The following is a 551,433-nucleotide window of genomic DNA, read 5'->3' on the forward strand; positions in this document are numbered from 1 at the left end:
GTGTGTATGTATTTATCTTTCTAAGACCTCTCAGGGATGAATGAAGCTGCCATATTTCTTAAGCCCTAGGCTCTGGAACGCCACAGTATCACTTTGTCTACATTCTATTGGTCAAAGCAAGTTACAAGGCCAGCTCTGATTCAAGTGGAGAGGAATTAGTTGTTCTCCCCATCCATGGGCAACTACTAGTCTATTTTCTGTCTTATAGATCTTTGGTGACCATTTTAACAGGAAATCAACCACAGCCAGTGAGATCATTTAACGAAAAAGATTCATGTGAGAAGTAATAGTGGTGTGAGCTCAAACATTGGCAAAGTGTCCTCATGAGAAAATGAAATAATGGCAGTTGAAATCTCTTTGCAAAGTGTTACATAAATATATTAATTTCATAATCCACACTGTCCTCAGCCAGGAGCTGCTGTCCCCAGCAGCTTTCTATTAAGCCAGGCTTTCTTTCAATAGGCCTCCGTTCTGTGTCTGTCCAATCCCCCGGCCTCTGTTGAGTTCATCAAAGCTTCTGCTGACTCCAGAAGAATCTAGAGAATGATCACTGCAGTGAAAAGTCTCAAATCATCCCCCAGGGCCCCTAATAACAAAACATCTGCTTGTCATTGTCTCCTACCCCTTTTGGTTTTAGAGAGAAAACAGCATTAAGTGACGATAATGGTAAACAACTTAAAAACCAGGTCTCCTGGCTTCCAGGAAAAGAGCTTTAATTTGAAGGCAGCTAATTATCCATTCATTATAATTTACAAATAGTAATTGTCTTGCCTCCTGTCACTGGTCTGTGAACAACAGTCAGAAAGATGAAAAAGAAAGTCAGAGTTAACACATTGTAGAAATCAGAGGGCAGAGAACCCTCAAATCGAAGAAAACTTTTACAGAACATGTAATTCAAACCTCTCATTGTATGGATAAGGAAACTGAGGCCCAAAGAGGGAATGGGGCCTTTCCAGAGTTACCCAGCAGTCGGGGGGATGGCAGAATGGGCACTGGAACCAAAGCTTCCATGCTGGCTCTAGCCTAAAGCCCCACCCAGGGAGATGAAAGGGTGGTTCTGTCTGCCTCCATGCAGCCTGGAGACTCTGCACTCAGACCACCCATCAAAGTGGCAGTTGGCATGTTCAGGTCTCTCTATAATCATCAGGGTGGGACAATAAAGCCACAGAACCAGGAAGTAGAAACAATTCCTCAAGGGCTGGGACATGGTTTAAATTCAGAGGGGGTTGGGGCAGCGAACATTTTGCTTCACATCAAGATTTAACATTTTTTATTTGGTAGCATCTTGAACTTTTTTTTTTTTTGAGACAAGGTCTTGCTCTGCTGCCCAGGCTAAAGGGCAGTGTCAGTGATCACAGCTCACTGAAGCCTTGACCTCCTGGCTCAAGAGATCCTCCTGCTTCAGACTTCTGAATGGCTGGCATTACAGGCACAAGCACTGTGCCCAGCTATTTAAAAAAATTTTTTTCTTAGAGATGAGGTCTTGCTCTGTTGCCCAAGCTGGTTTCAAACTCGTGGACTCAAGCAATCCTCACAGCTCAGCCTCCCAAAGTGTTAGGATTACAGGTGTGAGCCACCATGCCCAGCCACATCTTGTACTTTCCATGTAGGATCTGAAAGGAAGGAATTTCTTTTTTTTTTTTTTTGAGACGGAGTCTCGCTCTGTTGCCCAGGCTGGAGTGCAGTGGCGCAATCTCAGCTCACTGCAAGCTCTGCCTCCCGGGTTCACGCCATTCTCCTGCCTCAGCCTCTCCGAGTAGCTGGGACTACAGGCGCCCGCCACCACGCCCGGCTAATTTTTTGTATTTTTAGTAGAGATGGGGTTTCATCATGGTCTCGATCTCCTGACCTCGTGATCTGCCCACCTCGGCCTCCCAAAGTGCTGGGATTACAAGCGTGAGCCACCGCGCCCGGCCTGTGATGGAAAATATTGACACTTAGTAGTTTTGGCCATTAAACCTCGGGTTTCAATCCAGTGGAATATCGCCAGCTCTTTAACTTTCCTTGAGAGAGTTTGAAAATAAGTTACTGGAAGATTTGCCTTGACCATCATGAAAAGAGGGGAACCCTACTTTCTCTTCTTGCTGGGTATCTACTCTCTGGGCTTGCACAGTCCCCAGAGATTTCAGTCTGCAGCTACTCTGACCTAATTCCTTGAGTACAACGGCCCCTTCACACCTCAGGGCACTAGCCCATGCTGCTTCCTTGGCCCCTGCTCTCCTTGTCAAGGTAAAGCCTCCTCTTCATCTCATTTTTTCCCAGGTTATAATCACTTTCCTGATATACACATTCCTAGTTAGCTCCCTTCGCTTCCCTTGTGTGTCACTGGTCACAGCTTATCTTCTTGTATTTATTGTGTGGTCAATCAATGATTGACTCCTTCATTAGGCTATGTGTTCTGACACATCTGTTTTGTTCACCAACCTTATCCCCAGTGCTTAGCTTGGTACCTGGCATCTTATAGTGTGCAATAAATATTTGCTGACTGAATGATTGAATCAAAGTGCTGGGATAATCTAGACCAACTCTTCCAATTCCAAGTAAAAAGCTGTGGTCCAGAGATGGGCAATGACTTGCCCAGGGTCACAAAGAAGGCATCTAATAGCTCCTTGCTGATTACTGACTTCCTTAAAATACCTTGGCCCTGAGACAGGGCCATTTTGAGGAGAGGCAAGACTGAGAGACTGAGTTGTTTTCCATGCTGTCTTAGTCCATTTGTGCTGTTAAAACAGAACACTTGAGGCTGAGATATTTACAAAGAACATAAATTTATTTCTAATGGTTCAGGAGGCTGGGAAGTCCAAGATTAAAGCACTAGCAGGTTTGGTTGTCTGATGAGGCCTTGCTCTCTGCTTCCAAGATGGCGCCATGTTGCTGTATCCTTCAGAGAGAAGGAACACTGTGTCCTTGCATGGCAGTAGGAGGAAGGGCAAGAAGGTTGAACTCCCTCCATCAAATTCTTTTATGAGGCTGGGCCCAGTGGCTCATGCCTGTAATCCCAGCAATTTTGGAGGCCGAGGTGGGTGGATAACCTGAGGTCAGGAGTTCAAGACCAGCCTGGCCAAAATGGTGAAACCCCATCTCTACTAAAAATACAGAAAATTAGCTGGGCATAGTGGCAGGCGCCTGTAATCCCAGCTCCTTAGGAGGCTGTAGCAGGAGAATTGCTTGAACTTGGTAGACGGAGATTGCAGTGAGCCAAGATTGTGGCAATGCGCTCCAGCCTGCGCAACAAGAGCAAAAAAAAAAAAAAATCCTTTCATGAGGGCACCTAATCCTATTCATGAGGACAGTGCCCTCATGACTCAATCACCTCTTAAAGGCTCCACCTTTTAATACTGTCACATTGGCAACACCTGAATTTTGAAGGGGACACATTCAAACCATAGCACATGTTCTGAACAACTGTAGTTCCTCTTCTTAACAGAAGGCTCCCCATGAGGCATGAATTCTAAACCCAGGTCCATGAAGGGGCTCCCAAGATCTGTGTCCCCCTTGAATTGTACACAGTTGTGTTTAGGGAATATTTTTCGGTAGAGAGACTGAGAGGCTTCATCTGATTCTCAAAGAAACATCCTCAAAAGGCTAAGAGCAACTCACACCAGCACCCTGCTGAACCTCTTCTTCCCTTCTAGCTAGAAAAGCCATCTCAAGGCCCAAGAATCTCTGGTGACAGAAACATGGCTTAGTGTGAGGCTGTGAGGCAGGCAGTGGTCAGGGCAGTGGTCAGTGGCTAATACATGGAATCAGAGAGAAGTACATTTTTAGCTTCAGTTGGTTAGGGATGTCAGGGAAAGCTTCCTGGAGTAGGTGCCAATCAAGCTGGGCTGTAATGGACTGTGAAGATTCAAGAGGCTGAAAGTGATGTGGGGAGGGAAACACAGTCCAGAATTCCCTTCAGGCAGCCCCAATGTCTTCACCAATGCCCATTCCCAAAAGGGGAGCTTGTTTAAATTGTCCAGTATTGGTGTCATTTTCATCCAGAGATCACCCTGGATATAGAGTTTCTTTTTCCCTTTCCCTTTATTTTATTTTTTATTTTTTTGAGTTGGGTTCCCACTCTCACTCAAGCTGGAGTGTAGTGGTGTGACCATGGCTCACTGCAGCCTTGAACTCCTGGCCTCATGTGATCTTCTTGCCTCAGCCTGCCAAGTAGCTAAGACTATAGGCATCGACTATTTTTTTTTTTTTTTTTTTTAGAGATGAGATCTTACTATGTTGCCCAGGCTGGTCTTGAACTCCTGGGCTCAAGTGATCCTCCTGCCTTGGCCTCTCAAAGTGCTGGAATTACATTATAGGTGGGAGTTGCTGCACCCAGCCCCATCTCCCTTTATTTTTTATTATTTTATTTTCTTTTAATTTTTATTTTATATATATATATATATATATATATTTTTTTTTTTTTGACAGAGTCTGACTCTGTCACCCAGGCTGGGGTGCAATGGCACGATCTCGGCTCACTGCAACCTCTGCCTCCTGGGTTCAAGTGATTCTCCTGCCTCAGCCTCCTGAGTAGCTGGGATTATAGGCATGAGTCACCGCACCCGGCTATTTGGCTATTTATTTGTTTTTAATGGAGATGAAGCTTTGCCAAGTTGCCAAGGCTGGTCTCTAATTCCTGGGCTCAAGCAACCTGCCCACATGGGCCTCCAAAAGGGCTGGGATTACAGGTGTGAGCTACTGCGGCTGGCCCATTATTTCATTTTTTTGAGACAGATTCTTTCTGTGTCACCCAGGCTAGACTGCAGTGACACAATCACAGCTCACTGCAGTCCCAGCCTTCCAGGCTGAAGTGATCCTTGATGTTCAGCCTCCCAAACAGCTGGGACTACAGGAGTGTGCCACCACACCTGGCTAATTTTGTGTTTTTATTATTATTATTTTTTGAGACGGAGTCTCATTCTGTCGCCCAGGCTGGAGTGCAATGGCACAATCTCGGCTCACCACAACCTCCGCCTCCTGGGTTCAACCTGCCTCAGCCTCCCAAGTAGCTGAGATTACAGGCATGCACCACCACACATGGCTAATTTTTACATTTTTTAGTAGAGATGGAGTTTTGCCATGTTGGCCAGGCTGGTCTTGAACTCCTGACCTTAGGTGATCCACCTGCCTCAGCCTCCCAAAGTGCTGGAATTATAGGCATGAGTCACTGCACCCAATCCCCTCTCCCTTTAGAAGAAAACATAGACTGATTTTGTGATGCCAGCCACTGCCGTTGGCCCTTTGTCCTCTCTGCTGAATTATTCATCCTGCACAATGAATTATTAATTTCCAATTTTGGAAAGCAAATGCCAGGCAAATAGGTAGAAATGGAAATGGAATTGGGACCCTGGGCATGGAGCCACAGACATCCCTAGGTCCTCCAAAGCACAGGCCACCAGGGCCAATAAATTATACAGGAATCCACAAGGGGATCACCCTGGAATGCACTTGACAGAGAGTGAAGTTGGTACAAGATTATGGTGCCCCTGAAGTGGCTGGGCTCCATAACCCCTGGGCTCTCAGACCTCTCGCTTTCCTGAGCCTTAGCTCTAGCCACCCTTTGGCTGACTCTGGCATACGGATATATTACATATTTAGAGTGGGCTCAAGCAGCATTCTGTGGAGTGACTTGGGTTTGAATCTGAGCCTACCATCCAAGTGACCCTGGATTAATCAAGCAGGGTTTCTCAATGTCAGCTCTATTGACATTTTGGCCTGGATAATTCCTTGTTGTGGGAGACTGTTCCATGCATTGTAGGATATTGAGTATCATTTCTGGCTTCTACTCACTAGGTGCCAGTACCACAGCTCCCTCCTTCCCCTTCTCCATCCCCAAGTTAAGACAACCAAAAATGTCTGTAGACATTATCAAGTGTCCCTGGTCCCCTGGGTTGCGGCAGGGGTGCAAAATTTCTTCTGCTTGAGAACTACTGGGTAAGTGCCATCAATTTTTTAAATCTTTTTTTTTCTCATCTACTAAATGGGGATCTGAATAGTAGTCACCAGTATGAGATGACAATCAAATGAGATCATGGATGTAAAGCCTCGGCTTATTCGGAGTGTCTCTACCCTGGGACTTTTCTTCTATTTATTTATTTTTTGAGACAGAGTCTCCGACTGTTACCCACGCTGGAGTGCAGTGGCACGATCTTGGCTCACTTCAGCCTCCACCTCCTGGATTCAAGCAATTCTCCTACCCCAGCCTCCCAAGTAGCTGGGATTACAGGCATGCACCACCATGCTGGGCTAATTTTTGTACTCTTAGTAGAGACGGGCTTTCACCATGTTGGCCAGGCTGGTCTCCAACTCCTACCTCAGGTGATCCACCTGCCTCAGCCTCCCAAAGTGCTGGGATTACAGGCATGAGCCACTGCGTCCAGTTTGGGACCTTTCTATTACATGAACTAATGGTTCTCTTTTAGATTTAAGTTCAGGCTTGGTTAGGTTTGCATTCAGCTTGCAGGTAACAAAACATCCACCATAAATGGACTTAAACAGTGAAGGGGAACAATTGGTTCACATAACTGGAGATCCAGAAGTAAGTTGAGCTTCGAGTTTGGCTGATCCAACAACTCACCTGTGTCCTCAGGGACCGGTTTTGTCTTCGTGCTCTGCCATATATAGTGAGGTGTTTTACTGAGACTGATTCACCTTGGGGTCTTAAGATGCCCTCCAGCAGCAGCTGGCACCATGGGTTTCCTTCTTCCCTTGAGCACAGAAAGAACACATGTGTTTCAGCATTCCAAGCCAGTCTTGAGAGTCAGGTTGGCTGGGCCACTTTGGTCACCTGCTCACTCCAAAATTAGTGTCTTCATTCAGTGGAATGGATGTACTTAAACTGCTTAGTTTAAGCCTCTCATGGGATGGAATTGCATTCCCGAAATACATGGCTGTGTGAATACTCAAATGAAGATCTAAGCACCTATGATCCAGGGACCAGTCCTGAACTAATCATTGTAGCTGGCAGGGAGGAACAGGCTGTGCTGATTGGCTGGACCTGGGACTTGAGCAACCCTTGGAGTTGGTGTCTTGGGAACAAGGAGAGGTTAGCCTCACCGAATCACAGGGACTGGAAGTGAGAGAGTGGTTTCCCAGTCCCAAAATAGAGATGCTGTTCCCAGAAATGGAGGGAGGGATGCTGAACACACGTCTTAGCCATTTTGTGTTGCTGTAACAGAATACTGAGACTGACTTTGTTTGTTTGTTTGTTTGCCTTTTTTTTTTTGTATTTTTTTTGAGATAGACTCTCGCTCTGTCGCCAGGCTGGAGTGCAGTGGTGCAGTCTCAGCTCACTGCAACCTCCTCCTCCCAGGTTCAAGTGATTCTCCTGCCTCAGCCTCCTGAGTAGCTGGGACTACAGGCATGTGCCACCACACTCGGCTAATTTTTGTATTTTTAGTAGAGACAGGGTTTCACCATGTTGGCCAGGCTGGTCTTGAACTCCTGACCTCAGTGATCTGCCTGCCTCAGCCTCCCAAAGTGCTGGGATTATAGGCGTGGGCCACCCTGCCCGGACTCAGACTCTACTTTTAGGGGAATCTAGGATAAGTCAAAGATTTTAGCTGGTCTGAGATTTAGATTTGTCTATACACTTTTTAGACATGTGAGAAATAAGTATGTTTTGTGTTTTTATTTATTTTTTTATTTATTTTTTTATTTTTTTTATTTATTTTTTTTTTTTGAGACGGAGTCTTGCTCTGTCCCCCAGGCTGGAGTGCAGTGGCGCGATCTCGGCTCACTGCAAGCTCCGCCTCCCGGGGTTCACGCCATTCTCCTGCCTCAGCCTCCCTAGTAGCTGGGACTACAGGCGCCCGCCAACACGCCCGGCTAATTTTGTGTATTTTTAGTAGAGACGGGGTTTCACCGTGTTAGCCAGGATGGTCTCGATCTCCTGACCTCGTGATCCGCCCGCCTCGGCCTCCCAAAGTGCTGGGATTACAGGCTTGAGCCACCGCGCCCGGCTGTTTTGTGTTTTTAAATTGGCCTTCAGCCTGCTGATCAGGGGCTGCGTTCAGAGGACGCTGCACGAAGGGACTGAAAGTCAAGCTTCTGGATTTCCAGTGAGGTCCAGACCTTTCCTGGCAGGAGGTAGCAGCCTGCCAGCTGTTGTGCCTGGGGTGGGCAGGAGGGTGGCAGAAGCGTCCCAACATGAACCATTGCCCAGAGAATCTGTCAGGGGCTGACTGCAGGACTTGAGAACTTTATCAACATGTCACCAGCCAAAGAGAGAAGGCGGCTATGCCTCCAGCTGAGCTCCTGTGGTTCTGACCAATGTATCAGGCTACTACTGGTGTGTTCTCAATGCCACTCGGTCATCGAGTGTTTCATCGGGGTGGCTTGCCAGTGACAAGGCACAAAGCAGCTTTTGCAGAGATAGTAAGAGGAAGCTGGAGAATGGGCTGTCTCCTTGTCTCTAGCGGCCTTGCTGCTTCCCTGCTGACTATAGATAGACATGTCATAATACATTCTGCTTCCCTGGGCTCTGTGCCCTCTACCAATGCCCACTGATAATCCCTGACACCGTTTGGATGAATGCCTCATTTTCTCAACCCTCTGGCCCCTGCCCAGCCACCTACTGTGTCCTCCTCCTAATAGGGCCCTTGGCCACTTCCCCAGGTTGAAAGTTTGCTCCTTGTTGATTGCCAATGAGACCAGCAAGCCCAATACTTTTTGCCTTTGACAATCCTTTAGCTCCGTAACAGAAAATCAGCAGTGCCAGCAGGGCATGAAAACAGCCCAGTTTATACATATTTGTCAATATCTCAGTTTATGGTCAGGCATATCTGGGCAATTTGGAACAAAACAGTGGTTACTGACGAGCCCCAGATTGATATTTTGCAATGGTTCTCCATGGCAGTTCAAGGAACTGTGTGAGGCATTTAAACCTCTTCAACTGTATCTTATCTTGTCCCACAAATACCCACCGTTGAGTCAACTGTGGCTCCATGACCATCTCACCCCTCTAGCTCCCATGCCTGTATCCCAGCTGGTCCCACTGCAGGAGATGTTCTTCCCACTCCTGTTCTCCTTGTACCTGGTATACTTAGAATCATCTTTCAGGTCTCAGCTGAGTGCCATGTCCGCTGGGAAGCCCTTCTGACTTTCTCAAACTGAGTAAGGTTCCTCCTGTAAGTTCCCAAGTTGCCTAAAATAAACCTTAGCACATTGCCTTGTACTTGTCTATTGATGTGTTTGTCCCTTGCAGCAGGTGATAAATTCCTAGACATTCAAGTACTATGTCTAGTTCACCAATCATGTCCTCAGGGCCAAGCCTTGTGTCTGGCACAGAGAAGGTGCTCAGTATTTGTTGAATAAATATTAGCTGGCTTCAAAGTGTCTAATAATTTGAGTTGAGGGTATATTGGGAGTTAATGAAATCTCAGGTCTTATATTATATATAAAAGTGAAAGCCACATCTATAATTCCAGCTGCTTGGTAGACCAAGATGGGAGGACATCTTGAGGCCAGGAGTTTGAGGGTGCAGTGTACTATGATCACACCTGTGAACAGCAATTGCACTCCAGCCTGGGCAACATAGCGAGACCCCGTCTCTAAAAAATAAAAAATGGAAAAATAATTAGTTCATGTGTTACGGTATGTTAATATGGTATGTTAATATTATTATGTTAATACATCAAATATGTACTTACATACACAAATATTTTAGACTCATATAGCCACAAATTTAAAAATACTGTATTATTAAAAATGGAAAGAAAATAAATATGCAACAATCTAACAATATAAGCAGCGTTTATTTTCCTCCAGCTGTATATTTTCCCAAGTGGCAGCATATGTTCTGTCTACCCTCTTACTTTTTTTTTTTTTGAGACAGTCTTGCTCTGTCGCCCAAGCTAGAGTGCAGTGGCGCAATCTCAGCTCACTGCAACCTCTGCCTCCTGGGTTCAAGTGATTCTCCTGCCTCAGCCTCCTGAGTAGCTGGGACTACAGGCATGCGCCACCATGCCCAGCTAATTTTTTTATTTTTAGTAGAGACGGGGTTCCACCATGTTGGCTAGGATGGTCTCGATTTCTTGACCTCGTGATCCGCCCACCTCAGCTTCCCAAAGTGTTGGGATTACAGGCATGAGCCAACGTGCCCAGCCTAAAAAATATTTTAATTAGCTAGACAAAGTGGCACATGCCTGTAGTCCCAGCTACCCAGGAGCCTGAGGCAGGAGGATCACTTGAACCCAGAAGTTTGAGGTTGCAATGAGCTATGATTGAGTCATTGCACTCCAGCCTGGGTGATAGAGCGAGACCCTGTCTCTAAAAAAATATATATATGCATATATCTATCTATCTATACACACACACACACACACACACACACACACACAGACGCAGATATATGTATATACATACCAAAAATAAAAGAGAATATACTGTACGATTCCATTTATATAACGTTCAAGATAAGACAAACTAATCTACAGCAATAAAAGAATAGTGGGCCAGGCGAGGTGGCTCATGCCTATAATCCCAGCACTTTGGGAGGCCGAGGCAGGCAGATAACTTGAGTCTGAGAGTTCAAGGCCAGCCTAGGCAACATGGCGAGACCCGCCCCCCACCCCCCAACCCGTCTCTACAAAAAGTACAAAAAAATTAGCTGGGCATGGTGGCACATGCCTGTAGTCCCAGCTACTTGGGAGGCTAAGGTGGGAGGTTCACTTAAACCCAGGTGGTCAAGGCTGCAGTGAGCTGTGATCACACCATTGCACTTCAGTCTTGGTGACAGAGTGAGACCCTGTCTCAAAAAAAAAAAGTGGTTATGTGGGAAGGCAGTTATTGATTATAGGGAACACGAGGGAGTTGGTAACAATGGGGGCTGATAACATTCTATATCTTGATAGAGATGTTGGTTACATGAGTGTTTACATATATAAAACTATGTCAGGCTGTATACTTAAGATTTGTGTACTTTATGTGTAAAATAAAATTGTAAACATATATTATGCTTCCTAAACTAGTGTAATCTAAGTCTGCAGTCTTGTTAATTGCCAATTAATTTCCTGACTTTCGTAATGCACTACAGTAATGTAAGATGTTACCACTGGGGGAAGTTGGATGATAGGTACACAGAACTTCTCTGTACTATTTTGCAACTTCATGTAAGTCTACAGTTTTTTCAAAATATGAAGTTAAAAAAATCTCATCCTTCCTATTCTTCATTTAAAAATCAGACAGTTTAAACATACTATTCTTTCCATCATAAAATCCTTCTTGCCTTCAACCAAATCTATGGATCTAATTCATTTATTTTCTTTTCTAAGTGACTTTGGGCTCACCCTTCCCTCCCTCCCTTCCTCCCTCCCTCCTTTCCTTTCCTTTCCTTCCTTCCTTCCTTCCTTCCTTCCTTCCTTCCTTCCTTCCTTCCTTCCTTCCTCCCTCCCTCCCTCCCTCCCATCCAGGCTTTCCTTCTTTCATCCATTCATTCTATTTGCCTGTCATCCATCCATCTATTATTAAATCCTTCCTTCTTTCCCCTCCCTTTCTTCCTTCCTTCTTTCCGTTTCTCCCTCCTTCCTTTCCTTCAGTATCATTGAATCTGGTCTGTTTCTCCTTTCTGCCCGCTCTAGATCACCCCACCTCAGTGAATACCTGCTCTGAGAGGGCATCTCCACTTTTCTACCCATAGACTCTTACTGCCCCATGCCTTGGTGAATCTAAGAGCTAGGAAGTCTAGAAGTCTTAATTGCACTATCCTCCCTTCTCTAAACCCTGCTGACCTATGGGCAGGCCTCTAATTTCCTTTCCTTTCCTTTCCTTTCCTTTCCTTTCCTTTCCTTTCCTTTCCTTTCCTTTCCTTCCTTCCTTCCTTCCTTTTTTTTTTTTTTTTTTTTTTTTGAGACAGAGTCTCACTCTGTCCCCCAGGCCGGAGTGCAGTGGCATGATCTCTGCTCACTGAAGCCTCCGCCTCCCAGGTTCTAACGATTCTCCTGCCTCAGCCTCCCGGGTAGCTGGGATTACAGGCGCCCACCACTATGCCCAGCTAATTTTTGTATTTTTAGTAGAGACGGGGTTTCACCATGTTAGCCAGGCTGGTCTTTAACTCCTGACCTCAGGTGATCCACCCACCTTGGCCTCCCAAAGTGCTAGGATTACAGACGTGAGCCACTGCGCCTGGCATAATTTCTAAGTCTGGGTTTACCTGTTTGGAAAATGGGTTGAATAATAGATGCCTCCTTCACAAGGGTGTTGAACTTTAATTACTGTTTGCAGTGTTGCTTAAGGGAGGAGATGAAAGGCATTTTTAAAGTTCATGTTACTGGCATTAGTAGTAAAGCTGAGGAATTTGTTTGTGAGTTTGTAAGGTTGTTATAACTGGGAAAAGGGTGAAAAAAGGTTGGTTTTATGTGGAAAAACCTTACCCAAAAAATAGCCACAGATTCTGGTTAGTACAAATAGCAAGAACACGTTGTACCTCAAAGTACTTTGCAAATTTCACATTCTTCCATGCCCCTGGAAAGATAGAACCCACAATTCCAAAACTGAAAATAAGGAGTTTACCTGGGGTAAGGCAGGAAATTCAAGAGCTGAGTTTTGGCTGAGACCATTCTGAGTTCTCTTCACAATTTACAAGAAAAACGCAGTAAAAGCACAGAGTTCTTTATTTTTACCATAAATACTTTTTCTTTTTGCATTCTGATCACATTTCTATCAATATTACGGTTAACAAGAACTTTTAGAAATCTACCATTTTGGGGGAGCACTTTATAAAGGAGAGGTTAGGATAAAATAAAAGGCCAAAACTCAGCTCAAGCCTTCAAAGCATTTACCATCAAACCAGAAGATAAATAGGAGTGAGTGGCCTATATTTAGAATTTACTTCACAGTGCCCTGTTATTAATAATAACTGCCCCCTTTGGAGTGTCCAAAGCCCTTTAAATTACATTACTTCATTTGATCCACCAACAGTGCTGGAATTACAAGCTCTGGTTTAAAGATGAGAGACTTAAGCTCCCACAGAAGTGACTTTTCTAAGGCTACAAAGCCACCAAGTGATGGCATTGGGACTTAAACTTAGTCTTGGTAATTGGAATGGTCTACAGGAATCTAGTGGAATGGTGTAGTGTTCTTTCCACTGTACTGCTATCCCAGTAGAACTTAAAAGACAGCCCTGGTGTTTTGTCCTAGGTTCAAAGCTAGTCTGTGCCAAAGATCAATGCCATGTGGCATCTAATCAGAGAGGAAGTATAGTGTAGAGGGTAAGGGTGTGGGCTTGGACTCAGACACTCTGGTTTTTTTCCCGGCTTTTAATGGCTATAAAGATTGGAGCATGTGACTTGACTTTGCTGAGCTTGTTTCCTCATCTGTTAAGTGGGTATATAATAACAATGCTTCCATCTTTACTAGGTTCCATTAAAAGAGATAATCTATGAAGAGCACTTAGCACTGTGCCTGGCAGACATAGGCTTTGCCAAAAGCTGTGAGATGATCTTGACGAATGGCCAGTGCACCTTAACCCCTGAAATGAACCATCTTGGGCCAAAAACTCAAAAGAATTAAAACCTAAACCAAACCAAAACAAAACAAAACCTTTTCATTTTATTTTATTTTTTTGAGATGGAGTCTCACTTTGTCACCGAGGCTGGAGTGCAGTGGCGCCATCTCGGCTCACTGCAATGTCTGCCTCCTGGGTTCAAGCGATTCTCCTGCCTCAGCCTCCCGCACAGCTAGGACTACAGGCATGTGCCACCATGCCCAGCTAATTTTTTGAATTTTTGGTAGAGACGGGATTTCGTCATGTTAGCCAGGATAGCCTCGATCTCCTGACCTCGTGATCTGTCCACCTCGGCCTCCCAAAGTGCTGGGATTACAGGCGTGAGCCACCGCGCCTGGCCTATTTTTAAATTTTAATTTAATTTAATTTAATTTAATTTAATTTAATTTTAATTATTGTTATTATTATTTTGAGACAGAGTCTCACTCTGTAGCCCAGGCTGGAATGCTCACTGCAACCTCTGCTTCCCGGGTTCAAGCGATTCTTGTGCCTAGTCACCCAAGTAGCTGGGATTACAAATGTGCACCACCACACCAGCTAATTTGTTTGTATTTTTAGTAGAGATGGGGTTTCGCCATGTTGATCAGGCTGGTCTCAAACTCCTGGCCTCAAGTGATCTACCCGCCTCAGCCTACCAAAGTGCTGGGATTACAGTCGTAAGCCACCGTGCCCGGCCACAACCCTTTTATTTTGAGATAATTGTAGATCTGTGTGCAGTTGTAAGAAAGCATATGGAGAGATCTCCTAGGTCCCTATGTCTTTTGCCTATTTTCCCCCAATGGTAACATCTTCTATAACTATGGTACAATATCACAATCAAAGGAAATTATCAAAGGAAATTGACATTGATATAATCCATTGACCTTATTTGGATTTCCCCAGTTTTATATTCATTCATTCATGTGTGTATATGTGTGTGTGTGTGTGTGTGTGTGTGTGTGTTTGCATGTATGCTTAGTTCTGTATAATTTTATCATGGGTAAACTTGTTTGACTACCATCCACAGTTTCATCACAAGGATACTTTGTGTAACCCTTTTGTAGCCATAGCCTTCTCCCTTCCTCCCTGTCTCGCTAACTCCTGGCAACCACTAATCTATTCTCCATCTCTATAATTTTGTTATTTCGAGAATGTTATATAAGTAGAATTACACAATATGTAGCCTTTCTTTTTTTTTTTAATTTTATAAGTAGAGATGGGGTCTCACTTTGTTGCCCAGGCTCATTTTGAACTCCTGGGCTCCAGTGATCCTCCCACCTCAGCCTCTCAAAGTGCTGAAATTACAGACTTCAGCCTATAAATCAAAAGGCCATGCTCAGCCTTTTTTTTTTTCTTGAGACAGTGTTTCACTCTGTCAACCAGGCTGAAGTGCAGTAGTGTGATCACGGCTCACTGCAGCCTCGACCTCCCTAGGTTCAGGTGATCCTCTCATCTCAGCTTTCTAAGTAGCTGGTGGCACTAGAGGTGCACACCACCATTACTTTTTGAATTTTTTTGTAGAGACAGGGTTTCACTATGTTGCCCAGGCTGGTCTCAAACTCCTGGGCTCAAGTGATCTGCCCACCTTGGCTTCCCAAAGTGCTGGGACTACAGGCATGAGCCACTAGGCCCTGCCCTATGTAGCCCTTTGAGATTGACTTTTTTTTTTTTTCACTCAACATAATTTCCCTGAGATCCAACAAAGTTGTTGCAGGTATCAATAGTGCCTTCCTTTTTATTGCTGAGTAGTAGTCCATGATACGAAGTACCACAGTTTGTTTTACATTCACACATTGAAGGTCATTTGGTTGGTTTCCAATTTGGGACTATTATGAATAAAGCTGCTATGGATAATCATGTACAGATTTTTTTTTTTTTTAGACTGAGTCTCACTCTGTCGCCCAGGCTAGAGTGCAGTGGTACAATCTCAGCTCATGGCAACCTCCGCCTCCCAGATTCAAGTGATTTTCCTGCCTCAGCCTTCCAAGTAGCTGGGATTACAGGTGCCTGCCACCATGCCTGGCTAACTTTTGTATTTTCAGTAGAGATGGGGTTTCACCATGTTGGCCAGGCTGGTCTTGAACTCCTGACCTCAGGTGACACCTGCCTTGTCCTCCCAAAGTGCTGGGATTACAGGTGTCATGTAAAGATTTTTGTGTGAACATTAAGTTTTTCATTTCTCTGGAATAAATGCCCAAGTGTACAACTGCTGGGTATTGGTAAGCATATGTTTAATTTTTTAAGAAACTGTCATATTTTTTCCACACTGTTTTTGCCATTTTGCATTCCCACCAGCAATGTATGAGTGATCCATTTTCTCTGCATCCTCACCAGCATTTGGTGTTATCATTGTTTTTATTATTTTATTTTATTTTTGAGATAGGGTCTTGCTCCACCCAGGCTGGAGTACAGTGGCACGATCATAGCTCACTGCAGCCTTGACCTTTCAGACTCAAGTGATCTTCCTGCCTCAGCCTCTAGAGTAGCTGGGATCACAGGCATGCCCCACCATGTCCAGCTATTTTGTTGTTGCTGTTGTTAAAGATAGGCGCTTGCCATGTTGTCCAGGGTGATCTCAAATTTCTGGGTTCAAGTGATCCTCCCACCTTGGACTCCCAAAATGCTGGGATTACAGGTGTGAACCACCTGGTCTATTTTTTATTTTAGCCATTCTGTCAGATGTGTAGTTATATCTCACTGTAGTTTTAATTTTCATTTCTCTAATTACTAATCTGAGCATCTTTTCATGTGTTCATTTTCCATCTGCATATTCTCTCATTGAAATGTCTGTTCATATCTTTTGCCCACTTTCTAATTGGATTGTTGGATCTGTAGTGTTGGGTTTGTCATTGTTTTAAAGACGGGGTCTTGTTTTATTGCCCAGGCTGAACTTGAACTCCTGGGCTCAAGCAACCCTCTCACCTCAGCCTCCTGAGTAGCTAGGACTATGGGTGTGCACCACTGCACCTGGCTTACCATTGAGTTTTGATAGTTCTTTGTCAGATATGTAGCTTACAAATATTTTCTCCCAGTCTATAGCTTGTCTTTTTTTTTTTTTTTTGAGACAGAGTCTTGCTCTATTGCCCAGGCTGAAGTGCAATGGCGTGATCTCGGCTCACTGTAAGCTCCGCCTCCTGGGTTCACGCCATTCTCCTGTCTCAGCCTCCCGAGTAGCTGGGATTACAAGCATACACCACCATACCCGGCTAATTTTTCTATTTTTTTTTTAGTAGAGACGGGGTTTCACCATGTTGGTCAGGCTGGTCTTGAACTCCTGACCTCGTGATCCACCCGTCTTGGCCTCCCAAAGTGCTGGGATTACAGGCGTGAGCCACCACGCCCGGCCTGTAGCTTGTCTTTTCATCTTTTTCATAAGGTCTTTTCACAAAGCATCAGTTTTAAATTTTGATGTGGTACAATTTATTTAAATTTCCTTTTATGGCTTGTGCTTTTGGTGTCAAGTCTAAAAACTTTTTGCCTAGTCCTAGATCTCAAAAATTCTCTCCTATGTATTTTTCTTAAAATAGTTTTATGTTTTATGTTTTATAGTTTTATGTTTTACATTTAAGTCTTTGATCCATTTTGAGTTAATTTTTGTATATTATCCAGGTTCTTTTTTTTCCATGGATGTCCAATTGCTCTGGCATCATTTGTTTAAAATGTGATTTTCCCTCTGTTGAATTGCTTTTGCACCTTTGTCAAAAATCAACTGGGCATATTTATGTGAGCCTATTTCTGAGTCAATAACTCAGAGGAATTTGAGTCAGAGACTCAAATATTGAACTCAGGTGAATAAAACATAAGAAATCAATCCACAGAGAGACTGAATGAAGACTAACGTGTGAAACATTTATCAAACAATCTAATGTTCTATGTAATAAAGTATGAAATTATAAGAAATTGACTGTGAGTACCCTGATCATTAAAACATAGGCTCAGGGAAGTGGTTCCAATAAGCAGGTGCATTGAAATAGATACTGACTTTGGGGCCAGGAGACCTGCAGCTGGACTGTGATTCCATCGTTTATCACCTGAGGGACACTAGGCAGGGGTAGGTAAGTTAATGAACCTCATGGAGCCTCACCTCCATCACTCACTGGAGATCACATTACTTGCCTTGCAGGATTAATCTGTGGACCAGTGAGATGGGAGCCTACAAAATGGCAGACACTAAGCTTGGTTCACAGTAGCTACAGCAGGGGCAGATATGAGAAATGGTTTGGAGTTTTTATCTCACATTTTCTATCGGTCACCTCCCAATTACTAAAAGTGAATATCCACTGTAAGTAAAAAGTGCATGTGTGGCCAGGCGCTGTGGCTCACGCCTGTAATCTCAGCGCTTTGGGAGGCGGAGGTGGGTGGATCACTTGATGTTAGGAGTTTGAGACTAGCCTGGCCAACATGGTGAAACCCCGTCTCTACAAAAAATACAAAAATTAGCTGGGCATGGCAGCGGGTGGCTGTAATCCCAGCTACTCGGGAGGCTGAGGCAGGAGAATCGCTTGAACCCAAGAGGCAAAGATTGCAGTGAGCCGAGATGGCACCACTGCATCCCAGCCTGGGCAACAGAGGAAGACTCAGTCTCAAAAATAAAATAAAATAAAATAAAATAAGTGCATGTGCTATGCAAATGCACCCTGCAAATGCACTAGTCTCCTAGTCCCTTTTTCTTACCAGTCTACTGCTCTTAAACCCTTGTCTTGTCTTGTCTTGTCTTATGGAAATTGCAGAGAAGGCAGGGCATGGTGGCTCATGCCTGTAATCCCAGTACTTTGGGAGATTGATGCAGGAGGATCACTTGAGTCCAGGAGTTTGAGAGCAACCTGGGCAACATAGCAAGAACCTATCTATAAAGACTGAAAAAAATTACCCAGTTTTGGTGGCACACCTGTAGTCCCAGCTACTTGGGAGGCCAAGGTGGGAGAATCACTTGAGCCCAGGAAGTTGAGGCTGCAGTGAGTCATGTTCATGCACTCCAGCCTGCGTGACAGAGTGAGACACCGTCTCTTTAAAAAGGAAGAAAGAAAGAAATTGTAAAGATGGTATAAGTCTACACCATGGGTTGGGCATCTCTTCTGAGCATCAGAGCCATTGAGTGGCGCCTTCCTCTTGGCCATTGAGTGATTCTGCAAATGAGAGTCTCCTTTTCTTTCTCTGGACATCAGCTTTTCCCTAGAAAGGAGAAGAAATTTGGTGCCCACCCCCTAAGGTGGCTTAGAAGGACCAAAATGTACAAAATGCAGAATACCTGGTAGATTTCCTCATACTTTATGTGTATGAAACACTGTTAAGCATGGCTTGGCAATCTACAGCTAGGGCCAAAATCCTGCCCCAACTCTTCCCTCCATCCTGTCTTCATGGCCTGACAGCCAAGAATGGTTTTTATATTCTGAGGCATTGTAGAGGTTATTATCAAAAAGATGAAAGATAAAGTGTTGGCAAGGATGTGGAGAAAGGGGACCTTTGTACACCGTGGGTGTTACTGTAAATTAGTACAGCCCTTATGGAAAACAGTACGGAGGTTCCTCAAAAAACTAAAAATAGAGCTACCATATGATCCAGCAATCTCACTGCTGGGTACATATCCAAAGGAATTGAAGTCAGTATGCTGAAGAGATGCTGGCATTCCCATGTTCATCGCAGCACTAACAATAGCCAAGATATGGAAATAACTTAAGTGTCCATCAATGGATGAATGTATTTCTTCAAATGTGGTATATAGACACAATGGAATACTATTGAGCCTTAAAAACACGTGAAATTCTGTCATTTGCTGTTGCATGGATGAACCTAGAGGATATTATGTGAAGTGAAATAAGCCAGGCACAGTGACAAACACTTCTATGTGGAATCTGAAAGTCAAATGCACAGAAGTAGAGGGTAGAGTGGTAGTTCTCAGAGGCTGGTGGTGGTGGGGAGGTGAGCAGGAACGGGGAGATGTTGGTAATGGGGGTACAAAGTTATAGTTAGAGGAATAAGTTCTGGTGTCTTATTGCACAGCAAGCTGACTATAGTTAATAATAATGTATTTGTCTATTTTAAAATAGCTAGGAGAGAGGATTTTAAATTTTCTCACCACGAAAAAATGATACATATTTGAGGAGATGAATATGCTAATTCCTCTGATTTGATCATTTTACAATGTGTGAAACAGCACATTGTATCCCATAAGTATGAATAATTATCTGGCAATTAAAAATACATTTGAAAAAAGAAAAAAGAGCTCAAAGAAGGAAGAAGGGAAGGAAGAAAATCCCACAGAGACGTATGTGGCTTGTAAAACATTAAATATTTATTATGTGGTTCTTTTTTTTTTTTAATTGAGACAGAGTCTTAATCTGTCGCCCAGGCTGGAGTGCAGTGGTGTGATTTCAGCTCACTGCAACCTCAGCCTCTCAAGTAGCTGAGATTACAGGCACCCACCACTATGCCCAGCTAATTTTTGTATTTTTAGTAGAGGCAGGATTTTGCAATGTTGGCCAGGCTGGTCTCAAACTCCTAACCTCAAGTGATCTACCCACCTTGGCCTCCCAAAGTGCTGGGATTACAAGTGTGAGCCACCGTACCCAGCCTATTATCTGGTTCTTTTTTTTTTTTTTTGAGATGGAGCCTCCCTCTGTCACCCAGGCTGGAGTACAGTGGTGTGATCTTGGCTCACTGCAACCTCCACCTCCGGAGTTCAAGTGATTTTCGTGCCTCAGCCTCCCAAGTAGCTGAGATTAGAGGTGTGCACCACCTTGTCCAGCTAATTTTCATATTTTTAGTAGAGACGGGGTTTCACCATGTTGGTCAGGCTGGTCTTGAACTCCTGACTTTAGGTGATCTGCCCGCCTCAGCCTCCCAAAGTGCTGGGATTACAGGCGTGAGCCACCGCGCCCAGCCTATCTGGTTCTTTACAGAAAAAGTTTGCTGTCACCTGTTGTAGAGGATAAAAATGAAGCTCAAAAAGGGGAGAATATTACTGACTTGAGGTCACCCAACAAGGAAATCATCCATCCAAAACAAACAGATTGGGTTCCCTTTATATGTAAGGATATAAATACTTACAAGATCATAGAACAGTCAGTGCAGTGTTTCTCAAAGTGAGTTCCATGGACCCCAGATCCCAGAATTGCCCAGTAATGTGTTCTCAGCTCAAATGTGTTATGGAAACTCTGGAAACTCCAAAAGCTCTTCTTAGATGATTATTATGTACATCAGCGTATCAAGACTCTGAGAAGTTCTGCTGCAAAGAACAAAACTGTTTGGTTACCTTGTTGAACTCAGCATGTCCCCATTTATTTTTTAGATGGGAATCTTTTTTGGGGGGTTTATTTTGATGATAGCTATGTAATACCTTTCCTCAGAAATATTTGAGAAATTCTGAAGACATAGGTCAATCACTTGGGTTTGAAAGCCAGCCCATCCACTTCTTTGCATAGGACCCTCTGCAAGGTGCCCAGTCTCTCTCTGAGCCTCATTGGTGGGAAGTGGAGACTCATTTCCAGTGACATTTCTGATCCCCTCGTTCCTGCCTTTAGAGCTACATTTCCCCATAGGGGTGTTCACTGGCAACCTCCCACACCACTGGGCTCAGAGTAGAGAATGAGCTTTATTTTGTCTCTCTGGTTGAACCTAATTCTATAATTTACTGGAAAGACTGAGGCCTCCACATCACACTGGGGGCCCTTTTATGCAGCATATGCCCTGATAAGGGAGAACACAGTGGGTCAGATTCTAGAAGACTTGACCTTAAAAAGTCACGAACGTGGGAACCAGGGAGACAGATGGAATATGTACAATAAAAGGATTTGTCAGGCCCGGCATGGTGGCTCATGCCTGTAATCCCAGCACTTTGGGAGGCTGATGCAGGTGGATCACTTGAGGTCAGGAGTTTGAGACCAGCCTGGCTAACATGGTGAAACTCCATCTCTACTGAAAATACAAACATTAGCCGGTGTGGTGGCTTGTGCCTGTAATCCCAGATACTTGGAAGGCTGAGGCACGAGAATCGCTTGAACCCAGGAAGTGGAGGTTGCAGTGAGCTGAGATCGTGCCATTGCACTCCAGCCTGGGTGACAGAGCAAGACTCTGTCTCAAAAAAAAAAAAAAAAAAAAAATAGGATTTTTCAACATCCAGAGACTTGTTGGGACAGGGTTGATTATTTCCTAGAGGTGCTGAAAAGGAATTTGTAATATTAAAAGAATGTAACCGTTATGGAATCCAGCCTGCACCTCTGTGATTAACAACACTGCATTAGATCATAGAATTTCAGCAAAGATTCTCTCCTTAATATTGTGAGCCTGCCTCACAGAAAGATGCCCCAATAAACCCACACCTGTTGGGGGAAGAGGCCAGCTCTCTTTTGCCTCTGTGTATTTGCAGGTTCTGAGTCAACTTTTTCTTTGATTTTTGCCCACTTAGCTCCTCCCCTTCCTTCGAGTCTCTGTATCAATGTCACCTGGACCTTCACAAGTCTGCTGCACGACTGCTGCCATAAATCCTGTATCTTCTCCACTACAGTACTTACCTGGGCTTCTGTTGACTTTGTCTTACCAACTAGACTGTAAGTCTCGGGAGGCCAGGGACTGGTTTTATCTTGTTCATGCATGGTTGCAGAGCTTGTCCTGGTGCTCAATAAACATTTACAACAAAAAGATTGAGTAGGCCGGACATGGTGACTCAGGCCTGTAATACCAGCACTTTGGGAGGCTGAGGCGGACGGATTGCCTGGGCTCAGGAGTTCAAGACTGGCTGGGACAACATGGTGAAACCCCGTCTCTACTAAAATACAAAACGTTAGCCAGGTGTGGCACCGTGTGCCTGAAGTCACAGCTCCTCAGGAGGCTGAGACAGAAGTATTGCTTGAAGCTGGGAGGCGGAGGTTGCAGTGAGCCAAGATCACACCACTGCACTCCAGCCTGGGCGACAGAGTGAGACTCTGTCTCCAAAAAAAAAAAAAGAGATTGACTAAGAGAGCATTTGCATCTCTTTGGACTCCTTGGTTCCTTGGTTCTCAGACACATCGGGGAAACTGAGGCAGCTTGACCAACTCTGTAGAGATGTGGCAGGGCTGGGAATGTAAGATCCTCTGACACCAGGTGTGAGACTCTTTCATAGCCCTCAATCACGTCTTAAATTCCTCCCCAGCGGAGCTTCCGTGACCTTATTCTATTCTTTCTTGTCATCTTTGCAGAGGTTAAGACTGTTTCAGAGAATTACTTTATAACAAATGAGATCCAGAATAGAAGAAAATTTATCTAACTCTCAGGGGCAGGAGAAATGTGAGCCTTTGGACCTTGAATTTAAATGAGCCAGCAAATCCCTGCTAATTCTCTTCCCTTGCTGGGTCCCGTCTGCTTCACATTCAGCAGAGGAGAAAGCCAGCCTGTGTCACCCATGATTTATGCCCTGCTGTTTGCTCTCTTTCTCTAGAACATTAAACACCCTGAGCAGAGGAGGAAGAGGTACTCTCAGGAGGCCTGGTTGCCAGATGGGTGTCTGGGGGTGGGGAGCTCTCTGCTCTGTTGGGAAAAGGGAGGAGGTTGAGTTAAAAAAAAAAAAAAAAAAGGCCCATGGGGCTTCCACATAAAAGGAATAAGGGAGTCTCTGTGTGCCTTGACCTCTGCAAAAACAATTGGCCTCTGAGCCAAGAGACCTGGGTGGTTGATTTACTCGTTTACTAAGTACCTTTGGGCAAGACTCTCCTGTTTCTGGGCCTCAGTTTCCCTGCCTGTCAAAGAAGAGTCTTGACGGTTTGAGCTCCCTACAGCTTCATGGATCTGGAGCTAGTTGGTACAGCGACCTTGCCTAGACAAAGACAGTGTAGTGCAGTGGTTAACCATAGGGACTCCAGTCCCCTGGGTGGGTTCTGACTCCAGCTCCACATCTTACCTCCCACTATGTGGCCCTGGGAAAGTTCCTCACCTTTCAGTTTCATCTGCATGGTGAGGTTAATAGCCAGGACCTTCCTCATTGGGTGGCAGGGAACTAAAGCCAGGCTCTTGCAGTGGTGCTGGTACTGACCTAGTACTTTATAATAGAGTCAGCTGTTATTGGGACTGTTGTTCCTGAGATGGTCCCCTATTGTGACCTTGGTGTCCCTCAACCCCAGTTCTCTGCTTGGAGCTCGCTTGGTGCGGGGCAGGGCATCTTAGTGAGCAATTGGAAGTCCGGGCAGAAGGGAGGAGGAGCTATTTTCAGTGGGTTCTGGTTCTATTTGTAGCTGGTGAATTGGCCCAGGCTGCAGGGAAGCTTTGGGCACAGCACACTGGGCAATGAGAGAGGTGTGTTGTCTTACATTGGAGAGGGGAGGAAAAGGAGAGAGAGGAGACAGGGAGGTCAAATGGAGAGGAGAAGGAGGGAAGCGACCCCCCACTCACCCTCCCATACCTTTCTAACCTGTTCTTGCCAATTTCATCTCCTCTATCTTACCTGGGAAAATTTAGAGGGGGCCCTGACCTTTTAAGGTAGATTTAGTTTGCAACGCGAAGTGATCCATCAACCCGGTTACCACAGTGTTCCCTAACCTATGGCTTTGATTTTTTCTAGCTGAAGTGGGACTTGTATCCCCAGCAGAATTTTGGGGTATTTGTTAAGGTAGGTGGTGCCTAAACCACTAAATACCTAAGTCATTTTTCAAAATAAAGAGGAAGCTCTCTCATTTCCCCACTGGATACTGAGGCAGAACCTGCTGACTTCCCCTCCCAGAACCGTCCCCTACGTGGCTAAGCGAGTTGCTTACCCTCTCTGGTCCTCAGTTCTTCATTCATGAAATGAGGCAGGGGTGCCAGGGAGACACATTTGGAGCTCTTGAGTCGTTTCCAGTTGCAATTCTGTGGCTCCCTGATGCAGTAATCAAACCAGGTGAGGCTGATCCTTTAATCAAAGGATGGGTGGTAGAACTAGGAGGCTCCAAGGAGAGGATGACATTCTACCCTGTCATTATCTGGATGATAAAACTGAGGTCCTGAAGGTGGGGTCAGATCAGGCAGTGAGTCAGTGGCTCAGCTGGGTCAGTAACCCAAGCCTCTTACCTCGCATTGTGGTAAAGCCTCCCTGACACTGGACTGCAGGGTACCTCTTCCTGGGGGGATGATGGCACCCACATCTACTGAGTGCCGTTGTACTATTTTCCTTGTGTTAGCTGATTTAACTCCCACCTTAATCCATTTTCCATGTGAAGATCACCCATATAGAAAGAAATGGTGACATCAAAGGCTCAATCAAACACTATTTGAGTATTTCCCAATGTCCAGTTATCTGGGTATCATCCTCATGAATTTTTGACATAATTTGCTTCATACGTTTATACTAATATTTACTTCCTACTTTTATTTCTCTCTTTTTTAAATTTTTTGTATTTTTTGGAGAGAAGGTCTCACTCTGTAACCCAGGCTGGAGTGCTGTGGCACACTCATAGCTCACTGCAGCCTTGACCTCCTGGGCTCAAGTGATCCTCTCACTCAGCCTTCCAAGTAGCTGGGACTGCAAGCATGTGCCACCACATCAGTTTTGTATTTTTTTGTAGAGACAGGGGCTCACCATGTTGTCCAGGCTGGTCTCAAACTCCTGGCCTCAAGCAATCCTCCTGCCTCACCCTCCCAAATAGCTAGGACTACAGGCATGCCACAGTGTATGGTTTCATCTCTTTGATAATGGCCATTTTTACAAGTGTTATGTGATATCTCATTGTGGTTTTAATTTGCATTTCCCTGATGATTAGTAACCTTCAACAGTTTTTCGTATACCTGTTGGCTATTTGTGTCTTCTTTTGAGAAATGCCTATTCAGAACTTTTGCCCATTTTTTCAGTAGGATTATTTATTTGCTTACCATTGAGTTCTTTAAACATTTTGTATATTAACCCCTAGTCAGATGTATGGTTTGCTAATATATTCTCCCATTCAATAGGTTATCTCATTACTCTGTTGTTTTCCTTGCTGGGCAGAAGCTTTTTAGTTTGATGTAGTACCATTTGTCTATTTTTGTTTTTGTTGCCTGTGCTTTTAGAGTCATATCCAAAAAATCATTTCCCAGACCAATGTTATGAAGCTTTTATGTTTTCTTCTGGTAGTTTTAATTTCAGGTCATATATTTAAATCTTTAATCCATTTTGATTTGATTTTTGTGTATGGTGTGAGATGAAGGTCTAATTTCATTCTTCTGCATGTGAATATAGTTTTTCCTAGCACCATTTATTGAAGAGACTGTCTTTTCTCCATTGTGTAGTTGTCACCTTTGTTGAAAATCAATTGACTGTGAATGTCTGGATTTACTTGTGGCCTCTTTGTTCTGTTTCATTGGTCTGTATGTCTGTTTTTATGCCAGCACCATGATATTTTGATTACTATAGCTTTGTTATTTTGAAATCAGGTAGTGTAATACCTCTGGCTTTGTTCTTTTTGTTCAAGACAGATTTGGCTATTCAGTCTTTTGTGGTTCATATGAATTTTAGAACTTTAAAAAAATTTCTGTGAAAACTGTCATTGGAATTTTGACAGGCTAGTATTGAATCTGTAGATTGCTTTGGATAATACAGATATTTTAACAATGTCAATTCTCTCAATCCAAAAACAAGGGATATCTTTCCGTTAATTTGCCTTCTTCAGTTTGTTTCATCATTATTTTATAGTTTTTAGTGTACAGATCTTTTACCTCCTTGGTTAAATTTATTCTTAAGTATTTTTCTTTTGGTAGCTATTGTGAATGGGATTGTTTTCTTGATTCCTTTTTTGGATAATTAGTTGTTATGTTGTTAGTATACAGAAGTGCTACTAATCTTTGTGTGCTGATTTTGCATCCTGGAACTTAACTGAATTCGTTTATTACTTCTAATTGTTTTCTGGTGCAGTCTTTAGGGTTTTCCATACATATGATCATTTTGTCCATAAACAGACAACGTCTGTCCGTAAACAGAACGTCTTCCCTTCTGATTTGGATGCCTTTTATTTCTTTCTCTTGCCTAATTGCTCTGGCTAGGATTTCCTGTACTACGTTGAACAGAAGTGGTGAGAGTAGGGGTCCTTATCTTATTCCTGATCTTGGAGGAAAAGTTTTCAGCTTTATACAATTGAGTATGATATTAGCTATGGGCTTGTCATATATGGCCTTTATTATTTTGGGATACATTTCTCCTATACCTAATTTGTTGGGAGTTTTATCATGAAAGGATACTGAATTTTGTCAAGTGCCCTTTCTGTATCTATTGAGATGATGGGATGGTTTTGCCCTTCACTCTGTTAATGTGGTGTATCACATTTACTGATTTGTATACATTGAACCATCCTTGCATCCCAGGGATAAATCCCACTTGATCATGGTGAATGATCTTGTTAATGTGCTATTGAATTTGGTTTGCTACTAGTTAAAAAATGATGTTATTTTAAAAATATCATTGTAAATCCATGATGGGTTAACATAAATGACATATTTTTATGTAAAAAAATCTATATTTTCTCAAAAAATTTCATGAGAAGAATGGCATTATTTTTAACATGTTTGCAATTTTCATTAAAGTTTGACAATGGAAGAATTCTGCATTCTCATATCTGCTTCTGCATTTAGTCTGGGGCAGTTTGTTTTGGTTAAAGTACATGAAGAAAATGCAGCCTTACATATTTCAGTTAATTGTGGATATTCTTTCTTGATACTACACCAAAAGTTGGCAGGTAATAGTTTCTTAAAGTTTACTTGCGTAAATTCATATCAACAAATTTTTCATACTCACACTAAAATCCATTGGTCTACCTTATACTTTTTTTTTTTTTTTTGAGACAGTCTCACTCTGTCATCCAGGTTGGAGTGCAGTGGCATGATCTTGGCTCATTGCAACCTCTGCCTTCTGAGTTCAAGTGATTCTCCTGCCTCAGCCTCCCAAGTAGCTGGGATTACAGACATGCACTGCCACGCCCAGTAATATCATGCATTGGTCATATGGAAAATATTGGTTTACTATGTAGCTCTTTCAAATGTTGGCACATTTCGTTATATCATATAAAATATTCATTTTGCTAATATCACCAACCGTCTCAGCAGATGTATTGGGAAGGTATATTGGGAGGCTGTCAAGCTCATGATGGGACATTTAAGTTTTCCAAAATTGTAAGTAAGCTTGAATTTTATCATTGACAACAAATACTATTAGCTGTCTTACTAGATGTGACAAATCTACTTCATATATTTTTGAGAAAATGTCTGCCAAACACCCAAATCTGAGTAACTGTAGTTTGCATGTTAACCATTCTTTCAAGTAAAAATGATATTTCCTTAAAAAAGAGGCTAGCTCATCTTGCAACTCAAACAATTGCAGAAGTGTTTTTCTTTGAGACCACTGTCCTACTTTTGAATAGTAAATATGCTTTATGTGTGTGGGAAATAAGTGCCTAATAGGTAGAGGGCTTTATTTTAGAGTGATGAAAATGTTTTGGAATGGGACAGAAGTAGTGGTTGCATAACATTGTGAATGCACAAAATGCTACTGAATTGTCCACTTAAAATGATTAATTTCATGTTACGTGAATTTCACCTCAATTTAAAAAGTGAAAAAAGGGCTTTATGTGTAATTTCCAGTCCATCACACAGAATAGTAAAAAGACTTGTATTCAAATATATAGAGATAATGAAATACATATTTTTTGTTACTGCTTCATCAATGATTTTCTTAAGTGAAACTGGCATTTTGTTTACTACTAGTGTATGTTGGTGAAGAGTACAATGGCTACTAGTACATATCATATCACTGCCTTGATTTGTGAGAAAGTGCCACCAATTTTACTACCACTGCTTTTGCACTATTAGTGCAAATGTCAACACAGTAAAAAGGCAAACAATTTCTTAGTATTATTATTAAAATAGTTTTTATTTATTTTATATTTATTTATTTATTTTGAGATGGAGTCTCAATCTGTCGCCCAGGCTGGAGTGTAGTAGCGCAATTTTGGCTCACTGCAACCTTTGCCTCCTGGGTTCAAGAGATTCTCCTGCCTCAGCTTCATGAGTAGCTGAGATTACACATGCCCGCCACCATGCCCAGCTAATTTTTGTATTTTTAGTAGAGATGGGGCTTCACTATATCGGCTAGGCTGGTCTCAAACTCCTGACCTCAAGTGATCTGCCTGCCTCGGCCTCCCAAAGTGCTGGGATTACAGGTGTGAGCCACCACTCCTGGCCTATGAAAATAGTTTTGACCCAACTAGAACCCCGAAAAAGTCTCAGGACCCTCCAGGGACCTGTGGACGGACTATGCTTTGAGAATCACTGCTCTAGGTTCAATCAGAGTTGAACATACCCTCTCCTACAGTAGGGCTGCAGTATGGTGTTTGGAAAATCCCAGGAGACATTGAATCACAGCAACATGATTCAACTCTAATTTCTGTCTGACCCATGGCAAATTGTTCCTCAAAGTCTGAAAACCACAGTTACTCCTGTCTGCTAGCTGGATTGGGAGACAAAGGAGACACTGAAGAGATTATGGGCTAATTCACGCAAAGTGCCCACTGAAATGAGTGACATTTAGAGTTAAGCAGTATTACCCAGTGTTGGGAAGTCTGCATTTTGGGAGGCTGAGGGACCCCTGCCTTCCAGGTGCCCTGCATGACTTCAGGAAGCCTCCAACCCTCAATCAGCCTTTTCATCTGTCTTAGGCTATTTCAGAGTCCCTGTGAAGCTGGAAGAACATTTTCAGCTTTGGAGATAGGAGGGGGAGCAAGGCTGAAAGCACAGCAGGAGGAGGAGGGGATGGTCAGGCGGGTAGAGGACCTCACATGAGAAATAGGGCAGCGAGATGAAGCCAGGGTTGGTTCCCTCTTTCTTTGACTCAGTGCACAAAGCTGGGGCTTTGTCTTCAGCCAAAGCACACAAGGAACCTGTCCACTGATTTGGCTTTAAATAGAATATAAAACGTTCTCAAACCCATTACCTCAAAGAACCCTAACATGCTTCTTTTTTCTTTTTCTTTTCTTTCTTTTTTTTTTTTTTTTTTTGAGACAGAGTCGCCAGGCTGGAGTGCAGTGGCGTGATCTCGGCTCACTGCAACCTCCGCCTCCCAGATTCAAGCGATTCTCCTGCCTCAGCCTCCAGAGTAGCTGGGATTACAGGCGCCTGCCACCACACCCAGCTAATTTTTGTATTTTTAGTAGAGACAGGGTTTCACCATGTTGGCCAGGATGGTCTCGATTTTCCGACCTCATGATCTACCCGCCTCGGCCTCCCAAAGTGCTGGGATTACAGGCGTGAGCCACGGAGACCAGCCAACATGAATTAAGTAGGTTAGTGATTACCACCCTAGAAGGCGATGAGGAAACTGACGCATAGAGAAGGGAAAAGAGAAGTAGATATGCGGAGGCGACAAGATTCAAATTTAAGTCTTTAGACACAGACCAGCTTTCTTTCTATTGAGTCTCCTTAGGCCCTTCTTCTTGAGATAAGTTTTCAAGGCCATGCTGCAGTTTTCTCCTTCTTATTTATAAATAATTTACTAAAGTCTGTCTTAAAGGTAAGCAGGTGGGCAGCAGTGGGGATGAGGTGTAGTAATGAAGTTGACAAGCATGCACTTGGAGTCAAATCTTCTGGGCTCAAATCCTGACCTTTACACTTTCTTATGTGTAAAATGGAGGACAGTAACAATACCTTCCTATAGTGTTGTTGTAAAGATTATATTATCTTTAAATTTTATTTTATTTTATTTATTTCTGAGACAGAGTCTCGCTCTGTCGCCCAGGCTGGAGTGCAGAGGCGCCGTCTTGGCTTACTGCAACCTCTGCCTCCCGGGTTCAAGCAATTTTCCTGAGTAAGCAATTTTCCTCCCGAGTAGCTGGGATTACAGGCTCCTGCCACCATGCTTGGCTGATTTTTGTATTTTTAGTAGAGATGGGGTTTCATCATGTTGGCCAGGCTGGTCTCGAACTCCTGACCTCAGGTGATCTGCCCGCCTCGGCCTCCCAAAGTGCTGGGATTACAGGTGTGAGCCACCGTGCCTGGCCTAAGATTACATTAGATATACATGTAAAGTGCTCATATAGCGCCCGCCACAATTGAAAGGTTCAATCCAGCCAGTTGCAGTGGTGAATACCTCTAGACCCAGTAGGGAAGCCGAGGCAGGAGGGTTGCTGGAGCCCGGGAGTTGGAAGCTAATATCTGGTCTGTGAATAGCTACTCACTCCAATTCATGTTAGCTATTATGAAAACGAGAAGGTGCAAATAGTGTGATTTCATGGGCATAGAGAAATTCCTCCCATGTCCCAAATACTGGTTGAAGATTCAGTTGAAGATTACTTAGCCCAGATTAAAAGGCAAACACACAACATTCTGTCTAAAAAGAGGTCAAAATTACAAGCCATCTCCTTTGCTCTCCCATGGTGAATTCCTGGGGAGCTGTGGGATTGGCTGAGTGGATGCTGACTGCCTATTGGCCGAACTCTTTGCCCTGTGCCATCTCATTGGGAGTTAGGTAGCCTATGGGTGCGCTGTCCTGGAGTCAGGTGCTAGCTTCAGTCCAATCAGAGGCCACCAACCTGTGGCAGTTGATCCTATGGCCTTTCCCTGAGCAGATGACTGGTTAGGGGAATTTCCCTGCAGGGGGGCTTGGTGGCTGATGAGAACCTTGGTTTATCAGACAATGGGAAAAACAGGTTGGAAAGTCCTTTTTTTTTTTTTCTTAATTTTTAAAGTTTAAGGCTGGGCATTGTGGCTCACTCCTGTAATCCCAGCACTTTGGGAAGGTGGAGGCAGATGGATCATTTGAACTCAGGGGTTTGAGACCAGCCTGGGAAACATGGTGAGACACTGCCCCCACCCCTCCGTCTCTATGAGAAATACGAAAATTAGCCAGGTGTGGTGGAGCACGCCTGTAGTCCCAGCTTCTTAAGAGGCTGAGGTGGGAGGATGGCTCGAGCCCTGGGAGGTAGAAGTTGCAGGGAGCAGAGATCCAGCCACTGCACTCTAGCCTGGGCAACAGAGTGAGGCCTTGTCTGAGAATAAAATAAAATATAAAAATAAAAATAGGCCGGGCACGGTGGCTCATGCCTGTAATCCCAGCACTTTGGGAGGCCGAGACGGGCGGATCACCTGAGGTCGGGAGTTTGAGACCAGTCTGACCAACATGGAGAAACCCCGTCCCTACTAAAAATACAAAAAATTAGCCGGGTGTGGTGGCGCATGCCTGTAATCCCAGCTACTCGGGAGGCTGAGGCACGAGAGTCGGTTGAACCCGGGAGGCAGAGGTTGCAGTGAGCCGAGTTCCCGCCATTACACTCCAACCTGGGCAACAAGAGCAAAACTCTGTCTCAAAAATAAAATAAAATAAAATAAAAAAACTTTAAGTCATTCATCAATTTTAGTATTTACTGTTTCTTCTCCCATTCCATTAAGCCTACAGTCAGTCATAGAACAGAAAGGGAAAATCAGGGCAGCCACATATAAATAAAGGTGCAAAGTTGAGGCAGGAGTGGACCCTCAAGGGCCAAGAAGAGGTCATTGCTGAGCTTCACATTTAGCCCTGGGCTTTCTGGAAGCTAGAGTGAAAAGAGAGACACAATCAGCTGCGTAACAGTTATCGAAAAGCAGGAAGCACACCGGTTTTTCTGGTAGTAAAGCAAGGGCTTTCCAAGCTTTTAACTCTAAAGTAATTTATTTCGTTCTTTCTTTTTTCTCTCTCTGACACCCAGGTTGGAGTGCAGTGGCACAATCAGGGCTCACTGCAAGCTCTGCCTCCCAGGCTCAAGCCATTCTCCCACCTCAGCCTCTCAAATAGCTGGGACTACAGGCGTGCACTGCCATGCCTGGCCAGTTGTTTGGTATTTTTTGTAGAGATGGGATTTTACCATGTTGCCTAGGCTGGTCTCGAACTCCTGAGCTCAAGCAATCCACCTGCTTCGGCCTCCTAAAGTGCTGGGATTTCAGGCATAAGCCACTGCGCCCGGCCTAATTTCTCACTTGAGATTTTATTTCAGGCTACTGTGTCCCTGCACTGGGCAGTACAGCCTGGTGGGTGAGAGAGCACAGTGTTTTTTTTTTTTCTTGTCTGCTGGGTTTTAATTTTGTTTTAATACATGCAATTTATTCTGTGCTTCACTTTCTTCATCTGTAACATGGAGATAATGGCATCTACCTATTAAAGTTGTGAAGATTCAATTAGATGAGTTGTATGAATAAATGTTAGCTGTTAGTTTAGTTTCGTTTTTTGAGACGGAGTCTTGCTCTGTTGCCCAGGCTGGAGTGCGGTGGTGCAGTCTCGGCTCACTGCAACCTCCACCTCCTGGGTTCAAGTTATTCTCCTGCCTCAGCCTCCCAAGTAGCTGGGATTACAGGCGCCCGCCACCATGCCCAGCTAACTTTTGTATTTTTAGTAGATCTGGGGTTTCACCATGTTGGCCAGGCTGGTATTGAACACCCGAGTTCAGGTGATCTGCCCACCTCGGCCTCCCAAAGTGCTGGGATTACAGGCGTGAGCCCCCGTGCCCAGCCAGCTGTTAATGAAGAAATTTGACTGCCTACTACTTACCCTGCACAGTTCTAGGTGCTGGGGAAACAGTGATGAACAAGACAAGATCCTTATCTTATAGTAGCTTTTACATTCTAGTGGAGTAAAAAGACAATAAACATTGAAAATAAATTTCAGAAAGTGCTGTGGAAAAACTTCACAACCGATGCAGGAATGCATTTCATTTGACTAGGGTTCTCCCAGTTTCCAGAAAAGTCAAGGGTAGAATGTTAAAAGGCAACTCAGAGGAGGTGAATCTGTTAGGGCCTACGGTAATGCAATCCTGGTTTGTGGAATTCTGCAGGCTATTGTGGGTGGGTTACAATTTTTTGGGGGGGTTGTTTTTTATTTTGTTTGAAAACTCACTTCTTCCCGCTGAGCTTTTGATTAGGAGCTGAAGTTGAATCAGTTTGAAATTGTATTCTGGACCGGGTGCGGTGGTTCATGCCTGTAATCCCAGCGCTTTGGGAGGCTGAGGTGGGTGGATTGCTTGAGCCCAGGAGTTTGAGATCAGCCTGGACAAAATGGCAGAAACCTCGTCTCTACAAAAAATACAAAATTTAGCCGGGCATGATGTTGTGAGTCTGTAGTCCCAGCTACTCAGGAGGCTGAGGTGGGAGGATCGCTTGTGCCCGGGAGGCAGCGGTTGCAGTGAGCCGAGATGCCACTGCACTCCAGCCTGGGCGACAGAGCCAGACTCTGTCTCAAAAAAAAAAAAAAAAAAAAGAGAAAAGAAAAGAAAAGAAATTGTATTCTGAATACAACTGCTAAAACACTATATTTACTTGCATTATATTAAACTGGTTTTATCCTGACCACAATTGCAGGTGGAAGATACCACTATTGTTCTATTTTTCTGGTAAGTAGAGTGAGCCATGTCTTGCCCGGGGTTACAGAGCTTGGAAAAGACTCCTCTAAAAATCTGTAGGACCACCTTTGGTTTTCTTCCAGATTTTTTTTTTGTCATCTCTTTTCCTCCACCCATTTCCCATCTGTGTAGCCATTCTTGCTCCGCTGGGCTTTTTCCCGAGCCTCTCCCCAGCTGCAGCCCCGCCCATCTCCTGGGGCGTGACCACCTGTCCAGGCCCCGCCCCCGTCCAACCGGCGGAGACCCGCCCCCTTTCCCGGACACCGGGCTCAGCGCCCGAGCGTGCGCGCGCGTCCCCGCTCGTCGCCCGGCTCGGCGTCGGGAGCGCGCTCTGTGTGGCCGCTGCCGCCATGTTGTTGTGGTTGTGAGAAGGCGGCGGCGGCGGCGGAGTAGCAGCCGGACGAGACGTCCCAGCGGCTCAGGCGCTGCCCCGCGCCGGCCCTGGCAGGGAGCCTGGTGGGGTGGCGGAAGAGGAGACTGTGCCGTGGCGGGCCTCGCCATGTCCTGCTGCCCGGTAAGAACCCCATCCCTGTCCTCCGTCTCCTCGGGGGCTGAGGAAGAGCTGGAGTAGGGGCCGGCCTCGGACCCGGCCCTGGCCAGGCGGCTGTCACTCTCTGAGGAGGCAGCGCCCTGGGAGGGCTGGGGACTGCGTGCGGGGCCCGGGGAGGGGCGTCCCCGGCGGCCGTCTCCGCCAGTGGGAGGCGCTGGGTGTGGGAGTGGGAACGGGAGCTCGGCGGCCGAGCTCGGCCTGGACCCTAGGTGCGGGGGAGGCGGGGTCCCGGGCTCGGGCTGCCTTCCCAGACCTGGCGGGGATGGGCCCGTGCGGCTCTGGGTGTGGGACATACCCTTGGAGCGCTCGGGGTTATTCCCACGAACTCCCGGGAGGTGGGTGTGTGCCCTTCGCCCCCTGCCGGGTCTGTGGCGGTCCATCGTTGCCGGATACTGGAGGTCAGGGGCCATGGGAGCCCCGGGGCGAACGGTGCGGGCCTGGGCCTTGTGGAAAGGAGGAGTGACCTCCCGATCGTGCAGCAGGGCATCCTCCTGACCTGGTAGTACTTAGGTGGGAAGGATGATTGGGGGCGGTTGGCGTAACTCAGGGAACATTGGTCAAACTGCTCCGCAAATGATTACAGTGTTATTTCTCCGGTAGTAATTTTGCTTGATGTATGGCATTTCCGGACCCATAAGATGATACTGTCGGTTGTATTTTGGACTGGAAAACTTATGTCAAAATTATGGGGTAGATTTTATGGCCACATTAATAGACTCCCCTGGAGTTTGATAATCTCACTTGTGAGTTTTGGACATGGACTGCTATTACATATTGATGTTCAAATGTCCTTTCCAGACCCAGGCCTAAATTCTTACTGTTGTAGTATCTTGACATCCACTTTGTTTTCTGACATCTATTTTTCCACAACCCAAACAAACAAAACAAACCCCCAAAACCATATACTTTTCTAGTTAAGGTTCAACTTTCTCATATGTGAACGGTAATGCCATGAGAGACCTGGGTTGAATTACAGGAGATTATTATTATTTTTTTTTAATGTCAAATGTTTGTGATTTGTCCATGGAGAGGTGGTGGGGACCGTCCCCTTTCAGATTCAGGGCTGTTCAGTAGGACAGGAGACATTGACGGCATGCAGAAAGTCTTCCCTTTATAGGGCCTATGATTTGGGTAGGCTAGAAGAGCTTACAGAATGACACCTTTTTTTTTTTTTTTTTTTTTAAGACAGAACCTCGCTCTCCCGCCCAGGCCAGAGTGCAGTAGTGCGATCTCTGCTCACTGCAACCTCCGCCTCTCAGGTTCTAGCAATCCTCCCACCTCAGCCTCCCAAGTAGTTGGGATTACAAGTGTGCGCCACCACGGCTGGCTAATTTTTGTATTTTTAGTAGAGACGGGGATTTCGCCGTGTTGGCCAGGCTGGCCTGAAACTCCTGACCTCAAGTGATCCCTCTTGCGTTGGCCCTCCAAAGTGTTGGGATTATAGGCGTGAGCCACCACCCCCAGCCAGAATGACACTGTTTTGAGTAAACCCAGTATAGTATGTGATATTAAATTAAATTTGGAGGATTCTAGAATTTTAGATTGGCTGCCTATGAATACCTCTTTTGGCTCCAATTACTCCCTCATTTTCAGGTGACTCAGAGAACTTCAAGTTACCAGCACAGTGGTACAGCCCCGCTTGTCGTTAATGGCCAGCCGTAAAAAAACCTGAGTTTCTCAGCTCATAGGCCAGGTTCTTCAGTGGTTGTCTAGTTTAAGGCTGGTCATTAGAAATATTATGGACTACCTAAATTCCTCAAACTCATGCAGGACCTGGTGAATTAAAATCTCTGAGGATAGAGCCCGGGGATCTATCCTTACAAAGCTCCGTGAATGATTCTGGTCAGCAAGGCATGTGAACTTTTGCTTTAGGTTGGGTATTCCAAAGAAGTCCCATTAATTATGATTTCTCAGAGTGCTTTTGTTTATAGATCTTTAAGAATTTAAGAGGTGGAGAAGAAGGGGAAGCATGAGAAACTTAAAGAGATGCAAATTGAGCATCTCTTAAAATGTAATGGATTTATGTAGGGGAAACAGATTTGTTGCCAAAAGTTAATTTGTGCACAAGTTATTAGGAACACACTTGATAAAATTAGATGCTGATTAATTGGAGATATACTGTATCCAGAGATATATTGAAGGATCCAGAGGAAATAAACAGAGAAGGAGAGGGAGTAAGTCGGCTTCTGGCTCATAAAGGGGTCCACTGAAGATGCTTCCCACCATCATGGTTGCTCCTAAACCATCTGACTCAGATTTGTAGTGGAGGGTAGGATGGGTGTGTTAGCAGTCATTTGAGACCCGGGTTGTGAACCAGGAAGGGTTACTATGTATTGTGAAAAGTTCTTGAAATTTGCCGCAGGCCATGAGGAGTGGTAAAGTCAGTTTAAAAATCTGCTGTAGTTCTAGTTAACACGTTCACACCTTCTTCAGTAAAGTGGAATGCTGTTAGCAAAGGAAGTATTCATGTTTTAGAGGGGGGTGTGGTGAAGGTTCTTACAAGTTTGGAAGAGGTAGAAGAAAATGTTGTTATAGTTGTGTAGAGTAGTGAAGGGCTTTGGTAAATATCCTGTCAAATCATAGAGTAGTATTTTTAGAGTTGCACCCAGCTGTCCATTAGAAGAGCCAGAGGCCTTGTCTGTTTTGTTCCCTGGTGTCCCCAGTACCCAGCGCAGTTATCAGCATATTCTGTGCCCTCAGATATTTTTTAAGTAAGTGAATAGTATTGATACGGAAAGAAGAACAATTATGGTGGTTTATAGCAGTGTTAGTTATTAAAAGCTACTTGATATTTTGCTATGGATTAAAGAGCCAATTTTTGATCAAGTAGGGCTCTGGATAGGAAAGAAAATGAAAATAAAGAGCCAGCTTTCAGTGCTTATTGTTTGGAATTTTTGAGATTCCTTTAAGAAATTGTTTCCTAAACACTGTCATGAACATTATCGAGTCCCCTAGTTTTTGAGTCTTAATGGATCTTAAGTGTTTCAGATGTTAGTGACTTTTAAGAGCACGGTAAATGCAAAGGTAGTATAGAATAGTGGGAAGTTCTGGATCGACAGACATATATTCTGATTCCATCTGTGTCATTTATTGCTGTTGGGAATGTCACTTAACTTCTCTGGGCGTCAGTTTTCTCATCTATACAATTAAGGGCCTATAGTCTTTGACCTCAAGTAGTTTCTCTAGCCTGATTCTGCAAATTTTTAATCATTTCTAATTATGTTATTTGGTATTCATCTCATATAGGTAGACGAACCTTTCTTCTTTAAAAGAAACAAGATTCTGTGTTGGGTTCTGCTTTTAGCTTATGGATTTTAGACATTGTCCAAAAGTGCTTCTGACGTTGAATGTATGTTGCAAGTGTTATGTAGAAAGAACATGCTTATGCTGTTGTAATTCGCTTAGTGTTGAAATCAAATCGGGTTTTACATTGGGAACTTCATAATTTAGTGTGAAGTCATGAGACTTGAGAATGGTTTGGGGGGAGTTTGTGCAATTTATATAGCTAGCTGTTTCTTACCACCTAATTCTGTAATTTTCTATGATGAATACATAGATAAATTTATAATCAGTGTAACATTGATTTAAGTTATAAGATGATAGCAGATTCATATTGGATTGAACTAGGACTCCCAGTAACTTTAGAGGCTACCAAAATTATTAACATGTCATTGCTATTTTTAATCTTAATTTTGTGATATCAATGCTGATACGCTTTCATCTTTGCTTTTGTATCTAGAAACAATATACCTTTTAAGTTCATATTTGTATCAGATATTAAAAATGAAAATTGTAGCATGAAAGTGGGTAGATAGTAATCTTGGGTTCAAGCCTGGGTTGTTATTTTTCATTAGCCATGTTGTTTCTGACAAGCTACCTAACCCCTCTGAGCTCCAATTCCCTCATTAGTGAAAGGAAGAAGAGCAACTTCTCCACTTTTCTAACACTGCCAGAAGGATCAAACAGAATAGTGTATATGAAAAGTATTCTAAAAATGTAAGGGGCTGGTATTAGAATCATATTGTATTAGAATCCTATTTTATGTCTTGGAAGAATTGGCTTGTGGAGCAGTGGTAAACCTAGTCTGTATTGTCAAGTGCAGAATTTACCAGTATCATTGATACGGCAGCAGAGAAGGTTTCTGCTTCTGTACTCTGGCTGGAGAAACCTTTCAGCACATGTATCCTGTCGGAATAGTCACAATGTTGCAGGGACTTCAGAGGAACCTGGGGTGTCTCACATTTATGCCAAGGTCTTTACTTGGAATAGACTTGGCTGGATTTCACCCATTTTCTTTTTTTTTTTTTTTTGTTTTGAGACAGAGTCTCGCTGTCGCCCAGGCTGGAGTGCAGTGGCGCGATCTCGGCTCACTGCAGGCTCCGCCCCCCGGGGTTCACGCCATTCTCCTGCCTCAGCCTCCCGAGTAGCTGGGACTACAGGCGCCCGCCATCTCGCCCGGCTAATTTTTTTTGTATTTTTAGTAGAGACAGGGTTTCACTGTGTTAGCCAGGATGGTCTCGATCTCCTGACCTCGTGATCCGCCCGCCTCGGCCTCCCAAACTGCTGGGATTACAGGCGTGAGCCACCGCGCCCGGCTCACCCATTTTCTTATGTTGGAGCAGTGGTAGAAGATGGTAGGAGCAAGGAGTTTAGCACATTCTGTGTAAAGTTCTAAGGCTGTGTTTTTAAGTAGCAGGTGGCAGTGTCATAGGGTAATGAAATCAATGTACTTATTTAAAAAGGCATTTTCAGAAAGAATATATCAGTACATTGCATAAAGTAAAAGTAAATATAGATGCAGAAGTATTGTCTTGATGCTGATAACTGCAGATATTCAGAATGATTCTGTTATAACAGATGGTAGCAAGCTTTTCTGATTTCACTTATCTGGGGTCTAAATCTAATTTCTTTGGTAGTTAATACTTTTTTTTTTTTTTTTTTGACACAGAGTCTCGCTCTGTTGCCCAGGCTGGAGTGCAGTGGCGCAATCTCGGCTCACTGTAACCTCTGCCTCCCGAGTTCAAGATTTGGGAAACTTTTGTTTCTTTTTAAAAGATATTTTTATGTATGTATACTTGGTTGCCGTGTAAAATGTATTTTTTCTTTTTAAAAATTATAATTTTCATTTTTTGTAGAGACAGGGTTTTGCTACATTGCCCAGGCTGGTCTTGAACTCCTGGGCTCAAGTAGTCCTCCTGCCTCCAGTCCTCCCAAAGTGCTGGGATTGTAGACATGAGCCACTATGCCTGGCCTAAAAGGTTGTTTTTTCTTTTGGGTTGTGATAAAACTTTGTCGTAGTTGTTTGGGGACATAGTACTTGGGCAATGTGGATAGAATGACTGTCTATAAAATATTAAGGCATGAAGCAGACGAAAACAAAAAGAAAATTGTGAAGATGGGTTACCGTAAAGCTATTCTGTTAGTGGTGAAATACCTCATGGCTATGTTCTAAAGTGTTGATTTAATGAACAAAGCACATAAACTTATGCTGTAATAATATTCTTAAGTATGCTTTTCCGTTAACATGGAGTATGGAGTACTTTAACCACAGAGGTATTGTCTTGATGCTGGTAACTAAAGATATTCAGAATGATTCTGTTATGACAGATGATAGCAAGCTTTTCTGATTTCACTTACCTGGGGTCGAAATCTAATTTCTTTAGTAGTTAATACTTTTTTTTTTTTTTTTTGAGACAGAGTCTCGCTCTGTTGCCCAGGCTGGAGTGCAATGGCGTGATCTCGGCTCACTGTAACCTCCGCCTCCTGGGTTCAAGCGATTCTCCCTGCCTCAGCCTCCCGAAGTCGTTAATACTTTTTGTAACTTAGTTGCAGAAGAGAAATATAAATTTATTTAGTTTTCAGAATTATTCATAGATTTGTAATCTGGCAAAATATAAGGAAATTATAAGTATATTGATAAATCATGATATAACTGGCAAGAATTGGTATAAAGACAAGATGGTTATAACTTGAAATAGGGTTGTTATTTATTCTATGCCTATCATTTTTCTGTGAGATAAACCAAATATTTAATTAAGTGTTTAGACTGATTCCACAAATGACATGGGAAGACAGAGTGTTTATAAAGAGTTTTGGAAGTGATATAGGACAATAATTTGGAGTTTTAACTTAATATCATTTTAAATTTCAAAATGAAATTATTTCTGGTTATGAAAGCTACAGAACTTTTTTTTTTTTTTTTTTAGATGGCGTCTCACTCTGTCACCCAGGCTGGAATGCAGTGGTATGATCTCAGCTCACTGCAACCTCAGCCTCCTGGGTTCTAGCAATTCTGCTGCCTCAGCCTCCTGGGTTCTAGCAATTCTGCTGCCTCAGCCTCCTGAGTAGCTGGGATTACAGGTACCCGCCACCACACCTGGCTAATTTTTGTATTTTTAGTAGAGACAGGGTTTCACCATGTTGGCCAGGCTGGTTTCGAACTCCTGACCTCAGGTGATCCGTCTGCCTTGGCCTCCCAAAGTGATGGGATTACAGGCGTGAGCCACTGCACCTGGCCCAGAACAGTTTCAGTGTTTTTTAAAAAAAAGTAGAGATGACCTGTAATCCCATCTGGATATAATGTTTGGTATTTTTATTTTTTTTCTTATACGTATCTATTGAAATAATTAAAAAAAAGAACAACTTTCCCTGTAAAATTGATATTCCCTTAATGAGCATTTAGTGTTTATAATATGGATGCCTCATAGTTTATAGCAGTTCTGTGTTGTTAATGGATATTGTCAGTTTTTCTCTTAAAGCAGTACTGTGATGAACTCATTTGGACATTGAATTGTTCTATTATTTTATTATTTCCTTAGGATAAATTTTTTTTTTTTTTTTTTTTTTTTGAGACAGAGTCTCACTCTGTCGCCCAGGCTGGAGTGCAATGGTGCGATCTAGGCTCACTGCAGCCTCTGCCTCCCGGGTTCAAGCGATTCTCCTGCCTCAGCCTCCTGAGTAGCTGGGCGTACAGGCACGTGCCACCACGCCCGGCTAATTTTTTGTATTTTTAGTAGAGACAGGGTTTCACCATGTTGGCCAGGATGGCCTCGATCTCCTGACCTCATGATCCGCCCGCCTCTGCCTCCCAAAGTGCTGGGATTACAGGCCTAAGCCACCGCACCTCGCCCAGGATAAATTCTTAGAAGTGGGTTTATTAGCTGGGCATGGTGGCTCATGCATGTAATCCCAGCAATTTGGGAGGCCAAGGCGGGTGGATCACCTGAGGTCAGCAGTTCAAGACCAGGCTGGCCAACATGGTGAAACCCCGTCTCTACTAAAAATACAAAAATCAGTCGGGTGTGGTGGCGGGCCTCTGTAATTCCAGCTACTTGGAAGGCTGAGGCACAGAGAATCACTTGAACCCAGGAGGCAGAGGTTGCAGTGAGCCGAGATTAAGCTGCTGCACTCCAGCCTGGGTGACAGAGTGAGACTCAGTCTCAAAAGAAAAAAAAAAAAGTGAGATTATTAGGTCAAAGGGTATGTGTGTTTTAAATTTGGATATACTCAAGATGCCCTTTAGATAGAATGTGTATTTGAAATTCCCATCAACAGCGTATGAGTATTCAATTCCATATATTCTTGCTAGTGATTCGTCATCTTTAGCTTGTTGTTGGGAGTTTAAAGTAGTTTGAAACAGTTTTTCTTCTGTTTCTTTTTCAGCATCAGGACTTATTTCCATAGCTTAACTCTTGGGAGGGAGCTGATAAAAATGAAAGTTCAGTGACAAGGGAGTGGTGTAGACCGGTGGTCTTCAAACTTTTTGGTTGCTTACCCCATCACTAAAAAATTTTGAGCATTAAGCAGGTGCGGTACATGGTCCTGTGGTCCCAGCTACTTAGTTGGCTGAGGCAGGAGAATGTTTGAGGCCAGGAGTTCAAGGCTAAAGTTCACTGTGATTGTGCTTATGAATATAGCCACTGTACTGTAGCCTGGGCAACATAGTCTCTTTAGAAAAAAAAAAAAAAGATGAGATGGGAAGAATGAAGTCAAAAAAAAAAAAAATTGATAGGACTTCGTGTTGTTGCTTTGAGAAAAGAGAGAAAGAAAATAATTGAGCATCAATTCTTAATCCTTAGATATTTACTTTACAAATAATATATGTATAGTAACTGATTATTGTGGACTTTATAAAATACGAACAAAAAATTAACAAGGATGATAATTAAAAATAAAGTTCAGATATTTTCCTTTTTTAACCTAGGGTGTCTTGGTTACTCCTGGAGGTGTGTGTGTGCATGTATGTATGTATGTGTGTGTGTGTATATATTTAATATATACGTGTATACATAATATATAATATATATGTGTATATGTAACATATAATATATATGTGTATGTATAATATATATATATTTTTGAGACAAGAGTATTTTTCTGTTACCCAGGCTTGTGTGCAGTGGTGTGATCTTGGCTCACTGCAACCTCTGCCTCCTGGGTTGAAGTGATTCTTGTGTCTCAGCCACTTGAGTAGTTGAGATTACAGGTGTGTGCCACCATGCCTGGCTAATTTTTGTATTTTTTAGTAGAGACGGGATTTTGCCATGTTGGCCAGGCTGGCCTGGAACTCCTGGCTTCAAGTGAATTCAGCCTGCCTTGGCCTCCCAAAGTGCTGGGATTACAGGTGTGAGCCACCGTGCATATGTTATACTTGCTTTGGATACTACTGCTTTAGACTCTTAAGGTTTAATATTGGGCATTTATAGATGCTTGTTTTTGGGCATTTCACTAGTTTTGCTGGTCCAGTTTAGTTGGATCATGAATACCTTTAAAATGTCCCATGCTAGGCTGGGCGCGGTGGCTTACACCTGTAATTCCAGCACTTTGGGAGGCCGAGGCAGGCGGATCATGAGGTCAGGAGATCAAGACCATCCTGGCTAACATGGTGAAACCCATCTCTACTAAAAATACAAAAAATTAGCTCGGCATGGTGGCACGCGCCTGTAGTTCCAGCTACTCGGGAGGCTGAGGCAGGATAATCTCTTGAACCCGGGAGGCAGAGGTTGCAGTGAGCTGAGATTGCGCCACTGCACTCCAGCCTTGGTGACAGAGCGAGACTCCGTCTCAAAAAAAAAAAAAAAAAGTCCCATGCTCTTGCAATAAGGGCAAAAATAAATTTAAAGCATCAGTTCAATACTTTTTGCATTGTTGAGGTGGCTGAATTTGAAAAGGACAAATTGTAGGATAAGAAGCAATGTTAATTAAGTACTCTATTTCTTTTAGATACGAAGAATTAGTATTTAGTAGAACATATTTTAAAAAATTATGTTTTGGAAAGCAGTTTGGCTATAATATATATCTCCCTGTTTTTTAAGAGTTAGGTCCTAGAGACTGAGTGAAGGGATGAATAATTGCTACCTGCTCTCCTTTGCTTTCAGAGTACCACAATTAACCTGTCACTAACTCTATTTGGATTAGCCTGAGCCTATAACAAACTTTCCATGATGATTCTTAGATTAAAAGATAGTTTTTTTCTTGAGTTAGAATAAGTTGCTTTTGATCTGTGGCTGCCTGCCCCCCAGCCCTATAAATTATGACATCAGGAAACAAGGCTTTTTGTATTAGAAAATAATGGGGAAATTAATTTCAGTTGTTTCATGTGGGTCATTGGCAGAGAAAGATAATATTAAAATCTTAGAGACTGCGAAAAGAGATTATATTAAGCAACTTGAGTGATTACTTTTTTGCCAGTTAAAAGAAATGAGATAATTTATATTGAAGGTGATTGCTATATACAGTGCTTTGCACAAAAGGCCACATATCTCTTTTTACCTTAGGTAACATGATGTATAAGCTACTTTCATGTATATCTTCTTAGGTCATAACAAGGATTTGAGATCATCATTTAATCAGGACTGTTGTGACTTGCTTGAGACCACATGCCTAGTGTTTGATATCATATTTCAAGAGGTAGACTGAAAGTTCTGGAGAAATAGGGACTGGTGGCTGTTCTCTGCCTAACTCCCTGGCAGTTAATACATTGCCTGGTACAGAGTAAGCTATCAATATTTATGGACTAACTATTTAAACTCCTGCATATTTATTTACACATGTAAATAAGTTATAGCATTGTAAAACCAACAGTTACATTTTCTGTAGTGAGATTGTTCCTTCATCTTTTTTTTTTTTTTTTTTTGAGACGGAGTCTCGCTCTGTCACCCAGGCTGGAGTGCAGTAGCGTAATCTCGGCTCACTGCAAGCTCCGTCTCCCGGGTTCACGCCGTTCTCCTGCCTCAGCCTCTCCGAGTAGCTGGGACTACAGGCGCCCACCACCACGCCTGGCTAATTTTTTGTATTTTTAGTAGAGACGGGGTTTCATCGTGGTCTCGATCTCCTGACCTCGTGATACGCCCACCTCAGCCTCCCAAAGTGCTGGGATTACAAGCATGAGCCACCGCGCCCGGCTGTTCCTTCATCTTATGTGCACAGAAAATATTTTTGTGGAAGAGGTCTTGAATTTTAGATCAACCTTTCACATATCCCTTTACTTTCTCTTAGGATACTTTCGTGGTGACAAAAAAATACTCTTAATGTCATTCCTTTCATTGTGTGTGTAACTCCTGTGGCAAGACTGTATATTTGTATATATGTATGTATGTATGTATTTGTTTATTTAGTAGGCTGCTATTTATAAAGGAAACATACTCATTAGTTGGTCTTTGCGTACATAATGGTTCCCAAAACATGGACTCCATGGTTTGCTGTGAGTGAATGGAAAAGAGCAGGTATGATTCCCCTCACCTTTGTCATTCTCTCCAGTTTCTTGTACATGTGGTTGACTTACTCAGCAGCAAGTGTGACTTCTTTACAATGAAGAAAATTAGTCTTCCAAAGAACTAGTATGCTACTTCCCGCTTGTTCTGCAGTACTTAAAATCCTGTTTGGTAAATGAACTAAGACACTTTTATATGTAGAAGAGACCCTGGATGGCCATGGATGGAAATATTAGTAGTGATTAATTTCTGTCTTGGTGGGATAATGTGGCTTTTTTGCTTCTTATTCTTTTAGAGTTTCCCATTTTTCTACAATGAGTATGTATTACTTTTATAAGTAGGAAAAACTGCTATTTGGTTTTATTTTTTATTTTTTAAGACGGAGTCTCACTCTGTCACCCAGGCTGGAGTGCAGTGGCGTGATCTCAGCTCACTGCAACCTCTGCCTCCTGGGTTCAAGCCATTCTCGTGTCTCAGCCTCCCAAGTAGCTGAGACTACAGGCACAAGCCACCACAGCCAGCTGATTTTTTGTATTTTTTAGAGATGGGATTTCGCCATGTTGGCCAGGCTGGTCTTGAACTCCTGACCTCAGGTGATCCGCCCATCTTGGCCTTCCAAAGTGCTGGGATTACAGGTGTGAGCCACCATGCTCAGCCAAAAACTGCTATTTTAAAGTCTTTATTTTTCACTGGATGTCTTGTGAAGGTTTATGTCGCACTCACCATTGAGAAAGTGGGTGGTTAACTGGCTCCAGTTCCTAAGAGAAGTGGCAGCGGTAGGAAGTAGTATGGGAGGATTGGGGCAGGTAAGCTGATTTGAACTTTATCATTGTGAACTCCACTATGACTAAAGACATTCTGGGATTTGATCACAATTAAACCCAAGAGGACTGAGCCATCTAGTTTTTTTCTTCTTAATAAGTTGATTGAGAATGATAAAAGACACCTTAAGAAAAATCAGTTTCTATGAACTCTGTAAACAGAACCCAGCCCGAACTCCCAAGTTCTGTGTGTGTGTGTGTGTGTGTGTGTATGTGTGTGTGTGTGTGTGTTGTGGTATGTTTCAAATATCAAATGGAGTTGTGGCAACTCAGATGGGATATGGTTTATATTAATACATCTAATATGAATTGGAAGATACTTAGGCAAACGATTTTTATTATGACAGTAGAGGCTTATTGGAGTTTTGGTGTTAATATACAGCTGGGAGTTGAGTCGTTCTAAGTTTATGTAGCCATCTGGTGATATTTTAGGAAGAGCTGTGTCATATATCCTCTAGAGTTTAAGTGATTAGAGCTTGTTGGCTTTTGCTGTTAGTTTACTGCACACTTGTAGTGTTTTAAATGCTTCTGTGAATGGAGAACATAATTCAAAAAGGTTAGATTTCTGGGTTAAGACATTTGTTATTATCTGCCCTTACTTTATTCTTTTAAAGAGTAAGATTAGGCTGGATGGAGTGGCTCGTGCCTATAACCCCAGCACTTTGGGAGGCCAAGGTGGGCAGATGAGGTCAGGAGTTTGAGACCAGCCTGGCCAACATGGCAAAACCCCATCTCTACTAAAAATACAAAAATTAACGGGACGCGGTGGTGGGCATCTGTAATCCCAGCTACTCAGGAGTCTGAGGCAGGAGAATCACTTGAACCTGGGAGGTGGAGGTTGCAGTGAGCCGAGATTGTGCCACTGCACTCCAGCCTGGTTGACAGAGGGAGACTCCATTTCAAAAAAAAAAAAAAGTTGAAGAGCAGTTGAGATAATAAATGTAGGTACTGTTAGGTTGGTGCAAAATTAATCATGGTTTTGGATTGTGAATTTTAAATCATCATAACTAGGCCCAAACAGATCTTTCTTTATCAAAATAGGAACCATTACAGTCAACACATTTTTGCCGATGAGAAATAAGTTTGTTTATTCCTGTAGTATAAAAATCCATGCTTTGAGATTCGATGAACTCTTGGAAAGCATTTTCTGCATCCTGCTGGTTGTGGAAGCATTTTGCCTGCAAAAAATTTTCTAGATGCTTGGAAAAGTGGTAGTCGGTTGGCAAGTGGTCAGTTGAATATGGTGGATGAGGCAAAACTTCGTAGCCCAATTCAACTTTTGAAATGTTGGTTGTGCAACGTGTTGTCGGGCATTGTCGTGGAGAAGAATTGGACCCTTTCTGTGGACCAATGTTGACTGCAGGCGTTGCAGTTTTCGGTGCATCTCATCGATTTGCTGAGCATACTTCTCAGATGTATTGGTTTTACTGGGATTCAGAAAGCTGGTGGATCAGACCAGGAGCAGACCACCAAACAGTGACCATGACCACTTTTTGGTGCAAGTTTGGCTTTGGGAAGTGCTTTGGAGTATCTTCTCGGTCCAGCCACTTAGCTGGTCATCACCGTTGTTGTATAAAATCCACTTTTTGTCGAAAATCCACTTTTTGTCGCACATCACAATCCAACCAAGAAATGGTTCGTTGTCGTTACATAGAATAAGAGAAGACAACATTTCAAAACTACAGGTTTTAAAATTTTTGGTCGGCTCTTGAGGCACCCACTTATCAAGCTTTTTCACCTTTTGGCTGGGCGTGGTGGCTCATGCCTGTAATCCTAGCACTTCGGGAGGTGGAGGTGGGCAGATCACTTGATGCCAGGAGTTCAAGACCAGCCTGGCCAACATGGTGAAACCCCATCTCTACTAAAAATACAAAAATTAGTTGGACGTGGTGGCGGGCACGTGTAATCCCAGCAACTAGGGAGGCTGAGGCACGAGAATCGCTTGAATACGGGAAGTAGAGGTTGCAGTGAGCCCAGATCACACCACTGCACTCCAGCCTAGATGATAGAGTGAGACTCCATCTCAAAAACAAACAAAAAAAACTTTTTCACCTTTCCAATTGGCTTCAATTGCCAAACAAGCGTAGAATGGTCGACATTGAGTTCTTCGGCAATTTCTTGTGTAGTTGTAAGAGGATCAGCTTCGATGATTGCTCTCAAATGGTCATTGCCAACTTCTGGCCGGCCACTACACTCCTCATCTTCAAGACTCTTGTCTCCTTTGCAACACTTCTTGAACCACCACTGCACAGTTTCTGGGCCAAATGTGTGGTGGTTGTTGTGAGTTGCCTCCACTGCTTTACGACCCGTATTGAACTCAAGAAAATCACTTGAATTTGCTTTTTGTCTAACAATTTCCATAGTCTAAAAAAAAAAAGCAAAAAATACGTTATTAGCAAAAAAGGCAAGAAATATGCATTAAAATGATGTATAACATAACCACATTTATTTAAGAGTGTATTCCAGTATTAAATGGCAAATTTCAACAGTGCAAAAACTGCAATTACATTTGCACCAACCTGATAATATAATTTTTTTTTTAGTTAAAAATTTTATAGTACAGAATAACAGGCTTGTCACACACACACACACACACACACACACAAATCCCATATAGAATCTACTAAGCCTGTCTGTCTCTGAATTCCACAGCCTTGGCTTATTTTTTTAAAGTAAAATTTAAATATTTAAAAAATTTAGAAAAATACGGAGAATAACAAACACGATGTACTAATTCAGTAGATTTTTTTTCTTTTTCTTTTTTTTCTTTTTTTTGAGACAGAGTCTCGCTCTGTCGCCAGGCTGGAGTGCAGTGGTGGAATCTTGGCTCACTGCAACCTCCACCTCCTGGGTTCAAGCGATTCTCTACCTCAGCTTCCTGAGTAGCTGGGACTACAGGTGCACGCCACCACACCCAGCTAATTTTTGTATTTTTAGTAGAGGCAGGGTTTCACCATGTTGGCCAGGATGGTCTTGATCTCTTGACCTTGTGATTGGCCTGCCTCGGCCTCCCAAAGTGCTGGGATTACAGGCGTGAGCCACCGTGTCCAGCCCATTCAGCAGATTTAATAGATGCTGACATCTTGTCAGATTTGCTTCAAAGGTGTATTTAAGTATGTTTTTATTTATTTATTTATTTTTGAGACGGGGTCTCACTCTGTTGCCCAGACTGATGTGCAGTGGTGCAATCTCTGCTCACTGCACCCTCCATCTCCCAGGTTCAAGTGATTCTTGTGCCTCGGCCTTTTGAGTAGCTGGGATTACAGGAGCTCATCACCATGCCCGGCTAATTTTTGTATTTTCAGTAGAGACGGGGTTTCGCTATGTTGGCCAGGCTGGTTTTGAGCTGACCTCAAGTGATCTGCCCGTCTTGGCCCCCCCAAAGTGCTGGGATTACAGGGGTGAGCCACTGTGCCTGGCCTGCATTTGTTTTTAAAAATTAAAATATGCATACGGTTGGAGTCCCTTTTGTCATCCTCTTAGATCCTATTTTCATATGCAGAAGTTATTTATCTTTTTAGCTCATGCACTTATATTCTTCCTACAAATATCTATATCTATTTTATGTAGTATTGTGTTTCAAATTTATGTGATATTTTAGTACATACTTTCTATAATTTGAAAAATGACATGTTGATAGATATGTATTATTATTATTATTTTTTGAAACAGAATCTTGCTCTGTCACCCAGGCTGTAGTACAGTGGCACAATCTTGGCTCACTGCAACTTCTGTCTCCCAGGTTCAAGTGATTCTCGAGCCTCAGCCTCTTGAGTAGCTGGGATTACAAGTGTGAGCCACTGCACTTGCCTTACTTCATTAATTTTAATAGCTGTATAGTACTCAGTCATATGAATGAATAGTACACAATTTTAGTTCTTTATTGATAGTTGTTTTCAACAAATATACAAAGGTAAACTTTTTCCTCAAATTGGGTCAAGCTATATATATTGTTCTAAATTAGCTCTTTTTCTCCCAATCATGATAGTGTGCAGGTTTGTTACATGGGTATATTGCATGAGGTTTGGGGTACAATTGATCCCATCACCCAGGTAGTAAGCATAGCACCCACTAGATAGTTTTAAGTTTTTTGAGACAGGGTAGGTCTCTGTCCCTCAGGCTGGAGTGCAATGTTGCGATCACTGGTCACTGCAGTTTTGACCTGTCAGGCTCAGTCCATTCTCCTAGCTCAGCCTCCTGGGTAGCTGAGACTACAGTGGTGGGCCACCATGCCCTGCTAATTTTTGTATTTTTTGTAAAGACTGGGTTTCGCCCTGTTACCCAGGCTGCCTCGAACTCCTGGACTCAAGCAATCCACCTACCTCGGCCTCCCAAAGTGCTGGTATTATAGGCGTGAGCCACCGTATCCAGCCCTAGTAGGTAGTTTTGAACCTTCACGCCTTCCCATCCTCTCCTCTCTGTTAGTTCCCTGTATCTATTGTTCCCATGTTTACGTCCATGTTTACCCAATGTTTAGTTTAGAATGATGATCTCCAGCTGCATCATGTTGCTGCAAAGGACATGATTTTGTTCTTTTTTTTACCGCTGCAGCGAACCTTTGGGTAAAGAAAATTTACAAAAATATCTCACATTGGTTTTTTTTTTAATGAAAGTAAGTAGTAGTAATCCATAGTTCAGATCTACTTTATAAGTGAGTCACTGATAAAGACAGTAGTTACACATTTTATAACATTATCTTGATGGGGCAAATTTTTCTTATTTTGTTTTTGTTTTACTTGAGTTAATTTGGATGAGACTTTCTTGAATTACTTACATTTATAGCGTTTACCTCCAGTGGGGTTGAGATGAGGAGCCTTCAATCCAACAAAGTTGTATACATGCATTCATGGAGATGACACTTAGGTTATTTAATCAGGAAACACTCATGTTTGTCCACATGTAGATGCTGTACGTAGAGTGTAGTTAGTCCTATTCTTTGGAAATTTCGCTGTGTTGCCCCTGCTGGTCTTGAACTCCTGAGCTCCAGTGATCCTCCCACCTTGGCCTGGGATTATAGACGTGAGCCATTGTGCCCAGCCAGAAATACGATTTTAATTCCATAGTATATAGTATATGTTATTGTGAATAGAGTATGTGTTTATTCCATAAGTAGCAAATTGACTCCTTCAACAGTTTTAATAGTTTTCTAGTTGTTTTGTCTTCAGTTTCCCAGGCAAATAATGCTGTTGTCTTCAATCACAGTATTGATTAGTTCATCCCATTCTTCATATTGATCATTGTTTTTTGGATATTAAATAATACTACTGTAATAAGAAAGATGGAAAGCCTCACCAATTTGCATGTCATTCTTGTGCAGGGACCACGCTCATCTTCTCTGTATTGTTCCAATTTTAGTATATGTGCTGCTGAAGCGAGCACTCCATTTCTGTAAAGCTTAAAAAACGGACAAAACTAACAGATGGGAATGGAAATCAGAATAATGGTTATCTTTGGTGAGGACAGGGGAGATTGTAGGTATGCTGCTAATGTTCTGTGTCTTGATCTGGGTTGTGATTTCATGGTTGTGTTCAGTTTATGAGAATCATCGAGTAGTAGACTTAGGAAGGGTGCACTTCTTCGTATGTATATTATACCTCAGTTAAAAACTTTTGCCTCTCACAAAATTTTAAAGAACATAATCTGCTGAGTTCGTCGTCTTTTAGCTTTTGATGTAACTTTTCCACTACTTCTCTTCATATGTGAATACACTTAATGATAAGCCATTTAACCTTTTTATTATGATACAAAACAAACATACAGAAGAGTGCACAAATCAAATGTATAGCATAATGAAGTTTTAAAATTATTAAATTGGAGGTTTTTTGGGGTGCATTATACCTATGTCTTTGTTAGGAGGGAAGGAGTTGATGGAGGGCTAAAAATTCTGGAGAAGACAAAGTTTTAAGGAATCTCAGAACACCAAAACCTCATCTTGGCTCTGCCTTCACATTACTGTTTCTTTGGGTAAGTCATTTAACTTATTTAGACCTCACTTTTTTTTGTATAAGAGGTATAATACTTAACCTTTCTTTTGCAAACTGAATTAGGTAGGTGAAATTCTGGTAAAATAATAGGAATATAGAGTACTGTTACTAAATAGGTCTTTATGTAGGCCATTGAATTTAGGCCACTTACCTTACAGAGCAGAATTGTGGGATACAAAGACTACACAGCTGGTGATTATTGATATTAGATTCATTTATATTAGGTTAGTATTGGGGCTTAGTTAACTATGCCAGGCACTACCCTGTGATTTATTATAATACATGTATTAACTCATTTAATAGTCTAGGATTATTCCCAGAGGTAGGTAAAATTATCCCAATTTTACTGATGAGACAATTGAGGCAAAATTAAGTTAAATAATTTGCCTAGGTGGGTTGAGTTCTTGAGCCTGTGCTTTAAAAAAAATTTTTTTTGAGAAAGGGTCTCATTCTGTCACCCAGGATGGAGTGAGTGGCATGACCTTGCTCACTGCAGCCTCTGCCTTCGAGGCTCAAGTCATCCTCCTGCCTCATCCCCCTAAGTAGCTGGGACTACAGGTGTGTGCCACCACACCCAGCTAATTTTTTGTGTGTATTTTATAGAGATGGGGTTTTTCCATTGGACTCAAGTGGTTTGCCTTGGCCTCCCAAAATGCTGGGATTACAGGTGTGAGCCACTGTGTCCAGCCTAAGCCTATGCTCTTTTTTTGTTATACTGCCTAGTTATGTGAAAACACATAAAGACTTTTAGGCAAATGTTAAGATTTTATAATAATCTGTTAGTTTTTGAAGTAAAAATTTTGGTATTTTGAACCAAAATTAGAAGAGTCTCATTTGTTTTGACCATGATGATTCTGGAAAAGATTGATGTTAATATTTATTACTTGGGCTTTATTCCCTTAATTTTCTCCTAAAATGACTAGGATGTAAGCACTAGGTGGTTTTCTTTAAGAATATATATATATTTTAATCTTAAAGGATTTTGTGACTAATTTACAAATATTGTTTAATTTTTAGGCAAAATGTTAATGGAAGGGAGTTTTCAAACTTGGAGGCAGATCAGACCAAAGTTTAGTGTTCTTGCTTCAGTGGTTTAAGCAGTATCTATTTGGTCTTGGTATTAGAGCAATAATTAAGATTCTATCATATGTATGGTTGAAAATTATTTTTATTAAGGTATATTTGAGTATGGTTCTGTGAGGTTGGGAAACACATCTAGTTTTGCAACCACTGTGATCAAGATACAGGTAGTTCCTCAAAAAATTTCCTCATGACCCTTTCTGTAGTCAGCCCATTTCCTCACCTCTAGTCTCTGGCAACCACTGATCTGTTTTTTCTCTGTTGTATTGTCTTTTTTTCAGAATTTCCATGTAAACAAAATCATGCAGTATTTAGCCTTTTTGTTTTAATTTTTGTTTGTTTAATAGAAATGGGAGGTCTTGTTATATTGCCTATGCTGGCCGCAAGCTCCTGGTCTCAAGGGATCCTCCTGCTTGACTCAGTATGTGGCTTCTTGAGACTGATATCTTTTATTTAACCGAATGTATTTTGAGATTCATCCATGTTTTTATGTATCAGTAATTACTTTCTGTTGGTTAGGAGCATTCCATTGTATGGATGTACAACAGCTTCTGTGTTCATTCCCCAGTTCATTTGAGTTGTTTCCAGTTTTTGGTAATTACAAATAAAACTGCCATAAAAGCATTCATGCATGCATACATACACATGTGCCCATGTATTTTTTTTTATGGTTTAAAAAAATATGGTGCCTAGAACTTTTATAACTTTATTAGAGAACCTGAAAAAGCTGGTGATTTTCACAGAACATTATAAATTGCTTAGTAGGCCAGGCACGGTGGCTCACGCCTGTAATCCCAGCACTTTGGGAGGCCGAGGCGGGTGGATCACGAGGTCAGGAGATCAAGACCATCCTGGCTAACACGGTGAAACCCCGTCTCTACTGAAAATACAAAAAAATTAGCTGGGCGAGGTGGCGGGCACCTGTAGTCCCAGCTGCTTGGGAGCCTGAGGCAGGAGAATGGCGTGAACCTGGGAGGCGGAGTTTGCAGTGAGCCGAAATGGCGCCACTGCACTCCAGCCTGGGCAATGGAGCGAGAGTCTGTCTCAAAAAAAAAAAAAAAAAAAATTCCTTAGTAAACTTCATCCCTGAAAAAGCCCACTCTGGAATGAGAATAATCTGTTTGTATAAATAATCTTACAGTATAAACTGTAAGTCATTAGAATTTTTTTTTTTTTCCTCTTGTTTTTTTTTTTTATTAATTTTTTTTGCACACAAAAACAATAAACATTTTCTAAGAATACATACAAACAAAAAGATGCGTATCAAACATATTAGGAAGGTTACACATGGGAAGTCGGGGAATAGAAATGGGGGGTGGGAGTTAAAATAAGGTAGAGAGGGACTTTATGTGGATCAGTGATAATAACTCAATCCTCTATTTGACAAAGAAGAGGGAGAAGGAAGAGGAAGAAAAAGAAAGTGGGATAAAGGATCAGAAAGGGAGGAAAATAGAAAAAATTAGAGTATGACTCCAGGGTAGACCTGTTTTGTTGTCACTGAGTTGGTTGGTTGGTTTGTCTGTTGTATTTTTCACGTTTCGCCAAGTTGGCCAGACTGGTCTCGAACTCCTAGCCCGAAGTGATCAACCCGCCTCGCCCCCCAGAGTGCCGGGACCACAGGTGTGAGCCACCACGTCCAGCCCCCACATTGCTTCTGGCCTCCATGGTAGACCTCCCAGACGGAGCAGCCCGGCAGAGGCGCTCCTCACTTCTTCCCAGACACGGGGCGACGGGGCAGAGGCGCTCCTCACTTCCCAGACGGGGCGGCCAGGCAGAGACGCTCCCCACTTCTTCCCAGACGATAGGTGGCCGGGCAGAGGCGCCCCTCACTTCCCAGACAATGGGTGGCCGGGCAGAGGCGCTCCTCACCTCCCAGACGATGGGTGACCGGGCAGAGGCGCTCCTCACTTCCCAGACGGGGCGGCCGGGCCGAGGCGCTCCTCACTTCCCAGACGGGGCGGCCGGGCCGAGGCGCTCCTCACTTCCCGACGGGGCGGCCGGGCAGAGGCGCTCCTCACTTCTTCCCGGACGGGGGGGGGGGGACGGGGCGGCCGGGCAGAGGCGCTCCTCACTTCTTCCCGGACGGGGCGGCCGGGCAGAGGCGCTCCTCACTTCTTCCCGGACGGGGCGGCCGGGCAGAGGCGCTCCTCACTTCCCAGACGGGGCGGCCGGGCAGAGGCGCTCCTCACTTCTTCCCGGACGGGGCAGCCGGGCAGAGGCGCTCCTCACTTCTTCCCGGACGGGGCGGCCGGGCAGAGGCGCTCCTCATTTCACAGATGGGGCGGCCGGGCAGAGGCGCTCCTCACTTCCCAGACGGGGTGGCCGGGCAGAGGTGCTCCTCACTTCCCAGACGGTGGGTGGCCGGGCAGAGGCGCTCCTCACTTCCCAGACGGTGGGTGGCCGGGCAGAGGCGCTCCTCACTTCCCAGACGGGACGGCCGGGCAGAGGCGCTCCTCACTTCCCAGACGGTGGGTGGCCGGGCAGAGGCGCTCCTCACTTCCCAGACGGGGCGGCCGGGCAGAGGCGCTCCTCACTTCCCAGACGGGGCGGCCGGGCAGAGGCGCTCCTCACTTCCCAGACGGGGCGGCCGGGCAGAGGCGCTCCTCACTTCTTCCCGGATGGGGCGGCCGGGCAGAGGCGCTCCTCACTTCTTCCCGGACGGGGCGGCCGGGCAGAGGCGCTCCTCACTTCCCAGACGGGGCGGCCGGGCCGAGGCGCTCCTCACTTCCCAGACGGGCGGCCGGGCAGAGGCGCTCCTCACTTCTTCCCGGACGGGGCGGCCGGGCAGAGGCGCTCCTCACTTCTTCCCGGACGGGGCGGCCGGGCAGAGGCGCTCCTCACTTCCCAGACGGGGTGGCCGGGCAGAGGCGCTCCTCACTTCCCAGACGGTGGGTGGCCGGGCAGAGGCGCTCCTCACTTCCCAGACGTGGGTGGCCGGGCAGAGGCGCTCCTCACTTCCCAGACGGGGCGGCCGGGCAGAGGCGCTCCTCACTTCCCAGACGATGGGTGGCGGGGCAGAGGCTCTCCTCACTTCCCAGACGGTGGGTGGCCGGGCAGAGGCGCTCCTCACTTCCCAGACGGTGGGTGGCCGGGCAGAGGCGCTCCTCACTTCCCAGACGGTGGGTGGCCGGGCAGAGGCGCTCCTCACTTCCCAGACGGGACGGCCGGGCAGAGGCGCTCCTCACTTCCCAGACGGTGGGTGGCCGGGCAGAGGCGCTCCTCACTTCCCAGACGGGGCGGCCGGGCAGAGGCGCTCCTCACTTCCCAGACGGGGCAGCCGGGCAGAGGTACCCCTCACCTCTTCCCAGACGGGGCGGCCGGGCAGAGGTGCTCCTCACTTCTTCCCGGACGGGGCGGCCGGGCAGAGGTGCTCCTCACTTCTTCCCGGACGGGGCGCCCGGGCAGAGGCGCTCCTCACTTCCCAGATGGGGCAGCCGGGCAGAGGCGCTCCTCACTTCTTCCCAGACAGGGCGGCCGGGCAGAGGCGCTCCTCACTTCTTCCCAGACGGGGTGGCCGGGCAGAGGCGCTCCTCACTTCCCAGACGGGACGGCCGGGCAGAGGCGCTCCTCACTTCCCAGACGATGGGTGGCCGGGCAGAGGCGCTCCTCACTTCTTCCCAGACGGGGTGGCCGGGCAGAGGCGCTCCTCACTTCCCAGACGGGGCGGCCGGGCAGAGGCGCTCCTCACTTCTTCCCGGATGGGGCGGCCGGGCAGAGGTGCTCCTCACTTCCCAGACGGGGTGGCCGGGCAGAGGCGCTCCTCACTTCTTCCCGGACGGGGCGGCCGGGCAGAGGCGCTCCTCACTTCTTCCCGGACGGGGCGGCCGGGCAGAGGCGCTCCTCACTTCTTCCCGGACGGGGCGGCCGGGCAGAGGCGCTCCCCACCTCCCAGACGGGGTGGTGGCCGGGCAGGGGCTCGGGAGGCTGAGGCGGGCAGAGCACTCGGCGTCAGGAGCTGGTGATCAGCGTGGCCAACATGGCGACCGCGCGCCTGCAGCCAAACGAGAAAAAGCCGGCAGCGGTGGCGCGCGGCGGCAGTCCCAGGCAGTCTGCGGCACGGGCAGCAGCGAGCTGAGTAGATTGCAGCCCGGGCCACAGAAGGAACGAAGAAAGAAGAGGAAGGAAGGAAGAAAGAGAAGGAAGGAAGGAAGGAAGAAAGAGAAGGAAGGAAGGAAGGAAGGAAGGAAGGAAGGAAGCGGTTTAAGCAATTCTCATGCCTCAGCCCCCGAGTAGCTGGGATTACAGGCATATGCTACCATGCCTGACTAATTTTTGTATTCCCAGCAAAGACAGGGTTTCACCATGTTGTCCAGGCCGATCCTGAACTCCTGGCCTCCAGTCATTAGAATTTTTTTAAATTGAAGTACACACACATACTTGTTTAATGGGTAAATTTATATATAAAACTCCTTAGTGCATAATTTCATATTTTATATTTTTAGTAGCTTTTAAATTGTAAATCATTGACTTTTTTGTTCCTCTAAGTAGTAGAATGGTTATATAGTTGGTTATGAAAGTTTTTTTTTTTTTTTTGAGATGGAGTCTCACTCTGTCGCCCAGGCTGTAGTGCAGTGGCGCAATCACCTGTCTCAGCCTCCTGAGTACCTGGGAGTACAGGTGCCCACCACCACGCCCAGCTAATTTTTTTGTATTTTTAGTAGAGATGGGGTTTCATGATATTGGCCAGGCTGGTCTTGAACTCCTGACCTTGTGATCCACCTGTCTTGGCTTCCCAAAGTGCTGGGATTACAGGCGTGAGCCACTGTGCCTGTCTGGTTATGAAAGTTTGTAAGTAAAAAATATTTGGGAAAAATTTTAGCACTACGGAATTCCTTTTTCTTCTCCTCTCCTCCCCTCACCTCCCCCAAGATGGCTGGAGGTATTAATATTGATAAGCAGAGTTTCATGCGAATAAGACATAAAACTTAGGTTGATTACCTACGTTAATAAATTATCTTCTTTGTTCCTATGTAGTGAGCTTTCTTTTTGCAGCAATCTGAGGCCAAGATAAATAGATGAGACCTTTTTACCTTAGAAAAGAGATTGCAGGCTGGATGTGGTGGCTCACGCCTGTAATCCTAGCACTTTGGGAGGCCGAGGAGGGCAGATCACTTGAGGTCAGGAGTTCGAGGCCAGCGCCTAGGCAACATGGTGAAATCTTGTCTCTACTAAAAACACAAAAATTATCCGGGCGTGATGGCATGTGCCTGTAATCCCAGCTACTTGGAGGCTGAGGCATGAGAATCACTTGAACCCAGGAGGCGGAGACTGTAGTGAGCCGAGACTGTGCCAGTCCACTCCAGCTTGGGTGACGGAATGAGACTCTATCTCAAAAAAATAAAAAAAATAAAAAAAAAAAAAAGAAAAGAGTTTGCAGGCCATTTTTGCAAGTTAATTTTTTGAGGTTCCAGTTCCAACCCTGAGTCAGACTACAGAGGCCGTAGGTGGTTTGACGTTTCAGAGAATAGTAGTGTTTTTGATTTTCTTTTTTTCTTTTTCTTTTTTTTCTTTTTCTTTTTTTTTTTTTTTGAGACAGGGTCTTATTGTCACTCAGGCTGGAGTGCAGTGGTGCAATCATGGCTCACTGCAGCCTCAACCTCCTGGGCTCAGGTGATCCTCCCAACTTAGCCTCCTGGGTGCTGGGACTGTAGGAATATGCCACCACGCCTGGCTAATTTTTGTGGTTTTTTTTGTATGTATGTAGAGATGGGGTTGCGTCATGTTGCCCATCTTGAACTCCTGGGCTCAAGAGATCCGCCTGCCTCAGCCTCTCAATGTGCTGGGATCACAGGTGTGAGCCACCTTGCCCAGCCATTTCTTTTGTGTAATATGGAATCTTAGTTTAAGCCCTCAGTTTAAATGTATTATATAATTGAGGTGCTAGGTGTACAGAGGTACTAGAACTACAGAGCTTTTCTCATTAATGTACGTGAATATTGTGTTTGGAACCAAGGGATATTACACTTGAAATATGGTCATTTGGTGAACAGGTATCTCATTTGTAGGCTATCATTATTTTTGGCTATTTGACATTAAAATACCTGCCTGGAAATACCTGCCCAGTTTTGCCAGTAATGGGTATTGCAGGTTAACAGTTGGTCTTCTATATGTGGCTGTCTGATGTGGACAAGACTTGCAGCTCTTTACTTTAACTGAGACAATGTTGGTGATCCAAGTCTAGAATTCCAGGATAGGGTTGCCAAAATTAACACCATGGGAGTATGGAGGTAGCAACTGTGGGATTAGTAATACAAATAGAATTTTAATTAGCTTTATCAGTTGCCCACTTAATCTTCATTGCTACCTTGTGAAGTAGGCACGGCAGGCTATATATTGTTAAGTAAATTGTGTTTCATAGCTGTCAGGACTTACCTGAGGTTGCACTGCTAGTGAGTAGCTGAAATAGTACTTGAGTCCAGACATCAAGTTGGATGCTGTTTCCACTTTTGCAGTTTACTGTTGTGAATAAGAGCTCAGGCTTGGGTTTGAATTGTGGTTCTACCACTTACCTCTTTGTGATCTTAGGGAGGTTCTTTAACTTCTCTGAGTCTCCGGTTTAAAATGGGGATAACAGGCCGGGCGCGGTGGCTCACGCCTGTAATCCCAGCACTTTGGGAGGCCGAGGCGGGCGGATCACGAGGTCAGGAGATCGAGACCATCCTGGCTAACACGGTGAAAACCCGTCTCTACTAAAAGTACAAAAAATTAGCCGGGCGAGGTGGCGGGCGTAGTCCCAGCTACTGTGGAGGCTGAGGCAGGAGAATGGCGTGAACCCCAGGGGATGGAGCCTGCGGTGAGCCGAGATTGCGCCACTGTACTCCAGCCTGTGCGACAGCGAGACTCCGTCTCAAAAAAAAAAAAATAAAATAAAATGGGGATAACAATAATACCTCTTAGGGCTCTTGTGAGAATTCAGCAGGTGCTTATAATATTAGATAACCAATAGTAAGCACTCAGTATTTGCTAATTGTGGTTTTTTCTACTGTTATTACAGTGATAACACAACAGTTACACATCCTCTTTCCCCTAAGGATCTGTGTTGAGTTGAAAGACAATAAATGTAAGAAGCAAAAATATTCAGATGATAGAATAATTAGCAAGGGGAGTTGATTTTAGCAGGAAGATGGACAGTGTTCAGAGGGGTATGTGTGTGTGTTGTGTGTATGTGTGTGTCGTGTGTATGTGTGTGTCTTGGTTTTAAACATGGTAGCAGTTAGACAATTAAGTTACAAGTGTGTTAGACAGTTGGAGCTTTAGGACAGGGTTGAGTCGGAGGACCAGTATTGGACGAAAACTTTTTGATCACGATCACAGATGGCATATGGAAATTTACATTTCTACCAAGATTTAAACATACCAATTTGCTATCCTCTGTTATGATTGTTAGAGCTATTGTTACATCAGAATAGAGTAAGAAGCTTATCATACATTTTTCATTTTTAGTGGTTACACAGAAAATAATACAGAAAGTCAGCATATATCCTACTACAGTATATCCTTGGTATACTTGGGGGATGGGTTCCAGGACCCCCACATACACCAAAATCTGGGCAAACTTAAGTCCCCCAGTTGCCCCTGTGGAACCTGCCTATATGAAAAGCTAGCCCTCGGCCTGCTGTATATATAGGTTTCACATCCCGAGAATACTTTTTCCATCCACATTTGGTTAAAGGAAATCCACACATGAGTGGACCTGTGCAGTTCAAACCCCTGTTGTTCAAAGGACAACCGTGTAAATAAAAGGGTGGTCCCTCTCCTTAAAATTTCAGTTGATATTTGTATCAGAGTTGATATATAGTAGTTGATGCTACAAACATTTCGATAAAGTTTCATAGTTGAGCCCTTTTACCATGTGTGTTAGTCTTAAAGGCTAGGGAATTCAGAAGTATAAGTTACAGGGCTGTATCCTTTGGTGCCTGAGTCCTTTCCTTTGGATAAGGTACTTCGTTGATGTAAGGTAATGTTCTTTCAAGCATTTTAAATTAAATGAAGTTGTTTGAATTTACTTGTTGGGGAATATCTTGCCTTTAATATAATAGCTGCTATGTGGAATTATGTATTTTATGTATTCGGTGTTTTTGAACTTGCATCTTTTATTACTGTAGTTTTCCAGCTTTCCCCGTTTTGGATATTAAAACAATTTTATGGGGTTTTGGTGCATATTTTAAATTTGTGCACTAAACACTTGCAAAAGCATATTTTAAGTTATGGCAAGTTTCCTAAACCTGTTAACCTTTTATATATTAGCTGTTACATATTAACTTTTTTCAAAGTCATTATATATCCTTTTACTGACAAATGTCAAACAAGTTCTGAGCATCTGAAAGTCTAGATTCATCCAGAGCATTTGCTCAGGATGGCATTTTTTTTTGTTTTTCTTTTGAGATGGGGTTCTCACTATGTTTTCTATGCTGGCCTTTAACTCCTTGGATCAAGCAGTCCTCCTGTCTCAGCCTCCCAGGTAACCGGGACTAGGTGTGTACCACTGTGCCAGGCTTGTTTTCAAAGTTTATAGGAAAAACTTTGGTGTCTTCTAAAGAGACCAGTACCATACACGAATATATTTGTCTCACATTTATCTATCCATCTATCTGTCTGTCTGTCTGTCTATCTATCTATCTATCTATCTAATCTATCTAATCTATCTGTCTATGACGGAGTCTCGCTTTGTTGCCCAGGCTGGAGTGCAGTGGTGCCATCTTGGCTCACTGCAATCTCCATCTCCCGGGTTCAAGCAGTTCTCCTGCCTCAACCTCCCTAGTAGCTGGGATTACAGGCGTGTGCCACCACACCCAGCTAATTTTTTTGTATTTTTAATAGAGACGGAGTTTCACCATGTTGGCCAGGCTGGTCTCCAACTCCTGACCTCAAGTGATCCGTCTCCCTCGTCCTCCCGAAGTGCTGGGATTATAGGGGTGAACCAGCGTGCCCGGCCTGTCTCACTTTTTATACCCTGAAAGCATTGTTACTATCCATTATTTTATTCAGAGCTAGGAGCTTTTTCATTCCTGTACTGTGGAACTACTTGAGTTGCCCTATATCCACTCCCCCTTTCCCCATTCTGAACATCGTTTCACCTTATAAAAATTAAAAATTTAGCTGGTGTGATGGCTCATGCCTGTATCCCAGCACTTTGGGAGACAGAGGCAGATGGATCACTTGAGGCCAGGAGTTCGAGAGCAGCCTGGCCAACATGGTGAAACCCCGTCTCTACTAAAAACACAAAAATTAGCTGGGCATGGTGGTATGCATCTGTAATCCCAGCTACTTGGGAGGCTGAGGCAGGAGAATTGCTTAAACCAGGAGGCGGAGGTTGCAGTGAGCTGAGATTGCACCACTGCATTCCAGCCCAGGTGACAGAGTGAGACTTGGTCTCAAACAAACAAAATCCAAAAACCCCCTAAAAATTACAAAATTTGGCTGGGTGCGGTGGCTCACACCTGTAATCCCAGCACTTTGGGAGGCTGAGGCGGGTGGATCACGAGGTCAGGAGATCGATACCATCCTGGCTAACAGAATGAAACCCTGTCTCTACTAAAAAAATGCAAGAAATTAGCCGGGCGTGGTGGTGGGCGCCTGTAGTCCCAGCTACTCGGGAGGCTGAGGCAGGAGAATGGCGTGAACCCGGGAGGCAGAGCTTGCAGTGAGCCGAGATAGCACCACTGCACACCACTGCACTCCAGCCTGGGCGACAGAGCGAGACTCCGTCTCAAAAAAAAAAAAAAAAAAAATTACAAACTTTTTTATTGATGGGTTCCTCTAAAACCCATTCCTAAGCTACTTAGTAATGAGTAGATGTTTTCACCCTTCACCGATAGTTGATGGACCATCAGAGAATCCTTGAGTATCTCAAGCTTTTACTTAACTTCAGAGTTCTTACCTGAGACAGAAAAGTTGAGTTTTCTTTCCTCAAGGGCATAGAAAATTTTAAATGTACCTATTTGCATAAAATCTACTCAAAATTATCAAGTGATTTTACAGGATATTTTTGGATACTTGCAAATAAGAGAATCTTTTAACAAAACTATTTAACCTCCTTTGTATAATTCATTCCCTCTCTTACTAAAACAAGTGAATGGCTTGCTTGGATGTGTATCTGTATCTTTTTTTTTGATACACACTTTGAAGGAGTCTTTTGAAATGCAGTGTTTTGGCCACCTTTCCAGCTCTACAGGAATATGGTTTCATGATAAAGCCAACAAAGAGCACACTGGCAGCAGTCCAGCAGCTGACTCACCAAGGAGTAATGATAGACACTTTGAAAGGAGTGACCTGTTTCAGGATCTCACATTTCAAAGCTTCATGCTATGATTACATTGGTAAAAGGCAGCCAAGAAATCTAGATGAGATCTTGCTTGTACCTCCTAAGAGTAATGGTATATAGGTAGGAAGGACTTCCACAGTCGGGTGCAAGTAAGATTTTTTTTCCTAACAACCTTGTAAAACCTGGGGGTGGGAAACAAGTTGAGGATTCAGAATGGGAGTAATGGTGGTGGAAGCTTTCCTTCTACGGACCTGGATGAGAACAGCCTTATAGTGCCTGAGGGTAACTCAAGAAGCTCAATGCCGTATTAGTTTTCTAGAGCTAAGGGAATATACATAGTTTAGTAGTAAGCACGAGTATCATGTTCATGTCAGACATTGTAGCTACTGCTTCCTACTAGAACAGACCAGAAGAAACCAAAGCAAGACCAGAATCATTTCAGTTTTGAGGAACAGACCCTTTGCTTACTAGCATGGCACACTTCAGGAGTAAAAATAGAATGAAAGTGGATTTGCTTCAGTACTGTGAAATAGATAGTAACTGTTGATTGTTTTGTTGGATTAGAGTGATTGCAGCTCTGTTTCTAAATTGAATTTCATGGCTATATGTTGTTCTAGGTGGCAAATTAATCTTCTTTTATCAGTACCACAAATTGATTGTTGACCCTTGGCAGAAATAGCAGGAATATGTCTTTTTCATTTTGTTGAAGGTTATCTCGAGATAAAACATTTACATAATCTGAAAATATTTTTCAGAGATAAGACTAAGTGACTATGTATACCACAGTGATAGATTGATCCACTTTGATTATTGTAGAACTTTCTGTTTCTCAGTAAAAAGTGCTAAACATGATAAAATTATGAAGGATTGCTTTTAGCTGTTTGCTGTATTCTTTAAAGCATATTTAGGAATGAAAAGTTAGTTTCCAAAGTGCTGTCATTTATTTAATACACATTTTCTCCAGAATGTGCTTCCCAAAAGTTGAGTGCTTTTATTTATTTAAGAAATATGTTAATTTTTCTTTTCTTTTTCTTTTTTTTTTATGAGACAAATTCTCACCCTGTTTCCCAGGCTGGAGTGCAGTGGCACAGTCTACTGCAGCCTTGACCTTCCAGACTCCCACGACCCTCCCAGGCCCAAGCCATCCTCCCAATTTAGCCTCCACCATGCTCAGCTGAATTTTTATTTCTTGTAGAGACTGGGTATTGCCGTATTGCCCAGACTGGTCTCAAACTCCTGGGCTTACTGTGCCTGGCCCACAAGAAATATGTTACTTTTTTTGAGATTTTTGTATAATTTGAGAACACAGATTATTTTCCCTACTCCCCCAACCCCCAGTGATATGGACCTGGTTTCATTGCACTGAGAGAAAAAATTAGTTTCTTAATTTATGTTGCTTTTCTGCCTTTTTGAGATTGACTGCTTTGACTTTTCTCTTGTTTTTGTATTTGCTGTATATGTGTTGTTCCTACTTAATTTCTTTTATGGTTTAAACATGCATCTGTAAATTATTTATTAGCTAGCTTTATGACTTGGGCAAGTTACCTTATCTCTCTGCTCCTTAGTTTCCCTCTTTATAAAATGAGGATAATAATATTACCTACTTTGTAGAGTTGAGTAAGATTAATGACTAATAAATGGTGAAGCACTTAGAAGAGTGCTCTATACATATTGGCTGTTAAAATTGTAAGCAAGGACCTGGACTTCTCCCCTCTGTTAATTGTAACTCTTCATTTTTATAATTTTTTCATAAATAGTATGTCTCTCAGCATATAACAGAACTTTGTATTAAGGAATAATATCACCATGTATGTAATTCTTTATTATAAACATAAATTTGCTTCTTGTTAAAAACAGAGTATCGTTTTCTTGCCTCAGATTGAGCTTGAAAGAAATTAGTAGAAAGTGGGCCCTTTTGGCCGGGTGCAGTGGCTCACGCCTGTAATCCCAGCACTTTGGGAGGCCGAGGCGGGCGGATCATGAGGTCAGGAGATCGAGACCATCCTGGCTAACACGGTGAAACCCCGTCTCTACTAAAAAATACAAAAAAATTAGCCGGGCGCTGTGTGCCTGTAATCCCCGCTACTCGCTACTCAGGAGGCTGACGCAGGAGAATGTCGTGAACCCAGGAGGCGGAGCTTTCAGTGAGCTGAGATTGTGCCACTGCACTCCAGCCTGGGCGACAGAGCGAGACTCCATCTCAAAACAACAACAACAACAACAAAAAAAAAACAACAACAAAAAAGAAAGTGGGCCCTTTTCTGTGTTTTATAGGTACCCACACACCACTGAATGTAGGTCATCGTTTAAATTCTGAGTGTACATCCAAATCTAGTACAGTTACGTAGAACAAAACAGTTTGTATGGAACTAGAAGTGTTACTGGGAAGGTAAATACTGTAGTTGGTAGCAAACTGATCAGTTAAAGTGATGGATCAGCAAAGATTTGGGGGTTGCTGGTTTTTATTTAACACTCAGTTGTTTCAGAGTGATTACTCCTGAAACAAAGTTATTTAGAACATAGATGTGTTAAGAAATTTCGTATTCCTTTCCACTTAAACCTCTTGAGAAAGGAAGCATTTCTTCAGGGATAGTTAGCTATGTTGAGTGCTATATGAATTTTAGTCATTACTGTGGCGACTATATGATAACCAAAAGTAGGAGTCTCACACTTTAGTTTCAGATTTGTGCTGTTATTGAGTAAATTTTTAAAATGAGATTGCCCTCTTTCTTGCTAAACTGTCATATATATAAGCCCATTAAGTTGACTTTTATGCCTCTTTTCCTTTTTTTTTTTTTAACCTGTTAAGACTTTTTTTCTTTCTCATATTTACCCCTGCCTAAGCAAGGCCTCAACTCTCCATGGAAATCTTTAGTAAAAGGCAAAAAGATTTATTCATTATGAAGAGAAACCAGAGCATGTGTGACAGGACTTTCTATAATTATAAGTTAGTGGTTCAGTGCCAGGGGTTAGATTTTCTTAACTTTGACGTTTAGTAGGATTATTGATAATTCCTAAGTTGTATCCTTAAATCATATTTTTTGAACATTAGGGAACTGCTTCCAACACTTAATTATACTAGTAAAAGGAATAGAACATTCACTGGATTTCTTGTTTTTGAGATTCTTTCATTCCTGCCCTACCCCAGGCAGGAGGTCTGTCTGCAGTGGAAGAGAATGAAACCAGAATGAGGCCAAACAAGTAAAGAGGAGCATGAGATAGAGATGGATCCCATGGCACTGTGCCTTTGAGGCCCTGGTCCTGAAGTTTTTTTCCTTGTTTCTATGCAGCATCTCATTATCCTGTGAGCCATCAAATTCTGATTTTGGGCTGGGTGTGGTGGCTCGCCCCTGTAATCACAGCACTTTGGGAGGCTGAGGCAAGACGATTGCTTGAGCCCAGGAGTTGGAGACCAGCCTGGGCAACGCAAGGAGACTTGTCTCTACAAAAAATAAAAAAATTAGCCCGCTGTGGTAGCACACGCCTGTGGTCCCAGCTACTTGGGATGCTGACATGGGAGGGTCCCTTGAGTTTGGAAGGTCAAGGTTGCAGTGAGCCATGATCACGATACTGCACTCTAGCCTGGGTGACAGAGTGAGACCGTGTCTCAAAAAATTTTTTTTTAATTTTGTGTAAATTAGCTTGATTTGGTTTTTTTTTTTACTTACAACTGAGAATTTTGACCAGTATATTTAATGTTAGTCTGACCATTTCTCCAGTGGGCTTTCTACATATTTAAAAATAGTTTGGACTTTAATCTCAGGGTAAACATTAATATACATAGGTACACTCAGTTTTTATGTGAGATAATATTCAGAATCAGTGGAGTGAAAATAGTAAAGTATCTTCCATTTTTCAATGGCTTAGAGGGAAAAGTGTTCATAATGGGTATAGAATAAATCAGTATTCCTTTCCCATTATTTATGCTTATACAGTGTAGAAGTTTCCCTTAAAGAGCTTATCACCATAATAAGTACAATAGCAAAGATATAAAGTCAGTACTTTTCACTGATTAGGCATAAATACCCTCTTTATTGTTTTCTTACAAAGTAGCTATGATAACCATATAAAAGGGTCAGAAAGAGGGGGGAGAAAAACTCGGTGAAAAGTCAGATAAGAGGAAATGAAGAGGTGAGGTATGTATAGTAAGCATTAGTGAACTTGTAGTAATTGCTTTAGGTTCCATGGATTGCCCACTTGTGGATTAAATGTTAGACTTCTGCAAAATGAGTTGATGATAGAGATGAAGAAAAGTCTTAATTTGTTTTCTTTATGCTAAGGTTAAAGTTGGTGTGGTTAATTAGGTATTAAGAGCAGTTTTCCTGTCTATTATTTATTTATGTTTATGAATGAGTGAATGAAGAAATGAATGACAAAGTCTCGCTTTGTCACCCAGGCTGGAGTGTAGTGGCATGATCGTAGCACACTGCCACCTCAAACTCCTGGGCTCAAAGGATCCTCCTGCCTCATCCTCCCAAGTAGCTGGGATTATAGGTGTGCGCCACCATGCCTGGCTAATTTTAAAATTTTTAGTAGAGATAGATTCTTGCTATGTTGGCCAGGCTGATCTAGAACTCAAGCGATCCTCCTGTGTCAGCCTCCCAAAGTGCTAGGAGGATTGCAGGCATGAGCCACCAAGCCTGGCCTTGTCTTGCTTTTTAATAAGCTGTTGTCATTATGTTGCCTTTCAAAATCCAGTTCTTCTTTACCACCCCATTTGCCTGGAGGTAATGCATTAGGTGAGAATGAAAGGTGAGTACCTAAAAGATTCAGAATTGGAAGCCTTTAATAGGATCAATGTGTAGGGGTTGCAGAGAATATGAAGGACTTTTAAATATTCCAGTCCCAAAATAAACTTGACCATTGGCCAAGATTGTGGTAAGCTAAGTATTTGAGATGTCTGTGCTACATCATCCAACTCTTGGCCTGAACTGTTTTAGCTGGCTTGCCTATGTAAATTGAAACTTCCTTTAATACTTGAGTTAAACATAGTTCTGGAGCTCCATCGAAAGGGTCTTAGCCGGCCAGGCACAGTGGCTTACACCTGTAATCCCAGCATTCTGGGAAGCCAAGGCGAGAGAATCACTTGAGACCTGGAGTTTGAGACCAGCCTGGGCAACATTGCAAGACCCCCTCTACAAAATAATAATAATAATAATTATCCACCTGTGGTGGTGCTCACCTGTAGTCCCAGCTACTCAGGAAGCTGAGGTAGGAGAGTTGCTTGAGCCCAGGACATCAAGACAGCAGTGAGCCATGATTGCACCACTGCACCGTAGCCTGGGTAACAGCGAGACCCCCGTCTCAAAACAAAAACAAAAACAAAGGGTCTTAGTTATACAGATCTTAATCATTGCTAAAGCGTACATTCCAAGTTTATGTTTACAGTAAAGTGATCTATATCCCAAAACATGTTTCCACTGGTTACTAATTTGGGGCAAGTCATTAACTTCTCAGAGCCCTTCTGTAACTAAGATTTAGGGAAAATACTTGTCTTAACCAGAGCACATATGTATACCTTTGATTTTTTGCTGCCACATGGTTAAAAAATCAGCCTTAGAGAGGTATAATTTGCACAAATTTTACCTTTTTTCTAGGATGTAATATAAATGAAATCATACAGGATATACTATTTTGTGCCTGTCCTCTTTCATTTTAGCATAATGCTTTGAGAATCATTCATATTGTTAAAAGTAGTAGTTATTCCATTTAATTGCTAAGTAGTAGTCCATTGTATGGATATTCCACAATTCCTTTATTTACTAGTTAATGGATATTGGGGTTTTTTCCAGGTTTTGGGTTTATTTATTTGAGACAGAGTCTCGCTCTGTCGCCCAGGCTGGAGTGCGGTGGCGAGATCTTGGCTAACTGCAACCTCCGCCTCCTGGGTTAAAGCTATTCTCCTGCCTCAGCCTGCTGAGTAGCTGGGACTACAGGCTCATGCCACCACACTCGACTAATTTTTTGTATTTTTAGTAGAGATGGAGTTTCACCATGTTAGCCGGACTGGTCTCAATCTCTTGAGCTCGTGATCCGCCCACCTCAACCTCCCACGCCCGGCCCGGTTTTTGGTATTATGAATAAAGCTCCTCTGAATATTTGCAACATAGATCTTTGTATGGACATATATTTTCATTTCTCTTGGTTAAAAATCCAGGAGTAGAAATTGCAGGATTGTAGGGTAAGTGTGTTTATAGTTTTTAAAGTAACGGCCTATTTTGCATTCCCACTGGCAATGCATGAGAATTCCAGGGCTCCAAATCCTTGTTGATGCTTGGTATTGTCATTCTTACTAACTTAAGTCATACTAGTGGGTCTGTAGTAATACATCATCATGGTTTTAGTTTGTAATTTCCAGATGACTAATGATGATTATCTTTTCATGTGCTTATTTGCCATTTATATATCTTTGGTGAAGTGTCTGTTCAAATATTTTGCTCATTAAAAAAAGTAGGTTGTTTTTTGTTTATTGTGAGTTCATAAAGTGTTCTGAATATGAGTCCTTTATAACAGGTTTTGCAAATTACTTGTTTTGCAAATATGTTCTTGTAATTTGTGGCTTGCCTTTTCATTCTTAACAGTGTCTTTCAGAGAGCAAAAACTTAATCTTTATGTAGTTTTTTTTCTTTTTGAGTTAATGACCTTTGTAGCCTATCTAAGGAATTGTTTCTAAACCTAAGGTCACTAATATTTTCTTAAATTTTATTCTGGAAGTTTATAGCTTTGTTTGACATTTAGGTCTGTGAAACACTTCAAATTAATACTGAGAGAGGTAAGTGTAGGCTTGCCTTTTTGTGTATACTGTGAATATCTGAGTTTTCCTCTGAGCAGTGCTTCAGTTGCAGCTCACAAAATGACATATTGTGTACTACTATTCAGTTTGAATATTTTCTAATTTCTCTTTTAATGTCTTTTTTTGGCCTATGAATTATAAAAGTGATGTTTAACTTCCTGTAGATATTTTATTGTTACTAATTTAATTCTATTGTGGTCAGAGAACATACTCTATAGGATTTCAGTTTTTTTCAGGATTTCAGAATTTGAGATTTGTTTTGTGGTAAGGCATATGGTCTATTGTGGTGAATGTTTTGTGTCTTTGAAAAGACAAATATTTGGTTCTACCAGTTTTGTCTCATATATTTTGAAGTTCTGTTTTTAGGTGCATACATATTTAGGATTGTTATGTCTTCTCAGTAAATTCGTTCTTTTATAATGACTTGTCCCACTTTATTTTGATAATATTTGCCATCCCCTAGGCTACTTTAACATGAATATAACTCTTGTAGCTTTATTACCACAGTATTTGCATAATTTTTTTCCATCCTTTTACTTTTAGTCTGTATATATTTGCAGTGCATTTCTTGTAATTAGCACATAGTTAGGTCTTGCTTTTTTATTTAGGCTGACAGCCTCCTTCATTCACTCATTTGTTCATTCATTGAGATGGAGTCTCGCTCTGCCACCCAGGCTGGAGTGCAGTGGTACGATCTTGGCTCACTGCAACCTCCGCCTCCCAGGTTCAAGTGATTCTCCTGCCTCAGCCTCCTGATGATTCTCCTGCCTCAGCCTCCTGATGATTCTCCTGCCTCAGCCTCCTGAGGAGCTGGGATTACAGGCGCCTGCCACCATGCCCGGCTAATTTTTGTATATTTTGTGTTTTGTATATTTACCCCGTGTTGGCAAAGCTGGTCTCGAACTCCTGACTTTAGGTGATCCACCCGCCTTGGCCTCCCAAAAGTGCTGGGATTACAGGTGTGAGCCACTGCGCCCGGCTGACAGTCTCCTTTTAATTGTTGTTATTAAATGGTGCGTTTACTCTGAGTTTGAGTATCCATATGGTTAGGTTTCAGTCTACCATTTTGCCATTTGTTTTCTATTCATCCCATCTATTCTTTTCTGTCATTTTTTGAATGAAAGATTTTGTAATATTTCATCTTATCCCCTCTTTTAGTGGAGATATACTTGTTTTATTTTTTCTGCGGCTGCTCTAGAGTAGATACCTTTAACTTATGACGTTCTGCCTTCAAATTATATACCACTGAATGTATAAGAATCCTATGGTGTTATGTCTCCATTTTCCTATCTTTTGTTCTTTTTGCTATTGTCATACATTTTACTTTTGGATATGTTAGAAAATCCATAATTCAACATTAGGCTTGTTTTTATTTAAAGCTTTGTTCACCTGGGCCTGGAGAGGAGCCTTTGCCCTAGGGCTAGTTTAGCCGTGTTTATAAAGGTTTCAGCTGAATGGCCTGAGTTTAGTAAGGTCTCTTTAATCAGTCAGAAGGAGAATGCCTGTGTAAACTCTGGTAGTTGTGTTTATAGTTCCCAAGTAGTTGCTTGTTACCCAGTGGTTGTTCTTTGCCCACCCTCGTGAAATCTCACCTAATACATGTGCAGCTAATTTAGTAAAGATGTAATAGTGCCTCACAAATTACAGCTGCTTCAGCCTTCTGAAACACATTTAAGTTTCTAATTGGGTTTCCAACCCTCTGTAGATTCTCAGTTTCTCCCTTTCTGGCTGGGGTCTGGAAGCTGCCTCAAAATACAAAGCTTGGACAATCATAGGGCACAGGTAATTTGCTTGTCTTCTCTCAGGGATCACAGTTCGGTGCTGTCTATTGTCCAGCATCCAAGAATAGCTGTTTCATGTATCTTGTCCAGTTTTTTAGTAGTTTTGGTGGAAGGGCTAGTCTCAAGTTACTCCATCATGGTCAGACTAATTTAACTTTTTATAAATAAATATAAGGTTTGCATGATAAAGGCTATTATAGGCTACTTCATAAATTAATACATTGCATTCTGCGGGCAGTTTTGCACCATTTGTCCTGGCTTAGCTGATATTCATGTTCTAATTGTTCATTACAGGATTTTATGTAAATAAATAAATGTTTAGTCTTCGTAATGGGATTGTTAACAGTACCCTGGATCTGCTACTTCACCAATTGCTCCCTAATGCCTACAGTTGATTGCCAGCACTATCTCACTGCCCCCTGTAACTGCAGTAGTTTGAGCTTTAAGATATAATGTCACTAATTATGGATTATTCTGTTCTTGTTCTATAATATCCCAATATCTTCAGCAAAAGATTCTGTATTGGCTCCCACCAGCTGGTATTTACTAGAATGTGGAAATAATTCAAACAGGAGGACTGTGCTTTTAAAAACCTGCTTTAACATTAGAAGAGGAAAAGTGGTTGTAAATGGTTATTTTTCATGTAAAGGAGGGATTAAATTTTCATATCTATTGTTTAAAGAAATCTGTAGCCAAAGATGTCTGTTTTTAGTTGGGTCATTGTTTAGGACTATAGACTTCAGTTTTGTATTCTTAGTGATATTACCCCCTTCACCTCCCCTGATCACCCAAGAAAAGATCCTTCGTATAAGATTTTAAAAATTGCACTGAAGAAGCCAGGTGGCTCCTGTAGTCCCAGCTACTCACTACTCGGGAGGCTGAGGTGGGAGTATTGCTTCACCCCAGGAGTTCAAGGCCCAAGGCCAGCCTGGGCAACATAGGGAGAACTCGTCTCTTAAAAAAAAAAAAAAATTGCACTGGGATTTGCATTAAAAGTTGCAATACATACCTAGTATGTTTTCTAATCATAATGTGCAATTTTAAAAAAATGTGTAATTTTTACCTGCCTTATAATTTGAGCCTTTATTGTTCACCAGTAGGTTTATTTCACTGGAACAAGTCTTTGTGCCATATTTGGCATCACCAAAGGAATAGTGCCAGTATTTATTGACAAATGAGGACAAATAGTTTTTCCACATTTTATTGCCATCATTGTTACTAGGTAAACAATAGAAGCTTATAAAAATATTGTGCATTTAATACCTTTTTGGTTTCCTTTTATACTTGTTAAAAGTCATTTATACGTAAATTGACATACTGTGTCCATGATATGTATGGATAAGTAAGATCTTTGTGTAGCTTGAAGATCTTATGAGTAAATAGCATTTCTTAACTATTAAATGGGATTTGAATAGCTGTCAAAGGATTACTTGGTACAGAGAAGTTGCTAATTTATTTTGAAATTGTTTTCCCCTCTGAAATCACGAAATGCCTCATATTGCTAATGCAGTGAGTTTAAGTGTTTAATTTAGAAAAGATTAGTAACCGCTGGTGTTATTTGGCATGAGATGAACCTGGAAGGGAAGTGTTGAGGGGCATCATCTGTACTTGGCACTGTTTAGAACTTTCTTTAGAGGTATATAGTGCTTTCTTACACTAATATTCCAGTGTATGCCTGAATAGCACTTTTCTTCTTGTACTGAAAAATTAGTCCATGATATTAAGCAGGCATCTCTAAAGTGGCCATCTGATTTAAAATAGCTTCCATAAGTTTTAATTAATTTTGCATGTTTTAGTTTCTTTTTGATAGCAGGTAGTAGCTCTCTGAAGCATTCCTTCTGCCTTTAAACATCTTTTTCATATATTTGCCATTTTCCTTTGTGAGACTTAGGCTTATAATACAATAAATATTTAAGTGCCACCTATTTACTAGGCACTGTTAGGTTATAGGCTCTGTAGATGTAGTGGTGAACAAGATCTCCATTGTTACTCAGTTTATAGACTATGAAGGAAAAGGAATAAGGGTTGGAGAATTACTCATGTATTAAATATATGTTGCTTTTTGGAGGCAAATGGATAAAATATTTAGAATGGTTAAGATAGTCTTCTGCTTTCTTTGGATTCACTGGAGGTTTTATCATAATCTGTCTCATATCATTTCATATGTTAAGAGTAAAGGGAATTTTAATGAAATACGTTACTACTGGTTGTGGATTCTAAAAGGTAGAAGGACAAAATATTATTTGCCTTTAAGAATACAAAGAAAGGATTGTCCGTTTGTATGGTTAGTTGAATTGTCTTATTTACTATTTATTTATTTATTTATTTTTATTGCTGAGGTCTCACTTTGTTGCCCAGGGTGATTTTTAACTCATGGCCTCAAGTGATCTCCTGCCTCGGCCTCCCAAAATGCTGGAATTACAGGCCTGAGCCATTTCGCCCCAGCCTATTTCTTATTCTCTCTACAAGGGACATTTTAGTGTAAGGCAAAAATATAAAATTATCACTCATAATGTTTTTTCGGAAAACATGACTGCATGGTTCTGTAGTTTTCTGAGCAGTCACTGGGTCATTAAGTTACCTCATTTTTTTGCTGCTTGTTATTCCTTTTTTCTGGGGGAAAAGGTTTTCTCTAGGTCTCATTTCTTAATTATTTAGCAAGGCATATTTTTATTCATCATACCATAACTGTATATATACTTAAAAGTAAATGACATTTTGTCTTACCGTGGATTTCTCACATATCTGATGAAGTGGTTTAAACTGTCCAATTTTATGTACATTGAAAGCAAAAGCTAGCTGAGAAAGTTTTTCTCATCAAGAGGTTGAAATTACTGTCATAAAACAGTGATAAACACCAGATAAGATATGTGATCCTTGAAGTTTAATAAATATTTTTGGACTATTAATTTATATTCACTTTTGGGCATGTTTTTTTTTGATACATGGTCTCTATAGCCCAGGATGGAGTGCAGTCATGTAATCATGGCTCATTGCAGCCTCAGCCTCCTGGGCTCAAGTGATCTTCCAGCCTCAGCCTCCTCAGACTACAGGCATGTGCCACCATGCCTAGCTAATTAAAAAAAAAAATGTTTTGTAGAGATGGAGTCTCACTGTATTGCTCAGGCTAGTCTGGAACTCCTGAGCTCAAGCAGTCCTCCTGCCTCACCCTCCCATAGTATTGGGATTACAGGCTTGAGCCACTGCACCCAGCCTGGTTTTAATCTTTAGGAAATATTTTTCTAGGTTAAACTCAACACAGTATAAGTATTTTTACATGTATTTCAGAATCTAAATTTATTAGGATACTGGCTGATGACTTACTTGCTTTTATTATTAAGATTTAGGCTCCTGGCACTTTGGGAGGCCGAGGCGGGCAGATCATGAGGTCAAGAGATCGAGACCATCCTGGCCAACATGGTGAAACCCTGTCTTTACTAAAAATAGGAAAATTAGCTGGGCATGGTGGCACGTGCCTGTAGTCCCAGCTACTCAGGAGGCTGAGGCGGGAGAATCGCTTGAACCTGGGAGGCAGAGGTTGCAGTTAGCTGAGATTGTGCCATTGCACTGCAGCCTGGGCAACAGAGCAAGACTCTGTCTCAAAAAAAAACAACAAAAAAAAAAAATAAAAAAAATTAGGCAATTTGCTTTAAAAATTAGATAACTCATGAACTCGTTGATTATTCCTTATTAGCTAAAAAAATTATTAGACCACTGTATATTATGCTAATTAAATGACTCATTTCTGCTAGTTAAACCATCTATAATAGGCTACAGAACACATTTTGCTGGAGTATGTAAAACTAAGCCCACTAGGAAACTTATGGCTAAAATTAAACAGAATCTTGCTAACCTTGTGTGTGTATTCAATTTTGGTACCTGAAAGAATTTGTGGTATTTAGAATATTTGAATGTTATGTTATATTTGTTTGGATGTTTATATTTTATATTTACATGACAAAAAGGATATGGTTGCTATTTAAACTTTTTGAATGGTAGGAAAATAATCTTAGGCACAGGAAATCATGACAAGACCAGTGTTGTAGAACTATTATGGATAAAGCTTTTTTTTTTTTTTTAACTTTATGTATAAGTAATTCTCTAGAGCAGAAATTACTCAGGCTTTCAGTGGTATGAATTGCATTTGGCCTAAAGATTGATACTGACCAAATACAAAAGATTTTGCTGCTTCTCCTAATTTTCTTGTACCTTTTGATATTCTTTGAAGATACCTAATGGTTATTTAACTTCTTCAGGTTTTACTAAACTTTGTTCATTGTAAAGACTTTTAAAAAGCTTACACATCTAATATGTCAGAGCTATGACAAAAATGCCAGGTTTTTTTAGGGGGTAGTGGGGGTGGCAGGGGTGGTCCTGTAATAATGCTACAGTATCTTGATGGACATCCTGTTAATACTTTGGGGAGTGTGTTAGTTTGTTTTGTATTGCTGTGAAGGAATACCCAAGGCTGGGTAGTTTATAAAGAAAAGAGTTTTATTTGGTTCAAAGTTCTGCAGGCTGTACAAGAAGCATGGCAGCAGTATCTGCTTCTAGTGAGGCCTCAGGAAGCTTCCAATCATGTTGGAAGGCGAAGGGGGAACAGGCATGTCATGTGGCGAGAGGGAGCAAAAGAGAGCAGAGGAGGTGCCAGGCTCTTTTTAAACAATCAGTTCTCACGGGAACTAATAGAGCGAGAACTTGCTTATTACCAAAGGGAGGGCACCAAGCCGTATTAGGGATCTGCCTTCATAACCAGATACCTTCCACTAGGCGCCACCTCCAGTGTTTGGGATCACATTTCACGATGAGATTTGGAGGGGACAAATACCTAAACCACGTCAGGGAGTTTCTTTTGGGAGAGCTTAGGATCTTATTTTATTACTTTTTAATGGATGATTCATTTATTTTCTGAAATTCCTATTTTACTGTGTCTTTTTGAATTGTACAGTTCGCTGGCCTTTAAATACTTTCATATTGTTGTGCAGTGGTTACCACCATCCTTCTCTAGAACTTTTTCATCTTAACTGAAACTCTACTTATTAAACACTAACTCCCCGTTCAATCCTCTTCCTAGTCCTTGGCAATTACCATTCTACTTTCTATCTTTGTGAATTTAACTACTGTACATACCTCCATATAAGTGGAATAATATAATATTTGACCTTCTGTGACTGGCTTATTTCATTTAACATAATGTCTTCAAGGTACATTCATGTCTTTTTTTTTTTTTTTTTTTGAGACAGAGTGTCACTCTGTTGCCCAGGCTGGAGTACAGTGGTGCCATCTCGGCTTGCTGCAACCTCCACCTCTTGGGTTGAAGCAAATTCTTGTGCCTCAGCCTCCAAAGCTGCTGGGACTACAAGTATGCGGCACCACACCAGCTGATTTTTGTATCATGTCTTTTTATTTATTCATTTTTTTTGAGATGGAGTTTCGCCTTTGTCACCCAGGCTGCAGTGCAGTGTTGCCATCTATGCTCACTGCTACCTCTGCCTCCTGGGTTCAAGTGATTCTCCTGTCTCAGCCTCCCGAGTAGCTGGGGTTACAGGCACCCGCCACCTTGCCCAGCTAATTTTTAGTAGAGACGGAGTTTTGCCATGTTGGCCAGGCTGGTCTCAAACTCCTGACCTCAGGTGATCCTCCCGCCTTGACCTCCCAAAGTGCTGGAATTACAGCTGTGAGCCACCGCGCCCGGCCTTTATCATGTCTTTTAAGGACTGAAAAATACTCCATTGTGTGTAGACTCTACATTTTGTTTATCCATTTATCTATTGATGGACAGTTGAGTTGCTTCTGCTTTTTGGCTGTTGTGAATAATTCTCCTATGAATGTTGGTGTACAAATATCTGTTTAAGTACCCGCTTTTACTTCTTGTGGGTATATACCCAGAATTGGAATTATTTTTGTTTACCCATTTATCCATTGATGGACAGTTGGGTTGCTTCTACTTTTTAGCTATTGTGAAGAATGCTCTTATGAACATTGGTATACACATATCTGTTCGAGTCTCTGCTTTTACTCCTTTTGGGTATATACTGAGAAGTGGAATTACTGGATCATATGGTCATTCTATATGTTAATTTTTTGAGAAACCTCTATTTTCTACAGTAGCTGTACCATTTTACATTCCTACCAGCAATGCACAAGGATCCACACACCCCAGCCAACACTTAAAAAATTTAAAATACACATCATAATGGGTGTGAAGTAGTATCTAATTGTAGTTTTGACTCACATTTCCCTAATGACTAGTTTTTTTTTTTTTTTTGAGACTGGGTCTTACTTTGTCACCCGGACTGGAGGACTGGAGTGCGGTGGGGTGATCAGGGCTCATTGCAGCCTCAACTTTCTGGGCTCAATCGGTTCTCCCACCTTAGCCTCCAGAGTGGCTGAGACCACAGGTGCACACTACCACATCCAGCTAATTTTTTTTTTTTTTTTTTTTTTTTTTGAGATGGAGTCTTGCTCTGTTGCCCAGGCTGGAGTACAGTGGCGCCATCTCGGCTCACTGCAAGCTCCGCCTCCTGGGTTCACGCCATTCTCCTGCCTCAGCCTCCCGAGTAGCTGGGACTACAGGTGTGTGTCACCACTCCCAGCTAATTTTTTGTAGTTTTTTTTTTTTTTTTTTTTTTTTTTTTTTTGGTGGAGATGGGGTTTCACCGTGTTAGCCAGGATGGTCTCAATCACCTGGCCTCGTGATCCACCCTCCTCCGCCTCTCAAAGTGTTGGGATTACAGGCGTGAGCCACCGTGCCCAGCTTGTATTTTTTTAATGTAGACATAGGGTTTTGCCATGTTTCCCAGGCTGGTCCCAAACTCCTGGGCTTAAGTGATCTGCCCACCTTGGCCTCCCAAAGTGCTGGGACTACAGGGGTGAGCCATTGCGCCTGGCCGACTAGGGATGTTGCGTATCTTTTCTTGTATGTATTGGCCTTTTGTGCTTCTTTGGAACAATGTCTGTTCAAGTCTTCATTAGTTTTCTTAGGCTACCATAACAAAATATCACAGTCTGGGTGGCTTAAACAACAGAAATAAGTCTGGCAGGGTTTAATTTTTGGTGATGGCTCTCTTCCTAGAGTGAACTCTTTGATGTCTTGTCTTTTAAGCACACTAATCCTATTGGATCAAGGATCCATCTGCATGACCTTATTTAACCTTAATTACATCTTACAGGTGTAGTTAAGGCCCTATCTTCAAATACAGTCATATTAGGGATTAGGGTTTCAACATTTCAATTTCAAGGGGCCAAAAAGCCCATATCAAAGCCCTTTGCCTACTTGTACATTGGATTGGTTTTTGTTCTTGAGTTGTAAAGATATATTCTAAATATTCCTTAACAGATAGGTGATTTGCAGATACTTTCTCCATTCTGTGAGTTGCGTTTTGTGCTCTGTTGATAGTGCCCTTTGGTGCACAAAAGGTTTTCATTTGGATAAAGTTAGTTTTTTCTTTTTTAGCCTGTGCTTTTGGTGTCTTATCCAAGAAATCATTGCCAAATGCTATGTCATGAAGCTTTTCCCCTGTTTTCTTCAAAGAGTCTTACAGTTTTAGCTCTTATAGTTAGGTCTTTGATCCATTTGAGTTCATTTTTAAATTAACTCATGTTAATTAAAAACAGTTAATTACATATGATCTAAAATAAAGGTCCAACTTCATTAGTTTGCATATGGATATCCAGTTTTCTGAATACCATTCATTGAAAAGACTGTCCTTTTCCCATTGCATGGTCTTGGTATCCTTGTTGAAAATCATTTGACCATATATGTAAGTGTTTATTTCTGGGCTGTCTGCTTTATTCTGTTGGCCTATATGTCTATTTTTATGCCAGTTTCCTCACTGTTTACTGCAGCTTTGTAGTAAGTTTTGCTATCAGTTAGTGTGAGTTCTTCAACATTGTTCAAGTTCACTTTGGCTATTCGGGGTTCTTTGAAATTCCGTGTGAATTTCAGACTGAATTTTTCTACTTCTGTGTAAAATGTCATTGGGATTTTAATAGGGATTGCATTAAATCTGTAGATCACTTTGGGTAGTATTGACATCTTCACAATATAGTCTTCCAATCCATGAACACATGATATTTTTTCATTTATTTGTGTATTCTTTAATTTATTTTAGTAGTGATTTGTAGTTTTCAGTATAATAGTCTTTTGCTTCCTTGGTTAAGTTTATTTCCAAGTAATTATTTTTTATGCTATTGTAAATGGAATTTGTTAATTTCTTTTTTTGGCTTGTTCATTGTTAGTATGTATGTATATTTTTTGTATCTTGAACCAAGAATAGAATTGCTGGATTTGACAGTTTATAATTAATTTGGCTGTCCATACTAATATTGATAATAGATATAATTGTCTAAGTAATAGGCTTTTAAAATGTTTGGCATGAAATAATTTGAGAAGCATTTCCCCTTTAAATTTATTTTATTTTTTGGAAGACAGAGCAAACTCTGTCACCAGGCTAGAGTGCAGTAGCACAATTACTGCTCACTGTAGCTGGCTCCTCCCAGGCTCAAGGGATCCTCCCACTTTAACCTCCCCAGTAGCTGGGACCAGAGGTGTGCATCACTATGCCTGGCTAATTTTATTGTTTTTTTGTAGAGATGGAGTCTGACTATGTTACTCAGGTCGGTCTCACACTCCTGGGCTCAAGCAGTCCTCCTGCCTCAGCCTCCCAAAGTATTGGGATTACAGGTGTGAGCTGCTGCTCCCAGCCTGAGTTTTTTTGACGTCAGTGTTAATTTGCGTGTGCTATGTTCTGTCTGGATATATTGGACTGGTAGCTTGCAAACAGCCTAACCCTTGGAGATAAGTTGATTTAAAATTAAGAGTAGTTGTAGTGGATAATTGCAGAGGCTCTCAAAAGAGTAAATTGCATTTTAAAAAGAAGGAACCAGGAGTAAGAATGTAAAAATATTACCTACCTTTTTATTTGTTTTCCTTAAAAAAAAAAAACAAAAACAGCTTTGTTGAACTATAATTCATAGGCCATAAAACTCAGTCTTGTAAAGTATACAATTAGGGCCGGGCATGGTGGCTCATGCCTGTAATCCCAGCAATTTGGGAGGCTGAGATGGGTGGATCACTTGAGATCAGGAGTTTGAGATCAGCCTGGCCATTGACAAGACAAAACCCTGTCTCTATTAAAATCACAAAAAAATAGCTGGGTGTGATGGTGGGCACCTGTGGTCCCAGCTGTTTGAGAGGCTGAGGCATGAGAATCACTTGAACTCAAGATGCGGAGGTTGCAGTGAGCTGAGATCAAGCCACTGCACTCCAGCCTGAGCCACAGAACAAGACTTGGGCTCAAAAAATAAAATAAAAATAAAGTATACAATGTAATGATTTTGGGCATGTTCAGAATTGCACGGTCATAACTGCTATTTAATTTCAGAATCCCTAACAGAGACCTCATGCCCTGTAGCAGTTAATCCACTTTCCCACCCCTCTTTAGTCCTTCACAACTGCAAGTTGATTTTCTCTTTCAATGCATTTACCTATTTTTGATATTTTATTTAAATAGAACTGTACATGTGGCCTTTTGTGCTGGCTGCTTTCATTTAGCATGAAAGCATTTTCATTTTCATCTGTGTTGTAGCAGATTATCAGTACTTAATTCCTTTTAATGGCTCAGTAATACTCCATTGTATGTATGGATATACCACATTTTGTTCATCCATCAGTGATCATTTGGGTTTTTATTATTTTACTATTGTGAATACTGGTGCTTTTAATCTTTATGTACAGATTTTTGTGGGGACACACGTTTTTAGTTTTCTTGGGTATATACCTAGGAGTGAAATGGCTGAATCATTTGGTAACTGTATGTTTAACTTTTTGGAGAACTATCACACTGTTTCCCACAGTGGAGCTATACCATGTCACATTCCTATCAGCCATTGTTAGGATTTTAATTTCTCCACATTCTTGATTATATTTGTTATTATCTGCCCTTTTGATTTTAGTCATGCTAGTGGGTTTAAAGTGGTATCTCATTGTGGCTTTGATTTGTAATTCCTTAATAACTAATGATGCTGGGCATCTTTCGTGTACTTATTGGTCATTTGTTTATCTTCTTTGGAAAAATGTTTATTTAGATTCTTTGCCTATTTTTAATTTGGAACTTAAAACAAATTGTTGTCATGGGAGTTCTTTATGTATTCTGGATACAAGTTCCTTATCCTTGGGTTGTCCTGATTGTGCCCTTTAAAGCACAGAAATGTTTAATTTTGATGAAATCCCATTTATTTCATTTTTCTTTAGCCACTAAATGCTTTTGGTTTTAGATCTCAGAAACCATTGCCTAATCTAAGGTTATGAAGATTTACTCCTATGTTTTCATATAGAAGTTTAATAGTTTTTGTGCTTACATTTAGGTCTGAGGTCTATTTTGAGTTAATTTTTGTATATGGTTGTGAGGCAGAGTTCTTATTTAATTCTTTGGTAGATGGATATTCAGTTGTCCCACCACCGTTTGTTGAAAACTGTTCTTTCCTCGTTGAGTTGTTCTAGCATCTTTGTTAAATAACATAGATGTTAAATAAATCAACCATCTATGTAAGAGTTTATTTCTGGAGTTTAAATTCTATTCCATTGATCTATGTGTCTTTATGCTAGTACCACATTTTCTTGATAATTTCAAAGCTTACTACAAAGATACACTTGAGAAGTGTGAGTTATTCAGCTTTGTCCTTTTTTCATGGTTGTTTTGGTTATTCTGGGGCCCTTGTATTTCCACATGAATTTTAGGATCAGCTTGTTGATGTATGCAAAAAAAGCTCACTGATAGAAAGATTGCATTGAATCTGTAGATCATTTTGTCAGTTTGTTGTCATCTTAAAAAGTTATCTTTAGATCAGTGAACAAGAGATGTTTCTGTTTAGGTGGTCTTTAATTTTTTTCAATAATGTTTTGTAGTTTTAAAACATTTTTGTTTTAAATTCTTGTTTTTTTATTTTAATTTCGAGGTGTTTAGCCGGTACTTCTGTTCTTACTGGTAGTGGTGGAGGTTTATCAGAAAGGGAACTCAAATACTGATGGGCTTTCTAAAGCAGTGTGCGTGCAATAAGGTGCATGCATTGGGCACAGCAACACTTGTGAGAAATGATAGTAACATTCCTTGGATGAGACTCTTTAAGGGAGGAAAATGTATTATATTAGTTTCTGGTTTGCATCAGCACCTCCCGGAATTAATTTTCAGTATACAAGCAGGTGAAGAAATGTTCCTTTTAAAATACTTTTTTCTTTTTTTAAATTTTTTACCACAATCATGACTACATATCCTTGTAAAATATTAAAATGTAATGCTAAAATCTCTAGCCTTTTTTTTTTTTTTTTTTGAGATGAAGTCTTGCTTTGTCGCCCCCACAGGAGTACAGTGGCATGATCTCGGCTCACTGCAAACTCCATCTCCTGGGTTCAAGCGATTCTCCTGCCTCAGCCACCCAAGTAGCTGGGACTACAGGCGCAAACCACCATGCCTGTCTAGCCATCATTTTTAATCCTGTTCTTTTCTCATCCTCTGTACGGGTAATCACTACATTTTTTTGTCTTTTTTCTTTTTTTAGACAAAGTCTTGCTGTTGTTCCCCAGGCTGGAGTGCGGTGGCACCATCTCTGGTCACTGCAGCCTCTGCCTCCCGAGTAGCGATTCTCCTGCCTCAGCCTCCCTAGTAGCTGGGATTACAGGCGCCTGCCACCACGTCTAGCTAATTTTTGTGTTTTTAATAGAGACGGGGGTTTCATCATGTTGGCCAGGTTGGTCTCGAACTCCTGACCTCAGGTGATCCTCTGGCCTTGGCCTCCCAAAGTGCTGGGATTACAGACATGAGCCACTGCGCCTGGCCACATTTTTTTCTTTTAGGCTTTCCCCCCAGTGCCCTTATGTATGTATGTACCACCAAATAATATGTAGGTTTCTTTTTTTCTCTTTCTTCCTTTTAAATATGCTGTACATTTACTCTATATATTTTTCCCCAATTGATGGATATTTAGGCTGTTTCTAGTTTTTTGTTTTTACAACCTGTTGGTATGAAGTTTTAAAAAAAATTTTTTTTTAAGTTTTTTTAAAATAGAGACAAAGTCTCGGCATGTTGCCTAGGCTGATCCTGAACTCTCCTGGGCTCAAGTGATCTACCCTCCTTGGCCACCCAAAGTGCTAGGATTACAGGTGTGAGCCACCACTTCTGGCTCAAAGTTTTTAAAACATGCCTCAGGGAATATGTGTGCCGACTTTGTTGAAATATATCAAGAGAAGTAGAGTTACTTGGGTATATGGAATACATAGTAGTAGTCATAGTATATTGTCAAGGTACTCTTCAAAGTAGCTTTAGCAGTTTTACCATTATCAAAAGTGTGTATAATTGCTCACTTTTGGCTGGGCACGGTGGCTCATGCCTGTAATCCCAGTACTTTGGGAGGCCAAGGTAGGTGGATCACCTGAGGTCAGGAGTTCAAGACCAGTCTGGGCAACATGGTGAAACCCTGTTTCTACTAAAAAATACAAAAATTAGCTGGGCGGGGTGGCGTGTGCCTGTAATCCCAGCTACTCGGGAGGCTAAAGCAGGAGAATCGCTTGAGCCTGGGAGGTGGAGGTTGCAGTGAGCCGAGATTGTGCCATTACATTCCAGCCTGGGCAATAGAGCAAGACTCCATCTCAAAAACAAACAAACAAAAAACACTCATTTTTCCACCAGTGCCAGTACTTGAAATTAAGCAACATCTTACTTTTCTGCCAATCTTTTTGATGGAAAACAGTTTCTTGTTTTAATTTTCATTTTTTCTGATTATTTATGAAGTTGAGTTGTTTTCATATGTATGTTGAACATTTGCATTTCTTCTGTAATTTTTTTTGGTCTGTTTTTCAGGTTTTTTCTCATGGAGTTTTATTTTTATTTTTTAGACAGAGTCTCGTTCTGTCACCCAGGCTGGAGTGCAGTGGCACAATCTCGGCTCACTGCAACCTCCGCCTCCCGGGTTCAAGCGATTCTCCTGCCTCAGCCTCCCGAGTAGCTGGGACTACAGTTGCGTGCCACCATGCCTGGCTAACTTTTTTTGTGTTTTTAGTAGAGACGGGGTTTTACCGTTTTAGCCAGGCTAGTCTCGATCTCCTGACCTCTTAATCCGCCCATCTTGGCCTCCAAAAGTGCTGGAATTACAGGCGTGAGCCACCGTGCCCAGCCTCATAGAAGGTTTTTTAAATGGAAATGCTCAACTCTTTTTAGATTATTATTCTAACACTTACTGGGAAGGTGTGAAGTTTGACTGAACTGTTTATAGCATTGGACAAGTGTTTGAGAGGTGTGAGTGGTGTATGGAGAGTACAGCAGGTAAGAAGAGCCCTAGTAACTGTGGACAGCGCATAGATTGGGTTCCATACACATAGTCTTTCAATTTTTGTCTTTCAGTTGAATCAATTCAATGAATTCCTTTCATACTATTTGATTTCCAGATAATTTTTTAAAGCCTTAGGAGTGTGTTTGTATAATATTTTTGCTTTTGAAAGTCAATTTATTAAGGTAAATTATTCACTTCGTATATTTTGGAAAATATATACAGTTATAAAATCACCACCTGATTAAGGTGTAGAATATTTCCATTACTACAAAAAGAATTCCAGGTGCCCTTTGGCCATTAATTCTCTCTACTGCTCAGTGAACCACTGATCATATCTCCATCACTATAGGTTAGTTTTGCCTATTGTAGAATTTAATATAAATGGTCATCCCAGATCTTTTATGTAGACTTCCAAACCTAACATTATATTCACATTAAGAATATGAACTTGGCCAGGTGCAGTAGCTCATGCCTGTAATCTTAGCACTTTGAGAGGCTGAAGTGGGAGGATTGCCCAGGAGTTCGAGACCAGCCTGGGCAACATGGCGAAACCCTGTCTCTACAAAAAGTTAGCTGAGCGTGGTGGCACGTGTGTGTAGTCCCAGCTACCTGGGAGGCTGAGGCGGGAGGATAACTTGAGCCAGGAAGGTCAAGGCTGCAGTGAGCTGTGATTGCGCCACTGCACTCCAGCCTGGGCTTCAGAGTGAGACCCTGTCTTGGAAGAGAAAAAAGAATATGAATTTTTGACTGGGTACAGTGGCTCACGCTTGTAATCCCAGCACTTTGGGAAGCTGGGGCAAGAGGATTGCTTGAGCCCAGGAGTTTGAGACCAGCATGGGCAACATAGTGAGACCTGTCTCTACAAAAATATAAAAATAAAAAAAATTAGCTGGTCATGCTGGTACATGTGAATAGTGCCAGCTACTCAGGAGGCAGAGTTGGGTGGATCACTTGATCCTGGGAGGTGGAGGCTGCAGTGAGCCATGATCACACCACTGCACTCCAGCCTGGGCATCAGAGTGTGAGACCCTGTCTCAAAAGAAAAAAAAAAAAAAAAACTTAAAAATGACCTAACTTTGAGAGTGGTTGGTTTAAAAAATCTTGAATTTCTCTATAGTTGAGGGTTGTTTCTGAATCGATTTGGCAACTTAATGTCACTATTTAATAAGTAAAATTTTTTGTGTTAAATTCTACAGTGGAAATACTGATACAACAAGGTTAACAGTACTTGAATCTCTGAAATGAGATATAGTCAGTGGAAGGAAGATAGCAGTTTAATCTACCCCTATCTTTTTCCATACTTGCCTCTTAAATGTTAGTTTCATGGTACTGTTAATCATTATATACAATGGTTTTTGGTTGTTCTCTACATACATATATTGCTTTGAACAAAGGAGGACAACATCCAAAGTGATAATAGTATTTAGTTTTTGCCAAAGCTGTTTTTTTGTTTTGTTTTGTTTTGTTTTTGAGACAGAGTCTTGCTCTGTCGCCCAGGCTGGAGTGCAGTGGCATGATGACTGCAACTTCCGCCTCCCGGGTTCAAGCGATTCTTCTGCTTCAGCCTCCCAAGTAGCTGGGACTATGGGCGCATGCCACTATGCCCAGCCAACTTTTGTATTTTTAGTAGAGACGGGGTTCCACCATATTGACCAGGCTGGTCTTGAACTCCTGACCTTGTGATCTGCCCGCTTTGGCCTCCCAAAGTGTTGGGTTTACAGGCATGAGCCACCACACCTGGCTGTCAAAGCTATGTTTTAAAAAAATAATTTTCTATTTCCGTAGTCCTCCTAGAAGGGGAGAGATAATCTTTTTTTTTTTTTTTTTTTTTTTTTTAAGAAGCAGATTAAGACCATTGGAGGGAAGGAGTACGTCTAACCTGATTTTTAGCCCTTTTTTGTAAGACAGCAATGTTACAAATTTATCAAGATTTCATGTTATTTGGTAGGAACTCCTGACAGCCAGCTCTTTATTCTTTGCGCATGTGCATTGATCTCACTGTACACCTTCTCAAAATTCGGGAAGGGTTTATTCTTTTGAAAAAATTCCCATCTCAGAGATACACTAATGTTGATCAGGATTATAAGGAATGGTTATAAATCTGAATGCCATTGTAATCTGTTTCAGTCTATTACATTGTAGATTTTTGACTTGAACCACTAAGTGTTCTCTAAGTGCTTCTCTTTTGTTTTCTTAATTAAAAAAATTGAGATGTAATATACATATAAGGTATAGTAACCCTAAATTAAAGCCTGGCAGCATTTTACATATGTATAGACCCATGTAACTACACCCATATTAATATACAGAACATTTATAGCTCTCTCCCTACTAAAGTTCCCTTCCATCCTTTCTTAGGCACTAGATACTCTGAGATAATCACTGTCTTGTCGTCTGTCTGTCGCCAGAGTGCTTTCATTTTTGTTTTTGGTTTCATAGTTAAAGTTCTTTTCAGAATGTTCCTTTTTTTGGTGGAAATTTAACAGAGCACTAAATTGGTATAACTAACTTATTAGTAAATTTATAATCAAAGGTTGCTGGGAAGGCACGGAAGTGATCAAGACTAATTATGATTCAGATGATTAATAGTTTCATTCAAAGATAGTCTTACGCAGCATTCCTCATGGTCAGAGTACTTTACCTGGGACTAGAGTACAACTTTTTTTTTTTTAATTTGGATTTTGCCGTAAGGAAAATAATGAAAAAGCAAAAGAATAATGATGTGATGAATGTTCATGTACTTACAACCTAATTTAACAAATATTTATCCCTGTCATAGTTCAGATTTTAAAATCTAACTTTGCTATGTTATAATATGAAAATAATAATAGTTATAGAAATAATATAAGGAACTCTCAATGTTCTTCACCAATTGTTTACATTTTGTTTCATGTGCTTTATTATTTCTCCCTTTCTCCATATTTTTTCCCTGAATCATTTTAGAGTAAGTTGGAAGCACTGTGCCCCTTTGCCTCTAAATACTTGAGTTTTATTTCTTTTTATAAAATTTCAAAATTTTTATTTTTTAAGATGGCGTCTTGCTCTGTTGCCCAGGCTGGAGTGCAGTGGTGCGATCTCAGTTCACTGCCACCTCTGCCTCCTGGGTTCAAGCGATTCTCCTACTTCAGCCTCCCGAGTAGCTGGGACTACAGGTGCATGCCACCATGTCTGGATAATTTTTTGTATTTTTAGTAGAGATGGGGTTTCACTGTGTTAGCCTGGATGGTCTTGATCTTCTGACCTCATGATCCACCTGCCTCGGCCTCCCAAAGTGCTGGGATTACAGGTGGAGAGTTTATTTCTTGAGAATAAGAACATTATCTTTTTTTTTCTATTATCAAGGCAAAAAAAAACTGTGAAGAATGTTATTTTATATAACCACAGACAATCCTTCATGGGTTTTTATAGATTAATTTTGAGGATGCTTTTATATCCAAGTTCTTGGATACACATCACAGTTGGCAAAATATTTCTCGTACTATCTTGGATTTGTATACCATCAGAATTTTGGTATATTTTTAATCTTCTTAACTAAATGCAAATGTAGCTTATTTTACTACCGGTCAAGTTATTTTAAAATTTGAGAATTAAAATGCATCTTGCTGGCTTCATTTGTATTTCATTGGGTGGTTGTCACCAGGTATGCTCTCTTCCATTATCTTCACATAATTTTTGAACTGAGAGGTACTAATCAGACTTTAGTCATCAATGGTAGTCTTGTTCTTTGCACATAAAGATGATAGTGTAAACCCAACAGAGCAGTTCTGTTTTTTTTTTTTTTTTTTTTTTTTTTGAGACTGGGTCTCACTGTGTTGCCCAGTCTAGACTTGTACTCCTGGACTCAAGCCATCCTTCTGCCTCAGCCTCCCAAGTAGCTGGGACCACAGGTGTGCACCATTGTGCCTGGCTAAAGTAGGCATTTTTAGTTTTGCTTTCTTACCACCTCTCAATGAGATGATGCACTTGTGGTTGTCCGGCCGTACATATTCTTCTCCTTATTTCCCTATAATAGTACATGTTTTTAGGGTAGTTGATTTATGGATAAAAACATGTTTATATTATGTATAATATCTATGGAAGTGAATAAATTTGCTTATGAAAATTAAACTCTAGCTGGGCACGGTGGCTCATGCCTGTAATTCCAGCACTTTGGGAGGTAGAGGTGAGTGGATCACAAGGTCAGGAGATTGAGACCATCCTGGCTGACATGGTGAAACCCCATCTCTACTAAAAATACAAAAAATTAGTCGGGCGTGGTGGCGGGCGCCTGTAGTCTCAGCTACTCGGGAGGCTGAGGCAGGAGAATGGCGTGAACCCGGGAGGCGGGGCTTGCAGTGAGCCGAGATCGCGCCACTGCACTCCAGCCTGGGCGGTAGGTAGAGTGAGACTCTGTCCCAAAGAGAAAAAAAAAATTAAGCTCTGGACATTAAAGTTGTTAGCACACATCTAATCAAATGAGCAACTGTGTGTTAGATTACTTGAAGAAGGTGGTATCCCATTTGGCTATTCTAGAGCCCAGTTTTTCTTTTGTATGTGTAATTTCTGGAGTTTTCTCTTTTCATACTTGCATTTTAATATAAAAATCTACACTAATGTGGTCTCTTTTCCTTAGTATCTAAGTTTTTAATGTCATTATAGATTGTAATATTTGGAGACTTTGAAAAGATTCTATTTTAGGGGAAAACTAGGGCATGCAGGTTGATCTTGTCCCATTATGGTGAGTTGTTTTTCCTACCCTGTTATATTAGAATCTAGAAACATACTAGCTTTGACCTTGGGCAAGCTATTGAATCCTTGGGAACCTTGAAGTCCTCACTGTTAAGGGGGTTAAGTGGCACCTCCTTCAACAACTATGAAGATTGAATGAGATAATGCATAAAAAGTACATAGCTCAGTGATTGGCACGTAGTTCAGTAAATAATAGCTTTAAAGTATGAAAATAATGGTATTCAGAGTTTGGTTTTGTTTAACAAAGTAATTTATCCATTTAGACTGCTTTTATTAAGCATATATTTTTCTGTTATCGTATTTAAGCAGAGCTTTGTGTGTAATATATTTTAACTATAGGTGTCTTGTGAATTAAGAAATGGATACTTCTGTAATGAAGACGTTTTAAGAGCTTTTAAGTTGTATATTAGTTTGTTCTTTGATAAACCCATGAGATTGTTTTGTCGGGAGAGAATTCTATTTCTTTTGAGAGGTAAAAACAGCTTGTACTATAGTATTTGATCAATTTACAACAGGACATTAATGGTAGAGCTAATATGTATGTGATTACTAAATGGCATATACAGTTCGAAGTGTTTCTGTTTATTAGCTCACTTAATTCTCACAGTAACACCGTAAGATACCATTGGGCGTGGAAGCAGGAGAAAGAAAAAGTGACTTGCTCAAGGTTACAGAACTACTAGATGCCTGAATTGGGTTTTGAGGCAAGGTCAGGCTGACTTTAAAGCTGTGTAAGAATGTGTTAAAAACTAACATTTTAAAAAGTGCTAGTGTATGTTTTCAGTTCTTACCTTACACACTAGTATTCCTTTTGAAAGCCTTGTTTAAAACAGCAGAAGCTGAAATGATACGGCAGAGTAAAACGAGACGTCATATTACTCCACTAGGTCAAAGAGGTAAAGAATAGAAGTAACACTGCCAGAAATTGTGGGGAATAGAATAAAAGAAGGAAAGCAGGAGATCTATTCCTCAGTTCTGACTTTTACAAAATAATTTCCATATCTGATGCGGTTTACTCTCTGGTTGAATGATCTCTTCTCTCCATGCCCACTTTTTTTTTTTTTTTTTTTTTTTTTTTTTTTTTGAGACGGAGTCATGCTGTGTATCACTCTGTCGCCCAGGCTGGAGTGCAGTGGTGCAATCTTGGCTAACTGCAGGCTCCGCCTCCCGGGTTCACGCCATTCTCCTGCCTCAGCCTCCCGAGTAACTGGGACTACAGGCGCCCGCCACCACGCCTGGCTAATTTTTTGTATTTTTAGTAGAGACAGGGTTTCACCGTATTAGCCAGGGTGGTCTCGATCTCCTGACCTCGTGATCCGCCCTCTTTGGCCTCCCAAAGTGCTGGGTTTACAGGCGTGAATCACTGTGCCCGGCCTCCATGCCCACTTTTAGGGGAAAAGTTTAGAAGATGGAGACAAAACCAACTATCCATTCTGCTATCTCTTAGATTTTCATCTCTATTCTGTAGCCTACAATCGTAATGTAGACCAAGATTAGGCTGAAGAATAAAATATTCCTTAATGTATCTAATATTTTTATAATACTGGACTGTAACCCCATAATAAATATTTTTGGGGAAAGTCAGATTATTTGGTTATGCTTGGGAACTTTTAGGTAGTTGCAGCCTCATTAATAAACTGATCATATGGACCAGATTGTCTTATCCGGTCAGCTTTTTGCTTCCTTGTTCTTATATTTGCTCTATTTTGCTGGTGCCCATAACAACATAAACTTACCGCTCAGTAATGCAAGGCAAGTAGACTTCCTTCCTGCCCTGGAGCTTTTTCCTGTACTAGATGCCAGTTCTGAGGATGGTGAGCCTGAGAGTTTAATGGAAAACCTGATTTCTTGATTCTCTGTGGTTAGATTAGATTTGTTTCAATGCTGAAGTAAACTCTAAGAGAGTAGGTAGAAAGCAGTGCTTAGCTGGAGGATATTTAATAAGTGTTCAGCTTTAGAATGAATGGGTTTCTTGCTTTGTTAACTTCTTGAAAATGCCAGTGTCTTTAATGATACCATTTAATAGAGATAATCTGTAGTAGAACATTATTTAGTGACACCACGTTTTCATTTCAATAGCCATTTATTTGCTTTTGTAAATTCTCTGTATTTTCTCATATTCCCAAAGACTTTTTTCAGTTTTCTAAGTGAATTAATTTCTTTGAGTAGAATATAAAATAGTAATATTAAAAAATATGGCCCCTTGTGGTATCCACTTGAGTTTTAAGATGGTTAGGTTTTTTCATATTACTGACTGGCTAAAAGAATTTGATCCTGGAGAATTTGATTTGAGTTTTAGATTTAAAGGCTTATATTTTACCCCCCCTTTTCTTAAATTTTTTGTCAAGCACCCCCCTTCTACAGCTGACAAAACTAAGATACTTCTTAATACTGGATTAAGCTTTTGTTATTATATATTAGTTTTCTGTGTTATCTTTCTAGTCGTATCTAGTAATGCTAAGCTTCATTTTGTCTTGTACTTACTTGGATTTGCAGCTTTAAGATGCTTATCAGCAGGGCTGAATCTTATTTCTCTGGAGGATACTGACTCTTTAAATGGCTGTAAAGATCATTGACCGCCTACTCGATACCAAGACATTCTCTTCTAAGAAGAGACTTCTTTCTTTACCATACACTGTCTACCTTTGGTCACAGCAGTTTTGAGGCTTGGGAGCTATTTGTTCTATTCCTTTTTTTGTGCTTGTTCACTTTTTTCTTTCAAAAAAACTTTGCAGATTTTTTTTTTTTTTTTTTTTTGAGTCAGGGTCTTGCTCTGTTGCCCAGGATGGAGTGCAAGCAGCACAATCATAGCTTACTGCAGGCTTGAGCTCCTGGGGTTAAGCGATCCTCCTGCCTCATCCTCCTGAGTAACGGGGACTATAGGCTACAGGCATGTGTCGCCGCACCCAAACTTGATTTGTTTTATAAAACACTAGTTTGTAGAATATAAAACTTGGTGAATAGTATCACTATGTATAATTCTTGAGTCTCAAGTAAACACATCAAAATGCATTTCGTGGGGAGTATATATTCAGGGCAACTTGAATCTATGCTCCTGAGAAAAATAAATTTAGAAAACTGACAAAAACCCAAAATGCATTTCATAAATTGTGTAGGAAGATTTGAAGTAATTAAATAATGATGGAACAAACTTTCACAAGCCTGTTTTTTTAGTTGTTGGATCCTAATTTGGCATCAGTCTGTACTGAGTTGATGCTTCAGTAGGTTTGAGACAGGAATAATACAGGGTAGTCACAGGAGAACAGAAAATTCCAGGCAGCAGTTTTACATGACTAGCATAGACTGTTGAAATAGCTGCATAAACTAGGGGCTGACAAGACCTTAAAAAACCAGGGTGTGGGCCAAGCTGGCTAAGACTGACCCAGCATGGCACTGGATTTGACCTAGGTTTCACCTATGACCTCATTATATGCTCATTAACATACTAAATCACATACCCACCAGGACCATGCAGTTCCAGGAACACCCATATTTGGTGTAGAAATGGGTGGCACTACAGTTCTGAGAAATCGTCACTGTTTTCCTGGAATCTTCCTGAATATTCCACGCTTTGGGTAAAGAAACCCATAAAGATAGAAGCACCAACCCGCTTGGTACAACCTTCTCTTGAGTATACCCACACTCCCCTTTCTTGAGTTTATAATTTTCGCTTTGTCATAAATCTCCGTACTTTCACTGTTTCTGACTCATTCTTGAATTTCTCCTTGTGGTAGTGTCAAGAGAGAGCCTGGACACCGGCTGAGGGAGAGGTCTCACTGCTGTTTGGGGACTTCCCCCAGCCCGCTGGTGTTCAGACCTTTCTGAAATCTGAGTGTCTGTTGTGGAACCATATAGAGATAAATTTTTCTTGGTCATTAGAGTAAAGGTATATGCAAATTATTTTCTTCTTTTCCATAGAATGTTTGCTCAGGACCAGCTGTATAATTTACAGGACCTCTTCAAGAGGTGATTTAGAAACCATACATTTTCTTTACTTTTATTTTATTTTACTATTTTTTTTTGAGACAGAGTCTCACTCTGATGCCCAGGCTAGAGTGCAGTGTTGTGATCTCAGCTCACTACAACCTCCGCCTCCTGGGTTCAACTGATTTCCTGCCTCAACCTCCCAAGTAGCTGGGCCTACAGGCACCCGCCACCACGCCTGGCTAATTTCTGTATTTTTAGTAGAGGCGGGGTTTCACCATATTGGCCAGGCTGGTCTCGAACTCCTGACCTCAAATGATACACCCGCCTTGGCCTCCCAAAGTGCTGGGATTACAGGAGTCACTGTGCCTAGCCGAAAACTATACATTTTCTAATTGTGCTGCATAATTGTATATTTTGTGATTTTTATTTGATGAAAATATGTCCATGCTGGAATTTAAAATAAACTGTTTTACAATGGTATTTTTGTTTCCTAACTTAAGATCTGGTTAAGGAGTGTCATGGTTCAAACTGTTTTTATTATAGGTTTAAATAAAATAAAAACATAAAACACTGTGGGTCCAAAAGATGGGAAAGGGACTTTGTTGGAGCTGATAGTTTTATTATTTTCAGACATTGAAATCTTGTAGAGGTAGACTTTTCAAATTAATCCTGAGTTGTTAATTTTAAGCTTTGTGATTATCTCACTCTTAAGATAATCCTATAAACCTTTTCAGACATAATCATTGAGGTTAGCTAAAACTACTTTTAGCAAAAGCCATATGCTTGTTTTCCCAGTGGGTGAAATTGAGCACTGACTTTTGAAGTCACTAATGTTTTAGTGAAACTGCTTAAATTTCAGGGTAGACCTTAGTGGCTTTCTATATGTATGAAGGTATTACTTGACTATTTTATAAAATAAGAACAATAATTGGTATAGACTTTCAGATGAGATTGGGAACGTTCAGGGTAGTATGGCCGTAGGCAGTATGGACTTTCAGATAGCAGCTATAACTGTTAATGAGTAGGACTGTCAGGCCTCTCTGCCCAGGCTAAGCCGTCATATCCCCTGTGACCTGCCCGTATACATCCAGATGGCCTGAAGCAACTGAAGAACCGCAAAAGATGACATTCAACCATTGTAATCTGTTCCTGCCCCACCCTAACTGATCAATTAACCTTATGACAATACACTCTCCCCGCCCTTGCGATCATGTACTTTGTGATATTTCCCCACCCTTAAGAAGGTACTTTGGGCCTGTAATCCCAGCACTTTGGGAGGCCGAGGCGGGCGGATCACAAGGTCAGGAGATTGAGACCATCCTGGCTAACACAGTGAAGCCCCGTCTCTACTAAAAATACAAAAAAATTAGCTGGGCGTGGTGCCGGGCGACTGTAGTCCCAGCTACTCTGGAGGCTGAGGCCGGAGAATGGCGTGAACCCGGGAGGCGGAACTTGTAGTGAGCCGAGATCGTGCCACTGCACTCCAGCCTGGGGGACAGAGCGAGACTCCGTCTCAAAAAAAAAAAAAAAAAAAAAAAGAAGGTACTTTGTAATATTCTCCCTGCGCTTGAGAATGTACTTTGTGAGATCCACCCCCTGCCCACAAAAAATTGTTCCTAACTCCACTGCCTATCCCAAACCTGTAAGAACTAATGATAATCCTACCACCCTTTGCTGACTCCTTTCTTGGACTCAGCCCGCCTGCACCCAGGTGAAATAAACAGCCTTGTTGCTCACACAAAGCCTGTTTGGTGGACTCTCTTCACACGGATACGCGTGACAATGACTGTACTTTTAACAGATGAGAAGTTTGATGGGAGTTGAAACTAGAACTTTTTTTTTTCTTCCCAAGTAGGAAAAATTGGAACATTCTTTAAGGTCCAGCTTTTCTCCCCCCTGCCCCACCTTTTTAAAAAAATTGTTGCTTATTGCCAATAGACTAGCAAGTGGTTGAACAGTTTCCTTGGCAAGAGGTGCCAGGTGACTGACTAATGTCATCATAAAGCACATGCCCTTGATCACATCATACGGACTTGATTTCCTTGGAGACTAATTATATTTAGGGACATTTTAGTACTTTCGAGGAACCTCAGACTTTGCTGAGGTTGAAAACACTGGTAACCTCCCTTTGGTTACAAGAGAGACCAGGAGTTCATATGCATTCCTTCAGAAAAATATTTGAAAAATATTAACACCTTGGGAGATTAGTGCATATGATCTTGATTTTATGATCTTTTCTAGAGACACTGCACCACTGCTTTTGGATCAGTGTTAGAACCTCTTTGGGATACTATTCTAGGATTTTAAAAGTTAAAATAGAATTTACATGGTGAAATGCACAGATGCAAGTGTGCAGTTTGAGTTTCAATAAATGTTTACAGCAGTGCAGCCACCACCTCAATCATGATACAGAACTTTTACATCATATGAGAAAGTTCCTTTATGCACCGCTTCTGGTTAGTCTTTCTCTGCCCTAACCCAAACTACTATTCTCTTTCCTATCACTAAAAATTAGTTTCGTCCTTGAACTTCATGTAAGTGGAATCATACAGTATTCTTTTCTAACTTGTTGCTTTGAGTCAACATCATGCTTTTGAGACTTATCCAGGTTGTATCAGTAAGTAGTTTGTTCATTTTTATTGCTGAGTATGGCAATCCATTATAGAAATATACCACAATTTGTTTATCCGATCACTGATTGGATATTTGGGGTTGTTTCCAGTTTGGGGCTATTATGAGTAAATTTGCTGTGAACATTTGTGTCCATACCTTTTTGTGATAATGTGCTTTCATTTCTCTTGGGTAATACCCAGGAGTAGAATTGTTGGATCGTAGGATAAATGTATGCTTAACCTCATAAGCAATTGCCAAACTGTCCTCCAAAGTGGTAATGCCATTTCACACTTTACGAGCCATGTATGAATTCCAGTTACTCAATGTCCTCACCAACATTTGCTCTTGCCAGTTTCTTTAATTTTAGTTAGTCCAGTGGATGTAAAAGGGTATCTCATTGTGGTTTTCATTTTTTGTCTCCCTGATGACTGATTTGAGAATACTTCTCCTACATGACTTTCCTTTTCATTTTCTTAATGGTGTCTTTTGATAAGTAGAGATTTTTTAAATAAACAAAATTCTAATTGTGGGAAAATACGTATAACATTTATTACCATCTTAACCATTTTAAAATGTACAATTCAGTGGCATCTCTACAAAAAAATAAAAAAAATTAGCCAGACATGGTGGTGAGTGCCTGTAATCCTAGCTCCTTGGGAGGCCATGGTAGGAGGATCCCTTGAGTCCCAGGAGTCTGAAGTTGCAGTGAGCTACAATTGTGCCACTGCACCCCAGTGTAGGCAACAGTGCTTAAAAAGAAAAAACAAAAACAACGGTATTTTCTATCTTGAATGCCTTTAGTTTTTGGATATGTTGACCCTTCCGTGACACCTTGGTCCACATGATGTATTGGGCGAAATTCACCGCCGATATTTCACGTAGGTTCTTTTCTATTTTCCCCAAGTGTCGGCCAGTCTGAGAAATAAGGGGAAAGAGTACAAAAGAGGGAAATTTTAAAGCTGGGTGTCTAGGGGAGACGTCACATATCAGCAGGTTCCATGACGCCCCCCAGGCTGTAAAACCAGCAAATTTTTATTAGTGATTTTCAAAAGGGGAGGGAGTGTACGAATAGGGTGTGGGTCACAGAGATCACATGCTTCACAAGGTAATAAAATATCACAAGGCAAATGGAGGCAGGGCGAGATCACAGGACCGGGGTGAAATTAAAATTGCTAATGAAGTTTCGGGCATGCATTGTCATTGATAACATCTTATCAGGAGACATGGTTTGAGAGCAGATAACCGGTCTGACCAAAATTTATTAGGCGGGAATTTCCTCTTCCTAATAAGCCTGGGAGCGCTATGGGAGACTAGGGCATATTTCTTCCCTCTGCTATGACCGTAAAAGACAGCTGTCCCCAAAGCGGCCATTTCAGAGGCCTCCCCTCAGGGATGCATTCTCTTTCTCAGGGATATTCCTTGCTGAGAAAAAGAATTCAGCCATATTTCTCCCATTTGCTTTTGAAAGAAGAGAAATATGGCTCTGTTCCGCCTGGCTCACCGGCAGTCAGAGTTTAAGGTTATCTCTCGTTCCCTGAACATTGCTGTTACCCTGTTCTTTTTTCAAGGTGCCCAGATTTCATATTGTTCAAACACACATGCTCTACAAACAACTTGTGCAGTTAACGCAATCATCACAGGGTCCTGAGGGGACTTACATCCTCCTCAGCTTACGAAGATGACAGGATTAAGAGATTTTAAACTAAAGACAGGCATAGGAAATCACAAGGGTATTGATTGGGGAAGTAATAAGTCCATGAAATCTTCACAATTTATGTTCAGAGATTGCAGTAAAGACAGTCGTAAGAAATTATAAAAGTATTAATTTGGGGAACTATTAAGTGTCCATTAAATCTTCACAATTTATGTTCTTCTGTCATGGCCTCAGACATGTCCCTCTGTTTGGAGTCCCTGACGTCCCACAACGATGATGTGTGTATTTTTCTTTCTTTCTTTTTTTTTTTTTTGAGATCGAGTCTCACTCTGTCACCCAGGCTGGAGTGCGGTGGCACCATCTCGGCTCACTGCAAGCTCCGCCTCCCAGGTTCATGCCATTCTCCTGCCTCAGCCTCCTGAGTAGCTAGGACTACAGGCACCTGTTACCACGCCCAGCTAATTTTTTCGTATTTTTAGTAGAGACGGGGTTTCACCGTTTTAGCCAGGATGATCTCGATCTGACCTTGTGATCCGCCCATCTCAGCCTCCCAAAGTGCTGGGATTACAGGCATGAGCCACCGCGCCCGGCCTTGATGTGTGTATTTTTCTTGTCTACGTTTGCCACTCTTTTAGTATATAAGTTTGTAAGTTCATTTTGGAGGAAGTGTGTTGGGTAAGGTGAGCTTGTCAGGGAAGGAAGGAATTGGTATGTTATGACTATTCCAGATCTACTTTGAATCTGTATCCTATGACTTAAAGGATTATTTTGCTATGTCTCATATAGCGAAATGAGGCTCTTATAGTCTTAGAACATGATAGACTTTTAGTTTAGGCATTTTGCTTCCCCTTCCCCACCCCCAAACCCGACCCCCAACGCCAGCTCCTTCATGTGGACAACTTTTTTTTTTTTTTCTTGAGACAAGGTCTGGCTCGATTGCCCAGGCTGGAGTGTAGTAGCACGATCTTGGCTCGTTGCAAACTACGCCATTCTCCCACCTCAGCTGCCCGAGTAGCTGGGACTACAGGTATGCACCACCATGACTGGCTAATATTTTTTTGTAGAGACGGGATTTTGCCATGTTGCCCAGGCTGGTCTCGAACTTGTGAGCTCAGGTGATCCTCCCGCCTTGGCCTCCCAAAGTGGTGGGATTACAGGCGTGAGCCACTGCGTCCAGCCTCCATGTGGACAACTTAAGGCAAGAGCTAGAGGGGTCTTAAAGCCCAGAAGAGTGAGAACAGTGTTTGATGGTTCCTTTTGAGATACTAATATCTTTTAGGTTGGTACAAAAGTAATTGTGGTTTTTGCCATTAAAAGTGATGGCAAAAACCACAGTTACTTTTGCACCAATCTAATACTTATCTCCACTACTTTTATCTACCCCAAGAACTTGTCATTGTCCTAGGGGAGAATTAACTTTTACTTTTTTCTGACTTACCTGTTAATTTTGTGATGTTTTATTCTAGATTAAGTATCCTCATTTGAAGTCATGTTTTTGATAATAGGGGAAAAAGTCAGACTTTTACTTTTGTCTTTTCTTCCTACCCCCACAAGAAGACAGGAAGTAGATAGAGATCAAATTGAGTTGGAGGAGGATAGTATTTGTGGGCTTCCAAACAAATTCTGTTATCCTCAGGACATATGTAGCTTGGCATGCAGAGGCAGCATGACTTTTGGAAATTAGGTGCTGTTCTTTTTCTTATTTCTGTTGCATTTTAAAGTTTTGCAAGCTACTTTGCTCGGTTATCTTTAATGTTGTATGTTAGCCAGTTGATTAGTGACTTTTTATTGTGATAAAACTTTATTTGCAGTAGATCTTTACAAACTCTGAGATCACAGAACATGTAAACTCATTAGAATTGTTATTTTCAATTGGTGTATTTCTGATTTAAGCTTTTCTTATTTTTAGAAATGTTTACTTTTATATTTGCTAAATATTTCAGTCATTGATTACAATGAACTATATAAATAGGTTCATTGCTGAAATTGCTGCTGTGTGTGATTTATAATAATAGTAGATTTCTCCATAATTAAAGTAAATACAATATCCACATTTTATTTCTGGAAATGAATTGTTTAAATATTATTTTTTAGACAGGGTCTCCTCTGTCGCCAAGGCTGGAGTGCAGAGGGATGATCACCACTCACTGCATCCTCAGCCTCCTGGACTCGAGTGATTCTCTAGCCTCAGCCCTCTAAGTAGCTGGGACCATAGGCACGTGCCATGAGGCCTGGCAAATTTTTCGTAGAGGTGGGGTTTTGCCATGTTCCCCAGGCTGGTCTCGAACTCCTAGTCTCCAGCAGCTCTCCTGCCTCACCCTCCTAAAGTGTTGAAATTACAGTTGTGAGCCACTGCGCCCGGCCTAGAAATGTAAATAATTATAATGACATGTAGTAAGCGTTATAAATAAGAATAACTATATTGAAATGGCACAGTGAACTCTGCAGGGAAGCTTTTGCAGTAAAAATGTTTTCAAGCTGGCCAGCTGCGGTGACTTACATCTGTAATCTCAACACTTTGGGAGGCCAAGGTGGGAGGATAGCTTGAAGCTAGTTTGATGCCAGCCTAGGTAAAGCGAGATCCGTGTCTCTAAAAAAAATTAAAAAAAAAAAAAAAAAAAAAAAGTAGCCAGGCATGATGGTACATGTCTGTGGCCTCAGCTACTTGGGAGGCTGAGACAGTGGGATTGCTTGAGCCTAGGATCCTGAGGCTGCAGTAAGCCGTGATCGTGCCACTGCATTCCAGCCTGGGCAACAGAGTGGGACTCCAATCTTTTAAAAAAATAAATAAAATAAAAAATTCGAGCCAAGAATTGAAGGACACATGGGCCTTGTCCAGATGGATAAAGTGGGATGAGGGAATCAGGCAAAGATAATAGCAGTTAAAAAAAATTCATGGATGAAAAAATATTAAAAGCAGTCCCAACTTGTTTAATTTGGACACGTAATGTCAGAGGGTTTATTTTTTGGAGAGAAATTTTAGGAAAACTTCTATTGAAGGACTACGACAGGGAGTGTTAAAAGATTTGACCAGAGTAGTTCTGTTATAAATTCAATTGTAAAACGTGTGTGTGTGTGTGTGTATGTTTGTATGTGTGTGTATGTGTAAGGTAATCAAGGTCTAATTAAATTTAAGCAAATGTTTGAGAGTCAATTTGATAGAAAAAGTGGAGGTGATACTGATAACGTGCAATGGAAGGATAAGAATTAGGCATTTCAAAGAAAGCAGTGAAAATTGGTGTCAGATTTTGTCATTGGAAATAGAGTCAAATGGTTTCTAGACTGGAATACCTAGAACAACTGTGATTCCCAAAGGAGTATTAAGGAGCTGTGGTGGGGAGAAGAGAGAGGAGAGGGAGGCAGATGATGGATTCTGTTTAGGATAGAGGTAAAGGTGCTAGATTGACAACCCAGAGGAGGTCTGGTAATCTGTGGTCATGTGCTAGCAATAGCAGTCAGGGTTGAGGATTATTTGGGGAGCTCTGCTAGTAGCCGAGGGCTGGAGAGAAAGGCTTATTTCTGTGGGAAGGACTGATCCTGTTGCATGTGCACCAGGTCAGGCCTGTTCATGAATGGTTTCAGACTGTTAATGGATTAGAAAAATGTCTTATGAAGAAAAATGAGGGAACAAAGAATCTTGAGGAAATGATTTTTGTAGCAGTTTCTCTACATGAATAATTTGTATTAGTATTAGGGCAGTATCATTCAAACCTGTCATTAATGTACTACCTGCATATTTTTTTTTTTCTGTATCTGTATACCAAATGGGAGTGCATCTTAAAGACAATGGCATGTTATAGTTGAATTGGAAAAGTTTTTTTCTTTCCTAGTGGTATGTAAATTAATAGTGTGTCTTGAATTTGATGGCATCTCAGATTGAATAAAAGGTAAAATTTTAAAAATGCTCAGTAGCGCAAATATAGTTCTTAAAAAGATACTTGTTTATGTTCTGTTTAATCTCAGATATCACCAATGATAATATATACCACAGCATGGAAATACTGGTAATAGAGCACTCCCATTGAAAAAATAACTATATGCTTTAGAATATAGAGTTTAGGTTAGATGTAAGGAAACTGTTGAAGATGTAAATCATTAGAAAAGAAAAAGTGTAAGTTCTTTCCAAGGTTTTTATGTTTCCAGCATTTTAACATATATACATGTTCTGACTAAACACAGTAGTAGTGCAGAATCTGTTATCCAATTACAGGTCTGATTTTACCAGAGAACTTGGATAAACATATTATTTCTTTCTCCTCTTTTGGACATAGCTCCTTTGACAAATGATTTTTATGTTGGAAAATGCAAGAAAAATAAGTAGCTCAGATTGACTTTGGAAATGTAATATTATTATTAATTCACAGGCTTGTTGGCAACTTGAGAATTCCAATTACTTGTCTGTGTGGATTGGTTTTTTTAAATGCTGAATTGTATAGTACTTAAGTTTTTGATGTATAAACAATATACTTAATATACTCCATAATGTATGAGGATAGGTTTCTATTAGGCTGTATGTTTGAGAAAGTTTTCCTCTTATGAGAAAAGTAATTTAGCCAGTATGCTAAATTAAAAAAAAACAAAAAACCCTGCCTCCCAGTTTTCTGGGTTAAATAAAATGATAGTGTAAGAATTTTTTAAATTCACGGTTTGTTCTGTCTGAATTTTTTTGAGTCATTGATTTAAATGCAGTTACTTAAAATCATACAGGGAGAAATTCCTTTTACTACTTGTTAGCTCTGATTTAACTTGGTACTTTTGCCTTCCTTAAGTAAAGCATGTTGATGAATTCTACTTTTTGGCTTTAGCTGAAAAAGTTCATTTTCTTCCTGTATATATTTGGATGGCAGTCACATGTATTCCTCTAGTTTACATGAGATAAATATTACTAATTTTAAAAAGGTGGGTCTTTTCTGGGGATACGTTGAAGATGGTGTTCAGGTCAAGACAGTTTCTGGTCTTTTGGCCATTTAATAATCTGAGAATTGCTTTGAAAGGGTAGGTATTTGAGCTCATCATTTAAACAGAGCCTGCATTGTGGTGTGTGGTTATTGGAGGTTGTTGGGATTTTTATTATTGGCGTGTTTTCAAAAATATGAGTAGCCCCCTACCTAAATGCCAGAATACAAATTTTAACTAGGCCAGTAGAAGAGCGGATTATCTTCATTTCACATAGCCTCTACTATTTGAATTTTGTCTGTCTTTGAATGTACCTCTTGGCTAGCTAGAGTTGGACAGTTTTCAATTGTGATGACAGCAGTTAAAAATTCAAATCTGTTCCTTTTCATTGTTGAGTTGTATGCTTAAAGGATGGGTCTGCATTTTCATTCAGCTTTCTGGTCCTTGTCAATTTTTGATGCCTGTTATTCTGCATAAAACTGTGTGGCAGGAGCCAGAACTTTTAAGAATCTTTTTGTTTACAGATGGGGAGACAATAACATTAACATTCATTAACATTCAAAATAAAACATTCTTATACTGATAAGCAGTATGCAGGTTAGCTAGGTTTGGGATACTGATAGATATTTTTTGAGTGTAGTTTACTTCCAAATGTCTTCTAGAATTTATGTTTAATATCTCAAATACCTACACAGAATAGGAAGGGCATGCTTATTTATACATGGGCATACTCTTGAGTTCTAATGGCAAGCCAGCCTTCAAATTAAGTTGTCTTCCTGGAAAAGAAACCTCTTAGGCAACTGTGAAGGGAGAGGTATAATATAAAAAGGATGGAGTTTAGAAATTTGTGTTTTTATGGTAAGATCTAGAAACAAAGCATATTAGAACAAGCAGTGTAGATTTTGTACCTTTCAAAAAGATACTGATATGTTTTTATCATGAAATAATAAAAACATATTGTAGTCTTTAAAAAAAAAAAAAAGCCAAAAAACCCGGCCAGGTGCTATGACCCATGCCTGTAATTCCAACACTTTGGGAGGCTGAGGCGGGAGGATTGCTTGAGCCTAGGAGTTCGAGACCAATGAGACCCCATCTCTACAAAAAACCACAACAGTAAAATTGAGCACCACTGCACTCCAGCCTGGGCGACAGAGCGAGACTCCGTCTCAAAAAAAAAAAAATGAGCTGGGCATGGTGGCATGTGTCTGTAGTCCCAACTTCTCAGGAGGCTGAAGTGAGAGGATCGTTTGAGCCTGAAAGGTTGATGCTGCAGTGAGCCATTATCATGTCACTGCACTCTAGCCTGGGCGACAGCGAGACCCTGTCTTAAAACACACACACACACACACACACACACACACACACACACACACACACACACACCGGGTGTGGTGGCTCATGCCTGTAATCCCAACACTTTAGGAGGCCGAGGTGGGCAGATCACCTGAGGTCAGGAGTTCGAGACCAGCCTGGCCAACATGGTGAAACGCCCCATCTGTACTAAAAGTACAAAAATTAGCCCAGTGTGGTGGCGGGCGCATGTAGTCCCAGCTCTTCAGGAGGCTGAGGCAGGAGAATCGCTGGAACCCAGGAGGCAGAGATTGCAGTGAGCTGAGATCGTGCCACTGCACTCCAGCCCCCCCCCACAAAAAAATCACACATACAAACCCACAAAAAACACACACACATTCCACATTTCTGGTCTTTGCTGCCTATCTCATTGATTAGTTTTCTGTTGAGTACGTAAGAATAGGAGCTCTTAATTTAAACCTTATTAAAAAAAAAACTTTTCGATAACCTGTGTTTAAAACTACTCCTCTTCGTGGAGATTGATTATTTTGGGTCTTTTTGTCCAAGAAAATGAAATTAAGATTTTATTCTTTGATTGGTGTGAGGGAGGAAGGAGAGTCATCGGTCTATTGTTAAAGATATAATTATGTATATTTAAGAGGGGCAGAAGTCATTACAAGATTGTAATTAGGAAAATTTAAGTTTCCATAAGGAAGTATGAATTTCTAGAATATCTTTTATTTCCATTTGATTTAGGCATTGCTGTTGAAGACACCGATTTGGGGCAAGGTGTCGGGGAGAACAGGAGGAATTGTAGTTAACTTCTTTCCTCTTCACCAGAGGTTAACTAAGAGCAAGAAGCAGGACATGAATGAATGTGTAAGAATTTGCCTTCTGTTAATTTCCCAAAGGTAGACAGACCTGGGAAATAGTCAAAAGAGCAAGAGTCAGGAAACCTTTTTCCGAGGCTGGAGCTAGTCTTTCTGATCTTTCCAAAGCAATTATAAATATTGAAGTACCTCTGGCACTTAGAATGATTCTGCATGGCTTTCAACTCAGTTAATTTCTAATGCTTGAATGCCTGGATTTTCTATGATTTCTGAACAACTCAGATTTAAGTATGTCTTTTGTTTTCTGGAAATTATAAGGGTTTTTTTCTTAGGAGTTAGAGAGCATTTCTGTTTTATTTTTTTTTATTTTTTGAGATGGAGTCTTGCTCTGTCGCTCAGGCTGGAGTGCAGTGGCGGGATCTTAGCTCACTGCAACCTCCACCTCCTGGGTTCAAGCAATTCTGCTGCCTCAGCCTCCTGAGTAGCTGGGATTACAGATGCACACCACCATGCCCAGATAATTTTTGTATTTTTAGTAGAGACGGGGTTTCACCGTGTTGGTTAGGCCAGTCTCAAACTCCTCACCGCCTGATCTGCCCATCTCAGCCTCCCAGAGTGCTGGGATTATAGGCATGAGCCACCACCACGCCTGGCTGGGAACATTTCTTTCAGATGGTAAACCTAAATGCTGCCTTATAAAATTAGATTTTAAACTCTTAATTTCTATAGTAAAATAATGCCTACCTTATGATGTTTCATAGAGAACATAGATTCAGAAAATAACTTTACAGATTACTTACAGAACTTCCTTACCATCATGTTAATGATATATCAGTATATCTGAGTTAAAAGTATAAAGTGGGCCGGGCGCGGTGGCTTACGCCTGTAATCCTAGCACGTTGGGAGGTCGAGGCAGGTAGATCACGAGGTCAAGAGATCGAGACCATCCTGGCCAACTTGGTGAAACCCCATCTCTACTGAAAATACAAAAATTAGCTGGGCGTGGTGGCGTGAGCTTGTAATCTCAGCTACTTGGGAGGCTGAGGCAGGAGAATTGCTTGAACCCAGGAGGCAGAGGTTGCAGTGAGCCAAGATCGCGCCACTGCACTCCAGCCTGGCGATAGAGTGAGACTCTGTCTCAGGAAAAAAAAAAAAGTATAAAGTGAATGTGTTCTGCATGTAGAAGGGAATATAGAGAGCAAATCAGAACTTACACTTTTATATTCATTCTTAAAAATTTAATTTTTACCGTTTTTAGCAGATTATATGATCTTTGGTTTTAATCTCTTCTGGTGCTAAAGATATTATATATGGCTGATATTCCCCTACCCCCATCTCTTGTATAAGGGTTAAGTTTAAAAGGAAAATGCTTGTAAAATAAGTTATTTAGAAGGGTACCAATGAAATTTGTTAAGGTTGGTTTACTTGCAGTTAATCTTTTCTGAGAACATGGTCAGGGCTGCCTCCTCTTCCCTGTTGAGATGTGTAAAGCAATAAGGTGCATGTGAAATGCAACCAGCCTAATGTCTAAAAATGTTAGTGTGTAATTACTTTGCTTTTGATTTCTCACATTTTTGGGTTTACATCTGGAAAAGCCACTAAATGAAGATGAGTGATTTTTAAGCATTAATCACTAACCTACTGTTTCAGATTCTGTCTATTGCAGAACTTCTTTTGAAGAATGTATTTAGAACCTTTCCCACATTAAAAAGGTCAATTTGTGTAAATGAAGAATAAACAACATATTCTGTACTTCGTATGTAGTTACGTAATTATACATGATTGATCTTTTGGTCATTATCTATTGAAACAGAGTTTTCACTTGTTAATAGTGGAAATTATCTTAAGTGTTGCTGGTTCAAGTGATTTATTAGAAGTAAAGGTTTGTTTTTTTTTGTTTTTTTTTTTTGAGACAGAGTCTCTCAGTCTATCAAGTGGAGTGTTGTGTAGTGGCTCAATCATGGCTCACTGCAACCTCTGCCTCCTGGGCTCAAGTAATCCTCCCACCTCAGCCTCCTAGTAGCTGGGACTACAGGCATGCGCCACCACACCCAGCTAATTTTTGTGGGTTTTTTTGTAGAGATGATGGTTTCATCATGTTGCCGAGGCTGGTCTCGAACTCCTAGGCTGAGCCATCTACACGCCTTGAGTAAAGGTTTTTTGATACAGAAATGATTATAACTTGGAGTTCAGCTTGGATTCTGACAACTTACTAGATTTTTTTCACCCTCAGGAGAGGATGGTTGTTTCTTGCTTAGGAAATGATAATATTTTAGCTGCTTATCTGTGCCCCACAGCTGGCAGAGAAATGCAGTACACTGATCATGAAGTTGCATCTGGAACCCTGAAAACTCCCAGACCTTAATGTTTCCAAAGACAGAAAAGACACATAGCTTCTGGTGTTTTTTTTTTGTTTTTTTTTTTTTATCATGTTAGTTGGAGGTCTCATTGAACCAGGACAGTGACAGAATTTTATATTTACATTTGTTTTATCTTTTTCAATGCATGGTCATCAATAGGGAAAAGGTCACACTAGGAGCATTGAGCCCTGTGAGGATATCGCAACTGACACTGGAATGGCAGTTGTGTAAGGGTAGGAACTTCGTTTCGTTCATTGCTGTATTTCTAGTTCCTAGAATAGTGCCCATCACTCAGAAAAACATGTTGAATGAACATCTACCACTTACCACAGTAGCTGAATGTAGCCATGCTTTTAACTCTCCTTATCTATTTTCATTTATAGTTGACTTCAACAACAAAGGTTTTAGAAAACTTGAGCAGGGAAGCCGGGCGCGGTGGCTCAAGCCTGTAATCCCAGCACTTTGGGAGGCCGAGGCGGGTGGATCACAAGGTCAGGAGATCGAGACCATCCTGGCTAACACAGTGAAACCCCGTCTCTACTAAAAATACAAAAAATTAGCCGGGTGTGTTGGCGGGCGCCTGTAGTCCCAGCTACTCGGGAGGCTGAGGCAGGAGAATGGCGTGAACCCGGGAGGCGGAGCTTGCAGTGAGCCGAGATCGCGCCACTGCACTCCAGCCTGGGCGACAGAGCAAGACTCTGTCTCAAAAAAAAAAAAAAAAAAAAAAGAAAACTTGAGCAGGGAGTAAGACTAAGCTATGGTAGTTTTACACAGTGGGTTTTGGTTAATGCTCGTGATTAATTTATCTTCCCACCATAGAATGGTCTTACCCAACATGCTACAGAATTCTAGTTTCTGATATGTGAAAAGTTAATAGACATAAGAAAGGAAACACTAACAAGCTGAAAAAAATCACCTAAAATTATGGCAGTTGTAAATCTACTTCTTAAAATTTTGCACCTCTTGAATTTTTAAAATACTGCCTCTACACTCAAATTTTTCTCTGGATCTGTTTCTTAATATTAAATGCATGTGTAAAAAAAATCTATTTTAACATCAGCGAAAGTGAAAAGATTGTTTTAAAATTATTCAGTGTTGCCTTCTTAAGGTTTTGACTCTTAATTATCCTTCATTTGAAAGACAGGACTATGTAGAAAGTATTCTGTTGTTCTTTGGAAGTTAAACTGTATCTCAGCCAAAAAAGTGCTGCTTTAGTCCCCAGTACCCCTCAACATTTTAGGAGGCCTGGCCAGAGCCTCTTAGTTTTTTCTCATGAATTTGGTTCAGACTTACTAGTTTTTGTAGCTGGAGTTCTTTTATTATATAAACGGTACAAATTGGTTTGCCTCTTTGCCCTTGTTGAAGCTGATGTGCTAGGTGGCACATCAATGATCACAAACAGTTCTGTGTAGGTGCTAAATATGTCCATTCCTTTTTGGCCTTCTTAGGGCCTCTGTGCCCTTCCTTTTAGTCATTACGTTGTTATTTTACAGAAAGGGACTTAGAGTATATTGTGTTAGGTCCCCCTCTCCAGTGAAAACTGCATGGCGATATCCAATACTGTAGTATTTAATAATTTAGTATATTTTTACTCCCTTTAGGGTTATCTTTTACAATGGACAAAATCCTATCCATATGGGACAATATGTGTACCAATATGTGATGGTGAAAGTTTTACCCTCTTATTTCAGGTAACTTCCAGAAAGGTGTATTTATTTATACCCCTCTTGGAGATGGAACCTAACAACCCTGCCCACCCCTCTTCCCTGTTTGTCTGTTCATTAGTGCTTAATGTGTTTAAGCATCCCTTATTACTTTTAGGTAATTGCTTAGATTTAATGCAGCCACATTACATTCTACTACCTCTACAAATACATGAATGTTCAAGGTTACCCAAACATAACTACTCTTATTCCTTGAGGTATATACATGACTGGTATCATGGGAAGGTACCTTATGGTACCAGAGAGCTTCTTTCAGACTCACCTCTACTTGGCCCTTTTTTTTTCTTTCAAATGAGTCTCTTTTTTTTGTCTCTTAAGTTTAAAAGAGACGGGGTCTCACTGTCACCCAGGCTGAGAGTACAGCAATGTAATTATAGCTCACTGCAACCTCGGACTCCTGGGCTCAAGCAACCCTCCTGCCTCAGCCCCCCGAGTACCTGGGACTACAAGTGTGTGCCACCATGGCTGGCTAATTTAAAATTTTTTTTTTTATTTTAATTTTTTTTTTTTGGTAGAGATGGGGGTATTTCTTTGTTGCATAGGCTGGTCTCAAACTTCTGGCTTCAAGCAATCCTCCCACTTTGGCCTCCCAGAGTGCTAAGATTATAGGCATGAGCCACCACGCCCTGTCTACATGGCTCTTATCTGACAAATAGTCCTAAGAGGCATGAGCAGTTTCTAATTTTGCTCACAATGTTTCACAATGACACACTGTTTCTAACCAAGCAGATGTTTGATTGTGGTTATTGGGAAGAACAGTCTTTGCCAGCATTAAGCCCACCTACCTGAACCTTTTTTGTTGAATCTCCCTTGTTGTTTGATCCATCTCTTGGAAGTTAATCAGCACCTGTGGAAACTTTACACAAACATTTCTGTATTACTGAAGATACCTCATCTTTTTGACAGAATAAATTATCACGTAATTTTTAGAACATGTCAGATAGCTTTTACAGTAGATATAGTGATTTTCCTGAATTAAATCTGGCACCATCAGTTCATTCTTACTCTTCTTCGACTTGACCTGTCTCTTGAACTATTTCTCCCCCAATTTATCTGTTGGACGTACATCTACTTGGGAGGTCACTGTTAAAGCCAGCATATCATAGCTCGATAATTTCGTTGGGATCTACCCTTCATTTCTTAACGATAATATCCTTTTTCTAGTTAACATAGGCCTTACAATTTTTCAGTTATTTTTGACAACTTGCTCTGCTTCCTTTTTTTCCATTATTTTGTTGTTTGTTGTTGTTGTTGTTGTTGTTGAGACAATCTAGGGTCTTACTTTCTTGGCCAGGCTGGAGTGCAGTGGCACCATTGTGGCTCACTGCAGCCTTGACCTCACAGGCCCAAGCCATCCTCTCATCTCAGCCTTCTGAGTAGCTAGGACTACAGGTGTGCACTGCTATGCCCAGCTTTTTAAATTTTTATAGAGATGAGGTTTCCCCATGTTGCCTGGACTGGTCTTGAACTCCTGGCTCCAGTGATCCTCCTGCCTCAGCCTCCCAAAGTGTTAGGATTAGAGGTATGAGTCATTGCACCCGGCCAGACATAATTTTTCAAAAGCAATATAATGTCCTTGCTCTAATACAAAGGAAAAATAAAAAGGAAAATAATTTGTAATAGTATGTATTTCATGCAAATACTCAGGTAGAATTATACTCTTGCAGGAAAAGTTTCTACAGATTTACAAATCCCTCAACTTTCCTGCTGTACTGTGTTGTATTTAATACTTAGTTAAGCAACTTAATAGCAAGGCTGGTCTTCATACTAAATACAGTTCATCTCTGAAGTTGCAAATTATGAGTAGCTATTTTCATTGTCATATAGTGTGTGTGAATAATATGGCCTGAGTTATAAAACTTAAAAGTTATTGGGGAGACAAAAATATTATGTTTAAAATGGTTAAGACACTTCACTGTTGCATATTTAGCTTTCCTTTATGGTTCTTAGTTAATAATGTACCGTATTTTACTGACTTTTTTTTTTCTTTTCTTTTTTGAGACGGAATCTCGCACTGTCGCCAAGGCTGGAGTGCAGTGGCGCAATCTCAGCTCACCGCAACCTCCGCCTCCCGGGTGTGAGTGCTTCTTGTGCCTCAGCCTCCTGAGTAGCTGGGACTACAGGTGTGCCCCACCACACCCAGCTAATTTTTGTATTTTTAGTAGAGCTGTGGTTTCGCTCTGTTGGCCAGGCTGGTCTTGAACTCTTGACCTCAGGTGATCCACCCACCTTGGCCTCCCAAAGTGCTGGGATTACAGGCGTGAGCCACCGCGCCTGGCCTTGACTTAATTTCAGAGTTTTGATATTCCAAGCAATCTTGTTCATTTATGTGACTCCATGTCATTTAAACACCTCAAATGGATGAGTCGTGTTTGCACAACTTTAGAGAAATTGTCACAAAGGAACAGGTCGATTAGATGTTTTGTCTCTGTAAAGTTCAGATTGTTGCCTAGTGGTGACAAGAATTCTTTGTTTTTGTTTGTTTTGTTTTTTTGAGACATAGTCTCACTCTATTGCCCAGGCTGGAGTGCAGTGGCGCGATCTCAGCTCACTGAAACCTCCACATCTCGTGTTCAAGTGATTGTCCTGCCTCAGCCTCCTGAATAGCTGGGATCACAGGCGCATGCCACCACACCAGCTAATTTTTTTGTATTTTTAGTAGAGATGGGGTTTTGCCATGTTCACCAGGCTGATCTCTAACTCCTGACCTCAAGTGATCCGCCTGCCTCGGCCTCCCAAAGTGCTGGGATTACAGGTGTGAGCTACCGCGCCTGGCTGAATTCTTTGTTTTTCTACCATATTCTCCTTACTCTTTTTCTTAAACAAAAGGACAGATCCCTTGATAGAAGCCAATTATGTGTACAAAACACCTTAAACTAAGTCCAAGCCTAGAGTGTCTGTGATCTTTTTAGTTTTGTAAAGTACCTGTTCCTGTATTGGCAACGATTTACTCAAGAAGCCATCAGAAATGATGCTTGCTTGACAGAAAAACTTAAATAAGCCTGTCTCTGGGGTTTGGAAAGCTCTGTTCTGTACAGTTCTGCAATTTCTGAAGGCATGCTAAGGCTTGACTGGGTCCGTTCTGTGCAATTAAACATTCTAAAATCTGTGGTTGACTAAATACTCCATGTTGCACCAATTTAAAAATCTTATTGTCATAGCATTATGACTGGTAGAGAAAGGTCTTGTGGGGAGATCTAAGTGGCTTAACTTGATTCTTAGGATATTTGTCATTATAAAATAACTGGTTTTTCTTTTGCAGACTTCCTTGTGAAACCTCCTAGTAGAAAAAGTTCTTGGGACAAACTTCATTTGGTAAGTTTGTTTCTCCCCTCCTGCCACCCCCGCCCCCCTCCAATACTCTGTGCTGTTTCGAGGCAAGGAAAAATTAATCTACAGGTTGATTTTTGGGGATCTGTTTGTCAATGTCCATGATTATTTAGATGAGTTTTTCTATGTTCACTTTAATGTCCTTACATGTGATTTTTTTTTTTTTTTTTTCACTAGGACTCATACCAGGTCACTTTTTCTATATATAATTGCACTATAATAGTGTACTGGAAAACTTGTATTTAAGTTGAGATTTTGAGTTGCAGTGCTAATCATTTGTCTAAAATAAATAGTTGTTATCAATCTCCAGTTTTTGTTATTTATTTATTTATTTATTTATTTATTTATGTATATATTTTATGAGACAGTCTTGCTGTATTTAGTTAGGTGATTATAGCTCACTGCAGCCTTGAACCCCTGGGCTACAGCAATCCTCCTGCCTCAGCCTCCCAGTTGCTGGGACTACAGGTGTGTGCCATCAGGCCTGGCTAGTTTGGAAACTTTTTTTGTAGAGACAGGATCTCGTTCTGTTGCCCAGGCTGATACAGTTCTTTTAAATTCAAACTTGCTTCTTGTTTCGAGTTTTCTTAAATTGGTATATATCTACATGAAAAATAAGGCCTCTTATTACTAGAGTTAGTTCAGCAGTTCCCCCTTACCTTCTTTCGCTTTCCAAGGTTCAGTTATCCAAGGTCCAAAAGTACTAAAATATCAAGAGAGCGAGAAAGAGAGACACTACACATTCATATGACTTTCGTTACAGTGTACTGTTGCTTGTTCTATTTTGTTATTAGTTGTTGTTAATCTCTCACTTGTTCTAATTTATAAAGTAAACTTTATCATAGGTACATATGTAGAGGAAAAACTATATATATATATAGTTTTATATATATATTTATATATATTTTGTTATATATGTAGTTTTCAGTACTACTTGTAGTTTCAGGGATCCACAGGGGGTCTTGGAACATATTCCTTGAGGATAAGGCAGGGGATTACTGTAGTGCAAATATGAATTTTAATGAGAAAAACACGTTCTGAAAAATTTGTGAGTTCTTTCTCCAGTGTGGCTGCTAAACCTTGTCCTTTTTCATAAAATGTCCTTTTCATAGACCTTTGTGTGTCTCTTACTAGGTAAATCTTTATTACTGCCTCTTGTTTCTGCCACCTGTTTAGGGAACTATAGTACAGTTTTATTAGAAGACAAGTTATTGCCTTGGTTTTAAGTTCCTAAATCCGGATCATTTCCTTGTTCAGGAACTGTTACCTTGCTATTGTCTCTAGAACAAGGATCAAACTCCTTAGCATAACATTTCAGGTTCTTTACAGGTGGGCTTCAAACAGCTTGTCACCTGTTTTCTCTGTGTACCAAGTTCATCTCTTGTAGCCACACTGACCTACCTCCTGTCTCTCAAATACTCCCCAAGGTGCTTTTTTGTCTTACTCTGCCGCCATGCCATTCCTGTTCCCCTCTTGTCTCAGTAGCTCAAAATTTGGCTGGTTCAGTTATTAAAAGCTTGAGTCTTCCAGAAAGTCTTCCTTAAGTGCCCAGCTCAGAATCTCTTTCTCTGCTTTTTGCATTACCATGGTATTAAATTTCTGTATCTCTTAACAAACTCTGTCTTATTAGTTATATTTGTCTGTCACACCCACAGGATTGGGAATGCCCTTGAAGGCAAGAACTATATTGATATTTGAATTGTCAATTCACAGAAACACTCCTAGACTCCTGGGATACCAGTGCCTTCTCAGTGTAAATTCTTCTTGACTAGGGTTTTTGTTTTGGTAAGAATAGGGGAGGAGAATAAATTGGTTTTAGTAGAGATTGGTCAGCATAATCTTGTTGATTTAGGTTACTGTTTTTTCCCCACTTTTCTATATAGTGGAGGATCATAGGGTATATATAATCTGTGCCCTTGTAGTCCAAGTTGCTCCGTGTATTACTTGAGGTATTCTTTGCAGGTATAAGTTTTAGTTTTTGAGTAAGGAATTGAGTAATTTCTCTTTAACAGGTGCCTAAAAGATGAGATTCCATGTTCAGTAGGAAGATTAAATGTTGGTTTGCTTCTGTAAAGATTTCTGAGAAGTCATATCATGGGGGCGGTACTGATGATGGAGCTGAGAGAAGCATGCAGGTTCCGGCTGTCAAGTTCGCATATATTAAGAAAAGAAAGATTATTTCACCTTCAGGCTTGGAATAGGAATCTTAATCTTCATTTAGCCAGGGGGGTGGGGGAGTGTTGCAGATTGATCTGTAGTGAAGGAAATGTAATCCTTTTTATTTTATTTACTTATTTTTTTTGAGACAGAGTCTCGTTCTGTCACCCAGGCTGGAGTGTGGTGGCGCAACCTCGGCTCACTGCAACCTCCACCTGCTGGGTTCAAGCAATTCTCCTGCCTCAGCTTCCTGAGTAGCTGGGATTACAGGCATGCTTCACCACTCCTGGCTAATTTTTGTGTTTTTAGTAGAGACAGGGTTTCACCTTGTTGGCCAGGCTGGTCTCGACCTCCTGATCTCCAGTGATCCGCCTGTCTCGGACTTCCAAAGTGCTGGGATTACAGACGTGTGCCACTGTGCTGGCCAGAAATGTAATAACATATTACTTGGCTCTGTAGTATTTAATATTTGTATTGCCATAATTAAATTTGTAAAAGTGTTAATTTTTTTTTTTTTTTTTTTTTGACACAGGGTCTCACTCTCTTGCCCATGTTGGAATGCAGTGGTGTGATCATGGGTCACTGCAGCCTTGATCTCCTGGGCTCAAGTGATCCTCCCACCTCAGCCTCCTGAGTAGGTGGGACTACGGGCATGTACCACCTTGCTAGGCTAATTTGTTTTTATTTTTATTTTTGTGGAGACTGGGGTCTCATTATGTTGCTCAGGCTGGTCTTGAACTCCTGGGCTCAAGTGATCCTCCCGCCTCAGCCTCTCATAGTGTTGGTCTTACAGATGTGAGCCACTGCCCCTGGCCACATTCTTATTTGAAGAAGCATGATCTAGGTTTGAAGAGAAAGATGTAAATGTATTTAATTTTGATGCCAGGAAACATGCTGTTTGATTATTATGTGCCCCAGATTAAAGGAGACTAAAGAGATATAAAAATAGCTTCAATATATGATCCTGGACTAGATCCTTTACCAAAGGGGGGAATATTGCTGTGAAGGATAAGGGATATGATTGGATTCATTGACAACATTGGAATAGATATGGTAGATTATTATATCAGTGTTAAATTTTCTGAAATTGAAACTAGAACTGTGGTTATATGAGATTATCTTTTTCAGGAAATACATACTGAAGTAGTAAGAGATATTTGTATGCAAACCTCTTTTAAATGGTTCAAAAAAATGCATGTGCATATGCACGAACAAAAAAGACTGTTGTTAACTGTCCTATCCAAATTCTCTGTAATGAAACATTTAATGAAGTACAGTCTTCATATAACCATGTGTTGTCATATGTATGAATACATGTACATACTAATTTAAAAAGTGCTTATTACATGCCAGTAACTATTCTAAGCATGTTATATGCATTATATCTTAATTCTCACAACTTGTTGATGCAATGATTGTTATCCTTGTTTTCTCGATGAAGAAACTGAGGCTCAGAGAGGTAATATGATTTGCTCTCAAGGTCATAGAGTTAGTATGTGGCCGCCCTGAGAGCCATTGCTTTACATTCCTGTTTGTTTTTTCTTGAGGCAATTATCTTAACACTCTGAGTTTAAATGAAAACCTTTCATTAAAAGTTATTTTGAGTTTTCTGTTTAAAAGCTTTTTTTGTAGAAAAATTTATTACCCTAATTGCAAATGTTTTAAAAGTTTAAAAACTGAAAGTCGCTGCTCCCACTCTCTTCCCTAGGAAGGTAAATTGTTAACAACCATTATATAATTTTTTGTATGTGTATAAACATACTTTTGAATTAATACAAATAATGCTTAGGCATATTTTTATTTTAACTTTTAAAATTACAGAACATTGAAAACTTATGGCAAGTTGATAAATATGTGTTTTGTTTTTTTTTTTTTTTAATAGAAGAGTATGTAGTCTTTGGCAATAATAACCCCTCTGCAACCCCTCCCCCAAATTTATATGCTTTTACCTAGTATATTCATTTTTAAGAATAATTAGGGCTACAGAAATAGTGACTTGTGCATAGATATGGATAAGGGTGGTTATTGGGGCTTTTTTGGTGGTAACGGAAAAATGGAAACAACCTAAATGTCTCACTAATTGATGGATGGTTAGGTTATGATATATTGGGGTATAATGGAATACCGAACTGCCATATGTATATACTGACATAGGAGGGATTTGTTATATTAATTGAAGAATATATACTGAAGAAACTACAGTAGGGCTACCCCACCCCACCCATTTTGGGGGGTAGATAATGTGTGTCTTTGTACACTCATGTGCCACATAATGATGTTTTGGTTAGCAACAGACCCAAGATAGATGGTAGTCCCATGAGATTAAAATGGAGCTGAAAAATAACTATCACCTAGTGGAGTTGTAGTTGTCATAATGTCTTAGTACAATTACTTTTTTTAAAAAATAAATTTAGTGTAGCCTAGTTGTACAGTGTTTATAAAGTCTGTAGAAGTGTACAGTAATGTCCTAGGCCTTCACACATTCACTCAGTACTCACTGACATACCCAGAGAAACTTCCAGTCCTACAGGCACCATTGGTGGTAAGTGTTGTCCTATGCAAGTGTACCATTTTAATCTTTTGTATCATTTTTACTGTATCTTCTCTGTTTATGTATGTTTAGATATACAAATAGGGAGCACTGTGTTACAGTTGCCTACAGTATTCAGTACAGTAACATGCTGTGCAGGTTTGTAGCCTAGGAACAACAGGCTATACCATATAGCCTAGGTGTGTAGTAGACTGTCCCATCTAGGTTTGTATAAATACCTCTGTGATGTTTGCACAACAGCTAAATCTACTAATGATGCATTTCTCAAAACGTGTCTCCGTTGTTAAGCGAAGCTTGACTGTATGTGCATAGAGAACTGTCTGGATAGACTTATGAAATAGTTAACAGTTGCTATACTTACATGTAGATGAACTAAAGGGCAGTAAGGAGTGAAAAGCGAACTTCTGCTTACCAATTTTTTTTTAAATAAGTTTAACTCAGATATATTAACAACATAAAATTCACATACTATACAATTCACCCATTTAAAGTGTACAGTTCAGTGGCTCAGTATATTCACGAAGTTGTGTAGCCATCACCACAGTCCATTTTAGGACCTTTTCCTCACCTCAGAAACTTCAGGCCAGGTGTGGTGGCTAATGATTGTAATCCCAGCCTTTTGGGAGGCCGAGGTGAGAGGGTTGTTTGAGGTTGGGAATTCGAGACCAGCCTGGACAACATGGTGTGAGACTCCCTTTTCCCCCCCACAAAAATAAAAATAGCCAGGTGTGGTGGCTTGCACCTGTGGTCCTGGCTACTCTGGAGGCTGAGGCAGGAAGATCGCTGGAGCCCAGGAGGTTGAGGCTGCCGTGAGCCATGATCCTGTGATTACAGCACTGCAACTCCAGCCTGGGCAACAGAGCAAGACCCTGTCTCCAAAACAAAACAAAACTTCATAGCTGTCAACCTCTCTTACCCTCGGTATTTCCCAGCTCCTGGCACCCACTAATCCACTTTCTAAGATTTTCCTGTTCTGGACATTTCATATAAATGATATCATACAATATGTGGTCTTTTGTGACTGGCTTCATTATTTAGCATAATGTTTTTAAGGTTCATTCATGTTGAAGCATGTATCAGTACTTCATTCCTTTCTCTTTTCTTTTTTTTTTTTTTTTGGAGACAGGGTCTCACTCTGTTGCCTAGGCTTCTGGTGTGCAGTGGCATGAAGATCTGGGCTCACTGAAACCTCACCACTGCATCCTGGGCTCAAGTGATCCTCCCACTTCAGCCTCCCGAGTAGCTGGGACTACAGGCACATGCCAGCATGTCCAGCTAGTTTTTGTATTTTTTATCTTTTTTCTTTTATTATTATTATTTTATAGAGATGGGGTTTTGCCATGTTGCCCAGGCTGGTCCCGAACTCCTGGCCTTGAGTGATCCACCTCCCTGGACCTCCCATAGTGCTGGGATTACAGGCGTGAGCCACCATGCCTGGCTCAACTTTTGTGTTTTTTGTAGAGATGCGGTTTCACCATATTGCCCAGGCTGGTCTCAGACACCTGGGTAAAAGCAGTGTGCTGACTACATCTTTTCAAAGTGTTGGGATTATAGGCATGAGCCACTGTGTCTGGCCACTTAATTCCTTTTTTTTTTTTTTTTGAGACGAGTCTCACTCTGTCACCAGGCTGGCGTGAAATGGTGCGATCTCGGCTCACTGCAACCTCTGCCTCTCGGGTTCAAGCGATTCTCCTGCGTCAGCCGTCTAAGTAGCTGGGACTATAGGCATGCACCACCACGCCCAGCTAATTTTTGTACTTTTAGTAGAGATGGGGTTTCACCGTTGGCCAGGATGGTCTCAATCTCTTGACTTTGTGATCTGCCCTCTTCAGCCTCCCAAAATGCTGGGATTACAGGTGTGAGCCACCGTGCCCAGCCCACTTAATTCCTTTCTATGGCCAAATAATTTTCCATTGTTTAGATATGCCACATTCTGTTTATTCATCCATCTGTTGATGGACATTTGATTTCAGTGAGCTGAGGTCTTCACGCCACTGCACACCAGCAGCCTGGGTGACAGAGTGAGACCGTGTCTCGAAAAAAAAAAAAAAAGAGAAATGAAGTACTAATACGTGCTTCAAAATAGCCCATCCCACCTTTGGGCTATTTTGAATAAATCTACTGTAAACATGTATTTACAAGATTTTACATGGACATAATGTTTTTGTTTTCTTGGATGTATACCTAGGAGTAAAATTGTTGAGTCAAATGGTAACTCTGTTTAATTGAGCAACTGCCAGGCTATTTTTCAAAGAGGCTGCACTGTTTTACATTCTCACTAGCAGAATATGAGGTTACTTGTTTACTTTTTACATCCGTATCTTATTTACTGAGCGCATGCATTACTAGTATAACTAATTTTAAGAAGTATTACACTGCTTATCAGACTAACAGTAATGACTCAATTTCTTCCTTTTGTACTGTTGGTATAACTACCACTGTGGGGTTCACATTTTGCAAGTCAGGTGCTGTAATGAACCCTGAATATTTCCTAAGGATTGGTCACATCTACAATTTATAGTGTTTTTTGTTTGTTTCTTTGTTGTTTTACATAATACCTAGAGTGGTCTAATGCTCTTTCTAGTTTTTTTTTTTTTTTTTTGAGACGGAGTCTTGCTCTGTCGCCCAGGCTGGAGTGCAGTGGCGCAATCTCGGCTCACTGCAAGCTCCGCCTCCCGGGTTCACACCATTCTTCTGCCTCAGCCTCTCCGAGTAGCTGGGACTACAGGCGCCCGCCACCACGCCTGGCTAATTTTTTTGTATTTTTAGTAGAGACGAGGTTTCACCGTGGTGTCGATCTCCTGACCTCGTGATCCGCCCGCCTCGGCCTCCCAAGGTGCTGGGATTACAAGCGTGAGCCACTGTGCCCGGCGCTCTTTCTAGTTTTAAAAGGAACGTTTAGCAAGTACTTGATTCTGATTGGTTGCACAGTTTCCTGTGATCTTGGCTTTTTCTTACGGATTTGGAATTCCTATAGCAGTTTTAACTTTTCTCAGATACTTAAAGCAGCACCTCTTACTTTGAACTATTTTAACTATTTCTTATCTCCTCTGGACTGTAAATTCTTTAATCTCCCTTTGCTGCCACATCTAGGCCTCTACCTAAACCTGTGAGTTATACACCGGGATATCTTTCACATACGTAGGCTTTTATCTGTACTGCCTCCATTCTAAATCAAGCCACTAGTCTCTTACTGTAATTGTCTCCTGGTTCTCTTCTTTATTCTTTTTCTCTTTTAATCCATTCACCCCACATCAACCAGGGTGATCTTAAAATCAAATCATGTCACTCTGCTATTTAAAACCTGTCAATGGCTCCCTGTTGTATTTGGACTGTGTTTTAAACTTACTACTATTCACATGATCTTTTCCTTTACATTTCTCCAACTTCAAGTTGTGTCACTCTTCTTTCTGATTCAGTACAGTTTAGCTACAATGGTTTCCTCCTTTTCGTTCTTCAGAATTATCAAGGTCTTTCCTGTCTGAGGAACACATGCACTTCCGTGTATTAGAACCTGGCCTTGCCCCACAGAGTAGTCTTTTCTGATCACTTTATCTAAAGTAGGTCTTTGGTACCCCCAAACCCCAGTCACTGTCTCAGCATCCCGTTTGTTTCCTTTATCACATTTAGCACAATTTGTAATTATTACCATCTTTTTCTGTCTTCTGCAATGGTATAGAAGTTGTATTAATGCAGAACTAACAGTGTCATACTGTCTAACACATACTAGATTATTGGTAAATTTTGACTGACTGAAGTGCAGAACATCATTTTACAGAGTCTATTTGGTATAGAAATGGAAGGCCTTATTTCTGGGTGAAGACTGTTTAAATTGAGACTTTTAATGCCAAGTGGCAAATCTTTGTCTTGGTATTTCTGTACTCATTAAAAAATTAGAGTAGGCCAGGTGTGGTGGCTCACGCACTTTGAGGCAGATCACTTGAGGCCAGAAATTTGAGACCAGCCTGACCAACATGGTGAAACCCTGTCTCTACTAAAAATACAAAAATTAGCCAGGCATAGTGGCATATGCCTATAATCCCAGCTACTTGAGAGGCTGAGACACCAGAATCACTTGAACCCGGGAGGCGGAGGTTGCAGCGAGCTGAGATCGCACCACTGCACTCCAGCCTGAGCGATAGAGTGAGACTCTGTCTCAAAAACAAAACAAAACAAATTAGATTCGACTGAGAAGATAGCTTATGTATATATATATATATAATGTGACTGCAGATTGAGGGTTTATTTTGTAACTGGAATTTGATTTCTAGTTCAGTGTCACTGCAGATGAGTACATTTTAGTTGGGACATCCGGGATGCTTGTGAGAGTTTTTCTCTAAATTTCTGAAAAAAATCTGAAAGACATAACAGTGCATATTGATAGGCTTACTGTATAAACAATGGTTTTATGAGAGATAAAACTTTGACTCTTTAAATTAATTCTTCAATAACTGGAGGTTTTGAGGGAGAATTGCCATTATGGTTAAAAAAAAAAACTTTATGTGAAAATTTCAAATATATAAAAGTAGAGAAAATAGTTTAATAAATCTCCATTAACTTATCTCACTGGTCTTCAAAAGTTACCAACTCATGACCCATCTTGTTTCAGAGGTACTCCTACTCATTCTGCCTACTCCTTGGTATATAACTTTGTGTATTTTATAGTTAAAAGATAAATTCTTTTTAAAAACCCATCACCGCACACAAAAGCCTATAACCACAGTAACATTGTCAATTATATAGAAAATTAATAACTCCTTAATATCATCAGATATTTAGTATGTGGTCCAATTTCCCTAACAGATGTCTCAGCTTATACTTTGAATAAGGATCCCAATAAGATCTATATATTGCAGTTGGTTGACATGGTCACTTAAGTCTCTTTTAATTCTGTAGGTTTCCCTTCTATGTCGATCTTTTGTCTTGCTATTTACTTAAAAGAATAGGGGTTATTTTCCTGTAATTTTCCATAGACTAGATTATTATTTGCATCTTGTATTTCATTAGCAGTTGTAAAATAGTATTATCAAATTCTTTTCTTTGTGTATTAGGTAGAATTCTTCCCTCATCAACTACTTGATTCTATACTGGTTCATTTTGTGTAAGAAAGGCAGGATAAATACTTGATTCTTTCCCCTTACTTGCTAGTTTTCAAAAATAAAAGGTTAGTTCCTTAACATCTTCCACTGGTGACCTGTAGGGGTGTGTGTGTGTGTCTGTCTGTCTCAGTGTGTGTTTGTGAGAATGTTTCTTTATGAACTCATATTTAAACATACTGAAACCCAATCCATTGCATTTAACCATTTTTGCTCAAATTGTTTCATTTTTAGCTAGTGAGTCTCTTCAAATTGACTCCCAGTTATTTTTGACTTACCCTCAGTAGTCTTTTATATTTTTCTTACTTTCCAGTTTAATATGATGTTTCAGAATCAAATTGTACATTTTCTGTTCTAGACCTGGAATTGGTTATATATTTTTTTCAGGTGTCCCATCTCGTTTTGAAGTGGGAATTAGTCTTTAGGGACCATAGTCTAGGGGCCTAGAATGCTCATTGCTGCTGGGTTGATACTGTAACTTTTTTGCAGCGTTTATTTTTATCTTATGAAGAGTTTGATTATATTGTTACTCTTCACGTCTGTTTTGTGTGCGTGTGTGTGTGTGTGTGTGTGTGTGTGTGTGTGTGTGTGTATGCGCCCGCGCGCGCGCGTTTTTTAGAGACAAGGTCTTGCTCTGTTACTCAGGCTGGAGTGCAGTAGCATAATCATAGCTCACTGCAGCCTTGAACTCCTGGGCTCAAGGGATCCTCCCACATCAGCCTCCCAAGTAGCTAGGACTACAGGTGTGCACAACCACCTAGTTTTTTTTTTTTTTTTTTTTTTTTTTTTTTTTTTCAGTAGAGACAGTCTTGCTATGTTGCCCAGGCTGGACTTGAACTCTTGGGCTCAAGCTATCTTCCTGTCCTGGCCTCCCAAATTGCTAGGATTATAAGAGTGAGCCACTGCACATGGCCTCTGTATTTTTTTTTTTTTTTTTTTAGCTATAAGTGATATCACATAAAATCCACCCTTTTAAAGTATACAATTCAGTGGTTTTTAGTATAGTCATAAAGCTGTAGAACCATTACCATTACCTAATTCCAAACATTTCATCACCCTACAAAGGTACCTTGTACCCATTAGCAGTCACTCCCTATTCTTCCATCAACCTGGCTCCTGGCAACCACTAATCTACTTTCTGTCTCTGTGGATTTACCTTTTCTGGACATCTCATACAAATGGAATCACACAACATATGGCCTTTTGTGCCCCAGGTTCTTTCACTTAGCATAATGTTTTCATCTATGTGTGTCACGTATCAGTATTTTATTCCATTTTATTGCTGGATAACTCCATTATATATACAGTGTGAGTGTGTGTGTGTGTGTGTGTATGTTTTGTTTGTTTATCCATTCACATTTTGTTTGTCCATTCATTGATTGATGCATATTTGGGTTGTTTGCACTTTTGGCCATCATGAATAATGCTGTTATGAAAATTTGTGTACAAGTTTTTATGTGAACATACATTTTCAGTTCTCTTAGGTATATACTCAGGAGTGGAACTGATGGGACATATGATGACTCTACAACTTTTTTGGGAACTGCCAGACTTTTCCTCAGAGGTTGTACCACTTTACATTCCTGCCAGCAGTGTATGGGGGTTTCACCTTCACATTCCACCTACATCTGATATTAGTATCTTCCTCACTGGAGTTATATTTTGTTATTTAATAGTTTTGCAAAATGCATTAAATTCACTTCCATTTAAATTGTTTAAGATACAGCAGTTTGAATGTGTCTATGATGCTATCTTTAGAAATTTTATTCTAAAACACAAATACGTTTTGTGTAATATTAGGACAGTTTTTTAAAAGTAATTCAGTATGTTTCTTTTTTGAAAAGGTTCTTTATAACAGTATCCAGTTCTTTTAATAAGTTCATACCCTCAAATTTTCTTTGCCTTTGCCTTTCTCCTTTTTAATTCCAATAAGTGCCTTTTTTCACATCTTTACCTTCCTATCTAAAATAGTACTTCTGTTACACCATCACCAAACCCTGCTTTATTTTCTTTGCAGCAGTTGCCTACTGCCTAACATTAGTTATCTGTTTCTTTGTTTCTAATGAGAAAGACCAACAATAAAATTAAGTTCCATGAATTTCTGTTCACAGCGGTGTCCCCAAAGTCCACAGCAGTGCATGGAGTGTAGAAAATATTGAATAAATATTTATTGAAAAGGATGAATAAATGAGATAATTTTACATTAGTTTCCGTTCTTGAGCTAGGCCAAATCACAAAAGTTTGGCTTGGTTTGAAGAGTGGTTAAGAATGATGACTCCAACTTGGTCTGTTACTGAACCATAAGGTTCTTCCTCATCCTTCCAGCCTGTAAAAAATGGCACACCCGAACCTCCTGTCCTTAGTCATCTTAGCCTCTCCATTTATACTTGCTCCTGCATTTGGCTTTAATGCCATTCACACACTGATGTCTCCCACATTTATGTTTATATCTCTAGGCTCCATCTTCTTGATCTCCAGTCTGGTTTAACTAGCACGTTATTTGGCATCTTTGTTTGGATATCTGATAGGTTCTCAAACATAATGTGTCTAAAATGGAAACTTTAATTTCTTGTTCCTTGTCCGTGGAGCTGTCTCTGCATGGCACGAGAAGAATAAATTTTTCTTACAATGCCTTTCATCAATAAATAGAAAATCCTTGCTTCCAGTTGCTGACACAAAAAGCTTGACTTCTCTTTTTCTATCCTATTTAATTCATCAACTCAAATCCTATGGGCAGTATTTTCAAAGTATATCCAGAATCAGTAACATCCCACCACTTCTATCTCTACTATCTTTTCATTGCTATATCGTCTCTTGCTGGGGTTATTGACACCTTCTAATTGGTCTTCCTTTGCTCCTTACCCCCAGTAGCCTTGACTATTCTCTGCCCAACAGCCAAAATGATTCTTTTGTTTGTTTTTTTTTTTTTTTTTTTTTTTTTTGAGACTGAGTCTCACACTGTTGCCTGGGCTGGATGTGCAGTGGCGCGATCTCGGCTCACTGCAACCGCCACCTCCCAGGTTCACATTATTCTCCTGCCTTAGCCTCCCGAGTAGCTGGGACTACAGGCACACACCACCATGCCCTGCTAATTTTTTGTATTTTTAGTAGAGACGGGGTTTCACTATGTTGGCCAGGCTGGTCTTGAACTCCTGACCTCGTGATCTGCCTGCCTTGGCTTCCCAAAATGCTGGGATTATAGGCGTGAGCCACCACGCCCAGCCAAAATGATTCTTTAAAGTAAGTCATCTCTTACCACTCCTCTGCTCAAAATGCCTCAACACAATCTGGGCCTTGCTATTGCTTTGATGTTCTCTTGTTCCCTTACTTACATTGCCCTTAAAAGAGTTTTATGCTGCACATTGAAGCCCAAACTCCCTGAAATATCCTGTGTTACAGAAGCTTAGCAAACTAGAAATGTTGGTTTTGCATGAGACTGTTCAAAGAAAAGAGCAAGTAACTTACTCTTTGTATAAGCCTATCTTTGGGTTTCTAGTTGGATATTCTTTCCTCCTTTTTTGTTCTTATAAAACCAGGTAAAGGTATTAGTACAGATTGTAAATTTTTAGAAGAGCATAGAATATTTGGGTAATAAGGCAAATTTATTTTTCCTATTTTGTTCATAAGTCAGTTTGGTTTCCTCAGATGGGGGATCCATTTTGAATTTAGAAATAACCACAAAAACATCCTAAAATACTACAAGAATAATGATTTTGCATTTGCAGGTTGACATTATTTATTTTTTTGAGACAGGGTCTTGCTCTGTTGCCCAGGCTAGAGTGTGGTGGTGTAATCACAGCATACTACAGCCCCGACCTTCCAGGCTCAGTTGATCCTCCCACCTCAGCCTACTGAGTAACGACTACACGCATGTGCTGCCATGACCAGCTTTTTTTTTTTTTTTTTTTTTTTTTTTTTTTTTTTTTTTGAGACAGAGTTTCACTCTGTTGCCCAGGCTGGTCTCGAACTCCTGAGCTCAGGCCATCTGCCTGAGCCTCCCAAAGTGCTGGGATTATAGGCATAAGCCACCTTGCCTGGCCTGTAAGTTGATTTTAATTGTTGCTTTATTCACCCAAGTTTTATGATATTTTTTGTTTTACTATGAACATTAGGAATGTTAGTCTTTGATACTGTTTTTGCAGTAACAGGTTATGACTAACAGGAGTTTTACAAAGGAACTGTCAAATTGGGATTTGACTAGTGGGAATTGGCTAGGTGATAATCAACTTTTTCTTGGCTGACTCTGATCAGCTTCTTAGGCCTGTGTATATAAAATACCTTTATTAGGATATGGCTGATTAGGGGAAAAACTATTGCCAATTTTGCCTCCCCTCCTCCTCTTTTTTTCCTTGCCCCAAAGACCTCACCATAAGGAAAAGAAGAGAGCCTTGTTGGACACTGAAGAAGGGACGGGGATTTCTCCTCCTAATCTGGGCCTCCTGTCATGGTAAGTACAAGGAAATAAGAGTTAAAAAAAAAAAAAAAACAAAACAAAACAACAAAAAACCTGTGTCCTGACAATTAAGTGAACACTAATAAATTCATACTTACCCATTTTTGTTTTTGTAAGAAATTATTTCTTTTTCTATTTTATATATATATATATATATATATATATATACACCTTGTGGAATGGCTAAATCAAGCTACTTAACATATGCATTACTTCACATGCCATACATGCTTTATGAATTTATAGAAGCAATTCCCTACCTTCCCTGTTTTGTCTCTTTAAGGCAGTATTTTGATCCCATAGTAGGTGGAGCAGCCCTGCACACCCCCTCCTGTATCTTTAACCAGAAAGAGCATTTAATGGACAATTTAATGACTTACAGGCCATTTCGGGCCCAGCTCAAGCAGAGAAGATGGAGCAACAAGCCAGCCACATTTTCATCAATCCTGAGGAAATGTAAACAGTGCTTCAAGGCTTAAAAAAGAAATGGTCCTCTGTAATATTGTCCTTCTTCTACCTTGTGATGTTTCCTAGATCCAAACTCTTTTATGCTGATGCACAGAAAAGGAATTGAAAAGGCTACGTTAATTTCAAGCTTCATTAGGGACGTATGGAAAATGCTTTTCAAAATTAAAAAAAGTAAAACAAAAAAACTAGTTGTGCAGAAATGTCATATTAAAAGGAAGAGAAAGGTAACTGCCCTTATCTTAAAGACATGCCAATTTTTTCTTAGTTCGTGGGCATTACAACTTTATGATTTATCTTGTACCTAAGCATTGATGAACTTTTCCTGTTATTTTCTTGATTATATTTTATTTTATTGGTTTTCCGCACAGAGTTTTCAATGAATTGAAAAAGTGCTTGTCTAGTTTTTCAGCCAGTGCTAATGAATAACAAACGGTGGGCTTATGAAAGCAGCTCTGTTCTATATTGAGGTTGTCCTTCATTGTATACCACACGGCTAGTAACAGTGTGGTCCTCTTCCTGGTGCTGCTGGGCCCTCCATGGTGGCTAGCAGAAAGTCTTTGGTGTTGTCCCTGGCCTGATGCTTTAGACAACGCTCGGGAGTTGATCCTGTGTGTACTAGCTGGGGAGTAGCATGGCCATGTATGTATCTTTTGTTTTTGTTTAGTTTCTCATAAAGTAGCGTTGTTACAAGTTTTTACAAATTCTCATTTATAACTCTACCACCAGAACCCATGGTTGTATTCCTTTTTCTTTTCTCTTGAGACAGAGTCTTGCTCTGTTGCCCAGGCTGGAGTGCAGTGGTGCGATCTCGGCTCACTGCAACCTCCGCCTACTGGGTTCAAGCGATTCTTGTGCCTCGGCCTCTCGAGTAGCTGGAATTACAGGCACCTGCCACCATGCTTAGCTAATTTTTGTATTTTCAGTAGAGACGGGGTTTCGCCATGTTGGCCAGGCTGGTCTCGACCTCCTGACCTCAGGTGATCTGCCCACCTTGGCCTCCCAAAGTGCTGGGATTACAGGCATGAGCTGCTGTGCCCCATCGGTTATATTCCTTTCTAACTAGTTCATGTCTCATATATATGTTTTATATAGTTAGAATGATAAAATAATTTTCTGTTTTGCTTATTTCACTTAATGAATTAAACATTCTCCCATGTTGATTCCTTGGATTCCTAATGATTATTTTACTAGCTGTATAACATTCTGCAAGTTGTTGAACCATTGATTTTAATTATATACTGTATTATAGCATTTAGAGTGTATGTCCTTAATCCTTAGTTTTTGTGCAGACAATTCAGGAGCATTGAACATTCTTTTTGTTTTTAACTGTAAACCGCTGTACTAATTTGAGAGTAACATTTTCCCTTGTCATTTATACTCTTAAAGGTTCTTAAACGAGATTGGAGTCTGTCTTTGAGAGGTTAAGCATTAGCAAAATATATTTTCATGTTTTGTGGAAAATCTCAAGCCTATGCAGAGAGAAAAGTACAGTGCACTCGTATACACATCATTCAGCTGCAGTAATCATAAATTCATGACTATTCTTGTTTCATTTGACTTCTTTTACCCCTACCCCTTTGGCAATAATCCCAAGCATTTTATCAAGGGAAATGTATTGTTTGTCTTTTAATACCAGTCTTAAGAATATGACTGGAAATGACAGTAGGACTGGTAATTATTTTCACTTCTACGCTTTGCAAACACAAACACTAGATATGAATTCAGTTAGTAGGATTAATTGACTGGTCATCAGTCTCTTCTTCCTGTGTACTTTATTTTTTTGAAATGGAGTTTTGCTCTTGTTGCCCAGGCTGGAATGCAATGGCGTGATCTTTGCTCACTGCAACCTCCGCCTCCTGGGTACAAGCGATTCTCCTGCCTCAGCCTCCTGAGTAGCTGAGATTACAGGCGCCTGCCACCACGCCCAGCTAATTTTTGTATTTTAGTAGAGACGGGATTTCACCATGTTGGTCAGGCTGTTCTTGAACTCCTGACCTCAGGTGATCCATCTGCCTTGGCCTCCCAAAGTGCTGAGATTACAGGCATGAGCCACTGCACCCGGCCCTTCCCATGTACTTTAAATATTTATCTCTATGGTTGACTTCTGCTCTGAAGCATGTACTTTCCTCTCCTAGCTGCATAATTTAGCCAATAGCAGAAACTAGCCTGGAACTGTGGTGACTGGCCCATTTTTAGTATTTTGTAGATGACCCCACTGACTTTACGGAGGTGGATGGAGACTACAAAGTGCCAGATGCCACAATGCCTGGTGTTCCTCAGCAATACCAAGAAATTAATGACATGGAATACATCTCTCTAATAAGTTACTGCTTATAGCCCAGGATACATTTGTTTCCAAAACTGTTACCAGACCAACATTTCCCAATTTGTCTTCTTCCGACTTCTCACCTTATTAACCATCTCAGGTTTGGCCTTCTTCACCTATGAAACTCACAGAAACTATAATAAATTCAGGCTAATTCAACTGCTGAATTCAACTGTTCAGCCACATGGGATCACCAGTCCCCTAGATCCAATGAGTCCTAATGTTAAGTCCTTGGGGATTAAATGCATTTTTGTTTACAAGGGGAGAAAAGTTCTGAAGCTTTACAGGTAATGTGAACTGAGACAATAGCTTTTAAAAAGAACATCTGTTTGATTATGAAAAATAAGTACTTCATGTTCTTGCCTTGCTGGCCTAATTCTCAGTTGTTTTGTGTTGAAAATCATCCATTTTCAGTTTTCAGTAGCTACTCTGGTGATACATGTTGGTCTGGATTAGCACCCTGGTGAGTGTGCCAGCAAGAGTGAGTAGGTAAATGGCTTCTTTTTGTTCTTTACAAGCCTGCTACATTACTTCAATTCTTGCTAAAAGTCAGCAGAAAACTAGGTCAGGTAATCACTTAAAGATTAATAACGGGTACCTCTGTAAAATGACCTTACAGAGAATAAAAGTCTAGGCCTTATGAGTTTATGTGAGGTAAAAAGCTAGTTAATGTGATGCTGAGAAGATATGTTAAAAGTGCACTTTTATGTAAGATTTTTGCTCCCCTCCATGTTTACATAGCATTTCCTTACTATCCCATATTGGTTTATGAGAAAAATCTCCCTAAATTCAAGATTCTTCATATCTTTCATTTGGTCTCTCTTTTTGGAGACAAGAACTCACTCTGTCGCCCAGGTTGGAGAGCAGTGGTGCAATCATGGCTCACCTTTCGTAGATTAGCATTAGGAGAATGGTTTTAGGAAAAGCCTGACTTTTGGAGTGAAGCAGCTTTAATTGGTATTTAGTAGTAGAGTATAGTAGAGAAGCAGCTCTGATGGTTTCCAGACCTCTTTTTACATTCTTAAATTATTGAGATACCCCCAAAAGGGTTTGTTTATGTGGGTTATGTCTGTTTACACCATATTAGAAAATAAAACTGAGAAATCTTTAAAATGCTCATAAATTCATTTAAAAGTAACAACAAACCAATTATATAGTAGCATAAATAACATTTTTTGATGAAAAATATTTTTTCCTCATCCAAAGATAGTTTTAGCGTTGACATTTTTGCAAATCTCTTTAATATTTGGCTTAATAGATGACAGGTGAATTCTCATATCTACTTCGGCATTCAGTCTGTTACAGTGTTTTCTTTGAAATATATGAAGAAAATGCAGCCTCAGGCAGATATGTGGTTAGAAAAGTAGTTACAAAAAGGAAGAGTATTTTAAGTTTTCCCAGATAATTTATATTTTTCTTTAATACCACACCAAAACTTGACAAGTGATGTGTTTTTTTGTTTGTTTTTGACACCAGGTCTTGCTCTATTGCCCAGGCTTGAGTGTAGTGGCGCAATCACAGCTCACTGTAGCCTCTACCTCCTCAGGTGCAGGTGATCCTCCCACCTCAGCCTCTTAAGTATCTGGGACTACAGGCATGTGCCACTGTGCCCATCTAGTTTCTCTATTTTTTGTAGAGATGGGGTCTCACCATGTTGCCCAGGCTGGTCTTGAACTCCTGGGCTCAAGCGATCTGCCCACTGTAGCCCCCCCAAAGTGCTGAGATTATAGGCATGAGCCATGTGCCTGGCCAGTGGTGGTTCTTTAAACGTTAGTTGCAGTGTAGAATCTGAAACCGTATCAGTGAACTTTTTGTATTATATTACATTAAAACCATTAGTCTGTCTTGTACTTTGAATCTTTTATCCACATATGATTTTGTAACATGCATTGGTCATTAGGAAAATAATGGGTTCATTGATTGAGGCAGATCTTCAAAAGTTGACATATTTTATTATAGTGTGTTCTTTTTTAAAAATCACACTTGGTAGTACCTCCACTTTAAAGATAAAAGTCCTAAGTACTAGGAAGCTATAAAGTTCATGGTGGGAGATGAGAGGTTTTCCAAAATCTAATTTTTGCACAAAAGCTTTATTATTGGCAACTAACACTATCTTTTGTTGTTACTGTTTGTTTTTTTCCTAATACTGTCTTTTGGAAAAAAGACCTGCCAAATGCCCAAGTCTGCATTACCATAGTTTTTCCATCAGTTGTTCTTCCAATTAAGAATGATACTCAATGAAAACAAATGGCTAGTTCATCTCTTAATTGAAGCATTTGCACAAGTGCTTTACTTGGTGACACCATAATACTGCAACATGCATCAGAGGTGTTTTACTTGTATTTCCTCTGTAAAAAAGACTTCTACTTAAGGGTCAGGATTTAATAAATAGAATTTATAATAATTCCTTGCTTTATCAAGGTCATTCTTACGAAATTGACACCACCGCCTCAATTGTGCTAAGGTACCAGCAGTTTTACATACCAGTTTTTTTTGCATGTTAGTATAGATGTCAATACAGTGAAGAAAGGCAATAATACCGTAATATTATTGGGACGGTTTTGACCTCGCAGGGCTCCTGTAAGCATCTCAGAGTCTGTGGACTTCATTTGGAGAATCATGCTAGTGTAGAGTATTATCATTTTAGGATTATGGTTGCTTTTAGTAAAACCTTACGTGTTGTTTATAGATAAGAGGAAAAACTCTTTTTGGGGGAAGACTTACAAAATTATTGGAATTGTGTTAAGTAGTGTATACAGAAGCAACCAGTAACCACTGGTTATAATTCTTAATGCTGTCAGTTGAACATGATGTGGCTTTTGCTCTTTTGAAAATTGCTGTGTGGGGCTGGGCTTGGTGGCTCACACCTGTAATCCCAGCACTTTGGGAGGCTAAGGTGGGAGGATCACTTGAGCCAGGAGTTTGAGACCAACCTGGACAACCTAACGAGACCTTGTCTCTACTGAAAATAAAAAAATTAGCCTGGCATGGTGGTGGGTGCCTGTGGTCCCAGCTACCTGGGAGGCTGAGGCTGGAGGATCACTTGAGCCCAGGAGTTGGAGGTTACAGTTAGCTGTGATTGTGCCGCTGCACTCCAACATGGGTGACAGAGCAAAACCCTGACTTAAAAAAAAAAGTGCTGTGTAAACAGATTCTATTATAATTTAGTCAAGCTTTCTAATAGATGACATTTCTCTCATGTCTTCCTATACCATAAAAATTCATAATGCAAAAGATTACTTTTTAAATACAAATTGTAATTTACGTGCCATCTAGATGAGAATTTATTGCTTCCTCTTTTGAAATCATCTTAACAGAAATCTATTTTGTAATATAAGGCAGAATAAGTGAAGGATAGTCTTTCATATGTTTTCAACTTGGGAAATTCAGTTCTTAAGCTTACTTTTTCTTAGAAATTGTTTTCAAGCTTTCTATTATGAAAATTTCACATATAACAGGAGTAGACACAATGATAGAGATAATGAACTCTCACCTAGTTTCATGAATTACTAATTCATAGATAGTCCTGTTTCACTTACGTCCCACTTCCTTACTCCCACCCCAATTATTCTGAAGCAAATTTCAAATGTCACCTTTCATTTTTAAATATTTCAGTATGTATCTCTCAAATAATTTAAGATTGTAACTTAAAGAGAAAAAAGCATTATATCTTGGTTTCTCTTAAAAGTAATGTGGGGCTGGGCACAGTGGCTCATGTCTGTTATCACAGCACTTTGGGAGGCTGAGGCAGCCGGATCACCTGAGGCCAGGAGTTGGAAACCAGTCTGACCAACATGGCAAAACCCTGTCTCTACAAAAATAGTAGCCAGGCATTGTGGCGCACACCTGTAGTCTCAGCTACTCAGGAGGCTGAGGCAGGAGAATCGCCTGAACCCGGTAGGCAGAGTTTGCAATGAGCCAAGATTACACCACCGCACTACCTGTGCACTACACTACCAGTGCACCACTGCCTGGGCGATAGAGTGAGATTCTGTCTCAAAAAAAGAAAAAAAAAAAGTATTAACAACCTGTTAGTGCCTAATAGAAATATTCTAACCTCTTTGACATTTTTTTTTTTGTATCAATGTTTTTTCAGACTAGATGTAACTAATGTATTGGATAGAAAAACTTTTTAAGATCAATATTGTTTCCTTGAGCTTTTCTGCCTGTTCACCTTGGTCTTTGTACTTTCATTGTGATTATGCTAGGAGATATGGCAGAAAAACCAAATATGGATGATTAGAAGCTTTGAAATTATTTTAAGGTTTTGGACTTTTCCAGGATGAAGAGACTCGGCACAGCCTTGAGTGCATCCAGGCCAATCAGATCTTTCCCAGGAAACAGCTGATCCGAGAGGATGAGAATCTTCAGGTAATTATAGGCCACTTTTAAATGTAAAATATTTATTTAGCATTAACTGTATAGCAGAGTTAATGGATTTAAGTGTAATGTACTATATTACATATATATATAAAACCATATATGTAGTAGAAATGCAAGCTGGAAAACATCTCATTTTAGCAAGACTTATTTCCTGAGAATCCACTGTTTAAGATGATCTTCTCTGTATCATTCCTTTAGTAGTTCAGAATTTGAATAACTAGATATATTTGAATTAGGTGGGTATAAACCCATCCTCTTGAGGTCCCTTATCTACTTATGTGCTGTGTTTTCAACTTCAGTGGCAGAGGATTTACCATCCATTCAGCCAACTGATGTTTGAAGCCTTTTTTTTTTTTTAACTGCTTCAGAACTCTGAAGGGTTTCTTTCATTTCGAAGGTTCCTTTCCTTGAACTTCATGGAGAGAGCACAGAGTTTGTGGGCCGTGCCGAGGATGCCATCATTGCCCTTTCCAATTACAGACTTCACATCAAGTTCAAGGAGTCTCTTGTTAATGTAAGTGATTACCAACTGTTCTCCCTCTAAGATAGATGGAGAAAGGAAGTCAGAAAACTTAATACTCTCAAAGAGAGGAGAGGCGTACAGAATTGGGAGAGAAAGCATATGTGCTCTGCTTTTCTCACTTAATTTAGCACTCAAGGAACACTAGGTCGGCAGGGCACGGTGGCTCACGCCTGTAATCCCAGCACTTTGGGAGGCCGAGGCAGGCAGATCACGAGGTCAGGAGATAGAGACCATCCTGGCTAACACGGTGAAACCCTATTTCTACTAAAAATACAAAAAATTAGCCAGGCGTGGTGGCGGGCGCCTGTAGTCCCAGCTACTCAGGAAGCTGAGTCAAGAGAATGGCATGAACCCGGGAGGTGGAGCTGGCAGTGAGCCGAGATCACACCACTGCACTCCAGCCTGGGTGACCAGAGCAAGACTCCATCTCAAAACAAAACAACAACAACAACAACAAACACACTAGGTCAGCAAGCAGCTCTTAGGCTTGATTTAAAATGATGTGTGTAGTTGTCAGCTGAGGTGTCCATTGTTTAGTTAGTGAATGATTTGCATTAGGTAATGCTGTATCATTAAGCTTTATAAAGGTATAAAGGCTGAATAGGCTTTTATTCTGCAATCTTTAGTAGTTACCAACTGCCTCAGTTGAGATAATTCCCTGGACCTTAATGTCAAATGATGAGATGTACTTTGAGCTCACTGCAGACTCTCATTACAGCATGAAGTTACTCTAATGACTCCTTGGTGGTATAAGTGTAGATGTTAAGTATAATGTTTATTTGCATAATGGACTATGTATTACTGAAGAAAAGGAAGGCTCTTGATTCTCAAGAGTATATTTACCCTTTTCAGTTATGAATGTCCTCTCAGTGAACTGGTTCCTCCAGTGCTCTGTTATCATTAGCCTTAAACGAACAAAGGCTTGAAAATTCCTGTACTTACAGCAAATGCCTTCTTCCTTCTTTACTTGCCAGTGTTGTGGCTTTCTACACTCCACTTCCAGCACAGAGAAGTGTATTATGACACGTTAAAACAGCTCAGGACTGTAATTCCATGCAGACTGTGGTTTGGGTTCATTTTGGGATTCTTTGAAATCTGTTGTTCATTCGTTTTACTCAGCAATTGAAAAAGACTCAGTGGCTGTCATTTTTTTTGGTAGTTGACATTTTTTACTTGTTGTTATCATTCTTCTTTGTAGTTAAGCATTTATGTGCAGGAGCAGTTTTGGCCTGAATCCATTCTGGCTTCTAGATTTGGGCCGTGATTATAGCAGTTACGTCAGTTTTCTGTCTATCAGCTAAAGATACACACCAGATTCATTAAGGAAAGAGGCAAGCTGTTCTTTCATACTGTGTAGCACTCTGTTCAGAAGGGTCCACTTGGATTTGAGTAGTCGTGATGGAGAGGGGAAAGGGGGGAAACACCTATAAAATCCCAGCAACTGAGAATTCCCCACCAACTACTGTGGAAGTAATGATAGTAGTGTTTAGTAGAACTGCCCAATTTAACTTTGTGTTCTTTCAGTGTTTGAATTGCTGGAATTAAATTATAATTAAATTGCACGTGAGAATGATAGTTTCATATCATTGCATTTTCTCATATCATCCTGTATGTATCAGTTTATTGGTTGATGGCCAAGTGTTTCAGAGACTATTTTTAGAATTATTTGGGAATAAGGTCTGCTGGAAAGAAAGCAGGAAAGAAAGAAAAGAAAGAAAGAAACTGATCATGTCATTCATCAGCCCTTCAGTGTTTCTTCACTACTTCTATGATGAAGATCAAATTGTTTAGCATGACATGAAGCTGTTTGACAACGTGGCAGGGACCAAGGATCACAGCTTCCCTCCTTTCCCCATTATCACGTTTTTACTTGTAAAAGCAGCCTCTTTGTACTATTCAGCCATACCTCATACCTCTGTGTTCTCTTTTCGGCCCAGGAACTTCTATTCATCTGTCAAAATTCAGTTCAGGTGATAACTTCTCCTGTGAAGCCTTTCTTAGTCCCAGTTCCCTCTATGACAGTTAATTACACTCTTTCTTTGCTTTGTCTTTATCTCGTACATTCTTTTATAACATTTACCAAATAGGTTGTAATTTTTGGTTAATTGTCTTTGTATCTTCAAGACCCAGCATGTTTCCTGGTGCCACAATATTCAGTAAATATTAAATGAGTTGAAGTTAATGTGGGTTTGAAGCGGGCATTAGAACCTTTTCCCCCTTTGGCGTTTAAAGCTCATTTTAAAACAGTACATTTATGTGTGAATAGGCTGTGTCTTAATTGTCTGTAAGGATAGCTGTGTGAGTAGGTTGTTGACTGGAATTGTTGATCCCCCATTGTGATTGAGAGATGATGCTTAAGGAAACTTGCCACTCTTCTCTCTTTTGATCCATTTTCTTAATCTGAAAGTGTTTTTTTCTGTTGGCATCATAACCCTCTAAGGCATAGAGCCTACATGTTACTTAAGAAGCCCAGGGTAGGCCGGGTGCAGTGCACGCCTGTAATCCCAGCACTTTGGGAGGCTGAGGCAGGCGGATCACCTGAGGTTGCGAGTTCGAGACCAGCCTGGCCAAAGTGGTGAAACCCCATCTCTACTAAAAATACAAAAATTAGCTGGGCATGGTGGCATGTGCTACTCAGGAAGCTGAGGTAGGAGAATCACTTGAACCCAGGAGGCAGAGGTTGTAATGAGCTAAGATCACGCCACTGCACTCCAGCCTGGATGACAGAGGGAGACTGTCAAAAAAAAAAAAAAAAGAAAAAGAAAAAAAAAAAACACCCAAGGTAATGGCTTTGTACAGAAAAATGATGGTGTAAAAGTATTTTGGCATTGCAGTGACTTTAAAAATTTCAGATTGAGGCCGGGTGCGGTGGCTCACGCCTGTAATCCCAGCACTTTGGGAGGCCGAGGCGGGAGGATCACGAAGTCAGGAGATCAAGACCATCCCGGCTAACACGGTGAAACCCCGTCTCTACCAAAAATACAAAAAATTAGCTGGGCGTGGTGGCGGGCACCTGTAGTCCCAGCTACTCAGGAGGCTGAGGCAGGAGAATGGCGTGAACCCGGGAGGTGGAGCTTGCAGTGAGCCGAGATGACACCACTGCACTCCAGCCTGGGTGACAGAGTGAGACTCCGTCTCAAAAAAAAACAAAAAAAAAATTTCAGATTGAGAGAGACTAGAACTCCTCCATAAAAATAAATTAATTTCATCACAGCTAGTGCTAAGAGATTCCTGAAACCTGAAACCTGGAGGTACTTAAGAAACAAGGATTCTTCCTGCATCGGGTCCTGGATGGAGATCAGACAGTTAGTAGTGGTGTTGCTCCTCCGTCTTTCCTTCCCTTAGCAAATAAGTATTTCAATAAAATACGTGTATTTCAATAAAATACTGTATTTCAGTAAAATATGTTAGATCAGGAGGCTCCCTTTAAAGGTTATTTTATCTATATCAAACACATTTAAACCATCAAAGCCCAAACGTACCAGTATATGTGGTGGCATGCCCCAGTTCATCATTTTGTATGCTTAAATCAAAATACTTAGCACTTCAGAAAATGACTTACCATCAAGTTTTAAATAGCTACCTGATATCATATATTCTCTTTTAATTTCACAGCACATTGAGTAAAATGTGTCTGTAGGTTTTGATACCATAAACATCATTACTTTAATTCACACATTCACTGAATATCAAGTTCCAGTTCCTGTGGTAAAGAATCTCTGTAGTAGAGTTTATGTGTAGCATTTAAGGTATACATTGCTCCTATTCTGTGCTTTTCCCAAATTATTATATATTTACAGACATAGTTCTTTGAAGCTTAGATAACTTATAAACAAGTGTTCAAGTGGAATTCATGAATGTTTAAAAGTTTGTGTGTGTGTGTGTGTGTGTTTGTAATTTAATAGACTGCTTCTCAATCTGCTGTTACTAAAATCCCAGTAAGTAGCATGAAAATCCTAGGTGGTTGCTGCACCTGTGCCTGGAGGAAATTGGTTTAGAGTGTTAGATGCTCACCTTGCAAATCAGCAGAATGTTTCCCTTCTGCATGAGTCCTTTTCCTCTTACTGGACCAAATTCTAGTTGTATGCTACTATGAGAACAATTGGTAGGGTAAGGAAAAAGCCCTACAGTTTATACATAAGCAGATGGAATTGTGACCTTCAAAAAAATGTAGAACAAGTTTCTATTAGAAATAATTTGTAAAATCAACACTAGTTTTTTTTTCTTTCACTTTGTTTTTTGGAGACGGAGTTTCACTCTGTCATCCAGGCTGGAGTGCGTTAGCACAGTCTCGGCTCACTGCAGCCTTAGCCTCCTGGGCTCAATTTATTCTCCCACCTCAGCCTCCCAAAGTGTGGGAATTACAGGCGTTAGCCACTACATCCTGCGGCGAAGGCGGTTATTGTTAACATTTAACGCACTTTGATCTAGCATTCATATAACAGTGGGAGCCTCCGAAAGCAATGCTGGAGGCTTGTAAATTGTCAAAGGTGAACAATAAGAGTTTGAATCTTAAACCAGTGACAGTCTTCTGCTGATTAGTGGGTTTTTGGTGATGGCTTCTTTGTTTTTTGAAACAGGGTCTTGCTCTGCCGCCCAGGCTGGAGTGCAGTGGCGCCATCGTGGCCAACTGCAGCCTCAACTTCCCGTGCTTAGGTGATCCTCCCACCTCAGCCTTCTGAGTAGCTAGGTCTACAGACACATGCCACCACGTTCAGTTAATTTAATTTTATTTTTTGTAGAGATGATGTCTGTGTTGCCCAGCTGGTCTCAGGACTCTTGGGCTCAAGCAGTCCACCAACCTTGGCCTCCCAGAGTGCTGGGATTACAGATGTGAGCCACTGTACTCAATTTTTTATTTTATTTTTTTATTTTTTTAAAATTTTATTGTTATGTTACGTTTTATGTTTGTTATGTTACGTTACGTTATTGTAGTGACAGGGTTTCACCATGTTGCCCAGGCTGGTCTTGAACTCCTGGGCTCAAGCGATCCTCCGGCCTCAGCCTACCAAAGTGCTGGGATTATAGGTGTGAGCCGTTGTGCCCGGCCCTGATTAGTTTTTAAATGAAAAGATTTTTGTGCCCAGATATTCCACTTTATTACTGATTTTAGATTTAGACTCATTATTTTTACTCTTTTACTGACATTTTAACTTCAGGTGTACAAGATTAGTACTTCCCATTCAGGCTATAAAAAGGGTGTTTGTTTTTAAAAAGGTAGAAATTATCCCACTCTAGATTCTGGTGTTTAAAAATAATGCACATGTATGCACACACACCCAGAATGAATTGAGGTAAATATAGTAGGGTATGATGGCATCAGTTCCCTCTGGAATGTGACAGTACTGTGGACATAACCTTGTGCATGTCTGTATGTCTGTTAAATTTTTAAACTGCTGCTCTTCTGCTTTTTTTTTGGATTGATGCTCTTAAGGGTGTTAGTGTCTATAATGTAACTTTTGGCTTTTTGAGGAATTGGTTGTAGCACTGAATGTTGTTTGAGCATAAGTTTGGTGAAATTTATATTAGGAAAAGCATTGTAAGGTGAGATTGCGTTACCTGGCAGGTGGAGAGATAGAGGAGAGAGGAGCAAAAAGAAAATGAGTTGCTACAAGACATTGAATCAGTACGTCTGAGAGGATTTGAAAGTGAGTTTATCTTGCTACTCTTTTACAAAAGGAATTGCATCTGAGGAGTTTTGATTTAAACTCTTTTCCTCTTGAAGATCCCTGGTGGAGAAGCTACTTATTTGTGAAAGAAAAACTAAGGTAGAGCTCATATGGAAGAGAAGCCCAAGTGTAGGGGCAGAAAGAAAGGCACACCATGTATGGTGGAAGGAGCCCAGGCTGGAGGACAGACACGGATTCTGGTCCTGACTTTACTACTATACTAGCTTATAGTGTAGTAGTTTAACCTTCCTGGGCTGTAAAGTGGACTGGCTCTTGAATCTGTAATTTGCTTTTGAGGTTGAATATAGGGTATCTCTAGTTACAGAAATGGTAAGAGATCGTTTTCATATGTGAGGAAATTTGAACCTAAAGCAATGGAGTGGGCCTTAAGAAAGTAGAGAAACAGTATGTTTTGGATGGAGGTATGAACAGGAAAAGGCCAATTCTGCCTTTTAGAAAAGGCAATCTGGACTGGGCACAGTGGCTCACACCCGTAATCCCAGCACTTTGGGAGGCCTAGGCGGGTGGATCACCTGAGGTCAGGGGTTCGAGACCAACCTGGCCAAATGGCAAAACCCCATCTCTACTAAAAATACAAAAATTAGCTGGGCGTGGTGGCTGGCATCACAGGCGCCTGCTACGCAGGAGGCTGAGGCAGGGAGAATAGCTTGAACCTGGGAGGTGGAGGTTGCGGTGAACGAAGATCGCGCCATTGCACTCCAGCCTGGGCAACAGAACGAGACTCCATCTTAAAAAAAAAAGAAAAAAAAAGGCAGGCCGGGCACGGTGGCTCACGCCTGTAATCCCAGCACTTTGGGAGGCCGAGACGGGCGGATCACAAGGTCAGGAGATCGAGACCATACTGGCTAACACATGAAACCCCATCTCTACTAAAAATACAAAAAATTAGCTGGGCGCAGTGGCGGGCGCCTGTGGTCCCAGCTACACGGGAGGCTGAGGCAGGAGAATGGCGTGAACCCGGGAGGCGGAGCTTGCAGTGAGCCGAGATCGTGCCACTGCACTCCAGCCTGGGCGATAGAGCGAGACTCCGTCTCAAAAAAAGAAAAAGGCAATCTGTGGAGGGAGCGCTGAAGGGAAACACTAGAGTAGAAAGGAGAAGAAAAGGGAGATATTTGTTATAAAAATCAGGTGTTTCTCTTCTATATGTCCCTATTCTTGCTGCGTATTAAGCTTTCCTGCATGTGACAATCTACATGAATATTAAAATCTGCTGTTCTCCATATCTGTGACTTGTAATACACATGGTTGATTTTGGTGACTTGCTAGTGTCTGCAATCTGATTTCAATGCATAGAACCAACATTTTAATTCTTTTTTGTTAAATTTACGATGTTAAAATACAGAAAAAAAATATGTATATATTGCCTGCATTTTAGGTAGCAAATGTTTTGCATGGTCTGAGATAATTTTATTATATTAAGTTTGGGCACAGGCCATTGGACTCTGGTTTAGTAATAAGGATGTAAAACTTACCTGTTCTTTGTAGCAAAGTAGCAAAGGCTAATCCATTTCCCCCAGCAGCTGCTAAGAGCATTAGCTGGTTTTCATGTCTTCTGTCCGTAAAGAAAGTCAGTTGCAGGGGACTTGGGATGCAGGTGACTGCTGCAAGAGCAGCCTCTTCATGTAGATTTGTAAAGCTCACTCTAATCCCATCCCAGACTCTTCTCAGGCCCCATGCCTGAGATTTCCTTAGTTGTGACCGAGGTTCAGAAAGCAGAGGCTGATGGCACATGGGAAGGCTGGAGGCTTGCCCAATGAAGCCGGCAAAATTTTAATTTGTAACATTTTAGAAAATTGAGATTAGAACTCACGCCTCTTAATTGCCAGTCTGGCAGCCACATTTTGGGGGGATATAGTGAGTAAGGTAGTTAGCAGGAGTATATACAAAATAAAAAGCAGTAAGTGTCTGTCACAGGCTACCCAGAGAACTGGCCTGAGAACAAAGCGAAGTTGTCTTCTAATGTGTCTTCTTAATCTCAGTATTTCTTCTTTATAGTTTATCTGTGATAAATTGTAGGGTTGTTTTTTTTTTTTCCTTCTTAGATGCACAGGTCTCGGAAGAATTCTTAGTTGCATCAGTTGCAGTTTCTCATAGCACCTTGGGGTTAAGGACATAAACAAAAACAGAAGGCCAAAGGCTCCTTTTGTTCTCAGAACACAGGCAAGATTTTTCTTTTTTCTTTTTTTTTGAGATGGAGTCTCGCTCTTGTTGCCCAGGCTGGTGTGCAATGATGCGATCTCAGCTTACCGCAGTCTCTGCCTCCGGGATTCAAGCGATTCTCCTGCCTCTGGAGTAGCTGGGGTTACAGGCATGCACCACCGCACCCGGATAATTTTGTGTTTTTAGTAGAGATGGGGTTTCTCCATGTTGGTCAGGCTGGTCTCAAACTCCTGACCTCAGGTGATCCGCCCACCTTGGCCTCCCAAAGTGTTGGCATTACAGGCGTGAGCCACCGCGTCCGGCCAAGATTTCTTAGTCTTTTTCTGACCCCCAGTCCTATTACATTTGTAAGGGAATTTTTATAGACTGTAGACTTAAAAGCAAGAAGACTTCAGTCCTAAGGTAAAAACTCCCAGTCATTTATCTAAGTAATATTATTTTGCTTTCTTCTCTTCTGTAACCCCTGCCCCAGTTTCTGTTTCTTTGTCCAGCACTGAGCTTCTTTTTGATCCCTGCATCCTCATTCTGAGAGTTCTCTGCTGACTGGCAGCCCTGTGGTGGGGCAGAGTTTGCAGGAAGCTTGTTCCTGAAACTGGCTCAGCTAACACGAGGGCCTGCCTGTGCAGACAGTACTCTTGTTCCTGTCTGCGTTGGAGGAGACTGCCCTTCTCTTTGCATACTAAACACAAGTTGTTGGAATGCTATTTGCAACTCCCAGAACCAAATTTTGGCTAGACTTGATACATTGTAAGAGGCAAATGGCCCACTCCTTTTTCAAGGAGTAAAAGTATTCACTATTATTTTACCAGGTTTGCCTTGAAAGCCTAGAAATTGCTTTTTGAAGCCAAGGGTTGAATTAGGATGATTTGAGGGATAGGAGGAGGATCCTCATATTGTCCTGAAGATTTGGCACCCTGTCTAGATGCTTTTGCTTCTATCTGTCTCCCTTCTCTCTATCTGCTGTTGTACATAATCCTGTGTCCAGTAGAGTCTGCAGACCAGATTGGCAAGGGGAAACCATTCCAGCTTGTTCAAACCTCAAGCCCCATTTGGCAAACAGGGTTCCTAGCTGATCTTTTGAAGCAAATCTGACATAGTTATTATAGTTTTAGCATCTTTGATCACTGTATGGCCTTCTCCCTCCTTTTTGATACCTTTGGGTCTATTCTACTTAGTAGAGAGCCTGGCCAGCAGCCATTGCCTCATTGTCTTTTCTGTGCAATCCACAGTCAGCTTAGAACTCTAGTCTTTTTCAGGAGCCTCACTGGCTGACACTAAGCCGTAAGCCCACTCTGTCATTTGGGGCAAACAGTAGTCTCACTGGCATTCTGATCTGTAGTTCTTTTCTATAAGCAAGAAAAGATTACTGTTCTGGCTCCCTTCAGCTTCTATGTCATTGCATCATTGCAAATCATAGTCAGTCATAGCATCTAAAAGTAGTACTCTGATCTTGTGAATTCAGTGCCTGAGAGATATATTCTCCCCTTCTTCCAAAGGTGGTGCCACCTCTTTGTTGCCTTCATGCTATGACATGACTTGAGACCACTGATTTAGAGATAAAGGGAAGTCCTAATTCACTTTGTAGTAAACCACTTGAGTACTGTTGATCCAGATAAGTTTGCAGTTCTATTTTTGTTACTTTCCCTTATAGATCTTTTTAATTAGTCTTGTTGGACACATTGAGGAACTCCAGGGTCAATGCCTTTTTGACTAAGAGGACTTCATTTTTTTTAAAATTGCAGGTTCCATTACAGCTTATAGAAAGTGTTGAATGCCGAGATATATTTCAGCTTCATTTGACTTGCAAAGACTGCAAAGTTATCAGGTATGTGGTATGGTATGTTTGTGTTGCTGTTCAGTGTGGAAAATATTTTTTAAAGAATGGGTCCATTATTTGGTAACTTAGTAAAATACCTTTTGATGATTAGCCTCATCAGGAATATTTTCTGAGTAGTTTGTGCCTGAAATATTTTATCTGTAGGATGTATACTTTGCTATGTTGAAAGATTTTTTTAAATTTGGAAATAATTTTAAATTAACAAAAATGCAAAAATAAAAATACTAAAAAGAAAATCAGTACACCATTCACCCAGATTCACTTGTTAACATTTTACCATTTGCTTTATTATTTGCAGAGGCCTGCTGTGTGTGTGTGTGTAAGAGATTTTTTTCCTGAACAGATTGAGAGTAACATATAATCATGGCTCTTAACCCCAAAATACTTTAGTGTGCTTTCCTAAGAATAGGGATATTTTCTTACATAACCATAACATCATCGATTTTCAATTTTACGTTGATAATACTTATATCCAGTCTGCTATACATGGTCCAATTTTGTCAGCTCATCTAATGACCTATTGATACTTTTTTATAGCATTCTCCCTCACCTCCGTCTCATTCAGTACAGGATCCAGTCTAGGTCATGTATTGCATTTAGCTGCCATGACTCTGTAGCCTTCTTTAATCTGGAACATTTTCTTTTTGTTTTTGTTTATTTGATTTTTGAGACAGAGTCTTGCTCTGTCGCCCAGGCTGGAGTGCAGTGGCACGATCTCAGCGCACTGCAACTTCTGCCTCCTGGGTTCAAGCGATTCTCCTGCCTCAGCCTCCTGAGTAGCTGGGGTTACAGGTATGTGCCACCACACCCGGCTAATTTTTTGTATTTTTAGTAGAGACGGGGTTTCACCATGTTGGTCAGGCTGGTCTTGAACTCTGACCTCGTGATCTGCCTGTCTCGGCTTCCCAAAGTGCTGGGATTACAGGCATGAGCCACCATACCCGGCCAATCTGGAACATTTTCTACAGCCTTATTTTCTTTTATGATATTCACATTTTGCAGAATACAGTCTTTTGTTTTAATGGAATACTTCTCATGTTGTGTTTGTCCAGTATTTCCTCAATTAAATTGAGGTTATATTTTCTCAACTGGAATACTGTATATATGATGTCACGTCATTTTCAGGGTATTGTATTACATCTGGAAGTACAGTGTCCACATGTCCTTCATTGGTGCTGTTAATTTTGATTATTCCAATCGAGATGTCACCTGGCTTCTATATAATTTCTGCATTTTCTCTTGCAACTAAAAACAGTCTGGGGAAGGCACTTTGAAACAATGCAAATGTCCCTGCTTCTCATAAAAATTTCTCCATAAGTTTAGCATTCATCGATGATTTGTATCTGCGCTTAAATATAATGGTTGCAGGCTGGGTGTGGTGGCTCATGCCTGTAATCCTAGCACTTTGGGAGGCCGAGGTGGGGGTGGATCACTTGAGGTCAGGAGTTTGAGACCAGCCTGGCCAACATGGCAAAACCCCATCTCTACTAAAAATACGAAAATTAACTGGGTGTGGTGGTGCATGCCTGTAGTCCCAGCTACTTGGGAGTCTGAGGCGGAAGAATTGCTTGGACCTGGGAGGCAAGAGGTTGCAGTGAACTGAGATCACGCCACTGTACTCCAGCCTGGATGACAGAACAAGACTGCATCTGAAAAACCAAAAACCAACAACGATGCTTAAAATGCATTTTTAAATTTAATAGCTCTAGAGGTCTTAAATTCCACAAGTTTTTACTGCATTCCTCTGACCTCTTCTGGGGTGTCAGTAAACATTATGTGTTGGCATATTGATGAGCCACTGTGATTGGGATGAGGAAGAGGTTTAAGTGACCCCTTGGTTTTAAGATAGATATTTATATTGCTTTTTAGTCAGTGGGATTTGGCTTATTTTTGATAGATACTGGCTACAACTCACAGTTTAAGAAGGTAGTTGCTTATTAATTAGTCAGTTTTTAACATTGCATTCAAAAAGGCCAAATATTTAAACAAATCTTTATTTTTATTTATTTATTTTCTTGAGACAAAGCCTCACTCTGTTGCCCAGCCTGGAGTGCAGTGGTGTGATCTTGGCTCACTGCAATCCATACCTCCCTGTTGCAAGTGATTCTCGTGCCTCAGCCTTCCGAGAAGCTGGGATTACAGGTGCATGCCACCACACCTGGCTAATATTTTGGTATGTTTGTTAGAGATGGGAGTTTTGCCATATTGGCCAGGCTGGTCTCGAACTCCTGACCTCCAGTGATCTGCCCGTCTCGGCCTCCCAAAGTGCTGGGATTACAGGCATGAGCCACTGCACTCAGCCTAAACATCTTTAATAAATTAGTTTTCACTAATTATTTTAACTCCTTAGTTGTATGTACTGAAAATTGCAGTTGACAATAGAATTGTTTTGTTCTCTACATGGTCATAGCTGAAAGTTTCAGTGCAATCTGTCTTTTGGATCTGATTTGTCCTAATAGCTAAATATTGAAATTACTCCCTAACTGGCTAAAAATAATGCTGTGGTTTTTTTTTTTTTTAAACTTGATCTAATATGTTACTACAAAACAAAGATTTTTCTAAACATATTTTTTATGAGGGACAACCATAAAACTTTGATGGAAGAAGTAGAGTGAAACTCCACTCATGAAAGAGAATAGCTGCCATTTTTCTGTAATTGTCATTAATCTTAGAAGAGATTTCATTAGTCTAAAAAAATAGGTTTTCCAATGGTCAGCTTCCTTCTTTTGGAGATTTTGTCCCATTGGCTAACATTTGTTTTTCTTTTTTTTTTTTTGAGACCGCTCTGTCACCCAGGCTGGAGTGCAGTGGCACAATCTCGGCTCACTGCAAGCTCCGCCTCCCGGATTCACGCCATTCTCCTGCCTCAGCCTCTCCGAGTAGCTGGGACTACAGGCGCCCGCCACCATGCCCGGCTAATTTTTTTTGTATTTTTAGTAGAGACGGGGTTTCACCGTGGTCTCGATCTCCTGACCTCGTGATCCGCCCGCCTCGGCCTCCCAAAGTGCTGGGATTACAAGCGTGAGCCACCGCGCCCGGCCTGTTTTTCTTATAACTGATAATGAGCATGCGAATGACTGACTGCCTCAGATGCTTTCTTGGTTGTAGTTCCCACCTCACTACGAGTGGGCATTCTTGAAATAATGGCTTTTCTTACATTTCATTTCAACTGTCTTCTGATTACATCCATACTTGTTTGGCTTTACAAAAGGTGTCAGTTTTCAACCTTTGAGCAGTGTCAAGAGTGGCTGAAGAGACTGAACAATGCAGTCCGACCACCTGCTAAAATAGAAGATCTCTTCTCATTTGCATACCATGCTTGGTGCATGGAGGTCTATGCCAGTGAAAAAGAGCAACATGGAGACCTGTGCAGACCAGGTACGCCTTTCTGAAATGTGCAAATGGCCAGGGGCTTTATCAGGCTACTGATGGAGGTACTTTTAGCTTTATCAGGCTACTGATGGAGGTACTTTTTAACATGAAATGGGACACCTAAGCATTCATATATCAATCAGTGTATATTTTAAGGAGCACCTAGCAAGTGCGCAGCATTCTTTTAAGCTTAATAGAACATCTTTTCTGCCTTCTGGGGAAGGGAAGAACACTAGAAGGCATCACAATCTATTGGGCCTAAAAACAGCTCAGCTATAATAAGGTTTTATGAATTGTATGGAAGCCTGATAGAAAGGAGCCATGAGTTTTGTATACGTGTGTGGGAAGACTTCACATTTAAAGTGTCTTTTGAATTAGCTTTGAAAGTTGAATAGGAGTTCATTGGTGAGAGGCCAGGTGCCTATCAAGAACAAATAGATTGTGGGTTTTTTTTGTTTTTTTTTTTTGAGACGGAGTTTCACTCTTGTTGCCCAGGCTGGAGTGCAATGGCTCGATCTCGGACCACTGCAACCTTCGCCTCCTGGGTTCAAGCAATTCCCCTGCCTCAGCCTCCTGTGTAGCTGGGATTACAGGCATGCGCCACCATGCCCAGCTAATTTTTTATTTTTAGTAGAGATGGGGTTTCTCCATGTTGGTCAGGCTGGTCTCGAACTCCCGACCTCAGGTGATACGCCCGCCTCGGCCACCCAGAGTGCTTGGATTATAGGTGTGAGCCACCGCGCCTGGCCTAGATTATGGGTTTTAACATGTGACCGCACCCCTCTCCCCACCCCCCCCCGCACCAAAAAAAAAAGATGCTGAGCCTGTTCTGGAACCCAGGCTTCCTGACTCCTCTATAGTCTTTGTCCCCCTCACTGTCATTCTCCGTCAGAAATGGCTTTGACCAAGTTCATGTTGTTTCTCTGCATGTAGTTTCTTGTAAACTGTATGTGGTCGTAGATAGAACTTTGCTGGTCCAACACTGACTTTTAGTGTATCAGGTTTCGAAGTGAAGTCTTAAATTTCTGTGCAGTGAAAAGTTGTGAGCCTCCTTCAAGTAAAGTTTACTCTTGGGACTTTTTTCTAGAAACCTGAAATTTTAATCCTGAATCTTCAATCTTATAAGTCTGCCCTGGGTCATTTTAAACATTTGAGGCTAATCTTGCTATGCTTGTGTTACTTTGTTTTCTGGCCCCATCACTAATTTAATCTTTTGGTTCACATTCTTGTTCTATTAAAATGCTTGTAGCATTAGCATTATCTTATGTTTAACAATGCTTTGATAAATACTTTTGTTTGATCCTCATGACCTTGTCAAACAGGCAAGATAGGTTGGTGTCTGTTTTGGGAGCCAAAGAAATGGAGGCTCAGAGGTAAAAAGCCTGTTGTCAAGTCCCAGTGCTAGTCACTGACGACAGAACTAGGACTTAAAACCAGTTCTCGGCCGGGCGCGGTGGCTCACGCTTGTAATCCCAGCACTTTGGGAGGCCGAGGCGGGCGGATCACGAGGTCAGGAGATCGAGACCATGGTGAAACCCTGTCTCTACTAAAAATACAAAAAAATTAGCCGGGCGTGGTGGCGGGCGCCTGTAGTCCCAGCTACTCGGAGAGGCTGAGGCAGGAGAATGGCGTGAACCCGGAAGGCGGAGCTTGCAGTGAGCCAAGATTGCGCCACTGCACTCCAGCCTGGGCGACAGAGCGAGACTCTGTCTCAAAAAAAAAAAAAAAAAAAAAAAAAACAGTTCTCGGTTATTCAGACCTGACCATGGTGGATGCTGTGGATACAGAGTTTGAAAAACAAAAGCACATTTTTTCATTTTTTATAGTTCTTTTCAAATTTGGGGGTTTTTCTTAAAGAGAAAGTTTACAAACAGTGATGTGTACAAATCTTACATGTACATTTTCTGAGTTTTTAACCATTGCATCTTCTTTATTAAATTTTTAGTTTCTACCATCTCCTAGGATAATGAACTTAATGAGTGCATCCTACTGCATTATGTTATATAAGAACTTTAATTTGTTTAAGACCCCTGACTCCAAGAGGTATTCCCTAGTTTTGGGTTGCCAGCATTTACTCAGCAAGATTTGCTTTCTCCTATCCTGTTCTCTCACAACCACAGACTGAAAAGTCCTTATCTTTTTAGGAGAGCTTTTTTAGTCCCTTGATAATTTGAGTTTCTTTTAGATTTGAGCAAACTCTTAGGATATTCCTGAGAGGTACCTCAGTCTAGTCTTTTAATTATAGGTGGCTCTGTCCTGAGATGGGATGACTTTGGTCCCCAGACCCTTTCCCTTCCTGATGATATCTGGTATTCTTTGGCCATCAGGACATAAAGATATCTACAGTGTTCTCGTCTTTTTGTAGGTTTGTGATGCAAGGGCATGTGAGGGGTAAAGTACTGACTTAGGAATTAGGAAACCTGAATTTAAATGCGTACTCTACGATTTAGTTGAAAAAAGAACACTGGGCAAAAAATTTATGCTCTCTGTGCTTTAGTTTCCTTTGTGCTTTAAACTGGGACACTGATGCTCTTCCTGCCCAGGCTGATCCAGGTATTCTGAAGATCAAATGTGTTAATGCTGCAGAGTTCAATTCAGTAAATGTTTAAGTGCCCCCTATGTGCCATGCTTATGAAAACACTTTGGAAATTATGCAACTACAAGGTAATGCAATCATAACTGTTTGGCTAGAGATTATGAGTAAGGGTTGCATTTTGTTTCTTCCCAGTATACACAGTCCACACTGATGTTAACTTGCCACCACTCAGCATGGAATCTTGTATTTCAGTCACTTGGTTGAATGTATGTGTATGTATGGCTTTTGCCTTTTATGTATATTCACTGGAGTACAAAGGAAAAACCTGGTTTTAATTGAAAACTGGAAAAAAAAAAAAAAAAAACCACCTTGAGGACATCCAGTCAACCTGGTTCTTTTGTCGTTATCTAATGTTGTTGAGCAGTGGCGGTGTATATAGCATTACTCATCAAATATTAGCATACCAGACAACCACATACTTATAAGTCATCTTTAGGATGAGACAACACTTGAGATATTTCGAAGTCATGCCTTTTTATAATCTACCCCAGTACATGATATCACAAGTGTAGACTCTGAGGGAGTGGAAGTTAGTTTAATCTTACAGCAGTTAATAAAGCCTTTTATGGAGTCTTCTCTACCTAGCCTGCTAGAAGTAGAATGTATCAGAGAGGAGGGAAATGATAAAATTACCTAATTGTCTTAGTATTCATATAAATCAGTTTCTGGCTGTTGAACTGGTCATAGTTAAGCCAGCCATACTGTGGGCACAGCTCTAAGGCTTAATCAGCTTTGGAAGAAGTTTCAACATTGCTGTTGGAGTTTACCTGTGAAACCTACAGAAGCCTTTGCCAAATTCTTGACCCTTCTCTTAGCCCCTCAAACTCTAAAAAAGTGGACTTAAAGCTAAAAGCTTCTCTCCCGTGTCCTTAACTTCCTGCTCCTCATTGCAACTGACTTGTTGGTGATGGCTCTGTACTAGAGTGTTAATCTGGAGGCCTGACAGATGACTGGGCAGTTTAGCTGCCAGTTTAGTAGCATCAGGCTTACCTCTCTAACCTCTCTCAAGTGAAATGTCCCTTAAGCCCATCTTGTTTATCCACGACTAGCATATGACTCTGGGTCTTAACACTGCTGTGAAGCTGCCTATTTATCTGTCTTCCGGGTTTGAATGCAGTCCAGGAAGTTGCATCTAGAGGATTTACTGGGACCTTTGTACATAGAAAAGCATAATTCCTTTCTCCATATTTGAAAATCTGCTAAGAGGTAGTTCTTACCTTCTCTGACCCTGGTATTGGTCTGCTTCCTCACCTGCCAGGTAAAGGCCTGTCCCTTCTGTCCCAGGCCTTTTAAGCTGTGTGTAATTGTGGGCTTGAATACTCAGAATCAGCCAGGGAGCTAGACTTTTGGGGGAAAATTTTTTAGATCGCTGATTGACACTGTGTTTATGATAGAGGGAGTTAGGGAACTTCCTTGCTTTTAAAAAGAAAGTTCTCATTTCCACTAAAATGAAAATTGCTGGACTGTATTATTTTTAGTATAAGAAATACTAAATGCTGAAAAGGGACAAAGGCAGATAGGAAGGGTTGAAATGGAAATATAAAGCCAAACGAAAACCTTATAGCCCCAGTATTTAAAGTAAGTTGGGATATCACAATGTATTTAATGTTGAATTGATTGAGACCTGAGAATTCTGAGATGGAAATTTTTAAGGGGGAATCCAGCAATAGATGTGTTTGTGTTTATTTTTCTGGCTAAGTAAACATGAGTGAACATCTCACACAATTTGCAAAAGCTGGTTGAATTCCTGATGTATGTAATGATGTGGTTTTCAAATAGGTTATGATCCAGTAGTGGGTCATGAAATCTAATTTTAAAGAAATGGAATAGAAAATATCAAATTGTGTCACACACATAGTAAGAGTGGGTATTGTTTTCTGAAATGCTTTCAAAAAAATGTATGTTGTATTAGCTGGGCACAGTGTCTACCTATAGTCCTAGCTATTCAAGAGGCTGAGGTGGGAAGATTGCTTGAGTTTAGGAGTTAATATCCAGCTTAGGCAACAGAGGGAAACCCGGTCTCTCAAAAAATGAATAAATTAAAACATGTTTATTGTATTGTGATGTAAAACATAATTCTTATTGTGGGTTGTGATGGTCAGTTTCAAGAGTTTATGAAGTCACTGCCTTAGAGGATATAAAAATAATTAAAACTCATTCCCATTCTCAAAGAACTCGAAGTAACAGATTTTCTATACCTGCTGGTCAGTATATATTTCTGCATATAGCTCAGAATGTGCTCTGGATGGTGGTTCTAAGTCCTTCTTTGGGAAATGATTCTATGAAGTAAATTGCTAGTGATAGTGATTGTTACTGTTATTATTTTGCCAGTGGTTATTTTTAAATCACAAGATCCTTTTAGGGTATCTATGTGTTTTATCCTGAGATAGAGCTATTAATGTAAAAGATCATTAATGTACAGTTCAGGAAAAGCACAAAAAATAAAAAAATCATTAATGAAATACTTTTACCTTTTGCAAAGACTTGGAGCTATATCCCAGAGTTGGGGGAAAAAATCTCATAATGAACTTGGAATTTGCCACAGTTTTGCAGCTTTTAGATTGGGATTATGAATTAAAGACTCGTCTGTTTTTTTGTTTCGTTTTGTTTTGTTCCCCTTTTTTTTTGAGACAGGGTCTCACTCTCTTGCCCAGGCTGGAGTGCAGTGGTATGATGGCGGCTCACTGCAGCCTCAGCTTCCCAGGTTCAGGTGATCCTCCCACCCCAGCCACTCAAGTAGTTGGGGCTATAGGCATGTACCACCACAACTTCATTTTTGCGTTTTTGTAGAGACGGGGTTTCACCATGTTGCCCAGGCTGGTCTTGAACTCCTGGGCTCAAGCAATCTGCCTGCATCAGCCTCCCAAAGTGCTGGGATTACAGGTGTGAGGCACCGTGTCTGGCCTAGTATTCTTGATGGTCAATATTTCTTGCAATTTGTAGACAGATGGCACCCCAATTCAGATAGTTTTTTCTTGTTTGGAAGCCTGCTACATTGCTTCTAAAACTTTTCCAAAATGGGATGGATTTAGCTATTATTTCTTCTTGCACCTCATCTTCTCTCAACCTCATCTTTTTATAGCTTTCCTTCAGGAAATGTGTAATACCTAGCTTGAGCTCAAGAAAAGCAGTTTAAATGGGAAGTAGTTTAACAGAATTGTCTTCCATTCAAATAATTGCTGTTTCCTATTCTGTAGCTCCTCTCTCAGGGAAAACAGGGCTTTATACTTTGAACACCAAAGTGAAGTCTGTTTTGTGCTTTTGTTGTTGTGGTTTCTTCCAGCCCTGCTAGCACTTATTTTACAACCTGTACCACTATATATCAGAGATGCTGTTTAATATTTTTTAAAATAACATACTGCCCTAGGACTGTGTATGTTTTCAAGGAAGAAAGTTATTTTAGATTTACTGAATTTATGTTAGCTTCATTTCTACCTCTGTTTTGCTTTCTTAAGGAAAAGAAAGCCAGATTCATTAGGGCAAATATAGCCAGATTATACCAGCTTGGGTGGCTGTTCTTGCAAATAATCAGCACTTAGTAGTATGGTGTTTCCTGAGATTCCTGGCTGGCAGTTATGATTCCATGACCTGTTAACCTGCAATTCCATCATCTAAAAGGCTCTAGAAACCAGAATGTTTTTCATACCCTATTTGGTGTCTTGGCTGGACCTGATCTGAGCTGACATGAGGCTATTTGTTGCTTTATTTATCCCACCTGGTGTGAATGATCTATACCTTTCACAAAAGAAATATTAATATTTGTTTAAGGAGATCTTGTTAAGCATGTGAGCCTAATATTATAATATATGCACTGTCTTACCTTAACGAAAATTTGGAAAACTCTGAAGTTCTAAAATTTGGACCAAAGAGTTTTGGATGAGGAATTATAGTTCTGTATTGCTACTCATGGTGATCTTGTTATTGATTTTATTTCTTATTAAGTGTACTGTCAGTCTGAGTGTGGAAGTAGGCAAGTAGCCAGTATAGGACAAGAGCATGGGTTTTGGGGCCAGACAGTCCTGCCATAATAACCTGTTTTAATTTTGTCCTTTGTAAAATGAGCTCAGTGATACTGTTCTCAGAGTTGATTGTAAGGATTAGACGAGATAACATAACTCTTGATCAGAATTAATTTCTTTCCTCTTTATAATCTTAACCTGACAGGGATCTTTCTAAACTAAAACTATATAATATATGTTACTTTATTATTTATGCAATTCCTACCTTTGAAAATACATAGGCTGGGCGCAGTGGCTCACGCCTGTAATCCCAGCACTTTGGGAGGCCGAGGTGGGCAGATCACATGAGGCCAGGAGTTCAAGACCAGCCTGGCCCATGTGGTAAAACCCCATCTCTATTGAAAATGCAAAAATCAGCCAGTCGTGGTGGCATGCACTTGTAATCCCAGCTATTTGGGTGACTGAGGCACAAGAATCACTTGAACCTGGGAGGCGGAAGTTTCAGTGAGCTGAGATCACACCACTGCACTCCAGCCTGTGTGACAAAGTGGAACCCTGTCTCAAAAAATATATATATTTACATATATGTAATATATATATATTTCTTTGTTTTTATTCCACCTGTTTTGCAAAATGGTATTCATTTCTTCCCTTCTGCTGTTTATCTTTGGCCTCTAGGGGAGCATGTAACTTCAAGGTTTAAAAACGAGGTGGAAAGGATGGGTTTTGATATGAACAACGCCTGGAGGATTTCCAACATCAATGAGAAGTACAAGTGAGTTATATGGGTCCCTGTGGACTGTTTCACAGCCAGTGCCTTTGCAGAAACTGCAATTCTCATGTGGCAGAACATTTGAACTTAGACTTTTTATTTGAAATGGTTTTATTTATTAAATCTAAAGGCATGATCTTCAGAGTATTTATTGAATCTTCTGTTCCCATTGCAATCATTGGAGTGGAAAGTGATCCTTACTTAACAGGATCCTAGAACCTTCCCTTTTACCCCCTCTAGGCCTCTATTTTTTCTGGTACATGCATGTCTAGATAATATTGTATTTGCCTGTAGGCAGGCAGTTATACCATTTTTCTCATTACCACTTGGCATCACATTAGAGATAGGATCAGTGGTCTCATAAGCAGTGACAGAACATTTATGAACTAGTTTTTATGACTGTAATTTTACTCCAGGTGGTATGAAATAGACATAAGTACAGGTTGAGTATCCCTTATCTGAAATTCTTGGGACTGTAAATATTTCAGATTTTGGATTTTTTTCAGGTTTTGGAGTATTTGCATGAATATAATGAGATTATCTTGGGCCTGGGACCCAAGTCTAAACACAAAATTCTTTGTCTCATATACACATTATACACAAAGCTGGAAGGTAATTTTGTACAATATTTTAAATAATTTCATGCATGATGTTTTGTACGAAAAGTTTTGATTGTGACTTGACTGTGACCCATCACATGAGGTCAGGTGTAGAATTTTCCACTTGTGGCATTATGTCAGCACTCAAAGTTTTGGATTTTGGAGCATTTCAGATTTTTGGATTAAAGATGCTCAATCTGTATTATTCTGTTCTTTAATATATTGATCTAAAACCAACCTCACTGCTATGATCATTTAACCATTAAATATTGATGTAACCTTTATTTGGCTGGACATGGTGGCTCACCCCTGTAATCCCAGCACTTTGGGAGGCCAAGGCGGATCAGCTGAGGTCAGGAGTTTTGAGACCAGCCTGGCCAACATGGTGAAACCCTGTCTCTACTAAAAATACAAAAATTAGCTGGGCGTGGTAGTACATGCCTATAGTCCCAGCTACTTGGGAGGCTGAGGCAGGAGAACTGCTTGAACCTGGGAGGTGGAGGTTGTAGTGAGCTGAGATTGCACCACTATATTCCAACCTGGGTGATAGGGTGAGACTCTGTCTAAAAAAAAAAAAAAAAAAAAAAAAAAAAAAAAAAATTAATGTAACCATTTAGCCATTACCCAGTTCCTTAAAATGTGTAAGTGCGTTGGTAGGGGAGGAGAGTTAACTACTATGATTTTGGTGATCCAAATTTCTATAAAACAAAATTGTCCAGGATAGTTAAATATCTTAAATCTTTACCTATATCCTTCTTGGCCAGGCGCAGTGGCTCACGCCTGTAATCCCAGCACTTTGGGAGGCTGAGGCAGGCGGATCACAAGGTCAGGAGATCGAGACCATCCTGGCTAACACGGCGAAACCCCGTCTATACTAAAAATACAAAAAATTACCCGGGCGTGGTTGCAGGTGGCTGTAGTCCCAGCTATTTGGGAGGCTGAGGCAGGAGAATGGCGTGAACCTGGGAAGCGGAGCTTGCAGTCAGCCGAGATTGTGCCACTGCACTCCAGCCTGGGCAACCGAGCGAGACTCTGTCTTAAAAAATAATAAATAAATAAATAAATAAATCTTTCTCCTACGTTTCCCTGCATCACTTATCATTCTGTGGTCCTCTTAGCTGTCTCAAATTATGACAGCCATTTTCCTGGTCTGTTTGTGGCTAGCCATCAGAGTGTTTCAGTTTTCACTGGAAAAGCTATAGCTAATTGCTATACACAGTTCTTAACGTGGACCTTCTCCAGGGATTGAGAGCCCAGGGTGCTTTGAAGAATTGGGAGCTGCAGACTTTTTATACTTTTGCCTATTCTCAGTGACAAGTCAAAGCAAAGAAGGAGGGTGAATACTGGATGAGGGGGCGGCCTCAGAGAGCCTATGGCTGCATTAGGCTTTCCTGAGTGTAACCTATGCTGGAAATCGTTTATCCACAAGTAAGTAGGTAGTGCGTACTGAAGAGCTGACTACTGGGAGTGTAGTACCTATAGGACAATGAACAGAATGTTTAGAAAATTAGATCAAGTAAAAAAAACTGTGAATTAAGACAGACTTGTTGGAAAATAATCCCTAATTCGGATTAACTTCTTGAGAGGCCAAGATAGGAGGATTGATTGAGCCCAGGAGTTTGAGACTAGGCTGGGCAACACAGACCTCATCTCTACAGAAAATTTCTTAAAAATTTGGCTGGGCACGGTGGCTCATGCCTCTAATCCCAGCACTTTGGGAGGCCGAGGTGGGTGGATCACGAGCTCAGGAGATCAAGACCATCCTGGCTAACACGGTGAAACCCCATCTCTACTAAAAATACAAAAAAAAAAATAGCCAGCGTGGTAGCGGCGCCTGTAGTCCTAGCTACTCAGGAGGCTGAGGCAGGAGAATGGCATGAACCCGGGAGGCAGAGCTTGCGGTGAACCAAGATCATGCCACTGCACTCCAGCCTGGGCAACAGAGCGAGACTCCGTCTCAAAGAAAAAAAAATTAGTTGGGCATGGTGGTGCATGCCTGTAGTCCCAGCTACTGGGGAGGCTGAAGTAGAAGAGTTGTTTGAGCCCAGGAGGTCGAGGCTGCTGTGAGCCATGACCACTCCACTGCTCTCTAGCCCGGGTAACAGAGCAAAACTGTCTGAAGGAGTTTACCAGTTATACCTCAGAACCAGTCTTTAGGATGTTATCACCACCATGAAACAAAATGGGGGGTGGTGGGAAACAATAGGATTTGAAAGTTCTTCCTACTACAAAGGAAGAGTGAGAGCCAAGTTTACTCTTGAGTTTAATACATAATAAAGGGAATGAGATTCATGGTTAGATATTAACCATCATTACTGGCTCCTAGCTTATTTTTAGGAGTTTGTGAATAGGTGTTAGGAAGTTTGTATAGCTACTCTTAGTCATAGCCATTCTCTTTGTTCAGTGGCTTTTAAATTCCTGAGACTTAATCTTCTGGAAATTGAGGAGAGAGAGATTTAGTGCAAAATGATCAAAACCCCCAACTCCTAAGCCATTTTGTGTTTTTCTGGGCTTTCCCCTGTGTATAGGATAGGCTAGGGCAGGAGGTTGGTGGTGGTGGTGGAGTTTGTGTGTTTTAGGATTTGGATTAAAGGCCTTATTGCCTTCACTATTGAAAAAAGAAGATTGGATTATCCAGAGAGAGACATTGTCCTGTAAGTAAAAATCTGTCGGAAGTATTGCTTCCCAGGATACCAGCTTGACTGTAGCTAGGATCTTCCCTATTTAAAAGAAAGCTTATCCCCCCTGCCCCCAGTATAATTTGTTCTGAAGTATGTTTTATGGAAATTATGGTTAATAGCGTAGTCACATTACTAACCTGGTTCAATGGGACTGAGGCTGTGTATGCAAATAGGCTGGCTTGTATTGGTTTTGCCTACCCATGGCTGCACCTGTTTACCTATAAGGATGACACCCTGTTTGGTTCAAATCAAAGAATGAGTTAATCCTGTGCAGTCTCTGGAAACTTGAAATTGTGGGCTTTTGTCCTTCCCTGAGGGTCTGGTAGAACTGACACGGACTCTCAGTTCTGTAATTGGACTGGGCGCTCATGTAGTTAGAAATAACCTATGTACTTGTTACAGCAGAAGAGTTGTAATGGAGTATAAAGAGACTGACCCTCGACTCCCCTTTTTTTCATTGATGGTTAAGACTGCCAGATTCCCAAAAGGTAGCATCGAGTGGAACAATCCAAGATAGTATCATTTGTTGTATACACATAAGTAAACATTTAAGGCAACAAAACAAAACACACTTATGGTAACCCATTCTGTTGAGGAGACCAAAACTCGAATAAAGCGCCTCATTGCCTTTAACTGGCTCTATGGCAGTGAGATCATCATCCTTATGCTGGCTCACCTAGTGTCTCTCTCTCTCCCCTTTTCTCTCTCCCTCTCTTATCCCCTTGACTCTCCCCACTTCTCATCTTCTCTTTAGATTATGTGGTAGCTATCCTCAAGAGCTCATAGTGCCTGCCTGGATCACTGACAAAGAACTAGAAAGTGTAGCAAGTTTCAGGTCCTGGAAGCGCATCCCTGCCGTCGTCTACAGGTAAGTTAAACTGAACCAGTCCCTGCTTGGGCTGGTGCTGCTGCCTGCTGCATATGGTCTGCTGCCTCTGCTGCTGCTAACCTGGGAAGGGTGGGGAGGAGAGTTCAGAGAACTTTCTAGGCAAGGCTGTACTTCTTTATTGTTAAAGCTTCTCCTCCAGTAACACATCAGTACTGACTGCATTCAGAACACTAGCTGGTCGTTCATTTGAAACAGATAAGAAAGTTTTAGTTGTAAAGTGGCTGGACTTGCTATTTCAACATCCTTCTTACATTCTGTGAGAAGATAATGTGCTTACTAAGCATTTAGCTTCAGGTGTTAGCAGGGCTTTTGGATTGAGAGATGAGTCTTAGAAAGTGATCATTGGGAATATAGAGTCGAGTTAGCTCTGATTGTGGTTGAAACTTTGACATGTGGAAGAACTCTGTTTTGAGAGGAAGCATTTAGAGAAGAAGACTGGGGCATGACTAGATAGAAGATTTCAGTGATCAGAGGCATGAGAGCCACGGGTGCAAGTTCTAGATGGGGATGGTGGCATGGTGATGGAGCACAGATTTTGGAATCACAGATCTGAGTTCAGGTATATTCTTACACTCCTTGCTAAGGCACCTTGAGTAAGTTCCCTAACTGACCTCAGTCTGTTCCTAGTGAATACAATGGGAATGGTAGTTCTTTTTTTGTAGATATGTTCTGGTTCTAAATGAGGGCCTATAAACACTGAGCTTCTGTACCAACATTTGGAGTAGGTTATATCTCTTGAGTGCTGCTTTTATAATTCAGTGAATATCTCAGTTCTCACAGAATCCTATTAAATTTTAAAGAAGTCCTTCCTTCTTCTGGAAATGTTTCGGATGTCATCTCTTTGTAATGTTTACGTTCTCCATTTTCCCAGTTTGCCGGCTTTTTGGACTCTCCCTGAATTGGGCCAATCCAGTGGCTTACAGTTAGAAACTTCATTCCACTGAAAATTGAGATTGTAGGAAGGGATTTGTCTCCTTGTGGAATTCCTACAGAGGTAACCAGCTTGTTCATTTAGTCTACTAAAGGCAAACTCTGATGCCCACTCTGAATGGAGAGAGATGGAAAAGTATTTGCTCTGGCCCAGTGGAACTCATTACATTTTTAATCTCAATTCTCATCACTGTTGTTTTCACACACCCCTAGAAAAGTCAGTCACCAAATTTGCCTATCATTCAAGTGGTAAGGATGCTACAGGAACTAGAGAGTAGTGAAAGCTGAAGGGATTTATGAGTCTTATCAATGATCTGCTCAGCTGGAATGAGGAAAGCAGCCAGTTGCTGCTCTGGCCAACAGCTGTGTTAGGTCAGCAGCCCTGGCATTTGTGGGGCTTGCTGACTTTGACCAAAAGGGGGAAGGTACTCATTTGCAAAATAAGAGGCTTTAGGTGAATTCTCCCTTTGGGAAGAGAAGCTTAAGAGGGCTGAAGAAAAACTTAGAATGTAATAAAAATGGGAAGACTTTTTTTCCTCTTCTAAAATTTATTCTAGAGGGCATGCACCCTAGGTTTTTCCCCTCTTTTTCTAGAGATACAAGGGGATATATAAATGAAAAATTTTATTTGCAGTTTTTCAGAGAAAGTCTTTCAAAAGATCACAAATTAAAGTTCTTGGTGTAGTCATCCATGCAAAATCAGTCAGGTTTCCTGGAACTGGGCTCTGTCTCAGAATATGTGTCTTGTATTGCTGAGATGCAAACTGGGTTGCTGTATTATTTGGAAGCTTTGTAAGGGGCGTGTGGAAGAATCAGATCCTCCACCATGCTCTGCTTTGCCAGCCTAGGTCGCAGGATGCCTGGAACTCTTGACATCCATTTCCTGAATTTAGTTGTCTGTAGATTGGGTCATGATTCCTGAGGTTGCCAGCAGCAGTTACTTGACAGCACCATGCTGAACCAGTGCTTGATTAGGGCTTTGTCCTACTGTGACGAGAGAGCACTTAATTGGATTTATAACTGAAGGCAGAGATTGCTCTAACACAGCAAGATGATGTGAAGGGCGCCCATCTGTAGTGTAGTTCACAGCTTTTTCCTTTGTGCATGTGGTGATTATTATAAACTCCTAGTTACTTAAGGGAGCTTGCCTAAATCTAAGTTGGGGTTACTTAAGACAATTCTGTTTCTATATAAAATTGAAGCATTCTGTGTTTTAGTAGGGAGGGCTTTATCTGTTGGACATCATAATTTTTATACTTTGCCTGGTTCTGTTAGTGATAGAAATGCATTCCTTTAGTGATTTTTAACTGTAGTGTTTGAGTTATCTTTCATGTAGTCTGAAGCATTTTAGAAGACTGCAGAAAACATAATTGTTTATTGCAATAGCCCAGTTGAAATCTAATAGCTACTATAATGCAGTGGCCCCTAAAACCCAAGATCCAAGCTGAAGAGCGCCATCTACTGCTCCTCTTGGGCACTGCTGGGAAGCATTGAAGAAGAGGAGGATGCTTAGGAAAGGCCCAACCAACCTCTTGTGCAGGGTTTGGAGTCCTTCAGCCCAGTGGTTGCCCAGTGCCTGTTATTTGCTAGGAGGCATTTTATAAAGAATCATTGAGGCTTTATTTCTATTTTGGCCCCATTCAACACGTGAGCCAGTTGAGCATGTTGGCAATACACAGGTACTTACAGCTACTTGTCTCCCAGGGAGGGAGGATTTAAAAACTACAAGCAAACTGGTGATTTCAGTGGAATTTGATTAGTGCCAAATTTAACTTATTTGTGAGTTTTAGGATAAAAAACAAATTACAGTACATTTTCATCATCCCAAAAAACCCATTCACAGGGCACCCAGCCACCCTAGCCCTGAATAATTAAGATGTCCAATGGATAAAGCCCCTGCTACTAAAACATAGAGTGCTTCAGTTTTATATAGAAACATAATCGTTTTAAGTAACCCCAACTTAGAATTAGGCAAGCTCCCTTAAGTAACTAGGAGTTTATAATAGTCACTACATGCACAAATCTACTTCCGTCTTTATAGATTTGCCTATTCTGGATACTTCATGTTAATTGTCATACAATAAGTTGCCTTTTATGACTGACTTCTTTCACTTGGCATTACATATTTGAGGTTCATCAGTGTCCTAGCCTGTATCAGAACTTTATTCCTCTTTACTGCCAAGTAATAGAATTTTTCTAACTTTTTATTGGTTAAAATTGCCTAATTAGGAAAAGTCTGGGTTTTAATAGCACCTTAAAGTAGACTGTGATTTCTGGTCTGTCTTATTGGAAAAGGATATGTCAGAGTATGGTTTTCTGAGGTTGATGCTCTTCTTCTCTTTCTAAGAGCCCTAGGAAGAGTAGCTGGCTCATTGAGCTATCTGCCTATTATAAGAGCAGTTTGTGACTCATGAAATCTCAGGAGATTTTGTAAAGCAGTTCACTGTGGGCCAGGTAAATGTTTTATTCCCAGAGGCGGGCTCTTGGTTCAGCATTAAAAAGGTAGCAGATTTCACTATTGGGTAGCAGAATTAGTGTAGTATCTATAGATTTAAGTTACGAATATTGATTTATTTTCACTAAGAGTACACATTAATTCTTTTTTGTTTTTTGGAAATGTGGTCTTGCTCTGTCACCCAAGCTGGAGTGCTGGAGTGCAATGGCACAATCATAGCTTTCTGCAGCTTCAGGCTTCTGGGTTCAAGGGATCCTTCCACCTCAGCCTCCTGAGTAGCTGCGACTACAGGCATGTGCTACCATGCCTGGCTAATTTGTAAAAACTTTTTTGTAAAGATGGGGTCTTGCTATGTTGCTCAGGCTGGTCTTGAAACTCCTGGGCTCAAGCAATCCTCCTGCCTCAGCCTCTCAAAGTGCTGGGATTGCAATGTGAGCCTCCATGCCTGACCCGTTAGTCATTTTTTTGGGTAACTTTACAGGGATCTCCGTGATGTTATGGTAATTGAGAAAAACACACAGGTTTTGTTGTTTGTTCTTGTTGGTTGTGTAAGATTTCTACCCTCTTTAATACTGAGAGGACTTGAAGCTGACCCAACACTTACCTAGAATTAGACTGTTCATTAAGGCACTTAAAATCTATTTTGTGTGAGTACAGAGAGCATCTGAATGGGTACAGTTGTTGTCTCTTATTCCTCACACAGGCACCAGAGCAATGGAGCTGTCATTGCCCGCTGTGGACAGCCAGAAGTTAGCTGGTGGGGCTGGCGAAATGCAGATGATGAGCATCTGGTACAGTCAGTAGCCAAAGCTTGTGCCTCTGACTCCCGATCGAGTGGCAGCAAGCTGTCAACTAGGAACACTTCTCGAGACTTTCCCAATGGGGGAGACCTTTCTGACGTGGAGTTCGGTAAGGTGCTCCCTGGACCCATGGCAATGATTTTTATAGCATCTAAGAACCTTTTCTTGAAATGGCCTCTTCCTTACAAGACATAGATTTACTTTTATAGAAGTGAATGTGCAGAGCTTCACTTGATGGGATTGATTGAGGAGTCATGGGTCTTGGCAGAGAATCAGAAGACCCTTTGTTTCAAACCTCAATTAAGATATTAGTGTGTTTGTTGTCTTTCTTGCCATTGTGACAAAAATGGAGTGTTTATGTAATAGAGGACTTGCAGTATCTGCAGACCATGGCAGGAAATGCCAGGCTTCATGAAAGGACAACGGGTATAGAAATGAAGTATAAGAGACTGGGCTGTGTGAACCCCATGTGTACTCTGGGAGTCAGTTTTGGAGAATAAATCCTTCTCATCTTTCATAAGATGGCAATATAAAAAATAGAAAAATCCTGTGTATCAAGGGTTTTGGTTAGGGGATTTCATTTTATCGAGCCTTTTTTGTGCCATAAGATGTGCTTGTGGGTCTAATTCTGCACAGTTCTGGGAAAGACAGGCTCATTTAGTTGCCCTCTCTCTCTATGTCCCTAGATTCTTCTCTGTCAAATGCTTCAGGAGCAGAGAGTTTAGCCATCCAACCGCAGAAGCTTTTGATCTTGGATGCACGCTCCTATGCAGCTGCTGTGGCAAACCGAGCCAAAGGAGGAGGCTGCGAATGCCCAGGTGAGGTGTATGGTGCTTTGTTCCCCATACTTTCTCCTTGTGAGTGCAGCCTTTGCCCAACTGAGACTTAGTTCTCAATTTGAGATAAGTGGCAAGCCATATTCCTCATCCATCCTGTCGTGAGAGTGCCAGAGCTTCTCTTTGGATTCTTAACACTGTATGTTCTTTTCTGAGGAGAAATGGAGGAGGAGGTGCAGTGAAGTCACATAATCTTCCTTCCTTGTGCCAACTTTTAGGTGATAAGGAAAGCGGATCTTCCCCATTATAAGGCCTGTTCATGTTTGGAAGCTGCCGCTTTAGTGGGCTCAATTTCTCGGCCGTCTAAAAGCTTTTTGTTGCCTTTGACAGAGGGTATGCTCATCACTGGCCTTGTAGCAAACTCCTCAAGGGCCTCTCCTTAGAAAACCTGGGGTGAAAATTGAAGCAGTAAATACAGAACCCTAGTAAGGTATCTCTGTCCTGAGCTGTAACACCATAACTGTTGGAATGCTAGCTTTCCCCAAGGAGGGACCCCCCTCAGTGCCTCTGGCACAGACAGAGGCACCAGGCTCTTTGTTCAGATGTGGTCTAAGCTGGAAATTGAAAGCAGCTGTACCAAGGTAAAATTTGAATGTGTGAACGCATTGTTCTGCTGAGTTCTTTTCAAAGAGATTCCAAAGCCACAAGTTAGATAAGGCCCAAGAAGTAAAGCCAGAGTGAGATCAAAGTAGGCCTTTCTTTTAAAAAATAATAGCTTTTATTTTATGTCAGTATCTTCTTTACAAATCTAACCTTTTCAGAAACCCTTTTTGAAAAGATACCTAAAATTCAGTGTGTTCTTATTATAAAGGATTGGGCTAATAGTTAAGCATTTCAAAACATTTCAGTTTCATTAATCAGAAGCTGCAGTGGGTTTTATAGCCAGTTTGCTTTTAAATTTGGCCATGTGGGCTTTAAATTCAACGTATTTGTGTTCTCTTTATTGTTACTCTCTCCAGAGTATTACCCAAACTGTGAAGTTGTGTTTATGGGGATGGCAAACATTCATTCTATTCGGAGGAGTTTTCAGTCTCTGCGGTTGCTGTGCACTCAGATGCCAGATCCGGGAAAGTAAGTCCTTGGCCTTGGCTTTCATTTTGCATCGCTCTTAAATAATAAGTTTTCTTCTTTCCTCGAACTAAGGGGGAAAAAAAGAAAAAAAAAATTAATTTGGAGCAGTCTTTCTTTCTGTTTCTTGGTAACCTTCAGTTACCAGGCCAGTCTCTGCAAGTATCTCCTTCCTGGGTCTGAAATGTGGCAGCACAGAGGAAGAGTTGGGAGAAAATACAGCCATTTGAAGGGTTTTAAAATCTGCAGCACAGAAGAAATCTCAGCATCAAAACAGAAGCATTACCTTACTGTTTTTCCTGGGACGTTTCCCTTCCACATCATTTTTAGCCCAAAGAAATTTAATTCTTCAGTTTTTGATGTCTCATAGTGATACATAACCTGTTATGAACTGGGATGTTTTATCATGAAAAGTCAGAATTGATTCATCATGTTCTAAAGGGGTTAAACTTGCCATTAAGTCAGTTCCTTTTACGTCTGCTTTCAATTTCTAAACTATTCTCATTTACTAAGAACATTATCATGATTCTTATTGCTATTAAATATGAATGGCTGGCATTTGCAGTGAGGAAGGTGAAATAATACCCCCTCCAAGGTTACTGATTGAATACAGGATAAATTAGGAAGAATGCCCTGTAAAACAAATATGGACAGATAAATATTTTAAAATCCTGTTTTACTATTTCAGGAAGCCAGAGAAGACAGAATTTTCTTTTTTCTGGTATTTGTGCTGGAGCCCATAGTTGTTTCACTGGGTCCTATTCAGTAGATCTCATGATCACATCAAGTTTTACTGCGTTCTTTATTTGATTTATTAAATCAGATGCTGCCTAAACCGCTTATATTAACTGCCAGTAGCAAATGATTAAATTCACCGTAGTTGTCATCAGCCCAGAGGATGAAGCAGTGCCTTTGGGGAAAGCCTGACCGGAGAATTGAGCTTGCTGCGTCCTTTGGGGGTTAGCCATTTGCATTTGCTACACAGTTCCAGGTCCCAGCTAGCAGCGCTTTCTTCCCTAGGGTGGTATGTAGAAGGAGCCTTGCTAAGGACCCAGGAGATCGGCTGCGAACTGTGTAACCTTGGCCAAGGGGTTTAACTACTGTAGATCTCAGTTTTCCTGTCTATAAAATGAAAGAGATGTAATCAACACTACATGATCTCTAATACCCTCCATATATTAAAATTCTTATATTAAAATTCTTAAAGAGCTATCAGAGTCAAAAAAGATAGAATTAGCCCTCACCTGGTCCACATAAATGTCTTGGGGATTTTATTAAAGGTAATGCTTTTATGTATTTGGCAGCAAATCATAATCCTGCACTGAAGTCTCCCTCATGGATAAAAAGCAGCTATAGCAGTGATGGGCAGCTGTCATTAGGCCCCCTGGCCTGTGTTTGGGGCTGTGGAGGATGAGGGAATGGTAGGCTTCTAGTGCAGGTTGAGAATAGGACAAGGGAATGGGGAGTCTCTCAGCAGCCCCTCCTTGGCTGGCAGATTTTGGAGTACAGCTTCATTAGTCACAAACACCAACTGGTATTAAATAATAGTTTAGTTAGATTCAAAAGAACCTCACACCGATTCTCTTGTTTACCATTTCTTCAGGTGCTAGGAGATAATTTAGTATTTGTTCTCCTAAGCCTTATCTTTTAGTTCCTTTCAAGAATATATGAGGAATGAAATAAACAATTGATCCATCAGGAAAAAAATGTTTCTCAGGTACCTGCTAGGAGATAGAAAGTCTTAAGACTGGATTTTTACCCATAACAGACTTACAATTCATTAAACAGTGGGACTCCCTACTGTATGCTAGGCACTGAGACATAGTGTTAGCCCTCTGAGGAGTCACAGTCTGGTTGGTAGTCCAAACAAATCCATATACAACCAGTATTTATGCACTGCATTCTGTTGTCTGTTTGCCTGGAAAGACCCCCACCTCCTTAGACTATGCCAAAATTTCATACTTATTCCACAGGGTTTAGTAGGCCTTTATAGCCTTCCCAGAGTCCCCTGACAGAAATGTTTATTTCTTCCTCTGATTCAGTGTTTGAAAGACTTGACTTGTGATCTTAACTACAAATCTGATCACATTTGGGAAAAATCAGAACTCTTTTTTAGGGATCGGGAGGGGTGAGGGAAAGCACAAGAAACAAAATGTCAACACAGTTTAAAAAGCAAGTGTGATTAGCTTGTGATTACTCCCAAGGGGCAGCTATTGCTATCTGATACTCCTAAAGTGAGATGGAGTCTCCTGTCATCCATGCTGGAGTGCGGTGGCCCAATCTCAGCTCACTGCAACCTCTACCTCCCAGGTTCAAGTGATTCTCCCGCCTCAGCCTCCTGAGTAGCTGGGATTACAGGCGTGCGCCACTACACCCAGCTAATTTTTGTATTTTTAGTAGAGACGGGGTTTCACCATGTTGGCCAGGCTGGTCTGGAACTCCTGACCTCAAGTGATCCTCCCATCTCAGCCTCCAAAAGTGCTGGGTTTACAGGCATGAGCCACTGCGCCCGGCCCCTAAAGGTCTTTCAAAAAAAGGTTCTCCTAGATCCCTGCTGAATCCAGTCTGTGTTGAGCCCAGCAATACTGTGTGGCCATTGGTATACTAATTTGTGTGAGTATAAATTATCAGATTGGGCTCATCTGGTTTTAGTCAGTAAACATTAAAGAATTAAACAGTGGTAAGTGTTACAGTCTGGGTCATAGGCAGGGTTGTGTGTACCATTCTTGTATACGGCATCCAGCTTATGTCTCATAGATACATTTGTATTCATGAGTTTTTCTTTACTTTTTTTTTTTTTTTGAGAACTTGTTGGGCATAGTTGCTGATCATTAAATATAAATATCTTCTGTTTTACATCTCAGAAGTCGCTACATTTTTTATTCAGGAGAAGATTCCAGAAGGAGCCACTTTCCTTATACCATGGACTGAAAAATGTCAAATATTTTGTCCGGGAAATCATCCATACAGATTTTGGAACAAAAGATGTCCTATTAATTGTAGCCCCTATTTCTAAGGCTCTTCTCTATTGTATAGTAGGGCTTGGGCCTCATCCTGAGACATGCTTTATAAACATAATTTTTTTGTTTTGGCAGTGTTACATTTGGAGAGAGAAATCTTTGGAAATTGCTTTTTCATTTGACAATCATTGAGCATGATGCAGTAAATCATAAAAATCAGCATTTTCTAATCCTCTCCTGTTTTTATAGTTGGCTATCAGCTCTTGAAAGCACAAAATGGCTCCATCACTTGTCTGTGCTTCTGAAATCAGCGCTTCTGGTAGTGCATGCTGTGGATCAGGATCAGCGGCCAGTGCTAGTGCACTGCTCAGATGGCTGGGACCGCACCCCCCAGATTGTGGCATTGGCTAAGCTCTTGCTGGACCCTTATTACCGAACCATAGAGGTGAGCACATCCAAATGGGGAGGGGTTGGTACTTCAGGATGAGCAGGGGAAACGTCTCAGGAGTGATACCAGTTTTGGGAGTGGTGATTAGGTTAAAGAAAGTGAAATTTCTGTTTTGATCATTGTTCCTTTATGCCATGAGCTAAATTGTGGTGGTTCCTCCCACAGTTCTTGCACCTCTTAAAATGGAGCAGATTATGGGTAACAAGGTATTGAGAATATAGACATATTTTCCTTTACAGTCTATCTACTTGTAAAAGTTTTTACTACCTCAGGAAAATAAGGTGTCTGTAAAAGGATCTTGGCATGCTAGATACTACCACAGAGTGTTCTGTGGAGAAGCAGCTCTACCTGAAATAACCGTCTGTTGGGTTAAAGATGAAAGAAAAATCATAAAGTACCCTAAAATATATGCAAATATTAATTAAACTTGGGGTATAGAAGGATTTTACAAACTTGGCTTTGTAACACCAGAGGCAGAAATGTTAAGAGAAATTTAGGGGAAAAGTGTGGTTTTTATTACAGTGCACACAAGAGGCTAAAAATACACATTCAAGAAAGGCTTAGATAAACACAGTCAGTACCATTTTAGTGATCATGGAATGGAGTTCAGGGAATTGGGAAATTTCCCTAAGTGTGTGCCTCATCAGGGATAGAGCCTTCCACCAAAGGGCAAGGCCAGGTGGGCTTTCTGGGAGGCTGTTAGAGGGGATTGCTTTCTGTGACACCAGGCTTAGGACTGTCACAGTCTGGATAGTCTAGCACAAATGGTCTCTCCTGGATGCTTCCCTGCAGGGTTTCCAGGTCCTCGTGGAAATGGAGTGGCTGGATTTTGGCCATAAATTTGCTGACCGGTGTGGTCATGGGGAGAACTCAGATGATTTGAATGAACGTTGCCCAGTGTTTCTGCAGTGGCTTGACTGTGTTCATCAGCTTCAGAGGCAATTTCCTTGCTCTTTTGAGTTCAATGAAGCATTCCTTGTGAGTTTCTTCATTTTGGGGACTTTCTCAATTTGAAGGAGGGTCAGTGCAAATGTTAGTGGGCCAGTTCTCACATGAAACTGTGCTGCCTCTTCAGAATTTGATAGAGGTGATTTTTTTCCTGTTTGTTTTTTTTTTTAGTAAATAATTTTGCTATTTACTTTTCAAAAAGAGAAAATCCAGGTATACCAGGTTTGCATGAAGTCCTTGTGTTGTTTTAAACTTAGTTTTTTTTAAAGGGATGGTAGAAACCCTAAATAGCAGTTAGAAATAGAAGCAATCAGAATGTCTGGACCATGCTCCCTCCAGTCTACCAGACCCCCATGACTGTCTCAGACTCTCCGCACCCTCTCCTTTGATGGAGGGTGCACTATCCCTGCCCTCCTCCAGTCCCTCTGTCCATTTGTGTACCAGCTCTCCTCTCATCTGCTGCACTGGCTGGCTCCAGCATTTCTCCTCTCTGCCTTCTGCATCAGTGCGTTTCCCTCTCTACCAGAGCATGGGTTTCAGCTTAAAAATGTGTAGTGTCTCTCATCTTTTTAAAACCCATTATTGGTCCTGCATTTACCTCTAGCTATCATCCTGTTGCTCTTGTTCCCCTTTACAGCAGAGCTCCTCAAGTTTTCTACCCTTGCTATCTCAAATTCCTCTTTCCACGCTCTCTTAAACCCACTTCAATCAGGCATTCACCCCACTGCTTTACCAAAGCTGCTCTTGTTAAAATGACCAGTGACCTTCAGGCCACCAATCCAGTGAGAAGTTCTCAGTCTTCATCTCTTTGATCCATCATTACCATTTGGCACAGTTTAACCACTCCTTCCTTGAAATGCTTTCTTCAGTTGACTTCTAGTACTTCCTTGCAGTTGACTTCTAGTACTTCCTTGCTCTTAGTTCTCCTTTTACCTTACTGGATTGTTTCTGCCTCCTTTGCTGATTCCCCTTAATCCCTCCAGTTCCTTTTTTTTTTTTTTTTTTGAGATAGTGTCTTACTGTGTCACCCAAGCTAGAGTGCAGCAGTGTGATCATAACTCACTGCATCCTCAAACTTCTGGGATCAAGGGATTCTCCCACCTCAGCCTCCCCAGTAGTTGGGACCACAGGCACATGCCAACATGCCTGGCTAGGTTTTAAAAATTTTTTGTAAATAGACATGGAGTCTCGCTATGTTGCCCAGGCTGGTCTCAAACCTCCTGGCAAGTGATTCTCCCGCCTTGGTTGCCTGAAGAATTACAGGCGTAAGCTTCGACACCCAGCCTCCTCTCCCCAGTTCTAAATGTTGGAATGCCCCATTGCTCAGCCTCCAGGCTGCTTCATCTACACTTCCAAGTATTTCATCCATTCTAGTGGCTTTAATTGCCATCTGTATGCGGATGAGTCCCACATTTGTACACCTTCAACTTAGACCTCTCCACTTCAGCCTCACGTATCTATCTATTACTACTAGGTATCTCCACTTGGCTGTCTTAATGTTGATTCAGACTTAATAAATTCAAAACTTGATACTTCTTTTTGGAGACAGCATCTCACTCTGTCACCCAGGCTGGAGTACAGTGGCGCAAACATAGCTCACTGCAGCCTTGAACCCCCAGGGTCAAGTGATCTTCTCGCCTTAGACCCCTGAGTAGCTAGGACTGCAGGTGCGTACCACTGTGCCTGGCTGATGTTTTTATTTATTTATTTTTTTTGTAGAGATGGGGTCTTGCTTTGTTGCCTAGGCAGGTCTCAAACACCTGGGCTCAAACAATATCCTCCCACCCCGGCCTCCCAAAATGCTGGTATTACAGGCATGAGTCACCATGCCTGTCCAAAACTTAATTCTTTTTTTTTTTTTTTGAGACGGAGTCTTGCTCTGTGCCCCAGGCTGGAGTGCAGTGGCGCGATCTCGGCTCACTGCAAGCTCCGCCTCCCGGGTTCACGCCATTCTCCTGCCTCAGCCTCCCGAGTAGCTGGGACTACAGGCGCCCGCCAACACACCCGGCTAATTTTTTGTATTTTTAGTAGAGACGGGGTTTCACTGTGTTAGCCAGGATGGTCTCGATCTCCTGACCTTGTGATCCGCCCGCCTCGGCCTCCCAAAGTGCTGGGATTACAGGCTTGAGCCACCGCGCCTGGCCAAAACTTAATTCTTGATTTCTGTGTTTCCTCACTATAAAACTTGATCTTCCAAACTTGATCTTCCAGAAGTCTTCTCTCTCACCATATGGCATTTCCATCCCTCCTTTTGTTTGGGGCAAAATTCTTTGTTATCGTCAAATCTCCTTCCTCCCTTCCTCCCTCCCTTCTTCCCTCCCTCCCTCTTCCACATTCAGTCAGATTCTGCAGCTCTGCTTTCACAATATATCTAACACCTGGTTATTTATTGCCACCTTTACTGGTACCACACTGGTTCGAGCCACCATCATCTCCTGCCCCAATTGAGTTATCCCAGCATAGAGAGTCTCTTCTAAAACACAAGGCAGGCTATGTCATTCCTTTACTTAAAAACCTCTAGTTACATTTTACACAAAAGCCAAAGTTCTTAAAATGGCCCCTAGGGCCTTCCTAGAGGTTACCTCTCTAGGTTCATTTCCTACCATTCTTCCTCTTGTGCAATCTCCTTTAGTCACACTGGCCTCCTTGCTGTACCTCAGAAATTGCAAGCATGTGCTTACCTCAAAGCCATTGCACCTGTGGTTGCCTCTGCCTGGAGTGCTTCCCCTCAGATAGCCACATGCCTGCTCTTTCATGTCCATTGGGTCCCAGCCAGTGAGGCCATCCTGCACTGCCTCATATATGTCCTGTCCATCTCAGTGTGCCTTGTTCTCCATAGCACTGGTCACTCTTCAGCTATGACTAGAGCAAGCTCCATCAGGGCAGAATAATTTGCTGGTCATTGCTACATGCCCAGCACCTTAGTCATGTTTGGGCCACGTGAAATGCTCAATAATTTGTAGAATGAACAAGTAGTTTTACAAATATACTGTCAGCTCAGACTTGAGTTGTACACTGACGTGCTCCTGTACCCAGTTCATATGCTGTGGCGCTTGTGAGGGTGGCTGTGAATTCAGAATCTCAGACTGTTTATCAGGGAAGCTAAGAGGAATGGGGGTACCAACAACCTGTCTGACTCAGGTTGTTGGGTCCTGGAATTGGTGGTGTGAGGAGGAGGAGGCTACTGAATGGCTTACTGGGTTCCCCGTCCTGACAGAGTAAATTGAAGTGTTCTCAGGGATGTTAGGATAAGGTGGCTCAGCTGAGCTGACTTATCAGAGTGTGCATGCCTGATTGCTTAATTTGTGCTTCATTGGACTCCCATAGGTGAAACTGGTGCAGCATACCTATTCCTGCCTCTTTGGAACATTCCTGTGCAACAACGCCAAGGAGAGAGGGGAAAAGCATACTCAGGAACGGACATGTTCCGTGTGGTCACTTCTTCGGGCAGGCAACAAGGCTTTCAAAAACCTACTGTATTCCTCTCAGTCAGAAGCCGTATGTATCCTTCAGCCTTTCCACTGTGATCAGCAGAAGGAATTTGGGGTTGGTTACATATGAGAGCCTTTTTGAGTAGTGACTGTTTTTGTGAAGACATTTCCACTGTCTCTGGATGGACTGGTTCCATTTTTCCCCCATGATTCTGTCCTGAGGAAGGCCTGCTTCTGATGGTGCTCTGATCTGTTTCTGATGACTACTTGCTGAGGGTGGTTTGGTTTAACACAGATCTCTACTTTGCCGCCCTAGATGTGAATCTTTTTTGGCACTGCCTCCAGAGCTTAACTTACTTCTAGCATGTTCTGTCTTACGGGAGAGGCACTTAAGTTGCTTCCTGATGCACTGATAGCTCAGAAGGAGCTGCCACCAGGTCCCCAGCACCCTCCCAGTGTCAATAAGAACGATACCCACCATAGTTTCTGTCTCAGAACAGTAAACTGTGTTTGACATTGGTATGTGTGTCTGTCTGTGATTCTCTGCTCACATGAAGAGCTGGCAGGCCCTTTAAGACTTTGTTCCCTGAAGGAATGAATACCTTCTGTTAAGCAGAGAAAAGGAGGCACATAGACCTATGTGTCAGTTTCACAGTAATATTAGCTTTGTCAGAATGCATCTTAAACCCTAAAGAAGTCAAAAGGAGGCTAATCAGAGTTTATATTGATTTCCTGGACTATTAATATGGTTCTCATTCCATTTAAGTAATCACAGAAAATATTTAAGCTGACTGCTTGTCTCTCCCTTTCAGTGTGCCTTCTGGGGAAGTAACAATACAGCAGAAAAATGTCCTTCTTTTCACATGGTTAATTTAAATGATCCTATAAAATGGGTTTGACAGTGTTTCTTGAAGCCAAGCTTTTGTGCCAGCGGGATGGACAATCACCATCTAACAGAATGACTCACTTTCTTAGGCAGTAAAAGCAACAAATCAAGCTGATGAAAGTCAGACATTGAAGGTGACCTAAGAAATAACTATAATGAGAAAGGGATCTAAAAAAATATTTTATATTTTCATGCTCTTAAGAGGCTCTTAGGTGAAAAATGTTGGCCATATAAAATGTCTAGTCCTGTATTGGTCCTCTTGGGATAGACCTGTATCCATTGGTGCTGCTTCTTTGTGGAGATCCTGTCCGCCCTGTTGGGTATTCCAGCTGGGTGCTTGCTCTTGATCATTTCCAGACATCCTAGAAGACTTACTGGGGCATATTTAAACCTGTGTCCTCCCCCCTCCTCAGGTGCTGTACCCTGTGTGCCATGTGCGTAACCTGATGCTGTGGAGTGCAGTGTACCTGCCCTGCCCATCCCCAACCACCCCTGTGGACGACAGCTGTGCACCATACCCAGCCCCAGGCACCAGCCCTGATGATCCCCCCCTGAGCCGGTGAGCCCAGGGTGATGCCACAGGCCTGACAGCCTGTGTGGGTGTATTCTTGTGTTGGGACATGTCCAGGGATGGTCAGAGATCATGATGTTATCTGGCTCCACAATATCTTTCTTAGATCTCTGCAGTTTTCTCAGGGAAGTTATAGGGATTTCTGAGCTACAAGGCTGTAAGATCCTTGTTTCTGGGAGTGAGTTGGGCCCTGTTGCTTCATGTTGTTTTGCATACACTGAGCAGCTCCTCAGTGATAGAGCAAATCTTCCAGTTTTTCTGTGACCCCCTGGTTTGTGTTTTCCCCAGTGCTCTGTGCTCCTGCCTATTTGCCATGATTTGTCTTCTGAGGCTTAAAAGGCCGATGCTGTCAGATGACAGAAAATTTTGCTTTGGGCCAGGCTTGGTGGCTCGTGCCTGTAATCCCAGCACTTTGGGGAGGCCAAGGCAGGAGGATTGCTTGAGCCCAGGAATTCCAGACCAGCCTGGGCAATGTGGTGAAACCCCGTTTCTACCCAAAATGCAAAAACTAAGCAGGTGTGGTGGCACATACCTGTAGTCCCAGATACTTGGGAGGTTGAGGCAGGAGGATCACTTGAGCCTGGAAGGTGGAGGTTGCAGTGATCCAAGATCTATTGCACTCCAGCCTGGATGACAGGGCAAGACCTGTCTCAGGAAAAAAGAAAAAGAAAATTTGGCTTTGTCACTTGAGAATTAGCTTTATTAAATTCAGACTGATAGATAACACATTAATTTAAAATACTGTAATATCAAGAAACACCAGTGCTACTTTGCCACCCACTGAGAAACACAGCAGCATCATGAAGAACGTCTTTTGGAAATAGCATTTGCAGGCCGGGCACGGTGGCTGATGCCTGTAATCCCAGCACTTTGGGAGGCCAAGGTGGGTGGATCACCTGAGGTCAGGAGTTGAAGACCAGCCTGACCAAAATGGTGAAACACCCATCTCTACTAAAAATACAAAAAAAACTAGCCGGGTGTGGTGGCACACACCTATAATCCCAGCTACTCAGGAGGCTGAGGCAGGATCGCTTGAACCTGGGAGGCGGAGGTTGCAGTGAGCTGAGATCGCGCCACTGCACTCCAGCCTGGGCGACAGAGTGAGATTCCGTCTCAAAAAAAAAAAAAAAAAAAAGAAAATAGCATTTGCTGTTGGCTCATTTGTATGTATGGGGCATGGGGTTGGGGGAGTTTGAAAGGAAATCTGCACACTAGGAGGACTTGTTCCAGAGCTTTGCTGCTCCAGCAGTCTGGGCCTCGCTCCAGAGATGCTACAGCTCCATGAGTAGCCATAATGGACCCAGTTATGAAACAACTGCTTGTTAAAACCTATTGTTTCCTACTTCCCTCCAAACAGTTTCCAAGATTTTCATTTCCCCCAAATTCCTTTCCTTTAGGCTACCAAAGACTAGATCATACGACAATCTGACCACAGCCTGTGACAACACAGTGCCTCTGGCCAGCCGGCGCTGCAGCGACCCCAGCCTGAACGAGAAGTGGCAGGAGCACCGGCGCTCACTAGAGCTGAGCAGCCTGGCTGGCCCTGGAGAGGATCCCCTTTCTGCCGACAGCCTAGGGAAGCCCACCAGAGTGCCGGGGGGTGCCGAGCTTTCTGTTGCAGCTGGAGTAGCTGAGGGGCAGATGGAGAACATCTTGCAGGAGGCCACCAAAGAGGAGAGTGGAGTAGAGGAACCTGCCCACAGGGCAGGCATTGAGATACAGGAGGGTAAAGAGGACCCTCTCTTAGAAAAGGAGAGCAGGAGGAAGACACCTGAGGCCTCAGCCATTGGACTTCACCAAGACCCAGAACTGTGTGATGCTGCTCTGAGGAGCCATCTGGATATGAGCTGGCCACTGTTCTCACAGGGTATTTCTGAACAGCAGGGTGGGCTCAGTGTTCTCCTCAGTTCTCTCCAGGTCTCCCCCAGGGGAGAGGATTCCCTGGAGGTCCCTGTGGAGCAGTTTCGAATAGAAGAGATTGCAGAGGGTAGAGAGGAAGCAGTTCTTCCAATCCCAGTAGATGCAAAAGTTGGCTATGGTACCTCACAGTCATGTTCTCTGCTACCTTCCCAAGTCCCTTTTGAGACCAGAGGACCAAACATGGACAGTTCTGCAGACATGTTAGCGGAAGATAAGGTGAAGTCAGGAAGTGGGCCCCAAGGTCATCATAGACCTTGCCTTGTAAATAGTGGCAAGGACAGGCTTCCCCAGACCATGGAACTCAGCCCTTCAGAGACAAGCCTGGTCGAGAGGCCCCAAGTGGGGTCTGTCGTGCATAGGACTTCCCCTGGCAGCACTCTCAGCCTGACACGTTCCCCTTGTGCCTTGCCTTTAGCAGAATGTAAAGAGGGGCTTGTGTGCAATGGTGCCCCAGAGACTGAAAACAGGGCCTCAGAGCAGCCCCCAGGTCTTAGCACCCTCCAGATGTACCCCACACCCAATGGGCATTTCGCCAATGGGGAGGCTGGTAGGAGCAAGGACTCACTGAGCCGTCAGCTGTCTGCTATGAGCTGCAGCTCTGCCCACTTACACTCAAGGAACTTGCACCACAAGTGGCTGCATAGCCACTCAGGGAGGCCATCTGCAACCAGCAGCCCCGACCAGCCTTCCCGCAGCCACCTGGACGATGATGGCATGTCAGTGTACACAGACATGATCCAACAGCGCCTGCGTCAGATTGAGTCAGGCCACCAGCAGGAAGTAGAAACTTTGAAGAAACAAGTCCAGGAGCTGAAGAGTCGCCTGGAGAGCCAGTACCTGACCAGCTCCTTACACTTTAATGGAGACTTTGGGGATGAGGTGGTGAGTAGGCTGTGGTATTCCTCCATAGCTGCCTAAGGAGATGGCACGCTGAGGCTGGGTGCCCTTTGTGCCCAGTGCATGGTGATTGGTACAGGTTGTTAAAGGATTGGAAAGGTCCAGAGTAGCCCTGTTAAGAGAGGCTGGAGATGAGCCTCTGCCACAGTGATGGCAGCCTGCCTGTTTTCTGCTTTGCTTACTTTCCGCAGATGTCCTGTTGGAGGCTGTTGGAGAGGAAGAGACTTAGCATGCACTACATGGTTGATCAGATCTCTCAGACACAGGATCATAAGTCTTCAGAAGGGCTTGAACCCATGGGCAGAATGACATCTGTAGGGCAATGCCAAATTATTCCTGTCAGATTTTAGTGCCTGTTCTGCCTTAGTAACTACAAAGTATTAGTCCTTCCAGATGTGGGCTATGGCTCTGAAGGTTCAGTTCTTTTTAAACAAATATTTATACCCACCCTGTGGCAGATGCTGCCAGTAGAAATGGAGAGAAGGGACTGGTTTCTAGCACTGTTGAGGAGTTAGCTCTGATGGGGGTTGGTGGCTAGAAATGGGGGTTCCACAGGGGAGGTTCTCAAGGAGGTGCTTTCCTCTCTGGGTGGACCTGACTCAGGCAGCTCAAGTACAAGTGTGAGCCCTCGCTCTCAGGTGGTCAGCGTACATTAAAGGCGGGCACATCCAGTGACTTTCAGTTCAGAGTGACTTGGCTTTTCCTTCATGCTAATGATAGTTTCTCATGTTCCCAGAGAGTCCTTCTAAGAAAAGGAGGGCATCCCGAAAGCACTCAGCTTTAACTAAGTGGCAGGCAGGGTTGGATTGACAGGCCCACTGGAGCAGCTGACATACAGAATTCTCATTCCATTTTGGTCACTTCCCTCTCACTCACTTTCTGGAACCCTGAGGCCTGTTTTTCTACTCCAGAGTCACTGCACACAACCTGTGTATCCCTCTCCCAGCTGAGCCCAGGCCCGCACTGCACTTCTTCACCCCAGTTCTTGATGGCTGATGCATCTGCAGATTCGGCAGTCCTAGCACTCGGCCTCCACCCAGAGTCCTCAGTGCTCCCTTCTTCACCAGGCCTTTTCTTCTTTTGGGAGGAGACCAGGTTCATTCTGTTCAGCTGTGTTTGTTTGCCAACAGACTTCAATCCCCGACTCGGAAAGCAATCTGGATCAGAACTGTTTGTCTCGCTGCAGCACAGAGATTTTCTCTGAAGCCAGCTGGGAGCAGGTGGATAAACAGGATACAGAGGTACAGGTTCAGCCCCTGCTCTGAGTGCCATCCATTTAACTGTTTTGTGGTTCTTCTCCACCCCCATTCCCACCCCATACCCCTGGCCAAGGAAGCACCTCCCAGCACAGCTAGCCCTGAGCCTCTGGCACCTTAGCTCCTGGGAACCCACATGAAGCCTAGGATTTCTAAGCCAGGGAGACTCAGCAAGCTGGCCCTCCCTCTTCATTGCCTCTATGAACTGGAGGCTTGCCATCTCTCACAGTGACCCAGTTGCTGCTGCCTGCTACTTTATCTCAGGGGAGATTGGAGTCCCCTCTAGGGAAACGATTTGGACGCCTTTCTTGTACTGTTGACATCACATCTGCTGGTCTGGTGCCACCAGAGCCGATGTGGTCCTTGTGACTCTTGCTGCCCCTAGCATGGCTCTGCTGGCTCCAGCTGGCTCCAGCTGGATGGCCCATCTCCTGTCAGTAACCTTGCCCCATCTGTTTTGTAGATGACCCGTTGGCTTCCTGACCACCTGGCTGCCCACTGCTATGCGTGCGACAGTGCCTTCTGGCTTGCCAGCAGGAAGCACCACTGCAGGTACCATTGAGGGGCTGTGGTAGGGTGGGCTGCGTGTGGAGGCTGAGGGTTGGCCCACAGAGCCTGCAGAGTGGAGGGTTGTGGGCATCTCAGTGTTCTGTCTGAGGCAGAGCCATGGTCTCATCTTCCTGTGCCTCTGAAATTGGTGTTTGCAAAACTGCATTTGGCATCTTTGTTCAAATTCAGAGTAATCGCTATTAAATTCTGAAATGTGCAAATGGTAGCATTTTGTTGTTTCCCAGATTGGTGAAACAACAGCTACCACTGAAACCACCATTTCTTATTCTCAGCATAACATTTCTTCCCATTCAACATGGCTACTATAAGCAAAATCAGTTTTCCTGCGATGGGGAGGGAACTATTTTCCTATTCCTTTCCTGCTCGCTGACCCCACACTTGTTTTCCCTTGTGCCATTGGTGAGCAGCCGTAGCTTGGGGAGTAGTAGAGACAGCTGAGGACAGTCTTCCAATCATTAAGGTTCCTGACTTCTTTTTCCTTCTGGGTTGGGGTAGTGAGTTACTAGGGAGGCTTTGCCCCAGCTAGGGTGTTGACTGTCTGGTGGATGTTCAGTGTTCTTAGACGAGGAAGTTTATCTGAATCGTGCCATAGCTCACCCACACGAGTGAACCTGGATTGAAAATGGAACAGTCTCTTTGCCTAGTAATGATGCTTCTAGGACAGGTATCACCCCACCCTGCACCCCAAGCCCAGATATCTTTGGTTGGCTTCTCTTCTGAGCTCTTTCTCCCCTCCTTGCAGGGACACTGACCGTGTTGATCAAACGTGGTGAGCATTTGCAACAACCTGCCTGTGATGTCTGCACATCTACAATAACTTCTCCACACTAACTCTTATCATATCCCCCTCTCTGCACTCACTAGGGTGAAGCCTGGGGCCTTGGGTGCACAGGCAGATAGGTGGGCTTGAGGGGATTCAAAGCAGCTGAGGAGAGGCCATCGAGGGTGGGTCAGGCTGCAGCCATGTGCTCCCCTCCTGATCACAGAGGTCAGCCAGGCCGTCTTGCTTGTGACAAGAAGTAGTGCTTCTTGTCTTCTGGTCTTGTAGGGGAGCCAGTTGGGTTTTCAGAGCTATTTATTTTGGGTCAGTGATTCATTGAGATGCCAGAATAATGCTAGTAATTTCCAGGTCAAACAGCGTCACTGCTTCTTTTTTCCCTTTTTTTTTTTTTTTTTAAAGAGACCAGGACTGAACAGAGGTGATCTTTCCAGAGAATTGTTTTAGCATGGAAGACTTTAAGGAAAGATTCCACTTAGTGTCTTTCCAGGATCCTCTGAAAGAAGTCAGATAGAAAAGCATCAGCCAGGTGCAGTGGCTCACGCCTATAATCCTAGCACTTCGGGAGGCCGAGGAAGGCGGATCACCTGAGGTCAGGAGTTCAAGACCAGCCTGACCAACATTGTGACACTCCATCTTTACTAAAAATACAAAATTAGCTGGGCATGGTGGTACACGCCTGTAATCCCAGCTCCTTGGGAGGCTGAGGCAGGAGAATCTCTTGAACCTGGGAGGTGGAGGTTGCAGTGAGCCAAGATCGCACCATTGCACTCCAGCCTGGGCAATAAGAGCAAAACTCCATCTCAGAAAAGAAAAGAAAGAAAAGCATCAAATTCATGTCCGGCTTTTGAGCTGAACTCCAGCAGGAATGTTAAAGAAGTGTAGATGTTCAGAAATTTTTCTGTGTAACTACAGGTTTTTGCTGACTCATGCTTTTTAGAACTAGTTATGAAGCACAGCATTCTGGAAGATGAATTTTGTGTTTTTCTTTTCTGTCTTTCCATTGCCCCATGTCCACCTTTTCCTTTTGTGGTATTCTTTTGTTCCCACCTGGTCTTAGTCTTCTCTCCTCCTGTGCCTAAGTGATCCTTAATCCAGCAGTGGGTTTGCATTCCGAACAGCATAAATGAAAAGTTAGAAGGCCGAGAAGCTGCCTTCCCCCAGTCTTTGGTGGGCTGTGTCAGGCTCCTTGGAGTTTCTTGTTCTTAGGCTCACTGGGATTGATTTGTACCTCAGGGCCCAGCAAAAGTAGAGTTGTAAGGTGGGCAGAAACTCATTCTTTGCCAATTCCCTTTCCTGTTGGCTCTGATGGGCATCCATCTGGGGGTGCAGACCTGTGCTGCACAGATGCCTCAGAACCCAGCTTTCAGGGGAGGAAGAAAGGGAAGCCTGGGGCCTGAGTGCATTCTGGCCTTTTGGTAGAACTCTGGTTTTCCCTGGAGATGCATGGGTTGGGGAGTGAGCCATAATTGACTGACACCTATCTAATAAGGGGGTGTGTGTGCACGTGTGTTCATCTGTGTTCTTGTCCTCCCACCTCTCCTCTTTCACCCTCTGAGCATGCATCACAGGCTGCTTGTCCCTGGCTTTGCATGCTGCCAGCAGAGCAGTCCAAAATGGCAGCAGTCTATCTACCATGTTGCTGCCTTTGATCCTCTGGAGAAGTGGCCATTGGGCAAGGCTCCTTACTCCCCAGTGAGGCTGGGTAGTTGTTTCTCTCGTTTGAGGAGCCTGGCCTCTGTGATCACAAGCTACACAGGGCATTGCCTAGGTGGGTGTGGCCACTGGATTTTCCTGGATCAGGACTAACCCATTGTTAGGACCATGTATTCTTACAGATCTCTCTTGAGCAGCATTCTTCTGTATACCTGGTACCCTTGAGTCAGTGGTGAGGCAGCCAAGAATCCTTGGCCCCAAAGTGAAAAATGACATGTGACTCTGCTAGGTAGGGACACCTTCCCTACCGAGCTTGTTCCTGGGCTAGAGAGATGAAAGGATTTGATCTCAAGGAGCTCCAGCACATGCAATTACACACAGCAAAGTTTGTCTTTTGAAGTTGGTTTCCCTCCACATACCTGCTGGCCAAAACTAACATTATTCTGTTTCTTCTCATCTCAAGGAATTGTGGGAACGTATTCTGCTCCAGTTGTTGTAACCAGAAGGTTCCAGTTCCTAGCCAGCAGCTCTTTGAACCCAGTCGAGTATGCAAGTCTTGCTATAGCAGCCTACATCCCACGAGCTCCAGCATTGACCTTGAACTGGATAAGCCCATTGCTGCCACTTCCAACTGAAGCTCAGTGACCTGGGTGGGCAGTGGCCAAGCTGCTGTTCCTATGACAGGCCCACTCAGCCTGGGCAGACCGAGAGGCCCGTGCACTTTGGAATGGGAGCATGGAACCACCTGTACAGAGTGACAGAAATTTGGGATGCACCACTGGATTGTAGATGGATTTTTCTTTCCTGTCCCCCTACTCCCTGCCTACCTTTTCCATCCTCCTCCTCTGTCTTCAAAAAAGGAAACTCTCCCTTGGTTGTCTTAATTTTTTTTTTTTTTTTTTTGATGGAAGACCAGGGGTTGCCAGGCCCGCTGTAACTGCCGAGCTGCCTGCTGTCAGGTGACACTGAGGGATGGCTTGTTTCTTCCGGGTGGGAGGATGGTGGTCAGAGTCAGGAGTATAGAGATCTGAGACCGTGAGCAGGGAAGAAAGCCAGTGCTAACATGCAACCGTTCCTCATACCACCGCCACATCAGAGCTGGTTGGGAACCCTTTGCTGCTGGGGAGGCTGGAAGCATATTCTCCAAGAGCACTGCCCTGGGCATCATCTCCCTCCTGCGAGGAGCTGAGCCAGTCCCCTCACAGATGGATAAATTAGGCTGACGTTTGGAGGGAGAGGCACACGGTAAATGGCATCCCCTTAGGCCCCTCTTTAGGAAAGGAAAGTGGATGTTCCTTTGAGGCAGGTGAGGGGTTGGGAATGGGTAGCCGTCATGTTTTCCCCCGTGGGATTCCACTTTTAACTTGAGCCAGATTGTCTTGGGCTCCCTTTGCTTTCAGGGGGCTGCTTTCCTGGGCCAGGCTGTGTAGCACTTCCCACCCTCAGGCATGAGTACAGACTGGCCAAAATGGTTATGCACTCAAGGCCAAAGCCTTCCCTGAGCCCAGACGTACCTGGGCCCCCATTCTGGGGCCTGGTCCCCTCAACAATCTCTTCCTCAGCCAGCACAGGGAAATCCAGACTCAGGGTTCCAGAAATCCCCCTTTCCCAAACCAAACCAATCATGGATCTTCCCTTTAAGGGGTAGAATCAGCCTTTAGAGTTACAAGCCCCTGGAAAAGGGAGCAGGTCCCATACAATCAGCCTTTCTCCTCCTCCTCTTCTTGGGACAGGAAGAGCTGAGCAGTCCCCCTTCCCTGCTCCTGGCTGGCAGAGTGGGCACTTGTCTGGCTGCTGGCCAGCAGTGAAGGGCCACTTGGTGACTTTGTAGGGTTCCTTAGAGAAGTGACATGGCCTTGAGGAGATTCAGGGCACCTTTCCTCAGTGAGCTTTGATATGGTCCAAAAACAGCCTTAAATCAAGAGTATCTGTGGAGGTAGGTGTGGGGAAGGTTGGAGAAGAGTTAGGTTTGTGCTTTGTAATCTTGGCATCCATGTTTTGTGCCTGCCCTCCCTCTTGGGGAGGCCATGCTTGGCTCTGCTGAAAGCTGCTAACTGGTGACAGGGTGGATCATGGTGAGGACTAGGGGTAAGGTCAGGGAACGCTTAAGCTCTGGCCCTGCCCTGTATTCCTCTTCCCCTTGGTAGTAGTTCCCTGACCAAGGGCAAGCTGTGTCTCAGGAAGGTGGCTTCTGTGCGTGCCTGGGTGTGGTTAAGGCGTGGCCCAGAAGGCTTCCCTGCTGCTCTCAGTCCAGGCAAAGCCCAGAGCATCTGAGCACGTCTCTGACTTCCAGTGGCAACACATGGAGTTTGAATGTGGTGAAACAGGGTGTAGTTCTTTTCCACATTCTGTGTCATCTAGTCGTGCAGGTAGGGGAAAAGTTGTTCTAATTGAAGATTGTGCATTTCCTAGTGACAGGTGCCAAGAGGTTATGATACGGGTTTCTTGGGTCTGATGTACAGTGTGAATAAATGCTTGCAGCTGTTAGCTCTTTTTTGATCGATGAAGCACTTTTTTATTAATATTTTCCTTTGTTAAAGGAGGAACCGTAACTCTCCATAGCTGTACATATAACCCTTTTCTCCTAAAGAGGAGTCAGTCAGTGCTCCTATATTTTTCATTTTTTGTCAAAGCAAGAAGTAAATACTTTAGAATTGTTAAATATATAAATAAAGCGAATAAAGTTGAGTGTCCACATGGTAGCATTTGCTAACACTTCCTAATTCTTTGCCCTGTGGTTTATCCCCTCTTCATCCCTTTTCCCTCTCACACAGAAGTGTTTGAGGGCCTGCTGGGAAACTGACCTTTGGCAAAGGAAAGCTACAGATAGCCTTCCAACTCTAGACCTTGGCAAGGAGCCTCACCATGATGTCCAAGCACCGAACGCATTTCCTCAGTGATTCTGCTCCTAAAATCTCCCAGGCTAAAAGAGGGCAAAGCAGTCAGGGATCTGACCCGGCAGCTGTTCCTCCTTCTCTGAAGAGTTGCGCATCAGTAGTCATTACAACTACCTCTCGCCTCTAGGCTCCATTTTTAACTGCTGCTCTGATTTCAGGGCAGCCGGTACTCTGGCCCCTTCAGTGGGAAAGTGGAAGGAGACGTGGGGTGGGGGTGAGAAAATGCTTCTGCCTGTTCTTGAAGGATAGACTATGGGTGGGCAGAGAGAACTGGGGGCAGAAATGGAATTAGATGTGATTGGGTTATGCAGTCAACTAGAGGTCTCCTTCCCGCCTTCTCTCCACACAGAGAGGAACCTCTGCTCCTTAGCTCTTACAGCAGGACTGTGGCATCTAGTCATTTCAATACTAGTTCTTGCTCTTCACAGAGGTAGATTTTTCTTTTCCCTACAGCACTGTTGGGTATCCCTCCTGTCACATGGGTCTGTGGGTGAGATACATTATGCTGTTCCTCCCTCGGGAAGGTTGGTATTGAGGGGTGCCTTGCTCCAGAGGTGCCAGCCCAGCATCTGTGGTGAGTTGGCTAAGATCCAGAGAGTGACCTGCTCAGAGCTCCCCAGAGGCCTTCACTCTTTGGGGCAGTCTCTCTAGGGTCACTTTCTGAATGTACCTTCTACCTAAAGTATACAAAGAGCCAGCTGAGCTGGTTCTAGTGTGAAAGCTGTAAGTGCCACCCAGCAGGCATTTGAAAACAAATCATCATTCTGTGGAAGGAGAAGGTGCCATCTCAGCTACCCTCAGTCCACCAGGGAGCCCAGTCTGTGTATTCTGATGAAGTTGTGAAAAACGTGTGTGTGCCATGGCCAGCATGTCTACACACAGCCACTATTGTTCCTGTGGGCTAGTCCCCAGCAAATTAAAACACTGGCACGGCCTAGGAAGGCCGCTGCGAGCTCCTAAGTGGAAAGCTTCTCTGGGGGTAGGAAGATGAAGAGCCAAGATGCTGGTGAAGCAGCATCTTGTGAGGATCCAAGGCAAGGAATTGCCCTGAGGGAGGTGGCTGCATATGGAGAAAGGCAGTTCTCTGGGCAAGGCCAGCTTGCTTCAGGCCGTAGAGGGAATTTGGTCTGAAGCAACAGGGCATGAACTGTGACTTTGAGCTGCCAGGTTGTCTTCATCTCAGAACTTTCCTATCCAGGCACTCTTGTTACCTTTCTCCTATACCTTGGCCTCCGTAACTGCAGTCCAAAACAAGTTATAGCTGCCTTAATCCACTGAGATTCTCTATGAGGATGTACAGAAAAGTTTTCCTCTAATAATTTTGCTTATATGCTAACTCTTTCCATGTTAGCAAAGAATATTCTATGAATTAGAATGTTACTGTGATAGATCTAAAGGAGAATGAACAGAAGGTGCTGGAGGACCTGTTAATCTCTGGCTATTAAAAAACATCAAGATGAGAATTAATTAAAGGTATATCCTGATAGACTTGGCTGCTTGCACATGAGGCTAGGAGATCCCATGCCTGTTGAAGTTAACTCTAGCCCTGACCTCTATTGATCTTTTGAGAATGAGGGCTGATTTGAAGGTGCTGTTGCAGGATTTCATTTAGCTGCTGCCAGTTCAAGTGACCTGTCCCCAGGGCTGCAGCTGCATCCACCTGATTGCATTAGGTGAGGGCTAACAGCAGAATTTAAAGTGGGCCCTAGGCTGTGGAGCAAAGTGACTATTCATTTGGAGTTTTGGATAATGTGGCAGGAGTCCCAGCTGTTTAATTTCTAGTCACATTTTCAAGGAAGTTGTTCTAAGTTGAGATCACCGACAAGATTTCTCAAGGGCAGGACCAGATATGTGAGAGACTTCTAGTTCAGAGCTGACCCCTCTAAGCCTCTGACACTTAAACACGAGTCCTGCTGTCCCCAGCACACAACTGCACTGAAGCCTTGTTCCTCTCGGCTGGCGTAGAGTTCATCTGCATGTTCTGTGCAGATACCAGTAGCCTCCCTGCTTGAACAGGCCTCTCCTAGGCTAGGCAGGTGTTCAGAGGCATGAAGGTCTGGACGGGAAGGGCATCTTCTGAAATGGGAGTTACCAGGTTTTTAAATGCTTCTATTGTTTTATTTACCATTTAAGGTCTTTTCTATTATATCTGAGTTACTAGTCAGTTTTTCTTACAGTGCTCATAGCAGTTGTATTTGAATTGTATTTTCAGTGAAATTTGTTTTACATTGCCATTTAAAATTGGCTTTTAACAGCTTCCCAACTGGCTTATAAGATTTTTTTTGAATGAAAACATAACCCATGAGGCTCAGATGCTGTTGAGGAAATAAATGGTATGTTGCTGCTGACAGTAGTGCTTGCCTGTTGTAACAGCATTGGTTCTGCTGTAGCCTCGGTGACCATTTAAGTTGAATAAATCTGTCATTTTCACCCACAAACAGTTGTTGAGCCCCTGGATTTGGGTTGTCACTGTGGTTCTCCTGCCAGTGCTATAATCCAGTGTCGTAGGTGCAGGGTATGAATCAGCTCAGCCTCTTAGGAGAGAGGGGCTCTCAGCGAGGAGGGGGCAGGGAGGGGGGTCACTATTTGTCTTCCGGAGGCAGGGTACATGGATTCCTGATGTTTAGAAGCGGAAGGGACCTTAGGTCACCTACTTCCACAGTTTTCATACTGTTCTGTGGGGCCATCGTGGAGAGGGAGCCTCCAGGCCCATTCAAAGCTTTATTAGATTTAAAAGTAAGATCTGGTATGAAGAAAGGTTTTGTTTCTTAAAATAAAAAGTCTGAAAATCACTAATCCAGTCTCCTCCTTTTTCATTGAGGAAACTGAGGCTCAGAGAGGGCCAAAGACATCCAGATTACCAATGAGTTAACAGCAAAATTTGAATAAAAGTCATTCTTGGCCAGGCACAGTGGTTCATGCCTGTAATCCCAGCACTTTGGGAGGCTGAGGTGGGAGGATCACTTGAGCCCAAGAGTTCAAGACCAGCCTGGGCAATATGTTGAGACCCATCTCTATGAAAAATATAAGTAAACAAACCTGTCCCTACAAAAAAATACGAATAAACTAGCCAGGCATGGTGGTGCACACCTGTAGTCCCAGCTACTTGGGAGCCTAAGGTGGGAGGATCTCTTGAGCCTAGGAGTTCCAGGCTGTGGTGAGCCATGATCACGCCACTGCACTCCAGCCTGGGCAACAGAGAGAGACCCTGTCCCCCCCCAAAAAAAGGGAAAATACTTTCCCGACTCCTAATCCTCTTCTTGTGCTCTTGGGTCTCCAGAAAGCCTGATATAAATAGCTGTATTGGTTCTCGTTGAAATCTCAGCAAGGAGCTTAGGCAGTTGCCATCACTAAGGCTTGAATTATGAGCCCTTCTCTCCCTCTTAACCAAAATCAAAATGTTGTGATAGTGTAATCCAGTGTTTTTGTTTTTAACTTTTCAAATACATAAAATCAAATAATATGTTATTAGCATGAATCATCAAAGTTTAAGTCATAACATCTTAAATCAGTGGGCTTGGGAAGGGAGCATTTTTCATTAGTGCAGATAGGTTCATTCTGAACATCCAATTTCTGGATTTTGTTTTAGTTATATAATATGGGGGAGTTTAATTTAAAAAATTTGAGTTTTATAGGTAAGTGGTTGCAAATGGTAGTAGTCACAGCTTGCCTGCAATCTCGTTGACAAAACTGAAGTACATGCCTGAAAAAAGGGATTAATAGAAGAATATCCAAAACCTGCTTTCAGTCTTTATCATCCATATATCAGATGAGATACACCCAAAGATTTATAAGCACTAAAATTACTCTATGCTCAGGGCCACCAGGACTGAGTTGGCCCTGGGCCTAATGATCACAGCACTAAGCTGGTGCCCTCCCAGTCAGTGACCCCTGCAAAGGCCACACACACACACACACACACACACACACACACACACAGCAATGCAGACTGTACAGTAAAGTCTCAAGCAGCCTCACTGTATTTGAAACCTTTGGGTGTATATAGTTTAAAAGACGGTTATTAATATTTATCAAGACATTATTAATATCAGGACAAATTCTCCTGAGGCACTACCACAAAAGTTGGTTTGAAAACCACCAGTTTGGTGGAAAGCACCTGTGTTTTGGAGCCCACAGACCTGGGGTGGGATCCTAGCCCTGCAGTACCAGCTGAGTTGCTCATGGGTGTATGAGGAACTCGGAGACATTTCCTCATCTGTAGCAGAGCACATGGCATATAAATGGAGTGGGAAGGTGGGGGCCTAGCAAATGCTGTCCTCCCTACTGTTCCATGAAATGAGAGCATTTCTGTCTCTGGCTTCTAGCAGGCACTTGGAACAATCGGAGCCAGGCAGCATTTCCATTCCACTGTGTGTTGAGACTAGACCCTGCTCTGGCTTCCACCTTACAGGGGGAAACATTTGACTTTGAAGCATTCCAATCTGAGTTTTGCACTAAGTTACAAATGAATCACTAGCTGAAGAAGACAAACTAAAGTTCATATATGTGTTTTATTTTTATTTTATTTATTTTGAGACAGTCTCACTTTGTTACCCAGGCTGGAGTGCAGTGGTGCGATCTCGACTCACTGCAACCTCCGCTTCCCAGATTCAGGTGATTCTCCCGCCTCAGCCTCCTGAGTAGCTGGAATTACAGGCACCCACCATCATGCCCAGCTAATTTTTGTATTTTTGTAGAAACAGAGTTTCACCATGTTGGCCAGGCTGGTTGAACTCCTGACCTCAGGTGATCTGCCCGCCTCAGCCTCCCAAAGTGCTGGGATTACAGGCGTGAGCCACCGTGCCTGGCCTCATATATGTGTTTTGTTTTTAAATTAACATTTTGTAAACAGATGGTGGTCTGCATGTGCACCAATGCTTTAAGAGTGCATGGAGCCAATGGGAAGGGAGTGTGGAGAGACTGCTTGTTGGGGTTGAGGCAGCATCTAAGAAGGCCTGAGTCCTGCCATGGGCAAAGACAGATAGGACCTCACTTTGTTAAACTGATGAGTTTAAGTTCAAGACTAAAGATGAAGCCAGAAGATGCAGACTAGCTTCGCAGGCTGAGGAGTGGGGAAGGTGGAGCCAGGTGGACCTCGCCTCTGCATCACAGAGGCCTGGGTCCAGGCTATGATGCTCTTAGCATCTCTTTAAGAATAAATCCCAGAGCCCAAGGTTGGAAGAGGAAGTGGAGGCCTTGCATTCAGATGGCCCTCCCCACCCTCTCCAATGACAGAGGAGCCCAAGGTTGCCGAACATATTGAAGGCCATGTCATCTGAGTTCAAATAGACATGAATTTGTAGTAAGTGGTTGCTGCATTTTGCCAGCTGGACGATCAAGCCTTAGAACTGGAGGTTCTTTCAAGTCCCCCAGAAAGTGCTGGTACCCGCTGGCAAACACTGTGTACTGGGGCAGCTCCCTCTTCAGAAGTCCCTGTCAGCCCTTGGGACATAACCTGCATCCCCTGGCCCCTTGGGGGTTGTCTGATTGTTTCTGTTCTCTTTCATCTGATTCAGTAATAAGCTAGCTAGCTGCTGCCTTATTACCACCTAACTAGAGACTCCTAGTTTTGGAAAGACAGTGAGATGTCAGCTTGCCAGCCTCTCTTACTGGGATGAGGAGACAGAAATGGAAACCGTGAGAATGGTGTGCCTCTCGACAGTTGCCACTGACCCCTAGAGAGGAATCCTAGTTGGGTTGGGAGGAAGGGGGTTGGGCTTGAACTCTCCCTGCCCCCTTACTTTTGGAGCAGCAGCATCCCCCCGAGGAGCTGAGAGGTCACTCCCTGGGCCAAGCAGCCTGAGCTAGTCCCTCTCCACGGACAGGATGATTCACAGCCCAGAAAAGGGAGCAGCCGCCTCTGGAAACCGTGTACATTCTAAGAGCCCCTCCTGCAGCACCTTCCTTAGGTTGATTCAGGGAGGGAAGCTGTGGGAGGAGTCGGGGAAAGGCCCCGGAGCAGTGCTTCCTCTCTCCCTGCTGCACCAACATCTTGGAAGCTTGGTGGAGGTGGGGACACAACTGTTACCAGTAGTGCTGCTCTTCCTCCTGTCCCACACCCCTACTTTCAAAATACTCAAAGGTTTTAATGTGATCTCCTGGCATTGGAGACCCTGGGCACCACTGCACATTCAGGGCAGTGAGCAGGTCAGGCCCATGCAGCCACCAGAGGTGGCAGTGCCCGAGAGGCCATCCTGCAGGCACTAGCTGGAGATGCCAGTGCTGAGTGACTCCAAGGAGATTGTTTTCCCTCTGAAAAAGAAGCACACAGCTGGGCGCGGTGGCTCATGCCTGTAATCCCAGCACTTTAGGAGGCCGAGGTGGGCGGATTGCCTCAGCTCAGGAGTTCGAAAGCCTGGGCAACACGGTGAAACTCCGTCTCTACTAAAATACAGAAGAAAGCTGTAGCTAGGCGTGGCAGCTACTCAGGAGGCTGAGGCAGGAGAATTGCTTGAACCTGGGAGGCGGAGCTTGCAGTGAGCCCAGATCGTGCCACTACACTCCAGCCTGGGCAACAGAGTGAGACTCCATCTCAAAAAAAAAAAAAAAAAAAAAAAACCATTCCTTTTGCTGAAGTGGGCACGGGCCAGGCCCCTAGGAACTGAGCGCTTGCAGTGCTGCAGGAAGTGCTCTCCTGGCACTCCCTTGTCCTGCCAAGAAGTGGGGACTGCAAGGGACTTTGAGCAACCCAGTACGTGAACCTCTTCATTTACAGAAGCATTTTGGAGGCTTTTTTCACTACACAAAAGGTTCTACTACAGAATTTTCCAATTGTATTTTGCATTTTAAAATATACTGTTCATTAACATAAAGATATACACAAGGCCGGGCACAGTGGCTCACGCCTGTAATCCCAGCTCTTTTGGAGGCCGAGGGAGGTGGATCACTTGAGGTCAGGAATTCAAGACCAGCCTGGGCAACATGGCGAAACCCTATCTTTACAAAAACTTAGCCGGGCCTGGTGGCACGTGCCTATAGTCCCAGCTACTCGGGAGGCTGAGGCAGGAGAATCGTTTGAACCCGGGAGGTGGAGGCTGCAGTGAGCCAAGGTCGCATTACTGCACTCCAGCCTGGTTGACAGAGCAAGACACCATCTCAAGAAAATAAAAAGTGTACACAATTACAAGTGAAATTCCCATTTGCTAGAGGTAACTGACCACCTTTAGTGAGTTGTCTTGGTTTTGTTTTTTAAAAATACTCTGCAACAAAGCTTTACTCGTTTTTGTTGTCTGTTATAAACCATGGTGTAGGTTCTTCTGCCAGAAATTCTCACACTTTTGGAGTTAGAGAACAGAAATGGTTCAGTAAGTGAAAAATGACAGCCAGAATAGATGGTCTAGGGCTTTGTCCCACATCCACCATGGCCTCAGCCTTTTTCTTTCAACCTTGTTTGGCTGGCTCCTTCCTCTATCCCTAAAGCTGTCCAGTCCTCCAGCCTGCAAAGCAAATTCTTTCAAGTCAAAGCAAATTCTTTCAAGTCTCTGCCTCCAGCAAGTACCGTCTTGCTCCTTCCCTTCACTGTGAAACGAATAGAAAGAGTGGCCAGCTCTATATGGTCTTTGCTTCACCACCCCTTCCTCTTCCTCCTGCTTCTGCTGCCCCCCACCACCCCAACACTGGGTGTCCCCAAGGACCAGGCACACACTCTAGACCCACTCCAAAGCATTCTTTCTTGCAACCATTCTGCAACCTGCAACCTTGCTAACCCTCCTGCCAGTTCTTCTGCCTCTGTAGTTGGCCTGTGAGACTTTGCAGGCAGCCCTGTCACCTACTTCCTTAGCATTACTGCTCTGAGGCTCAGCTCTCTGCCCTCCTTCCACACATGCTTCCTTGGACAGGCAGAAATTAAAGTGCTGAAAATGGAGGCCTGTTATATAACACAGTTCTAAGTCTCTAGAGGCCTCCTCAGGCACCTGGGGAGACTGCGAGAGCATCAGGTGTCCCCATCTGGACGTGTCTATGTGGCCATGCTTCACCTGCACCCCCACGCAGTTCGAGGGCATTAACCTGGGGACTAGTTCTGGGCCTGAAGACTGAGCTCAGCCTTGTCAGCCAGAGATGCCTCGGGGCTTCCCCTGAACTGAGAGGCCACAACGTCTGCTCTTCGCTTTTTGTTTTTTTTTTTTTTTTGAGACGGAGTCTCGCTCTGTCGCCCAGGCTGGAGTGCAGTGGCGCAATCTCGGCTCACTGCAAGCTCCGCCTCCCAGATTCACGCCATTCTCCTGCCTCAGCCTCTCCGAGTAGCTGGGACTACAGGCGCCCGCCACCACGCCCGGCTAATTTTTTGTATTTTTAGTAGAGACGGGGTTTCACCGTGGTCTCGATCTCCTGACCTCGTGATCCGCCCGCCTCAGCCTCCCAAAGTGCTGGGATTACAAGCGTGAGCCACCGCGCCCGGCCTGCTCTTCGCTTTTATCCTCTGTTGCAGGATGCAGTCAGCAGCTAGTGCAGCGGTGAACACCAATGCCAAGTTTGCCCTCCTATCCCTCAGCCCCAAGTAGGAAGTTCACTTCTTATTTCCATATTGTAATTGAATTCCGACACCCCACCAACCCTTCCTGGGACTGGGGGAAGCTCCATCATCAGTCTGTTTATGACACTCAGTCGTAGGAAGCTTTGACCCTGGTTGGACAGGAATGGGCCAGAGCACCCAAAGCCACTGGGCATGGCTTCTGTGTGCTGCCCCAGGTAAGGGCAGAGGGGCCTCTGCCTCTCCTTACCTGGGCCTACCAGAACACCCTTGACAGTCTCATGTCTTCCAGGTCATCCTGCTGCCCTCCAAGGCACCTCATGCCCTCAGAGGGCCCTGCTGATGCCTGAAAAGCCCAGATCAAGCTGAGAACAAGAGCCTGGCTGTCTGTTCAGGAATGCTCTGCCCTGTTCTGCCTTGGTACTCTGTCACCCCTCATTGCTGAGGACCCTAACCAATGCATGCACAGAGAGTCTTGGCTTCTGACAGCTCTGGATATGCCCTGTGACACCTTCATGTAGTAAGTCATTGAAGGCTAAGTCTCTGTACAGGCTTCACTGGTGACTCACACATGTCCCCACCCCTACCATGCCATGAGATGACATGGCACTTCTGTCTCAGGCACTGTTTGCTCTCAAGAATGTGCTGCCTGTTAGGGAAGATGATCAGGCAGATAAATATATTCATACCCTCATCCAAAAAAACAGGACCTGAAAAAGCCTCTTAGAGACAACCCATTGAAAATGGAGACCAGTGTTTCATACAGCACATAGTGAAAAAGGTTTGATCTGAATTTAATCTTGCAAAATAAAACTATTATTGAAATAAGTATCTTTTTTGAATTGACAAAATTATATATAATATACAGTATGTTTTGAAATATGTATACATTGTAATGGTTAAATCGATCTAATTAACATACACGTTACCTCACATACTTATTTTTTTGTGATGAGAAACACTTAAAATCTACCCTCTTAGAGATTTTCAAGAATACAATGCATTGTTATTAACTAAGTCACCTTGCGGTACAACAGAGCTCCTTAACCTAATCCTATTTAACTGAAAGGTATCCTTTAACCAGTATCTCCCACTGTTTTGTTTAAAAGTATGTTTTAACAAAAGGTAATCGCAACTATAGGCTAATTCTTTGTTGTTGTTGTTGTTGTTATTGAGACAGGGTCAGTCTCGCTCTGTCACCCAGGCTTGAGTGCAGTGGCACCATCTTGGCTCACTGCAACCTCCGCCTCCCGGTTTCAAGAGATTCTCATGCCTCAGCTTCCTGAGTAGCAGGGATTATAGGCATGCACCACTACACCCAGCTAATTTTTGTAGTTTTAGTAGAGGTGGGGTTTTGCCATGTTGGCTTGGCTGGTCTCAAACTTCTGACCTTAAGTGATCCACCTGCCTTGACCTCCCAAAGTGCTGGGATTACAGGCGTGAGCCACCACTCCTGACCAAGCTAATTCTTAAAAATAATATTTTAGGTGTATTTCCCTCCCCGAATTATATGATTGCACAATAGGACATTATTTCATGTTTGATTTTCTACAGTGTAATCAATCACAGGATCGTTTTAGGAAAAGTTAGTCAAGGGCTTCCTCAATTTCCCTCTTAAATCTTTTAGTCTTTGATATTCACATCATCCTCCTAGGAAACACCTAATTGGTTAGACATGTCACCTTCCCCTTCATTTGTTAATGGACCTACTCTCTGCGATCCTTATTTCCAATGGCTACACTCATCTGAGCAGTTTGCCAACACATTCACCAACTATGTGAAATTCTGCATATTTTACAACACTTAAATTGTACTTTGGTACCTGTTTTGTTGTATTTTCAGCATCTCACAATCCATAACAGGAAAGTTGGGCTATGGTGGATGGAGAGTATGTTAAGGAGGGAGAGATGTTTAAGTGGAGAGTGGTTTTTCTAAGTGGTTGAGTTGTGTAGAGAATACTCTTCATGTCTGATGACTTTAGCTTTCTCCACAACTAGTGGCTACAGGAACTTGGATACTGACTAGTTGGAGTTATAGCTCAGAGCAAGAGAGTACATGTACATCTGAGCAGGGAGCCTGCCCTTGGGGGATAGCAGTGACATCAACACATGGCAATATGATGATGTCAAGGTGAGCTAAGGCAAGAGGGCGGGTTTCAGGATCTGAGCCAGAGGGCATGGGTTAGCGAACAGGAAAGGCAGGAAATATTTGTTAAAAGCTTAGGCCAAAAAAGTCTCCTATGTTAGGCCAAACACTGGTCCCAATTCTATAGGTATTTGAGGTTTCTGAACAGAGAATGGAACAAGATGATAATATTTGTTATGGGCTAGGCACTGTCCAAGTACTTTCCATGAGTAACACATTTAATTATCCTATTGACCTGGTGAGGTACTGTGATAGCCTCATTTGAAACTAAGATGACTGAGCCAGTAGAGCTGTTAAGCCCCTTGCCCAAGGTCACCCAGAAAGTTGAAGCAGCAGAGCCATGGTTTGAATCTGGGTCCTCTGCCTCCTGAAATCACGCTCTCAACCACAGTACTACCCAGTCTCCCCTGGGCCCAGGCTGACTGAAAGTGGGTGCTGGGAGGTGAGGCAAGATGAGGTGGAAAGAGCAGTAAGAGCATGGTAAAAGGCCTAAACCAGGGCAGAGAAGGGTTCAAGAGCAACTCCAAAGAACACTGAATGTTAAAGTACTAGTGCTGTTTCATTGGGTTTACACAGGACTGCTTCTTTCCAAAACTCAGTCATGCATGAAGCAATCACCAATGCAAGAAGGAATCAGGGGCCAGGCGCTGTGGCTCATGCCTGTAATCCCAGCACTTTGGGAGGCCGAGGCAGGCAGATCACAAGGTCAGGAGATCGAGACCATCTTGGCTAACACGGTGAAAACCCATCTCTACTAAAATACAAAAAATTAGCTGGGCGTGGTGGCGGGCGCCTGTAGTCCCAGCTACTCGGGAGGCTGAGGCAGGAGAATGGCGTGAACCCGTGGGGCGGAGCTTGCAGTGAGCCGAGATGGCGCCACTGCACTCCAGCCTGGGCAACAGAGCAAGACTCTGTCTCAAAAAAAAAAAAAAAAAGAATCAGCTGCTCACTAAAATTAACTGTTTCAGCCGGGCATGGTGGCTCATGCCTGTAATCCCAGCATTTTGGGAGGCTGAGGCAGGTGGATCACCTGGGGTCAGGAGTTCAAGACCAGCCTGACCAACATGGTGAAACCCCATCCCTACTAAAAATACAAAAATTAGCTGGGCATGGTGGCAGGCACCTGTAATCCCAGCTACTTGGGCGGCTGAGGTGGGAGAATTGCTTGAACCTGGGAAGCAGAGGTTGTACTGAGCAGAGATTGTACCATTGCACTCCAGCCTGGGCAACAAGAGTGAAACTTCTCAAAAAAATAAAAAATAAAATAAAATTCACCATTTCTCAGGAAGAGCTCCCTCAACTAAACAGCTTCCCTTCTAAGGCAGGGACAAATTGGCATTTAAGATAAATTTGCAGCAGACACCAGGGGGGCTAATGATCCTATGATTGATTACACTATAGAAAATCAAACATGAAATGATGAAGCTAGAGCTCAGTGTCTGCCTAGGCAAGTGCCTGCTTGTGCACAGCAGACAAAGCCCTGACCCAGTGTTGTCAGACCTGTATTCTAGCCCCCAATCACTTATGGCGCGGGGGGTTGACCACTCTACTCTGCTTTAATTTCTCACCTATGGGGATATTTGTCCAATCTGCCCATGGGACTGTTGAGGATCCAGTGAGGAAACAGATCATGTTTTACAAAGTCTGGCTGATCTACAGTGGAAAGAATGGTCCTGCCAAAGCTTGCACTTGAACATCTGTGACTGATGCCCAGCACCTTACCTGCGTTCCAGTGTAGTCTCCATGGGAGGCAGCAGGAATCCTGCTTGTCTGCCATGCAGCCTGGCAGCTCCAAGGCAACAGCATCCCTCTTCTTACCCATATCTGCCAAACCCAAGAGAAGAGGGAAATATGTCAGGTCTCTCAGGGTGTGGGAAGGACTCTTGGCCATCTCCAGCCAGGACAGTCCCCAACAAGAAATACCGGGGTTGGGGTGTTGCCAGGGACAGGTTTTCTGGCAAGGATAGGAAGCTCTGCCCTCGGCTGCTGAAGTCTCTGAGAGATGGGCTCCATGGGTGGCCTTGCTTCCAGCACAGGCGAGGTCTAGGCAAGTGGTCAGCAGTGCAGAGCCCCTCCCTTCAGGGCTCCAGCCGCCTTACCTCCATGTGGGCCAGTGTCTGGATGTGCAGCCAGTGATCCTGAACTTCCCAAATACAAACCTCTTGATGGATGCCCATCCTAGGAAAGGAGCGGCACCAGAGGTTGACTCCCTGGTCAATTTCTAGTATTTCCTCTGAGCCCCAAGGGCAGCATTCTGCAATAAGCTGCCTTGTCTGGCCTCTCTTGCATACAACTGGTCTGTACCCCACAGGGAATTGGGGTCAGGCAGCAGGTCCAGAGGATAGAGGCATCGTGCCCATGCCTACTAAACCCCCCGATTATGGCCTTGCGGGGAGTGTTCCCATTGACTCTCAGAGTAGGAGCACATGTGGAGGCCCTTTCGTCTGTGGTACCCTCAACCCTGCTCTGCACTTCAGTAGTCCTGCTTGACCCACAGATCCCTCCCACCTTCTGTGCCCCCCATGCCCAGGGCTGCTTCTGTTGCTTCCCCCACCTTCCCTTCCAGCCCAGACTCCCACTCCCCTGCAAACCATCCAGAAGAAGTCTCACACTAAGTCATGGAAAATGCACAAGCCAGAAACAGCACAACTGTCCATCCACAGGGCAAGGAATAAGGAACTTGTGAAAGTTATCCACAAACATAACATGGCAACGAATCAATAAAGTAGTTACATCAGCCACACGGACGAATCTCACAGAATATTGAGTGGAAAAAAGGATAAAATATATGCAGTATGATTCCATTTTTGAGAAGTTCAAAACCAGGCAAACAAAACTATTCTTTGGGGGTGCAAGGACATGGTAACTACAAAAGCCGAGGTCCCGGTGGTCTCTAGGAGGATGTAGAGAACAGGTTGGGGAGGATCTAGAGTGCTAGGGATGCTCTAGGTCTTGATTGGAGTGGTGGGTTTATAATTCAGCAACCCCTACAGATATGTTTGATGTGCTTTCCTACATATATGTTATTTCATGAAAAAAAAAAAAAAAAAAAACCCTAGCACCCCATCCCCCTGCTCTGCCTTGACCGGCTCAGGACACAAGCCCCCTAGTGTGCACACCTCTTACCCTGTTGGCTTCAGTGGGGAGCACTGGATGGGGAGCTTCCAGGGCCTGAGGACAAAGGGATGGCCCACCACTCAGGGGTCCTACCTTTATTCCTTCCTCTGGGTGTCTCCCTGTCCCAGGCTGTCACATCCTGGCCCCAGCCCCCACTGTGTTCTCTGGGGAGTTTGGCTGTGTTGACTTGGAGCACCCAGTTTCCTGGCTTCCTTGGGTGGCCTTACCTGACCTAGGTCTGTTTCTTACAGAGGGATCTGCTCTGATGAGCCATTCCAGTGCCCCAGGTTTAATTTAATATCTGGTGGGATAGTCTTGGTCTTCGTCATTTGTTTCTGTCACGTGGTCACCTGCTCACTTACAGTTAGGGGAAAGCTTACAGGGAGTCCATGCCTGGGAACGTTTGATTCTATGTGAGAATGTCAGTCACATAGCAAGGTGAACTCTTTATGTCAGATGGACACTGGCCATGGAAACCAGGATCCTTGTCCTCGTGGAGAGGAGTGCTGAGAGAAGACAGGGATGTGTGATGAGGGCTGCAGAGCAGGTTGGCAGCCTGTGGGAACCTGCACTGAGCAAGTCAGACAAGGGAAGGAATGTTTCACTGAAGGCCTGAGGCATGGAGAGGGAACAAGAGGGAAGACACTCAGCCATGTCTTCATTTCCTTTAGCCCTGACAACCATACTTTATGATAGGTATTATTATTCCCATTTTACAGATGTGGAAACTGAGGCACAGAGGGGTAAAGAGCCCAGCCCAAGCTCACTCAGCTAATGTGGCAGAATGAGGACTTAAACTCCAGTCTAGATGATTCAGAAGCTGTAAGCAAGGAGGCTGCTGCCATAGTCATGGTCAGGAATGATGGTGGTTTCACTGGTTATGGAGCAAGTAGATGTGTGGGCTCAAGAGAGGCACTAATGATAGAACTGATGTTCTATGGACTTAGGGAGGGATCAGTCAGAGACAACTCCCAGCTTCAGCCTTGATCAACTAGGAGGACAGTGATTCACATTCACCAAGATGAAGAAACGGGAAGAGCAGATTTGGAGGGAAAAACATCATTCATCTAAATTTTATACATTCTACTTCAGTAAAAAAAGAAAGAAAGAAAGAAAGAAGTTGATTAAATGAAAACAAAACAAGATGATTCCATGCCTAGAACTCCCGCTCTGCGCCACCCCTCCTTCAATCTCAGCATTCTCACACCCTTCACCCTGCTTCCTTCCAGCGTCCTCATGTATACCTGTACCTCTGATCCTTGGGCCCTCCAATATCCAATGCCAAGCAGATTGCATTTCAGAGAACCACCTAGAGGATACTGTCTTGGCCACACCATTCACCACCTCACCCGTGCTTTCTCCTGACCTTCTCAGGGTGGAGCTGCCTTCATCTTTCTAGTCCTGAGACCATTCTCTGCTTGCAGAGCTGGCTTCATAAGTGTGCAGCCTCTGCAGTTACACATGGCCCCACACTCAGAAGGGCCCACCTTCCATTTAATGCTCCTCTGTTGCAGTCTTGAAATTCCTAACATATTAAACAAAGGGCCCCACATTTTCATTTTTCACTAGGTCCCTCCCACAAATTATATAGTTGGTCCTGTACATATGTCTGCAACATAATGAGGCAAACCAATGTGCAGCAGCCTTTCCCATCCGTGGCAATGAACCTCATTTCCATCTAGGAAGTCCAGCTGCTTCAAATCACAGGGAGACAAAGCAAAAAAAGGAGCTCAATTTTTTTTGTTTCTATGAAATACAGTTTTATGTGTAGTTTTATGTTTCTTCCTGGATAATAATTTAGGAGGGAACCCTGAGGAACAGGATACAGAAATAACAAATTATGGGCCACTAACTGTGGCTAATTATTTCTTTATAGCTTAGAGTGGAGGCACATCTCAGTTGCTTTGGCACTCACAGTTACAGGAAGCGAGGGAGGGCAGCTTAAATACAACATAGAACCCATGGGGAGACAAAGGGAGGAGCAATTTATTGCAGGTTCAGCATCCCCAATCCAGAATCTGAAACGTTTTGAGAACTGACATGCTCAACATTTTGGATTTCACATTTTCAGATTAGGGATGCTGAACTATTAAGGATAATGCAAATATTCCAAAATCCAAAAAAATCCAAAATCCAAAACACTTCTGGTCCCAGCATTTTGGATAAGGGACACTGAACCTGTAATCTCAGCCTAGCTTCTGAAGCATAAAAGCATAGCAGCATCCAAACATGCAAATTAACTTATGTCCAATCCAAAAGTCTAGTATCTGGTTTGACTTTGTGGAAGAAAAGGATTTCGTGTTTCACAGGATCCTTTCGTTCCTTGCCCTTTTTACCCGGAGAGAGAGAGAGCCGCTTAGCATAAGTCATGGAAGGATGGCTGGGGACTATCAGAACCCTCAAGAGAAAGGTTTGTTGGTCTGGTTTATGCTACATTTAGAAGGCAGCCCAGGACTGTTCCTACAGTCAAGACTGGAACGAGGACTCAGGGTAGGGGTGGGGAGGGTAGTGGATGGAGAAAGAGGAGAGTAACCAGGAAGAGAAATGGGTACCCAGGTATCCTCTGAGAGTGACTCGAAAGAGAGATCAAAAAGCAACTGACTGTGAAAGTCAGGAAACACTCTTGCCATCACCGGAATCCATGAATGTTGAAGATTGACTGAGCAGGCTGTTTTCTTTCTGGTGATGGACAGTTCCTTCTAGATGCAGCAGAGTTACAATTCCATATGTTGGATAATGAGCCTTCAACTGGGTCTAAAATTAGGACTTTGACATACAAGAAAAATGTCTTCAGGCTTCAGGTTTTCGTTATCTGGTTTCTTTTGGATACTTTTAGCTCTTCGTCTATCCTCCAGAAAAGACCAAGCTGACCCACTCATTGTCATCACAAAGAATGCCGTAAGGGTCACTGAAGACAAATCGTATTAGTTTGGGAATAAGATAAAAGAAGACAAACTCCTCTTGCCACAACTGTGTGCTAGCCTAGAAGTACACTTCAGTCATTTATTTTACCTCCTTTGACATTGATCTATGATATGATCAACATTGACTCACCGGTGCCTAGAGACTCTCTAACTTGTTTTTCCTGGCCCTGTGCCCTACTCAATACCCCACACCCCAGACTTACTCCTTCTTATTACAGCTGGCTTGTGGGAAATGGGACTGGCCTGGGGTTCTCAAGAGTGGGCTGAGCTACCTCTCCAGTAGTGCTCTCAAAAGTGGTTATTGTTTCTGAACTGAGAGCTCTGCAATGAGCAGACACTGCATGGACTGTTCTTCTGAAGATTTAATTCCATATATCTGGACATTGCCCAAGAAGCCTCCTCCTTTAGCATGGTTTGTGTGCTCATGTCCCAGTCTTCTTATTTCCTACCTGGAGAACTCTTGCTCTTCATTGATCCATCCTAATTCTTGGTGTGCCAATTTGTGTTTCAGCTGTGCCAAAATGAAGGATCAAAAGAATGACCTCCTTCTCCTGAGTCTGGGCCCTAAGGCATTTCCCTGCTCACTAATGGGATTAAGAGTATTTTCATATGTTTATTGGCCATTGTGAATTTTTCTTTTTTCTTTTTTTTCTCTTCTTACAAACAGATGTTTTATTGCATTTGGTCCACAGTCGTATTTCATATTATCTCCTGGAGCAGACCATGGCCCTGATGAAGTTGGAGAGGTTTTCTAGCTGGTGCCATTTCTGCCTGGAGTGGTTGATCTTGGGGACTGAGCCTGGCTGTAGCTTGTTCATGAGTGTGCATAAGATAATCCCATCCTTCAGGCCCTTCTGGAAGTCGGGGCCGATGAAGAGGCCGGTGAGTCCCTCGATCCAGCTGCGGAGCTCTGCCTCCTTCTGGGGGTCATATTTGGACAGAAGCTGGTTCTTAACCTCAGCCGACAGCCCGTATGTGGGGCCCTTGTTGAACTGCGTAGAGCTCATGGCTGGCAGACATGGCAGTGGGATGGGACAAGACAGGACAGGACAGTACCCGTAAATTTTTCATTCTTATCTGCCCACTTTTATTGGGTTGCTTTTTCTTACTGGTTTATAAAAACCATTATATATTGGAGCTTTGAACTTTTTATTAAATGTAATAAAATCACAGGCTGTCACTTGTTTAAACTGAATTTTTTAGTGGCATCTTTGTCAGTTACTAAGCTACTGTCTCTCAGCTTCCAACCCGCCCTTCTATATTCAGCTCTGGGATGCTGGAACTGAAACTGCGAAACTATCGTCCTCCTTAGCCAGCTGGCCTTCTGATAGGTCCTGCCAACAAGGGGAGCTAGAGAGAGACTCGAAGCCAGGAGGAGGGTAGAAGAAGTTGCTCCTTCCTGTTTTGCTTGATGCTTCAGTCAGTGTTGTTCCAGCATTGGCTTCTTACCATGAAGGTAGCACTTGGTTCCAGTTTCCAGCCTCTTTCAGCAGTCCCAGAATGATCCTCATTCCAACCCTTGGTGGTAACAGCCAGGTTATATCTGTGGCAGGCAGAATAATGGCTCTCCAAAGACGTCCACATTCTCATTCCTGGAACCTGTTGAATATGTTATCTTAAATTGCAAAAGGGACCTTGCAGATGGGATTAAGATGAGGACTTTGAGATGGGAGATTATCCTAGGTAATCTGGGTAGGACCAATGTCATCACAAGGGTCCTTACACGCATAAGAGGTGGGCAGAAGGGTTAGTGTCAGAGTGACGTGATGTGTGAAGGACTCAACCAGCCATTAAAGAGGAAAGAAGGAACCATAAGCCAAAGAAGGTGGGCAGCCTCTAGAAGCTGGAAAAGGCAAGAAAATGGATTCTCTCCAAGGGCCTCCAGAAAGGAAGACAGTCCTGCTGGCACCTTGATTTTGCTCAGTGAGTTCAGCCAAGAATGGCTATTGAGGTGCTGGAGAGCAGTGACCCCAGGGCCCTGAGTTCTAGCATGATTCTGCCATTAACTAGCTGGCTTTGGAGAAAACGTGGCCCCACCATGAGCCTCAGTTACCTTACTCACTGTGTGCTGGGCACCATTATCTCACAAAACAAAGTGGGTGTTGATATTTCTCATCCCCAATGGATTTAAAGAGGGAAATGGAATAATTAGATGTGTGCTTCAGAAAGATCACTTGGGCTGCAGTATTAAAAAATGGTTGGCTCTTTATTCTCATCCATGTTTGTCAAAAATCTTACCCATCTTTCAAGGCTTGGTTCATATCTTCCGTCTTCCACAAGTCCCCTCCCCACCCTGCCTGACCTCTTAGTTGGAGTCATTATCTACCTGGCACTCCCCATAAAACAGAGAACTACATATACTGTAAACCCCTTGAAATTGGACATCACGTGTTTCATCCACATGTGCTCCACCAGGCTAGGTCCATGCCAGGACTGATAAATGTGTGCAGAATTATCCTCTGCACTGAAAAACCATTTTCGTGGGACAGAGGAAGAAATAATGGAGCCACTCAATACTTGTTGGGGACTCAAGCCTTCTTTTGATAAGGGAGTTTATCTGCAGGCCTCAAGGGGTATACAATTAAGCACTGCAGGATGTATTTCCCCTAGCTCTGAAAGGTTATGATCTGCCTTGAGTACTGATGTTGAAAAAGACTGTCTGGGAAACAGGTCCTGAGGCCAGCTTGGTTTATTGTCACTAGGCTTTAATCATATCCTGCAACTTGGAACCCTGAGAGGGTTCTTTTCACCTTGCACAATACGATGTGAGCTTTGCCGAGCTGCACTATTGATAAATGGGAAAGAGCAATAGTGACCTGCTTTTTCTTTTGAGACTTTTGCCCATTAAATATATTCTTCCTTAGATCCAAGCAATTCAATAGTATGGAAATAAAAATCTTTTGTTGAATACCTGTTCTACAGTTTGAAGAGCAGTCCTCCTGTTTCATAATTTAGAATAACTTGAAGAAAAAAACCAAAATATATATTATTATCTAAGAAAAGACTGGAAAATTTTTGTGACTTCTATAGAGTCTGTAGCCAAGAACAGTAGACCTAAGAAATCCAGAGATTTCCCAAATAATTTTTTTTTTTTTTTTTTTGAGACAGGGTCTCACTTTGTCACCTAGGCTTGAGTGCAGTGGCATGAACACGGCTCACCACAGCCTTGACTCCCTGGGCTCAAGTGATCTTCCTGCCTCAGCTTCCCAAGTAGCTGGCACCACAGCTACAGGTGCACACCACCACACCTGGCTAATTAAAAAATTTGTTTTGGTAGAGATGGGGAGTTGCCATGTTGCCCAGGCTGGTCTTGAACTCCTGGGTTCAAGCAATCCTCCTGCCTTGGCCTCTCAAAGTGCTGGGATTACAGACCTGAGCCACCATGCCTGGTCCCAAATAAATTTACAAAGAATTTCACTGGGGATTAGTTAAAATATTCTGGGACTAATTTTTATTAATGTATTAATATTTTTCTACCACACTGCCTCTGGTGGTGTGGTGAGGACAGAGTTTGATTGAAAAGAAACAGCCAGGCGCGATGGCTCATGCCTGTAATCCCAGCACTTTGGGAGGCTGAGGCGGGCGGATCACGAGGTCAGGAGATTGAGACCATTCTGGCTAACATGGTGAAACCCCGTCTCTACTAAAAATACAAAAAATTAGCTGGGCGTGGTGGCGGGCGCCTGTAGTCCCAGCTACTCGGGAGGCTGAGGCAGGAGAATGGCATGAACCTGAGAGGCGGAGCTTGCAGTGAGCCAAGATCTTGCCACTGCACTCCAGCCTGGGTGACAGAGCAAGACTCCGTCTCAAAAAAAAAAAAGAAACATGAGAGAACTTTCTGTAGTGACAGTCATACTTTATAATTGGATGCAGGGGCTGGGCATAGTGGCTCATGCCTGTAATCCCAGCACTTTGGGAGGCCGAGGAGGGCGGATCACCTGAGGTCAGGAGTTCAAGACTATCTTGGCCAATATGGTGAAACCCTGTCTCTACAAAAAATATAAAAATTAGCCAGGCAGAGTGGTGCACGCCTGTAATCCCAGCTACTGGGGAAGCTGAGGCAGGAGAATTGCTTGAACCTGGAAGGCGGAGGTTGCAGTGAGTTGAGATTGCACCACTGTACTACAGCTTGGGCGACAGAGCAAGACCCTGTCTCAAAAATAAAAAAAAATTGGATGCAAGATGCATATGTGAATACATTTGTCAAGACAAAGACTAATTCCAGCAGCAAATTATGGTGATATTATATGTAAGAGAGTAGAGAGTGATGGAGGCTACCTTGAAATGGAGCTCAGCCCCTGCCATGCTCACGTGTTCTGTAGCTTTCACTACTGGCCTGTTTATGGCCTCCATTGCAGAGCGCCAGGCTGAGAGGAAAAGATGTCCTGCTCTCGGAAGCTGTTGAACCTGGAAAATATAGGGGAGGCAGAGATAGAACTGTGGAAAATGAGAAGGGTACTAGGAAGCAGTATAAAAAATAGTAGCTAACATGAATCCCATTCTATATGTGGGTATTTTATTTCTTTTCTAGAAAAATGCAAAAAAAGTAGCCTGGGCAGCTGGGGGGCAGATCAGAGCAGCAGTTCCCAATGTGTGGTGAGGAGGGACCCTGCAGGCTCTGAGACTCATTCAGACGGTCATGAGGTCTAAATTATTTTAATAATAATAATAGGCCAGGTTCGGTAGCTCACTCTTGTAATCCCATCACTTTGGGAGGCTGAGGTGGGAGGATCACCTGAGGTCAGGAGTTCGAGACCAGCCTGGCCAACATGTTGACACCTCATCTCTACTCAAAACGTGAAAATTAGCCAGGTGTGGTGGCGGACGCCTGTAGTTCCAGCTACTAGGGAGGCTGAGGCAGGAGAATAACTTGAACCTGGGAGGCAGAGCTTGCAGTGAGCTGAGATCGCATCACTGCACTCCAGCCTGGGTGACAGAGTGAGACTCCATCTCAAAAAAAAAAGGAAAATAATAATAATAATAACCCGTTATTTGTCTTTTCACTTGCTTTCTCTTTCAAGTGTACAGTGGAGTTTCCAAACACTGAGTGACATATGAGAGCTTAAAAAATTAAATGCAGAAGTTGGTTTAAGAATCCAGCTGTCTTCTTTTGAGCCAGACATTAAAGAAATTTGCAAAGATGTAAAACAATGACATTCTTCCCATTATTTTTTTGTTTTAGACAATATAGTTATTTTTCATTTAAATGTTATGTTAATGTGTAATGAGTTTATTAGTGTTACTTCTAAATGAGTTAAATATTTTAAAGTTTCTCTATTTTGGGCTGGGTGTGGTGGCTCACACCTGTAATCCCAGCACGTTGGGAGGCCAAGGTGAGTGGATCACTAGAGGTCAGGAGTTCAAGACCAGCCTGGCCAACATGTGAAACCCTGTCTCTACTAAAAATGCAAAAATCAGCCAGATATGGTGCCACACGCCTGTAATCCCAGCTACTTGGGAGGCTGAGGCAGGAGAATTGCTTGAGCCCTGGAGGCGGAGATTGCAGTGAGCCGAGATCGCGCCACTGCACTCCAGCCTGGGTGAAAGACCAAGACTCTATCTCAAAAATAAAAATAAAGTTTGTCCATTTCAATTTATAATATGGTAGTTTTTTTTTTTTTTTTTTTAAACAGGGTCTTACTCTGTCACTCAGGCTAAAGTGCAGTGGTGTGATCAGAGCTCACTGCAGTCTCAAACCCCTGGGCTCAAGTGATTCTCCTGCCTCAGCCTCGTGGCTAGCTGGTAGTATAGGCACACACCTTCATGCTTGGCTAATTTTTACATTTTTTGTAGAGATGGGCTTTCACTATGCTGATAGGCTGGTCTTGAATTCCTGGGCTCAAGTGATCCTCCTGCTTCAGCCTCCCAAAGTGCTGGGATTAGAGGTTTGAGCCACTGTGCCTGGCTAATATGATAAAATGTGATCGCTGTTAAATAAACACAGGATTTTTAGGGGTCCATAGTAATTTTTTTTATTAAAAGTGTTTTAAAAGTGAGGTACAATTTATATACAGTAAAATGCGCCAGTCTTAAATGTACAACTCAATTAATTTTTACGTATGTATACACCATGAAACCTTCACCCACTTCAACATATAGACCATTTCCTTCACCCTGGAAGGACCCCTTGCACCTTATTGAATCAATACCTAGTCCTCCGGAGGTAACCATTATTCTGATTTCTACCACCATAGATTAGTTTTGCTTGATTTTGAATGTCATATGAATGGAATGATATACTTTTTTGGTTGGCTTTTTTTTTTTAAATCTCAGCATAAAGTTTTTGAGATTCATCCGTGCTGTTCTGCATATTACTAAATTTTTTTACTTTTATTATTGCTGGTGGTATTCCATTGTCTGATTATATCACAAATTGTTCTATGTTTTTCTTGATGGATATTTGGATTTTGTCAAGTTTTTGGCTATTAGTAATTAAGTGGCTACGAACATTCTTGTACAAGACTTTTGGTGGACATAAAAACTAATTTTTCTTGAGCATATTCCTGGATGTGGAATTGCTGGGTCCTATAGTTGGCTTTATAAGAAACTGCTGGCCAGGTGCAGTGGCTCACACCTGTAATCCCAGCACTTTGGGAGGCCGAAATGGGCGGATCACTTGAGCTCAGGAGTTCAAGACCGGCCTGGCAAACATGGTGAAACCCCGTCTCTAATAATAATACAAAAATTAGCTGGGCATGGTGGTACACTCCTGTAATCTCAGCTACTCGAGAGGCTGAGGCACAAGAATCACTTGAACCCAGGAGGTGGAGGTTGCATTAAGCTGAGATTGCGACGCTACACTCCAGCCTGGGTGAGAGAGTGAAACTGTGTCTCACAAACAAAAAAACAAAACAAAGGCCAGGCGCGGTGGCTCATGCCTATAATCCCAGCACTTTGGGAAGCTGAGGCGGGAAAGTCACCTGAGGCCAGGAGTTCGAGACCAGCCTGGACAACATGGTGAAACCCCATCTCTACTAACAATACAAAAATTAGCCAGGCGTGGTAGCACATGCCTGTAATCCCAGCTACTCGGGAGGCTGAGGCAGGAGAGGTGCTTAAACCCAGGAGGCAGAGGTTGCAGTGAGCTGAGCTCACCACTGCACTCCAGCCTGGGCGACGGAGTGAGACCCTGTCTTGGAAAAAAAAAAAAAAGAAAAAGAAAAGGAAAAGATCGATAATACTAAGTGGTGATGAGCATGAGTAACAATTGGAAATCTCATACATTGCTGGTAGAAATACAAAATGGTAAAGCCATTTGGAAAAACAATAGGCAATCTCATATAAACATACTCGTCCATTTGACATAGCAATCCTATTTTTAGGTATTTATCCAAGAGAAATGAAAGCATATCCATACAAACACCTGAAAGTGAATGCTCATAGTAGCCTAATTCAAAGTGGCCCCAAACTAGAAACAATCCAAATGTCTAACAACTGGTGCATGGATAAACAAACTGTGGCACATCCACATAATGGAAAGCTACCCAGCAATGGAAAGGAACAAACAAGTGATACAGGCAACAACATGGATGAATCTCAAAAGCACTGTGGTCAGTTGAAAAAAAAAAAAGGCAAACACAAAGGAGTACATACCATATGATTCCACTTATATGACATTCTAGAAAAGGCAAAACTATAGGGACAGGAAACAGATCAATGGTTGCCAGGGACTGTGGGTGAGGAGAGGAGACTTGACTATAAAGGAACATGAGGAAATTTTTCAGCATGACAGAAATGTTCTGTATCTTGATACGGTGGTGATTACATGATTGTATACATTTGCCAAAACTCATAGAATTATGTACTTATAAAGGGTGAATTTTACTATATATAAATTATGCCTCAATAGACCTGACTTTTAAAAATAAACATTTCAAAAATTAAGACAAAACCCCTCAAAAAGTCATTACCTTGCAAACAAAAATAATTCCTTTTAAGCACGGCCTGACATAGAATGATGTGTTCGGTGAGAGAAACTGGAAGCAACAAGAAAGAAAAGACCTAGGTACATGAGGTCCCACTTATATTTTGAAGGCTGGAGAGATCTATGCCGAGGCTGTAGCTCAAGGCGTGAACGTATTTATCTTCCAGTCTTTGTAGTTTCCTAGCACTTAGCAAATGATAAGCATTCATTAAATGTTTGTTCAAATGAACTTTTGTTTTGGCTGCTGAGAGACATGTGGCCTAATTGCTACAGTGGTTATGACAATTTGGCTAGCTCCATGTGAATGACTTGAACTATGTCAGGAGTCCCCAAGACCACCCTCAGGTTCAGTAATTCACTAGGAGTCATAGGACTCCGTTAAACTTATGGTTATGGTTTATTATAATGAAAGGATACAAATTCGAATTAGCAAAGGGAAAAGGCACATAAGGCAAAGCCCAGGAGAAACCAGGCATAAGCTTTCAGCTGTCCTCTACTAGTCTCACAGACAGTGTTTAATGCTCTGAGTAATGATGTGTGGCACTGTGCAAATTGTTGCCAACCAGGGAAGCTCACTTGAGTCTCGGTGTTCAGGATTTTAACTGGAGGCAGTCATATAGGTATGCAGCCCCTGTGTAAATGACCTTAGCTGTCAGTCTCCAGCTGCACAGGTCAAATTGATACTGTGTGGCCCAGGATTTCAGGCATACAAAAATAGGCATTCACCATAAATCACATTGTTAGCATAATCTACCTGGACAAACAGATGTAATGTGGCCCAAGGCCTCAGGCATACAAAGACACTCTTATCAGGCAGGATATTCCAAGCTTCAGAAGTTATCTCCCAGAAGCTGGTCAAGGGCCAGGCCATTATTTGGAATATGCAGGGCTTAAGTAACCCAAGCCTGCTGATTTAATGCTTTACTGCACAGACTGTGTCAAGATTTTTAAACCAGACTTCGTGAATAGCTATATATTCATGTGCATGTGATATATTCCTGTGCATGTGAGGGCATATAATTCTCTCAAAATTCATATCTCATAATTTCTGTTTGTGTATTTTTTCGAGGTAAAAGATGTTTCACAGCTTTTGTCAGATTGTCAAATATCCTGCAACTCAGAAAGATTAAGAATCTGGAGGGATGTCAGCAAGCGAGTGGAATAGGAAGCCACAGACCTTGGTCCCCTAAAGAAACACTGGGCTGGGCATGGCGGTTCACACCTGTAATCCCAGGACTTTGAGAGGCTTAGGTGGGAGGATTGCTTGAGCCCAGAAGCTCAAGACTGGCCTGGGCAACATAGTGGGACTCATCTCTACAAAAAAATTTAAAAATAAAAAATAAACTAGCCAGGCATGGTGGTGAATGTCTGTAGTCCTAGCTACTTGTGAGGCTGAGGGAGGAGAATCGCTTGAGCCCAGGAGCTCAACCCTGCAGTGAGCTATGATTGTGCCATTGCACTCCAACCTGGGTGACAGAGTGAGAGCCTGTCACTAAAAAATACATAGACACTTATTTAACAATAACATACAGTTTAAAAAGCCTTTATGAGAACTCCAAAAACCAAGTAAGAAGTCACAGAGGCCGGGCACAGTCTCTCACACCTGTAATCCTAGCACTTTGGGAGGCTGAGGTGGGTGGATCACCTGAGGTCAGGAGTTCAAGACCAGCCTGGCCAACATGGCGAAACCCCATCTCTACTAAAAATACAAAAATTAGCCAGGCGGGGTGGTGCACGCCTGTAATCCCAGCTACTTGGAAGGCTGAGGAAGGAGAATTGCTTGAACCCAGGAGGTGGAGGTTGCAGTGAGCCAAGATCGCGCCACTGCACTCCAGCCTGTGCAATGGGAGTGAGACTCCATCTCAAAAAAAAAAAAAGAAGTCACAGTATCCCAGGCAAGTGCAAAGCCAAAAACAGCTGCATGGAAACAGGTAAGAAGCCATTGCCTTCACTCATGATAGTCCTTTCTCTACAAGCCAGCACAGCTCAGTGTAATCATAAAAAAATGCCCAACTCATGGCTTCTTCCATGGGAGGGAATGAAAAGAATGGAATTTACATCTAATGTTCCAGCTTTTTGGGGAAACTTCCCAAGGGACTGGTTTCTGTTTTGTGTGACTCTGAATGCTGACAGAGAACTAGCATACTTTGGATACATGGGGGCCCTTGAGACAGCTCAGCAGCTTGTTGCAGCACCAGAAAACCTGCCGTACTGCAAACAGACAATGGAAGCAGCAAGAAATTATGAGCTCCTGATAAAAACCAGCAAACTTTTCTAACTGGGAAATTACATGCACAAGCCCAGAGAGATGCATCCCCAGAAAAGGTTTGAGAAGCCCACAGAATCTCTAGCTGGACTGATTGATGAAGTTCTTCTGCTGTATGAAGCCAGTCTATAAAGACTGGGAGAAGTTGCTGTTTTTACAAATGCTTAAATTCCAACAAGAATTAATAAGACATATGAAGAAACAGGGAAACATGGCCCAATCAAAGGATCAAAGTAAATCACCAGAAACTGATCCTAAAGAAATAGAAGCCAGCCGGGCATGGTGGCTCACGCCTATAGTCCCAGCTACTTGAGAGGCTAAGGTGGGAGGATCCCTTGAGCCTGGGAGACAGAGGTTGCAGTGAGCCAAGATCATGCCACTGCACTCCCGCTTGGGCAACAGAGTGAGACCCTGTCTCAAAAAAAAAAAAAAGGGATACAATAACTAAAGCTAAAGAAAATAATTCACCAGAAAAGTTCCACAGCAGACTTGATCAAGCAGAAGCAAGAATCAGCAAAGTTAAAGACAGGTCATTTGAAATGATCAAGTGAGAGAAGCAAAAGAGAAAAAGAATAAAGAAAAATGAAGAAAGCCTAAGGAACTTATGGAACACCATCAAGTAGGCCAATATATGCATTAGGGAAGTTCCAGAAGGAGAAGGGAGAAAGAAGAGCACAAAGAGCTTATCTGAAGAAATAATAGCCTAAAACTTCCCAAATCTGAGAAAGAAAATGGACATCCAAATTCAAGAAGCTCAGCCAGGTGCAGTGGCACACACCTGTAATCCCAGCACTTTGGGAGGCCAAGGCAGGCAGGCAGATCGCTTGAGCCCAGCAGTTTGAGACCAGCCTGGGCAACATGGTGAAATCCCATCTCTACAAAAAATACAGAAATTAGCCAGGTGTAGTGGTTCACACCTATAGTCCCAGCTACCTGGGAGGCTGAGGTGGGAGGATCCCTCAAGCCCAGGAGGTTGGGGCTGCAGTGAGCTGTGATGACACCACTGCACTTCAGCCTGGGCAACAGAGCAAGATCCTGTCTCAAAAAAAACCCCAAAAATTCAAGAAGCTCAAAATATTCTAACCAGAATGAACCCAAATGGGCCCGCAAGAGATGTGTTATAATAAAACTATCAAAAGTCAAAGACAAAAAAGAGAATCTTGAAAGCAGCAAGAGAAAAGCAACTCATCACATACAAGAGAGCTCCCATAATATTATCAGTGGATTTCCCAGCAGAAACCTTACAGACCAGAAGGGAGTGGATGAATTGAATGACATTTTCCAAGTGCTGAAAGAAAAAAAAAACAAAAGGGTGGGCATGGTGGCTTACACCTGTAATCCAAGCACTTTGGGAGGCTGAGATGAAAGGATTATTTGAGCCCAGGAGTTTAGGACTAGCTTGGGCAACATAGGGAGACCCATCTCTATACATTTTTTTTAAAAAATAAAAATCAGCTGGGCATGTTGACATGTGCCTGTAGTCCTGGCTACTTAGGTGGCTGAGGCAGGATTGCTTGAGCCTGAGAGGTTGCAGTTGCAATAAGTCATGATTGTGCCACTGCACTCCAGTCTGGGTGACAGAGTAAGACTCTGTCTCAAAAAAAGAATAAAAAAGAAAAACTAGTAACCAAGAACACTATATCTAGCAAAACATTTTTTCTTTTTTTTTCTTTTTCTTTTTTTTTTTTTTTTGAGACAGAGTCTCGCTCTGTTTTCCAGGCTGGAGGGCAGTAGGCCGAGGGCACAATCTCGGCTCACTGCAAGCTCCACCTCCCGGGTTCACGCCATTCTCCTGCCTCAGCCTCCCCAGTGGCTGGGACTACAGGTGTCCACCACCACACCCGACTAATTTTTTGTGTTTTTAGTAGAGACGGGGTTTCACTGTGTTAGCCACGATGGTCTCAATCTCCTGACCTCGTGATCCGCCTGCCTCAGCCTCCCAAAGTGCTTGGATTACAAGCGTGAGCCAGCAAAACTATTTTTCAAAAATGAAAGGAACTAAAGACCCTCCCAAATAAACAAAAGCTTAGGGAGTACTCACCACTAGACCTGCCTTATAAGAAATGCTAAAGGAATTCCTTCAAGTTGAAACTAAAGGATACTAGATAGCAACACAAAAGCATATAAAAATATAAAGCTGTCTGGTAAATATATAGACAAATACAAAATCCTGTAATACTGCAATGGTGGCATATAAATAACATTTAATTCTGGTACAGAATTAAAAAGGTAAAATCATAAGAATAATTATAACTATAAAACTATATTAATATACAAATATAAAAAGATGAAATTTATGACATCGATAACATAAAGGGGGGATGTAAAGGAGTAGAGTTTCATATGCAATTGAAGTTAAGTTGTTATCAGTTTAAAATAGATTGTTATAAGATGTCTTATGTAAAACCCATGGTAACCACAGAGGAAATACCTATAGAAGATTAAAAAAAAAATCTGAGAAAGGAATCAAAGCATGTCACTACAAAAAATTAATGAAACACAAAGGAAGACACCCAGAGAAGAAAAAGGGGACAAACTAACTACAAGACATTTAAAAAGAGAAAGAAATGGCAATAGTAAGTCCTCCTCTATCAGTAATTGCTTTAAATGTATATAGATTAAACTCTCAAATCAACAGACATAGAGTGGCTGAATGGATTTAAAAAACAAGATCCAGCTATATGCTGTCTACTGGCTCAGTTTAGACATAAGGACACACAAAGGCTGAAAATGAAAGGATGGAAAAATATATTCCATACAAATAGTAACCAAAAGAGAGCAAAGGGGCCACATTTATATCCAATAAAATAGACTTTAAGTCAAAAACTGTCACAAGAGACAAAGAAGAACATCATCTAATGATAAAGGCATTAATTCACCAAGAAGACGTAACAATTATAAATATTTATGTGCCTAACATAAGCGCATCCAAATAGCTATAGCAAACATTAATGGAATTGAAAGGAGAAATAGACAGTAACACAAAAATAGTAGATTTCAATAACCTATATTCAACAATGGGTAGAACAACCAGTCATAAGATCAATAAATAAATAAAAGATTTGAACAACACTATATACCAATTGGACCTATACAGAACAGTCCACCCAATAACAGTGATAATGGTGAATACCCATTTTTCTCAAGCATACACGAAACATTCTCCAAGACAGATCACTTGTTAAGCCACAAAACAGGTCTTAACAAGTTTAAGAAGGCTGAAGTCATACCAGGTATGTTTTCTGACTACAATGAAATAAAACTAGAAATCTATACGAAAGGAAAACTGAAAAATTCCTAAGTATGTGGAAATTAAACAACACATTGGAATAAACAATGGATCAAGGAGGCACTCACCAGGGAAATTCGAAAATACCTTTAGACAAATGAAAATAAAAAAGATCAAGAATCTGGCCAATGATTCCAAGGATGATCAAGTTTAGTGAAAAGAATGAGATTTGTAATAAGTTGATCTGAGTTTGAATCTCCAACTTTACCACTTACCAGTTGTGAGTCCTTAGACAAATATTTCAAGCTCTCAGCAGTTGTTTCCTAACCAGTTTAAAAATGGGTATAATCATAATTTCCTCATAAGATTGTTGTAGGAGCAAATGAAATTACACATTAAATGGGACCTTATAAATTGAAAGGCTTGAATTGTCACTAGTCTTTGCCCTCTCTGCTGCCTTTCAACTCTAATTGTCACCCTAATTGTGGTTATTGATCAGGTGCTCTGTGTCATGCGTTGCAGCTGGAAAACAGAATTTCTTTCTTTTTTTTTTTTTTTTCTGAGACAGAGTTTCACTCTATTGCCCAGGCTGGAGTGCAATGGCACAATCTCGGCTCGCTGAAACCTCCGTCTCCCAGGTTCAAGCGATTCCCCTACCTCAGCCTCCCAAGTAGCTGGGATTACAGGCATGTGCCACCATGCCTGGCTAATTTTGTATTTTAGTAGAGATGGGGTTTCTCCATGTTGGTCAGGCTGGTCTCGAACTCCTGACCTCAGGCGATCCGCCCCCCTCGGCCTCCCAAAGTGATGGGATTACAGGCATGAGCCACTGTGCCTGGCCCAGAAAACAGAATTTCTTACCCACAAGGACTGTTCTGTTCTTATAGCTGTTAATGCTCATGTTACAAAGAGCAGAACTTACAGCATTAAACCAAAATTGTAAAACTTGATTGAGTCCTGGATTTGCTATACACAATGTGTAGTCTGCACAGGTCCATAAACTTTTTTTTTTTTTTTTTTTTTTGAGATGGAGTCTCACTCTGTCGCCCAGGCTGGCACCATCTCGGCTTACTGCAACCTCTGCCTCCCAGGTTCATGTGATTCTCCTGCCTCAGCTCCCAAGTAGCTGGGATTATAGGCCCATGCCACCACGTCCAGCTAATTTTTGTATTTTTAGTAGAGATGGGGTTTCACCATGTTGGTCAGGCTGGTCTCGAACTCCTGACCTCGTGATCCACCTGCCTCGGCCTCCCAAAATGCTGCGATTACAGCCGTGAGCCACCGTGCCTGGCCTGGTTTATAAACTTCTAAGTATTTTCTCATTTGTGAAAAACCAAAAGCAGGTGAGCTGTGGTGGCTCACACCTGCAATCCTAGCATGTTGGAAGGCCGAGACAGGCAAATAGCCTGAGGTCAGGAGTTCGAGACCAGGCTGCCCAACATGGTGAAACCCCATCTCTACTAAAAATCCAAAAACTAGCCAGGTGTGTTGGTGCATGCTTGTAATCCCAGGTACTTGCGGGGACTGAGGCAGGAGAATTGCTTGAACCCAGGAGGGGGAAGTTGCAGTGAGCCAAGATTGCGCCATTGCCCTCCAGCCTGGGCAATAGAGCAAGACCCTGTCAAAAAAAAAAAAAAAAAAAAAAAAGCAAAAGCAATCTGTGCACTGCCTGTCTCTGAGGGTGGTTGTGCTGATCATCTGAAAACATGTACGGGAAAGCATGCTTAAAATGTGATTATTATTATTGGCCCATCTGACATGTTGTAGCAAAATAAAGGTTTAAAAAATACATCATAAATATACCTCAGCCCACAAAGATCAACCTTAAGTGGACATCTTCAAATATAATATGTAGGGACCAAAGGAAAACTTCCCCTTTCCCCTCTGAATGTTTACTGAAAATCAACTGACTAAAGGCAGATTAATAGGAGAAAAGGCAAACAAATCTATTAACATGCATGGGGAGAATCACAGAGTGATCACCACACCACGGGAAAGGGAGATGAGGAAGTGTGGATGATGTTGGGGGGATAGTAAATGATTTTTTAGGGAATTCAATGGACTTGAAGAACATATAATGGCCTGGAACAAAGTCCGTTGGGCCCACAGAGCAGACAATGGTTTGTGACAAAAGTCTGTCCGGCTGTGTTGACAGACTTCAGTCTTTCTTCCTGCAATATAAGTTCAGTCAATGAAAACTCAGGGAAGGGACCAGAGGAAATTTTTTTTTTCTTTGGTGGGTCCAGACTTTAGGCAGATAAGGAAACTTTATCCTGTGCTTAGGGAGAGACAGAAGATTAGGAGACAGCAGTTGGGAGCGGTGGGCGGGGGAGGTAGAAAGAGAGGGGAAGATCAGAGAGACCTTGAGAAACTACTTTTTCAGTTCAGCATGTCAAAGCGCCATATTTTGGGGCATCAGTCTCTGAGCACCAGCAGAAAAAAGTTGGTTTCTTTAATGAAGACCAATGTCACTTAGAACTTTAAAGACACAGTTACAATGTTACCTAAAATGTTTCATAAAAGTCCTTACAATCCTTTTAAGCTTCCCAAGTAAAAATCTTTCTCATTTTTCTGTGACTATTCTGAAACTACTCTCTCTAAGACTCCAGGATCACACTTAACCCTATCTGAGCAGATGACCCGGGCGCGGTGGCTCACGCTTGTAATCCCAGCACTTTGGGAGGCCGAGGCGGGCGGATCACGAGGTCAGGAGATCGAGACCACGGTGAAACCCCGTCTCTACTAAAAATACAAAAAATTAGCCGGGCGTAGTGGCGGGCGCCTGTAGTCCCAGCTACTCGGAGAGGCTGAGGCAGGAGAATGGCGTGAACCCGGGAGGCGGAGCTTGCAGTGAGCCGAGATCGCGCCACTGCACTCCAGCCTGGGCGACGGAGCGAGACTCCGTCTCAAAAAAAAAAAAAAAAAAAAAGGGGAGATAATATCCTTATACTCTCTCTCTTTCATCTGTCCTATAACACCTATACCATATCAATACATCCTTAGCACCTTCAATCCTGTGTCAGAAAATAAAGACCCTCTGATTGCATACAAGGCAGGTTCTTCCTGATCAAAGTCCCTCTTGCTTCCTCTAGGACTTTATGCTCTCAGTTACTCCCCACACTATCCTATATGCAGTCACTCCTTTGAGACAAAGTTTTTCTCAGTATACAAATATGGGCAAGTCTCTCAAAACCTAATCAGCCTTGCATTTTTTTTTTTCAAACTTTACTTGGTTAGGAAGGATACAATGATTAAATTACGATTAGAAAAAAGTAGTGATATACAGTTTAAATTGGAAAGGGGGACAGCTAGAAGTCAGTTGCTTGGTTTGGATGCCTCTGTAATAATCAAGGTAAGAAGGAACTAGGATCTGAGTTGGAGTGGTGCCAAGAGAATGAAAGGAGGGAATATTGCAAAAAAACATTGTGTAATTAATACTGACAGGTCCTGGAAACTAAATGAATGTGGGATAGAGGGAAAAAGAAGAATAAAATAGAATGCTTTTCAAGCAGAGACTTCTACAGCCACACATAACAAAGAATACAGACTTTACAAAATTAGTTCAGGAAAGTCACTACAGAAACAAATGACAACAACAACAAGCCCTAGGGTGGGGAATATGATTTTTAGATTATTATATGATTTCCACATTACTTAAATTTTCCAATTTTCAACAAAATTATAAGACATAGGAAAAAAAACAAGAAAGTGTGACCATACACAGAAAAAAAAGCAGTCAAGAGAAATAATCTCTGAAGAAGCCTGGATGCTGGACTTAGTAGACAAAGACTATAAATCAGTTCGTAGATAGATAGATAGATAGATAGATACACAAAGAACTACAGAAAACCATGGGCTAAAAACCTAAAGGAAAATATGAGAATGATATCTTGCCAAATGTAGAATATCAATAAAGAGAAAGAAATTATTTAAAAAAAGAACTAAATAAAAAATATAAATTCTGGAGTTAAAAAGTACAGTAACTGAAATGAAAAATTCACCAGAGGGGATCAACAGTAGATTTGAACTAACAGAAGAAGGAATCAGTGAATGTGAAAATACATGATTTGAGGTTATCCAGTTGAGGAGGAATAGGTGGAGGACACTATCAACTGTATCAATATATATGCATAATGAAAGTCCCAGAAGGAGGGAAGTCAGATAAATAAGAAAGAATATCCAAACAAATAATGGCCAGAAACTTCCCAAATATAGTGAAAAGCATTAATTTACGCATCCAAGAAGCTCAGTAAGCTACAAATAGAATAAAATCAGAGACCAATATGTAGATACATCATAATCAAATGATTGATGGTTAAAGACAAAGAGACAATTTAGAAACCAACAAGAGAGAAGCAATTAATCACATACAAAGAATCCTCCATAAGATGAATTCATTTCTCCTTGGAAACCATTTAGGTCAGAAGGTAGTGGGATAACATATTCAAGGTCCTGAAAGGAAAAAGTACTGTCAATCTAGAATTCTGTATCTTGAAAAACTATCCTTCAAAAACAAAGGAGAAATTAAGACATTCCCAGATAAACAAAAGTTGACCTGCTCTACAAGAAATACTACAGGGGGTCCTTCAGGCTGAAATGAAAGGAAACTAGTCAGTAATTCAAATCCACATGAAGAAACAAAGAACACTTTGGTAAAGGTAACTACAAAGGTAAATATAAAAGATAACAAATGTATTTTTTGTTTGTAATTTTTTTCTTCTATCTAATTTAAAAGACAATGGCATAAAGCAATAATAATAAAGTGGTGTTAACGGACTTATAATATATAAAGAGGTTTACGTATGCTAAAAAATAGCATAAAGGGGCTCACATCTGTAATCCCAGTACTTTGGTAGGCTGAAGTGGGTGGATTGCTTGAACTCAGGAGTTCAAGACCAGCCTGGGCAACATGGTGACATCCCATCTCTATTAAATATAACAAATATTAGCTGACTGTGGTGGTGCATGCCTGTAATCCCAGTTACTCAGATGGCTGAAGCATGAGAATGACTTGAACTTTGGAGACAGAGGTTGCAGTGAGCTGAGATCATGCCACTGCACTCTAATCTGGGCAACAGAATGAGACCTTGTCTCAAAAAAAAAAAAAAAGCATAAAGGAAGGGACAAGGAATGGAGCCACATAGAAACAAAGTTTTTCTATAATAAATTCATTTTGTAAAATAAATTCACTCAATAAATTGTATTACTCTGAACTAGATTACTACAAATTAAGATGTTAATTGCAATCACCAGGAAACCACTAAGAAAATAACTTTAGGCCAGGTACAGTGGCTCACGCCTGTAATTCCAGTATTTTGGGAGGCTGAAGCAGGAGGATCGCTTGAGGCTAGGCGTTTTTTTGTTTTTGTTTTTGAGACAGAGCCTTGCTCTATCACCCAGGTTGGAGTGCAGTGGTGTGATCTCGGCTTGCTGCAACCTCTGCTTCCTGGATTCAAATGATTCTCCTGATCTCAGCCTCCTGAGTAGCTGGGATTATAAGCAAGCACCACCACGCCCAGCTAATTTGGCCAGCAGTTTGAGACTAGCCTGGGCGACATAGCAAGATCCATCTCTACAAAAATTTTTAAAAATAAAATTAACTGGTTGGACATGGTGGCTCACACCTGTAATCCTAGCATTTTGGGAGGCTGAGGCAGGTGACTGGCTTGAGCCCAGGAGTTTGAGACCAGCTGGGCAACACGGTGAAAACCTAGCTCTATAAAAAATACAAAAAAAAAAAAAAATTAGCTGGGCATGGTGGCACATGCCTGTAGTCCCAGCTATTCAGGAGGCTTAGTTGGGAGGATCACTTGAGCCCAAAAGTTCAGGGCCACAGTGAGCTATGATTGTGCCACTGAACTCCAGCCTGGATGACAGAGTAAGACCTTGTCTCTAAAAAATAAAATAAATTGCCTGGCACAGTGGCTCACACCTGTAATCCCAACACTTTAGGAGGCCAAGGCAGGTGAATCAATTGAGGTCAGGAGTTTGAGACCAGCCTGGCCAACATGGTGAAACCCTCTCTCTACTAAAAATACAAAAACTAGCAGGGCGTGGTGGTATGCACCTGTAGTCCCAGCTACTCGGGAGGCCGAGGCACGAGAATCGCTTGAACCTGGGAGGCAGAAGCTGCAGTGAGCTGAAATCGTGCCACTGCACTATAGCCTGGGCGAAACAGTGAGACTACGTCTCAAAAATAAAAAATAAAAATAAACGAAATAAAATAAATCTAAAAAGAAAATACTTTTAGAATATATAGGAAAAGAAATGACAAGAAGTTAAAATGGCACATTGGAAAATATCTACCAAAAAAAGCAGTAAGGGAGAAAGAAATAAAAACACATAAGACATATAGAAAACAAATAGCAAAATGACAGACATAAATCCAACCTTGTTAGTAATGGATTAAGCACTCCCATCAAAAGGCAGAGACTGGAAAAATGGATAAAAACAACATGATCCAACTATATTCTGTCTATAAGAGATAGAGTTTATTTCATTTATTTTAATCTTTACAGATGATTTAATCTTGTTCTGTTGCCCAGGTTGGGTGCAGTGGTGTGATCATAACTCACTATAACTTTGAACTCCTGGGCTTAAACAATCCTACCTCAGCCTCCCAAGTAGTTGGGACTAAAGGCACATGCCACCCCACCCAGCTAATTTTAGAAAGTTTTTTTAGAGATGGGGTCTGTATTGCCCAGGCTGGTCTTGAACTCCTGGGCTCAAGCGATCTTTATCTCTCTCCCCACTCTTTTTTTTTTTTTTTTTTTAGAAACAGGATCTCACTCTGTCATCCAGGCTAGAGTGCAACGGCACAATCATGGCTCACTGCAGCCTCAAAATCCTGGGCTCAAGTGATCCTTCCAACTCAGCCTCCTGAGTAGCTGGGACTACAGGTGCAGGCTACCAAACTCAGCTAATTAAGTATTTTTTTTTAGTGACAGGGTCTTATTTGTTGGCCAGGCTGGTCTTGAACTTCTGGCCTTAAGAGATCCTCCCACTTCAGCCTCCCAAAATTCTGTGATTACAGGAGTGAGTCACCACTCCGGGCCCATCTGGCATTTTTATTATTGCCAAAGAAAAGAGCTGGAGTAGCTATACTTACATCAAACAAAAAAAGACTTTAAGATAAAATGTGTTACTAGACACAAAAAAAGGACATTTAACAATGATTTTAAAAGTCAGTCTATCAAGAAGATACAGGCTGGGTGCAGTGACTCATGCTTATAATCCCAGCTCTTTAGGAGGCCGAGGTGGGTGTATCACTTGAGATAAGGAGTTCGAGACCAACCTGGCCAACATGGTGAAACCCTGTCTCTACTAAAAATACAAAAATTAGCTGGGTGTGGTATGGGGTGCTTGTAATCCCAGCTACTCAGGAGGCTGAGGCAGGAGAATCGCTTGAACCTGGGAGTTGGAGGTTGCAGTGAGCCAAGATCACGCCACTGCACTCCAGCCTGGGCAACAGAGCAACAACAACAAAAAAGAAGATACAACAATTATAAACAAATATCTACCTAACAACAGAGCCTAAAATACATGAAGCAAAAAATAAATAAGGGGAGAAATAAACAATTCAACAGTACTAATTAGAGAAATAATACTTCCCTCTCAAAAATAGATAGAACAACTAGACAGAAAACCAACAAGGAAATAGAAGACTTGAACAACATTACAAACTAACTAGATCTAAGGAACATCAATAGAACTTTCCACCCAAAACCAGCAGAATATACATTCTTCTCAAGTGCACATGGAATAGTCTCCAGAATAGACTATATGTCAGGCTATAAAACAAGTGTCAATAAATTTAAAAGGATTGAAATCATACAATGTATATTCTCTCACCACAGGCAATATCACACTAAATCAACAACTGAAGGAAATTTGGGAAATTTATAAATATGTGGAAACCACATAACACACTCCAAAATACCTATTCGGTCAAAGAAGAAATCACAAGAGATACTAGAAAATACTTTGAAGTGAATGAAAACAAAAACACAATGTAGCAAAATTAGGGCTGGGTACGGTGGCTCAGACCTGTAATCCCAGCACTTTAGGAGGCTGAGGTGGGTAGATCACCTGAGGTCATGAGCTTGAGATCAGCCTGTCCAACCTGGTTAAACCCAGTTTCTACTAAAAATACAAAAATTAGCTTGGTGTGGTATCATGCACCTGTAATCCCGGCTACTCAGGAGGCTGAGGCATGAGAATTGCTTGAACCTGGGAGGTGGAGGTTGCAGTTAGCTGAGATCACGCCACTGCACTCCAGCCTGGGTGACAGGGCAAGATTCCATCTCAAAAAAACAAAAACAAAACAAAACAAAAAAACCCCACCAAAAACAATGTAGTAAAATGTATGAGATGCAGCTAAAGCACACCTAAGTGGGAAATTTATAGCTGTAAATGCTACATTAAGTAAAGACCTCAAATAAATTACCTAATCTTACATTTTAAGAAACTCAAAAAAGAAAAGAAAACTAAATCCAAAGCAAGCAGAAGGAAGGGAATAACACAGATTAGAGTAGAAACAAACAAAACTGAGAATAGAAAAACAATAGAGAAAATCAGTAAAACCAAAAGTTGTTTCTTGGAAAAAAAATCAAAATTGACAAATCTTTAGTAAGGCAGACTAAGAAAAAAATTAGATTGAAGTTACTAAAATTAGGATTGAAAGAGGTACATTATTACCAACCTTACAGAAATAAAAGGGATTATAAGAGAAGTTTATAAACGATTGTATGCCAGCCAGGAGCAGTGGCTCATGCCTGTAATCCCAGAACTTTGGGAGGCCAAGGGGGGCGGATCACTTGAGGCTAGGAGTTTGAGACCAGCTTGGGCAGCATGGCGAAACCCTGTCTTTACCAAAAATACAAAAAAAGATAGCCAGGCATGGTGGTGTGTGCCTGTAGTCCCTGCTAACTGGGAGGCTGAGGCATGAGAATTGCTTGAACTGGAAGGTGGAGGTTGCAGTGAACTGAGATCATGCCACTGCACTCCAGCCCGGGTGATAGAGCAAGACTCTGTCTCAAAAAGAAAAAAACAAACAACTGTATGCCAACAAATTAGGTAACCTAGATGGGAATGGACAAATTCCTATAAAGACACAAACAACTGAGTGACTCAAGAAAATATAGATAACCTGAATAGGCCTATAATAAGCAGAGATTGCATTAGTAGTTAAAAACAACAACAACAACGACAAAAAAAAACCTTCCACAAAGAAAAGCCCAGGACCAGAAGGCTTCACTGGTGAATTCTACCGGACACATAAAGAAGAATTCACACTCTTCCCAAAAAATAAAAGGGGAGAGAACACTTCCCAACACCTTCTATGAGACCGGTATACCAAAACCAGAAGAAAGAACATCACAAGAACACTACAAATCAATATTCCTTATGAATACAGACACAACACTCCCCCCAAATAGTGGCAAACTAAATCCAACCACATATAAAAAGGAATATACACCACAAACCACATGGAATTTATCCCAGGATTGCAAGCTTGGTTCAATATATAAAAATCAATGTAACATACCATATTGAAAGAATAAAGGATAAAACTCACATGATCAATAGATGTAGAAAAAGCATTAAACAAAATCCAATATCTTTTTTTTTGAGATGGAATCTCGCTCTGTCACCTAGGCTGGAGTGGCGCAATCTCTGCTCACTGCAACCTCTGCCTTCCAGGTTCCAGCGATTCTCCTGCCTCAGCCTCCTGAGTACCTGGCATTATAGGCGCCTGCCACCATGCCCGGCTAATTTTTGTATTTTTAGCAGAGAAGGGGTTTCACCATGTTGGCCAGGCTGGTCTCAAACTTCTGACTTCAGATGATCCACCTGTCTTGGTCTCCCAAAGTTCTGGGATTACAGGCGTGAGCCACCGCGCCTGGCCGAAATCCAATATCTTTTTATGATAAAAAAAATTCTGGCCGGGCGCAGTGGTTCATGCCTATAATCCCAGCACTTTGGGAGGCCAAGACGGGTAGATCACCTGAGGTCGGGAGTTCGAGACCAGCCTGACCAACATGGAGAAACCATGTCTCTACTAAAAATACAAAATTAGCCGGGTGTGGTGGCACATGCCTGTAATCCCAGCTACTAGGAGGCTGAGGCAGAAGAATCTCTTGAACCTGGGAGGCAGAGGTTGCAGTGAGCCGAGATCACGCCATTGCACTCCAGCCTGGGCAACAAGAGTGAAACTCCGTCTCAAAAAAAAAAAAAAAAAAAAAATTCCACAAACTGGGAATAGAAGGAAATGCCATCAGTATGATAAAGGGCATCTACAAAAAGCCCCAGCTAACATCATACTTGTTGGTGAAAGACTGAATGCTTTCCCCTAAGAAAATTCCTTATCAGGAATAAGGCAAGGATATCTGCTCTTGCCACTTCTATTCAATATTGTACTGGAGGTTCTAGCCAGGGAACTTAATCAAGAAAAATAAATAAACAGCATCCAGATTAGAAAGGAAGAATTAAAATTATCTTTATTTGCAGATGACAAAATCTTGTCTATAGAAAATTCACAAAAAAATTGGTGAGAACTAATACAAGTTCAGCAAGGATACAGGATCCAAGATTAATATACAAAAAGCAATTATTTTTCTATACACTAGCAATGAACAATCCCAAAATGAGATTAAGAAAACAATTCCATGTATAATAGCATTGTTAAGGACTGAATTATGCCCTCCCCAACCCCAATTCATATGTTGAAGCCCTAACCTCCAATGTTACTATACTTGGAGACAGGACCTTTAAGGAGGTAATTAAGGTTAAATGAGGTCATAAGGGTGGAGTACTAATCCAAGGGGACTGGAGTCCTTATAACAAGAGGAAGAGACATCAAAGACATCTCTCTCTCCACATAATGCACAGAGAAAAGACTATGTGAAGACACAGCAAGAAGGAGGCAGTCTGCAAGCCACGAAGAGAAGCCTCACCCAAAACCAACTCTGCTGGCACCTTAATCTTGGACTTCCAGCTTCTAGAACTGTAAGAAGATCAGTTTCCATTGTTTAAGCCACACTATTTGTGGTATTCTGTTATTGCAGCCCAAGCAAACTAATATAAGCATCAAAGAAAATAAAAATCTTAGGAATAAATTTAACCAAAGAAGTGTAAGACTTGTACACTGAAAACTATAAACATTGTTGAAAGAAATTAAACATATATAAATGGAAAGATATCCATATTTGTGGATTGAAAAACAATATTATTCCGATAGCAATACTCCTCAAATTGATCTACAGATTCAATGTAATCCCTATCAAAATCTCAGTTACCTTTGTTGGCAGGAAGTAACAAGCTGATCCTAAAATTCAAATGTAAATGCAAGGGACTCAGAAGAGCCAAAACAATCTTGAAAATGAAAAAAGTCAAAAGATATACTTCTTGGATTTCAAAATGGCCAAGAAGCAAATGAAAAGATTTTCAACATCATTAGTCATTAGGAAAATGCAAATCAAAACCACAATGAGATATCATTTCACAGCCGGTAGGATGGCTATAATTTTTTTTGAGATGGAGTCTCACTCTGTTGCCAGGCTAGAGTGCAGTAGCGCAATCTTGGCTCACTCAACCTCCGCCTCCCGGGTTTAAGCAATTCTCTTGCCTCAGCCTCCCAAGTAGCCACCATACTTGGCCAATTTTTGTATTTTTAGTAGAGACGGGGTTTCACTATGTTGGCCAGGCTGGTCTCAAACTCCTGACCTCAGGTGATCCACCAACCTTGGCCTCACAAAGTGCAGGGATTACAGGCGTGAGTCACCACACCCAACCTATAACTTTTTTTAAAAGGGGAAAATGACAAAGCAAAGATATGGGAAAATTGGAACCCCTTATACGTTGCTGGTGAATGTAAAACAATGTAGTTGCTTCGGAAAGAGTTTGAACATTTCTCAAAAAGGTAAACATAGAGTTACCATGTGACACAGCAATTCTGCTCCTAGATATATATCCCAGAAAAATGAAAACATATATCCACACATAACCTTCTACATGAATGTTCATAGAAGTATTATTCTTCACAGCCAAAAGGTGAAAACCTAAATGTCCATCAGCTGATAGATGTACAAAATGTGGTAAACATGGAATACTTTTTAGCCATAAAAAAGAATACATGCTACAACATGAATGAATATTATACTTTAGTTATTAAGTGAAAGAAGCCAGATACAAAAGGCCATAGTGTAGGATTTCGTTTATATGAAATATCCAGAATAGAAAAATCCATAGAAACAGAAAGTAGATTAATGGTTGACAAGGAATAGGGGAGGAAGGAATGGGGGAATGACTGCTAATAAGCATGGGGCTTCTTTTGGGGGTGATGCAGGTGTTCTGGAATTAGATAGTGGTGATGGTTGCACAACTTTGTGAACCCTCAGCATACTAAAATATGCTGATTTGTATATTTTAAAGTGGTGAATTTGATCTATATGTTTAATAAAAATACTTTTTTTTTTTCAGAGACAAGGTTTTGCTCTGTTGCCCAGGCTGGAGTGTAGTGGCACGATCACAGCTCATTGCAGCCTCAACCTCCTGGGCTCAATCAATCCTTTTACCTCAGCCTTCTGAGTAGCTGGGACTACAGGTACATGCCAGGATGCCCACCTAATTTTTGTATTTTTTATAGAGACGGGGTTTCATCATGTTTCCCAGGCTGGTCTCAAACTCCTGGGCTCAAGTGATCCTCCCTCCACACCCTCCCAAAGTACTGGGATTACAGGCATGAGCCACTGCACCCATCCCCCAATGCCTCTTAAAACGGTAAATCTTTCTGTGCTGTGCATTAATGTGACTGAGGTTAACATAGCCCCTGGCACATTTAAGAACATGGTTTCCACAGAAATCTGGCTTTTTGGGAGGAAGACAGTTTCCTTAGATGTAAGTTCTAGCAAACCTATAAAGAAGGACTTCTTCCAAGTCTCTTTCTCCCTTCCATTTTTAAAGGTAGGTAGGTAATTTTCCTGTGATGTCTTACACTTTCCAGCTGTTTAACCTTTCTTTTGGTAGGAAGAAATTGGCGTTTGTTTGTTAGTTTAATGAGAAGAGGTGTAAGAAAAGTCTGCCTCAGATTTCTTGTATTATTGTGTTCAGTTTATGCAAAGATCATAAGTATTCTGATCTTAAATTTGGGACCTTCGCAATCAGAGATCATTAGTATTTACAAATTTAACTTATCATGAAGCTGTATCAACTAAGGGAAGAAAAACAAGCCCCTCATGGGGCTGAGCCTGCAATATGGTCGTATAGGAATTCTAAACCATTTTTTAGGTAACCATCATTTTCCAAGCACCAAGAAGCGTAGAAAATAAAGGGCTTCCAATTAGGCTGTCAATAGTGTGGAGCATTTTGTACATCACCTCATCTAGATCTCTGTGCAGATGTGCCAAGTAGCAATCATGGAAAACTAGTTTAAAGTTGATTTCATTTGAAACTTCTATTAAGTGATAATCATTAAGGGGAATAACATCATTTTACACGTCAACAAAACTTCACATTCAGAAGACAGAACCAAGTAGCTAAATAGAACATTTCCATAATGCTTGAGAATTCAATATCTTTCTTGACATCATTTCTTAGTCTAGGCACTCAAGCAGGCAGCAGCTTGTCACTTACAGCCCCTGTCATTTCCTGTTCTAGTTCATTAAACCCTAGGCTTTCCCCAGAAACTCACAACCCTCATGGAGATCCTTCTGCCAGTCAGAACAGATTCATTTGAAGGAGGCAGAAATTGATATGCAGCTCTGAGTGAGGATGAAGGCCATAATAAATTACCACCTACACATGGAATTATATTTTGTAGGATGACAGTGTGTGGGCAGAAGCAGCAGGAATTATGTTTAGATCTTATAGTTGGGGACTTATTTCATATTGACCGCTTTCTCCTTGGCTGCCAAAGGATGGATAAAGTTCAGAAGCTACAGCTAGGTTGGCAATTCTTTACCTTTGCCTTTCTTTCTACAAAATACCCCAAATAAGCTAGCAATATAGCCAGTTCACATGCACAGGTTTGAATCAAAACTACAGTTCTCTAAATCATTTTGCTTCTCTTTTCTCGTTGATGCTTAAAATTCTAGGATTTCAGAGTCACATTCATAAATACATTTATAAGCACCACTGACCACTCCCTGCAATCAGATGGCTACTGCATACTCCAATGGAAACCAGAATAAAAAGACATCCCGACATAGAAATGAGCGCTTAAAATAAGGCAGCTGAAAAGAAAAAGCCACATTTAACTTAACCTTACTGAGGAAGGGGACAAAGATGAGGGAGGACTCTCTCTACTCAGCTTTTCTCTTAATCGTAAGTGAGACACTTGGAATTGCAAAAGCAACATTTAGCTTTCAGAAGCATGTTGCTGCCAGGAGTGGAAAGAAAGGATCTTACACCTCCTTCTCTCTCCTCGTTCTAAAGTGGTGGGCAAAATGTCTGCTTTTATTGGTTTCAGGTATTCTAACCATTGCCAAAGAACAAGTAAAGAAAATGATATACACATGCTCTCCTCCTAAAAATGTCATCTCCTTTGTAAAGCTGTCTTGATTCCCAATTCAGAATGTATAGCTTCCTTCTCTACATTCTATCATATACTTTATACCTTCATTAGTATTACAGATCTCCCTCTCTCACTAAACTGTAAAATTCCATAGTTTGGGGACCAAGTCATTACCTCTGTGATCCCTGCAGTGCAAAGTAGAGTGATTTATTAATGGTAGGTACAAAATAAATGCTTGATGAATGAATGTGGTAGTGTCAACTTCATAACTGGACATTAAGCTTTTCAGAGTTCCAATAAATGTTGAAAACAAATAAACTACCCTTCCTACTTAGCTGCTCCCTCCATCCCAATCTCTTTTTCTCTATATTTAGTATCATGATTGTGTACATTGAAGAGGGAGACACATCTAATGGGAACTATCCTCCTGGGAAGATATATTATATTCAATATTTCTATTTTGATAACCCTCCAATGAACCATTTTTTTGGGGAGGATTTCCAAGGTTAAACTGAACTTGATGAGCAGAGTTCCGATCATTTTAGGTAGGCAAAAGATAGCTCTGCTGGCCAGGCGCAGTGGCTCACGCCTGTAAACCCAGCACTCTGGGAGGCCGAGGTGGGCAGATCACTTGAGGTCAGGAGTTCGAGATCAGCCTGGACAACATGGTGAAACCCCGTCTCTACTAAAAATACAAAGATTAGCTGGGTGTGGTGGCGCATGCCTATAATCCCAGCTACTCAGAAGGCTAAGACAGAAGAATAGCTTGAACCCGGGAGGCGGAGGGTTGCAGTGAGCCGGGATCGCGCCACTGCACTCCAGCCTGGGCCAAGAGAGTGAGACTCCTTCTCAAAAAAAAAAAAAAAAAAAAAAAAGCTCTGCTTCCTGTGACACAGTGCGCTGTCAGATGACTTGGAATAAACTATAAAGGTCTAAAAACTGAAAGCATGACACCAAGACTCCCCTAACCAGGTGCTGCCTATATGAAATGATCAAGAAGAACCAAAAAGAAACCCTGAATTCTTTTTAACTAACAAGGAAAAATGGTCCTTAGCCCTCAAAAAACAAGGGTCAAACGAGACTGATTGCTGACTGACAACTGTTTCAGCTACAGAGTCAGGTGACGTAAATGTGTCTAAAGAGAGAAAGGTCAAATTTAGCCAATGAAAGTCATCTCAAATAAGATTCTCCCCTCTATTTTCACCTGTGTCATGTGTTGTTTTACTACTGGGGTTTGGCAAAACTTCAGCTGGAGACTTTTGACTTTTGTCAAAATTCTGGTTATTTGGAAATTTCTAAACAATGATCAAGTTCTGCTACAATGCACATTTTCTCCTTGCAAAACAAACAAAATGCTTTGACAGGGACAATTCCCAGTCTCTTATCACTGAAATGTACAAAGGAAGCTGGGAAGTTGTTTGAATATCATATAGCACTTTTGAGTTCATTAGGCCATTATCCCCAGGGTTGGATTTAATCAAGATGAAAAAGCACAGGCTCAAAGCCTTTTTAGTTGACAAGAAGCGAGTATTTGGCTTGGGACTTCTGTGTCTGAGTTGTAAGTCAGGTTCACAGAAAAGTAATCAGAAACTAGCCTGACTGGAGACAAGAAAGAGTCTCAAAATAAGAGGTATGAGACCATGGGTTGTACATGTGACCTGGCCTCTTAAGAAGCTTAGGGACCTTGAGCAAATTACTTATATTCTCATCTGTAAAGTAAAGGACTAGACTTGGAGTATTTCTAAAGCCCCTTGTAACACTATCAATGTTTAATTATCTAATGTTTTTCCTTAAGTAACCGATTCGTTCATTCAACTATTTGAATACCTTCAATGTTCACTGAGGAACAGTTAATTCAGGTATCTATTTGAATACCTTCAATGAACATAATAAAAGAAGTAAAAGTAACAGCTCTTGACCTCAAGGAGTGAAGCCAGCGGTAAAGATGAAGGCTTTACCCAACAGCTGCTAGCACAGGGGCCAGGCACAGGGGCTTATTAATCCATTCCTTTGGTCACAAGGAGCCTGCCAAATGATGAGGAAGGAAAGGAGTAAGAGAAACTCCACAGAAGCTCTTAGGAGGAAGACAGGGTAATTTATAATTTCAGTCCACCCATGTCTATTGAGTGCCTACTGTGTGTGCCAGCACTGGGCATCCTGGGGCGACTCAGCCAGATCAGGCCTCTGATGACACTTACTTATTCCAGGTGGTAGAGAGAAAAAAACAAAACAGGTTATCAAAGAAATGAAATCCAGGGCCAGGCTTGGGGGCTCAAGCCTGTAATCCTAGCACTTTGGGAGGCTGAGGTGGGTGGACTGCTTGAGGTCAGGAGTTCAAGACCAGCCTGGCCAACATGATGAAACCCCATCTCTACTAAAAATACAAAAATCAGCCGGGCATGGTGACGCACGCCTGTAACCCCAGCTACTTAGGTGGCTGAGACAGGAGAATCACTTGAGCCTGGGAAGTGGAGGTGGCAGTGAGCCAATATCGCGCCACTGCACTCCAGCCTGGGTGACAGAGCAAGACTCTGTCTCACCAAAAAAAAAAAAAAATTAGATTGAGAGAAATTCTATGAAAGAAACAGAATAACGAATAACTGTGTTTGCTGGTGGGGTGGACTGCCATTAGTATAGGGCAGAGAGGGGTAAGTCTTTGGATATGGCAGTAGTTGACTGAGCTCAGATCTGAAGGCAGAAGAAAATTAGAACAGCCAGCACAGAGGGCCTAGTGATCCAGCCAGAGAGGCTGGTAAATGCGGAGGCTGAGAAGGGCTGGTGCAGACAAACCATCTGTGTGGTTGGAGCTTAAAAAGCAGTTACTTCCGGAAAGTATAGGGTGAACGCAGTAGTTCTCAACAGAGGGCAATTTTGCACACCCCATGGGACATTTGGCAAAGTCTAGATAAATTTTTGGTTGTTATGATGGTGGGGGTGGGGGGAAGGTTGAGAAAACTTGCACTAAAGGAATATTTCAGCCCAAATTTCAGTTTTAGTCACTATGTTCTAAACTCATGTTCTTGCCAGCTTGAATAGTTTTTTTTTTCTTTCCTGCAGAAACAAAATAAGAACAGGTTTCAAGTGGCTCACTCTTTCATCTACTCTCTTGGGAAATCCCCTTGGGGAGGTTCATGGGACTCCAGGAGCCTTTGGAAAGCTCCACAGGATACGAAATAGCTACCTAAACAGGTGGGAAACAATCCAAGGAGCAACACCCCCAACTGCTCCCACAGTTACCAGGGCAGAAAAAACTGAGATTAGGGGTAGGGCACAAAGGAGAACATATTTATGTTTTATTTGCATAATTACAAATTAATGTTAAAAAGAATACAAAGTCAGGTCCAGGGTAGGGATGAAGAGGTTACAGATGCCCTCAAGTATTGGAAAGCTCTGGCCTTCTGGCCTTATGTCTTCTTTCTTTTCTTTTTTTTTTATTTTTGAGACAGGGTCTCCCTCTGTCGCCCAGGCTGGAGTGCAATGGTACGATCTTGGCTCACTGCAACCTCAAACTCCCCGGCTCAAGCGATCCTCCTACCTCAGCCTCCCGAGCAGCTGGGACTACAGGCGCACATCAGGTGGCCCAGCTAATTTTTGTACTTTTTAAAATTGTTTTGAGACGGAGTCTCACTGTCTCCCAGGCTGGAGTGCAATGGCGGAATCTCGGCTCACTGCAACCTCAGCCTCCCGGGCTCAAGCGATTCTCGTGCCTCAGCCTCCCAAGTAGCTGGGACTACAGGCGCGCGCCACCACGCCCAGCTAATTTTTGTATTTTTTGTAGAGACGGGTTTTCAACATGTTGTCCAAGCTGGTCTCGAATTCCAGACCTCAAGTGACGCGCCCGCCTCAGCCTCCCAGAGTGCTGGGATCCCAGGTGGAGCCACCGCGCCGCACCCCTCGGGCCTTCTAACTCGGGTGCGTGGGCCCCCCAGGCTCTCGCTCCCCTCCCCTACGCCGCCCTGCGCCCGCCTCAGGCCTCTCTGGGACCCGCCGGCCTGGCGTCCTGGCCCGCCCGAGACCCACGGTCCCTCGTGTCCTAACCTCGGCGGGCAGGCACCTCCTCAGGAAGCCCCGGAGCAGGCTGTCGTTGTACAGGTGGCCCAGGCTGGCGGCCCCCGACCGAAGTTCGCGTCAGGTCAGTGTGCAGCCCCCGGCTGAGAGGCGGCTGCTGAGGGGCGGGGCGGGCTAGGGGCTGGCTGGCCGCCGCTCGCCCCTGCTTTGCATATTCATGAAGTCTAGCGAAGCCAGTCACCCCGGCCAGCCGTGGACGGTTTATGAATTATTCATGAGGAAGCCTCTGGTCCCGCCCATAAAGGCCTCGTTGACTATTCATGAGCCGAGGAGCTGGTTTGGGCCGGAAAAGGCCGTTGACCCCCGGTGGGAGGGAAGCGTCGACGAGCTGAGGTGAGGGCTGTTGAGACGCGAGGTCTCCGCCCAGAGAGGGCACTCGGGCGTTGTTAGTTCTGTTTTTATGTCAAAAAACAACTTTTTTCTTTTCTTATTACTTAAGGCTTTAAGTTGGATTTGAAAGTATCATATTTCGTGAGGGCCTAAAGTACTGTGAAGAGAATCGGGAGGGCAGGGGGCTGAGGAGGAAGGCAAAAGGGAGGCGATTTCCCCCAGAACTGGACAGAGAGCAGCCAGGTAGCTTTGAAATTCAGATTTTTCTGGACATGAAATCAAACTTGCTGAGCAAGCAGCAGCCATAATGAGCCATGACGAGGCTGGTAGGGCAGACGATGTCTGTGCCCGACATTGGAGGGGGCCTGTGTGGTGGAGCTTTGGGGAAGTTTATCTTACCTGGGTCAGATTCTCCCCAGCCATTGAGGTTTTCTGCCAGGATCGATGCCTGGTACAGGTCAAGAGGTGAGAGAGGTGGGGACGAGCCACCCCGCCCCCCTTGACCTCAGCTCCCCTTTAGCTTTAGTGAGGATTTGCCAATTAATCCCTGTGGACTTTAGTTCCCTAAACAGTTCAGAGGGAGAGAGTCTTGAACCTCAGGATTAGCCAATCGCCAAAATGTGTCCGAGTACGCAGAGCACTGGACAGGCTGTGCAGTACATAGTGTACTCAGTTGGTAGAAATGAGGGGTGGTTCTGGCCCCTAAAGGGGTTTTTAATCTCAGCAGGATCATAATCTAATTTGTCCTCCGTTGGACCATCAATCTGTTGAGGTAGGAACAGTATTTTACATCTTGTAATCCTGCACGTTGCCTGGCACATTGTAGTTGCCTCGTAGATGTTGAATGAATGAATAATTGAAATAGCGTGAAAAAGATATTAAAAAGTCAAAAGAGCATGAACAAATACTCAATTAATATAGTGGAAACCATTTACTCTGAATGAGCACAGGTAGGGGAATTATCAGGGCCAAATGGAATTTGTTAAAATGGTGAATAATTTATTGAAGCAAGATCTGTTGTAAGGTCTAAGTAATTGGGCGAACTTTGGCAAACCAAGTTCCCTTGCTTAGCCTCACTTTCCTTTTCTTTTTTCTTTTCTTTTTTTTTTTGAGATGGAGTCGAGCTCTGTGTCCAGGCTGGAGTGCAGTGATGTGATCTCAGCTCACTGCACCCTCCACCTCCTGGGTTCAAGCGATTCCCCTGCCTCAGCCTCCCGTGTAGCTGGGACTACAGGTGTGCACCACCACGCCCAGCTAATTTTTTTTTTTTTTTTTGTATTTTTAGTAGAGACAGGGTTTCACCATGTTGGCCAGGATAGTCTCGATCTCTTGACCTCGTGATCCTCCAGCCTCGGCCTCCCAAAGTGCTGGGATTACAGGTGTGAGCCACTGCGCCTGGCCCCTTTTCTTTATAGTTTTATGTTTATGTTTAAATCCATGATCCATTTTGCATTAATATTTGTATACAGTGTGAGATTTAGGTTAAGGTTCTTTTCATTCTCTCTTCTTCCCCTCACCCCGTGGATGTCCTTTTGTTTCCACACCATTTGTTGAAAAAAAGATTCTTCCTCCACAGAATTGGATCTTCTTTAAATCGAAGGGGTTGGAAGATGTCTGTGCTCCCTTCCAGCTTTAGGAATCTATTGAACCCATTTATGTTTACATACACTTCTTTTGAGTAAAGCCATTCTTAATAACATGCATGTGTAAGGAAGGTCATATAGCTGCATTTCAGAATCCAGCTATTGGATAGTGTTCACCTGATAGAAAAGGGATTTTCTTATAAAAAAATATTTTCGAAGATTGAGAAAGATGGGTAGAGAGCCTTCACAAATCAACTATGATTATATTTGGGAAAATGTAATAAAACTTTGGCTTTTGCTTCACTTGGAATGGTTAAAAAAGTGGTTTAGGCCTTAGTAAACTGAACAGCAGCTGGCTAATCTTTATGTGAATCTTGGACTCATACATAGTAAGGGTAAAATAGGAAGTAATTGTGCCACCATATAAAATAGGGCAATTGAAGGCATGGTGTGGTGTGTCACATGTGTAATCCCAAAACTTTGAGAGACCAAGAGTTCGAGGCCAGTCTGGGCAACATAGTGAGACCGTCCCCCGTGCCCGCCCAACTCTACAAAAATAAACAATTTTAAAAATTTAGCAGGGCATGGTGGTGCATGCATATAGTCTCAGCTACTTGGAAGGCTGAGCTAGGAGGATCACTTGAGCCCAGAAGTTTGAGGTTGCAATGAGCTGTGATTATGCCACTGTACTCCAGCCTAGGTGACAGATTATGCCACTGCACTTTACTCTGTCTCAAAAAAGAAAAGAAAAGAAAAGAAAAGAAAATGAATACTCAACAACAACAAAAAATAGGGCAATTGAGATATAGGTCAAGAGGTAAGCCTAGAGTGAATCTTTACCAGAAAGAGCACAGAAATATGCCTCTTTCTCAAGAAGATCATAATCCTTGTCACAAAGTAGACATATCAAATATAAGAGTGAGGGTCAGTTGCAGTGGCTCACACTTATAATCCTAGCACTTTGGGAGGCTAAGGAAGGAGTATTGCTTGAGCCCAGAAGTTCAAAACCAGCCTGGGTAACATAGTGAGACCTCGTCTCTACCAAAAATAAAATTTGCTGAGTGTGGTGGCACACTACCTCTAGTATCAGCTACTTAGGAAGCTGAGGTGGGAGGATCGCTTGAGCCCAGGAGGTCAAGATTGCAGTGAGCTAAGATTGCGCCACTGCATTCCTGCCTGGGTAAACAGAGTAAGACCTTGTCTCAAAAACAGAAGAGGGAATGGTATTGATGCGCTGTGAAGTTTCAAATATGTATGGATCTAATTTGCAAACAAATATATAAGAGAAAGACATTTCAAAGTTAGCTTTCAGTTCTTAAAATCCATAGTTATGAAATCTCTTCTAGGTTTTTAGATAATGAGCCTGAACAAAGGGATAACACATACAAAAAATCAGACCTATTGTCTGAGAATGCATGCTCTCTAGAGTCATACTTCCTGTCAACTTGTGAGCTTTCAAAATTAAGCAGGGTTTGTACTTAAATAGAAGAGCTCCACAAAACACCTGCTCAAAGGGAAAACAGTAGCAACAGAATAGTTAAGAGGCTGAAAGGAGTCTGGCTTTTTTTTTTTTTTTTTTTTTTTTTGAGACGAAGTTTCACTCTTGTTGCCCAGGCTGGAGTGCAATGGTGCAATCTCGGCTCACTGCAACCTCCACCTCCCGGGTTCAAGCGATTCTGCCTCAGCCTCCCAAGTAGCTGGGATTACAGGCACCCACCACCAAGCCCAGTTTTAGTAGAGACGAAGTTTCACCATGTTTTTCGAAAAAATAATTTAGATCTTTTTGCCTTCCTGAAGCAAGCTCATGCTAGAACACTAGAAAGAGACCCTCCCATGTTTAGAAATAAGCAGACAAGCCGAAGAACTAGGGAGGCCCTGGTAGTGCATCATATTAGATAGAATGAAAGCACAGGAGAATTTCATTTTGGAGAGTCAGTCTGGAAAAACTTTTAAATTATGAGTCAGACTTGTTGAGTTTTAGTCTCAGTTCTGTTACTAAGTGGCTGACTGACCCTGGGTAAGTCTAGATTTTGAATTCCCCATCTAGAAAATTAGATATTTGGACTAAATGACTGTCTTAGTCCAGTTTGTACTGCTGTAACAATATCTGAGGCTGGGTAATGTAAAAAGAGCAGACATGTATTGGCTTATGATTCTGGAGGCTGGGAAGTCCAAGAACAAGGATATGCATCTTGTAAGGACCTTCTTGCTGTGTCATAACATGGAGGAAGCCATCACCTGGTAAGAGAGAGATCAAGGAGAGAGAGAGTGAGTGTGCCAAACTTGCTTTTATAACAAATCCACTTTCTTGATAATGAACCTGCTCCTGGGGTAACAATATTAATCCATTCATGAAGACACCTAATCACCTCTTAAAGGCCCCAACTCTCAACACTTGCATTGATGATTAAGCTTCCAAAATATGAACTTTGGGATACACATTCAAACCATAACAATGATATTTAAAGTTTCTTCTACCTTTAAAATTTTGTGGTATTTTTCTAGACTCTTAATTATTCCTTGTTTCTATGGTTCTTCTCTGTTGACTTAGCAAATATTTAGTTAGCTAAGTTAGGTTTTTAATTTTTTTTTTTTTTACTTATTTTATTTATTTATTTTTTAAGTAGAGACAGGGCTTCACCATGTTGGCCAGGCTGGTCTTGAACTCCTGACCTCAAGTCATCCACCCCACTGTGACCTCCCAAAATACTGAGATTACAGGTATGAGCCACCATGCCCAGCCTCAGCAAATATTTATTGAGTACCTATTTAATTCCAGTACTGTGATGATGCTGAGAGTTCAAGAATGAGCTAAACAAGACACAAAAGATCACATATTGTATGGTTTCATTTATATATAATGTTCAGAATAGGCAATTTCATAAAGATGAAAGGTAGGTTAGTGGTTTCCAGTGGCTGGAGAAAGGAGAGAATAGGAGTGACTGCTAATGGGCATAGGATTTCTTTTAGGGGTGATGAAAATGTTCTGGAATTAGATAGTGTTTGCATTATTTTGTGAATACACTAAATTGATGGTTTATACTATATTAAACAGATGGTTGCAGAATTTTGTGAATATACTAAAACCCACTGAATTATACCTATTAAAAAAACTTCAAAGGCTGGGTGCAGTGGCTCATGCCTGTAATCCCAGCACTTTGGGAGGCCAAGGTGGGCAGATCACTTGAGGTCAGGAGTTCTAGACCAGCCTGGCCAACATGGCTAAACCCCATCTCTACTAAAAATACAAAAATTAGCTGGATGTGGTGGCACACACCTTTAATCCCAGCTACTCAGGACGCTGAGGCAGGAGAATGGCTTGAACCCAGGAAACAGAGGTTGCAGTGAGCTGAGATTATACCACTGCACTTCACCTGGGTGACACAGTGAGAGTCCTTTTCAATAAATAAATAAAAAAAACTTTAAAATATAAAGAATGAGCTAGACTGACACAATAGCTAGACACAATTTTGCTCTCATGTTAGCTCACAGTAGGTCAGGGGATACTTAAAGACAACTATGGTACAGTATATATTGCAAAGGGCACATAACCCAGACTTCATAATAGTGGTAGTGGGAATTAGGAAGTCATTCCTTAAGGAAATTTTACTAAGCCATATGATATGGTTTGGATTTGTGTCTCCACCCAAATCTCATGTGAAATTGTAATCCCCAGTGTTGGAGGAGGGCCCTGGTGGGAGTTGACTGGATCATGGAGGCAGATTTCCCACTTGCTGTTCTTGTAATCATGAGTTCTCATGAGATCTGGTTGTTTAAAAGTGTGTAGCACCTCCCCTTTCCCTCTCTTCCTCCTTCTCTGGCCATGTAAAACGTGCCTCCTTCCCCTTCCCCTTCCGCCATGGTTGTAAGTTTCCTGAGGTCTCCCCAGCTATGCCTCCTGTATAGCTTGCATAACTGTAAGTCAATTAAACCCCTTTCTTTATAAATTACCCAGTCTTAGGTACTTCTTTATAGCAATGCAAGAATGGACTAATACACCATATCTAGGAGATGAGTAGGAATTGGGAATGGAGGAGGATGTTTCAGGCAGAAGGAATATTGCAAAATCCTGAGAGCTAGAAGGAATATAGTCCTTTGGGGTAAGGTAAGAATGGCTGGTACATAAAAGTATAAGGGAAAATAGAGCTGAGGCTAGGGAGGCATGAGTCAAATCTTGAAGCCATGGTAAGAGTTTTAGATTTTATCCTGAGAGTAGTGGGGAGCCATTGAAGTATTTCAATCTGGGAAAATGCATAGTTGAGTTTGTAATTTAAAAACTCTGGCTGCAATATACAGAACAGACTGGAGAAGGAGAATACCAGTGACAGGAAATTGGTGGTTGCAGCAATACAGGCAAAAGATGAGACTGGTTGATCTAAAGTAGAGATGACAACAACATGGCTAAAGTGAGGAGTTGGACACATTTGAGATATATATATATATATATTGGCAGGGGGACAGGGTTTCACTCTTTCACTCTTGTTGCCTAGGCTGAGTGCAATGGCATGATCTTGGCTCACTGCAACCTCCACCTACTGGGTTCAAGCGATTCTCATGCCTCAGCCTCCCAAGTAGCTGGGATTACAGGCATGTGTCACCACACCCAGCTAATTTTGTATTTTTAGTAGAGATGGGGTTTCTCCATGTTGGTCAGGCTGGTCTTGAACTCCTGACCTCAGGTGATCTGCCCACCTCAGCCTCCCAAAGTCCTGGGATTACAGGTGTGAGCCACTGAGCCTGGCCTACATTTGAGAAATGTTAAGGTGATGGAACATGGGAATGAGGAAGGGATTAAGGTTGAGTCACACATTTTGTGCTTGAGCAGCTAGGTATGTGATGATGTCATTCACTGAGCGAGGGAACAGAAGTAAGTTTTTGGGGAAAATAATTTACATTCGAATGTGTTGAGAACATCAAGGTGGAACAGTCTTATGATCAGTTAGAGGAACAAGTTAGCAACTTCTGAGAGAGACCTGGGCTGGGGATACACACATAAGAATCAATAGATAGAAATTATACTTGAAACAATGGGAGTGTATTTGTTCATCCAGGGAATGTGTGGTAGAAGTAAAAAAGAAGAGCTCTGTTTTAGTCCATTCTTGCATTGCTATAAAGAAATTCCTGAGACTGGGTAATTTATAAAGAAAAGAGGTTTAATTTGCTCATGCTTCCACAGGCTGTACAGAAAGCATGGTAGCATCTGCCTGACTTTTGAGGAGGCCTCAGGAAACTTACAATTATGGCAGAAGACAAAGGAGAAACAGGCACATCTTACATGGCCAAAGCAGGAGAGAGAGAGAAAGAGGAAAAAAAAAGGTTCTATACACCTTTAAACAACCAGATCTTACAATAACTCACTCACTTACTATTGCAGGAACTGCACTGAGGGTATAGTGCTAAACCATTCATGAGAAACTGCCCAGATGATCCAGTCATCTCCTACTGTGCCTGGCCGTGCCAGCTGCTAGGTAGCTGAGTCAGAATTTGAACTTAGGTTCCTTAACTCTAAAGGCTCTTTCTACTAGATTATACTGCTGGTTATTTCTCTCTCTCTCTCTCTCTCTCTCTCTCTATATATATATATATATATATATGTATAAAATTTAATTTTACTTTTATAAATGTTAATTCCTAAGGAATTTACCACATGCTAATATTAACTAACTTGAATCCTTTCTCAAAAGCAAGTGTCCTGAATGCCTCAGAGTTTTCAATGGTAATATTAATTTAATCTAGGCCATCCATACATTGCAAAAATATGGATGTAGTAATGCATTGTGTTCTAATTGGCTGATGCTATTTTCAGAGCTTGATTCCCTAGAAATGACATCAGAATGTCTATGATCATAGAGAAATTTTAAAAACCCCACTAATATAGAAAACTATTTAAAAATCATGATTTCTCTTACTTATTGTGTCTGAGACTAATAACTGCCCCAGTAGTGGGTAGTGTGTTATGGTTTAATGGGCTGGGAGTAGATCTTAAACTCTTAGAGCTACTTTGTTTCCCATTTTATTTTTTGAAATTTAAGGAGGACAACTGATGTGTTGAGTTAGATATGGAGGTTATACTCTGAAATCAAGTAAAGGTAGCTTGGAATCTTTAAGGGTTAAAGAACTATTAGGTGGTTTTTCAGTCTCATATATAAAATATTGTAAAAGAGTGTCCCCTAGTGCCCCTCTGAAGAAGTAATTTGAAAGAAATTAAATATTACCACCTGTTTATAATCTCTATCACCACCTTGTGGCAGTGTTTGCAAATAATTCTGCCCTCTTTTCTTGGGAAAATCTTCAAGAATTTTGCATTAATGGATACACAAAAACCGGTCACAGGCTATCCTTGGTGATCCAGAATGGAGTATCTTTAAAGAAGTTATTCTGCCTGCCCGCCCGCCCGCCCGCCCGCCTGCCTGCCTGCCTGCCTTCCTTTCTTTATTCTTTCCCTCTGTGGCCCAGGCTGCAATCTACTCAGCTCGCTGCTGCCCACGCCGCGGACTGCCTGGGACTGCCGCCGCGCGCCACCGCTGCCTGCTTTTTCTCGTTTGGCTGCAGGCGCGCGGTCGCCATGTTGGCCACGCTGCTCACCAGCTCCTGACGCCGAGTGCTCTGCCCGCCTCAGCCTCCCGAGCCCCTGCCCGGCCACCGCCCCGTCTGGGAGGTGGGGACCGCCTCTGCCCGGCCGCCCCGTCCGGGAAGAAGTGAGGAGCGCCTCTGCCCGGCCGTCCCGTCTGGGAAGTGAGGAGCGCCTCTGCCCGGCCGCCCCGTCTGGGAAGTGAGGAGCGCCTCTGCCCGGCCACCCACCGTCTGGGAAGTGAGGAGCGCCTCTGCCTGGCCGCCCACCGTCTGGAAGTGAGGAGCGCCTCTGCCCGGCCACCCACTGTCTGGGAAGTGAGGAGCGCCTCTGCCTGGCCGCCCCGTCTGGGAAGAAGTGAGGAGCGCCTCTGCCCGGCTGCCCCGTCTGGGAAGTGAGGAGCGCCTCTGCCTGGCCGCCCCGTCTGGGAAGTGAGGAGCACCTCTGCCCGGCTGCCCTGTCCGGGAAGAAGGGAGGAGCCCCTCTGCCCGGCCGCCCCGTCCGGGAAGAAGTGAGGGGCCCATCTGCCCGGCTGCCCCGTCTGGGAAGTGAGGAGCGCCTCTGCCCAGGCACCCATCGTCTGGGAAGTGAGGAGCGCCTCTGCCCGGCCGCCCCGTCTGGGAAGTGAGGAGCGCCTCTGCCCGGCCACCCACCGTCTGGGAAGAAGTGAGGAGCGCCTCTGCCCGGCCGCCCTGTCTGGGAAGAAGTGAGGAGGCCTCTGCCCGGCTGCCCCATCTGGGAAGTGAGGAGCGCCTCTGCCCGGGCGCCCCGTCCGGGAAGAAGTGAGGAGCGCCTCTGCCCGGCCACCTATCGTCTGGGAGGTGAGGAGGGCCTCTGCCCGGCCGCCCCGTCTGGGAAGAAGTGAGGAGCGCCTCTGCCTGGCCCCCCGTCCGGGAAGAAGTGAGGAGCGCCTCTGCCCGCCGCCCCGTCTGGGAAGTGAGGAGCGCCTCTGCCCAGCCGCCCCGTCCGGGAAGAAGTGAGGAGCGCCTCTGCCCGGCCGCCCCGTCCGGGAAGAAGTGAGGAGCGCCTCTGCCCGGCCGCCCCGTCCGGGAAGAAGTGAGGAGCGCCTCTGCCCGGCCGCCCCGTCCGGGAAGAAGTGAGGAGCGCCTCTGCCCGGCCGCCCCGTCCGGGAAGAAGTGAGGAGTGCCTCTGCCCGGCCGCCCCGTCTGGGAAGTGAGGAGCGCCTCTGCCCGGCCGCCCCGTCTGGGAAGTGAGGAGCGCCTCTGCCCGGCCGCCCCGTCCGGGAAGAAGTGAGGAGCGCCTCGGCCCGGCCGCCCCGTCTGGGAAGTGAGGAGCGCCTCGGCCCGGCCGCCCCGTCTGGGAAGTGAGGAGCGCCTCGGCCCGCCGCCCCGTCTGGGAAGTGAGGAGCGCCTCTGCCCGGCCACCCATTGTCTGGGAAGTGAGGGGCGCCTCTGCCCGGCCACCTATCGTCTGGGAAGAAGTGAGGAGCGTCTCTGCCTGGCCGCCCCTTCTGGGAAGTGAGGAGCGCCTCTGCCCGGCCGCCTCGTGTCTGGGAAGAAGTGAGGAGCGCCTCTGCCCGGCTGCTCCGTCTGGGAGGTCTACCATGGAGGCCAGAAGCAATGTGGGGGCTGGACGTGGTGGCTCACACCTGTGGTCCCGGCACTCTGGGGGGCGAGGCGGGTTGATCACTTCGGGCTAGGAGTTCGAGACCAGTCTGGCCAACTTGGCGAAACATGAAAAATACAACAGACAAACCAACCAACCAACTCAGTGACAACAAAACAGGTCTACCCTGGAGTCATACTCTAATTTTTTCTATTTTCCTCCCTTTCTGATCCTTTATCCCACTTTCTTTTTCTTCCTCTTCCTTCTCCCTCTTCTTTGTCAAATAGAGGATTGAGTTATTATCACTGATCCACATAAAGTCCCTCTCTACCTTATTTTAACTCCCACCCCCCATTTCTATTCCCCGACTTCCCATGTGTAACCTTCCTAATATGTTTGATACGCATCTTTTTGTTTGTATGTATTTTTAGAAAATGTTTATTGTTTTTGTGTGCAAAAAAAAGTTAATAAAAAAAAAAAAAGAAGTTATTTTACAAGTATTTTGGTCAGAACTTCATAAAACCTTGAAAAGAAGCCCCAGTTGAAATTAAGACTTTGTAAAGAAAAGGGAAAATTTGCTGCTGCTGCTTTTTTTTTTTTTTTGAGATGGAGTCTGGCTCTGTCGGCCAGGCTGGAGTGCAGTGGCACAATCTTGGTTCACTGCAAGCTCCACCTCCCGGGTTCACGCCGTTCTCCTGCCTCAGCCTCCTGAGTAGCTGGGACTATAGGCGCCTGCCACCACGCCTGTCTAATTTTTGTATTTTTAGTAGAGACAGGATTTCACCATGTTGGCCAGGATGGTCTTGATCTCCTGACCTCGTGATCCACCCGCCTTGGCCTCCCAAAGTCCTGGGATTACAGGCATGAGCCACCATGCCTGGCTGCTTCTTTTTGTATTAACAAAACAATAAGGGTGAAAACTAGATGTATTTTAAATATTAACTTTTTTATTGTGGTAAACTGTAATATGAAACTCAACACCTCAGCTTTTCTAAGTGTACAACTCAGTGACACTAAGCACATTTGCAATGTTGTGCAACCATTATCACTGTCCATTTCTAAAACCTTTTCGTCATCCTGAACAGAAACTCTATACCTATTAAACTCCTTATTCCTTCTACCCCACCAGCACCTGGTAACCTCTATTCTACTTTCTGTCTCTATGAATTTGCCTACTCTAGGTACCTCATATAAGTGGGATCATATAATATTTGTCCTTTTATGTCTGGCTTTTCACTTAGCATAATGTTTTCAAGATTTATTCACATTGTTGCATGTATCAGAACTTCATTCCTTTTTAAGATTGAATAGGGGTTGGGTGTGGTGGCTCATGCCTGTAATCCCAGCACACTGGGAGGATGAGGCTGATGGATTGCCTGAACCTAGGAATTCAAGACCAGTCTGGGCACCATGACAAAACCCCATCTCTACAAAAAATACAAAAATTAACCAGGTGTGGTGGCAAGTGCTTGTAGTCCCAGCTACTCGAGAGTCTGAGGTGGGAGAATCACTTGAGCCTGGGAACCGGAGGTTGCAGTGAGCCGAGATCAGGCCTTTGCACTCTGCCCTGGGTGACAGAAGGAGACCCCGTCTCAAAAACAAAACAAAACAAAACAAACAAACAAAACAATTGAGTAATGTTCCATTGTAAATACCACATTTTGTTTATCCATTCATCTTTTAATAGACATTCAAATTGTTTCCATCTTTTGGCTAATGTGAATTGTGTGGCTATGAGCATTGGTGTACAAGTATCTGTTTGAGTCCCTGGTTTCAATTCTTTTGAATATATACCTAGTGATGGAAATGCTGGATAATATGGTAATTCTGTTTAACTTTTTGAGGAATGCCATTGCTATTTTCCACAAGGGCTGCACCATTTTCATTCCAACCAGCAATGCACATCCTTACCAACTTACTATTTTCCATTTTTGAATAATCATTTATAAAATTTTTAATTGACACACAGTAATTGTACATATTTATGGGGTACAGAGTGATATTTTGATACATGTATACAATATGTAATGGTCAAGTCAAAGCATATCCATCAGTTCAAACATTTATCATTCTTTGTGTTGAACTATTTTAAAATATACAATAAATCATTGTTAACTGTGGTCACTCTACAGTGCTATAGAACAATATAATTTATTCTCCTATCTAGCTGTAATTTTATATCCATTAACTAACTTCTCCCTATCCAACCTCCTCCCTGCTGCCCTTCCTAGCTTCTAATAACTACTTCTAAGAGCTCATCTGTTTTAGCTCCCAGGTGAGTGAGAACACATGGTATTTATCTTCTGTACCTGACTTATTTCACTTAACATTATGTCATCTAGGTTAATCTCTGTTGCTGTGAATGACAGATCTTCATGCTTTTTTAAATGGCTGAATAATATTCCATTGTGTATATATACACTTTCTTCCTTTCTTTCTTTTTCTCTTTGTCTCTCTCTCTCTCTCTCTCCTCTTTCTTTTTTTTTTTTTTGACAGAGTCTTGCTCTGTTGCCCAGGCTGGAGTGCAGTGGTGCAGTCATGGCTCACTGCAGCCTTGAACTCCTGGGCTCAAGTAGTCCACCTTAGCTTCCCAAGTAGCTGGGACTATAGGTGCGTGCCACCACACCCAGCTAATTTTTGTGTTTTTTGTACAGACAGGGTTTCACCATGTTGCCTAGGCTGGTCTCGAACTGCTGGACTCAAGCAACCTGTCTGCCTCAACCTCCCAAAGTGCTGGAATTACAGACATGAGTTGCCAACCTGGCCTATATTTTATTCATGCATTCATCTGTTGATGGACACTTAGGTTGATTCCGTATCTTGGCTATTGTGAATAGTGCTGCAATAAACATGGAGGTATAGATGTCTCTTCCATATACTGATTTCTTTTCTTTTGGATAAATACCCAATAGTAGGATTGCTGGATTATATGGTATTTCTATTTTAAGATTTTTGAGGACCTTCCATACTGTTTTCCATAATGCTTGTACTAATTTACGTTCCTACCAACAGTGTATAAGAATTTTCTTTTCTCTGCATCTTTGCCAGCATTCATTATTTTTTGTTATTTTATTTTATTTCATTTCATTTTTTGAGACGGAGTCTTGCTCTGTTGCCCAGGCTGGAGTGCAGTGACAAGATCTTGGCTAACTGCAACCTCTGCCTCCTGGGTTCAAGTGATTCTCCTGCCTCAGCCTCTCAAGAAGCTGGGACCACAGGTGCATGCCACCACACCCGGCTGATTTTTTTTTGTATTTTTAGTAAAGACAGGATTTCACCAGACTGGTCTCAAACTCCTGACCTCAGGTGATCCACCCGCCTCGGCCTCCCAAAGTTCTGGGATTACAGGTGTGAGCCACCTCGCCTGGCCATTTTTTGTCCTTTTAATGATAGTCATTCTAACTGTGGGGAGATTATATCTCATTGTGGTTTCAATTTGCATTTCCCTGATGATTAATCATGTTGAGCATTTTTTCATATACTTATTAGCCATTTGTATGCCTTCTTTTGAGAAATGTCTATTCAGATCCTTTGCTTTTTTTTTTTTTGGCTTTGGAGTTGCTTGCACTTCTTGTATATTCTGGATATTAATTCTTTCTTGGATGAAGAGTTTGCAAATGTTTTCTCCTGTTCTATAGGCTGTCTCTTCACTCTGTTGGTTATTTACTTTGCTGTGTAGAAACTTTTTAGTTTGATATAATCTCATTTGTCTATTTTTGGTTTTGTTACCTGTGCATTTGAAGTCTTACCCATAAAATCTTTACCCAGACCAATGTCCTGAAGCATTTTCCTGTGTTTTATAATTTTGAGTCTTACATTTAAGTCTTTAACATATTTTGAGTTTATTTTTGTATATGGTGAGAGACAGGGGTCTCTCATTCTTCTGCTGTGGATATCCAGTTTCTCTGGAACCATTTTTTGACAAGGGTATCTTTTCCCCAATGTATGTTCTTGGTGCCTTTGTCAAAAATCAGCTGGTTGTAAATAGGCAGATTTATTTCTGGGTTCTCTATTCTGTTCCATTGGTCTATGTATCTCTTTTTATACCAGTGCCATGCTGTTTTGGTTACTATAGCTTTGTAGTATATTTTAAAGCCAGGTAATGTGATGCCTCCAACTTTGTTCTTTTTGCTCAGAATTACTTTAGCTATTCAGAGTCTTTTGTGGTTCCATAGGAATTTTAGGATTGTTTTTTCCATTTCTATGAAGAATGTAATTGGTATTTTGACAGGGATTGCATTTGAATCTGTAGATTGTTTTGGGTAATTAATATGATCATTTTAGCAATATTAATTCTTCTAATCAATGAATATGGGATGCCTTTCCATCTTTTTGTGTTCTGTTCAATTTCTTTCATCAGTGTTTTGTAGTTTCATTGTAGCAATCTTTCACTTTCTTAAATTTATTCCTAGCTAATTTTTTTGGTAGGTATTGTAAATGAGATTTCTCTCTTGATTTCTTTTTCAGCTAGTTGGATGAATAACTATTTTAATGGGTATGAAGTATAAACATTAACTTTTGAGTTGAATTTGCAAATAAGTTACAACTGAAGTTAATTCAAGAAATGTTTTTGAGCCTTTGCTATATTGTTACACTCTGAGGGAATAACAAGGATTAATAATATATATTGAGTCTCTAGGTGATTTACAATGTATTTTCTCCTCCAATATATTTGTGAACAAATAAATAACCTTATAATTTTCATTGAGTGGGTGGAAAAATTCATCCAGAGACCTTATGCCAAAATTATAGATAAAAATGTGTGTTAAACTTACTTCCCAATGAGTATGGTCAAATTTTAATTATATCATTCTCCTTTGGAAAATTAACAATAGGTACTTTTTTCAACTCAAATTCATTTTATTGTTTAGATAAGGCCTGATAGAATTATCTTAGCATTCATTCTTCCTTTGCTCTTCAAAATGTAGCTTGGGAAATTTCTCTCTAAACTGAACAATCTGGAAAATAGTTTATACCTAACTATCTTTGATTTTAATTTTTTGTTTGCTTTTAGACTTTTTCAGTTTCATTTTTGGGCAGAGTAAGAGAGGAAGCATTATATTTGGTAAGGTCTCTAATTAATTAATTATTTTTTAATAGGTTGGACTTGTTGAAATAATCCTGATACATTCCTACAATGGCCACTGCTCAGCTTTCTCACTGCATCACAATACACAAGGCATCTAAGGTATTTGTTAAGAATTAAAAGAAAATCAATGACCATTTAGTGAATTAGTTCAGAATTATGATTTTAATCTTGTGTGTGTGTGTTTTTAAGCAGCAGTTTTATCAGTTAATTGGCACATAATATTCTGGGAGAGTATGTGTACATTTTAACTGCCTAATAGAACAAGGACCAGAAAATTAAAATAAATTTCTACAAAGTTATTTACTGGGTGCTTGTTTCATGTTTATACAATATATTTAGATCTTCTAGAGTAAAAGAAATCAGAAACAAAAAGATGTTTAAAGAGAATAGTTCTTGGTTAGACATTCGCTTCCCAAAGTGTTAGGAAACTTGTGTTGCACACCATGGTGTAATTATAAGAACAGAAGGGGAGAGCACTGAGAGAAACTTGGATGCTAGGAGGTCTAGGGGAGCATCCCAGGGCCAGGCATATAGTTTAGTTTGTCCCATGACATTCATTAATGCATCATTTGTTTATTCATTGAGACTCAATATTATGTAATATAATATTCATTATACTGTGTAATTCACTGATAAAATACAAAAATATGATCTTCATCTTCCAAAAGTTTATAATCTGGTTAGGAGTTAAGTCAATATACAAAGTGATATATGATTTATATATATGTAAAAAAGAGTGAGACGATGCAAATTATAGGAATTTATTTAGAGATTTCCTGTGGACTGGAATGGTTTGTATATTCCTCATGAAAGAGGTAAGACTGAAGGTGGACAGACCTTGAATGATGAAGATAATTTGCATAGAGGGGAGAGAATTCCCTGAGGAAAACCTAGCATAAGACTTGGCTCAGAATAAGAAATAAGATGGGCTGATTACAAAATTGGCTGACTGGCTTTGGGCTGCCTTGCAGTGAAATGCATGGTAAAAGCATTGCACTGTCTTTTCCTATGCCATTTCTCTCTTTTTCTGGGGATCCAGGATCTAGTATAAAAATGAGACCCTTAATTTTGGGGATCTGTTTACACCTTCCAGCTGTGCCTGTTTATTAGGCCCTAGAAACTACATGCTTTCTTGGGCCTGTTCTTCCAAGGGCTCCACCCTGAAGCCAGTAATCCAATTAAGAAACTTTAAAACTGGCAAACAAAAAATCTTACAACTACTGGATCTTCTTCTGTCTGTGTATTTATATGTGTTGCATGTATGGTGTTGACATAAAAGAGTGTTAATTAATTGGCTTAAAGAAAAATAAGCACTTAAATCAAATATTTTGTCAGAAAAATTAAAACTTTAGTGCCTTTTAGTTTATATGACTGTAATAATCTTTGGAAAATAAAGATTATTGGTAAAATAAAAATATCTTCAAAATTTAGATATTTGATCCAGGTCAGATATTAGGTTTGCTAAAGGCTTTAATATCATAAACTGCTTTTTTGGCTTTTAAAAATTGTTCAGCTTACCTGCTTTGGAGCCATTAGAGTCTAGGTAAAGCCTAGGGACATGTGGAGTTAGCCATGTCCCCTGGCTATGCTGGGAAAAGTCAGACTTTATTTGCACTCTGCCTTCAAAGATTATATTAACTGGTAATAAGTATTATCTTTGTAGTATGAATTAAGAGTGATACAGAATGTAAGCCACATGAGGGAGAGGATTTTTATATGTTTTGCTCACTACTATGTCTCAGAACCTAAAACAGTACCTAGAATGTAATAAGATTAAATGCATATTTGGGTTAAGATTTTCTTACTTTGGAAATGGGAAAAAGAGCATGCCTGGCTGAAGGAACTGCATAAGACAACATTTTCCAAACTTATTTGACCAGCAAACACTTAACATTTTTACTGAGAGTATATATTCATATAATGCATGGGTGTACAACTAAATGAATTTTTACAAACTTAACACATTGTTGTAAGCCAGAAGCCAGATCAGAAACCAGAACACTACCAGCACTCCCTCTCTTGCTGTCTTCTAGTTATTATTACCTCTCCCCACCAAGAGAAACCACCATCTTGACATCTAACAGCATAGATTAGTTTCACCTGCTATTGTACTTTATATAAATTAAATCATACACTAATACTCATTTGTATCTGGTTTCTTTTGCTCAGCATTGTGTGTGAGAGTCATCTATATTACTCAGTATAGTTATAGATCATTCATTCTCATTGCTATATAGTATTCCATTGGGGGCATATACCACAGTTTTATTCATTCTACTGTTGATGAGCATTTGGGTGGTTTCCAGCATGGGTCTATTGCAAATAACGCTTTTCTGAATACTCTAATACATGTCCTATAGTGAACATATAAGCATATGTGTTGGATGTATACCTATGAGTAAAATATGGGTCATAGGATATGTGTATATTTAGCTTTATTATATACTGCCAAGCACTTTTCCAAAGCGGTTGTACCCATTTACACTCCCACAACCAGTGTTTAGGAGTTTTTATTATTCTACATCCTTTTTAAAACTTTTAGCCATTTTGATGGGTGTGTAGTATTCTCTCATTGTGATTTTTTTTTTTTTTTTTTGAGACGGAGTCTTGCTCTGTTGCCCAGGCTGGAGTGCAGTGGCACAATCTCGGCTCACTGCAAGCTCCGCCTCCTGGGCTCACACCATTCTCCTGCCTCAGCCTCCCGAGTAGCTGGGACTACAGGCGCCTGCCACCGCGCCCGGCTAATTTTTTTCTGTATTTTTAGTAGAGATGGGGTTTCACCGTGTTAGCCAGGATGGTCTTGATCTCTTGACCTCGTGATCCACCCGTCTCGGCCTCCCAAAGTGCTGGGATTACAGGCGTGAGCCACAGCGCCCAGCCCCGAATTTTTTTTTTTTTTTTGACAGTCTCACTCTGTCACCCAGGCTGGAGTGGTACAACCTTGGCTCACTGTGATCTCCGCCTCCTGGGTTCAAGTGTTTCTCCTGCCTCAGCCTCCCAAGTAGCTGGGATTATAGGTGCCTTCTACCACACCTGGCTAATTTTTGTATTTTTAGTAGAGACGGGGGTTTCACCATGTTGGCCAGGCTGGTCTTGAACTCCTGACCTCAAGTGATCTGCCCACCCCAGCCTCCCAAAGTGCTGGGATTGCAGGTGTGAGCCACCACCCCTGGCCTCCTTGTGATTTTAATGCTCACTTCCCTGATAAAGTTTAAACACTTTTTCATTTGTTTATTGGTCATTTGGGTATGCTTTTTTATTAAGTGTCTATTTTCACATAAGTAGACACTTTTCTATTTGATTGTCTTTCTTAAAGAATTTTAGGAGTTCTTTATACATTCTGGATATGAGTCCTTTGTAAGACCTATGCTCTTAATAGTATATTAATGAACGAAGTTCTAAAGTTTAATATAGTCTAATTTGTTAATATTTAGAAAATACTTTAAAATTATAATGTATTGACACAATACCGGCTGGAATTCATGAAACATATTTTGTGCTTGGCTTAAAGAAAACAGCAAAAAGCAGCCTCACAGAATAATTATGACAAACAGATCAAATTTTTATTTTTATGTTAATACATAAACATGGTAAACATTGTGTATACAATAAACATAGTATGTCAAACATATGTTGAAATGATAATTTGAGATACTGGCACAACCTATCCATCAGCAAATATTCTATATGCAAGATGACTCTTGGTAGACACTCCTTACATACTGAAGCAAAAGTCACAAATTCATATATCAGTCGCTCTCTTATCACACTCCTTTTATGGCACACTATTTCTTAAGGAAGACTAATCATTTAAGAACAATGATTTAAGTTTGTTTACTATGTTGTATGTATACACACACATAAAATTTAGCAGGAAGCTATTCCTAGTATTGATACTTTTTATAGAACACTATGTGACATCTTACAGAAGCTTTGTGTTCCTCAGAGCTCTGGCTTAAGCAAAGCACAAAAGTATGGAAAAACATGGCAGTAGAATAGTAGCTGAATAGCCACAATTCCACATAGCTAGACAGTAGAGTGCATGGGAGAGAATAAGGGAGTGTGGGCAGGGAGGAAGGGGTGCAAGATGAGTCAGGAGAGCTAAACAAGAATAAGATTTTGACAGTTCTCAAATCCCACTCTAACGTACTTGAACTCTATCCTGGATGAACACTGGCAGTATCATGATAAGATTTGTATCCTTGAAAATTAATTCTGATGGCAATATGGAAGACAGGTTGAATAAAAGAATTGTTAGCAAAGAGATAAGGGGCTACTGCAGTAATCAAGGAGAGAATTGAGTATGTCCTCAGTCAAGCCAGTAGCAGTGAGAAGGGAAAGGAGAAAATAGATTTGAGAACTCTTTTAGAGAGAATTAATAGAATTTAGTGGGGTATGAGGGAGAGAGAAGACAAAGATGAAGCTGCTTCTAGCCTGGATGACTGGAGTAGTTCTGATTCACTAGTCTGAGAAAGAGACTTGGGATCAGGTTTTAGCCAGGGGTGGCAGAGATAAACTGAGTTTAAGGGATCTACAAAGTGGTTTAGGTGCAGATGTTCAGGAAATAAAAATATAGAACTGGGACTCAGAACAGAAATAGGGACCTGAATTCCTTTCTGTATAGGCTGTAGCTGAAGCTATGAAACTTGATGAGATTATTCAAGAAGACAGCTATAAAAGAGAAAAAGCCTGAAGACAGAATCCTGGGGGATAACCAACAGTTAAAGAGCAGAACAACTGGAAAAAGTAAGAGACTCAGAGAGATATGTAGGGATAGGTGAAAAAACAAAATAGCGTTATGGCACCTTGAAGAGGAAAAGAGAGTATGTGGGTAACAGTGTCAGATAATATAAAGAAGTTACATATTATGAGGAATGAGAAGAGGTCAACTATAGGATTGTACTTGGTGACTTTGGAGAGAATAGTGTAGAAAGGAAAGGAGGAAAATCCAGATTGCAGTGGGGTCCGAGGAGTGTATGAGAGGGAAGAAGATTATATAATCATAGTAAAACTCCAGTTTCATGGATCATTGCGAAATAAATTGTTTTAGTCTTGAATTACTTGGGTAATTGTTTCTGCCTTTCTGCTCTGCCTTGCCTATGAAGATCTAATTTAATGTAATATTCAAAGCACTGTTTCTTTTTGATTACCTTCAAAGATATCAAATTTGAAGTCCTGAGAAATCTTTTCATCATATCTGTGGTAATGATGTGCTAAACTGAATGTATTAAAGAATACTAATCTTTTTTCACCTCCATTGTTTTTCCAGGAAACAGTTTTCCCATCCCAAATCACTAATAAGCATGAGTCACTGAAAATGGTGAAGAAACTTTTTGCTACTTCCATCTCATGTATAACATACCTAAGGGGTCTGTTTCCAGAGAGCTCTTACGGAGAACGCCATTTGGATGGTAAAGTTAAACTAACTAGTCTCTTTGGCTGTTGTAGCCCCTTTCTCTATTTAGCAGGCATAAACCTTTCACTTCTCACAAAGTGTGCTAATTCCAACTTAAGGGCCTGTTCTTCAAGACCAATTTGTTAATCCATTTTCCATTTTAATTTTACTGTGTGTAGTGATTTTACTTACAGGAATTACTAGTTCCTAGCTAGATGCCAGGTGACAGATGGAGGAAAAAATAAATCTGTTTGGACAAGTCCAGTATAAAAGCAACAGCTAGATCAAAATCTATTTGAATGCTGTAGATTTGCACTATTTTGTGCCTCAATTGAATTTATTCTTTAAGGTACACTTTGGCATTGAGGAAGTTCAAAGGAACCAGGTGAAAAACTTTTCTTCCTGTTAACATATATAAAAATACTGGGAAAAAACAAACCCAAATTCACTTGTTGAGTAACATGGATATTAAGATAATTATTATTCTAAACAGTTCTGGCTTTTTTCTCAATTGCCAGGTCTTCCATTTTCATTCCTTTTGTTTCAGTGCTCTTAAACTTGTCATCTCATTGCCTTATATTACAAGCTGCTTCTGGCCCCTTTTCTTCTCTTATTATAAAAACAAGTACCAGCCAGGCATGGTGGCTCATGCCTGTAATCCCAACACTTTGGGAGGCTGAGGCGGGTGGATCACCTGAGGTCAGGAGTTCAAGACCAGCCTGGCCAACGTGAGGAAACCGTGTCTCTACTAAAAATACAAAAACTAGTTGGGCATTATGCTGGGCGCCTGTAATCCCAGCTACTTGGGAGGCTGAGGCAGGAGAATCATTTGAACCCAGGAGACAGACATTGCAATGAGCCAAGATCGTGCCATTGCACTCCAGCCTGGGTGACAAGAGCAAAACTTCATCTCGAGAAAACAAAAAACAAAAAAACAAAAAACAAAAAACCCAAGTACCTAGGACTCAACAAGTTTTCAAAATCTTATTTGTTCAAAAAGCTGGATTGCATATTGTGAAAATGGCCATACTGCCCAAAGTAAATTATAGATTCAATATAGATTCAGTGTTACTCCCATTAAGCTAGCATTGACTTTCTTCACAGAATTAGAAAAAACTACTTTAAATTTCATATGGAACCAAAAAGGAGCCCATATAGCCAAGACAATCCTAAGCAAAAAGAACAAAGCTGGAGGCATCATGCTACCTGACTTCAAACTATGCTACAAGGCTACAGTAACCAAAACAGCATGGTACTGCTACCAAAATAGATATATAGACCAATGGAATATAACAGAGGCCTCAGAAATAACACTACACATCTACAACCATCCGATCTTTGACAAACCTGACAAAAACAGGCATTGAGGAAAGGATTCCCTATTTAATAAATGGTGCTGGGAAAACTGGCTAGCCATATGCAGAAAACTGAAACTGGACCCCTTCCTTACACCTTATACAAAAATTAATTCAAGATGGATTAAAGACTTAAATGTAATACCTAAAACCGTAAAAACCCTAGAAGAAAACCTAGGCAGTACCATTCAGGACATAGGCATGGGCAAAGACTTCATGACTAAAGCACCAAAAGCAATTGCAACAAAAGCCAAAATAAACAAATGGGATCTAATTAAACTAAAGAGCTTCTGCACAGCAAAAGAAATTGTCATCAGAGTGAACAGGAAACATACAGAATGGGAGAAAATGTTTGCAATCTATCCATCTGACAAAGGTTTAATATCCAGAATCTACAAGGAACTTAAAACAAATTTACAAGAAAAAAAATGACCCCATCAAAAAGTGGGCAAAGGATATGAATAGACACTTCTCAAAAGAAGACATTTATACAGCCAACAAACATATGAAAAAAAGCTCATCATCACTGGTCGTTAGAGAAATGCAAATCAAAACCGCAATGAGATATCATCTCATGCCAGTTAGAACGGAAATCACTAAAAAGTCAGGAAACAACAGATGCTGGAGAGAATGTAGATAAATAGGAATGCTTTTACACTGTTGCTGGGAGTGTAAATTAGTTCAACCATTGTGAAAGACAATGTGGCAATGCCTCAAGGATATAGAACCAGAAATACCATTTGACCAAACAATCCCATTACTGGGTATATACCCAAAGGATTATAAATCATTCTGTTATAAAGACACATGCACACATATGTTTATTGCAGCACTATTTACAATAGCAAAGACTTGGAACCAACCCAAATGCCCATCAATGGTAGACTGGATAAAGAAAATGGGGCACATATACATCATGGAAAACTATGTAGCCATGAAAAAGAATTAGTTCATGTCCTTTGCAGGAACATGGATGACGCTGGAAACCATCATTCTCAGCAAAGTACCACAGGAACAGAAAACCAAACACTGCATGTTCTCACTCATAAGTGGGAGTTGAACAATGAGAACACATGGAAACAGGAAGGGGAACATCACACACTGGAGCCTGTTGGGGGGTGGCGGGCAAGGGAAGGAATAATATTAGGACAAATACCTAATGCATGTGGGGCTTAAAACCTAGACGACGGGTTGATGGGTGCAGCAAACCACAATGGCACATGAACAAACCTGCATGTTCTGCACATGTATTCCAGAACTTAAAGTATTAAAAAAAAAAAAAAGCTGGATTGTGAATCTTGTTGACTTGTCACTAAAATAGGAACTGTCATTTGGAAAATAAATATAGAGAGCTACAAGTTACCTTGTAAGATGTTATTTTTTAAAATCTAATTTTAAATTTCTTACATCTGTATTTAATGATATACCTTGGCCTCATTTCAGTCTAATTCTCTTGGTTGGGCATGGTGGCTCATGCTTGTAATCCAAAATGTAACCATAACACTTTGAAAGGCAAGGTGGGCAGATTGCTTGAGCCTAGGAGTCCAAGACCAGCCTGAACAACACGGTGAAACCCCGTCTCTATAAAAAATACAAAAAATTAGCTGGCCATGGTGGTGAGTGCCTATATTTCCAGCTACTCTGGAGGCTAAGGTGGGAGGATCATCTGAGCCTGGGGGTTTAAGGCTACAGTGAGCCGTGATTGCACCACTGAATTCCAGCCTGGGTGATACAGTGAGACTCTGTCTCAAAAAAAATTATCTTAAGCAATGTAAGAGCATCAATAAAATGCATGTGTGCTATAAGCACATAAACATGATATTTGCAATCATGACAACCTCATTTGTATTATGACATCTTTTGGTCTATGAGATACAAACTTGTAATAGTGAATGTGTTTATATCTAACATATATTTGCAGTTTCCCCTCTTGTCTAGAACATATAATTGAGAAAGACATATTTTTGATAATAAGCACATATTGTGTGTCAGTCACTACCCTAGGCAATGGCAATGATACCATTCCCTATAGCTTTATTTTTTGTGACAGTTATTGTGGGAGTTATATGTCTCCCTTTCGATGTTTGTTCTTAAAGTAAGATACATCATAAAAATGCTTAATACTCCTGTGTCACTCTCTTGTAATTTCTGAATGTTTTATCAACATGAGATAATTTTCATATCCCTCAATAGAGATACAGGTAACATCAATTTTAGTATAGGAAAACAATATGAAAATGTGAAGTTGCTTACGCAAAATCACACATAAATCAGTGATTGATCTTGGACTACTTTAAACCAAAACTCTATTTATTTATTTTGAGACAGAGTCTCATTTCATTGTCCGGGCTGGAGTGTGGCGGCATGATCATTACAGGATTACAGCTTCGACCTTCCAGGCTCAAGTGATCCTCCTGCCTCACCTTCCTGAGTAGTTGGGACTATAGGCATGTGCCACTATGCCCAGATAATTTTTTTAATTATCTTTTTTAGAGGTGAGGTTTCACTAGGTTGCCCAGGCTGGTTTCGACATCCTGGGCTCAAGCAATCCTCCTGCCTCAGCCTCCCAAAGTGCTGGGATTGCAGGTATGAGCCACTGCGCCCGGCCTAAACCTAAACTCTTAATATGATATTCCTATTCTTTTTAAGTATAAAAAGGTAGTTAGATTTCAGATAAAATAAATATTTGAGAATAATCCATGTGAAATTTTTTATTCCTTTTCATTGAGAGGGAGAGAAATAACAGGGAAATGACTGAGATTGGGGTGTATATTTTAAGGAGAGAAATAACAGGGAAATGACTGAGATTGAGGTGTATATTTTAAGTTGGTCAATGGAGATAGTCTCAATACTACCTCATAATTACTTAGAATTCTACAGAGGCAAAGAAGGGACACAAATTGATTTTGGAGCCAACTCAGCTGTGCTACATTGTAGAAGGGGGAAACTCCTAACTGTAATCGAAATTGAGACTAAGCTACTTCTTAACATAGGATTTATTTTTAAAGTAGATGTTTAGAGATCCCAAATGTTTTTATAAGCTATAAAACTAAATAAAATAGTTAAAGGAAGTACCCTTTTTGGCATGGACAATTTCAGTACAGCAGTCATTTAGTAGATAAAAATAGACTGTGTTTCTGTTTTTGTAGACCTCAGTTTAAAAATCCTCCGAGAAGATAAAAAATGTCCTGGGTCACTGCATATTATCAGATGGTAAGTAATAGAAATTCTATAAAAGTTGAACAACATTATTTTTATCATGGCTGAAATTACCCATAAGGCTTCATTTAGTAAGACCATTTTTTAAAAAACCGTTTCTTTCTTCTTTCCTACTTTCCCTCTTTCTTTTTCTTTTTCTTTTTTTGATTTTTTTTTTTTTTTTTTTGAGATGGAGTCTTGCTCTGTCACCCAGGCTGGAGTGCAGTGGCACGATCTCGGCTCACTGCAACCTCTGCCTCCCAGGTTCAAGCGATTTTCCTGCCTCAGCCTCCCGGATAGCTGGGTCTACAGGTGCACGCCACCATGCTCAGCTAATTTTTGTATTTTTAGTAGAGACAGGGTTTCACCATGTTGGCCAGGGTGGTCTCGATCTCTTGACCTCATGATCCGACCACCTTGGCCTCCCAAAGTGCTGGGACTACAGGCGTGAGCCACTGCCCTGGCCTACTTTCCCTCTTTCTTTTTAAAAATAATTTTCTAGGAATTTGTAAGAATTATTCAATATAATTTTAAGACACTGATTTAGCTTTGTTTTTGAAAGAAAATTGACTTGTATAAAAATAAAAACTGTGATAAAATATTAAATATATACACCTACTATGTACCCACAGAAATTTTAAAAATTGATAATTCATCATATGTGTGTCAGTGTACTAAACATGGGATCCAAAAAAATTTGGTTCACTACCACAAAATTGCTATTACTTATAAAGTTCTATCAACATATTAAAAGTTGCTGGAAGTTTAAAAAAAGATTAAATGAGAAAGGTAAGATGGTTATCAACTTAATGTACATCAAAGCAAAAAGCGCAAATGAATTCTGTACTTGGAATTTTTTTGACTTTGCATGTGGTCCAATTGACATCAAACATTTATTTCTTGACAGGATTCAAGGTTGTTTTGATGCTTTGGAAAAGAGATACGTAAGAATGTTTTTAAACTTACACTGGAATCAAAGGCTTGTCTTTTATTCTTAAAAAAAGAAATTAGACATTTGTTTTGTTTTTGTGTTCAACAGTATAAGTGTCTACGTTTGCATCCATAAACGAATTTCTTGTTATCTTATGTCTTTATTGTCCTGTTGTTGTCTCCTTTGCATCAATTAGAAAGAAAACTCATTTTTCTCTTTTGCATACCCATATTTTTTGACCACAGAGTTTCCTCTGAAGTCACTGGAAGAGATCCACAGGATGTGGGACAGGAGAGACAAGAATCTGGCATTTAGTGCATTGAACATATTTAGAATAGCGGTGATTCAATTTGCAGATATGAAAGGAAAAAATGGACTTGAATAATTGGTTTTTATTCTTAGTTATTTTGGTAACTATATTTGGTTCATAAGTATAATCTATTCCCTTACAATAGCTAGTATTGTACCTCAAATTTAAAAAAAAATACAGCTTAAATTTTAAGTGCATCTGATCTTTCATGCTGCCCAAGACAGCTATGAAGGGTGTACAAAATGGAGGCTCTAGTCCTAGTTGAAGAGACAAGATGTATATAAATGAAATTTCTCTTTTTCTTTTTTTTTCTGTGAAGCTTTTATTATGAGCAGAGGGCAGGGCAAGGCAGGGGGCTCAGACGTTGGCAGCGGCTTTCCTCATGGTGGCCAGGACATTGCGCAGCTCCTCCTACTTTCTCTTGGTGCGGATGTGTGTTCCCACCTCTTTCTTGATGAACTTGAAGGCCCATTTGTCCTTGGAGACCTTGAGCTACTCCATGGGATGCCCATACGGGGTGAAGCCACACACCTCTCGGATCATATCCCGCATGAACTTGGTGTGTTTGGTCAGGCACCTGCGATGGCAGCTGGGCCTGGGCTTGCTCACATTCTTGGTCACCTTGTAGCCCTTGTTGAGGCCCATGGCTGTAGGATAAAGCAGAGCCATGGCTGCTGCTCTCCAGTGACAGCCAAGGCCTATAAGTATTTGAAATTTCCGCCACCGCTTTTCCCCATTTTCTCCATCTATGTCTTCTTTTTACTCAATTCCTGTTCCTTTAAGAAATCTTGAGGTCAGGAAGCCTTACACTGGATTATTTAGCACATTCATACATTTCTATTTCCACTGCACATTTGTTACTTATGATTTATTCAACACTGACCAAAGGGACCTAGGGATACAAAGATAAAACAGAAGTGGGAAAGAGCTTATAGACCATGGCAGAAGATAAGTGAATTCATATGCAGGGCTGATGATCAGCTGTTACATACTGACTCAGCTGTATCTGCTCTTAAAATATTGAAATATTTCTGTATTGAATGGTAAATAGCTACTTTTCCGAGACCTCATGTGGCTCCCCATCAATATCCTCCCCATCACCTTACAGTGTCTCTTTTGGGATCTCTCCAGAACACTCCAAAATCCAGTAACCAAAGGGTTAATATCTAGTCCAGGGGTTGCTTCCAGGAGCCCAGCTCTAGAGCCAAATTGGCATCCTTTCTGATTGGCCAGTATCTATGTCACATTGGGCTTTACATGTTTATTTATTAATTTTTTTGTGAGTGTGTGGCAGAGTCTTACTCTGTCGCCCAGGCTGGAGTGCAGTGGCGCGAACTTGGCCCACTGCAACTTCCACCTCCCAGGTTCAAGTGATGCTCCTGCCTCAGCTTCCTAAGTAGCTGAGATTACACACATGCACCACCACACTCGGCTAATTTTTGTATTTTTAGTAGAGATGGGGTTTCACCATGTTGGCCAGGCTTCTCTCGAACTCCTGACCTCAAGTGATCTGCCCAACTCAGCCTCCCAACATGCTGGGATTACAGGCATGAACCACTGCACCCAGACTATATATTGATTTTTTTATATCAACTTGATATTTTTATGTAAAAATATCAGAGATATTTTGATCACCCCTATAATGCTCATTAGAAAGTGATGCATGCCAAAAGAAAGATAATGATCATATGCAATGGGAAGTATGGGAAATGAGCCACTATACCCTGTGAGAAACATGAGATAAATCTTTTGAGAGAAAATAGCTTTTGAGCTTTGGAGGCCCTGAATATTTGGACAGATTGAGAGGGGGAGAAGGCCATCACTGTTACACTGAACAGTGCTCCTTCATTCCCCTTCATCCATTGATTTAGCAGCATTTTCTGACTGTTCCTCATTGAGGGGCAGTACAACATAGTTAGAAGTTCAAGTTTTGGAGTCAGATGGCCTGAAGAATCCCAGTTCTGTCACTTAACACCTGTGTGACCTTTAGCAAGTAACCTACCTTTTGGTACCTTAGTTTCTTTGCATATAAGATGGGGATAATAATAGAATCCACTTGTTAAGGTTATTTGATAATTAAATGAGTTAATAATCCAAAGCAGTGGTTCTCAAACTTTAGCTTGCATCAGAATCACCTGGAGGACTTGTTAAAACACAGGTTGTCAAGCCTCACCTCAAAATTTCTGATGTACGAATTTGCATTTCAGACAAATTACAAGTGATGCTCTTGACTGCTGGTCTAGGGACCATAATTTGAAAAACCACTGATCTAAAATGTTTAGAACAATGCCTGGCACATAACAAATACTATGTATGTGTTAAACATTCATTCTTTATACATTGGCTATTTAATCTGTGCCAGACATTGTGCCTAAGCATTGGATGAGATAATAATGAGAGTAAAATGTAATTCCACTCCCAGGGAGGTCATAATATAATAGAGTCACTTCTTAAATAAAAAATTATAAGTATTACGTGTACTAAAATAGCAGTATAATGTACAAAGAGTATCTAGCTAGTTTGATAAATTTATTTTACTAAATGACTACCTGTATGACTGACTCAGTCAAAATAACTTGTTTTGGAGAGATCAAAAGACAAAATTTTAGATAGATGACTTAGTCTCTTAAGTAAATAGTATTTATATTGTTTTTCAGTTGTTAATCTTTTATAACTTTCCTCAGGTGATCTTGTAGCTGGTACGATATGTTTTAAAAGTAGTTTGAGGCCGAGCACAGTGGCTCACACCTGTAATCCCAGCACTTTGGGAGGCTGAGATGGGTGGATCTCTTGAACTCAGGAGTTTGAGACCAGCCTAGGCAACATGGTGACACCCTGTCTCTGCTACAAATACAAAAAATTAGCTGAGTATGGTGGCTTGTGCCTATAATCCCAGCTACTCGAGAGGCTGAGGCAGGAGAATTGCTTGAACCTAGGAGGCAGAGGTTGCAGTGAGCTGAGATCATGCCACTGCACTCCAGCCTGGGCGACAGAGCGAAACTTCATCTCAAATAAATAAATAAATAAATAAATAAATGAAAATAGTTTGAGTAAAATCAAATTTGAGTATCTAGAGATCTTGAAAGATGTTCCCCTGTAAGAGCATGATTATTTCTAGTTATGAAATTTTGTATGTTTTTTTTTTTTTTGAGACAGAGTCTCGCTCTATTGCCCAGGCTGTAGTGCAGTGGCGTGATCTCGGCTCACTGCAACCTCTGCCTCCCAAGTTCAAGCGATTCTTCTGCCTCAGCCTCCTGAGTAGCTGGGACTACAAGCATGTGCCACCATGCCTTGCTAATTTTTGTATTTTTAAAGTAGAGATAGGGTTTCAATTTTGGGTGATTTTTATACTTATTTTGTGCTTTATATTATGCTTGAATTCTTTAAAATAAGCACATATCAGTGTTGTAGATAATTATTGTAAAAAAAGAGACTATATTGTATATAGCTACCTAGCTTGTTTCCTTATTCCCATTCTCAATTCCTCACCATTCCAACCCACTGTCCACACTGCATACTTTCAGAAACCCAAGTCTGATCATGTCATTCTTTTGCCTAAAAATTTTCCACAGCTTTTAAAATAAAGTTCAGAGTCCTTCACATGGTCTGCAAGGCCTGTATGATCCCTATCTTCCTGTCCAAGGCATCACTGTTGTTCCCATGTTCAAGCCACACAAAGAATCTAGAACATGCCAAGCTCCTTTTACCTTTGCATATATTGTTCCTCTTGCCAGGAAACTTCTCTCCCCTGCCCCATACACCTTGCCTGGCTAACTCCAATTTATCTTTCAAGTCTCGGCTTAAATATTTACTTCCCTAGGGAGACCTTCCCTGACACCCTTCTCCCTAGCCTAGATGGTCCCTTTATTTTATGTTCTCATAGCATCCCATGCTGCTTCTTCGTAGCAATGAACACGATGTTAATGATGTAGCTATCTTTGCTATTTTTTTGTTGTTTAATGTTGTTCTCACCTGCTAGTCTGAATGTTCCCTGAGATTGGGACCATGTCTATTTTTGAATGAATGCATAAATATATGAACCAATTAATTAATGTATGAGTTTATATGCAGTAATCAAAATGGCCACACAGTGGCAGTAAAGTTTTAGTACTTTGATATGAAATTATGGTTCTGAAATTTTTTTTTCTTTTCTCTTTCTCTCTTTCCCACCCTCCCTCCTTCTTTCCTTCCTTCCTTCCTTTTCTTCCTTTCTCTCTTTCCTTCCTTCCTTTCCTTCCTTCCTTCCTTCCTTCCTTCCTTCCTTCCTTCCTTCCTTCCTTCTTTCCTTCTTTTTTTTTGGAGTCTCTCTCTGTTGCCCAGGCTGGAGTACAGCGGCGTGGTCTTGTCTCACTGCAACCTCTGCCTCCCAGGTTCAAGTGATGCTCCTGCCTCAGCCTCCCGAGTAGCTGGGATTATAGGCACCTGCCACTACGCCTGGCTAATTTTTTGTATTTTTAGTAGAGACGGGGTTTCACCATGTCGGCCATGCTGATCTCGAACTCCTGACCTTGTGATCCGCTGGACTCAGCCTCCCAAAGTGCTGGGATTACAGACATGAGCCACTGCGCCTGGCCCTCTCTTTCTTTCTTATAGGGTTTCACTCTGTTGCTTAGGCTGGAGTGCATTGGCACAATCATGGCTCACTGCAGCCTCAACTTCAAGGCCTCAAACAATCCTCCTGCCTCAGCCTCCCAAGTAGCTAGGACCACAAGTGTGCACCACTATGCCTAGCTAATTATTTACTTTTTGTAGAGATGGTATCTTACCATATTTCCCAGGCTGGCTTTGAACTCTTGGGTTCAAGTGATCTGCCCACCTTGGGCTCCCAAAGTGCTGGGATTACAGGCAAGAACCACTGTGCCTGGCCTGAAATGTTCTGATTTATATTCTAGTTTTTAAAAACAATTATCATTGGCTTGATTATATTTCTATCTCTATCTATATGTTACTCTTTCAAGCAGAGATAATCTGTTCATAGTAGTTTATATGTAGAGAGGACAAGGACTTTATAGACATATAAGATGTTTTTACTTTAGTAGATTAGTTTCAAATGGGACACTTTTTGAGGTACTTGTTGCATATTTAATTATTTAGTAATAATGAATTATTTTGTATAACTTTTGCCTCCAGAACTAGAATATAACTTTTTGAGGGTAGGGATAGTTATCTTTTTTGTGTCCCTCTCCTCTCTAGCAGAGCCCTGTGTACATAATGGACTCTCACTTGAATGAATGAATAGTTAGCACAGTTGGCCCTCCATGTATCAGAGCATTCTACATCCACAGATTCAACCAACTGGAAAATATTTAGAAAAAATAACAGTACAACAATAAAAATAATAGAAATAAAAATACAGTGTGACAAGTATTTATATAGCATTTACATGGTATTAGGCATTATAAGTAATCTAGAAATGATTTAAAATACAGTTGAACTCATTACACATTATATACAGGTATCAAAATATCACATGTACCCCCAAAATATGTACAACTATATCAATTAAAAAATGCTAGTCTTTCAAAGATGGAGAGAAAAAAAGAAAAAATTATAGGAAAGAATCAGTTTTCAGATATCTAGGAAATTCCCCTTTATAATGCAAAAAATTGCTATCAAATTGTGAGCATATACTTTTTTTTTTTTTTTGAGATGGAATCTCGCTCTGTAGCCCAGGCTGGAGTGCAATGGTGCGATCTCAGCTCACTGCAACCCCTGCCTCTCAGGTTCAAGCAATTCTCCTGTTTCAGCCTCCCAAGTAGCTGGGATTACAGGCACAAGCCGCCATGCCTGGCTAATTTTTTGTATTTTAGTAGAGACAGGGTTTCACCATGTTTCCCAGGCTGGTCCCAAACTCCTGAGCTCAGGCAGTCTACCCACCTTGTCCTCCCAAAGTGCTAGGATTACAGGCGTGAGCCACCGCACCTGGCCTCATATAATATACTTTTAGCATAAAATTAATTTTGACCTTCCCGGAAAAAAGTACAGTCGACCTTTGAACAACATGGGTTTGAGCTTCACAGGTCCACTTATACATGGATTATTTTCAATAAATACAGTTGGCCCTCTGTATCTGTGGCTTCCGTATCTGCAACCAAAAGTGGATTGAAAATACAGGACGGGGCCAGGGCAGTGGTTCACGCCTGTAATCCCAGCACTTTGGGAGGCCGAGGCGGGTGGATCACAAGGTCAGGAGATCAAGACCATCCTGGCCAACATGGTGAAACCCCGTCTCTACTAAAAATACAAAAATTAGCTGGGCATGGTGGCACATGCCTGTAATCCCAGCTACTTGGGAGGCTGAGGCAGGAGAATCGCTTGAATCCGGGAGGCGGAGGTTGCAGTGAGCCAAGATCACGCTACTGTACTCTAGCCTGGCGACAGGGCAAGACTCTGTCAAAAAAAAAAAGAAAATACTGCAGGCTGGGCACAGTGGCTCATGCCTGTAATTCCAGCACTTTGGGAGGCCAAGATGGGAGGATCACTTGAGGTCAGGAGTTCATGACCAGCCTAGCCAACATGGCAAAACCCCATCGCTACTGAAAATACAAAAATTAGCCGGGCATTGTGGCGGGCACCTGTAATCCCAGCTGCTCAGGAGGCTGAAGCAGGGGAATCCCTTGAACCTGGGAGGCAGATGCTGCAGTGAGCTGAGATCGTGCCACAACACTCCAACCTGGGTGACAGAGTGAGACTCTGTCTCAAAAAAAAGAGAAAAGAAAATACAGTATCTGCAGATGTGAAACCCAGATATGGAGGGCTGACTTTTCATATACTCCCTGAGGTACTTGAGTACACATGGATTTTGGTATTCATAGGGAGTCCTGGAACTAATTCCTTCTCAGATACTGAGGGATGACTGTATCCTTTTTTTTCTGGCCTTCTGGATATTTTTTTCCTACCCAAATCTTTCGAACCTCTCTGAAATAATATTTTAATTAGTCTATTGAAAAGAATGATAATATAGGTGCAAATATGTAATAATAATAGCTTTTTTTTTCTTTCTCTTGAAGCTACGTATGGCAGTATTGACAGTAAGTACACACTCATTTAAAGACCAAGCCTCTGTCTCTATTTCATTGTCTTTTGGCAAGTGAAACATTAAAACAGTACTCTCCCCCTTCCTCCCTATTTTTTTTAATCTGTCTTGGAATTAAAAACATAGGAGCTATCAGAAGTTTTAATAAAAGATTATGAATTGTATATTTCTTTGGTACATACATGGGAGAATGTATAGGCTATACTATCTGCTTCATTTATTGGCTCTCAGGATTTTATTTTTTTAGTTACTTTACAGACTCCAAATTTTTTGTTTTTGAAGTTTGGTAGACTCTTTGGAAATTTTGTATACCTCTGAGTTTAACATGTTATACATAGTTAAGAATAGAAAATGAGAAGATACCACTGAGAGTCTTAGATCTATGATTTATTGAACAAATTTTAAACCATAATGGATTATTTAGAATTTATTTGTAGCTCAGTCATGGTAATTATGAATGCTTCATTATTAATTTCCTTTTATTCAGTGTTCACAGAATATTCTAAAGACTCTACATTCACAAAATAAGCATATCCTATCTCTAGCTTAAAATATATGTCTGTACTCAACTAATAGAACACAAATTAAACTCTATATAAAAAATGTATTTCATGAGGAGTAATCTAGTAAATTCCAGAAACTAAAGGCTGTTTATTTTCCCTTATACAGGTTTACACAAATCCCATGGGATCTGAGGTAAGAACACACACAAACATATAGGTGGGTAGTGTATGTATATTATATTTTAAGATGTTTTTCTGAGTTGAGGCTATAGATTATGTTACTAGACTACCATATGAGCAGAGGAACTAATAGTGGGCTCTTTCAGTATATTTTACTCTAAACTTGACCAATCTCTTATTATGAGATTTTTCAAAAACTATGTAAGGGTATTGGGGAAAAAAGGCATTGAGAAGAACTGAGCCTATTCCCTAACCTGTTGGCATTAAGAGTCTCTTAATGTATAAATGTATAAAACCACATTTTTTTCGTAAAAATTTTTTAAATTTAATTTTTATGGACTTTTTTTCTGAGTCATATAAAACCACATTTTATTATTTATTTAAACTGATTATGAATCTTTTCTGTTTATGGCCTTTTGGGAAAATAAATGAGATGGCATAACTCTAATTTTCTTTTTTGCCAACTAAATTCTCCTTTTCACGTTTTTATTTTCAGAGCTTTACCTCTTTACTTCTCTCTTTAGATTTCTTCCCTCTGTTTAGGGAATCCAACTCATCTTCAAGGCCAACTATGTTCAAATCTTATATGTAAACCTCTTTGGCTATTTGGTCTATACTAACTTCTTTCTTTAAATTCTTTTTCCAGCAGAACCCCACAATTTAACACTCTCAATTGATTCATATTGATTACTTAATCTCCTCAACCAGATTGTGAATTCTTCTTTTTTTTTTAGATGGAGTCTCGCTCTGTCACACAGGCTGGCTCTGTCTCCCAGGCTTCTAGCAATTCTCCTGCCGCAGCCTCCTGAGTAGCTGGGACTACCGGCATGCACCACCATGCCCGGCTAATTTTTATATTTTTTATATTTTTAATTTTTATATTTTTAGTAGAGATGGGGTTTCACCATGTTGGCCAGGCTGGTCTTGAACGCCTGACCTCAGGTGATCCGCCTGCCTCCGCCTCCCAAAGTGCTGGGATTACTGACATGACCCACCATGTCTGGCCCAGACTGTGAATTCTTGAGGACAAGAGTCTTGTCTCATAGTCTTGGACACATAATAGTTACTTGTGCCACTTTGAATGTGGCTGTGGCACAGAAATGGAGGGAGAAACTTTCTGTTCTCTTCTGACTTTACTCTCTTTGTCTTTCCTTTTTCTTTACTTTCAATTTTCCTTCTCTAAGCCTACGTATTTAGCCTAACTGGTGCTATTCTAGACTAAATTATGCATTTTTACCTCTTAATATTCTTTCTTTGCAAGATGACATGTAGCTGTTTAAGCAAGGGGTAAGAAAACTATTACATACGGTAGGTAGCAATTCCTCATGCCCAAACTAGTTCTATCTTTTATTTCTTTGTGTCTTGTTTCATTTCAAAATGCTTCCCCACAACGCTGTAAGTTTGAAGGGAAGTTTCCCAAAATAAAACCTTCAGATAGTTACTAAATTGGTCATTTTCTTAGTGTAGTATTTATCATGTTTTCTTATGCATGAAAACATCCTAGTTTGAAACCAGTGTTTTTTGGGGGTAGTGAAATGCTAAGCAAATTGAGTTTAATTACAAAAAAAGTACTACAGAGTGGGAAGAAATGCAGGCATATATAATAATGAAGTTAGGAAACAAAAGCTTGTTATGTGGTAAGTTTTGAGCTATCATTTATGACCCAGGAAAAAATATTTTGAATGTTTACAGAGTGTTCCCCTTATGGGTAGGTAGTGATTCCTAACCTCTACGTGTTCATGGTATACTTTTTATTACTAAAAAATTCAGTAGCATATTGGGTAATACTAAAACATTCAAAAGAGCCCAAACAAATCAGTAATAATTACAATGTAACTACTACTGTGGTATACCAATGTTCATAGGACCTAAAAAGCATCCACAAGTTACATTATTTTATGATTGCTATTTAGCATCAAGTCACTGATAAAACTATTTACCTCCCTGATCTCATTCTCTTATGTATTCACAAAACAACATTCTAACATAAACATCATCTTTGTCATTCATCTCATGTTGTGCCATGCTTCTTGAGTTGTATGCCTGGAAGTATATCCTTTCCTAAACAAAATTGCACAAACAATAACAATGTTTGTATATGCCTGAAGCAAAAATATACTAGACAGGTGGATTAAAATTTGCAGCACTCTTGTGAAGAGTATGTCATGGTATAACAATTGAGAACCTCTTGCTTAAATCAAACAAGTATGTGTCCCTAGTTCAGAAGGCCAACTGAGTTTTCAGCATTCTACAAAGTTGTGGTACTTCTGTGCTATAAGTTTTGTTCTGGTTGCTCCATCTCATGAAAGAGATGACCAACGAAAGTAACTAAGCATCTAAGTAAACTAAGTACTAAAGTAGTGAAGAGTGATAGTGTAGCTTTTCTATAGGCACACACTACAAAATGAGTAGCAAGTATTAGTAAAACATATAAGCCAAAATGTAAATAAGATTTACACAGCTTAATGCATGTAAGACCACATAGAATTATTATATATGAATATTGTGAAGGCATAAATCTTATGGTTTCACTATCTATTCCTTTGTGCCTATTTACTGTTGAAGGTGATCAACACTCTTTATTTTTATTTTGTTAAGAGACAGGCTCTCCCTCCATCACCCAGGCTGGAGTGCAGTGGTGTGATCTTGGCTCATGGCAGCCTTGACCTTCTAGGCCCAAGTGATCCTCCAACCTCAGCTTCCCAAGTAGCTGAGACTGCAGTTGTTCGCCACGATGCTCAGTTATTTTTAAAAATTTTTGCACATGTGGGGTTATGTTGCCCTGGCTGGTCTCAAAGGATCCCCTTGCCTCAGCCTCCCAAAGTGCTGGGATTACAGGTGTGAGCCACTGCACTTGGCCAACACTCACTTTTAATAGATTGCTTCATGAACTTAACTATAAGTGGTCCCTGTTTCTAGCCACAATGTACTTTTAGATCCTTTATTTTAGGAAAAAATCCTTGTAAGATGAAATCCTACGTAGGCATGAACTCTACCTTGGCCAAATATTTATTCGTTCAGCAAATATTAATTGGGTTCCTTTTATGTGCCTAGCATTGGTATAAAAACACAGGGGTGAATGGGATAGGCAAGATCCCTGCTCTCTAGAAGCCTACATTCTTATGAGGTAGGATAAACAATAAATAAATAAATTAAAATTAGTACAAACAATTTCAGATAGACATAGTGCTATTAATAAAATTTTTTAAACAGGTGATGTACTAGAGAGTGCTGAAGTGGAGAATGAAGAAGGAGGGATTGGATGGCTGTGTTAGATTGGGCAGTTCCTAGGAGGCATCCCTGAGAGGCTACTGTTTGAGCTGAGATGAATAACCAGAAGGAGTCAGCCCATGCAAGCCTGTGAGGGGCAATGACATGTGACAGGCCAAATAACACCATAGTTAACATCACAGGCACTGGAGTCAAATCGCAGTTCTACCACTTACTAGCTTCATCAATAATGAGAATAATGTCTACTTCAGAGTGTTGGCTACACAAGGGGATGAACTCATGTGAAATATTTAGGGCAGTGCCTGGATATTATTATTAACTGGAGACCGCATGTTCCAGAGTATAGCTGTGCAAAGGCCCTAAGACAGGAAGGAATCTTGGGTGTTTGAGTATAGAAAAGGCGCCATGAGCCTGGAGCTTAGCTGAGTGCAAGGGAAAGTGGCCAGAGATAAGGTCAGAGAGGCAGACAGGGGATGGATGAGTAGGGCCTTGCAAATCAAGATAACTTTTGGATTTTATTTTAAGGGTGGTGAGAAGCTAATGGGGGATTTTAAGAAAATGAGTGACATGGTCTGATTTGTATTTTCAAAAACTCCTTTTGGCTGCAGAACAGAGAATGAGTATCAGATGGACTTGCAATTTGCTTAAGAGATAGACCTGAACAGTCTTGCCAATGGGTTGGAATGTGGAGGGAGAAGGAAAGGCTGCATATGTTGCTGCTGCTTTGGCCTATGTGACTATATTTAGTATGATTCATAGAAACCACTGATGAGCAGTTCAATGGTTCATCTTTATTAGGCAACACATTAGTCTGAAAAGTGTTATATGAGGTGTTAAGAATAGTACCTGCTATAAATATACCTTCCTAGATAAGCCAGAGTCAGACTGAAGTTAATTAAGGATTAGCATCTTCTGTAAAACAAATATAATTATAACTCTTTTATTAGTTGCTTCAGGGATCAAATAATAAAGTGTAAATAAAATTATCAACTACTAAAACAACCTACTCTTGTTACAATTTAAAAAAACAAAAGATCACTCAGAGCATTAAAAAGCTATAGTTGATTGAGAAACATGGGCAGGCAGGAAGAATGGGCATTGTTTGCTTGGCAGAGCAATTACACCCAGCACTGGCTAAGAGAGGACTCTGTTCATCTCGCCTATCTGGAGTGAACCTGTTGCTATAGGCTCCTCTAATCTCATCTGTCTCTCCTATTGTATTTACAAACAGTTTTCTGAACTTGATTTGATTTCTCAAGTAGACTGTCTCATTAGGAAAATGCTTTTATCTTTTAAAATTAACTCCATTACAAATCAATCTCCTTAGAGTTTAAGCATCATGAGCCAATTTTCCCAAGACCTGATCACCTGTAATTAAGTTTCATGTTAAGGTTTAAGATCAGCAGAGCTGGGAGGCTTAAAGTAACAGAAACACTGAGACTTTTTCCGATCAGTCTGACATCCTCATTCTCACATTTGTCAAGGATCAAATACTGAACCAGATGAATAAAGGACATTTTTTTGTGTTCTGTTTTAAGCTTATACCGTTTACTTGTCATTAGTACTTCTCCAGCTCTGTGGACATACTGTATGACATATCTGGGCCAAACATTTGCTTCAACTACGAGATGTTTATTTTATTTTATTTCATTTATTTATTTTTCAAATTTAATTTAATTATTTTATTTATTAATTTAATTTATTTATTTTTATATTTCAGGTTATTTTATTATTTCTTTCTTTCTATTCTATTCTATTTTTTGAGATGGAGTCTCGCTCTGTCACCTAGGCTGGAGTGCAGAGGAACAATCTAGGCTCACTGCAACCTCTGCTTCCTGGGTTCAAGCGATTCTCCTGCCTCAGTTACCTGAGTAGCTGGGATTACAGGTGAGCACCACCACACCCGGCTAATTTTTGTATTTTTGGTAGAGACAGGGTTTCCCCACATTGGCCAGGCTGGTCTTGAACTCCTGACCTCAGGTGATCCGCCTGCCTCGGTCTCCCAAAATGCTGGGATTATGGGCGTGAGCCACCGTGTCCAGCCAGACATTCATTTTATTTTAAATGGAATCTATCTCTTATGAGGAAATTTGTCCCTCTTTATTTCTAGTTTTCTTAACAGTGAGGAGAGCAGATAGCAGTAGTATCTAGTTTTCAGTGCAGGACTGAAAAAACAAGACTCGATATCAGAGGTCAGGGCTCCTTTTCTAATATTTTTTAATTTTCCTGTTGCCACTGTAGTCTTCCCTGAATTACTGCAGTAGACTCTTAATTGCTCTCATGGATTTTATTTCTTCCCCTCTGCACTTTTAAAGGAGCCAAGATGATGTTTAAAAAATACAAATCACTCCTGCTTAAAACTCTTCTGTAGACTTCTAGCTTACTTAGAATGAAATCCAAACCCCTTACCATAGCCAACAAGGCCCCATAGACTCCTTTATCACCTCATTTCCTGGGTTCTCCCCCTCACTCACTGGTTTCCAGCCACTGGGCCTCCTCTCTGACCCTAGAAGAGGCATCCCTTCCCACTCCAGAGCCTTTGCATTGCTGTTCCCTCTGCCTGAGGCACCCCACCCCCAAGATCTGCACATAACTGACCCTTGAGGCTCAATTCAAACCTCACCTCTTTAGCAAGGCCTTCCTTGGCCCTTCCAAACCAAAGCACCACTTGTGCCCTTCATGTACCTCTCTATCACAGCATCTGCTTCTTCCTCACAGCACTATCGGAATTAGCTTATTTCATTTGTTTACTTATTTACTGACTATTTCCCCTACTGGATTGCATGTATATTCCAGAAAAACAGGGACCTTTTCTGTCTTGTTCACCACTGTGACTGCAGTGACTGGCACAAAGTAGACATTCAATACAATATTAGTTACATGAATGAATGGTTTCTCAACTGGTTCCACTGTGATTTACCTAGTTCAGTTAGATATTTGACTCTGTGATTTTGTTTTTCCAGCTTTAAAATGGTAATAATAGTATCTTTCATCTAATTTATTTTTAGCATGGAGGAGAAAAACTAGGTTGTCTTTATATTTGGAAATATTACTCTTGAATAATGTGATACTGTGAAACAAACTGCTATATAGGAAGTATAGTAGGTATACAGTGAAAATGTTCCTTACTTATGATCAGGTAAGATTCTGGATTTCTTTTCTAAATTTTTTTTTCTTTATTTCCTTCGGTTTTTGTAGAAAGTGACTGAGATGTACCAGTTCAAGTTCAAATACACGAAAGAAGGAGCCACTATGGATTTTGACAGGTAGAATCTAACTGCTTAATGAACATGAGAAGTAAATAGGATTGAGGTAAACATAAGCTTCTTGAGGCCAGAGAAAGGCCTTATACTTCTTTACACATTTCCCCACAAACCCTACAGAAAACCACTATTATAAAAAGGGGCTGCAACAATTGTTTACATTCCTGAAATCCATGGATTAAGCTGGTGGGAATAGAGAAAATGGTGGGCAGCACAAAGGTAGAAATTATATTAATAAGGTTGCTTACACGCTGTTGATTGAATAACTCCATAAGGCTCTGTCTAGCCATTAATTCAAAGTTTCTCAACTGCTATGCCTAGATAGCGATCCTTTCCACACTCAATATAGCCAGCCTGTGCCTAGGGTAGATAATACCCCTGTACTATTTGCCCATATGCACAAATATTCTCATTTACTTACCCCAGTATGTCATATAAATATCATTTTCTATGTGTCATTGTATGAAAAGATTAGAAAGCACTGCAGTTTCCTATTAAGTCGAAAATTCCAAGTTTTAGGTGTACTAATGGGTTAAATAGCAAACACAAGGACATTGAAGAACAACATTTATTTTTCTCCCAGTAGCTTTTGGATTCAGACCTGCCAGGAGGGATGGAGAGCTAAGTATTGCTGATGAGATGGCACAGTAGTGGAAGGTACAGATGATGGTGAAAAGCTCTGGATAGTAGAGGAATCCGAGTAAGGGGGATGGATGCCCCTGAAAGGAATGACTGATCAGAGACATGGCCTAATTTTCAATTTTCCCTACTATTAGCTCTGGCTCATCATTTGCCATGAGCTTGAGGACTTTTCTCCAAGATTCACTCCCTTAATTATCCTTCCATTTGTAAAACCTACAGACAGCACTAGAATGTGAAGAGAAAATCAGTTCCAAAAATGAGAATTAGAATATTACCTTTTATTAGCTAACATTTGTATGATACTTTACAGCTTATACAGCAGCACTTTTCATACACATTTTCTCACATAAAAAGTTACCTTTACTCTCCAAAACTCAAAAATATACACTGATGGCCAGATTAAACTCTTTTGTTCTGAAGGCACATATGCCAAGAGGTAAGCTGTAAAACAAAAATGGCCAAATCTTTCGCATGCTAAGGAGGAGAGAAGGTAATGCATATTATTAATTTCCTAGAGAAGAAATATAGGCATTTGTTTAAATGGGAGTCCTGAATATGGTTTTATTGATGTGTCCTGGAGGCTCCCATGAGCTATATGCCTATAGCCCTTCATTCTGGTTACCTACATTTGAATTGGTTAAATCCTGGATGGCAGAATTTTAAGTTGTTCAAAATTGGAAAAGGAGCTAATGTATTCACTTAATAAATGTTTGCTTCATGAATTCACACTGTCTCCAAAGATCACTTAGGGAAAAATCCAACAGTTCAATATTAAGAGCTAACTATGTGCACAGCCATGTGTAAATATATTATAGTCATGGTCCTTCCTGGAAATTACTCAAATGTGAGACTAATTGTGGAAGGAAACTTTGGAGATAAATGAACAAAGTTTAGAATTGGAAGGTAATTTAGTCCAAATTGTTCATTCATTCATTAATTCAACAAATGTCGATTGAATAGCTGGGCACCAAACTCTGTACTGTGGAGATGAAAGATATAGCCACTCACAGTCTAGAGAAGGACAAATAGTTATCCTGAGGATAAGATGAGGGTATTATCAGAGAAGACTGCTTTGAAGAGTCTGCACATGAGCTAGGTATTAGAGGATAAATTAAGGACAGTCAGGAAGAGAAGTGGAAAAGCACAGTACAAGCAAAGTGAACAGCATATGCAAATACTGTGAGTGAGAGGAAACTGGGCAATAGCTGCAGATGAGGATGGAGCTGAGGATGTGACGGGTTGTGAAAGGAATTGTATACACACTGTCTTTGAATTTGATTGAAAAGTGATGGATATAATAGAAGAATTCTAAGTAAGAAGGTGATATGAACAGATTTTCCTGTTAGTAATATTATTTCAACAGTGATATGGAGAATATTTTGCAGTGTAGACAAGAAGGAAAGCAGGAAAAATGTTACATAGCCACTGTAGTAATCAATGCAAGAGTGAGGAAGGGATACTTTTGCAAGATAATAAGATGGTAGAAAGGCCCAGAGCTGGTGATTGATTCTATGCTTGAGACTTGTAGAAATGTCTTTACGCTTATCTCACAAATGAGCTAACTGACCTAGAATGTGTCTAAATGACTTCACCAAGGTCATTCAGCTAGTTATCAGCAGAGCTGATATTAGATGCCAGGTCACCTAATGCCAAATTCGTTGTTCTTACTATTGTGGTATATGATTTTTTTCAAATCAAATTTTTAAAAAGATCGTATTTTAAATGCTTTTAGGGAATTTGCTACTTAAGACATTCTTTGTATATACATTGCAAAAAGTACTATCACTCCCCTAATTTACATTCTAAAAAAGTCTCAAAATGTCCTAGTGTTTAATTTATATTTACTCACATAGTCAAAAGTTTTGTTCCTTTTGGGATAGATTGCCACTATTGTATATGATCAAAAAGTATGCTTTTTTTTCTATGTAGTCGTAGCAGCAGTACAAGCTTTGAAACTGGAACAAACAATGAAGATATTAAGAAAGCCAGTGTTCTACTGATCCGTAAATTGTATATACTGATGCAGGACCTTGAGCCACTTCCTAATAATGTTGTACTTACTATGAAACTCCACTACTATAATGCAGGTAGGTAGAGAACTTTAGGCAAACTCCTTCTGAAGTGCTGAGCTAATATTTTATATAAGTAGAAGGATTTTGCAAGCATCTGAAAGAGAAGTCTGTTGCTACACATGAAAGATTAATCTGACTTGTATTGAAACCCAGTTTTCATGGCTTTTTGCCCTTTTCATTTCTCAGTGACCCCACATGATTACCAACCCCTCGGTTTTAAAGAAGGGGTAAATTCACACTACCTGCTGTTTGACAAGGAGCCTATCAACGTGCAAGTGGGATTTGTCTCCACTGGCTTTCATAGCATGAAAGTAAAAGTCATGACAGAGGCTGCAAAAGTGATTGATTTGGAGAACAGTCTGTTTCAGGAGAACAGCACTACTGAGATCGCCCATCAAGGTCTAGACTGTGATGAGGAAGAAGACTGCAATGACCATGTAAGGCAAAGCTTTAGTGATTTTCTATCGTGTCAGTTAAACACAATTGATATTTTTCAGTTTCTACCCAGGGCATGCACGTGGAGTGTGCCAGCTATAAAAGCTGAAACAAAACTAGTTTCTGACATCAAGGAGTTTTTAATCTGAAAAAGTTTAATCTTCTAAAAGGAAATATACTTTATCAGGTGAAATTGTCCATAACTAGGAGGAAAAAGATTTTCTAATATATTTATTTTATTAAAGATATCATACATTTAGAAAATTTGAGGTTTTCTTTCCTTTATTTGTAAATGACATGTTTTTAGGATTGAAAAATATTCCAGGTATTTATTCATACTCATTGGAAGTATAAATCAGTTCTTGATACTGAGATAATTAGATGGGAGGAGTTGGGGAAGATAAATTTTATGGATAAACCCGAGTCAGAGTGAAAACAAATAATAGTCAACTTCTGGTTATGTGGAGGAAGACAAGCTTTGGGGCTAACTCACTGTGGAAAGTCAGGGGGTTGGTGGGATTGGAGCCGGTGGAGCCAAACAGGTCTCTGATCCCTTTATCCTCCTATTTCCACCAATAGAGACTTGGAGTTAGATTCTTGCTAGGGTCCCATTATGCCCTAGGTAACTCCACACCCTTAACTGTCTGTTGTCTGGGTAATAATGTTAAGTGTATGACAACATTGTGTTAAAAGGGTTCTGAGTTAGACAAAAAATTTTCAATAGGAAGGGATGCTATAAGATCTTTTCAGAAGATATTTTAAGATTAGAATGATAACTTGTTTGCTTAAGATAATTTGAGTTATATTTAAAGATAGATGAGTGTACTAGGTAACTTCTGAAGGTTCCTTCTAGTTCTTTAACTCTGTATTATATTTAATACATTGAAAAGAGGTTCTAGTTGTTCTAGTTTTAACTCAATTAATGTAAATAATACAACCAAACAAGCAACAGATTGTTTTTAAATTTTTAGTGCTTTCTCAATGTTAGACATAAAAATCACTTTGGATTTTGGTGCAATTTTCCTCTTCCAATTTCACTCAAGGAACATATAGCTAACATAGAAAGGGTAAAAAAAAATGAAGGTTAAGAAAAGAATGTTTCAGCTAGTTTTTTTCTTTTGTTCTTATTGTTTTTGAGACAGGGTCTCGCACTGTTGCCCAGGCTGAAGTACAGTGGTGCAACCATGGCTCACTGGTGCCTCAACTTATCAAGGAATCCTCCTACCTCAGCCTCTCGAGTAGCTGGGACTATAGGCACATGCCACCACACCTGGCTAATTTTTTATTTTTTGTAGAGACAAGGGTCTCACTGTTACCAGGGCTGGTCTCAAACTCCTGGGCTCAAGTGATGCTTTCACTTTGACCTCCCAAAGTGCTGGGATTACAGGTATGAGACACCACACTGGGCCTCAGCTAGGTATTTATTTATTTATTTATTTATTTATTTATTTATTTAGGGAAAGAGTCTCGCTCTGTTGTCCAGGCTTGAGTGCTGGAGTGCAGTAGTTCATCACAGCTCACTGTAGCCTTGACCTTCTGGGCCCAAGTGATCCTTTCAGCTTAGCCTCCAGCGTAGCTGAAACCATAGGTGTGTGCCACCACACCCAGCTAATTTTTTATTTTTTGTAGAGACAGGGTCTCCCTATGTTGTCCAGATTGATCCTGAACTCCTGGGCTCCAGTGATCCTCCTGCCTTGGCCTCTCAAAGTGCTAGGATTACACCGCACCTGGTTAGATTTTTACCTTTTAATTAAGAATTTCTTTCTTTTTTTAATCAAACGAAAGCAGGACAACCTAAGAACGCATAATTCAACTGATTAAATAACAAGTGTGATAATCCTTTTCAAGCATACATTTAGTTGAAACTACATGTATTATATGGACTTTGTGGTAAACTTAGTTGATTGAAGTTCCTCTCTCAGCCAGACAAACATATGAGAGAATTTAGTAAGTCTAGTGAAGTGGTTACTGTCACTTTCCCACTAAGGATTCCTTTTTGTTTTCCTTCATGGAATACATGGAACACACACACACACACACACACACACACACACACACACACACACACATGTGTATGCATATGTAGAATCTTTATTTCTTTTAAAAATTTTATTTTGAGATATATCATACATATAATAGACTACATAAAAATAATATGTGCAGTTTAAAGAATAATGAGAACATCCATATGTCCTCCATTTAGGCTAAGATGTAGAACATTGCTACTCCCTTAGAAGCCACCATGTGTCCCTTCCTCATTGCACGCCCCCTGAAGGTAACCACTCTCCTGACCTTCATGATAACCTTTCCCTTGCTCTTCTTTATAGTTTTGCCATGGATGAGTACATCTACTCGTTTTAAATTTTTGTATCAAAGTAATCATACTCTGAGTATTCTCCTTTAATTTTCTTTTGCTTGAACATCAAAGTTGAGATTTAGCCATTGTGTTGTTGTTCTTTCATTTTCACTGCTGTAGAGTATTCTACTCTTGATAGACATTTTTAATTGTTATAAACATTCATGTACATACCTCCTGGTACACCTGTCAAAGAGTGTCTCCGGAATATATGAAACAGTTCTGGGCTTGTGTATTTTCAACTATATTAGGTAATGCAAAACTGTTTTCCAAAGTAGTTGTACCAACTTACTCGCTACCCCCAGTGGAGGAGAGTGCCCTACATTCTTGCCAACACTTATTGTCAGAGTTTATGTTTCCTGCCAGTCTGCTAAATATGAAATGGTAATGCCTCATTATGTTAATTTGTATTTCTCTGATTATTTGTGTGTTTGTGCGTCTTTTCTTTGGCCATCCGATTTTGCTCATATTAAATAGCTGTTCATGTCTTTCATGCATTTGTCTATCAGATTATTTATCTTTTCCTCAATAGTTTAAAAAATATGTGCTTAATAATAATTCTTTTTCACTCATTTATGTTGCAATATTTTTTTCATGTTTGTGGCGCATCTTTTCACTTTCTTTTTTTTTGAGACCGAGTTTCCTCTTGTTGCCCAGGCCTGAGTGCAATGGCACAATCTCAGCTCACGGTAGTCTTCTGCCTCCTGGGTTCAAGCGATTCTCCCGCCTTAGCCTCCTGAGTAGCTGGGATTATAGGTATGTGCCACCACACCCAGCTAATTTTGTATTTTTAGTAGAGACGGGGTTTCTCCATGTTGGTCAGGGTGGTCTCGAACTCCCGACCTCAGGTGATCCGCCTGCCTCAGCCTCCCAAAGTGCTGGGATGACACGCATGAGCCACTGTGCCTGGCTCATCTTTTCACTTTCTTTAAGAGGTCTTTTGAGCAATGTAAGTTTTTAATTTTAATATAGTCTAATCTTTTCCTTTAATATGTGCTTTTGCATATCCTTAAGAAATCCTCTACCTAAGGTCATTAATAATATTCTCATATTTTATTCTAAAAGTTTTAACGTTTTTCTTTTTACATTTAGGTTTATAATCCACTTAAAGTTTATTTTTATTTATGGAGTGAAATAGACCAGACCCTCTTAACACTTTTAAATTCAAGAATAATAAACATACAGTAAAACATATGTATTTGTGATACAGCTCAATAAATATTCACAAACTGAACACTAGAGCTGGGATGAGGGTGACACAAGCAAGGTGCCTAGGGAGCATATTTTAAGGAAGATCTCAGGTGCCAAGAGTAAGGACCTCCTTAAATTTTGCCCCCTGGACATCTTGCTTGCTTTGTCTTTGTCACAGCCCTACTGAATAAATACGTGAAATCAGCACTCAGATCAAGAAATAGAATTCTTCCAGACACTGAGAAACCCCCAGTCTTACTTTACAGTCACTACTCTACTCACAAGAATATTGCTATCCTGACTTCTATTCTCATAGATTAGTTTCTCCTCTTTATTTTATAGACATGGAATCATAGAGTATGGACTTTTTTTTTTTTTTTTTTTTTTTTTTGAGACGGAGTCTCGCACTGTCTCCCAGGCTGGAGTGCAGTGGCGCGATCTCTGCTCTGCTCACTACAAGTTCCGCCTCCTGGATTCACACCATTCTCCTGTCTCAGCCTCCCGAGTAGCTGGGACTACAGGCACCCACCACCATGCCCGGCTAATTTTTTGTATTTTTGGTAGAGATGGGGTTTCACCGTGTTAGTTAGGATGGTCTTGATCTCCTGACCTCTTGATCAGCCCGCCTCGGCCTCCCAAAGTGCTGGGATTACAGGCATGAGCCACCGTGCAGGGCCGAGTATGGACCATTTTTTCAGTTAACATTATGTTGTGAGATTTACCCATATTTTTACATTTTGTTGTAGACCATCCTGACAATTTATTCGTCCTATTGTTAATGACAATTTATTCATTCTAATGTTAATTTGGATAATTTCTAATTTTTGTCTATGATGGACAGAAATGCTTTGAATGTTCTGGAACATGTTTTTTAGGGAAATAACTACACATTTCTGGTGGGAATAGAATTACTAGGAGTAGAATTGCTGGGTCAAAGGGTATGTGTATATTTAGTTTTAACAGATAGTGCAAAATAGTTTCCAAAGTATTTGTGCCAATTTACACTCCCACCAGCAATGTATGAGAGTTGTGGTTGCTTTACATCCCCACTAACCCTTGGCGTTTTCCATTGTTAAGATTTTAGCCATTCTGGTGGGTGTGCAGTGGTATGTCATTGTTGTTTTAATTTATTTAATTTAATTTAATTTATTAAACTAATTTTAACTAATGAAGAGGAGCACCTTTTTATATGTTTATTGGCCATGTTGAATACTTTCTTTTGTGAAGTATCTGTTCAAATTTTTTGCCACTCCCCTGCCTTTTTTTCTCTTGGATTGTCTTTCATTCTTACTGATTTGTAGGAGCTCTGCATATATATTCTGCATATAAGTACTTTGTTGGATACATGTATTGTGAATATCTTCTTCAACCTTATGAGTTGTTTTCTTAATGAGATGTTTTATAAACAGAAGTTCTTAATTTTAATATATTCTAATTTATCAATCTTTTCAGCTATATTCAGAAGTTTTCGGTACTGCTTGAGACATTTTTACCTACTTCAAAATTTACAGAGATGTACTCTATGTTTTTCTCTAAAAAAGGGAAATAACTACAGGAACAGAAGAGAGATTTTTAAAGTTATAAAAACCTCCATGAATAACTTCATACCAAAAAATATGAATACCTGGCCTTTCTCTCCTCTACCTTCAGGTATTGATATATTTTGGTATAAAATTATTAGTGGAGGTCTCGTAATTTTTAAAATGTCTTCTATTTCTGTAGTTACTTCCCTTTTTTCATATCTGGTGATGTTCATTTGTGTCTCATTTATTTTTCTTTATTATGTTTGCCAAAAATTAGTATTTTTATTAGTCTTTTCAAAAAGCCATCTTTTGGTTGTGCTAATCACTTCTATTGCTTTGTTTGTTTGTTTTCCATTTCATTTACAAGTGATCCTCCCACCTCAGCCTCCCAAGTAGCTATGATTATAAATGCATGCCACCTTACCTGGCTAATTTTTTTTTTTTTTTTGATATGAAGTCTTGCTGTGTCGCCCAGGTTAGAGTGCAGTGGCCCAATCTCGGCTCACTGCAACCTCCGCTTCCCTGATTCAAGTGATTCTCCTGCCTCAGCCTCCTGAGTAGCTGGGATTACAGGCATGTGCCACCACACCCACCTAGTTTTTGTATTTTTAGTAGAGATGGGGTTTCACAATGTTGGTCAGGCTGGTCTCGAACTCCTGACTTGGTGATCTGCCCCCCTCGGCCTCCCAAAGTGCTGGGATTACAGGCGTGAGCCACCACGCCCGGCCTAATTTTTGTATTTGTTTTAGAGACAGGATTTCTTCATGTTATCCAGGCTGGTCTCAAATTCCTGAGTTGAAGCCATCTGCTGGCCTTGGCCTCCTAAAGTGCTGGGATTATAGGCGTGGGCCATCACGCCTGGCTCATCTTTTTCTTTTTCTATTTCTCTGGTTTGGTTTGTCTTTCTGATTCCAAATTGTACTTTCCATAAATGTATAGACATGAATACCCTACAGGTACCTTAGATTCAACATCTTCAAATGGAATTTTAACTTCTGACCAAACATGCACAGAATTCCTCATCCTAGGTTCCTTATCTTGGTATTGCACCATCACTTTTCTAAGCAACCCAACCAGGAACATGTTCAACTGTTATTTTCTCCTCACTTCCTACATTCTTTTGGTACACCATTTCCATATGTTTTGCCTTTGAAGTATTTCTCAAATCTAGCACTGTTACCACTGTGCTGATTCAGGATGTCATAATTGCTTTCTTGGTGATAGTTGAGTCTTCTAACTGAGTCTCCTTGATGTCATCATTGCCTCTCCAGTCTGTCTTCCAGGGTGCCAGAGAGTGAGGCACTCAAATATTTCAAATATTTTAAGTTGATTTATTTTGTGTAATTGCAAATGGCAGAATGAGAACCAGTAGGTGAAAATTATGTTGACTTTGGCTCAATACAAGGACGAATTTTCTCTTTACAAATTTTAAAGCAATATTATTATAACATTAAAGTAATTTTAAAAGCAATGGAAATCTTCCGCTGTCCCATCATCCTATCAATACTGTTTTTATTTTTATATGTCCCATCCTCTCCAGTATTTTTTCATTGATTTATATATTTGTATATGTTTTTAATCATGGTATATGTGAATTTATTTTACTTTTATACTTAACATTATTGATTTCGTAAATATGTTCCACCTTAATCTTTATATTTTTAATTTTAATGACTTCTTGTTTTATTTAGTCACTCTACCATTTCCCTACTTTGAAACATTTAGGTTAATTCCTGATTTTGCTATTATAAAGTATTGTAATAAATACCTTTGCACACGTGAAAGCATTTAAAATTTTTTTCTACAAATACAGTATCAGGAGTGAAATTTACAGAGCTTGAACATTTGTATGGCTCTCAAATGAGTAGTACCAAATCATTTTCCAGAAGCTGCCAGCTTCTCCACCTCCTCAGGGTGGATTTTCTAACAATAATAACTACTTAAACCTGGTTGCCTTGTGCAGGGGTGAGCTCCAGTGTCACCAGCTGTGCTCAAGTGCAGATATACGTGTATGTTCAAGATAGAGTAGATGATTATCTCTAGGGTGTTGCAAAAGTAAAATCATGATTTAGAGGGAAGGTTGAACTAGATTGACCTCTGAGCTATCTTTCATGCTAAGATTCTCTGGGATATTTTTTGAATTCCTATTAAGAGAATAATACCCTGGCCAGGCACGGTGGCTCATGCCTGTAACCCCAGCACTTTGGGAGGCTGAGGCGGGCGGATCACGAAGTCAGGAGATCAAGACTGTCCTGGCTAACACAGTGAAACCCTGTCTCTACTAAAAATACAAAAAATTAGCCAGATGTGGTGGCGGGCACCTGTAGTCCCAGCTACTTGGGAGGCTGAGGCAAGAGAATGGCAAAAACCCGGGAGGTGGAGCTTGCAGTGAGCCGAGATCGTGCCACTAAACTCCAGCCTGGGTGACAGAGTAAGACTCCATCTCAAAAAAAAAAAAAAAAAAAAAAAAGAGAGAATAATGCCCTGCTAAGCACTGTGAGGAAAATAAAGACATATAAGATATAGCCTGTGCCCTTTAGAATTGTGGCTGAAGAGATAACACCTACATAATGTAATAAAAAGGTAATACTGGAGAGTATATGAATGATAGAAACAATATTAACTAACAATTTTGAGCAGTCTCAGAGCTTTACATATATTATCACTTTCAATCTTCCTAGCTATTTTATAAGGTAGATACTATTGTTATCTTCATTTTACAAATAGGAAACTGAGCCAGAGAAATTAGCCCAAGACTCCATACATAGTGAATATGTAACAGGGACAGAATTCAAACCCAGGCAGTTGAACTCCAAAGTACTAGGGTTACAGAAAAAAGGATAAATTGGTACTGTGTGGGAAAGTTTCATTAAGTTGGTGATTTTTTTGTTTTGTTTTTGAGATGGCATTCTCACTATGTTGCCCAGGCTGGTCTTAAACTCCTGGGCTCAAGCAATCCTCCCACTTCAGCCTTCCACGTACCTGAGATTATAGGCATGTGTCACCATGCCTAGCTTGATTTGGTGATTTTGTGGATGAAACATATTTTGATTGGCAGTGATCATGGCAGAGGACATTCCAGGCAAGTTGGAAAGTCCAGTATGGTAGCATCAGAAATTCTGTCTCTGTGACTTAGAATTATAATACTGAATGTTCCACACCTTTCCTGTACCCTACATGGCTTTGCTGAAATTTCTTTACTCTTGGTAATCTCTAACTCAAAGATTTTTTAAAACTTTAAAAATAATTTATAATTTAAATTTTATTTAAAATTAAAATAGAAAGTTTATAAATTTTTGATCAAACAGCTTACACTGCTTTTCTACCAATGATCTATAGTAAAGAAGGGATTTAACACAATCATCTTGTTGTGAGACTGTTGAAAATAGAAAGATTTTAATACAATTTTATTTTTCAGGTAATTCCTTATCTCAGTCACAGAAAGGCAAATATAACAGAGTTTCTACTAATAGTTGAAATTATTCAATAATTGTACTATTCGCTTTCTGGTGTGATTCTTAAAATCCAAGGAATAATGTGAAAGTGAGATTATAATTTGGCAATGGATTCAGAATTGATAAAAGCACACATGCTTGAAACTTAAGAATTCTTAAATTATAAGAACTCTAAAAACCTAACTCCACTTGAAAAATAGGACGTGGGATTGTCCAAGGAATCCCGGGACAATACAGGGTTCGGTAAGCCTGTCTGAAAAACGCTGTCCTAATTGTGTCCTTATCATTTAATCTGCCCCCCACAACACTTTCAGGACAGGTCTTCATTCTTTTCTTTTCTTTTTCTTTTCTTTTTTTTTTTTTTGAGACAGGGTCTCACTCTGTCACCCAGGCTGGAGTGCACTGACGCGATCTCAGCTCACTGCAATCTCTGCCTCCTCGGATCAAGCCATTCTTCCACCTCAGCCACCCAAGTAACCGGGACTACAGGTGCGTGCCACCATGTCCGGCTAATTTTTATATGTTTTATAGAGACAGGGTTTCGCCGTGTTGCCCAGGCTGGTCTCCAACTCCTGAGCTCAAGCAACCCACCCGCCTCTGCCTCCACCTCCCAAAGTGCTGGGATTGCAGGCAAGAGCCACCATGCCTGGCCAGGTCTTCCTTCCTAATAGGGATGTTTTAGGCCTAAGCTGTAGCTAGTAAGGCTACACAAACACAAAAGCACTTCACATAACCCTGGGAAGTTGTTTTTTTTTCCCTGTCATAGACAACTGGACAGATAGCAGTAGACATACACACTGAAGATAGCTTCCCCTAAAGATCCTTAGACAGGTTTCTTCAAAGAACTGACCTATATGGTGCTAATCAACATATGTTCTGTAATTTGTTGTAGAATCTTACTCAAATTTATGCTGTTTAAATGCTGAGGGAAAAGTACTTCTTTCTAGTAGAAATAATTAACCCAGTCTCCTTAAAAAATGCTAGTAATTACTTACACAGACAGTGATAAAAAGATGGAGGGCTAATGTTGGCCCAGGTCTATTTTGGAGATTAATTGTTCCAGTTTATTAAGTCATTATAGTTCTTTGAGAATTAATATTTTAACGATATTTTTAGGCAGGGGTGTACTATAATTTTCTAATTTTCTGAAATACTTATGTGTCTTTATACTTCCAAATACAGTTGCTAGACACTCTCTACAGGCTTTTCTCTAGGCCTTTCTTTTGTAACTAGAAATCTTGATCCAGAATGGTATTTTTTTCATCTGTAACATATCAATTTCAGTGAAGCATAAATAATTCATACAAATGATTTTTTTTGAGGATGAGCTAAAGGCAGAGAATACTGTTTTCTTATAACAGCCACAAGTATTTTTAAAGTTTATTCGATAGTTTATCATTTGATTTAGTTACAAAGAATGGTTTGCTTTTTAAGCATATCCCAAACATACACACTCTATTACACTATTTTCTAAGTGTAATAAAAATGGTTTGCATTTTGCCTGGATTTCTGCATCTTATTTCAATTTAAAAATAATGTTTTAAGATAGCTTTTTTCTTTTTTATGAATTCCACAAAAGAATCCACAAATTATAACAATATGTTTACCTGATGTATTCTTTCCCTCCATGAAGCTCATTTCTCACTCTTCTGTGCCAACACACTTAATTAAAAAGCAAATGATTTATTTTTAAGAAATTAGAATGTAAAGTACATTGTTTCCACGGTAAATGGTAGCATTTACGTGTGGACTAGAAAGGTATTTTTCTGAATTCCTTAGAACTGCTTTGTATTTCAGATAGTAGATTAAAACAAGAGCCTTTTCATTCAAAACCTATTGTCTCCCACTAAACTCTGAACTGAAGTTTTGCATTTTTTGAGGTATAGTCTGATGATTTTCATAGCATCATATCTCCTGAAGCATATATGCCTTCTTTGATACAACATAGTGTTGGCAAGAATATCTCAGATTCTTGGAAGTGGGGTTGATTATTGAAAGCACTGGAAGAGGCACATTATTTGCGGAAAATATCCAGCCTTAAAAAAACACACGCCTCCGGCCAGGTGCAGTGGCTCATGCCTGTAATCCCAGTACTTCGGGAGGCCGAAGCGGGAGGATCACCTGAGATCAGGAGTTCAAGACCAGCCTGGCCAACGTGGTGAAACCCTGTCTCTACTAAAAATACAAAAATTAGCCAGCATGAGAATCGCTTGAACCTGGGAGGCAGAGGTTGCAGTGAGCTGAGATCACTCACGCCACTGCACTCCAGCCTGGGAGACAGAGGGAGACTCCGTCTCAAAACAAAACAAAACAAAAAAACCACACACACACACACATCATTCTTTCTTCATCATGAGACTCTAGTCCTTTTCATTAAGTTTACTTTTGTCAAATAGAAAATTATTTTCAATTAATTTTTCTGTTTTGTACTCCAGAATGTAATTGCTATCCCCTGTTAACTGTGCAAAGAGGAATGAAAGTTGGTTGACTTTCCCATCAGTCTTATAAGTCATTTCTTTTTTTATATGAATCATTCTATAACATATCAGAGAATTACTTCCTTCCTTTTGTGAGTGGGGAGAGCCACACTGATTATCTGTATATGTTTCACTCACATTAAAAAAGTATACTGATATATATTATAGCAGAAAAAAGTCAAGCATAGTGAATAATCTTAGGTAGAAATGCTTTGGATGTTACAATTAATAAGCCCTAGCATTAAAATAAATAAATTTTGTTTAAAAAAGAGTAAGACAGAATATTCTGTTTGGTTAAAAAAGAGATGCCTCTAATAATACAATATTATCATTACACCAAAATCAATGAAATATTAGGTTTCATTTAAACTCAGATTTTTTTCAAAGTGACTTCATTGAGATTTTATTCAACTGCACATTGGAAAAAAGTATAATGATGTTACCCAATTTCCTATAACTATATTCAGTTGGCTGATTTTTCTAATACCATTATGTGTGTTAAAGTTTTCTATTTGATGCTAAATTGTCTGTTGGTACCCACATGAGATTATGCTTGTAACAAATCTAAGCATCATAAGTGGAGTAATTCTTTTAGCATTTATATTAGGATCTCAAAATTGAGAGCTAACACTTCAGAAGACCAGTCCTTCTGACAATGGTAAAGAAAAGTTAGAAACACAATTGGCCTCATTTTCTTCTGGATTTGGCAGACCTGTTAGTGTTAATTGTATATATATACATATATATAATATATTTATTTATGATTATACTTTAAGTTCTGGGATACATGTGCAGAACATGCAGGCTTGTTACATAGGTATACACATGCCATGGTGGTTTGCAATTGGCCCTTTGTATCTGTGGGTTCTGCATTAGTGGATTCAGCCAACTGTGGGTTTAAACTGTTAAAAAAAAAAAAAAAAAGAAAACGATGACTGGGTCTGTACTGAACATGTACAGACTTTTTTTCTTGTCCCCCATGATTCCCTAAACAATACAGTATAACTATATACCATATATGTTGTACTGGGTATTATAAATAATCTAGAGATAATTTAATATGTATGGGAATATGTACATAGGATGTGCATATTATATGCCAATACTGCGCCATTTTTTATAAGGGATTTGAGCATCCATAGATTTCCTGTCTGTGGGTGTGGAGTGTGTGTGCCCTGAAACCAATTCCTCATGGATACAGAGGGATGACTGTATACTTTATGAGCCACTATCTAGGTGTGCTTTTTTTCTGCCCAATGGAGGGCTCTTTCTGCTTTGATGACCAAAGTTGGAACAAATAAACTTTATCACCAAAGGTATCATTTTGACATTTAAACAAGTCTACATGAAGCTCATTGTGAAGAAGGTTTAAAAGAATGTTCTACTGGGGCCAGGTGTGGTGGCTCACGCCTGTAATCCCAGCACTCTGGGAGGCCATGGCGGGTGATCACCTGAGGTCAGGAGTTCGAGACAAGCCTGGCCAACATGGTGAAACCCTGTCTGCACCAAAAATACGAAAAATTAGCCAGGCATTGTGGCAGATGCTTGTAATCCCAACTACTCGGTAGGCTGAGGCAGGAGAATCACTTGAACCCGGGAGGCGAAGGTTGCAGTGAGCCGAGATTGCACCACTGCACTCCAGCCTGGGTGACAGAGCAAGGTAAAAACCCTATATTAGAATGACCAAATTCCACTTTCACTCATGAAAGAGTAATGTAAGAGTTACCCTCTTGCTGTAAACAACTAGAAAACTAGGCAAAATATATGAAGCAACTGTTTTTGGACGTTAGATAACAGGCACACAGGAATGGGATCCTTGACAGAAGAAAAGTGAGACCAGTCTTAAAATTGCCCTGGCTTCCCGCTAGGAGGCACCTTCCAGACCTGGTTCAGGGAGAGAGAACCCAAGCAGAGCATGGCAGTCTAGCTGAGTCGAAGAAAGAGATTGGGAGTATGGGGAATCTGAGGCAGTTGGAGACAGAATATCAGAGGGCATGGAACTATACAGAGAAGGAGATCCAGAAATCAGCATAGGGGTTCCTTGAGTCTTTTGTTTAATATTTAGCTTTTCAGATGTGGGTCAAAACTCCACAAGGCTGGACAAAGAAAACTGGCAACTGAACAATTCCCAGAGCTCTCACAGGGATGGGAGATGTTCACATAATAACCAGTCAAATGGAGAGCCCTCCTCGAACACGCAGAACATTCAATAGAGACTCCAGAAGGGTTACATGTTAGCAGTAGAGCTAAACCAAACTTTTAGTAAAAGCCTCCAGATTTAATCTAATAAAGTTTTAAAATATGCCTCAAAAGGATCAAGCTTATCTGCCTGCCAAAACAATTTTTAAGAAAGATAACAAAATTCAAACATTCAACAATGTAACATTCTTATTGTTCAGAATCTAATAAAAGTTTCTTGATATGTAAAGCAGCAGGAAAACTAAACCATAACCTGGGGGACACCAGTCAGTAGAGGCAAGCCCAGAAATTTCAGCAATGATAAAATTAGTAGATAAGGACTTTAAAACAGCTGTTATAAAAAGTGCAATGATAGCCTATGTTTACACACAAAAATGTATGCAAATGTTTACAGCAACTCTATTCATAATCTTCAAAGTATGGAAACAATTAGGTGTTTCTTAATTAGGGAATGGATAAACTTAAGACCAAAAGGAACAAACTACTGAAACATGCAACAACATGGATGAGTTGCAAATGCATTATAATAAGTGAAAGAAGCCAGAATCAAAAGACTACATACTATTTGATTCTATTTGTACATTTTTTCTGTTTTTAATAGCTTGAAATATAATTTATTTACCATGCAATTCACTCATTTAAAATGTACAATTTAATGGTTTTTAGTATAGTCACAGAGATTTGCAACCATCACTACAGTCAAAATTTTAGAAGATTTTCATCACCTGAAAAAAACCCATATTCTTTAGCTTTCACCTTCCTGTCTTATTTCTCCTCTCCCGCAGTCCTAAATAACCATTAATCTATTTTCTGCCTCCAGATTTGCCTATTATGGGATATTTCAAATAAATGAAGTCATATACTATGAATTTTGTGACTGAACTCTTTCACTTAACATTGTGTTTTCTTCTTTTTTTTTTCACAAATAGGGCTTTTAATTTGACACTATTAAAAGTCTGAATGTTAAACAGATTCGTGGACCGATGGTTCATATCCATCAGCTCATTCAATTTTAGCACCTTTCTCATCCTTAGTAGCTTTTTCAAAACTACTACCTTCACCATGAAGCTACATGAATTTTCCCAATTCAAACTTGGGCTTCTTTATTTTTACTTTCCTAATGAAGACACCATGGAGAGGATAAATAGATAGGCAAGCCTTTTCTATGTCTTTTCCAGTGCTGTCTGGAATCAATTTATTGACCGCTTCTTTCAAGTTATTTATCTGCACCTCTTGGGTCATGATTTCCATCATCTTCTTCTGGATTTGGCAGACCTGTTAGTGTTAATTGTAAGAAGTCTTCCGTATATAATTGTTGCATTTTTTAGTAAAATCAACACAAGACAGACAAAGTAAATAATCATTGGTAGTCTTGACATCAGTGTGAACTTAAATCATGGTCTGCTATTTTTTAACCACGGAACACATTTTGTCACAGGTAAGATCCATGCCATGGAAATTAGTCAGGCATTTTTGCCCTGAACATCTTCAGTATCAGCTTGAATTTTCTAAATGCAACTTCATCGTCCTGCACATCAGTCAAACTCACTTCAAACACATGACCCTTGAGGCCATCAGATGCAATTTTGATTCCTTGAGTCCTGGTGACAAGTGTCTTTCCCATAGTTATTATACCAAACATAGCAGGTGCTTTCACATCATACCAATCTTTCTTAGAAAATGGATCAAGCTATTTGAGCCCAGGAGGTTGAGGCTGCAGTGAGCTGTTGATCACACCACTGCACTCCAACCTGGGCTACAGAGCAAGACCCTGTTTCAAAAAAGGAAGGAAGGAAGGAAGGAAGGAAAGAAGGAAGGAAGGAAGGAAGGAGGGGGGAGGGAGGGGGGGAATGGAAAGAAGAAAAGGAAGAGACAGAGATAAATAATGAAAGAAAGAAAAGGAGGGAGAGAAAGAAAGAAAATGGATCAACCACTTTCTTCTTGGCTTGCTTTCGCCACCTTTCATAAAGTGCTTGTTCTTGCCAACTACCATGGTGCTTTTCAGCCAAAAGGGCAGCATCGTGTTTTCAAAGTTCATCCATGTATGGCATGTGTCATTACTTCATCCCTTTTTATGGCTGAATAATACTCCATTGTATGGATACACCACATTTTGTCTATCCATATATTAGTGATGGGCATTTGGGTTCTTTCAACCTTTTGGCTATTGTGAATAGTGCTGCTATAAACATTTGTATATAAGTTCTTTTTGAGTATCTATTTTTAATTTTCTTGGATATATACCTAGGAGTGGAATTGCTGGGTCATGTGTTTAATCATTTGGAGAACTCCAAAATTCTTCCAAAGTGGCTGTACCATTTTACATTCCCAGCATCAGTGTATGAGGGTTCCAATTTCTCCACATCCTTACCAGTACTTGGTATTGTCTCACTTTTTGATTCTAGCCATCCTAGTGGGTGCAAAGTAAGTGGTACCTCATTGTGGTTTTAATTTGCATTTCTCTAATGACTAATGATGTCAAGCATCTTTTCATGTGCTTCTTATCCATTTATATATATTCCTTGGAGAAATGTTTATTCAGATCTTTTACCCATTTATTTTTTTGAGACAGAGTCTTGCTCTGTTGCCTAGGCAACAGAGAAGCTGGGACCATAGGTGTGTACCGCCATGCCTGGCTAATTTTTAAAATATTTTTGTGGAGATGGGGTCTCGCCCTGTTTCCTGGGCTGGTCTCAAACTCCTGGAGTCAAGCATTCCTCTCACCTTGGCCCCTTAAAATGCAAGAATTACGTGTATGAGCCTCTGCATCCAGCCTCCTTTTCCCATTTTAAAAACGGTCATTTGTCTTTTTATTACTGAGGTGTAAGAGTTCTTTATATATTCTGGGTAAATTCCTTACCAGATATACAATTTATAAATATTGTCTTCCATTCCATTTTCATTTATTTGGATTTTCTTTAATTTTTTTCAGCAATGTTTTGTGGTTTTTAGATTATAAATTTTGTATTTATTTTGTTAAATTTATTCATAAGCATTCTTTTCGTACTGTTCACAATAGTATGTGAATAGTATGTGAACTGCACAATAGCATGAAAAGAATAAAATACTTAGGAATAAATTTTCATCTTTGTATTATTCATTGCAGATATATAGAAATACTTTTGAATTCTGTATACTGATTTTGTATTCTACAACCTTGGTAGGGTAGTTAATTTTATGTGTCAACTTGGAGGGTGCTACTGGATGAAATTAACATTTAAATCAGTAAACTTTAGTAAACTTTAAGTTAAGCAGGTTGCTTTGAGTAAAGTAAAACTAACACTCCATGACGTGTGTGGATCTCATTGAATTTGTTGAAGGCCTGAATAGAACAAAAAGACTGGCCTCCCTGAGCAGGAGGGAATACTCCAGCAGATTGCCTCAGACTTCATCTGCACCATTGACTCTCCTGGGTCTCTAGCCTGTTGGCCTTCAGACTGGAACTGCATCATCAACTTTCCTGGGTCTCATGCCTGCTGGGTCACACTGTAGATATTGAACTTGCCAGCCTCCATAATTGGATGAGCCAATTCTTTATAATAAATGTGTTTATATATATATATATATATATATATATATATATGAACTGTACTATATATATATAATCCTCTGTCTCTCTCTCTACATACATATATATATATGTATATAAATAACCTGTCTCTCCTACTAGTTCTGTTTCTCTAAAGAACCCTGACTGATATGCTTGCTGAACTCATTGAATAGTTCTAATAGTTTTTCTAGAAGATTCCTGATTACTTTCTATATCCTAGTTTTTTTAGAGGATTCCTGAGGATTTTCTATATACCAAAGCATGTCATCTGCAAATAGATATAGTTTCACTTCTTCCTTTCTAATCTGGATGCCTTTTATTTCCTTTTCTTATCTAATTGCTGTGGCTAGGACCTCCATTACAATGTTGAATAGAAGTGAAGAGATATCCTTGTCTTGTTCCTAATCTTAGAGAAGCATCTAATTTTTCATCATTAGGTATGGATTTTTGTTTTAGGTGCCCTTTGTTATGTTGAAGAAGTTCCCTTCTTAGTCTGCTGAGTGTTTTTTTAATCATGGAAGGGTGTTGGATTTTGTCAAATGCTTTTCCTGCATCTCTTGAAATGATCATGTGATTTTTGCTTTTTATTCTTTTGATATAATGTATTACATTAGCTGATTTTCAGGTATTAATCCAAGCTTACAGTCCTGAGATAGATCCCTCTTTATCATTGTGTGTACATGTATCTGTGTGTGTGTGTGTGTGTATTTATATTGTTAAATGTTTTGCTAGTATTTTGTTGAGGATTTTTGTGTCTAATGCATGAGAGATATTGATCTGTAGTTTTCTTGTGTTGCCTTTGGTATCAGGATAACACTGGCTTCATAAAAATGAGTTGAATTAGCCCTGCATGGTGGTGCACACCTGTAATCCCAGCTACTCGGGAGGCTGAGGCATGAGAATTGCTTGAACCTGGGAAGCAGAGGTTGCCGTGAGCTGAGATAGCACCAGTGCACTCCAGCCTGGGCAACAAAGTGAGACTCTGTCAAAAAAATAAAAAAGAAAAAGTGTGCATGAGAGAGAGAAATGAATTGAAGAGTTTTTACTTATCTTCTACTTTTTGGAAGAGTTTGTGAAGAGTTAGTATTAATTCTTCTTTAAATGTTTGGTAGAGTTTAGTGGTGAAGCTTTCTGTGACTGGGCTTTTCTTTTTGTGGATAGTTTTAAAAATTGTTAATTCAAGGTCTTCACTTGTTATAGATACATTCATATTTTCAATTTCTTCTTGAGTCAGTTTTGGTATTTTGTGTAATTTAGGCAATTTCCATTTCATCTAAGTTATCTAATTTATTGACATATTATTGTTCATAGTATTCTGTTATAATGCTTTTTGTTTTTGTAAGGTCAGCAGTAATATCTGGTCTTTTATTTCCAATTCTAGTAATTTTAGTCTTTTATTTACTTGGTCAAGCTGGCTAAAGATTTGTCAATTTTGTTGATCTTTCAAAGAATCAGCTTTTGGATTCACTGATTGTCACTATTTTTTAATTCTCCATATCATAAATGTCTACACTAATCTGTATTATTTCCTTCCTGTGCTTACTTTAGGTTTAGTTTGCACTTTTTCCAGTGTCTTAAGGTGGAAAGTTAGGTTATTTGAGATCTCCTTTCTTAATATAGGCATTTACAGTTGTAAATTTTCCTCTAAGCAATGCTTTAGCAGTGTTATGTTTTGTTATGTTGTATCTTCATTTTCATTTATCTTGAAGTATTTTCTGGTTTCCCCTTTATTTTTTTGACATGGTATCTCTCTCTCTGTCACCCAGGCTGGAGTGCAGTGGAATGACCTTGGCTCACTGCAACCTCTGCCTTGTGGGTTCAAGCGGTTCTCCTGCCTCAGCCTCCTGAGTAGCTGGGATTACAGGCATGCACCACCACGCCTGGCTACTTTTTGTATTTTTAGTAAAGATGGGGTTTCACCATGTTGGCCAGTCTTGTCTCAAACTCCTGACTTCAAGTGATCCACCCACCTTGGCCTCCCAAAGTGCTGGGATTACAGGCATGAGCCACCTCTGATTTCCCTTTTGATTTATCCTTTGATCCATTGGATATTAGGAGTATGTTGTTTAATTTCCACATATGTTTTTATTTAATTTTTTTATTTCCATAGGTTATCAGGGAACAGGTGGTGTTTGGTTACATGAGTAAGTTCTTTAGTTGTGATTTGTGAGATTTTGGTGCACCCATCACCTGAGCAGTATACACTGCATTCAATTTGTAGTCTTTTATCCCTCACCCCCTTCCACATACATTTGAGTTTCCCAAATCTTATCCTGTTATTAGCTTCTAATTTCATTCCAGTGAGGTCAGAGAACATACTGTTTTTTTTTTTGTTTGTTTGTTTTTTTTTTTTTTTTTTTTTTTTTTGAGACGGAGTCTTGCCCTGTCACCCAGGCTGGAGTGCAGTGGCACAATCTCGGCTTACTGCAACCTCTGCCTCCTGAGTTCAAGCGATTCTCCTGCCTCAGCCTCCCAAGTAGCTGGGATTACATGCATGTGCCACCACGCCCGGCTGGTTTTTGTTTGTTGGTTGGTTGGTTGGTTTTCTGTTGTTTTTTTGTAGAGACGGGGTTTAACCATATTGGCCAGGCTGGTCTCGAACTCCTGGCCTTGTGATCTGCCCGCCTTGGCCTCCCAAAGTGCTGAGATTACAAGCGTGAGCCACTGCGCCCAGCCGAACATACTTTTTATTATTTCTATCCTTTTACATTTGTTGAGGTTTGTTTTGTGCCTTAACATATGGTTTACAGGCTGAGTGCGATAGCTCTTATCTGTAATCCTAGCACTTTGAGAGGCTGAGACAAGAGAATGGCTTGAGGGGAGGAGTTTGAGAGACTAGCCTGAGCAACATAGTGAGACCCAATCTCTACAAAAAAACAACAGAAAACCAACCAACCAACCAACAAACAAAAACCAGCCAGGTGTGGTGGCATGCACCTGTGGTCCTACCTACTTGAAAGGCTGAGCTGGGAGAATTGCTTGAGCCTGAGAGGTAAAGGTTGTAGTGAGTTGTGATCACTCCACTGCACTCCAGCCTCAGCAGCAGAGTGAGACCCTGTCTGCTTGACTCAAAAAAAAGTAAAGTAAATATATGGTTTATGCTGGAGAATATTCCATGTGCACTTGAGAAGACTGTATATTCTGCTGTTACTGGGTATAGTGTTCTATATATATATCTGTTAGGTCTAGTTAGTTTAGACTGTTGTTCAGATATTCTGCCTAATTGTCCTATTCATTATTGAAGTTCAGGTATTGAAGTCTGAAGCTATTATTGTTGAATTGTCTGTTTCTACCTTGATCAGTTTTTCTTCATATTTGTTGTGTTCTAACATTAGGTGCATATATTTATATTTATTTTGTTTTCTTGACAGGCTGATTCTTTTATTATCCCCTAATGCCCCTCATTATCTCCAGTTACAACCTCTGCCTTTTGATTGGTTTGCTTAATCCATTCATGTTTAATGTTACTATTGATATATTTGGTTTATGGCAGTCATTTTACTTTTTATTTCTATGTGTTTTATATCTTTTTATTGTATCTCTATTCCTCCTTGACTTGTTTTCCTTGCACTGAATGAATGAAGCATTTTAATTTCTTTAATTTTTTTCACTATTTTTTTGAATTTCTTTAGTAGTTGCACTAGGGCTTATCATGCACATCCTAATTTATCAGAATCAGTTTCAGGTTTATACTAGCTTAATTCCAGTAAGACATGGCAATGTTACCCTTATGTAGTCTCTTTTGTCCCTTTTTGGTATTTTTTCATGTATTACATCTATTAATGATACAAGATCAACAATTATTGTTTAATTGGTACTTTATCATCTGTAGCTATTTCCTTGCCCAAACAGCTTTTCTCCTACTCACCTTCTTTGTGCTATTATTGGCAAATATACTACATTTGTTTAAGTTTTAGGTCAAACAATAGACTATATGCATATTATTTTACACAACTTATTATATAAAATTTAGTTCATTTAAGAGGAGAAAAATGTGCATTTACATTGCCTTTTATAATTGCATTATAAGAGCACCCTTACTGATGCTCTTTGTTTTCTCATGTCAGTTTGAATTATTGTGATAATTTTCAGCCTGAATAATTTTCTTTAGTATTTCCTATAAGATGAATCTGCTGGCAAAATTCTCTCAGTTTTTGTTTATCTGGGAGTGTTTTTATCTTACCTTTGTTTTTTAAAGATATCTTTGCTGAATAAAGAATTCTTGGCTGACAGTTTTTTTTTTCTTTGAGCACTTTGAATATGTTGTCTCATTACCTAACTGGCCCCCATTGTTCCTGCTGAGAGATCAGCTGTTTGCGTTATAGGGGTTTCTTTGTTAGCAATGAGTCATTTTTCTCTTGTTGTTTTTAAGATTTTCTCCATGTCTTTGGTTTTCAGCATTTTTACTGTGATATGTCTATTTGTGGATCTTTTTGTTACTCAGAAGTGCAGCCTTAGGTATGCCCCACAGTCCCCTGGGATAATGGTAGTTGATATGCCTTGGATATTTGTCCTGCCCAATCCTCATGTTGAAATGTAACTGGAGGTGGGGCCTGATGGGAGGTGTTTGGGTCATGGGGGTGGATCCCTCATGGCTTTGTGCTGTCCTTGTAATGGTGAGTTCTTGCAAGATCTGGTTGTTTAAAAGTGTGTGGCACCTCTGTGCTCTCTGTTGCTCCCACTCTTGCCATGTGAGACACCTGCTCCCCCTTTGCCTTCTGCCATGATTGTAAACTTTCTGAGGCCCTCACCAGAAGCTGATGCCAGTGCTATGCTTTCTGTACAGCCTACAGAACCATGAGCCAATTTAACCTCTTTTCTTATAAATTACCAAGCCTCAGATATTTCTTTGTACCAACACAAGAACAGCCTAATACAGCGGTTTCATCTGGGCTTTCTTTGGCCAATTCTTTCCCTGCCCAGTTATTAAACACAACTAATTGCTGGCGATTGCTCCATTATTTTCATCAGTGTCCCAGGCATATATTACTCTATAGTTTAATCAAATCAAATTTGGACTTCTTTAAACGGATAGTTACTGAGGTTCCAGTGTTTGAAATTTGTTCTGACCACAGGAGGACTTCTCTCAGTTATCTATTTCCTGATTCCTTCCTGAAAACTGGACAGCCTACAGTTTAGCAAATACCTGTAATGAATCTACCAATCTCCTTCCAATTGCCTTTTGATACAACCTCCATTGTATTTGAGCATGTCCTTATCCTTGAACTTCTCCATGCTCTGTTGCAATAAAATCACTGTCTTTGGAATGAGATTAGGAGCTATTTTATGCACTGCTTCTCCCCTTGGAAAAATATCTGAGCCACAGCTCTGGAGCTAGGTACGGGGACAATGGTGTGCTTATCTCTGAGTGACACGCAGCTTTAGGAGCTGATGGCTGAGTGGAGGGGGGACAGTAGACTCAGATCTTCTCAGCTTGTCTCTTCCAGCATAGAACCACTACCTTACAAGCCAGGGCAAGGGTGATTGAGACCTCAGCATTCTCAGTGGTACTGTACCCTAGGCAGAACTTCCATTTCACCAGTGAGGCTGGAAGTATAGTGGTACTGTATCCTACGCAGAACTTCCATCTCACCATGAGCCCCCACCTCATGGCCATGCTCACATAGAATTTAGCAATAGCTGGAGGCAAGAAGAAAAATTCTAACGTTCTTTCCCTCCCATGAAGATAGCCCTCAGAGTGGGAGCTTGGGAGAGAGGGAGGCTTGTGTTCTTGGCTATCCCAATCTATAATGGAATGGAGTGGAATGTAACTGAGCTGGGAGGGTGGAGGGAATGGTCTTGGTTCAAATACCACCAACTTTTGTTGTTCTTGGCAAATTTTAGAAGATATTCTTGAACGGAGGCTTCTTCAATTACTGTATGCCTTTAGGTATAACAGAGACTTCAATTTTTTAAAATAGTTTTTAGCAGTTTTGCTGGAGAGCTGTTCTGTGGAGCTCCTCACACTGACATGTGGGAAATTGATCTCTTACACAAAATTCTGGCAAAGGCAAAACTATAGGCACAGAAAAAATCAGTAGTTGCCAGGGCTGAGTGTGAGGTTTAACTACAAAGGGACATGGAGGAATTTTGGGGCTGATGAAACTGGTTGTGTATACATTTGTCAAAATTCGCAAAACTGTACACTAAAATTCACAGAACTGTACACTATAAAGAACAATTTTTACTGCATGTAAATTATACCTCAATAAAATAAAAGGGGAAAGCTATTATAAATATGCTTAAATATTTAAAGGAAAACATCAATATAATGAAAAGAAAAATGGAAGGAGTTTTTGAAAAGGTCCAAATAGACCCTAGAGCTGAAAAATACCATATCTGAAATTTTAAAATATCACTGGATGGGTTTAACAGCAGATTAGAAGCTATAAAAAAACCAGATCGGTGAACTTGAAGTAGAATATAGAAGTTATTCAAATTGAAACATAATGAAAAAACAAAATGAAAAGAATAGGGCCTCAGTGACTTATGTGACAACATCAAACAGTCTAAGCTATGTGTAATTGAAATTCCAGAAATTTGGTAGGATTTTAAATGATAATGTCTGTAAATATTACAAACTGGTGAATTATATCAAATAATTAAGGAAGAAATAATACTAATTTTGAACAAAGTCTTTAAGAATATAGAGGAGAAGGCTTCACAACTCATTTTATGAGGCCAGAATTATCCTGATACTAAAACTGAAGACATTCCAAGAAAACAAAACTATGGACCACAATATCTCTCATGACTATGGCTGCAAATGTCCTTAACAAAATAGTAGAAAATTGAATCCAGCAATATATGGAAAGGATAATGTGTCATGACTAATGTGGTTTATCCCAGGAATGCATGGTTGGTTTAAAATGTGAAAATTAGCCAATGTAATTCCCCATGTTACAGAATGAAGGAGAAGAACCACATGATCATCTCTATAGATGCAGAAAAAAAGTATTCAACAAAATTCAACATCCATTTGTGACTTGAAAATATGAAAACTTTGGCCAGGCGCAGTGGCTCACACCTGTAATCCTAACACTTTGGGAAGCTGAGGCGGGCAGATCACGAGGTCAGGAGATTGAGACCACCCTGACCAACATGGTAAAACCCCATCTCTACTAAAATAGAAAAAAAAAAAATTAGCCATGCCTGGGGGCATGTGCCTGTAGTCCCAGCTGCTTGGGAGGCTGAGGCCAGGGAATCACTTGAACCCAGGAGGCAGAGGTTGCAGTGAGCCGAGATCGCGCCACTGCACTCCAGCCTGGTGACAGAGCAAGACTCTGTCTCAAAAAAAGAAAAGAAAAGAAAAAGTGAAAACTTCAGGAAAACAAGGAGTATAAAGGAACTTCCTTGACTTTATAAAAGACATTTACAAAGAACCTAAAGGTGACATTATACTTAATGGTGAAAGATTAAACACTTTGCACCTAAGACAGGGAATAAGACTCTTACCACTTATAGTCAACATCATACTAGAGGTCCTACCAGCTAATTAAGGTAGGAATAAGAAATAAAGGTATATAGATTGGAAAGGAAGAAGTAAAACTTAAACTTTTTTGAGAATGACATGACTGTATAATAGAAAATCCTAAGAAATCTACAAGAAAGACACCACCAGAACTAATATATAATACATGAATTTACCAAGGTCACAGATTAATACATAGAAATTTATTGTATTTCTCTATATTATCAATGAAAAACTGGAAATGAAATTTCTAAATACCATTTACAATACTATAAAAATTTATGAAATACTTAGGGCTAAATTAATAACACATATGCCAAGATGTGTACAATGAAAACTACAAAATGTTGCTGAGAGAAATTAACGAAGACTTAAATAAATGCAGATATGTACCGTATTCATGGATTGGAAGACTCAAGTAAGATGTTAATTTTCCCCAAATTGATCTATACATTCAATGCAATCCCAATCAAAACTTTACAGCCTTTTTTTTTTTGTAGAAATTGACAAGTTGATTCTAAAATTTAAGTGGAAATGGAGTGAAACTAGAAAAGTCATAAAATTTTTGAAAAAGAACAAAGGGAACTTTATCACATTTCAAGACATTGTGCTAAGGATAGACATACAGATCAATGGAACAGAATGGAGAGTTCAGAAGTAGACCCACACATATATAGTCAATGATTTTTTATAAAGGTACCAAGGTAAAAGGTGGGTTTTTTTTAAACTAGTAGTACTGGAACAACTGGATAGTCATATGGAAAAAAAAATGAACCTCAATCCTTACCTCACATCGTACACAAGATTGACTATAAATAGATTAAAGACCTACACATAAGAGCTAAAATTATAAAACTTCTGGAAGGAAACATGGGATAAAACTTTCAGGAAAAACTTCTTAGGCGGTTCCCTAAAAGTACTAACCATAAAAGAAAAAAATACTGATAAGCTGGACTTTATCAAAATACAAAAACTTCTCTCCCAAAGACATTATTAAGAAAATGAAAAGGCAAGCCAAAAACTGGGAAAAAATATTCTTAATACCTATATCTGACAAAGAACTTGTATTTAGACTACATTTAAAAAAATCTACAACATAATAAGACAAACACCTCCATTTTTAAAAATATCAAGAATTTCAAGACGTATCACAAGAAAATATGTATTAATGGGCTGGGCGTGGTGGCTCACATCTGTAATTCCAGCACTTTGGGAGGCCCAAGTGGAAGGATTACTTGAGTCCAGTAGTTCAAGACCAGTGCATTGGAAAATATTTTATCAAATTCCTATAAACATATACTTACTATATGATGCAGAAATTTTCACTCCTAGGTATTTACCCAAGGGAAATGAAGATGTACAGTCACAAAAAGACCTGTACATGAATGTTCATAGCAGCTTTATTCATAATAGTTCCAAACTGGAATTAACCCACGTGTCCATCAATAGGTGAAAGGATCAGCAAATTGTGGTATCTTTGTACAGTGAATTATTACTAGCAATAAAAAAGAACAAACCAATGATACGTGCAAAACTGTTAATGAATATTTAAAAGTCAAAAAATTCAGACACATCAACACCTGTGAAAAGAAAGGGAAAGAAAAAGAAAAAAACTTAGACGCGAAAGACTAAATACCGTATAATTTCATTTACATGAAATTCTGGAGGAAGCAAACTAACTTTATAATGAGAGGAAACAAATAAGTGTTTGCCTGGTGTGGGGGTGGAATTTAGTGCAAAGAGGCATAGAGGAACTTTTTAGGGTGATGAGATGTTTTATATCTTGATTGGGTGGTTGTTTCAAGGATATATACATTTATCAAAATGCAAAGAAAACATCCAAAATAGGTGCATTTTGTACATTCTATTTCATGTAAAGTTTGCCTTATTACAGTTGAATTTTAAAAAGCAGTGATCCATAGTGTTAATCAGCAAAGTCCTATTGATAATTGTCTCAAATTGGAAACAACCTACTTGTCCCTCAGTGAAGTACTGGTTCAGTAGATTTTGGAAGAACAATAAAATGAAGTACTGTGCATTCTTTAAAAACATATTAGAGAGGGGCCAGGCGCGGTGGCTCACACCTGTAATCCCAGCACTTTGGGAGGCTGAGACGGGCAGATCACGAGGTGAGGAGATCGAGACCATCCTGGCTAACACGGTGAAACCCTGTCTCTACTAAAAATACAAAAAAGTTAGCCGGGCGTGGTGACGGGTGCCTGTAGTCCCAGCTACTCGGGAGGCCGAGGCAGGAGAATGGGGTGAACTCAGGAGGCGGAGCTTGCAGTGAGCCGAGATAGTGCCACTGCACTCCAGGCTGGGAGACAGAGCGAGACTCTGTCTCAAAAAAAAAAAAAAAATTAGACAAAATAATTGACCCAGAGAAAATATTTGTACTATCTTGCTATGTGAAGGAAAAAATAAAATAAGCCACCTAACAACTTTTCAGTGTATAGTATAATTTGGGTTAAGTCAGTAACTGATGCTTATATTATTATAACTACATAATTTTATACAGAGTTGAGTTGTAGTAAGCCATGATTGCTTTTCCTTTCTTGTAAGTTTTTGTTTTCCTTACAGCTAATAATTGTTTTTCATTGGCTCAGTTTTCTCTTTACTTATTCCTAATTCAATTCCAAACTTTATGCTGATTATCTGCACTGCCCAAAATGGTAGCCACTAACCACATGGCTACTAGAATTTACATTTAAATTAATTTTAACTAAATAAAACAATAAGTTCAGTTCCTCAGTCACACTAATAAACATTTCAAGTGTTCTAGCTAGTGGCTACTTTATTGGACAGCACAGATATAGAACATTCCTACCATCACAGAAAGTTCTAATGAACAATACTGGTCTAGATTGCCTCTCAAATATTCAGAAACAACAATTTTGTCTTCACTGAGAAATTTCTCTGGAGCTTTTCACCTTTGACCAAGTCTGGATGTTTGCTCTCTCTGCCTGGTATTGGGCTCTCATCCTGGAATTTCCTTTCGCCAACTTCCAGGGAATTCTTTGCCCCTCCTCTGTGTTAAATTTCTTGTTTCTTATTCTTGGTTTCCTCCCTCATTTTGGTGGAGCACATCCTCTGGTAACTTCGTTAGAGAGGACTGCATGGGAGACAAGGTTTTGAAATATTTCATGCCCTAAAAATATCATCCATCTATCCTTATATGAGATTAAGAGTCTCGCTGGAAATTAAATCTAAGAAGACAATTATTTTTCATGATAATTTTTGAGGCATCGCTCCTCTTTCTTCTAGCTTTCAATGTTGCTGTTGAGAATTTCCAAGCCATTCTGATTCTCAGTCTTTGTGTATTATTTGCTTTTTCCTCAGGGTTCTGAAATTTCATAATGGTGTCCCTTGATGTAGGTCTATTTTTATCCATTTTTTTGTGGTAGGCACTCAGTGTGTTTCAATCTGGTAACTCAGGTACTCCTTCAGTTCTGGGAAACTTTCTTCAATTATTTCCTTGATGAAAATTATGTACCATCAGATTTCTCTGTTCTTTCTTTCTGGGCCCCTCAATATTTAGATACTGGATTCCCTGTTCAGGTATTCAATTTTTAAAAAAATATTTTTCCCTCCAATTTTCCATGTGTTTATGCCTTTGTTGTGTTCTTGGGGAGAACTCCTTGACATAGTCCTACTCGTCTATTGGTTTTTCATTTGTGCTATTGTGTTTTCATTTCCAAGCGCTTGTTGTTGTTCTCTGAACTTCCCTTTTTATGGCATCCTGTTCTTGCTCATGGTTACAGAATTGTCTCTTATGTCAGAGGATATTAATTATCTCTATGTAGATTCTTTCTCTCTGTGTGTCTGTGTTTGTTTCTTTTGTTTATTGTTTCCTCCTCTTCCCCCACCCACCTCCTCTACCTCTCTCTCCTTAGAAGTCCTCAGATGACTGGCAGTCCTTGGTTGTCTGCTTACATTAAAGAGTGGGGGAGACTATGAATCTCTGAGCTTGTGGATGAGGCTTGCTGATTGTGGCCTTCATTATTTTAATAGAAGACCTGGACAAGCCTTTGGGAGAAGTCCCAAAATCTGTATTTTAAAATCTTTCCTCTTGATCAGTTTCCCCAGCATGCAGACTAGCCAACAGTGTTTTGGGGCCCAAGTAGAAATAGAGGACTGAGGGTCTCTGCATTCAGTATACATGCTTTTACTTAATTCCTTGATTCCAGTACCATAATCCTGCCTCAACTGTACTTTGTATTCCATTATCCAAAGACTTTCTATTACCCTCTATAGATAATAAACCTCTGATTTTATCCTAGGGTGGAAGAGGAACAACTGTTTGGCCCTGCAAAATTGGGAAGGGAATCTGAAGATTCCAACTGTTTCATAAATGTCTTTCAGTTGGTCTTTCTTATTTTAGCTCCTCTACCTACCCTCTCTATCTCCTCTTCCAAAAGTATCTGATGCTGGAAATTATTTAGAATGATGTACATTTGACTGGTCCTTGGTTTGGTCCACTGCTGGTTTAGGTATCTTGGATCTGCTATTTTACTTATTTCTCTTGCATCTGCTTCCTGGCTTCCAAAATTTCATTGTCACTGTCTTTTCGCTTGTTCTTTCTGTTTGTTTGTTTGTTTGCATTTCTGCCTTTTAAAGAAATGTCTTTTTCTGTCATTCTAGAGGGGTTTTTGGAGGAAACAAAATAAATGTGTGTGTCAATCTACCATCTTTATCCAGAAGTCGCTAAACATATTTATAAAAACATAAATATGTCAAGAGTTAGTTTATAGGACAAGCAATGCAGTTTTCTTTAAACATTTTGGTCTGAAGTATAAATATAATACTACTTTAATTCATATAGGATTTCTGAGAATTGGTAAAGTATTGCTTAAGAATTTCAACATGAAAAATACTTCCTAATGCTATAAAAATACTACAAAACTATATTTGAAGAATTTAAGTATAAATGGCCTCAGTAAGGAATATTAGCTCATAGTCCTCCACTTGGAAATAAACCCCTCAGCTGTGCTGAAGACCATTGGAGATAATAAATGACATTATCTGAAAATATTTGCATGTTTTAAAATTTCTTATTCATATTATATCTTTTTAGAGATTGCCAGAACATCACTAGTCTCAGTTTAGGAAAAAAAGTTATTAATAAAAGATAGTTTGAAAGATGACATAGATACTTTCATAGGAATTGATAAGAACACCCAGAGAGATCAAATTCTTCCACTTGGTTTTGGATGCTTTGTGTCATTATCCTGACTTTGCTCAAAAGTAAGACTTTGAAATTCTCAGAGTAGGAAAGGAGAAAAATTTTAATGAAGCTGGTCTAAACATTAGGTAGAAAAAAAGCCTTCAGATAATCCTGATGATGCTTCTAGTTACCTGTTTGCTTCCTTTCCTTACCAAATTTCTCACAAGATGCTTTCTATTTGCTATACCCCTCCTTACCAGTTTTTCCATGCAGAAAGCTGGCTTCTTCCCCCACCTCCACTTCCCCAACTACTCTCTTCAAAATAAATAATGACTTCCTAATTAATAGATCTCACAGTCTCTGTTCCTTTTTCATTCTTCTTGGTCTATTTTTATTTTATTTTATTTTTTAGAGACAGTCTCGCTCTGTTGCCCAGGCTGGAGTGCAGTGGTACAATCATAGCTCACTGCAGCTTTGAACTCCTGGGCTCAAGCAATCCTCCTGCCCCAGCCTCCCAAGTAGCTGGAACCCAGGTTTGTGCCACCATGCCTGGCTAATGATTTTTTGTAGAAATAGCATCTTGCTTTATTGCTTAGGCTGGACTTGAACTCCTGGGCCCAAGCAGTCCTCCTGACTCAGCCTCCCAAGAAGCTGGGACTACATTTGTGTACCACCACGCATGACTAATTATGTTTAAAAATTTTTGTAGAGACTAGGCCTTGCTATGTTGTCCAGGCTGGTCTTGAACTCCTGGGCTCAAGCAATCCTCCCACCTCACCCTCTCAAAGTGTTGGGATTACAAGTGTGAACCATCACACCCGACCTTGATCTTTCTTATATTGATGATATACTCATTTTAAAACAGTCCTTCTTATTTCTATGATATACTTCTCATTCTTTTTCCATCTGTTCTCATCTTTTTTCCATCCACTTCCCTCTTTTGCTTTTGTTCTTTCTTCCACCTCTAATTGTGGGCATCCCCAGACATCCCCCAAGATCTTTGACCATATGCTCTTCCAGCTCTATGTGCTTTCCTTTGGAAGATTCATCCATTCTCAGGGTTTCAAGCATCACGTGTATGCTGTCGACTTCCATATGTGTTATCTTGAGCCCTGATCATCCCCAAGAGCTCCAGTTCTATATCTTTAACCTTCTTTTGGGCGTTTGTACTTTGAGTTAACACTGTCATGTCAAATCCAGTATGCTCGTCTTTTTATTCACCATTGCCTTCCCCTTTCCACACATAGAACAAGTTTCTCTACCCAGTTTCCCTCCCTCTCAGCATCACCTTTATCTCAGTGTCTTAAGTTCAGAATCTTGAAATCATTCTCCTGCATTATCCTCATTTAGTCAAGTATCAGAATTCCCCTAAGCCTTCCCTTTCCAGCCTGTTCTTACTGCCAAAACTCAAGTCCAGACCTTCACCCTCTCCTATCTGAATTACTACCACAGCCTCGAGGCTCTCCCACAGCCTCCTGCTCTATCCTAGATACCACTGCCATCTAATCTTATTTAAATACAACTTTTATCCTATCACTTCCCTAATCAAAAATATCTCATGAGTCCTATTTCCGGCATCAAGTCTAAACACCTTTTCCTGGCTTTTGGGCTGCTTGTAGCCTGGCTCCACCTTATCTGTCTTATTACCCAACATCTTCCCCTTCCTTGAGTTAGGTCAGTTTTCTCACTGTCAGAAGAACTGGCCAAGTTCATTTCTTCCCCCATATCTTAACAAGTGTATTTTCTCTTGTCCAGAATGCCTTTCTTTCCATTGGCCCAAATCATATCCATTTTGCAAGAGAATTGTCTATGCTTCCTGTATTCAATTCCCTGCCTTCTGTTCTCTTTAACCCACTTTAATCAAGCTTTTATCACCACCACTCTACTATTCAAGCCATAATTCTTATTACTTTCCAATCATTAGTCACTTTCTCAGTCTTTCCCATCTCAGTAAATGACACTATTATTTACTTAGTTGCTCCAAACCTAAAAGCCATCCTTAGTTCTTCTCCCTCAAAACCTATATCCAGTCCATCAGTGAGTCTAGTGAGCTTTCCATTCAAATGTATTTCAAATCTGGCCACTTCTCACTGTCTCACTGCTACCACTCTGGCCCAAGCAAACAGTACCTCTCCCGTGGTCTCCTTGCTTTCATTTTTGCCCTTGCACAGTTTATTTCACCTTTATTTCATCTTTAAAGATGTCAATCTATTCATGTCACTTCACTGTTTATGGTTTTTAAGGCCATACCCGATCTGCTCTAGCCCAAGGCTCTGACCTTACCTTCTTTCAATTTCCCCTTACTTCCTCGTCTCTATTTTCTCCGGCCTTCTTTCTGTTTCTACAATAAGCTAAGCTTTTTGACACCTCACTTACACATGGACTCATTTCAGAATAGTCACTAGATAGGTTAGAAAAGAATAAGTGTTTTCAGTTTCCACAATATTTGTCACTAAAATATGTATTAACAGGAAAAACTTTTTTCTAAAATCTACATTTTTGTAAAAGTTTATTTTTATTTTGAAATAATCTCAAGCTTACAGAAAACCTGCAAGTACACACAAATCATGTTTTATTTTCTGATCCATTTGCTGTATCACTCCTGTATACTGTACTATGCAATTCCTATAGGCAAGGATATTCTCCTATATATTCACAATATAACCATCAAAACTGAGAAATCAGCTTTGATTCGTTATTTTCATCTAACCCTCAGATTCCTTTCAAGTTTTCCCAGTTGTCCCAGTAATATCCATTATGGCAAAAGGATCCAGGTTAGAATCATGTGTTGTATTTAGTTAAATTTCTTTAGCTTCCCTTAACTTGGAACAGGTCCTCAGTCCTTCCTTGACTTTCATGACCTTGACATGTTTTAATAGAACAGGCCACTTATTTTTTAGAATGTCCTTCAATTTGCATTTGTCTGACGTTTCCTCAAGATTAGATTCAGGATATGCATCTTTTTAAAGAATAACATAGGGTTGGGCATGGTGGATTATGCTTGTTATCCCAGCACTTTGGGATACCGAGGCAGGAGGATCACCTGAGGCCAGGAGTTCAAGACCAGCCCGGGTCACACAGCAAGACCTGCATCTCCTAAAACTTTTTTAAAAGTTAGCTGGGTGTGGTGGCACGTGTCTGTAGTCCTAGTTACTCCAGAGGCTGAGGCAAGAGAATCACTTGAACCCAACAGTTTTAAGGTTGCAGTGAGAGCTATGTTCACACCACTGCTCTCCAGCCTGGGTGACAAAGTGAGACCTTGCTTTTTTTAAAAAAAGAAAGAAAGAAAGAAGAAATATCACAGAAGCGGTTGTGCTGAGTAATCTTTACTTCCTTCAGGTGGCACATGATTTTGATTTGTCCCATTATCAATTATGTTTTATTTGGTCACTTGATTAAGGTGGTGTCTGCCAGCCTCCTCCACTGTAAAGTTATTTTCCCCTTTATAATTAATAAGTAGTTTATAGAAAAGTACTTAGAAACTATGTAAGTTATCCTGATCCTCATCGAACTTCCCATGTATTCACTTATTTATATCAGTATGGACTCATGGGTCTTTATTTTATCTGTTACTATCATTATTTATTTTGATGCTCATCTTCTCTAAGATTTTGCCAATGGGAGCCTCTTCAAGTTGGCTCCTGTGTTCTTCGACATGTCCCTCTAATTAAGCACTTCCTTACATCCTGTCATAAGCTGTTCCAGACTCATCTTGTGTTTTCCCTGTTCCAGTCCTGGAATCAGCCATTTCTTCAAGGATCCCTGGTTTTTCAGTGGTTCCTTCTAATAACCACAATGTGGTTTCTCTCGGTGGACAGAACTAGAGAATATATGTATGTACACACACACACACACACACACACACACATCTATATATATCTATATGAAAACCTATGATTTCACACCTATACCATCAATGCCAATCCAATACTGCAGAGTTCATTCTAGCTTTATCACTTTGTATATTTGTAATTTTTCTCTATCAGTGAGAGAACTGGCTGCCGTTATCATTAGCTTATTTATTTATTTGATCAGTTCCCTCAAATGTAACCAAACTCCCATCTTTGCCACCTTCCTTGTACACATGTAGACACCCATATCACACCTCTAGGACTCTTGACTCTACTCCCCAGACTGTCTCCTCACCCTGCTCGGGCTTTGACACTCTGCCTTGGGCCTTTTCCCCATGTAGATGACCCTCCTTACCCTGCTCAGGCTCCAACTCTGGCATTCCCACTGTGGGTCACCCACACTTGTGACGCCCTCGTTACTCCATTCGGCACTGACTCCCCAAGCCATGCTCGCCCTCCACATGGTTGCCCTCCTCACACTGCACAGGCTCTGATACGTATGCTTAGCTTGCTCTGCCCCAGCTGACATTGGCTTTAGGATTGAGCTGTTTCTCAAGAATTGGGAAAAGGAAGAAGTAAGATCGTATTTTATTTAGAAAATGCTTCCTACTTAGTGTAGCTTTCACTATGAGTTGAGAAGGCTGTAACATTTCTGTTCCCTTTGACCTAAAAAAGCTTATATTATTAGCATCCATCTGCCTTAAATACTGTAGCAATCAGTGGACCAGGAGCCAAATCATTTTTGAAAGAACACCTAACCTAAATGAACATAGAAACAAAACAACCAGATAAAAAAAGAAAGATTCCTTCATATTTTTTCATCTTTTGTTCAAATGTTTTGGTATTATGGATACAGTCTCAGAATCACTATTGAGTGCTAATGATTAATAAGTTCATGAACCTTACATTTTGAACAGGGTAGTTTCTGACGCCAGAGGCCCTTGGATCGAAATTAATTGTACCTTTTAAAACTGAGAAATGAAAATATTTAGTCACAATAACATTACTGTCATTCAGTCATACCAGGAGATTTTGCAAGGCAATGTCTACATTGAATTGATTGTCCCTTGAAACTTTAGAACTAAAACCTCTGCAAGATTGTCCTTGATAATCTTTTCATGGCAATAAAAGCACTGACGAAGAGTCAGGGCGTTGTCATCAAAGAGACTAAACTGCAGACTACAACTTTCCCAGGACAAAAATATTCAAGTTTGCCTCCAAACCTCTTCAAGATATAAACTAACCGTTCCAAGAAGTAGCTTTTTCATTCCTACTGTTACTCTAAATTGTCTGAGAGGCAAATTTAGCCTTTTTTCTAAATTAAGATATGTTATTATTGGATTTTTGTTTAATTCTAAGCCAAAATATACCCAAACTCCCACTACATTCCTTGGAAGCCATAGATGCTGTTGAAGTGCTCTCTTGGCCACGTCCCACTCCTTTAGGAGTCAGCACTCTCCATCTGTATCCTCTTGGAGACCACGAAAGGGAAAACAGCCTCTGTGACTTCTCCAACCAGGTGGGTCAGATTAGCTTTACAGTCCACTTACAAGGAGACTAACAAAGCTCCTCTGTGGGTGTTTGAGCACATTTTACAAAACTGCTGATGACCTCATGAGCCAAAGAAACCAGGTCTCACATTGTGGACTAAGCCTAAATATTAATACTACTTTATATTTATGTAGTGTCTTTTTTCCAAGGAACTCCAGCCTCTTTACAGACATTATGTCACTAATCCTCAAAGCATCCCTGTTTGGTACATGGCAAATATTATCCCCCTCCCTTCTTTTTTCTTTTTTTTAACAGTGATGGAAACTTGCAAGTTGGTGATGGAACCCAGCCCCCTGGTTCTTAGTCTATGCACTATACCATAAAAAAAGTCAGACGAATACTTTTTTAAGCTATTCATTGCTTCTTGGGTGGGATTTAAGAGGATGTCTTGGCTTGTATGCATTTCAGTTTTCAGTGTCTCTAGCTTCTATGATCCTCTTTTTCTTCTTCATTGTAAGTCAAGCATGTTCAAGCATATTTATCTTCCACTGTTGCATTTATGGGAACACTAGAAGTTTGTAGCTGAAATTTGAAGTGAAAGACTTCGGTATTGAATATGTAATTTCACTTATCACTCAGAGATCCCTTATACTTCTCATAACCTAAAAGAAATTAGATTTTTTTTTTAAAAATTCACCATGCCAGCTTAGAGCACATTTCATTTATAGCAATCACATTTTCACCAAAATTAGGTAATGTTCAACTAAATACAACCAATTTGTGTTGAATTATTAACATGTACCAGATATTATACCAAACATTTTCAAATACATTATCTTGTTTTACATATATTAACACATATGTAATATTCCATGTGAACCTGTTAGATTTAATTCTTAAGTGTATAAACACTCTCCTAGAGTAGGGCAAAGTAAAAAAAAAAGAGGCATTAATAGAAATATGGCCTCAGTTGCTATATCCAATAAAAATAAAAATAAAAGAGCTCCCTCAATTCTCTCAGTGGAAATCCCCAGTGTAAATATTTCCACAAAAGAGGAAAATGTGGGTAACTTCTAAAAATCACCAGGAGTTAGCTTCATATCCACAAAGTAAAAAAAAAAAAAAAAAAAAAAAACTTAAACGTTTGGTTCCTACATAATCAACAACTATACAAAGCATAAAGAAGAGAATAAAACACAGCCATATCTAAGGATGACAAATATTTCTTGATTTCACTTGGTTAGACCCTTCCTAATCAGGATTATTAAAACCAGGAATTATGAACTGTAGTGGTATAGCTCGCTCACTCTTTCTTTCCTTCCTTTCTTCTCTTTCTTTCTTTCTTTCTCTCCTCTCCTTTTCCTTTTCCTTCCTTCCTCCCTCCCCTCCCCTCCCCTCCCCTCCCCTCCCCTCCCTTCCCTTCCCCTTCCCTTTCCCCTTTCCCTTCCTTCCTTCCTTCCTTCCTTCCTTCCTTCCTTCCTTCCTTCCTTCCTTCCCTCCCTCCCTCCCTCCCTCCCTCCCTCCCTTCCTGTCTCTCTCTGTCTCTTTCCCCCTCCCCTTCTCTCTTTCTCTTTCTTTCTTTCCAGGGTCTTGCTCTATCACCCCGGCTAGAATGCAGTGACGTGATCCACAGCTCACTGCAGCTTTGACTTCCAGGGCTCCCCCGATCCTCCCACCCCAGGCTTCCAAGGAGCTGGAACCACAAGCGCACACCACCACTCCTGGCTAATTTTTGTATTTTTGGTAGAGATGGGGTTTCACCATGTTGCCCAGGTTGATCTCAAACTCCTGAGCTCAAGCAACCTGCCCACCTCGGCCTCCAAAAGTTCTGGGATTACGGGCATGAGCCACTGCGCCTGCCCCTGTAGTGGTAAAACTTTAGTCACAAAAAATCAGTTTCGTATCTGATTTTTAAATTCTTTTATATGAACTACTGTCATGTTTTTCAAATTGGTGGACATCTGTAGCTTCACTGAATTAGAATGATGCCAGTGAAATGAGAGACAATGGGGAAAAATTAGAAAAGTTCTTCTAAAATAAGGCAGAGAGTTTCAACTCTTAATCATTGAATTTTGAAAGCCCTCAGAATAAAAATATACCATATGCCCTGCCATAGTACTGTTTCACTCTGCTCTCTGGCCCAGCTAGATTCAAAATAGCCCTACATTTCTAAGTAAATAGTGCTTAATTTGAAACTGAGAAGCCCTACCACATCATGGAAATTCTTTATAGGTTGGAAAATATGTATATTATGTCATACTTTAGGTATATAATCTAGCCATATTCTGTAGCATAGCCTTGCTGCAGTTTATACTCAACAACCTTGAGTTCTTAAGAAAACATATTTGTATATTCCAAATGTTTGGTTTACCTTTCATAGGAAATATTAGCCAAAAGAAATACCCTGTATTTCAGGTAAAAACTTAGTGATAGGGAAATTTAAAAAGTGTTAGTCAAAAATCGAATGTTTGCCCTATCAGGGTTGCCATGCATGACTGTGCTGATTGTGTACTGCATAATTCCAGGGATACCTAAAACATACACAGAAATGTGAATGACACCCCTGGGGTTGAGCAACGCCTGGCAGCCCTGATTTTAAGTAAATAGTAAAGCTTTTGAAAATGCTCATTTTTTTTTTTCTGATTCACTACTGAAGACCAGTTGTGAGCTGCAGGAGGGCTTTTATTATTTTTCCTATTTTTTTGTGTATATGCAAGGTCCTTAGTTTTTTCCTCTCCATGTTGGTTCCAAAAGACTTCCTTACTGACTGAGCTTCAGCACACTGCTCTGGCATTCTCCCAGCTCTAAGTTTTCATGAGTCAGAGAAAATGTGTGCACTCTGAAAAGAAGCTTGTCAGACATGCTCAGCCAGCCCAGGGCTAATTTATGAAGTCCCTCTCTCCATTCTTCTTTTCCATCTACATTCTTACAGCCTACTGCTTGTACCTTTATTTAGCCCTGACTTCATCCTACCTGTGTTGGATGTTAGTTAGAGTTTGTTGTTTACATATCTGTGTTCCTTACTACCTTGAACTCTACTGCCCATCCCTGCTGTCCTGCTGCCACTGTGCCCTGCCCTTATCACCACCATAGCACTTAGCATGGTGCCTTGAATCTTCTGCTTGTCTGACCGTCCTCTTTTACCTTTCCATTCTTTGGTTTTCTTTTATTTTCTTTAGTCAGAAGGAAAATATGTGTTCTCTAAATGGGGAGAATAACTGGAGGAATGGGAAGAAAGCTCACCTCTGTAAAAGACCAAGAGTGGCCCTGCAGATAGTTCTGTTACTTGGTCACAACCCTCCATTTCCTCATTTACTCTTACTGTGGCCAGGCCTGGCCCAGATTTAATAAAACAACTTGAAGAGAGTGATATCATGAATTTTATACCAGTTTTAAGTTTTTAGTGATGCAGTTGATTTTGAAATGACAACAGTACAGATGGTTTTTGCAAGGATGTAAAAGAAACTAGTAACAGTGGTTGTCTTTTAGAAGGGGACTTGAATGGTTCTGGGATAGCAGGGAAAGTTTCACTATATACTTTTATATTACCTTTTGAATTGCATATTATGTAAATGTATTAGCTATTGAAATAGATACATAAAACTAACAAAAATGGAAGCAATTAAATAACTATACTTGAACTAAATTGATGCTGTAGAAAATTCTGTTAATTACAGCAAAGTGTTTGAATATATTTTTTCAAAGCTAGACCAGGAAGAGGAGAGGTATGATTATTCCCATTTTGTGTTAGAAATTTTGAAAATGTTTCATCATTTCCTGCATAAATAATATGAAAATTAAGTTTAGGTATGTGCTCCTTGTATAAAACTTATCCTTACTCTAAACACTCAACTCCTTCACTTTAGGGGTTTTTTTATTTATCTTCAATTGAATTTAGGGCCAATTTAAAGTGAAAATCTGACTTCTTAGTGACTGTATCTTGCAACTCTGCCTCTGCCTTGTGTGGAGTAACTTTATTGGGGAGGCCAGAGTTCCTAAGTGTTATCTACTTTGGTCTGTCCTTCCTGCCAGCAAGAGTAGGCAGTTATGACCTGAGGTTTAGATATTACACCAATAGAGATCTTCCATCTTAGACAATTTTCATACCATAGTGGTCTTTTTCTGATATTTTATAGGACCTATCTCTGTAGTCATTTCTGTACTTACAGTTATGCTATGTTCCTCTCAACACCTGCTAAAGCACTTATAGAGGCTCATGTTCAAGCAAATGACCTACATAGCAAGTCTGTGAGAAGCGGGGTATTGCATTTCTAATTCTGTATCTATTATCTGTTCATCTCTTTTTTGAAGAATCAGCAAACGTATGTCAAACTTTAGTACATCTAATGACACCATCATGTCATTGCCTGTAAATTTCCTCTATTCATGCCACAAACCAAGAAACAACTTTTTCATTTTTATAATTACTTCAAGTATGTGCTTGAGCGTGTTTATGTATTTAATGTATCCACCTTTAACTACCACAGAATTCATAATTATTTACTCAGGCATTTGAAAGTAAGAAAGTAACTGACATTTTTCTATTGAAAAGCATTTAATAATATTTTAGAATATTTTTTAATTTTTAAAAGCCTAATAAACATTATTTTTTTAAATGTTCTTTTTTACCTTTGCAAATAAAGCAAGATTGCAAATAAAAAGATTTTTACAGTAACATTTTTTATCACTTTGAAATAAAGGGGATAAAAGAGATTAAAGTAATAAAAATGTTGATTATTATAACCATGTTAAGTAATAGAAAACACAATTTAAACAGAATTAACACACTGATATGAAGCTTCATATTTTTAATTTAAGTTTAATTATATTTAATACAATTTACACATGAATACATTCTCATAGATAGTTCAAAAACTGCCAGTAAGGATATTCCATGCCTTTTCCTTTACATTTAAAATACACACACAGGGTGGGCATGGTGGCTCACATCTGTAGTCCCAGCACTTTGGGAGGCTGGGGTGGGCCGATAACTTGAGCCCAGAAGTTTGAGACCAGCGTGGGCAACATGGTGAAAGCCCATCTCTACCAAAAATACAAAAATTAGCTGGGCGTGGTGATGTGTGCCTGTAGTCCCAGGTACTCGGGAGGCTGATGTGCGAGGATTACCTGAGACAGGGAAGTCAAGGCTGTAGTAAGCCATGGATGGCACCACTGCACCCCAGCCTAGGTGACAGAGTGAGACCCTGTCTCAAAATATACACACACACACACATACACACACACACATACACACACACGATATGTTGTTTGATACGGCAGCCACTAGCCACATGTGGCTATTGAGCACTTGAAATGTGGCTAGTTTGAATTGAGGTGTAGGTATAAAATATACGCTGGATTGTGAGGACGTACTACAAAAAATGAACGTAAAATATCTCCATCATTTTAATATTCGCATATTAAAATGATAGTTTTTAATATATTGGGTTAAATTAAATATTAAAGTTTAATTTCATCGTTTCTTCTTTTTAAAATATAGTTCAAATTTAAAATTATTTGGTGTGTAATTGTGTCTTGCATTCTATTTCTATTAGGCAGTACTGTATATAGGTATATACATGCAAACATTTGATTTGTGGACATCTTTTTTTTTTTGTTTTTTTGAGACAGAGTCTTGCTGTGTCGCCTAGGCTGAAGTACAGTGGCGCAATCTCGGCTCACTGCAACCTCCGCCTCCCGGGTTCAAGCAATTCTCCTGCCTCAGCCTCTAGAGTAGCTGGGATTACAGGCACCCACCATCATGCCTGGCTAATTTTCGTATTTTTGTAGAGACAGGGTTTTACCATGTTGACCAGGCTGGTCTTGAACTCCTGACCTCAGGTGATCCACCCTCCCCGGCCTCCCAAAGTGTTGGGATTACAGGCGTGAGCCACCACACCTGGCGATTTGTGGACATCTTAAAATCACAAATGCAATAATGTTGTCCTTTTTTCAAACTTACTTTTTTCACTTAACATATGTCTTACAGATTCTTTCCTATTAGTATACTTAAATGAACCTCATTCTTTTTAACTGTGGCATAGTAATCCTTGGTATTAAAGTGTTCTAGGTTTATTTCAAGTTTTTTATATTGATGAACATTTAAGTTTTTACTTTTTCTTAGGAACATTGCTTCAGGAATGTCCTTGAACATGACTCTTTATGCATATATGGGAGCATATCTCTAGGATAGATACCTAGGGGGCCAGAAGATATTTGAAGTTTTTGATTATCTGGATATAGTCCTGTTCAAAGATTGTATTAGCTCAGAAAAGATGCTTATTTTTTATGGTTTTGTCATTTTTATAAATCATGTGCTGATTTTATTTTCTTTTTTTTGTTTTTTTGAGACAGGGTCTCACTCTGTTGCCCAGGCCACAGTGCAGTGGCACAATCTTGGCTCACCTCAACCTCTGCCTCCTGGGCACAAGCAATCTTCTGCCACATCAGCCTTCTGAGTAGCTGGGATTACAGGCATGTACCACCACGCTCAGCTAATTTTTTGTATTTTTTGTAGAGATGGAGTTTCTCCATGTTGCCTAGGCTGTTCTCAAACCACTGGGCTCAAGTAATCCACCTGCCTCAGTCTCCCAAAGTTCTGGGATTACAGGCATGAACCACCATGCCCGGCCATGTGCTGACTTTTTATTTTTATTTTTATTTTTGTGTTGATTTTTTATTGTGGTAAAATATACATAATATATAATTTGCAATTTTAACAATTTTTAAGGGTACAGTTCAGTGGCATCAAGTGTATTCACATTGTTGTGCAACTGTCACCGTTATCCATTTCCAGAAGTTTCTTCATCTTCCCAAACTGAAACTCTATACCCATTAAACAATAACTCCTCATCTCCCTCTCCCCATAGTCCCTGGCAATCATCATTCTATTTTCTGTCTCTATTAATTTGACTACTCTATATACCTTACACAAGTGGAATTATATAATATTTGTTCTTTTTTGACTGGCTTATTTCACTTAGCATAATGTCCTCAAGGTTCATTCATGTTTGAGCATGTATCAGAATATCTTTCCTTTTAAAGCTGAATAATATTCCATTGTCTGTATATACCATATTTTGTTTATCCGTTCATCTATTGATGGACAGGTGGGTTGCTTCTACCTTTTGGCTATTGTGAATAACGCTGCTATGAACATGGGTGTACAAATATTTGTTCAAGTTCCTGCTTTCAGTCCTTTTGGGTATGTACCCAGCAGTGGAATTGCTGGATAATATGGTAATTCTATTTTTAATATTTTGAAGAAGTGCCCTACTATTTTCCACAGCAGCTGCACCATTTAACATTTCTACCAGCAATGCACAAGGGTTCCAGTTTCTTCACATCATCCCCAACTTGTTATTTTCTGTTTTTTTAATAATAACTATTATAATGAGTATGAAGTGGTATATCTTTGTGGCTTTAATTTGCATCTCTGATGATAGTGATATTGAGCATCTTTTCATGTGCTCATTGGCTAATTGCATATCTTATTTAGAGAAATGTCTCTTCAAGTTCTTTGCCCATCTTAAACTCAGGATTTTGTTTGTTTTTTTGCTGGTTTATATTTTAAGAGACAGCATATCACTATGTTGCCCAGGCTGGTCTCAAACTCCTGAGCTCAGGTGATCCTCCTGCCTCAGCCTCCTGAGTAGCTGGGATTACAAGTGTCAGCCACCATACCCACTAAAATCAGGTTGTTTTGTTGTTGAGTTGCAGGAATGCTTCATACATTTTGGACATTAATCCATTATTAGGTATATGATTTGCAAATATTTTCTCTCATTCCATGGGTTGCCTTCTTGGTAATAGCATCCTTTGATGCACAAAAGTTTTAAATTTTGAAGTCCAATTTACCTATTTTGTCTTTTGCCTTTGTTTTTTATGTCATATCTAAGAAATCCTTGTTAATTCCAATGTTATGAAGATTTTCCCTATGTTTTCTTGTTTTGGCTCTTAAGTTTAGGTCTTTGATCTTTTCTGAGATAACTTTTGTGTATGATCTAAGATAAAGGTCCAACCTCAGTCTTTTGCATATGGATATTCCATTTTCTTAACAGCTTTTGTTGAAAAGATTATCTTTCCTCATTGAAAATCATTTGACCATATACATGAGGGTTTATTTCTGGGCTCTTTACTCCATTGGTCTATATGCCTGTCTTTATGCCAGTACCACACTGTTTTGATTACTGTAGGTTTGTAGTAAGCTTTGAAATCAGGAAATGTGAGACCTCCAACTTTGTTTTTCTTATTCAAGATTGTTTTGGTCATTTGGAGATCCTTGAGATCCCATATAAATTTTAGAATGGGTTTTTCTATCTCTGCAAAAAATTTTTTTGGGATTTTGACAAAGGTTGTGTTGAGTCTGTAGATTGCTTTGGGTAGTATTGACATCTTAACCATATTGTCTTTCAATCTATGAATGCAGATGTCTTTCCATGGTCTCATCATTTTATACATTTTATATGTTGCTTAAGAGGGTCTTCTCAATGCTAAAGTTATAAATAATTTTTTCTATATTTTGTTTCAATAGATTTGTAGTTTGGGTTTACACATTTGTTTCCTTAAGTTAGCTGGGATATTTCCCCCAGTATGATAACTTTTTCCCATTTTATTGATACCACCTGAATACTCTGCCTTTTCCCTGGTAATTGAAATGCCACCTTTTTTGTAAACCAAAGCATAGGTTTGTTTTTAGATTTTTCTCTTCTATTTCACTGATCCATATATCTACTCTTGTGATATAGTTTTTACTTACCTTAATTTTATAGTAGCTTTTGATATCTGGTAGGGTAACTGTTTCCCCTCATTCTTCTTCTTTTTCTTTATTCCCTTTATTTTTATTATTATTATTCTTTTTCTTTATTCTTCATTCTTCTTTTTTTATTCTCTTTATTATTATTATTCCCCTCATTATTCTTCCTTTTCATTATTCTTTCTTCTTAAGGTTTTCCCATATATTTTCTCTTTCAGATGACTATTAGAATCAGCCTAACAAGTTCCAACAGACATATTATTGGAATTTTGATTGAGATTACATTTATTTGATGAATTAATCTTGGGAAACATGATTTTTATAATAATATGCCTTTGTGTTTTGAGGAAACATTATTTCTAGTATCTATATAGGAATATATATCACCATATATATTATATTATATTATATATTATCACCATAATCCCTAAGAAATTTTCTATTTACTTATATAATATTCAAGATTGCCATGTAGAATAGCTCTGTCCAATAGAACTTTCCATGATAATAAAAATGTTCTGTATCTGTGATGTCAAATAGGTAGCCACTTACCACATGTGTCTATTAAGCACCAGAAATGTGGCTAATGCAACTGAGGAAGTAAATTTTAAGTTTTATTTCATTTTGATTAATTTAAATGTAAATGGCCACATGTAGCTAATAGCTGTCATATTAGACAGTACGGCTTTTGAATGTATGAATAAATGTGTAACTGAACACTTTTGTAAGTAGTAGAGGTAGTGTAGCAAAGAATTATTGATACCTACTGTGTGAAAGACATTGTGTAAAGCATTGCAGACAGCCAAAAGGCCAAAAAATTAATACACATGAATTCCTAAATAAAAATCTAATCCAGGTATAAGACAATTTGTTTACAAATATTTCTGTTGTCAGAAACATTCAATTACAAAAATGTAGTGTGGATATTCATTAGAAAGGAAGTTCATGTCAAATTAAAGGAGCAAGAGAGGCTTTGTGGATGAAGTACTATTAGAAATTGGCCTTGAAGGAATTATTCAAAATTTAAAAGAAAGAAAGTAATGGAGGATTTCTGTTTTCTTAAATCTAGAGGAAATAGAGAAGAGGGAAAAGAATGTGGTATGTTTGGAGGATTAGTTCCCTTGGTTGCTGTAACAAATTACAAGTTTGGTAGCTTAAAACAACAAAAATGTATTCTCTCACAATTCTAGATGCCAGAAGTCCAAAAGCAATATGAGTGGTCTGAAATCAAGATGTCAGCAGAGCCACACTCCCTCTGGGGGCTCTAAGAGAAGTTCTATTCTTTGCCTCGTCCAGCTTCTAGTAGCTGCTGGCATTCCTGGTCACAACAGTCTCTGACCCTATTGTCACATTGTCTTCTCTTCTGTCTGTGTTCACATCTCCCATTGCCTCTGTCTTACAAGGATACATATGATTACATTTAGGGTCCACCTTCATAATTAAGAAAAACTTTTCATTTCAAGATCCTTTATTACATCTGTAGAGATGCCCCACTTTTATATTTTTGCCATGTAAGGTCACATTCACAGGCTCCAGAATTTAGGACATGGACATCTTTTGGGGCTCATTTTTCAGTGTACCACAAATATCCAATTTGCCTGGAGTTGGGGATTCCTGTGGCAGTAGGAATTATGATAACTGTCAGTCACTGAATGACTTGCACATGTAAGAGGTTATACCAAGTGCTCTATCTGTGCTATTCCATTTACTCATTACAAGAACACTGTGTAGGCATTAGGAGACGAGGGATGAATCTAAGGTGACTGTTTTCCACCTTTGATGACTGGGAAATGATGATTTACAGAAATTGTAGAGTCATGAGGAAAAATTGGTTACAAAGGAATAACAATAAATTTGACTTTGACTATGTTTAGTTTGAAGTCCCAATAGGCTGTGCCCAAGGAAAGATCAACCCCAAGTAGAAGCTTAAGGGCCCTACAAAGAATTCTTATAGTCTCTTCTATAATGTTTTACCTTGATTTCCCCTTTGGGTTGAAGAAACAAATTATAAGGAGCACTAAACTTGAAATCAGGAGACTTGGGTTCAAAACTTGCACTTACTAAATGGGTGAACTGGATAAATCATTTCACTTCTCTGAGCTTCAGTTTCTACATCTGTACAAGAGGAATAACAACTCCCCCTCCCATCACACACAGTTATTGTGAGGAATAAATGACATAACATATGTGATTTTTTAGTATATAGTCTGTTGTAAGCATTCAAATGTTTAATTTGAAGGTAATATGTCTTAAAGCTATCTGGATCCTAAGTAAAACTCTACATTATTTTTACAAATCTCTGATCAACTACTTTTCCCATTGTCCAAATGACCATTCTACACTTTTACCACTTAAGTGTTTTAAGTGCCACCCAAGACCAATTTGCTCTCTAGAAAGAGATGACCTAAACTCTACTTCATAGAAATAATTAAGGCCATCAAACATAAATCATTCAACTTTCTGCTCTCATATTTAAATGTTTACCTATATCTGTATCCATTTTACCTTGTTCCTTCGGACCTCAGAAGAAGTGATATCCTTTCTTTTGTCCCAAGTGAATACTTCTTTCAATATGTGCCCTAGATGCAATTTCCTTCATCCTTAGCTCCAGGTCACATAGTCAATGCCTGGTGGACATCTTCGTTTGGATATCTCATTCCAATTCAGAATATTGAAAACAGAGTCAGTTGTTTCTTCATCCATCTTCCCTACCATGTTCCTACCTCCTACTCCCTCAACTTCTATTTCCCATCTTGGTCACTGGCATTACCAGAAACTTGGGTAATTTTTGTCATGTTTTACTCCTTTCTTTCCTTTACTATACCTGTGGTTATTCCAATTAATGATCAAGTCATGGTAGGGCTCAGGTTCAGGCACTCATTCTGTCTCTCCTGAGCCCTCTATCCTTTTAATGTTTTCCCTCTAACTTCACTGCAGCTTTTGGTCTTGCTCAGATCATTCCTTTTCTGAAGTAGCCTCACTGCTTCTCGTCTTACTCCTCTCCAATCCACCCTTCACACTGCTGCCATAGGGATCTTTCTAAAATAGACCTACTCTTGGAACCCTTTGGGGCACTCCATTACAAACTCCCATTACAAAGTCCAAACTTTAAAGAATGACATTGTCTGACCCAGCCTACCACTTCCTGTTAGCCCCATTGAACTATACCCAATTCCCCAGAGGTATCCTGCTTTATATCCCTGTACCTGTGCTCCTTCTGTCTAAAGTCTGCAACCCCATTTCCTAACGCTGTTTGCCTGGTGAATGTCTGCTCATCTTGCATTACTTAGTTCAAGCTTATATCCCTTTTGAAACCTTGCCAGGCCTCCCCAGAAAGAACTGATAAGATCTTTTTGGAACCCCTGCTGTACCCTATACATGACTCTGTCATTTCCTCTGTAACCTGTTTGTTTCCCTGTACCAGCCTTCTTTGAGGACATGAAGTGTCTTGATCAGCTTTGTATCTTTAGTGTTTAACACAATGTCTGGCACAGAGAAGGTGCTCAAAAAACATTTATCAAATAAATGAATTAATTATAAAACTTTCAAAGTCATATGATGCCTTAGAGAAAGGAGTAAGGAAGAACTTATGTAATAACTTTTGGAGATAAATGGAAATATCTGATTATGAGCCTAAGAAGAATACACATTTACCTCCTAAATAAAGATAGTCATGGTCCAGAACTCTGGTCACAACCTACAGAAGATAAAGAAATTAATTGAATGGGCAAACCCCTCATAAGTCCCAGTAAAACATGAGACATTTCCCAGTGTGCTCTTGATGTGATTTCCTCCATCCTTAGATCCAGTTCACATAGTCAACGCCTGGTGAGCATCTTCATTTGGATATCTCACATCTAATTCAGAATCTTAAAAACAGAGTCAATTATTTCTCCATCTATCTTCCCCACCATTTTCCCACCTCCCACTCCCTCAACTTCTTCTATTTCCAATCTTGGTCAATGGCATTACCACAAACTTGGATAATTTTTGTCATGTTTTACTCCTTTCTTTCCTTTACTGTACCAACATATCAAGAAAGCTTACAGCTCCACTGGTGTTGGACGTAAGTATTCTCTCAAAGCATTTGCTTTCTTACTGCTTATTCATCACAATGTTAACATAAACTTCATTTATGTTAATAGCATTTATTTTATAATTACTGTTGATCTACCTTTCATTGTGCCAAAGATATAAATGTTAAGGGAATCAAAACTAACATCAGTGGTATAACTTACTTTTAGGGACATAGATCCTTTGAACCATAGAAATCTTTGACCTGGAAACTGCCAAATCCAAAGATTCTAGACATAAACTTAACTACAAATTTATACTGGTGAGGACTGGTTTTCTCAAGGGAAAACATTTTGCCAGATCTGACTTGAAAAATAATTTCAAAGTGAGCAAAATTCACTACACTCACCCCAGGCACAAAACTCATCGTATTTCCTGGCTACCTGGGGCTGCCTGCTCCCTTGGTTCCCCATGCAGGTCTACCTCCTCATGCAAAACAAGTACCGTGCCCTGAACTGCCCTTCCTGTGTCACAACATATCTGTCTTTTTTCCAAAGCCTGTGAGGCTCTGCTTTTAATAGGCTGACACTTGGAGACCACTTTGTAAATTCACTTACACTAACATCATATTGAGTAAAAATTCCAGGGGAATTTACATTTTTAACAGGAGTAGGTTGGATACATAATACCTAACCATAAGAGCTAATCTAATAAATGGACATTTCCTACCATCTCATATATTTTCCATGTCTTTTCATGTTTCATTGTCTTTAAACATATTGAACTTTCTGCCTAGAGTAACCTCCCCCTGCTCCCACCACCATTTCCAGTCTGGTGAACTGCTGCTCTTCCTTCAATTCTCAGCTCAATGTCTCTCTTCTAAGGAGCCTTCTCTAAATTCCCCAGCCTCAGTTGGTCCCTTCCTCTGGACTTCTATAAAACTTTGTGTACTTGTCTCAATTTCTTTAATCTTTTATTCACTCTTCAGATGACTTCAAGGTGACTTCTACCCTCACCAACCCAATGCACTAAGGAAACCCCATGTGGTGAAATCAAGTGGACATATTTGAGTCCTCGTCTTCCTTGCCCTCTCAGCAACACCTAACACTATTGACCACCACCTTTTAATTTCTCCACTCCCTCTTCTTAAAACCCCCTTCCCCTGGCTTTCTCGACATGACAGTCTGCTAGTCTTCTTTTATCTCTCTCTTTCTCAGTCTCCTTTGTTGGCTCATCCTCTAACTCATCTCTAAATGTTAGATTTCCTTAGGCTATGTCATGATCCTTTCCCTTCCCACACTCTGATCTTTCAATAAGCAAACTCTTCCACACCCATGGCATTAGTTATCCTCCGTATGCTTATGACTTTCAAATTTACATCTCCAACCCAGACCTCTTTCCTGAACTTCAGACTTCCACAGATAGCCCCCGATTCAACATGTCCACGCGAAAGTTTTGTAGGCACTCCAAATTCAGCAGGTTCAAAACTCCCATTGTTCTCAACCTGAGAGAACAGCACCTCCATGCATGCAGTTAGCCAAACTAGAAACTGTGCAGTTATTATTGACCCATCTATCTCTCTCTTACCATGGTATCCAATTAGCGATCCTCCTGGCTCTACCTGCCAAATATATCTCTCAATTTTAACTTCTCTCCATCTCCACTGCCATGCAAGTTATCACCTGTCTACCACTGTAACTCATCACTTGTATCTGCCTGATGTCTCCAATACATTTCTGCACTGCAGGCAGAGTGCTCTTTGAAAATTCATTCATCAAAAAGTATTTATTGAGCCTTTACTGTGTTAAGGCACTTGCTATACAGTGATACAAACGTAACCAAGACATGCATGTTCCTAATCTCCTAGAACTCTATACAGTTCTGTGATTGGGAGACCTAACTTATTTGGGATGGAGAGAATTTCTCTGAGGAAATAATTTTTTTTTTATCTGGGATCTGAAGAATGAGTAGGAATCAACTAGGCAAAAAGGGAAGGCAATGGAGGGGAAAGAACATTTTAGGCAGAAGGAACATCATGTGCAAAGGTTTAGAATCAAGAGGAAGCAAGGTATGAGAAGCAAGATATGAGGCTAGGCACAGCCAGGGCCTGAGAAGCCATAACTCTAACTGGGAAATACTCAGGGGGTCTAGTAGCCCCTCAAACAGCCTGCCAAAGTAGATTAGTGAGTGGAGGTGTGAGCATTTTTCTGAGGAGAGAGTGCATAGCTTTCATCAGGGTCTGTGACACTTTCCCTCCCCTGAAAATGTAAAGAACTATGTCTGGGGTATGAAAGGCCATTTTTGGACTTTGTCCTAAAAGCAATGGATGACATTGGAAAGTATGAAGCCAAAAAGTAACACGACCAGATTGTAAAATTCATGGGGCAGGAATTTTTATCTCTTTTGTTCACTGATAGGTCCCAAACACCTAGAAGAGTGCCATGCACATAGCTGACACTCAATAAATAACTGCTGAATGAAATTGCTGAATGTCTATTTTGGCACTACATTGTATTGCATTATATTGTAATTGTGTACTTAGTGTCTCTCCTTTACAAGGCTCAATTCTGGGAAACCAACTATGTCTCATTGATCTTTGTATTACTAGAGATATGTTTTTCGTGCCCAGCTCATGGCCTGGCTTAAAATCAGTTTCATTTATGCGTTCATTCATTCAGCCAATAATTAAAGAGCATCTACCAGATGGCAGGAACTGAGAATACACAAATGATGAAAATATTGGGGCTAGGCGCAGTGGCTCATGCCTGTAATCTCAGCACTTTGGGAGGACAACGCATGTGGATCACCTGAAGTCAGGAGTTTGAGACTAGCCTGGCCAATATGGTAAAACCCTGTCTCTACTAAAAATACAAAAATTAGCTGGGCATGGTGGCAGGTACCTGTAATCCCAGCTATTTGGGAGGCTGAGGCATGAGAATTGCTTGAACCTGGGAGATGGAGGTTGCAGGGAGCCGAGATTGCACGACTGTACTCTAGCCTGGGCGACAGAGTGAGACTCCGTTTCAAAAAAAAAAAAAAAAAAAAAATGGCACTAACCTCAAGGAGTTTATATTCTGGATGGGAAGACTACTAAGTAGGCCTGATAATACTGTATAGTAAATCCTACAAAAGGGGTAAGAACAGAACACAGCAGTGGGGGTGTCAGGGAAGCCCAGCAGGCAGAAGAAACTATGGAGCTGCCCCTGGGCCAAACAAAGAAGAGAGGAGCAAAGCGTGGGAGTGGGCATTAAAGATAAAGTCCAGAGTGGGGCAAGCAGGGCCCATTAGTGGTTAAGTGTGGGGGAAGATGGAGCTGCAGAAATAGGCCAAGGCCATAAAGCACCTAGACTTTATTCTGAGGTCCATGGGAAGTTATCCATGGATGACTGATGAGGCAGAAGAGTGATGTGGTCAGATCTGCATATGCTCCAGAGTATAGAATGGATTGGAGAAGCAGTCATAGTGGGAGTAGGGACCAGTGATTGGGAGATGATGTTTGCCTGCACTAAAGAAGTAATGGGAATAGAGGACAATGGATGGATTTGAGAGCTATTAAGGAGGTAGGATCAAAAGGAATTAGTGATTAATTAGATGCTAGCATGAGAATGATGGAGTAGTCGTGGATGATTCTCTGATTTTTAACTTGGACACCTTGGGTGAGTGAGAACGAAGATTGGGTAAGGCTTAGAGAAGCAGATGATGAATTCCAATTTGGGCAGACAGCACTTGAGTTTTCTTTGGAATACCTATGTGGAGACTTTTAGTCGGCAGTTGGATACACTCATGGATCTGAAGTTCAGAAGGAAGATCTAGGCTGTAAACATAAATGTGGGGGTCTTTGCTTATGAATGGTAATTGATTCCTAGAAGTGGATAAGATCACTCAGGGAAGGTGTGGAGAATAAGGAGAAAGACAGCCAAAGACAGAACTTTGGGAGAACATTCAAGTAACAAGCATTTTTAAAGGGAGTGAATAAAGGAATAAGTGATTAAAAAGAGTCATTTAGAAGAAGGGATCCCTTCTAGAGCTTCCCAAATACTGCTACCAAATCAGCTGGGTATCCTATTTGTGCTTAAGGCAAAGCCTACTTTTTGGCTTCCCAAATGGAGAATATGTTACTAAACCAAAGATGGAAAGTAGGGCAACATCATGTACAGAAAGCATATCTTCAGGGCTTTTTTCAGATACATATGTGGATACTCTACTCCTGAGGCTGTATTGGTAAACAGATCATAGTAGCGTCTTGTTAGTCTGCATCAGGAAACACTTAATAATTAAAAAAGAAACACTTTAAAAAGCTGTATGTTTAAAATATAATATGAAAAGTATTAGAAGTCGTTTGATGATCATCTGATGTTCAGATCATCCAGATAATCTTTCTAGCCTGCCTGATTACTGGCCGTTTGCTTGGCTTGTTGGCTTTGGCGTCAAGTGTACAAACTCAGCCAGTTGGAATACATCTGAAAAATATTTCTCAAATGTTCCTTTGTGTGGATGAATTTGTTGGTTTATATAGTGTGTATATGTTATTTGTCTATGTTAAGAAGTGTCCCCTGGCTGATAACATACTTGTTTTTCAGCCCATGAATTTTCTATAAACCATTGAGAGTTCCCAGGCCTCACTATTACCTTGAGATATTGAAGATATTTTGACTCACTGCAATAAAATTACAGTTCTGCAACTTGTAATTAAACTTTGGACTTATTTGAACAATGAAAGAAAAAGAGAACAAAAGTATTAAACCATCAGGTCAACTGGTCAGTTGAGAACTGGTACACTCATCTTCCCTTCTTTCATGTGTACCGAGATTTGATAGAAGTGAGGATAGTTTGGTTTGAATGGAAAGCATGGCCAAGCAACAAGCTAACTTTCACCAGATACATTTTTCCTACAGTCAAACCATAACAAATTCATCTCCCAGATAACAACTTGGTTTTTATGCTTTGACTTTTTGCGTTGCTATTTCCTTTCCTTTAGAGCAGCCCATTTCAAATTTTTACATGTAAGTAAACGAGTTATTTGAGGGGCTGCTCTATATATTTTCTCAGAGTTTTGTATAGCTACCAAAGGGAATTTGTGGTTTCTGGGATCAGAAATTCAACTGCTTTCTAAAACTGAAGGATGAATTAGTACTTAAGTTAGCCATTTTGATACCCAATCTTTGTTCCTAAATGGCACTTAAATATTTTATTTGCACTTCCACTATTTTGTTATAATAACATATCAATAATAATAACATGCCTCTCCTACAAAGGACAAAAAGGATAATTTTGGAAACTCTACTATATATTCTCACAAGTCTTGCTTTAAAAAAAAAATATATATATATATCTTATTCCATTTTCCTTCCAAAGAAAAAACACAGGACATGGAAAAACCTTTTCTCCCATCTAGTGGCTGGAAAATATATAAATGTCCTCTATGTGTTTCTTGGAATTCCAGGCATTAGGGATTGTTTGGCAGATTATAATATATCTAATTATTCACCCAGTTAAGCAAAAATAAGTTCTAAAATGTTTACCAAAGCCAAACTCAATGGCAAAATATGTATCTATAATGATTCACTAACCAACTGCCCTTTCATCAATAACATTCACCTCAGTAGAAAGGTTATAGTTCTTCTTAATTCATTATTCTGAACATACGATAGAAAAGACAGGGCAGTATGTCTCTGCTACCTGAAATTGGGACTTAAATTACATTTGCCTCTAAAGCAGTCAGTGCCCTAGATCTCTCCTAAACCTTAATTGCTTCTTGTTGGCCCCACACCTTAACAAGCCTTCTCTCAAGAGTTGGATGTGTTGAATTCACTAGAGAGAGCCAAGAAACTGTCTCAGAAACTGGTTGCCTCCAAGGGACCTCATCTCCTGAAACTTGGAATACCAGACTCTGATACTGGCAGCAGGGCCTCTGTGCAGGGCCAAACCAGCCCACAGGAAAGCAGGTTTGGATCCGTTATGCAGCTTGAGGGATTAATGCTTGGTCTACCTGTCTTATATATGTCTTGTGCAGATGTCAAAATCTCTGCTGAATTGTGCCTCTCTCCGGTGATTCTCACAGATTCAAAGAATGAATTTTGTGTGCAGTCAGCAAAGTTCTGAGTGCTCCAGGAAGAAGAGGAAGGTCAGTGAACCAGTGAAGGTCTTCATCCCTAACAGAAAATGAAAGCTAAATACTCCTTCTACATTTATTTTAAAATAAGTTTATTTTGTAAAAACATGCATAAACTGTCTTAGCAGGAAAGTAAATTCCTGTTACCAAAACCTTTTTCTAAATTTTTTGCTCAATTTTTTTGTCAGTTACTAAGTGCTAAATTACTGGCCAAGTAGGACATGAGTCCACTTTGCCACAAGGAAAGAGGGTCAATAGGGCTGCCTCTGGATAGCATTACTTCAAAGCTGGGTTAGAGATGAGGCACCTTTTATATTATATTTGTAAAAGAACCACAGCAGTTATTTTGGAAAGAAGCTGTTGTTCTCAAAGGAAAGAAGGATTTTTTTTGCATAATTAAACTCTTCAGGTATTTAGACTACTGTGAAATGTTTTGACTTGTCGTAACCTGTATACTGGAATCCCTCTCTAGCTGTATTAAAAATTCCCACAGAATTGCATAGGATGTGTGTGGAGGTGCTTATCCAGGTGTGATTTGTGTGTTAACCTCAGTCACAAGGTTGATCAGCTAATTGTGGGACCAAAATGTGCCCTGCCTCAACTCTGGCCCCAGGCCCTGTTCTGTTAGCCAATCTGAAACAGGGAACATGCTGCAGTTCAGGAGTCTGGCTCTTTTCTTAAGACCTATATTAAATATTTCCCAAGAAGCACTTCAGTTTATCAGTCTGTAACCTGCAAATGATGCTAGTAGTTCCTTCCTTATTCTGGAAGAATTTGGATAGACTTAATTGATGATTAGTATGAGATGAACAATAAATGACTTAAAGTGTTATTTCTATTATTTATATAACATGAGATTTAGTAACTTATAAAATGAGGTTTAGTAATTTAACTTAAATGGATAGGACCAATAAGTTAAATGTTAAGTGTGTGACTTATGGTTAAATAAAATGAAAATACAAGACTTTTTTTTTTTTTTTTTGCTCGTCTTTTTTCACACAGAAAGGAAAAGTTTCTTTGCTAACATCAGTATCTCTCCAAATGTAAAGTGTAGTGAGAACATCAATAACTGGAGTGCTTGTTAAAATATGGATTACTAGGCCTGCCTCATTTCTACTAGGTTCAGGCACTGTGGAAAACTCTCCAGATTCTAACACACACACACACACACACACACACACACACACACACACACACACAAAATGGAGAACCAGCGACTTCTGACCCAGACTAAAGTGAATCTCTGTAGGAAAATCCCCAGGGAGCCTCCCTGTTCAGCACTGCCCCTTGCCAGACTCTCAGCCATTCTTGACTATCTAGGGCAGCCTACCAAACTGGGGTCTTAAATTGGGCTATAGCACTGGGGCCTGCAGGCAAGGAGGAGCATTTCCCCTTCTTTTAGCATATTAAGTGGACTCATGAAAGCCTGCTCTGCCACTGAAAGAAGGAGGGGAAAGGTATTGGACTTATATCCTTGATAGAATTGTAGACTGAGTCACTATAATTTCTTTGAAGAGAATCACATAAAGAGATTAGCTGTCTAGTACAGGAATTAGGTTTGTGTCTCTCCAGAGAGAAGGTCTAACAGCAAGTTGGTAAAGGCTATAGGAGATCAATTTATAAGGAGGAGCTTTTTTTTTTTTTTTCAGCATGATCTCAGCTCACAGCAACATTGACCTCCCAGGCTCAAGTGATCCTCCCACCTCAGCCTCTGGACTGGCTGGGACTACAAGCATGTGCCACTATGCCTGGCTAATTTTTGTGTCTTTTGTAGAGATGGGGTTTCGCCATGTTGTCCAGGCTGGTCTCGAACTCCTGACTTCAAGTAATCCAGACATCTCAGCCTCCCAAAGTGCTAGGATTACAGGCATGAGCCACCACACCCAGCCCAGGAGGAGCTTTTTAACTCTACAATTGTCAATTGTCAAAATTTTGAAATGGGCTACCTTGTGAGTTAGTGAGCTTGTCTTCACTGCAGGTATTTGAACACAGAGGAGCTTCACAAAAACTCTATAAATGACTCTCAAAGCAAATTAGCACTACTGAGTAATTAGTTAATCTGGATTTCAAAAGGAACTATTTTGCTTCAAGGGGAATTGAGCTCATAATCTGTATTTGTGATTATCATAAACTTAGCCTAAGGCTGACAGATCCTTTAAGTCAAAGTCTCAAATCTGAATCTATCTAGAAAATTTCTATAGTGATTTTATTATCTCTATTAACACCTCTTTCCCCATCTGAACAGTCTCTATCACTGCCAGTAGGAGGACTGTGTGTTTCTGAGGCAGTGTGTATGTGAGACAACAGAGAAGTTTCTGGGCCTGTGCCCTTGGCTGGGCACACAGGGAAGGAGATCTGTTATCAGGAGAATCTGAGAACCGTGAAAATGTGAACTATCTGATTTTACACAGCAGAGCTCAAATATGCAACCAGCTATCAATATTGGAGTGTATTCAGTTCTATCTACTGAATGATTTATTAGAAGGAAAGAAATCTTTTCTCTATTCATTTTGGTTCTTAATTGTAATGGGATGAATAAACACAAGTGCATCAAGGAGCTGACACTTTAGTGAAAAGAATGAAAACAGGCCCCATGCTGGGATGCCTGAGCTGTTCTAGACCAGCCATTCCCTCACCCTGACTGTGCTTGGTTCATCAGTGTGATCACAAAGATTAGATGATGATAGTTGGAAACTGAGACATTATTAAATAAAAAGCTATGTAGGGGAAATTTGAATTTGGCTGTTTGGGGTTTTTCTGTCTTTACAGAAATTTGGTCTAGCTGGAAAGACATGGGTTAGGTTCATGATTGCCGCCAGCCTTTGAAGCCAGGCACCGAAACCACACCTTCATTTCCCCTCTTGCAGGTCCCTCTGCTGTCTGGGTCTTTTCATTCTCCAGCTCACCTCTTACAGGAAGAGGCTGGAAATGTTCATCAGTATCAAAGTTGCATTCACATGAGTTCAGAGTTGTGTGTGTGTTCATACAATTCCATTAACCATTAGAGCCAACTTTAATGTATCTTAAAATTGTCAATTTATGGTTTCAAACCCAACAGTATTGGATATTTAGGGACTTCCACAGAATATTATAATAAAATAATTCTCAGTTATAATCATCATTTAGAAAGAGGTCCCAAATAATAAAATGAAACTGAACACACTATGCATGCAAGAGTTGAGTCAAAGTCTGCTATGATGTAGGATTCTAGATTCTGTACAAGTGAGAAAATGCCTAAATGTATCCCCTTTAGACATTTTTAGTTTGTTTAAAGGAAAAAAAGGTAATATTTTCAGTGTGACTGTGTGATTTGTGTACTGAGGTCATGGCTGAGACTTGATGTATGATTTCCAGTTTTGATAGAGAAGGAGGACACCATTGTCTTGGTTAAAAAGAAAAAAGCTTTTATTAATGGGCCCTTGGGTTATCCATTGGTAAAGTCAAATTCCTATTTAGAAATGGCAAGACTTGAGGTCCTAAGGAGCTAATCTGCTCATATAATATCCCCTTGGGTGCACAATATCTCTGCAATTAGAGTTTTGCCATCTGGGAGGAGCAAACTCAGTCTTATAGTAGGTGGTGGCTCACAGGTACCACTGGCTATGTGTAAACTATTCCTTTGCAACCTGGCTGGAAGTTGCACATGAGATTTGCTCAACAGAGGATGTTGAGAAAGGGATTAGCCAGCGTTTCTGGTAATAGACTGATTTACTCAGCTTCAGGGCTTTTTCCTGTGTTATAATTCCATCATGTTATCCCAGAGCCTTTAGTAGTAAAGTAGTAAAGTTTCATTAAACTTTTATTTTATTTTATTTTGAGATGGTCTCACTCTGCCGCCCAGGCTGGAGTATAGCGGTGCAATCATGGCTTACTACAGCCTTGACCTCCCAGGTTCAAGTGATCCTCCCACCTCAGCCTCCCAAGTAGCTAGAACTACAGGTACATGCCACCATGCCCAGATAATTTTTGTATTTTTTAGTAGAGATGAGGTTTTGCCATGTTGCCCAGGCTGGTCTCAAACTCTTGGGCTCAAGCAATTTGCCCGCCTCAGCCTCCCAGAGTGCTGGGATTACAGATGTGAGCCACCATGCCCAGGCTCATTAAACATTTTAGTCTGTACTTACCTGTGCCATGAGGTTCAGCAGTACATGGGTTTTTCCATGGCAGGAGTGGAGAGGCAGGCTGCTTGAGATAGCCAGAAACATCTATGGGGCACTAGTGGAGCATTCCTTGGGGTCTCAGACACTTAGAAACCTGGTATAAGAGTGGATTTTAAGGGGTTGTTGTTTGGGTATTTCAGGACTCCTGAAGGCTGGTGAAGTCTGGAGCATCTAGGTTCCATATGGGTAATCACTAATTGGCTCTAGGGTAAGCAAGCAAAGTTAGTTTTTCATCTTCCTTTTAGCAAGGTAGTGAAGAAAAAGCCTAGGCTGCTAGATTCAAAACCTCTCATTTTCTAGATAAGATATTTCATCTCTCTACCCCCCAGCTTATTCGATCTATAAAATCTGAATAATAATTACACCTATTTCATATTTTTGTGAGATTTAAGCAAGCGGATTCAAGTAAACTGCCCTGCACACATATAGTCACTACTCAACAGATGTTCATCGTGATGGCTGCTTTTTAACTCTTAGTGTGTCCACTTTGTCTCCAGGAACTTAGGATTCCTTCTTTCTTCCCCTTCCCTTCCCTTCCCTTCCCTTCCCTTCCCTTCCCTTCCCTTCCCTTCCCTTTTTCTCTTCCCTTCTTCCCTTCTCTTCTTCCATTCCCTTCTTCCCTTCCTCCCTTCCTTTCTTCCCTTCCCTTCTTCCCTTCCCTTCCCTTCTTCCCTTCCCTTCCCTTCTTCCCTTCCCTTCTTCCCTTCCCTTCCCTTCCCTTCTTCCCCTCCCTTCCCTTCTTCCCTTCTCTTCTTCCCTTCTTCCCTTCCCTTCCCTTCCCTTCCCTTCCCTTCCCTTCCCTTCCCTTCCCTTTCCCTTTCCCTTCCCTTCCCTTTCCCTTTCCCTTCCCTCCCCTCCCCTTCCCTTCCCTTCCCTTCTCTTTTTGACAAGGTTTCATTCTATCACCCACGCTGGAGTGCAGTGGAACAATCTCGGCTCACTGCAGCCTCAACTTCCCAGGCTCAAGCAATTCTCTCACCTCAGCCTCCTCCTAAGTAGCTGGGACTACACACATGTGCTACTATGCTTGGCTAATTTTTGTGTTTTTTGTAGAGATGGGGTTTTGCCACGTTGCCCAGGCTGGTCTTGAACTCCTGGGCTCAAGCTATCTGCCCACCAAAAGTGCTGGGATTACAGGTGTGAGCCACTGCACCTGGCCACAGGAGTTTGGATTTCTATGCTGCTTTTTGCCTACCCAGAGCTCCTACATCAACATCCTGTCCAAGCCTGGGGTCAGCACTTGAACTGTACTTCCAATTGCGTCTGTTCTCAGAACCCTCCCCACTCCTTTCCCTAAATCGAAACTCCCTTTCCCTCGAGATAGTGCAATGGGAGAGAAGCATCAGATAAAGCTTAATATGCTGCCCTCCCACATTTGCATTTTAAAACAGAAGCTTGTTAATTAGAAAAATGAATCTCACCTAGGGATTGTGATATGAGAACAGACTGAATAAACAAGGAAGAAGAAAGTTTAAAGGGAACTTTGTAGCTCTCTTTAAATTTATGAAAGTCTGTCATAAAATGCAGGTAACCACAGACACATTCTGTGTTGTTCCAAAGCATAGAACATAGACCCAATGGGAGGACATCCCAGGGATGTGGATTTGGCCTCAACCTATTAAAGAATTTTCCCCCCATGCTCTAGCAAATTGCCTGGCACATGGAAGGCAATCAACATTTGACTGTTTTTGTTAGCAATGAGAACTGTCACATGGTGACTGCTTCTGGCTGTAATGAGTTCCTTATCACCGGAAGTGTTCAAGACTAGTTGTCCAAGATGTTGTCCATTCGGATAAGAATTGAACCAACTGAATACTGTAGTCTCTTCTAGCTATAAAACTCAGTGACACTTCTATAACTAGTTGAATTTCAATGGAGATTTTAGAGCAAAGGAACATTTTATCAATCCTTTTTCCAAAAGGCAGAAAAGTGGTTAAAGCTGAGGGTTCTGGATTAGACACTATCTGGGTTCAAACCCTGGTCATCCTATTTACTAGCTGTGTGACTCTGTGTGACAATTTTAATGTTTTACTTGCTATCTCTGTACATTGGCTTCCTTATCTGTGAAATGGGGGCAATAGTAGTGTCTTTCTCACAGAGCTATTGTGAGAGCTCAGTGAGTTAATACAGGAAAAGCACCTAGAAGAATAGCTGGCACATAGAAAGTTAATTTTCAATAAACATTAGTTATGAGGTATCATCTGATACTCTTGCCACTTCTACAGCTTTTTACATCTTTTCAGTACATGGAGGGAGATCCTTTGTAGCATAATTGACCCTGACCTTGTTTTTTCCTAAATCAGATGCCAGCCATGGCCACTGTGATTAACCAGTGGACTTTCTATCTCCTAAAAGCAAGCTTTAAAGCTAAACAAGCAGACAGGGCTGGTGACGTGCAGTTTATAAAGGATCTGCCAATGAAACACAATCATGGCTGTGGACACCCTAACCCTGCTATGTGCCTGACAAGTGATAGATAACCAGTAAATATTTGTTGAATGAGCTGGCTGCGGTGGTGTGTGTCTGTTGTCCCAGCTACTCAGGAGGCTGAGGTGGGAGGATTGCTTGAGCCCAAGAGTTTGAGACCAGCCTGGGTAACACAGCAAGATTCCATCTTTAAAAAATAAACAAATAAACAAAAATAAAATATGTGTTGAATGAATAGATTAACTCGGTAGGGTTTTGTTATTTTTATTTATTTATTTTTGATTAGGTAATACATTCACATGGTTTAAAATTCAAAAAGAACAAAAGGATATATAAAGAAAAACCTCCCTCCCACCCAGTCCCTCAGCCATCCAGTTCCCTTCCCCATAGGGAGCTAACATAAACACTTTCTCATATGTCTTTCCAGAGCTATTTTAGGCATAAACAAGCAAACATACTTGCTTACGCACATTTATTTCTTTCCCTCCCTTTTAAACAAATGGCTCATATACTGTTCTAGGCATGATTATTGAAGTAGCCCCAGAAATGGGAGTGAGCATAGGTATGCCAAGGAGGAATTAAAAAAGAAAGAGCTCAGGGACAGAAAAATCAACCAGGAGACTATTACATTAATACAGATGTAAGGCGATTAGAGCCTGGACTAGTATATTAAATGGGATAATCAGAGAAAGAATTGTTTGAATGTTTTTTAACTTACACTGGGGTAACCACTATATAGAGTGTTTCTGTCACCCCAGAAGTTCCCTTGTGTCCCTTTGCCGGCAGCCCACCCTCCCCAGGCCCAGGCACCCACACCTCTGCTTTGTCAGAGTTTTTCAGCTTTCGTGTCACAAGCCTGCATGCCCGTGGTGGGACCTCCACTCAGCAGAGTTAATCACAATACCAGTCAACATCAGTGGCACTTACTCCAGGCCAGACACTCCATTAAGCACCTACATGTGCTCATGCATTTAATCCTCTTCACCAACTGAAGCAGGTACTGCTTTTATCTCAATTTCGGATAAGATATCTAAGATACAGAGAAGTTAAATCACTTGCTGAACGTCACACAGTACATAGCAAAGTCAGAATTTCGAACCCAGAGCAATCGGCTTCCAGTGACCATATGTAAAAATAATATAAGAAAATATTCAGACCCCCACAGAAAGAGTTCATTGCTATTCATCAAGATTCAGAGGGAAGACCAATCCTTAGTAGGTTGATATAGAAGGAAGTTGTCCAGAAGCCTTCAAGTGTACTTTTAACTTGTCAGTTAAAAGAAAGCCAGTAGCCTTACTTCATAAGCATTAGCCAGTGGGCAGAATTTCACTTCATTCCCCTGCATTCAATGTGCACACCCCCATAATGTTTTCTTCTAAGAAATTATAACATTTAGAACTATCTCTGTATGTTAAAGAATTGGTGTGGTCAGGGCATTACTGAGAATGACAAGTATCTCTGCCTATCTGTGGGTCCCAGAATACGCATGTCATTCTGAAACCACAAGGAATGCGGTTAAATCCTCTGGTCACATCTCTCAACAAAGATTTAGCTGTTTCACTGTTGCCTCCAAAGAGCTTTTTTCCTGGACTAAGATGTTAATTCACAGTGATGTCTACTAATAGGTCTTCCATAAAGAGGAGTCTATTAAAGGAATTAATTACATTACATGTTCAGAAACTTCCCAGCATAATGAAATGACTCCCTAGCTGAAATAGTATGAGAAGGAAACCAGTGAACTAAATCATAATGGAGACAAGTTTCCATAAAGTGAAATGCAAGTTTGCTAATATAACTGTAGACTATGAGAAACAGGACAGTGAAAATGCTAATAATGAAACCACTTTTCACTCACTGATGGAGTTTTATTAAATATAGATCATCTTTTTCCAAACATTTTAAGTTACTTATTATCATCTTCTATTTGAGGCCTAAGTTTGCCACTTATTAACATTGCCAATTAACCTTAAAATGCAATTTTAATGTTTTGTTTTTTTTTAAACAAGAAAATAGTTGTCCTCAGTCAACATAGAATAAAAGAAAACAGACTCAGGTTGCATTTGATGGCATTCAAATTCCAGAGGAGGTGGTAGAATGATCTATTCTGGAAATCTAGGTTGGTTTTGACACAGTGCTGCCTAAAGCCTGGGGAGTAGATTAGATGACTTTCTGCTTTCTTATTCCATGGTATGGTCCATTTTCACACTGTGCAAATCTACAGAAATGATAATAGCAGAAGAAAAGGATAACAGCAGGTTAAGTGTGGTGCTAGGGATTATGCTGGCAACTGGCAAACCACCAATTCATTGGTTTCTAGGTAGATATGGGACAGTGGTGCAAGGCAGGGTAACATGGAATATTCATTAGAGTCAAAGTCTGGATTGTAATCTTAATCTTGGTTCTCCCTTTATTTCTGGACAAGTCTCTTAGTTCTCTATTCCTCTGTTTCTTTCATTGCAAAATGTGGATGGTGAACCTGTCTTTCCACCCAGGGTTTTTAACAACCAGGAGGTAGAAGCAGTGGGTTATGACAGTCTACTCTAAATCTGGCACAGTACCTGCGATCCCTCTGCCTGGGCTCTGGGATAGTTTGGAGGAGGAATGGAGGGTTCCCTTGAGGGACCAGCCCATTCATCATCAGTGGTTCTAGAGAGATCCTGATCCCAGGAACCAGGAGAGCCTAGACCAGTTCTCTGGCCCCTCCTCCAGGCATTTGGGTTACTGTCGCGCAAAAGCGAGCTTCATCAGAACCTAGTCTATGCTTAACTGAAACTTGGGCATTAGTCAGAAACAACTCAGCCTTCAAAATGAGGCTCACAGGGAAGTTGTTTTTATTAATGAAACTCATTTATGATTATAATATATAAAGCAATCATTTGCATGCTATGAACTGTTTAAGAGATTATGGCGATGATACAATGTGTAGAGAGGCAGAAAAGTTACAGAGTTTACAAGATGATAAACCACCTTTCAATATCTTACTATTGTTTAGATTTCAAGTGCTTCTTAAAATGGATAAGCTAAATAAACTCTAACATAGTTCTAGCTAAAAGTCATTAGTCTAACAGTTCTGGTGGAAACTGTTAAACCAATTCTGCAACCAAAAAGATAAACAGCTAAAAACTGCCAGGTATCAGTATTATTGTAATAGTCCCTTTATCAAAAACCTATAACTGAAATTTATAGGTAAGAGTTTACAGTAAGCAGCAGGTACCTGGAAACTTGTCAGTTAAGGTTTCCCTTTATAGAAGAACCTCTGCTGTAAGCTTTTCAGCCCTCTAAAGCCAGTAAAATTAAAAAAAAAAAAAGCTTTCACTATTAGTTTCTAAGGAAATTATATAAAGGTCATAATACTAAGAGAAAAGCTTTAAATTGTCATTTCCAATAGGACATAAGCCTCCTAAGAAAAAAAACAACCTTGTGTGTTTTTCTTGGGGGGGGGGGGCATATATAAATAACAATCAAAAATCTTTTTCTTTCTTGATTTAATTTTAAAGGTGGTAGTTAACTAAATCACTTTAAAATGACTTCCTGCTGCTCCCCCAACCTCCTCAAAATTAAGAATACAACAAATATTTGCATAGGTTTATTATTCACATTTAATCATGAATAATTCACTTTGTACAGACAGCTGGGTAAACAAGAGATTTGGAGTTTCCTTTTTCTAGAATATTTTTCCATTGGCTGAAAGGAAACAGCATCAGTGGTGATTTTATATGATTTTCAGTGGCATCTTGTCTTCTCTCCTCTGGATAGGAGACCCCTCCTCCCTCCCTCCTTCTGTCCTTTTTTTTTTTTTTTTTTCCAGTTTACTTATTTCTGTCAGCTTTTGGGCTACACCTCACCAACATAACATTTTTCATTACAAAATGAAAAAATAGCTCAATCATTCAGTTTTTTATTCTGCAAGACAACATAAAGTGTTTCTCACTTTCCACAATATTAGAGTTTTTTTAAACTGTGGGTTTGCTTTTGTGTGAAGACCCTCTTACTGATGGGAAAAGATCTTTCAGAACTAATTCTGCCTCATCATTACCTCCTCCATCTTTTCCTATCAGTCATTAACAATTTCACAATTATTTGACTGTCTGCCACAAAGTTGGTTCTCATTTCCCTCTGCACCTCCCAGGCCTACGTGAGGAAGCGGAGCACGTATCACTGAACACAAGTTTACCCAAGGCATTTCAACTCCCGGGCAAGGGGGGCATAATTTACCAAAGGTCAAGGATCCTTTCAGTTCTGTGAACGTCATTAATCAAATTGTGATAGTATAACCTGTGGTTTAGGAGACAATAAAGCTTGCCATAATTCATCTACGACCAAAGGAGGGGTTGGCGGTGGGGGGGGTCATCGTATATCTTTGGGAAATCCCTGCATTTTGTCATGGCCTCTGGGAAGTAAGAATTTTCGCCACCTACGAAATGTCAAGCATCCACCCTAACTATGTTAGTTGAGGATAAACATTGGCTTTGGGAGGTATGTGCCCTCTATTCAGCAACACATATAATAAAATGTGAATGTCGTAGAATGGCAAGTAGCATTCTAGAGAAAATTAACCATAATTTGACTAAATTAAAAATTAATGTTTTCTTCATTTAACACTTAGGGTTTACTGTATGCTAGATGTGTTCTAACCATGTCATACATATTAACTCTTTAATTCCCATAACAACCATTTGAGATAGGTACAATCCTTATCCCCATTTTACAGATATGGAAACTGAGGCACAGAGAAATTAAGTAATTTCCTTAATGTCACCACAGGAAGTGGTAAAGGCAGGATTTGAACCAGGCAGTCAGACTCCAAAGTCTGTGCTTTTAACCACCATGCTTTGCTGTGAGTATAATACCTGCTTATGGTAAAAAGTGTGGCAAAATAAGAAAAGCACAAAGAAGAAAAAAATTACCCATAGTCCCACCCCCTACTTTAGTATATTTCCTTTATGTGTGTGTGTGTGTGTGTGTGTGTGTTTTCTGTTTTTTTCAATTAACTATACTTTGTGAATATTCTCCCATAGAAGATACTGATTTGATTGAACATTCAGATCATTTTCTTAGTCTACTGTGTTAAGTACTGGCCCAGCTAAGTTTGGAAGCACTTATGATTGGTGGAATGGAATGGGGTAGAGGGCTGCTGATTTAGCAGATGCCTTATTTCCCCAAGCCAAAGAGCTGCCCTGAAAATGGGCCAAATATAATTTCTTTTAAGCAACCTGAAAAAAGTGTTTCAGCCTAGAGACATACTGTGACTTTTTCCTTCAAAGCATTTCATTTACGTTCACTTTATAACGTTCAGTTTTCTTAGGGGCAAGGTAGCAGGGGCAGTGGGGGTGGTGTGGGGGAGCGGCTGTGAGTCTTAATGCAGAGAGAACTGTAGGCTAGTCAACAGGAAACCCAAAGTGCTTGATACAGCACAGTGACCTCTAATTGTACCTTGGCATGGCTGCTTTCTCTTTCTTTGACAGGTGTTGCAAAAATATAATAAATATAATAATATATCTTTTTTAAAAAAACATTTTTCTGGTAAACAAAACTGTTGTTATATGCCAAGACAGTAAGCATCTCTGAAGCCAAGACAGTAGTGGTCATTGCTATGGCCAGCTACAGCTTTTGGCCAAGTCACATGCCATCCTGTCAACAGCCAAAGAGGTAAACAGCATAGATATGTGCTGACCTAACCTCAAAAACTCTTGGGAGCACAAGGAAATTGGCTTGAAAAGACTCTCTTTTTTTCCTCCTTGTTAATTGAATTTCTGTCTCTAATTAAAGAGACAGAAACAGAAAACAATATTCAAAAGGGAAAGTCAAAGAATAATCCCCATCTCTGGAAAAAAAAAATCATTGAATCATCAGAAACATGGCTGCATTAATTCTCACTCTTTCCCTGAGCTGTTTACCCATTTTCAGGTGAGGAAGTGAAGAGGAGGGCCAAGGGCCAACCTTTTCAAAGGGCCCTCTCTGGGAATTACTTTCGTATGTACATAAATTTCCACAATAAGTATCTTCCGAAGTTTTCATGCAACCGAATTGTTCTTTCAAACTTCTTATCCAACGTTCTAACTTGAGTTGTGCTACCAGAAAATCAGGTGTATCTTAATTGCTAAGTCAAAGTTGGCTTCTTTTGGAAACCAAAAACTCACTAACTTGAGCCCCTAAACTCACCCCACCTCCTTATTTTTTCCTTTAAAATACCTTTTTCCAATGCTCATCATCACTGGCCATCAGAGAAATGTAAATCAAAACCACAGTGAGATACCATCTCACACCAGTTAGAATGGCCATCATTAAAAAGTCAGGAAACAACAGGTGCTGGAGAGGATGTGGAGAAATAGGAACACTTTTACACTGTTGGTGGGACTGTAAACTAGTTCAACCATGTGGAAGTCAGTGTGGCGATTCCTCAGGGATCTAGAACTAGAAATACCATTTGACCCAGCCATCCCATTACTGGGTATATACCCAAAGGACTATAAATCATGCTGCTATAAAGACACATGCACACGTATGTTTATTACGGCACTATTCACAATAGCAAAGACTTGGAACCAACCCAAATGTCCAACAACGATAGACTGGATTAAGAAAATGTGGCACATATACACCATGGAATACTATGCAGCCATAAAAAATGATGAGTTCATGTCCTTTGTAGGGACATGGATGAAACTGGAAAACATCATTCTCAGTAAACTATCGCAAGGACAAAAAACCAAACACCACATGTTCTCACTCATAGGTGGGAATTGAACAATGAGAACTCATGGACACAGGAAGGGGAACATCACACTCCAGGGACTGTTGTGGGGTTGGGGGAGGGGGGAGGGAGAGCATTAGGAGATATACCTAATGCTAAATGACGAGTTAATGGGTGCAGCAAAACAACATGGCACATGGATACATATGTAACAAACCTGCACATTGTGCACATGTACCCTGAAACCTAAAGTATAATAATAATAAAAAAAAATACCTTTTTCCCCAGTTACTACAGTCACTGGTCTTAGGTCTCCTTGTAACCATTGCAGGCAGCTGCTGTTTGAAATTTTAAAAATGAAATTTGGGCCAGGTGCGGTGGCTCATGCCTGTAATCCCAGCACTTTGGGAGGCCAAAGAGGGCAGATTGCTTGAGCCCAGAAGTTCAAGACCAGCCTGGGCAACATGGTGAAACCCTGACCCTACAAAAAATACAAAAATTAGCCTGCAGTCACAGCTACTCGGGAGGCTGATGTGGGAGGATCACTTGAGTCTGGGAGGTCGAGGCTTCAGTGAGCTGTGATTATGCCTGAGTGACACAGCAAGACCCTGCCTCAAAAAAAAAAAAAAGATTTTTTCATTAACCGTAAAACTATGGTCAAATCTCTTTCTGTTTCCAGTGTTTTGAAAACTAGTTCTAATTCTTTCTGTCTGAGTCTTCACTTCTAGTCTTGGGGGAATGACAAGGCATTGGGACAGGAAACTAATAAGCCCTTCCAACCAACAGCCTATTAGCTGTTGAAGGTTACCACTTCAACCAGATTCCAAAGAGACTCCTTCAAGGAAGGATCTGGGGACCAGTGAGTACCTAGGAGCAGACTAGCAATCTTTCTCCAGAGAAGGCTTTAGTAGATAGTAACTACAACTCACCCTAATATGTTATATGAGAGCTCACCACTTACAGAGGACTTACAAAGGGTTTCTAATGCATATAATTGCATTGAAGTTTCACCATTATCTCCTGGGGGTGGGGGGTGGGTGGGTAGTGACTATTGTACATAGCCTGTGTTGGCTGCCCCATATCTCACAGTTTATGGAGGACCTGGTCTGAGTGCACCTGTACCACATACATGGCACCTGTACCATGGCCTTGCTCCCTCCTTGCCCTGAGTCTTCCTCCTTCACTCCTTGCCCAGCTCAGCTATAGTGTCTTATATTTCAGTCAAAAGCTGTCTTTCTCCAAGACATACTGATCAGTTAGCTTACGCTGTGAACATTTGGTTTTGGTGTCCCCCTACCCAAAGAGGAGTCTTCGGGGCTCTTCTCCTGACACCCTGCTGCCTGCTGTTCCTGCGCTGTCACACCATGCCTCCCATCTCCCAGGACTCCCTGAGGCCACACCCCACCCAGGCCTGCTGTCTTGGAAAACCACTCATGACTTGAGCTTGGACCTTTTCTCCCACAATTAAACTCACTTGCCCTACGTCTCCTCTCTCTAAGTCCTACTAGGGGTCCAATTTGTGCTAAGAGACTACTAGCTGGCAATAGTATACTATTCTAATACCCCAATCCTCTCAGGACCACTTATTAGCCATGTGGGGTTGGGTGAGCAATTCAGCACCCCCTGAGATTCACCTGTGAAATGGGGATAATCATTCTTTACAAGTGAGGACCAAGTGAAATAATTTGGAATGCTATATACATATCACCTGAATTCCTTCTCTCCTCTCAACCCTCTCTTTCTCTCCTAAAGTAATTTCAGGGCACCATCTTCTGCTGCCCGGATTACTGCAGCAGCCTCCAGACCACAAAATTTTCTCTGCAGTTCAAGTACATTTCATTTACCATCTTGCAGATGGTAAGACATGTTTACAAGTCAGCTGGCTTCTGAATGTGTCTTCTGGGCATTCAATTCCCCCAACTACTTTCATCTTACAACTTCAGCCACTACCCCTAGCACGGTTATCTCTTGCAGTTACTGGTGTCATAATACCTTTGCCTTTCAATGGCACTATGAAGTCCCCATTGGCACCTGTTTATGCCTCTCAGCCAAACCCCTGCTAAGGGGGTGACAGGGGCACCATGCTCCAGTAAGGTTGAAGCACTCTTCTCATGGAGGCTCACCCAAGAAGGAAAGAAAAGCAGAAGGAAATGAAGGAAGGAAAGGTGGAGGCTAGAAAGACACTTTGGAAACTGTGAAAACGGCCCTGAGCTCACATGAAATGCAAGCCAGCAAAAGTGTTGAGATTGGAAACTTTAATGTGGCCCTTTTGAGAGAACAGCTGTAGCACTGCAATTTCCTAGAAATCTGGATGGACACATTTAAAGAGAGTGAAGCACTGAATGGAAATAACTAGAAAAGAGGCTTCCTCCTGAGCTCTGAATGTCCTATCATGGAGGAGTTACAAGAAAGAGCAAAGCTAATAGCCAACTGAAAACCCACATGTTGTACATTTAAGGTGATAGCTGGGAACCCAGATTCTATTCTTAGTCAAAAAAGTCGGGGGAACATGCATGAATTGCTATGAGCAAGAAAGGCCAGCAAGGAAAGAGAGAGAAACAAGGGAGGAGAGGCCAGTACCAGCTTTCAGGACTGACATTATGGTGATTTTTCTTTCCCTGCTCTGAGAAGTTGATCTGGTGGTCCTAAGTTCCTGGCATTGGGCAATTTTCCAAAAGTTTGGGGAAGTTACTCATGAAGAAGAAGCCAACTCCAGACAGCTCGTCGGGAAATGTGGAGAGTCAGTGCCTGGGTGGTTTTCATACTAATCCAGGATTTATTAAAGCTCAGAAAGCAAACAGCAGAGAAGGTTTTTATAATGAGACATTTTGCAAATAGAGTCATCAGCATTTTTTGATAGAAAAGAAAGTTTCTCTCTGAAACTTTCTGAAGGAGGTGGCCAGCTTGGGAGGCTGGGAAGAGGAGGGGGCTCCTTCTGTGAGTGCTGTGGCAGGTGGGGGACTCCAGCAGTGGGAGACTCATTCCTTTCTCAGTCCCCTCCCCTTCAGAGTACAAAGTTTTTATTTGCAGTTGGGAGGAATTAGAGTCAATGATCTAATAGAGCTAACTTTTTCCTCTCAATATGGTATGATGTGGCATTGGTAGCTCTGCCAGATACTGATGCTACCAAGGGAACTTCAGTGCAGGTGGACTTCACGTTATTACATTGACTTATTCTTCCAAAGTTACATAGAAACGAAATTGTTTTAAATCTACACAAGTAGTTAAATAAGCCCTACTTGAAATCTTTTGTAAATCTAAATATGCATCTGAAAGGCGAGTAAACACTTCCAAAAATATTTTGCTTGTAGCTCTGAATTTTGATTGATCTCCTTTGCTGCCAGAACATTCAAGATGTATAAATGTTGTGGTTTAGATTAATCATCTGTCCATACCCACCTTGATTTTCCAGAATTTTATATTAAACAGATTGGTTTCCCTTCATGTAAAAAAAAATCCAATAATTCTGCAGCTTCTTTGGGACTGTATAATTTTTCACTTAAAACAGAAACAAAAAAATTCTGTTATTTCCAAACACACTAAAAGACCGCATCATCTAGCCCTTGAGCACAGCATTGGCCAAAGTTTGAACAAGGGGCTAGGCCCTGAGCATAAGTAGATGCTGATTGTCAGTAGTCAACTCAATGTACATACCTTCTTGGGAATGGGTTCTGTGCAAGGCACTGGCTGGGTACAATGAAAGGAAGTCCTGAGCTGTTCAGACATCCATCTGATGTAGCAGCAACAAGCCCTGAAGAGGAATAGGGTTAACAAATACCAACAGGTTAATGCATACCTCAGAGCAGAGAGAGAGGTCTAGCATGGTGAGGGAAAGCTTCAAGGAGGGAGTGACTTTTGAGCTGGATCTTGAGGGGAGGTCAGGGTTTGTATACAGAGTCAGGCAGGAAGAGCATCTCCTACTAAGAGGAACAGTGGAGTGACTGCTCAGAGGTGTGAGGATTGAAGGGGGTTTGGTGATAGAAAATGGACCAGTGTGGCAGGATTTCCAGAAAGGAAATCCTGGAAGAGTTCCAGAACAAATTTTGAATTAAGGGTTTGCAAACACTTATGTGAAAACAATAATTGCTAAGAGTCAAGCATGGGGGCACTAAGAGCTAGTCACTTCCTGTTTTTTATAAGGTTACTAGACTGGTAAACTAGAGGATGTTGTCCAAGGGATTGTTGTGATTGGCTGGAATTTGGTCTTTTTCTAATGTAAAGTTTTATTGTTCTGTGTAAGAGTAGAACTCAACTGTGTTGAGTTCCATTATGCCACTCCTTGCAGCAAGGCATCTGACATAGGCTCTGTGATATTCTTGGTAGGGCTGTGATCTGTGTAAGTCAACATTCATCCCCAGAGGTGATGGATCAATGGCAGGATAGAGGATGGTTTCCGTACTATAACAGGGCTTGATGTTTGGCTCATTTCATTTTTCCATCTTCATTCTTGTTTGCCAGTGACATAAGGAAACACACAGGCACACAGGATACATTATCAGAGTTCCAGATAATATGAAACTGGAAGCGATAAATAAATGTATTCGTTGGTATAGCAAAAAAGATCTTTTGGGGCTAAAATGATAGACCAAAAAAAGCAGCTGAAATACAATAGTTATAAATGCAAAATACTGTTTCTAGGGTCAAAAAATCAACTTCTCGAAAAGCAGATGGAGAAATATGTCTTAACCACAGTTGATGTGAAAAGAGACCGAGGCCTTTCAGTTTACCACAATATGACCTAACAGTGTAATGCACTTGGCAAAAGAAGGCTATATTTAGTAAACATATCGTGTCACTATGTTCTTTAATTCAACAAGTCCTTATTTTGTCCCCCAATATGTGTCAGGTATGAGGTTGGGCAGTGAATACACACTGGGGACCAAGACAGAAAGAGTCCCTCCCACATACAGCCTGTAGTTTAATAGAGGACAGAAATAAACACCAGAAAAAGTAAACATATAAAACCTTGTGAAAGGGGTCTGGAGGGGCACAAATAAAAGTGGGGAAGGGTCAGGAGGGACCTGCATTTCATGAAGTGGTCAGGGCAGGCCTCTCTGAGGAAGTGGTGTTTGAGCTGAGGCCATACGAAGAGGAAGGACAGTCAGAGAGACAAAACACTCCAAGCAGGACAGCGAGTGCATAGGCCCTGAGTCTGGAAGGAACTTGATGTGTTTTTGGAACTGAAAGACCAATGAGGCTGGCCCCCACTGTGGCTGCCAATGTCCATTCTCCTGTCCTTCCATAGCAATGGGGCTTCTGACACAGGGCTGCCTGGCTGTAGTATATTTCCCAGCTTCCCTTGCAGTTGAACATGGCCATGGGACTGAGTTTTCATGAGTGGAATGCTAACAAAAGATCTTCAGTGACAGCTGGGGCCCTTAAGAGGTGGGTGAACTCCCCCGCTCCCCTTCACACTTTCCTTTTCTTGCTGGATGCATCTGAGACTTGGTAGCAACCCAGCTTATACCAGAACACCACATGGAATAGCAGATCCCCAGTCAGAAGGGGCCTGGGTCACTGAATGACTGCAGAGAATACAGCCCCTTGCCCGCTTGGATCACTCATCTCACTCATCATCACTCAACTCTCAAGATGGTTACTTGAGAGAAAAAAGATTCTATATTCTTTAAGCCACTGAAGTATTGTCATGTCTCTTACCTAACCTAACTATTATAGAAACAAAGGAGATACTAGTGCCACCAACCAGTCCACATTTAGAGTGTTGCATTTAGTCCAAAGGTTCACGTTTTTAGGAGACATTGACCATCTGAAGCATGTCTAGGGAAAGGTAACAATAACAACATTTAGGAGTCTGAAAACCAAGTCAATGAAAAATCTGTTAAAGACATTACAGTTGTTTAGTCTGGAAAAGAGATTTCTCCAGGGTGACATGATAACTGTCTTCAAAAATTGAGGAAGAGGAATGAAACTGAATTGGGGTAGCTCAGTGGGACCTATGGCTGGTTGGGATTTGTGATGAAGCAGATTCTCATTCAATATAGGGAAGAAGTATCTAACAATGAGGGGTGATTAGAAAAAGGCCAGATTGCTTTGAGTATCAGAAGCTTCTCCCTATCACTGCACCCAGAGAATGGCCACCCACTTATGAGGAGATGTTGCAGGAGTGATCCAATATCATTGTGGCAATGCTAGTGAATTCTAGGATTTCATGTAGAAGAGGTGATATATAATGCAGGTGAAGCCAGGTCACAAGGGGAACTGACTGTCAGTTTGGAGTGTATCCTGGAAGCAAGTAGTATCTTGAAGGTTTCTGAGCAGAGTAACAACATGATCAAAGCAATCTGCTAGGAACATTGCTTTGGCCAACATACGATGGAAAAAGTCCTGATTTTTACAGCCCATGTTGGTCATTGGGTGCTTATATTTCCTGAACCAGTAGCAATTTAAAGAAAACCAAGAGTGGGCCAGGCACAGTGGCTCACGCCTGTAATCCCAGCACTTTGGGAGGCCGAGGCGGGTGGATTATGAGGTCAGGAGATTGAGACCATTCTGGCTAACACAGTGAAACCCCATCTCTACTAAAAATACAAAAAAATTAGCCGGGCATGGTGGCACATGCGTGTAGTCCCAGCTACTCGGGAGGCTGAGGCAAGAGAATCGCTTGAACCTGGGAGGCAGAGGTTGCAGTGAGCTGAGATCATGCCATTGCACTCCAGGCTGGGCGACAGAGCGGGACTCCATCTCAAAAAAAAAAAAAGAAAACCAAGAGTAAACAACATTGATTTTCTTTATTCTTGAGATAATCCAAAAAATAGTTATGAGCTAGCATTTTTTAACAATTTATCTTCCAAGATGAATGATCCTTTCATTTCAAGGAACTCAAAGTACTTGACATCCCAGTCTCATTCAGGCTTGTCTCATATCTGAACCGCTATGTCAGGGGCAAGACTGTCAAACCTCCTCTCTCAGATAAGAAGGATTCACAAAGAGGGGAAGTGAGTTGTTCAAGGTCACAGTGAGTCAATGGCAAGGCGGGCTCTTTGACTGAGGTCTCCCAACCCTCAGGCCTGCACACTGCCTTGTGCCCATGCAAAGGGTACCTCAACTAGGAATGTCCCCCACATACCAGAAAAACCAACCTGAATGAACATCCTTTCTGAAGGTAGAAATTACCTGAGATATTTAAGGTTCAACCAATCTCATTTTGTAGATGAGGAAACTGAGGCTTAGTGAACCCAGGCCTGGGATTCCTTGTACTACATCTTACCATCCTATCTACCCATAAAATGGTAGGCCCAGAAACACCCTACACGATTACCTGGAACCAACTAGGCTATCATCATCAGCTCCACTGTCTGGAAATATAAAGGCGCATATTGGCTTTGGCCACCAAAGAGAGGAAACATTCTGCAATCCTTAAAAACTCATGGCCGAAGGGAGTGGGGAGAACTGTTTGAGCCTTGTACTTACAGAGTCAAAAGGGAAAACATGTGTTTCACATTTGTCTTGGGATGGGAAAGAAAAACTTTTCCTTTCACTTAATCTTGGTTTAAACAAACAGAGAGACTGCCCTTTCTGTAAACTCACCGAATGTCAAATATTGTTCACTTGCCTGGCATCGGCTTACTAAGCCACTACAGAGCCACTTCCCTCACGTAATCCCCTCAATCCGAAGGCACTTCAACTTGAAGAGGGTCAACTGAAATAATACACAATTCCTCTGATGATTGGACAAGAGACAGCCGATGGAATCAGGTTTCCAAACCTATAACCCCTGGTTTCAGCCGGAGACTTGAGGCAATACAGCTTCAGTCATGACTCAGGATTTTGCGAGTGAAAGCAAGCACGTCAAGTGATGTAAGAAAATTCCCCCATTCCTCCAACCCACTGGCCTCCTCCTCCCTGGAGAATTCAGTCAGAGAGCATTGTGTTGGGGGTAGGGGAGAAACAGAGGTATCCTGTCACTGGGTGCTGAGCTGCCGGCACGCCTCCTATCACCATTGCCATGGCCAGCGTCATCACCATTGCGGTGGCCAGCGTCAGCGTTTGACAAAGGAAGTACTCAGTTACAATTACCTTCCTGTTGGCCAGCAGCTCAGATAATTGCTTTGCAATGTGTGTGAGAACCTCATAAATTAAACCAAGAAACAGAGGGGCCAGGTCTGGGCTGAAGAGAAGTGTCAAGTGGAGGAGGCAGTGATGCAAGTCTACCTTTGAAGTCACTTTGTTTGTGAAAAGTCTGCTGTGCTCTCTTAAGGAAACTCCACTGGAATGAGGTTTCTGTGCATGTGGGGTTTAGGGCTATTGTTTTTGGCTCTGACTTTCACCTCAAGCCCTAGCTAGGACATGTATAAATCCCATAACAACAGCCTGACATGAAATTGCTCACCCTCTCATTGCATCAGGGGACTTTTACTCAGGCGGATTTTGAATGCCTCATTGTTTAATAGGACAGGAAGTTTACTCTCAATGTAAATGAGGAATCCTTTTTCTCCCCGCCTTACCTCCTTGGAAGATTGTTACAGAGGCCTGACTTGTTGGCCCTAGTCTAGCTTCGGTCTAGCTCCTTCCATAAAAGCAGCTGCAGCCCAGCAGCAGCTGCCCAGTTTCTTTATTAGGGTAAGGCTTTTCTTAGGACCAAAGTTTTTGGGCAGGCTTTTCCCTAGAGGGAGTGCTGGGTGATGGGTTAAGTAAGGGCCACCCAGGGACAGGGTGGGGTTGGATCTGAAAAGGGTTGGATTTTCTCTTTTCAGTTTCTTCATTCTGAACTGGACCTAGGTTTTTTTTTTTTTTATCACAGAGGGGGAAGCCCCATCTCCAAATCTTGTGATGCTTTTCTTCCTTGGGATATATCACAAGGAAAAAGTGGGTGACTAGCCCACATTTGTGGAATAAGGATAGGACTGAAGTCCAAATGTATCAGACTAACCAGCATCAGCAAGTAGATGCCTAATTCAGAACCGTGACCCTACCCTCTGTTAGAGCAAATCTCTGAGGATAGAAACTTCTAGAAAAATCCTTGTGGGCTCCCCCACATCTCACACCACACTCTGTAGGTAAACCCTTAAAAAAAAGCACAAGCATAACCCTCTCAATCTTCTTCTGATGCCCTCAGCAACAAGACTGGCTGAGAGATCTTCAAAGGGAGAATAATCTCAGATACAATTACTTTAGTCAAAGGAAACCAGTTATGGACAACAACGAGGGAAATGACAGAGACACTCAGTAAGATGAGGAAGCCCTAGTTTATTTGGTTTGTATATCCAGAATCTTTTTTCCTACACATCTGAAAAGATACCAATAATGAGTTAAAAAAAAAAAATCAAGTCAACCACTGTGCATGTAGACCTAGAGATTAGTCTAAGGTTGAATTCCCATCACCATTGCCTTCCACACACAGCTTCATCAACGATGATGAAGAGTCAAGGATGGGCTGGGCAGGTGGCTTAGGTCTGTAATCCCATAACTCTGGGAGGCTGAGGTGGGTAGATCACTTGAGGTCAGGAGTTCAAGACCAGCCTAGGCAACATGGTAAAATCTGTCTCTACTAAAAATATATTTAAAAAAAAAATTTAGCTGGGCATGGTGGTGCACACTGGTAATCCCAGCTACTCCAGAAGCTGAGGCAGGAGAATCGCTTGAACCCGGGAGGCAAAGTTTGCAGTGAGTCGAGATCGAGCCACTGTACTCCAGCCTGGGCGACAGAGCAAGACTCTGTCTCAAAAAAATAAGAAGAGTCAAGGATGATCCCTGACAGCAAATATGCTAAAGATTTATTTGTTTAAAATTGCAACATTGACCCGAGTTTTACACACGTGTATGTGTGTATACGCATGTAAGTGTGTGATTGTGATTTTATTTGCACCAGGTCAGGTATAACTAAGCAAGAAGTAGCAGCCTTGCTTGTGGCCGGATCTCTGTTCTCAGAGCTGCTTTCACATTACAGTCACCTGTAGAGATTCATCCACAACACACAGATACCTGAATGCCTGAGTGTCTCCCCCAGAGATTCGGATTTAACTGGGCTGGCCTGGGATCTGAGCACAGATCTTTTTTTTTAAAGCTCCCCAGCTGATTATAATGTGTGTCCAGGTCACCATCCACTGAACTAGGCCAGCCCCTAATGCAGTCTTCTCCCTCCACTGCTCTGTAAAATTGAGCCACATTTGCCAGCTCTTTGCACAATATCCTCTCACTTGGGCACTGGTGATTCTCTCATCTCCCTGGTCCTCATCCTGGCTTCACCTCACACTTCAACATCTGGGATCTGGCTTCCCTGTGACTATACCATGGCAAAAAAGTTCTTCCTAAAATGGCCTCATGTATAATTCACATTTTAAATTACTTCCTACTCAATAAAAATGATTGTATTTATAAACAATCTGGTCATTCTCATGTAATGAGGTGAGAAAAAACCAAGCTGCATTCAGTGGCACATGACTGCTTGGCTGGCCCCTTCCTCAGCAAGTCTGTGTACCAGCTTCGTACAAGGCCGGTGCAAATCCATCCTGTTGAAGGCACAAGTAACTGTGTATTGGGAAACCTCAGGAACCTTTGGGGGCTGGCACAGAGCTTGGCACACCACAGGTGCTCAGCAAACTTCTGATGAAACAGAGAATATTGAGTCTGCAAATTCAGGGGGCTTCCCCAACCTAATTTGGTTCTGGAAATTCAAATGACTGGACTGAGAAAAGGTTGTCCTGGTGATTACAAAACCCCCTTTCAGAGAATGCAGCAAGTGGCAGAACTAGCCAAAGAAACACAGGCGTGATCAGTAGATATGCACAAGCATGCTATCCTTCCTGCCTCTCCCCCTTTCTTTCTCCTCCCTGAGAACAGCCTTTCATGTCATTGCAGAAATAAGGTGGAGGGGCTTCCTTTCCACCCCAAAAGCAATTTGGTTGATGGGGTTTTAAGCCAGGATCTCTCTGGGTAGAAATGATGTTCTGTGCTACTAATGATAAATGGTGAACAAGGAGATTCTCTTTAGTTTTTTAGTCTGTGTAAGCACCTAAGTGCCCCAGATTCTCAACATTTGCTGTTTTGTCTTCTCTGGGTCCTATCTTGGTCATCTCGCCGCATTCTGAGCTTGCTTCTGGAAGGAGGTAACAGACGTCAACTAGCATCTGCCTATTTATGGTGTTTTTCTGTTTTATACTCTTGAGTTAATATGTTCTAACATCTGGTTGGATGGACCTCTCCCAATCCCATCTCACCCTTCCTTTTCAGGATTTTGTTATTTTCTCTCATTCATGAAATATGAATTTCTTTTTCTTTTTTATTTTTTATTAGTCTAAGGTTGAATTCCCATCACCATTGCTTTCCACACACAGCTTCATCAGTGATGATGAAGAGTCAAGGATGGCCCGGGAACGTGGCTCATGCCTGTAATCTCAGCACTTTGAGAGGCTGAGGTGGGTGGATCACTCGAGGCCAGTAGTTCGAGACCAGCCTGGCCAACATGGCAAAACCCTGTCTCTACTAAAAATGCAAAAAAATTTTAGTCCAGTGGCACGACCTCGGCTCATGGCAACCTCTGCCTGCTGGGTTCAAGTGATTGTCCTGCCTCAGCCTCCCGAGTAGCTGGAATTACAGGAGACTGCCACCACACCTGGCTAAGTTTTATATTTTTAGTAGAGATGGGGTTTCACCATGTCAGCCAGGCTGGTCTCAAACTCCTGACCCCAAGGGATCCACCCGCCTAGGCCTCCCAAAGTGTTGGGATTACAGGCATCAGCCACCATGCCCAGTCATGAATTTTCTTTAAAAAAAAATCAGTGAATCTCACTGGGGTTTTTATTGGAATCATAATGAATCAGCAAATTAATTTGGGACTAAACAAATTTTCTAAATTGAGCTTTCCCATGTAACAACAGCTATCTTATTCAAATCTCCTTTAAAATTTCTAAGTAAAATTGTGTAGTGTTCTTTATCAAGATCCCACATAGGTTTATTGCTATGTGATTTATGGCTTTGGGTGCTACTGTGAATAGGATATTGGAATTATGGTTCTCAATAGCTTACTGGCAAAGATGAATGCTTTGATTTTGGGGTGTTTATCTTGTGTCCAGCCATTTTTCTAAATCATTTTATTAATTTCAGTAGTTTCTGTCTGGTTTCTTTAAATTTTTTAAGGGTACAACCATGTGATTGCAAAGAATAATATTTTATATTGATCAAGGGGGGTAGTGGTCCAACATATTAGTGCCCTAGGACTGCTGTCATAAAGTACCACAAACTGAGTGGCTTAAAAACAACAGAAATGTGTTATTATTATTACTATTTTGAGACGGAGTCTGGCTCTGTCAGCCAGGCTGGAGTGCAGTGGCTCGATCTTGGCTCACTGCAACCTCCGCCTCCTGGGTTCAAGCGATTCTCCTGCCTCAGCCTCTTGGGTAGCTAGGACTACAGGTGCCCACCACCATGCCTGGCTAATTTTTGTATTTTTAGTAGAGACGAGGTTTCACCACGTTGACCAGGCTGATCTCGAACTCCTGACCTCAGGTGATCTGCCCACCTCGGCCTCCCAAAGTGCTGGGATTATAGGCGTGAGCCAGCACACCCGGCCAGAAATGTATTCTTTTACAGTTCTGAAGGCTGGAAATCTGAAATCAAGGTGTCAGCTGGGTTGGCTCCTTCTAGAGGCTCTGAGGGAGAATCTGTTCCATGCCTCTCCTAGCTTCCAGTGGTTGCTGACAATCCTTGGTGATTCTTGGCACACAGGCCCATCACTCCAGTCTCTACCTCTGTCTTCACAAAAGTTTCTTCCCCATGTGTCTGTGTATCTCCAAATCTCTCTCTCCTTACACAGATATCAGTCATTGCACTTAGGGCCTACTCTCCTCCAGTATAACCTCATCTTGATTGATTACATCTACAAAGACCGGATTTCCAAATAAGGTTATATTCACGGGTACCCAGAGTGAAGACTTTTTTTTTTTTTTTTTGAGACGGAGTCTCGCTGTCGCCCAGGCTGGAGTGCAGTGGCGCAATCTCGGCTCACTGCAGCCTCCGCCCCCCGGGGTTCACACCATTCTCCTGCCTCAGCTTCCTGAGTAGCTGGAACTACAGGTGCCCGCCACCTCGCCCGGCTAATTTTTTGTATTTTTAGTAAAGACGGGGTTTCACTGTGTTAGCCAGGATGGTCTCCATCTCCTGACCTCGTGATCCGCCCGCCTTGGCCTCCCATAGTGCTGGGATTACAGGCGTGAGCCACCGTGCCCGGCGGGTTAAGACTTTAACATACCTTTTTGGGGGACACAATCCCACAACATCTAGTGTGTTTGTCTCTGATGAGGCTACATCTAGAAGTTGTGGTCCAGCTCATGAACCATATTTCAAGATGTATGTTGAAAAAAAGCATTTGTCCTGATAAAGGTGGCCACACGGTGAAGGATCTTGCATCTGCGTGATATGAGAAATGCTACGGGAACTATGTTCAGCTTGGATCCAGTCCTTTGGAAGAGTATAATGTCCATCTTCAATGCATATGGGGCTTTCATGGTACACATAATCTGTATTGGAGGGAAGTAGATTTTGGCTCAATATAATTTTGGCTCAAGATCCAAAGGATCTTTGGATTAAGGCCATTTACTAAGGGCAGTGAACTTAAAGCAGTAGTAACTTACCTCATCCTTCGCTCATCTGACAAATATGTACGAGGCCTGTTATGCTCCAGGCAGCAGGCGCCAGGCCAGATGTTAGGGCAATAACAGGCTTATGAGAGATACAGGCCTTGCCCTCAGGAAGCTTGCAGTCTAGCAGGCCCTGACAGAGTCCAGGCAGGCTGGGTTGGCGCGTCGGTCGAATTGTTTCTTAGCTAAGGCATCATGGTCTTTATGGCCTTTGAGAGGCAATATGTAAATGAAATTGGGGGTTTGGGGTGTGGAGTGGGAGTTGAGTGGAATGGATTTTTTAAAAATTTATCAGCTTACATCGGAGGAATGGATTAAAAAAAAAAAGATTGAAATGAACACAAGGAAAAAAGAACACACGCAAAAAAATTCAGCTCCTTCACAACATCACGCATGTCCGACCCTCAGTGGAGAAGTTTTATCTGCACAAGTCTCAGATTCCACTCTCCTGCTTCCCATTACAGCCTTCTCAGCCTTACCCCACCCAGCCTGAGTAACGAAGCTCAACAAACAAAACAGTAACTGCTCGGGCCAGAGCCACCTCGCTAGGAAAACAAGTCCCTCTCCCAAATCTCAGCAGACAAAATAGCCCAGGCCCTAGGTGTTTCCCCTTCTGCCTGGGACATGCAGCCAGGAAAGCAAAGCGAGAAGCTCTAAATCAAGTGTTTTCAGCCGAACCAGACCCAGGAGTAGAAGGGAGAGGCCTCCACTCTCAGCGGCTGCTCCTCCTTAATGAGCCAAAACAAAGCCGATGCCAAGGAAGATAATCTGCCCTGAGATAGGGGAGAGCCACTCCCTGAGGTGGAGAAGGAGCTTGGGCCCAGGGCACGGTCTGGCCTTGGAGGCTGGGCCTACAGAGGTGCACACAGCCAAGATCAACCTTCCAGGTGAGAGGAGGTTCAGTCCTTCAGAAAAAGGAACCCCCTGTATGCTTGTTTGCTGCCTTTTGACCATATGAGGAGATAAATACACTATTTAAAAGATCTGTCAGCCTTATGCCTATAATCTCAGCACTTTGGGAGGCCGAGGTGGGTGGATCATTTGAGGTCAGGAGTTTGAGACCAGCCTGGCCTATATGGCGAAACCCTGTATCTACAAAATATACAAAAATTAGCTGGGAGTGGTGGTGCATGCTTGTAGTCCCAGCTACTCAGGAGGCTGAGGCATGAGAATCGCTTGAACCCAGGAGGCAGAGGTTGCAGTGAGCCAAGATTGTACCATTGCACTCCAGCCTGGACAACAAAGCAAGACTCTGTCTCAAAAAAAAAAAAATCTGTCACTGGTGCTTGGAAATGCCTGGCACTCAACACCAAGGAGGTCTCGAAAAACATCTGGAAGAGATCACGGGGTTCCTGCCCCCACCGTCCATCCTTCCCCTGCTTCTCTGCACATGTGCACATAGCATCACCGAAGCACACATGGGTACATGTGTGCACATACACCAGCACACATACTTTCACCCTTCCACACATGCATCCTCACACATGTATACGTGCATGTGCACACATACCCACATACATAAACACACTCCTATATGTGAGTATGCACACAATCCACCTTCTCACACATTCTCAAATGCACCTGTGTGCACAAACATTCTTACGCAAAACACACATGTTCTCCCTCACACACGACTATAAGTGCACCTGCATGCATCCTTATACACACATTCACACACAAACATGCACTCTGTATACACACGAACCTGCACCTTACATCTTCACACACGTCCATGCGTATAGGTTAATGTACACGTTTACCCTCATACACAAGCACACACATACATGTATTTTCACATATGCATATGTGTGCACACATTGTCATAGTGCCCTCACACACATGCACACACACACATGTGCATCCTCACACATATCCTCATACCTACATACCCCCCATGCCCTATACTTGGGTGAACACTCATCCTCTCATACACAAACCCCTTTTCAGCTGATGCTTCTCCCAGAGTTGATGTGACTGTCTCCTCCATGACAAGGAAAGGCCAGTGACTGGGTCTGGTTTCCATTTGGAGCTTGCAGCCTGGCACCCAGCTTGGCAGACAGATGGTGGCAAAGGCCCATAGCCCCAGGTCACCCACGGGCCCCAGAGAAGTGTTCCTGCCATCCGTCCATCACCCAAGAGCCAGCACCCTGGAGTTGGATCAATGTGGTCCTCACAGTAGCTTGGTGACCATGAATAAGTTTCACAGCCTGAGTCTTACTTTTTCATCCAAAAAAGGTGGTTAACACTTATTTCATGGAGTTGAGAAGGCTAAGATGACAGAGGTGAAGTGGCCACACATAGTAGGTGATCAGGAAAGAGCTCTTTCAGGCTGCTGCCCTGGGCCACCAGAACTCCCTGGCCACCATTCTCCAGGGCCCCAGTCATATTGGGGTGGGAACTAATGAAATCCACATGTGAAACTCTAGGCCTTTCATGTGGTTACTGGTCAGAAGCACATTTGATAAGGTGTCCCGGCTGTCCGGGCCCTCCCTACGTGAAGTCTGTCTAGCCAAGGCATTTCCAGGGATCTAATGAGAAGGGAACTGTGGTTGGGTGATTTCGAAGGTGATGGGAAAGACGTTGTTTTTCATTTATAAAGCTGCCAGGGCCAGTTGGGGAAAAGCAGAGGAAAGGGAAACTACAAGAAAGTAGATCCAAAGAAACAGAACCTGAAAGAGCTCCCCAGGCTGCTGCCTGGAACATCTGGATCTAAGCTAATGGGCATGGAGGGAGAGCAGCCGCCAAGCCATCTCTTGGCAGGAGCTCTGAGAGCCGCCTGAGGGAGCTGGAGCAGACGCCGTGGGACTTTTCCCCTGAGTTATTGCAGCTTCCTCCTGGAGCTGGCCCGGGGTGGCAGCTCAAACATGGAAATGTGGTCTGAATCCTCTTCCCAGCAACCACTGCTGGGCCTCAGTTTCTCTCTGTGAGGCGGGCAGTTGAGCGAAATGAAATTATAATATTTAATTATAATATTGTGAGTGTCAGACAATGTGCCGAGTTCTGCATGTGGATCCTCTTAATCCTTAAAACAACTCCAGAGGTGGCAATGATTGCACCCACTTTACAGGTAGAATAACTGCTCAGAGAGGGCGTGTGTGTTACCTAAGGTCACAGAGCCAGCAACGGCACCGGGTGAGAATTTGAACCCAGAGCCACTGGCTTCCTAACCACAGCACTCTCCTGCTGAGCAGGGACAAGTACTCATCTTCCCAGCTCTCCCTGCAGTCAGGGAGCCAGAACACCGTGGGACCGGAAACTGCTGCCTGGATGACCTCAGCCAGCTACCCCATTTTGCAGATGGAGAAAGTGAGAACCAGAGAAGGCCAGTGACTGGCCCAAGGTCACGTTGTGTCCCATATCCTCCTCTCATTCCCGGACGTCCAGCTCCCCAGCAGCCCCAGCACAGAGCTGGGGAAAAAATCTTCAGAGACATCCCCTTGGGAAGACAGCTGGAAGGCAGGGCTGAGCCGGGGGCATTTGTGACCCAGCGATGAGGTGATGAGGTGCTGACGAAAGTACTGTATTTCCCCCTTTTGAGAAACGCTTTGGCATCAGACGAGTCTTGTAGGAGGGAGGAGAGGAATTTGGCAGGGATCTGGTTATAAGCCATCTGGAGGGCGGCGTGAGGACCGGAAAAGCCGCTGCCCGTTCTGTTTGGTCTCATCCCCTGAATGAGGTCACTGAATGTGCACGGGAGGCTCAGCGCTGCCTCACTCCAGCCTGATGGAGAAATCCTACCCGAAATCCCATGGCAGGGCAGGGACATTCCCGCCAGATACTTTTGCAGCCTTTGTCCTATGGGATGGAGCAAGGGATGATGACACACTCGCCTGCCCAGCCGGAAGTGAGTCTCAGGTCATTGCATCAGAAGGGTGACATCCTAACACAAGTCATTGCTAAGCAACTCCCGCGTGCTCAGTATTCACATTTTCTACTTAATTCTGACCACTACACTGCACGGGAGCCATTATTCCCACCCCCTACCTCCATTTATAGACGAGGACACTGAGACCCGGAGAGTTTTTTTGTTTTGTTTTGGTTTTTTGAGACGGAGTCTTACTCTGTCACCCAGGCTGGAGTACAATGGCACGATCTCAGCTCACTGCAACCTCCGCCTCCTGGGTTCAAGAGATTCCCTTGCCTCAGCCTCCCGAGTAGCTGGGACTACAGGCACCTGCCACCACACCCAGCTAATTTTTGTATTTTTAGTAGAGATGGGGTTTCACCATGTTGGCCAGGCTGGTCTCGAACTCCTGACCTCGTGATCCACCTGCTTCAGCCTCCCAAAGTGCTGGGATTACAGGCATGAGCCACAGCGCCTGGCCTGTTTTATTTTTTGTTTGTTTGTTTGTTTTGTTTTCGGAGATAGGGTCTGGCTCTGTTGCCCAGGTTAGAGTACAGTGGTGCGACCATAGCTCACTGTAGCCTCAAACTCCTGGGCTCAAGCAATCCTCTCGCCTCAGCCTACCAGGAACTGGAACTACAAATGCATGCCACCATGCTCAGCTAATATTTTTCCTTTTGGGAAAAATGAAGTCTCACTATGTTGCCCAGGCTGGTCTCAAACTCCTGGGCTCAAGTGATCATCCGGCAGTGCTGGGATTACAGGCGTGAGCACTGCGCCCGGCCAACCCCAGAGAGTTTTGATGAGGTTACAGAGGTTCTGACCATGGAGCCAAAACTCAAATCTAGGTATGTGAGGTCCGAGCCCAGGCTTCCAGCAGGGCCACTGTGCTGCAACTACCACCACTTCTTGGCACCTCAAGTGACACCCGAGCATCATTCAAGGGGAAATGGCCCGTATCCTGGCAATCCCCCCTGCCCCACTTTCTTCTCTGAATTAGGGACTTCGGCAGAGACAGAGCCCCAGCAGCCTCCACCCGTCCCCTCGTGTCGGCCTTGCTCACCCACGGATGAGTCAGTCGGAATGTTTGGACATCCCAGCTCAGCGGCTGTGGTACCAGGAGCTGTCAGGAGGCGGGAATGCAGAGAATGTGGCTCACTGTGCTCCTGCCCGCCCAGGCTGAATCCACAGAGAGGTTTGGAAGGTGAATGACACAATGTTTGTCAAGGGTTTGGGACGACAGGTGCATGTGAAGATGAGGACAAAGACTGATTCTTTTCTTGGGGCTGCCGGCACAGTTTCGCATCCCTCCCACACATGTCCGCATTCCAGGCCCAGACACTCCGTGCCCTGGCTCCTATGAAGGGCAAGAAACCACTGATTAGGAAGCAAGAAGAAGAAGAAAAAAATGTCCCAGGCTCTTAAAAGAAAGAGTGTTTGACCTCTTTGCCCAAATGCCATCCTGAAACACAGCTCTTTTGTTTTTCGTTTTTTTTTTTCTTTTAGAGACAGGGTCTTGCTCTGTCACCCCGGCTGGAGTGCAGTGGCATGCTCACAGCTCACTGCAGCTTCCAACTCCCGGGCTCAAGCGATCCTCCCACCTCAGCCTCCCAAAGCACTGGGATTATAGGCGTGAGCCACTGCACCAGGCCCTGAAATACTGCTTTGATTCTGTCTCTCTCCTACTCAGATGCCTTTGTGCAGGCTGACGATCTTTTCCGGTGTCTTCTCTGTGCGGGGCTGTGTCTGGGCACTGAGTAGAGAGTAGTGAAGAAGATGGTGATAGTCCTTCCCCAGGGAGTTTCCCTTCTGGAGAGAGGTTCAGATAATTAAAAAGTGAGTGTGCTCACACCTGTAATCCCAGCACTTTGGGAGGCCATGATGGGTGGATCACAAGGTCAGGAGCTCGAGACCAGCCTGGCCAATATGGTGAAACCCCGTCTCTACTAAAAATACAAAAATTAGCCAGGCATGATGGTGGGCGCCTGTAATCCCAGCTACTCAGGAGGCTGAGACAGGAGAATCGCTTGAACCTGAGAGGCGGAGGTTGCAGTGAGCCGAGATTGCGCCATTGCACTCCAGCCTGGACGACAGAGCGAGACTCTGTCTCAGAAAAAAAAAAAAGTGAGTGTGTGATTACAGATGAGCAGTGTGGGGGAGGAAACAAACTAGGTCTATGATGGAAATTAGGGGAATGAGGTTCCTTTAAAATGAAATCAAACTCTGAGAGCTGCGTGCTGCCTAAATGTGTCACCTTACTGCCCATTGAACACACCATATTTTTCTGCCTCACTGCGTCAGTTCCTGTAATCTCCCCATCCAGGTTCCTTTTTCCTCCCACCTTTCCAGAGCCTGTGCTGCCCACCCCGCCATCCAGAAACTTCCTTGCCCACTTAGGGCTCTGCCCTGTGGATATAAGGTCACCTTCTCATCTCTCTCCCCTCCTGTAGGAAGCATAGTTATCTCATGCACCAAGGCTGCATGAGAATTCCCTCTGACACAAGTGCCCCAGAATCTTTTATTTTGGTGCCAGGCACTGGGGAGATACAAAATAAATAGTTCTTAGCAAATGGGCATTCCCAGACTCCGGCTGACTGTGGAAGGTCTGGAGAATGTGGGGGTCTGAGCAAAGAAATCGTGTTTAGGAAATGCTCAGTGCAGGAGCTAGCCTGGACTGTGTGGATTCAGGAGGTCCACATCACATGCACACTGTTCAGGAAGGAGGAAGGACTAAGGGTAGGAACTGTTTGATCAGCCCCTCTTCCGGAAGCTCAGGCCCCCAGATGTTGCCTTGATTACCTATCAAAATGAGCAAATGCCAGAATTCAGCCAAGGCCTCGCTGACGCAGGGCACTGGAGAGAGAAAAACCACTGGGCTGATTATCTTGGCTTTATCCACCACATCTGTTTCAGCTCAGCATCTCTGCTTGTCATCTTTAAAGAGATGGCTACAGCGTTACAGAATCTTAGAGCTGGAAATGGCCTCGGAAGTCCTCACATCTCTCCACCTCCTTTTGCAGATAAGGGTCATGTTGCTCAGAGGCTGTGACTCACCCCCGGCCACGTGGCCGGTAGGAGGCCCAGCTGGGCCCGGAAAGAGGACCGTGGCTCTCAGCTCCCAGGCCGGAGCCTGTCCCGGTTTTCCAAGCTTCCTCTTGGATCACACCAAGTCATTTCCCCATTCGCCTCCGTTAGGCCTCACGAGTGAGAGAAGCTAGCCATGGCCCTTTCTCTCTCACTTCTCTCACTGCCCACCGCCCCACAAAAAGGGAGAGATTCTCTTCCAGACCCAAACAGTGATGGTTTTTTTTCCTCATCTGACATCCTGTACCCTCCAAGCTAGGCGCATCTCCAGGAGCACAGGCGCCTACACTCATACAGTGACTGAAAGAAGGTCATCCACTCTCCCATCAACTCTGGGAACCAAGAGGCCATTTCTCAGCCAGTGCACATGCCGAGGAGTCAGAGGGACTCGATTCTGCCCTGACTTGTCACACTCTCCTTGGCCAAGGCCCCCCCAAGGCATCTCAACCCCATTTTTCTGAGCCCCCCTGTTGACTGTGACCTTCCGTGCAGGCTGAGTTAGCAGGCTCTCTGGAAGGTGCTTCATGTCCATTCTGGAAGGGAGAGATTATCATCTCCACCCCCTCCCACTTTTTAGAAACGGGTATAGAAATTGAGGCTCAGAGAGGTTAAGTTACCTGGCCATGGTCACCCAGCTAGTCAGTGGTAGAGTCAGAATTCAAACCCCCACAAGGCTTCCTGTGTGCCTCAAAGGAGCTAGAGGCAGCTCAAGATGTCCCTGCATGCACACTCAGTAACAGCGCCCCAGGGCCCTGCCCGAGTACCTGAAATCCCTTCATTGGAGTCATCTCTTGGGTGACCCCAGCCTCAGGTGGCTAGCCATTCCTTCCTAATGGAAAAGACTGAGGATGGCTGGGCACAGTGGCTGAAGTCTGTAATCCCAGCACTTTGGGAGGCCACCTGAGGTCAAGAGTTCGAGATCAGTTTGGCTAATATGGTGAAACCCCGTCTTTACTAAAAATAAAAAAAAATTAGCAGGGTGTGGCATTGGGCGCCTGTAGTCCCAGCTATTCAGGAGGCTGAGGTGGGAGAATCGCTTGAACCCAGGAGGTGGAGGCTGCAGTGAGCTTCAGCCACTGAACTCCAGCCTGGGTGACAGAACAAGACTCTGTCTCAAAAACAAAAAAAGACTGAGGATAAGTGGGAGGGGAGGGTATACAAGAAGACCCTTGGCAAAGATTTGGTGATCGCAGGAATGGTCTGAGGCTTGACAGCAAGGCCCAGAGAGTTTGGGAGGGCTCAGGGTTGACAGACGGAGAGGAGGAGGCGGAGGAGAGAGGTCTCCAAGGCAAAACCTGGAGGTAGGTGGGGGCAGGACATGAGGGCAGCAGCAGGAAGGTAAAATGGGTGCGGAGGACAGCAGGTTCCTCCGCTTTGAGGAATCAAAGCCCTCAGGGGCTGGCTCTGGGCAGGGATTGGTTTTGGGGCGGAAGGTGGAAGGGCCGGCGTGACTGGGAGGCATTAGTCAGCAGCGGAGCTTTATGAAAGGAGGGATTGTCCGGAGCTTCCTTACTCACCGGGCCAACTGGGTTGTCCCCAGAGCCTGGGGAGCTGGGCTGTTATCAGAAGGGGACCGGGAATTCTGTGCCACTCACTGCCCAGGTTGAATGGCTGGGGCCACAGGGGCCAAGCGTGGGGGCCCCATCCAGCCTCAGCAGCTGTGACTCACAGCCCTCAGCTGAGTTTCTTCATTGTCCGCTGTCCCTGGGACAGTGGGACCAGAGCCCTGGCGGGAGGCCTGACTCCCCGCTCTTGTGATAGAGGAGACCTACGGCTGATTCACAGGAGCCTGCCCCCGGCATCACCCCAGCTGACCCACTGATGCACCCCGTCTGAAATCCACGGAGTTGCAGGCATGCCTGGAAGACCCTGAGCATTTATCCATCTCTTCCTCCTTCAGTCATTCGCACAGTCATTCTTTTTATGGTTGTGTTTTTCCAATCTTTATGGTTTTTTTTTCCAATGGCAAAAGTAATCTATTGAATATTAGATTCAAAAGGAATGAAATTCTGATATATGCTCCAATGTGAGTGAACTTGAGGATATTAATGTTAAGTGAAATAAGCCAGACACAAAAGGACAAATACTGTGTGATTGCACTTACATGAGTCAAATTTGTAGAGACAGAAAGTAGAATAAAGGTTGCCAGGGGCTGGGGAAGGGGAAAGGGAGAGTTAGTGTTTAATGGGGACAGAGTTTCACTTGGGGAAGGTGGTGGTAGTGGTTGCAACATTGGGAATGTACTTAATGCCACCGAACCATACACTTAAAAATGGTTCAAATGGAACATTTAATGTCATGCATATTTTACCATAATAAAGAAAAACAAACAAAAAGTGATCTATTGTTCAAACAATATATAAAAGATAAAACATAAAAGTAGATGACTGGGCTCATAATTACCCTCATTTCTCACCCTCTGTTACCAGTTTGGAATATCTGCTTTCGAACCTTTTAATGTCCCCATGCAATCGTGTATGTGTGGGCAAATATAGGCCCTGAGGGAGGAAGAGAATATGACCTCCAGGTGCCAGAAGAATGCTCCTCATCCCTGTCTCTTTGAAGGACAATGTCATGCCTGCATCCCCAGGTGCCCAGTGGCAAGGTCACGCATGAACAATCACCGCCATCCAGCGATGTCTTAGAGGTGTCTGGCTCAGTGCTAAGCCCTTTCACATGCATGAGCTCAATCCTTACACCAGCGTCGTGAGGAAGGTATATTTTGATGCTCACTTCAAAGTCCCTTTCAAGGCCAAGTGCAGTGGCTCACCCCTGTAATCCCAACACTTTGAAAGGCTGAGGCAGGATTGCTTGAGCCCAGGAGTTCAAGACCAGCCTGGGCAACATAGTGAGACCCTGTCTCTAAAAAATTAAAAATTAGCGGGGCGTGGTGGTGATGTGCTCCTGTAGTGCCAGCTATTCAGGAGGCTGAGGTGGGAGGATCACCTGAGCCCAGGAGTTCGAGGCTACAGTGAGCCATGATCACAGCACTGCACTCCAGCCCAGGCAACAGAGTGAGACCCTGTCTCAAAAACAAAAAACAGTCCAGGCTGGGCGCAGTGGCTCATGCCTTATAATCCCAGCACTTTGGGAGGCCAAGGTGGGCGGATCACCTGAGGTCAGGAGTTCGAGATCAGCCTGGCAAACATGGTGAAACCCCATCTCTACTAAAAATATGAAAATTAGCCAGGTTTGGTGGCACACACCTGTAATCCCAGCTACTCGGGAGGCTGAAGCAGGAGAATTGCTTGAACCCGGGAGGCGGAGGTTGCAGTGAGCCGAGATCGCGCCATCGCACTCCAGCCTGGGCAACAGAGCGAGACACCATCTAAAACAACAACAAAAAACCCAGTCCATTTCATAAATGAAGACTCAAAGGAGGCAAAGCAGGCATGACCTGTGAGATTGTCAGGATTTGCAGAAATGCCTCTGCCATCATGTGCTCCGATCCTCAGCAGAGGGAGGCACTTGCACACTTTGTAGCAATCCCTTCATTTCTGGCTTCCCTGTTGACTGTACATTCCTAGGGAGAAGGATTATGCCGTCTTGTTCCCCACTTGGTCCTCCACAAGCCTCGAAACACAGTAGGTGTTCAACAAATATTTGTGGAGAGAATGCTTCTCATTCATTTCTCTATTTGATCTTCTCCCACACTCCTGTGAGGTAGCAAATTAGGCAATATGATTGCTGCTGCTGTTAGTCATCTGGATAGCAGGCGAGATGGGGTGACTTCCTCTGGGTCACACGGCCAGGGCCTGCTGAGCTGGTCTCAGGCTCCTGGCTCCCCTCCCAGGCCTTTCCAAGCCTGTCATGAGGACCTTGGCTCCTGTGCTTAAAAAACAAAGATATTAATTGGGAGGAGGAAGCCTTTGAGTCATTACCAGCAACAATAATAATAATTACAGTCCTCCTCCTTGTAACCTTTAACTCATGTAATCCCCACTTCCATAGCACCAGTGAGGGAGGTGCTATTATTATCTCTAATAGATTGTTCTGCAGCTAGACAGAGAGGTTGAGCAACTTCCTCAACATCACACAGCTACGAGCAACAGAGCAGAGAGATTCGGAGCCCATCTGGTTCCAGAGCCCATAAACCGCAAGTTACAAATACTGTAACCCCAAGGGGCATCCTCCACCGCACCCAGACAGACTCACAGTGTGTGTGGGCTGAGTTTGGTGAGGGAGACGCTGAATGGAACATCCATGTATTCTCTCCTGCATTCATTCATTCACTCTCACTTAGTGAGCATTCGCTGAAACCCACCTGGGCGCCCTGCCAAGCGTCTGGCCCTAGGACACAGCAAGAGCAGGATGGTGCCATTTCTGCCCCCAGGGAGGCTTTGGCCAGGTAGGAGAGGCAGACATCATTGTGCAATTCATTGTTTCATTAGAGCAAAGATGAGTGCCGCCAGGGAGGAGGGATAAGGCTCTGTCTGCCTAAACCCAGGGTGGGGAAGGCTGCCCCTCAGAGCTGCCATCTCAGTGGCAATTTGCGGATGGCAGGAATCAGGGAGCTGAGGGTGGAGAGCGTTCCAAGTGCCTGGAATTCCATAGTCTGGGCAGAGGCTTGGATCTGACTAGGATGGAAAGATGGCCGGTGTGGTTGGAACTGGTGAGAGAGGAGGAGAGGAGTGGGGATGGGGGTTCCAGGGGAGGTGGGCCAGCACTGCCCTGCCCAGTGTCTGAACCCTCTCAGACAGAACTAAGGCTGTGGTGAATGTCTTCACTTTCACTATTATCCTTAAAGAGTAAACGGGAAGGCCAAGTTAAAAGTTCCCATTTCTGGGCCGGGAGTGGTGGCTTACACCTGTAATCCCAGCACTTTGGGAGGCCGAGGTGGGCAGATCACGAGGTCAAGAGATCGAGACCTGGCTAACACGATGAAACCCCATCTCTACTAAAAGTACAAAAAAAAAAAAATTTAGCCAGGCGTGGTGGTGGGCGCCTGTAGTCCCAGCTACTTGGGAGGCCGAGGCAGAAGAACGGCATGAACCCGGGAGGCAGAGCTTGCAGCGAGCCAAGATTGCGCCACTGCACTCCAGCCTGGGCAACAGAGCGAGACTCTGTCTCAAAAAAAAAAAAAAAAAGTTCCCATTTCTGCCATTTCTGGCCAGGTGCGGTGGTGCATGCCTGTAATCCCAGCACTTTAGGCGGGAGGATTGCTTGAGTCCAGGAGTTCAAGACCAGCCTAGGCAACATAGCAAAACCTCCTATCTACAAAAAAATTGAAAGAATTTAGCCAGGTTTGATAGCATGCACCTGTAGTCCCAGCTACTTGGGATGCTGAGGTGGGAGGATTACTTGAGCCTAGGAGGTAGAGGCTGAAGTGAGCCATGATTGTGCCACTGTATTCTAGCCTGGGCAACAGAGTGAGACCCCCATCTCCAAAAAAAAAAAGAAGTTATCATTTCTCCCCAGGTTGCTGGGCTTAGATGGGGCCTCCAGTAAGCATTTAATCCAGATGCTGCATCTGTACTGACGTTTGCATGTGACAACGTGCTCACTGTACTGTTTGACCCTCATAGCCACCTGGAAGGAGGGAAGGAGAGCAGATGTCAGAGCCCTGTGCAGAGGAGGAAACTGAGGCAAGAAAAGGCAGCATCTGAGCTCCTGGCCCTCCTTTCCTGGTGGCCTTTTCTCCACTGTAAGGTGCATTCAATAGCACCTTAGTCTCTGAGTTGCAAGGGGACATGGAGAGGGTTACATGATGTAATCCAGGTAAACAGTCGAGCAGACAAAGGCTCAACATCAGCGTTCAGTAAACGGTGGCTGCCGTCATTGTTACGATAACCAGAGTTGTGACTCTTAGGATTCCCATACTCGGCTTCTCCCTGACCACCTGCCCTGCCATGAGCTGGGCACCGTGCCAGGAGCTGGGAGGCAGGGAGGTGTCGGAGGCATCCCCTGCTCTCAAGGAGCATACAGTCTAGCAGGGAGGCAGGTAATTAGCAACCTAAGGCAGCCAGCAAAGCACCAAAGAAGGACTAGGGCTCAGAGAGTCTTTGGGGCAGGTGTGGCAGGGGATGGAAAGCAGCTTGAACCTCTGAGATGGGAACGTGGATGAGGAAGCTGCAGAAACCTCAGACAGTTTGTGATAGGTGAACACCTACCCCTGGAGCAGACGGGACTGAGGCTGGTGAGTCAGTGAGCATCACATTCAATGGAGTTTGAATTGTAGCTCCATCCCTCAGGATGAGCAGGCAGCCACCGGGGATCAGGTGTGAGACCCGCTGCCTGGACGGTCACAGTTGATGCTGTGGTGAAAAACTCAAGGCTAAGCCGGGCACAGTGGCTCATGCCTGTCATCCCAGCACTTTGGGAGGCTGAGGCAGGTGGATCTTCTGAGGTCAGGAGTTCCAGACCAGCCTGGCCAACATGGTGAAACCCCGTCTCTACTAAAAATACAAAAATCAGCCAGATGCGGTGGTGCACGCCTGTAATCCCAGCTTCTCAGGAGGCTGAGGCAGGAGAATCACTTGAACCCAAGAGGGGGAGGTTGCAGAGAGCCGAGATCATGCCACTGCACTCCAGCCTAGGCAACAAGAGTGAAACCCCATCTCAAAAAAACAAAAACAAACAAACAAACAAAAAGGCTCCACCTTTCCATGAAGCTGTCAACCAGTGCAGCAGATCCTTCTTAACCATAGTATTTATTTGGAATTTTTTCCTAATTGCAGATGTAAATTGTGCAGAATGCAGAAAGGTAGGATTCACCTGTGCATGCGTGTGTGCCTCTATGCACACACACACACACACACACACGCACACACACACACACACACACATATGACGGGAGGAAAAGCCAAGATCATTTACAGCTGACTACCCTGGGTAGCCCTGGTTAATCCCTCAGAGTACCTCTTTCCAGTCTTTCATTTATTCCCTGAAGGGGTCGATTCCAAGTGCTGTAAGAGGGGGAAACCCAGGGAGGTGATGGGGACCAGGGAAGTCGGGAAGGCCTTGAGGAGAAGGTGAGATTCAGACTCAGTCTTAAAAGAGGGGCCAGTTTGAAAAGACCAAGGTAGAAGAAGGGAATTCCAGATGAGGGGACCAGCATGGCTAAGGCACACGGCTAGGGAAATGAACGAGGAACATGATCATTTATGCAGCACTTAACCACAGGCCAGCCTCTGATATGCAACACATGTGTTATTACCTGGCTGGGTGAGGAGGCTCACGCCTGTAATCTCAGCACTTTGGGAGGCCGAGGCAGGAGGATCGCTTGAGTCCAGGAGTTCAAGACCAGCCTGGGCAACATAACAAGATCCCATCTCTACAAAAAAATTTTTAAAAATTAGCCAGGTGTGGTGGCATGGGTCTGGAGTCCCAGCTACTCAGGCGGCTAAGGTGGGAGGATCACTTGAGCCCAGGAGGTTGAGGCTGCAGTGAGCCATAATTGTGCCACTGCACTCCAGCCTGGGCAACAGAGTGAGACCCTGTTTCAAAAACCAAAAAACCTTATGTTACATGACTGGATTGGACAACGCATGGGGTGGAGACAAGAGTAGCCTCATTTCAGGATGAGGAAACTGAGGCACTCACACCCCTTGGTCATTCTGTGGCTGTGGTTCAGAACCAGGACTGGCTGACACCCAAGTTAAGTGGGGGCTGCCTAGAATGGGGACTGGTTGTTGGGGATTGGGACCCACTGAGTTCCAGTGGCCTGGGTCCTCGGAGTGCCCGTCCTTCTGAGGAAGGGGACAGAGCATCAGGAGCCAGGATAGTAAGGGAAGGGTGAAGGAGGAGGGTGTGAGGGGATGTCACCTGCTCCCATCCCATGCCAAAGAGGCTTTATCAGGGCACTGCAGACCCTGCCAATTGCCACTGCTCATCTGAAGCTGGGCTTCTCAGAGTGTGGGCCTGCTGCCCTCCAGGCCAGAGATAAGGCAGCCCCGGTTACGGGCCTCTAACTGTTGGTGACCAAGCAGAAGCCACACAAGGCTGATGGCCGGCTGGAAGGGAGGCCTCGCCAGCATCTTCTGCCCACCTCCCCTGGCCACTCCGGGTTGGGGAGGTAGGGGTGGGGGAAGGGCAGACCCAGGTAAGAAAAACAGCAATAAGAAAGATTTTTAAAACCCCACACATGGCTGGGCATGATGGCTCACACCTGTAATCCCAGCACTTTGGGAAGCCGAGACAGGTGGATCTCTTGAGGTCAGGAATTCAAGACCAGCCTGGCCAACATGGTAAAACCCTGTCTCTACTAAAAATACAAAAAATTAACCGGAAGTGGTGGAGAGTGCCTGCAATCCCAGCTGCTCGGGAGGCTGAGGAAGGAGAATTGCTTGAATCTGGGAAGCAGAGGTTACAGTGATCTGATATCGCGCCACTGGACTCCAGCCTAGGTGACAGAGTGAGATTCTGTCTCAAAAAAATAAAAAATAAAAATAAATAAAAATAAAATCCTGCACGTTTCTGCCACGCCTTTGGTTCACAAAGCGCTTTGACTCTCATTATCAGTGTGAAAAGGAAATGTGGGGGCCTCAGAGCCAGCCTGAGGTCCAGGCCTCCCATCACCACTTTCTGGCTGTGTGACTGTGGGCAGGTGACTTCACCTCTCTGAGCCTCAATTTCCTTATCTGTAAAATGGCAACAGTAACACCATCTCCCCTTTTCTGAGCTCACTGTCCAGCCAGCCTGTGGCCACCTTCCTCCTGGTCCACTTCCCTCCCCACTGGCCTCCCCCTTTCTCCAGAGGGCACCACCTTTGCACTGCGCCAGACAGCCAGGCCCTTGCCAGGCCAAGAGTTGAGTCAGACTTCAGTTCAACATGCTGCTGGGGTGGAAGAGCCTGGACAGCCAGAGGGATCTTGTCCCGGCTCCCATACGGCAGCCAGTGCTTTGTCAGGCCCAGGGCGGGTGGGTGAGAGGGGGAGAGGGAGGGGAGGAGGGGAGCCCCCGACGGGAAGGCTCTGATTCTGCCAGCGAAGGTTTTTGTTCTCTGGAATGCCAGGCCAGGGCAGTCAGCTCTGCCAACAAGAAGACTGGCCTCCAACAATAATGTTTTTCCCTGGGTTTTCTAGAATGCATCAGCTGCTTTCTAATTTGAACCATCAGGAGAAAGCTCATATGTGCTGAGTCTCAGAACAGCCGTATAAAGAAAACTGCTCCCCAGGCTTAACAAGAGCTGGCCTCTGAGGGGCTTTGGCCAAAGGGCCCCTGAACAGAAGGCTGGGAGTGCCTCCCCAGGTACCTTCCCGTCCAGCCCAGGCCCTCGGTTGGCACCCTCCCCGGGGCACACCAGCCACTGTTCTCTCCAACTACACCCAGGAGCGCCGGCTGGGCACCAGAGCCCATGCGAGGCTCTTGGAGTGATCATTGTCACTGTTACTGAGGTTCACGTGGATGATCACGTGCTGCAGGCCAGCAACATGCTGAGTACTTCACATTTCATATCCATCTACCAGGGTCCCATTCCACAGAAGAGAGTGGCAAGACCTGCAGAGAGGAAAGGACCTTGCCCAAAGTCCCCTAGCACTGAAGAGTTGGGCTTCCAGCCCCAGGTCTGCATTGACAGTTCCATAGCCAGGCCTCACCCCCTGCAAATAAAAGAATTAAGACTCACCACTTCTAGGCCAGGCACAGTGGCTCACACCTGTAATCCCAGCACTCTGAGAGGCTGAGGAGGGTGAGGAGGTCACCTGAGGTCAGGAGTTCAAGACCAGCCTGGCCAACATGGTGAAATCTCGTCTTTACTAAAAATACAAAAATTAGCCAGGTGTGGTGGCACACCTCTGTAATCCCAGCTACTCGGGAGACTGAGGCAGGAGAATCACTTGAACCTGGGAGGCAGAGGTTGCAGTGAGCCGAGGCCGCACCATTGCACTCCAGCCTGGGTGACAGAGAGAGATTCCATCTCAAAAAAATAAATAAATAAAAAGACTCACCACTTTATACCTACTAGGTGTGGCTAGAATCAAAAAATCGCATAAGGCCAGGCATGGTAGTATATGCCTGTAATCCCAGCACTTTGAGAGGCTGAGGCAGGAGGATGTCTTGAGGCCAGGAGTTCAAGACCACCCTGGGCAACGTAGCAAGACTCTGTCTCTAAAAAATAAAAATAAATAAAAATAAATAAATAATAAAGTCACATAATGAGAGAGACAGCCAGAATGTGGAAAAACCAGAACCTCTGTCCACTGCTGGCAGGAATGTGGAATGGCACAGCCACTGCAGAACAGCCTGTCAGTTCCTCAAGTAATTAGACAGAGTTGCCACGTGACCCAGAAATCTCACTCCTCCATATGCACCTGAGAGAAAGGAAAACACAGGCGCACACAAAGACAGGAACACGAATGTTCATAGCAGCATTATTCATAACAGGCAAAATGTGGAAACAACCCACATGGAAAAACAAAATGTAGAATATCCATACAGTGTAATGTTATTCAGCCATAAAATGGAATGAAGTCCCACCCATGCTACAACATGCATGAACTTTGCAAACACTATGCAGGTGAAAGAAGCCAGTCCCCACAGGCCACATGTTGTAATTCCATATAGACATTCCGTGTATGAAATATCTAGGATAGGAAAATTCATAGAAACACAAAGATCAGTGGTTGCTCGTGGTTGGGGGTGAGCATGGGGGGTGATTGCCAAAGGATATAGGTTCTTTCTTTCTTTCTTTCTTCCTTTCTTCCTTTCTTCCTTCCTTTCTTTCTTCCTTTCATTTTTTCTTTCTCTTTCTTTCTTTCTTCTTTCTTCCTTCCTCTCTCTCTTTCTTTCCCTCTCTCTTCTTTCTCTCTTTTTCTTTCTCTCTTTCCCTCTCTCTCTTTCTTCTTTCTTTCTTCCTTCCATCCTTCCTTCCTTCCTCTCTCTTTCTTTCCCTCTCTCTCTTTCTTTCTTCCCCCCTCTCTTCTTTCCTTCCTTCCTTCCTCTTTCTTTCTCTCTTTCCCTCTCTCTCTTTCTCCTTTCTTTCTTTCTTTTTCTCTTTCTTTTTCTTTCTTTTTCTTTGTCTCTCTCTCTCCTTCCTCCCTCCCTTCCTCCCTTCCTTCCTTCCTTCTTTCCTTCCTTCCTTCCTTCTTTCCTCTCTCTCTCTCTGTCTGTCTGTCTCTCTCTCTCTCTCTTTCTTTCTTCCTTCCAGGGCCTTATTCTGTCACCCAGGCTGAGTGCAGTGGTGCAATCATAGCTCACTGCAGCCTCCAACTCCTAGCCTTAAGACATCCTCCCACCTCAGCCTCCTGAGTAGCTGGAGTCACAGGAACACACCACCATGCCAGGCTGGTTTTTTTTTTTCTTTTTTAGAGATGGGGGTCTTCATATGTTGCCCAGGCTGGTCTTGAACTCCTGGGCTAAAGCAGTCCTCTTCCTTAGCCTCCCAAAGTGTTGGGAGTACAGGCGTGAGCACCTGGCCCAAGGTCTCTTTTTGCAGTGGTAAGAATGTTCTAAAATTGACTGTGGTTGCACATATCAGTGATTACACTAAAAACCACTGAATTCTGCACTTTAAATGGGTGAATTTTACAGTGTGTGAATTCTCTCTCAATAAAGCTGTTGAAAAAAGAAAAGGGTGAAGGTGCAGGCTTTGAGAAACTCACAGGTTGGGGAGGACAGAGAAGTAAACGATTCCTGTCATAATACAGCAGGCACAGGTGGGGTGCAGGGAGACGACCTGGTGAGCAGGGCTGGCTGAGGACAGGTGTCTGAGCTCAGGAGTGAAAATAAGTTTTCCACAAGAGGTCATGTTAGTACAGTGCTATGGGAAGAGAGAGGGACACCTCTCAGTCTAGCGAGCTTGGGTGAAGGGAAAGGCAATCCAGGAAGGCTTCCTGGAGCAGGTGCCATTGGGCAGAGTCCTGAAAAATGAGTCAGGCAAGAAAGCAAGAGGCAGAAGAAGATGTCACAGGTGAAAATGGTGGAAGCCTACTCAGGGAATGTTCTGGGTGGAGGTGGGGGAGTGACAGGGAGGAGAATCCTACCTGCTGTGCTGGGAAGGACAGTCCCCCGACATCTACCTCTACCCCCTGTGTTTCTTCAAACAAGCCCTTGCATCTCTCTGGGCCTGGGTTCTAACAAAAGCCCTTCCATCTCTGAGGCTGAGAGTCTCTGGGGCTCAGGTTGGAGTGAGGGGGGCAAACAGAGGGCGGACAGGGAATCAGTTGGAGGGGACGTCATCAGGTGTCAGGGCCTGGAGACAGAGGGGCGGAGGCTTCTATGGCCTTCGTGGCCATAGAGCCAGACCTGCTGCCCAGGGGCCACGTCCCCGCTACCCCCAGGCCTCCCCAGGAAACACAAGTGCCTGGGGAGGAATCGAAACAGAAACACAGGTGTCTCTCCCTGGGCAGATTCCAAGAAAAAAAAAGAAAGTGGCCTCTAGAGAAGAGAACTTGTGAGCTTTGAAGGGAGGAAGGAAACCCAAGCCGCGAGAGGAAGTGAGAGAGGAGGGTAGGTGTGAGAGAGAAGCAGGTGCCCCGGGTGCGGGCCACACCGGCCACGGCCCACGACCATGCCACCCGTCAGGCTGGCGGAACCCAACCGCAGGCAGCTTCGAGGGGGCACAAGAAGTGTGTGTGGAGGAGGAGCAGGCCCTGGTGACGGTCCCCAGTGGTGCCACCAGCCTCCTGTCTCCTCGGCCCTAATACTCTCTTGGCTTCCCCAAGTCACCATGGCCCTGGCACTAATGGGTCCTGAATTTGGAGTCATGGGGTCTCCTTTTGGCTTTTTGGAGAGTTCAGCCTTTGGCCCCACCATGTGTGATTTGCAGTCTCTGAGCCTCAGTTTGCTCGTCTGTAAAATGGGGACCGCCAGTGCTGCTCTCCCTCTGCCATCAGGGAGCACAGAGTGTGCACTGGAGGAAGACAAAGCAATGTGCATGAAAACACCTGGCCGTGCAGACCTAAGGGATGGGAGGATCGAGGGCATGATGATATTAACCTCTTGTATGGTGATGTACACTCTTTGTGCAGTGTTTTCACCTTTCTGAAGCACCTTCTCATTACTTACCTCCTCTGAGCCTCACAGCGCTGAGTGCAAAAGGCCAGGTGGGTGTCCTTATACCCATTTGACAGGGAATAAAACTGAGGCTTGGAGAAGCAGCATCACGGAGCAGGCAGGAGAACCATGGGGATGTTGGGCTCCTGGGGCCTGGACATCACCACCCACCTCTTTGCTTTCCTCTGGCCCCGTTGGCTGCCAAGCTGGGGTAATTGGGGTCCCTGTGCTTTTCACACAGGTAGAGACCACCCTGACACCCCAAGCCAAACCTCCTGGGTCACATGGAGGGTGTTCAGGCTGGAGCAGGAAAGATTCACAAACACACCATCAAATATTTGAAAGCCTTTTAGGTAGAAACTGAATTAGGCTAGTTCTGGGTGGTCCCGAGGGTAGAACAAGGACAAATGCCCTAGGAGCTTATAGGAACATGGAGAAGGGATTCAGTTCATTATGGAAAGGAGCATTCTGAATACACTGAACCAGTTACAGATAGAATGCGTTGCCTGCGGGCTGGTGAGCTCCCCATCACTGGGGGCATTCAAGTGCAGGCCTGACAACCAGGTGGTAGAAGAGGTAGTGCAGAGGGGAGCAGATTCTATAAAGGAGGTTACCCTAGCACTGGGCTTCTCAACCTCAGCATGATCCACGCTCTTGGAGATGGGGGCTGCCCTTGGCATTGTAGGATATTCAGCCGCATCCCTGCTGTCTACAGCCAGGTGCCAGCAGCATCCCCAACTGTGAAAGCCAAAAATGTTTCCAGACATTGTCAAGTGTGCCCTGGGGCAGAATCGCCCCCAGTTAAGAAGTTCTGGCTTAGATGACTTTTAAGACCCCCTGAGATCCTAGGATTCTGTCATTCTACACAAGGAACCACAAGAGTCACTGTCATTTTTTGAGCCCTTGTGGACTGCATACTGCTAAGAGTCTTGGACACATCGCGCCCTTTAATGTTGTAACTGCCTGGGTTGGTACCTCTTCTTACATAACCCTCTCCCACTCCTCGGCCGTGTTTATTCCAACTCCTTACATCCTGGATGGCGTCCCTCCCATCCGCTGCAGGCCCTCCCTGCATCCTTCCCCCACCCATCCCATTCACACCCCATCTTTTATTATATTCCAGCACCCCTGTGCTCCCCTAAACAGCACAGTGTCTAAGGTCTCCATGTCCGTCTTCCCACTGGACGCTGGGCTCCTGGAGGGCCACTTGGCTCTTCTTCAACTCTGGATCCCCACATAGCAGGGATTCAACACACATGTACTGAGGGACCGAGGCAGACACATCAGCTCAGGGGTATCAGTGAACCAGCCCCGGTCAGCTGGGGCTGCCTGACTCTGCAGCCCTCGAGTCCCCTGAATGCACCCCTGGGAAGCAGCCCGCTGTCCGGCTCCTCCGTGCACAGGTCTCTAACCCAGAGGCCCACAGGGTCCACCGGAAGGACGAGGGGCAGGACGTGTGGGCAGGACCCTCCCCTGTAGGAGGAAATGACCTGGATAATGAGGGTGACCACAACCTCGTTCATCAAACCCCAGATACCCGACCTGGTCTCTGTCTTCAAAGCCAGAAGGAGGACGCTTTAGGTGAAACAAGGGAAGTCCCATGGGTAAATGGTCAGGCGGAGGGCGTTCATGTTAACTGAATATTCTGATTAAGTGGGAGCCATAGCATGGGCTGGCAGGAAGCCCACCGCTCTTTGTGGGGCTGTCTTTGTGGGGTTTCTTTTGTAGAGTGATGAAGATTTGAACTATGTTGGCGGTTTCCAAGCTTTTTGGGTGTTTTTATTTTGGTTTTAGCAGAAGAAGTCCCTGCTTTTTAAAGGAAAATCTCATGTAATATCCCATATGTAAAACCCCATCCCAAGGCCAGGAGTGGTGGCTCATGTCTGTAATCCCAGCACTTTGGGAGGCCACGGCAGGTGGATCACTTGAGTCCAAGAGTTCGAGACCAGCCATGGGTAGCATGGTGAGACTCCATCTATACAAAAAATAAATACGAAAATTAGCAGAGTGCAGTGGTGTGTGCCTATATAGTCCCAGCTACTCGGGAGTCTCAGGCGGGAGGATCGTTTGAGCCCAGGAGGCAGAGTTTGCTGAAATTGCGGCACTGCACCCCAGCCTGGGTGACAGAGCAATTCTCTGTCCCAAAGAACAATAAAAAAAAAAACCCTTCCCAAAGTGGCCCTGAGTCACCTGCCAGCCCCACAGAGATCCTCAGAGCCTGGTTAGAATCTCCCAAGGTTTCGCTGAGGTCCTCCTGGCTGCCGTGATCTGCGATTATGTAACTGACCCCACCTAACGGTGAGGCGCATCCCAGCTTTACAGGATGCCCTCAGGGCTCTGCAAGGTTGCGGGTGAGAGCTGTGACTCGGGCTATCCTCGAACATGCTGAGATGGAAAATTCTGGTCATCCGAGTATTCTGTTTATTTCTGTGGATCCCTTGGTAAACAGGAATTTACAGTACCCAGCAAAGATAAACTTATGGAACTCATTATCCCAGAAAGGGTTACAGACCAGGGACATGAGCACACCCGGTCAGACCCTGCGGTGTTTGGATGACAGAGCCCTGAGTGGAGACACCCCAGGTCTGGTCCCAGCCTGACAGCAGTGGCCACAGCCTCAGGAGAGCTACTGTGGCAAGGCCGGAGCTCTGAAAAGACTCACAAGCACTTTCTCATCGCTTTGAGGTTTGCCATGCATTCCTTTCCTTTTTTTACTGATTGAGGAACTGAGGCTCAGAGAGGTGGAGTCACTTGCAAGTGGCTGAGGCCAGAGTTCTCAACTTCCCTATCAGGGGCTCCCACGCTATCCACTGAGTAGACAGAGCAAAGCTGAGCTTGCCCTTTTAACCTGGAAACTGGGGCTTTTCGATGGGAGCCCACATTCCCGTGAACATGCGTGGGTTGAGTGAGTGCCCTCGGGTCAGGATTGAATTAGACTGTGATAATAGAAAGATGAGCCAGGCACAGTGGCTCATGCCTATAACCCCCAGCCCTTGGAAGGCCAAGGCAAGAGGATCGCTTGAGACTAGGAGTTTGAGACCAGCCCGGGCAACAGAGCGAGACCTTGTCTCTAAAATAATTAGCCAGGCATGTGGCACATGCCTGTAATCCCGACTGCTGGGGAGGCTGAGATGGGAGCATTGCTTGAGCCCAGGAGTTTGAGATTATAGTGAGCTATGATCATTGTACCACTGCACTCCAGCCTGGGCAACAGAGCAAGACTCTATCTCAAAACGAAAAGAAAAATGAATAAAGACATAGCCCTTAGGACCAAGGGCCAAGAGTTAACTTTACCAGGCAGCTGGAGAGGGGGCAAATGGAAGTTTTGCTGAGAAGGAAGTGTCCGGGCTGATCTGGAGGCTGAGTAGTCAAGTAACAGATGGAGGCCGCAGGGAACAGCATTTCCTCATAGGGAACAGCCTGAGCTAAGGGGAAGAGGCATGAGGAAACATCCCAAAAGATTCCTCCAGCTAACTGCCAAGAGCACTTGTGGGTCATTACAGAATGATGAAGAAGGGAGGGCTGGTGTCCCAGGATCAATATCCCAGAGAAGGAATAAGGGTTCTCCTTCCAGAGCCCGATTTCTAGGTTTCGGGAGCCCTGAGGCTGGCCACGGGAAACGTTTCTGATATTTGTGAGAATCTCTGAATCAGTTCTTGTTGGAGCTGGCAGAGCCCTTTAGGGGTTGTATTAGTTTCCTGTGGTTGCCATAATAAATTACCACAAACTGGGTGGCTTGAAATAACAGACATTTATTCACTCACAGTTCTGGAGGCCAGAAGTCTGAAATCAAGGTGCCAGCAGGGCCGCACCCATCTCAAGGCTGTAGGGAAGAATCCTTGCCTGCTTCTTCTAGGTGGTTTCTGGAGGGTGGCTCCGGGTGCCCCGGAGCTTATGGCTGCCTCACCCCAGCCTCTGCCTCTGTCCTCACCTGGCCTTCTCCCCTGCGTGCCTCGAGCCTCTCTCTCCCTTTCTCTTGTAAGGACACTTGTCATTGTCTTATAAGGACACTGCTGTGGGTTGAGGACCCACATAGATATTCCAGGATGATCTCATCTAGAGATCCTTAACTTAGTTACATCTACAAAGACCCTTTTTCCAAATAAGGTCACATTCACGGGTTCCAGGAGGTAGGTGTATCTTGGAGGCTGGAGAGGGGACACGATTAGAACCTACACAGGGATCAGCCATTCAACAACCTTATTTTGCAGTTGAGGATGCTGAGGCTCAGGTGGACAAAGGCTCTTTCCCAAAGCTAGCCAGTCAGTGACACAGGGATCCTCAGGTGCCCCAAGATTCTTGTGCCAACGCCACCATTGTCATCATAGCACAATACGTGCATTGTTTCATACAGGCCAGACATTGTTCTGTGCCGAACCTCTCTCAACTCACAGTAAGCCTGTTCCTCAGAGGAGGAAGACAGGCACAGAGAGCTCTAGGAACTTGCCCAAGGTCACACAGTCTATCTGTGGGCTTATGGTGTCCCCGTGGGAGCCCATGTGTCCAGAACAGTCTTGACACATAGGGGTCAGTATATGTTTGTGAGCGCCAGTGTGGCTCTGAGGCCTGGCGGAGAAGAACGGAAGTCTATAGTCCTGCTGGAGAGGCGGACACTCGCAAGATCACTTCCTAGACTGTCGGGGAGAGGCCAGCCTGGCAGTGCCTGGGGGATTTTCCCAAGAAAGAGACCTGAGTTGAGTCACATCTAAGGAAGAATAAAACCAGTGAGAGGGAATGCCTGGGATGGGAAGGACTTCCCAGGAAAGCTGGAATGAGCATAGCATGTCCCAGGGACACAATCAGTTCCGTTTTGCTGGAGCAGAAAGCAGGAAGCCAGGGGAAAATGAGGCTGAGGTTCAAACTTGGTCCTGAAGGTACTAGGGAGCCACGGTTGGTTTAAGCAGGAGCTATGTCAGCCGCTTTGTGTTTTAGAAAGATTGCTCTGGGAGGCCAGGAGTGGGGGAGGCCTCTGCAGGGACCCCTCTGAAGATGCACCCTGAGTTTAGCTCCAACCCTTTGCTTGGCAGGTGTGGGATGAAGCTGCAATTTAGGGCAGGAGGAGCAGTGCCTGGTCAACTCCCCTTCTGTTCCAGAACCCCAAGTCACAGGGGAGACCTGGGGGGATGGAGGAGAAAGGTCTGCAGTCACGATCTAGCCAGCGTCTGCTAGGCAGGTGGCGGCCTGTGAGAAAGCTGCTGAAGATGTTAAAGGAGGCCTGGCGCAGTGGCTCACACCTGTAATCCCAGCACTTTTGGAGGCCAAGGCGGGCGGATCACTTGAGGCCAGGAGTTCAAGACCAGCCTGGCCAACATGGTGAAACGCTGTCTCTACTTTGAAAAAAAAAATACTGGCTGGGCGCGGTGGCTCACGCTTGTAATCCCAGCACTTTGGGAGGCCGAGGCAGGCAGATCACGAGGTCAGGAGATCGAGACCACAGTGAAACCCCGTTTCTATTAAAAATACAAAAAAAAAATTAGCCGGGCGTGGTGGCGGGCGCCTGTAGTCCCAGCTACTCAGAGAGGCTGAGGCAGGAGAATGGCGTGAACCCGGGAGGCGGAGCTTGCAGTGAGCCGAGATCACGCCACTGCACTCCAGCCTGGGCGACAGAGCGAGACTCCATCTCAAAAAAAAAAAAAAACAACAACAAAACAAAAATTAGCCTGGCATGATGGTGCATGCCTGTAGTCCCAGCTACTCGTGAGGCTGAGGCAAGAGAATCACTTGAATCTGGGAGGTGGAGGCTGCAGTGAGCGCACATAGCACCACTGCCCTCTAGCCTGGGAGATAGAGCAAGATTTTGTCTCAAAAAAAGGAAAAAAGATGTTAAAGGAGGTGGTTGGGTCAGCTTTTCCCAGTGTCCATGGAATGTGGTCCTGAAAGAGCTGCTGGCAAAGAATCCACAGACATGCTGCATACTCCGTCCCCACCTGACTGCCCTTAAGGCTCTGATAAGTCCTGCAACAAACACTTCTTTTTCATTTTATTTAATCCACTGTTTCCCAAACTTTTTTGATGCAAAGTCAGGTTTTCTTCTTTGAATGCTGGTGCACTGCCTTGTGAATGGAGAGCAACACAACTCACTTTGGGCAATGCTAGTACAGAGGAAGTATTTTGGGCAATGCTAGTATAGACCAGGAGTGAGAAGGCTTGGGTAGGGAGGTATGATCTTTGCGAGAGCACCCACCACTTCTCTGGGCCTCCATTTCCTCCTTGTCAATAGTTATCTTATGTATTACAGTAACCACATAGCCTCTCTGTAGAAGGAATCTTGTGTTTCCACCCCGGGGTTCAGTACCTGGCACAGAGCCAGATGCTGAATGAATACATGAATGAAAGTCTAAAATAAGAACTGCCCGGCCTGGGCAACATAGTGAGGCCCCATCTCTACAAATTAAAAAAAAAATAGCTGTGTGGTACCTGCTTGTGATGTCAGCTACTGGGGAGGCTAAGGCAGGAGGATTGCTTGAGCCTGGAAGATCAAGACTGCAATGAGTTGTGGCGGGTGTGGTGGCTCACACCTGTAATCTCAGCACTTTAGGGGGGCAAGGTGGGCAAATCACTTGAGGTCAGGAGTTTGAGACCAGCCTGGCCGATGTGGTGAAACCTCATCTCTACTAAAAATACAAAATTAGCTGGGTGTGGTGGCACATGCCCGTAATCCCAGCTACTTGGGAAGCTGAGGCAGGAGAATTGCTTGAACATGGGAGGTGGAGGTTGCAGTGAGCAGAAATTGAGCCACTGCACTCCAGCCTGGGCGCCAGGAGCGAGACTCCATCTCAAAAAAAAAAAAAAAAAAAAGGAGACAGACTGCAGTGAGTTGTGATGGTGCCACTGTATTCTAGCCTGGGCATCAGAGTAAGATCCTGCTCCAAAAAAAAAGAAAAAAAAAACAGAACTGCCTTTCCAGTAGAGCTATTATGGAATTAAGTCCGTGAATGCCAAGGAGATGAGATGAGTTTTATGTTAGTAAATGCCAAAGCCCTATTCACCTGTAAGGGATGATTTTTTAAATACATGCTGTATTTCAAGGCGCCTTACTCCCCATGTTCCCCGGTGCCTAAAATTCCATTAGTCACTCCTTTGCCATAGGGCACTGAAGGCCCCAATTAAAATGTAAATGTGTGACCTAGTGGTGTTTCCATGGAGCCACCAGCACCCCTGACAGGGCCTCATGTCATCATTGTTGGCAATTTGTTCACCAGATTAGTCCAGCAGAAAATTGCTGTCGATGAAGGGACTCATCTACAGAGAACCAGAGAACTCCTATGCAGAAGAGAAAATGTGGAGCAGGAAATGATGCTGGCCAGCATTCAGGGGGGCCTCAGGGGCCATGCATTGACCGCTGTCACCCCACCAGCCTCCACCACACGCCTGGGCTGTCACCTACCTCCAAGGGCACCCAGGTCAGGGGCTTGGAGGGGCCAGCCAAGGCCATTCCCTAAGGCTGGGAGGGAAACTCTGGCCCATTTTGCCAAGGGCAACCAGCTATCCAGGGGGTCCGAGCTACACCCTGCAGGAAGCCCACGCAGCACAGCCCTCTGGCTGGGGTCAGGTCTGCCTGGCCAGCTGTGGGTTCGGGACAGGATGCCCCTTCTGGGAACACAGGAAGGAAGGGAGGGCGCTGCTGACCACTGTCAGGACGAGTCCCTTCCTCCCTGCCCCTTTCCTCACCCCTTACCTCCATGGCCCCACCCTCTTCCCCACCAGGTGTCAGCCCCTCCGAGGACCAGAGGGTGAGATGGGAGGCCCCTCTGCGTTTGGGAGAAACGCAGTCTCTTGGCCAGAGCCAACCTATTCCTGCCATAAGCAGCCCTGGAAGCCCTGAGGAGACAGCAGATGGGGAAACTGAGGCTCCTCCATCAGGTATCTGCTCAAATGTCACTTTCCCGCCCACCCATTTAAATCAGCCCCTCCCCAGGCTCTGCGATAGCATCCTCTTCCAGGGCATTCTGTCACCCACTGATACCATCCTGTGTACATAAGGACTGAGACCTGCATCCAGCCGTCATCTAGAACATAGTAGGTGGTTCGTAAATATTTGTGGAACAGGCCGGGCGCGGTGGCTCACGCCTGTAATCCCAGCACTTTGGGAGGCCGAGGCGGGTGGATCACGAGGTCAAGAGATCGAGACCATCCTGGCCAACATGGTGAAACCCTGTCTCTACTAAAAATACAAAAATTAGCTGAGCATGGTGGCAGGTGCCTGTAGTCCCAGCTACTCAGGAGTCTGAGGCAGGAGAATCACTTGAACTCAGGAGGCAGAAGTTGCAGTGAGCCAAGATTGTGCCACTGCACTCCCAGCCTGGTGACAGAGCGAGACTCGGTCTCAAAAAAAAAAAAATTATATATATATATATATATATTTGTTGAACAAACAAAGGAAGTAAGAACTAGGGAAAAGGCTGGGTGCAGTGGCTTACACCTATAACCCCAGCACTTTGGGAGGCCGAGGTGGCCAGATCACTTGAGGCCAGGAGTTTGAGACCAGCCTGGCCAACATGGTGAAACCTCATCTCTACTAAAATACTAAAAATACAATAATAATAATAATAACCAGGCATGGTGGTGGACACCTGTAATCCCAGCTACTTAGGGGGCTGAGGCACGAGAATCGCTTGAACCCAGGAGGCAGAGGTTGCGATGAGCCAAGATCGCACCGCTGCATTCCAGCCTGGGCGAGAGAGCAAGATTCCATCTCAAAAAAAAAAAAAACTGCAGAAAAGACTGTCAGAGTCATTTGAAAGTCAGCAAAGGAGCCGGGCGCGGTGGCTCAAGCCTGTAATCCCAGCACTTTGGGAGGCCGAGGCGGGCGGATCACGAGGTCAGGAGATCGAGACCATGGTGAAACCCCGTCTCTACTAAAAATACAAAAAATTAGCTGGGCGTGGTGGCGGGCACCTGTAGTCCCAGCTACTCGGAGAGGCTGAGGCAGGAGAATGGCGTGAACCTGGGAGGCAGAGCTTGCAGTGAGCCGAGATCACGCCACTGCACTCCAGCCTGGGTGATAGAGCGAGACTCCGTCTCAAAAAAAAAAAAAAGTCAGCAAAGGATTAGCTCAAGAACCCAGGCCCTGGAGAATTGCTTGAGCCCAGGAGGTCTAGGCTGCAATAAGCTGTGATGGTGCCACTGCACTTCAGCCTGGGCAACAGAGCAAGACCCAATCTCAAAAAAAAGGAAAAAAAAGAAAGAACCCATGCCCCTGGACCCCCAGGCCTGGTCACCTGCAGGCTGTGTTCCTAAGGTGACTCAGAGTGCCCACCTTCCTCTGCATACCTCTCTTCTACCCACCACCCAAAAGAGGGGACACTTACTCCATGGGACCCAGACACACACTCCACCACCCTCAGGCAATTATTTCCAGATATAGACCAGGGCTCAGCAACCTGTCTGTAAAGGGTCAGATACTAACTATTTTAGCCTTCATGGACCATCAAGGTCTCTGTCATGACTACTTGATTCTATTATAACACACACAAAAATAACCAAGACAATATGTAAATGAATGGGCGTGGCTGTGTTCCAATAAAGCTTTGTTTACAAAAACAGGCAGCTGGATGGATTTAGCAAATCAAAATTCAGGACATCCAGTTAAACTTGAACTTTAGTGTCCTGTATTTTATCTGCAACCGTAGCCTGGCGGGTAGCAGTGTGCAGACCCCTGGGCATAACTAGATTGCTGTGAACCTCGCAGTAACAAGAAAGAAAGCTGCCATTATGGAATGCTCTACAGTACGGGAACACCGGGCAGAGTGCCTTCCTTGTATTAGCCCATCTGTCTTCCCAGAAGCCCTGTGAGATGAGACACAGGGTCCGCACTTTGCATACGAGGAAATGGGGACTCAGAAAAGAAAAATCAGGAGTCCTGGTTCCCATAGCCGGTCAGGGACAGAACCAGGACCCACACCCCGGGCAGTCTGGCTCTAAAGCCTGCATCCTCTTACACCAGCTTCACTTCACGAAAACCAAGGCTCAGAGAGGTGAAGGGATGTGTCCAGAGAGCACAGCAAGGGGGAGGCTGCCTGAGACCAGGAGGAAAGGCCTCCTAGCTTCCTACCATCTGAGCTTTCCAGGGGCTGCCCAAGGCTTCTGTGTGTGAACTTGCAGTTGTCATTGGCCTCTTGGGCTGTCCCGCGAGCGTGTGCAAGTGTGTTTGCACGCATATACGCACACAAACAGGATCGGAGGCCGAGGAGCCCCACAGTCAGTTTCAAGGGAGATGGCTCTTGTTCTTGTCTTCTTCTTCTTTTTTTTTTTTTTTTTTGAGATGGAGTCTCGCTCTGTCACTAGGCTGGAGTACAGTGGCATGATCTCAGTTCACTGCAACCCCCGCCTCCCGGGTTCAAGCGATTCTCCTGTCTCAGCCTCCCGAGTAGCTGGGACTACAGGTACGTGCCACCACACCCAGCTACTTTTTGTATTTTTAGTAGAGATGGGGTTTCACCATGTTGGCCAGGATGGTCTCGATCTCTTGACCACGTGATCCGCCGCCTCGGCCTCCCAAAGTGCTGGGATTACAGGCATGAGCCACCGTGCCAGCCGTCTTCTTTATCACCATAGTCAGAGAGCAGGTGAGAGATGCTGAGAGGTGGTAGGTTAATTGATGGATTCCTTTGACCAGGGCTTCTCAGCCTTGGCACAGCTGACATTTTGGGCCAAATGATTCTTGGCGGCGGGGGAGCTGTCCTGTGCATTGAGGCATGTTTAGCAGCACCCCTGACCTCCACTCTCTAGATGCCAGCAGCACCTCACAGTTATGCAAGACAACCAAAACTGTCTCGGGGCATCGCAAAATGTCCCCTGGAGGCAAGATCGCCTCTGACCGAGAACTATTGATTTTGACTCCCTGAAGTTTGAACATCCTCAAGGACTCACCAGGGAATCTGCATTCATCCTCCGCTCTGGAGGCCACGAACCTCCCCAGGCCTTTGGCAAAGACATTCTGGGCACCCAAAATGGTACCAGGCATTATCGGGAAAGCCTAAAAAGCAGAAGGAAGGGTTAGTCTTGGCCAAGCCGGGATAAAAATCTCTGTGAGCACAGAATGAACACCAGCTGATGCAGCCTGCTGTTCCGTAGACAGCAAACGATGCTCGAAGCCAGAGGTCCCCGAACTGCCTGTGCACGGGGTCACCACGGGAGCTTGTTCTTTTCATGGACCCAAGTGGACTCTGGAGGGTGGTCCTGGAATCTGTCTTTTCCATGTTTCTTCCTTCCCCCACTCAGCTCTGTTTCCCCCCAGTAGGTGCTTGGGGTCAATTCTTGAAGACCCCTTGGAGGGAACCAAGTGGGGGCCCCAGAGCTGCCAGCAGGGGAGGTGGTTTGGAGAAAGGACTTGGGGTGCATGAATCCTGCCACGTGGGTGGCTGACTTCCTTGCGTCAGGCTGGTCTGGTGGAGACAATGACCTCACCTGCTTGGAAGAGCCCTTGGCGGCTGCTTGGATCTGGGGTCGGGGAGGGGTCCCGAGGGCCAGACAGAGAGGAGCTTGGGGGCTGAGTACACCTCCCCCCGGCCTGGCTGCAGCCCAGTGTGGCTGCCTGTGGTCTGGCCCGGGAGCGAGGGACAGACCTCCCCTATGGCTGGCACCGGCTCAGCGGCCTCTTCCCAACCACTGTGGGGAAAGGGAAAGGGGCTGACGTGGGGCTGACCTCACGCCCAGCTCCCCCTCCTCCAGTGCCTCCCTCGGGGGTTCCCTGCTGCTGGGAAGCTGGACCTCCTGTGGGGGGAATGGGGGAGGGGAGGCAAGCAGAGAATGCGGGAGGCTGAACTGAGTGGGGGGCTCTGGAGGCTGGGGTGGGGGAGACAGAAAGATCCCCCACACATCTCTGTACTTTCTCTGCAGCCTCCAAGAGATCTGGGGTTCGCCTTACTCCATGTGGAAGGGCTTATGAGAGTTTTAGAGGTGATCAAGAATGGACAGCCCTGTGGGCAGCATAGGAGGAGGCAGACTGGGAACTGACATTCAGCTGCTGCCCGGCCTGCTTACCCAGCCTGGCGGGCATCATCTCATCTGCTTCTTACAATGGCTATCATGTGACAGATGAGGAAACTGAGGCACTGAGAATTTCAGAAACTTGCCTAAGCTCCCACAGCTGGAAAAGATAAAGCCAGGATTCAAATCCAAGCGTGTCAGAGCCCTGGCCCTGTGCTGGGTGCTGCACACCAGCTCTCGTCTGATGAAATGAACAATGTCCTGAGAATCGCAGTGAAACGCAGATTCCAAACCAGCAGTCTGAAGCGGGGCCAAGATTCCGTATTTTGGCCAGGCGTGGTGGCTCGCGCCTCTTATCCCAGCATTTTGGGATGTCATGGTGGGAGGATCACTTGATGCCAGGAGTTTGAGAGCAGCCTGGGCAACATAGTGAGACCCCATCTCTACAAAAATAAGTTAGCCAGGCCCAGGGGTGTGCACCTATAGTCCTAGGTACTCGGAAGGCTGAGGTGGGAAGATCACCTGAGCTCAGGAGTTCAAGGCTGCAGTGAGCTATAATTGTGTCACTGCACTCCAGCCTGCATGACAGAGCGAGACCCAGTCTCTAAAATAACAAAAAACAAAAAATGTTCTGCATCTCTAAGCTCCCAGAGGTGTAGACACAGCTGGCCTGTGCTGCATTCATTTTACCTAGTGTAGCCTGGCACAGGCATTTAATACATGGAAGCTGTTATTGCTATTTCCTACATAAAGTATATATCATGTGCTCTGTGCATAGTAGGGGCCAATAAACAGTAGGTCCTTGTGAAACATGATCCTATAAAGAGAGTCTGGTGAATTCTAGAGCCCAGTAGAAACCTGCGATTAGCCGGGTAAAGTGGCTCACGCCTGTAATCCCAGCGCTTTGGGAGGCCAGTGGCAGGCGGATCACTCGAGGTCAGGAGTTTGAGACCAGCCTAGCCAACATGGCAAAACCCCTTCTCTATTAAAAATACAAAATTAGCCAGGGGTGGTGGTGCATGCCTGTACTCCCAGCTACTTGGGAGGCTGAGGCACGAGAATCACTTGAACCCAGGAGGTGGAGGTTGCAGTGAGCCAAGATCACGCCATTGCACTCCAGCCTGGGCAACACAGTGAGACCCTTGTCTTCAAAAAAAAGAAAGAAAGAAAGAAAAAACCTACAATTGGAGTTCAGATGGACTTAGGAGAGTCAAACCTGAAAGAGACAAAGAGCACTTGATGGATGGGGTGACATTTGAACAGGACCTTGAAGGATCAGAATTTTCTACATAACAAAGGAAAAAGGGCAGTCTAGACAAAAGTTCTGTGACATTTAACAGACCTCCAAGCTACCACTACGGCCTGAGGGAAGTGGTTGTGAGGGAGGTGAGCCCAGAGGTTCCGTTGGACAGAACAGGCTACATGCTTTGTAAAATGGAAATGCCAGGTCGCTGGTTGAAAAACCATTAAGAATTCCTGCATGAGGGCTCTGGGCAGCTGCCCAGGTTGTGCACACAGGAACTTAGCCTTGAAGCTGGGAACTAGGTCCACAAGGAGGAGTTGGCTTTACCCCATCAGCAGCTTAAGCAGGAATTTTAAAGGCTTTTGAAGTGAGGAGATGGTTCGGTCAGACTGGAAGGCTCAAGGCAGTGGGATGGGTCTGAAGGCTGTTGCAGCAGCACAAGCTGAGTCCAGGACACAGAGGAGGGAATAGCCGGAGCCACATGGAGGCTGATTTGGACACATTTGGTGCAGGTGGCATATAGGCCTTGGAAAGATATGGGTGTGTTCATGTCCCAAGGCTGCCTAACACATTACCACAAACCGAGTGGCTTAAAACAATAGACATTTATTCTCTCACAGTTCTGGAGGCCAAAAGTCAGAAATCAAAGGGTCAGTAGGGCCGTGCTCCCTCCAAGGCTCTGAGGGAGGAGCCTTCCCTGTCTCTTCCAGGTTTTGGTGGCCCTAAGCCTTCCTTGACTTGCTGCCAATCACTCCAATCTCAGCCTCTGTCTTCACGTGGCCTTCTCCTCTTCTCTCCTTTCTTTGTCTCTTATGACACTTGTCCTTGCATTTAGGGCTCACCCAGAAATCCAGGATGATCTCACTTCGAGATCCTTGACTGAATTACATCTGCAAAGATTCTTTTTCCAAATAAGGTCACGTTCTGGGGATTAAGGCTCAGCTATATCTTTTCTGGGGGGCCACCATTCAACCCCCCACAGTAGGAGGTGCAGGGGAGGCTCCTGTCTGAGACAGGGCAGGGAAAGCAGGGAGGGGAGGAGGCCGAGAGTTCTGGACCTACGGGCTGTCGGTGCCTGGGCCTTGCCTATGGCACGCTTCTCAGCTATCTGCAAAGGATGGTCCTTCAGGGAAATGGGGAGTGTTCCAGCTGGCTCACTGGGAGGTGGGGCCTGAGTGAGTGGGCCAGGAAAGAGCCTGCTGACAGGTAGGGCCCATCCGGCTTTGATTCATTGACCGTCTGGGCAGGAGCTGGACCGATCAGCTAGGAATTACAAAAATGCTTCGCACATATTTTCCTCTTGCTGGTGGTTTTCTGCTTGGTTAACCCCCGCTGGGCCCCCAATCCCATTGCTCTGTGTCTGCAGCTGTGGCTCTTTCTCTGCATCCCACCCACCCCCCAGCCCCAGACACTCTCTCTTCACATCCCCTCCCCTCTCCCCCAGTCATTGACTCTTGGCTGGAGTGGGCAGGGCTTGACCAAGTCCTCGTAATTGAAATTTTTGGCCTCCAAAGCAGGGTGGTGCTTCCCCAAGTCAAAGGGACGGATTCAAGCTGAGGCCTCTGCTAGGGCAGGAGGAGGCTTGAGAAATGTCCTGGATGCCAAAGCCAGTGACCAGGAAAAGACTTTTTGCCTGGGTCCCAGAGGACCCAAGTGGCCTTGTAATGAGGCAGATTTAAGGCCACTGATCCCCAATTTCCTGCCCCAATCATGTTGCCTTCCTTCCTGCCCCCACCTCATGGCATTCGCAGACTCTTCCCAGAGGGAGGAAGTCCTTCATCAATAAAAAGGGTTTGAAACTACTGGAGTCAAGGCAGAAGTTTCTGAGGCTTCTACTCCACCTTCAAAATCCACCCTCAGTCAGGCTAAAGCCCCAGTTTGTGCCTGTGTCATCCTGGCCCCTTGTAGGACCCCTTTCATTGGACTGTGTCTTAGCCATTTTGGTTGCTGTAACAGAATATCACAGACTGGATAATTTAAAGAAAAGAAGTTTATTTCACTCACGGTTCTGGAGGCTGGGAAGTGCAAAAACATGGCACCAGCATCTGGTAAGAAACTTTTTGCTGCGTCATAACATGGCAGAAGACGTCACATGATGAGAGCTGGTGTGCACGTTAGGGCTGGCCTTTCTTCCTCTTCTTCTAGCCACCAGTCCCCATCATGAGGGCCCCACACTGATGATCTTATCTAATCCCAACTATCTCCCAAAGGGCCTACCACCAATCAACACATGGATTTGGGGATTAGGTTTCCAACACATGAAATTTGGGGGACACGTTCAAATCATAGCAAGCTTCACTGGATGTCGGGCACCAGCTTTTGCAAAGATGGCTGCAGAAACAGCCCTCCAAAAATCCACATGCCTGTGCAGAAGGCTGTGGCTGGAGGAGAGGGCATCACATCACCCCTGTCCCCCCATGAGTCTCCAGGGAGAAATTCCCTTTCAAAACCAGTCCCAGGACAGGCTCTGTTTTCCCTGAGACTCCTCTTTTTTGATTATGAGAATCACATAACAAGATCACGTTTCCATTTTCCTTTAGGCTGCCAGGAATCTCAGATCCAACTTTGAAGCTCAGCCGTGGCAATTTTGTGGCCCCTTGTGATCTGAAACATTTATTTTCTTTCTTTCTGTGGTCTTAGTTTTCTCACTCTGTTTATATCTTCTCTCATCCTGATTCTCTATTTTATCAGCATTTTCATTAGGTACCTTCTGCTATAAGCTGCTTTACATGCTGTTTGGAATAAAGAGGATTGTAAATAGGGAAATAAATACATCGTGGTTCCATTATGATGTTAATATTTATTGCTAAAAATGTGATTGTTTAGCAAAATAAATGAATTTCCATTCTGCATTGTCTTTGAATTTTGACCAGAGGTTACCCGGGAGACTCTCTTTCTTCTGCTAGTAACCCTTGAGCTCCTGTAGATCTAACACCTGGTGCATAGAAGGCCTTGCCAGTCTTGACCAGGCGAGTGGATGGTGTTGACCATAAAGATGAGAAAACATCAACAGCATCTCTCACAAGCTGAGTGATGTCAGGGTACCCTCTGCCTCCCTGGGCCTCAGTTTCCTTATGTGAAATAGAGGGAGTAACCCAGCCAAAGCCTCACTGAGTGGTGGGGAGGATCTCGTGATGGGTGAGAAGATGCTTTGTGAACTGTAAGATGTAGGGCCTCGCAGAGCCCATAGGCATACGTATCCTGTGGGTAGCTGTTGGCAATTGTTCTCTTGGGATTGGGGGAAGGGTGATGCCATGTCCTGTTGAACTCCTGAGAGCCGGCTGGGCAGGAGGGCTGCCCCGCTGGCTCTACCACATGCCTGGGGTCAGGGAGCCTCTTGTTCCAGGCGTCCTCTGGACCTGAGACTCAAGTTACCATGAGGGGATCAGTCAGCTACTAGGACTTTTGTCTGCCAGGCTCGCCCCCTCCCCATCCACCTGGCCCTGGCCTTGAACTCAGGGCTGTCAGAATCCTCCCTTCCACATTCACTGGGAGAGAGTGGCCCCTTCCCCTGCAAAGAGGGCACCAGGTGTCTGAGAGACATTCCGCTTGGACCATCTCCACCCTTGGAGGAGCGGGATTCACAAGGCATTTCTATGTCCCTACTTGTAATTCCTTCGGACAACCTTGTGAAGTAGATAAGATGGCATTCGTCACTGATGATTCTTGCAGTTTTCAAGGTAAGACAGCTGAGCTCACTAAAAGGGTCACAGGACTGCACTGGGGAGCGCCAGGCCCAGGATCCCAGCCGGCCGCAGGGGCAGGGCCTTCCCAGCAAAGCAAACACCTCCCTTCTTCCACTTTTTCCCACAAAGTGATTACTTTTGCCTCTTTTTTGGAGGGTGACCCAATAACCAACTAACAGTACTTTGTTCTATTTTGCCAGGACAGGGCCCTCTCCCAGGCTGAGAGAGGCAGGGAGCATCCCCAGGCCCTGGCGTCCCCAGCCAGCCACCCAGGACTTCGCTGTCACTCTCTACCTTTCTGTACTTTGCCGTTTGTTTTGTTTTCCTCTAGTTTCCTAGTAAAGGTTGCTTTTGAAAAGCTTCAACCTTGTCTCCCTGAGCAGAGGGGAGGGGTGTTTCCACCCCTGGGTGGCGGGGGAGGACGTTGTGGGGTGTGGCCCAGGGTCTGAGCCAGCCTCCCGAAGACTGGGCGGGAGACTTCAGGGGAAGACTCAGAAACAGCTGTGGGCCTGCCGGCCTCTCCCTCCCAAGCAGCTGCCTTCCCGGCCCTTGGCCATTTGCACTTGGAGTGGGGGACTCCTGAGGAATGAGATGAAAGCGCAGGGTGGCCTTTCTCTGACTTTAATGTGTACACGAGTCTCCTGGGATCTTGCTAATGTGCACGTTCTGATTCTGCAGGTTTGGGGGTGAGGCCAAGATTCTGCACTGCCAATCAGCTTCCAGGTGAGGCCAAGGTCACGCCATGTTGTTGAATGTAGTCCCTTCATGGCATAGAGAGCAGAGGGGACCACAGCCTGAGCCCCCTGCTGCCTCTCAGAGAGAGGCTCTCCCCAGCGTGGACTCACTGCCCTCTATGTGCCTCATCCATCACATACATCCTAAGTGTCCCTCCCAGCCTGTGAGCTTCTAGAAGGCATTGCAACCCGGCACAGGAGCTGACACTTACAAATATTCAGGAACAAGCAAGTAGGTGACTCTCAGAAACACTGCCCAGACCCCCAAAATAAATTTCAGCTCGGGGAGCCCCAGACCCAAACCCTAGAGCAAAGAGCAGGGAGACACTCGGGGCCGCTTCAGAGTCTCAGTGTCTGTGGCTTCCCAGTTCTGACCTCGAATTCCCCAAGGAAGGGATTGCAGAAGGCTGGGAAGAAGGTTGCAGTGGAAGGGGATTCGGTTCCCAAATGGGCAGCGGGAGGAGGGACAGAATCAGGGCGGGCAGAGTCCTCCTTGGTTCTGGCCCCAGTGTCCTGTGTGATTCTGAGTAGGACCACCTGTCCCCTCCCACTCTGGAGCCATTCTGTTGTCCTGTTATGTCCCTCTGAATGGTCAACAGGCCATTCCTGGGCAACAGAGACCTTGGCAGCTGGTATCTTCCAGGTCCTCGAAGTCTCATGTAGGGGAAAGACCATGAGATCTGGAGGTGAAGGAGTGGCCCTAACTGGCCCTAAACACTTAGGGTGCCCCTGGGCACGTGGTTTCATGGTTCTGAGCCTCGATTTCCTCCTCTGGTATGTGGGAATGGCAACTCTTGGAGATCCCATGAGATTAAGTGAGGAGTTGGGAGGGAACGAGCTGAGTTATCACACGGCACCCCCTTTACTTCTTTTTTTTTTCTTTGAGACAAGGTCTTCCTCTGTCACCCAGGCTGCAGTGCAGTGGCACAATCACAGCTTATTGCAGCCTCAACCTCCTGGGATTAAGGGATCCTCCCACCTCAGCACCCCGAGTAGCTGGGACCACAGGTGCATGCCACAGCATCTGGCTGTTTGTATATTTTGTAGACAGGGTTTCACCATGTTGGCCAGGCTGGTCTCGAATTCCTGGGCTCAAATGATCCACCTGCCTTAGCCTCCCAAAGTGCTAGGATTACAGGAGTGACCCACAGTGCCCAGTACCCCCTTTACCTCTGAGCAATCCATCTCTTTCCTTGGGGGCACCCCATGATCTAGACACCACCCACCTTGTTCTGCCTTGGCCAAAATACCACCTAACTGCCCCCACCTATGCCAGGTGCCCCTCCCCCACCCTCCTCCACCCTTCGCTGAGTCCCACTTGGCTGGTGCCCAGGACAGGGACAGTCCCAGCCCTTCCAGCCCATCTCCCCACATCAGTACACTCCAGAGAGCCAGCCAAGAGTAGATTCTTTATTCATTTCTCTTTTTTTCTTAAAAAAAAGTATTCATTTGGTATAAAAAATAAATATTTTAAATATGACATTGAATAAATAAAAATAATCTGTCAGTATGAAACATCCCCACAGGGTACATTCATCAAAGAGAAATTTGTCACCCAAGGCCATGTGCTTTTCAGTGGAAAGGAAGGAGGGAAACCTCTAAGGCCACACGGTGGGCCCACGGAGCTAGCACGTGGGTGGGACTGAAGGCTGGATGCCGGGATTGGGGTGGGGAACTAGAGATGATTCTAAGGCAGGAACATCTGTACCATCTGCAGGGAAACGCTACCTCCCTGGGTGCCAGAGCTCCAACCCCACACACTGTGTCTACTCTGGAGAGCTGGCAAGGCAGAGCTGGACTGGCTGGGTCAGGGTGGAAGTGCCCCAAGTCAGGGACAAGGAGGACGATGGGGACGATGGGGAGGACAGACAAGTAAACTAGCAGTGCTTTTTAAAAAAATGTTTAAATAATAAATAAGGGCCCGGAGACATCTCTCTTGGTAAACTCTCTCTTCCTCCGGCCAGGCCCAGGTGTGGTCCACACCAGCAGATAAAAAGCGAAGAGAAACCCAGCTCCCGGCCCGGCAGAGCTGTTTCACGCAAAGGCTCTGTGATTCAGTGATGCTGTGCAGAGTGGACGCCGAGCTGCCGGACAGGATCTGGAGGGAGCACTGAGGATGGGTCTCACGGGGCCGAGTCCAGGCTGGGCAGGAGAGCGACTCAGAGCCAGGGCCGCCAGGTGGGCCCGGCACAGAACACCCAAGTCCACAGGGAGATGAGGTGATGGGCGTGTCAGCCGGGCCCCCTGGGTGGAATCAGCAACTCTGGTTTCCAGACAAGTTTGTCTTTCTTGAAGCCCATCTTGGGGAATGCAGCCAGCCCCAAGCTAAGCCGGATGAAGCAGGAAGGGGAAGGCGGTCCCTGCATCCTGGACAAGGGTGCACGTGGCCCACATCTCAACAGCCACATCCTCGTCTTGCTGTTGGGATGGACAGATGGACAACTCCCGGCGGCACCCTCCACCCCAAACCCAGGCCTCAGGACCTGCCTGCAGGCTGCCCACGCGCCATCCAGGTAAAGTGCTTAGAGAGCGACAGGGAAAGGTGCAAAGTGAGTGAAAAGTACCATAATTAGTACCATCATCTTGTCGGAGGAACTTGGAGGCCGGCAGCCCACTCAGGGTTTGAGAAGAAGCCAGAACACTGCTCTGAGCAGCTGCCCCAACTCGGCTGCCTCCCTCCCTCCCCTGCTCTCAGACTGGAGGGCGTTTCTCCACTAGCCTGGCCCCAGCACAAAGGAAGAGATCGGGTTCCCTGCCTGGGAGCCCAGACATGGGTGGGAGTGGGATGGGGGTGGAGCAGGAGGGCCCACAGCTTCCTGGTCTGAGTCGCAGGCGTTTGCAGCCTCCCTCTCCTCCTCTTGGGAGCAGTGGGCAGCTGATCCCCCCAGGCTATCCCACCTTCCTGGGGTCTGGCCCAGCCAGGCCCCCCCGCACCCTCTATGGGTGTCCAGGCCACCAGAGGAGCTTCCCTGCTGTGTGGGAGCAGGCTGGGTGCCGGGACAGGGTTGTTCCAGGGTACTATTTCAGAGGCAGCATGGGGACACAGAAACAGGGACAGGGTGGGCCACAAGGACTATCTTGCCCACTGCTCCAGGGGGCACAATTTCAGCCAGGAGCAGTGCCCCTCACAACACAATGCTGGGGCATCCGAGAACAGTGTGAACCAGCCCCCTGGAACCAAGACAGAAAGGCACCCAGCCTCTCCACAAACCGGCCAGCCCCTGCAGCCTGGACCCTGATACCCCAAAGCAAGTCACAGTAGGGGATGGGGGTGGAGCCAGGCCCCCCACTTCCACGCAGGCCTCCCCATTCTCTCAGATCCGACCCTTCTCTGAGCTTCACCCGTAAGGCTTATCCCACTTGTAACATTGTCGACTTCCAGACCAGGCCCTGCTAAGCCTTGACCCTGGTGCTGGTGTCAGGAGCCATCATCATATTTTGTTGAGTAGGGACCAGGGAAAGGGGAATTAACTTTGCCACTGAAAGCACCAATAAGTTAATATAAATAGGATATCATAATAAATAGAAATCATGCCAGGTCAGACGCACAGCACGCTTGGAGCTCAGGGTTCCCTGAGACCCCGACCCCAAGTTCTGCTGTCCCCTTGCCCTGGGGACCAGAGATGGCCTCCAGTCCCCCTCAAGTACCTCTATGTGACCTCACAAGGCCTCCCGGGGCCTCAGATGTGAGCTGCTACTCTGAGCTACCCCAGCCCCTCCTTACAGACCCTTACCCAGAGGAAGAGCCTGGGTCCCTCAGAACCTCTGCACCTGACTTAGCAACCTGCCCCTGCCCTACCCACCTCCACAAACCCCTGCTGCAGGTCCAGCCATCAGACCCTGGCCATCCCAGGCTGCAGGAAAGATCACGGGGAAGAGAAGGAAGAACCTACCAAAGCTTTCCGGGCCTCTCCTCCTCCCAGCGTCTTCCTTCCAAGGCCTGAAGGTGGCTTCTCTGCCTCCCCAAGAGCCTGAATGCCAAGTGACCTCCTTCTGGAAACTTCTGCCTGACTGTTCCTATTGCCCAAGTTCTCTGCTCATCCTCAAAAGAAGACAGCCTCCCATCACAGAGGCCCCTCTCTATCTTCCACTCATCAAACTTCTAGGGGACAAGGAGTCCTTTGGGATCCTAGCCCCTGTGGCCCACCTAAGTCCCAACCTAAGGGGCAGCAAAGGCACAGATGGTGATAATTTGCTGGGGGCTGGTCCACTCCTCTGGGCCCTGCTGTCTCGCCCTGTGGTCAGGGCTCTTGTAGATGACTTGTGTAGTTTGCTCACTGCACAAAGTGAGCAAGGGGCCAAAGGGACAAGTAGAGGCAGAAGTCCAGCCCACGCTCCCCAGTCCACAATCTCCCAGAGGAAGGGGCACCTTCTAGCTCCCTCCCTATGGAAGTTTCCACTCTGCTCAGCTTCATCACAGCCCAGCCCAGAGTGGAGTGGACTGGCCAAGCACCCTCGGGGTCTGCCAGCAGCCCCCATTTGGGTTTAGCGATGCCCTGGGCCCCAGCCACCCTAGGACAGGCCCCCACATCTGGACCCAACTCCTGAGATCCCTCGGTTCACAGCACGCTTCAAGCCCTCCTGCTAGAAGGCCTGGGCCAACACGGCGATGATCTGCTTATACTTTCCCAGGAGTTGACAGCCCAGCTTCTTCTTCTGGAAGACGTCCTTACCCGAGGTGTCAGGGCCGTAGGTCACGTCCACGTGGCCCACGTGGTACTTGCTGCACAGGCGGCATAGCACGTTGCTAAGGAGGCCTCGCAGGATGTCGGCGGTGGCGTTGAGCTTGCTATGGAGGCTGAGGGCACTGGGGTTGAGGATTTTCTGGTCCCGGGTGATGTTGCCCAGGGAGGTGCCAAGGTACACGACTATGCGGTACAGCTCCACCAGCTTGGCCTTCTCCGTGCCGTTGGCGTGGAAGGGCGGGAAGTCCGTCACGTTGGGGCCACATAGCTTGTCCAGGTTGTTGGGGAACGGCTCCCCCTGGGCTGTGTACTGAGGGGCAGAAGGGAGGTGACGTGGGAGTCAGGGGTCAGTGTCCCAGCCCTGCCGCCAACCCTTTGGGCAAGCTCTTGAGTCTCGGTTTCCCCATCTAGCGCATGAGGACCCAACTCCTTGCCCTGTAAGCATCTGGAATTGTCATGAGAGCCAAAACTAATTGTAGTGTGAGTGCCCTTGCTAAAGATCAAAGCCTAAGCCATGCACGCAGTCATCATCATCATCATCATCGCCACCCTAAGGGGACAGAAGGGAAAACTCGGTGTCTAGCCCCAGCTGGGGCACCACACACAAGTACTTCCCTCCCTGCACTCACAATGTTCCAGGACGCCCCTCCATGCCCAGTACCCACAGCCCGCTGCCTCTCAACCACATCTCCCTGGTGCCTCACGCCCATTTCCACTCCATCCCTCGCTCCCTACAGCAGGACAATCACAAGACAAGAAGTGCCAAGTCCCCACCTTTGCACCCAGCTCTCCCCTTGCTAACTGGGCACCCTGGGGAAGCTTCCCTGGGGAAGCTTGGGCAGGAAGTGGTGGGAGTCTGGGGTTGGTTTAATCAAGCCCTCTCCCCATTCTCTCCTTCCAGCCCCAAATGTCCCCTCAACCCAGATCAGGACAGCCCCTAATGATATTTACAAGCCCCCTCCCTGCCATCTCCTGTCAGTATCCCAGGGGTAACTTACATAGAGAATAAAGAGGGCATTGGCACTGCCATTGAGCTGTGCCAGTTGGCTCCTGATCTGGTTCATGAGGTTGTTGTGACATGGGTGGCGTATGGCACAGGTGGCGTTGACAGGGGTGATGGGGAGGGGGCTCCCCGCCCCATGTTTCCAGTGCAGAACCAACAGCAGGGGCACAACTCCTGGGGACAGTCAGGAAGAAGCCATGAGTAGAAAGGCAGGAAAGGGTGGCCTGGGGTCATGGCACACTGGATGGGGGTCCGGCAATGGCTGCATGGGAGAGGACTCCTGGTTCCCTCTCACCACCTGCAGCTGTCTTCCTGGGGCCTAGTCTTCACTCTGCCACTGCTTGTGTTTCTCTGTCTCCCTCGCTCTGCCTTAGCTCTCCCTGCTCTCTTCTGGGATGACGGAAAGGCAAGGGCAAGACACAAGCCATTTCCACCAGAAGGGTGCAGGGTCCAGGAGGGACTCCCAGCCATCCCACCCTTTCCCTCAGGAAGGCAAAGGCCCTAAGGCCTCCTGGCCCTCTGGCTGGAAGGCCCCAGGCCCCAGGCCCAGCAGGCACCAGGAGAAAGGAGACCCCTCTCTTCCCGCCTCCCAGGGTGGCCCAGGTTCCTCAGCAGCGCTTCCCACTCACTGGCCTATTGCAGCCCAAATCTCCGAAGCCAGGCACCCATGGGGGGGCCATGGGGCATGGGGGAGTGGGGAGGAGTCCTCGGCTGACCCTCGTCTCCCTCCCAAACCTGCCATTTGATTCTGGCTCCCTGGGCCAATTGCCCCCAATTCTGCCACCGCCCCCATCATCCTCTATCTCTTCCTTCCCTAGTGTCCCCTATCTCACTCAAGTTCACCCCATTTCTGCCTAGCTGTCCCCACTCTCCATCCCCAAATCATCATTCAAAACTCTCTGTTTCCCCAGCTCCGGACAGCCCCTGACTCCATGCCTTCTCCCCACTCATCTGCTGTCCCTTGTCCCAGGGGTTCCCCGCCCCCTAACACACACACACACCGGCTCAGGGAGGGAGAGGAAATAGTGCACCAGGAAAGAGAAAAGGCAAAAGGTCATAGGCAGTCGGGTGGGCGGGGAGGAAGGAAAGTGAAAGGTGACAGGAGAGCTGGGAGCTGTCCCGACATGTCCTGGTTTGCCCCTCCCCCAGGGGGGCCTGTTCTCCCCACTCCCCCCAGGCCCCCTTAGACGCCTTTCCGGGGCTCCGCAGAAGGGCACCTAAAGATGGTGGGGCCGGGGTCAGCGGGCGAGTGAGGCTGGAGACTTCCCCAGGATCCCGCATGCTGGGACACGGGGGACGGGGGCCTCCTCAAGTTCACTTCTCCTGGGTCCCCTGTTCGTCCCAGCATCCCCAGGCAGTGCTGAGGCCCCGGGGTGGCTGCGGGAGGGGGGCCACACCCCTGTATCTCACCTAGCGCAGACCACACGCTTCCAGACACCAGCAGATGGAGGCGGCACCTGCTCCCGTCCCAGGCCGGAGTTTGCAAGCTGCTCGCCGCCCGCGCCCCTCCCTGGGAGCAGCCCGGGACCGCGGTTGGAAAGGAGAAAGCGGAAAGAAAGAAAGAAAGAAAAGAAAAAGAGAGAGGGAGAGTGAATCTGTGAGAAAGCGCAGAGGGAAGAGCAGCCAGCGAGTGTCCGGAGCGAGGAGGAGGAGGAGGAGAAGGAGAGGGGGAGGAGGAGGAGGAGGAAGGCTCGGCGCCCCCTCCCTCGCCGCCAACCTGCCGCGGGGCGTGCGGTGCTTGGGACCATGTGCCCGCGCTCGCTCCGGACCGCCACCCAGCGCCTCCGGTGGCTGCGCGGGCGCCCCAAGTGTCCGTGTGTCTGCGGCGGGTGGGCGTCCGGCTCGCGCTGCCAAGCGCCCCAAGTTGCCGCCGCGCCCCGCAGCGGGAACGCGAAGCCGGCGCGGGGCGGGTGTATTTACCTGCCGCCAAGACCTTCATTATGGGCTGCACTTCAGAGGGCCTTGGAGGAAACCTCAGATGCCGGCAGTTTTCAGAGGTTCATGCTCAAATGGGGAATTTGCCTGATTTATATACTGGAGCCTGTGTTGTAAGACAGAAACAGCTATATTTAGCCGGGATCCCCAGTCCAGGAAGTTGTTTGAGGTGCATCATAGGAAATTATGAATGGAAGAAAGTGAGAGTGAAGGGGGGGGGGACGAGTGAGGGGGGAGGGTGGGGAGAACAGACTTTTTCGCTCTTCTAAGAATTTGATTGATAAAATTATAATGAAGCCTTCGACAAAACGCCCTGCGGTTTTCCTGCCTGGCTTGTCCCGGGAGTTGTCTGAAGATGGGCATCGCCAGGAGGGGGCCCCTGGCCGAGTCAGCAGGGATCCCAGCAGTGGGCGCCCCAGACGGCCCTGACTCACCTGGGTTTGGGGAGGTAGCGAGTCTGGACTAGCAGATGGAGACTGGCCCCTGTGCCCCCTGGTTGGGGGGCTTTAGGGGGGCAGTGGGAGAAGGAGGGCTGGGGCTTGGCTGAGGAGGAGGCTCCAGGAGGAGGGGCCGAGGCCGGCGTGGACTTTAGACGGTCATAAAGTGGAACTGAACATGGGCGCTGGAAGCCACCCCAGAAGTGGCCTCCTCCAGTCTGTGCATTGCCACTGGGCTCCAAGGGGCTCCGAGGGGAACGCGTTGCCCAGGGCCCCAGAGGGTCAGGCCTCCAGACACCACCATTGCGCTCGCCCTGCTGACCACTGTCCCTGTGAGGCTGGGGAAAGGGCTAGGAAGACATGGGGGTAGGGGTGGCTGTGACTTGGTTCTGTCGGGACACTCTGGGTGCTTCTAAGAAGGTGGTCCAGCATTTCCATTCCGAAGCGGGACTGAGAGAGGCTTGGCGAAATCGTACCCCAGTTTCCTCCTCCGGGTGCTGATTGATGGTTGGGGAAACTGAGAAGTGGCTGGTCCCTTCCAGACCTGCCTTGGAAGCCCCTTGGAGCTCAGCCTCAGAGAATGATGGAGGTCCCCAAAAAGTGCTTTTAGAGGCTCTAAGGCAATGTCACATGTTCTGGCGTCTTCTGAGGCCAGGTGATTTGTGAATGAGGAAGGGCAGGAAGGAGTAGTGAGGAGCCTGGCAAAATGAGCACAGGGACACCTCCAAGAAAGGCAACAGAAAAGTGAAAATAAATACACCCTATGAGATGCGGGAATGCTGGCCAGACAGCATGCCGTGCATCTGGAGCCATGCCGTCCCTAAAGCTGCCAGGGGACTCCCAGTACCAGGAGATGATTTAGTCCCCTGCGGCCCCTTTCCAGCCCTTCCAACTGACCCTGACCTGAGATCAAGGTGTGTGAGTTGGTTTTCCAAGGCCAGGGAGCTCCTGCAGCCTCTCCTGGGCCCCCACCGCCCCCTCGCCCATCCTCCATGCCCCCAGCTCCTGCCTCTTACCACATCCCAGACCTGCCCAGCCACGCGTTCCTCCTTCATCGTGCCAGGACGAGCCCTGGTGCTTGCTGCCGTTCCCCACCACACACACCCTGCCCTATCTAGGCTCTTGCCCCCCCATTCTCTCCCGGCAGGGCCTCGGATGTGAGGCGATAAAACTGCCCATCCCAGCTGGCACTTCCCGAACTGGCTCTCCTTCCTCCTTCCTGCCTCTCACCCCACACCTTGTCTCTTCTTTGAGGGACCATGGAGGGCCCCACTTGGCACTTACTGCTCCTATACACTTGCTGTGGGGTCAGTGTACACTACTAGGAGACTCACCCGCCCTGGCCTGGCTCAGGTAACCCCACATCCCAGGACACCCCAGCTCAACCCTTCTTCTTACCCCTCCCCCAGCATCTCCTGCACAAGGACCTGACCACTCAGAGCACGTGAGCTCTGGACCAGTCCCCAGTCCCATCCCACATCACCCAGAACCCTGCCACCTGACTCAGCCTGGCTCTTCTGACATGGACCGCAAATCCATGTGACCAGGGGTTCACTGTGGCCTCCACCTATCAAACCCCTGTCGCCCGGCCTGAGTCTCTCATTAGGCTCAAGAGTTCTGCGGCCGCCCCTACATCTACCATTCTGCCCAGTGTCTCCCCTGTATCCTTCCAAGCGGACCTCCAGGTCCTTGCATGCCTTCTGGCAAGCCAGACCCCACATCAGCCCTATAATCCACCCCCAATCGCTGTTTAATCTCAGCCCCACCCCACAGGAAACAGGAAGTGAGGACAGGGTCTAGAAGACACTGACACTAAGGCCCCTTAACCCCAGACCTGACTGGCCCCTCCAGTGCCTCAGTTTCCCCTCCTGTCACGGTACCTGACTTGGTTTGTGCTCCCCGAGTGCTCTGGGCCCCTCGGCGCCCCAAGCCCAGCCTCCCCCTCCTGTCCATGCCCAGGCACCACCTGCTCTGGGCCTCTGGAGGGAAGGCCGGGCAGGGTCTCGGAGCCGCAAGTCCGTGTGCCGCCTGCAACGTGGCCGCGGCCCCCAGGAATCGGCCGCCCAGGCTATGCTCCAGGCCCACTTTGGTCTCTGGAAGTTTGTTTTCTTCCCTCCCTCTCTATGCTGTGTGTGTGTTCCCCGCCCCCGGCCGGCTCCCTCATGGAAGGCACCCTCCCTTCTTGGCTGCCGGCTCCCAGGGTCACGACCCCAGGCCCCACCCTGGAGTGGCAGCCCCAGCTTGGCCCCTTCCAGCTGTGACTTCATCCACAGCCTGTCCTGCTCCTGCAGATGGGGCCTGCTGGGGATTTGATCGGTCTCAGGGTGAGCGGGACAGGCCCGGCCGCATGGGACCCCCTGACACTGAGCAGGGGTTACTAGGCCAGAACCCAGGAGTGCTGTCTCCAGGTGGCTGTGCCATCCAACTCATCACTGCTCTCCAGGAAGGGAGTGCATTCTCTAGCACGTACAGCTACCCGGCTGCTCGTCTTCTGCTGATTGTTACCTGCCATCCACAAGTCTCTCCTGGGATGTCACAGCTGCTTAATTTCCAGATGGGGAAACTGAGGCTCAGAGAGGTGAAGATACTATGTGTGGCTCACACAAAGAGTTAATAACAGAGCCAGGTCTGGAACCGGGGCTTCTGTCTTGCAGGCCACAACAATCCCTGCAGCACCTCTTGCTCCAAGAGGGCAAAGGGCATGGCAGGTGTGCTCGGGCCGCCTTCCTCCAGGAAGCCTCCCCTGCCTTCCATAGCCCCGACCAGTTCACATCGGCCTTGTCCTGCCTGCTCTTGTTTCAAGTGGGGATGAGTCTCCTCAACCTTTGAGAGTTTGAATGGGGTCTGAGACTCACTTGTACTCTTGACAGCACCTGGCTCAGGGCTATACTCTGACATGAATATAGGTTAAGTATTTTTTGAGAAAGCATTTTATAGTTTCCAAAAACTGTCAGTGCCAAGTCTCTTGTGGAAAGGAGATGGAGAGGTCTGAAGGTTTGAAGAATGGACTCTGGCCTCATTCAGAACCAGGCTGGAGGTTTGGTTCTGCCAGTTATGAACTGAGTGACTTTGGGGAAGGGACTGCCACCTCCTGGCCTCAGTTTCTTCAACTATAAAATGGGAATAATGGTACTGCCATTGTGGGTTTGCTGTGAGGGCTCAGGGCTCAGCATGGTTCTGGGCACCCAGCAAGCCGCCTGTCCGCATATCACCACCCATTGTGCTGACCTCCCTGTGAAGCAGGGGTTCTTGTCCCCGTTTGACAGATGGGGAAACTTGGGTCCACGCCAGGGTGCTGAGCAGGGAAGGCTGGGCAGGAGCAAGACCTCTCAAGCCTCTGCTGATGGTAAATCGAGGCAAGATACCGGCGTAGCCTCCAGCTTCAAGGGTGCCCCAGAAAGATCAGACAGGTTGTGGGAGGGGGCTGGCAGGGCAGTATGCTCACTCCCCCAGAGCCCCCTTCCTGGCCCCTCACCACCCCCACCCCAAGCCTGATCCCAGGACAGCAGCTGACCTGGCCTTACCGCCCCCAGAAGCTGATTCACCCCCAGGCCCCATCTGAGAAGGAAGGAGACAAACTCAGCTCTGAGGGGCTTGAATCACCAGCCGCCCCCTGCAAAGCCCCGGGGTGGGAGGGAGGGATGCGGGGGTGGGGGCCAGCCCCCTGCTTGTCTGTCTCTTTCCTGGACCCCGGGGCTCTCAGGAGAGAGGGCAGCATGGCAGTGGCATGGGCAGGGGTGAGATGGGAGGTCCCCTCACAGTCAGGCATTCTGTGTGGGCAGCCAGCAGCAGTTACTCACCAGGTAAGCAGCTCTCCGGGCATTGGGGAATTCCCCAAGACCAGCGACCCAGAAACAGAGCTCCGGGCACCCCCGGCTGCCCAGGCTGGCCTCCCTCCTTCCTTCCCCATCCCCTCTGGCCCTGGTACCTGGAAAATGAGCAGAGTCCTCAGGTGGGCCTAGGAAGGAAGCGGGGGGCCAGAGGGTGGGTCCCAGGTCCAGGGCTGGTGAGGGGTGGCTGGAGGAGATGGTGAAACTCAGGAACGCCTGGCACAGCCCAGCCAATTGGGCATCCTGGCCAAAAAGGCAAGAGCACCGCACTCTTTAGTGCTTGAGGAGTGAGAGTGTGATGCCACCAGCGGACCGTGCCTCCACTGTTCTCACCCCAGTGGTGTGGGTTCAAATCCCTCCTGCCCCAACCACCAGCTATGTGGCCCGGGGGCAACGGGCTTCCTTTCTCACACCCTCAGTTTCCCCTCTGCAAATGAGGATGCTGTTGTAACAGCCTCGTGGGGTCATCATGGGGATGTTTCTTGGGAAATGTGGATAAACACCTAACACGTGGCAGCCCTTCTAATAAGATCTGGTTGTGGCCGCAGAAGGAGCTCAAACTCCAGACCAAGTCAGGGGCTTGGGTTAGGGCTAGGTCCCGTGGTCAGCGCACTAGAGTCTGAGAGTCAGGGCAGGAGGTGGCTCCTGGGTCCTCTCAGTTCATGGAGCCTGGTGTGGGTTTTGGGAGAGTTGGTAGCATCTCAGAGCCTTGGGGGGGACATAAGCAGTACTTCCCCCATCTCTGGGCCCTGAAGAACCCAGCTGTCTTCTGGGAGCTCTTGAGGTCCAGACGCCGGACCTATCGCCTGCCCCTTCTCACCCTTACCGGATCCACTCTCTGGCAGTGACCAGCAGTATCCCCTCAGGGCCAAGGAGAAGCCAGAAGCCACCCTGGCCTTCTGCCAACTGCTCCCATCATCACCCTGACATTTCCCGACCGACTGTGTCAGGAATCAACCCCCTGGAGATGAATCAGAGTGACTGCATTTTTTTTCTTCATTTCTGATAGAAATTGCAAGGGAAGCAGCAGCCCCTGATCATTGGCAGGGCCAGCCAGAGGCCTGGCCATGGCGTTGCGTGGGGCCGGTCCCCCCCAGGGCTCTGTAGAATGGGTTGCTGTCTACCCCAGCCATCGGCATTTAGTGAGCGTGGCCTTTGACACTCTGCAAGCACTTTTACCTCCCCCAGGATCTCCCTGAATCTGGAACTAGCCTGAGACCATTGCAGGCAGATGTAGAGAGAGCAATGTTTTCACACTGCAGGCCTCTGCCTCTTTGTGGGTCATGGATTCAATTAGAGGGTTGCCAACAACACTTTCAAAAAGGAAAAGGAATAGCGAAATCAACTGGCATCTCCCAGAGCCAGGGCGAGGATTGCTCCATGAAACTTTTTTTCGGTTGTCTGTGTGTTAGTATCTGCATCCTCATCTGGTTGCAAGGTGCAATGTATTTCTTACTGTGGGTGGCAGTCAAAAACATTTGCAAGCCGCTGGTATCGATGTTGAAAGCAGGCCCAGAGGGGCTGAGGAGTGACTTGCCCAAGGTCACTCAGCAGTGTCTCACGGGGCTCCTGACTTCCCTTCCAGCTCAGGAATGGGCCAGAGGTGCCGCAGGGCAGGGCGGGGCAGGGCTGAGCAGGTGCTCAACGTGGGGAACCTGGCGGCACCCTGTGCCATGCCGTGACAAAGGCCTTCCAGAGCCCAACCTCTCACTGTCCACTCCCTTCCGCAGCCTCGGACCCCTGGGCTCTCTGCCCTGCCCCATCCCACCTGGGTGGAGCCCAGGACAGTCACAGGCCTTTCTTTCCTACTCCACCAGGGAGCCTTTCATCCTCACCACAGGGTTCGGGAAGAGGAAGTGGCCACAGCCATCTTCCCAGGGCAGCCTGAGGCCAAGAGCCACAGCCTGCAGTAGAGGGCGCACACTTGGGCTCCCTATGGCCCTGGGATGTGGCTGAGTCTGTTTGTCTGTCTGAGTCTGAGCGGGCATTTGCCTGAGCATGTGTGTGTAGTGAGTGCCTCTGTGTCTGTGCATGCCTGTATCTGGTCCCGTGTGTGCGTGTGTGGTGTGTGCACGTATGTGCATGTGTGTGGATCTGCTCGTACTGTTTGCTTTGTGTGACTGAGAGCGAGCTAGACAGTGCACATCTCTGGCTGCTATTGTGAGTTCTCCGTGTGGTTGTGTGAGTGTGTGTGTGCGCGCGCGTGCACGCGCGTGCCCATGGGCATGAAGCCAGTGCGACTGTGTGTCTGGCCTTGTGTCTGCATGAGTTTGTGTAGGACTGTGGATCCCTGGGCACGAGGGCTCGGAGAGCGGGGAGGCCTAACTCTGGGTGTGCACGCATGCGTTTCTGAGCCTCCAGGCCTGCGTGTGCCCCGGCGTGTGTCTCCAACAATCCCTGCTCCTCGCCCTCCAGCCCCCGCCCCTGGGAACCATGTGGCAGCCTCACGTCACAGGGGCCACCAGCAGCTGGCTTCCTCCCTACCCCGCCCCAGCCCCCCCTCCCCACAACGCCCTGGCCACCCTGACTCTTGGCACAGGGACAAAGCTGATGTCAGAGGCGAGCTGACAGCTTTCTTCTCCCACTGGATTTTCCAAAAGAGAGAGACCACAGCAGCCCCTATTAAATAATCGCGGGGCTGGGGGGTAAAGGAGGGACGTGTCACTCAATGATTTCCTGGACTCAGAGGCCATAAACAGAACAGGAAGCAGCCCGAGGACCTATTCAGCCTGAAACTGGCCGTGCAGAGGTGTGGGCCTGGCCTCCTCTCCTTCCCCTCCCCCAGCCAAGCTCACTGGGGCCACCCTGACCCGACCCAGCACCCAGGGGAGCCTGAGGATTGTTCTGAGGATGGTGGGTGGGAGAGTGATGGGAGCCTCCGGTCTGGCAACGGTGATGACATGGAAAGAATAAAGTGGTCCCATCCCACTGGGTGGGGAGGATGGAGGGGCAAGACCTGGCTGAGGTTGGACTATCCTCTTCCCTGGGAAGAGAAGGAAGAGTGAGCTTCCTGGGGTGAGGGGAGGGATGGGGCCAGGTGGGGGAGCCGTTGGTGGAACCTGGGATTGGAGGGGCCAGGCCTCCCTCTGTGTCTTGCAACGGGGGCGTAATACCTGTCCCCCACCAGTCCTGCACTCTTGGGTCCCCCTAGACCTCCAGGACCCTCTGCTCATAGTAGTGCCCTTCCTGGGGCACAGGACCCCAAGGCTTTCATAAGCCTCTCTCCCACCCCCTCCCCACAAAACCGAGCATTACCAAGTGCTCACCAGAACCCGCTATGGGGGTTCTCTGAGGGAGGCATTTTAATCCTCATTTGACAGACTCGGAAACTGAGGCTCACAGAGTGGAATGCTTTGTCCCAGGTCACACAGTGTGTAATGCAGCCAGGTCTCCACCCCAGCCCCCTACCCCCAGCCTCCCTAAAACAGGACCCGGGAGGCTCAGGTGTGGTCTGAGCAGCCAGGCCCAGGGGGGTCCCCGCAGAGTCACTCCCCGGGGAGCCCCTCCTTCTGCCTGGACCAGGCTGCCCAGTGGCTGATAAGCCACAGGACTGCATGACACAATCCCGCTCTGATCTTCTGCCCAGCCAAGCCTCCGCCCCCACCCTACCCCAGACCCTGTTTCCATCTCCTCCCTTTCTGGGTGGGACCAACACCCGGGCCTGGTGTCATTCATGGTGGGCTGTCCAGAGAGCCAGCTTCTCTGTGAACCTCTTGGCTATTGAGGTCTCCCCTAAGTCCACCCTAGCCAGAGGGCAGGCAGCAGGAGGCTGTTGCAGAGGGAGGACAGTGGCCTGTGCCTCCCCACCCTCAGAGGGCCCACCTGCCGGGTGGGGGTGGGGGACTTAGGGCCCATCTTGGCCCCTGCTGGCCTCAGCGTCCCCACTTGGTAAAGGAAAAGCTCAGCGAAGAGATGAGGCTGTGCTATGAAGGCGAGGAGGCTAAGTGGGCTCTGGAATCAGCCAGACCCCAGGTCCAGGCCCACCTCGGCCACTTACGAACTGTGCAACCTCGGGCAGGTGGCCTCATCGCTCAGGCCTCAGTTCCAGCGTCTACAAAATGGGGTAACAGTGTTGTCAACCTGTGAGGTCAGCAATGTCCTCTGCAAAGGCTGGCCAGCATGGAAAACATGCCTTGGTTATTGATATTGCTATTGTTTGAGACAGGGTCTCATTCTGTTGCCCAGGCTGGAGAGCAGTAGTGCCACCATAGCTCATTGCAGCCTCAATCACCCCCGCTCAAGCAATCCTCCTGCCTCAGCCTCCCAAAGTGCTGGGATTAGAGGCCTGAGCCACTGCACCATGCTGTGTTATTGATATTATCTTAGCTGTGGGGCCCAGAGAGGGGAAGTCACTTTCCCAAGGCCACACAGCAAGTTAGTGGCACATTCCCAATAGTATGTGGACTGGTGGCCTTTCTTGAACTCCCAGACAGGGAGCTAGGAACCCTGGGTTTCAGTCCTGATTTGCTTGTGAGAATTCTAGAAGGAAGCTTCTCAGAGTCTCAGTTTCCCATTTAGATAAGTCCATGAGTCCCAAAGGGTCTAGAAAAGGTTCTTTGGGGCCGGGCACGGTGGCTTACGCCTGTAATCCCAGCACTTTGGGAAGCCGAGGTGGGCAGATCACCTGAAGTCGGGAGTTCGAGACCAGCCTGACCAACATGGAGAAACCCCGTCTCTACTAAAAATACAAAATCAGCCGGGCATGGTGGTACATGCCTGTAATCTCAGCTACTCGGGAGGCTGAGGCAGGAGAATCGCTTGAACCCAGGAGGCGGAGGTTGCAGTGAGCCGAGATCACACCATTGCACTCCAGCCTGGGCAACAAGAGCGAAACTCCGTCTCAAAAAAAAAAAAAAAAAAAGAGGGAAAAGAAAGAAAGAAAAGAGAAAAAGAAAAGGTTCTTTGAAGAGTGGCTTGTGGGGAGCAGTGGTGGGGGATAGAGAGACCCAGGTCCCCAGGAAAGCTGGGCCCAAGGCTGGGGGAGAGTCCAGGTCCAGGGTTCCCAGACCAGCATATGACAGACACCCAATCAATTAGCCCGGCTCCAAACCACGGGCTGCAGCGCCCCCCACTGCTCAGCGGGCGGCAGGCCCCACGGCCATGGCCCCGCCAGCCTCAGGCCAGCCTGCAGCCGGGGCCTCCCCTAGAGCTAGGCAGGATGGCATTTAGGGATTTGAGGAAGTGAGCGGGGATGCCTGAGGCTCAGAATGGAGAGTGGGCAGATACAGGCCAAGGCTGGAGAAGGGGGCACCACTGAGGGGGTCTTGGAGGAGCCTATGCCGTGTCCAGCACCTCCTGGGGAAGCCCTGAGGACTGGCCACAAGGGGGGGCCAGGAACATGTGCCTCTGCCTGGCGGAGGCTCTGGGAGGAGGAAGAGGAGGAGGGGGAGAAGAATTTCTCTCCTGGCCCTGCTGCTGCTTCCCACTCTCCTCAGACTTCCAGGATGTCCTCTCTCCCCAGCTCCCATTTACAGGTAGTCACGACAATTCTTCCAAATGGGAATTACAATCACCGTTTTATAGAGGAGACAATTAAGACCCACAGAGGTAAAATAAACCAGGGACACATGGGGCAGAGCCCAGGCCCCCACCCTGCCCCAGGGTGCCAGGGAACCCCAGCATCCAGACCCAGGACTTGCCCACCCCAGAGACAGTTTCCCTATCCCCTCGGAAGCCTCTCTCCAGGCCTCGGGAGCTGCTGATGGCAAGATTGGGGTCGAGCCCCTTCCCTTTTCATGCCAGGCTCCCTGCAAGGATTTTACCTATATTTTTCCTTTCTCGCCACAGTGATCCCATAATTAGATCCATTTTACATAGTGAGTGAGGCACAGTGCAGTCAAGTCCTGCACTGGCCCAACGCCAAAGGCACAGGGGCCTTGAACTTGACTGACCACACACACTGGAGCCTCCTATACAGGAACCACCTCTCCATCAGAAGGAAACCGAGGTCTTCGTGGGCTTGGCCCCTTGCACTGCTCTGGGGAAAAGAGAACTTGAGGGTCCCTTGGGAATCCAGGACTCAAAACTCCCAGATGACTGACCCCTCCAGGGTCCCAAACAGCCAGGATTCAAATCCAGGCCTCCTTCCAGCCACCGTGTCCAGAGCTCTCTCCTCTGCCCTTTAACCCTTTGATGCTCTTTAAACCCTCACATGTCCACATGACACTTTCGCATCCGTTCTCTCCTGTTTAGCCCCGGCATCCTCAGAGAGATGTTTGGGGCGTATCTTACCATGCCCATTGCATAGAAGGGGAAACTGAGGCCTGGAGCGTGTGTGGGCCACCAGATGCCCCCGACCCACAAGGGAGTGAGGGATGTTTGCTTTGGTGGAGGATAAATTTGGAGGCTGGCCTCTACCCCCAGCCCTGCCCCTGGGAGAAGCCTACCGTGGTCTGTGCCTGCACACGCTGCTCCGGATCTGGAAGGTTTGCCAGGTCTTCAGTGGGACACCATCGTCTTCCGGGCCAGGCCCCCTCTGCTTCCCTCTCCTGCTGGATCTTCTCTGGAGTAGGCTCCTCACCCCGCCCCCAACTTGACTTCCCGTCCAGAGCTGGGTGGCCCTGACGCTACCCCCACTTCCACCCCCCACCCCCAGCTGAAGGGCTGGGGGCAGTAGGTGCAGAGGGCCCTGGGTTCCCACCCAGTCTGTGCCTGACACAGGTGGGGGCAGGGTCTTGGGAGGCAAGGGGAGAAGCAGGGCCGGGGTGTGGGGAGGGGGCGTCCTTGTGCCTGATGCCCCTGCCCAGTGCTGCGTGGCGAGGCCGCTGGGGCCTGAGTCACAGCTGACGGGGCCACGCCCAGCCTGCCTGAGTGACCCAGGCCGGCATAAGGCGATGACTGGGCAGCCCTCCGCATGACCGCAGGGGTCGGCCTTAGGTGTTTTGACTCAGACCTGCCACAGGCCGTGTGCAGCACATCCAGCCTCCCCTTGTCCCTGTCCCCAGAAGAGTCACAGGGCTACAGTTCCCCCCACAAGACACTGGACCCCCTCCCAGGCCACCACTCCCTGCCCCAGCACCCACCTCCGAACCTGGGGCGCCACCTGGCCCATCTGATCCACCCTTGCCACAAGCTCCAGGGCCCCGCCTGCCCAACCCCCTCCCTCAGAGACCTTCGCCCCTCCCCGAGCCCAGCCCTCCGACGTCCTGAGACGTAGGGAGCCGGGCCGGCCTTGGGAGGGCCTCCCCACTCCAAAGGAGCATGGACTGTGACCCTTCCTCGGCACTGAAAAAGGGCTTTTGTGGGCACCCCATGTCCCAGCCCCTGGGTGGAGGGTGGGAGGCAGGCAGGGCAGGTGACAGGACAGGGACAAAGAGAAAAGAGCCGAGAAGAAAGAAAACCACTAAGGAGGGAAAGAGGAAATAAGAGAGAGAGCCTTAGCCACACTGGCTCAGGGACGGCCCTGCCAATAACATCGTGTCTGTGCTGTCTCCCAGGGAATCTTTGTCTCAGCTGGGAGGTGGGCCAAGTTGGCTCCATTGTACAGAGGGGAAACTGAGGCTCAACCCCGGGCAGAGTACCCAGCTAGGGGGCTGAGGTCTAACTCGTTTCGTGTAACTCTAAAATATTTTAAACTCATCCCTGGGAGGAAAAAAAATCACTTGAAAACCTGCAGCAAAGAGTCTAAGGCCACAGAGGCCCAAGGAAGGCCCGGGTTCACATCCTGGCTCTGCTGTTTCTATGCTGAGTTTGTTCTGTAGATTAACAAAATGTGCCAGGACCCCTCCCCGCCTTTTCCTGTAGTTTTGCTGTCCTAGGGAACTTTTAACCCATGTGTGTGATGTGCAGCATTGACTGAGAGTCCCGGACCGCCGCCCTGAAAAACTTAAAAAAGAAAAAGAGAACCCAGCTTTGAGTGGATTCAGTGGCTGGACTGCACCAGGATCTCTTTATCTTTCTTAGCCCGGTGCCTGCAGACAGCTGCTCGTGACGCCTTTGTCCCTTATGTGAGTCAGTGCAGGGAGCACACACTTCTTTGCAGGTGCTGAAGGCTCCGTGCCTCTAGGGAAAATGTGCTTAGCAGAGCATCAGCTCTCGCACGCTGTGGCAACAAAGTGGTTGCTCAGAGGGCCCCATCCTGCTGCCTCTCACGGTGGATGGTCATGGGGACCCATCACACAGCAGCCTATGCTGCGGAGTCAGCAGGATGATTTGACAAGGCCCCGTTCTGCCTCTGTCTGATGGAAACTCCACAGTGGCACTCTGCAAGCCACCCACAGCACCGAGGCAGCCCCACAAGCCCCTCTGGGTGGGGGAGTCACAGATGTGGGGGGCATCTGTGCTTGGCCTCAAGGGCAGGAGGATGTAAGAAATAGGGAGGGGGGCCAGGAACAGAGGCTGATGCCTGTAATTCCAGCACTTTGGGAGACTGAGGTGGGAGGGTTGCTTGAGGCCAGGAGTTCGAGACCTGCCTGGGCAAAATAGCAAGATCCCGTCTCTACAAAAAAACAAAAATTTAGCCAGGCATGGTGGTTGCCTGTAGTTCCAGCTACCCAGGAGGCTTAGGTGGGAGGATTGTTTGAGCCCGGGAGGTCGAGGCTGCATTGAGCCACAATCGTGCCACTGCCCTGCAGCCTGGGCGAGAGAGCAAGACCCTGTTTCTCCAAAGGGAAAAAAAAAAAAAAGAAGAAGAGCTGAGGGGGAATAGGGAGCTCAGGCTGCATGCAGGGGTGGGAGCAGCTGAGTGGATAGAATGCAGAGATGACTGGCAAAATGGGCCGTGCCTGAGAGCTGGGGGCCTCGGATGCTGCAGCCAGGAGTTAGGAATGGATGCTCTGTGCACTAGGATAAAAGGGAGTTCCGAAAGGTCTGTGAGCAGGAGAAGATAGGACGATAGAGATAATTTTAGGCTGTGTCCAGGGAGCCAGACCCTGGCAGGCGATGGGGAGAGGAGTCGCCTGCAAGAGACAGGTATGGGAGAGACCACAGGACCGAGTGATGGAGGGGAGAGGAGGGGCCAAGGGAGAGAAAGGCAATGGGCTGGGATTCTGGAACTCTAGTAGGGGCAAATGAGAAGCAGAAAGCAAGTGCAAGGTTTGGGGGCAGAACGGTGAGTTTGGCTTTAAGGCACCCACTAAGTCAGGAGACTATCCTGGTAGCTGGGTCTGTAGGATCTGGCCTTGGGAGGGATCAGACTGCAGGTGGTAGTTTGGGGTTACCTGCAACTGTGACTCCTCAGGAGATGTTACAGGGGTGACAAGTCCTCACAGACAGTGTACTTGAGACCCTTTCCCAGAGTCAAGCTCCCCCATCTGTGTCCTGTGGGGTGGGTGTGCTCTAGTTCAAAGTCAGCCTCAGACACCTCTCCTGGGCAGTGAGAGGTGGGGGACGGCCGGGGGTCCGGCAGCCATGCTGGGCTTCCCAGCTTTTCCTCCACAGGCCAACCTCTGCCCTCCTGGAGAGCAACCCCAGCGTCAGCCGCAGCGCCTGCTCCCCTTCCGCTCCGGGAACCAGAGTGTGCCTGGCTTTTGGTGTCTGCCACGTCCCACCCACAGCTTCCAGCAGCTGAGAAGAGGAAACCCCCTTCCCCCAGCTGGGGCAGGGAGACACAAGTGAGGGCCCCCACTCTGCTGTTGGTGGGGCCTGGAGCCAGGGCAGGCCGGGCGTGGGGGTGGCACCTGTCTAGGATGGGCTCCCTGGTGCACGCCTCGGTGCCTTTGCTTCCCCCAGCAACACATTTGCCTCTGTCTTCTCCTTGGGGCTGGGAGGCGGGGCCCCACCTGCCCTGCTCTTCCTTGAGCGCCTACTGTATGCCAGGCACCATGCGGATGCAGGGACAGCATCAAGCCAAGCAGACTCGGTCTCCGTCCTCCCCATGCTAATAGGAGACGCAGTTGGCAATGTGAACACAACACAGAGTGCGTGCTGCCGGAAGGGACGGCGCAACCAAGTTCCTGGACCCAGACTCTGGACAGGTGTGGAAGAATTGCTAAGGATGCATCCTCCAGCTGAGATCTGACAAGGAAGGAGCTAACTTGACAAACAGGATGGGGAACAGCATTCCAGGCAGAGGGAACAGCATAGGAAGAATCCCTGTGGTAGGAAGGAGCCCCAGGCATTTTGGGAGCCAAAAGATGGCCATTATGGTAGGACCCCTGAGGGCAAGGGGGAGCCCAGTGGGGGCCGCAGGAGGCTCTTGCTAGGTACTTGGTAAATAGGCTGGAATATGTCAGGGAGCTTCCCAGGAAGACTGCTGGTTGGGAGTTAGGGGCCTGGAGTTCTAGCCTTAGCCCTGCACTACTTTGCTCTGTGACCTTAAGCAAGATGCTTCCCCTCTCTGGGCCTTTGGGTAAATCCTGATGCCCTGACTCATGATACTCTGATCCCTGAACGCTCAGAGCCTTTGCCCTAGATCTTCCCGCCTCCCTATCTGCACGTCACTCAGACCACAGTGTGGACGTCACCTCTCCAGATGCTACTCTGACCACTCTCAGCGCCTGGCTCTCCCACTGCTGTTACATCACCCTGCTTTATTTTTGCTGAGCTCATCCTGCAATCGCAGATGCTCCTGTTGGTCCTTGTGCCTGTCTATTGTCTGTCTGCCCCTTGCCCTGGAGTTCTGTGCCTTCAGGAACTATGAAATTGTCAGCCAAGTTACAGAAAGATGCACCCTCCCGGGAGTCCTACGGCTCTGAATTCAAACTGTGCCTATCCCCAGTTAATTTGGTCTGAGGATGTGGGCAGGCCACTCAAACTTTCTGAGCCTCAGTCTTCTCATCTGCAAAATGTAGCATGTCTATTGCAGGGAGTTCTGCACTGGTTCTCCTCCACCCTGATGTAAAGTCCTCCTGTTGCCATCCCATCCCCAGTTCTATTTGCCATTTCAGGAAGTGGGGGTAGCCAGGGACCTATCCAAGTCAAGCTCACCTGCCTCTGGGAGCCCTTGCCTCAGCATGTTTTCGGCCTATATGTTCTCGCCTGGGCATTCAGGAGGAGCCCAGTTTTCTGCGAGTCAGATGGCAACCCTAACCCCTTGGGCTCTTCAGGAAGCAGTTTTAAGCACAAACCAGGTCACTGGCCTTGTCTGAGGCAGGATCTGTTATTCTTTATTCATTCCACAGATGAGGAAACAAAGGCTCAGAGACATTAAAGAATTTTCCCAAGGTCACCCAGAGAGATGGAACGGGGCTGGGACAGGATTTCAAGCCCAGCCAGGTCTCTTCATTCCTCTGCACACAGCCATTCCTCGTGTCTGCTACATGCTCACTCCACATCAGGCGGGATGCTGGTGGCAGGGGTGTAGCTGTGAACTCACTCTTTGATTCATGCCACAAATGCCTAGAGCACCTTCCATGTTCCAGGCACCAGATATGCCCGTGACCCCCAGGGTGATCCAGGAACATACACACATATGAGAGGACACGCTGGCACATACCTATGCTTGCACATGCACAGACACGCATGCAGAGACGCACCCAGATATCCATGCCTACAAGCACTCATAAACACAGATACAGACATAAGCCTCCATTAGGACACTGACATCCAGGCTTCAAAATGAGGTAAGAGAAATACACATGCAACACACATGGGTATATAACACACATCAGCATGCAACGTCCATCAGCACACAGACCTCAGCCACACACCCGTGGGGGCCCAGAAGCAGCCCACACACTCAAGCCTTTCTTCCTCCCCTCTTGCTACCACGTCTTGATACCCCTCATCCCCAGTGTGTCAAGGGAGCCCCATTTGGCCATAACCAATGCCTCATCTGAGTTTGACACCCCACCCCACCACAGTCACAGCCCCCGGCGGCTGGGGCATGTGACTTCCCTTCCTGGGCAGCGCAAGGACCTCCAGCCCATCCCCAGAGCGTGGACACTTTTGGCCTTGCCACCAAGGTCCCTCCCCTCTCTAAGAGGCTGCCCTTCCACCACCCCAAATCCTTCCCCCAAAGACAACCGAGAGACACAGAGGCTTTAGAAACCAGACAAGTTTTAAATATATGTTTGCACAATATTAACATTAAATATACATCATAAATAAGCCTTATAAATATAAAACTGATAAAAATTGATAAAAATCGATAAATTAGTCATGTCCTTCCAAGGAATTGGCCTCGCAGCTTCTGAGACCGCCCCTAGGAGGGCAATGGCTCTTGCGTGAGAAAATTCCAGGATCCACCACCAGGGGGAGCAGCCAGCAGCGAGGCCCCAAGACTGGGGCTTCCCGGCGCTGGGAGGTGGGTCCGCTTTTACAGAGACCTCAGTGTACACCTCCCAGCGCCATTTGCACCACATGTCCTGATTTACAGATTTTAATATCCACCTTACGTCAGGGAGTCCAAGCAACCGACAGGCAGTGGGGGCCTTGTACAGCCTCTAACTCCCTAGCTTCACAAAGAGAAAACAGGTCCAGACAGGTAAAGTGACCTGCCCCAGGCCACATGACGACTTCGGGGCTGGGCTGGGACCTGAGCTCCATTCCCTGGACCCCCGAATCAGGGCTCCTGGGACACCCTGTCGCTGTTACAGCTGCCTAAAGTGAGGTCACCCAGACATCCAGGTGTCTGGCTTGGGACGTGATGAGGCATAGGAGGCCAGCTCAGGCTGTGACCTCCCCTTCAGAACCACGGAAAGGAGGAAGTCTGGGGGCAACGGCCCTGCAAGTCATGAGAGGGAAGGACTGGCAGGCCTCGGGGAGCAAGGCAGGGGGGCAGTCAGCCCAGCCATGAGTCAGCCTGTGTCATCAGACCCCTGAATCAATGGAAAGTCGGCCCCGCGTGGCCTGCCCGGCCACCCCACTGGGCCTGGGGAACTTGGGGCTGAGGGGGTGGTGCAACAGCCTGACTCTGACCCCTCTACCAGGAGGTAGAGGGGTCTGCCCAGCTCTCACCTCTTAAAGTGCACTTCTCAGTGGCTAGTAGCAGAGGGGAACAGGTTTGGGGACCTGGGAGGTGCATCCTGCGATGGTTCCTCTCATCCACAGAGCACCTGCCGCATCCTTCACCAGCAAGGGGTGCTCCTGAGGCTACCGGGGCAGCTGTCCCCTGGGCATGAGTCTCTTGCCTTTCCTGGAGGGTCTGATCCTGTGCATCCCCTTCTGCAGGGCCTGGTGGGGGCTGTGTCTCCGGCTCCGGTTCGGGCTCTCCCCCCACTTGCTGAAGACCCACCCCACTGAGTGCATGAAGCGATGGTAGCCACGCAGGAACCTGCAACCCTCCAGCTTGCGCTGAAAAGCATCCGAGGCAGGGGTGGGGGTGGGCGGCTGAGAGGCCCCCCGGCCAGCCTTCGTGGGCTCAGCTGTGTCTGAGTTGTCCAGCAGCTGGGCCATGCAGTAGATGTTGTTCCTAAGCCCAAGGACGTTCGGCCTCGCCATCTGCAGCTTCTCCAAGTCCTCGATGTTCAGCCCAGACCTCTCCAAATCCTGGGCCTTGGGGAGGTGCTGCTCTAAGTTGGCCAGTCTGTGCAGGACGCAGCCCAGTGTGGCATTCAGGGTCTGCAGGAAGCCCCGCCTGCCCAGCCCCCTCAGGGTCTCCTCGCTGGGGAAGGCCCCGGGGCGCTCCCTGCAGTGCTCTCTCAGTTTGGGAACATCTAGGCCTTGGATACGTATCTGTGGGGAACAGGAGGATCTTAGGGTGAATGCTGAGGATCTGGACCACACTCACAGACAAGTCAGCCTTGAAATGCTAGACCTCATGCACCCCTATCCAATCTCCCACTGGACGGATCCGGAAACTGAGGCCCGAGAGGGAAGAGGACCCCAAGATCACTGCAGGCAAGGTCGGAATGATGTTGCAGAGCTGGTGGGATGCCCGTGGGGAATGTGGAGCTTCAAGAGGGCTGGACTCTGTCTTGCTCACTGCTACGTCCCAGTGCCTAGACCAGAGCCTGGCAGGTGTGCAGTGTACACTGAGTAAGCAGATGAGCGCGGTGATGGTGTCTGGAGTCCCGCCCTGGGACCACAGAGCTAGGGAAGCTGGAGGGCCAGCCTTAGCTCCTCAGGGTTAAGGCTGGAATAACACAGCGACTCAGTTCCCCCACCTGGCCATATGGAGTGGGGCTGGGCCTGTCCTGCCTGCTTCTCACTCCCTTCCTAACCCCATAGTTCTCTGAGACTCAGATGCCACAAGGGCCCAGGTGCTTACATAGGGGTCCAGGAGTCTGCTGGTGTCCTGCATGAGATCTGTCTGCTTCTGGAGCTGGCCAAGGAGCACATGGTACTCTCTCGAGCAGCTGCCTATAGCCGCCATGCTCGCCATGCTTGCAAACAGGAGTGCAAGGACCAGACCTAGGGCAGAGAAGAGGGGTGTCACCTGACTTGGTGAGGAAAGCCACAGATGGGAGCCTCGGGGAGGGGGTCAAGAGGGCCTTGAAAGTTGCCTCCTTCATCCCAGACTTTGTGTAGTGGAGGGCGGGGGCTGGGCACTGTGTGGCACGGTGTGTGCACAGGTGTGCCCACCAAGGCCACCATCATCTCCCCAGTAAGTCACTGCCCAGGGCCTGACACAGCAAGCAGTGGGAGGGACTGAGACAGTGGCTGCGATTTACCAAGTAGGTCTTTGAGCAAAGGCTGCAGTGCCCGGCTGGATCCCAATCTTGCCTACAGCATGGTTCTAACCTCGGGAGCTGACTCTCTGCAAGGTGGGACTGGCTCCCTGCAAGACCACTGGGCTAAAGACCAGCCACTGTCCTAGGACCTGCCTTGTCAGCTGCTCTGGCCATCCAGGTAGATGGGCCTGAGAGGGCTTCAGGGCAGGCAGCCCGGGAGCAGCTTGTGCCCTCAGCTCTGTCTAGAACCAGGAGAGTCTGCCTTTTCAACCAGAGGCGCAGCCTGGAACAGATGTGGAAGACCTTCCAGTCCATGTCCCTACTTTCCTGACAGGTAAACCAAGTCTCAGCAGAAGGTCCTGCTCAGGTCACACAAGGCCAGGGCTCTCCCCTGACCTCTCATGCCTCCCTCCTCTCTCCATAAGTGGCTCCTTCTGTCAGGCCCACCAGGGATGCTGTGAGCCTGTCAGAAGGTGTTGGGGGCGGTTACGGTTACTGCTCACCACCACCCCCAGCGGGGCACCGGCAGCCACGTGGTCGGAAGGGGCCTGTGGCGCAATGGCCCGGAAGGCAGTGACACCATCGTTCCCGTCCTAAGAACCATCCGGCCCTTTGGGGAAGACTGGCTGTTGGGGAGGGCCTAGGGGCCGGGCACCCAGGCATAGCGACCCCAGGGCACCCTCGCCGCCTCCCCAGGTATCTGCTGCCGGGCTCTGGCAGGGGCCTGTGCCTGTGGCAGCGCACGTGGGACCGGGGTTTCTGTATGGCTGTGCATCTGAGTCTGTGTGCGGCGTGAGGGAGACCTGTTCCGTTCACCGTGGGGACGCTGGTCTGCATGTGGGGCTTCCTGGGCTGGTGAGATCCAGGGCTGCGGATGACGTCATATGGCTGTGTGCTCATGTGGCCATGTGGGTGTGGCTGTGCGTGCTGTGTGATTGTATGGGCTCTGGGGCCCCCAGGCCCGGCTGACTTTCTATTCATCCTGGGCAAGCTGGAGGCCCCACAACCCCTCCACACCTCACACCACTTCCCTGACCAGCTTCTGAGCCTCCCTCTCCTGCCCAGCCTCTTCGTCCATCCTATTCTCTCACCCCCTGGTTCCCAGAGTTGCCTCTACATCTTGGCATCACCTCCCCCTGGAAGCCTTCCAGGGATGCCCCTTCTCTACCTGTGGAGAGGCCAGGTTCTCAGTGGACCGCTCTCTCTGCCTGACCTCCTGGCTCTCTCCCCTTCTCAGCATCCTTCTGCCTGGCGCCCAGCCTCCCCAGGTCCCGGAGGGCAGAGGGTGCCTCTGCTCCCCACCGGCGCCCGTGGACAGACCCAGCAGGCGGGTTCTGGCGGGGAGGAAGGAAGTACTTACTAAGCAGCGTCCTCTGTGTGAGCGGTACCCCCATGCTGGGTGCCTGTGCTCCGGCCCGCGCCCGCTGGGGGTGACACCTCTCGGCTGGGAGCCCTGCAGGCTGGCAGCCACTTTATGCCCGCTGGGGCGATTGGCCAACACCTAATGAGGTGGGTGGGGATGGGGAGGGGGGAGGGCAGGCCTTCTGGGAACATGACCCCAAAAACCAAAATTTCCACAGGCGGCCAATGGGTGCAGGGCGGGTGGTATGCCCGCTCCTCCTCCTGTTTTCTTCGAATTCATTCTTCGAGGTCAGCCCTACGCCCAAGGATGATGTAAACCGCAGCCTCAGCCTTCCTGGGGTGAGTGGGGAGGAAAAGGGTCCATGCCATCTTCGGGGAACTGGGCCAGGGATGGCCAGGAGGGACTTCGAGCTGGACCTCTGGAGGCCCCAGGCCAGTCTCGGCCCAGGAGCCATTGGTCTCGCAGGACACGGTGGTTGGGGGCTGAGGGGAGCGAGACATCTTCCTTCTTGAGTGCCCTTCCTGCCCTCTCGCCGGGGCTGTTGGGACATCTGTGAGCGGAAACCACCGGGCTCTGGGCACAGAGCCAGACGCAGGCTGGCAGCCCCGAGATTGTGGTTCAGGCCCCAGGACCAGCATCCCCCAGCCCGGCTCCCGACGGTCTCCTTTCCCACATTGTGCACCCTCTGCCAGGCCCACTCCCCAAAGCCAGGCCTTGTCTCTGTAGACAGGCACCACCACTGGGGAGAACTGGACACTTGGAGCAAGAGAAACAGGAGGCCAGGGCTCAAGCCTGCTGAGGTGCTGTGTGACCTGAGGCAAGTCACTTAACCTCTCTGGGCCTCAGAGACCCACAAATATAAAATGAGGAGGAGAAAAGCCTTTCCCAGCCCACCTCACAAGGTTGCTGCCATCATGGACATAAAAGGAAAAGACCTCTGAAGGAAAAAGCAAAGATGAAGGTCTGATTCCAAGTATTAGCTGTCGAGGGGGCGGGATGGGGGAAGGAGGAGATGGGGAAGCTGTGAGCTCAGAGGGGAAGCCGGGGAGGGGGAGTTGCTGCCTTGACAGTTGGGGATCAGGTTTCACTTTCTCTGAAAGATAGCGATCTTAGGTTGGTCCTCTGCAAAACAGCCCTGGGAACAGCGCCTCCCTAGTCAACCTGCTACTTTACTGTGGGGTAAACTGAGGCCCGGGTGAAGGCAGACAGGGAGGCCAAGAGGCTGGCCCAGGCCTACAGACCCTGCCTGGTCAGCACATCTCCCAGGCCCAGAGGAGGGTCCTTGGCCTGCACCCTAAGAAGCCCCAGTGGGAGGAGGCCCTCAGGAGTCTGGGGAGTCAGGGTGGACTCCTGGAGGCTGCCAGGGAGGCCTGAGCTGCTCCAGCTGGAGGGAGCATGGGGCCTGGGGCACCTAAGCAAGGAGAGCTGGGGCAGCCAGAAAGGAGGAGGTTGGATACACCCCTGTCCATGCCTGCTCCCGATGCCCAGTGTGGCCACCAAGGCTGTTGCCACTCATTCCTCCCATCACTCATTTATTCATTCGACAAACCTTTATTTGGCTCCATGCTGCACCAGCCACTCCCAGGTCTGAGGATCACGTAGTAGGCAAAAATAGGCGACCCCACGCCCAGGAGGCTGCTCTTCAGCCCATACCCACTCCCCGGCACCCAGGCTGGGACTCACCACACCAGGCCCCGTACCTCCCCCTCACCACCCCCAGGGGCCAGTTCTGGATTCTCATCCTGAGAATGTCGCTTCCGCTGAAGTCCTCATCTCTGTGCCCACCCCCACAATGCCGTTTCCTGGGGCCATGCCAAGAGGGGATCCTTCTCCATTTCACATCCCTGATCTCATCTTTTTTTCTATTTTTTTAAATGCAGGATCTTGCTCTGTCACCCAGGCTGGAGTGCAGTGGCGCCGTCGTAGGTAGCTCACTGTGGCCTCCAGCTCCTAAGCTGAAGCAAGGCTCCCCGCCGCAGTCTCCTGAGTAGCTGAGACCACAGGCCTGCGTCACCATGCCCAGCTAATTTTTTTATTTTTTGTAGAGACGGGGTGTCACTATGTTGCCCAGGCTGTTAACAAACTACTGGGTTCAAATGATCCTCCTGCCTTGGCCTCCCAAAGCGCTGGGATTACAAGTGTGAGCCACAGCACCCAGCCACCAATCTCATCCTGCAACAGCCAGGGGAGAGACAGCTGCTGGGCAGAGACGCCTCAGCTCACTTCAGTGAGGAGCTCGAAGCTCTGAGAAGTTTTGGGGCTGGCTCAAGGAAGGAGCGCCAGATCTGAGCAGAGGGCTCCAGGCCGTTCTCAGCTATGGCTGACCGACCACCACACTTGGCGAGAAACAGCCACATGCCTTTATCTTATTCTATCTACCCTGTGGTCCAGGGAGGCCGTGCTGTCTCCTCATGGCAGAGAGAGGAGGTTGCTTTGTCTGAGGTCACCTACTAACAGTTAAGAGGAGAGGGGCATTTGTCCATGCATGGTGGCCCACGCCTGTAATCCCTGCACTTTGGGAGGCCGAGGCGGGAGGGTCATTTGAGCCCAGGACTTTGAGACTGTGTCTTTACAGAAAATTTAAAAATAAATTATCCAGACATCGTGGTGCATACCTGAAGTCCCAGCTACCAGGGAGGTTGAGGCAGGAGGATCACTCAAGCCTTGAAGGTTGAGGCTGCAGTGAGCCATGATCATGCCACAGCACTCCAGCCTGGGTGACAGAGCAAGGCCCTGTCTAAAAAAAAAAAACAAAAACAAAAACAAAAAAACCCACCAAGAAAAGAAGGCATTCAAATGAGGCCCAAAGACCATACTCTTTGCACATAGCTAATGAGGGTGTCCGGCCCAGGGCCCAGGGCCCAGAGTCACTGAAGGTAAGGAGAGCATGTAGATTACATTGCTAGGGCTCCCATAACAAAGTACCACAGACTGAGGGGCTTAAGTAACAGAGATTTATTTTCTCACAGTTCTAGAGGCTGAAGTCTGAACTCAAGGGCTGGTTCCCAAGGCCTCTCTCCTTGACTTGTAGATGACTGTCTCTCCCTGTATCTCCACATCATGTTTCTTCTGCTTGTCCGTGGCCTAATCACCTTTTTTTTTTTTTTTTTTTTGAGACAGAGTCTAGCTCTGTCACCCAGGCTGGAGTGCAGTGGCACGATCTCAGCTCACTACAACCTCTGCCTCCTGGGTTCAAGCGATTCTCCTGCCTCAGCCTCCCGAGTAGCTGGGATTACAGGAGTGTGCCACCACGCCAAGCTCATTTTTGTATTTTTAGTAGAGACGGGGTTTCACCATGTTGTCCAGGCTGATCTCAAACTCCTAACATCAGGTGATCCACCTGCCTCAGCCTCCCAAACTGCTGGGACTACAGGAGTGAGCCACTGTGCTCGGCCTTGCCTCTTCTTATGAGGACACCATTCACGTTGGATTAGGGCCCACTCAGTGACTTTGTTTTACCTTAATTATTCCTTTTTTTTTTCTTTTTCGAGACAAGGTCTTACTCTGTTGCCCAGGCTTAAGTGTACAGTGGTGCTTTCATAGCTCACTGCAGCCTTGAACTCCTGGCCTTAAGCGATCCTCCTGCCTCAGCCTCCAGAGTAGCTGGGATTACAGGTATGTGCCACCACACCTGGCCAATTTTACCTTAATTACTTCTTTTTTTTTGAGATGGAGTCTCACTCTCTCACCCACGCTGGAGGGCAGTGGCACCAGCTCGGCTCACTGCAACCTCTGCCTCCCAGGTTCAAGCAATTCTCCTGCCTCAGCCTCCCAAGTAGCTGGGACTACAAGTGCCCACCACCACGCCTGGCTAATTTTTGTATTTTTTAGTAGAGACGGGGTTTCACCATGTAAGCCAGGCTGGTCTCGAACTTCTGGCCTCAAGTGATCTGCCTGCCGCGGCCTCCCAAAGTGCTGGGATTACAGGCGTGAGCTACTGCACCTGGCCCATAATTACTTCTTTAAAGGCTCGACTTCCAAATACAGTCACGTTCTGACACCCTATGGTTAGGACTTCAACACATGAGTTGAGGGAAGACACCATTCAGTCCATGCAGCCTGCAAGTGGAGGGCATGGCTGGAGGGCACAGGGGTTGGGGCCACTGTCGGAGCATCCAGAGTGAAGTGATATACAGGAGGACAGGGAGTGGCTCGGAGGTGAGGAGGCCTGGCCGCTGACCATCCCAGCCAAGCGTGAGGAAAGATGCGTCAGCGTTTCTGGTGAGGTCAGCAATCAGTGACGTCCCTCTCACCCGCAGGAAAAGCTTGCAACATGGCCCAGCCAGTATAAATAGGCTCCCCAACCACAGGACCCGGGCTGTCCCCTCTTGCCGGGCCACGTCAGCCAGGCCCGCGTGATTTGGAGAGGAAGAGAGGACCAGCTTGTTTCCTCAGAACTGCTGCTTCCTCGCTTTCCGGCTTACCCTCCGGCTGTGGGGGCCCTACGTCTTTAAATGCAAGGATAGGACCTGAGATGGCCTGGCAGGGCCAGGTCAAAACTGGAGGCTGGGGAGAGGTGCTCCGGTGGGGAGAGAAGGTGGCCCCCAATCTGCTGGTGGGAGGTGGAGACCAACCCAAGTTCCATCTCAATCTGCCTGTGAGCCCAGTGTCCCTGGACCAGTCATGTCCCCCTTCTGAGCCTCGTTTTCCTCTTTTTAAACTGCAATGACAGAACCGAACAACAATGAAAAAGACAAGCAATCCAATTTAAAAATGGGTAAAGGATTTTAATAGACATTTCTCCAAAAAAAAAAAAAAGATATACAAATGGCCAAGAAGCACGTGAAAAGATGCTGAGCACCAGGGAAATGCAAATCAAAACCATGATGAGAAGCCATTCCACATTCACTAGGGTGGCTATAATCAAAGGTAGACAATTACAAGTGCTAACGAGGAGACGGAGAGATGAGAACCCTGGGGCATTGCTGGTGGGAATCTAGAATGAATGGTGCCGCCAAACTGGAAAACAGTTTGGCAGTTCCGCAAATGGTTAAACACAGAGGCCGGGGCAGTGGCTCACACCTGTAATCCCAGTACTTTGGGAGGCTGAGGCGGGCAGATCACTTGAGGCCAGGAGTTTAAGACCAGCCTGGCCGAAACCCCATCTCTACTAAAGGTACAAAAAATTACGCAGGCATGGTAACACTCACCGGTAGTCCCAGCTACTCGGGAGGCTGAAGCAGGAGAATTGCTTGAACCTGGAAGGCAGAGGTTAGGGTGAGCCAAGATTGTGCCACTACTCTCCAGTCTGGGTGATAGAGTGAGACGCTGTCTCAAAAAAAAAAAAAAAAAAATAGAGATATCATATAGCCAACAATTCCACTCCTATATATACACCCAAGAGAACTGAAAACGTAGGCCAGGTGCAGTGGCTCACACCTGTAATCCCAGCACTTTGGGAGGCCAAGATGGGAGGATCACTTAAGCCCAGGAGTTTAAGACCAGCCTGGGCAAAAAAGTGAGACCCCATCTCTACAAAACATTTAAAAATTAGCTGAGCATGGTGGCTTGCGCCTGTGTGGTCCCAGCTACTCAGGAAGCTGAGACCGAAAGATCACTTGAGCCTGGGAGGTCAAGGCTGCAGTGAGCCATATTCATACCACTGCACTCCAGCCTGAGTGACAGAGTGAGACTCTGTCTCTGGACAAAAAAAAAAAAAAAAAAAAAAAAAAAGGCTGAGCATGGTGGTTCACACCTTTAATCCCAGCACTTTGGGAGGCCAAGGCAGGTGGATCAGCTGAGGTCAGGAGTTCAAGACCAGCCTGACCAACATGGTGAAACTCCATCTCTACTAAAGATACAAAAATTAGCTGGGCGTGGTGGCACACGCCTGTAATCCCACCTACTCAGGAGGCTGAGGCAGGAGAATCACTTGAATCTGGGAAGTGGAGGCTGCAGTGAGCCGAGATCACGCCTTTGCAAGCCAGCCTGGCAACAAGAGCGAAATGCTGAAAAAAAGAAAGAAAGAAGGAAGGAAGGAAGGAAGGAAAGAAAGAAAGAAAGAAAGAAAGAAAGAAAGAAAGAAAGAAAGAAAGAAAGAAAGAAAGAAAGAAAGAGAAAGAGAGAGAGAGGGAGAGAGGGAGGAAGGAAGGAAACGTACATCCACACAAAAACTTGCAAATGTTCACAGAAGTAATTATTCGGCATAGCCAAAAAGCGGAAGCAACCCAAATGTCTGTCAATAGAAAATGGATAAACAAAATGCGTTCTATCCATACAAAGGAATATTAAGTGACAAAAAGGAAGGAAGCATTGCCATGTGCCACAACATGCCTGAACCTTGAAACCATGATGCTGCATGAAAGAAGCCAGACACAAAAGGCCACATGTTGTATGATTCTGCTATGGGAAATGTCGGGAGTAGGCACATGGAGAGACACAGAGAATACACCAGTGGCTGCTGGAGGCTGGGGCATCCAGGGCTGGGGCATCCAGGGCTGGGGCATCCAGGGCTGGGGAGAGACTGCTAATGGGCACGAGGTTTCTTTGGAGGTGATGAAGATATTCTGGAATTACATAGTGGCAATGGTTGCACAACCATGTGAAAATACCCAAAACCCCCAAATCATACACTTTAAAATGATACAATTGATGGTAGGTGAGTTGTATCTGAATGTTTTAAAATGCAGTAGCAAATGCACCTTGTAGGACAGTCAGCAAAATGCCGTGAGGTGAGCACGTGAGCGCCTGGCACATTGGAGCAGGTGCTCAGTCACACTTACCCGCCAGTCGCCGGGGCAGACGAAGGCGGGCATTTGCTTATGTCACACGGTGGCTTTGAGGGAGATTGGGAAAGGCGGTGTTACATAAACCCCAGGGTGAACAAGGAGCCACCAAGCACCCTCCCCAGAAGGTCATCGAGGTCACATTGGGATGGGGGGCGGGGATCCTTTGGCTTGCAACCTCCACGGAGTTCTTCTGGGACCTGGAGTGTCCACCCACAGGTGTAGGAGAAGGAACCCCGTTCTGTGCAGTAACCTCCAACTGTCTGCCTCATGGCAACCGAATCCATAGATCCTCAGACAAGGCCCCACCACTGTCCACTCTCTGGCTGGCCTGGAAACCCCCCCACTGCTGCTCTCTTTGAGCCCAGGAGCCTGTCCTGAGATGAGGGGACATGTGAGAAGACCACAGAGTGCCCACAACCCTACAGAGCCAGGCAGAGTCCCTTAGTGGCTCTAAGCACTAAAACACTATGCTAACTAAAAACAACCCTCAGCATCAAACAAGGATAAGGAAGTCTAGTCTGACTTTTCTCATGATGACAACATACTATGCCTATTTTGAAACGTCAGAGTCTGGCCAAAAATGTTTGGGTGAATGGGGTACCAGTCATCGTTATCGGGAACATTTCTGGAGCAACCTCTGTGTACTGGTCCCAGTCCTGAGCATTGAATCCTTGCAACCATTTTAGGAGGCAAGTATCATTATTTTGTCCTGCAGATGGTGAAGCTGAGGCCTGAGAGGCAGAGACCTGGGAGGGAGCAAAGGCACACTGGAGCCCAGGCACCCCCCTAGAGCCACAAGATCGACCCGCATGCCCAATGGGTTGTCCAGAACTGATGTTGCCAAGTGGCTTGAGGAAAGCAAAAACAACAGCTTGGGGAAGGAGCCAGGAGAGGGAGGAGGTTCCCTGTCACAGTGGGAGGCCAGCCTGGGCACAGGACAGCACAGGCCTAGTTTAGAGAATAGCAGGTGTGGCTGGAAGTCTGACAGGGAGGGAGGAAGATGAGGAGTGAGGGGTGATGGCATCCCACTAGGCTTTGTTGCTCTTGCGGCCCCTAGGGAGGGGCTCATACAACACAGCCGGGTTGAGTCCTTCTGCTTAAACAGTCCCTGTCTTCCCATTGCCATTCTGATAAGGCCAAAGTCATTACCACAGCCACCAGGTCCTGTCCACCTCCCAGCCTCACTAGTACCTTTCTTTTGCCTGCCTCTTTCTCTGGCCTTCCTCAGTCCTTCCAGGAGCAGCTCTCACCTCAGGGCCTTTGCACATGCCGTTCCCACTTCCTGAGCACTCTACCTGTGACCTGCCACCTAGACATCAACGTCCAGTCCACGCTGCACCTTTTCAGGGAAGCCCTCCCTGACCTTCCTCACCCCAGGCTGGTTCCAATCTGCCTCCTGGGACCCTCCCAGAGTACCATGTATCCCTCCACACCACGCTCTTCAGAGGTGTATGTTTTTAAAACTATGAGGTTGTCTCTCCAGCCAGACTGGAAACTCTCAGTGGGTGTACACTGTGGTTGTGGCCCCCGCCCCCATTGCCTCTCCACAGCACAGCAAAGCCCCCAGAATGTAATAGGCTCTCCATGAATTCTTGGTGAACCGATGAATGCACAGCCATATAGGTGGAGCCATCTTCAGAAGCCTGGGGAAAGGTGAGCTGTGGCTCCCAGGCTGCAGGACCCAGAGGCGTCCCTGTCCCACATCTGGTGAACCCAGAGCCAGGCCTCTGGAAGTGAAGGGCCATCTCGCTGTGGGCAGGAACAAGTTTCTCAGGCCCTTTTCCATGCATTCTCCCAGTCCCCTCTCCTAAAGAAATCAGAACTCTATCAATCACAATCCATCAGAGCATGTGATTCTGTTTCTGGGAAGCTTCAATTTCGAAGACGCTGAGTTTCTCTTTTATGATAATTTTTTTAAAGGGAAATCAAAATCTGCTCTTTCACTCACTGCAGATTTCAGCACTTTCCCGGAAAATTGACTAAAAGAGAAAAAGCCACTGGTGCTTCTTTTAAAGGGTTCACTTCAGAATGAATTCCACACGAGTGGCACCTGATGGTCTCATAGAAAGAGATTGGTCTTCATGGAAGGGGGCAGTCCTACCTTTTGCAAAAACAGACAAATCACAGTGGGTTCTCAGTCTGTCATTTGACCTATATTTAAGTACCCACTGTGTGTGTTGGGCACAGGCTAGGTGTGGAGGATAAATCAGAAAGAAGGAAAAGGCTTCTGGTCAAATGAATCTGCACCGAATGTCTTTTTATAGCCAGGTTTTGAAGGGTGAGTAAACGCACACGCTCACACATGTGCATACAAGGGCCAACACCCGGCACATGGAAGGGTCTGGAAAACCCACTGATGGACCACTCATTTCTCACCCCAGGCCACAGAAGGGAGCACCTGACTCACCCTCGCTTTTGTGGTGTGGCAATGCACCTGTGTCCTGAACAGGACTGATCAGAATCCTTCCCTGGGATGACGTCAGACTTAGGAAGCATACCTCTGTCACATGGCTGGGATAACACTAATCTGCTGCTATGGAAAACCACCTTCCCCAGCCTCACAGGCGGAGGTGGGGGGTCCTGCAGAGTGGACAAGAATGTGTCCAGCGCAGCCAGGGAGGCTGAAGGGTCTCCCTGAGCCCTGATCCCTGTTGAAGCCAGGGACATACACGTGGTGTGTCCCAGCCACATGGGACAAGACACAGGTACCCTCTTTGCTAGCTGCACTGGTTTTCTGGCACTTGGAGCTGGGAGTCCTTCGTCCCACACAAGCATGAAGATAGAGGCAGGAGGCACGGAGGACAGGGAGGAAGGAAGTTGGTCAGACTCAGAACCTTCTCTTGGTGCCAGCTGCACGGGCACAGCAAGTGCTGCAAAACCTTAGAGTCTTTGCCCAACAAAAAGGCAACTGCAGAAGATGGTGGGAAGAGGCCAGGGTCCCAGTGGGGCTGTCTACAAATGACAGCCCTGATCCCAAAAGGAAGTCTGGGACACAGAGGTGGGGCTCCCAGGGATGTTGATCCCCACCTGGAGGAAGCACCCTGGGACAGGGGCTGTGGAAGGGTGGCTTTCCTCCCCATCTCGTTCTCGGAGAGACACCAAGGAAACTCTGGGTGTTTATTCTGATACGAAAAAGAGAAACAAATCTGGTAGTTCTGAGGGGAGAGAAGGCCATCAGTCCTTGCTCCATCCAAGGGCCTGCTGGTGGCCATTCAATGGGTGATAGAGGGTGACTGGCCAGGGCCAGGTCACTCTGTCCACAGAACAAGGATATAGAGAAGGAAGGCAGAACATTGTGTCATTAAACACAAGTGCTGGGCACCTCCACAGTCAAGAAGGCAGAGCTTAGTAACCGAAAGGTGAAAACAACCCAAATGTCCTTTAACAGATAATACAGCTGGGCGTGGTGGCTCATGCCTGTAATCCCAGCACTTTGGGAGGCCGAGGCAGGGGGATCACCTGAAGTCAGGAGTTCAAAATCAGCCTGGCCAACATGGTGAAACCCCATCTCTACTAAAAATACAAAAATTAGCCGGGCGTGGTGGCGGGTGCCTGCAGTCCCAGCTACTCGGGAGGCTAAGACAAGAGAATCTCTTGAACCGGGAGGTGGAGGTTGCAATGAGCCAAGATCGCGCCATTGCACTCCAGCCTGGGCGACAAGAGTGAAACTCTGTCTCAAAAAAAAGAGAAAAGAAACAAAATGTGGTCTACCCAAACCATGGACTATTATTCAGCCACAAAAAAGAGTGAAGCACTGACACACACTGCAATGTGGATGAACCCCAAAGACGTTATGCCGAACCAAAGAATCTAGATGCAAAAAGTCACCTATTACACACAATTCCACTGCAAGAAATATCCACCATAGGCAAATCCATAGAGACAGAATGCAGACTGGTGGTCGCCAGGGGCTGGGGCAGAGAGGAATGGGGAGTGGCTATTAATGAATATGGGGTTTCCTTTTGGATTCATGAAAATGTTTCAGAACTAGATAGACAGTTGTGCAACATTGTGAATGTACTAAAGGGCCCCGAATTCATTTTTCTTTTTCTTTTTTTTGAGACATGGTCTGGCTCCTTTGCCCAGGCTGGAGTGCAATGGCATGATCTCAGCTCACTGCAACCTCCATCTCCTGGGCTCAAGTCACCTGAAGCCACCCCCTGCAGCTGGGACTACAGGCACGTGCCAACACGCCTGGCTAGCTTTTAGTAGAGATGGGGTTTTGCCATGTTGCCCAGGCTGGTCTCAAACTCCTGAGCGCAAGTGATCCGCCCACCTCAGCCTTCCAAAGTGCTGGGATTACAGGCATGGCACCCAGCCCAATTAGTCATTTATAAAATGGCTGGTTTTATATATTATGTGAAGCTCACTGCAATTAAAAAAAAATTTTTTAAGGCAGAGCTGAAAAACACAACCACCCCAGGAAAGCCAAGGGGGCTGGAAGACAGTGAGTCAGACGTCAAGGGGGCAGGAGAAAGTCCAAGGGCCTCCCCTGGCTCTTCCTGTTTTATTGCCTATTGTGCACTTATCTCAGAGCTCTTATTCGTAGACACAGAAAAGCCTCACTTAAGTTGCAAAGGCTGAGGCATGCTGGCTTAGGATATGGTCTGATGGCAGCTGGGAAGCCTTTCCTCTTTGGGAGAGAGCAAGCATGGGGAGGCGCCAACCGGAAAGCTGGTGCAGGCTGGGAGGTCTCAAAGGCAGGTCTCGTGAGCAGGGGGCTGTGATCAGGGAGGGAGAGGACACACTAGGGTTGAGACTGAGGCAGGCAGGCCAGTGGGGAATCTAAGACAGCAACAGAGGAGAGGACATCCGTGGCTGAATCCGGTCCCTGGAAAGCATGGGGTGCCGACTGGGGAGGAGCACTGGGCTGGAGAGCCGGCAGGGTCGGGGGGCTCTGTGTCAGGGCAGGCTGGCTGAGCAGAGTCCAGGCTGAGCAGCTCTGGGCACAGTGGGCAGAAAGGAGGGGCAGTCGTGCTTCTGGCTGCAGACAGAAGAAGGGGACAGAGAAGGAGAGGAGGGAGCGGGTAGGAGGGAAACTGGAGAGGCCAAGGCTGAGGGAGCCAGGGCAAGAAGGTGGAAGGTGGAGGGTACTGGTGACTGCACGGGAGCTGGGCCTTCTGAGAGCTGGGCACTGGAACCAGCACTGGGGGAGGTGGCAGTGAAGCAGCAAATGCCCCCTGATCAGGGAGAGGCAGGGAGGCCTGAGGTCATGTGGGTTCAGGGTAGAGAAGTAGACAAGAGGGTACACACGGCACATGTGTGAACACAAAAACATGAAAGACGGCTGGGCGCTGTGGCTCATGCCTGTAATCCTAGCACTTTGGGAGGCCAAGTGTGGATCACCTGAGGTCAGGAGTTCAAGACCAGCCTGACTAACATGATGACTAACTTGACTAAAAATACAAAAATTAGCCGGGCATGGTGGCACATGCCTGTAATCCCAGCTACTTGGGAGGCTGAGGCAGGAGAAGCGGTTGAGCCTGGGAGGCAGAGGTTGCAGTGAGCTGAGATTGTGCTACTGCATTCCAGCCTGGGTGACAGAGTGAGACCCTGTCTCAAAAAACAAAACAAAAAAAACATGGAAGATGCCTCCATGTGCACCTACTCTCACAAACATACAAAACCAGCCCTGACACATAGAAAAACAGACTTGTAGAAACACAGACCCCCCCCAACACTCACATGTATACACACATGCACAGATGCACAGACACATACAGCCATATACATGCAGGCAGGCACACGTGCAGAAAGGGAGCCAGTGTTCTTATGTAAGCAGATACATGTACAGCCACAGACAGACCTCCAACAGAGGTCCAAGTACACACTCACACCAGGACACACCGTCACTTCTACATGGTGTAAACTATCTCACATACATGCGCACCTTCCTGCCAAAACAGACTCATCTGTAGAGACGTATACACAGAGGTCTGCACTCACTGCAAAGGCAATGCTGTCCACACACACCCAAGCAGCATGCACCCATGCAGTACACACACCCGTGCAGCTTGCAGACACCCCTGCAGCACAGACACCCCTGCAGCACAGTCGCCCATGCAGCACACACATCCACATGGCACCATGACCAACCCCCGGGAAGGCAGCTCTGGGTACCCCATAAGAGGCAGCCCGGCTCTGGAACCCCAGTACCGGGGCTTGCCTGGGAAAGTGAGATGCAAACCGCGGCCATTGCCCAACACACCCACCCTGCCAGCCCTGGGTCAAGAAGGAGCCAGGGCCAGGCCTCGCGTGCCCGCCCACACATCCGTTGCCACCAGCAGCAGACACCCGGCCACCGACGCAGACAGCTGGGATTGCAAGGGATCTTGCAAAATCTCCTGTCCCTCAGGGTTCAGCTAAATTATCTCTTTGCCCAAGGAAACTCCCCAGGCTCCTGTGGGGACTCTTAACCTTCTTTTGGAATTCTGGTTCTGCATTGCCCAGCTGTGTGACATTGGGCAAGGCACTTCACCTCTCTGTGCTTCGTGTCCACCTGGGTAAAATAGGGATAACAAGGGCATGCATTGAATATACAGTCATGCACCGCATAGCATTTTCATCAATGATGAACCACATATGTGATGGTAGTCCTGTAAGATTATAATAGAGCTCAAAGGTTCCTGTCATCTAGTGATGTCTGGATGATCTGACCTTGTATAGACCAAGGCTAGTGTGTTAGTGTGTGCGTGTTGGTCAGTTTTGGTGGGTTTTTGTTTTTGTTTTTTGACAGGGTCTTGCTCTGTTGCCCAGGCTAGAGTGCAGTGGCACAAACACAGTTCACTGCAGCCTTGACCTCCCGAGCCCAAGCAATCCTCCCACTCCCGCCTCCTGAGTAGCTGGGAGCACAGGTGCGTACCACTACGCCCAGCTAATTTTTATTTTTTGTAGAGAAAGGGTCTTGCCATGTTGCCCATGCTGGTCTCGAATTCCTGGGCTCATGTAGTCCTTCTGCCTTGGCCTCCCAAAGTGCTAGGATTATAGGCGTGACTCACTGTGCCTGGCTTGGTCTTAGTTTTTTAACAAAAATGTTTAAAAAGTTAAAAAATTTTTAATTTTAAAATAGAAAAAAGCTTATGCAGTAAGGATATAAAGAAAATATTTTTGTTTAGCTGTACAATGTGTTTTAAGCTGAGTGTTAATACAAAAGAGTTAAAAATTAAAAAAATAAAAGTTTACAAAGTACAACGTCATAGTGAGTGAAAGTTCATTTATCATTGAAGAAACAAAAATATTTTTAATAAATTTAGTGTAGCCTAAGTATACAGTGTTTATCAAGTCTACAGTAATGTACGGTAACGTCCTAAGCCTTCACATTCACTCACACTCACTCACTGACTCACCCCAAGCAACTTCTAGTCTTGCGAGCTTTATTCATGGTAAATGTCCTATTCGGGTATTTTTTATTTTGTTTCATTTTGTTTCTGAGATGGAGTCTCGCTCTGTCCCCCAGGTGGGAGTCCAGTGGTGCGATCTCAGCTCACTGCAACCTCCACCTTCTGGGTTCAAGCAATTGTCCTGCCTCAGCCTCCCAAGTAGCTAGGATTACAGGCGTACACCACCATGCCTGGCTAATTTTTGTATTTTTAGTAGAGATGGGGTTTCACCATGTTGGCCAGGTTAGTCTCAAACCCCTGACCTCGTGATCCGCCCACCTCGGCCTCCCAAAGTGTTGGGATTACAAGCGTGAGCCACCACGCCCGGTGGGTGTAATGTTTTTATAATTAATTAATTTATCGAGAGACAGAGTCTTGCTCTGTCACCCAGGCGGGAGTGCAGTGGCATGATCATAACTCACTGTAGCCTTCAACTCCTGGGCTCAAGTGATCCTCCCTCCTCACAGCCTCTTGAGTAGCTGAGTAGCTAGGACTACAGGCACACACCACCATGCCCAGCTTTTTTTTTTTATTTTTTGAGACAGAGTGTCGCTCTGTCGCCCAGGCTGGAGTGCAGTGGCGCGATCTCGGCTCACTGCAAGCTCTGCCTCCCAGATTCACGCCATTCTCCTGCCTCAGCCTCCCAAGTAGCTGGTACTACAGGTGCCCGCCACCATGCCCAGCTAATTTTCTTTTTTTTTTGTATTTTTACTACAGACGGGGTTTCACCGTGTTAGCCAGGATGGTCTTGATCTCCTGACCTCGTGATCTGCCCGCCTCGGCCTCCCAAAGTGCTGGGATTACAGGCGTGAGTGACCATGCCTGGCCCCAGCTTTTTTTTTTTTTTTTTTTTTTAGAGTCTTGTTCTGTTGCCCAGGCTGGGTGCAGTGGCGCAATCTCGGCTCACTGCAAACTCCGCCTCCCAGATTCATGCCATTCTCCTGCCTCAGTCTCCCGAGTAGCTAGGACTACAGGCACGCGCCACCACGCCCAGCTAATTTTTTTGGTATTTTTAGTAGAGAAGGGGTTTCACCATGTTGGTCAGGATGGTCTCAATCTCTTGACCTCGTGATCCACCCGCCTCGGCCTCCCAAACTGCTGGGATTACAGGCGTGAGCCACACGCCCAGTGATTTTAAAATAATTATTATTATTGTACAGATGGGCTTTCGCCATGTTGTCCAGACTGGTCTCCACCTGGGTAAAACTCCCAGGCTGAAGTGATTCTCCTGCCTCAACCTCCCAAAGTGCTGGGGTTACAGGTGTGAGCCACCACACCTGGCTATGCTTTTTTTATACCGCATTTTTACTGTGCCTTGTCTATGTTTAGGTCTACAAGCACTCGCCATTGCATTATAATTGCCTACAGAAACATGCTGTACAGGTTTGTAGCCCAGGAGCAACAGGCTAGCCCAGCTAGCCCAGGTGTGTAGCAGGCTATCCCAACTAGGTTTGTGTGAGTTCACTCTATGATGTTCATACAACAACCAAATCGCCTAATGATGCATTTCTCAGAGTGTATCCCCTCTCCTTAAGCAACACATAGACTGTATAGATGTAAATTAACCAAATATAACACCTGCCCTCCCATACAGGCGAATGAGGGAAGTGGCTTCCCTGTGCTCGCTCAGTAAGCCAGCTGCAGACGGCTTATCGTCCCCTTTCTCCTGCCTCCTGCCCCCTTTCTCGTCCCCTACTCCTTTCTCCTGCCTCCTGCTCAGGCCCTTCCCACCAGGCAGGATCCTGGGTCCCAGAGGAAGATGAAGAGCACATACAGTTTCTTCTCACCTCTACAGAGGACCAAAAAGCCAGCTGTGGAACCATTTGGCAAGCATGGGACCCGACAGCCTCACCCACCTGGGAGGGAGATGAGGACTTTAAATCCTAAATCTCTGCTCCCGTATTTCGGAGAGGGGAATTTAGGAGTTCACTTCCTCTGTCTAGGCATGAAGATGAGAAAGGGTGGAAGTAAGCCGCTGACTCTGCCTGGCTGAGGTTTCCTCATCTCCCGTCCCCACCCACCCAGGCCCACATCCTCCCTGCAGATGCTGGGCATCAGGCTGGCAGTTGGAGGGCAGAGAGCCCCCTCCCTCCCCCCGAGGGACCGTGGGCAGGCCCCTCCCTGGGACCTGCTGCCATCTTTACGAAGACAGGCGCTTCGGCTCCCCAGCCTGTGCTGATGTGGACAGGCGACCAAGAGCTCCCAAGGTGAAGGATGTGGGCTGCGTGCCAGTAAGTGCCCTCAACCTCTGTTATGAATGACCCACATGGAGCCCAACCCCGGACTCAGGCTGACCAGACCAGCTTCCTGTGCCCCAGGACCTTCTGGGGGCCTGGATGGGACAAGGAGGTGGCTCTGTGAGTCTCCACCTTAACCTGAGATCTCAAGGTCAGCCTGTCTGACCTGACACACAGCATCAGCTGCGTGTGAGATTCAGGGTCACGTTCCCGGAAGATGCCCCCCGCTTTCTCATCTGTGTGTCCCTGGGGCACCTCCCAAGCTCTGTGCCCCTGAGCCCAGCTTGGTCTCATGATCTCCCCAGCACTCCTAGAAAGGTGGCCCTATCTGTAGCCTGCTGGAGGCGAAGAGCTGGCCCAGTGACCCCTAAGGACCCTATCATCTAGGAGCTAAAAATCCTCCACACAGACACACGGGTATGTGGCAGAGACACACACAGGCACACTGACCTCAGGCCTGTGTGTGAGTCAGAGCAGCCCGCAGTGGTGCACCTGTGGCCCCTCACCCAGGCCAGCCTCGTGGACAACCCCAAGAACTAGCGGAGGCCAGGTTGGGACTTGGTATGAGGGACCCAAGAGAGGCCTGAGGCCCTTGGTGGGCAGGGATGACAGGAACACCAAACCAGGCAATTTCTCACAGGCAGACAGACAGATGGTGAGACCCCCAGGGCTGGATATGGGGCCGGGAGCCCGCTAGCTATAGGTTAAGCAGCCCCAAGAATCCAAGAATCCTGACTCTGAAGCCCCCACCTCAAGCCCAGACATCCCCCAAGCCAGGGCCCACACCAGGCCCTCAAAAGAGAGGAACTGGGACTCCCACCCCCCCAACCCCCCCAATCCCCACCCCTCAACAAAAGACAAACTTGGCCTGGTGTGGCACTTTGGGAGGCCAAGGCAGGCGGATCACTTGAGGTCAGGAGTCTAAGACCACCCTGGCCAATATGATGAAACCCTGTCTCTACTAAAAATACAAAAAGTAGCTGGCATCGTGGCGGCCCCCTGTAATCCCAGCTATTCAGGAGGTTGAGGCAGGAGAATCTCTTGAACCTGGGAGGTGGAGGTTGCAGTGAGCTGAGATTGTGCCACTGCACTCCAGCCTGGGTGACAGAGTGAGACTCTATCAAAAAAAAAAAAAAAAAAAAAAAAGTCAAACTCCAAAGAAATGCCCCCTTCCCATGTTCCTGAAGGAGCTGTCTCCTAGGTCTCCATGCACATGGGGAAACTGAGGCTGAAGCAAAGGGCTGGCCTGGGGGGCCCCTGCTGCTCACTCACCAGGCTGTGCTGTGCTCTTAGCTCCTGTGATCTGCAGCCCGAGGCCCCAGACCCCTGGTCCCCAGGAGCAGGGCGGGCGCATTGCCAGAGGCCTGTCCCTGTTCTGGCTTTTCTGAGGAGCCACCACGACCTCTGAGTACACAGAAGTCACACCCTTCTTCCCTGCCTGAGCATGGGTGGGTCTGGGCTGAGGGTACCCGATAGTCTCCCTGGGGCATCTGTGGGGCCCCATCAGGCCATAGCAGGATCCCAGCCTCACCAAGCAGGGAGGCAGCCCCCGAGGACAGAGCAGGCTCCAGGTGGCCTCCAGGTCCCTGTCCCATCCTCCTGGCCCCGAACTTTAGGAATGACTCCAGGAGAGCCCTGGTGTTAAGAACCAACTGATCTCTTAGCCAACAAGAGGGACGGCCAGAACTCAGGCAAGACCCAGAAAAAAGCAGGCTGCGGGCTGGAAGAAAGAAAAGTGCTCTTGGGCCCTCCTTGGTGGGTTTCATAGCAGGCCGGCCATATCCACAGTGACAGGGAAGGCTGGGAGACTCCCCAGACAGGAGGGTCTGGGAGTCTCTGCCCAGGTTCAGAACCCTCTGGGCTATTTGGAAGCAATTCTGAAATCTGGGAACACCCCAGATTTCAAAGGCAGGCATGGGAGTGGGAATCACGTGACCTTGGCTAAGTCATGTCACCTCTCAAAGCTTCGGTTCCTCGTCTGGAAAATGGTGATGGTTTACTGAGCTGTGGTGAGAGGTGAATGAGGCAAAGCCAGGTGAGCCCAGCCCCCAGCCAGCTACACAGAGAGAGACCAAGACCTCAGATCGAGGGGACCATGAGGTGGAGCCATGGCTGAGACTCAGACCCAGAGGACCCCCAAGGACCGTAGCCCAACCCAGTCACTACAAAGTCCTTTATTAACAAGTCAATAAAAACAGAAGAGAGAGAGAGACGTCAAAATACTTTCCTTGGAGGCCCCAGGAGGGAGAGGCACTGTCAGGACTCACCTGGCCAGGGAAGGCAACCCCACCAGAGGCAGAACAGAGGTCAGGACCCTGTCTAGGGGGCAGCTGGCCCAGGAAGGTGGGGGGGATGGCTCAGGCCTCAGGCAGGGACTGTGCAAATGCCGAGGCCGCGCAGGGAGTGATGGGTTGGGGGCTTAAGCCCCGAGCACCGTGTTCCCCTGCGTGGGCAGACATGCAGTCAGGCTAGCACCTGCCCACTCCACCTGTGAGTGTACACAGGTGTCCGCATAAAAGCCGGTGCCTGCACGCAGCTTACATACAGAGAGCGGAACGAGGGTCCCCGGCAGAACAGGGGGCTCATTCCAGAGCTTAAGGAAATAGCTTAGAGAAGTCTTTGGAAGCCTGGGTCAAGGGGAGAGCAGGGAGGCTGCTCTGTTCCCCATGGGCCTCAGGAAGCCAGGCCTTCCTGCCGCCGCTGGAGGACCTCGATGACGCTGCCGATACCATCCTCGGGCACCTGAGGGCGGGTGGGCAGGAGGGAAGGGTCAAGGTGGAAGCTGGCCAGGGCCACCCCTGACTTTCTGGCCCAACCGAGACTACCTCCTGTCGCCCACATTTCTGGGCCTCACTCTCCCCTTAGGAGCTCCCCCTGCCCCAGCCCATGGTGCTCACCAGGGCGTGGTCGAAGTTGAAGGTGCTGATGTAGTAGGCAGAGATGTCAGCGGCAGCCAGGGGACCCGCGATCTGTGCCACGATGCCACATTCATCTGAGGGAGGTGGAGGAGGGCCACATGTGGCACATGCCAGTTGCTCCCCAGACACTCCCCAAACCCCCAACACCGGGAACGGCCCTCACCAAAGCCCAGGGGCTGTCCACCGATGCGCACCATCCTCCATAGCTCCCCCGAGGAGCTGGTCAGCAGGAGGTCACTGGGGAACCTGGGGAGGGAGATGGGTGATGGGCAGGGCACCCCCATCCACCCCTGCCTGACCGTGAGCTCTGGGACAGGTATACCTGCTGACCTCAGAGTCTGATGGCCCACCTCCTCCCTGCCTGGGACTGGCTGGGGCCTGGGGCCCACCCAGGGTCAGGGGTCACCTACTTTTTCTGTGTTTCAGCATCCATGACAATGGAGATATAACCCTCGATGAGGGAGAAGGCAAAGAACGTGATGGAGCTGGGTTCAGGACTGCTAGAGGCTGCCTCCTTGGGGGTGCTGGGGAGGGATGGGAGGTTTAGGGGTCCTGCCAGGCACCCAGCCTACTGCCCCTGCTCCCGATCAGCCTCCAGAACCCTGGGAAGGAGCTGGCATGGTGGCCTGGGGAGCCTCTGCCATCTCTGCTACCCGCCCAAGGGTCCAGCCCTCTGGAAGGTGTGGGTGGGGATGGGGGAGGACAATGAACCCAGCCTGTGCCAAAAACAAAGGATTCCATGGTGAGAGGGCCAGACCAGGGCATGGCTCAGAGGACCTCACTGGAAAGGGATCCAGCTTTGGGGCGAGAACCTTCCCCGAACATCAGTGAAGCACAAGTGAGCATCATGGGCTGCCAGGAAACCCAGGAGAGGACAAGGGAGAGGTGCAAAACTGATAGACGGGCGGAAGGTGGTGGGACAGAGTGTAGGGAACAGTGGTGTGAGGACAAAGACGAAGTTCCAAGGTCCACCTGTGCGAGTAGAAGAGGACATCTATGAGGGTGGTGGCGATGGCTGGAAGAGTCTCAGGGTCCAGTGTGAGGACACAGAAGCGGTTCTGTGGGCTCTGGATGGGATGCACCGTGGGGCTGGGCCCTGCTGGAGGACAGCAGCAGGTGAAAAGGTGTCCGTGGGCTGGGGCGCCCCCTGGTGGCCAGTCAGGGAGAGGCGTGGGCCCAGGGCGGGTCTTTGCTATCCAGGAACTGGCCAGGGTCCTCCTGCCCCACTGGGGCCCAAAAGGGAAGGGACCCAGTGGGAGGAGGAGGCCCTGCCCAAGTCCAAGTTTCAGTGGGCCGCCCTCACCATGCTGAGTGCGGGGAAAGCCATTGCTGGAATCATCCCTCGTCACAGGCACAGGCTCTCCGCCCACCTCACGGTAAATGTCGAACTCCTGGGCCAGCGTGTGGATCACCACGGACAGGTCCTGCTCCCGCACCTGGGCCACAGCAGATGGCACATCACATGGGCTCCCAGGTACCTATATCCACCCTGCTCTGCACCAGCACTAGCAGGAAACTCACCAGGATGAAGTCCGTCTGGTAAGTGGACAGCATCAGCACAGACACGTGGTGCTCGGCCAGTGGCGCGATGACCGAGCGGGCGATCTTGGTGACCCCAGCAGCCTGCACAGCCGCACCGCTGTGAGACGACACGTTCAGCACCAGCCATGTGGCCTCAGCTACTTGCAGGAACTCAGAAGGGGGCAGCTCTGTGGGCAGGGGACATGTCAGGTCAGGGTCTACAAAGGCTGGCCCCTGCCCCTCTCTGAGCCTCAGTTTCCCTTTCTGTGCCTTGGATCCATCAAGGTAAGGGCCGGTCTGGAGGGTGGGGCTGTCTCCCCCCAGTTCTGCTCCTGAAGTTCCTATGTGTGCAAAGACTGAGAAAAGCTTCAAGTGCTGGCCTGGTGGCATTGAAACTTCCCACTTAAGATCAGAGGTCCAGATTCAAACAGAACTGGGTTCAAATTCCAGATTTGTTAATTTGTCTTGTGACCTGGGGCAGGTGATTTGAGTCTCAGTTTCCCCATCTGTAAAATGGGACGACAATATCTACCTCACTACGGTGTCTTCTGTGGGTTAGCAGAAGCTTTATACCACATGGCACCACCAGGGGGCATTCGCAGATTAGATTGGCTGGGGGATTGCCTTCCCCTTTTGCAGACCTAGACTTCTGAAGTAAAAACAGGGAAACTAAGGCCTGCAGTGGAGCATGGGGACAGGCTAAGCTCCAGCTAGCTGGCCTGAGATTCCAAGCCTGTGAGGATGGGCCGGGCCAGCAGCAGGAGGAGGAGCTAGGCGTCAACTCCAGGCCCCAGGGAGGGCCCAGGCTGGCGTCCAGTCCTGAGCAGGGGCCAGGGCCTGGGTGGCTGCTATTCACCCCAGCACAGCCAGGAGGCCTCCAGGACCCTCCCCTGAGATGGCTGCCTGCTCCTGCATTCCTTCCCTCAGACTCCTGGAGTTCCCAGACCAGCAGGGGAGGAGGTGACCCAAACCAGGGAGTAAGACCAGGAGGAAATAATACCCAGGGACTTCTAACAGCAGCACTTGACTGGAATCGTAACAGAGGCCCTTCTGCAGGCCTAAGACTGCTAAGTGCCCCTCAGCGGTTTTAAGTTTATAAAGCCCTCATGGGACCCTATGTATCAGAACCATAACTATACCCATTTTACATAAGAGAAAACAGCTCAGAGAGGGAAAGTGATTTGCTCAAGGGCACACAGCCAGGGAGTGGTGGAGTAGGGTTCGAACCCTGACCATCTGCTTTTAAGGCTTAAGCTCTTGGGACGGATCCCAGGAACTGGTGAGAACCCTACAGAAGGGGAGCGCGACAAGCCCCTCCCGTACTCCCGTTCCCCAGACCAGCCCCCACCTTTAAAGCCCTCCTCGTCCACCATAAGCGTGTAATCCTCAGGGGTCTCCGTCAGGCTGAAGAACTTGCACCTGGTTGGGGGTGGGAAGCATCTTCAGCTTGGTGTGGAGAACTGGGGGTCGGGAGTGGATTTCTCTCCATCTGCCCCGAGGCACCCCCGCGACCCCGGGCCGGGCGCCTTCCTGCCCCCCGGCCTTTAATTTCCAGGGCAATGGGATGTTAGCCCCATCTCCGGGGTTGGGGGCTACTTGCCGGCCTCCCTACCTCTCCAGGAGCCCTCCACCCCTCCACTCCTAGAGGGAGGAGAGGTTCACACTCGCAGCGACAGCCCCAGGGGCGTCGGACCTTGGACCCCCTAGTCCAGCCCCTCTGACCTGAAGGGAGGCGTCCTGGAAGGAGCTCCCCGCAGTCAGGTAGGAATACCCCCATTTGACACTACTGAGTTAAGCATTGCCCATCCCAGGCTGTTTGCGCTTTGCCCCTGGGAGGGGGCCTCACCGGGCCGGATAGGCGGCGGTCCCCCAGGCCGGATGGCGGCCGGAGGGGGCGAGTCCTCCCCACCCGCTCCCGCCCGCCTGCCTGCCTGCCTTACGAAGCGATCCTAATCCTCCGACCCTGGCCTGGAGCGACAGCAGAGCCCCCAGCCCCCATCTGCTCTCCCGAACCCCGGCGCGCACCGGCTGCGGCGGGGCAGGAAGAGCAGCTTGATGAGCGGGTGGGTGTAGAGCCAGAGACCGGGACGGGCGACGCTCAGCACCCGCACCCGGTGTTCTAGGATGTGCAGCTCCATCGCGGCTCGCGCGGACCGGACCCCGCAGCCAACTAGACCTAGGCCGCGCGGGAGGCGGGGCGGCGGGGGTGTTGCCCCAGCCTTAAAGGAGCCGCTGCGCGGCCGCGTCCACGCCGCCCGCTACGCGGCTGACCCGCCCAGCCAGGCGCGGCGTCCGGCTCCTTGACGGCCACGCCCCGCGGGAAGAGAAGCCTATTGGGTGGTCACGCCTCCTCCTAAAGCCAGAACCTCATCCCGCTTTCCAGCCCACCGAGACCGCCCCGAACGGCTCCGCCTTTTTTAGCACTGGCTAGGGATAGACCCCACCCCGTCTGACTCCTCCAGGCCCCGCCCCTGACGCGCCCCCTCCCCGGGCTCCGCCCTTTCCGCGGAAAGCCAGCTGCGCAGCGGGTGGGAGCATCCCGGAGGCTAGGGGACGTTTCTGTCCTTCTGGCACACACGTGGGTTTTATGATTGAGGTCCTTGAGACAGAAGGGCCTCGAAACAAACTGGAGCTCGGCTAGGACCAGAACGCTGGCCCCAAATTCCCGGAGCGATGAGAGGCACAGGTCTGCTGTGCAGCGCTGTCCCCCGGGCGCCTTTCGCTCTCCTGCCTCTCGTGGCTGCAGGGGGCAGGGCCTCCAACACAGGATTGTGATTGATACCTACCCTTCCCCGCTTGCCAGGGGACTGACAAATTGAAACCTGGCCTGGTAGCCCCGCTTGTTCCTTTCATCCAACTTTCAAAATAGAAGGCTCCCCACCAGGGGCACACAGAGGTAGAATCCTAGCCACCTCTGCCTGAGTGACATACTTTGGGTTAGGGGGCTGGAGGTGGCCAAGGCCTAAGGCTTGAGGTCCCTTGATACAAACAAAACCCAGAAGTGCTTGAGCCAGTAATGCCCAGTGCTCAGACTTCGGTGGGGGAGGCCCATGCAGTTGAGGTTCAGTGAGTACTCAGACCTCAAGCCTGAAACTTGAGCCCCAAAGCCTGCAGCCATTAGCTAGCCTGTGCACATCTAAACTTGCTTCAGGCTCAAGGAGGCCCCCAGCAATGGCAGACACCCCAGATCTTATCAGGCCTCCACAGGTCTAAGAAGACCCCAAGGCTGAGCAGGCATCAGCATGTCCATGTTGGCTCCATGCAGGGCCAAGAATGCTCCAGGGGACCCTCGTCTGGCCTGAGCACCCTGAGGCCTCAGATGTGAGGCTTTGAACCAAGTAGATTAAAGCAGGCCTCAGGCCTGATTGGGACCCAGCAGGCCTGAGCAGGCCCTCTGCCTGCTCTGGAGCCCCCACCATAGGCAGATGGAAGCCAAGCTAAGTCTCCACCCTGGACTCTCGGGCTTGACACATTCCTGTGAAACACTGTGTAGCCACCACATCCTGGCCTATCCCCTGGAGGACTAGGGGAAGGAGGAGCTTCTCAAAGGCTGAGCCCATCTCATCAATGGCAGGTGCAGATAGAGTGGGAAACCATAGGGCTGAGGGGAAGGAGGCAGGAAGTGGGGTGGCCTACCGTGATAGTCTCTTGAGACCCTTCACCTCCCTAGGCCTCAGTACCCCCAGCTGTACCAGGACAGGATGTTCCAGGCCCAGGCGAAGCCTGAAAGCTCCCAGGGAGGCTCTGCTCCTCCCTCTCCTGCCCCCTCCTGCTATGGCCTGGCCTGGCCCAGCTTGGTCATCTGCCAGGAACAGCGCTATTGTTTGACTGGAAAAGCTGCTTCCTCAGCAGAAGGGGGGCCTCTCCCAGGGACACCCTGTCCTTGCCCTCACCAGTCATCAGGTTGTGACCGCAGTGCCTGCCTGGGCCCTCAAGGGCAGAGTTAGGTCTCCTGGAGCCCTGGTCAGGAGAGGAAGCTGAGTGAGGGGCTTTTGGTACAAATCCAGCTGAGGCTGGGTGGTTCCTTTCCCATTCAGCTCCTGTTTCCTCGTCTGTAAAATGGGGCTAATCGAGCCTATTTGACCAGTCCAGCCTGGCACTTGGCAAGTGCTCAGTAAATTGAAGGCGGCATTTTATCAAAGAACCACAATTCGCCCCCCTCCCTGAGGGCCTGGGCTGAGCCTGTGAGGACATTCATGGTGCTCCACCCCAGGCCCCGTCCCTGACCCCAACCCAGAATGAGCTCTCAGAAACTTACTAGAGCCTGAGGTGGCATCCAGGCCAGGCCTTGAAGGAGGAAGACCCTGAAACGTCCTCCTTAGGAGTCCCTGCCCCCTTGGTGAGTGGGTGAGGACGAAGGCCTAGGGAGCACACCCTGCTCTGCCCAGCACTGAGCTCCAGCCCTGGTGTCCCTCATCTGTGGCAGAAGGTAGACATAAGGCAGTGGGGATGGGGCAAGTGAAAATGGGGGTTAAGAATGGGGGCTGGCCAGGGACTTGGCATGTCCTCTGGCAAAGGTACCTCTCAGAGAGGCTCTGGTGCTGGGCTGGGGCCCAGGAGAAGGGGCTCTGTAGGGCAAAGAGAAGAGATGCTGAGCACCAAGGTGACCAAGGTGGTACCCCCTTCCCAGCCCCTAGCTGTACACGAGCTCTCTATACAAGGCTGTTTATTTCTGTACAAAACCATGTTTCTATTTTACACAAAGAACACCCCACCCTTTCCCCTCACACCAGCACCCTAACCCTGGGGAGCATCCCCCCAGGAGGGGGCTGAAGGAGGCCCCACCCCCTGGGCCCTAGCTTCTGCCCGCCCTGGCTGGGCCAGCCCAAGTGCCACTGTAAAGAAAATAAATAAGGAGGCTCAGCCAGAATCTGTGTTGGACCAGCCAGACTCCAGCCCAGCCCAGCTTGGGCCCTCAGGCAGCTTGGCCCTCAGAGGGTGGGCAGAGCCCAGGCAGCTTGGCCCTCAGAGGGTGGGCAGGCCGTGGAATGTCAGTTCATGAACCGTGTAGGTATGTGGAGACCCCGCCCTGGAGGCCTTAGCTGCCAGGGTTACAAGTAGGTGTCCTCACTCTCCTGGGACGTCAAGCTCTCCTGGGAGCGGTGGTGGGCTGAGACCTGGGGAGCCGAATCCTGAGGTGCTGAGTCCTTCGGGGGCACATGCTGTGGGGGACATGCATCTCCTGCAGCGGCCACCACCATGGCTTGATTCGGGGCTGGGGGCTTCTCCAGCTGCCCTCTCGCCTTCGTCTGTTTCCGCTGCTCCTTCTGGGCCTGCTTGGGTGGCTTGGGCTTGACTTTGGAGCCAGGGAGGGGGGCATCTAGGGGCAGGCGGATGGACGGTGAAGGTTGTAGGGCAGGCCGGGGACCAGGTTCTGCATCCAAGATAGCCTTGGCACCATGCAGCCTGGGCGGGGAGTGGCACTGCAGCTCACCCCGGGTCTCCTGCCAGCGCCGCAGCTGGATGAGGTGTTCGCGCTCAATCTGGCGCTCTGTCACGGGCAACTCCACCACCTGCAGGGGCAGTGTCACAGGCAAGTGGGCACCAAAAAGAAGCACCTTCCCCTTCTGCCTCCCAGCCTGGGCCCCCAGTCTTCCTCAGCATCCCCCACCCTTGGCCACTAAACGCTGACCTCAGGAAGGATGAGGGTCTAGTCCCAAGCTGCAGTCACAAGCCCCAGAGCTGAGTGCCAGGTGAGCTGGACACTTGAGACCCACCGCCTCAGAGGAGAAAGCTGCCCACAGCTTCACGAGTCCACCTGCCTGACTATGGGGCTAAAGGGGTAAGACCCAGACAGACAAAAACCTGCTGTCTGCCAACCTGTCACCCACCGCTGCCCAGGGCAGCCTGGCTGCTTAGGCTCAAATTCCAGCTCCACCTGGGTGGGTGACTTTAAGGGGAGTTGCTTAGTGATTCTGCCTCTGTGAGCCTCCATTTCCTTATGTGTAAAAGCTGGCCATGCATGTTCCACCTAATTGCCCCTGAGAGACAAGTATCCATAAAGAAAGAAGAAAGGGAAATAAGAGCTAAGGCTGCAAATCGGGTACCAGGGAGGAAGAGGGGGCCGTGGGTCAACACTCTTCTTCATTCCCAAGTGGCTCGGATCCAGAAGGCCCTGCAGAGCCAGGCCTCTCTGTGCCCCATGCTCCTCACCAGACAGAAGGATGAGGTCCACCCACATGTTCTGTGCCACCTAGCAATGGTCCTGGCATAGGTGATCCACCCTCAGGGGCTGAGGGTTAGCGGGACCCCCTTCAAAGGACCCCCACCTGTCTTCCTCCCTCCCCATGATAAGGGGCAGGCGTGGGCTGTACCTCCTGGACCAGGAAGGCCTCCTGCATGATCTTGGGGCTGAGGCTCCGCAGTTGCTCGATGGTCTCGTACTGGCCCTGGCAGGCTTTGACCTTCTCGGGGGAGCCCAGCGCGTGCTTCAGCAGCACCAACCCAACCCGGAAGATGATCTTGACTCCTGCATGGGGGATGGGCAGTAAGTACAAGGAGGCTTTTTGGGGTTTCTCTGCAAAGAGAGGCCCCACTGTGGGCTGCTGGGGACAGGGGTGCTCCCCTCAAGCCCAGCCCAGTACCTTCGCAGAAGAACATGTCCCAGACACGCAGCACAGAGCTCCAGGGCAAGGTTCGGGAGAAGGCGCACATGAACCACTCTGTCATATAGAGGAGCGGGTCAATCTTCTGACGGCTGAGGTGCTTGTGCGCCACCGGCGATACCTTCTGCAACAGCGAGAAGAGGATCTCCCCATCCAGCTGGATTGCCTCCTAGGGAGACATTGAGGCCACGGGACCATGACCGTGGGCTGCAGGAGCCAGGGCAGAGACTACACCCAAGCACCCAGCACCAGGCTCAGGCAGCTACCGCCTGCATGGTGTCTGCCTCTGCCAGGTGCTAGGATACAATGATGAGCAAACTGGAGCCAGCTGGTCCCCTGGGGGAGCTTATCCTGAGAAGGGTACATGAGCAAAAGAGGCTAGGGGAGGGGGAGGGGGCTGAGTGCCCCTAACAAGGCTGGAGCAGGACTGCTCTCAAGCATGTGCTGGAGGGTCTCGCCTGTCAGGGTCAAGGAAGCTCCCTGAGGGCTAAAAGCTGAAGGAAAAGAGAAGTTTTTAGGGGACAGCACAGGGAAGGGAGCTTCCAGGCAGATTTTAGCCTAGGCCAAGGCCAAGGGAGGGAGGAACTTAGTGCCCTGGAAGAACTTCAATTCTGCAAAATGGTCAGAGCAGCTAGAGGCTGAGATGAAAGTCAATGTAGAAGGGATAGCATCGCAGCCCAAGAGACCTAACCCTGGCAGGCCTTGGGACTTCAGTCTGAAGGCAACAGAAGGCCAGAAAGTTTTTAACCTGGGCAGGAGTTACTATGAAAGAAGGGCCTGGAGGGGCCACAGAGGGTGTCCAGCCCGGGGCAGGTCCCAGGCCAGGCTACACTCACCAGTTTCTCGCTGTAGTAGCCGGGCAGGTACTTCTCACAGATCTGTACCAGGCACCAGAAGGCTTGCTGTGGGCAAGAGAGACGTGAGGCCTTGCCGTTGGGGGTTCCCCACCCACCCCCCTGCCTGCCCGGGCCTGGTGGTACCTCAGCAGGCATATGCATGAGTAAGACAGCGGCAATGGGCGCTTGGGCCTGGCAGTAGCCCTCCTCGGGCCGGTACAGCGTGTAGGCCTTCAGCACACGGAATAGGTCCTGCTGGCTGTGGAGAGGCCAGGCAGAGCAGTGATGACCGGGGTGACTCCGCTACCCACGGCCTTCACCTACGCCCCACTAGACCAGCCTGCCTCAGAATCTGCCCCTCCCTTGAGAGGGAAGGTGATCTGCTGACCAAGGGGTCAGTCTCCTACTGGAGCACATGGAGTCTCACATGCTCAGAAGGAAGGAGGTGGGGAAGGTCTCCCCCATGACAGGGGAGGGCAGAGGCTCAAAGAGAAAACAGGGAGCAGGGCCAGGGCGGGATGAAAGGCTATGTCAGGGCTGGAAGTAGGGGCCCCTCACTCAGCAGCTATGGCCCCTTGGCCAGGCCAGCTTTGTCCCTGCATCTGTCTTGGTCCCCTTGCCTGCCCTATCTCTCCCCTGCATACCCTCCATTCACCCAATTCCCTCTATCCCTCTTTCTCCCCAACAAAACCTGTTTCCGGAAGAGGGCCAGGCCGGGCAAGCTCTAACACTCTGGAGTCAATGAGGAAAGCCCCCCCCAGAGGTAAGAGGAGATGCTAAGAACACACATCAGACTCAAACCAAAAAAAGGGAAATGCTAAGAGTGGAGTTGGGGGCACCCAGCTTCTGAAGCCCTGAACTCACTGTACCTCCTTAGACCCCTTAGAGACAGGGCCTAGAGCCACCTGTCACCTCGCAAGGCCCAGCCTGCTCACCCGTGGCCCCCCCGGGACACAAACATCTCATGGAATGGGAACTGCCGGTGCAGGTCACGCTCAATCACGTCCAGCCACTTGGGGTCACCAGGGGACATGTCCAGCTCCTAGAAGCAAGGGCACAAATTAGGGGCTGGGGAGGATGATGGTGGGCATTGCTGACAGGACATGGCTGCCCAGGGATTAGGGGAGGGGGCCCTCCACCAGGGGCAGTGCCCACCCAAGCCCATCACAGACTGGGCCTTCCCAAGGACAGGAAGAGAAGCTCAGGTAAGGATGCCTGGGCAGGGGCAAAGGGGCAAGGAGGGAAGGGCCCTGGAAACCTTAAACCTGGCTCTAGGAAGACTGATGCGGGCAAGACTGTCCACTCCAGCTGCGGTTGGAAGGACTCTAGACATTTCATTCAGGAGTCAGTTAGATACGTTATGTCACATCCTTAAAACAGAAGGCTGCTTCTCTGAGCAATAGCTACCAACTGTTCCCACTTCTCTGAGCCAGGTGCTAAGCTGGGCACAGGGTACCTGTGGGCCTCATTGATCCTGCTCCCCAACCTCCAGAGATAGGACCTATCATTACACCCTGTTCAAAGATGAGAAAACTGAATGTCAAGGCCTCATGGCTAGAAAAATGGTGGAGCTGGGACTGGAAGCCAGGTCTGATTCAGAGCCGTCCATCTCAGCTCCTCAGCTACGTGCCTCCCTGTGCAGGTGGCGTCACCTATCCAGGAAGCCGGGTGTGTGTGAGATCTGCACAGAGCTCTTTCTGGAAGGACATGACATCTGTCAAACCATTAACCTCAGATACTTCTCTGGGTGCCGAGTTTTCAACAAAGTTTTACTCTTTTCTTTGAACTTCCATGAACATTTTAGTATGTGCACCTTTAAAAAACAACAGAGCCATTACGAAAAGGAACATCTTTTCTTGGTCGTTTGAAATGTTCTCTACCTTGATTTGCATGTTGGTTACATAGATGTGTATTATTTATCAAAACTCACTGAACTGCATGCACATTCAAGATCTATGCACTTTACTGTATGTAAATTCATACCTCAATTTTTAAAAAAGAAAGAAAAAATAAATAAGGAGGAAGCCCAGAGGGCTGAGCAGGGAAGCAAGAGTATTCACCAGAGGAACCAGAATGTGCTCAAAGGCATGGCCCAGGCACTTTCATGGGAGTGTTGGTTTAAGTACAAGTTGCCTGCAGGGCAGGGGCAGCATCAGGGAAGGCCCTCAGGAGGGAGGCCAGGTCCTCAGCAAACATACCCAGTGGGCACAGACCCAGGCCCTGCCCTGACGAGCAGGTGACTTCATACAAGCCCCTTTCCCTCTCTGGCCCTCAGTGGGAGTGTCCTAGCATTAAGCTCAAGAACCTAGGGTGCCAGGAACTTGACTAGAGGGTAAGGACTGAGAGGAGCGGCTGACAGAGTGTTCAGGGCTGGAGGGGACAGGGAGGGGCTGGGGCCTCCACACAGAGCCCTAGAGCAGGCACATAGCGGAGAGGTGGATGCATGCCTCTGGGGCCCCACACACCCTTGTGATGGGGGTCTGTGTACTGTGCACCTCTAGGTACTGTCTGAGCGCCGTGCAGGTTTGCTTTTGTCAGAAAGGGGAAGAGGGCCCCACAAATTCTCCTAGCAGTTCCCATGAGGTAGGAACCCGAAAACCCCAAGTCAGTTCCTAGGATGTGTTCATCTGGCACTTCAGCAGCCTAAGGCACTTGGCCACACATGGCTGGTGAGAAAGGAAAAGGGGGTAGCTGCAGATAGGGCACTGGCAGACAAGCAGGTACCATGGTCACGGGGCCTATAGCCTCCACCAGCCTGAGGGGTACTGGCGCCATCATAAGGTGAAGCCAGAGAAGAAAGCCAGGTAAAAAAGGACAGGGAGGTCCTGCCTGCCCAAGGAAGGAGTAAGAAATAGCACGTGCAGGAGAAGAAGGAGCCACCAGGGCCTGCAGAGCCTGCCCTGAATGCTGAGGTTGGGATGGGCCACCTGGACTGGGTATTAAATGGAGGGCCCTGTGGGGAGAGGGCACAGAAACAGGTGCATGCTGCCATCACAGACCCCCACTATGCCCTGCCTCGGCACAAGACCCACAGCAACCAGGGGAAGCTCCCCATGCTTCCTCTGGGTCACCCCACAGGCAAAGTCCTTCCAGGTGTGCTCACAAACCATTCTTCCAGCCCCCAGGACTGTGCAGGAACCCATCACTCAGCTTCAGTGCAAGAAGGCCTTCTCTGCAAATCCACCTCCTCACACGAGCAACCTTCCAGACCCCCTGGGGGTGGCTGATTCTTCTCTGGAAGCACAGCTCTGCACACACATGCACACAGCTCTGCGTTCTGCTGCACACATGCTCACACTTGCTGAACCACACAGCCAGGAGGCTGACCAGGCTGCCCACGCTCTTGGCTCTCATGCCCTCATGCCTGGCTCTGGCAGCCTGATGTTAACTATAGACTTGGACTGGGGCTCCCACCCCTGAGCCTTCCGCTTTGCCCAGGATGCAGCCCCTCGAAATGGAAGAGATGTGGCCACTAGGAGGAAGACTCTGGAGTCAAGAGGCTGCTCCAGTGGGGCCTGGTATTGGTGCTCTGGGGAATAATCCAATCAGCCAGATTCAGACCTACCCCAGCCAGACACTCTACCAGCTTCCCTGCCCCTGCAAGTCCACGTGTTGCCAGCAAAAAGCTCTCGCCCTCTCCAGGTCAACAGCAGAAACTCTAGGCCACTTTGCCCTGCTCCTGCCCAGTCATCTCAAGGAACAGGTTTGGCAAGACAGGAGTGTTCACTGAAGAAGCATGAGATATGTCAACAAAGAGCTGGTGGTAGGCAGCTCTGCTCTGTCTCACTGTCTGCCTGTCACCAGTCCCAAGGACCTTCGAGAAACCCCGATGCCTGGGGCCAGATCTGGCAGGTAAGCCAGGGCAACCCCAGGGAATCCAACTGCTTCCCCATAGTTCCCTAGGGGAGCAGACTGGAGGAGCTGCCCAGCTCTGAATGGAGAGGTATTTTACTCTGGCCAGCCATGGGGCAGGGAGCAGCAGGAGGGATATCGGGACAGGAGGAGGGATGACAACAGAGGGCACCCTCTCTGGCCACTGACTGGCGTCTGACCCCTTGAGATACTTGGGCAGTTCCCTTCAGCCCCCTTGGGTTTGGCTCTGCTACTCCCAGGGCTGATGACCCCACAAGACACACAGCTGGGCTGTGCTGGCCAGGCTTGGACAAGGCAGGAGAAAGTAGAGGATGGGAGGCCAGGAGGCACTGAAGGACCTGTGGTCCTGCTGGTCAAGCCCCCATAGGCCCAGAGCACAGGGCCCAAGGCAGTCAGGGAAATGGTCTGAGTGTCCCCTCCTGATGACCAAGAGCAGGGAGGTAGCCTACTGAGCCCAGGAAAGCAAAACCTGAGTGGTTATCAAGAGAAAGAGCTGGAATAGGGGGTACCAAATCTGGCTATTCCACTGAGGGCTGCTCAGGGCTGGAGTCTCAGTTGTACAGAGCCTCCAGGAGACACAGGTACCCAGGACTGGGCCGGTCTGGCCTGCTGGGGCCTGGGCAGTTGGGCACATGACTGGAGGTTTCATGGACTGCTCATCCTGTGAGGTTCAGGTGAGCATATGGAGGACTGCTGCCATGGGGAGGATGCCAAGAGATGCGGAAGGGAGGGCAGGGCAAAGGAGGGGAAACTTACATCAAACTTTCCAGGGTTCTGCTGTAACTTCACCTTGCCTCCCGACAGGTACTGCCAAGCACGGCCCCGCAGAGAAGGCGGGATGCCCTTTTGGCACCGCAGACGAATCTGAAAATCAAAAGGACAGCTGAGCCCATGCAGCCACCCAGGCAGCTCCCCCAGCCCAGCCCCTCTGCCAGTACGTGGTGGGCCCTCAGTGCACACAGCATCGAGAGCAGAAACAGGGAGAAAAGAGGACTTTCGCCGGGCAAGGTGGCTCATGCCTGTAATCCCAGCACTTTGGGAGGCTGAGGCGGGTGTATCACCTGAGGTCAGGAGTTCGAGACCAGCCTGGCCAACATGGTGAAACCCCGTCTCTACTAAAAATACAAAAAATTAACCAGGCATGGTGGTGGGTGCCTGTAATCCTAGCTACTTGGGAGGCTGAGGCACAAGAATCGCTTGAACCCAGGAGGTGGAGGTTGCAGTGAGCTAAGATCGTGCCATTGCACTCCAGCCTGGGCGATAGAGCAAGACTCTGTTTCAGGGAAAAAAAAAAAAAAAAAAGGAAAAGGAACCATTACAAGTTGGGTGAACCCCATAGTCTGTCACCAGGGAGGGCATTGCACTGTGTGCGGCTCAGCTGCAGCCACAGGGAAGGTAGGTCATGAGATGAACCAGAATGTGCCCAGAGGTGTGGCCTGGACACTTTCATGCAGGTATGTTGATTTCAGCAGCCATGTGGCAGGACACCGCCAGCCTAGAGGGGAGAAATCTCAGCAGAACTCAGAAGGAAGATGGGAGCTGCTCAAATGGCTCCCTCTTTGTTTTGGTCAAGAATCCCGTCTCTCTTCTCATTGACCCTGAGCTCCCAACATCAACAGCCTGGGGCATAGGCAGCTGGCCTGAGTGTGAGTCCTGACCTCAGCCCTTGCTAAAATGGCTCAGGTCTTCCCTGCCACTCATAGAATGGGAGAAGTGAGGGAGGAAGTGTTTGAGGCAGCTCATGACCCAGAGCTAGTGCTCAATTCTGGCTAGCTGTTTTTATCAGGAAGTTTTCACTGGCAAAACTCAATTTGAAAAACTATCAAAACGATCATGTCTTTTACAAATGGGGCATTGAGGATAGGGGAAAATTTGTGGGGTAAATTTCATCACACAAGCAGAGTGGGGGTAAATTTTTCATACAATCAGAAACCCTACTACCTCCTAGCTGCACCGCACAGGCTGGAGGGATCCAGCCCTGTGTACTTTCTACATCACCAGTGGGCTCCTCCTGGGCTTGGGACCAGAATGAGGCTCTGAAGGCAGTTGCCCTGACCCGTCAAGGTGGGCAAGGAAAAAGGCAGAGGCATCACTCCTGTTAAATGCTGTGGTGGGGGAGGGGTGAGATGGCCAATGATACTCCCTCAACCCCTGCACTAAGCAGCCTGACCTGGGATAAAGGGGATGGGCACTCAGGGCATGAGAAGAACATCTGGATGTGGGTTTGAATCTAGTGCTGACTTTGAGCCAACCACTTCTCAACTGTAAGATCTGAATAATACCTTCTACTGTGCAGAGTTGTCCAAGGAGTCCATTAGAGAGGGAAACTGTGCTTAGTGTGGGGCCTGACACAGTCTGTGTTCAGTAAGCAATGGCTTCCTCTCTGCCCCTCCATCCCAGGAGGATGCTTGACACAGAAGCCCAGGACCTTAGCTCGCACCTAACTTCCCCTCACCTAGAAACCCCCTTCAACAGTCCCACTGGAAGCTCTCAGAGGAGGGAGTACAGAAGCCCTGGCCTTCCTGGTGACCAGTGCAAACAAGAGAAAACTTTCCAAGGGTCAGAGAGAGTCAAGAACCAGGAAGGAGCCAGGCAGACAGGCTGAGGGTGGTGGGGGAAGAGTAGCAGTGGCTGGTCACAGGTGCCAAGTGAGAGCTTCTGGGACTGCCTAGAAAGGAGGCAGAGGAAGGGGGCTGAAGGGAACTGCCCTAGACGCAAGGAAGAGTTTCCTGCGCCTATGGGACAGAGGTCTCCTTAAGGAAGCCAACTTGGGCAGGCTTTGGCAAAGGGATGTTCTTTACCTGAAAGTCACAGGCCCTTCAGGCTCTCCCACAGAGCTAAGCTCAGCAAGAGGCAGCCCCACATCATCACAGCCCCCATCATACTTGGCCTTCTCCAGGAGAGCCCTGGAACACTTCGGGGGGAGCAAAGAGCTGGCAGTACAGCCAGCCTTTCCCACTCTTGCCTCCTCAGCATAAAGGTGCTGGAGGGGGTCATCCCTACCCTGCCTGCCTTAGGGAAGATGGTAGGGACCAGTAAGGATAAAGCATGGGAAAGTATTCCCAGAAACCACAGAGGATTACCATTCTCTGAGGCCAGGCCTTGGGAAAGGAGTTCTCTGATGAAAGCTGAGTGAGGCCACACCCTTGCCTGCTGAACTCTGTGAGGGCAGGGCCGTTGCTTAAGCCTACCCAAGGCAGGGCCCTGCGGGAAGACAGCATTCCAGCCCCGGCTCTGCCTCCCTGCAGGAACAGAATTCTGTCCTAGACATGGCTGGGAGTCCCAGAAAGGAAGGCACCCTCCCAGCAGGACTACGTATGAGTCCAGGAGAAGTGTTGAGTCTGAGCCCACTTCCTGAAACAGGTATTATACTTCCTGTGCCACGACTTCCTGACCAGAGGGAGAACTCAAGCCTCCACAGGCAGGCTGGAAGAGCCCCGAGGGCAGGGCCCAGTATGGCCACAGCTGAGGTGGCAGGAGGGACACCCAGTGGGTGGTTCCGGGCTGGAGAGAAGCAGTGGATTAGGGCCTCTGGGCACGGTAGATTGAAGCACTTCCTGTGGAGGCCTCAGCTGAGCAGGGGCAGGGGCAGGTCTCGGGCTCTAACCACAGTGCCAGGAAAGAAAAGGGGAAGTGTCAGCTGCTACTCTGCTGAGAGGTGCTCCCCAAAGCTCGCCTCTGGAATCCCTATTTTTAAGAACACGGAAGGTCCCTGCCAACCCCCAGTCACCATAACAGATTGCTGGAGAGCAAGCTACAGCTCACAGTAAGAGCCAGAGGAACGATGAGGCAGGGAAACAGAGCCAGAGTCAGGCAGGAAGCAGCTGAGGAATAACTGTCTTAACATTGTTTTTTAAAAAAAGAGATAGGCTGGGTGCGGTGGCTCATGCCTGTAATTCCAGCACTTTGGGAGGCCGACGCACATGGATTGCTTGAGCTCAGGAGTTCCAGACCGGCCTGGGCAACATGGTGAAACCCCATCTCTACAAAAAATACAAAAATTCGCCAGGTGTGGTGACATGTGCCTGTGGTCCCAGCTACTTGGGAGGCTGAGGTGGGAGGATCACTTAACTCCAGGAGTTCGAGGCTGCAGTGAGCCAAGATCATGCTGCTGTACTCCAGCCTGGGTGACAGAGTGAGACCCTGTCTCAAATAGATAGATAGGTAGATTAGATTAGATTAGATAGATAGATAGATAGATAGAGAGAACAAGCAAGAGCCCAGGTCTGGGTGAGCCTCTCCTCTCATAGCACAGGGCTTCACCATCTATGATACAGTCTACAAAGCACTTACCACCACTTCGTGGGGAGCAACAGGATTATCACTCCCACTTGGCCAAAGAAACTGAGGCTGAGAGGGTGAAGTGACTTGCCCAGAAGTTCCACAGTTAGCCACAGGTGTGAAGAGAGGAAAGGAGTGTGGCTGGGCCCAAGTCTATATGCCTGACTGTCAGTCCTGAGCTTTCTGTGAGGCCCTGCAGCCAGCTGTGCCAGCCTGGACCAGATCAGAGTGTCAGCTGATGAGAGTGGGCAATAGGGTTCATTCTGTGCATTAGGAACTTGTACAGAGAGACCCTAGCTGTAAGGCTCGGAACAGGCCTCCTCTAGGCCAGGTGGTAACACCATGCTGAGGGCAGCCAAGGACATCAACACACACACACACACACTTAAGAGTGGTGGGCAAGAATGTTCCCACAGGGCAATAGAGCTAGTGTCTAAAGACAGCCTAACTTGAAAAGGACTACTGGGTGATTTCATTTTCGTAAGACTGTTATTAAAGTGTGAGGTTACTTTCTTCTTTCTTTGGCCAGGAGTCAAGAGGGAAGTCATCAAATTAATCTAGAGGGTAAAGAAGGCCTCGTATTATAGTGGCTAAGAGGGCAGGTGCTGAAGGTACACTGCTTGGGTTCAAATCTTGATGACCAGGTCATCAGTAAAGTGGGGATACTACTATTACTAACCTCACACTAGGGTGCTGTAAGGAATTATCCCAGGCAAGTGCCAAGCACAAAGCAAATGTTCCATACATGCTAGTTACTGGCAGTATTGTAAAGTCCTCCTTGATAGCTGGTAAGCAGCACTTAAGTCCTTCTCCTGGGAAGGCTAGAGGAAAGCTGTGTTATGGCTGTTGGCTAAGAGTGGCTTTGAGGTTTAGCTCCAGGACAATGTTCTGCATGAATCTGAAGTCATTGTGTGAGGGCCCAACCTTCCCCCTGCCTTCAAGCCAGCTTCTGTCTTGCACTGGCAGCTAGAGTACACCTAAGGCATCTGGCAGTTAGAGAAGCCCCTGCTTTCCTAAGCTGATGAAGTTCCTCCTTCCTCCTCCTCCTCCCCAAACTGCCAACTCCCAGCCCAAGACCTGAGGCCAGGCCCCTCACCTTTTTGTGCTTCTTGGCCATCCATTTGTCCCAGTTGTTGAGCATGTCCAGCCACTTGGACTCCCTCTGCCTCAGCACCTCCAGGGGGACTTCCTCCAGCCTGTGGAGCAGAGGGCAGGGCCTGTGAGAGGTGCCAAGGGAAGCAAAGGCCCTGGCTTCGTTCCCAGCCGCCAGCCTGGTCAGACCTCCATTCTTCCTGCCTACCATCCCTGCTGTTCCCTTCAGGACTGCTACCTCGGACCATCCTATTACAGATGAGAAGGAACACGCCACCTCCCCACCCACTGCCTCAAGGCATAAGCTAGAGAGACAGCAGGTGGTTCAAGTGCCTACTTCCCTAATGTGGCCAGGACCCACAGTACCTCTCTGAGGCAGAGGCTGAGTGAGTGTCTGCATCTGTGCAGCAAAGCAAAGCATTCCTGTCCTGGGTCTGCCTTAGTCAATAAGCCTCTTCAGAGGGCCGGTGTACAAGGTGCAGAGTTGAACACAAAAACTAGTCAAACGAGTACAGAAATAATATGCTCACCTCTTTACTTGAGCCAAACTCATTACTCAGAGTTTCCCCAATTATGCCCTGGCCCTTTCCCACCTCTCAGCCTTTACTCATGCCAGTCCCTTTGCTGGAATGCTTCCCAAATTGTCTCCACCCATCAAAATCCTACACACACTTCAAAGCCCCATCAAATACCACTTCTTCTATCTGTAGATCTACCGACTGGGCAGCTAGCACAACTGTGTTGCACTGTTCTAGGGCGAGGGCCTTTGGGTGGGTTATGGGGATGCTGTCCCATAATTAAAACAAAGTCTTGACCCTCATGGAGTTGATATTCTGGTGGGCACTGAATGTGGGGAAAACACCTCAGCACCAAGGTGCTTTTTTCTGCTTTCTTAACAGAATAAGGTATTAATGACAGACGAGGAAACAGGCTCAGAGAGGTAAGATACCCAGGCAAGGTATCTTGCTCAGCGTCCAACAGCAAATCAGTGGAAAAACCCAGACTCAAATCCAAGTCAGGTCCCAACCAAGAGCCAGCACACAGTGCTGCCTGACCTCTCGGAAAGGAGCACAGGGTCGGAGGCAGCTCAGAGGAGGTTCTCAGGAACAGGACACGGTGGGGCTGGGGCTTGGCCCAGGCCTGAGTCTCTGATCCTCTCTCTGCCGGAAGGAAATGTGCTACTGTGACTTTTACTGGTTGGAAGAGCAGAGGGAGGGGCCCTGGCAGAGCTGAGGCCTCTAAGACACAAAAGGGAAGGTCTTCTTCAGTGCATTTTATCTGGGGAAGTGCCCAGGCCTGAGAGCAGCCTTGGAACTGAACGTCTGAGGAAGGATTACAGCCTAGGCAAAGGAGGCCCCCTCAACGCATTGATACAAGGCACCCCACCTTGAACTGCTGCCCCTCTCACCACCTAGAGGCAGAACTAGGGCATGAGTTACTCCTTTCCTTGCTTTTCCTGAGCAAAGCAAGGACCACGCCTTTACAAAAGGTCAGGTAATTTACAAAGGGATATATATCTCCGGGCAACCCCCAAACATCCCAGGAGCAGAAACTAAGGGCCCACACCTCCCAGGCCATGATACCTTCCATCACCCATAATGCACTGCTTATGCAACAAGTCAGGGAAACAGCCTTCTAGTTAACCAGTCAGAAGGGTGCCCAAACTGAGTCAACAGGAAGTTCTGGCAGTTATGGATGTAGATAATGGCTGATCCAATATCCCCACTGCACAGATGAAGAAACTGAGGGCAAGGTTTTCACTTGAGATTACCAGTTTCCAAAGAACTCACAGGTGATTAAATATGTCTATTTGATACCTCAACCCTCAGTCTGGCTTTATTGATAAAATCTAACTGCAGGGACTCAGAGACGCCCATTCTCCCAACTGCAGATACACAGAGGAACATGTTAAATTCAGAGTTCTTTTAACTGATGCCAGATAACAGCTTTGGCAGTTTCAAACCCCCAATGTCAAACCTCAAACCGGAATTTCAAAAGAGTACAAAACAAACTACCATATTTCCTGGATTCTAAGACACCACTGATTTTAAGCTACACCACTGATTTGGCAAGATCTCAGAAACAAAAAACCCACTACTACTTAAACTGTGCATGTCAATTGAAAGATCTGTTTTGATTTTTTAAATCCTAAATTAGGAAAATTTTGAGGCAATATGGCCATCTGAATGGCTTTTCCTTTAACAGAAGAGGAGTTTAATCTACCTGGAGATGGTGAGAAGGAAGACACTGGAGGTCTGCCTGTACCCAGCACTCAGCGTACCACGTGCTCTCTAACTGCAGGTAGATGTCTCTAGGTACAGGATATGCTCCTGAAACATTGCAGGCTATCTATTTTTTTTTTTTTAAATCAGAAGGTTCACATATCCTTCAATTAACTCAGTCAGGATCTTAGAAAACATCTGATCCAACTGCTGTATGATATAGAAATCCTTTCTACAATAGGCAGGTCCCCTTCCTTCTCTGATCCTCAGTTTCGCTATATGCTTGTACAGTCTATCTTATGAATTTGACCCTCTAAGGAGGCCCACAGAGGAGCTGTGAGATGAAGCTGGGGCCAGAGGGGTCCCTGAAAATAGTATGACAGTGTAGAAGCCCTGAGGAGGCTTCCTCTTGACAGTGGAGAGGGCAGGAACCAATTGCTAGTGAGAGAGAAGCTGGCCCAGTATAAGGGACCACAAATGGCCTATGGGGGATGTCGCAAATCTGGAGGCCTCACTCATCCTCCAGAAAACCCCTCCTTCCTTAAGGTAGCCTGAGGGAGTCTCTGAAGCCAAAAGAGACAAGTGAGACCAGTTTCTTGTGGCTCAGCCACTGCTGGAACTGCTCCAGGGATGGGCCTTCCTTACCTCGAGGTGAAGTCACCCTGTTGTTAAACAGTTTCCACTGCTAAAGCTTTCTTCTCCACGTTATGCCAAAATTGCCCTAGTAAATTCCACCCGTAATCTCAACACCCCTTTTGAGGCCACACAATTCTAGACCCCTCCCATACCAGGCACCCACATGTTTATCCCTCATCATCCACTCATCCCTACCTGAATGTCCTTTCTTCTTCCTTCTCCAAGTGACAGTAACCCTTCAGAGCCCAATATTACATTAAAAACCACCATAATAATATCAACAACACTAGTTACCATTTGTAGATTATTTACTACTTACAATTTTCTTCTCAATGCTTCACATACCTTTATCACATGTACCTTTTGTAATAACCCTATTATAACATCATTCTCCCCTTTTTATTTTGTTTTTTTTTGAGACGGAGTTTTGCGCTTGTTGCCCAAGCTGGAGTGCAATGGCGCGATCTCGGCTCACTGCAACCTCCACCTTCCAGGTTCAAGTGATTCTCGTGCCTCAGCCTCCCAAGTAGCTGGGATTACAGGCGCCCGCCACCACACCTGGCTATTTTTTTGCATTTTTAGTAGAGACAGGGTTTCACTATGTTGGCCAGGCTGGTCTTAAACTCCTGACCTCAGGTGATCCACCTGCCTCGGCCTCCTGAAGTGTTGGGATTACAGGCGTGAGCCACCGCGCCCAGCCCATTCTCCCCATTTTAAAGTAGAATCCAAGGCTTAGTAATGTTAAGAGTGTTCCTTAAGACCATGTAGCTATAAGTGGCAGAGCTGGGACTCAAACCCAGGCCTGACTGACACTACAGCTCATGCTCTTGACCCTTGTTTTGACACTTCTCTGCCTCCACAGGCCAAGCCCTCAGCCTCCACACAGCCTGCATGCCTGCCTGCCTGCCTGCCCAGATCTCGTAAAATGTCCTCCAACCTGAAGATCTTCATCCTGGCTCAGAACACCATGTCTCACGCTTTTTAAACTGAGACCCACACAAACACACATACACACACACAACCAGAATACATTTTAGGAAAGAGTTGCCCTTACATGTACTAATGCACTCTGATATTTCCAGATTGATTTTATATTTTTCTATTCTATTGTTTTAAATGCTGGTCACAAGCCCCTAAAACTGATTTCAGCACCAACTGATAAATAAGTCAAGTCATTAAGTGTGAAATACGCACTTCATTACCACTTGCTCATATTACTCAGCACTGTCCCTCCCTAGCTGGACCAGGTCTTGAACTTCTGTGACTCCTACCGCACACGCCCCAGGTGTTCAACAGCTGCCTCCCTGGCTTTCTCCATGACATCATTACCCTCATCTGCACTGCATCAGGGCTACAAGCTACTTCTGCCTTAGAAATTGTACATGTCCCTCTAATAGCCCAGTGAAGTGGGGCCCTCACAGATTAATTACTATTTCCATTTGGCCCATGACAGACTTGGCCTGATCAGAAAGGTTGTATGACTTGGACAAAGTCACAAAGCTAATAAGTAAGTGGCTGACCCAGGGCTTCCCCTCTGTCACAGCGGCCTATATGCTACTTCCAGCTCCCTGGGGAAGGCTGTGGGGAAATCAGGCCCTTCTCCAGATGCTTCTGTGTGGCTCCATCTCTGGCCCCCAAGCCAATGGAGACAGTCTAACCCCCTCCTCCAGTGTTCTGACTGCCCCAGTGAGTGGCCTGCCCGTACCTAGCAATGCTCAGAGACACCAATACATACTGGATGGGATGGTTTGCCAGCACAACCTCAGGTGCAGATGGTAAGCCTGGGTAATCCGCCTTTTTCTTTTTTTTTTTTTTTTTGAGACGGAATCTTGCTCTGTCGCCCAGGCTGGAGTGCAGTGGCATGATCTCGGCTCACTGCAACCTCCGCCTCCCGGATTTAAGCGATTCTCTTGCCTCAGCATCCCAAGTAGCTGGGGCACCACCACACCCAGCTAATTTTTGTATTTTTAGTAGAGACGGGGTTTCACCATGTTGGCCAGGATGGTCTCAATCTCTTGACCATGTGATCCACCCACCTCAGCCTCCCAAAGTGCTGGGATGACAGGCATGAGCCACTGCACCCAGCCAGGGCAATCTGCCATTTGCTGGCAGCCCCAGCTTCTGAGGAGGAAAGGCTCAGAGGAGACAGAGGTGGCACCTAATCACAGATCTTGTCAGGCTCCTGGACTGGAACAGGCTTAGCCATGCTGTGCCATGTCATGGTCCAAGGCAGCAGTGACACTCTGCTGACCCGATTCTCTGCAGGTTCCCAGTTTCCTAGCGTTCTCCCAAAACCCAGAGGCTTGAGGCTTCCAAAAGTTCAGAAGGACAAGACTGTTTCCCAGGCTACTGAGACCAAGGGCTGGGGTTCTCTCTTCCCTTGTCCTTCTAGACATCTGCTTTCTGCCCAAGCACATCTCAGCACCTCTGGCTAGGCAGGTTCAGCAAGGGCAGTGCCCATGCCCATCACCTCCTTATCCTAGCCTGTCCTGGGAGATGAATCTTGATACCAAGGAACCCGTCTAAACTCTCCTCCAAGCCTCACTCCCTGAACCAGCCCAAACAAAGAGAAATACACCCTAAGCAGAAAGTCTGAGGTCACAGACCACAGGACTGATCCTCCTCTCACCCACAGGGGAAACCAGGTGGGGTGTAGGGGAGAATAAATAGAGTGGGGACTTGAAGTCAGCTGAGCTAGGTACTCCAGGTCTGCCGTCTACTAACTGGGAGACCATGTGCAAAACATGTGACAACTTCTTCATCTTTAAGTGGGGTCATAACGCACACCTCATCTCTTATAGGGCTGCAGTGTACAAGGGCCCAGCCTGGTGGGTGGCCAGAAAATGGTAGCTATTAGGTGACTGGTATTTGCAGCTTAACTAGCACTTTCACATCTCTTTTCTCATCTGACTGGTCCCTATACATAGGCCTTTGAGGAATGCAGGGCATGATTACCACCATTTTACTCATGAAGAATTGAGGCTCTGAGAGATTACTTAATTTGCTCAATGGTAAACAAATTCCAACTCCTGGCTGCTGATCCTAGCTCTGTCGCTTTACAGCTGTGTGAAACAGGGCTGGCTGCTTTGCTCGGAGCTTCCAGTTCCTCATCTGTAACCCAGGAGGAATGCCACCTCCTCGGAGAACACTGGTAAACATGATGTGAGGCAATAAGAGCTGACACATTTCATGGGCTGGCTGTGTACTAGCTCTGCCAAGCACTACAGAGGCACACAATCCCCCAAGGAAATAGCTTTAATTATCTCCACTTAATAGACAAGAGCACTAAGATTCAGCAGTGGAGTAATATGCCCAAGGTTACATAGCCTGGAAGTAGAGGCTGCCACCTGAGCACTAAACTATCCAAGACATATAAAGTCCCCTGCTCATACCACAGCTTCAATCCCTGTCACATTCCCTTCCCTCTTCTTATCACCCTCTGTGCCGAGAAAGGCAGGAGTGAATAACGTGAAAAAAACCCCTCACACTTGGGTCTCCAGGATGGAGAGAAGGCAGCTGGAGGAAGTCCCACCAAAGTGTGGAAAATTGGGAAGTGGATGTGCAGGGAGAGCATGGCCAATCACCAATCCAGAGGGCTTCCCTCTCCACCCAGGGCCTGAAAGTGAAGTGAGGAAAAACAAAAGGCTGACCTGTTTTGCATATGAGGCAACAACCTCTGGAGTTCACTACCCTAAGAGGTGGTAATGAATGAAGGTATAAATGGCTTTTAGACCAGTTCCATAAGAAGTGATGATGAGAAACCAAAGTGCAGGAGAGGGTAGGCTGGTGGTGTGTAAATGGCTGTCAGGACTGGGAAACCTATGAGATCATGCAGTGAGGCCATCCCCTCCCCAGAAGGTAAGCGGTCTGCCTGACGCCACGCATGCTGTGAGTTGGTAGGAAAAAGGAAGAGGGTCTGCAGCAGCCTGGCACTCCCTTCTGGGGCCCGGCCACCCCTGCCTGGGAGCCGGCTGGCAGTGTCCCGGCTCCCTGTCTGAGTGAGAGAGTCTGGCTTGCTTCACTCTCCCTCCTTCCCAATGCAGGCTAATTCTGGGGCTGCCTCTCTTTCCCATGAGGAATTCCCTGGCTCTGCTCCTTCCAGTGCTGGGTCAGTGCACAATGGTAAACAGGTTCTCTCCACCCTTCACTGGCCTTGGTGCCCTGGACCTCTGCCCAGCTCTCCACTCTGCTCAGCTCCACCCTACTCAGTGTGAGAAATGGTTCCTTTAGCACTAGCCTTGCTGGCTCCCAAAAAGAAAAATCAAGGAATCCACCTTCCTCTGATGTACTCATCTAGGGAAGGGCACAGACCACAGAGAAACCCCCAAGCAGCTCTCCCTGACAACTGCAGAAAGGTATTAGATAGGGTCTCGCTCTATCACCCAAGATGGAGTACAGTGGCATGATCTTGGCTCACTGCAGCCTCTGCCTCCTGGGCTTAAGCCATCCTCCCACCTCAGCCTCTTGAGTAGCTGGGACCATAGGTTCATGCTACCATGCCCCACTAAGTTTTGTATTTTTTGTAGAGACAAGGTTTCGCCGTGTTGCCCAGGCTAGTCTCAAACTCCTGGGCTCAAGTGATCTGCCTGCATCAGCCTCCCAAAGTGTTGGGATTACAGGTGTTAGTCACTGCGTGCCGCCTGAGACTATTCTCAACAGAAGACATCCCTTCTCCAAATCCCAGCTCCTACCAGGCAGAGTGCTGCTTGAAATTCCCTTGCTGGTGACTGAGTCCTTTGATCACAATCTCACTGCATGCACCCAGGGGCCACCCTGACTCATCCTTACCAAACTGCTAGATCTCATTGATAGATCTTACCAAGATTAGTCTTGACTCACTGTTTATATAAGGCCCCTCCTCTGCCCAGACTGGTCCATGGCTCCCTACTGCCCTCATTATCCAACAGAAACCTCAGGCCCTGTAGCTGGGCATTACAGCACATGCCCTGTCATCCCAGCTGCTCGGGAGACTGAAGTGGGAGGGTCACTTGAGCTCAGGAGTTTGAAGCTGCAGTGAACCATGACTGTGCCACTGCACCCTAGACTGGGCCACTAGGTCACAGGGCAAGACCTTTTCTCAAAACAAACAAACAAAAAAACAAAGAACAACAATAACAACAACAACACAAAAAACAAAGAAACTTCAGGCCCTGGCTCTCAAGGCCCTCCTGTTCCCCTGCACATCCCTTTCTCCCCTAGTCCCATCTCTAGAGGCCCCTACCCCTGAGCCATCTTCCTTCAACCCCCATTCAATTTTGGTGCCATCATCTTGGGAAGCCTCATTCCGAACTCCTTCTCATCTCTACAAAGCCTCTCCTAACTACTCCAGGGACAGAACACAATCAGCCCCTCATTATATTCCATGCACACCTTTCTAGAGCCTGTGTTCCAGGCCCTGAATCTACAAAGATGAATAAAATGTGGTCCCTGCCCTTGAGGAGGTCAATCTGGCAGCGACAAACGGGTAGGTAAATAACTAGCACACAGAGAAGAAGTGCCATCACAGGAGCATGTAGAAGGGGCTAGGGGACTGCAAAAAGACCCCAGGGTGAGGACAGGCTGTTTAGAGAAAGCTTTGAAGGGGAGTTGACTTTTGAATTGGGGTGTGAAGGGTGACAGGAAGTAGCTAGGCTGAGAAAGGGGAAAGGACACACCAGGCAAAACACTCAGTATGTTCAAATGCAAGTTAATAGGAAAGGGAATGGCTTGTTTGGGGAATGTGAGCAGTCCAGTGGGACAGGTGGAACTTCTCCACCTAAGGGCTGTTCTGCAGAGGCAGCATTTCATGAGAAGGGGTGTTCCTGGAGGGCAGGGGCTCTCTTGGCCTCATTCTCTGCAGTGTGTCCCAAGCCTGATACCTAGCGGGTGCTCAATAAATGTGTGTGTGTGTGTGTGTGTGTGTGTGTGTGTGTTGTTGTTGTTGTTGTTGTTGTTCTGAGACGGAGTCTTGCTCTGTCACCCAGGCTGGAGTGCAGTGGTGCAATCTCGGCTCACTGCAACCTCCGCCTCCCGGGTTCAAGCGATTCTCCTGCCTCAGCCTCCTGAGTAGCTGGGACTACAGGTGTGTGCCACCACGCCCAGCGAATTTTTGTATTTTTTTTTTTTTTTTTTTAGGAGAGACGGGGTTTCATCATGTTGGCCAGGATGGTTTCGATCTCCTGACCTCATGATCCACCTGCCTCAGCCTCCCAAAGTGTGGGGATTACAGGCGTGAGCCACCACGCCTGGCCAACAAATGTGTGTGTTGACTGATTCATGAGCTTGGTGACCTCAGACACTCTGAATTTCATTAAGTGTTGTCAGCAGTGAAAAGGGAATATGCTCCTCTACCTTGAGATCAGGTATGTAAAGCATAGTAAGAACTTGATAAAGAGCGTTCCCTCTCTGGCCTGGCACCAGCTCTAGATCTTCCTCAAAGCCCAGCACAGGGCTGAGCACAGATCTGCTTGATGATGGCATTTTATAACATTACAATTCTAATATTCAATTAACTTAACTGAATGTCTGTTATAACACTTACCAGACGCTTGCTATGCACCAGACACTGTGTTCAGCACTTAACTTACATTATTTCATTTAATCCTGACAAGCCCATGAGATAAGTCCTCTAATTATCAACTCCCTTTTGTGAATAAGGAAACTGAGGTTCTTCAGAAAGACAGTAACCGGCCAAAGTCCACGTCAAGCAGAGGATGGCACTGGAAAGTGAATCCGGGCCCTGCTCATCTCTCCCTCTGTCACTCAACTCCACCACCAAGTGCTGTCCAGTAGGCCGGGTATACACAGCCTTGCTCCTGAGGAGCTTGGAGCTCAATGGACTCAGAGACACAAGCTGTGTGATGCTTGGCAAGTCACTTTGCCTCTCTGGGACTTGGTTTCTGCTTCTTAAAATGGGGACTATGATGACAAATACTCTCACAGAATTAAACAAGGTGATGTAGGTGAAAACCTCGTCCACCATACAGGCTCCTCTGTGAAATGGCATTACTGTGACTATCCTGGGAGGATGGAGGGGGTCACTCAGAAGCAGAACAGGAAGCTCAGGATGAAAGTCTGCTTGGTGCCAGGCACAGTAGCTCATGCCTATAATCCCAACATTTTGGGAGGCAAAGGCCAGAGGATTGCTTGAGGCCAGGAGTTTGAGACCAGCCTGGGCAAGAGAGTGAGACCCTGTCTCTACAAAATTCTTTTAAAAATTAGCCAGGCATAGTGGTGCATGTCTGTAGTCATAGCTACTCAGGAGGCTGAGGTGGAAGATTGCTTGAGCCCAGGAGTTCAAGGCTGCAGTGAGCCATAATCATGCCACTGCACTCCAGCCTGGGTGACAGAGGGAGACCCTGACTCAAGAAAGAAAAAAAAAAAAAAACCCACCAAAAAAACCACAGAGGAGGGTGGTGGTAATTATTAAGCAAACTCCGACTCCTTCCCCAAGTGATTACCACCACCCAGGAGGACAGAGGCCCTGGGCAGCACTCTGGTTGCAAGCCTTGAGTGGAATCTTTCCGGAGGCCCACCTTTGCTCTTACTTCTGCTTATCTTTACAGACCAAGGAAAGGGAAGGTCAGGCCCTCAGATCAGAGCCCTGCTCCAGATGACTCAGCGAGGAACTCATGGGGGGATTCCCAACCTGCCCTGGCAGGCCAGGAAGCCCCAGACCACAAGCTGAGTGGGACTGGCTCCTGCCTAACCTCCACGGTCATGGGGTAGGTTGGAAGAGCACGTGAGGGAAGCCAGATTTTCACCCCAAAGCTGCATTGCTCCCTTATCATTATGCTAAATGCCTGAGGCAAAATCTCAGAGGGTAATTTACACTCGAATTGTGAGAGCCGCCATGTTCCACAGAGCCCTTACTTTGTGACAGACACTGTGCTGGGTGCTTTACCAACAACATCTCCCTTAATCCTAATAATACTCCTGCTCCCAATGCCACCGCCACACCCAGCTAATTTTTTTGTATTTTTAGTAGAGATACAGTTTCGCTATGTTGCCCAGGCTGGTCTTGAACTCCTGGACTGAAGTGATCTATCCACCTCGGCCTCTCAGAGTACTGGGATTATAGGCATGAGCCACAGTGCCCAGCCTAGGTTCTCCTTTTTTGTGAAGCCAGGCAAAGATGAAAGGGAAAGCAACAGCATTCTCCAAAAGTGGCTGGCCGGGGAATATCACTTCTGGACTCACAGTGTCCAAGGCCCAAAGCACTGAGGAGGGACAGGAGTTCTCCAAACTTATGCTCCTTCACTGGGCCACTCACGACCCAGCTGCTCCTGCCTTGTCTTAGGGTACATATGAGGAGCTGTGTGTGGAGTCCTGGGACAGGAATTGTGTCATCCATCATGACAACCCAGCAACAAAAACAACCTGAAAAGCCTGGCAGGAGAAGTACAGACACTTGGGGCTGGGCTGAAGTCCTAAGACTGGGACAGGAAGGGGAGGAGGAGAGGCCACACAGTGGTCAGCAACTTTGGTAAGATGGGAAATTAAGAAGGAGGAGTGCTGGGTGCCAGGCCCTGTTCCATCACTTGCTCACCCTTGGTTTCCTTATCAGGAAACAGGGTAAAATAATAGCCTACCAATTTCCCATAGCTCCTATAAGGGTTACTGAGAGGCAGTGGAAATGAAAGCACTTTGCAGACTAAAGAGCTAGATAAATCAAAGCATCCCTTGATTTGATTACATCCCCAAAGACCTGAGGCACACTGATCCTGCACACAAAGAGAAGTCCAGCCTGGTATGGTAGTTCATGCCTCTAATCCCAGCACTTTGGGAGGCAGAGGCAGGAAGATCACTTGAAGCCAGGAGTTTAAGACCAACCTGTGCAAAAAAGACCCTGTCTCAATCAGAGAGGTCCTCTCACAAGAGTAACAGAGCATGTTGGGAGCAGTGGCTTCTGTGGCATGTGCCATGGTAACCCCCCTGAACTTGCGTGGTACCACATAGAGAACTTCTTAAAGCACTATTTTTTTTTTTTTTGAGATAGGGTCTCCATTGCCCAGGCTGAAGTGCAGTAGTGCAATAACGGCTCAGTGCAGCCTTGATTTCCCAGGCTCAAGTGATCCTCCTACCTCAGCCTCCTAAGTAGCTGGGACAACAGGTGTGCACCACTATGCCCAGCTAATTTTTAAATTATGGGACGTAGAGATGGGGTCTCCCTATGTTACTCAGGCTTCAAAGCACTTTTCATATACTCCACGGTCAGTCTCAGGATGTCAGATGTAGCTGTCTTCAACACCATCCCACTAAAACTGCCTTAGTTGGCTGGCACCGTGGCTCATGCCTACAATGTAAGCACTTTGGGAGGCTGAGGAGGGAGGATCGCTTGTGCCCAGGAGTTTGAAACCAGCCTGGGCAACATAGTGAGACTCTGTCTCTACGAAAAGTAAAAAAAGTAGCCAGGCAGGGTGGCTTCAGCCTGTAATCCCAGCTACTCAGGAGGCTGAGGTGGGAAGATCGCTTGTGCCTGGGAGGTTGAGGCTGCAGTGAGCTGTGATTGCACCACTGCATTCCAGCCTGGGTGACAGAGCCAGACCCTGTCTCTTAAAAACAAACACACGGCCGGGCGCGGTGGCTCACACTTGTAATCCCAGCACTTTGGGAGGCTGAGGCGGGTGGATCACGAGGTCAGGAGATCGAGACCACGGTGAAACCCCGTCTCTACTAAAAATACAAAAAAAAAAATTAGCCGGGCGTGGTGGCGGGCGCCTGTAGTCCCAGCTACTCGGAGAGGCTGAGGCAGGAGAATGGCGTGAACCCGGGAGGCGGAGCTTGCAGTGAGCCGAGATCGCGCCACTGCACTCCAGCCTGGGCGACAGAGCGAGACTCCGTCTTAAAAAAAAAAAAAAAAACCACACACACATACTGCGTAATTTTTATGTGGGGAAAACTGAGGTTAAAAAGATTAAGCAACTTTTGCCCGGCATGGTGGCTCATGCCTGTAATCCCAGCACTTTGGGAGGCCGAGGTGGGTGGATCACCTGAGGTCAGGAGTTTGAGACCAACCTGGCCAACATGGCAAAACTCCGTCTCTACTAAAAATGCAAAAATTAGCTGGGCATGGTGGTGGGCACTTAAAACCCCAGCTACTCAGGAGGCTGAGGCATGACAATCGCTTAAACCCGGGAGGCAGAGGTTGCAGTGAGCCGAGATCAATTGTGCCATTTCACTCCAGCCTGCACAAAAGAGCAAAACTCCATCTCAAAAAAAACAAAACAAAACAAAACAAAACCAAGATTAAGCAACTTTCTCAAGGTCACACAGCTAGTTAGTGGCTCAGTAAGGCATAGGGCTAAGGTCTCCAGATCTCTGTTCAGCAGTATTTGTTTACACTATGCTCCTAATCCAATTATCTCATTTGATCCTCACAATCCTTTGTATACAACCACACCTGGTAACTTATTTCTCTTTTTAAAATTTTTTTTTAGAAATGGGGTCTCGCTCCGTCACCCAGGCTGGAATGCAGTGGCACAATCACAGCTCACTGCAGCCTCAAACTCCCAGGCTCAGCCTCAGCCTCAGCCTCCATAGTAGCTAGGGCTACCGGCACGTGCCACCATGCCCAGCTAATTTATTTTTTAGAGACAGGGTCTCACTATGTTGCCCAAGCTGGTTGAAACTACTTGTTTAATGTCTGATTTCCCTGTGAGGGCAAGATCAGGTCTATATCCTGAGCCTAGCACAGGGCTACACATATAGTAAGGTCTGGGTGAAAAAAACTGGAAGCATTAGCCCCATGGTTGGGTGAGGGATGTGCCTAAGTCACATATTACAAAGGTCAGTGGTGGAGCCATCACTGACACTCTGACCCCTGTGCCTGGTTCAGAGCCCTTTCTCAAACACTAACCTAAAATCCACATTTCCAGCCAGAATCTCTCATCTCCAGATGCCGCTGGTGGTGCCCCTTGTAAGTGCTGAGGGGTTTGCCCTCTCACAGGTTTTGTCCCAGCCAAGGCACCACCTCTAAGAACAGAATAAAGGTGCTAGGTGAGGTCAAACAAGCCTCCAGTTGCCAACTGCCTCCCCTTGATCAGTTCATGCTGTGTCCAAAGGCCCAAACCCACTCTCCCCAGTTGCCATACCACCCTAAGGTAAGTTTTCCATGTCCTCAAGCCCCACTCCTCTCTTATGGTTCTCCTTGCATCCTTCCTTATTATCCAATATGTCTGCCAGGTAGAGACCAGGAAGCTCAACACCGCTTATCCTATTCCTTCTCCAACCAGGTCAGCCAACCTACTCTCCTGCTGGAAGGAAATAAAGAACCCCTTGATGTGCCCTGGGCAAGCCAGCCATACCAGGCACCTTGGGGAGCCCAGAGCTGTGAAAACGTAGAGTCACTAGCAGCCCACTGCCCTCTTCAGAGGAAGGACACAGCTGGCCTTGCTTCCCTGTAGCCAGAGGGCTCCAGAATGGACTCCGTAAGAGGCCAAAGCCACTTCAGCTAGTCCAGAGTCTTCCTACCTCTCCATCAGCCCACATGGCAGTCATGAACCAAGCCCTAATGATTTGCCAGCCTCTTTATCCTCACTGCTCCAGACCTCTTCCAGGTCTCACCACAGCCCTTTTAGGCCATCCTTGATTCTCCCAACAGGTCTCACTGCCTGCAGTCCAGCTCCTCTTTATGCCATCTTCCATGCCAGACCTGGACTAACTTTTATGCAACACAGGAGGCCTCAGCCTGACATTCAAGGCTGGACTCAGACCGTCCAACCCATTTCCTGGACTAACTTTTATGCAACACAGGAGGCCTCAGCCTGACATTCAAGGCTAGACTCGGACCGCCCAACCCATTTCCCTAACCTACCCTTGCTTCGTATCATCCTACTGTCTCCCGTTCTTCTTGTCATCTCTGCTCTTGGTACACATGCTCAAACGACTGCTTTTGGGAGGGACTTTGCACATGGGCCCCCTCTCATCCAATTCACTGCCCAGCCTTGCCTCTTCTGAAGCCTGGATCAAATGCTACTACTCTCTAGGCTCCTGTAGGTGGGGCTGGCTGCTTTTTCCTCTGTGCTCCCAGAGCAACTGCATGCCTCAATGACAGCCTTCATCACTCAACACTGGAAAGATTTGTCTGTGGTTCTATTTTTCAGCAAGTCTGTGAGTGCCTTGAGGGCAATAAAACACAGACATCTTGTTCAGTTCTGTATCTCTTGTCCAATCACAGGGTCTGACAGAGTAGGTGCTCAATAAATGTGTGGTAAATAAGCTCACTGCTAAGATGGTTAAGCTGGCAAAAGTAAACCTTGGTTTGCTCTCCCAGGCTGCTGGGTCTGCTGAGTATTTCTCTACCTGAAGAGGTGGTGAGTGCTAAGCTATGGCAGCCTCTGAAGACCTGGACAGGGCACAGAATGGAGTAGGATAGGGTAGGGGGAGGAGAGACGGGAAATGGAAGGATGAGACAGAGAAAGCCAAAGTTGGCAGCTGTCCTGAAATCCTAGGAGGTGGCTTCTAAGCTGGTTAAGTATCAGGAGCATTGACTTGCCAGTGGGGTGGCCAGTACAGTGTTCTCCCTGCTGGAGAGGGTCTCTGGGCCCAGGATTGCGGCAATAGATTTACCAGGGGCAGACTAATCAGTTAAAGGAGGCCTCCTACCCCTCAAGTGTACTGTCTGCAGGATAAAGTGATCAGCTAGGACAATGGATGGATGATGGCAGGGCTCTACTCTGGTCGGCAATGCATCCTGAAGCTACAGGCTCAATTACCTTGACTGAGGAGGAGAAAGGGGAAGAGAATGGTCAGTGCTATGTAGCTAGAGGAGCACTGGGTGACAGTCGGAGGACCTGGGATCCCTTTCTGATCTGGCTCCACAGTTCACTAACAGCAAGAGTTCTCCAACCTTCAGATTCCTCACCGGTACAAGCAACATAATCCCTGCCTCATCTACAAAGTAACACTTCTTCCAAAAAGCACAGACTAGATATCAAAGTCAAATGGCCATTATGCAGCATGTTGGGGTCAAGACCAGTGCAATCCAGACTCTGACCTATGGGAGGACTAGGCCAGGCCTGATCTGGCCATGCTTCCAGGACCTCTCCAAGGATTTTCCTCCCTGTGCCTTTCTCCTGCTTGATGGCCATGACCTTTCACTGTACTGAGACCTGCTTTGCCCTCCATACTGGGAGGGGGAGGCAGCCAGATTCCTGCTAACTTCTGCCCTGAGTGTGGGGACCTTAGGGACCAGTAAGTACCTGGCACCCTGCCTGCTGCCACCTTAGCAAGGCGTAGTCACTACTGGATGCAGTGTCAAGAAACAGGTTCTAGTCCCAGTTCTGCCATTTACCAGCTAGCAAACCTTGGGCACTTTTTCCTCGGTCTTCAGTATGCTCATCCACAGAATGGGGATAATCACCCCTCTCAGGGGAAGTGAGGATTCACCATGGGTTAGGGTTCATTCCTGCCCACAGGGGCTGGGCCTCACTGACACTCATCATTATAGCCAAAGATGGGAAGTAGAAAATGAAAAGATAGAACCACAAGCTGCTCCAGTCTTTAAGAGGGAGAAGAACATTCACTGAGCACCTACCCTGTATTAGTTCACTTAAACCTCAAAATGATCCTGCAAAGTCAGTGTTATCATAACCATTCTGCAGGTGAGAAACTGAGGCTCAGAGAAGTGAGGCAACATGTCCAAGATCACATAGCCAGCCAGACTCTGGCGCTTGTGTGAGGAGGGAGCACACAGCACCTTCTCTCGCCCACCTTGATATAAACAGATTGGGTGGCTGGGCCAGAGCCAGGCCTCACTGCCCCTTGGGAGGTCCTGTTTCAGGACCAGATGATGGTAGGACAAAACATCAAGTAGGTGCTACCATCTTATCTCTTTCCCACAGCTTAGAGTTTCCCAGCAGGCGGACACTCAGGCACCTTCCCAGGGTAGCAGCTGGTGTGCCGGCTCCCTCCTTTACCAAGTCAGGTCTTGTCTGAGGACCTAACACTCACAGGGCCACCAAACCGGATTTTCCTTTGAGGCTAAGAAGGGAAAAATGAGAGAAAATGGGAGGGCCTGCAGTCTAGAGTCACAGCCCAGGGCCCCATATGTACAAAGCCTCCTTCCAGATGGGCCACCCAAGGACCACCCCAATGCCAGCTCCATGCTCTCCTGGGATCTGTAACAGCTCAAGAAAGGTAGATGCTCTGAGTTTACAAACTAGAGAATAAGGCAAGGAGTCAGAATCTGGCCTGCCAGGAGGGCCCTGACCCCACTCCAATAAAAACTGGCACACAATAAACTATAAGGATGCCAATTAAGCCAGTTCTGTGATTTCCAAAGTTGGCTAGTAATGAAAGGCCCAGGGAATGAGAACTAAAGAAGGCAATACTGCTATTCCAGATGTTTCTCCCTGGGCCCAGCTCAGATCCCTTGCTCCCACAACAGGAAGCCAACACCCATGGGATCCCAAAGAGCATAGCTCCTCACCTCATCTGGCCTGCAGACTGGGCGGACTGAGGCTGGGTGGGAAGCTCTCAGCCTCAGGAGGCCAGACCTGACAATCACATAGGAAAAGGAGAAGAAGGTCAGGGACCACCTCTCTCAGGTCACCTCCCTCGGGCCAGGAGACCTGGTACACAACTTGTATCCTTCTTTCCCTTCCCGACCACTTCCTCTATGCTACAGAAGGGCCACCAGACAAGTCTGTTCTTCCTGCTCCAAAGTGACAGGAGGGGTATCATCACTCCTTCCACCCTTCCCTGCTGAAAACGTGTCTTTTTCCTCAACTGGTCCTTCCTGGGCCTTTTTTTTTTTTTTTTTTTTTTTGAGACATGATCTCACTGTCTCACCCAGACTGGAGTACAGTGGCATGATCTCAACTCATCGCAACCTCCGCCTCCCAAGCTCAAGCGATTCTCCTGTCTCAGCCTCCTGAGCAGCTGGGATTATGGGTGCAAGCCACTATTGCCTGGCTAATTTTTGTATTTTTAGTAGAGATGGGGTTTCACCATGCTGGCCAGGCTGGTCTCAAACTCCTGACCTCAAATGATCTACCCGCCTCGGCCTCCCAAAGTGCTGGGATTATGGCAGTGAACCACTGCGACCGGCCCTTCCTGGGCTTCAATGCCCCACTCAGTCTCCAGCCAAGCCAGAAGAACTAATGCTATCGGCACTCTGATCTATGCCTATGCCACCCACAGGATCATTTACTGGCTAGCTGCTTTCTTGCCTGTGGCTACTACTCAAAAACAGACAGGGACCATCTCAGTCTCACTAAAGGTTCCCTGCAGAGTAGGCTCAAAAGACAGACAAGGTGAAGAAATGGAAAGGCCTAGGACTGGGAATCAGGAATTCCAGGTTTCTCACAGGCCTCCAGTTTATCTATCTGTATGCTGATGGCCATCTCTAAGGTCACTTTCAGCAATTTTTTTTTTTTTTTTTTTTTTAGGCAAGGTCTCCTGGGCTGGAGTGTAGTGGCATGATTTCGGCTCACTGCAACCTCCATCTCCCTGGACTCAAGCAGTCCTCCTACCTCAGCCTCCCGAGTGGCTAGGACTATAGGTGCATGCTACCATACCGAACTAATTTTTGTATTTTTTGTAGAGATGGGGTTTCACCATGTTGGCCAGGCTGGTCTTGAACTCCCGGGCTCAAGCGGTCTGCCTGCCTCAGCCTCCCAAAGTGCTGGAATTACAGGCGTGAGGCACAGCACCCTGCCTTTTTTTTTTTCTTTTTGAGACAGGATCATGTTCTGTCTCAAGAAAGAGCTGGGTGGAGCACAGTGGCACAATCTTGGCTTACTGCAACCTCCACCTCCTGAGCTCAAGAGATCCTCCCACCTCTCAGCCTCCCAAGTAGCTGGGATTACAGGTGCCCACCACAATGCCCAGCTAATTTTTTGTATTTTCTTGTAGAGATGGAGTTTCACCATGTTGCCCAGGCTGGTCTCAAATTCCTGAACTCAAGCGATCCACCCACCTCAGCCTCCCAAAGTGCTGGGATTATAGGCGTGAGCCACCATGCCCTGCCACTTTCAGCTTCCTGACTTGAAATGTCTCCCAGTAAATAAGTATTAATTACTCCACTGCAGGCCTGAGGAGAAAAAGGTGAATGAGCCTCTTCCCAGTCCTGAAGCTAATCAGTCTAATGAACTGGTAATGACAACATACTCTTATCCTTCTGGGCCACTTCTATTAGCCTCATATACTGCTGAGAGAGTCGAAAGTGCTGAGCAAAGCCAGGGAAGGTAAGAGCAGGCAGGTGACTGCTAAGACACTTCTGTTCTACCTGTCTGACACCTGATATCCTGCAGGGACGAAAGGCCATATTTATGGATGGTGAAGGCAGTGGAAACTGTACTGAGAGTCAGAAACCCTAAGTCCAAGTCCTAGTTCTGCCACTAATATGCTGTGATCTTAAGAAAGTTATTCTTCTCTCTGGGCCTCAGTTTCCTCATCTATGTAAGTAAGGGCTGAGCTGATCAATCTATTAAGATCCCTTACAGGCCAGGCATGGTGGCTCACGCCTGTAAACCCAGCACTTCAGGAGGCTGAGGCGGGTGCATCGCCTGAGGTCAGGAGTTCGAGACCAGCCTGGCCAACATGGTGAAACTCCATCTCTACTAAAAATATGAAAAATTAGCCAGGCGTGGTGATGGGTGCAACCTCTGCCTCCCAGCTACTCAGGAGGCTGAGACAGGAGAATCACTTGAACCCAGGAGACAGAGGCTGCAGTGAGTCGAGATTGCGCCATTGCACTCCAGCCTGGGTGACAGAGCGAGACTCTGTCTCAAAAAAAAAAGATCCCGTACAGTGCAGTCTATGTTTTTTTTATCTACTCATGCCATGTAGCTAATAGTCACCTGAGTAAGGTAGCCTGTGACCTGCTTTCTTACCCCCAGGCCTGGCAACTTCCACAACCAAAATGTCGAGACAACCTTTGGCCCAGGGTAGCTGAAATGGACCTTTAATCTGGAGTCAGAGTCCCCACCATCTCCACAGTACCCACAAGTGCTAACGTTTCACTTCTCTAGCATAGAACATGGACTCCTAGCCTTCAACCACGAGACTGGGTTCAGGGCGGTCACCCTGAAACTTTCCATAACTTCCCCTCTATGGCCTTGGGCAGGGACTTACTCTTGGCTTTTTTGAAACCACAATATAAATTAAGTAGGGAACATCGAAGCCTTTCAGATACCAGAGATTTTAGGTTGAATGACAGGCTCCAGAAAGTGAGGGAAGGAGAGAGGACTGGAGCTGGGATCCCACCTCAGCCCCAGCCCTACAGACAGCAGCGATGTAGAGGGTGTCTGCAGAGCCACATCCCGGGTTTGTGGTTGTGGGGTAAGAAAGACATGTCTGGCTGCCTGGTTGGGGACTACAGCCAAAGGGAGGTGCTTCCACTGGGGCCTCACTCTGCCCACAAATACCAGAGATATGCCCTCATTTTTCTCTTCATTTCTCAGACCCTTAGAAGGAAAGAAAGAAAACTAACATTTTCTGGGCCACTACTTGTGCCAAGCGCTGTGCTAGGCACCTTCACATATCTGATCTCACTTAACCCCCAGAGTAATGTTGGGAAGTGGGTGTTACTGTTGCCCTTTACAGTGAGTAAACAGGCTCAGGGATTCAGGATCTTGCTCAAGGTCACAAAGCTAGCAAGTGTAATTCCTAAGTTTGGCCTTTTCCTAATATATCGCATTACTCTGCACCCCAAGATCTGGTGGACTGCCTGATAAGCATGTAGTAGGAATTCTCGTGCCCTAGCATTCTCCCACAAATCTGAGCTCTTCCTTCCAAGGTCCCATAAATGCAACTGGGAACTCCTTTCCCAGATCTCAAGACCACACCCCTCCCTGGGCCCTAATCCCAGGTGACTGCTCCTTAATTCAAAACACTCCAGGTCCCCACTAAGTTCTCACAAGTGAATCCCTGGGGAACTGTGACAAAGCATCAGTCAGGGTGAGGGTTCAGAATGAGGGGTGCTCTGAGTCCTGGACTAAGCCTAGCCTGCTGTGAGCCAGTAGGGAGGTACTGGAGGAGACAGATCCAGTGGGTGAGAGGGAACTCCCCTTAGGGGAGGGGCCTGGATTTCTCCAAGGAAGAAGGAGGCCTGGTAGATAAGAGGCTTTAGGGCTGGGGAAAATCCCGGAAGTGACAGGGGTTCTTAGACAGTTAAAGCGCTTCCATAAGTCATGAGAGAGTCTGGGGTGACCTTGGACAATCTCAATTGGTCGGAGAAGGGGAGAAACGATATTCTCTGGAGTAGGGTCATGGCAGGGCCCCATGAGCTCCTACTGGTGATTGGGATGGAAAGCACACATCAGGAGGGAGCCTTGTCAGTTCTGTGCACAACACTGGTCTCACGTGACAGGACAGCTGGGATGGGAGTGGGGTATAGAGGCCATCTTTCCTAAGGGGACCGCCAGCCTGTACACATGATCTCTGAGGCCTGGGCTCGGGGGATTCTGTGGGGCAACGTGGGGCCCAGCTTGGAGGCAAGGTGCTGTTCCACTGCCCCACATTTCCCTGTCTGCTAGCTGGGTGTCTGGGTGCTCTCGGGATAGGACATCGGGGGGTGCTAATATGAGCAGGGACCCTGCTGTCTCCCTGCCTGCCCCCGTCCCACGCCCAAGATCCGTCTTTGGGAGGAGGCGCATGCATACACAGGACATACACAGAGCCCATCTACTGGCTCCTGTGGCTGCTGGAGCTGACGGTCTGTCCTAGTGGTGGGGCTCCCTGTCGTCCTGTAGGTGCTGGGAAGGGGGAGTACCTGCCCACCTGTTGCCAACGCCAGTGGAGGAAGCTGTGTGTGAGGGGGTAGGGGGCCCTTCTCTGACCCTTCCATGAGGAGAAGGGACTGTCTGTCCCAGGATGGGGCTAAGGGGAGGGAGGTGACCAATGTCTGTCCATCCAGAAGTCTGTATGCCTAGAGGAAAGGGTCAGTCTGTCCTGGGAAGGGGTGGGGGCAGGGCAGTCAGTCCTGAAGTCGGTCTGAGGTCTCCTGGTGTGGGGGCAGTGAGGCGGGGAGACAAGGGCATCTGTAGGTTTGTGGGAGGGGGAAGATAGAGAATACGTGTCTATGGAGGGGGGCGCCAGCCATCCGGGAGCCTGTCGGGGTGGCAGAAACAATCATCCCTAAGGTCTTGGCGGCAGGGGTGGGTTTGGGGCAGTCTGTCATTCTGTTCCACGGCTGGAAGGAGGGCACAGTCAGTCCTTCCTGGGAGCGGGTCGGTCTGTCCGGAGAGTGGAGGTGGCGGGTGGAGGTGTGGGCCCGTCCGCCCCCTGGGTCGGAAGTAGGACTGCGAAGGGGGCGGGTCTAGGAAGGCAGGGGTGGTGGGGGTGGGGCAGGGGAGGGAAGGGGGATTAGTGGTCCCTGCTTGGGAGGGGGACGTGTCGGCAAGTCCCGAGGGCGCCTCCGTCCGTGTCGAGGCCCCCCGCGTGGGTACCGCGCTCAGTCCCGACCCCTGGCGCTACTCACGCGCCCTCGGCGCCCTGCGAGCCCACGATGAAGCCGAACTTGTCGATGCGGCGCTCGGCGAAGCCGTTGGCCTCCGAGTCGGACCCGAGAGAGCTGAGTTCGTCGGTGGTTGCGGCGTCGGGGCCCTGGGCCAGGCTCTCCCGGGTTCCAGACAGGCTTTCCCCGGCCGCGGGCGCGCGCGGCCCATTCTCTCCGCTGCTCTTCGCCATCCCGGCCGCGCCCGCCGCCTGAGCTCCAGCGGCCACCTCAGCCGCCCGGCTGCCGCCGACGCCCCGCCCACGCGCGGCGCCTATTGGCCGCCGCAAGGGCGGGGGCGGGGCTCCAGGCCCACCGGGGAGCTCTCCCCCCACGCCCAATGGGCGCCGCGGACCCCGGGCCCCGCCCACCTTCCCCCGGAGGGCGCCAACAAGCCCGACGTGAGGGGGCGGGGCAGCCGTCACCGCAGCCCTCCCCGCCCTCCTCCGGGCTGCCAATCACAAGAACTCACCTGGACGAGCTCGGGCCTTTCCGGGTTGGCCGCAAGCGGGGCCTGTCACCTACTGCAGAGCGCGAGCCGGAGGCCCAGGGCTTCCTCCATGGATTCCTCATCTGCCTCCTGAGTCCCGCTCCTTGCGAGACCCCAAGGACGTGGTAGGGATTGTTTCCCCCATTCATTTATGAGAAACTCTGAGGAGGCCCAAGTGAGTTCAGTGACGCAGAGCGGCTTAAAGGCCCAGCCTGAGCCAGAAGTCTGGCAGTCCCATTGCACTCACTGCTTCTGGGGCTTTAAATTATCTCGTGAGACCTAATTATTAATAATCACCAGCGTTTACTGAGCCACGCACGCCCGAAGCTCTACCTACTTTCTCCTGCAGTCTTTTCCCCAGCAGTTTTATGGAACATAAACATACCATAAATTCACGTTTAAAGTGTACAATGATTTTTAGCATATTTACAGAGTTGTGCAGTCATCACAACATTCTAATTTTAGAACATTTTCATCACCCCAAAAAGAAACTCCTACCAATTAGCAGTGACTCCGCATACTGGCTCCCCCAGTCCCTGGCAACCACTAATCTGCTTGCTGTTTCTATACATTTCCCTCTTCTAGATATTTCATATAAATGGAATTATACAATATATGGCCTTTTATGTCTGGATTCTTTTTCTTGAACATTTTCAAGGTTCATCCACATAGTAGCATGTATCAGTGCTTCTGGATTGACATCTGCCCCAGGTATGTCTGGCTCCGCCCCTCCCTTTCCTTGGATAGGCCCACACCGCCATGAAAGACCCATACTGCCCCTCCTGGGAGCTGGGATATACCAGATTTTGTTTTTCCATTTATCAGTGATGGTCATTCGCGTGTTTCTAGTTTTTAGCCATTATGAATAATGCTGCTTTGACCATTCAGGTAAAAGCTTTCGTGTGGGGGCCTATGTTTTCATTTCTGTTGGATAGATAAGCAAGAGTGGAATTGCTGGGTCACATGGCAACTGTTTAACCTTTTGAGGAACTGGCAAACTGTTTTCCAAATTGGTTGCAACATGTCTTGTAATCTCTTAGCAATGAGGTATACACCGTTATTAGTCCCATTTTACAGTTAAGGAGACTGAGGTAAAGTCAGGTAAAGTCAGTTGCCTAAGGTCCCAGAATTAGCTGTGAATAGAGCCGGGATTCGAACTTAGTTCTTACCAACTGCTTATATTTGGAGGGATGGGCCGATTTTATCTATATGGGCTTAGCCCCAAGCAGCTGATTTCTGACCCTAGAGATTGTCCACTCTTGGATCTATAATATAATGATAGCTCCTCACTTATGTCTAGTACTTTATGGTTTACAAGTCACAGTATATTGTCATCTGACACTCCCTGCAGACCTGTGGGAGAGACAGGCCTAGAGAGGGGAAAGGACTGGAAGAGTCAGACCTGGCTGCAGGGCCTGGGACAGACTATTCAGGGCCCCAAGGCAAGCCCCAAGAGGGGGTCTTGAGCCTTGAGTGATTTCACCTTGATGCCATGTGGCCCGGACATTCTTGATGGCGTCATTGTACAATCCTCACATTCCATGAGCTTCTGGCTTTCCATAAACAAGGCAAGAACAGACATGGGAGTGGGCACAGGCTATTTTGGTCTTAAACCCTCAGTCTAGGAGGATGTTCCTTCTCTTCAGTGACTCCAGACACAGTGGTGGGCTCCTGGTCCCAGCTCCCAGGAGGGGCAGTATGAGTCTTTCATGGTGGTGTGGGCCTATCCCAGGAAAGGGAGGGGGAGGAGCCAGACATACCTGGGGCAGATGTGAAGCCTCAAGTACAGCAAAGAAAAGTATCCACGACCCTTTGACTTCATAATTCTATCCCTAGGGTCATATCCCAAACAGGTTCTTACTCAGCTCTGTGAGGGCACAAATATAGAGACGTTCACCCCAGGGATATTTGGAGAGGGGGCAGATTAGAGACCCTGAGTGTTCATCTTTAGGAGACTGTATAGATGTTACTCCACTGATGCTTCAGCTTCTAATTTTCTTTAATCAAACCACCAGGATTTGAATTTATGCTCTGTGACCTTGAGCAAATTACTTCTCTCTGAGCCCACTTCCTCATCTATAAATTGGAAATTCTGAAAAAATTCTTCCTTGGAAGAGTTGTGCTGAGACTTTAGTGTGACAGTATGCGCTAAACACCTGGCACATGGAGAAGCCCAGTAAATAATGGCCAGGAGCTGGGCGCAGTGGCTCATGCCTGTAATCCCAGCACTTTGAGAGGCTGAGGCGGGTGGATCACTTGAGATCAGGAGTTTGAGACCAGCCTGGCCAACATGGTGAAACCTCGTCTCTACTAAAATTTCAAAAATTAGCTGGGCATGGTCGCAGGCACCTGTAATCACAGCTACTCAGGAGGCTGAGGCAGGAGAATCGCTGGAACCTGGGAGGCAGAGGTTGCAGTGAGCAGAGATCGCTCCACTCCAGCCTGGGTGACAGAGAGAGACTCCATCTCAAAATAAATAAATAAATAAATAAATAAATAAAGGCCAGGAGTGGTGGCATTTGAAGCTTGCAAAACGAATTGCAAATTCATTATTGTCTTGAGTGTTCCCCATCACAGCCTGTGGCTGCAGCGGGGGAGTTCACCCAATTTAATCTATGGCACATGGCTTGGGAGACTTCACTTCGTGGCTGCGGCCCTCAACAACTGGGTGTCCTTGTGTGAAATTGCTAACTTTTGTATTTTTTTGTAGAGATTAGGTCTCACTATGTGGCTTAGGATGGTCTTGAACTCCTGGGCTCAAGTGATCTTCCCGCCTTGGCCTCCCAAATTGTTGGGATTACAGGCGTGAGCCTCCATGCCTGGCCAAACTCCAGAGTTCTTTATTTAATACACCTATAATGAGCCAGACATTAGTGCAGGGCTGTCCAAACTTTCGGCTTCCCTGGGCCACACTGGAAGAAGAATTGTCTTAGGCCATATGTAAAATACACTAACGATATAGCTGATGAGTTAAAAAACATTGCAAAAAAAAAAAAATCTCATAATGTTTTAAGAAAGTTTACAAATTTGGGGCCGGTCGTGGTGGCTCACGCCTATAATCCCAGCACTTTGGGAGGCCGAGGCGGGCAGATCACGAGGTCAGGAGATCAAGACCATCCTGGCTAACACGGTGAAACCCCATCTCTACTAAAAATACAAAAAATTAGCCGGGCGTGGTGGCGGGAGCCTGTAGTCCCAGCTACTCGGTAGGCTGAAGCTGGAGAATGGTGTGAACCCGGGAGGCGGCGCTTGCAGTGAGCTGAGATCGCGCCACTGCACTCCAGCCTGGGCAAAAGAGCAAGACTCCGTCTCAAAAAAAAAAAAAAAAAAAAAGTTTACAAATTTGTGTTGGGCCACATTCAAAGCTGTCCTGGGCCATGGGTTGGACAAGCTTGCTCTAGTGAATAAGAGAGATGAAGTCCTGGCCCAATAGAGTTTATAGTCCAGTGGAGGAGGGATAACATGAACAAGCATAGAACATCTATCAGGTAGTGAGAATAAGAAAATAAAGCCAGGTAAGGTATGGAGAATGCTGGAGTAGGTGTTGGGGAGGTGGTGGGGGCCAAAAATGAGGGAACCCTTCTGCAGGATTGAGAATAGTGTACAAGAAGCATGGCAGCAGATGCTGTTTCCCCTTGAAGGAGAAGCAGGCTATGTTGTTAGATTGGAGTGAGAAAGCAGGGGGAACAGTGAACCAATGAATAAATTATCAGAAAGGATCCCTATAGAATCATGTGGCTCACTGGAATACAGAATTTAAGAGGCCTTAGGCAATGCTGTGGAACATCCTGGTGAACTGGCTGTTGGAGACATTCTTTTGAAGATAGAATGTGTTGATATCCCAGAGTCTCATCCTGCTGGGGTCATTCCCAACAGCTGGGCTTGAGGAGCTCACATAGGCCCCTCTCCTGGATCCTGGAATGTGCAGTTGGCATGTGCTCAGGAAACCTGTGAGCACTGGCCATGAGCAAAAGTCCAGATGCCTTTTTTTTTTTTTTGAGACAGAGTCTTGCTCTGTTGCCCAGGCTGGAGTGCAGTGGTGTGATCCTGGCTCACTGCAACCTCCACCTCCTGGGTTCAAGAGATTCTCCTGCCTCAGCTTCCCAAGTAGCTGGGATTACAGGCACCTGCCACCTGTAATAACAGTATTCTCTGTAATGATCTATTTTAATTTAAAAAAACTTTTTTAGAGATGAGTTCTCACTATGTTGTCTAGGCTGACTTTTAACTCCCTGGCTCAAGCAATCCTCTTACCTCAACCTCCCAAGCAGCTGCAACTACAGGTGTGCTACTGTGCCTGGCAGGAGTTTATCTTGTCCTGCGTCATGGACTGTAGTGTCCAGGGGTACCTAGAATTGTTTACTTATATGCTGGGAACAGTGGCAGGCCATGGTGTCAGGGCACTCACCAGGCAGAGTGTTCTTTTATATAACAATGCAGAATTTTTTTTTTTTTTTAGACAGAGTTTCACTCTCATTGCCCAGGCTGGAGTGCAATGGCGCTATCTCAGCTCACCACAACCCTCCTGGGTTCAAGCGAATCTCCTGCCTCAGCCTCCCGAGTAGCTGGGATTACAGGCATGTGCCACCATGCCTGGCTAATTTTGTGTTTTTAGTAGAGACGGGGTTTCTCCATGTTGGTCAGGCTGGTCTTGAACTCCCGACCTCAGGTGATCCGCCCGCCTCGGCCTCCCAAAGTGCTGGGATTACAGGTGTGAGCCACTACGCCCAGCAACAATGCAGAATTTAAAAAATGTAACAATGCAGAATAGTTAACAGCAAATCTCCGTATCTGGTAGAGTTAATGACCGTAACTCCAAGATCTTACATTTTGCTTTTATTTCTAAAAAGTAAACTTCTAAAAATCTTATACACTGGTATGTGTACCCATGAGTAGAGCTATATTATGCTTTCTTGTCTAATTACAGGGATAAATGAAATATGATGATTGCTAATAGTACATGTATTTCCATTCAAGTATATATCCTAACATAACCCAATATAACCATTTAATATATTCTCTAATACAATATTATTAATATTAAAGTGAAATGGTTCTGATCATTACTGGCCTCCTCTAAGAGTACATGACAAGTACTTAAGTAGTGGGTAGAACTGAAAGTGAAATTGCTTAATGTCTACAATTCCCGGAGCCCTCTGTGTGCAAGTCTTCAAAATTATGGTGACTTAAGTCCCATCCTACCCGTTTTCCCCAGCAGTCCTGCAGCAGGAGCATTTATTCCTATTTCATAGTGTGGTCTGGCGGAGCAGAGCAGACAGTGTGGTCCCCAGGAAGGGATGAGCTGCTTTGGCTTTCCAGAGCACTCACTGGCTACATGACCTTGGGTATTCCACCTCGTTTTAAAAATGGGGCAGATAATCCTCAGGAGATTGCAAGAAGAATCAGAAAAGCTGTGCAGAGCAGCTTTGTATTATAAACACTAGGACGCTACCTACATGCTGCAGGTCCTAAACTAGTGCAGTGCCACGCAGCACACTGGGCCTGTGGCCACTGATGTTCACAAGGCCTCATGGTCAACGGAGCTTCTGCATCTGAGCGAGCGAGTACAGATATTCATTCAGGAGCTCCGGGAAACTGGATTTGCTCTCTAGAGGGCAGCTCAAAGGGCCCATTCACTCACATTCCACCCAACGGCATTCCTGGCCTCCAGTCACAGCCTCAGACACGGAAGTTCTGCAGGGTTTGCCAGTCTGTGGGGGTGAGTGCCCTGACACCATAAACTGCCCACTGCTCCCAGAAAGAAAGAAGAGCTTGGAATATGAGACTCCCCAGGTCTCCTGACCCTCTTCCTTCTTGGAATGAGACTCACGTAGTACTCAGGGGATTTCTGGCGTTGGCCATGGACAAGCAACCAGCAGTGGGCTCACTTCAGGCACCCAAACCACAAAGCCCACCTCAGGAAGCCAAATTTCAACTCTGGCCCCTGGGGCAAACTTCTAGCAACCAGGCCAGAGGCAAATGTCAGACAGGATAAGGGATGACATCCCATCAATCAAGTTGAAAATGGGAGGGACTTAGCAGTTTATAATAAAGCCATAAAACTGGTACTGACTCTGGGTGAGAGGGAGAGGCGGAGTAGGGTGGTGACTAGAGAGCTGGTTCTGTGACCTTGGGAAATGGTCTCACCCCTCTGAGCCCTGGAGATGACTTGATGGGGCAGCTAGGAGGGCCAAATGGAAGGACTGCAAATAAAAGGCACTGGGAACTCTCAGGGGCTACACACATGTGAGATCTTCCCAATGAAATCAGCCTTAGCTTTAAAACCAGGAAATTGTTAGCAACAGGCTCTCACCTTCCTCAACACCCACAGCATTGCCTATCTCCCTGTGATAGCTTGATTCTAAAGATAACAGCCTGCCTTTACTCAGAAACCAGGACTGTGACGGGTTTTGCACACATTCTCTTTTCACTTTCACAGTGTGTGACTATGGGCATGCAACTTATGTTCTCTGTGCCTCAGTTTACTCAAGTGTTAAATAGGAATACTCACATGAGGATTACATGAGTTAAAATGGATAAAATGCTTAAAATAGTAAATTATTTAAACTTTATCAAGTCCTTGGTACATGACCGTAGTATAATTATTTGTTAAATACATACATTTTGAAGAAACGTCATCATATCCACACACCTATGAGGCACCTGCCCAGGACCACAGAGCCAATCAATCAGGTGATGGGTGATTCCAGGTCGGCAGGAAACCACCGCCCACTGATACAGGGACTGCACCATCCATCCTTGGTTTGCATGGTGCCTGCCATGCTTCCTGTATTACTGTTAAATACACGGGGCAGGCCTTTGGAGGATCCCAATGTTTTAAAAGGGCAATACGAATATGATTCTAATACATAAAAAGTATGAGGGCAGCAAGAATTTAGTTACAAAACCAAAAATCCTCAAAGAGAAGCCACATAGCACTGTGCAGTGTTACTACTGCCTCAAGTCTGGACAGGGCACAGGTGACCAAGAGACAAGTCTTATTTAACTGATTTCACAAGAAGGGTCCAAGAGTTTTATTAGACAACCCATGTCAAGGTACAAAATGATTAATGACAATATCAGCCATATTCTATCAGCCAAGTGCCACTTGTCACTATGAAACTATCCTGTAGGACATCCCTGGGCTCTCAGTTGCTAATGGGCTACTGAAGAAATGAATGTCCTCAAATTGAGACCCTAACACAAAGAGATTCTAGAGAGTGGCATAGAAAACCCAGCTACTCTTACCAATGTGGGGAAAGGGTCAGGGGAATGAACCTCTGCAGGACAATTTGAATTCCCAAACTGAGTAAGAGCAAAACAAATATGCAGGCAGGGCAAGGCCTCAGGGGGGCTCCTGGGTCCGGGGCAGGGGGTGGGAGACAGGAGAGGCAAAATGGCAAGGACTTGACAGCAGGTTCCTCTTGTCTACTTCTTCCTCCCGCCTCTCTCCTTGAGGGCCAGGTGGATGACTGCGCCATTGGCCATGTTGTAGTAAGCCAGTGAGTTGGAATCTTTGATGAAGATACCCTGGAAAACAGAGAGCGTGCCTTAGCGTGGGGCAACCCAGCCTTGGGCATACCGCTGCAACCTTACAACTGTGCACTTGGTCTGTTTGCGCTCTGGACTTAGCAAATACAGGAGCTAGTGAGAAGGTAGGGTGTTGGGGACTGGAGGCCTCTCATTCCTCCCACTGTTTCCTTTCTTCCCACCAATTATGCTCCTCCCCTTTGTTAACATTTGACTCAAAAGCTCAGCTCCCCAAAAAGTTGGCCCCTCACCAACTCCATGGAGTTCTGACTCTGAAATCACAAGACCTTTAGGGATCAATTAGCCAAACAGCCTCAATGTATAGAGATAACTGAGGTCCAGAGCGGGGATTTGTTCAAGTTCAGAGAAGAAGAACATTAACACCTCCATGTGACCTGGCATCAGGGTGGGGGGGGGCGCTAGACTATCACCTCCAAGTCAGGCTGCCTGAGGTCATACTGGCAGGGATGGCCCAACCACTGGATCAGGAACCCACCAGAGCATGCCTAAGTCTTGTCCCCAAATCTCTATGCCCAGTCATTGAGGCAAAGAATCTTACAGATCCCACACAAGACTACTGTGACCCCACCAGAGCCTTGCATTGTTGGGCACACCTGCCCCAACACTCCCAGGGAGCATCACGACTTCTAGGATGGATTCAGATGGCCACACCCAGGTATCACTCCACTCCCCTTTTAGCTTCCATGAGAGATTTAGCTTCTGTGAAAGCAGAGGTGTCAGGACCCAAGGGGCAAGTCTGTGGACAAACTGACTCACCTCATACTGTAGCTTCTGTTTCCCCGCAGGCATGCCTGTGGCTTCATGAATCTTCACCTTAATGACAGAGACCTGTGGGATCAAGCAGCAGTCATTCAACTCCTTGGTAAGGCCAGCTAGAGGAAGCTTTCCCCTGACCGCTTGGTTCCCATGCACCTGATGCCAGTTTGTGGCAGCACCCATACCTGGTCCGTGAGTGGGAGGGTGAAGACCAGCACCTGCCCATTCAGTTTCCATTCCGTCTTATCCTGCATGTTGGGCACCTGGACTTTGATGGACACTGGACCCTACAAAACAGGAGGTGGTCATTATGCCCAGGGAGCTCTGAGCCAATCAAGAACTATGCTCTGCTATCCCTAGGCCTGTTCAGACAATGTCACCTGTGCATCTGGGCTCCTGGATTCTGGCCTGATTCACCACTAATACCACTTGTGAGGTTGTACAAGTCACCCCCTGCTTTGCAAGATTAGGTTTCTTTTCTTTAAAACAATCTCTATCTTGTCTCTTGGTGAGTCTGGAGCTAAAGTGAAGAACTTTAGTGAAAATACTCTGCACACCCCAAGGGAAAAGAATATGACCTGCAGGGTCAGAAGACCTGGATTCCCAAACTCAGCTTCCCAGCTAACAAGGTCTGTCTGAGTCTCAATGTCATTATCCACCAGACAGGGTCCATGACTGTTTTGAGTATTGAGGGGAAGTATCTGTAAAGTGCTTAGCTCTATCCTGGTACTTGAGTTAAGCGTTTAAGAAATGGGAACTATTATTAAAAAACAAACAAACAGGGCGGGTGCGGTGGCTTACGCCTGTAATCCCAGCACTTTGGGAGGCCAACGTGGTGGATCACTTACGGCCAGGAGTTCGAGACAAGCCTGGCCAACGTGGCGAAACCCCATCTCTACTAAAATACTAAAAATACAAAAATTAGCTGGGTGTGTGGTGCACACCTGCAATCCCAGCTACTCAGGAACCTGAGGCATAACAATCACTTGAACCTGGGAGGCAGAGGTTGCAAAAACAAAATGAAACAAACAATTTGGTCAAATAAGTTGGGGGAGCAGAGGCCGGGGCTGTTTCTGTCTCCTTACTGTAGCCTGACAGCTTCCCTAGGGATTGGCAGTGACAAGGTCCCCACCTCCCATTATTCCAGGACCCCAACAGGATCCCACCCAACAGGCAGATCTCCTAAGGGCTACAGCTGGGGAGGAAGGCCACAGTAAATTTTACAACACCACACGCAATTTCCTCCAGGTGTCTAGGGTCCCTCTCACACGTGAGTTGTGCTACCCGTGCAGCTGGATCTCCCTGTTGGCCTCTGTAAGTCTACACCAGAGGGACCACCACAGTCACCACCTCTGCCACCACTACCATCACCAACACCACCAATGCTCTCTGCTCCTCCAATTGTTGCCCCACATTCACTGTGTGCTCAGAAGCCCTTAGATGCCTCCAGCAGCTGACCTAGGCCCCAGAAGCCAAGACTGGGAGTGAAATAGGGTCAGTTTCAGAAGTTAACGATGGGGCGGGACTAAACCCTCCAGCTAGAAACTTCAGCAGCATTCTGGGATTACATACCTTGTTTCTGCGCAGGAACTCCTCCTCTGGCATGAGGCTGTCCTCTGTCTTCAGTTTTTTGGAGGTGGGCTCATCTTCCATGGGAGGTGGGGGATGAACAGGGGGCATTGGGGCTGGAGCTGGGACAGGTGCCACAGGTGGAGCAGGCACAAAGGCTGCAAAGACAAGAATAAGCAGCCCCATGAGAGGGCAGAAGGGGCCCAGGATTCAGGGCTGATGAGAAGTTGAGAGGGAAGGTTGCAAAGGTTTCCTCTAGTCAGAGGTGTTAAGTGCTGTTCCCTGCTGAGTCTGGCAGCCAGCAGGTTCCCTGGCAGGGGGACCTGGGAGGCTGCCCAGACTGGACAGCAGAGGACTGCAGGAGGGGCAGGACTGATGGATGGAGCTAGTGCCAAGCAACAAGCATCTTTCAGTCCTCTGAGCCTGTCGGGGACCTGATCCCTGAATGCACAGACACTGGCTACACCATTTCAGCCTCTCATTTCTACCAGAACAGTGGCTCCCAGCTCTAGGGTTGCGAATCTTTCAATAGGAAGCCAGGGCTCTCCTCTGGGCTGGATACCCTGTTGGAACAGCTGGCACTAGCATCAGCCACTGCTCTGCTGACAGTACTTGGCCCGTGGTCCCTGACCTAATGGCCTGGAAAATGATGCAAGAGATACTGACCTGTTGGCACAATCATGGGGGGTGGGCGAGGGGCCATGATAGGAGGGGCCGAGGGAGGCATGGGCACCACGTTGATTCTGGGCGCATGGATGATGGGCGGCATGGGGGCGATCACTGAGCCTGGGGGCAGTCGGACCACAGATGCCATTGGGGGCCGGGGCATGACGGGTACCGCGGAGACAACTGTAGTACGAACTGGAGGTGGCATCTGTGCAGCAAAGAGACCCACAAGTTACAGGAAGCCAAATTTGGACTCCAAGGGCACACACAGTTGGCAACTGGCTGCCTGCAGCTCTGAGGATGGAGGTTAGACAACTCTGTCCTGGCCCCCTGGGACTGAGAAACTGTGGCCTCACACTGGGCGTCCAATAGGAATGGAGCTGCTGAGAGCCCGAGGATGACACTCTCTCCACTTGGGACTTGGCGGGTCAAACTCGACCGGCTACTTTGGCAAACACTGAGAGAGTCACTAAAGAGGCTGAGACCTTGGCCAGGCACAGTGGCTCATGCCTGTAATCTCAGCAGTTTGGGAGGCTGAGGCGGGCAGATCACCGGAGGTTGGTAGTTTGAGACCAGCCTGACCAACACGGAGAAACCTCATCTCTACTAAAAATACAAAATTAGCCGGGCATGGTGGCGCATCCCTGTAATCCCAGCTACTTGGGAGGCTGAGGCAGGAGAATCACTTGAACTCGGGAGGGGGAGGTTGCAGTGAGCCAAGATCATGCCATTGCACTCCAGCCTGGGCGACAAGAACAAAACTTCATCTCAAAAAAAAAAAAAAAAAAAAAAAAAGAGGCCAAGACCTCAACTAAGTCTCCTGGAGACAGGCCAGCAGTCCTCAAAGTCCCAATAAGCCCTGCAGCCCTTCTCTGACACTAACTGGTTTCTCATATTTGCCACTCACCTCCCTCCCTGTTCCAACCCTCCTCCACAAACAGATCGAGCTAGAGGTTTCCATTTGCATTTAAACGGCTCTTTCTCTTTCAAACTGACCCACCCAACACTCAGGCCCCACTATAAGGCAGCTGCCCTCTTCTCAGCCAACAGTGTCCGACCTCAAGAATGAAGCTCTAAAAAGTCAGTTCCAGGGTAGATGCTGGCTTACTGTGGGTGGTCGGGGCACTGAAGTGATGGGTGGGGCTGAGCTGGGGATGTTGGTGGCTGAAGATGGTGGCGGTGGCTGTTGAGGGATTTCATTGGGCTTGCTGGGGCCAATCTTCTCTTTAGTGTCATCCTCTGGCACCAGGCCTTTGGCCTTGTGAATGGCCTCAATCTGCTCCTGGAGGGTGATGTTGGCCTGGGCAGCCTGCTGGGTCCGGGCCATGCTGCCTGAGTGGCCATCCCAGGTCACCTGCAAGTGAAAGCAAAGCCATAATGCTCCTGGAACTAAGCCCAAGTGTGGAAGACAGGGGGCAGAGAAGGCACTAGGTTCCACTTTAGCTGTACCTTTTCCTCTGGCTTCTGGATCTCCTCCTCACCGATCTTCTTACCAATGGCTGTTTCCTCTACACCGAAGATGTCAGTACGCCGCTCAGCCAACTGCTTCAAGCTGCTCTCAATATCCAGACCTGTATAGTCACAAAGCAGACGCAGAGGATAGAAAGAGAAAATAAACCAGGTGTCCTAACAAGAGAGCAGCTTTTCTGGTGCGCAGGGAGGAGGCTGGTTCCATGGGATGAGGGTGACTCAGGGCCCCAACTCTTGTTCTCTGGGCTCAGGGAAAGCCGCCCAATCTAAGCCTATAAACCCAGTGCTTGTGCAACCCCTCTGACTTATAAAAGAACGGTAGGCCAGGCACAGTAGCTCATGCTTGTAATCCCAGCACTTTGGGGGGCCAAGGCAGGAGGATCACACCCGAGGTCAGGAGTTCCAGACCAGCATGGCCAACATGGCGAAACCCCGTCTCTACTGAAAATACAAAAATTAGCCAGGTGTGGTCGTGTGTGCCTGTAATCCCAGCTACTTGGGAGGCTGAGGCAGGAGAATTGCTTGAATGTGAGAGGCGGAAGTTGCAGTAGCCAATATGAAGCCACTGCACTCCAGCCTGGGAGACAGAGTGAAACTCCGTCATTCATAAATAAAATAAATAAATAAATAAGATGGTGAGTCAGAGACGGCAACTGTGTGGAAAGGGCCACATGGTGTAAGTGGCAGAGTCAAAACTAGAAGCCCAGTCTCCCACCTGTGGCACAGTTCCTGCCCCATTCCAAGCAGCTCAGGGTACTCCAGCCATCAGTGCTCTCCTTCTAAACAGCCACAGGAAGCCCTCCCAGCTAAAGCCAGGGCTTGCTCTGGGATGTCAACAGGCACATGGCATCTCCTTCAGTGTCTGCCTTTGGGGAATTTCTATGGGGAGTCCTTCTGGAAAGTGGAGAGTTCTCTTGCAATATCATAGGGTGCAACTCTCCTCAAAAGCTTTTGTTGACAATTGTTGCTTTCTATGTTTGCTTAGAAGAAGTTGACTGTAATTCGGAGATTACCATGGGCTCTCCTGGAACCCCTACCTCACCTGGTGCGTACACCTCATCATCGCTCTGCTTCTCACGGATGGAGCGATCCCGCTGCTCCAGCCAGCGAGGGTCAAGAAGTCCAATGCGCATGTGTTCCTGCATTTTGCTGGCAGGGATCTTCTCCCCAGTAATGGGGGACACAAGATACTCATCTGGAGCAGGGGCTGGAGGCAAGGGCTTGGAGGCTAAAAGGAAACAGGTGTTTCAGTAAGAACACTGGTGGGCAGCCACCTGAGTTAAGAGGGTGGTATTTCATGCATGCATCATTCATCAAGGCATCTATTCAGTGCCACTCTTGTACCTGGCATTGTGAAAGGCACTAGGACACCAGAGATGACTGGGCCCTGTTCCCACCATGAAACCTGTAACAGATGGGCTTGCAATGCTTTTACAATAAGCTGCACCTCAAGCCCTCCTAGAAAGATGGGTGTGAGGAACACATGAGGACACACAGTACCTTCCTGGGCAGCCCGAGGGTTGGGAAGCAGGCCCTACCTTTGGGATCATAGTCCTTGCGCACAATGACTTGGTCTGGAGTTGGGGGCAGAGGTGGAGGCATGGGCGTCTCTGGGGGTGGGGGCACTTTCTGCCCTTCTTCTTCATCATCTGAACCCTGAAAAGCAAAGCAATGGCAGGACTCAGAGAGGGGTTGAAGCCACCTCCCTGTAGCTGAGCCTAGCAGCTCTCTGGGTGGCAAGGAGCCTTGGCCTCTGCCAGCCAGCATCCATGTGCTAAGCCTCCCAGGGCAGCTGAGGCCAGCCGGCAGCAGGCCAAGCTGCTTCCTCACAGCATGAATGGGAGTGCTGGGGCCATGGTCCTAGCACTCCTCCCAGGCATTTCCAGCAGCTGGCACCAGGCAGTCCCAAGAGGCCAGGGGCACTTAACATGCTGGGGGGGGCAGTGCCCAGGGGGCGGGGGCGGCAAGTCGGCAATCAATGGTAGCTGCTCACACAGCAATGCTGGGAGGGAGAGAAAAAGTCATTTCCCACAGACAGGGGCCCTTTCTTCTTAGGCTGTGTACAAATTATTTCCGAGTGGGGGAGAACAGTCTGGTTCTGGAGACTCCATGCCTGCTTGGAGGGTCTGGCTTGAAGGAGGTAGGGATGCCTGAAAGGAAGCGTGGGCTACATTTAGAAAAGCTCTGGGAGCTTGGAGCCCAGCTGAGAGCTCAAAACAGAACAGGGTAACGCAGTGAGTTCTCTGAAGGCTGGCATGAGGCAGTGAGAGCAGGCTGTCCGGGCCAGGGAGAAGGCCACAGAACAGGTCAGCACAGCTTTTAGATCCTTGCCTATGAATGAATCTTTGTTGCCGGAGCTGGAAAGAGGCTCTGTGCTGCCTGGGCTTGGGCAGCTGTATGGCCTTGTTCAGGACCCACACCTCCTTTCAAGGCTCACAAAGGAGCTGGATCTGACTGGTGGAGAGCACTTCGATCTCCTGGGGCTTCAGGGGAAAAGGTCATCCTGCAGGCCTGCCCAGCAGCTTACCTCATCCATGTCTTGTACTTGGGTGTCCTGGTCCAGCTGGGAAGGAGGCTCCTCCGCCTTCTCCTGTTTGTCATCCTCCTCATCAGACTCGACCTCCATCTCAACTTCCTCACTCTCCCCAAACTTCTCATAGCGCTCCTGAATGAGGATTCGGGCCCCCAGCTCCTCTGGCGTGGTCGGGGGAGGGAAGTTCCCTAGAGGGTGAGCCAGAGGCAAAGGTATTCCTTATCAAAGACCCATCTATTTGCCCTGTCTGAGCTCCCCAAGGGCTGAGGCTATGTCTGTTTTCTCTCCAGCTATCTCCAGAGGCCCATCTAGGGTCTGGCAAGTTATGTATTGAATCTAAGTTGGGCAAAGTGGTAGAACTGAAGTCTTTAGGGAGCAGGGAGAAACAGCACTGATAAAGCCCTCTGAGGGCTTCTGCTGCTCTCTGGGAACACTTGCACAAGGTCTCCCGGGAAGTCTCAGAGTTCCTGGCTCCCCATCTGGAGTCACTCCTCACAGACCTACCTTGCTCATTAGGTTGGAAGTCCACTGTTTCCACCACCACAAAATCATGCCAGTCGATCTGAGCATAGGCCACCCGCTCCTTCTCCTTCTCCTCTTCTTCCTTCTTCCTCTCACGTTCCTGGAATTTGGCCCATTCCACTCGGTAACACACCTGCAGAGATGGGCAACAGCTCGGTGCTAAGCTGAAGCAGGGTCTGCTCCTGATGAGGCTACCACCTCCAGGGCTTTCATCAAAGTCAGTGCCTCCTTCGGAACAGAATGGAAGTATGGTTGCAAACTATGGCATTTGCACCTGGTTCCACCCAGGTGCAGAGTTTGGACAGAATGAAAATTCCACCCTCTGATCTGCTTGGGAGCTGGCCTTCTGCCTTCTAGCTAGAGTGGAAAAGAGGGAGATATATTGAGGCTGAGAGCAAAGCAGAAAGCTGTGGTATGTTGGGAAGCATCCGGACTCCAGGTTTCTTTGGCCTTTGTAGCCAACAAAGCCTTTTCTCCCACCATTCCCATGACTGGCACATAACAAGGTCCTGCCTCAGAGACTGTTTTCAAACATAAAACAGAACCCACCACCAGTAACTGGTTGCAAGAAATGCTATTCAGTTTACCTGATCCAAAACTTCTCGGGGGTTTTCAGCCTCTTTCTTGAGCTTTGAAAACAAACCTTTGGGTGGAATCAAGATCTGAAATACGGAAGAGTTAAAGCAACTGTCAGTGCTTTACAACGCAGTACAAAGAGACAGCCTTCCTGGGCCTGTGATAAAGCACAGGAGACGAGGAAGCATGGGATTCTGTGTCCCAATCCCAGCTCCACCTGGCTGTGGGACTTTGGGCAAGTTACTTAACCTCAGTAACTTGATTTCCTTCTCCAAAATAATGGCACCACCACTCAAAGCTGGCACCATGAACTTAAAAAGGCGGCTTCGAGGATTAGCAGGAAAGCATGCAAAGCACTAGCAGATTACCCAGACCACGGTCAGTAAGAGATGGCTGCTTTCATGACATTGACCTGCTCTTATCCTTTCAAAAACACTACGCAGGTCTCCCCTGAATATCCTATTCAGAACCGCAGCCTACCTGCCCCACCTCCCTCTATTTCTGCTCCCTGCTTTCTCTCTATAGTATTTAGCACCATGTGACAGACACTAACAATGCACTTGACTCCTCCTCACTAGACTAGAAACTCCACGAAGACAGGGATTTCTCTTTTGTTCACGATTACATCTCCAGCCCCCTGAATAACGTCTGACAATGTATATTTACTGAGAACAAATGCTGCCTTTGTTCTAAACAGCCCCAACAGCTTCTACTGCCACTGGCAAAGTGGCTCAGCCCTATCCCAATCCTCCTTCTACCTCTACCCCAAGAATCTATCTGCTCAGTCTTCCATGGCTAGAAACAGACAGCAGGAACCTCAAGTTACAGTGGTAAATGCCAATACCCAAGTTCTGAAGAAGAAAAAACAGGAAAGTAACAGAATAAAAAGTGATCTGGGACCTTTAACCCTGGAAGCAGTCCACTGGGAGAAATTAATCCAGGGCTCACTTAAAATTGATATTGCATATTTATAGTAATCCTTGGGCCTTGGGCCTTAAATGACTTATTTTAGCTACCATACTAGCTTCTGGATTTGGTCATTTTCTAAACACACACATTTTTACAATTCTAACTATGTACTTAAAAGTGAGTAAAGTTAGGAAATTCTCAAGTCCTTTCAAGTCAGATCTTTGAGGAGTTGTTTCTGGATATGAAGAAGAGATGTACAGACCATCCCACTGAAAAGGGAAGGAAAACAACCTCCACGATATGTGTAGTAAGAAAAATGTGCCACAGGCAAAGCTATGCCAGTGCACTTTGCAATAAATTAATAATCTGATTATTTTGAATGCCAGAACTGACTTGTCCAGATTCTTGATTGCGGCTCTGTCAAATGATAATTGGGTTCTTAGGGTCTGAAGTAACAATGCCAGAGCTCAAGCCCCAGCCCTGCCACCTCCTAGCTATGTGACCCTGGCCATGCTAACTTCACTGCACCTCAGTTTTCTCTTCTGTAAACTGAACACAGCAATAGTGGCTACCTTATAGGCTACTGGAGATTAAATGAGAAGATGCTGCATACATAATTTCTTAGTGATGTTAGTTATACTGACTTATATGACATCAAAGTGTCTCTCAACGCCTATTTAAATGCTATTTCCAATTTAAGGCACTTTATAAACTGAAGAACCAAAGTTTTAGGGTCAAATGTGGTTTAAATCTCAGCATAGCTACTTACTAGCTGATAGACCTTGAGTACGTGACTTCACCTTTCTGAGCCCGTTTCTGCTTCTGAAAGATGGGGGAAAAACACCTCATGGCTTCTTGTGAGGACTAAGGTAAAAGGACGCAACTGTTAAAGGTTGGCTTCTTCTCAGGGCCTTACTAGGCAACTGAAAATGGAAATGTACTTAAAAGCAGCAAGCACCACGTGGCCTTGTCACATAGCAGGCAATCGCCTAATGGTAGTTAGCAAGCATGTGCTTCCCCTCTCTTTAGAAACAAGCAGTCTGTGTTGCACTTAAAAGAAATAACTGAATAGAAATCAAGGTTTTACATTAAACTGGGATTCAAAACATTTGCTCAGAGGCCCCATGGAGAAGCGATGTCCTTGGAGACAGTGAGTGGACACAGTGCTTCCAAGGGTAAGATGTTTTCCTTTCCTGGGCCCAGGACCCCAGCCCCATCCTGCCCAGGCACCTTGGTGTACTGTTCCACTAGCTTCGTGAAGTAGTTGAAGAGGCTGTGCTGTGGGCGGAGAAAGTCAAACTGGTAGTTGCGCTGCTCTTTCTGCATCAGCTGGGTCAGAAACTGGCGCCCATTCCTGGCCACAAACTGAGCCGTCAGCTTCACCACATCCAGGTCGAAGGCTGAGATGGAGGGAGGATCAGCAATGAACTCAAACTCAGGAGGAGGCTCTTTGGGCACGATGGTCTCTTGGATTACTTGGGCTTGGACCTAAGATGCAAAGGGAGTGAGGCGAGAGGCACAGGGGTGAACAGGCTCCAGGGGAGGGGAGGGGACATGGGCATGCACCCCTCAGCAGGATGCTGTGAACCTCTAGACTTCTGTTAATTATGCACACACCACTAGCACTTGGTGTGAGAGACTTCTAAATCGCAAGAGCATTGATTTCCCAGCCAACTATGGCCTCAACTTCCTGAATGGCTGAGTGAGAACCATTCCCCTCTGTATCTCTGCTCCTGCCTTGAAATTGAGGGCCAAAACTGGGTGAAAGAAGATCCAACAGGAATATGACTTATTAAATCCCATCCAAGAGGGATGGATGTGCAGAAGGCCTACATATGTGCAGAAAACCCCACTGTACAAAGTGTTTCCATGACCTCCGCATGAACCATGAGGTAGCACAGGTACTGTGAGTCCTCTTTATAAATGAAGAAACTGAGGTAGCCTGAGGCCCTAGGCCTCATTGCAATGCAAGGTCTTAGAACCTGACTTCAACCTTTATATCCTACTGCAAAAGGAGGGGCTGCCTTTTCCACCATGGTTCAGGAGTGCAGAAGGCAGGTCTGCACAGGAGGAAAAATATGTCAGCCTCTCTCTTCATTCATAACCCTAATAGTCCCTAATGCTGGGCCTCAGCACAGGGAAGGTGGTATTACGGGAGGCCAGATGGAGGGGTCCTGGGAAGAAGAGACAGAAGGGAAGGGATGGCACAAGGAGGAGCCCACAGGCCACACTGCATCCTTCAGCACAGCCAAGTAGGAAGTGCTGCCCTCACATCATTGCACTGCCCTCACACCCTGAGGAAGGCGTTGAATAAATCACACTTCCTCCGACTCTCAGATTCCTCATATAGCCACTGCGAGGAGTCAATGAGACAAAACTCCTGAAGTACCAAGCGCAGAGCTTGACAAGCAGTGCTTGGAAAATGCCAACTAACATCAGTACTTTGCTGTCTGGGCCTCAGTCTGCCTCTGAGAGATGGAGATAACAACCTCGCTTCTCTCCCTGGGTGGTTGTGAGGTTTGGAGTTAATTGTGTACCCCCTCCCTATCCCTGCTTCCCTCTCAAGCCCTGCATAAGTGAAAGGGGCACTGGGCTCCAAACCTTCTGGGGCAGCTGCTGCTGGGTGGCCTGCTGCTGCTGCTGCATGACCTTGGGGATGGCGGCGGACGGCTCCTGAGCCTTCCCCTCCTTGAACTCGCTGACCTTGTGGCGGTAGTAGGCATGGTAAGGGTCATTGGGGTTAAGAAAGTTGAACTTGGGGTTGTTGATCTCGTTCTGTCGGATCCTAGCTTCAAATTCAGGCCCGTTTCTGGAGGGAGAAAAAACAGCAAGAATCAACACCACTCCCTTGTGCCTGCTGAGATCTAGAACACTGCCCATTGGAACGTCCTTCTTGCCACCACCCACTGCTCATACCAGCCCAGCCCTCAGCAGACGTCCTCCTCTAGCCTCCTGGCATCGGTGATCAGTGCCATCTGCCTCATTCAGCTTGAACCAGGCCGCCTCTACCACAGGGTCTCCCTGAACCCAGTCATTCCTTAGTTCCTTTTCCAGTTCTGCCATTTCCAAAACCATCTAGGCTATCGCTCATTTCTTTTAATAAAATTTACTTTAAAAAATCTATTTAAAATGGAGAATACATATTACTACTTCAAATAAAAAAAAAATCAGTATGCCTTTACCAACAAAAGGTAGTCAAAAGTGAACATAATGAAAACAAAGTAATACTGTCAAAGTTTAGCTGGAAGTTTGCTGAGACTAATTCTCTTAGTTCAAAGGGGCAGCAAGTGCTGGAGAGGTGTAAAAGGTACATGAGCACCAAACCTAGACTTTGTCCTCTGAGTAACAAGAAAGACTGAAAGACATGAAAATGTAGGTGATTTGAGCCTGGGCAACAAGAAAAGACCCTAACTCTACAAAAAAATTTAAAAATAAATTAGCTGGGCATGGTGGTGTGTACCTCTAGTCCCAGCTACACAGGAGGCTGAGGTGGCAGGATCACTTGTGCCCAGGAGTCTGAGGCTGCAGTGAGCCAGAATCGTGTCACTGTATTCCAGCCTGGAAAACAGAGCGAGACCCTGTCTTTAAGAAATAAAAACAAAAAAAACAAATAGTTGGTTTAATGCCTTGTCCAAGTACTCCCTAAAACCACCCCAATTATACTGGTGAGGCCCACACAGGAAACATGCTCAGCAAGGACCCAGACTCGTACAGCTGTATAAGGCACCTTCAGATGACAGGGGTGTGGTAAGATCAGCAGGGAGGTCTCCAACCACTGTCTGTACCTGGGATGGTTCCCCAGATATGCCCCATGTCCCCAGAAAGCCTTCAAAACCTCAGGATAATGAAAAAATGTCCCTGTAATGATGTTTAGGGAACCCTGATTTTTAAAATGTCCCAACAGTAATATTCAAAGTGCCACACTTATATACACCTGTGTCTGTCAGAAAGTACACGGACCTTAAAGACACAAGATATGAACACATTCAAGTCTCAGGTTCACTACTGACTCACTCTGACCCAGAGCAAGTTACCAAACTACACTTTGCTTCCATTTCCCCATGTGTAAAATGCAGCTAATACCAGTTACCCTTTCTACCTTGAAACATTATTGAGGAGATGCCAAAGTCTTTTTGTTTTATAGACAGGGTCTCACTCTGTCACCCAGGCTGGAGTGCAGTGGTACAATCTCAGCTCACTGCAACCTCCACCTCCTGGGCTCAAGGGATCCTCCCACCTCAGCCTCCTGAGTAGCTGGGACTACAGGAATACACCCGGCTAATTTTTTTTTACATTTTTTAGAGACGGGGTTTCACCATGTTGCTCAGGCTGGTCTTAAACTCCTGCGCTCAAGTGCCTTGGCCTCCCAAAGTGATAGGATTACAGGCATGAGCCACTGAACCCAGCCCTCAAAGTCTTTTCAAATCGTACAGTGGTCTGCAAATGCAAGGGGCTAGGAGGGGTTGTTCCATAAACATTGTCTGTGGGGCCTTCCATTGCTCCTCTGGCGAGAACCTTGTACTTAGAACTGCCCCAAACACACCAAGGCATGGCCCCTGCGTCTGGTGCCAGCCAGCTGGCTCCACTCTCTTCAGACTTTCGTATCTCTGGCCTGTGAGTTTAAGAGGGGGTGGGAGCCCGGCACAGTGGCGCACACTTGTAGTCCCAGCTACTCAGGAGGCTGAGGCGAGAGGATCACTTGAGCCTAGAAGATCATACCCAAGCCTGGCCAACAAAATGAAATTTCATCTCCAAAAAAAAAAAAATTTTTTTTTTTTTTTAAATTAAGAGAGACGGCAGGAGACAGGATGCAGGCAGTGCTGTGCCCCAGATCAACCACTACAGCAATATGTGCCACACTAGTGATCGACACCCAGGCTGGCTCCTCAGCAAGTCGTGGTCATACCCTGCCGTGTGACTAACGCCATGAGGTCTCAATTGGACAGTATATTCGTCTAACTGGAACCTCATGCTTTGGAAAAAAAACTCTCCCTACTCCTTAAATAATGCAAACTACACATAAGAATGAAGGTGAATGCACACTTAAATCCTGCTAAACTAGCCCACTATACCCAGCAAATGCCTCAGGCAGACAAAGGGCTCCTGGAAAAAGGGGCCCTGGTTGTCTCTTGTACCAATGCCTAAGCCATAACTTTACCCCATCTGGGAACAATCTGAAAAATAAAACAATGAGAAGGCTTGGCATGTTCATTCCCAGCTATTCTGTTGCTTTAAATTAGCTTAACGTTTATTTTAGAATCACACTCTCCACCAGAAGGAATAGATTTCAACAGAAAAAGACATGATTCTGACTCAACCCAGCTGGTGGGACTTTTTAAGGGTAATTTCCACTTCAGTTTCTTGACAGGAACATGCAGGAAACAAAAAGACCTAACCTAGTGAAAAAACTTTTGGAAAACCGCTCAGTTGTGCATTCCTACTGCATGCTCCATAAATACACGTTAACCCAGGAGAAATGAAGCACAGAGTTCTGCATGCCTGCTTTAACTCGGATATTGGTCTCTTTGTTGCAATGTAAACGATAAGTTCACAGATTTTATTTATTTATTTACTTTTGAGGCGGAGTCTCGCTCCGTCACCCAGGTGGGAGTGCAGTGGCACAATCTTGGCTCACTGCAACCTCTGCCTCCCGGGTTCAAGCGATTCTCCTGTCTCAGCCTCCCAAGTAGCCCACCACCACATCCGGCTAATTTTTTGTATTTTTAGTAGAGACACGGTTTCACTATGTTGGCCAGGCTGGTCTCAAACTCCTGACCTCAGGTGATCTGCCCACCTCAGTTTCCCAAAGTGCTGGGATTACAGGTGTGAGCCACCACACTGGCTCACAGAGTTTAGAAATGCCTACAAAAGCAATCGCCATAGCTAAAAATCAACCTAGGGATGTGCATGGTTTTGGATCTTTTTCTTTTTTTTCTTTTTTTTGAGATAGGGTCTTGCTCTATCGCCCCAGGCTGGAGTACGCTGGCATGATCATACCCTTGACCTCCCAGGCTCAAGTGATCCTCCCAAGTGGCTTGAACTACAGATATACGCCACCATGCCCAGCTAATTTTTTTATTTTTTTTAGAGACAGGGGTCTCACTATATTGCCTAGGCTGGTCTCCAAGTCCTGGGTTCAAGCGATCCTCCCACCCTGGTCTCCCAAAGTGCTGGGATTACAGGCGTGAGCCACCTAACCTGGTCATATATATTTAAAGGGACCTTGGACGTACTCTTATTTCTTTAACAGCAGAGGATGGCACAAAGTTATTGGAAAGCTATTTGGCAAAATGTTTAAGAAATCTTTTAAGGATGCTCTTTTAGCCAATAATGAGCCACACAGAATTTTCATCTAAGGAAACAATCTAAAAGGGAAAGAAAATGCTCAGAGATTTCCCCACAGCTTAATTTGCCAAAATGAAATGTTGGGAACAGGCCAGGTGTGGTGGTCACTGCCTATAATCCCAGCACTTTGGATGGCTGAGACATGAGGATCACTTGAGGCCAGGAGTTCAAGACCAACCTGAGCAACATAGAAAGACCCCATCTTTACAAAAAAACTAAAAAAAAAAAAAAAAAAATTAGCTGGGTGTGGTGGCAGGCACCTGTAGTCCTAGCTACTCAGGAAGCTGAGGTGGGAGGATAACTTGAGCCCAGGAGTTCAAGGCTGCAGTGAGCTGTTATCGTGCCACTGCACTTCTGCCTGGGTGTCAGAATGAGACTCTGTCTCTAAAAAAGAAACGTTGGAAACCTCCTCCTCTAAGGCAAATACGGAAATGGTGGCCAAGTCAAGGAAAGCCTTTCACCTCTACATGGTGCATCCCCTTAAGGACCACAGGGCATTATGAAGACCATGGAGCAAAATGGAAAAATGCTTACAACACAGAGTGGAATATCTTTACTAGAATTACAAGGATCTAAAAAAGGATGCCAAGGACAGAAGGAAACAGAAAAATGTGAAAACAGCTGGTAGACACTACTCTGGTAATGAGAATATGGTGATTCTTCACCCAACTCCCCTTTTCTGTATATTCTGTTTTTAAAATATCAGGGGAAAAGGGGAGGCATGAACATTGCTAAGAGCCATTAAACATTTATCTTAAACACAACACTGTCTAAATCTGACATGACCCAATCATCATCATCACAATGTTCAATCAAGCACAGAGCAGCTTTCAACCTAATACTCAAGGTAATCAAAGCCCTTGAAATGTAATGAGATGAATCTGCAGAGCTGACACAGTGAAAGTCTAACCGAAGTAGGCTGGTGCCGTGGCTCACGCCTGTAATCCCAGCACTTTGGAAGGCCCAGGTCGGGGGATCATTAAGTCAAGAGACTGAGACCAGCCTGGCCAACCTGGTGAAACCACATCTCTACTAAAAACACAAAAATTACCCGGGCGTGGTGGTGCACGCCTGTTGTCCCAGCTACTCGGGAGGTTGAGGCAGAAGAATCACTTGAATCTAGGAGGCAGAGGTTGCAGTAAGTTGAGATTGCACCACTGCCCTCCAGCCTGGCAACAGAGTGAAACTCTATGTCATTTAAAAAAAAAAAGAGAAAGTCTAACCAAAGTAATCTTTATGTTTAATTTTATTAGGTTGGGAAAGGAAGGAACATCCGTTAAATGATGCATACTGACTGAGACACTGCCTCAGGGGAGTGACGTGGTCCCTGGAGAACACACGCTGATTGAGCCTGCATCCACACACGAAGCAACTGTCCAGAAATCCAGACTGATTGTGAAGCCTCATTTTTACTTGTTTTGGTTTTTTTTGAGACAGGGTCTCACTGTCACCCAGGCTGGAATGCATGGCTCACTATAGCTTCAACCTTCTGGGCCCAACTGATCCTCTTGCCTCAGTCTCCTGAGTAACTGGGACCAAAGACCCATACCACCACAGCCAGATAACTTTTTATTTTTTGTAGACAGGGTCTCGCTATGTTGCCCAGGCTGGTCTCAAACTCCTGAGCTCAAGTGATCTTCCCACCTTAGGCTCCCAAAGCGCTAGGATTACAGACAAGAGCCACAGCACCTGACCTCCTCATTTTTAAATAGTAGCAACAAATCTGAGTTTCGAAAAAATTATTGTGAGGACAAACAAAACATCTGTAGGCTGGACATGGCCTGAGGGCTGCCAAAGGAATACCTTAAATACCCTAGAGAATGTAGTGACCTTTGGAGTCAAGGGGCTAGTAAAAAAATTCCATCTAAGGATGTGAGGGTAAGTGCAGTGAGGAGAGACAGGGGGAACTCGGAGCAATTCCCATCCCATCTGAGGAGACGGCTAGCACCTGCATGGAACTGTGGGGAGAGACAGGAGGAACTCGGAGCAATTCCCATTCCATCTGAGGCGGCAGCTAGCACCTGCATGGAACTGTGGGGACAGAGAGGATCTCTGACCAATGCCCATTCCATCTGAGAAGCCAGCTAGCACCTGCACAGAACTGTTGGGAGAGACAGGAGGAACTTGGAGCAATTCCCATTCCATCTGAGGCGGCGGCTAGCACCTGCATGGAACTGTGGGGACAGAGAGGAGGAACTCGGAGCAATTCCCATTCCATCTGAGACAGCTAGCACCTGCATGGAGCTGTGAGGAGAGACAGGAGGAACTCGGAGCAATGCCCATGCCATCTGAGGAGGTGGCCAGCACCTGCATGGACTGAACTGCATGCAGCCCCATGACCTCGCTCCTGCCTCACAACAACTCTGAGATGGCATTTTGTTCCATTTTGCAGATGGGTCATTTGAGGCTCTTGGAATGTGGTCTCTGTACAATGAGAATAATAAACTCCCCTTTTTATCTTCCTCAGGCCAGCAGCTCAGGCACAGACACACCATCTGTGATGAAGCAGCTTTCCAGGCATTTCCTCAGGCCAGCTTTGGAAGCAGAGGCTCCTGGTGACTGTGGGGCTAAGTGTGATTCTCACTTTGGCCACTGCTATGCTGTGTCAGGGACACCAGTCCTACCTATTGCCTACCCCAGTGCCATGTTGTGGTTTTTTATGAACTAAAAGGCCCAAGCCAACAACGTCTCTTTAAAAACCCTTGTGCTGATTCAGTGCTGAAATCTCTTCATGCTGAAACCCACCTCTAACCCACCCAAGTAGCTCTGTTACCTGGCCACAAAGCTGGCAGTCTTGTCAACAATATTTCTGACCTCTGGAGGAGGGTAAATAATCCCCACAACTGGCTTAGAAGGTGCAGAATCCTCCTTTGAAGATGCTTCTTCTTCTGTGGGCTGTGAAAACAGGAAAAGAAATAAGGTTTTAAAGTCCCTGCTTCGGAGCAGGTTCTCCACTGTTAAACTCCTCTAGGATATCATTCAGAGTAGACTTTCACTCACAGACTTCCCTACGGTTAGAACCCTCTGCTTCAGAAAAGCAGTTCTCTTAAGTTCACTGCACCTGCAGGGGCTGCTCCTGGGGACCCAGGGAAAAGAGCAGCTTCCCTGGCTCCTCTCTAGCTGGACTATTTCAGTGAGACCAGGATTTTGGTAAAAATCTGCATTTTTACCAAATGCCTAGATGATTCAGATGCAGGGACTCCAACTACGTTCTGAGAAACCATGTTCCAGAATCCAGGCCATGTCTGTAACCCTGCACCCAGCGATGGGCTTGGCATGGAATTTTTAATGACTGTTTGCTGAATAAAGAAATGGGAAACTATCTGCTGACAAATTCTCCTGCCCTGAATGCCCTCTCTGCCTCTACTCCACTGTCTTAACCAACATTCAATGCTCAAGTGTTTTGTGAAATTCCACTGGAAGGCTCAGCATTAACTATCCCATAAGTACCAATAGTTTTTCTCCAGCAGCTTCTTCCCCTTAGTAAACAAAGGGTCAAGTCTCTTATCTTAGAAAAACGAAGTTTCTCCTCTGCCTTCATGTTACTTTCTGCCGCTGCCTTCTCCCACCCCTTCCTCTGGCAGCTAAACATCCTGAGTTCTCTTCAGTCTTGCTGGTCCCACTTCCCTGCCTCCCATCTGGTCCCCGTTCATTTTAAGTGCTCTTGACAAAGTCAAAAACGACTGCCCGCAGCCATTATCTGGGCGTGAATGGTGACCACTCCTTCACAAAACTCTCAACTCCTAGGCCCCATTCTTGCCTGTCTTCCCATCTTGCTCACCATTCCATTCATGTTTCCTTCCTGACCCGTTTCACCTCCTGCACTGTGAAGCTGGAGATCCCCGCTCCTGCCGCCCAATTCTGTTCTTGGTTCTCCTCTCAGTTTTTGGTGTCCTCTTTCCGTCCCGCCTCTAGACTAAACAATCTGGACCAAACTGATGTACTAGAACACTCTTGTGTACTGAACAGCTTCGGGTCCAGCTAACTACTGGGCACTTTCATCTCTAACCTCTTTCCTCAGGAATAACTACCCAGTCATCCACGCCAGAAAGTTGGGGGCTCCTCTCTCTTCCTCAGCTTCCACACTCAATGATGATAACATTTATCAAGTTGGGCACAATGGCTTGTAATCCCAGTGACTCAGGAGGCTGAGGTAGGAGGATTGCTTGAGCCCAAGAATTCAAGGCTGCAGTAAGCTATGACTGCACCACCGCATTCCAGCCTGGGTGACAGAACGACACCTGGTCTCTTAAAAAAAAAACTTTTATCAAGCAATGGGTAGATCCCAGGTATTTTTCCCAAGCACTTTAAATATATTAACTCTTATAACTTTTATAAGAAGCCTATAAGATTAAGTACTCTTTTTTTTGAGACAGTCTCTTGCTGTCTCCCAGGCTGGAGAGCAGTGGCATGATCTTGGCTCACTGCAACCTCTGCTTCCCAGGTTCAGGCAATTGTCTCCCGAATAGTGGGGATTACAAACATGCACCACCACACCTGGCTAATTTTTTATTTTTAGTAGAGACAGAGTTTTGCTATGTTGGCCAGGCTGGTCTCAAACTCCTGACCTCAAGTGATCTGTGTGCCTCGGCCTCCCAAAGTGCTGGAATTACAGGAGTGAGCCACTGGACCCAGCCAAGAACTCTTAATATCTCCACATTACAGACGACAAAACTGAAAGCTGGAAAGCTTAATGTCCAACTGGCAGAACCAGGATTCTTTTTTTTTTTTTTTTTTTTTTTTTTGAGACGGAGTCTTGCTCTTTCACCCAGGCTGGAGTGCAGTGGCGCGATCTCGGCTCACTGCAAGCTCCGCCTCCCGGGTTCACGCCATTCTCCTGCCTCAGCCTCTCCGAGTAGCTGGGACTACAGGCGCCCGCCACCACGCCCGGCTAATTTTTTGTATTTTTAGTAGAGACGAGGTTTCACCGTGGTCTCGATCTCCTGACCTCGTGATCCACCCGCCTCGGCCTCCCAAAGTGCTGGGATTACAAGCGTGAGCCACCAAGCCCGGCCAGAACCAGGATTCTAACACACCACTCTGGCTGGAGAGCCTGCCTACCCCCTCTGCCCTAATCTAGGCCAGGCCTTCAGCCTCTTTGGAATAGCGTGACTGGCCTCCCCTCCTCGTAGTGATTCTCCACATGTCTGCCTACCTGAATTTCTGAAACACAAATGTCACTATTTGGCTTAAAACCCTCCCTTTTCTTCCCATTGTCTACAAGGGAAAGTTCAAATCCTAAGTAAGAATCGCATCTCCTGCCACCACACTCCTAAGTCTATGCTTCAACATTTGTTCATTTACTCTTGATTAGAGACACCGTTTGATTCTTACCTCGGTGTCTTTGCGCATATTATCTGGCCATTACCTTATTTTCCCCCAATGCCTGGGAAAATGCCAGGGACACACGGGCACTTAAATATTTGTGGAAAAGGCATGGCTTCTTCAGTCATGTCCCCCCGCCTTATTCTGAACCCAAAGCAATGATCAGCGTATGTGCTCAATAAATATTTGCTGGATGAATAAAGGATGTTATTTCCCTTCCCTAGTCACCTACCTGGCAAACTCCTATTCCTTCTTCTAAAAGAAATTTACCTCTCACTCCTGTGGGCTTCCCTACCTTAATATCCCTTCTACCCCAGCAAGCAATGTTCATTAGATTTGTACCTGAAACTTCTATCACAGGGCATATCATACCATACTACAATGGTCTGTGCACATTCGAGATTGGAGAGCTTTATTAAGGGCGGGCTGGCACTGTATCATTGATGGCCATTGGGACAATAAACATTTGGTGAGCATTCTCGTATGTCTGTCTTCTCGTTAGCCTGCGAGCTCCCTAGGCAGGGACTATGTCCCATTCATTCCGGTAATGTGGGAGCCTGGCACGGTGTCTGGCTTGGGGCAGACACCGAAATAGATGCCGAGAATTAACATCCAAAGATGTACCGTACAGGCTGGGAAATTAGGCATTACTGGGGAAAGGCTGTGGCCGGCGGCCCCAACTGCCACATAAGATAAGAGGATGGGCTGGATCAGCGACTCTCACACTTATAAATCAATCACCTTAGGATTTTGTTGAAATGTAGATTCCTATTTAAAAGATCTAGGGCGGAGACTCCCATTTCTAAAAAGCTTCCGGCTCGTGCCGACGGGGCTGCTCCGCGGACCACTTTGAGAACCCCGTTCTGGGTGGCTCATTTCGCTACCAGAACACCACCACAGCGCGGGAAGCGCGCAGCCTCTTGGGACTTGCAGTCCCTCCAAGCCCTTCATAGCGGCCGCTTATTCCTGTGCGAGTAAGGAACGCCCAGGCCAACGCTCGGGCTGCAGGCTGAGGGGCGGGGGAGAAGTACCTGTTTGGGCTCGGTGGCCACGGGCGGCGGCGGGGGCACCGCCTGCACGGGTCCGGCCGGCATGACTGCGACGCTCAGGGCTGCCAGTCCGCCTCGGTGTTGGTGAGCGGTGCCGCCTCAAGACAGCCTCCCCGCTCCGACAGTACGACGAGCTCGCAAGATGGCGGCAGCCGAGCAAGTAGTGGCCGCGAAGGTAGGACTGACGCACTTCCGGGACCGCCCCCTCGCAGTGTCGCGCTTCCCGCCCCTCCCCGCGGGCACCGCGGCGTCCGACGCCGTTGCCAAGGCAGCGGCCCAAGGGCGGGCTGGGGCTTTCCGGGGATCCCGGTAGCCGCAGGCGCGCCGGGGGCAGTTCCGGGAGTCGACCAGACACGGACGCTAAAACCGCGACGCCGAAAACAGGTGAGATGTTCTACGGCACCCGCCGGACCCCCGCCGCACTCACCTCGCGGCTCCTTTATTCCACAGGCCAGTGCCTCGCTCCCTTCGACCCCGCCTTTCAAGAGCCCAGCTCCCTCCTATTGGCCTCTCATTTAGGAGAGCCCCTGTCCCCTCAGGCTCGCCGCCTCAGAGCCCCACTTCCTTACTCCCTTAGTCCCTCCTTTCATTTCAGGCCCACATCCTCCAAGCCCCTCTTCCAAATCCTACTCCTTTTTCCCATGGGCCTGCCTTTTCTTGCCTCCACCCCCTGCCTTCCGTAGTCCCGCCCTCGAGCCCCACTGGGGCCTCCCTTTCACATCAAGGCTGCTGCTTTCTTTTTCTTTCTTTTTTCTTTTTTTCTGAGACAAGTTCTTGCTCTGTCACCCAGGCTGGAGTGCAGTGGCGCTATCTTGGCTCACTGCAACCTCCGCCTCCCGAGTTTAAGCGATTCTCCTGCCTCAGCTTCCCGAGTGGCTGGGACTACAGGCGCCCACCATACCCGGCTAACTTTTTTTTTGTATTTTTAGTAGAGACGGGGTTTCACCATGTTGGCCAGGCTGGTTTCGAACTCCTGACCTCAAATGATCCGCCCGCCTCCGCTTCCCAAAGTGTTAGGGTTACAGGCGTGAGCCACCGCGCTCGGACAGTTTTTAAATTTTTTTTTTGTAGGGACGTGGGAGGACGTCTCCCTATGTTGCCCAGGCTGGTCTCAAACTTCTGGGGTCAAGCGATCCTCCTGCCTTGGCCTCCCAAAGTGCTGGGATTACACGCATGAGCCATCACGCAGGGCTGCTGCTTTAGGCTTCACCCCTCACTCTCACAGGTGCGGCCCCGCGAGCTATGCGGCTCGCTTCCCAGAGGCCTACCTCGAATCCTGCTGGCTTCTGTCCCTCTCCTGCGATTTTCCCCTCTCTCCTTCCTCCCCTCCTTAACTCGGGAAAGCGGGGAGCTGGCTCCGAATCTGTTCCTGGACTTAAGTTTCCTCACCTGTGAAACGGAGTGATAGGAAAGGTTGCTCTCTCAAGTCTCCCCACTCCCCCACACACACGGTAGCTGTGTATCATGGTTGTTATTAATGTAGAATAATGGTAGCTGGGATGTATTGGTCATTTACTATGAGCCGGATACTGTGCCCAACACTTCATGTGTTACGTCATTTATTCCTTATAGCAATCTATTTACAAATGAGGACAGTGAAGTTTGGAGTTGGTAGAGTGGGAATGCAAGCTTAAGCCAGTCTTATTTCTCTACTAGTGCAGTTAGTTATTTTGTCCTCAGTCCCTTCATTGTCCCCAGGGATCCAGGCAATTAACAGTCTCATGTTTGAGACTGACATCTGCCACATAGCTGGTTTTAGAGTTTCCCGTGTTTTCATGGTGGTGACTTTGAATCTCAGCAGGCACCCTGGCTGGGAAGTAGGCATCATCTTTACCGAGTAGGGTTAGGGTACCAGTTCTCAGAGAGAGAAGGTGCCTGAATGTTGAACAGAAATGTAGGAAAGGCTCCTGCTCTTCTCTGGGAGTCAAAAGTCCACTTTGAGCCCCAGGAAATTGAGGAGAGGCAGAGATAGCTGCCACTCCTCCCTAAGGGCTCAATTAGTGCTGTCACCTATGTGGTCATGGGTACAGTGCAGGGCTGGCAGCTTCAGACTGAGGGTTCCACTCAAGACCCAGGAATTACAGAAAGAGCTCACGTCAAGTGCTTCTTCACTTGACGTGCACGTAAAGTACTTCTTAAACCATGCTTGTATCTGCATGACCTCAGTTTTCAGAAGAAACAACATAAGGTCATCTTGGATTTTCCTGATACTTGGGCATTTGCTGCTGCTTATCTGAACCAGGATCTAGTGGGAGTTGATATCCAAGATGGCCCCATATGGCAGCTATAGTTATTTGAAGGTGAACAGATCAGTGTTTCCTGGTACCTTCACAAGCAAGCTTATGAATTCTAGATGCTTTGTCACCTGAATACACTTCCTTCCAGGTTGGGGCTTCTTGATTTCTTTATTGCTTTCATGCCCATTCCAGGAAGGAAACCCAGAATACTTCCGTGTGTTATTTTGCCTTTGTTTCTGCCTCCCTCCTTGGAGACATAAAATCTCTTGGGTAGCGATAGTTCATGAGAGGCAGTTGCCAAGACAACAGGAGTGTAGGATGTGGGCATGTATGTTGTGAGTGTCATGAGGCAGACACATATCCCTTGGGTGATATCCCATGGGTGAAACTGGCAGACACAAGCTTACCCCTTGCAGAGACCCTCAGATATCGTTGGTAGTTCCTGGAGGACAGGGCTCCTTGTGCCCTGCTGTGTTCCTGGTCTTGACATAGTGCCTGGTATGGAACAGATACTCAGTCACCATTTGCTGAATGCACACGCGACATCCAACCCTCTGCACCGTCCAATACAGTAGCTACCGGCCAACACAGATTTTGAACATTTGAAATGGTTTCTGGTCCAAATGGCCATGTATTGTCAAACAGGCATTAGATTTTGAGACTTAATACCATAAAAATGTTAAAAATCTCCTTAATAATTTTATATTGATATGTTGAAATGATAATGTTTTGGGTATATTGGGTTAAATAAAATATGGTGTTTAATTGACCTTTTTTTTACTCTTTTTAATGTATAGGGGAGAAAAAGTAATATATTTTCCTTACTCATTGCAAGTTTAATAAAAGATTAAGGTGTCTCACGCCTATAATCCCAGCACTTTGATAGGCCAAGACCAAAAGATTGCTTGAGGCCAAGAGGCCAGGACCAGCCTGGGCAACATAGCAAGTCTCTGTCTTTACAAAAAACAAAAAAATTAGCCAGGTGTGGTGGCACCCACCTGTAGTCCTACCTACTCAGAAGGCTGAAGGGGAGGATCACTTGAGCCCAGGAGTTCAAGGTTACAGTGAGTTATGATAGCACCACTGCACTCCAGCCTGAGCAACAGAGTGAGACCCTGTCTCTAAAAAATAAATAAATGAAATAAAATTTTAAAAACAGATTAACAAGAGGAAAGTATACAAATTTAATAAAAGTTTTCTGGCCAGGCGCGGTGGCTCACGCCTGTAATCCCAGCACTTTGGGAGGCCGAGGAGGGCAGATCACAAGGTCAGGAGATCGAGACCATCCTGGCTAACATGGTGAAACCCCGTCTGTTCTAAAAAATACAAAAAAATTAGCCGAGTGTTGCGGCGGGCGCCTGTAGTCCCAGCTACTCTGGAGGCTGAGGCAGGAGAATGGCGTGAACCCAGGAGGTGGAGCTTGCAGTGAGCCAAGATCACGCCACTGCACTCCAGACTGGGCAACAGAGCAAGACCCCGTCTCAAAAAAAAAAAAAAAAGTTTTCCCTGACATGGAAACCTTCAGAAATGAAAACCCAAAGAAAAAAGGAGATCTGTGTTTTTATGGTCAGTGTGCAAAATTATGATTGGTGGACCCAAAGGTATGATCTGGTGGGGCACGGTAGCTCACACCTGTAATCCCAGCACTTTGGAAGACCAAAGCGGGTGGATCATCTGAGGTCAGGAGTTGGAGACCAGCCTGACCAATATGGTGAAACCCTGCCTCTACTACTAAATACAAAAATTGGCCGGGCACGGTGGCTCACACCTATAATCCCAGCACTTTGGGAGGCCGAGGTGGGCGGATCATGAGGTCAGGAGTTTGAGACTAGCCTGACCAACATAGTGAAACCCCATCTCTAATAAAAAATACAAAAATTCACCGGGCATGGTGGCACGTGCCTGTAGTCCCACCTACTCAGGAGACTGAGGCAGGAGAATCACTTGAACCTGGGAGTTGGAGGTTGTAGTGAGCCAAGATCGCACCACTGCACTCCAGGCTGTGCAACAGAGCAAGACTCTGTTTCAAAAAAATGATAAATACAATTAAAAATTTAAAAAATAATAAAAATACAAAAATTAGCTGGCCGTGGTGGTATGCACCTGTAGTCCCAGCTACTCAGGAGGCTGAGACAGGAGAATTGCTTGAACCCAGGAGGCGAGGTTGTGGTGAGCTGAGATTGTGCCACTGTACTCCAGCCTGGGTGACAGAACAAGACTCCGTCTCAAAAAAAAAAAAAAAAGTATGATCTAATAGTAATACATGAGGGAAGGCGTGGATTTAGCAAGGCCTGTTTGCTCAGATTCTTCTTGGTGTCCCTGTGTGACATTGCTTCCCATCTGGGTATAGGGCAGGACCCCTGTCACATGAGGGTCTTCAGGGGAGAAGAAGGGAAGAGGGTCACAGACTGACCTTCCTGGCAGCCTGCTTCAGAGAAGAAGGATGAGGGGAAGATGAGAGTGGCCTTCCTGCTTCTGCAGCTTTTTGCATTTCTAAGGTGCCATATTTTGGGGTAGCATTTCCTGTACCCTATCTGTGGCTAGTAGAAAAACCTAAAATCCCATGTGTGGCTTGTAGTATATTTCTTTTGGATACTGCTGCTCTAGAAGTAGCATGGCCTGAGGACAGAGCAGAGATGGTGGACTCAGAATCTCAGCTTCCTGAATGACCTTGGGCAAGCTCCCTAACTTTTCAGAGCCTCAGTTTCCTCCTCTGTAGAAATGAGGCAGATTCAGGGATGTGGCACACAGTAGGTTCTTCAGTCAAAGCCAGCACTATTGAAGAGTGCCCTCTGCTCAGGCTGGAGGCAGGCAGCCCACCTGCCCCTTCTCCTTCCTCCTGCCACCAGGCTCCTTCCTCCAGCCTGGAACCCCTTCTCCTTCCTGGACAGCCTTCTACCCTGCTCCCAGGAAGCCCTGCCTGACTGTGCTTTCACTCACTGTCACTGTCATCCCTTCCCAGGGACTGAAGAGCTACTCAGGGCCAACCCTGCACTGGAGACAGGAAGCCGGGCACCTGGATGAGCCTCTGACCCAGAGCCCTGGAGCCCACAGGCTTATCTGAGAACTAGACACACTCAGTCACTCCAGCTCCACGGGCAGGCACCTGCACAGAGGTAAGGGGAGAACCCCGTCTTCTGGGAGGGTGAAGAGTCCACCCCTCCCCTGGGTGCCTCTGAGCTACCCAGCACCTGTGGGCACAGGCTGGCCTTTAGTCCTCTCAGCCCAGGTAACCAGGTCATACCACACGCTCACAGGGAGACAGGCTGCCAACCACAAATAAATTCTCAAATAATGATTCCATTCTGGCAATGGTGTGTGCTGGGAAGAAAAAGAACAGGATGCTCTGAAAATGTGTGACAGGGAACCTCGCCCGGCCTGAGGCCCTGGGGAGCTTTCCTGAAGAGGGGACGTTTGGTGGGGGGCCTGAGGGGGGTGTCTTACTAGAAGAAGTGTGGAGAGGGGCACATTCGGGGTGGGGAGACACTGAAGCTGGGGCAGGCCACACAGGGCAGGAGCCCCAGGAAGCGGTCCAGTCTTGGTGCTGTAGAAAGAGAGGAAAAGGCTCCAAGCAGGGGTGGGTTGCCTTATTAATCACTCTGGTTGCCATGTACAACCAGGATGGACCAGGTGGTACAGGGCAGAAGGGAAGTGGCTCACCCCTCAGGGAGGCCCTGGCAGTGTCTGGGGAGATGATGGGGTAGGAGCAGTGTTGATGGAGAGAAATACTGGGTTCCCAGTGTGGTCTGGATGTAGGATCGGCAGCACTGGGTCCTGGGACATGGGGGTAGAGGAAAGAGGGAACTCAGGAAATGCCTAGGTGAGGGCCAAGCCGAGTGCACTCAGTGGGGTGCTGTTTTCTGAGATGAGGGAGGTTGGTGGGGAGGATAGGTTTGGGAGAACAATTTTTCAGCCAGTTCTGACTTGCTGGAGGCAGAAAGGGCCATGGCCTAAATGCTGCCCAAACAGCCCCTGCTTCAGGGAGGGGCTGGTGCAAGGAGGTACTTCCTGCCACTGAGAAATCCACCAAGGACAAGGGGCCCCTGCTGGCAGGTGGGGAGGAGCTAGAGCTCAGCATCCGCATAGCTGCCTGACTCCCAGCAGAATGCTGGCTCTGAAACCAGCTGTCGACTCACACCCCAGCCCTGCTGGAGGGTGATAAGCCACAGGAGGGACCAGGGCAATGTCTTGCTTCTCCACCTTCTGAGTCAAGGGTCATAGACTGTTCATCCATATCACCGCCTTCAGATGTCCACAGGCGGCAGAAGATGGACCAGAGGCATTCTGCGTGGGCCGCAGGGGAACTGGGGAAGAACGGGAGCCAGGCCCCAGCACAAGACAAGGATGGGCTTCGCTGTGGTTACTGCTAATAATATTATTCATAATAATAATAGTTAATATTGCTTAAGAACTTTTACTGGTGCCTTGCATTGGACCAAGCACCTTACTCATGACTCCTTTAATGCCTTCACAACAACCTGGCCTGCTTGGAGACAATGTCCCCATCTTACAGCTGGGCCTCAGTGACTTGCCTGAGGCCAGGAAGGGGCAGGGCTGGGATTCTCTGTATAAAAACGTAATAGCAGTCCTAGTGTTCAATAGATCAGTAGGGTGACTAATTTATAGTGATTTATTGTACATTTCAAAATAGCTGGAAGAAAATAAATGGAATGATTCTCTTTTTTTTTTTTTTTTTTAAGACAGAGTCTCGCTCTGTCACCCAGGCTAGAGTGCAATGGCACGATCTCAGCTCACTGCAACCTCCACCTCCGAGATCAAGCATTTCTCCTGTCTCAGCCTCCCAAGTATCTGGGATTACAGGCACCTGCCATCATGCCCGGCTAATTTTTGTGTTTTTGTAGAGATGGGGTTTCACCATGTTGGCCAGGCTTGAACTCCTGACCTCAGGTGATCCACCCGCCTCGGCCTCCCAAAGTGTTGGGATTACAGGAGTGAGCCATTGCGCCTGGCCTCAAAAGTTTCTTAGCATAAAAAAAGGCCGGATGTGGTGGTTCTCACCTGTAATCCCAGCACTTTGAGAGGCCAAGCCTTTCAGAGAGGACTGCTTGAACCCAGAAGTTTGAGATCAGCCTGGGCAACACAGTGAGATCCCATCTTTACAAAAAATTTTTTAAATTGCCAGCTCAAGATGTTACCTACCCCAAAATAATAAATAATTAGCTAGGTGTAGTGGCACATGCCTGTAGTCCTAGCTACTTGGGAGGCTGAGGCAGGAGGATCACTTTAAGTCCAGGAGGTTGAAGCTACAGTGAGCTGTGAGGGTGCCACTGCATTCCAGCCTGGGTGACAGAGACCATGTCTCAAAAAACAAAACAAGACAAAAAAGAAAAGACAAATTTAAGGTGATGGATATTCTAAGTACACTGATTTGATCTTTACAAATTATATGAATGTATTAAATAATCCTGAAACTATGTACCCTGAAACTATGGACATCTATTATGCATCAGTAAAAACAAAAACTGTTTTAAAAATATATATAATGGAGCTGGGTGCGGTGGCTCATGCCTGTAATCCCAGCACTTTTGGAGGCCAAGGCGGATGGATCACTTGAGGTCAGAAGACCATCCTGGCCAACATGGAGAAACTCTATCTCTACTAAAACTACAAAAATTAGCCAGGGGTGGTGGCAGGCACCTGTAATCCCAGCTACTCGGGAGGCTGAGGCAGGAAAATCACTTGAACCCAGGAGGCGGAGGCTGAGGTGGAGGCTGCAGTGAGCTGAGATCACGCCACTGTACTCCAGCCTGAGCAACAGAGCTAGACATCATCTCAAAAAAAAAAAAAAAACCAGAAAACCTATATATATAATGGCTTCTCTGTCACCAGCGTGGCGACAATAGGTCTCAATGCAAGTTTTCATGTTTTCCTCTCTTGCACTTTAGAAGTCAAGTGCATTTTAAATTTTCTTTGCGATCCTTTTTCTTTTCTCCATTCAATCATTCAGTCATTATTTGCCAGTGAGCATCTACAATGGGCCAGGTCCCTGGCTGGCCACACTGGGGATACCACAGGGACTAAGGTGGCTCAGAGAGAAGGCTGTTCCAGCAGAGAGCAATCACAGCTGAGATGGGGGAAGCCCAGAGGGATTATCTAAGCCAGCACAGAGGGTGCTCAGGGAAGCCTTCTTGGAGGAGGTAATATCCAGGAACCCTGAAGGATGAGAGGAGTTAGCCAGGTGATGGGAATTGGACAGGGGAGCATGATTCAGACAGAGGGGACAGATGGGCGAGGATTTAGAAACAAGTGCCTGGTGTGCATGAGCTGCAACTCGTAGCTGATGATGGTAGGAGGGGAGACTATCGGGTAGAGGGGAGGGGACTGGAGAGAGGTGGGGTGATGGATGTGTCTGGAGGTGGCTTTTCTTCCACAGGCCACAGGAAGTACTGAGGCATTGTGGCCGGCATGACATGGTCCAATAGAGTTGCATCCAAATCTCTGGAGCCGAAGTTGTTCAGATTGGAGAGGGCAGGCCTGTGACCCAGCTAGAACCTGATGCAGTGGTCTAGGCAGGATATGACAGTGGCCTGGTGTGGCCCAACACTCCCCATCACGCTGTAGCTAGAACTCTCAGTTGTGTGTGCCCTGTTCAAGGGTTCACTTTGGGAGGAAAGGGTGGTAGGCATGTTCTTATTCATAGCTGTATCCACCCAGCCTTGAGCAGGGGACCCGACATACACGAGGCCTCAGGAAGGACTTGTGGAGTGATGGACTCTGCAGTATGTGCAGTATGTGCTTGGGGTAGGGGAACTGAGAGGCTGGTGAGACCACCCAGAATCGGGTCCGAAAGGCCTTGTCACCTGGGGCTGGGAAACAGACTTCTCCCCAGGGTCTGGGGTGAACTTCTGGCCTAGCAGCTCCTGGGCAGATGAGGGTTTCAGGGAGTTTCCTCCTGCAGCAGCCACGTGGCTCTGGCTGGCAGGGCTCTTCTCTGCTCACTCCAGGAGCTGTGAGGATGGCGCACCTGCTGGGCAGCCAGGCCTGCATGGACAGCCTGCGCACAGACCTCACCGACCTGCAGGGTGCCATCGTAGACATCTTCTCCCGCGCCGGGCCTGTGCACTTCCCCTCCTGGAAGTTCCCTGACCGCATGGCCTGTGACCTCGACATGGTGGCCCTGCTGGAGCACTATGACCATGTTCCGGGTGACCCCGAGTTCACGCAGCTGTCCCATGCTGTGCTGCTGGAGCTGGTCATCGACAGGTGAGGGCCTTGACCAAGCCTGGTCATCTCAGGATGCCGGCACCTGCCCCTGAAACCAGTGGCAGCTACGGAAGCCCCTCCAGAGGCAGGGGTGATGTTGGAACAACAGTCACCATTGAGTACCTGTCAGGGCCACATCAGCTCAGGACTTTCAAAGTGGTCTTACCTTTTATAGTGTGTCTTGTGTTGTGTGCTGTGCTATCCTGTGTTAGGCTCTCCTAGCCTGTCCACCTCAGGCAGTTGATTTCCATTCCATTGGTCTCTGTGGCACCACAGCTGCGATCATGGTCTCTCAGCCGCTCCCAGCTGCCTCCTCAGGGTTTCTGTGTCGGGGACCCCATAGTTACTTCTCAGAGTTTCCATTCCGGGCTGTCTTTCCTGTTGTCCTGAGGGTTGTGCTGTTCCCTCTGCATATCACAAGGCCAGACACGGGATGTGTTTTTCCAAATCCTGACCCGCTGGGAAGAGCCTCGTGGATTCTCCTGCAGCCCCATCACTTCTAAGCTATCATTTAAAAAGTTAACATGGTTGGCCGGGCATGGTGGCTCACGCCTGTAATCTCAGCACTTTGGGAGGCCAAGGCGGGTGCATCACTTGAGGTCAGGAGTTCAAGACCAGCCTGGCCAACATAGTGAAACCCTGTCTCTACTAAAAATACAAAAATTAGCTTGGTGTGGTGGTGCGTGCCTGTAATTCCAGCTACTCAGGAGACTGAGGCATGAGAATCACTTGAATCTGGGAGGCAAAGGTTGCAATGAACCAAGATCACGCCAATGCACTCCAGCCTCAGTAATGAAGTAAGACTTTCTCAAAAAAAAAAAAAAAGTGAAAATACAAATAAAGTTAACATGGTGTGCTTGGCACGGTGGCTGACACTTGTAATCCCAGCATTTTGGGAGGTTAATGGGAGGATCATTTGAGAGTTCAAGACCAGCCTGGGCAACACAAGGAGACCCCATCTGTACAAAAATATTTTAAAAATTAGCTGGGTGTGTTGGTGCATGCCTTTTTTTTTTCCTATGGAGTTTTGCTCTTCTGGGAGTGCAGTGGTGTGATCTTGGCTCACTGCAACCTCCACCTCCTGGGTTCAAGAGATTCTCCTGCTTCAGCCTCCCAAGTAGCTGGGATTACAGGTGCCTGCTGTCATGCCTGGCTAATTTTTTGTATTTTTAGTAGAGACGGGGTTTCACCATGTTGACCAGGCTGGTCTCAAACTCCTGACCTCAGGTGATCCATCTGCCTCGGCCTCCCAAAGTGCTGGGATTACAGGCGTGAGCCACCGCACCTGGCTGTTGCGTGCCTGTTGTCCCAGCTACTTAGGAGGCCGAGGTGGGAGGACTGTTTGAGCCCTGGAGGTCGAGGCTGCAGTGAGCCATGATCATGCCACTGCACTCCAGCCTGGGCAACAGAGCAAGCCCGTCTCAAAGAAAGAAAAAGCAAAGCTAACATGGTCACCAGCCTTTCACATCCTGGGGACTGTATCCCAGGGTCCTAGCGCTCAAATACCTTAAAAATGGTCAGGTGCATTGGCTCACGTCTGTAATCCCAGCACTTTGGGAGGCCAAGGTGGGTGGATCACCTGAGGTCAGTAGTTCGAGACTAGCCTGGCCAACGAACATGGTGAAACCCCGTCTCTACTAAAAATACAAAAATTAGCCGGGCATGGTGGTGCCTGCCTGTAGTCCCAGCTACTCTGGAGGCTGAGGCAGGAGAATTGCTTGAACCTAAGAGGCGAAGATTGCAATGAGCTGAGATCGTGCCATTGCACTCCAGCCTGGCGACAGAGTGAGACTCTGTCTCCAAACAAACAAACAAACAAAAAACAACCTTAAAGCCGTGAGGGCCAGACAGGTGGCAAAGAATGTGAGGGACTCCAGTGGTTTCAGGATGACCTGCCTAGGGACAGAGAAGCCAGGGTTACCACTCTGAGGGCTGGAGGAGCCCTTGGTACAAAAGCACCACCTGTAACCTCTGAGCGGCTGAACGTGTATGAGCACAGAACACACCTTCCTTTCTCCGTGACTTTATGCATTACAGTGTCCCTCTGCTAGGAGTGTCCTGCCCATCCATCATGGCCTGGTTTACCCAGCCCCTTCTCTGTGAAGCTGTCTCCGACATGCGCTCTGCCTTGCCTGACCCCTCTGCCTACCTCTGGCTGAGTTAGAGTGGTGTAGCATTGAGCTGCTCAGTTTATGGCAGGGGTGGGATCACGGCTAAGGCTGCAGACAGCACCGCAGTCTCCTGCTGTGAGGGTCGGTTGGTCTGAGCAGACGGATTGCTCTGCCAAGGCCATGCTGTCTCCTCTTTTCAGATGCTTTCCCATTCCCCGGTGTTGCTTGGCACCATGGCAAGTGCTGTTGTCCCTGTTTGCAGAGGAGGACACCTTGGCCAGAGAGGGGCAGGGCCTGGAGGCAGTTGGCACCTCCTCCCCCAGGCCCTCTCTGCCCAAGGCCCCACAGGTTTTGGGATGACCCTCCTGCATCTGCAACAAGCTAAGTTCATTCATCTTCCTGGTACGTGTTGTGAACACAATACTTCTTTAAAACAGCTTGGTTCCCATGCAAATGCAAACTTAGCTTTTTATTATAATACTCCTTTTTCTTACAATTCATGCCTGACTATAGTTTTAAACTTGGAGGTTAGGACAGAGACCTAGCTGTCTTGACACAGGTCTCCACTGTCACAGAAGCAGCTCACCCTGCAGAAGCCCCTGACTAGCCTCAGGAGACTGTGCACACTCCCTGCTCTGCCCTATCAACCCGTGGCTGTGGGCAAGCTCTTCCCCTCTCGGGGTCTTAGCTCTGTCATCTATCAGGTGGAGGTTCTGGGCCACATAAGGCAGCCGTTCACCCAGGACTTTTCAAGGACTCAGGATACAACTGAGGCAAGGCCAGGCCTGGCTTCACAGAGCTCCCTGGTCCAGTGGAGAAGAGCCAGGCAGAAATGCCACCCAGGAGACACAGAAGAGGCTCCCAAGCTGAGGTTGTGGCCAGGGAGGGCTTCCCGGAGGAAGTAGCCTCTGGGTTAGGTTTGAAGCTGGCCCAGCAGAGCATATTCTGAGACTGTGCAAGCTCTTGAAGCCTGGGCCATTTCCCCAGAGCCAGAGCTGCGGTTGTATGGTCTGAGGGTATGTTAGCACCAGCCTGGGCCCCAGCAACCTAGCGTTTCTGCCCGCAGGCTCCTGCTGCTGCTTCAAAGCTGCATGAGCTACTTGGAGAACCTTGGCTCAGAGCAGATGATGCCACCTGCACAGGCTGGGGGACCCTGCATGTCCGTGGGGCTCACAGTGCGGCGCTTCTGGGACAGCCTGCTGAGGCTGGGCATGCTCCACCAGCAGCCACTCCCCCAGGTGGGTCCCAGCCTCTGTCTCAGGTGGGTCAGCCTCAGCCTCTGTCTCCCCACTGTGGTGGCCTTCACGCCTCGCCCCAGCTCTGGCTTCCTAGCCTACCACTATGGGCACCACAGCCTTCACTGGCTCCCACCGCCCTCCCAATCAAGCCCCACACAGTGCGGCGGTTAAGAACGCAGGCCTTGGGGGTCATGCCTTGCTCCCTGGCTCTGACATCCCTGTGGGACTTTGGAAAAATCTTGCCTACTTTGAACCTCAGTTTCTTCATCTGTACAACGGAGGTCATGTGACCCCTGTTTGTTATGGGCTATCCCATAATCCACACAACCACCCACTGGGGAAGGACCACTGTCCCCATGATGGGAAGGAAACTAAAACTGAGAGTGGTTATGGTGACACAAGAGCAGGCAGGTCCAGTAAGCAAGAGCCCAGTAACCAGCAGCTGTGACTGTCACCATCACCCTCCCAACACCATGCATACAATCAGATCAAGCCTGGAGCTCAGGGTGCGGGCCGCAGAGAGGAGACCTGGGTGTGGTAAGCTGAGTCAGAGTGAAAGAGGGAAAAAGTTCTCTCTTATTCACGTCGGTGTCAGAGAACATCTGAGGGTCTGAGTGTCAGGCAAGGCTGTCACACTGTCACAGAACATCCCCCAGGGAACCAGTCACCTCCCTCTCTACTTTCTCCCTCACCTGCTTTCCCTTGTCTTTTTCTGAACACAGAAAGGGGCAAACCAAAGGGAGACTCCCACCTCCAAGCCCATCACCAAGGGCGAGCCAGCCAGGAGCCCTGAATGTCTGACTGCCAAGTTCATCAAGCCCTCCTCCCCAGTGCTAGGCTTGCCCCAGACCTGCCAAGAGCCAGAGAGCATCCCTGTCAGAGCCTCCCTGCAGTTCCCAGCCACGACCTCCAAGAACACCAAGAGTGTCCACTCCCAGACCATTGAGACGGCCCTGGTGCCCTGTGACGCATGCGCCAGCGTCCAGGGAAGCCTGCGGAAGGTGGGCAAGGCGGTCATCAGCCTGTGTCGGAGCCAGAACCTGCCCTCGTCCTTAGGCCAGTTCCAGCAACTGGTGCAGGACAGCATGGGGCTCAGGCCGCTGCCGGCTGCCACTGTGGGCCGCTGGGCAGCAGAACAGAGGAAAGACCTGACACGCCTCAGTGAGCATGTGGAGGCCCTCAGGGCCCAGCTGGAGGAGGCCGAGGGGCAGAAGGATGGCCTGAGGAAGCAGGCGGGCAAGCTGGAGCAGGCGCTGAAACAGGAGCAGGGGGCACGGCGGCGACAGGTGGAGGAGAATGAGCAGTGCCTGTCTGAGTGGGAGTGCGACAAACAGCAGCTGCTCACAGGTCTGTGCCCCAAAGGCCAGACACCTGGTGCCCAGGGGCTCTGCCACAGCCTTTGCATGGATGTTTCTGAGACAGGGCTTCCAGGGCAAGTGATTTGTGTAGAAGAACCCAGGCTAGGACACGGGCAAGAGGCAGGGAAGGGAGGGCAGCAAGGAAGGGTGTGTTCATCTGGTGGTGACACTGTGATCTCAGTCCCACTGGGGCCACCAGGAGCTGGGCTAGGACGCTTGCCCAGACTCATCCCTTGGTCAGGGAGGGAACCGAGGTATGTATCCACTTGCACTGTCAGTCATTGAGGGCTACTTCCAGAGAGTTATTCCCCTGGCACTTCCAGCCAAGCAGAGCAGCCTCTCTGGTTTTGGCAAAAGCCATTAGAGACAAAGTTCCTGGTACCAGAAGTTGGCCAGTACCCGCTGACGGGAGGCCTGAGGGATTTGCCCTTTCTGAGCCTCACAGTTGCCTCCATGGACGACACCAAGGCCCAGAGAGGTGTAGACACATGGCAGCCAGCCCATGAGAAGCAGGGTGGATAAGGGCCCAGCCGCCTCCACCAGCCTCCCTAGAGCTCCTTCCATGGCCGCAGGCAGCCCCTCTGCAGGTGATGGGCTGCCTCCACTCCACGGGGCACACTGGGCATGAAGGCTGCCAGCCAGGTCCATGGGACCCTCTGAAGGGCCTCTCTCTTGGCTGCCATAGAAACAAGTGACCTAAAGACAAAGATGGCCACCCTGGAGAGGGAACTGAAACAGCAGCAGGAGTCCACGCAGGCTGTGGGTAAGGAGCCCCGTCATAGGCCCCCATGCCACATCTCAAGCTAGGGGTGTGGCTGGATGAGCATCGTCCATCTCTGTCCCCTAGCATCCAGGGCAAAGATGAAGGGAACCAGCCACAGGAGGGTGGGCCTGACCAACCACACTATTGGCGATGACCAAACTGGGGTGCCGCCTCCTACCAAGAAAGCACCTTCTATTTTCCAAACCCACCTCAGGTAGAGTCTAGAGCCCCATTTTGTGGCTGAGGACTCTGAGGCCCAGAGATGGGATGTGAGCTCCTGTCCTAGGTCTGAGGTAGTACAGTGCTCCCCTGCCCTACCCTATCCCATGTCCACTCAATGCTGCAGAGGCAAAGGCCCAGCAGCTGCAGGAGGAAGGCGAGCGCAGGGTGGCAGCGGAGAGACAGGTGCAGCAGCTGGAGGAGCAGGTGCAGCAGTTGGAGGCGCAGGTGCAGCTGTTGGTGGGTCGGCTGGAGGGCGCTGGCCAGCAGATCTGCTGGGCCAGCACAGAGCTGGATAAGGAGAAGGCCCGTGTCGACAGCATGGTCCGCCACCAGGAGGTGAGGCCAGGGCCCTCGCCAGCCTGGGCACCTGCAATGTAGGCTGCAAGGAGAGAGGGCTCCACTGTCAGGGAATGGGGGGATCATCTGTATTGGGCACGTGCTCCCTGAGATACCTCCAGGTGTGGGGGTTGACTCACCTTTACAGAGAGTCTACCCTGAACCAGGCACTGGGGGAACAGTGACCCAGGGACTGATACTGCCCAGTGAGGCCTCACTCTGGAAGAGCACCCCACAGGGAAAGATGAGCAGGTGTGCCACACTCTCCTGCCAGATGGCTAGGGGGTGCAGGGAGGGATGGCCACATCTGCCATGGGAATCCAGAATGGCTTCTAGGAGGAGGTGGCCTTTGAGCTGGACGCCCATGACAGGCAATTAGTCCATCAGCCAGGGGAAGGATAGGGCGGGCAGAGGGTGAGCCAGGGCCCAGGGCATAGCTGTGCTCTGGGCAATGGGGCCTCACAGGAGTCCTCAGAAGTGTGGTTGAGGGAGTAGGTGACCTGTTGCCCAGTGAAAGGGGCAGGTCTGGGGGCTGTCCTGGCTGGGTCCACCCTCAAAAGCTCAGCAAGGAGCCAGGAGTTCATTTGAACCAGTCCCCAGCGTCAGACATGGGCCCAGGGTAGGGGAAGCCTTTCTACCCCAAGTGGGTGCTGTTCTCTGTGCCTTGCAAACTGTCACAGCCGCCATGTATCAGGTGTCTGCTGTGACCCAGGCTTCAGGCGCCGCAGCCTCTGATGCTTACTCCTCACTACAGCAACAGGAGGTAGATACTCTTGTCAATCCCGTTTTACGAATGAGGCAACAGCCTTATTGAGTGAGGTTAAGGAAGTTGCCCAAGGCCACACAGCTAGTGAGAGGTGAAGCCAGGACTCCGAGCAGTCCAGCGTTAGTTCTTCCTGCTTTCCATTCAGTGGGTGTTAGGAAATGTGGGCTTCAGCGATGTGGGATGATGTGACACTGGAGACCCGAGGAGAAGAAAAACTTAGTTCCCAGAATTCCTCTCCAAGTGGGGTCTATGTGTGACCGGAAGGAGGTGGGGGTGAGACCCCCAGAGCCAGCCAACTGCGTTCCAAGGGCCAGGATCTTCAAGCTGGGGTCTTGGCCTTGGCCAGGTCTGGTGTGCATCTGCCTGCTGCCAGCTTCCCCCGACCCCTACCCTTCCACGCGTGTGACCAGCGTTCCCTAGACACAGACACACACCCCAGGGGGGTAGCAGCGGGGGGGTAGTAGATGCTGTAGCCTCCTTAGTTCCACGTGGCTGGGCCTAGCCCTGTGGGTTTCACAGCCTCCCTGCTTGTCCGTTCCTGCTTAGTCTCTGCAGGCCAAGCAGCGAGCCCTGCTAAAGCAGCTGGACAGCCTGGACCAGGAACGTGAGGAGCTGCAGGGCAGCCTGGATGAGGCTGAGGCCCAGCGGGCCCGCATGGAGGAGCAGCTGCAGAGCGAGCGGGAGCAGGGGCAATGCCAGCTCAGGGCCCAGCAGGTGAGGGTGGGGGTCTTTCTTTTTGCCAGAGAAGTCTCTGGCCAACTGAGTGCCTGCAGGCCTGTCCCGTGTCTTGTCTCAGGGGTAGGGACAGTGCCCCAGGGGCGCTGAGTGCCATGTGGCTCACTCAGGAGCCAGGCCTGAGCCTCCCCCTGCCCCAGGAGCTGCTGCAGAGCCTGCAGAGGGAGAAGCAAGGCCTAGAGCAGGCGACGACGGACCTGCGGCTAACCATCCTGGAGCTAGAACGGGAGCTGGTGGAGCTGAAGGAGCGGGAGCGGCTGCTGGTGGCCTTCCCAGACCTGCACAGGCCCACCGAGACCCAGATCCATGGTAGGGGACTGGGGATGGTGCCAAGGGCACGCTGGGGCTTAGGGCCAGCAGCTGAGGGCTCGTGTGGGCAGGACACTGGGGACTGCAGCTCCCTAGCCTGCAGCAAGGGTGTTAAAGCCAGGCGGCCAGCAGTGCAGCCCCTGTGGACCCACCACAGCACGCAAGTGCTTCATGTGTCATCCACTCTGCATAGACAGGGACGTGAAAGCCCAACAGTGATGTGACTGCCTCTAGTCACAACAGCCAAACCCAGACACAGGTCTGGTTGTCCCCACAGCCTATGCTTTTCACTACGTCACATGCTAATTCTTGCTCGACTTCTCTGTGTCCCCCTTCTTGGTTCTTGGAATGGGTCCCCAAACCACATCATGGGACTAGTCCCAAGGACACAGCCTCCAGCTGCCCACTGTCCTGGACCCCATGGCACAGGAGTGCTAGGTACCCATCTTGGCACAGGATTGGATATCAGGTGACCTGGGTTCTCCCAGCCCCTCCAGACCCCTAAAGCGCTGGGGCAAATCCATTTGCAGAGCTGGGAGGAAGATCTGCAGTTAGCTGCTCATGAGACATCATCCAGGCCCTTCTGTCCCCTTCTCAACCACCTTGTGAGGCAGGTCATAGCCCCATAGCTATTTCCCATAGCAGGAAACTGAACCAGAAGGGGCAGCAATTCCCTTGGGCTCATGGAGCCAGAAGGAAGCATCCATCACAAAAGCAGGGGAAGAGCAGCCTCGTGAAATTCCTGCCGTTCCCACGCTTGAGCTGGCCGTGTGACCTTGGACAGCTCACTTTGGCTGTAGCCTGTCCAAAACAGGGGGCCTTGTCAGAGATTCACTCTCCTTTCATGCTTATTTGCTAAGTTTTTTTTTTTTTTTTTTTTTTTTTTTTTTTTTTGAGAGACAGAGTCTCACTCTGTTGCCAGGCTGGAGTGCAGTGGCGCAATCTCAGCTCACTGCAACCTCCACCTCCCCGGTTCAAGTGATTCTCCTGCCTCAGCATCCCGAGTAGCTGGGACTACAGGGCCCGCCACCACACCCAGCTCATTTTTGTAGTTTTAGTATATATGGGGTTTCACCATGTTGGCCAGGATGGTCTCGATCTCTTGACCTCGTGATCCACCCACCTCGGCCTCCCAAAGTGCTGAGATTACAGGCATGAGCCACTGCGCCCGGCCTTGCTAAGTCTTTTAAGAGCTCTAGGTCCCACCCAGCTCTCAGATTTTATAATACTATGGTCACCTTCCCCGCAGGTGGGGGGACAGGGAAGGGGGAATAAGGCCTCGGGAGAAGGAAGATGAGCTGGGAGGCCTGGGGCACTACACAGCTCCCTTGTGCCTGCCGGGCCACCCACCCAAGCTGGTGTGCCTCCCTTCTAAGGTCCTGTCCCATTGGGCACAGGAGGCACATCCAGCAGTGTGGAATCCCAGATAACATGTCCCACAGACTCTGGCAACGTCACAGATCACATGGAGAGGCAAGTGCAGGCCAACGACATCCGCATCCGGGTCCTACAGGAGGAGAACGGGCGGCTCCAATCAATGCTGTCCAAAATCCGGGAAGTGGCCCAGCAGGGTGGCCTCAAGGTGGGCCTGAGAGGGCGGGCCCTTGGGTACCAGGAGGAAGCCCCTACCCAGCAGAGGTCTTCAGACTCTGCCCCGGGAACTTGTGGAGAGCCCACCTCATCACATGAGGCCTTAGGCTGTGCTTTTGTGAAACATTTTTCACGTTTCCAGAAGGCGTGAGGATGTTATAAATCCAGTGCCTTCCAGTCCCATATGCCCTCTATAGCCGTTCATTCCTTTAAGTGCAACAAGAAGCCTTGTCGGGCCAGGCGCAGCGGCTCATGCCTGTAATCCCAACAATTTGAGAGGCTGAGGCGGGCAGATCACTCGAGCCCAGGAGTTTGAGACCAGCCTGGACAATATAATGAGACCCCGTTTCTACAAAAAAAAAAGCCATGTCAGAAAGAAACCTCCCCACACTTGCTGCCTGCCCGAGGCTCTGCAGCTGAGAATAGGCCCTGGAAGGCTTCATAGGCCCTGCCCCTAGGTGGAAGGGCCCATGGGTATGCGCCTGGCCCTTCCCTCCCCATCCTTGGCTACGACATCCTCTCTGTACAGTGGGGAGGGGACTCTGGGCCCTTATAAGACTGGCTTTTTTTTTTTTTGTAGCTGATCCCGCAGGACCGGCTCTGGTCCCCTTCCAGCAACAGAACCCAGGGAGCAACACTGCCAGTCCAGGCCCAGAGCACATCCCCAGGGTGAGTGAGGCTTTACTGGAGGTGGGGCAGGTGAGTGGAGTGTCCCCTGCACTCACAGGGGATCTTGGATCTGGTTTTCCTTCAGGCCTCTGGGCAGACAGCACCGTCCTAGCAGCAGGACAGACAGGACCCTGCTGGGCCAGCCCTCCACATCCCCACCTCGGCAGCCCTGCGTATCCCCACCTCAGCAGCCCTGCGCATCCCCACCTCGGCAGCCCTGCAGCCAGCCCAGCAAGTCCTTGCTGGAGGGTGTGACCCACTTGGACACCTGTACCCAGAACCCCATCAAGGCCTTGGTCAGGCTGAGGAAGAGACTGTCACCTGGCCGGAGACAGGCCAGCTCTGCACACCAGCCCCAGGAGCGGCCCATGTAGCCTGTGGCCCAGGGCTGAGGCTGGATGGGAGGTGGCTGGCAGCCCACCCACTGTAATAAAGCCCCAGCCATTGACCCGCAGCAATCTTTGCCTCACAGTATGACTGAGCCAAGGAAAGAACCCTTCCTTCCCTGTCCTGGGCAGGGGCCACTGAGTCCCCAGCCATGTAGTTCAGTCAGTCGGCAGAGTCCTGGCACTATGGGCCCTCAGTAAAAGGGGCCTTCCTGCTTCCCTCCCGACAGAGGCTGTGGGATAGGAGAGTACACCCAGGGCAGAGGAAGCTCCTAGGACCTGGGCCAGGTGAAGGGCCGTCTTTCTATCCCCAGAGCAAGGGTCGAGGGGTGAACCTGGGCTCAGTGGTCCGCACTGACTCAGAAAGGGGTCAGGTGGGAGTGGACAGAGGAAGGGCTGGTGAGGACGTCTGAAGCAGGCAGAGGGCAGCAACGCCTTCAGCCTCCCATCCTGGCTCTGGACCTGCGCTGGGCACATTAAGGACCCAAGAGGTTAGGCCTCTTCACTGAGGAACTCCTTGCCTTTAGGAAATGGTGACCGTCATGAAGGTTTCTCTAAATCCTGGAGGTCATAGCCCCAGGAGGCCACTGAAGGCGGGGCAAGGCCTCCACCAAGCAGAGGACACCCTGCCAGCCCTGGCTTTGCCATCCCTGTCCCTTGGGGGTCTCTTCAGCCCACGGTGCCATGCGGCCAAGCATCTGGGGCTCTGGTTTTCCTCATGAAGCCACCAGCCTACCCTGAGCCACCTCACCTGTGAAGGACAGTCTCCAAAAACTTGCGGAGGCCTTCTCAGGGTGCACGCTCCCAAATGCCTGAAGCATTTTCCCTTGGTGAAGAGGCCGTCAGGTAGAGCACCTCAGTTCACAGAGAAGGGTCAAGAGGGGCCATGTATATAGCTGAGCTGCCACAGCCTTGGTCAGCCCAACTTCCTGCTTCTGAGGGGCCTGGGAGTTCCTAAGGGAGGCTGGGGTGCCCCGGGTACCCCCCTCACAGGGGAGCAGCATCCCTCAGCACCCCGAGCCAGAAGGCCTGTGCTCAAGTCCAGGGGAAGGACCTCACAGCTGAGCAGCTCTCTCAGGCGCCCACCAACTTCGTGGCCATGTATTCATTAGCTCCCAGTTCTGGCGGTCAGAAGTCCAGGTTCTGTGTGGCTGGGTTTTTTTGCTCCAGGTCCCAGAGGGCTGAAATTGAGGTATCTACCAGGTTGCGTTCCTTTCTGCCGGTTCTGGGGAAGAATTGGCTTCCAAGCTCCACTTGTTGGCAGAATTCCGATCCTTGTGGCCATGGGACTGAGGTCCCCGTGTCCTCGCTGGCTGGCTGTAAGCCAGGTCCTCTCTCGGCTCCTAGAGGCTGTCCACCTTCCTTGCCATGGGGCTCCCTCCATCTTCAAGTCAACAACAGAGGATTTCTCATGTGCTGAATCCCCCACATGCTTCAAATCCCTGACTTCCTCCTCTTCTACCAGCAGAAAACTACTTTGAATAGGCTCATGTGGTTAGGGCAAGGCTCACTCAAATACTTTCCCTATCTTCAGGTCAGCTTGCCATAAGACAGAACCCAACCATGGGCTTAACATCCCTTTGAGAAGCCGGGCGCAGTGGCTCATGTCTGTAATCCCAGCACTTTGGGAGGCTGAGGCAGGTGGATCACCTGAGATCGGGAGTTCGAGACCAGCCCGACCAACATGGAGAAACCCCGTCTCTACTAAAAATACAAAATTAGGCCGGGCGCGGTGGCTCAAGCCTGTAATCCCAGCACTTTGGGAGGCCGAGGCGGGCGGATCACGAGGTCAGGAGATCGAGACCATCCTGGCTAACAGGGTGAAACCCCGTCTCTACTAAAAATACAAAAAATTAGCCGGGCGTGTTGGCGGGCGCCTGTAGTCCCAGCTACTCGGGAGGCTGAGGCAGGAGAATGGCGTGAACCCCGGGAGGCGGAGCTTGCAGTGAGCCGAGATCGCGCCACTGCACTCCAGCCTGGGGGACAGAGCAAGACTCCGTCTCAAAAAAAAAAAAAAAAAAAAAATTAGCCGGGCGTGGTGGCACATGTCCGTAATCCCAGCTACTTGGGAGGCTGAGGCAGGAGAATTGCTTGAACCCGGGAGGCAGAGGTTGCAGTGAGGCAAGATCACGCCATTGCACTCCAGCCTGGGCAACAAGAGTGAAACTCCATCTCAAGAAATAAAAATAAAATAAATAAATAAAATCCCTTCCGAGTCCCAGTTCCAGAGATTATATTAATGCAAGGCATGTTCACGGCGGGTGGTAGTGGGAGACCTTGGGGGCCATCTTAGAATTCCATCTACCACAGGCAGTAGAACCTAAGGTAACTTTTTAAAATCTTAAAACACCCATACACATTTTACATCTTATGTTAAAATATAGCCACGTTTATTTTACTATTAAACCTTCCCTACTCCAACTCTTTAAAAAAAAAAAAAAAAATGGATGCCCCTGGATGAGGCACCACATTGATCCTGTGGCTTCGAGTATCCCGGTCGGCAACACAAAGCCGCAGCCAAGGAGTCCAGAACAGGATGGTTTCTAAGGCCTCTGGTCCTAGCCAGGCCCAGGAAGGCTGGACAGGCAGTGGGACCCATGGCTCCCAGTGCTCGAGGACCAAAGGCAACAGGCAGACAGCCTTGACAAGAGGTATCCTGAAAGACGGTCAGGCCAGGGTACCCCAAGGCCAGATAGCTCTTCCCTCAACCCACCCCCCAATAAATAAGCACAAAACCTGGCCACTGTAGTCCCAGCCCCCAGGGATTCCCAGACAGGCCACAGGGAACTCCCAGAACCCTGGCGACAGCTACACTGGCCCCATATTCTCTTTCCCTATTGACCTGGGAACTGCCTGTGAGGAGGGCAGACTCACATCACGGGATTGCAGAGGTCCCAAAGTGACCTCTCTTCCTTGACTGACAGGTCCCAGCCCTAGATCCGCAGCCTGCAGCTGTGGGGCCCTCCTTCCCAGTGTGGACATGGTGGGGCCCTCATCCTTCCTCCCACCCACTGGGCTTGCTGTCCTGCCTATCCTGCTGTCCCATCCTGTCCTGTCCTGGGAGCCCAGGCTGAGGACAGGGGTGCAGGCAGGAAGGGTCCATCCCCATGTGCAGAGTCCAGCTGGGCAGCTAATCATCGGAGTAGCGGTTCCCTGCAGAGGAGGGGAAGAACAGGGAGAGGCATCAAGTGAGGAGCAGGCAGAGTAAGCCGAGGGTCCCTGCCCCTGGTGCTCACCCAGGACGTTGAATTTGCACAGTGGGCAGGTCTGCTGGAGCATCAGCCAGGGGTCCACACAGTCTCGGTGAAACTCGTGCTTACAGGGCAGCACCCGGAGCCACTACAGGGGTGGGGGAGGAAGGGCTCAGGCCACCAAAGCAGGACTTCACGTGGGGGTGCCTAGTCCCATGCCCCTCGTCTCAGCTGGGGAACTGAAACCTCACGGCTTCCCCCACCCCCCTGAAATTCTGCTCTGTAGCCCTGGGGGCTGAAGGAGAAGGGCCTGGTGGGGGTGGTTCCAAGGTCCCGGGAGTAAGGTGAGAGGCATCACAGGTGAGCTGATGGCTGGTCTCTACCCGGGGCACTAGCCTGCTTGTTGCAGAAGTAGTCCAGGCACACGGCACAGGTCTCAGCACCCGGATCTGGGAGGCCCTGCGCTGCCCTGCTCAGCCGGCAGCGCCGTGTCTTGAGGGATGCCAGTCTCCGCAGCACGCGGCGCTTAAACAGGTCCACCTGTGGGGAGAGGACGGGCACAGTCTTGCAGGTCCAAGGGCTGAGGGCACTGGGGCTCCCTGGGGCTGGCTCCCACCTGGCCTCCGAGCTCCCGCTGGCTCTGCCGTGACGCCTGCCGCTGGGCCTGGACCACGAGGCCTGTGCACAGGAGCATGGCCACCAGCAGGATGGCGTTCCACAGCTGCTGCAGGGGTTTCTGGGGAGGGAAGCAGTCATCAGGGACACAGGGCCACCCCCACACGCCTCCCTTAGGAACATCTACCCCCAGGAACGCCAGGGAGCAGGCAGGTGAGGTGTGCTGGTGGCCTGTGTCCTTGCAGTCCCCAGCTTCCTCTTCTGAAGGCTCCGTCCCTTCCATTGTGTGCTTCTCAGGATCACTCACTCTGCCCTACACGTCTTCCTATCCAGCTCCAAGGAGAGCCACATCCATTCCCAGCCCAGGGCTCTCTGGGCAACAAACCTGATGTTTTGCACACACAGAAGCTTCTATCTGGTAGCCTCAGAGACTCCCCAACCTAGCACCCAGCAACCCAGCACCCAGCCTGGGACCCGCTCACTCTCCCACCCCCATCCTCCTGCACTTCCTCCGGGTCGGCTTTCTCAGGCCCTGCCATCACCCACTCACCCATCCAGCCTGAACGTTCAGACCCCCCAGTACGGGAGGGAGCCAGCCCCCAAGGGCAGGGGTGAGTCTCCTGGGCGGGGGTGGGTCTCATGCCCTCGTTGCCACCCATTTCCCACCCACGGCCAGAGGGTTCTCCTCTGCACACCAGGCCCTGCAACTCCCCTGCCTGAGCTCCTTCCCTGTAGTGCCACTTGCCTCCTCTCAGTGTCCTGTGCTGCTGGCTCCCACCCGTGTCTGTGCCTTTCCACACTGTTCCCTGTCTTGGGAACCCTCTTCCACCTTATCCCTTTCCTCGGCTGCTGCCTCCACCACATCTTGCTCTAGAAGCTCCCTGACCTCTTATGGCTGGGTGAATGTGCCCCCCTAACCTCCCACCGCACCGCCCTCCTCACACCCGCTCTACCCAGCGTTCTCTTGCAGCTGCCCTTGGGGGTCTGTGCGCTCCCATTGGTGGGAGGTCACCATAGCTGATGTGGCCACCACTCTAACCCAGTACCTCCCACCATCTTTGTGGAATGACTGAATTTGGAAAGGAAACACGACTAAGAGAACACTTTAAAGCCTGGGGGCCCCGGGCCCCTGGGCAGCCTCAGAGTGACTGAGGGAACCACAATGATCTTGACTCAGCTCGCCCCAGATGCGGTGTGGCTGCTGGGCTCTGACTACTCAACAGCTGGCTCAGGAGATGGCGCAGCGGAGTAAGCAAAACAGCACGCTCCCTCCAGGTGCGCCTCTGCACAGGGTCTGTGGATGTGTTAGGACTAATACATGCATTCACTTCAAAGCTCTCTGGAGCTGAGTGCTGCTCTGCCATCGTGTTCTTCCCCAACCGATGCTGAAGCTCATCTACCGTCATGTGGGGAAGAGGGGCTGAGAAATGATCTGATGTGAAGAGGCCACCGCTCTAGACAAGCCTGGGTGCTGCTAGTGCCACAAGCCGTTGCTCTGCTCACAGTGGAGGTGCTCTGGGGGCCTTCACTGGGAAGTGTCTGTGACCCCCAGCTCCCCTCTCCGTCCTGCCCTCTTCTCTCCTCCAGCTGCAGCTGGGCAGTGCTACCTGTTCTAGGAAGCTGTCCCCAAGCCCCAGGCTGAGTGCCTTTATCATGCCCTAGAGGGTCCCGGGGCCACCACCAGCTCTGTGCTCACCCCAGCAGAGTGACAGCATGTCTCTGGCCTATCTGCTGTCCAGACTGGGCTCCCATGAGCCCAGGGCTGGAGCAGCCCACGTTGGCCAATACCTGCTGGGGGCTGTACACCAGGAGACCGGGGCATCACTGCCTGGCAGAAAAGTAACTCAAGAAATGCTTGTGGGTAGGCTGCGGTGGTTCACGCCTGTAATCCCAGCACTTTAGGAGGCCGAGGTGGGCGGATCACCTGAGGTTGGGAGTTCGAGACTAGCCTGACCAACATGGAGAAACCCCGTCTCTACTAAAAATACAAAAAATTAGCCTGTGTGTGGTGGTGCATGCCTGTAGTCCTGGTTACTAGGGAGGCTGAGGTAGGAGAATCGCTTGAACCCGGGAGGCGGAGGCTGTGGTGAGCCGAGATTGTGCCATTGCACTCCAGCCTGGGCAACAAGAGTGAAACTCTGTCTCAAAAAAAAAAAAAAAAAAAAAAAAAAAAAGAAAAGAAAAGCTTGTGGACAGAATACCCTTGAATGCCCTTGATGCCGAGTGTTGGAATCCCAAGATGATAAAACACAGCCCTGGCTGTCAGGAGACAAAGTGACACTCCCCCGAGCCCCATGCCAGGACTAAGTGGCCATTATGGCATAAGCTCTCCAGGGCAGAGCCTGCTGTAGAGCTCCATGCCTCGGAGCAGCCAGCTGAGTGGGCTGAAGGTGTGGCCAGCCTGAAGCTCCACTGAGGCCAAAGACCCAGCCTCCCCAGGTTCATTGCATCCTGGGGAGCCCTATGTGCCCCAGGTTCAGTGCATCTTGGAGAACACACTTGTAGAGCCCCAGATGAGGATGGAGGGCAGGATGGGAGCTTGCCATCAGAGCAGTAAGGACTGTTCATTAGCTGGGCATGGTGGCTCACGCCTGTAATTCCAGCACTTTGGGAGGCCGAGGTGGGCCGAAAGCCTAAGCTCAGGAGTTCAGACCAGCCTGGGCAACATAGTGAAACCCCATCTCTACAAAAAATACAAAAATTAGCTAGACATGGTGGCACATGCCTGTAGTCCCAGCTACTTGGGGGTCTGAGGTGGGAGGGTCACTTGAGCCCAGGAGGTTGAGGCTGCAGTGAGCCAAGATCGTGCCACTGCTATTCATCAGACCTTCCTGATACATGGGTGTTGCTGCTCTGGACTCCCAGAGGCTGGAGGGACAGTGACTGGGCCCTGGGGTCAGGACTGAGAGCCCAGTGCCCATCAGGCCAGCCACTGAGATGCCTACTCCAGCCACCCTTCAGACACTTTAGTGGCCATGGCCACCCAATAATTGGGTTGGGACCACCTTGACCTCAGCCTGCAGCCTGGCCAAGGCGGCTCAGCTCTGCCCTCTGGAGCAGCCAGACCGACCTGCAGACTGCGCACAGCCCCACCCCAGGCCTCTCACCAATACCTGACCTGTCCAGAGGCCTGTGTGGGCCACCCGTGACAGGGATACACAGAGTACCGTCCCTGTTCGCAAATGAGAAACACGAGGCCAGAGAGGTGAAACTCCCAGCCTGAGATCAGTCAGCTAAGGTTTCCAAGCCAGGATTTGACCCCAAGATTGCCCCACTTGAAGCTGCCCTGCACTGCCCACGGTGGCCAACACCTGCTGGAGGCTGTACACCAGGAGACCGGGATGTGACTGCCCGGCAGAGTAGGGACTCAAGAAATGCTTGTGGACAGAATACCCTTGAATGCCCTGATGCCGAGCGCTGGAAATCCAGAGACGATAAAACACAGTCCTGGCTGTCAGGAGACAAAGTGACGCGCCTCATCACATGCAGGATGGGCTGTCCCAAGAAGCCCAGGGACGGCCTGACCACGCCTTGCTGTGATACAAAAGAGGGAGAGAGAGAGAGGGGACTTCAAGCTGGGGTGTGAGGGAGGCTTTCCAAAGAATGGTGGCAGGATGAGTTGTGAAGGTTCTAGCTAGACTAGGACGTGTGGACCCAGAGAGAAAAGGTGTCCACGTCTACAGCCAGGCATAGACAAGGCCCAGAGGCAGAAGGCCAGAGCATGTGTAGTCATTGGTACGGGGTGGCCAGAGCGTAGAAAAAAGGACTAGAAAAACAGAGTGAGTGGGTGATGCAGAGAGCTGGGGAAGCCACGCGAAGGGGTGTGAACTTTACAGGCAGTGGAATAAGGCTTCCCAATGCCTGCAGAACGTGAGGACGGCAGCTAACACTGACTGCATGTGACCTGGCCCAGGCGCCCCACTGAGCGCCCACCTGCACCATGTCTCTGAACACTCACAGCACTCCTGTGGGGTAGGAGAGGCCGTCCTTGTCACTAAGGTGGGGAGAAGCCACAGGATTTGCATTACAAGGCCACGTATGTGGCCCCATGAGCCTCCTTTCCCTAGGCCCCATGTAATCTGCTAGCACCCACCTGCTCCTGGGCACGACTGCCTCCCAGGCAGACCAAGTCCTGCCATCCTCCATAGCCATCCTTGGAGAGGCCACAGGTGGTCCACAAGGTCAGCTTCCACTCGATATTGGCAGACAGGGACTCTCCGTTGGTGATCTCAGCCGTGGCCTGGGTCCTCCTGGGAGGGAAAGTCACCAGGGCCAGATGGAAGGACTCTTAGGAAGGGAGGCCCAGACCCACCCACCCCAGCTCTGCAGGAAAAGAATACCTACGACTGTCGCCCCTGTTGGCCTTCCACTTTGCCCCAGGCCTTTTCCCTCTATTGGTTTTTCCAGTTTTCACACCAGGCCATGGAAGCCTGCAAGCCCAGGGAGTCCATCTTCCTCCTTGCTGGGGCCAGTCCTCTCTGCCCACAGAGCCACCTCCTTGCTCCAAGCTCCAGGCTCTGGCACCTCCTTCCCATCCCCTCACCCATTTTTCAGCCTGGGAGAGGACAGTCTTTTTTTTTATTTTTGAGACAGGGTCTCCCTTTGTCACCCAGACCGGCGTGCAGTGGCACAGTCACAGCTCACTGCAGCCTCTACCCCCGGGGCTCAAGTGATCTTCCCACTTCAGCCTCCTGATTAGCTGGGACTACCGGCATGTCCCACCATGCCCAGCTAATTTTTGTATTTTTTGTAGAGACTGAGTCTTGCCATGTTGCCCAGGCTGGTCTCAAACTCCTGGACTCAAGTGATACTACTTCCTCGGCTTACCAAAGTGCTGGGATTACAGGCATGAGCCACCATTCCCAGCCGAGAGGGCAGTCTTAAAGCTAACAGTTGGCTGGGCGCAGTGGCTCATGCCTGTAATCCCAGCACTTTGGGAGGCCGAGACGGGTGGATCACAAGGTCAGCAGATCAAGACCATCCTGGCTAACATGGTGAAACCCCGTTTCTACTAAAAATACAAAAAAATTAGCCGGGCGTGGTGGTGGGTGCCCGTAGTCCCAGCTACTCAGGAGGCTGAGGCAGGAGAATGGCATGAACCCGGGAGGCGGAGCTTGCAGTGAGCCGAGATCACGCCACTGCACTCCATCCTAGGTGACAGAGCGAAACTCTGTCTCAAAAAAAAAAAAGTTAACAGGCCGGGCCCTGCCAGGCCCAGCCACAGTGGCAGCAGGGGCAGCAGCAGGAGCAGTGGCAACGGGGGCTCATGCCTTTAATCCCAGCACTTTGGGAGGCCAAGGCAGGTGGACCTGAGGTCAGGTGTTCAAGACCAGCCTGGCCAACATGGTGAAACCCTGCCTCTACTAAAAATACAAAAAATTAGCTGGGTGTAGTGGCACATGACTGTGATCCTAGCTACTTGGGAGGCTGAGGCAGGAGAATCACTTGAACCTGGAAGGCAGAGGTTCCAGTGAGCCGAGACTGCACCATTGCATTCCAGCCTGGGCAACAAGAGTGATACTCCATCTCAAAAACAAACAAACAAAAAAAGGCTAACAGGTAAGGCCCTGGTCCCAAGCCCCCTCAGTCCATGGGAGAACCAGGGGCTCTCTGTACCCAGGGTCAGTCCTTTGAAGTCTAAATGCCAACTCACTGCAGCAGTGCATCCAACAGCTTGGTGACATTGGAGGAATAATGGAGGACGATCACTGGCCTGAGCAGAAGCTGGGATATGTCCAGCTGCAGGGAGACAAGGAGGTCAGCAGGCCTGGGTCCCCCTTTCCCCAGCTTGCTTACCCTCATGGCCTGGTCTGATTTACCTCTCGGACCACGTTGTGGTTCAGGATGAGGAGAAGCAGGGCAGAGGCTCCCAGGAAGAGGGCCCGCCGCATCTGCAGAGGGATAGAAGGTGAGAGGCTAGCATATACCCTGCCTGTACACCTGTCTCACCACCTGCAGCCCCAGCTGCTCTTAGCTCCTGGCCCTGCAGTGAGCAAAACTCTGGACAGACTAGCCATAAGCTGCTTGAGGTCAAACGTGGAAACCGCTTCCTTCCTCCTGCCTCCCTTCCAGATGCGCTGTGCCTTCCCTGGTCCTAGCAGGGCAGTCCCCGCAGTGGTCGCCAGCAGCAGCTCCCCCATCCCATACTCTCAGAGCCTGGTCAAGCTTCCCAACCTCTCTCTGGCCTCCTCTCACCTCCCTGCTTCGAAGCCATGCTGACTCCATTCTTCAAACTAGGGTGCCCTGACCCACCAGGCCTAGGGCTTCTCTGCAAGCTCTTAGGGGCCCATCTAAGGAGGGCCTGGCTCTAGCAGATGCCTTGGAATCCATTCCTCCAGCCGCCTCCCCCATAGACATCCCCTGCACCTGCTGGACCAGGGCCTTGGGATAGGCCTGCGGGCCACTGCCCTTATTCTCCTGGTGGAACTGGGCCGCCTGCTCCTTGCCCACGTATGCCACTGCAATCCAGCCTTCCACCGGCGCCTCCTGTTCGGCATCCACGATGTCCATCTGTATGGCAAGAGGCCATGAGCAGAGGGAGGAAGGGTGTGGGGGAGGAGGGAGCCGGGGTCATCACAGTGGATGCAAGGACAGAGTTCGGAGATCATCTGGCTCTCAGGTTTGGGAAGCCTGAATGCTGGGGGCCTGGGGAGCCTGGGGAGAGGCGCTGGACTGTCAGGGCTTGGTGGAGGATGAACGTCGGTTCAGGGTGCGGGGTCTCTAGGGAGGGTTGGGAGAGGGGTTTAGTGATGCAGCCAGATGGCTCAGCAGCGCTCACCAGCAGCAGACGACCGCCCAGCAGGGGCGCCGGGTCGGCTTCGGAGCCGATCCTGACGCCCTCCAGGACCAGAGCGTCCTGGCGCGGCAGTCTCACGTCCACCCGCACGGCGCGGGCTCCGCCCCGCCCCGCCCCGGCTGCCGGCTCGCTGCCGTCCGCCGCGGCCCCGGGCCCCGCCAGGCCCAGCCACAGCGGCAGCAGGGGCAGCAGCAGCAGTAGCGGCGACGGGGGCGGCGGCGGAGGCGGCGGCGGCGATCTCAGCGCGGGGCGAGCGGCGGGGCCCATGGCCAGACCCGGCGAGCTGGCGCAACAGTGGGGCCGGGGGTCCTGGGCGCGGGGGGGATCGGAGGGAGCGAAGCCGCTGCCGGACGGGGCGGGGCGCCGGGAGGGGCGGGACCGCGGCCGGACGGGGCGGGGCACCAGGAGGAACGGAGTGGGCGCTTGGCGGCTCCCGCGCCCAGACTGGGCCGCGGGCGCCCCCTGGTGGCCGCGGAGAGCTCAGGCGCCGGCGGCAGAGGGAGCTGGAGAGGAGCGAAATCCGGGTCGCAGCGGGAAGGCGGGAAGTCAGAGAGAGGAGGTGCTCGCAGGCAGCGGGATGCTCCGGCAGCGGACGCGGCAGCGGGGCAGACAGGAAGATAGTTGGAAAGGGCGACCTGGGGGAGCAGAGACACGATCAGAGCCCGAGAAGGGCAGGAGCAAGGGATGTCTAAGGGGCCTGGTGGCAGGCCCTTGTTCTGTGGCAGCCCCGTGGACCCACGGGGTGGCCAGGGCCAAGTCACATCCCTCTCTTCCCCGGTCCTCCCTGTCTCGACCCCACTAAACAGCAGAAGGCAGAGAACCAGAGACTGGCGTGGGAAGCCGACGGGGGAGATGGAGGGGCAGGGGAAAGGGGCTGGGTGGGGGGCAAGGCAAGACGAAGCAGGCAGGGACACAGTGCCTCAGTGGGACCGAGAGGCTGGGTCACTTCCCTCATCTGTGGACTGGGCACCATAGGCCGGGCGCGGTGGCTCACGCCTGTAATCCCAGCACTTTGGGAGGCCGAGGCGGGCGGATCACCTGAGGTCGGGAGTTCGAGGCTGGCCTGACCAATATGGAGAAACCCCGTCTCTACTAAAAATACAAAATTAGTCGGGCGTGGTGGCGCATGCCTCTCATCCCAGCTATTCGGAAGGCTGAAGCAGGAGAATCGCTTGAACCCGGGAGGCGGAGGTTGCGGCGAGCCGAGATCGCACCATTGGACTCCAGCCTGGGCGACAAGAGTGAAACTCCGTCTCTAAATATATAAATAAGCACCATGTAAAATCAACACTGCCTCACCCCCAGCAAATAACTCAAACGTCTACTGGAATGTGGAATTACCACTACTGTTCTAAAACTTGTCCGTTTCTCCAAGGTTTGGGGCTGCTGGGAGCTGGCTCAGTCTGAAACCTGAGCCTTTAAAAATTGTATGGTGGGCCGGGCGCGGTGGGTCACGCCTGTAATCCCAGCACTTTGGGAGGCTGAGGCGGGCGGATCATGAGGTCAGGAGATGGAGACCATCGTGGCTAACAAGGTGAAACCCCGTCTCTACTAAAAATGCAAAAAAATAGCTGGGCATGTTGGGAGGCGCCTGTAGTCCCAGCTACTCGGTAGGATGAGGCAGGAGAATGGCGTGAACCCGGGAGGAGGAGCTTGCAGTGATCTGAGATGGTGCCACTGCACTCCAGCCTGGGCCAGATGAGCCACAACACTCTTTTTTCTCCAGAAAAATTGAAAGAATTTTACAGTGAACACCTGTATGAACACCGATATGGGATGACCAAGTTGCTCCTGAAGAAGTGTGAGATGGGAATATAAGACAGCCCCCAATATCAGCCAAAAGACAGACAAATGGAACATGAAATAGGCCAGAAACTGACCCACACATCTAAAGATGGTGTACGTCAGAGGAAACATTGTGTTTGTGGAGATAGAAGGAGGCAGTATCATGGACTGTTTGGTAAATTGTGCTGAGAAATTGAATTAACCATTAGGAAAAGAAATTAGACCCCTATTACATACACATCATATACAAAATATGAATTCCATATAGATTAAAGACCTAAATAAGAAAAGTAAAAGTTAAAGCATTAAAAATTATTTTTGCATTTGTTTATTTTTGAGACAGGGTCTCTCTCTGTTGCCCAGGCTGGAGTGCAATGGTGCCTTCTCAGCTCATTGCAACCTCCACCTCCCAGGGTCAACCGATTCTCCCACCTCAGCCTCCAAAGTAGCTGAGACCACAGGGGTGTGCCACCATGCCCAGCTAATTTTTTTTTTCTTTTTTGTAGAGACAGGGTTTCACCATGTTGCCCACGCTGGTCTTGAACTCCTGGGCTCAAGGGAACTGCCTGCCTCAGCCTCCCAAAGTGCTGGGCTTACAGGCATTAGCCACTGCACGTAGCTAGATTCTCTGTTCTATTCCATTGGTCTATAGTAGTCTCCCCTTACCTGAGGTTTTAGTTACCTTCAGCCAACCGAGGTCCAAAAAAATATTAAATGGAAAATTCCAGAAATAAACAATTCATAAGTTTTAAATTGCATGCTGTTCTAAGTAGCATGATGAAATCTCTTGCCCTTCCTCTCCATTCTACCCTGGATGTGAATCCTCCCCATGCTGTAAATGTTACCACCTGTTAGTCACTTAGTAGGCCTCAGAGTTATCAGATTGAAGAAACACAGTATGTGTTCAGCACTACCTGAGGTTTCCGGCATCCACTGAGGATCTTGGAATGTGTCGCCCAAGGATAAGGGATCAGTACTTGGATATGTTACTAACGTTTTTTCATATGTATGAAATCACTCTTCATAAGCTACAAAATGCACTGTGGAAGCCCCGTGGTGCCTGTGGAGAGGCTTGCTTCTCCAATTCTGTGACTGTCCCAGCCCATCTGTCAGCCCCAACAACAGGGTTGCAAGGACGCACCCTGTAATCAGCCAGGTCTTTGGCTCCATGTTCTGCCTGTCCTGTCCCCACTTTCTCCCTACCCCTCACCCCACCGACCTAGTCACCCCTCAACATACACACTCCAACCAGATGCAGGTCCTTGTTCACGCTTGTCCCCCACCTAGAACACAGTTCTGCTTCCCCACAAATATCCACATCCTAGCCTTCCATCAGTGGGAGCTGGAGCCCCCTTGCAAACTTGGTGGGTAACCAGTTCCCTGTGGTGTGTTCTTCCATGGGAACCCCTGGTTATCGCAGAAGGAACAAGAGCTGGAGGATGTTACCTCAATGTGGGTGGGTGTAGCTCAGCCCAGCCAGGGGCCTTCTCCTGCTTTGGGGTGAGGAGGGTTAGGGGGTGGGTAAAGAAACAGTAAAGATTGGAGCCAATGCTGGTGGGGGGCAGAGTGCAGTGTAAGCCCAGGAAGTGAGGCAGCCAAGGATGGGAGATTGACTGCAAGGAGATGAGTGACCTTGAGGCCCTGCCTAGGAGTGGAGTATCTGAGGAGGAGGGGACTGGAAGACCCCAGAAGCGGGGGAAGGGATGCCAGCTAAGAGACATGCAGGCACCCTGCTCCCAGGGATGGACAACAGGACCCTCAGCCCTGTGGACTCTCTCTGGAGTAGCCCAAGCCGCAGATCCAAACTCCCAAGAGAGGGTGGGGAGCTAGAGGGGACAGGGCTGTCACTCTCTCACCATGGGCCTCTGGGCAAGCCACTTCCGTTTTCTTGGCCTGCGTCCTCAGTTGTAAAATGGGAGCTTGGACTAAATGAGATGAAAGGCCCTCCCATCAGACATGCTGTGATTCCAAGTAGCTTGTTTCTTGGGATACAAGGTTTCCTGGCCCTGGGCTGGGCAGAGACCTGCATGGAGAAGGCCCCAATTCCTCTGTCTCTCCTTATTCTGTAAAGTTGCAGGGGGACCTAGGAAGAAACAAAGCTATTAATGAAAGTGTGAGGCACGGAATATGTTACCTCAGCGGTGGAAGGGGGTGGTGATGAGGATGAAATGTTTTAGAACTGGTACCAGGAATGGGGTGTATGATAAGGCCCTGGAATTCCGTGAACCTGAGCCCTCTGCTTCTCTTCCTTTGCTGTGAAATGAGTTGTTTGGTCACACACCAGGCTGTGCAAATGCCATAAAAATGGATGAGGCATTCCGTGAGTACGCAGATGGTGGCGCTGGCAGAAGGATGAAGGGCAGGGAAGGCAAATCCACATCTAGAATATGTGTCTGTTCCAGTGAGAATGAACCTGGGCCCCACTGATGAGGAAGAGGCCAATGTAATCAAGCTGCCACCAGGTGGCAGGCTGGTCCCTGGGGAGTGTGGCCACATGGGGCCCAGTGACTGTTTTGTACAAAAAGGGCCTTGAAGAAGACAATGCCTAACTCACGGAAATGTGTCACCATCAGTGGGGGCTTCAGGCCCAGTGGCAACAGGGACGGCTAGGCCTGAGGTGGTGGTATTTTTAGAACATGGAGGTCCCTAAGATCCCTTTACCTTATGGACATGAGTCCCAGCACATAAAACAAGTTGTCTTAGAAGATCTTAAAGTGTCCCTTGATTGCCTAGTTCCATCTGCCACCTCCCTCCACTCACCCAGATGCTCAGAGGGTTGATGATTCACTCAAGATCACACAGGGCAGACGCAAAGTAGCCGCAGCGTAATTGTGGCATGGGCTGTAAAGTAGAGGGGGTCCTGCTCCTTCCTTGGGCCCAGCTCTCAGGGACAGGGTGAGTGTCATGCCCACAAATGGATATCAGAGGCCTTCTCAGTGCTAGGCACTGGGCATGGAGCAGTGACCAGCAATGGTTTCTGCCCTTGAGAACAGATAGAAAACCATAACCACATACACAAGCAAGATCATTTCAGGCCACAGTAGATGCCACAGGAATGAGATAAAATAGCATCAGAGAGGGGCTGGGGGCCAGAGGCCACTTCAGCCTCATTACCAGGGAAGGGAGACCTCTCTAAGAGGTAGTGTGTGGGCTGGCACCAGAATGGCAAGAATATTCGAGAGAAGAAACAGAGAGTGCAAGTGAAAACAGCTGATACCAGCTGGGTACAGTGGGTCACGCCTGTAATGCCAGCACTTTGGGAGGCCAAGGTGGGAGGATCACTTGAGGCCAAGAGTTCAAGACCAGCTTGGGCAACATAGTGAGACCCCCATCTCTACAAAAAAAAACCCACAAAAAATAAAAAAAACAGCCAATAGCTTTACAGTGTTCCAGGTACTCTTCAATGTTTTTTTCACAAATTAGCTCATTTAATCTCATTCCAATCATAGGAGGTAGTAAGATTATCACTGCCATTTTACAGATGGGAAATTGAGGCAGAGGTCAAGTAACTTTGCTAGGTTATAGAACCGGGACCCAAACCCAGGTAGTCTGGTTCCAGAGTTGGTGGGCCCACTCCTATGCCATTCTGCTCTGAGAGGTCACTGGCATGGGAACAAGCTTGCCTATGGAATCTGGACTCTATTTTAGCTTTATTTGGGGCGGAAATGGCAACCCATCCTTCCCAAGGGAAGTCCCTAGGCTCCTGCCAGCTAGTGCCAGAGCCATAGCAGGGGCCCCAGCACCCCTCCAGCCCTCCCCCCCTCTCTGGGGGACTCCTGAGGTCCCAGCTCCCTGCCCCCAGCCTCTGTGCTCACAGCTAACTGGGCCACTTCATTCTAAAGGGATTTGGCTCTTGGAGACAACTGGAGACTGGTGAGAAAGGGCTTAGGGATTAGACAGTGATACCCAGGAAGGTAAGGGACTTAATCAGGGGTTTGAGTGTGGGAAGTGGGGTGGGGAGAGGATTTTGTTTCTTTGCAAAGCCAGGCTGGACTGCGGAAGTGAGGAGGAAGTGGGGCTCAGGGGAGGAGCCAGACAGGCTTAGTTTCTCACTCTCTGTTGTGCCTTCAGAAGCAACACGATAGTAATAATAATCCCTCACCTGTGTGCACCCGCCACTTCCCCAGCCATTATTTCACTTGGAATTCTCACAGTGGCAGGATTAGCTCTTTCCCCAGATCACAGACACCCAGAGGAGGCAGGTGACTTGAGGCGGCTGCAAGCCCCACAGGGCTGGGCTGGGAGGAGGGGAGGAGGCTGGGGCCAGGGCTTTTCTGCATGGCTGCCCGCAGGCACAAGGGCTTTCCAGAGAGTTCGCACTGCCCTGGCCCCGTGGAAGTAGAGTGTTCCACAAATATTTGTTGAAGAGTTTAAAAGACTGTTCTTTCCAACTCTCAAATCACAGTGCCAATCTCTGTGCCACCCCCTTCCCCCTGGCACCACAGATTCTGAGGCCAGAGCGCACAGGAGGCCTCTGATCTCAAGGCCAGTGCCCTCATTTTAGTGAGGAAATAACCAAGGTCTAGAGGGCAAGGGCCAGCAGCCCTGAGGAGACCCCCAAATGTGCGCCTTGCAGAATAGTCAGGACAGCACATTAAGCAAGAACATGGTCTCCAGCCCACACACCGGACTCCCAGTCCAGTGCTCCTTCCTGTGCCCAGAGCTGCCCCCAGAAGAGTCTGAAGCACAGGGCTCTGTCAACACCAGGATTGCCACCCCAACGCTCCTCCTAGATCTCTGCGTGCCACCAGCCTTCTTTAAGTTGTTCACACTCTGTGTTCCCCTAACCAAAGTCCCCAGCAAGATATACCCGGAGCAACACACCCATCATAGAAGGCTCTCCCCTCCAGCCTGCCTGACCCGGGAGGCCTGCTTCTTCCTGTTGGGCCACGCTGTTCCCTGATAGTTGCCACTACAATGCAAAATAGTCCACATCAAGGCCAGGAAAGGGGACTTCTGGTTGGCAGAGGTCTAGTTGCATTGGGTAGCTCAGGGAGAAGCTCCTGGAAACAGTATTTGATCAGAGTCTTGAGGGCTGGGGAAGACCTGGCAGGAGGATACAGGACACAGCAGCAGCTCTCACAGAGGCAGGAGGGCAGAGGTGTGTCTAAGGGACAATGGGAAGCTTCTCAGATTGAAATGAAGTGTGTGGAGAGGGCAAGTGGCCATTGGTGCCACAAGAAATGCTGGGATGGGGTGGGGGTAGGCCTCAGATGCAGATCAGTGGGATTGAGTCGACTCAGGAAGGAACCAGGGAGCCACTGAAGATTCTTGAGCAGGGGTGCAACATACCTAGCAGGGAGGAAGAACTGTAGGGCAGGGATTAGGGGACGGAGAAAAAGTGGGGATGGGAAGGAGGGACTCTCTCTCGGTAGCCAGCTCCAGGACTTTACCAGATTATTTATTTAGGTGTTTGTTTTTTTTTTTAGACCGAGTTTCTCTCCCGTTGCCCAGGCTGGACTGCAGTGGCACGATCTCGGCTCACTGCAACCTCTGCCTCCTGGGTTCAAGCGATTCTCCTGCCTCAGCCTCCCAAGTAGCTGGGATTACAGGCGCCCGCCACCACGCCCGGCTAATTTTTGTATTTTTAGTTTCACCACATTGGCCAGGCTGGTCTCAAACTCCTGAACTCAGGTGATCCACCCGCCTCGGCCTCCCAAAGTGCTGGGATTACAGGCGTGAGCCACTGTGCCTGGCTAGGCTTTTTTTTTTTTTTGAGACAGAGTCTTGCTTTGTCACCCAGGCTGGAATGCAATGGTGCCATCTTGGGTCACTGCAGCCTCCACCTCCTGGGTTCAAGTGATTCTCCTGCCTCAGGCTCCCAAGTAGCTGAGACTACAGGTGTGTGCCACCATGCCTGGCTAATTTTTTTTTTTTTGTATGTTTAGTAGATACGGGGTTCACCATGTTGGCCAGGCTGGTCTTGAACTCCTGACCTCAGGTGATCCGCCCACTTCGGCCTCCCAAAGTGCTGGGATTACGGGTGTGAGCCACCGAGCCCGGGCCAATTTAGGATTTATATGATCAAATTAACTAGCTGTTTTATGGTGGGCCGGAGGTAGGTTAAGTCTCAGTGGAGGAAGAAGAAAGAGGCAGCTGTTGAACCTGGGAGGGGCAGGCCTGGGGAAGGGTACTTTACCGAGGCTTTTATTTGGGTAACTTCAGATGCGGGCAGGGCTGTATCCTGCTGGGTGAAGGTGATCTTGTACTTTCTTGGGTAACTTTCGCAGGCAGTTCCCAGGCCCGTCCACACCTTGGCCTGGGAGCATACGGCCTAGAAACCACAAACTTGGGTTTAAGTCCCAACTCTGCACGTGCCCACCTATGACCACCTCTCCCTCAGGCTCCTCAATAAGTCACCTGACCTGCCTACCTTAGAGGATTGTCCCACGCTTAAGTGACAAGCTAGATCTGAAGGTACCTTGTGAACTCTATGTTGCTGAACCAATATAAGTGGCTGTGCTTCTTGTTTTTGTTTTGTTTTGTTTTGTTTTTAGAGGGAGTCTTGCTCTGTCGCCCCAGACTGGAGTGCAATGGCGTGATCTCAGCTCGCTGCATCCTCTGCCTCCCAGGTTCAAGCTATTCTCCTGCCTCAGCCTCCTGAGTAGCTGGGACTACAGATGCACACCACCATGCCTGGCTAATTTTTGTATTTTTAGTAGAGACAGGGTTTCACCATGTTGGCCAGGCTAGTCTCGAACTCCTGACCTCAGGTGATCTGCCCGCCTTGGCCTCCCAAAGTGCTGGGATTATAGGTGTGAGCCACCACGCCCGGCCAAGATGCCATTCTTCTATAATAGTTTCCTTTGAGTAAGCTCTACCCTGGAAAGAACATCCTGGCCCTGGAAGGGTCTTATATAAAGATCTTAGCCATGTATCCAGTAAGGAAGGCAGCCCTGTCCTGCCCCAGGCCAGAAGCCAGCGAGCCTAACTAGGGCAGAACTGCCTGAAAACTCTCTGCAGAGGTGGGCGTTGGGGGCCTCAACCCTCACTCTGCACCCTGCAGCAGGCCTCTATGGTGGGAGCCACACCAAGGGCAGAGCAAAGTCCTTAAATGTCTTTAACAGGCCTGGTGCCTTTGCCTCCGGGTAAGGAGAAAGACTGGGGACATTCTGCTTTCTCTCTCCCAGAGACTTGAGTGTTGAGGGGGCCAAGGCACGGCTCTGGGAGACGAGATGCCCACAGACTCCTGGGCCTAGCTCTGCATTCATTCCAGGCCATAAGGGGAGGGCACAGCTGAGCACTTTCCATGTGCCAGGCAGTGGGCACTCCACATCTGTCATGCCACT

At 45.5% G+C, this 551,433-nt stretch overlaps 9 protein-coding genes, 2 long non-coding RNA genes, 1 other non-coding gene and 3 pseudogenes across 33 annotated transcripts; 3 read left to right on the top strand and 12 right to left on the bottom strand.

The window, feature by feature from the left end:
• Positions 1–34,090: 34,090 nt before the first annotated feature.
• MTMR3 (myotubularin related protein 3) lies at positions 34,091–187,066 on the top strand. Of its 9 annotated transcripts, XM_030816079.1 has the most exons (21): positions 34,091–34,306; positions 112,388–112,440; positions 126,620–126,706; positions 133,788–133,877; positions 134,287–134,403; positions 144,005–144,087; positions 147,311–147,477; positions 154,705–154,801; positions 158,833–158,946; positions 163,056–163,261; positions 163,839–163,970; positions 164,948–165,059; positions 168,266–168,461; positions 169,257–169,442; positions 172,740–172,910; positions 174,143–174,288; positions 175,698–177,102; positions 178,248–178,358; positions 178,837–178,925; positions 179,686–179,712; positions 181,841–186,712. In XM_030816079.1, exons 3-21 carry the CDS (start codon positions 126,704–126,706, stop codon positions 182,010–182,012), a joined length of 3,624 nt encoding a protein of 1,207 aa, XP_030671939.1. In that variant the 5' UTR covers positions 34,091–34,306; positions 112,388–112,440; positions 126,620–126,703; the 3' UTR covers positions 182,013–186,712. The 9 variants fall into 9 exon arrangements, with proteins under 9 accessions (XP_030671939.1, XP_030671944.1, XP_030671942.1 ...); XM_030816084.1 differs by lacking the exon at positions 178,248–178,358 and having other exon boundaries at positions 181,841–187,066; XM_030816082.1 differs by lacking the exon at positions 179,686–179,712.
• LOC115836227 lies at positions 51,148–51,254 on the bottom strand. Its single transcript, XR_004031192.1, has one exon. It is a non-coding gene; the product is annotated as a U6 spliceosomal RNA (small nuclear RNA).
• On the bottom strand, positions 66,058–66,112 carry LOC115836217 (annotated as a pseudogene).
• Positions 164,684–233,068, bottom strand: LOC115836004. Its single transcript, XR_004030999.1, has 5 exons — positions 232,900–233,068; positions 205,209–205,337; positions 196,612–196,713; positions 174,833–174,945; positions 164,684–165,126 (listed from the first exon to the last, which is right to left on the bottom strand). It is a non-coding gene; the product is annotated as an uncharacterized LOC115836004 (long non-coding RNA).
• A 142-nt stretch (positions 233,069–233,210) lies between these two features.
• On the top strand, positions 233,211–331,192 carry HORMAD2 (HORMA domain containing 2). 3 transcript variants are annotated; one of them, XM_012508090.1, is made up of 12 exons: positions 233,235–233,262; positions 233,987–234,031; positions 248,080–248,167; positions 253,338–253,479; positions 257,968–258,031; positions 258,924–258,960; positions 266,268–266,288; positions 266,963–266,989; positions 273,406–273,473; positions 276,042–276,199; positions 276,371–276,621; positions 330,178–331,192. In XM_012508090.1, the coding sequence occupies exons 3-12, from the start codon at positions 248,117–248,119 to the stop codon at positions 330,280–330,282; spliced, it is 924 nt and encodes a 307-aa protein (XP_012363544.1). In that variant the 5' UTR covers positions 233,235–233,262; positions 233,987–234,031; positions 248,080–248,116; the 3' UTR covers positions 330,283–331,192. The 3 variants fall into 3 exon arrangements, with proteins under 3 accessions (XP_003258110.1, XP_012363544.1, XP_030671947.1); XM_003258062.3 differs by lacking the exon at positions 233,987–234,031 and having other exon boundaries at positions 233,211–233,262; positions 330,178–331,190; XM_030816087.1 differs by lacking the exons at positions 233,987–234,031; positions 258,924–258,960.
• LOC105740046 lies at positions 259,615–259,926 on the bottom strand (annotated as a pseudogene).
• On the bottom strand, positions 290,784–291,813 carry LOC100602022 (annotated as a pseudogene).
• Positions 331,193–395,955: 64,763 nt separating the features above from the next.
• LIF (LIF interleukin 6 family cytokine) lies at positions 395,956–402,290 on the bottom strand. Its single transcript, XM_003258064.3, has 3 exons — positions 402,168–402,290; positions 400,243–400,421; positions 395,956–399,554 (listed from the first exon to the last, which is right to left on the bottom strand). The coding sequence occupies exons 1-3, from the start codon at positions 402,184–402,186 to the stop codon at positions 399,144–399,146; spliced, it is 609 nt and encodes a 202-aa protein (XP_003258112.1). The 5' UTR covers positions 402,187–402,290; the 3' UTR covers positions 395,956–399,143.
• Positions 402,291–418,369: 16,079 nt separating this feature from the next.
• Positions 418,370–422,381, bottom strand: OSM (oncostatin M). 2 transcript variants are annotated; one of them, XM_003258065.4, is made up of 3 exons: positions 422,302–422,381; positions 420,539–420,681; positions 418,370–420,003 (listed from the first exon to the last, which is right to left on the bottom strand). In XM_003258065.4, exons 1-3 carry the CDS (start codon positions 422,333–422,335, stop codon positions 419,422–419,424), a joined length of 759 nt encoding a protein of 252 aa, XP_003258113.1. In that variant the 5' UTR covers positions 422,336–422,381; the 3' UTR covers positions 418,370–419,421. The 2 variants fall into 2 exon arrangements, with proteins under 2 accessions (XP_003258113.1, XP_012363545.1); XM_012508091.2 differs by lacking the exon at positions 422,302–422,381 and adding an exon at positions 421,095–421,776.
• Positions 422,382–440,806: 18,425 nt separating this feature from the next.
• CASTOR1 (cytosolic arginine sensor for mTORC1 subunit 1) lies at positions 440,807–445,359 on the bottom strand. Of its 8 annotated transcripts, none has more exons than XM_003258068.3 (9): positions 445,113–445,359; positions 444,436–444,506; positions 443,088–443,275; positions 442,870–443,002; positions 442,539–442,662; positions 441,977–442,090; positions 441,730–441,812; positions 441,546–441,640; positions 440,807–441,390 (listed from the first exon to the last, which is right to left on the bottom strand). In XM_003258068.3, the coding sequence occupies exons 1-9, from the start codon at positions 445,223–445,225 to the stop codon at positions 441,322–441,324; spliced, it is 990 nt and encodes a 329-aa protein (XP_003258116.1). In that variant the 5' UTR covers positions 445,226–445,359; the 3' UTR covers positions 440,807–441,321. The 8 variants fall into 8 exon arrangements, with proteins under 8 accessions (XP_003258116.1, XP_012363543.1, XP_030671952.1 ...); XM_012508089.2 differs by having other exon boundaries at positions 442,539–442,665; XM_030816092.1 differs by having other exon boundaries at positions 442,539–442,665; positions 445,199–445,351.
• Positions 445,360–448,030: 2,671 nt separating this feature from the next.
• TBC1D10A (TBC1 domain family member 10A) lies at positions 448,031–482,400 on the bottom strand. 2 transcript variants are annotated; one of them, XM_030816096.1, is made up of 9 exons: positions 482,038–482,400; positions 459,779–459,878; positions 455,158–455,265; positions 451,464–451,570; positions 450,673–450,787; positions 450,529–450,594; positions 449,672–449,861; positions 449,402–449,556; positions 448,031–448,600 (listed from the first exon to the last, which is right to left on the bottom strand). In XM_030816096.1, the coding sequence occupies exons 1-9, from the start codon at positions 482,244–482,246 to the stop codon at positions 448,139–448,141; spliced, it is 1,512 nt and encodes a 503-aa protein (XP_030671956.1). In that variant the 5' UTR covers positions 482,247–482,400; the 3' UTR covers positions 448,031–448,138. The 2 variants fall into 2 exon arrangements, with proteins under 2 accessions (XP_030671956.1, XP_030671955.1); XM_030816095.1 differs by lacking the exons at positions 459,779–459,878; positions 482,038–482,400 and adding an exon at positions 455,749–457,674.
• Positions 482,401–487,362: 4,962 nt separating this feature from the next.
• Positions 487,363–512,013, bottom strand: SF3A1 (splicing factor 3a subunit 1). Its single transcript, XM_003258069.3, has 16 exons — positions 511,796–512,013; positions 508,213–508,334; positions 501,696–501,903; positions 500,325–500,582; positions 498,197–498,271; positions 497,592–497,742; positions 497,082–497,275; positions 496,093–496,210; positions 495,597–495,782; positions 494,534–494,655; positions 494,193–494,438; positions 493,085–493,292; positions 492,422–492,576; positions 491,035–491,136; positions 490,850–490,921; positions 487,363–490,072 (listed from the first exon to the last, which is right to left on the bottom strand). Exons 1-16 carry the CDS (start codon positions 511,856–511,858, stop codon positions 489,971–489,973), a joined length of 2,382 nt encoding a protein of 793 aa, XP_003258117.1. The 5' UTR covers positions 511,859–512,013; the 3' UTR covers positions 487,363–489,970.
• CCDC157 (coiled-coil domain containing 157) lies at positions 511,981–533,152 on the top strand. The gene is made up of 12 exons (XM_030816094.1): positions 511,981–512,197; positions 517,013–517,166; positions 521,016–521,274; positions 524,452–524,623; positions 525,346–525,970; positions 526,667–526,744; positions 527,091–527,302; positions 528,615–528,782; positions 528,944–529,112; positions 530,510–530,694; positions 531,283–531,371; positions 531,457–533,152. Exons 3-12 carry the CDS (start codon positions 521,027–521,029, stop codon positions 531,743–531,745), a joined length of 2,235 nt encoding a protein of 744 aa, XP_030671954.1. The 5' UTR covers positions 511,981–512,197; positions 517,013–517,166; positions 521,016–521,026; the 3' UTR covers positions 531,746–533,152.
• LOC115836005 lies at positions 529,969–532,904 on the bottom strand. Its single transcript, XR_004031000.1, has 2 exons — positions 532,509–532,904; positions 529,969–531,051 (listed from the first exon to the last, which is right to left on the bottom strand). It is a non-coding gene; the product is annotated as an uncharacterized LOC115836005 (long non-coding RNA).
• A 964-nt stretch (positions 533,153–534,116) lies between the features above and the next one.
• Positions 534,117–542,719, bottom strand: RNF215 (ring finger protein 215). 3 transcript variants are annotated; one of them, XR_004031001.1, is made up of 9 exons: positions 542,342–542,719; positions 541,930–542,073; positions 541,383–541,454; positions 541,217–541,302; positions 539,657–539,813; positions 535,565–535,684; positions 535,332–535,488; positions 534,994–535,096; positions 534,117–534,910 (listed from the first exon to the last, which is right to left on the bottom strand). XR_004031001.1 is itself a non-coding variant. In XM_003258072.3 (9 exons), the coding sequence occupies exons 1-9, from the start codon at positions 542,624–542,626 to the stop codon at positions 534,888–534,890; spliced, it is 1,134 nt and encodes a 377-aa protein (XP_003258120.1). In that variant the 5' UTR covers positions 542,627–542,719; the 3' UTR covers positions 534,117–534,887. The 3 variants fall into 3 exon arrangements, 2 of the variants coding, with proteins under 2 accessions (XP_003258120.1, XP_030671957.1); XM_003258072.3 differs by having other exon boundaries at positions 535,345–535,488; XM_030816097.1 differs by lacking the exon at positions 535,565–535,684 and having other exon boundaries at positions 535,345–535,488.
• Positions 542,720–551,433: the final 8,714 nt, after the last annotated feature.

Source organism: Nomascus leucogenys, chromosome 7b (genome assembly GCF_006542625.1).
Source record: "Nomascus leucogenys isolate Asia chromosome 7b, Asia_NLE_v1, whole genome shotgun sequence".
Lineage (NCBI taxonomy): Eukaryota > Metazoa > Chordata > Mammalia > Primates > Hylobatidae > Nomascus > Nomascus leucogenys.

Excerpts from the sequence above, each read along its gene's own strand:
- MTMR3 (XM_030816078.1), top strand. The coding sequence starts at position 131,246 with ATGTGCCTGGCCAGTGGTGGTTCTTTAAAC. Across the intron at positions 131,276-133,787 it reads CCAGTGGTGGTTCTTTAAAC|GATGAAGAGACTCGGCACAG; the intron begins GTTAGTTGCAGT and ends GGACTTTTCCAG. Across the intron at positions 178,926-179,685 it reads AGCAGGAAGCACCACTGCAG|GGACACTGACCGTGTTGATC; the intron begins GTACCATTGAGG and ends CCCTCCTTGCAG.
- HORMAD2 (XM_003258062.3), top strand. The coding sequence starts at position 248,117 with ATGGCCACTGCTCAGCTTTCTCACTGCATCACAATACACAAGGCATCT. Across the intron at positions 248,168-253,337 it reads CAATACACAAGGCATCTAAG|GAAACAGTTTTCCCATCCCA; the intron begins GTATTTGTTAAG and ends TTGTTTTTCCAG. Across the intron at positions 258,961-266,267 it reads ATGCTTTGGAAAAGAGATAC|CTACGTATGGCAGTATTGAC; the intron begins GTAAGAATGTTT and ends TTTCTCTTGAAG.
- LIF (XM_003258064.3), bottom strand. Across the intron at positions 399,555-400,242 it reads ATGCCCTCTTTATTCTCTAT|TACACAGCCCAGGGGGAGCC; the intron begins GTAAGTTACCCC and ends TCTGCCCCTCAG.
- OSM (XM_003258065.4), bottom strand. The coding sequence starts at position 422,335 with ATGGGGGTACCGCTCACACAGAGGACGCTGCTTA. Across the intron at positions 420,682-422,301 it reads CACACAGAGGACGCTGCTTA|GTCTGGTCCTTGCACTCCTG; the intron begins GTAAGTACTTCC and ends TCTCTGCCCTAG. Across the intron at positions 420,004-420,538 it reads GCAGACTCCTGGACCCCTAT|ATACGTATCCAAGGCCTAGA; the intron begins GTAAGCACCTGG and ends TGTTCCCCACAG.
- CASTOR1 (XM_012508089.2), bottom strand. The coding sequence starts at position 445,225 with ATGGAGCTGCACATCCTAGAACACCGGGTGCGGGTGCTGAGCGTCGCC. Across the intron at positions 444,507-445,112 it reads TTCCTGCCCCGCCGCAGCCG|GTGCAAGTTCTTCAGCCTGA; the intron begins GTGCGCGCCGGG and ends ACCCCCAACCAG. Across the intron at positions 442,091-442,538 it reads GTCCTCTTCTACTCGCACAG|CACCCCCAAGGAGGCAGCCT; the intron begins GTGGACCTTGGA and ends ATCCCTCCCCAG.
- TBC1D10A (XM_030816096.1), bottom strand. The coding sequence starts at position 482,246 with ATGGCGAAGAGCAGCGGAGAGAATGGGCCGCGCGCGCCCGCGGCCGGG. Across the intron at positions 459,879-482,037 it reads TCGCAGGGCGCCGAGGGCGC|GCTGGAGGAAGTCCCCCTGG; the intron begins GTGAGTAGCGCC and ends TCTGCTCCACAG. Across the intron at positions 449,557-449,671 it reads GGACATGTTCTTCTGCGAAG|GAGTCAAGATCATCTTCCGG; the intron begins GTACTGGGCTGG and ends TCCCCCATGCAG.
- SF3A1 (XM_003258069.3), bottom strand. The coding sequence starts at position 511,858 with ATGCCGGCCGGACCCGTGCAGGCGGTGCCCCCGCCGCCGCCCGTGGCC. Across the intron at positions 498,272-500,324 it reads TAGTGGAACAGTACACCAAG|ATCTTGATTCCACCCAAAGG; the intron begins GTGCCTGGGCAG and ends TCCGTATTTCAG. Across the intron at positions 492,577-493,084 it reads CCCCATGATTGTGCCAACAG|CCTTTGTGCCTGCTCCACCT; the intron begins GTCAGTATCTCT and ends TTGTCTTTGCAG.
- CCDC157 (XM_030816094.1), top strand. The coding sequence starts at position 521,027 with ATGGCGCACCTGCTGGGCAGCCAGGCCTGCATGGACAGCCTGCGCACA. Across the intron at positions 526,745-527,090 it reads GGAGTCCACGCAGGCTGTGG|AGGCAAAGGCCCAGCAGCTG; the intron begins GTAAGGAGCCCC and ends TCAATGCTGCAG. Across the intron at positions 528,783-528,943 it reads GCCAGCTCAGGGCCCAGCAG|GAGCTGCTGCAGAGCCTGCA; the intron begins GTGAGGGTGGGG and ends CCCCTGCCCCAG.
- RNF215 (XM_003258072.3), bottom strand. The coding sequence starts at position 542,626 with ATGGGCCCCGCCGCTCGCCCCGCGCTGAGATCGCCGCCGCCGCCTCCG. Across the intron at positions 535,097-535,344 it reads ACTACTTCTGCAACAAGCAG|TGGCTCCGGGTGCTGCCCTG; the intron begins GCTAGTGCCCCG and ends CCACCCCTGTAG. Across the intron at positions 534,911-534,993 it reads GTGCAAATTCAACGTCCTGG|GGAACCGCTACTCCGATGAT; the intron begins GTGAGCACCAGG and ends CCTCCTCTGCAG.